Source organism: Microcaecilia unicolor, chromosome 4, assembly GCF_901765095.1.
Source record: "Microcaecilia unicolor chromosome 4, aMicUni1.1, whole genome shotgun sequence".
NCBI classification, from domain to species: domain Eukaryota; kingdom Metazoa; phylum Chordata; class Amphibia; order Gymnophiona; family Siphonopidae; genus Microcaecilia; species Microcaecilia unicolor.
The window spans coordinates 256,909,005-257,485,720 of record NC_044034.1 but is presented as its reverse complement, the minus strand read 5'-3'; positions in this window follow the sequence as shown (position 1 = coordinate 257,485,720).

Below are 576,716 nucleotides of genomic sequence, written 5' to 3'. Positions count from 1 at the left end.
TTAATGCTGTGGCAGAAAATTCAAATTTTAAAAAATATGGGGAAAAGGGTATGGAGATTAGCTATTAAAGTTTGCTTTTATAAAAAATTCTGTGTTTATCAATATCCTACAATTCCTCTTTTAAACCCAATCTTTAAGTTACCAAGCACAGAACAAAATAATGTTATTTACCAGAGAAATGTCCTCTTCTCTCAGAATTTCTCAGAAAGAAAGTCAAGTGGGACCTTTCCTCTCTATATAGTTTGGTTTCTAAGGAGACTGTTTCAAACAAACCCTTTGAAGCTAACCCAGTAATCAGATTGCCCTTAATAAATATTCTACTTCCTCACACCTTAATTAACATCTAATTGAAGTCAGTAGCAGTGCTACCTTTCCAGCAGGCAAGAACAGAAAATAACTTTCTTTTAGGACAGTTTAAGCCTGCTATTATCTTTTTTATACTCTTGGCTGTTAAGTTTATACCTCTAGAGAAAGTTTCAGGTTAGGGTTGTACACTATGGAAACTAGTTAATAATGCTTGCTTCTCTATCATTTATTTTGATTGTTTTTCTAAGGCTGAACTAGATCCTACTATGCCTTTTAGAGACTATCTGTTAATGCTGTGGCAGAAAATTCTAGTTTTAAAATTATGGGGAAAAGGTTATGAAAAAGTTTGCTTCTTTTTTTTCCTGTGTTTATCAATATCCTATAATTCCACTTTTAAACCCAGTCTTTAAGTTACACAAGCACAGAATTAAATAATGCCACTTACCAACAGAAATGTCCTCTTCTGTCAGAGCGTCTCAGAAATGTATTTATAATTGGAATACAATTGAACCATGGGGACTCAATAAAGAAGTTGAATAGGCATATGTGTGAAAATTTATTTAAATAAGTATATGACATCCGCTGTCACATCCAGTAATCTGTGGGGTTGTTTTAGAGGTTTGAACACCCTGCTAAGTGAATCTCCTTTCCATCAGTGTTCATGCAAGTATTTTGAAGAACTGTGTTTAGTATTAATTAAAGTAGAATATTTGTTGTGTTGTGGTACAGACATCTATCTTTTTGAACAAGGGTGTCCCTTCCTCTTCTGAAATCAGAGTCTGTTTTTTGGCCCCTCCTTAGTCCCACCCAAAACACACCCAAATCACTCCCACTTGCCATATAGACGTAGAGCAGTTTTAGACATTCATATTCTGGCTTTATAAAATCGGTATTTGGGCATCAATGCAATATGGGTATATAAATGCCAATTTTCAAATATCCAAAGAAAGAATAGAGCTTCTAAATTAAGCACCGTAATCTACTGGCATTTTTTCCTCCTGGCAATGTACTTACGTTTAGCTACTTTGAGGGAGAGCATTTTTCATACGATCAATTTACTATGCAAGGATAAATCAATATTTACCCATATATATATATATATATATATATATATATATATATATATATATATATATATATATATAGCATTTTAAATTGTTCTCTTCATGCATACACTGTGCATAAATATACAATTATGCATATATAAATATACAAGTGACAATTGGTCTGATTTAAAATATTTTCTACCAGTTTGTTTACAGGGAATAAAGCATAATAAATCAGAGCCTGTATTTGTTGATTTGTTTAATTTTAACCTTATTTCATCTTCTTGCAGTTTTCTTGCTTTCACAAATGCTTGACATTTTATTACATCTGCTAGCATATTTAGGATACTTTCTTTCAGTTCTGTTACATTCCCATATATGCCTCCAAGAACTCCTATCCTAAGCATGACTAAAGCTTTAAACTTTGTGGAGCAAGGCATGTACTAACATAGGCACTCCTTCTCCAGTGTCCATAGCACAGAGACAACTTCTGAGTGCCATAAACTGGCAGCAGCTTTATTGTTAATACATTTCCTGACCGCCCCTGCTTACCTTCACTCAGTCATACTCCCCTATATTCCTACACACTCTCTTCATTCTTCCACTACGAACTTGTTAGTTGTGCCTTCCCTCCCTTCCTTCTGCCTAACCATTTCTTCTTTCAGCTTTGTAGGTCACAATCTCTGGAATGTCCTCCTGCCCCTTCTCCGATTGGAAACCTCTTATGGTAAATTCAAATCACAACTAAAAAGCCACCTATTCTCTGAGATCATTGGATAACCTGCATTCCGTTGTCACCCCTCCCTCTTGTCTCCGCCCCATTTATTTTATATTAGTATTGTAATCCGTGCAGTAGCCATGCTAGACCTTGTGTGGTATATCAAGCCTCAAGCAATAAAAAAATAAATAAAATAAATAAACACCAACATTCCAACCAAATAACTCTCAAAAGCCATCTCCCAATTGGGCTTGTACAGATACCGTATCATTTCACAATAACATTTACAGCTAGTTGGTTATGACCTACATAAGTACATAAGTACATAAGTAGTGCCATACTGGGAAAGACCAAAGGTCCATCTAGCCCAGCATCCTGTCACCGACAGTGGCCAATCCAGGTCAAGGGCACCTGGCACGCTCCCCAAACGTAAAAACATTCCAGACAAGTTATACCTAAAAATGCGGAATTTTTCCAAGTCCATTTAATAGCGGTCTATGGACTTGTCCTTTAGGAATCTATCTAACCCCTTTTTAAACTCCGTCAAGCTAACCGCCCGTACCACGTTCTCCGGCAATGAATTCCAGAGTCTAATTACACGTTGGGTGAAGAAAAATTTTCTCCGATTCGTTTTAAATTTACCACACTGTAGCTTCAACTCATGCCCTCTAGTCCTAGTATTTTTGGATAGCGTGAACAGTCGCTTCACATCCACCCGATCCATTCCACTCATTATTTTATACACTTCTATCATATCTCCCCTCAGCCGTCTCTTCTCCAAGCTGAAAAGCCCTAGCCTTCTCAGCCTCTCTTCATAGGAAAGTCGTCCCATCCCCACTATCATTTTCGTCACCCTTCGCTGTACCTTTTCCAATTCTACTATATCTTTTTTGAGATACGGAGACCAGTACTGAACACAATACTCCAGGTGCGGTCGCACCATGGAGCGATACAATGGCATTATAACATCCGCACACCTGGACTCCATACCCTTCCTAATAACACCCAACATTCTATTCGCTTTCCTAGCCGCAGCAGCACACTGAGCAGAAGGTTTCAGCGTATCATCGACGACGACACCCAGATCCCTTTCTTGATCCGTAACTCCTAACGCGGAACCTTGCAAGACGTAGCTATAATTCGGGTTCCTCTTACCCACATGCATCACTTTGCACTTGTCAACATTGAACTTCATCTGCCACTTGCACGCCCATTCTCCCAGTCTCGCAAGGTCCTCCTGTAATCGTTCACATTCCTCCTGCGACTTGACGACCCTGAATAATTTTGTGTCATCGGCGAATTTAATTACCTCACTAGTTATTCCCATCTCTAGGTCATTTATAAATACATTAAAAAGCAACGGACCCAGCACAGACCCCTGTGCAACGGACCCCACTAACTACCCTCCTCCACTGAGAATACTGGCCACGCAATCCTACTCTCTGCTTCCTATCTTTCAACCAGTTCTTAATCCATAATAATACCCTACCTCCGATTCCATGACTCTGCAATTTCTTCAGGAGTCTTTCGTGCGGCACTTTGTCAAACGCCTTCTGAAAATCCAGATATACAATATCAACCGGCTCCCCATTGTCCACATGTTTGCTTACCCCCTCAAAAAAATGCATTAGATTGGTGAGGCAAGACTTCCCTTCACTAAATCCGTGCTGACTTTGTCTCATCAGTCCATGTTTTTGTATATGCTCTGCAATTTTATTCTTAATAATAGCCTCCACCATCTTGACCTAGTCAATGTAAGTGAGCCAAATGTTCCATACAGACAATAGAACTAGGATGGTTTGTGGTACACCAAAAAGCTTCAATCCAACTTATGCCCATGATGGAAGAAGCACATAAGCCTAAACTTTCTCTCAAACTGGTTGACTACTTTGTCCACTTCTCATGTTTATTAAGTGACATTATGGAGATAACTATTCCAAATGCTCTGCTGCATTAAGCCCCTCCCCATCACAATCAAACCCCAATAATATACTACTCCAAAATGCCCACCTTTCCACACCACCCCATGTGTAAGCAGGCAAGTCAACTCCATCTGACAGCCTGGGCTCTACACAAAAACTGATAGAACCCTGACTTTTCCACTCAACCCAAACCCAGCAGCACTGACCTGATTGGTGCATGAGTAGTTTATGTAGCCAATCAGCCCAAACTCACCAGCCCCTTAAGAAGGACACTGTTGCTGCACTGTCATCAAATCTCTACTTTCTTCCCCTGACGCCAAACAAAACCAGAAAGGGGAGGAAAAGAGGGTGAAGCTTGGCCATGTTTAAGCACCCTCAGTGAAGATGGGGGCATGTAGAAGGAGATAATTTTCAAACAAATTATTTCCACAAGTAACTTATTACTTAACCAGATAAAAGGTGTAGTTACCAACATGGGCTTTTGTTAAAATGTGTTGTTTACCACTTACGTGTCCATTTTAGCATATGTCCCATTTTAAGCAATGAGATCTAGTTACAAATAAGTGGAAATAACAATAAAATGATGTGTCGTAAGAGTAGCTCACATTGATAACTTCTCTCCTAAATGGCTGTGTAAATTGTCCTTATGTATTCTGATGCCTTGTTACCTAGAGGCTCATTTTTGAAGAGAAAAACATCTAAAAAGTGGCATAAAGCAGCATTTGGACGTTTTTCTCACAAAAGCGTCCAAATTGGTATTTTCAAAACCAAATTTTCAGATGTTTTTCTATGTTGTTCTTCTCAAGAGGACCTATTGGGGGTGTGTTAAGGGCATTCCTAAGACTTGAATGTTTTTCAGCCGTAACGGAACAAAACAAAACAAAACCATTCAGTACTAAAACTAAGATGTTTTGAGCTAGACCTGTTTTTATAACAAATGAAGCAAAAAAAAAAAAAAAGTTCCCTAAATAACCACTGGAGAGAAACAGATATAACAGGTATGACCTCCCCTTACTCCCCCAGTGGTCACTGACCACCTCCCTTCCCTCACCCACAAAATGTGATTAAAATCATTACTTACCAGCCTCTATGCCTTCTCAGAAGTTATACACAGGTCCATTATAACAGCATGCAAGTACTGGGAATAGTCTAGTGGTGGGTGCAGTGCACTGCAGACAGGTGGACCCAGGCCCATACCTCTTTTTACCTGTTATACTTGTGGTGTAAACTGTGAGCCCTCCAAAACTCACCAGAAACCCACTATACCCAAATATAGGTTCCCCCTTCACCCATAAGGGCTATTGTAGTGGTGTGCAGTTGGGGGTAGTTGGTTTTCGGGGGTTTGGGAGCTCAGAAGACAAGAAAAGGGAGCAACAGTGAGATGCGTACCTGGGAGCATTTATTTTAAGTCCACTGCAGTACCCCCCCTAAGGTGCCCCATTGCTCTCCTGGAATGTTTAGGGGACCAGTCTACTAAAAATGCTGGCACCTCCTACATCCTGATCGCTTGATTTTCTACGTTTTTCACTTGCACTTTTTTTTAAATGGTAGAAAAAACACGTACAAAGCACACAAACTTGTTTGAAATAGTGTTTTTGAAAGAAAAGATAGACATTTTCTGTTTTGAAAATGACCTTCTTTCCTATTTGGAGTTTGGAAATTTTGTACAAAACGTCCAAAGTCGGATTTAGACGTTAAATCGAAAATGCCCCTGCATGTGAATAAATATTCAGAATTTATGTAGTCATTGAGTAAGAACAATTAACATTAAATGTATATTTTGGTAAAAAAAATGTTGGTTACCAGACCTTGTTTACTGGACTTTTTTCTCCCTTTTTAATAGTTATCGCACACCTTTTCTTTGACAGCTCGAGGTCAGTTACATCCAGGTACAATAGAGCTCAAAATTGAACTTTTACCTGAGCTAGTGGAAAATCAAATGACTTGTTCATGGTCACAAGGATTTTCAGGAGCATTTAAATCCTGACCTTCCTGCTTCTTATCTATTGCTATAACCACAAAACTATGCCTATATTCCTTATTTTGTTTTAAATTGATGACATGATTGAACCTCACAGTGGCCTACAAAATGTATTTTACTGTCAGTCATTTTTTTGCTAAATGTCATAAAAAGCAAGAGTGTCTATTGTAGAGGGTCAACTTGTTTACCTCTGGCCATCTGGCTATATGCTTAAAAGGTAATTCTGTAACTGGACTTGAGCAAGGTGCACATAAATGCACCAATTAGCACAATCTACATATCTAGATGCTCTACATACTATTATATAAGGTAGCATGTAAGTGCGATGGCTTGAGTGTGACATGGGCATGCACGTGGGCAGACCATGGAAATAACGCCACTTTATGCATGTAACTTACATAGAGGGGCATAATTGAACGAAAACGTCTATCTCCATGGGCGTTTATCTCCAAGAACGGGTCCGTGAAGGGGCGGACCGAACCATATTTTCGAAAAAAAATAGACGTCCATGTTTTATTCGACAATTTGTGAGCTGGGCGTTTTTGTTTTTCAGCGATAATGGAAAATGAAAGCGCCCAGCTCAAAAACGAATAAATCCAAGGCATTTGTTCGTGGGAGGGGCCAGGATTCATAGTGCACTGTCCCCCCTCACATGCCAGGACATCAACCGGGCACCCTAGGGGGCACTTTTACAAAAACAAAACAAAGGTAAAAGAGCTCCCAGGTGCATAGCACCCTTCCCTTGTGTGTTGAGCCCCCCAAATCCCCCTCAAAACCCACTGCCCACAAGTCTACACCATTACTATAGCCCTAAGGGGTGAAGGGGGGCACCTACATGTGGGTACAGTGGGTTTGGGGGGTTGGACGACTAATAAGCATTAAGCAGCACAATTGTAACAGGTAGGGGAGGGATGGGCCTGAGTCCACCTGCCTGAAGTCCACTGCACCCCCTAATAACTGCTCCAGTGACCTGCATACTGCTGCCAGGGAGGTGGGTATGACATTTGAGGGTGAAAATAAACAGTTGGGAGACTGGGCGGCTAAATGGCAGATGATGTTTAATGTGAGCAAGTGCAAGGTGATGCATGTGGGAAAAAAGAACCCGAATTATAGCTACGTCATGCAAGGTTCCACGTTAGGAGTTACAGACCAAGAAAGGGATCTGGGTGTCGTCGTCGATAACACACTGAAACCTTCTGCTCAGTGTGCTGCTGCGGCTAAGAAAGCGAATAGAATGTTGGGTATTATCAGGAAAGGTATGGAAAACAGGTGTGAGGATGTTATAATGCCGTTGTATCGCTCCATGGTGCGACCGCACCTTGAGTACTGTGTTCAATTCTGGTCGCCGCATCTCAAGAAAGATATAGTAGAATTGGAAAAGGTGCTGCGAAGGGCGACTAAAATGATAGCGGGGATGGGACGACTTCCCTATGAAGAAAGACTAAGGAGGCTAGGGCTATACAGCTTGGAGAAGAGACGGCTGAGGGGAGACATGATAGAGGTATATAAAATAATGAGTGGAGTGGAACAGGTGGATGTGAAGCGTCTGTTCACGCTTTCCAAAAATACTAGGACTAGGGGGCATGCGATGAAACTACAGTATAGTAAATTTAAAACAAATCGGAGAAAATATTTCTTCACCCAACGTGTAATTAAACTCTGGAATTCGTTGCCGGAGAAAGTGGTGAAGGCGGTTAGCTTAGCAGAGTTTAAAAAGGGGTTGGACGGTTTCCTAAAGGACAAGTCCATAAACCGCTACTAAACGGACTTGGAAAACTCCAAAATTCCAGGAATAACATGTATAGAATGTTTGTACGTTTGGGAAGTTTGCCAGGTGCCCTTGGCCTGGATTGGCCGCTGTCGTGGACAGGATGCTGGGCTCGATGGACCCTTGGTCTTTTCCCAGTATGGCATTACTTATGTACTTATATGTACTTATGGCATATTTTGTGGTGGGAGGGGGTTTGTGACCACTGGGGGAGTCAGGGGAGGTCATCCCCGATTCCCTCCAGTGGTTATCTGGTCATTTAGGGCACGTTTTGGGGCCTTATTCGTGGAAAAACAGGGTCCAGGAAAAGTGCCCTAAATTCTCGCTAAAACGCATATTGTTTTCCCATTATTGGCGAAAGGCGCCCATCTCTGATCGGCCGATAACCACGCCCCAGTTCCGCCTTCACCACGCCTTTTACACGCCCCCGTCAACTTTGTACGCTTCCGCGATGGAGTGCAGTTGAAAACGTCCAAGTTCGGCTTTCGATTATACCGCGTTATTTGTTTTTGGGAGATAAACGCCTATCTCCCGATTTAGGTCACAATATAGGCGTTTTTGTCTTTCGATTATAAGCTGGATAATATTACAAGTTGCACACACTGCAAGGCATACTAAGGTGCACCAACTTAGGCATAAGTGCTCATGCCTCAAATTCGGGGTGTCATTGTTGACTTGCAATGTTATTCTATAACTGAATCTTAACACAAAGATGCCATTATAGAATTGGTATTCAGCACATAGCATTAAAATGCCTAACTTGAGGTGCCAATTTATAGAATTGTCTAGATATGTTTTACCTCCACCAGCACAAAATATGCATACTGAGATTAGAGGAGTATTGGGGAGTGGTGGGGACCCCAGACTGCCGCTCAATAACAGGAGGATCCAGCAACATGAAGTGACCTGTAGCACCACAAAATGAAGTCTGCCAGTGGAGATCTATCCTGAGCCCCAGCCCTGCAGAATAAAGTGTTGGCCTGAAACGTTCATCCCCCCAATATTCAGTGCTATTTAACTGGCCAGAATGGCTGCTGACTGGCTAAATAACACTAAACTAGCTATCCGCCGATAGTCAGCATGGCATATCCCCAGTTAGTGGCTAGCAGACAGCCAGTTGTATCACCCGATATAACCGGGTGTTGTGAGGTGCAGCACACATCAGCTCGGCTTCCCTTCCTTTCTGCTGCATTTGAGGAGGAGGAGCTGCAGAGCCATACATCAAGCTGTTTCCACCTTCTCTGATGCCTTAGTTCCCCATTGTTCCATTAAGCCGCACAGCTGTATGGAGCCCATGAGGCTCAAAAGAACAGTTGGGCCTAGGATACACCATTGGGGAAGGGGACAATGATACAAGAAATGCAGATGGGGTGCCCTATGCCATGGAGGATGAGGTGCATACCATAGGAAGCTGATGAAAGATGGATGGGGTGGGTGTACTTCTGCACCCTGGGGTGTTCCAACTGGGTGCAAAACTTTTAGTTAAATTGTGTTGTGATTTTTGTCTTCAGTTAAACATATTTTTTGGGGATTCTATGAATTTCATATATTTTTTTGGCTACTTGGGTATCTCTGGTATTGCCTCTCCCAATCGGTGCATGACATGGCATGGCATTTTGGTTGGAAAGAGTGCAAATCCTTGCTATCGTTTTCTTTTTTTTTTTTTTTTTTTGTAAAAGACATGCATGCTCTCACTTTGGCAAGTGATACAAAAACTGTGTATTTTGAAACAATAGGGCAGTTTGAAAAATGTCCCCTAACAAAACAATATTTCTGCATATAAAATGGTATCTGACCCACAGAAATGCAGTGTTTGAAAACTGTACAGCATGGATGCAAAGAGGGGTGAGGATAAGTATTGTGATAAAGTCACATCCAGGATAGTTGGGTTAAGGCAGTGTCAGTTTGAAATACAAGTCCCAGAAGGCATTGCAGGCAAGGAGCCAGGGGGTAAGATGAGGAACGCGGACTGGACTCCTAGCTGCAATAGGGGAGGACATGGGTGTAAGCTGGCAGGATGTGTAGATTGGCTGCCACTAGGGGGAAAGAGAGTTAGGAAACCCTGTGTGCAGGAGCTCATCATTAGTCTAATGCTTAACTCAGCTGGTATGGGTGTGGGGGAAGCTAATGGAAGGAGAATGATTGGTTGTGAAAACAGAAGCCAGGGATTGATTAGGCAGGTGGGAAGGAGTCCCAGAGGAGAGAAGCAGTTGCAAGCTGAAAACCCCTGGGTAAGAGAGGTCCCTAAAGTACTGAAGCAGACTGAAATCCCTTGGGTGTGAGGAAGTCCCAAAAGTATTTGCAGGCTAAAATTCCTTGGGTAAGGGAGGTCCCTAAAGTATTGCATTTACCAGTGAAGCTGATGCAGGGTGAAATCCCTTGAGTATGAGGAGTCCCTAAAGTATAGAACTCTCCTGAAGGTAAAGAGAGTAGAAGGTAGGAACTGCTGCTTTGTGATTTAACTGTGGTGATGAATTGAAAGAACTGCTTCTATTTGGAATTGAACTATTGCTTATTGTGCACTGGATAAAGAGCCCAGACTGGAGCTGATTGTGAGCCTGTATTGAATCCTGATATGTGCTGATAGCCTATTCTTAAAGGGGACTATTTGCCACACACTTTCAGGTGGCTTATATGTGCTTAAGATTGAAGGTGAATGCTACTGTGAAACTGTGTATCAGGTCTACTAGAAACCTGCATGGAATAAAGTCTTTAAGATTGAAGTTGTGGGTGGACATTTATTTCTTGACTGTAGCAGGAGCCTGTGGCTGGAGGAGATTGTTCTATCCTTGGCGCACCTAGAGGTACCTGGTTACAGTATCGAGAGAAAAAGTATGCTTGAGGAATTGCTTTCAGATCTCTACATTTTCTTTCCATGGATACATTAGCACCTCCTTTAAAGCAGGCACAAATGTATGCACTCATATAGGAGCATACATATGGTTAAATGGAAGCTCTGTGGAGATTCTCCCTTTGAAATGTTCTTGCATTCTTGCAAATACAACTGCAAGCCTGACAGGCTTTTTAATAATTGCATCCTATATGAAAGAGAAATACAACATAATTTTAATTTCTAGCTATTACTAATAGGAGTAAAATGAATTGCAGAACAGTTGTTTAGTATAATGCATCAGGAAAGCTTGTAATCACAAAAAAAACAGTACAGTGATGCTATGTCACAAAACAATTCTCATTCAAGTTGAGCCCTATTTATCCACCATGTCTCATCTTGCAACAACATCATCTGGAAGTGATTTATGCACTAATAGCATTCGTAACAGTGCAGGTAAACTTGATAAGTCTATCATTAGTGAACTCTTTTCTTAAATACTGCACTAATTTATTACCCTTATCCTTATATGCATAGGGGTAGATTCAGGAGGACTTTATAAGACTGGGAGAGTGGGCATCCAATACTCTGTTCAGTGTGCAGCGGTGGCCAAGAAAGCAAACTGAATGTTAGAAATTATTAGAAAAGGAAAGGAAAACAAAAGAAGCACAAGTGGACCTTTAGGAACAGGACAAAGGAAACTCTACATTGGATGTTCCCAACACGGTCTGTGTTTCAGCAACCAAGCATCTGCGTCAGGGGTCACAATACTGTTTGATGTCAATGTGTATGAAAACATAGTATCATCAAAGTAAAGACAGAAATACACAGCCTTGAAACACTGTCACCGCAACTCTGAAATTATCCCGCTTTGAAGTCGGGAGGAAAAAACATTTTTATCTGTAATGAGTCCTAGAATCCTGCTGTGAGGAGTCCATTTTGTTTTGGTGGTATTTTGACATAACGGACTCCTCACAGCAGGATTCTAGGACTTATTACAGATAAAAGGGGTTTTTCCTCCCGACTTCAAAACACATTGTAATCATACACCATGATCACACAATGAGATCTTCCAAGTGATTATTCTGGGTGTATTTACTAAAACACTGATATCATACAAGACAAATGGTACCACACAAAGAGGCACTGATATGTCAAAAAATATTGATTGACTTAATATCTGCAGAACGTTTTAATTATTTGGCCCTTTCATTATTTTTACATATGTGATATCATTTCTTTTGTCTTGATCTGTGTGGCATCTTGTTCATTTTTTAAATATTTACTATGATTCCCTTTTGATTCAAAGATGATCATATAAATTATTTCTTAAAAAAAAATTCTGGCCCTTTTCTAAGTCACATAGCAGAGAAACATTATGGCTAACTAAGGTCATCAATGACATTTCTATTAAACATAATGGCCTTTTCCATGCCTGGTAGATTGAATAATGAAATTTACAGCACAGTTTTGAGAATCGAAAATAATTGGAATTTGATTGCAGAGATATATTGTTATTGACCAACACTACATCTGATTATAATCTAAACTGAAGGCAGCTGTCTCCTAAAAAAGGAAACCTTGTTAGTTATACAGTACTATATGCTATGGAAGGTCACAGCCCAATAGTATTACTTTTTAATTTTGAAAAGAAATTGTAATCTCTTCAGGTATAGCAATTCTCTTCCAGAAACTGTATTTGATGACACATGACAGATGGAGTAATATCTTGTGGAGTACATTTTTTCATTTGTAAAATAAGTGCGTAATGCATCCAGTGTGTAACATTACACAGTTTATCTCACTGTATCATTTGTTCGAGCAAAAATGCCACCAACCTAACAAGGCAATAATGAGGATATAGTATCCGATAATAATGAGTAAAGCAGAGAAGTGAATAGCTTTAACTAGAAAGTAACAAATGGGCAAAGATAACGAAAGCATATAAGGCATCACTCTGTATTATTCTATAACTTCTTTTATCATTCTTTTCTCAGCATATATTATGTCAAACGCTGCTGTTAAAATGCCAGTTATTATGAATATTCCAGATGGAAGAAAGATAATGTCTGATATTCAAAGGCATTTATCTGGCTAATAGCAGCTGTTATCCTTAGTCTGTACTATCTACGGGCACTGAGAGGCACTATCCCCCATATTCTATAAATGGCAACTAAAAATCTGCGCACAAATCAGCAAATGTAGCCAATCTGTGCATGGAACTTAATTGGTAACAAGCCAATCAGTGCCAATAATTGATGTTAAGTAATTAGCGGTACTAATTGGCACTAATTAGGATTTATGCGCATAGCTCGCTAAGCATATTCTATAAAGTGATGCAATTAAATATCACCATGCCAATCTCCAAAGGGGACATGGCCATAGGAAGGGCATTGGTGTGTCATGGGCATTCCTAAAATTTATGCACAATGTTATAGAATATGCTCGTTCTGCACCTAAATTAGTTGTGTACTTTTACACCAGGTTTTAGTTGGCATAAATGACCATGACTAAATGTAGATGCAGAAATAGGCACTATGTGTATTCCATAAACCATGCCTAACTTTAGGTGAGGTTTATAGAATAGTGCTAAGTGTGTGTGTTTTTTTCAGCACTGATTTTTGGCGCAATATATATAGAGATAGTTATCCAGAAAGCAGTGATGTTCAGATCACTATGTAGATAACTACCCAGGTAATTTTAAGATCACAAAAACTACTGTTCTAGCTTTACCCAGTTAACTATCCAAATAGTGGTTTGAATATTACTGCTATTCATATAGCTGCAGCATTCTCTAACTTGCAAGAATGTTCAGCACTGCTGTCTATAGAGATGGTGGTGCTGAATATCCTTAAATATTTTAAATATTGGCCAACCACAGAGTTTAAACACTGAACTGATCGCTTCTTTATTTGTGGAGGGCAACTTTATAACCTGAAAGCTAAGCCTGAGAACCAAGCGGGTGCCTATTTTTAGATTATCGTATACAGTCATATAGGAACCTATGTATCTTTATAAAATACTTGGAGCAAAACAGCAGAAACCATGCCAAAACTGAAAGCCCTGTATATTTATAACTGTTTGGAAACAGGCATAAATGTTTACATCTAAAGTACACATAAAGTATGGCATCTTCACCAATAGCACCCCTTCCCGATAACAGACTCCTCCTTCTGGCAGCTTTCCCCAGTAGTGCACTCCCCTGATAACAGACCCTCTTCCTGGCTGCCCATCAAACTATAGACCCTCCCCAGAGCCTACTTTTAGCCATATGGTAGTTCAGTTGGATCAAGCAGGTAGGATCAAACTCCACTTGCTTCTGCCCCTAACTGCGCCTGGTAGAAAATGGCTGCCATGAATTCTAATGGAGTCCTCCAACTGCATTGCTACCAGTGGGTGGTGGTGCGTCAATATTGTGTTTTCAATCCCTAGGGCAGGCAGGTTCCTGGAGTCCTGCAGAGCTTGCCTGTCCCTCACTGTTGAAAATGTAATAGTGAATCAGCATCCCCCACTGGCAGGACTTTAGGTAGAGGACTCCCACTCAGCTTAGAGGGAACAGTGTTTATAACCTGCACTATCCACAAAAGTTCAGTATGATTTACAAACTAAAAAACCAGGCAGGGAGATGGGGGCATAGCAAGATGGCGGTGTGATCCAGGCGGTGTGTGAAACGCTGTGCTCTTGCTTGATGTTTTTCTGCTAAAATAACTTTTCTTCAAAGATGCCCCATACAAAGAGGAAATGGACTGTGAGATTTGTTGCCTCGCCTACCTCAACTTCGTCCCCAATCCAGCAGAGACTGGATTGTTTCCTCGCCGGAGCCTCCCCAAGTGAGGTGAGGGTGGTGACTCCTGCTGCAGAGGAAATCGGAGGAGCGGAACCTCTACTGGGACAAGAAACATCTTTATCTCCCCCCTCAGCTTTCAATATTCCCCCATGTCCGGCGATAGCTGCTTCGCTGGGAGACAGCCTACACGTTTCTGGAAGTGTAGCGTGTGAGCTTTCTGGCAAGGGTCCCGCGTCGCAGCAAAGGAGCCTGGAGAGTGACACCCGAGGGTTAATCGGAGTCTCAGATACATCATCAGAGGTAAATCTTGGAAAGATTTGGTTAATGCTTAATAAGATGGACTCTACTCTTCAGAAATCCTCAGGTGAGGTATCTGCTTTGCATTTTAAATTTGAGGATGTGGTTAAGACAGTTGAATCAGTGAAGAAAGATCTTTCCACCCGGGTTAAACAAATTCAAAATGAAGTGAAACAGTTTCAAGACTTTAACTTTACTACGGTTAAAGATAAATTGGCTCTCCATAAAATGATCAAGCAGATAGAGAATTTTAACAGGCGCTTGAATCTCCGCCTCTTGAACTTCCCTAAAATTCCTGGGACTTTGCCTTTGGACTTATTTAGAAGATATTTACTTGAAAACTTAAAAATTCCACAGAACGCTACTCCTCCTACTAACAAGTTTTATTATTTGCCTAAGAGTCCAGGGAAGAATGAAAGAGAAGCTAGAGGTGGGGAAGATATAAATATTGATGTGAATAATATATCTGCCATTTTGGAGCAATCTATAGAAAACACTACAAAGAGAGCCAAGCTCTTAGTGTCTTTTGTGTTTGAACAGGATCTTAATGCTATCTTTTTACTTTAAACATTCAAAGGAATTTTTTGGAGGAGGGAAAATTTTGACTTATCCGGATGTTACCAAACTGACGCAAGAACGGAGAAAAAAATTTTTGGCCATGAAACAGGAAATATTGAAACTCGGGGGAACTTTTTCCTTGCCTATCCATGTAAATGTTTGATTCAATTTGGAGAGCCGAAGTATATGTTTTATGCACCTGAGCAATTAAAAGCTATTCTTGATTTAAAAAAAGATAAAATAATGTTGGAAATTGTAATATAGGTGAGGTTTCACATGTAGCCTTTAATATATTTGAAGTTACCTAAGATAAATCTCCTATGATTTGGCCACGCTTCCCAGTTAAAGTGGTCTAAGAAAGCTGACTTTAATTTTTTGAGATGACGTTTCCTTCATTTGCATGTTTGCTTCTGCTGCGTTTCTGTTTAACAAGTGTTTGGCTTGTAAAAAGTGTTGCAAAATAATTTTAAATAAATATTTTAAAAAAACAGGCAGGCCTGGGAATTTTCAAATTCACCAAGCTAACATTTAACAGTCCATAAATTTATATTCCTTTCCTAATAATTCCTACCACCTTTCTGGTTACAATCAATGCAGTTTGCTTTTTTGGCCGCTGCCACACACTGGGCAAAACATTTCAGCATACTGTCCACTATTTATTTATTTATTTTATTTAGTACATTTGTACCCCGCTCTTTCCCACATACAGCAGGTCCAGTGTGGCTTACATAGTAAAAGAAAGCATCTTACATGGTAAAGAATACAGTAAAAACAAGGAAATGTAGGAACAGTATTATAAATTGTGATGATCATAACTAGTTACATTATGAAAGGCATTACAAAGGACGTGTGAAAAGAACATAATGAACTAGAATAGGGAAGGTAGACAAGGATACGATAGGTATATATATATATATATATATATATATATATATATATATATATATATATATATATATATATATATATATATATATATATATATACACTCTTTTCTGTGTGTAATCAGGCTTTACATGGAGAAAAACTTCATTAAAAGTACACCTCTAGTTAGTAAATAGGTTCCATTAAGAAGATGAATAGTTAGGGACATATTTATTAAATAGGCTAAGCAGTTAGCATGGGGTTTAGCGTGTGCTAGCCATTAGTGTCAACCTGTGGTAAACTGCTACTATGTTTTAAAAACAGATTCCTAAATTTTCTGGTGCTGTTTAGTGCTGGATGGAGCAGGAACTAGATGGAATTTGGATGGAGATTAGACATGTACTGCACAGTGTGGTTAATGCATGGTATTTAGCACTCAATGTTATTTGTACAGTCAGGGGGCAATTCTGTAACTGGGTGCCCTCTTTTAGGCAAACTGATGCAATGCAAGAAGCATCTGTTCTCTAACAGCATCTGGATGCCAAGATTCTGTTATAGAATATTAATAGTTGGCATCGGAGTGCTTCAATTTCGGCATGTCCACTTTATGCCAGGTCTATTGTAGGCATACATGGGTGTATCTAAATGCAGCAGTGGTGTATGCATGGTTTATGGTTTATTGTAACTTACAGTATTCTGTTAGTTGCCTGTGTAACCATTAGGCACACCTATGGCCCACCCATACTCCTTTCCTGTGAATTCTCCCTTATACACTATAGAATGGCACTGAGTGCATGGCTGCCTTTTACATGTGTACATGCACACTTAACTACATGAATGGCAATATTCTGTAAATGCATGAAAATTATTTTAGAATGTGGAAATATATAATCATTAGATAATATCAAATCAGAAAAAATTTCCACTGAATGAAAACGTTTGAAATATCCAACAATAGTACCGTTCTATATTTAAAGAAGGAAAAAAAGGCCTCACAGAGCTCCTAGATTATATTCATCTATTGGAGTTTAAACGGACCTATTACGGGTCCTCTGTTCATCACTGGCCAAAAACCTTCTGTGTTGTGCGTGTTATAATGTCTTTCATGCATTAATACATGTGCGGACTGTGGTGCTTAATTTTTAAATTTCACTGTCAGTATTGCAATGTAGCGCAACTCTTCAGTATTATAATACGGTAATATGGTGAATATAAAGAGGAACACTTCTCTTTCAAACTGCCGGCACTAGGAATTTCATCAATCCTTTGCTCCCTCGCCCCAAGCCAACGATGGCCAGCGTTTCGTCTAGCTGCTTCAGGGCTTTGGCGGCGGGACAACTTTGAAATCGGTCATTGATTCTGTCTTAACAAGCCTCTACCTAGCTTGATTTGATTTGATAATATTCTGAAAATAAATATGCAGAAGGTGCCTACATTTAAGCGACTAGTTATAGGTAAAGGTAGGTTCACTTAGGGGCCCTTTTACTAAGGTGCGTAGGCGTCTACACACATCAAATTGGCACTACCACCCAGCTACCACATGCCCTGGGAGGTAATTCCATTTTTGGTGTGCACACAAAGCACACAGTAGAAAATATTTTCTATTTTCTACTATGTGGCGCTTACCCGGCAGTAATCAGCCGTTGATGCATGTTGAATGCTTACCACATGGTTAGCACATGAGACCTTACCGCTAAGGTCTCAGGCCAAAAATAGACGCATGCTGGTTTAAAATTTTTGCGCACATCCATTTTCCAGCACAATAAAAAGTGCCTTTTTTCTAGGCGCGCCGAGGAAATGGACGAGCGCGCATCCAAAACACACGACTACACCAGCGTAGACCACTTTTAGGTGCACCTTAGTAAAAGGGCCCCCCCTAATACCTCTTCAAAAAGTGGCATTAAATGCATCTTTGGTAATTGTGAAGGAATTCAACATACAGTAAAGAACCTTTCTCTGTGGTAACTGCAGTGGACATGCTCACAACGTAATTACACAGCTTTTGCACTTGCTGTTTATTAATTTGGGCTGTTGCAGTACAGTTAAGGGAAAGGGATTTGACATATCACCTTTCTGTGGTTGCAATCAAAGCAGTTTACTTATTATATACAAGTATTTATTTTTGTATCTGGGGCAAAGGAGGGGTTAAGCAATTTGCTCAGAGTCACAAGAAGCTCCGGTGGGAATTGAACCCAGTTCCCCTGGTTATTAGACCACTGCACTCACCATTAGGCTACTCCTCCACTCTGAAGTTCAAACATGATTTAATAAATAGGCCACCTGGTTAACATGTGTTAGTATGAAGCAAACAGCTTTATTTATGCATTTATAAATTGAGGCCCTTTTACTACAGCTTAGTGTGTGCTAACAGACATTAGCATGTGCTAAGTGCCACATGGCCCATAGCTGTAAAATAGGACATGCATCATTTAGCTTGTGCTAAACTATAGTAATAGGGCCCCTAAGTCTGAAAGCATTCAACATATAATACAACACAAACAAGATATAAAAATAACAACAACCATAATGTGCTTCTTTTCTGTGAGAGCTCTGAGAGAAGAGGACATCTCTTGTGCTCTCCTCTGGTCTATCTGTAAAAGTTCTGGGTGTACTTCTTGATCAACATGAATGCTTAAATTCACATTGCATATATCCAACACTGTGCATTTCTTTTTTTTACAAACTTGAGTTATCATATTTAGACATCAGCTCACTCAAAGAGCACTCAACATTCTTGTACACTCTTTATCATTAACCAACTTGACTACTAAAATGCTCTACTAAACGGTGTTCATGCTTTGGATGAGCTGGGCACGCCATGAGACATTATCCAACATTGCCCTTGATGCTATTACACTAGATATGGACATTTGGTTAGCACTTTATGTTTTAAAGAAAGTGAGATTTATGATGTAGGTTTGAGTGAAAGCTGTTCTAAGGGCTCTGACCCCTGTTTGAGCTCGGCATACAGCTCAGCATGGTGTATGCCGAACACGTAGTGCACACTGTTGAAGAAAAACTGAATATCTCTATTCCTTACATAGGGCCCCCTTTACCTGCGCTGGTGTTGGCACGTGTCTTTGATGTGTGTTGAGGCTCCCTTTTACTGCAACTGGTAAAAAGGAAGTCTTCTCTACAGGATATGACAGTGCGATGGGGGTGAGAAGTACCACCAGGCTGCTGCGGTAGCCCAGCGGTACTTCCTATTTAGTGAGCAGTAAGCCATGCTGGGTTTACTGCCGCTTTGTAAATAGGGCCCATAGTAACATAGCAGTTGATGGCAGATAAAGACCTGTGCAGTCCCAGTCTGCCCAACAAGATAAACTCATTACATAAGGTATGATGTAATACTATACCTGATCTTGATTTGTCTGTACCTATGACAATGGTACAAAATAGTGGTGAAATAAATAGCTCAAGGTGACAGAGAGACAATGGTGGGATTTGAACTAACCACCCTTGATTAGCAAGTCTACTGTTCTAACCACAAGGCTACTGCCTCCACACCACAGCATAAGCTCCGTGCATATGTACTCATCCATCCATATGTGCAGCATATTAACTTCAGAGGGTAAGATTGTCATTGCCACTTATGTCCTGACCTGGAAATAAAATCACTGTAAATAGGGAAGGTAGCATTGTGAAACATCTGTCATGTATCTGCCACTCAACTTCCCTTTCCCTCGCCTTTAAACCCCTTGTCTACATAAAGACTGAGGATTTGAGGAAATGGGCCCGTTAACTATGGTAGCATAAGGTAAAGTATCTCCTGGGGCTGAGATGCCAGCTGCAGCCATAGGTAGCTGGATAACACTTATCTTGCTAAAGACATAAAATAGCAGATGATGTTTAATGTGAGCAAGTGCTAAGTGATGCGTATGGGAAAGAGGAACCCGAACTATAGCTATGTGATGCAAGGTTCCACGTTAGGAGTCACTGACCAGGAAAGGGATCTAGATGTCATGGTTGATGATACATTGAAATCCTCTGCTCAGTGTGCTGCGGTGGCTAAGAAAGCAAATAGAATGTTAGATATTATTAGGAAAGGAATTATTAGGTATCGGTCCATGGTGCGACCACACCTCGAATATTGTGTTCAATTCTGGTCGCCGCATCTCAAAGAAGATGTGGAATTAGAAAAGGTACAGAGAAGGGCAACAAAAATGATAAAAGGGATGAAATGACTTCCCTATGAGGAAAGGCTAAAGCAGCTAGGGCTCTTCAGGTTGGAGAAAAGACGGCTGAGGGGAGGTATGATAGAGGTCTATAAAATAATGAGTGAAGTGAAGCAGTTAGATGTAAATCACTTATTTACTCTTTCCAAAAATACTAGGATTAGGGAGCACACAATGAAGCTACAAAGTAGTAAATTTTAAACAAATTGGAGAAAATATTTCTTCACTCAACATGTAATTCAACTCTGGATTCATTGCCAGAGAATGTGGTAAAAACAGTTAACAGTGGGGTTTAAAAAAGGGTTGGATAACTTCCTAAAAGAAAAGTCCATAAGCCATTATTAAGATGGACTTGGGAAAACTCCATTGCTTATTTCTAGGATAAGCAGTATAAAGTGTTTTGGGATCTTGTCAGGTACTTGTAACCTGGATTGGCCACTGTTGGAAACAGGATGCTGGTCTTGATGGACCTTTGGTCTGTCCCAATATGGCAGCACTTACATTCTTATGTTCTTATGACTTGAAGCACTTCAGAGAAAAGTGACAAAAATGGTATGGGATTTGCACCACAAAATGTATGAGGAAAGACTTGATGACCTGAAGATGTGTACCCTGGAGGAAAGGAGAGACAGGGGTGGTATGATACAGACATTCCAGTATTTGAAAGGTATCAATATACAAACAAATATTTTCCACAGACAGGAAGGATTAGAAGACTTGAATTTAGGTTATACGGGGGCTGACTCTGGAATGTCTGGAAGTACTTTTTCATGGAGAGAATGGTAGATACCTTGAATGTCCTCCTGCTGGAGGTGATGGAGATGAAAATGGTAATGTAATTCTAAAATGCATGGGATAAATACAAATTAATCCTTTGTGGAATGCGTGGAACCAAACAAGCTTAGCGGAAATTAGATGGCAACACCAATAATTGGGAAGTGAAGCCAGTGCTAGGCAGACTTCTACAGTCTCTGCACTGATTATGGCTAGACAGATTTGGATGGGCTGGAGTGAGTCTTCGATGAGAGCTTCAGTGGGTAGACTTTTACAGTCTATGCCCTGAAAATTGCAAGGACAAATCAAGATCAATATGTAATATCGTATCATACCTTATGCTATGAATTTATCTTATTGGGCAGATTGGACTGATTGTACAGATCTTTATCTGCCGTCATCTACTGTGTTACTACATGTAACTTTGTAAGTGTAAGTTGCTTTGAAAATATGCCTCTTTATATGTTACTGCAGTATCAAATGCCTCTCTCCACTTCTTATTCATCTCTATGGCAATCATGTTGGCGTAAGTAACCATCTACAGTGCCACAAAGTATAGGTGGCAATGTATAACTAATAGGAAAAGGTTGTTCCTTAACCTCCATATACCATGGTCACTTCCCATAATAAAATGCGCAACTTAGAATAAGTAATGGTCAAATGTAGAGCTGATGGAGAGTATGAGTGTAACCAATGACTATATTTCTGACCTTTGTAGCTCATCCACCAGCTGCAGCACCCTCTGGACCTGCTGCTGCAGGGCCAGGCCCAGTTATCCCTATGGGAGAGGAGGAAGACGAGGGCAGGGATGAAGAACAACAAGAGAACGAGGAGAGTGGAGAACAGCAAGAGGAGGAGAGTGGAGATGAAGAAGGAGTATGAGAGCAGTGAGGAGGAGACTGGGAATGAAGGAAAAGGAGAGGAGGAACAGCCACAGACAGCAGTAGCACCCACCCAGCACACCATGTTCCCACCCCTCCTGGCCACCCAGGTTCCCTGTGCCACGCTAGAAGAGGGTGGACCAGCCTCAGGAAAGGAATGTGATCTCAGAAGGAGAGGACTATGGCCTCCTGCAGCTTTCCCCATCTCCCCCAACAGAGTCATGAGAATCTGGCAGTTCCAGGGGCAGGTCCAAGTGCAGGCACAGGCATCTGCACCTGCCATTGGAACTGAAGCTATGCTGAAAGAGATGGGGTTAATGTGCAAGGTCATTGACCAGCAACTAAAGGTCCTGAAAGCTGCTGTGGCCAGGATCAAGCATGCTTAGGGGTGCATATTATCTGCCCTTGAGCATGCTGGAATCCTCTTGCAGCTTTTGGGATGCCTCCCTCTGCCCACAGTGATCTTTCCTCCTTCCCTCATTCCTTTTTGTTAATTGTACATATCTTATCATGTTTTAGTTTCACATTCATTTTTTACCTCCCCCTTCCCTAACCCCTCTGTAAATATGTTGCCTTGATTTTATGTTTTCATTTTAAAGATTGCTTAAATGTATATTCAAAAAGATTTAATTTTATATAAATGTTTGATTTTGACATGGGTGTCCTGTGTTTTCATGTCAGTGCCCATGGTTGCCCTATCTGATATCAAGGTTCTAAGGCTAATACACTTGTTTACTGCTCACTGTGAAAAACAGATGGAAGGGAGGGAGGGATAAGAAATGCTGTCAGTATGTCCTGTTTGCTGCATGTGCCAAACTTTAATACAGAAGGTTAACACAGAGGCATCTCATAGAGCAGATCCCACAGAAGTACCAGCAATGGGATGGGTTTGTTGTACAAAGAAAAATATTTACTGATAGAAGTTGGTATAGCTACTGCAGTGGGACTTAAACCAAGTTCCTGTTTACTTCAAATTTGATATATGGCACAAGTAGCAGGCTAGCCAGCTTATTTTCGAAAGAGCCATCTTCCGACACAAATCGGGAGATGGCCGGCCATCTCTCAAGTCCAGCGAAATTGGCACAACTGAAAGCCGATTTTGGCCGGCCTCAACTGCAGTCCGTTGCGTAGCCGGCCAAACTTCAAGGGGGCGTGTTGGCAGGGTACAGAAGGCGGGACAGGGCGTGCTTAAGAGATGGCCAGCTTCACCTGATAATGGAAAAAAGAAAGCCGGCCCTGACGAGCATTTGGCCGACATTACTTGGTCAATTTTTTTTCAGGACCAAGCCTCGAAAAGGTGCCACAACTGACCAGATGACCACCAGAGGGATTGGGGGATGACCTCCCCATACCCCCCCAGTGGTCACCAACAACCTCCCACCCCAAAAAAAATAAAAAATATTTTTTTGCCAGCCTCTATGCCAGCCTCAAATGTCATATCCAGCTCCATGACAGCAGTATGCAGGTTCCTGGAGCAGTTTTAGTGAGTGCAGTGCACTTCAGCCAGGCGGACCCAGGTCCATCCCCCCCACCTGTTACACTTGTGGTGGTAAGTGTTGAGCCCTCCAAACCCCCCCAAAACCCACTGTAACCACATGTAGGTGCCCCCCTTCACCCCTAAGGGCTATGGTAGTGGTATACGGTTGTGGGTAGTGGGTTTTGGGGGGATTTGGGGGGCTCAGCACGCATGTTAAGGGAGGTATGCATCTGGGAGCAATTTTTGAAGTCCACTGCAGTGCCCCCTAGGGTGCCCCGCTGGTGTCCTGGCATGTGAGGGGGACTAGTGCACTACAAATGCTGGCCCCTCCCACGACCAAATGCCTTGGATTTGGCCGGGTTTGAGATGGACGGCCTCGGTTTCCGTTATTGGCGAAAACCGTGGCCGACCATCTCAAACCCGGCCATCTCTGACATTTGGCTGGCCCCAACCGTATTATCGAAATGAAAGATGGCTGGCCATCTTTTTCGATAATACGGTTCGAGACTGCTCTTTGCGGCGCCCGCCATATAGATGGCCGCCCATGTAGATGGTCTGTGCCGTTCGATTATGCCCCTCTAGGTGATTCACGACAATAAAAAAGTGCAAAAAGGAAAGGAACACCAATCATATTAGAAAGGAAAAAAAGAAAAGAAAAAAACAACAAGGAGAAGAACAAACAAAGGGGAGCGGAAGTATTTGCAGATTTCAGGGAGCATATATCATCAACCACGTGGGGCGAAGGAGAGGAAAAGTTAGGTACCAAAGGCAGAAGTAAAAAAAATATGTTTTCATTTGCTTTCTGTAAAGTGGTAAAAAGTGGCTCCAACCAAACAGTTGAAGGTAATGTATTTCACAGATTAGGGTCAGACACTGCAAACAACCTTGTTTAGAGTGGCAGAAGCGCAATCACCCGAAATGAAGGAACTACGAGCTGATTCTGCAAAATTGACCTAATAGTTTTTGAAGAGGCATAAGGGACTGAGCAGGGACCGTCCTTCCCCATGTTTAAACTTGTACAGCGCTGCGTAACCCTGGCAGCGTTATAGAAATGCTAAGTAGTAGTAGGACTAAGAGATTGGAAAGTTAGCATGGAATACCAGAATGTAATGCCTTATAAACCAAATAAAGTATCTTAAAAGGGATCCTGTATTTAACAGGAAGCCCATACGCTTCATGAAACAGTGGTGTAACATGATCAAGTCTGTTAGAATTAGTCAGCATATTTAAGTGCCAGATTTTGTACTATCTGAAGGTGTCTTATGTCAGATTTACGCAAGCCATGATAAAGGGCATTACAGAAATCACAAATGATTGTATCAGAATATGGAGAGCTGATGTAGAGAATAGGTGACATACAGAGTAGATCATCTTAAATTTATAAAATCTCTGTTGGACAACACAGAAGATCTGGTTCCTGAGTTAAATTTTGATCCAGAACAACACCCAAAATCTTTACAATAGACTTAAAAGGAATGCTACTACCTGCAAATAACAGTGGAGACTGTAAAACAGATTAGCTGGATCTGGCAAAGAGGATCCAAGAAAATTTACAAGAGTTCAATTTCAGTCTATGGAAATCAAACCATTCTGCCAGGAGGTCTAGTTTGGATGACAAACTTTAAATATCTTGAGATGATGTACAATACAGAGGATAGCATGACCAAGTATCAGGATGGCCAAAAGCTCAGTTTATTCTTCAAATTCAAACGGTATATTCATGATAAAATCTTCAGATACAATATAAAGGATGTGCTGACAAGAAATACCCAACACAGGCCAAGTTTTGGCACATATGCCTTTGTCAGGGGTCCTCGTAAGTAAGTATGAGTGAATTCCTTCAAAAATAAATCCTAATAAATAAATAATAAATCCTAATAATACATAAAAATAAACAAAATATGAATTTCACATAATGATATAAGACCATATAAATCACAAAAAATATATGTACTAGAAAAGAAAGATGTGTGGATAAATATAACAAAGGAAATGACATTACGAGTGTGTACAGAAAAGAGGAACCCACGTGATCAAAATGATCAAATTAATATGACTGCAAAAGAGACATGCAAAGGTGTACCAAAAATATACATGCAGAGAACATAAGAACATAAAAATAGCCATACTGGGTCAGACCAATGGTCCATCTAGCCCAGTATCCTGTTGTCCAAACAGTGGCCAAGCCAGGTCACAAGTACCTGGCAGAAACCCAAATCGTGGCAACATTCCATACTGCAAATCCCAGGGCAAGCAATTGTTTCACATGTCTGTCTCAATAGCAGACTATGGACTTTTCCTCCAGGAATTTGTCCAAACCTTTTTTAAACCCAGATACGCTAACTGCTGTTACCACATCCTCCGGCAAAGAGTTCCAGAGCTTAAATATTAATTGAGTGAAAAAATATTTCCTCCTATTTGTTTTAAAAGTCTCTGTATGTAACTTTATTGAGTGTCCTCTAGTCTTTGTACTTTTGGAATGAGTAAAAAATCAATTTACTTCTATTCGTTCTACACCACTCAGGGTTTTGTAGACCTCAATCACATCTCCCCTCATCTGTCTCTTTTCCAAGCTGAAGAGCCCTAACCTGTTTAGTCTTTCCTCATCCAAGAGGAGTTCCATCCCCATTTTGGTCACTCTTCTTTGAATATTTTCTAATTCTGCTATATATTTTTTTTAGATATGGCGACCTGAAGAAGTATTTAAATATCAAGAAATTGATTTGCTGCCACTACAGAGGATTTATTATATGTCTCCATTTCAAAAGTCAGAACAAAAGATGGATGGACATGAGGTGGCAGATGCTTCCATGGACAGTTTGGACATTTTGGCTCTTTTGAAGAAATCAGAGGAAGTGATAACTTCTAGAACAACATTTTGTTTGTATCTCTTCAAGACCAGGAAGCATTATTGCAATTAAAGTTTAGATTTTCTAATGTAAATTTTCTGGGTGGGAAGAAGAAAACTATTTGGACTCAGGAGAGGAGAAAAAAGTTTCTGACAATGGGACAAGTCGTTATTGCACTGTGTGCCCATTTTCAACAATGTTTTCCTTGCAAATGTGTTGTTTACTTTCAGGATAAAACATGGGTAAAGTGATGTGGTAGCCGTTTTACTCCACGGTTAAAGGTAATGAGCATATATACATATGAATCAGTTAGACCTGGAGAAAGCCACTGCTTATCCCTGAGGTTATGAAGCATGGAATCATGCTAATTTTGGGGATTCTGCCATGCACTTGTGACTAGGATTAGACACTGTTGGAAACAAGATACTGAGCTAGATGGACCCTTGGTTTCACCCAGTAGATAACTTATGTTCTTATGTCAGAAAATGATCAAACAGCTAACCAAATGTTCTGTTCTGTTTTGTTTTGTTTTCTGTGTATATTCACAGTGACCTATTGCCGGGGAACCTTTGGACTTGATAGTAAATGTCCAGAAAAAGAATTATAAATTGTTTACTTATAATGAAAAGTAAAATAATGGTTGCTTTAGAGAAAAGCAACAAAATCGATGAAAATGACAATTTTCTTAACCTTCCTCTTTATAGACAGAATGATGCACTACAGTAATAATGTAAAGTAGAAGAGAAACATGCAAATATATATTTCCATGCGCAAAATTAATAGAAGATATTTTAAGGGCTATAAAATATTTTGTTAGGACAGTTAATAAAAATAAGAGGAAAAAGAGATCACTGTAGATTTTAAAAGAAATAGCTGAAAAGATAAGGGCACAACAGTATTTGAAGAGGCTGGTAAAGCAGTCAGAAAAGCAAAAATGCAAATGGAAAACTAAAGAGCAAATGCAGTAAATTGGAAATCTTAAGCCATTCTTTATATTTGTTTCACAGGCAGGAGGAAGTTCAAAAGTGGCATTGTGAGATGCAAGGGTGAAGGAGAGGAATATATAGGAGCTGATGAAGGTAAAGTCCAGAATTGCATAGTAACTTCAATGAGTCCATGTTTACTCCTTGACCTGCATGTATTATATCTTCTAGTTGCTTGTGAGTACCTGACTCTATGATAAGGGTCCTGTAGGGTAGAATGGGTGTGTTGTAGGGGATAGGGTGGGGTGTGCATTTTGACAGTAGGATTGAGAGTGGAGTCAGGGATCAATGTGTGTGTGTCTGTCTCTGGAGAGTTGGTGTTATAGAATATTCCATACTTTTGCACCCCTTTAGCTCAGTTGTCTTTCCCTCTATGCATGCTTTCTTTTTCCAAACTCACTTTCAGATGCCTCCACAGGGGCATTCAGCTACCTCCTTTTCCCCTTACCTGCCCTCCCCCCTACATGATCTCCCTCCTCCCACTATTCCTGTCCCCTACATCTCTCACCTGGTGTCCCTTCCCTATCACTACTTCCTTATTTGCTCCCCCCCCCCCCCAAGCACTCATGCCCCATGGTCTCTCTTATCACCACTGACTCATTTCCATGCTCCTTCCCTCTCTAGTCCTTTCATTTCTTCATAGTCTCTCTTTCTCTCCAGCTCATTCACCCTACATGCTTTCTGTACCCTAGCTCACTTATTTACCCCATGCTCTCTTTTGATCCCTTCTGGTTTTTAGCTTTCTTCCCTTCTCATCCCCCTTGAATGCTCTTCACTCTCAGATACTCCTAGGACTGCTGCCAATTGTGCAGCAAACAATACAGTCAACAGCAAAGGGAAACTCAACAAAGGGCTGTGTGAAGTGGAGGTAAGTCATAGTTCTGCCAGGTCTAGACACCAAGGAAACTCCATTGGTGCTTTCACTTCTGCACCACACTTCCTATAGTGTTTCAACCCCGTAGGAAAGCAGAGGTGTTGTCATGGAAGGCTAGATAAAGGGGCGGCAAAGCATATGACTTCTTTCAAAATTCTGAGCCACAATTCGCAGAACTGGTTTGGGATGCCCTCACTGACTCTCTCCCCCTCTCCCAATAAAAAAATATTCAATCTGAGGGAGCCACCTTAACTGGCCTAATTATTAAAAAAATGAAACAAATAAACAACTGAACAATTTGTCATTAAGATTTCTCAGGAGGGCTAGCCTTTGTAATAATTAAATTTAATGAATCTCACTTTAAGCCTAGTTTACAAATGGATATTATAAAGGTTAAAAGGAGGTGTTCATTTCTTATATGCTTCTATTGCAATATACAGTGATTGTCAGGCCAATATATATCTCCCTTGCTCTGAATGTGTATTTTGAACTTTCTACAGTCACATAGCAGATGGCATTCTACCTCTGTTCTTGCTCTCCTTTTGGACTGTGTCCTGTATGATAAACAAAATAAAGTAAAATGTATTACATGTAAGCCAAATGCTTTCTTGAAACAATATGTGGAATTAAATATCTTCTTTTCTGTGCCCAGATCATCTAAAATCAAATCAGATGTGTGGGATGTACACCATTCCATAAAAGAACAACAAAAATATGCCCCTGAGAGAGACTTGGAATGACTCATTTGCTGTATGACATAATACAGAAATGAAACAGAGAGAATTAGAAAAAGTTGAGATGGCTTGATTACATACTTTGGAGCTCTATTACTAAAGTGTTTTAAGCAGTTAGCATGGGCTTCACTGTATGCTGTTAGTGCATGACCATGCTAATAGCTACTGCATACTAATATCTGCCAATTTGGTAAAAATCCTGGCTATCTTTTTAGTGTGGGATGCAGTGGAGACTGAGCAGGGAATGTCAGAGATTGGTTGTGGACTGTACACAGTAATTAATGTACACAAACTGTCAAATGTGCAGGTAGCATGGGTACACTTAATGCCATTTCAAGAGACGGCATTAGGTGGATCTATGCTAATTGCACTTGCAATACCCAAAATAGTAAAACCTTTGCAATTTCCTCATGCTAGATTTTCTATTATGGGCTAGATTCTATATATGGCACCTGAAAATTCTGTGTGAAAAAATATATACCTAGGCACATTCTATAAAGTACGCCTACGTTTTATAGAATAGGCTTAAATTGCTTCACAGTACATAGAATACGCTGAGCGCCTTTCAACAGAACCAAATTTAGTCATGGTCATTTACACCACATTTTGCGTGGGGTAAATCTCAACGCCTAAATTAGGCGCAGAGCGGGTGCATTCTACAACAGTCTGCATATATTTTAGACGCAGCCACGCCCTGCCCATGGCAATACCTCCTTTTCAACAATGCAACTTAGAATTTAAGCACACCATGTTACAGAATACGCTTAGTGAGTGGTGCATGTATATCTTAATTAATGACCATTGCTGCTCATAATTGCTTAACATCCAATTAACAGAGTTGATTGGCTAGTTTACCAATTAAGTTATGTGCATTGTTATAGAATACGCTTCAATTTTTTCATGGACATTAAGGCACCATATATAGAATCCTGAGGATATTGCCCAGTAAGTACAAATATTTGCTACACTATAGTAAAAGGGCCATGTTGATTCATTTAAGACCAGAAGGAATACTATGTAATTGATATGGCCTAATATGAAACTCCTAATTTTAGCATCATTAGCTTACAAACACGAATGTCTGATGATCTATGACTTTAGATAAATGAAGCAGTTTACAAAATTAACTATGTGAATGTCATCACACCTATGCCCATTTGAAATATGAGTCCAGTGCTTGTGCAGGCTCGTGTATTGTGATCAGAGATGAGATTAAGCCAAATAATTATTTGAGCAAGAGAGCAAATAAAATGTTGTTCCTTAAAACTGAGACACAGCCTGCATATGAGGCTTAATAGGGTAAAAACAATCACATACCCTAAACTCTATAATTGGTACTTAAATGACATGACATTGAGTTTGCAGTTATAGAATAAGGCCAGTTATGTGCATAATATAATTAACTAATGGACATTAAATTTGCCAATAATTTGTGATCAATATCAATATCTGATATTAACAAGCACTAATTGGTGCTAATTTGCAGCTGTGAGCATAATAGACTTATACCCCTATTCTTCACACAGCATGCCTAACACCTCTTACACACAAATGAAAAGAGGTTAGGCGCAGATCGGGTAAATTCCATAATAGTGCGCATAGATTTTAGAAATGTCCACCAGCTGCCCATTCCATGCCCATGGTCATACCCTCCTTTTCAACTGTGCACATTAGAATTTATGTGCTCTGCATTATAGAATACACCTAGAAAGTTGTGTACATAAATTCTAATTAAAGCTAATTAGTGCTGCTAATTGGTTAAGTACCAATTATCAGCGCTGATTGACTTGTTAATCAATTAGGTTGTGCATGCAATTTGGCTGAGCGGCCAATTAGTATGCACAACTTAAGGTGCCATTTATAGAATTTGGGGGTTAGAGTGCAGCTCTACCATTATAGAATACTAGGAGGGTCTTTTACTAAAGATTAGCTTGAGTTATCTGCAGCAGGGCCCATAGGACTAAAACGGGACCTGCTGCAGATAACTCAAGCTAACCTTTAGTAAAAGACCTCCTACCTTAGCACCCAGTTTTGAGTGCCAATAACAACCTGTATTGAACTTATACCATAATGTTTATGTTTATTCTAAAATTTGATATATCACTTTAACTAATATAAGGTCAAAATGGTGTACCATGATAGTTTCAAACAGAATAAGAAAGGAAAATAACTCCAATTAAGAAAAGAAAGACCACATACATACAAACAACATACACAACTTATAAATCAATTACAGTTAAACACTAGAAGTAGGCTGCTTCTCTAGGAGACTGCGTAGAATGCACTGCAACAGCTAGTTAACAGGTAACTTAAATGCTAACTGAAAATAATATGTTTTTTTAATAAGGACTTAAATTTTGGTAAAGAAAGTTTGACTCTGATGTTAGGGGGGAGGCCATAGTCTTGGTGACTGTGAAGAAGCAGTATGTTTTAAGCCTATAATATATATTAGATATATTCCTTTTTTAATTATGTCCTGAAGTATATTTCTCCTATTTGGCTAGCAGGTGGTGTTTCTTTGCTGTAAAGCTGTTATAGGGAACTGAATGTTCTTTTTCTTTAACACAAGCAGGAAGAAAGCAGCAGTATACTTTTAAAACTTGTTGACTGGGATATGATTGGCCTGGAGTTTGCAGTTGTTGCTGGCTGTTGCTTCAGTCTTAGCCCAGGAGAAGAGACAGATCTCTTTGTTGAGGCCTGGTGAATTATATGTCCTGATCTTCCCAGTTACTGTTTAGACAATATGCAAATGTTTATTTAGCATTATAATTGATCTGTAATTCAGTTACATGTTATTGTTTGCTGATTGCACAATTATTTTTGTTCATTCTTCCAGTGTGACAATAAACCTGTTTAGTTTGCTGACTCTGCCTGTCTGGACTGATAAAGAATCCTGGTGGTTTGTGTGTTAGGTCTGTGAGTGCTTTCTGGGAATGGTGGAACCACTGGGAGTGTGGTTCCAGTAACCTAGAAATCACTGGGGATAATTTGAGAGCGGGAGACTCGCCCAGATGTAGTTGTGACCCAGTTGGTGGGAGGAGGGTGTTAGTGTAGAGCACAAGTGGCAAGTGTAGGCGAACCTGAGCTGTGCTGGGGATAGACCCTCTAAGTGGCCAAGGAGGGTGGCTAGGCATTTCATGACAGTGACAATTTGAAAAATGCTGAAGATCTGATGATTTCATAGTGTGCAAATTTTAATGACGGCAGAACTAAATGGTGAGCATCTAAAGAGTTAAGGGAATGGGCTGGGGTATAAAGAATAATTACAAAAGACAGATAAAGTGGGGACCCTGTATGCAACACCTTCTGTGTGATAACTAATCCCACTCTTTACAAAGCTATTCTAGTGGCTGCCACAAGGCAATGCTGTAAGGCAATGCTGGCACAGCCCATTCAAAGGGTAATGTCATTAATTCAAAGTGAATCAGCTGTGTCAGAAGGACTGCACCACCAGCCGCTAGTGCAGCTTTATAAATAGAGACCTAATACTTTAAACCAAACAGAATTTTACAGGAAAATCAATGTAATTGTAGGAATAGTGGGGTAACATGATCATAGTTTTTAGCATGGAACAGTAGACAAATTGCTAAATTTTGGAGTCTGAAGTCAACTGTGATCTGTGCCAAGGAATGTATCCAGGATAATTTTATAAGAGGTTGCTTAGTTTGTAGTTTGAAAAAAAATGCTTATTTTTAGTAGGGGTGTGCGGGCAAAAATAAATAATTTCCTTTAGTTTCTTGTATCATTTGCAGCATTTTTCATTTTGTTTGGACTTTTATATTTTTAAATTTTTGTTTCAGAGCAATGCCATTAATTCTGCACTTTTTTTGAAAAGTGCACACCGTTGAAAAATAGTCTGGCTGATATTCACAACGATTTAACTGGAGAGAAATGACTGCTGACTAATTAAATCATTTGTTTGTGGTGATCCAGTCATTTTCAGTGCACTTAACCCATTATGTTCACTGAAAATGACCAGCTCCTTACAACATAAGTAAACTGTTTAAAATGGGCTATATAAATAGCAGTCCTGTCTTTAAGCAGTTTGGCTTCTGCAGGCAAGGACTGAATATTGACTTAACCAGCTCAAAGAAACCTGCATTTTCAGTGCCAAAGACCAGATAGGGTCCAGCATTAAATATCTGGGAATACCGGCGGCGGTCAACAAAATACTTACTACTACTAATCATTTCTATAGTGCTTCTAGATGTACACATAATATGCAGATACTTTTTCTGTCCATAGAGGGCTCACAATCTAAGTTTTTTTTGTACCTGGGGCAATGGAGTGTTAGTGACTTGCCCAAGGTCACAAGGAGTTACAGTGGGAATTGAACCCAATTCACCAGGATCAAAGCCCACTGCACTAACCAATAAGCTACTCCTCCACTCCACTGATGACAACTGAATATTGGGGGGGGGGGGGGGGGGGGGGGGGGGCAATGTGCACTCTATTCACACATATTTTCAATATATTCCAAACTTGTGCACTATTCATTAAGGGTGTGTACTCTCTGTGCATGACAACCCAGTCCCAAATCATGCAGATCCTTAGACACATTGGACTAAAACCTTAAACTGCACACAATATTCTATAGGCAGTGTACTACAGTAGTGCACATAACTGGTGACATGGTCCCTTCACTTGAAACTCTCAATGGCCTTGGCTGCGGTGTTCTTCATCTGTATATTTACATTGGTTGTAAAGGGGCTCCAATAATATTTCCACAACACCTCTTGCACATACCGCCATTATTTTCTATGTGAGATGCCATACTTTTCTCTTTAATACAACTGAGGCTTGAGCTTCATCAGTTAATTTGTCTCTGCGTGATTTAAGAACGGAAGACTACAGTTTCTGTGGTTATCTTTCAGTGCCAAATACTTTCAGCCAATCTTAATTTTCTTTCTATACCTTTTTTTTAGTTAAGTATCTATTTACAATAATCTTTTAGTACATTCTGTATCACTTGAAAAAAGGAAATCAGAAAAAAATAAAGGATATACATATCCCTTTTAGTCCCCAATAACCAGGTAACTTTAATTTTCCAGTACTACTACTACTACTATTTAGCATTTCTATAGCGCTACAAGGCGTACACAGCGCTGCACAAACACAGAAGAAAGACAGTCCCTGCTCAAAGAGCTTACAATCTAATAGACAAAAATGGGGACTTGGTTTTGTAATTCCCCAGCAATTTTGACAAATGTTCCTTTTTACTTATGACCCATAAATCAGGGCTAGTAATAAGGTCTACATGTTTCCATCAAACATTGCCTTTCCCCTACAGGTGTAAGCTATAATTTTCCTTACAGTTTCCCAGCAATATATAAGCCTCAAACTTATGCTTTTTTTTAATCCTGCAAAGCTTTTTCTCTGGACTACTTGTTTGCTGCATTTAGATAGAATTTGTGCACTCAGGGGCCCAGTTACAGAGTGGCAGGAAGCCCAACGCAGGCTTACTGCTCGCTCATCTGGGACTACCGCCAGCCCATCATGGCCGCCAGTGGTAGTCTCATCCAAGGCATGCGCCATTTCCGGGGAAAAAGCAAAGCCCTGGAAATGGCTTGTGTGGCAATAACCCTGCGGTAATCAGGCATCACCACGCACTGCCCAGTTACCACCAGGTTAGCGCGAGAGCCCTTATCACCACTTCAATGGGTGACAGTGAAGGATCCCTGCCACATGGCCACATGGTAATAGTTATCTCACTGCGTGGTCATTTGGGGGGGAGGGGCTTTTAACGACTGTGGGAAAAAACGGCCCAGGGCCTTTTTTCCCACAGTTTGTTAAAAGAACCCCTCAGCTCCCAACCTCCCTATGACAGTCTAAACTTTCTTGTCCTACAACCTCTGGCACAACCCATACAGGTGAGTGGGATATATTAGGACATGGGAGACTGCTTGCTTTTTGCAGTGATGCTCAATCATGCTCATGGCAGTTGTATTTTTGGGATTCAGATGCAATAATTGTTTTCCATTTTTTTAATAGTTGAAAGGAATGCACTTTAGTCTGTAGACATGCTAAGCAATAAGTAAGCCAGCTTTGCATTTCACAAATAATTTTTCACCTGTGGAAAAATGAATTTGAATATAGACTTCTAAGTGACTTTTCCATGGTGGAAAGGGTATTATCCTTGGGAATATCATTGGAACTCTGAGTTCCCTGCTACATAATCCACTACTGTAGGAAGCCACTATAGTGTTTGAGTTTCCATAGGGCCTGTTTATTATTGGCTTGTTGACTCTGTGGTACATGCAAGCAGGAGTGTAGGGTTACTGCTTGAGTTGTGGGTAAAGCAAAAAAAAGTAAAACTCTGCTGCCATTTGTCCGAAAATATTTGAGATGGTCTCTACATTGGTAGTATATGTGTACCATTGTGTATTATTGAACAACATCTATGCATATCAGTGTGTAACAGAGACCTCAATGGGGTTGTATAAGGTATTGTGTGTGTGGGGGGGGGGGGGGGGGGGGGGTGGGGGGGGGAGGGAGCAGATTTAGACTGTGCTAGGTATGGGGCTGTCTCTCAAACCACAAATTATAGTTTCACCTAATTTAGTCAAATGCTTATATGGTGTTAATGCCAATTTCTAACTTTTTCCTTTGGACTTAGTGTTCTCATAATTTCTGAAGGAATGATGAGCACTGTCATTCTCCATTTCTTCTTTCCTTCTCCTATTGAACCTGTTCCCTTTTATTCATACAACCCCAGGAATGTCTGGATGTAGGTTCTGTTGGGGGATGTTGCTCATGAATTTCTGAGATGGCCAATAGGCCATGTTGCAGTTGAACAGTTTTCAAAACAGCTTACTGGGACTGATGGGGAAGCAGGGTCCCCATTTTATAGTGCCTTACAGCTCTGAAAAGATTGGGGGTTCTGATTAGCTGCTGCAACAAATCCTGAAGCTAGTCCAGGAGAATCAGGAAGATGTAAGGTGAATGGTGTCTGATCTGTGGAGTTTGGTTTCAACTCATGAGGGTGTTTTTTCATCTTCAAATCAATAGCTTCCAACCAGGAAAGAATGATTGATGCTCTAGAGTGGATTGCAAGGGCCCTCATTCAGGCACCATAAGTTCTGTCAGGATCTAGTTGCCTAATCTCTCTTGGATTCCCCTTTTGTGTCCATAACTTTTTCCCACCTACTATATCCAGCAAACTGGGTCAAAATTCCTGGGGGGAGGGGCATTTTCCTTCTTCTATATACTTACCTGTCAAAAGCCCTGAGATTAGAAAGATTAGGCTTTAAACCATGGTATCTCTTGGGAGACCCTCTATTTCCAGGAAAGGTGCAGTGAAACGTTTTGTCACCCCTTGTCTATCCCTCAATGTTTTGCAGGAACATACAGATATAGATAGGGAAAATGGGATGTCTTATACATGTATGTGCCATTCCCTAAAGGTGTAGGTGGCTGTATTAGCAGCCTTCTCATACAGAACTTGGTGTTTTGCCCATTGTTAATGTTGTAGAAGAAGTTAAAACATCGTTTGAAAGAAATAGGGATAATTTTTAATAAAGATGGAAGAAGCTTGTAACAGGTGATGCAAACTGTAAAAGAAGAAAAGCATAATATGAATGACTATATTACAAAAAGCAAACAAACAAAAAAAAAAGAACAGCAGCATGTTAACTGCAGTAAAAATGGCCTTAGTGCACTGAAAAGACTCACACAAGGGTACACTAATGCCACATTTGTCACAGCTTAGTAAAACGACCCCTAAGGTAAAAAATAGATCTTAATTTTTTTTTCAAATTTCTATAAATGTATTCTTTTTATGCTATGGATTACAACTTGCATATGAAGGTAATAGAAAAAAAATATGCTTTAAATACTCAGTGTCACTTTCTCTCTCTTATCTATAAAGATGATTTTAATGGTGGAATAATATATGTATGGTAAATTATTCTGAGTTTGAGGGAATAATCAATAAATGCAGTTATAGCCCATGATTTCAATTGATGCATTCAATAGAAGAGCTAAAACATTATTTTATACGTGGTATAAGTCAGCATCCGTACTTTGCATCTACATATTTACTTCATATATTAAAGAGACAATAAAGCTTTTTTCTTGGTAGTTCCTTAAATCTTGTCTCCCCCTGCTGGTTGTGCAACATAAACGTTGTCTAATGACAGTGGAAAAAAAACTTATCCTATACTAATTAAGCAGGCAGCTTTGGAATCATACCTGAATGGAGACAGACTTGGAGGGAAGGACACACATCTCTGTGCAGATGTATGATTTCCTCAGTTCAGTAAACAAAATCATGTTTAAATTAGCAATAGATTTACTAGAAGAATGAACATGTTTGTAAAAGAATTAAATGGGCAGTCTAAAATAATCTGAACACCAACAGTCTTTCAATAATTAGCTTGTTTTTGTAAACTGGTTTCATAAACCCTGTGAATGATTCAATGTTCCAAGAACTATCGCAGTATAGTGAATTTCAGTAACTATCACCTTTCAAATCACATACATTGAAGCTATACAGCACTTAGCAAGCTTTACATTAAAATAAGTTGGTGGGGGAAGCTTGTGCCCTTATAAAATCTCATTTGCAGCAATCACAAAAGCAGAATCTGTTTTCTTTTCTTGTTATTGTAGCTTGTATGCGGATGTTTACAGAGCTGTTATAGCAAACCTGCTGTGTAATGCTAAAATAGTTTGTTAAGCCAAACATATATGAACCGCAGGATGCATAATTTTCAGAACTGTGTCTACATGATCTGCAATTTACATTAAATTACTATGTTTTGGTTAAATGGCACCTTAGCTTCCAAGCAACTCTTTGAGTAGTTGTTTCTTTAATTATTATTTAATTTAGTGGTTATGACTGGTTTTCAGTTAAAGAGGGTACTACTGACAAATTCAATTAAATGAAAATATAGAACTTAATGGTCCATGCTAATGATTCATTTCATACATAATATTTTATCATTTTCTGCACAATTTTGTAGTGAACACTTAGTTTGTATTAATAAATGTTTACATTGAAGCCACAGAAAGCATGGCAATTAAAATGCATTGATAATAATGTTTGTTTACAAGTTTCTTATTAAGCATTAACCCCTTCTTTCTTTTAACTGTATTGTCTTGTGTTTCCTTTAGTTTCCAGGGGCCCTGTTTACTAAGCCATGCTAGAGGTGCATTAGTGTTTTTAGCACACGCTAAACATTATCACACGCTAACCGTATAGATGCCCATAATATTCCTATGGGCATCTACACGGTTAGTGCGCGCTAATTTTTAGCATGCACTAAAAACACTAGCACACCTTAGTAAACAGAGCCCATGGTTTTGTTTAGAGGCTCAGAAAACATTTCCTTTATCTAAGAGCTTGGCTTTCTGATCATTCTGAGAAACATTTATGTCAACAAATGGCCCTCTTTGGAAAGTCTTAAGGGTCCTTTTACTAAGTTGTGGTAGGTACTAGCATGCGCTTAATGCAGCTTAAAAGGGCTTACTGCAGGATGACCTGAGGTGCCCATGGTCATTTTGTACTCTTTTTTTATTCTGCAGAGGGGGCAGGCCTGGGGGTAGAGAGTGGGCATTTCTACAGTAATGAGTTACGTGTGAACCCTTATTGCTTAAAAAATAGGTGGTGGTAAGGGCTCACACGCTAATATTTTTTAATGGACACACGCCTTATGGCAACATTAATGCCTGCAATTGGAAATTGGCCATTTTCTTGCTGCAGGAAAAAAATAGCCTTAGGGCACAAGAAAGACCCATGAGAGGGCATGTTAAGTCCACATTTTCCCACACCTTTGTAAAAGGACCACTTAATATGGTCACCAAATTAAATTAAATATTTCACAAAATACTTGCCTGTTTTGTTTTTGCCCAGGCAATTTCCCATGCTCTTTTGAGCTATTCCCCAATCTGAATTGGACTGTAGAACTATGAACCAATATTTACAATGAGCCATTCATGAAGGAATGTTAAGACTGGGTTAAGAAAACAACATGGATGCCTTCACTTTTCAAACTTGCACCTGCAGTTGTCCACCTCCAGTGTTTGCACAAATCACAGAAGCAGAGTACATTATTATTTTATGTTTTTTTTATGTGATGTTCCCTCTTTTGAAATGTAAAGACAGTACCTTAAAACAAAACAAAACATGAGAGTATTTTGCATGTGCTGGTTTGTAAAGGGAAACTGTCAATATGGTTTCCGGTTGAAAACTTTGCTGAAATGTATATGGGATAGAAAGGCCTGTGTACAGTGTAAACAATTAAATATATTCTAAATTCCTCCTTTAAAACCTCCTCTTCCATCAGTCCAGTTATTGTAGTAACAGTTTTGAACCTGGGGTTGAGACCCAGTATGCATGAACCTTGAATGTGATAACTGGGTGTTACCAATGTGCTATGGCTGGGATTTCCGCTACCTCGTGAGTTGTGTATACTGCCTTCACAGCATCCTTAGCCTGGTTAGCTATGGATGCAGGATTTCAAAATAGGTCCCTTGTATGGCGATGCAAAATACAGTGGCACATTCCTTGCTAACTAGGAATGTTCCATAACTTGGTGGAGCCGACCCCAACGCTGGGAGTTGAAGGGTTAAATGGCTAGAGAAGGTGAAGGGAAGGAGGGAGAGGTGGAAGGTATGAGGGCTTAGGAACAGGGTACAGGTAGGCTTAGATTGGTGCTAGGAAATGAAGAATGCAGAAATCAAAGATTAGCCATGGGGACCTGAAAGCCGGCTCTTGGCGGGCTTAGTGATTATTTTTGATGGGAGCCCAGGTGGGATGCCAATTTTATGCCCCACCTGCCCTCCTCCTGGGTTCTGCAGGTAGGCCTGGTGATAAAGGGTGAGGCTTGTGGGGAGGAAAGTAGCAGCAGTGGTCTGAAGGCCATGCTCCATACAATGGTCACATTGGGAGGGGGTATCTGGAACAATACCACTGAGAATAAGAGGAAGGGGTGGGCTTCATGTTTGGTACCATCATGAATCCTGGGAACCATGAGATTTGGTGTTACCATGAGCCTTGCCTTGGGAGGGGTAGGGAAGTCACTTGAAGTGTTGATTTGGAGTTGTGATTAGTTCAATACTGACAAACCAATGGTTCATGACTTTGCTATTGGCTAATAAACATACATTGGGACAACGGTGAATGGTTATGAAGTTTGGAGTTTTGTTAAGATAATTAGTAAAGCTGTGACCAGTTATTGCCACATGTGATTTATCTGATAGTCTTTTTGGTATTAATGTGAAGTGAAGAAGTGTGAATACCAAAGTTATACCATATAGTTGATGAAAGCCAGCTCGTACTGTGCCCTGCAAGAAATTTTAAAACTGCATAAACAAGCAGTAGCAACAACCTATATCAATTTTTGTATATTTTCAGCACATGATATACTGCAGGTGAACCCTGAAGTCAACCATGTGATTTACAATTTCTATTACAGGTACTTTGCACTGTCCCTAATGGAGATCTAAGTGACTTGCCCATAGTCACATGGAGCTGCAGAGGAAATTGATCCCAGTTTCCCAGGATCTGAACCCACTGCACTAACCATTAGGTCACTCCTCCACTCCGATTAAAATTAGCTATTCTGCATGCTGTTTTAGATTCATTAATTTGTAATTTTTCAATTTGCATTTTGTATTTCTTATCTTCTCATTAATTTTTTAGGATTGCATTTTTTATCAAAATTTGTAATCACAGTTAATAATGCGATTAAAAGTAAGTTATGTATTTATTTCTTCTCAGTGCAGTTCCTTGTGACTGGACAATGGAGGATAAATGATAAGATGCTCATAGGAATATAATGGGTGTCTTATCATTTAGTGCATCCTAATCATTAGCACACCTTAGTAAAAGGACCTCTTAGGGCCCTTTTTACCATGCTGTGGTAAAAGGGGGCCCACAGTGGCATCAAGTTTGCCGCACACCAAGGCCCCCTGCACCACTGTCTATATTTATATGCACTTGTACAGTGGCTGCATTTTTCAGCTCTCCAGCATAAGCACCAATGGCTGCTTTCACGGGACCCCTGACAAAGGCTTGCATGCCAAAACATGGCCCATGTTGGTATCAGCTGTTTGCTGTATTGGATATCAACTGTATGCTGTACCTGGAGAATCTGAAAATTGTAATTGTTATATTTGAAGAAGATTAAACACTTGTGGTTCATCTCCACTGGTTGCTCCTGGAACATTTTTGGTGACTTCTACCCCTGTGCTTTGGCTTTTGCTTGCTGCTATACTATAATAGGGCATGTAAGTGTGTTTCCATGCTGATCTGCCATTTTGGGGCCATTTTGCTGCCTTCCATTATAATGCTAAAGTGCATATATAAGAATAGCAGTATTGGGTCATACCAATGATGTATCTAGTCTAGTACCCTGCTTCCAACAGTGGCCAATCCAAGTTACAAGTACATGACAGAATCCCAAACAGTAGCAAGATTCATGCCTTCTACCCCTCTAGTTATAAACAGGTTCCATTAAGGACATGTTTTAGGGACATATTTATTAAATGAGTTAAGCTGTTAGAATGAGGTTTAGTCTGTGCTAACCATTAGTGTCGACCTATGGTAAACTAATACTATGTTTTAAAAACTGCCAGAGTACTAAACATTTCTAGTGCTGTTTAGTGCTGGATGGAGTTTGGATGGAGATTAGGCATGTGGTTAATGCATAGTAATTAGCACATGCTGTTATTTGTACAGTCAGGGCACAATTCTATAACTAGATACCATCTTTTAGGCATATTGATGCAATGCAGGGAGCGTCTGTACTATAACAGCATCTGGATGTCCCCAGATACTGTTATAGAATATTATTAGTTGTCAATGGAGTGCCTAAATGTAGGATTTCCCCATGTCTCTCAATAGCAGACTATGAACTTTTTTCTCTACGAACTTGTCCAGACATCTTTTAAACCCTGATACCCTAACCCAGAGATGACGAACCTATGGCACGCGTGCCAGAGAGAGCACGCAGAGCCCTCTCCCTTGGCATGTGTGCCATCGCTGGTCCGTCCGCCCACTCTCTCTCCCTCCGAGCACCAGTTCGGCCTCCCTCCCTCCAACCAAACAAGCATCAGGCCGCCCTCCCTCCAACCAAACAAGCATCAGGCCGCCCACCCGTCCTCCCTTCCTCCCTCCCAGCACCAGGAACCCCCTCCTCCTCTGAAATATAAAAAGCGTACCATCCTACTCCTCGGGGTTAAGGCGGCGTGCTTCGGCAGCAAAACCCGTGTTCTTCGTGTGGCGCGTCTTTGGCTTTCCTTTCTGTCTCTCAAGCTCTGGGTTACTGGAGCTGGAAGGGAGGGAGGGAGGACGGGCGGGCGGCCTGATGCTTGTTTGGTTGGAGGGAGGGCGGGAAGCAGGCCTGGTGCTGGGAGGGAGAGAGGGAGGGAGGCAGGCAGCCAGGCCTGGTGCTGGGTGGGTGGGAGGCTTGGTGCTGTGTGGTGCTGAGTGGGTGGGTGGGAGGGAGGCAGGCCTGATGCTGGGTGCTGCTGCTGCGTGCTGGGTGGGAGGGAGGCCTGATGCTGTGTGCTGGGAGGGAGAGAGGGAGGGAGGGAGAGAGGGAGGCCTGATGTTGGGTGCTGGGTGGGAGGGAGGGAGGCCTGATGTTGGGTGCTGGGTGGGAGGGAGGGAGGCCTGATGCTGGGTGCTGGGAGGGAGGCCTGCCTGGTGCTGGGAGGGAGGGCAGGGGGAGAAGAGGGTGGCTGGACATGGGTGGCTGGAGGGGAGGGCAGGGGGAGAGGAGGTTGGCTGGACATTTGTGGCTGGAGGGGAGCGGAGGGTTGCTGGACATGGATGGAGGGCAAGAAATGAAGAAGAAAAGAGGAATGTAAAGAAATAAATGGAAAGGAAGCCCTGGAAATGGAGTTAAGAGGACAGATAGCAGCAGAATCGGATACTGGGCCAGCATGATCAGAAAAACAAAGTCACCAGACAACAAAGTTAGAGAAAATCATTTTATTTTCATTTTAGTGTTTGGAATATGTCCAATTTGAGAATTTACATCTGCTGTCTTATTTTGCACTGGGTATACTGGAGCTGTAACAGCTTACAGAAATGATTTATAATGAAAGAAAATCATGTTATTTTTTTTCTCCTATACAAGTATAATATTTTCAATGATGTCTGTTTATATGCGCCATGGCTGGTGTAAGGGGTGTGGCTATCATAGGGGTGGAGTCATATGTGGTGACCATGCCCATAATAAGTACCGGCACTTTGCGATAAATAATTCGATTTTGGGTTGCTGTTTGGGCACTCGGTCTCTGAAAGGTTTGCCATCACTGCCCTAACCACTGATTCACATCCACTGCCAACGAGTTCCAGAGCTTAACTATTCAATGAGTGAAAGCATATTTCCTCCTATTCTTTCTAAAAGTAGTACCATGTAACTTCCTTGAGTGCCCCCTAGTTTTTGTACTTACAAAAAATCAATGTAAGTTTACCCTCTCTACACCACTTAGTATTTTGTAGACATTTATCAGCAGTCTCTTTTCCAAGATGAAGAGTTCTAACCTCTTAAAGTTTTCTTCGTATGAGAGGAGTTCTATCCCCTTAATCATTTTGGTTGCCCTTCTTTGAACCTTTTCTAATGCTGTTATATTTTTTTTAAGATACGGCAACTAGATTGCACACAATACTCAAGGTGTGATTGCACTATGGATCGATACAGAAGCATTATAATATTATAATTAGGATTATTTTCCCAACTTGCATCACATTGCACTTGTCCTCATTAAATCTCATCTGCCATTTGGATGCCCAATCTTCCAACTTCCTAAGGTTTTCTTGCAATTTTTCACAATCCGCATGTGTTTAAACTACTTTTGTGTCACCTGCAAAAGTAATCACCTCACTCTTTGTTACAATTTCCAGTTCATTAATAAATATGCAATATAGCACTGGTCCCAGTACAGATCCCTGGGGCACTCCACTATTCACCCTCCTCCACTGTGATTATTGGCCATTTATCAGTACCCTCTGTTTTCTATCCATCAACCTATTCCTTATCCACAACAGAAATTGTGTCCTATTTCATGGGTTTTTAATTTTCTCAGACGTCTCTCATGAGGGACTTTGTTAAAAACTAAAGCCTAATGAAGGTGAAACAGAGAACCCCTGTTGGGAGTTTGAAGGTTCTTTTTGAATAATATGTTGACATGAAATATCAAGCAAGGAATCTACATCCAAGTTAAGTATTTTATATTTTTCTGCAACTCATTATCCTACTATATGTTGTATCTTGCAGAGGTAACCTTGTGGCTTTGTGAAAAATGATGAATTAAGTGGAGTTTTTTTCTGACTGATGATTAAAAGAAACCCTCTTTATTTATGAATGTTTGTATTTCAAACAGAGGTGTTTCCGATATATACTGAGGTCTTTTTTCTCCACTATATTTTCATTGAAGAGCACAAGATATACCTGTGGATACGAACATTAAAATTGTAGAAGTTATTTTGTATAGGAAATTAAAATCACCCATTATTATTGTGTTGCCCATTTTGTTAGCCTTTCTAATTTCTGATAACATTTCTACATCTGTCTGTTCATCCTGGCCAGGTGAACAGTATTACACTCCTATCACTATCCTTTTCCCCTTTACACATGGGATTCCAAGATGTGTTTTGTTTCCTGCAGAATTTTCAATCTATTTGATTCAAGGCCCTCCTTAACATACAATGCTACGCCTCCACCAACGCGATCCACCCTATCAGTACGATATCATTTGTACCCTGGTATGCAAGTGTCCCACTGGTTATCCTCCTTCCGCCAGGTCTCAGAGATGCCTATTATATCTATTTTTTTTCTTTTAGTGCAATATATTCTAACTCTCCCATCTTATTTCTTAGGCTTCTGGAATTCACATATAGACATTTCAGATTATGTTTGTTCCTATTTACATCTCACTCAGCAGTTGACACTGTTAATTTGTAATCTTTTGTCTGCTTTTTATTTAATGACACTGGTCTACTATGGTCTCTTTTGCAACTTCGCTATTGGGATACCCTATCTTCCCTGTTTTGGTGATATCTTTAAAAGATACATTGTTTTGAACTATGCATTTTTTAACAACTGTTGACCTTCCCCCAGGTTCTAGTTTAAAAGCTGCTCTATCTCCTTTTTAAATGCCAATGCCAGCAGCCTGGTCCCACCCAGATTAAGGTGGAGTTCAGCATTCCAGAATAGGCTCCCCCTTCCCTAGAATGTTGCCAGTTACTTACAAATCTAAAACCCTCCTCCCTGCACCATTGCCTCATCCACACATTGAGACTCCAGAGCTCTGCCTGTCTCTTGGGCCCTGCGCATGGAACGGGGAGCACTTCGGAAAATGCTACCCTAGAGGTTCTGGATTTGTGCTTTCTACTGAAGAGCCTAAATTTGGCTTCCAGAACCTCTCTCCCACATTTTCCAATGTCATTGGTACCCACATGTACCAAGACAGCCGGCTTCACCCCAGCACTATCTAAAATCATATCTAGGTAACGTGTGAGGTCTGCTATCTTCATACCAGGCAGGCAAGTGACCAGGTGATCCTCAAGTCCACCAGCCACCCAGCTATCTACATGCCTAATAATTAAATCACCAACTATAACATCTTCCAGGTTCACCAAGATTTCTTTCAGTTCCTCTGCATTGTTATCCTTGAAAACCATCTCTGGTACAGGTAGATCTCTTACATCTTCTTCAGTAAAGATCAAGGCAAATAATTTCATTCAGCCTCTCTGCTATGGCCCTGTCCTCTTGAGTACCCCTTTTACTCATTGATCATCTAACGGTCTCATGGATTCCCTCACAGGCTTTCTACTTCTGATATACCAGAAAAATGTATTACTATTAGTTTTTGCATCTTAGGTAAACTTCTCTTTGTATTCTCTTTTGGCCTTCTTTATAAAAGCTTTACATCAAAATTGCCAATGGTATGCTGTTTCTTGTTTTCTTTATTCAGATCTTTTTTTTTTGCATATTCTGAAAGATGTTCTTTTGGCTCTAATAGCATCTTTCACTTCTCACTTTAACTATACTGGCTGTCATTTGCTCTTCTTTCCACTTTTATTAATATGAGGCCTCTTAGGCAAGAGTCTCTTCGTATTCTCTTTTGGTCTTCTTTATAAATGCTTTGCATCTAACTTGCCAGTGGTTATGCTGCTTCTTGTTTTCTTTATTCAGATCTTTTTTCCATATTCTGAAAGATGTTCTTTTGGCTCTAATAGAATCTTTCACGTCTCCCTTTAACCATACTGGCTGTCATTTGTTCTTCTTTCCACTTTTATTAATACGAGGAATACATCTGGTCTGGGCTTCCAAAATGGTATTTTTAAACAACTCCCATAATCTATTTGAAGTCCTAACTTGTAGCTGAATCTTTCAGCTTTTTTAAAACCATTTTCCTCATTTCATCATAGTTACCCTTTTGAAAATTAAATGCTGTACAGTACATTTCCTTAGTGACTGTACTCCATTTATTAAGTTAAATCTGATCACTGTTTCCCAGCAGATTCAACACAGTTACCTCTTGAACTAAATCCTGCATTGCACCAATAACTAGATCTAAAATAGCTCCTCCTCTTTTTGGTTTCTAGACCAGTTGCTCCAAGAAGAAGCCATTTTATTACATCTAGGAATTTTACCTCCCTAGCACTTCCTGATGTGGCATTTAACCAGTCAATATTGGGGAAATTAAAATCATCCATTATTATACTGTTGTCAAATTTGCTAGCTTTTCTAATTTCTCTTAACATATCATCATATGTCTGATCATTCTGGTCTAGCAGATGGTAGTATAGCCCTACGCATATATCCTTTCCCTTCTTATATGGAATTCCAAGGATTCCTTGTTGCTGCGTGTTTCATACAGAATTTTTATTTTGTTTAACTCAATTCCCTCTTTAACATACAGTACAACCCTCCTCCAATTTGATCCACCCTATCATTGCAATATAATTTGTACCCTGGTGACACGAAGGGGCATTTTTGAAAGGGACGTCCAAGTTGTGATTTGGACGTCCTTGCAAAACAGCGAAATCCTAGGGCAGGGAAACCTGTATTTTCGAAACAAGATGGATTTCCATTTTCTTTTCGAAAATACTGTCAGGGACATCCAAATCTTTAAATTTGGACATCCCTAGATTTGGTTGTCTCTAGACATGGACATTTCTGACTTTTGGCAATTTTCGAAACCAAAGACGTCCATGTCAAAAACGGCCAAATGTAAGCCATTTGGTCATGGGAGGAGCCAGCATTTCTAGTGCACTGGTCCCCTGACATGCCAGGATGACAACCGGGTACCCTAGGGGGCACTGCAGTGAACTTCATAAATTGATTCCAGGAACATAGCTCCCTTACCTTGTGTGCTGAGCCCCCCCAAAACCCACTACCCACAACTGTACACCACTACCATAGCCCTTACTGGTGAAGGGGGGCACCTATATATGGGTACAGTGGGTTTGTGGTGGGTTTTAGAGAGCTCGTTGTTTCCTCCACAAATGTAACAGGTAGGGGGGTATGGGCCTGGGTCCACCTGCCTGAAGTGCACTGCAGTACCCACTAAAACTGCTCCAGGGACCTGCATGCGCTGTCATGGACCTGAGTATGACATCTGAGGCTGGCATACAGGCACGACATATTTTGAAATATGTTTTTTGACTGTGGGAGGGGGTTAGTGACCACTGGGGGAGTAACGGGAGGTCATCCCTGATTCTCTCCGGTGGTCATCTGGTCATTTTGGGCACCTTTTGTGCCTTAGTCGTAAGATAAACAGGTCCGGGTGAAAATGTCCAAGTGTTCGTCATGGACGTCCTTGTTTTTTTTTTATTATGGGTCAAGGACATCCATGTGTTAGGCATGCCCAAGTCCCACCTTTGCTACACCTCTGACACGCCCCCTTGAACTTTGGTAGTCCTTGCAACGGAGTGCAGTTGGAGACGTCCTAAATCGGGTTTCAATTATACCAATTTGAACATCCCTGGGAGAAGGATGTCCATCTTCCGATTTATGTCGAAAGATGGATGTCCTTCTCTTTTGAAAATGAGTCCAACAGTGTCCCTTTGATTGTCCTCCTTCTACCAGGTCTCTGAGATACCTATTATATCTACTTCATCATTTACTTTTTAGGTTTCTAGCATTTGTATAGAAACACTTCAAAGTGTGCTTTTTCCTTGCATCTACAAGTTGCTTAGGAGTTGACAGAGTTAATTTGCAACCTTTGCTCTGTTCTACCCTCAAACACCCCTGGCTTCCTTTCACCTTTGCTGAAACTTCTCTATTGGGATTCACTAAACATCCTGTTATAATAGTATCCTGCAAGGATACCTTACTCTGACGAATGTGCTCCTGAGCTACTGTTGGTCCCCCCCCCCCCCCAGTTCTAATTTAAAAGCTGTTCTATCTCCTTTTTAAATGTAAGTGCCAGCAGCCTGGTACCACCCAAGTTAAGGTGGATTCCATCCTTTCAGAATAGGCTCCTCCTTCTCTAGAATGTTGCTCAGTTCCTAACAAATCTAAATCCCTCCTCTATGCATTGAGACTTTGGAGCTCTGCCTGCCTTTTGGGTCCTGCGCATTGAACACTTCTGAAAATGCTACCCTGAAGGTTCTGGATTTTAGCTTTCTACCTAACATCCTATATTTCGCTTCTAGAACCTCCTTCCCACATTTTCCTATGTTGTTGGTATCCACATGTACCAAGACAGCACTCTCTAGACTGTGTAAATTCTTATCTAAATGATGTGTGAGGTCCTACACCCTCGCCCAAGGCAGGCAAATGACCTAGTGATCCTCATAGCCACTATCCACATGTCAGTAATGATTGAATATTCATCTAGGGTGTCCTAGCCCTTCCCTCCTGGGCAGAAGCCCTTGGAGACACATCCTCAGTGTAAGAGGATATTGCATCCCTGGGGGGGGGGGGGGGGGGGGAGGTCCTGGCTCCAGGATCACTTTCTGCCTCTCCAAGGTGGTGCTTTCCCTTCAGGTGACCCTTCTCCTCCATAGTAGCACGGAGATTGTCAGACTGGAGGTGGTACTTCACTACTATGTCCCTGTAAGCCTCCTCTATATACCTCTGTCTGCCTCAGCTCCTCCAAGTCTACTACTCTAGCCTCCAGAGATTGGACCTGTTTTCTGAGTGCTAGGAGCTCTTTGCACTGAGTACACACATATGACCTCTCACTAACTGGGAAATAATCAGACATGTGACACTTAGTGCAAAAGACTGGATAGCCTCTATCTTGCTGCTAGACTGCTGTTTGCATCTTATTACTGACAATTTGTTAATTAGGTTGTTAATAGATCAGGAATTTGTACTATATATTATATTCTAGGCTATGCTAATATTTAGGGTTTTTAATTATTTGTATATTTATTTGTAGGTTCCCCTCTATAGACCAAAGTAGACTATTTCTAGGAGCTAATTACTGGTTGATAGAGATGCCATAATTAACTTTCTAGACTTCTAATTAGTTTAAGGGCCTGTAAATCAGAGATCAGGCCAGCTTGTAAACAGTGAGTGCAAGTTGATAGCCACCATTAAAAGGTCAATAAACTAAGATTAATAAAGAGATACGGCATAATTAGGGCAACACAAGCAAAAATGAATATGTTCCTTGAAGCATTTTGATTAAATATTGCCAGTTGTTTTGAGAAATGCTCTGCACATATATTAAAAATCCTAAAAGTTTCATATTAGACTAAAATACATCCCAAAACGACATATTAGAAATTTGTATACATCATGAAATAGATATAGATATTTGCCAATATATTTTAATTGGTGCACAAATTTCACTTATCAATCACAACCTTTATTTGCCGGACTGAGAATAGTTTAAACTATTTTCAACAAGTCAAGCTAGGAAAATTGTGAGCACAGTTTATATTATACAAACTTACTAATTTTTGTAGTTTCATTGAACGTCATTATTTTCTTGAAAACACAGAAAATTATAAGTAACATTCTTTAAAGTAAATCATTTTGTGGAGAATGTATTAATTTCACATTACTTAGTGGCATTCTAAGAGACGGGGATTGTTCAGCAGGTTGAATGGCATTAACAATCAGCAAAAAGCACATGGGGAATGGTTAAATTAATCTGATCTTTGCCTTTTATTCAGACTTTATACTCTACATTTCTACTCCAGCATTTCTATAGCCAGATATATAAATAATAACCCCCCAAATTCTATAAATGGTGCTAAAAATTATGTGCCAAATTTGAGTGTGTGCCCAATTTGCATGTGCAATTTAATTGCATAATGGGCCAATTAGTGCAGATAATTAGGCCCTAACAATCAATTATCAGTGCTAATTGGCATTAATTAACATTTACATACAGATCCAAAAAGGGGCGCAGCCATTGGAGAAACAAGGACGGATTGGGGGCGTTCCCACAATTTATGCACGCTGTTATAGAATAAAGGGGATCTGCACCTAATTTAGTTTTGGGGATTTACACCAGGATTTCATTGGTGTAAATGGTCATGCCTAATGCCAGTGGAGGGCAGTGACATCAACTTTCAGCTTAGATCAGACAGTGTTTTTTTATCTAAGCTGCACGTTGATGTCACTGCCCTCCGCTGGCAGCACCACTGGTATTTTGGTGAATACTAGTGCATATCATTGTATCATATATCACATATAAAACAGAGGCTTCAGAAGTGTTGTTTGTGACCCCTGAAGCAGGTGGCCAGACTGCCAAAACACAGGCCTGAGTCAGGTCTTGCTTTTGTGCATCAATAAAGTCTTTCATCTGTTACTCCCATCTTGAGAGTCATGTGTCATCCTCTACTTTGTGTTGTTCCTTGATTCTCCATAGAAGTTCTCTCCTGCATGCCTAAAAGTAGTCATGGTTACTTAAGTACATAAGTATTGCCATACTGGGACAGACCGAAGGTCCATCAAGCTCAGTATCCTGTTTCCAACAGTGGCCAATCCAGGTCACAAGTACCTGGCAAGATCCCAAAATAGTACAATACATTTTATGCTGCTTATTCTAGAAATAAGTAGTAGATTTTTCCCAAGTCCATTTTAATAATGGTCTATGGACTTTTCCTTTTGGAAACCATCCAAACCTTTTTTTTTTAACCCCACTAAGCTAACCACTTTTACTACATTCTCTGGCAACAAATTCCAGAGTTTAATTGCATGTTGAGTGAAGAAATATTTTCTCCAATTTGTTTTAAATTTACTACCATGTAGCTTCATTGCGTACCCCCTAGTCCTAGTAATTTGGAAACAGTAAACAAGTAATTCCTGGCACTAAGTGCTATTCTATAAATGGTGCCTAACTTTTAGCACCATTTATAGAATAACGCTAAACACTATTTTTTTCTGTGCCAATTTTTAGGCGCCATTTATTGAATTTAGTCTGAAATGCTTCTCAAAAACTATGCTTCAGTACTGGCCACCTGTAAAGAATTGTTCTTTCCATGAGCACTGGTTCTGCTCTCAGCCAGGCAAGTTTTTGCATAGCTAGTGCTAGACAATGTTGTACCATCCATTTCGAAATGCAGTGTCGCTCAGCGCTGCCACCATACGCAACCTCAAAGGGTGAAAGAAAATGGGACAAGGCAGAGGTCAGTGACAAGTGGCCATGCATGACTGGTGAAGAGGTGAAGTGGGGTGGAACAAGGGCAATGGAAGTGATGGCATTTTGTTTTCCCATGATCTGTAGCAGCCCATGGAAATCATTATCTCTGTCTCTCTTTCGTTCCCTCTCACACACACATTCTGCATTGTGCACGGCCTTTTAGAAAACAATACAAGACTAGTGTCATAAAAGGCTAAATGTGGATCAGTTACAGACTTGAGGCCACAGGATACAGAAAATATGGAATACTGTAGATGTGTGTATACATATATGTAATCCTGTGGGGTTATAATAACCCTATTTTTAAAAGGTTTTGTTGTTGTGGGGTAGGGATTGCAGGCTACAGAGAGCTGTTTCAGTGCAGACAGACGCAAAACATTCTAAAAGCTGCCCAGTGCAAAAACGTTAAGGACTTTGCTATGGGCCTTTTTTACTAAAGTGTGTTGAAATCTGGACTTAAGGCTAGATTCAGTAAATGGCGCTCAAAAACTGGCACCCACCAAAAAACAATGATGAGCACCCATTATAGAATAGTTTTCAGTGATGATTTCAGCACCCAAACTTGGTCGCCAGGACTTACGCCTGCTGAAAATTCCTGGCACCCAATTTGGGTGTTCATCTCCAGTATTCTATAACACTACAAGAAAGTTTAGGAATGCTTCTAATCCATCCATGCACTTCCCATGGCCATGCCACTTTTTGGTTGTGCACCATGTGATTTGGATGCACATTGTTATAGAATAGCACATAGGAAAATGTGTGCCCAGTTCCAAATTAGTGCTGATTGGTGCCAGTTAGCACCTAGTTATTGACACTAATTGGCTTCTTAGCCAATTTAATTAGGCACCCATCTTTGATAGGTGCCCAGTTTTGAACGCCATATATAGAATTTGGGGCTAGCACCTAACATCAGTGAAGTTATAATAAATGGAGGAATAACCTGATGGTGAAAGCACCATTAGGCTGACAATTAAGGAAGTGTAATTCAAATCCTACTGTGTTCCTTCAGATCTTGAGAAGTCACTTATCCCTCCATTCTCTAGTACCTAGGGCGGGGAGGTACGCCCTGGGTGCCAGCAGAGAGGGGTTGCTTGGAGCAGGCACTGGCTGTTGGCTTTCCGGGTCCCCTGCCCTGGAACACAAAGTTGACATTTGAGGGGGAAGGAGACTGGCAGAGCCAACAGTGCATACCTGCTCTGTGACCCCTTTCTTGGAGGAGGGGTGTGTGCGCTGTATTGGGGGGTACACACATGCTCCACCCCACCTTGGGTGCCATATAAGTTAGGTATGTCGCTGCTTCCATTGCTTCAGATACAAGCTTAGGAGTCAATAGTTTAGCATGCACTAACAGACGTTAGCATGCGCTAAATGCCAAGCGGCCCATAGGTATAAAATAGGTTGTAGAGCATTTACTGTGCACTAATGTTCGTTAGCACACACTAAGCTTTAGTAAAAGAGCCCCTGAGAGTGTAAGCCTTCTGTGGACAGGGAAATACCTAATGTAGCTCACCTTGGGCTAGTAATGAAAAATCTGCAAGCTGAATCTGATTACATAAATAAATTTTGCCAAGCTCTCAGGATAACTTTGTATAGGAGATCAAGTTAGGAAAATGGACACTTGGGTCTCCATATTTTATAAAATCTCTAGTATTAAAAAAAAGGTTCTTGGTAAGATCCGATTGGCCCATTGCGGTATTGGTTTAGATGCAAATGAAAATTAGGAAAATAAAATATATATATGAAGCTTATGGCTTTTCAGTTCTATAAAATGAAGAGCATTACAGAGTTGCACTAAACATGTTTAATGTGCATAGTAGACGACAGCAAATAAAGACCAAAGTACCCATTCATTCTGCTCAGTAAAGTGATTACAGTTGAAACTGCTGTTTCCATGCAGGTTATCTCCTCCTCCTGCTTCCCCCTCCTCTCAACACACACACCCATGTATCCTCATGGAAAACTAGTTTTAATGCTCTTTTGAGCTGAAACATTCAATACCAATTTCTGTTGTCCAGGTGATACTGGCCCCAACCTGGACCCACCAATCAATGTAGTCCTGCTAAAACTACTTCCAGGGGTACCAGGTCAAAATAGCCCTAACAAAAAGGCCCAAACGCAAAATAGCCCTGATTTTAAAAGTCCCCAACAAAATAGCTGCTGGCAAATCAGCCCCTGACAAAAGGGGTAGGAGAGATACCGGACCGCAGAGGGTAGCCAGGAGGAAGAGGGGGGCATGATGGACTACGTTGGGAGGTGGGTGGAAAACAAGGGTAAGAGATGCATTTCCAGACCATGGGAAGGGGAGAGCGATAGATGCCAGAATGCAGGGAAAAGGATAGTGGGACAGAGGTGACAGCACATGGGGATTGCGAGAGAAAGATGCTGCACTGGAGAGGAAGTTGAAGGAAAAGAGACCTCAGTTGAAGGAGTGGGAGATAGAGCGGGGGAAGAGATGCTGGACCCCCAGAGGAAGGGAGTCAGAATTTTTACTGTACTTCTTATTTTTATGAAGGGCTATGGGCTATTTTGTTACAAGGCTATTTTGTTGAGGTTCCTTTTCCAGGCTGGAAGGGGTTATACAGGAGTCACAGTTTATGTAAACTGCGGATCTTATACATTAGATTAAATAAGTTACTGCATATAGATTATTTCAGGGTTTGCCTTTTTCACATTTATAAAGAAAACTTTAGTAGGCCTGACTCACAATGAGTTGTGCAAACATTAGGAAGCAAGGCAGTGGTTAGATGCTCAGCACTATACATTTTTATTTGGTTATTTTTATCCACATGTTTTCAAACTGTATTAGCAGTCCAGTGTTCTAAGAGTACCTTCTATATGGCTCTCACTGTGTGATTTATATTACTATTACACAAAAGGGCTGATCAGAGTATAAGATTTTATTCAGGAAATCAACCAGTGGCAAGTACTCAAGAATCTGACTTATCACAGTTGCACTTAAAGGGCTTTGAACATTAAATAGATCTTAATGGAATAATTCTGATGATTTATATACAGTTCATACTTTATTTACAACAGGCGACTATACCACAGGAAACCTCAGCAATATAGCTGCAGTCAAAGAATAACACTAATAAAAGTTGCACGTTTTACTTAAAAAGCTCTGTTGTACCAGTCATAGTTGCTTGTGTCTTTATAAGGCTATTAATTGAAAACAAATATGTCCTTGAATATTGGCGATGTTCCAACTCATTTAAAAGAGGCCATAATCACTCCAATTTTTAAGAAATGGAAAAAAATTATGGGCCTCTTTACTAAGCCGCATAGGTGCCCATGCTTTTTTTTCAGCTTTTTCACAATTTGCCGATAACTCTTAGGAGAGGAGTATTTAGATGCTCGTTTTTAAAAAAATATATATATCTCATATATATTATTTTTGAAGAGAGGAGACCAGAGATTTGTTTCCTGTTATTTCCCTTGGAACAAACATTCTAAACTACATCATTCAAGGTTATAAAGACCCCTGAAGCAGGCCATTGTGCCGAAACACGGCCGTGTCGGGTCGCTGTTTATGCACATGTAATTTTTTAAGTGAATTTTTTAAGTGAATAAATATAAAACAGTTGGTATCCTCATCCATTCTCCTCACTTTTTTGTTTCATCTTCACGGTGTCGTGAGGATTTTTTACCTCCTTTTTTGCCTTCGCCTCTTTACTAAGCCGCATAGGTGCCCATGCGCACCCAAAGCGCGCCAAATTGGAGTTACCGCTCAGTTACCGTGTGGCACTTGCAGTAATTTCAATTTTCGCGTGCGTCCACTATGCGCATCTAAAAGATATTTTTTATTTTCTCGTGTGCGTAGCGGACGTGTGCAGGTCATTACTGCCCAAATTCTTTGCTGCTAGGTCTATGGCTGGTGGTAAGGTCTCAGACCCCAAATGGATGTGCGGCAATTTTGATTTTGCTGCATGTCCATTTTCAGCAAAAAAAAAAAGAGGCATTTTTTTGCAGGTGCGCTGAAAAATAGATTTGCATGCGCCCAAAACCCGCGGCTACACTACTGCAAGACATTTTTCAGAGCGCTTTGTAAAAGGACCCCTATATGATGGATATGTGGCCTTTAGGCCAGTTTCAAATCTGTCTTTGCTAGAGTAGGTTGTTCTTTCACAGTTAAATAATTTTTTTGGATGCCAATGATCTTACACATCATCGACAACCAGGATATCTCCATGATCACAGCACTGAATCCGTACTGTTAGAAATAGTGAATGAGATACTGGTAAAGGCTGATCAGTACTATAAAGACCTATGAGTACAGTCAGATCTTTCTGTGGCCTTTGACACAGTATCTCATTCTAAATTAATGCAACATCTTAGTGCAATTGGCATCAAATCAGTGGTCCTGCAGTGGTTTGGATCTTACTTTTCTCATTGCACACAGTCATATTGGTGGAGTTGCTTTGTTTGAATGTGTTGCGCTACTTACAAATCCTTCTTTTTCTGTGCAGCATATTCCAGGGATGCATAATGAGGTGGATGATGCTCTTTCTCGTTTCCAGTAGACCTGTTTGTTAGCATTGGTTTCCTCAGTGGAGAGCGCCCTGATGGAGATGGCACAGTTTGTGTAAGTCTTTGCAGCATTGTTGAGAGGTGCTTTGGAAAGCATATTGGGCGAGATGGAATAGATTTCTTCACTGCTTGGGATCTAGCCATCTTAGTGACACGTTACCTATTTCTGAGCATTGTGTGGTGACCTTCATTGTTTTTACAAAGTCTTTCAGATGGTCCTATGGGAAGGTGGTGTAGTCACTGGCCAGTCTGGCATTTGTTTCTAATCTAAATGATTTTGATGACCCTTCAGCTTCCTTTTTGATGTGAAAGATTGTGTGGCTATGCACATGGAACATGGGCACGTTTGGTCATGGGTGAGCTACCTGTTTGCCAATTCTGCATGACACTTTAGTTGCCCTGCTGCTGGCTTGACAGAGGGTGTGTGCTTCTCCTTTGAATTTTGGCTTATGTTTTTTGTGGCCTTTGCTGCCTTGCGGGTGGGAGAATTAGTTGTCCCTTCCAAACAGGCAACAAGCCAAGTGGGTCTTTTGTTTTCTAATGTGGTTCTGCAGTATGACCTTTTATGCTTGCGTATATAGCACTCTAAGATGAATCAAATGACCCAGGGTGTTTGGGTGCACCATCTCAGCATGGGGTGTGGTGTCCTTCCCTCTGCAATGGTCAAGGGCATATACCTGCTTACAGTCTCTAGGTGGCCTTTAATAGTTGGTGCATGAGGATGGGGTACCTTTGACTCAATTTCAATTTGCTTTGGTCCTCAAGAAGGTGCTAGTTGCTGCGGGACTGAATCCTGCTAGTTTTGACACTTATCCCTTTCAGATTTGGACCTCCTATTTTAAGGCTCATGTGGGAGGCCTCAGTTGATCTTATTTGGAAAATGTGCCATTGGCGCTCCAACGCTTATTGCTGTTTATTTATTTATTGAGATTTATTAACCGCCTGGATGTAGAGATTCACCCAAGGCAGTGTACAGCAGGTACAGTTTAACATAAAACTTACAATTTTGTTAACAACGTAACAATAGTAAAATAACCAAGAATAAAGTAAATACAATAAATAAGATAAACTTAAAAATTATATTGAAACCTAATAATAGAACTACCATGAAACAGTATCAAAAATATACACATTTAACAGAACTGGAATTCAAATACCAGAGATATAATACAATGTTAGTATAATACTAATGATACATCTAATAAGCATGCATTAGAACATTGAGCTAACACAGATAAGATGCTAAAGATTTTCTACAATATGGCTTACCATATAGCTGAGGGACCAAGATGTGTGGTACAGAGTCAGTTGGGATAATTTGATGGTTAGCTAAACTCAAGGCAAATTTGTTGTATAGTTAAGCAAGAGATAAGAAACTGATCTAAGTTACAGTGTGTAGCAAGCTAGTCCAGGTACATAATGAGTGTAGTCAATCACCCTATGTATTAAAAGCTTGGGAGAATAGCCAGGCTTTCACCTATTTCCTGAAGTAGAGGTAGTCTTGAATTATAGGTAGCCCCTCTGGGACTAAATTCCAGAGCATGGGGCTACTCCTGAGAAGGCTCACTGTCAGGTAACACTTCATATAATTTCTTTTGGCAAAGGTACAGATAGTGATGATCCTTGAGAAGATCTTAGAGGTCTTAAAGGTATGTAAAAGGCTAACTTATTCTTTAAGTACTCTAACCCATTTTGTCTGAGGACCTTGAAAATCAAACATAGAGTTTTAAATTTAACCCTGTAAGGTACTGGTAGCCAGTGTAACCTTTGCAGGAAGGGTGTGATGTGGTCACACCACTTGCAGCCTTCTATCAATTGTGCTGCAGCATTCTGAATTAGTTGGAGCTGATACAAACTCTTTTTGGTTTGGCCAGTGTACAGGGCATTACAGTAGTCTAGTCATGATGTGATCATGGTATGAACCACTGTGGTCAGACTGTTGTTCAGCAGCCCTTTAAGGAGCTGCATTTTATTTTCTTTTGGGTTGGATTACCCTGAAAACAACTCATTAACACAGTGTTCACACAATATTTATAGCACATATTTCAACAGTCACCAACATTGTTACATAAGATTCAGAACTTCATTTAAAAATGATTTTTTTTCTCATTCTGTACATATCTGTATTGAATAAGGCTCAAAGAATCAAATTGGCACCCATCCCAGATACATGGATATTGATTCATCCCTACTGCTTTTGGGCTCCAAACAACAAATAAATTGGTAAAATTGAGTTTCACAGAGTAATAACTGCTATGCAAGGATCTCTTTGGGAGATATGAAGTATATTACAAACATTGGAGTCTATCTAGTAAAATAGTGTGTTGAACAAATCGCTAACAGCTGTTACTTAATATTTTATTTATACATAACTATACAGGTATTACCTTGAGCACATAATATACTGTATATATAATCTATTTACCTATATCTATATCTTGTCACCACTAGGGGCACCCTAGTGAGTGTTCGTCCTAGTCCTAAATCTTCCAGGGGTGCTAGGGATGGCTTGAATGGAGACTACTTGCTTTAGTGGAGAAGACTGGCCCTGAGCGATGCCCATTTCTACTAGGGCTGAGCTACCCTGCTCACTTCTTTAACTCTTCAAGTATCAGTCACCCTCCCTGGCCTAGGCAACTGCCTAACCAATAACCAAGGCTTCACAACGTTTTAAAATAAAAACAAAATTTCAGCTAAACAATGCTGTTCTCTTCCCCTTTCAGAGAGTAGGAATGTAACAAAGTATCCTTTCACTTCCAAGCCCAATTATATAATAATAATTAAACCTTTATTCCTGGTAACGTATGTCTGACAAGCTTATAATGTCACACATCAATTTCCCTATAAACACATTCCCCTTTTTCCAACAAAGGGTAGTTCTCAGATTTCATTTACAACCCAAGGCGGCTGAGGGGTGATATGATAGAGGTCTACAAAATTTTGAGCGGACAGATGTGAAGCGTTTGTTTACGCTTTCTAATAATAATAGAACTAGGGGACACAAGATGAAATTAGAATGTGGTAGGTTTAAAACAAATTGGAGAAAGTTTTTCTTTACTCAGCGCATGGTTAGACTCTGGAACTCATTGCCGGAGAAGGTATTCACGGCAGCTGGCCTTGCTGAGTTTAAAGGGGTTCTGGACAGATTCCTGAAGGAAAAGTCCATTGAGCGTTATAAAATTTTGGGATTTTGCCAGGTTCTTGGGGCCTGGATTGGCCGCTGTCGGAAACGGAGTGTTGGGCTTGATGGACCTTTGGTCTTTTCCCAGCGTGAAAGTGCTTATGTACTTATGTAAACTCCTTTCTTTTACTTCAAGGCAGTTTCACAACCTCTTTATAACCCATGGTAACTCTAACCCCCTTTCACACAACCAGTGTAACTCTAATCCCCTTATACACAACCAGGGTAACTCTAACCCCCTTTCACATAACCAGGGTAACTCTAACCCCTAGCCAGACTACCCAGTACAAGCTTCCTGTGCTCTCTCTTGCAGACCATCTCTTAGTCTGCTGAGTATGGCTTTTACCTGTCTCTGGCCTTTTGTTCCTTTAGGGACCCACAGTAGCCCATGGAGCTTCAGCCTGTCCTCACTATATGGGCATATCTGTAACCCAGGGATTCTCAGGCCATTCCATCCTTCTGGGACTATTCTTAACCCAGGGATAGTAAACCTATTCTTTCCTCTTCCTGAGACTGCGAGACACTCCCTCCTTATAGTGGCTGTTAAACCTGCTAGAGTGTTTCCAGCCACACTCTTTTCCTGGGACTGGTGTGCTGATTAAGGTAGTGCTTCTCCCACCTGGGAAGCACCAGGTTTCTGTACTACAGCTTCCAGCAGATAAGATACAGCTTCCTTCTCAGGCTGCCTGCTGAATCTCTTTCTCATATCTGATTTTCAGCTACTCCCCTTTCCTAATTAGCTTAGTGCCTTTCCCTCCTGGGTATCAACAGGCTTCCACACTACAGCTCCCTGCAGACACAGCTTCCTCCTCAAAACTGCTTGCTGAACCTCTCCCTCAGGTCTGGTTTCCAACTGCCCCTTCCCCAAGGCTCCTGTGCTTGGTCAAAGGCATTTTTTCAGGAAGCAGAGGGCACATGTCTCCAGTAACATAGGAGCCAGCTCTGTGGGTGAGGTAGGTGCTTGAGCACACCCAATATTGAGCATACTCCTTGATTGTGTCCAGGGAGGGGTAATTTCCATGGGGTAAGCACCCTCTATGATTTTGAAATGTTGGCTCCTATGCTTGGTAAGGATTTATTTTAACCTTTGTTTTTGCTTTCCTTCTGTACACTTGGGTATTAACTGGGTATAGCAGCTGGCTACTTCCTAAGCTCTGTGACACCTGGAGTCCTGACACAGCTGCTGTGTCACAATCTACACTTATCTATCTATCTATCTACTGGTTCTTCTTTATTTCATTGCGCTATTTTTCACTGAGTTATATTTACATATCCTCCAGAATATTTGACCAATATAGTTTCATATTATTCTTTATTCAGGGGCCCATTTACTAAGCCTGTGTTTATTTATTTATTTGGATTTTGCTCACACCTTTTTCAGTAGTAGCTCAAGGTGAGTTACATTCAGGTACACTGGATATTTCTCTGTCCCAGAAGGGCTCACAATTTAAGTTTGTACCTGAGGCAATGGAGGGTTAAGTGGCTTGCCCAAGATCACAAGGAGCAGCAATGGGATTTGAACCTCTGGATTGCAAGACCGGTGCTCTAGGCCACTCCTCCACTCTAATGCTAATGTGCCCCTAGTGCAGCATAAATGGGCTAACACAGGATGTGCTAAAGAATCCTGCTTTATTTTTGGCATTTGCACGTGCTAAGGGCTAGATTCTATATATGGTGCCAGAAAATTCCACATAGATAAAAGTATGCCTAGGTGTATTGTGTAAAGTACACCTAAATTTTATAGATTATGCATAAATTTCCGTGAAGTATATAGAATAACGCTGAGTGCCTCTCCACGTGACCAAATCTAGTCACGGCCATTTACACCATGTTTTACTTGATGTAAATCCCGATGCCTAAATATTGGGCAGAGCAGGTGTATTCTATAGCAACGTGCATAGATTTTAGAAACACCCATGCCCTTTTTCAACTATACAACTTAGAATTTAGGCACAGCACATTACAGAATATGCATAGCACGTTGTGCGTGTAAATCTTAATGCCAATAAGTGGTGATAATTGCTTGTTAATATCCAATTAACAGTGCTAATTAAGTTACATGTATTTTTATAGAACATGCTTCCATTTCCATGCAGAAATTAAGGTGCCATATATAGAATCCCAGGGTAAGTGTGAAGTATTTATTTTTTTGTAATTTTTCAGGAGCAGAGAATGCGCAGAGAGTGTGTGTGTGTTTGTTTGTTTTTTGCAATTTTTGAGGGAACATGTCAGGGGTGGAGAATTGGCAGAGTGGGCGTGCAGATTAGGGCATGCTGTTACAAGATTAACTCAGGAGCCCTTACCACCTCCTAAATAGGAGGCGATAAGGGCCCCCTCATTACTTTTTTGTAAATGACTGTGTAATAATAATAGCATTAGCTGATGTCCATAAATGAAATAAGTACAATTTTTGTTCATGACTGGCAAGAAATGGGCTTAGTGTGCAGGAAAGGCTCACGTAAAGGCACTCTAAGCCCAATTCTTAGCACAGCTTAGTAAAAAAGCCCTCAGTTTCTCATCTTAAACAGATTCAGAGAAGTTCAATAAAGTACATGTGTTTTACAAGAATAATGGCACATATGAGTATATGTGCACATATATGTATGTATGTGCCAAAATTCTACCTAAAAACTATTAAGTAATATGCCTTGTATATTTCTTAATGCTTATTTTACAGGTGGGCATACACAAAGGCAAGGTCTGGTGTAAGTTCAGGCAGCTAACTTGTAATTTTGTATATACGGATTATGCTAGAATTCTATAGAGGAAAATGGGCACTTAAGCCCCATTACAGAATAGGCTACTACCATATTTATAGAGGCCAAGTTACTGAATTTCCCCCTTTGTCCTCATTTTTTTGTTTCTTAATTTCTTCATTTTTGTGCTGTAGCTTTGACAACTTTGAGGCTCGTTTTCAAAGCATGTAGAGTAACAAAGTTACATAGAGGGGCATAATCGAACTGGGGCACCCATCTCTAAGGACGGCCCCGTAAAGGGGCGTCCCCAACCATATTATCGAAACAAGATGGGCAGCCATCTTTTGTTTTGATAATATGGTCGGGGATGCCCAATTCTCAACATTTGGATCGACCTTAGAGATGGCCGCCCCTAGAGATGGCTGACCTTGGTTTTCGCCGATAATGGAAACTAAGGACGCCCATCTCAAAAATGGCCAAATCCAAGCCATTTGGTTGTGGGAGGAGCCAGCATTTGTAGTGCACTGGTTCCCCTGACATGCCAAGACACCAACTGGGCACCCTAGGGGGCACTGCAGTGGACTTCAGAAATTGCTTCCAGGTGCATAACTCCCTTACCTTGAGTGCTGAGCCCCCAACCCCCCCCCCCCCAGGTCCGCCTGCCTGAAGTACACTGCACCCACTACAACTGCTCCAGGGACCTGTATAGTGCTGCGATGGACCTGAGTATGGCATTTGAGGCTGGCAAAAAAGTAGTTTTAACCTGTTTTTTTATGGTGGGAGGGGGTTAGTGACCACTGGGGGAGAAAGAGGAGGTTAGTAAAACTAAGGGCCCTGTTTACAAAGGTGCGCTAGCGTTTTTAATGCACACTAATGATGTAGATATCCATAATATTCCTATTGACGTCTACACGGTTAGTGTGTGCTAATAATGCTAGCGCGCCTTTGTAAACAGGGCTATTTAATGGTGCAAACTTAGCACCACATGGGTGGAGTTTGACTGGACCATGTGTGGGGCATACATTTGGGCACGTATATTATAAAATACTATTATTTGTGCAAGTATTTTAATAATCTAGGCACTAACAGTTACACTAGCTCCATAACTGGTATAAAGTGCTTGCACCAAAATTACTCTTTATCTATTCCAGGAAATGGTTGCTTTAATATCATTTTGCAAAATACCTTGTCTATATCTGTTTGATTATTTATTTATTTATTTATTTATTTATTGGGATTTATTAACTGCCTTTATGAAGAGATTCACCCAAGGCAGTGTATAGTAGGTACAGTTTAATATAAAACTTACAATTTTGTTAACAGCATACAAATAGTAAAATAATCAAGAATAAACATAAATACAGGGGTCCTTTTACTAAGGTGGTGCACCGAAAATTGGCCTGCGATATGACTAGCAAGTGGGTTTCCATATGCTGAGGCCACTTTTAGTGTGGCAGTAATACAGCCATATTTTCTATTTCCCCCATTAATGCCACAAATGTATTTCCCATTTAGCCCATGACCATTAGTGCAGAAGCCCTTGATTGCCATCTATTTACTTAGGGGCCCTTTTACTAATGTGCTTAGGTGCCTACACGTATTCAACACATGTCAATTTGGAACTACTGCCCAGCTGCCGCAAGCCCTGGGCGGTAATTTCATCTTTTACATGTGTCCAATACACGAGGCAGAAAACATTTTTTATTATCTATCGCGTTACCGCTAACAGGGCAGTAATCGGCAGCGTGCGCACTGATGATTACCACCCGGTTAACGCATGAGAACTTACCGCTAAGTCAATGGGTGGTGGTAAGATCTCAGGTCCAAAATGGACACACTCCAATTTTATTTTGCCGTACATTGCCGCAATCCATTTTCGGCCAAAAAAAAAGGGCATTTTTTGCAGGTGCGCTGAAAAAATGGACTTGTGTGCTTCCAATACACACATCTACACCAGCGCAGGCCATTTTACCATACACCTTAGTAAAAGTACCCCTGAGTGGTAAGAGTTCATGCTCTAATTGGTTAGCACGCGGCAATGCAGCTGCACTAACCAATTAGCACTGGGCATGCCTACTCTCCACTCCCCAAATACCCCCAGTGCTAAAAAGTATTTTCTATATTTTAGTGCGTGGTGTAGCATGTGCCAAACACAAAACTATTGTGGGGCATCATTAACTGTGAAGTTTCACAGAAGTCACACCGGATTTTCAATGTGCAGTTAAGTGTCACTGATAATCCAAGTCCAGCCCATGCACCACAATTTAACCAGGCAGGAGCCTCGCCTACCTTGTCAAATAATTCTGAATATCGACCCCTGTGTATTTTATGGATCGGTTTTGAAATTGTTGTGGTGACTCAAACTAATTGATGTGTTCCAGTGACTTGGTTGTATCCCATGACTGAAAGTCCATGTAATACTCAAATATTTAGAAGAGCGTCAATTGGATGATACTAGACCTTTATAAAATAGGCACTTCTTAAAAAAAAAAAAAGAGTGGAGGAGTAGCCAAATGGTTAGTACAGTGGGTGTTGATCCTAGTGACCTGGGTTGAGTTCCCACCACAGCTCCTTGTGACCTTGAACAAGTCACCTAACCAGGGGTGTGCTGGTAAATTGTTAACAGGGGGCTCTCTCTCGCCAGCAAAGTAAAAGAGAATTCAGGAGGGGCCCAAGCCCACATTTTGGGATCCATTTGTTAAAGTAGCCATGGAGAACCGGCTCCCAAAATTCTAAAAAACTTAACAAACGGCTCTTGAGAGCCTGTGAGAGCCTGCTCCAGCACACCACTGCACCTAACCCTCCTTTGCCCCAGGTACAAAAACTTCAATTGTGAGCCCTCTAAGGACAGAGAAAACATGTAATATGTACAGCACTGCATACATCCAGAAACACTATAGATACAAGTAGTAGTAAAAAATATTTTGGCACCCTGTTTTAAAGTCACCCTCCACTGTGCCTGCTTTTATATGATATGGGTAAGCATTCCTGGAGGTAGCAAATGATTGAATGGGGACGGGATTATCATAAATGTACACAATTATATCTACTCCACAGCAAACACAAATCTGTGTGCCTCATTTCTGTAGGGTAATTTTGTAAAAGTACATAAGTACATTTGTTGCTTCTATAAAATAAAAAAATAAATAACCCCACTATACGTACAGTAGTAGTCAAATACTCCAAAATATTTTTCATGAACAGTTTTAATCCTTGGTCCTTTTCAATATTTCTTCTTTAGTCCCTTCACCAACACTTATGCTCAGTTAACAATGTCCTAAAAATTATGAAAAAAATTAACTTTTTGAATTAATTAATTCATTTACATTTAACATTTATACTTGTATTCTGTGTATGTCTTGTAAGTTCAAGGTGGTCACATAGTCAAAAGGAAAACTGGGAATAGCCCAGGGAATTACAATTCAGATAGCAAAATAACAGATCAGAAAACCTGTTATAAATTTAGAGGTCCTTTCTCTAGAGTGCGCTGAAAAATGGGCTGCGGTAGTGTAAGCGCGTGTTTTGGATGTGCGCAGATCCATTTTTCAGTGCACCTGTAAAAATGCCTTTTTAAAATTTAAGACCGAAAATGGATGTGTGTCAAAATGAAAATTGACGCGCATCCATTTCAGCTCAGAGAACCTTACCACCAGCCATGACTTAGCTGTAAGATCTCATGTGTTAACCGGGCGGTAAGGGTCAATGCACATCAAATGCCTTTTTCTGCCTGGTAGCATCACGCACCAGAAAATAAAAATTATTTTCTGGCATGCGTAAAGGCTGTGCACAGAAAATGAAATTACCATCTTATTAAATTGCACATGCAAATCGAGACCATGCCTAAATTTGCATGCATAATTTTCAGCGACTTTTACAAAATCAGGAAGATACTGTCCACATTGAACTTGATTCAAAATTTGAGAAATCACTATCAATGACTTATCTTGTGGTATCTGGGTATAAAGAGAGAGCCCATATCAAAGACAATGAACTATGTATCCAAAGTGATATCTCCAAGATTTCCCAAAATCTTTAACATATGTGCTTATTTATAAAGGTCTTAACCATGGAAGCTTGCTCTTTTGAAAAAAAAAAAAAGTATACACAAAAATTGCAAGCGAGTCCAACACTGAACCCCAGAATCCTAAGATATTAGCATAGACACATTCAGCTTTTTTTTTAAATCAATGAACTGCATGTTGTGTTTCCATACATGCCAAGTTGATGTTGTAACTCTGGCATAGGATTTTGAGGTAGAAGACTATAAAAAAGCTAATCCAATAATTCCACAATAATTCCACAATAGCATCCCCTTTATCAGCGCTTTTAAGGGTCCTTTTACCAAGCTGCTGTAAGCATTAATGCGTGCATACTGCAGCTTAAAAAGGCTTATCCCCAAATTCAGTATATGGCACCTTAATTGTGTGCACTAACTTTTTTTTTTTTATTACATTTGTACCCTGCGCTTTCCCACTCATGGCAGGCTCAATGCGGCTTACATGAGGCAATGGAGGGTTAACTTGGCATGCACAACTTAATTGATTAGCAAGCCAATCAACATTGATAATTGGTACTTAGCAACCAATTAGCAGCACTAATTGGCTTTAATTAGAATTTATGCACATAACTTTCTAGGCGTATTCTATAATGTGGTGCATGTAAATTCTAATGTACACAGTCAAAAAGGGGGCATGGTCATGGGTGTGAAATGGGCAGGTTATGGGCATTTCAAAAAACTATGCGTACTATTATAGAATGCAGCTGATATGTGCATAACTTAAGCACAGGTATTTAGGCTTATTTTTAGTTGGCCTAAATGAGTGCACATAAAGTTTAGTCACAAGAACAGTGCATGAGCATATTCTATCAACTACACCTAACTTTAGGCATAGTTTACAGAATAACGTTGTGTGGTTTAACAGTGCCTATTTTTAAGGTGCCAAATATAGAATTTTCCCCAAACCGCGGGGCGTATTGAGGCTTCTTGTGGTAAAATCCCAATGTACGTGAGCTACCCATGTGCTAAAATAATAAATTTTATTTTTTGGCTGAGGGGGTGTGTCTGGGGATGGATAGTGGGTGTATCTGCCCTAATAAGCCACATTGGTGCGCGCTAACTAATCAACACATAATTATCATATGAGCCCTTACCACCTACAAAATGGGTGTTAGTAAGGGCCCATGCGCTAAAGGCAACATGAGTGCATGACCATTAATGCTGTAAATAGAAAATCGGCCATTTTCCTGCCATGGCAAAAAGTGGTCTTAGTGTATGGGAAAGACCCATGTAGGAACACACTAAGGCCACTTTTTGCCACAGCTTTATAATGGGGTCCCATAATAACCAAGGTTTTATTGTCCTTTAATTCATTCAGTATTGTCATCTCTACCTTTGATATATTTTATGCCATTTCTGTATATTTAATCTGTCCTCAGTAGAAACCAGATCATGTAATATCAAATCTCCAAATGTTGCAATTTGCAGGTCAACAACTCCTAGAGGAATCCAGTTAGATGTTTATCAAATTGAGTAGTTTTTGCTTGAACAATGAAGGGAAATGGAAGGGAAAGGGAAACGGGACTTGATATACCACCTTTCTGAGGTTTTTGCAACTACATTCAAAGCAGTTTACATATATTCAGGTACTTATTTTTGTACCAGGGGCAATGGAGGGTTATGTGACTTGCTCAGAGTCACAAAGAGCTGCAGTGGGAATTGAACTCAGTTCCACAGGATCAAAGTCCACTGTACTAACCACTAGGCTACTATAACCCCAAATCTCTAAAACTTTGGTGATTAGCCTCCACCAGTCATCCCAGGAGGATTTCCAAATTTTCAGGCTCCCCACCTGTGGCCCTGAACAAAGCCCAATAAAAAGCAATTTTATGATAATAACAAATAAAATAGAGGTGCTGGTATTTTGGAGCTTTTATAAATAGGCACAATTTAAGCACCTATGGGTGGTCCCTTTTACTAACACTTAGTGTATGCTAACAGAATTAGAGCATGCTAAGTGCTCAGAAGCCCATAGGTACAAAATAGTTTTTTTTAGCATTTACTATCGGATTCTTTATAGCGCCTAGAGAACCGTGCTGTATCCAGGCATATTCTATAACAACGCGCATAACTTAATTGGCTTAGCAAGACAATCAGCGTATTTAACAGCACTTAACAAGCAATAATGAGCACTAAATAACAATAAGTAGAATTTATGTGTATAAATCACTAAACGGATTCTGTAGTGCGCTGCGCCTAAATTCTAAAGTGTACAGTTGAAAAGGAGTATAGCTATGGGCGGGGAAATGGGTGTTTTGTGGGAGTTCCAAAATGTATGTGTGTGTTGTTATAGATTATAGCCCAGTGTGTGTAACTCTATGCACAGGGATTTATGCCACATTTTCATTAGTGTAAATGGACACACGTGTAGTTTTAAGTGTTGGGATATCAACTAAGCATATTCTATACACCACAGCTAAATCTAGTCATCGCTTATAGAATACACTTCGGTGGAAATGTTTACTGCACTGATTTTTTAGGCACCATATATAGAATCTGGTCCTTAGCGTGTGTTAGGAACCCTTTTACTAAGCTGCGTAAGCATCTATGTGCGCCCAATGCATTCCAAAATGGAGTTACCGCTCGGCTACTACATGGCTCTTGTGGTAATTTCATTTTTGAAGTGCGGCCGATATGTGCGGCCAAAAAATATTTTCTATTTTTGGACACGCTTATCAGACGCGCGCCAAGTGGCATTTGACACTTGTAGGTCATTACCACCCAGTTACCGCGTGAGACTTTACCACTAGATCAATGGCTGGCGGTAAGGTTGCAGACCAAAAATGGATGCACAGCAATTTTGATTTTGCGGAACGTCCGTTTTCGGCAAAAATTTAAAAAAGGTCTTTTTTACAGGATCAGAGCATGCCCAAAACCCACGCTGACACTACCGCAAGACATTTTTCAACACACCTTAGTAAAAGGACCCCTTAGTACACACTCACTAAGCTTTAGTAAAAGGGCCCCTATGTGACAAGGCATCCTGTTATAAAATTATCCTTGATGTGAGTCAGTATTATAGAGTAAGCACTCTCAGAACAAAGAAATATGTTTTATATATTGTAGATTATTTTTTCCAGCCAAAACTATGTAATTGGTTTAGAATCTGAAAGTATGAACCAAAACAAAGACAAGAGTATCCTTGGTTTTGACACCGCAGTTACAACTGAAGGTTGATATATTGCTGCAGTTGATGTTATTACTATGACAACCTTGTGTAATTTAAATAACATTTTAGGTGCTCTTAGGACACCCATGCTAGATTTTTATGTACTGTCTAAAACACATGTGCTTTGTTCTTCTACAAAAAAAAAAATCCTGCATAAATAGAGAGCGTAAGTGGCTGCATGATGTGCTTCTTTCCTCAATGCATTGAATGTCAAAGTGTTCCTTAAAGAATATGAGGAAAGTGTTTCCTTAAAAGGGATTACAATAGCAAGTTTACAAAGCGCTTCTTTTTAAGGATCAATCTAAAAAAAAAAAAAACAATCCTTCCTTAAAAAAAGGCTTCGTTTTTTTTTACATCTAGCATAGGCCACCCTCATAGAGCTGTTCAAAGCAAAAATATGTCAAAATGAAATTGCATGTACTTTTCAACCACCTGCAGATGTTTAAAAATACCTTTCACATAACCACCCACCTGAAACTTCAATGAACAAAGTCTTGTATTTATTCACATCTTTCATTCTACTTTAATGCAACTCAGTTGCCAATTTCTTGCAATATTGTTGGTAGAAACTAGTAATTGTGATTTGTTATACAGGCATAGTCATTGATTTGTAAGTTGGATATTGGACAACTTCTATATATTGTGTATCACCAAATTCATTTTGCAGAAGCACATAATTCTATTAGGGATGTACATTCTTTTGAAAGCTCAAACCCACATTTCTAAACCATAGAATTTGTTTTCCAAGACTCATTGTGGATCTAGCCTAAATCGTATTCAATTAAAAATATAGGGGCCCTTTCACTAAGCTGCGTAAGCGTCTAATTGTGCCCCACGTGTGCCAATTCTGAGTTACCGCCCGGCTACCATGTATCCCTTGCAGTAATTTCATTTTTGGTGCGCATTTGCTACGTGCGTCCAAAAAATATTTTTTTTTTTCTGGCGTGTGTCCGCTATGCACGCCAAGTGGCATTTGGCACGTGTAGGTCATTACCACCTGGTTACCACGTGAGATTTTACTGCTAGGTCAATGACTGGCGATAAGGTCTTGGACCAAAAATAGACACATGGCAATTTTCATTTTGCCGCATGTCCATTTTCGGCAAAAATAAAAAAGGAATATTTTTACATGTGTGCTGAAAAATGATTCTGCGTGCACCCAAAACCCACGCCTATACTACCGCAGGCCATTTTTCAGTACACCTTAGTAAAAGGACCCCAAAGGTTTTTTTTTTTTAATGGCCATCAGAAGTGTTACATAAAGGTACTAAAAGACCATTGTACCAAAGTGTTCTAGACTGCTATATTCTTCATTGGTCATTTGAGAATATATAAGAATAAGAATAAAAGAATAACCATACTGGGTCAGACCAATGGTCCATCTAGCCCAGTATCCTGCCTCCAACAGTGGCCAATTCATGTCACAAGTACCTGGCAGAAACCCAGGGGTGCTTTTACTAAGGTGTGCTGAAAAGTGGCCTGCGCTGGTGTAGACACATGTATTGGAAGCACGCAGGTCCATTTTTTAGCACATCTAAAAAAGGCCTTTTCTCTTTAGCAAAAAATGGATATGTGGCAAAATAAAAATTGTCATGTGTCCATTTTGGGCCTGAGACCTTACCACCACCCTTTGACCTAGCGGTAAAGTATCATGCGTTAACCGGGCGGTAATTGTCAGTGCGCGTACAATGCTGATTACTGCCTGGTTAGTGCCGCATGCCAGAAATTTTCCGGGGAGTGTAGTGGGCGCACGTAGAAAATGAAATTACTGCCTGGGCCATATGGTAGCCGGGAGGTAGTTCACAACTGACATGCATAGGACGCACGTACGCGCCTATGCAGCTTAGTAAAAGGGCCCCTCAATTAGTAGCAACATTTCATGCTACTAATCCCAGGGCAAGCATGGCTTTTTTTTTTTATATTTAACTTTGTTTATTAATTTTCATTATATACAAAGATATCATCTTTGATAAGATACACCAATATTGCCACCTTTTTACAAAAAGTAATCAAATATAGTAACACTATTCCATAATTATATTAGTTTATAGTCCACTAAACAATGTGAGAATTCAAGATGGTTTGAAAACCAATGGAAGTTGGAATTTAAACACAACATAGAATTTAAAAAAGAAAATAAGCAGGAGGTTACCCTTTTAATTATACAACCTTTTCTTTATATGGACTCAACCTTTATCACCTTGTGCATTAAGGAAAGTACGTAATTGTTCTGGGTCAAAGAAAATGTATCTTTTTTCGTTTAAAGTCAATAGACACTTGCATGGAAAACGTAACTGAAAGTTTGCCTTGATAGCCAAAGATTCTTGTTTCATGTCAAGAAATTTCTTTCTTCTCTGCTGAGACCAACGAGAAATATCTGGGAATATTGAGATTTTACTACCTTTAAATTCCGGATGAGTATTTTTAAAATATAGCCTCAACAGAGCTTCTTTGTCTTGTAAAAATACAAATGAAACAATTAAAGTAGCTCTGAGCTCAATATTTTCTTTCGATTCTTCCAAAAAGTCTGTTAAATCAAGTACTTCAGGTGTTTTATCTTGATTTCCTGGAACATTCTGTTGTGATTTTGGCATAATTTTCAGATAATATATTCTTTGCAGAGGTGGAAGGGATTGATCCGAATACTTGTACACCTCCTTCAAAAATTTTACAAACATATCTCTTGGAGAAATGAGTTGATCTCTTGGAAAATTTAACACACGTAAATTTAAATTTCTTGAAGAATTTTCTAGATTTTCTATCTTTCTATGTAATATCATTCTGTCTCCAGAGATTTGTGCTTGTTGTTCTAAAATCTTAGCAGTTTCAGTCTCAAGTTTAGTCTGTTTCACCGAAATACCTTCCATCTTCTCTTTTAAATTATTTATTTGAGAGGAATTATTTAAAGATACGGAAATAAAGGCATTACAGACCTTGTGCAAGGATTCTAAGGCTGTCCATATAGACTCCAAGGACACCTCTTGGGGCTTTACCAGCGGTTGAATCGCCATAGCACAAAGATAAGATTCTTGTAATTTTATATCTCGAGTCGAGTCTTCCGTTGCCTCCCCAGTTGCCATCTCGTTGGGCTCCCGCAGCCTGCCCTGATTGTATCACGGGTGCCGCTCCTTCAGACGGAGTTCGCCACCCCTTCGAGGTTCCTGCTTCGGGCCTCGGCACATCAACGCCGTCTGTTTGCAGAGGCAGCGGGGTCAAAGGTCCCAGCGGGCTGAGCGAAAGATCGCTCTCCTGGACGGGACTCTTCCCAGTCTCGTCAACGGATACGCCCGAAGTTGGGGTCGACACCAAAAATGAGGACATTGGCAGTTGTCCCGGTAAGGAAGGGATCTGTTTCGGGAGAGGTGGTCCCTTCGTCGTACCCTTCCTTTTCAGCATTATTAAGAAGGAAAAAGGAAACTTTCTAAGAGCTTTTTAGGAACAACCGCCGTCCACATCCTGCTCGGACGCCATCTTGAATCCCGGCAAGCATGGCTTTTATGTCCATCTCAACAGCAGATCATGGACCCCTCCTTCAGGAACCTGTCCAACCCCCTTTTAAATTCAGATACACTAACCACTGACATCAATCCTCTGGCAATGAGCTCCAGAACCTAACCATTCCTCAAGTGAAATAAAAATATATATTTCTTCCTGCTCATTCTAAAAGTAGTGCTATGTAACCTCCTTGAGTGTCCCCAAGTCTTTGTACTTATTTTTAAATTGATATTCTTCAAATCTCTCATGTCTCATTTTAGACTTATCTTTTATATTAACAACAGCACTTGCTTTATCATGGTATATAGAATTTCCTATGTGCAAACTAAGCACTTATCTTTTGAAAGGACTTTTTAAATATATATTTAAAAAATGTCTACCCTGCTTACACCTAAGTGGTTTACAAAGAAAATACATACATAAAATCATAAATCCACAAAGACAATCACATATAAACATTCAAATACTGCTGAACCACCTTCTGCATCCCACCATACTGTAAACAGCCTCTGCAAAATCCCATTACAGAAAACCCATTTTAAAGATTAATATAATTAGTCTTTTAAATCACATTTTATCTGCACATAAATGCAATGAGCCTGGAAACTTATTCTATAACTGTGGACCCTCCACAGAAAATGATGTAGCCTTTGTATAGGCATAACATACTGCAGACGTCATGTCCTCAGATAGGTGCATTGCGGTCTCAGAACGTAACACTCTTCTGGGTTGATAAACAGACAAAACTCCTGAGATATATTCTGATACTTTGCCATACAGTGCCTATTGAACAACTATGAAAACATTATATTATATCCTCTGTTCCACTGGTAACCAGTGAAGTTGTTTCAAGACAGGTGCCATGTGCGCAATTCTTTTTGCTCCAGCAAACAGGCTGCAGAATTCTGAATAACTTATAATGCTTTTATCCACACTTCTGGAAACCCCCAAAACAGCTCATTGCAATAATCAATTTTTGATAACATTATACAGTGCATCACACTACAAAAATCACAGCTACCCAATACAAGCTTCAATTTGTATAATAAACGTAACTGCTGAAAAGCCAACTGAACAACTTTCACAACGTGTGCACTCATAGACAAATAAGATCTAACATAATACCTAACAGCCTCATCTCCTTCCTTACTGGCAGTTTTACTCCCTCTACACAAATATCAGTTGGCCATAAATCCTCCATGTCATTACCCACCATCATAATCTCAGTTTTATCCACATTCAACAACAATCCATTCGCGGTGATCCAATCTCTTCTTTCTCTCATATATTCCTGCACACAATTCACCAACTATGCACCCCATGATTGCACTGGAAAGAAAAATTGTACATCACCTGCATAGACCCGGTATGAAACCCCAAGAAACTCCAACACCTTTTCTAAAGGGGCCATATAGGTAGATATTAAAAAGCATCACCAACAAGGCAGAGCCCTGCGGCATATCTATCCTCACAGGCATCAATGCAGACAAAGTATCTCCACTCCTTACCTACAATATATGAATTAAACATTTAAGCACCTGGCTTCCTATACCGAAACCTTGCAATTTACCCAACAGCATGTTCATATCCATGGAATTGAATGCCAAAGATACATCAAGAGAAAAGCAAAAACACTGTTTCATATCCATTCGTCTCCGCAATACATCTACCGTTGCCAACAATAAAGTTTCCACCTCATGTGTTGGGCGTGTATGCATTTATATATTTTGAATTATTAACCACGAGGTAGATATTCAGCTGGTAGTGGTGAGCATTTTCTTAACCATCACTGGTGTTATTCCCAAGTCATGTCTGGGTACTGGCATTAAATACCGGGTTTATGTGGCAAGCTATCTCTTATATCCTATTTCTTATGTTTTTTTTTCAAAAGAGCAAGTTTCCACGGTTAAGATCTTTTTTGAGATTTAAGCAACATTCAGCACTTAAACCACCTAAGTGACACTGCATAAAGAGAGGACTGCATGGTCCATCCAGTCTGCCCAAGACAAACTCATATGTGTATACCTTACCTTGAATTGAATTTGTACCTGTCCTTTTCAGGGCACAGACCATATAAGTCTGCCCAGCAGTATTTCCCGCCTCCCAACCACCAGTCCCGCCTCCCATCACCGGCTCTGGTACAGACCGTATAAGTCTGCCCTCCCCTATCCTTGCTTCCCAACCACCACCCCCTCTTCCCCCCACCTGCTCCGCCACCCAATTTCAGCTAAGCTTCAGAAGGAATGGATCCTCAGAAGCTTAGCTGAAATTGGGTGGCGGAGCAGGTGGGGGGAAGAGGGGGTGGTGGTTGGGAAGCAAGGATAGGGGAGGGCAGACTTATATGGTCTGTACCAGAGCCGGTGATGGGAGGCGGGACTGGTGGTTGGGAGGCGGGAAATACTGCTGGGCAGACTTATATGGTCTGTGCCCTGAAAAGGACAGGTACAAATTCAATTCAAGGTAAGGTATACAAATATGAGTTTGTCTTGGGCAGACTGGATGGACCATGCAGGTCTTTTTCTGCCATCATCTACTATGTTACTATGACTGGCTTTTATACAGTGTGATATGACGGTTAAATGCTTAATATTGGTGCTTGGGGAGGGGGATACATCAAGGTGCAGTAAAAGGCAAACTTTTACTGCACTTTGATTTCCCATTGGATTCAGCAACCTGTAGGATCACGGTTCCACAGGTTGCTGAATCCTGCCTTAGAGGAATAATGCTGCTTGCAAGCCACCTTACAAGCAGCGTTAATCCAGTGGCCCAGGGGTATCAGTGGCCTGGGGGTATCGGGCTGCAAAACAGCAGCCCAATGCTCCCAGGCCACTAGCTGTGGGTCCCTCCAGACATCCACCCTCCCCACTAAGCACCCCCCAAGCCCCCTCCACCAGAATTGAAGCCCCCACTCTCAATTCCCCACCTGAAAGGTTGTTGGTCCATGGTGGGGGGTCTTCCAGGGTCTAGGAGCTCTTCAGGCAGGAGTGATGACCAGTCACTCCTGCCCAGCACCACTTTCAAAATGGCACCCCTAGCAGTTGTCTTGCATAAACCGAGTATTCAATATTGGTGCCTGGACATGGCTTGGCATTGAATATCTGGGAATAACACCAGCAACAGCTAAAACAAACGCTTATCTACCCTGTGGTTAATAACTCCCAATAAATATATACATACATGCATAAATATGACATGAAATGACATGGGAGATGTCCTTTCAAGAGAACACACATCCCTAATAAAAATATGTGCTTTTAGAAAACGAGTTTGGTGAGACAGAATATATAGTAGTTCTCCAATATCCAATTTGCAGATAAATGACCGCATGTATAACAAATCACAATTGCTAGTTTCTACCAACAATATTGCAAGAAATTGGCAATTGAGTTACATTAAAGTAGAATGAAATTTGTGAATAAATACAAGACTTTGTTTGAGGTGGATGGTTATGTGAAAAGGATTTTTAAACATCTGCAGGTGGATGAGAAGTATGTGCAATTTAATGGAATATGACCCCCTAGTGATAGTAGCACAATACTACCGCTATGGGCATCATTTTGAATGCAGCGTTGGACAGGGCAGGAATGACTGGGCATTGTTCCTGCCCAAAGAGCCCCTCTGGACTCCAGAAACCCCAGAAAACCTCTACCCTTGACCACCAACCTTTCAGATGGGGGAGAGGGAGTGGGGAGTTCAACTCTGGGGAGGGGGGTGCTTCAGTGGGGTTGTGCTTGGGTGGGGGGTGCTTAGTGGGGGTAATGAAAGTTTAGGGGGATCCTCAGCTAGTGGGACATGGGAAACTAAACAAAAGAAAAATATTAGGGTGCAGAATCCTAATTTTTACTCATATGAAAGAAGTGAGGTTATATTTAGAACCAACCTTGCTTTGCTGGCACCCTCTTTTGATGCAGAGGATGGAACCATGTGTGGGTGATCACAATTTACTGACTTGAAGGATGCATTTATTAGGATGCACATATGGTTCATTAAAGCAACTTAAAAGATGCTAAGTGTGGAGGAGTAGCCTAGTGGTTAGTGCAGCAGACTTTGATCCTGGGGAACTGGGTTTGATTCCCACTGCAACTTATGACTCTGGGCAAGTCACTTTACCCTCCATTGTCCCGGGAACAAATTAGGATTTATTTACTGCCTTTTTGAAGGAATTCACTCGACTGTGTACAGTAATAGATCAAACATGAGCAATAGGTAATTACAGCAGTAAAAATATTCAAATAACAATAAAGAGTATGGCATAGTATTCTACTTACAATGTCAACACAATACTTAATAGAACATTTTAATTGATAGTGAAGGGTAAAGCAAAGATGGAACATATAGATAGGTAAGAGAGTAAGAAGAGTTAGAAAGTAAGGTGACTAATTTAAAGAAAGTTGCACATGAGGTCAGAGATGGTTTAATATTATCTCAGCTAGGGTACGAGTAGATAAACATGTCCTGCTGCAGTATGTGCAGCCCAAGTCACTCCTTGTGTGTATGAGTGAGACAAGCAAGTTAGTTACTTCTTCCATTAAAGGCCTGGTTGAAGAGCAAGTTTCACCTGCTTCCTGAAGAAGAGATAGTCTTGTGTTAAGCGGAGCCTTTCAGGCAGTGCATTCCAGAATATGGGGGCTGCTCTGAAGGAGGCTCACTTGCGGCTATCACATCGTGAAATGTCTTTTGGAGGAAGTATGTTTAGTGATAGTCCTTGAGAAGACCTTAGTACCTGTATATAAACTGCTGTGAATGTAGTTGCAAAACTACAGAAAGGCTGTATAGCAAGTCCCATTCCCTTTCCTTAATGCATACACACAGGGGGTTATTAAAACGCCGTAGGTTTCTACACTAACAACATCAAAACATAAGGTGCAGTAAGGACAAAGCCTGTGTGGTACATGCAGGAGACTTGGCCAGCATCTGTCCTGCATGTACTGCACAGGGCAAACACCTATCACATGGGCAATGTGTTAAATGTCATGGCAAATAGCACAGTGCACAGTATAGCTGTGTTATCTTCCAAGGAATGTAACATGGGCCCCATAGCAAACTGGCACCACAGTTAACAACCTCAGGAGTGCAAACTAACCCGATCTCCTTGACCAAGCTACCTTCAAGAATAAACCCCTCCCCCAAACAGACCCCCCCATCATAATCTACCATCTGCCCCCCCCCCCCCCCCCGATAAACTCCCCAGCCCCCTCTAAGGGACAAAGAGCCAAAGAGGGGCATTTTTGATATGACGTCTAAGTCGGACTTTGGATGTTTTGGGCCAGATTCTATATATGACAACTAAAATGTAGACGTGTTCAAATAACACATCTAGCGGTATTCTATAAACCGTGTCTACATTAAGACAGGGTTTATAGAATAGCACATAGGCCAGCAGAATGCATCTACATTTAGGCCCAGCCATTTACTCCAGTAAAAATCTGGTATAAATCCCTGCACCTAAATGTAGGCACACTCCCCCGAATTCTATAACCATGCACAGAAATCTTATCAATGGCCCCGATACGCCCACACTCCTCCCGTGACCGTACCCCCTTTTCGACTGTGCATGATGGAACTTAAGCCCCCCCCCTCTTTTTAGAATACGCCTACAAAGAAGTGCAAGTAAATTCCAAATATTTCCAATTAGCGTGAACTCTAGTGTGTTCCCTTTGAAAATTATCTGAAAATGTTAGTATATTCTTTTTAAACAGAAGACTAAAATTTGAGCTACTTATCTTTTTGATTTTCTTTTCCAACAAATACTAAACATGTCTGTCTAATTCAAATCAGCAATTTGGTGAGTGGGTTGATATAGCAAGATTTATGAGATAGGGTGGGGAGGGAGGGAACTAACAGCTCAGAAGTGCTGAAACTTCCAAAGAGAATTAGTAGCCCTGCTTCCCCATTTGGACAAATGGTATAAAAGAAAGCCCTTGTACAAGTAAATAAGTACCTTTAAAAAAATGTTCCTTCTGCCAAAGTAAGAATAACACCAATGCCTATGTTTACTAAGGTGCACTATGGGCTCATTAGAGTTTTTAACGCGCATAAATGGTTTACGTTCGCTAAACGCTAATGCGCCCATAGAAAATGTACAGGTGTGTTTGCGTTTAACATGCTTTAAATTTAAGGGTGCATTAGAAATGCTAATGCACTTTAGTAAACATACCCCCAGGTAACAAACAAGCAAACAAACAAATAAACAACTCCATAACTAACCCAGCAACATAAAATCACAATTTAAATTTCCTTTTTTGAAAGTAGAGGAGTGTGGTAGCCGTGTTAGTCCACTCTTAAGGTTATCAATAGAAATCAAAATAGATTTCTATTGATAACCTTTTTTTAAAGAAATCAGGCACAGCGTTTAAAAGGGAAAAAAAAGCCCAGAAAAAAAATCCTGTTTGCAATAAATTCCTTTTAGGATAGTAGAAGTTTCTGAGTTCTGTAGACTGCTATAAAACTCTGAATGTATGACTTACAGGCAGTCCAGGTAACTGAAACTATGGGCATGCATTATCAAAATGTTTGTTTTGTATTGTTTTCCATGTTTTTTACTGGGGTTTTTTTTTGTCATTTTGGGAGCAACATTGTTAAGAATGCATGCTATTTAAGAAATAATACACAAATTGGGCAGCACAGAGTTTCATGCCAGAGTGGTGGTTGACTATTTTACTTTATCCCCAGCTTTGATCTTTTGGATAGAAATCAGTGACACCATTTTAAAGTTGTAATTTCCCTAGCGTTGGCCTAGTCCTTTTTAAAACTGCTGTATCTGCACTGATTCAGTAATGGTTTGTAGTGAAATATAAATTTTACTGTAATTGTAATTATATACACTTCTTTCTTTGTGTCTTTACTCCTGCAGTTCTGACAAACTCAGTGGCGTACCAAGGGGGGGCAGTCCACCCCAGGTGCACGCCGCTGGGGGGTGCCGCGGCGCGCGCCTGTGGGCTCTGAGTTCGCTACGCTAACTTCACTGGTTCGCTGCAGCTCCCTCCCTCTGCCCCGGAACAAGTTACTTCCTGTTCCGGGGCAGAGGGAGCTGCAGCGAACCAGCGAAGTTAGCATAGCGAACTCGGATCCCACAGGCGCGTGCTGTGGCACCCCCCCCCCAGCGGTGTGCACCCGGGGGGGGTGACATTTCGCCGGGGGGGAGGTGTCATTTCGCGGGGGGTGCGCGCTGCACCCGGGGGGGGGGGGGGCGCATCGGCGATCCACCCCGAGTGTCATCGAGGGTAGGAACGCCACTGGACAAACTAGCTTCATGAGATTGTGCTCATTCTTTGAGAGCTAGAAGCTCTTTACACAAGGTGCACACATACTGTTTCCACCATGTAAGCAATCATATACAGTATGTAGCTCATTTTGGAAAAGACTGGAGGTTCCCCCCCCCCCCCCAACACACAATTGTGCTGCTGTACTACCATAGGTATCTTTATTTTTGCATTATTTGCTATTTAACAAAGTAAGGAATGTTTATTAAAATGTTATATCCTCTACAGGTATATGTTAAAACTGTCTGGCCTTAGATTAGAAATGTATCATTAGAGATTTAATACAACTGTCTCTTAAGGGTTTGATTCTGTTTTAGGCTTACTGCCCTCTTCCTTAGTTCTGTGAATCTCCAGTTTCATTCTTTTGGAATCTCAATGATTAATAAGTCATTCAGCCAGTATTCTTCGAAGGAAAGTGAGCTCTAACAAGTCTTTATTTTGTTTTATTAGATTATTCACAATACACAACCAAGTAAATAACACTTGTACAGATAATAGGAAAGGAAAAACATAAATCTACCTTCCATACAAATCAGGAAAGGAAAGGAAACTCAGTAAGTAATATAATACCCTCTCATAGTCCTCAAAATGGAAGGATCCTACAGAAATGACAGAGAGATTAGAATAAAGAAAAATATATCTTTCATTAATAGAAATATAGCTTAGCACAATGAAGATTTGTACTATTCATTATCATTTTTTATGATCTCTTGTAATAGACTCCTGATGCAGGCCTAGTCGGCCGAAACACAGCTGTGTCGAGTCTCATTCATCCTTTAATAAACGGTTTTTATCATCTGGAGTGCCGTCCACAGATTTTTGAGTCATCTCCGCTGTTCTGCTACATTAGCACAATGACAATCATGAATACCCGAGAAAACACATCCTTTGAAACCTCTAAATGAGGGGCACACTCACCAACTGCAAGGGAAACTTACTATCCAGAAATTGTTTTAAATGTACTGGGTCATAAAATATATATCTCACATTCTGAAACTTTACCAAACATTTAACAGGAAATCACAAAAAAAATCACCACTGTCCTGTTGAACATGTGGGCAGAGATCCAGTAAAAACTTACGTCTTTGCTAGGTTTCCCTGCCTACATCAGGAAACACCCTAGTTTTTGACCCTTATACAAAATTGCTCTATTTTTGAAAAACAATCACCAAGTTAAGGCAAGTCTTTAATTCAGTGTGGTGAGGCTTAACTGCTTGATTTGAATCCTAGCTTTTAAGTTCAAACAAGAGAAGCTGGTTGTATGCATAACTATAGCAAAAGGGGAAATTTAGCAGCTTTACCTCTCCTCGCAGTATCTGAAAACTCAGCAATGCACTCTGATAGCATTTCACTTCTCTAGAAATTCTTTCTGCTTGAGTAAAGAGGAATTGCAGAGGAATTTTAATTTATGCATCAGCAAAAATGTTACATCATTCAGAAAAACAAACAAGGTATAAACACATAGGGCCTGATATTTAGACCGCGGGAGTTAGCCCAGTTAACTTCTGCGGTCAGCACTGAGTCTGGATAGTCAATGTTGGGCCATTTCCGGTGACCATCATTGAATATCTGTTTTATTTTTGGTCTGTTCAAAGATAACCATATAAGCAGATTTTCAGAGCTGACCAGTTAAGTTTGAACCGGCCAAAGATAGGCCTGGTATTCACGTGGCCAAATATGGCCACCAAACATGCACTGAAAATCAGCCGGTAGCCAGTTACATCACATGATATAACCAGCTATCGGCTAGCCACTAACCGCAAATTTTCAGCAGGTCATAGCCTGCTATGTCCCGCTGAAAATTCTCAGGTTATGGGGTATTTAACCAGCCAGGTGCCTGTTATTCATGTTACCTGAAAATTGGGAAATACATCCAAAGGAACCAAAAATGAAACATTTTGGCCTGTGCCCATCCTTTCTCTCTAGTGTTCAAAAGCAGCTCAAACTGCAAAAAAAAAAAAAAAGTTTCAGAACTTGGCACCATATTGGCTCTCTGGGCATGCAATATTGTGAAACCCATTATTTATAGATTTAAGTGCCAGCATTTAATTGTGTAGGTCTCAAATTCAGCCTCTTACCTCTGTAAGCGTGTTTTTCTCAAAGGCTGTTCCTGCTGTATGCAACACCAAATATATCTTTTTTTCCCATGTTCATCATGCCGTTTGTAAAATATACTGCAGAGTCTGAATGTTGCAACTTGGATGTTCCTTTTCTGACTTAGATGACCTACTGTATGCAAAATTGAGCATATGATTTGTTTTTGAGTGTGTGTATGTCTTTACAACTGCTACTTCTTTTAAATTATCATAGGTATCCTTTTATTAAAGTTCAGCAAGCTGACAGAAGTAGGGTGCACTAAATTCTTAGAAGCCCATAGGTATATAATAGACTTCTGAGTACTTAATGCACGCTAATGCCCATTAACACATGCTAAGCTTGCACCAAGCTTTATTAAAATGGCAACATATGGCCCCGTTTACTAAGGTGTGCTAGCATTTTTAGCACACGCTAACGATAGAGACACCCATAGGAATATATGGGTGTCTCTAGCATTGGCATGTGCTAATGTTTAGTAAACAGGGTCCTTAGTTTTAATGAGCCATTTCACTAAGCTGTACAAAAAGGTGGCCTGCGCTATGACGAGCACATGAGTTTCTCCATGCGCTGAGGCCACTTTTAGCGCAGCTGTAAAATGGCCGCTTTTTCATTTCCTCAATTTAATGGCCACATGCTAATTTCCCAATTAGCTTGTGGCCATTAATGCATGAGCCCTACCGTCACCAATTTAGTAGGTGGAAAGGGCTCACACGCTAACCATGAGCTAATCGTTAGGTGCATGGCTATCCAGCTTATTTTCGAAAGAGAAAAACGCCTATAGTGTGACCTTAATCGGGAGATAGACGTTTGTCTCGCAAAGGCGCCCAAATTGGTATAATCGAAAGCCGATTTTGGGCGTTTCCAACTGCACTCCGTCGCGGAAACGAATAAAGTTGACGGGGGCGTGTCGGAGGCGTGGTGGAGGTGGAACTGGGGCGTGGTTATCAGCCGAGGAGAGATGGGTGTCTTTAGCTGATAATCAAAAAAAGGTGTTTTTACCGCGATTTTGGGTCACTTTTTTGGACCCTTTTTTTTCACGAACAAGTCCCAAAAAGGTGCTCCAACTGCCCAGATGACCACTAGAGGGAATCGGGGATGACCTCCCCGGACTCCCCCAGTGGTCACTAACCCCCTCCCACCAAAAAAAAAACACTTTAAAAACTTTTTTTCCAGCCTGTATGCCAGCCTCAAATGCCGTACCCACCTCCATGACAGCAGAATGTGTTTGATCCTGTCACAGCCTTTCCCTGGGTCAGATGTGGCTCTCGGGTGCAATGCAGGGTCACATCAGCATTGTATTGTGGTGGGTGTAGGGTATTGGGCTCCGTGATTTCATTAGCTTGTGTTACAGTCTCACGATGTTGGTAGTTGGTAGGCTCTTCTCCCATGGTGCTTTTCCCCCTGCCTACTGGGTCAGAGTGTGCCCTGTTGTGTTTCCTGTTGTAGTCCAGGCGGTAGTGACCATTTTTGTAAGCCAGTTTTAGTTCCCTTTCCTGTGTTAGCCACGTTAGACAACTTAGTTCTTCCCTTGAATGTGGCTGAAAGAGGGCATTGTACAGCATTCTGCCAGCTCTGACCTACTGCTCATCTCAGTACCAGGAAGATTCGTTGCCAGTGGGGCACAACTTCTGATCTGCAGTTAACTGTGAGTAAACGCGGTTATTCCAATAAAGGACGTTTTTGGAGAGATTAGTCTTCAGGTGTCAACTGGTGTGCCAATGTTATATAGCAGCAACCAGTTCTAGAGGCCTGTGTGTATGCAGGTCCCTGGAGCACTTTTAGTGGGTACCGCAGTGCACTTCAGCCAGGTGAACCCAGGCCCATCCCCCCCCTACCTGTAACAATTGTGCTGGTAAATGGGAGGCCTCCAAAATCCACTGTACACACGTGTAGGTGCCCCCTTCACCCCTAAGGGCTATGGTAGTGTTGTACATTTGTGGGTAGTGGGTTTTGGGGGAGGGGGGTTGGGAGCTCAGCACCCGTGGTAAGGGAGCTATGCATGTGGGAGCTTTTTTCTGAAGTCCACTGCACTGACCTAGGGTGCCCAGTTGGTGTCCTGGCATATCAGGGTGGCGAGTGTACTACCAATCCTGATTCTCCCACGACCAAATGGCTCGGATTAGGACGTTTTTGAGCTGGGCGTTTTTAGTTTCCATTATTGCTAAAAAAAAACAAACGCCCAGCTCAAAAATGTCAATTTTTTCGAAAATACGGTTCGGCCCGCCCCTTCACGGACCCGTTCTCGGAGATAAACGCCCATGGAGATAGGCGTTTCCGTTCGATTATGCCCCTCAATGTAGCTGTGCTAACCGATTAGCATTGGGCACACCTACTACCTACCCCCTAAACACGCCCACGGCGCTAAAAATTTAAAATGTGCATGGAAAGTGTGCGTATATGCCAACACTACTGAAGGACACCTGAGCATGCCCCATGGTAGTGCACTGTCCTGCATGGTAAGCACTCACTAGTGCTTACTGCTGCTTAGTAAAAAGACCCCAAAATATTTTACCACCTCAGAAAATAAAATATTTTAAAAGAAACATTGCCTAAAAGAAAGATGATTTCTTTTTCATGCATTTACATACTCTGCCCTATGCTTTTGAATGCTAGAAACATTCTTTCCAAAAAGCAGCTTTGTGCAAGCCAAATAGAGTCAGTATAAATAAAACAAAGCTTACTAATAACATCTGGGAAAAACTCCAATTTAAAATCTCTGTAATTAGTATATTAATAATATGATAGTAAGAAATAGACTAAAAGCAGCCTTCTTTTCAGGCCAACTTCATTTAATAAAGCTCAACTGTAGTTCATTTAGCTATAGTACAACCCCCTTTTTGAACATGCTACCAACGTACAGATGGTTTTCTAAGTCCATCTCAGTCATTTTCTAAAAGGAAAAATGTTGGGGGTTTCCTGTTCAAAAATATGTGAGAGTGCCCAAAATGAACAATTATTTCCCAAATTAAACTGTCCAATTTATGAACACAAAAAAAAGTACAAAGAAACAAAACAGGGACAAGGACAAGGACATATGCCTGGCAGCATTTGTACAGAAATGGTCACACAGACGCCCCTGCAGAGCAGAAGGGCAGCCTAGTGGTCAGTACAGTAGACTTTAGTCCAGGCTATTCAGGTTCATATCCCAGTACAACTCTGATACTTTTTAATAGTGAGCCCTCCAGAGATGAGGGCTCATAATTTAACGGTTAGAAAAAAAAGAAAGTTGAAGTGGGATTTTGAACCTCACCGCTAGGCTACCTTTCAGACTTGCTTGCTGTTGTGTTCCAGAATGCCCTCATTAATTTAGCTGTAACTGAAGTGAGGCTTACTGGCCTGTAGTTTCCCACTTCTGCTCTGTCCTAACGTTTGTAAAGAGGGACCACATCCACTCTTCTCCAATCATGTGGAACCCCTTCCTTCTCCAAAGATTTATTAAGCAATTCTTTAAGAGGACCCACCAGAATCTCTCTGAGCTCCCTCAATATCCTGGGAAGGATCCCATCTGGTCCCATGGCTTTGTCCATCTTAATTTTATTCAAGTTGTTCATAAACACTTTTTTCCATGGACGGTGTGTGATATCTACTCCATTCTCATATGTACCTTTGTCAGCCAGTTGTGGTCCTTCTCTAGGATTTTATTCCATGAACACAGAACAGCACATTCGTTTTTTCTTCATCACTCTCCACATAGCAGCTCACAGCATCCTTCAGTCTTACAATTGCATTTTTTTTGCCTTACTCCTTTCACTAACATACCTGAAAAATATTCCTGTGAGAGGCAGCGGCTTAGGCAGATGACTAACGGAATTAAGCTATTGTGTTCCGTCTATTCTTTACATCGCTGTCGCTGCTCCGTTCTTTAAGCCACGTGGTGCCGTCGGTCGGGCTCACGTCGGCTCTGACTGGCTCTCAGGGGACTCACTTGTGTCTTACCAGCCTCCGCCTTGTGAAGCATCCACGTCAGATCCAGCTCCCTGGTTTCCGCTGCTCTTTCAGCATACTATATAGAATGTGCTTAGGTGAATTTCATTTTGGCGGCAAATATTTAGGCATGATATAAAGAATCTAGTTCCATATGTTCTTGGCCATAGGAATGCATGAAAACATTTTTAACAAGTGCTCTTTTTTGTGGTGGCAATTGTAGTTGTAAAGGGTTCCCATCAAACCACTGGTTCAAATCAGACACTTACCCCATCCCCTGACATACCACTAACTATTAGGCAACTAATATTTTGTAACCTGGTACTGCTGGGGCAAGAATAAGGTATATGACAATTTAAATAAACTTTAATGTATAGTGGACGACACATGAAGGTTTACTACAAAGCTAATCCCTATTACGAAACGGTTTCTTGAAAGGGCTTCACATCCTAAATACTGCAAAATGCTAACCTTTGGATTTGTGTGCTTTAGCTTGTGTTGGGTTATTTAATGTGCAAGACACATATTAGAATTTCAGTCTCTAAGCACAAGGAGGATGCTTTTATAAGTAAGCATATATATCTCTATATAGTTTCACTCTCTACCTTATTTCTAATGCATTTGTTTCTAATGCCTTCTATTTGTGTGTGCATGATTATTTTCAGAGAATAAAATCAATGGAGGGAGAAAAAATGTAAGAAAACAACATGGAGATAATTAGAGGGAAATACAAGATTGTCTCTTGGATCTTATCATAATGGAAATAAATGTGGTTGACTTCAAGATAATCTGGTATAATTTAATCAAGTCAGCAACTGGTACTGTTTTCATATCTTTAAGGTTAATTACATCTGAGTTTATGTATATATTGCTCACATTCTTTATTTTCTGGATGGAAGTCAAAAGCAAACATAGTGCCTAGACTTGCAGTATGATATTACAACTGAGTGATAAGTTCAGAAACTTAGGCCACTATTATATTGGTATTTTAGAAAATGCTCAGCTGGAGAGGTACACATCTGAAATGTGTACCTGTTGTGAAATGGATTTTTTTTCTACATTAGAAACATGGAATTAATCTGTCAAGGACAAAAGATATTAACCATGAAATCCATAGGAATGCTTTGATTTTATAATAGTGGAAGTCACACAACTCACTATATATTGTAGAAGAAAGCAATGGACTTCAAAAACCTTTATATAAAATATAACAATTTGGAAAATGTATACATAGAGTACGGTTTGATTTTATAACACGATGCCTATATTAGAAGTTCAAAAGGCTTGTGAAAACTTCAGTGAGGGTTAGGCACAAAGCTTCCACAGATACAGCCAAACAGCAGTATAAAGGTAAAATGAATCTCTTTTTTTTTAGCATGTTCAAACAATATGATGAAGCCTGTACTCATCACAGGCATGATAATTTACTGGTGGAACTAAAGCTTCTTGCAAGCTGGTTACAATTTCCACAAGGGACTGGCTTCTGCCAGGCCCCACAGTCACAGTGTGTACCTGCTTAAATTTGATAATAACCAAACCAGGACCTGGATCTGGCTTGGCCACAAAGGATTAGGACTCTCAAAGTGTTCCAAGGAAAATCTTTTCCTACCTTAGCCAGTCTTCTGATACCTTACACATGGCTTGTCTCTGCTCTGGGGTTTTATCTGCCCTCCTTGCTGAGCACTCTAGAGCTAGGTCTCAAAGTGGCCGTGTGAGGGAGTGTGATTAAAGGGGACTACCAGTTTCCTACACACTCCTATTAAAAATTTTAAAACAAAACACAGGAGTAAATATTCAGTATGGCTTGACAAGGTAGGAAAGGCACTTGCCTGATTAAAAACCATACTGACTAAGTCAAGAACAGATGTTCAGCGACACAGCCAGAGGCTGCTATTGAATATGTGTTCTGACCTCCATGGCTCTCTCTCTGGGCTGATTGTGGGACTTAGCTGGCCTGCCATCCGCAGGCTGAATTTCAGCCTCTCTGTGTCTGTGTGTGGAATATGTGGTTTTATGTGGAAGCATGAGGAAGGCTGGGTTTTCGGATAAATAGAGATTATGAGGCAGCGTATATGTAAGGGGAATATGTGGGGCTTAAAGTTTTCAATTATATGCCACTAATGATAAAGGCGGTACTTATATAACAGGTTGCCTATGTGTGAAGGCCACATAAGTAACTATTTTAGCCTATTTTATAAAGATACACAAATGACTATCCTGCTTATAATCGAACGAGAAAAATGTCCAAGTTCCGACCTAAATCGGGAGATGGACGTTTATCTCACAAAAACGAATAACGCGGTATAATCAAAAGCCGAATTTGGACGTTTTCAACTGCACTCCGTCGCGGATGCGGACAACGTTGATGGGGGCGTGTCGAAGGCGTGGTGAAGGCGGAACTGGGGCGTGGTTATCTGCCGATCAGAGATGGGCGCCTTTCGCCGATAATGGAAGAAAAATATGCGTTTTTAGCGAGAATTTAGGGCACTTTTCCTGGACCCTGTTTTTCCATGAATAAGGCCCCAAAAAGTGCCCTAAATGACCAGATGACCACTGGAGGGAATCGGGGATGACCTCCCCTGACTCCCCCAGTGGTCACGAACCCCCTCCCACCACAAAATATGCCGTTTCACAACTTTTTATTTTCACCCTCAAACGTCATACCCACCTCCCTGGCAGCAGTATGCAGGTCACTGGAGCAGTGGACTTCAGGCAGGTGGACCCAGGCTCATCCCCCCCCCCACCTGTTACACTTGTGCTGGTAAATGGGAGCCCTCCAAACCGCCCCCCAAACCCACTGTACCCACGTGTAGGTGCCCCCCTTCACCTCTTAGGGCTATAGTAATGGTGTAGACTTGTGGGCAGTGGGTTTTGAGGGGGATTTTGGGGGCTCAACACCCAAGGGAAGGGTGCTATGCACCTGGGAGCTGTTTTACCTTTTTTTTTTTTTTTTTTGTAAAAGTGCCCCCTAGGGTGCCCGGTTGGTGTCCTGGCATGTGAGGTGGACCGGTGCAGTACGAATCCTGGCCCCTCCCACGAATAAATGTCTTGGAGTTATTCGTTTTTGAGCTGGGTGTTTTCGGTTTCCATTATCGCTGAAAAATAAAAACGCCCAGCTCAAAAAAAGATAAACGTCCATGTTTTTTTCGAAAATACGATTCGGTCCGCCCTTTCACGGACCCGTTCTCGGAGATAAACGCCCATGGAGATAGGCGTTTCTGTTCGATTATGCCCCTCTATGTATCTTTATATACTAATAAGGTAAATTGGCAGAAATTGTGCTTACATTGAAGCCACAAATATTTATGCCTCTTCAGGAGCACAATATTTTTATAAATATGAGTAGATCATGACTCACTTATATTCCCCCAAAATACATCCCTGAGTACACCTATACCTAAGCTGTGTAAATGTACATATATTATTGTTATCGTGTATAGCTTTATGTGTGGGGTCATTGCCTTTAATGTGTGTAGTCTGCCATATTTATGTGAAAAAAGCTATTTTAAAATTATCCCCATAACTTGTCTAGAAATTAATTTTATAACAGGGCACTTAGGCATCAATATATCTTTCACAAATAGTCTCACAAAGCCTTCACAATCACTGATAAAATGCACCCTCATAAATGTACTCTTCTTTTAAAGCAGGAGTAAATATATGTGGATGAGGTAAACATAGGTGGTCCTTTACAAAGGCACACTAGCCATTTTAGTTTGAACTAATGATTAGCATGCGCTAAATGCTAGAGACACCCAGAGACATGTATGGGAATCTCTAACGTTTAGCGTGTGCTTATTTTTAGCATGCGCTAAAACGCTAGCAGGCTTATTTTCGAAAGAGAAGGGTGCCGATCTTTCGACACAAATCGGGAGATGGACGTCCTTCTCCCAGGGTCACCCAAATCAGCATAATCAAAAGCCGATTTGGGGCATCCCCAACTGCTTTCCGTCGCGGGGATGACCAAAGTCCCCGGGGGCATGTCGGAGACGTAATGAAGGCGGGACTTGGGCGTGCCTAACACATGGGCATCCTCGACCCATAATGGAGAAAAGAAGGGCGTCCCTGATGAACACTTGGCTGACCTTTTTTCTTATGACCAAGCCTCAAAAAGGTACCCAAACTGACCAGATGACTACTGGAGGGAATCGGGAATGACTTCCCCTTACTCCCCCAATGGTCACTAATCCCCTCCCACCCTCAAAAAAAGAACTTTAAAAATATTTTGTGCCAACCCCTATGCCAGCCTCAAGTGTCATTACTCAGGTCCCTCGCAGCAGTATGCAGGTCCCTGGAGCAGTTTTAGTGGGTGCAGTGCACTTCAGGCAGACGGACCCAGGCCCATCCCTCCCTACCTGTTACACTTGTGGTGGTAAATGTGAGCCCTTCAAAACTCACCAGAAACCCACTGTACCCACATCTAGGTGCCCCCCCTTCAACCCTAAGGGCTATGGTAGTGGTGTGCAGTTGTGGGTAGTGGGTTTTGAGGAGCTCAGCACACAAGGTAAGGGAGCTAAGCACTTGGGAACAATTTGTGAAGTCCATTGCAGTGCCACCTAGGGTGCCTGGTTGATGTCCTGACATGTCAGTGCACTACGAATGTTGGCTCCTCCCACGACCTAATGGTTTGGATTTGGTCAATTCTGAGATGGCCGCCCTCGGTTTCCATTATCGCCGAAAATCAGAAACAACCAAGTCTAAGGACGACCATCTCTAAGGTCTACCTAAATTTCAGGATTGAAGCATCCCCGACTGTATTATTGAAACGAAAGATGGACGCCCATCTTGTTTCGATAATACAGGTTTCCCCGCCCCTTCATGGAGCCATCCTGCGAGGACATCCCCAGGAATACTTTGGCGTCCCTTTCGATTATGCTCCTCTAAGTCACCTTTGTAAAAGGAACCCATAATGAAGGGAATTCAATTAGCGACACCAAAACATAAGCACCAAAACAAATTCAATACTAAGTGATGTTCTATAAAGGGTGCACACCTAATATAGAATAACATTTAGCATAGATCTTGTGTCTAACTTTTGCGCATTGGATTTACACCTGTTTAAACCTGTTGTATATGCTGGTGCCCAACAGAGGCGTGGTTAGGCAATATTCTGTAATTCCATGCGCAACATTTTGTAACACACCTGACATGTGCTATGCCTTATAGAATCAGTACCAAAGCACCCAACTCCCTACATACTATTTATTCACAAACAGTAGCAGAAGATTGTTATTGGATCAGTCAGAACCGCATGCTACCACCACATTGGCATATTCTTAAGCCAAATTATTGATCTGGGTGGGCATGTAATCGTCATTGATCCAACTTTGCAATTTTATATATTTTTTGGTATATATTTTTTAGCTCCATATAGGTTGTCTTTTTCACCCCAGTGTTCCATATGAATCAAATTAGTAAGGAGACTTTTCTTGCCGACATGAATTCATGTTTCACGGAGGGCTGTATCAAGGTTCGTTTCCACACAAGTTGTAGGGAGTTGAGTGCTTTGGTACTGATATATGCTTGCCCCCTCCTGTTTGAAGTAATGAGGGTGCTAAAAACATTGAGATGCCTTATAGAATAGCACTCATCCAGATGTGCATGCTAATTTTAATGAGTGCCAATTAACATCAATAATTGGGTGTTAGAACCCAGTTATCAATGGTTCAGAGATCCATTATCCAATTTATTTGTGTGCACATGCATCTCCAAAGCATGCCCAAAGTTGGACACACAACTTTGGACACCATATATAGAATCTGGGAGAGTAGGGACATATTTTATGGGAAGTATGTATATAATTCCTGACTCTACCCAGATGCTCAATCCCACACTGGCCCAGCACCATAACCGTGAGGAGAGGTAAGAAGAGAGATCCGGTCATCACAGAGGGGGGTGAAGAGTGGAGGAGAGCAATGCCAGTTACCGTGGGACAAATCTCTACCAAAAATCCCAAAAGAGAGAGACAAAAATATACAGACATCAAAACACAGCCAATCCCAAAATGCAAAATATAAGTTACATCAGATGCCTAGAGAATTACATAACCTTGTAAACCTAGTTTTAAAAGGGAACAAAGGATTCAGTACAGGCTGTATCCACAACCATGCTTAATTTCAGTAAATTTAGCCAAAAACAGCTCACTTAAAAAGCTCTATACATCATCAGTACTCCTGAATTTGTATCCCTTAATTTTATTTCTTTTTTGTATCAAACACATATTTTGTATTGTATATTTTTTTCTATCAAACCAAGATTAGGAAAAATTCAATAGGAATCTGTATAGTCACTTAAATCCATTGACTAAAAACAGTTGTCAAAAAGTGTAAATAATGTCCATACACTGACCAAAAAACAGCACCAGTATATTTAAGAACAGAAAGGAGGAAACGTATCTTAGCTTTGAATTCCGTCGCTATTTCACTATTTCACCAGACCTCCCTTATTCTATCAAGCTGCACGTAAATTTCAGGAATGCACCTGATCTGCTCATGCCCCTCCCATGGTTATACCCAGGGCTTTTTTGAGGGGGTACTTGGGGATACTGAGTACTGGCACCTTTTCCATTGTCTGCTAAAATTGACCCATGGGCCCCAAGTTTTAATGAAAGATCTCAGGCTCTACACAACAATTCTGATTTGTCATAGATTCTGTGACTGGTTGCAGGGGGCCTGGCTATTGTGGGGTGGGCCTATCAGTGATCACCTCATCCCTGAAGGGTGGCCTATCATTTGAGTACCGGCACCTTTTTTGCTAATAAAAACACACTGGCTATACCTCCTTTTTTGGTGCCTAAAGATGTTCATGCACATTTTAATTAATGTTTCTCTTTTGAGTTGTGCGCTATAAAATGTATTTTATAGAATAGGGCGTTAGGCAGATTCACATACAAGCCCAAACTACTGTCAATTAACACCTATAATTGATTGTTAATAGTTTTTAACTAATTTGTTTATGCACACCAAACTTTGGGCAATCTATGTAGAATCCAGGAGAAAATACTGCAGAATATGCATATAATTTGAAATGCATAAACAACAGCATTTAATGGTTTCTGCAGCACTGTAGGTTAACTATTATTGGAATTGTATGGCACAGAAGTGTTAGACTACAACTTTGCATCTAACTAGTGATGCTCTCTAGAGACCTCAAGATGTAAACTCCTGTCCTTAAGGATTGAGAACAAGTCTAATTTTTGCTAGGGTTGTAAATGGCAAAATTGTTGCTTTGCTTAGTACTAGGTGTTGTACTTCAGCTCAAAAGACAAACAAAATGCCAGCCAATTCACTCTTCTCACGACTCCCATTAGTTCAGCCTAAGTTTGCACAAGAAGTACCTTATTAATTCCTTTTCTTTGGTTCTGGGGGTAACACGCTTCTCTCACAGGTTCTGACTTTTCCCCTTGTCCTTCTGTACTTCTCTCAGGCTATGGGGCTCCTCTACCTTCACTCATCCAGTGAGTTTTATATGGTGCACTGGGGAACTAATACTTCCCACTGAGGCGCTAGTGTTTTTAGCATATGAATTAAATGTGCATGCACTAAATGCTAGAGATGCCCATATATTCCTGCAATATGATTAACTATATTTTTTATACTTTTCTCTGAAATTTATGGATTTTTTTTATTTTATAGAGAGTCTCTTCCTTGAGGAAGCTTTTGCGAAACCTGGCCGTCGGTGGAGGTTCTCCTGCGGTCAAAGGCTGCCGCTATTTAAAGATAAGTAGGTGCTACAATGCACGGTTTCTATACTGCTAAAATGCTTCTATAACATGCAGTTACAAGATGCTGAAAGATTTGAAAGAAAATTAATGTCAAAATTAATAATAAAAAAATTCTTATAGAAAAATACAAAATCAGGGGTGATCTTATGAGGATTTGCACCACAACCATTTTTTTGAAAAAGAAAGAACAAAACTGTTCGTTTGGTATGTGCTGCAGTTAGATCTGATGATCCCCATGAATTCAAAAAAAGTGTTTATTTCATTGCAGTTATAAGAAAAGTTTGCTAAAATTTTGATGTTTGGGTCACTGAGAAGAATCATTGTGCATATCTAGTATTTAGCATGTGCTAAAAACGCTAGCATGCCTTTGTGAAAGACCCCCTGAGTTCCTTATGTACACCGGGTGAGCTGTCTCTAATGTATGACACTGTTTTGCATGTGACTTTATCAGCCTCTGATAATTCTTCCCTGGTTACAGGCTTCATTGTACCTATTGCTATGGCAGAACCAAGTCCTGGAGTGTTGGAAAAGGGAAATGTAGATCATGATATTAACCAGGATATTTCTTTAATAAACATATGGAAGCCTGTCACTTGAAACAGAAAATATACTGAGTTGGTATTTCAGCTCTGTTTACTTCTCTAAACAAGTGTCAGACAAATTCAGGACATGGAATCCAGATTGTGTAATATGGATAGAAGATTTGGGAGTCTAGAAGCTACAAGGATATCAGGTGTTTAAAATTTGTTTGCTTTACACTGAAAGTGTGAAGCTTTGGAATTTTTTTTTTTTTAATAAGTTTACAATATATTACAAGACAATGTTACACACATCGAAATGTATAGATTAGAAATATAATTAGACATATTTATATAAGAGAAACAATCCTAATTATTTGTCCACAACAATGGGGCCAAGATAAGGAAATCTAATTTTTAAGACAAGAAATAATTATATATAAAAAAAAACTGAATGAACGTCAAGATTCTGCAACCTAGACAGTACACCTAAGTTGGGGAGGTCATCACAGGAGTATCACGTATACCTTCCTTAGCAATAATGAAATCTCTTAATTTCACAGGACAAAAAAAAGATAGTTAACCTCATTTAAAGATATCAAACATCTACATGGGTATCTAAGCACAAAAGTTTCATCCAGTGAAAGGACTCTTGGCTTAAGTGCCAGTATCTCCCTTCTCCTGGACTGAGTTTCTTTAGCAAAATCCGGGAAAATACGAACTTTCTCGCCCATAAAATTAATATTCATTTTTCTGAAATAAGACCTCAAGATAGAACTTCTATCAGAGTCCAAAGCAAATGTCACAAGCAATGTAGCTCGGTCTGAAATTTCAGACCGCTCTAGAAAATCAGTCAGATTATCTTGAGGAGTTTCTGGTTCAATAGTAGTAACTGGAGATTTTTTGATATACTGCGTTTTAGTCACCATAGGGTGGCTTTCAACAGGAATATCCAGAACTTCCAAAAAGTATTTTTTTCAATAGTTCAGTTGGTGTTATAAATGCAGAAGTAGGAAAATTAAGTATTCGAAGATTATTTCTTCTATTCTGGTTTTCTATATACTCCAATTTCCTAGCTTGGATTTTGTTCTCTTTTATGGTAGCCACCACTGTTGTTTGAATAGACTGTAATCTAGAATCAACATTTGAAGATTTCTCTTGATACATATCCAGTCTAGTGGTGTGCTGCTCAGATATTTCCTTCAATTGTCTTATTTCAGTCTGAGTAGCATTAAACATACGTTGAAGGGATATATTCAGCCCCTGTATGGCCTCCCATATCACATCCATAGTGATTACTGCAGGTTTCTCGACACCACCTCCTCCTAAACCAGAAAACAACGTTTCATGGGTTAAGGCTAGGGGAAAATATCCCCCTGACGCTGTATTTGTACCTGGAGTAGAGGCCTGGACCAGACCTCCTACCGCCAATGTTAGGTCGACCTCACCGGACGCCTGTTCCAACAGCGCTACCTCCCGTCCGCCTCTGCTTCCAGGTTGTGGCGGGGTCAGTCCTGCAAGAGGGCTAAGAGTAGCGCCCTCGGTACTGTGCTCCGTAGTTGCCACTTCGGAGATTCTAGAGGCAGTTTCTATCGGTCCCGGTGGACGGGTTCCAAATGCTTCCAGCGTGGGTTGCTCCAAGGCGGGACCAGAAACAGCGCTCGAGGAGGTAGGAGCCACTGTTTTGCCTTTCCTCTTCCCCATTTCTCACGGGGAGCGCTCCTTGGGGCAAACTCAGGACAGGAAATCACCAGAACTCTCGTTCAAACATCCAGTGCAGCGGCCATCTTGGTCCCCAGTGGAATTTTTTTTTTTTTTTTTACAAAGCTTGGGATCTTCACCTACTCAATTTTCATTGTATGCATGTTGTCACCAGAAATTGTGTTTAGGATATATTTGGAGGAAGTTTTATCACTACCCAGTGTTAAGCAACTCCTTATTTCTAATCTTTACTATTTGCCTTTTAAAGTTATTAAAGAGAGTGAGAAATAAGTAGCCCATGATGAGACAAATCTAGTTTAGGTTTTGATTTAACTAAATTTCTTGAAACTTCTCAAGATTAAGTCATATTCAAACTAAAATCCTTGTTACCTTTGTGTTTGAAGTAGACAAAGTAATTAAGATCTTACTTTAAGAAGAAAGATGTGCACTTCTGTGGTCAAACGAAACATACATTTCTGGATGTGGCTAGGGCCATTCAATTAAGATGGAACATGTTTTTTTGCAATTAAAATCTAGGACACTTGCATTGGCTGCTACAATTTAGTTGACGTTCACATGCACATATCTGATTCAGTTTCAAAATGATAATTAAGCTTTCACTGATACCACAGTAAGAAAAAGTTCTGACTGACAGGAAAAGTGTTTAATTGGATTCAGTGGCCTTTTCTGGGGGTTATTATAAAGCATTTTTTGAAATGTAGCTTTTTGTAGGAGTATTTCTCCTGATTTTATTTCTTTGATTGCTTAATTGATTTCTCTCTCTCTCTCTCTCTCTTTTCTTCCTTAATGTGGGCTAGACTGATCATGAAATTATATATTATTCATAGTTTGCTTTATTTTATTTTCTAAGGACCAGTGTTTGTGAGATTGTACAAGTCAGAATCTCCTATCAGATCCACCAGTCCACCATAGATAACCATTTTTCTGTGTGAGTATGACAGTCCCAGGAGATTTTTGTTGTTCATGATTTTTGTCTGCACTTCTATTCAATCATGACCAAGTATCACTTTGGCAACACATAGAATAACTGAAATTGTCAGGCCAAGGAATTTATCCAAATCTATTTAGGATCCTTTATTACCTCATTTACCTCTGTCCTGATGAAAAGTGAGAGAGAGAGAGAGAGAGAGAGAGAGAGAGAGAGAGAGAGAGAGAGAGAGAGTGTGTCTATGATGACTGTGTCTGTGTATCACTGTTTCATAATCCTTTTCAGGAACCCTCTCTGCCAGAAGGATGTTTAGGTTGATAGGGAGAGGAATAGCCAGTAGGGAAAAAAAGAGGAGATAATGCTTCTATATAAGACTCTGGTAAAGCCTCCTTTAGAGGGGTCTTTTATAAAGATGCACTAGCGTTTTTAGTGCACACTAAAAATTCACATATGCTAAATGCTAAGATGCCCATAGGAATATAATGGGCATCTTAGCATTTAGCATGTGCTAATTTTAGCTTGCACTAAAAACGCTAGAGTGCCTTTGTGAAAGGGGCCCTTAGAGTACTATGTACAGTCCTGGTGATAGCATCTTCAAAAAAATATATATAAACAGGATGGAATTGGTCCAGAGGGCGGCTACTAAAATGGTCAGTGGTCTTTGTCATAAAGCATATGGGGACACACATAGCAGTCTCAATATGTATACTTTGGAAGAACGGTGGGAGAGAGGAGATACGATAGATATGTTCAAACACCTCAGTGGCATAATTGCACAACAGCAAGTCTTGTCTTGCTAAATTCATAAATGAAAGACTACAGATACTGGAGTTTTTCAATGTTATATACATTCAAGCAGCCTTAGGGGCTCATTTTTGAAACAGAAAAACATCCAAAAATGGCACAAAGTTGCAGACGGCCTTTTTTTTCACAAAAACGTCCAAATCACTATTTTCAAAACTCATTTTTAAGACATTTTCTGTGCGGTTCATCTAAATCTTAAAGGGACGTATTGGAAGCATGTTTGAGTGGGACTAAAGCAGACTTACAATTTGGACATTTTTCTGTGATAATGAACATTGTAAAAATGCCCAGGGCCAAAAAATAGGATGCTTTTGGTTAGACCTGTTTCAATAATGACTAAGTACCAAAAAGGTGCCCAAACTGACCAGATGACCACTGGAGGGATAAAGGAATCACACCATTTTAATCCCCCAGTGGTCACTGACCCCTTCCAATCTCCCCAAAGAAGTGAAAATGGTAGTACATACCAGGCTGTATAACAGCAGCAAATATAATGGGCATTCCTCTTTCAGCAGCAAGCAAATCCCTGGAGTAGCATAGCAGTCAGGTAGTGGACTCTAGAGAAGGGGACCCAGGCCCATATCCCACTCTGTTACACTTGTGGTGGAAAGTGTGAACCCCCCCCCCCCCCCCACACACACACACACACAAAAAAAAAACCCATAAAATATCTATTGAATCCATATATAGGTGACACCTACATGCATAAGGGCTATTATAATGGTGTACAGTTGGCTAACATACATATTTTGCTATTCCTGGAGTGCTCAGCATAGAATATAAAGGGGTTATGAAGTGATGTGTAACTGGGACTTTTTATGTGACATTCACTACAGTGCCTCCTAGGCTTCCCCCTTTGGCTCTACTGTATGTCTGTGTGGCCAGTCTAGTAAGACTGCTGGCCCACAAATATCCCAATGGATTGTTTTTGTGTGCTTTTCTTTGGACATTTTTTGTTTGAAAATGGCCCTTAAAGAAAGATGCACTGAGCACAAAAATATATAAAATAGGGCTATTTTCAATCCAAAATGTTTGACGTTTTTCTGGTTCAAAAATGGCCGTGTTTGGCACTGGATTTGTGGATGTTTTTTGCAAAGCATCCCAAATTAGATTTGGATGTCATATTGAAAATGCACCTCTTAATTTCCCCCTAGATCTCGTTCCTGTTCCCAGATACGATCATGGTGTAATTCCTCAGCAATTTTAAAAATATTCTTTTTTTATCTATGACCCAAACACCAGGGTTTGTAATAATAAAAACAAAACATTTCAGGTTTAAGCTATACATTTCCTTTGCAATTTATTTGCAATATACAAACCTTATATCTGAAAGTTTCTTTTAGAATTTGTGCACGCTACTCCCTCTTCTTCGTTGTAAAAGAGAGTTCTGTCTCTCAGTGACAGTTTGGGCTTCCTGGACCTACAACCTTTGGGACAGTCAGTACTGGTGAATCTCTTAGTGGTCTTTTTACTAAGCCACAGTAAAAAAAATGGCCCATGGTAGTGCAAGCACAACTTTTGGGCATGCAATGGGCCATTTTTTACCACATCTAGGAAAAAGGGCCTTTTTTAAGGGTCCGGAAAATGGACGCACTAAAATTTAAACCAGCATGTGTCCATTTTTTCCTGAGACCTTACCGCCACCCATTGACCCAGTGGTAAGGTCTCACTCGCTACCCACACGGTAAGCATGCATCGTACGCCAACTGCTGTTTACCACTGGTTAAGTGACCCACGGTAGAACATAGAAAATTATTTTCTACTGCAGGGTTCTGCGCACACCAAATTCAGAATTACTGCCTGGCTCCTGCGCTAGCCGAGCAGTAGTGCTAATTTGGCACATGCTGTACGTACTTAGTCCCTCCCACGTCTTTGTAAAAGGGCCCATAGTGAGTTTGGTTTTTGATGTGATATCTATTCATGCTCACGGCAGAGAGTGAATATTGACCTCTAAGTGACTTTCCTATTGTGGGAAAAATGGTATCATTGATGTCATCGACCACTCCATTCTACTGTCCCGCCTGTCCAGCTTCGGACTAAATGGGACTGTTCATAAATGGTTCTCTTCCTTTATTACAGACAGGACTTTTCTGGTTTCATTTGCAGACATTCGATCATCCTCTCAACGTCTCACATGTGGTGTACCCCAGGGCTCAATCCTAGCACCTTTCCTATTCAATATTTACCTCTGTCCACTTGCTATTCTTATTCAAGAACTTGGACTGAAAGCATATTATTAGGCTGATGACATCTTGTTAATTCACTACACTGATTCTCTTTGTCCAAATATTACCTCTCTGCAATCTGTTTTAGACAAAATCTTCTCCTGGCTCTCTCAAAGCCTTTTGGATTACAGGTAGCAAAGTCACTCAATCACTTTTCCTTTCCTTGCTTTGTGACTTTGAGAAAATTTCATGCTACCCGATCAAAATTCTCAAATGATCCTCCTCTATGCTACATTATTATCTTGGCTAGATTATTGTAAACGCCATTACTTCAAACTATACAGAACACAGTTTTACACTTACTTACCCGTGATAGAAAGTTTGACCACATCACTCCTCTCTTCATTCAACACCAGCCAATCTGCTTTTCAATGTGTTGCCCCATAACTAAGGAACACCCTTCCTCCTACGCTTCGCCTTGAACTTGCCTTTCCCCAAGTTCAAGGCAGCCCTTAAAACTCATCTATTCAAGTTAGCTTTTGGAAAAAGCTTATGATGATTCTTCTTTACCATTGGGTGGCAGCAGACCAAGTGCAGTTCTGTACTGTAAGTGTAAAAGACCTAGATTTTTATATAATTCTTTCTTTTGTACGTCTTATTCAACCTGTGAATGTTTGATGCTGCTTTCTTTTTTCTCCTTTCCTTTGAAATATTGACGTTCTTTTCTGCTGCAATGATTTCATTTTTTATTGTAAACCACCATGCTGTAAATTTGTGAATATTGGTATACATTGGTATTGGTAACCATAATCAAAACCACAAGTACCAGGACTGGATTTCTGAATTCTCTGGTTCAAAATCCCTCACTGTAGCCAACCACTAGCCCAGAATTTAAGTTGTCTAAGAGTTTCTTATCAAGTCACTCTACCAGTTCCCACATGGCAATGCTGACGAAGCCCTTTCAAGGTGAATGGGCTTTGTCACCATTTCTGCACCAGGAGATGATAGCGTGGCTTAATAAAAGAGGTAATAAATTTGTCATTTATTTTATTTGTTTTAGCAGATGGAAAGTTTCTTAAGAGTCTGTTATTAGTTTGGATTTCTTAACCATGTAGTGACATGTACCTCAGTAGTTGTATAAGTGGTTAAGGGACTCTTTCACAAAGTGCCGGTAAGTCCAATGCGAGCTTACCGCACAATATCAGGCATATTTTCGAAAGAGAAGGGCGCCCATCTTCCGACACAAATTGGGAGATGGGTGTCCTTCTCTCAGGGTTGCCCAAATTGGCATAATCGAAAGCCGATTTTGGGCTTCCTCAACTGCTTCCCGTCACGGGGACAACCAAAGTTCATGGGGGCATGTCAGCACCGTAGCGAAGGTGGGACTGGGGCGTGATTAAGAGATGGGAGTCCTCGACCCATAATAGAAAAAAGAAGGGCGATCCTGACGAGCACTTGGCCGACTTTACTTGGTTCATTTTTTCTTGCAACCAAGCCATGAAAAGGTGCCCGAACTGACCAGATGACCTCCCCTTACTCCCCCAGTGGTCACCAACCCCCTCCCACCTTAAAAAAAAAAACTTAATTTTTTTTTGCCAACCTCAAATGTCATACCCAGCTCCATGACAGCAGTATGCAGGTCCTTGGAGCAGTTTTAGTGGGTGCAGTGCACTTCAGGCAGGCGGACCCAGGCCCATCCCTCCCTACCTGTTACACTTGTGGTGGTAAATTTGAGCCCTCCAAAACACACCCGAAACCCACTGTACCCACATGTAGGTGCCCCCTTCACCCCTTAGGGCTATGATAATGGTGTACAGTTGTGGGGAGTGGGTTTTGGGGGGCTCAGCACCCAAGGTAAGGGAGATATGCACCTGGAAGCAATTTGTGAAGTCCATTGCAGTGCTTCCTAGGGTGCCCGGTTGGTGTCCTGGCATGTCAGGGGGACCAGTGCACTATGAATTCTGGCTCCTCCCACAACCAAATGGCTTGGGTTTGGTCGTTTTTGAGATGGGCGTCCTCAGTTTCCATTATGGCTGAAAACCAGGGACGACCATCTCTAAGATCGACGATCTCAATATTTAGGTCGACTGGTAGACCTAAATGTTGAGATTTGGGTGTCCCCGACTGTATTATCGAAAAAAAAGATGGACGCCCCTCTTGTTTCAATAATACGGGTTTCCCCGCCCCTTCACGGGGCTGTCCTGCGAGAACGCCCTCATTAAAACTTGGGCGCCCCATTTGACTATGCCCCTCCAAGTCAGAACTACTGCTGGCTCAATGTGGCCATGGGTGGCAGTTCTAGCTCAAGTGCTCTGGGAATTGTTTTTTTTTTTTGTATTGCAGCATTAACCCAGTGGTAATTGGGCATCACCACCTCAATGGGTGGTGGTAAGCGCTCCCCAGCGCATGGCCATGTGGTAAGAGTTATTTTACATCATGGTCATTTGGTGGGGGGGACATTTTACCTGCTGTGGTAAAAAGGACTCTGGCATGCGGGAAAAATTGTCCCTGCTGTTACTGCAGGGCCCTTTTTCCTGCAGCTTAGTGAAAGGACCCCTGAGTAAGACAGGGAAGGGCAGATTTCAGACCATGTAAGGGATTGTTCTAACACAAAACAATTGTTTGTGTTTGTGAACTCGCTTATATCATCACCAGAGAATTTTAGGTCTGGGCTGGAAGAACTCCCTACTGCCAATCAACTAGCTATATATTTTCAGGAGAAAAAGTGTAATTTTTGAGCAGAATTTGCTGTTTCTCATTTTGATCCACCTTTTGACATTCCTTTTCAAGACAGCGCTCCGGTAGGCCCAATCTGGAATCAGTTCAACTCTATTTAATGGTCTGATTTCTTTAACATATTTAAGAAATATGCTTCTGCTTACTGTATATTGGATGCCTGTCTATCATAACTTATGAAATCAGCTCCCTTATTTTTCCATATTCAGTTGTTTACTTGAATTAAACTTCAACTTTCCCCAAGTAATTTTCCTGACAGTCTGGGTGAAATAATTATTACACCAATATTAAAGGATCTACTGATATTCAGACCACAGGAGGTAGCCAGGCTGTTTCCTGTGGTCAGTGCTGAACCTGGATATTCAGGGCTGAACCTGGATATTCAATGCCAAGCCATTTCCGGTGACCGGTTCCTACTTAAGCAGCCAAGCTGATTTTCAGTACTAGCCAGTCCAAGTTGGAGCCAGCCAAAGTTATTCCACCTATTGTGGTGTCCAAATATGACCAAACTTAGCCAGATCTGCAGTGAAAATTGCTGGATAGCCAGTTATATTGTGCGCTATAACCACCTATCTTTTAGCTGCTATCTGGTGATATTCAGCACCTGATAGCTGGCTATCTGACACTAAATATTGCCAGATGGCCCGTTAATTGCTGTTTCGGCAATCAAACCATTTAAAATATTGAGCAGGCAGTATCTAACTATAGGCCTGTGGTTTCTATCCCTTTTTTAACTAAATTAAAAGAAGATTTAGTGACATTGTAGCTGGTTTATTACTTAGATAGTTTTGACATCTTGTCTACCTCTAAATCAGGATTTTGTGCATTTTTTAGTACTGGAACATTTTTATGTTCTCTACTAGATCATTTCAGGGCACTTTTAAATGAAGGAAAAATGCATTATTGCTTCAATTTGACCTTTCTTCCACATTTGATTTGGTGGATAATACTTTCCTTTTACAAAATCTTGAGGAAATAAGTATCATGGGGAAAGTCCTAACTTGGTTTGAAGATTTTTTTTGTCAAATAGATCATATAAGGTTAAATTACACTCTGATTTATCTTCCCAATGGTGTAATCCATGTGGTGTCCCACAGGGTTCTCCCCTGTGCCCAATACTTTTTAATGTCTTCCTTCAATCATTTGGTTCACTGTTGGATAGAAATGGTTTTATTCGCTATATTTATGCAGATAATATCTCTGTATTAATTCCATTATCATCATTATCTAATATTGACTTCATTAGAATTCAACTTTGTATTGATCTGATAAATAAATGGATGTTTGCTCATAAATTAAAACTTAACAGCGATAAACCAAATTTTTTTTATTTTTTGATACTATATTAGAACAGAATCCTAAATCTATTATTATCAATCAAATTGTATATAAATTTTCCTCAGTCGCCAAAATCCTAGGAATTCAAGTCGATAGTTCCATATCTATGGAAACACAAGTCAGCACATTAGTTAAAAAATGTTTTTTTTTTTCAGATGAGAAATCTGCATACCATCCACAATTATTTTGAAATCAAACAATTTGAGCTCCTGGTTCACGCTTTGCTGCTATCATACCTTGACTAGTGTAACTTTGTGTACATAGATTGTACAAAGGGGCTTCTAAACAGACTCCAAACCATGCAAAATACAGCTGTAAGACCATAGGTGCCCCGTTTAAGAGGCTTGGGGAGGCTAAGCCTCCCCAGCCCAACCGTAACCTTCCTCCCCTTGCTGCAACCCTCCCCCCCCCCCTGTCTCCCAAACGCGGGGCTGCCTGGCACTGCTGCAGTCAAGCAGCTCTGATCCTTCCCGCCCTCAGCTGAGCTTCCGACGCGTCTTTACCTGTTTTAATGCCGCTGCCGCAGTGTGTGCTGGAAGCCGGCTCTCCTCCCTCCCCCTTCCCTCCGGATCCAGTCCTCACACCAACCTGACTCTTCAAATTCTTTGGGGCCTGCTGCCCGGCTGACTCTCCCCCGCTGGTGCTGCCGATTTGCACTTTAAAAATGGCCACCGAGACTTACAGAGGCGGCCTCACGAGACTTCAGCGGCCATTTTGAAGTGCGAACCGGCAGCGCAAGCGGGGGAGAGTCAGCCTGGCAGCGGGCCCCAAAGAATTTGATGAGTCAGGTTGGTGTGAGGGACCGGATTCGGAGGGAAGGGGAGGAGGGAGAATTCGTGAACAACTCGGGAGGGGGTGGCAGGAGAGAGAAGGGTGTCACTGGGCATTTGTGAATGGAGGGGAAGAGAAGGGTCGCTGGGTATGGGTGGGTGGATGGAGGGCAGGGGAAAGGAGGGTCACTAGGCATGGGTGCATGCAGGGGAGAGGAGGGTCACTGCTGGATATGGGTGGATGGAGGGCAGGGGAGAGGAGGGAGAGAAGAGAGAAGAAATGCTGGACATGGATGGAGGGGAGGGAAGAGTGAGGAAGGAGATGAGATGAGGGAAAAGGAAGAGAAGAGAAAAACTGCACATGGATGAAGAAAATACGCAGAAACTGAGGACCAGAAATGAAGAAGAAAGGAGGAAAGGAAAGAAATAAATGGAAAGGAAGCCCTGGAAACGGAGTTAAGAGGACAGATAGCAGCAGAATCAGATACTGGGCCAGCATGATCAGGAAAACAAAGTCACCAGACAACAAAGGTAGAAAAGATCATTTTATTTTCATTATAGTGTTTGGAATATGTCCACTTTGAGAATCAGGTGCTCAACATTAAATGTTTATATTTGTTTACTTATTTATGGCATTTTATCCCACATTAAACATGAATTAGGATGTTTTGTGGCTCTACATGAGAATTGTGATATTATGATCCCATGTTTCATATTGTTGACAGTCTGTGATGTCGGTTTGGGTGGTATATTGGTGTATTAGGTTCTGCCCAGTGTAATATTTATGGTTCAGTAAGGTTCTGAGTGTGTTTTTGCACAAAGTTGTGCATAGTGTTTTGCAGTTGAGCGATTGTGGTTAGCATATGCTTTGAGCAACCACTTTATTCTTTGGCATATGATACATATCTAATATATAAATTTAATAAAAGGTATTAATTGTATTTTATTTATTTTTTCTGTGTGTTATCAGACAATTATGGATTTAAGCTCCACCCCTGCCCCACCCCTAACCCCGCCCCCTTTAGCCTCCCCAAACAGTTGGGCCACCGACCGCCTATATGTAAGACTGATTTTTGGCCTCTAACTATGACAGTGTGTCTCTCCTTTCTATGCCAGATTTCATTGGTTACCTGTTGAAGCCAGAATTCTTCTTTCCTAGTAATTTTCTTTACCATTTTCATTGTGCAGCCTCTCTGAGATCTAGGTATTGCAATAGTGTCAACTTTTTTACCTTCTGTTTTGTTAAGGGGAACAAATAATGTTAATTTTTGAAAACTCCTTGGCTGTTCAGGCTGCTAAATTATATAAGGCTATTTCTCTTTAAGAAATATATTCTCTAGTTTGGGGGTTAAAAGTGGATTAACTATTGTAATTCCCAGATAATTGTTCTGGCATCCTGATGAATGTAACCCGCTTAGAACTGAAAAGTAGTAGTAAGATATAAGTCATGATGTTAATATTAGTGATAGGTGTGGGGGCTCCCTCTTGGAACCACAATTCTAGTTTCTCCTAATATAGTCAAATGCTTCAATGGTGCTAATGTCAATTGCTAACATTGTCCTCAGGACTTAATGCTCTCATCTTTTTTCTTCCAGCTGGAATGACAAGCAGCAACACCAGTAACTCCACCACGAGCATCATTTCCATTCCTCCTTTCTTTCGTCCCCCCACTTTTCTATCCTCCTTTTATCTATACAGCCCCAGGAAGATTAGGTGGCAGATCCTGCAAGGATGTCTACTAGGTACCCCTCGGACTGTCTGCAGGCCATGGTACAGTGCAATAGCCTTTGAGTGAGCTAACTGAGACTCAATAAGCAACAAGGATTCCACCTAAGTGCCCTCCAACTCTAAAAATGTTATGAGCTCTGTTCACCTGTTGCAGCAAATCATGCAACATCAGGACAATGATACCATATAGTGGTCTGTATTTGTATTTTCATTTTCATTTTTAAAGGTTTATCTTTTTGATTCTTATTGTATGAGTATTGATTTATTGCATGGTTTTATTTACATATTTAAACTCCTGATACAGGAAGTACGCCGAGACATGGGCTGTGTTGAGTCCTTCCACAAACTCTGTTTCCTTCTACTTTGGGCTCCACCTTTCAGTTCCACACATGGTCCACTGCATTTTTCTCCTGTGCCTTTCCTGCAGCCAGTGATTGGTTGGTGTACAATCTCATTGGCTTTTTTGCACCTTCAGCACTTGCTGTCATTATATATTTTATCAATTTTAGAATTATTGTGTTTGAACTGCTTGTTCATTTGCTGCCATGATAACTCATTCAGTTTATTTCTTTAGGGTTCCTTTCTTTAGGACCTACCACATTTTGGATTTATCGACTTTTCCTTTAGTGTATTTATGAAGTTGCTCATTGTACATATTTCTCTTCAAATTCTTCACTTTTTTAGACTTAAGTAAGCATTGTTAATTTAATAGTTTTCATGCTTTCTCTTCACTATTGTTAACGTAGGCATCCAGGTCTTGTGTCTCTTCTTTGTAGAACATCAAGCAGTCCTCTTCCATCTATGCTGTGTGGAAGATAAAGCTTGTCAATATTATTGAGGGCATACAGTGCATGATTGATGGTCATGATTTTTCATGTTTTTCAAAGTTTCTGCCTGAGTCCAATTTACAGTTCTCACACTGTATCTATTGACAGGTATAGCACAGATGTTAATAGTCTTGATGGTTCTTCTACCACTGAGTTTAGCCTGCAGGAATTTCCTAGCCCTTCTGATGTGTTCTTTGGTGGCTGTGTTCTTTACCATGGCACGTTTGATTTTACCCTGGCTGTAGAATGCCAGATATTTGTAGACTCGTTCACTGTCCAGTCTCCTGATGATCTTATTATTGGTCATTTCTGTGCCTTCAGTTTCAACCATTGTTTTCCCTTTTATACAGCCAGAGTGGTTCATTTGTATAATCTAAAATCCATAGCAATATCCACTGAATATTGTGACTGGGCAGGCCAGTCATGGCTCTGTGAGTGAGGTAAGATAAAGGTTAGCATATGCAGGAAACCCAGAAAACCCCAAGTTTCCCAGAAGAAGGCAGAAAGGAAAGCAGAAAGACGTTCTTACCTTATAGCTTCACAGTGTAGGTACTGGGGAAACCTGCACGGGTAATTTTGGGAGAGGGAAAAAAGGAAGCACATTCTAGAGGCTTACCTTGGTGGGAAGCCCAGGGCAGAAATCAAGTCTTCTGGGAAAGGTAGTTCCAACCCGCTTTTCTCTACAGGTGAGCTGCTAGCCTTGATAACATTCAAGGCAGCTGTCTTTCTTTGAAATACTTCAAATCCAAACTAAAGGCTATTTTGATGGGCTTTTGGGGAAACAGTTTGATCGAGACCACCAGCTAAACTAAACTAAGCTACACTGACACTCTGTATTGTTTTATTATTTTTTTCTTTTGTGTCCATTTCTTTAGTTTTACATGACTGTATATGTGACTGATGTGCTTAAATTTTTTTTTAATGGAGTTCCTTTCTTTTCTCTCATTTTAGTCTGTACACCACTCTGTTCTGCTTAGTCAGTTCGAGTAGTATAGTAAGTTTTTTTATAAACTATATTTATAATTTATATTTATTGATTTTAAATTCTTTTAACAAGAGTACACTTGTCAATTGAAATACAACAGGGTAATAATACAAGAAAACTTTTAAACCACAATTTTTCCGCTTTGTTAGACCACATTGAGTGAGGGCGTTAATGAATTAGAGAAGATTACAAGGAAAAATAGTTGTAACTTAATTAAGGCTACGTGAATCCTCCAGCTCAATTTAAACAGACGTTATTTTAGTTGTTTTAAATCTAGAAAGGATTTCAGTTGATCCGGAGAAAAGAAAACATATTTCGTCTGACCCAACCGAACAATACATTTACAAGGGTAGGTGAGAAAAAAGGATCCCCCCACTTCCACGGTCCTATGTTTCATAGCCAAAAAGGCTTTTCTCTTCTGCTGGGTCAACTTTGTTACGTCAGGGTATATCCATATTTTCCCACCTCCAAAATGAGAGTTGGTGTTCTTAAAGTCTCAAAATAGAGTTAAGATCCTGTTCAAAAACATTTTCCAAAGACTGTTCCAGTAAGGCAGATATATTGTTCACATCAAAGTTCACATTTTCTGCGCCCCCTATTTCTCCTTCTTCCCCCCTGGGGCTACTAGGTAGATAGAAAATCTTATTTATTGGAGGTATAGCTTCCAGTGGTATCTTAAACTTTTCTGTTAAGTATCTTCTGAATAGTTCCAGTGGACTAGTCCCGGGGAGTTTAGGAAAATTTAGAAGGTGCAAATTTAAACATCTGTTGAAATTTTCTATCTACTCAATTTTTCTACGAATATCCAAATTATCTTTAGCTACAGTAGCTTTAAATTCTTGAAACTGTTCAACATCTTTTTGCAGCTGTGTAACTCGCATGGCTAATTCCTCTTTAACTGAGTCCACTGTATTTTTTAAATCTTCAAATTTAGTATAAAGAACATTTACTTCACCTGAAGATTTCTGCAGGGTTGAGTCCATTTTGATTAACATCAGCCAAATCCTTTCTAGATTAACCTCCGGGATTTTCCCTGAAGCCCCAAGCAATTCCTGGGCCTCAGACCTCAGTGACCTCTGCAGCGACACCAGTCCCCTGCTGGGTTCCACCTCAGTCACACTTCCGGTGGCGTTCCAGGTTCCCTCTAACAAAACTGTTAACGCTGGGCATGGAGGAATCAGCGACGTTGAAGGAGGGGAGAGGGATGTCTCATATCCCCGTAAGGGCTCCGCTTCTCCAGATTCCCTTACTATGGGATCCTCTCCCCCAGTGGCGTTCCTAGGGGGGCTGACACCCAGGGCAGATCACCGATGCGCCCCGCCCCGGGTGCAGCGCGACACCCCCAGCAAAAGACACCCCCCGGTGCACGCCGCTGGGGGGGGGGGTGCCGCATGCGCCTGTCCTCCGTTCGTTCCATGCTTCTTCTCTGCCCCGGAACAGGAAGTAACCTGTTACGGGGCAGAGAAGAAGCATGGAACGAACGGAGGAAAGGCGCGCACGGCACCCCCCTAGCGGCGTGCACCCGGGGCGGATCGCACCCCCCCCAGGAACGCCATTGCTCTCCCCTCGATACCTGCGAGGTCCCAGCGAAGAAGCGCTCCAAACTCGGCTGGATCAGGGATGAGGTTGAGGAAGGTGGGGGTACTAATCTCACCATCCCCTTCCGTTTAGTATGAGGCATAACTTTAAGAGGTAAAAGATTATTCTTTGATTCCCGCCAAGTAGCAGTGTCTCACAAACCATCCAGTCACACCGCCATCTTGACACGCCCCAATTCAGGTTTTTTTTATAAACTATAAACCAATGGTTCCCAAACTTGATCCTGAGGCACCCCAGCCAGTCAGGTTTTCTGTATACCCACAACGAATATTCATGAGATAGATTTGCATGCAGTGGATGCACAAGCCTTCATTGAAACTTCACAAGAAAGGCCTATAGCTATCACGGCCCAACATGGATCCATAAGTAATGCCACACTGGGAAAAGACCAAGGGTCCATCGAGCCCAGCATCCTGTCCACGACAGCAGCCAATCCAGGCCAAGGGCACCTGGCAAGCTTCCCAAACGTACAAACATTCTATACATGTTATTCCTGGACTTGTGGATTTTGCCCAAGTCCTTTTAGTAGTGGTTTATGGACTTGTCCTTTAGGAAACTGTCTAACCCCTTTTTAAACTCTGTTAAGATAACCACCTTCACCATGTTCTCCGGCAACGAATTCCAGAGTGTAATTATGCGTTGGGTGAAGAAACATTTTCTACGATTTGTTTTAAATTTACTACACTGTACTTTCATTGCATGCCCCCTAGTCCTAGTATTTTTGGAAAGCGTGAACAGACGCTTCACATCCACCTGTTCCACTCCACTCATTATTTTATATATCTCTATCATGTCTCCCCTCAGCCATCTCTTCATTCTTTTCTTTAGCATTTATTGCTAAGTCTGTGAAATTTTGAAAAAAAGAGTGATAGGATATAGTTTTAAAGAATTGTAAATTCATCCTGCGGTAAAAATGAAACCAGCACGTGCCCCAAACCTGCCTGAGCCCTTAACACAATGGCAGGAGATGCCAGAACTGATGAAAACTATTTGCCATACTAATATCTTGTGCAGATGTTTGAAATAGCCTGAAATGAGTGTAAGTAAAAATACATAATAAAGAACAAGGAACTAAGAGTTGATTACCTATATCTATATATACACATACATACACACAAATACACACACACACACAGAAAGATATATGTGTATAAATAGATATAGGTATTTAAAGTGGCCTAGTGGTTAGGGTGGTGGACTTTGGTCCTGGGGAACTGAGGAACTGAGTTCGATTCCCACTTCAGGCACAGGCAGCTCCTTGTGACTCTGGGCAAGTCACTTAACCCTCCATTTCCCCATGTAAGCTGCATTGAGCCTGCCATGAGTAGGAAAGCACGGGGTACAAATGTAACAAAAAATAACTCTTATATCCTTAAAAAGCAAAAAAATGTGTGTTCCTGAAACTAGATCCAGAAGAAACCAGTCTTCCTAAAAAAACAACCAAAAAAACAAAACAGCGAAGATGACTCACAGGAACACAAATAAAAATAAAATTAAATATAAAAATAATCACAGAATATGTATTTAAAAATATAAATACATTAATTGATGTTTAGTAAGTCAAGATTTGGGTTGGTAAAGGAGTGGGGGGAACAGGGGGAGAAAAATAAAAGTTTTGCGGAAACATTGTATTTTGGTTCACTGATGGAGTTCCATGTCCTTTTTGGGGTATATGGAGGGTATGCATCTTGTAGAAATCTTTATAAAATTGTTCAGTAATAGTGGAAGATACTGGAGTTTTCAGGGGGAGTGGCAGTTATGTGTGTATTAGTAAGGACTGATAGACATTATATTAAGTGTGGGTTTTATGGATTCTGTTAGCAAAAAGATTTAAACTAAAAGGAAGGGAGGGTGGGGGGAGGGGGTGTTGTTCGGGGATAAAAGAAGAAAATGATTTGATGTATGTGGACGGATCAATAGTTGTCTGTTGTATTAGTAAGGTTATTTGTTGAACATTATGTATATATGTTTTATATAATACGTCAATAAACAGATTTAAACATAAATAGAAGACACTTTGGTTTATTAGCCAAAAGATAGCTGGGGTTTTTTTGTTCCTGAAACTAGTCCATTGTTGCTGAAAATAGCCAGATTTTTTACTAAAAATTGCTAACCAATGTTGAACCTTGCCCCGAATCCTCAGTGACCTGCTGACTTAAATAGAACATGACCTGTGATTGTCAATAGCTTGTGTCTTCTGATTTATGATGTAAAACTGTTGACCCAGTAACCTATAACTTCATGCTTTTGTGAATAGAAGGGCAAATTTGTCTGAGTGGACTGAGCCAATCTGGTGTAAATCCCACTGCAATTGTGGGACCTATGACTGTCTCCGCAGAGGCCTTTGTGATATAACAATGATATGTGTGTGTGTGTGTGTGTGTGTGTGTGTGTGTATGTGTATGTGAATTTCTTTCCTTTGACCTCTCCCAGAGGTGGGTGAGAAGTGCTGTGTAGGTTGCTTATTGTGGTAAAATCCAAAAGCAATCAGTATCACATTGACAGGACTGTCCCGAGCTGGAAACATGCCCTGTGTGACACACCCTGTAGTGCTCCTATCCTTCCCACTGCCCCATAGTCAAGCAGGGAAGGCAATGGACAGAACATAATTTTGGAGCCCTTATCTCCGTTGTACCCTTTGCAGCTGCACTGCCCGCACATAGCTCACCACATCCCTGAACACTGACAATGACTTTTTATTAATTCTCTTGAATATATTATTTGAATTGTAACTTTCTCTGTTGTTTTTTTTTCTTTTGTATCTTCTATCATAAAATTTTTGTTTTGTAAATTGCTTAGATGATGGTCCCAATATGTGGTGTATTATGAACTAAACATGAAACTTGAAATTCTCCTGATATTCAACTGATCCACTTCTTCACCACAAAATGTCAGTTCTGTTTTTCATTGACCCATTTCTCTCTGCACAACATTTCTGATATTTTTACTCATCCAGTTATTTTCTGTTGTTGAAGACATTTTTGTAATTAATCCAAGCTATGTTGAAGTTCCTTTTTTAATATTTGCAGTTTTCCAGGATTATTTTATCAATCAGAAGCTGATCTGTCATGCTTCTGGTGTTTGACACTTTACTTTTTGTTGCACAGGTAGCAAATTGTTATTTTCCAAGTGGTACAAGGCCTTGTCTGTTATTTTTCCTGTCAGCAGTATGAACATTGTTGGCAGACAGGTTATTGACCTCTAGTTGTTTGGGATCGTCCCTTTTGCTGGGTCTCTATGCAGGAGGTAGGTCTTCCTAGTTGTATTCCAATTTTCACTCTTTCCTTCTTTCAGTTGAACTGTTCAGCTATTTTTGGATGCAAACAAGTCAGATGTTTGAGCCAGAAACCATGCAGCTGAATGGCACAGTCTCAGACTGGAATCTCTGTAATATGTACATAGTTCCAAGTAGAATAAATTTTGCAAACTAAGTGGTGTCAACTCCATTTGGATTAAAATGTACAAGTATTTGGTGAATCCCTTTGGTATAGCTTCCAGAACACCGATGATATTTGATTTCACAGTCAATTTTTTCTTATATAATCTTTTGACTTCAACCTGCAAATTCCAATATTTTGTTATTTTTCCAATTAGTTTTCATCAGTTCTGGCATCTCCTGCTATTGCGTTAAGGGCTCAGGCAGGTTTGGGGCACGTGCTGGTTTCATTTTTACCGCAGGCCCTTTTCCCATCCCTTTATTAAAAAGCCATTTTTTGTAGATGCGATAGAAACTGGCCTGGCATGTGCCCAATATACGTGCCTACACTACTGCAGGTCACTTTTTACCGCAGCTTAGCAAAAGGACCCCTTAGGCACATAAGTGCCACTGTTCTGTGCACTTATGTGCATAAATGTCACTATTCTGCATACTTATGCACACAAGGCACTTGTAACTAAGTGCACCCATTTATAGAATTGCTTATCAAGTATTCAGCTGAAAATCCATCTTAATTTAGGAGTTTCAAAGGGACCATTGTTTCTGGACCTCGAGAGATACTTATTATCCCAAGAACAGGCCATCCAAAAGGCATTCCCACCTCAAAATTGACCCCCCCCCCAAACACACACACTCCCTTCACAGATCCACCTCCTGAACAGACCTTTGGATCCCCCAAACCCCCCAGACCTCACAGCCCACCTCAGGACTTACCTGGGGGTTCTATAGTAGCTCATATCTGGGGCAGGACTGGAGCAATTTCCAGCTGCTTCTGCCTGTCATACTCCAGGTTGAAAATGGCATTGCATGACCCTAGAGGTAGTCTCACAGTATCACAGCTAGGGGTCAAGCTCAGAAATAAAGGATGTACACCCTCAATTGTCAGCTTGACCCTTAGTGACAGTAGTACTAGGCTATCACTAGGGTCATCCAGTGCCACTTTGAATGTGCAACCCAATGGACAGGACTGACTGGGGATCATTCCTATCCAACTTCTATACTCCAGAGAACCCTCAGTAGGTTCTGGAGAGGTATTTTAATGTGTGTGGGCCTAGGGGTGTTTCTGTAGGGGTGGGGACTCTAAGGGGGGGCATCTGTTTTATGGGTGGATGAAATCTTCTAAGGAGGTCTGTTCTAGGGGTTGGAGGTGCCTTCAGAAGGTGGTTCAATATAGTTTAATATTGATTTAAAATTTGCTAATCCATCTTGTCTAACAATACATTTCTAAGAATCAGTACTATAAACACTGGTCCCTGTAAGGTATCCCCAAGAGTAACTTGCCATGTTTTGGTGGATAGCCAGTTATATCGTGCGCTATAACCAAATATCTTTTAACTGCTATCTGACGATATTCAGTGCCGGATAGCTGGCTATCCGACACTGAATATTGCCAGATGGCCCGTTAATTGCTGTTTGCTTATTGTGGTGAAATCCAAAAGCAATCAGCATCACATTGACAGGACCGCCCTGAGCTGGAAACGTGCCCTGTGTGACACACACTATAGAGCTCCTATCCTTCCCACTGCCTCATAGTCAAGCAGGGAAGGCAATGGACAGGACATAATTTTGGAGCCCCTATCTCCATTGTACCCTTTGCAGCTGCATTGCCCGCACACAGCTCGCCACATCCCTGAACACTGATAATGACTTTTCATTAATTCTCTTGAATATATTATTTGGAATTGTAACTTTCAGGTGAGAAGAACTCAGCTTGTGAAGTTTAATGCAAGTTGCATTACTGCAGGAGTTACTAAACTGTGATAATGAGTCACTACAGATTAGTGACTCCCGTGGAGGGGCATTTTCGATTTAATGTCTAAGTTGGACTTTTGGACATTTTGGGGGAGATTCTATATATGATGCCTGTAAAATCTGCACAGAAATCATTTTTGCCTAAGTGTAGTCTATAAGATTTAGGCGTGGTATACAGAACACGCTTAGTTGATATCCCAACGCCTAAAACGACGTGCATCCATTTACACCAATTTATGGCGTAAATATCTACATGTGGATTTATGCGAACTGAGCCATATTCTATAACAATGTGCATTAATTTGGGAATGCCCAAGAAACACCCATTTTAATGCTCAGAGCCATGCCCTTTTGAACTGTGCACTTTAGAATTTAGGCCCAGTTCATTACAGCATATGCTTAGCGAGTTATGTACATAAGTTCTAATTATTTCCAATTAGTGCTCATTATTGCTTGTTAAGTGCTGTTAGCCACACTGATTGGCTTGTTAAGCCAATTAAGTTATAGACGTTGTTGTGGAATATGCTTAGATTTAGGAGCAGAATGCTGAGTGCAATATATAGAATCCAATAGTTTGTGCTAAACATCCCAAATCTGAACAGGAAATATAGCCATCTATGTTTTCTTTTTTTTTTTTTTTCAAAAATGACCACACGCTAGATGGTTTTGTGCTCTGTGTGTTTATCTTTTTGGTCCATTAAACAAACAAACAAAAAAAAACCTAAGTGGAAAACACGCAAAAATAAGCTATTGGGATATAGGAGGAGCCAGCAATCTTAGTAGATTGGCTACACAGTCATCCGAGGAGAACAATGGAGCATCCTAGGGGGGTATTGCTGTGGACTTCATTTAAAAGCTCCTAGGTACACTTCTCACTGTTAACCCCTTATCTGGTCTGCTGAGAACTCCAAAACCCACCACCCCCAATTATACACCACTACAATAGCCCTTATGGGTGAAAGGGGGCACCTACATGTGGGTACAGTACATGTGGGTTTCTGGTCAGTTTTGGAGGGCTCACACTTTCCACAATAAGTGTAACAGGGCTCACACTTTCCACAACAAGTGTGAAAAGGGGACCCAAGCCCACAAGTGTGATATGGGCTTGGGTCCCCTTCCCCACAGTCCACCACACCGATCACCATGCCACCCTAGGGACCTGTTTGATGCTCTAATACAACTGACTATAAGATCTGAAGCTGTCATAGAGGCTGGTACTATATTTATTCACATCCTTGGGGGGTGGGAGGGAGATCAGTGACCACTAGGGGAGCAAGAAGGGGTCATTCCTGATTCTATCCAGTGGTCATAAGCTTATTTAAGGCACATTGTTGTGCCTTATTTGTTCTAAAAACAGGTCTAGATCGGAATGTTGAAATTTTAGTCCTAGACGTTTTCATTTTGTTCCATTATGGCTATAAAATGTCCAAGTGTTTGGAACACCCTAAACCTGCCCTAATCCCACCCTGAAATACCCTTGACATGTCCCCTTCTGATTTGGACACACTGCAGATGAATTGCAAAACATCTGCAAAATAGGTTTCAAAAATACTAATTTGGATGTTTTGAGAAGAAATACATCCAAATGCTGCTTTATGACTCTTTTTGGACATTTTTCTCTTTTGAAAATGAGCCCCACAGTAAACTAAATTGTGGTTAAAAAAGGTGTTTTACTGCAACTTAGTTATTGCCCCTCATAGAGAGTGAACAGTGGATATATGTGAGTAATTAACCATTTTCCTGTGGACATGGTCATTGAAAATTGCTGGCCCCAGGCACATGCAGACATTAAATTAAAAATATAATATGTAATATATTAAATGATTTCCTGTTAGTCAATCAACACATTCCAAACCAAAACCATTATGCAACTTCTATAATCAAATGAAAATATTGTACCCGATGTTGACTTAAACAAAATAGACATTAAAAATGTTCTTTATAAAAAAAAATCACCTGCTAACAGGTCATTTAACTAAGCTCAATCACTTCATTTAATTTGTATTAGAAGAACTTCTCATTTAATTTACCGGTTTATAACCAGCTACTTTTTTCAATATGGAGCTAAAGGTCACTATTACATGTAAGGAAAATTAAGCCGATGTTCTTGGTTGCCTTACAGTTCTCCTAGTTCAACTACTCCAATAAATGAGCATGTACAACAAGCCGAAGGGCTTTTTATTACAAATTTAATTCATTTCTCTAGACAACTGTGAAATTTGCCATTGACATTAGTCATTACCCCAAGGCGAACTAAAAGATGATCTCAGTTAATAAATGATCCTTAACAAGGAACGCTTCTATCCTCTGTGATATTGGCATAGGCACGTTTTATTAATGCAGGACTAGCTTCCTGCCAGAATACTAACATTCACGACTATTTGGAGTGCTTGTTTCCTCTTCCTCTTCCTGATATTAATAATTATGCAACGGGATAATTAGCAACACGAAGCGACAGTCCTGTGAGTTTGCAGCTAAATTTTCAGCACATTAACCTTCTGGGAAATATAGGACAGAAGCAAAGAGTCTAGCCAAATAACCAATGCAGGTTGATTTCACAGTATGTAAAAGGCTAATTATCTGTGAAAAGTCTGACCGCAAGTAACACAATTATAGAAATGTGCAAGCACTTTATTTTAAATAAAACTCAAGGTTTTCTGAAAGTCACTAGTTCGCAATCTGGAGAATCCTCATTAAAGTAATTTATAAAAATGTTTACGTGAACACAAGTAAAATGATCTAACACTGGAAAAAATATCCTTGGAATAAAAAGTACTGATAAGAAACACTGCAGTGTATATATAGCAAAGTACAGCTTTTTTCCTGAAAAATGACAACATAGAAAATACATTCAGCACCAAGGAAAAATATGTTAAGTGCATTTTGTTGTCTGAAGACAGGGTACAATAAAAGCAGAAATATTACAGTGTGTTTTTTTTTTTACAGACACTGAGTGGAATTCATTCAGATACAAGAATATTTATCCACTACTAGTAATAACAAACTACAACTTTTGTCCTAAAAAAAATAAATTGTATTTGCAAAAAGCAAAAGCATTATAGAGTGTGTAAAATGCAATATTCCCATTTTCTCGTCAGACTTCCAATTTATTGAAGTAACAGAGCAGAAAATACACTGACAGCTGTTACATTTTATTGCGAATTAGTATATACATTTTATATCCAGTGAGCAAATGCATGATACATTGTATTCCAGTAATTGCCAGTGGCTTTCCAAATGGAAACGGAATGATCTTAGTGCAATTACACTCTGGAGAGTAAATGTAACATGCTACATTTCTACATTATGGCATTTTAACAATATCAAGGATGTTTCACTATCTTTTTTTTCTTCTTTTTTTTTTAGCTGTTTAAAAAGGTCAAGTAGAAATATTAAAATATACAACGATTACCAGAGCCGTAAACTGGTTATTATTTTTATGTATAGGTCATATGTGTTTTAGCATGCATTATTTTAAAAATAAATGCTTATGGTCACTTTAAGTACAGTCCTTTCTCAATATCTCCAAATTTTGGCTATAGACATTTCACTGCTAGGTCACAGTAAGAATTAAAGGTTTTGCTCGATGTATGAATATTTCATTCATTTTTGAAAGACACCCTTTATAAACAATAGTGTTTAGGGTCAGTTGGATCATTCCAGTCCTAGCTTCATACCTTTGGATGCAGACTTAAGAGTAAGCAAGACCAGTAGATGAAAGGGTTCATGTTCCTTAAAATATCATTTTTCCAGTGTTTCCTACATATGTTCTTTCAGTGCTTTTATTGATCCTGGAAAATGTCATTCAGTAACTTCATTGCTGAAACATGCAATTGATATTCAAAAAGAATATAAAAAACAGATTTTCTTTTTGTGTTGTACTAGCTGTCATGATTTGTCAGATTGTTTGTTGGGCTACTACTCTAAGCATAATTCCTTTTTCTTCAGTCTTTTTATGACAACATTTAATAAGTCTGGCTTTCTCCTCCCCTCTAGTGGCTACCAACCCTCTTTGCAACACAAACAGATACAAGGCCTAGAGAGGACCGCCACAGGGACATTTGTATAATTTTTGCAAGCCTACAAGAGAAACCGATCAGTCTATCACAGCATCAAATAAAATGTATCAGTCTTTAAAAATAATTTGTGAGTGGCTACAACTCAATCAACACCAACCTGCTGACAGAGACTGACAATTTGAGCAGGTTATTAGTGATTGAATTAACAACGTGTCCCAACTTGTAGCTAATTTATTCACGGAAACAGTACTATAATAAGACCACAGACAAATAATGAAGGGGACAGTTTTCAGACCAACAGTCTGTAATCACGTATGGAAGTGAAGAATTGTGAGAAAGGGTTCTGTGGTAGCTTTTAAAGGACCTAACAGATACAGCAAACTTGAGAAACAGAAAATTTAACTGATTATAGAGCAGCTGATTAGCATGATTTGTTTTTGTCAAATCCTGTTATATCAGACAAATGGGGACAATTTTCAAAAAGATTTCCGTGGCTAAATGAATGATTATGCATGTAAAAAGCTTATTTATTACCTGGCCAAGGCCTTCTGCCCTAGGAAGAGAGGTGGTTATGGGGTGAATCCAAGGTAGGTCCAAGAAAGTAAAGATGGAGGTTCATTTCTAAATTCCTGCACCTGCTTTTCATTATTTCAACTAATAAAGTTTGTATTTGCAAAGCATTATGGATGAGAAACCAGAAAATGTTCATGTCATTTTTTTCTGGTTTTTTTATCCATTCCAGGATAAATGTCATCAACAGTGCACAGTCTTCTTAAAGAGCGAGCATATCCCCTGAATTCCATAAAAGTCACTAAAAATTGTGTGCTCGAATTTGGGTGCATGTTCAATTTGCGTATGCAATGTAATTGAAAAATGAGCTAATTAGCACTGATAATTGGCTTGTTAGCAATAATTAGCACTAATTAGATTTATTTGAAATGTACAAACATAAATTTAGGCACAGGATCCATGCCTAAATTTACAGGAGTTCAAAAACGGGGTGCAGAAATGGGAGGGTCATGGGCAGACTGGGGGCATTCCTAACGATTACGCATGTTGTTACAGAATGAGGAGGATACAAACCTAATTTAGGCATGTACATTTGTACCACATTTCAGTTGGTACAAATGGATGCGCCTAAAGTTAGACACGATTCCTGTGTGTAAGCACTATTCTAAAAATCACATCTAACAATAAGAGCAGTTTATAGAATAATGCTTTTATCAATGCTGAATTTTTTTGGTGCCATATATATAGAGTTCACCTCTATGTGCATATGCCATCAAATTCTATATAGGTCACCTAAAGTTGGTTGTGAATGCCAGATCCATGACTAAACTAATTATAGTTTATAGTTTATTAGAACTTACTAGACTGCCTGTTCTAACTTGAAGATCTAAACGAAGTACAGGCTACAGACAAATTTCAGAGAATGAAATGAACTATGATAAAAGACAGGAAAGAGCAGCACTCACATTCCAAGAAGCAACCAAACTCAAAGAAACATCTTAAGGAAAATAGGAGGGGGGGGGCTGTAGGGATGAAGGAGGGAAGGGAGGTGAGACAGGTAAGGCAGATGAGGAAAAAGTGTTGGAACAGTAGCGGTTTCGACCGTAGTAATCTGATGTGGAATTAAAAGCTTGCTGAAAAAGTCAGGTTTTGACAGCAGATTTGAAGTTTTTGAATGATATAAGCATGGATGTATAGGGGGAAGAAGTTCCAAAAAAAAATAGGGAAAGTAAAAAGTGTGATGTGTGGTAGCTTCAAGCTGAGAGGGGCCAGGAAGAACTAGACGATGATTATTTACGGAACGAAGATGACAGGTAGGTAAGTGCAGAATAATAAGAGTTGCCAGATAATGTGGGAGTAGAGTCCTATGGGTCTTGAATGTAACTGCCAATAGTTTAAAAATGATTTGCTGCTCAATAGGGAGCCAACGATGATTTTGAACTAGTTGGGAAACATGATCAAATTTCTGGCAATTGTAGCCTAATAACTGAATAGATTGGAGGTTTTTTTTTAAAATTACCTTGGGAATACCCTAAATATGCAATATTGCGGTAATCTAACCTGGTGATTAAGAAAGAGAGAATAAGTGAATGAAGTGTGTTGTGGTCTAAATATTGTCTCAGTTGCCAGAGGATAAACAAGCCAGTCTAACATATGGTAGATACCTGTGGAGTAAAAATTGTGAATCAAAAATAATTCCTAGATAACAGAAGGAATCTACAGGTGAAATGGAAGTCCTGAAAAGGTTTAATGTTTGGAGTGGGGGGACCACTAGCAAACCAGCAGGCCACTGTTTTTTACTTGTTCAGAACTAGTTAACTAATTAGTTAATGAGGCAATAGCAATCAATTATAGGTGTTCATTGACATTAATTAGAATTTATGCATGGATCTGCCCTGCACCCTATTCTATAAGATACACACCTAAATTTCATAATGTGCAGCTTCAAAGGATCAAGGGGCATTTCCAGAAGTTAAATACAATTGACTGCGCATCCAACTGCCATAAGCTGGACACCAGCATTTACACCAGATTTTGGCAGGTGTAAATGCTGGCAACCAAAGGGGTCCTTTTACAAATGTGTGGTAGGCTTTACGCGTGTGCAGTCTGTACCAAATCAAGACTACCACCAGGCTAGCACACCCTCCTGGTGGTAATTTTGGATTTTGCATGTGCCCATGCCACTGGGACAAATTATTTTTTTATTTCCTACCACGCGCAATATTTCCAGCATTAATTGGCAGTTGGCGTGTGCCGACCGGTGACCGCACATGTAGTGTGTGAGCCCTTACCACTAGATAAATGGATGGCATTAAGGGCTCAGGCCATAAATAGGTACACGCTGGTTTCAATTTTACTACTGGCCCTTTTCCCGGCCCCTTGAGAAAAGCCCTTTTCCCCAGATGCGGTAAAAACTAGCCCGGTGCACGTCAAAAACACACACCCACACTACTGCAGGCCATTTTTTGCCATGGCTTAGTAAAAGGACCCCAATGTTAGGGATGAATATTCATTGTGGATATCCCCAAATCCTGACCAGCTGGGGTGCCTCCAGGATTAGGTTTGGGAACCACTGGACTACATGCTAAAATATGTCTAATCACAAACATCATTTTTGAGTTTCTAGAAAATGCATTCTTCTATTCTGTCTGTTATGCCAGGTTAGCTAGTATTCTATAATGGAATCAAGTTGACATTACAGAATTGGCTCTCACATTGTGACATGGGGTACTTAAATGAAGTTGCCCACTTATGGTATTTTTATAAAGGTGCTTTGGGGCATATATGCCAGTATACAACATGCATAAAATGCCACTTGAAATATTACCCATGTGGGGGTAAATTCAGTAAATGGTGCCTAAAGATTGCCACTAAAAAAATAGTACTTAGCACTATTCTACAAACCATGCTAAAAGTAAAGGTGCTATTTGTAGAATAGCGCTAAGCGCCAGGAACCACAACCATTTACGCCAACGAAACCTTGTTGTAAGTCCTTGTGCCTTAATTAGGAGTGGATCCCTCTTATTCTATTACAGTCTGCGTAAATGGTGGGAATGCCTCTGATCCGTCCATGTCCCCCCCATAGCCCCTTTTTGAGTCACGTATAAACATATGTGTGTAATTTTAATTAATGCCAATTAGCACCAATAATTGATTGATAGTTTCCAATTATTGGTGCTAATTGGGCTATTATTCAATGCATGCAAATTGGGACACACCCAAATTTGCTCATACAATTTAAAACACCATTTATAGTATTAGGGTTCTTATGTGCAGCATTTTATAAAATGCATAGTTTTCCATATGGTACTCGTGTTCATTTATGCCATTTCTCAGCCTGACAAAATGTACAAAGCTTTATTATAGCCACAATATCTGAAGTTTTGATTGGGCAATTTTATATAAGACACCACGTGTATTATATAAAATAGACACCTACATGACCACCCAATCTAGGCATTAAAATTACTATCTATATATATAAACTATGCATTTAATTGCAGGTGTATAGCAGGTATAACTATCCTATATAATAAATCCTATATAATAAAAAGCACCTCCAACATTATGAAGCTGACTCTGTGGCATTGTGGCAGTGTAGGGTTTGTAAGTCTGTAGTTCAGTGTTTCATTGGCTCTCACTGTCCCCGCCCTCACGTCGAGGAAACGGAACACTGCATAGTTGCCAAGCAAACAAATGCGACGTCACAAGAACGAAGAACCAATCAGACAGAACGGAACTTGGAGGAGGGAAGTGGAGTGGATTGAATCTCTAACAAACAATCATATACAGGGAGGTATGAACATCAGTGGAGGCAAGTGCACAGAACGGAAGGGAAGACAAACATTTAATCACTTTGTACTCAAACACATACACACACACACAGACATCACACACACACACACACACACAATCACTCTGTGTATCTCTCTCTTATACTGTCTGTAAAACACACTGTCACTCTCAGTCTCCCACATGGGCAACTGTATGTTGCATTCTCACGAGTAAGGAGCTCTTCTGATGTGATTGTTAAACTGATTTAAGGGCCTGAACAAGGAAACCTTTTACCACATTGTAATACAGTTTACACAAAAATATTGTATATAAAGAAATCTTACACATGTAAACAACAATTATATTCAGAATACAACCGTGGGAACATTAATGGCAGGAACTCATTACATTGCTAGCGCCCGTTTCATTGCATTAAGAAACAGGCCTTTTTACTAGTAAACAGATAAGAAATCCGCAAATCCATCTAAGGATGAGTATTTTCATTGTCATTCTGTTTCTAACAGAGATCATGTTGGCATAGGCGCCCCGTATAAGAGGCTTGGGGAGGCTAAGCCTCCCCAGCCCAACCGTAACCTTCCTCTTGCTGCTACCTGTTCAGAAGGAATGGATCCTCAGGAGCTTAACCGAGATTGGATAGCAGAGCCGGTAGTGGGAGGCGGGGCTGGAGGTTGGGAGGCGGGGATAGTGCGGGGCAGACTTATACGGTCTGTGCCAGAGCCAGTGGTGGGAGGCGGGACTGGAGGTTGGGAGGCAGGGATAGTGCTGGGCAGACTTATACGGTCTGTGCCAGAGCCGGTGGTGGGAGACAGGGATAGTGCTGGGCAGACTTATACGGTCTGTGCCAGAGCTGGTGGTTGGGAGGCGGGGCTGGTGGTTGGGAGGCGGGGATAGTGCTGGGCAGACTTATACAGTCTGTGCCCTGAAAAGCATAAGTACAAATCAAAGTAGGGTATACACAAAAAGTAGCACACATGAGTTGTCTTGTTGGGCAGACTGGATGGACCATGCAGGTCTTTTTCTGCTGTCATCTACTATGTTACTATGTTACCCGCCCTCCAAATGCGGGGCTGCCTGGCACTCCGAGAGCTTTTCTCTGTTCTTTCCTCAGCTGAGCTTCCCGATGACAGCCCTCCTCTCTCCGTCCCCCCCCCCCCCCCCCAGCTCATGTTTAACTGTTTTACTTACTGGCAGCGAGTGGCGACTGCAGTGATGAAGAACAAAGCACTGCGGGCTCCTCCAGCTTCTCCCCTCCCTTCCCTCACATGTGTCCCGCCTTTTGCGATGACATATTTCCTGTTTCCGTGAGGGCGGGACACTGTGTGATGCAAGAGAAGGGAGAAGCTGGAGGTGCCCGCAGTGCTTTCTTCTTCATCACTGCCATCGCCACTCGCTGCCAGTAAGTAAAACAGTTAAACATGCGCCGGGGGGGGGGGGGGCGGAGAGAGGAGGGCTGTCTTCGGGAATTTTTCAAAATTGCTTTTGCTAAGTGAAAATTATGGCAGTCTTAGGTTTCTTCAAGTGATGCTGCCTGGAGTGTGCCTGGGATCCTACACTCATGCTAACACTAAACCTTTCTAACCACTTCTCCTACACAAACAGATCAATGCCTCTAAGATTTGGCCAGAGAAAGAAAAGCCTCATTGTGTTTGGGATTGGAAAGGTTAAGAAAATGAAGCCTGAAAAAGCCCAACCTTTGTTGATTCACCTTCTTCCTTAGAGGGGCAGGTTTCTGCTGTTGTTTTCTGGCGTGTGTGTCTGCTCTCTAATTCTGAATTACCAACCCTGATGCCAAAAAGATTGTGATAGGCAGGTGGTGAGAGCAGGGCCCGATTCACTGGAATGTTTTCTTTCAAACATGGTTATTAGTCAAGTTGCTGAATTTACTGTTGTCCTGACACCCTTTGCCTGAAGACTGCCTTTTCAAGCTTGACATTATTAATACAGACCCCAAAAGACTAAGAAACACTTTATTTACTAAACTTAGTAAATGAAGAATGTGTTGAACTTGGAATGCTTTGTCTTAGGTAATATAATATTACTTACCATCTCTGTATGCCAAGGCTGTATTTTGTAGATTTGTTGTTCCAACCAGCCAACAGAATATGAATAGAGATAATTCCATCACATAGAGGGTGGGCAGGATGGAATTTAAAATCCTTTCACCTGACTGTATAAAGTGTACATTGATAATACTACATTGTACAATTTCTATAGCACTACCCACAATCTTTTAAAGCCCCATTGGCAAACTGAGATGAACTAGATAGAGTTTTCAGATGCGATCTTGTGATATCAACTCAGGCAGTATACTCATGGATCTTCAGGAACAGAGCAGTTACTGAAGATTTAGAACCTCTGACTCTTAGAAAATATCCATTTGTTTTTTTCAGACAACCCCAAAATATCAGACGGTTCCCTTAGGAAGAGATTGTTCACACTTGGGTGGCTGCTGATTTGTTCTACTGCCTGAGGCAGTTGAGATTCGCCATCCTGGCCTGTTGACTGTGATTCTCAAAGTCACTCATGGTCCCAACGGTGAAGTTGTTGTGTTCAGTGCCACCTATCTGGAATGGGTTGGGGTTGGGTTGGGTGTCAGTGCCGATAAAAGGTTAGTATATGCTTTGAGCAACCACTTTATTCTTTGACATATGAATGGTATGGGATTTGCATTACAAGACGTATGAAGAGAGACTTGCTGACCTGAACATTTATACCCTGGAGGAAAGGAGAAACAGGGGTGATATGATACAGACGTTCAAATATTTGAAAGGTATTAATCCACAAACAAACCTTTCCCGGAGATGTGAAGGCGGTAGAACTAGAGGACATGAAATGAGATTGAAGGGGGTCAGACTCAAGAAAAATGTCAGGAAGTATTTTTTCACAGAGAGAGTGGTGGATACTTGGAATGCCCTTCCGCGGGAGGTGGTGGAGATGAAAACGGTAACGGAATTCAAACATGCATGCGATAAACATAAAGGAATCCTGTTCAGAAGGAATGGATCCTCAGAAGCTTAGCCAAGATTGGGTGGCAAAGCCGGTGGTGGGAGGCGGGGCTGGTGGTTGGGAGGCAGGGCTAGTGCTGGGCAAGACTTCTATGGTCTGTGCCCTGAAAATGGCAGATACAAATCAAGGGAAGGTATACACAAAATGTAGCACATATGAGTTTATCTTGTTGGGCAGACTGGATGGACCGTGCAGGTCTTTTTCTGCCGTCATCTACTATGTTACTAACCAGCTTATTTTCAAAGGAGATCGCCAGCCATCTTCCGACATAAATCAGGAGATGGCCGGCAATCTCCTAAAGCCGGCCAAATCGGTATAATCAAAAGCCAATTTTGGCTGGCGCCAACTGCTTTCCGTCGCGGAGCCGGCCAAACTTCAAGGGGGCGTGTTGGTAGGGTAGTGAAGGCGGGATGGGGGTGTGCTTTGAGATGGCTTGCTTCGCCTGATAATGGAAAAAAGAAAGCTGGCCTTGACAAGCATTTCGCCGGCTTCACTCGGTCCCTTTTTTTTCACGACCAAGCTTCAAAAAGGTGCCCCAACTGACCAAATGACCAACGGAGGGAATCGGAGATGACCTCCCCTTACTCCTCCAGTGGTCACCAACCCCCTCCCACCCCCCACCCCCCCAAAAAAAAAAATATATATATATATTGCCAGACTCTATGCCAGCCTCAAATGTCATACCCAGCTCCCTGACAGCAGTATGCAGGTCCCTGGAGCAGTATTTAGTGGGTGCAGTGCACTTCAGGCAGATGGACCCAGGCCCATCCCCCCTACCTGTTACACTTGTGGTGGTAAATGTTAAGCCCTCCAAACCCCCCCAAAACCCACTGTGCCCACATGTAGGTGCCCCCTTCACCCATAAGGGCTATGGTAATGGTGTACTATTGTGGGGAGTGGGTTTTGGGAGGGATTTGTGGGGCTCAGTACCCAAGGTAAGGGAAGTATGCAACTGGGAGCAATTTTTGAAGTCCACTGCAGTGCCCTCTAGGGTGCCCGGTGGTGTCCTGGCATGTGAGGGGGGCCAGTGCACTACAAATGCTGGCCCCTCCCATGACCAAATGCCACTCCCCACAACTGTACACCACTACCATAGCCCTTAAGGGTGAAGGGGGCACCTACATGTGGGTACAGTGGGTTTCGGGTGGGTTTTGGAGGGCTCACATTTACCACCACAAGTGTAACAGGTAGGGGGGATGGGCCTGGGTCCGCCTGCCTGAATTTCACTGCACCCACTAAAACTGATCCAGGGACCTGCATACTGCTGTCATGGAGCTGGGTATGACATTTCAGACTGGATAGAGGCTGTCAAAAAATGTTAAGTTTTTTTTTTTTAGGGTGGAAGGGGGTTGGTGACCACTGGGGGAATAAGGGGAGGTCATCATTGGTTCCCTCCGGTGGTCATCTGGTCAGTTCGGGCACCTTTTCACGGCTTGGTCGTAAGAAAAAATAGACCAAGTAAAGTTGGCCAAGTGCTTGTCAGGGACGCCCTTCTTTTTTCCATTATCGGACGAGGACGCCCATCTCCTAATCACGCCCCAGTCCTGCCTTCGCTATGGTGCCGACACGCCCCAGTGAACTTTGGTCGTCCCTGCGACGGGAAGCAGTTGAGGATGCCCAAAATCGGCTTTCAATTATGCCGATTTGGGTGACCGTGAGAGAAGGACGCCCATCTCCTGATTTGTGTTGGAAGATGGGCGTCCTTCTCTTTCGAAAATAAGCCTGCTAGCCTCCATAATTGAACACAGTACTCCAAATTGGGACTTCATCAATGACTTGTACAAAGGCATTACCACCACCTTTCTTCTGCTGGATATGTCTCTCTCTATCCTTCTGGCTACAGCCACCACCTTATCACATCATGTCCCTGTCTTAAGATTCTCCAGCATTATCAACCCAAGGTCCCTATCCTAGTCTGTGTTTATCAGCCACTCAACCCCTAGCAAATATAATTATTTGGGGTTTCTACATCCTATGTGCATCTCTCTACACTTAATTGCATTAAATTTTAATCACCAAAATAAACAGAGATTGTCATCCTGAAGCTTAGGGATTATCTGGGTATCATTGTAAGATACAGCTTGAACCCAGCAAGACTCCTACAACAATAGAGATAGCCCAACATAGCTTGAGCCAGAGTTTTGCTATTTCAATATTTTGTTTATTTTTCCAATTCTGTGTCTTCAATTCTTGTGCCTCTTAGTATCACAATGCTGATGAAAATCACAGTATTTTGTCAATCACCATGATATCAAGTGTGTTGTTCCAAATGTCAATCTGTTTGAATTTGAAAGTTCCATAAAATCATTACTAAGTGGTGGTTTTACCAGTGTTTGTTGACACTAAAGTCATACTTCTTGTACAAGCCCCACTGGATCATTGTGGCTACCCTGACATGATGTTGTTTGCAGTCAGTTTGGTCAATTTTGGCTATATCCACTAAGCAAATGGCCAGTGATTTCATCTTTTTTCATTACATGGTCTATATTTGCTATTAGTTGGAATAGGTTGAATATTCACTTTCATGCAGTTAGGGTCTCTTTTATCAAGCCACACTAAGGGGTCCTGGTATGGTACTGCTAATAAAGCCCATTCATTTTGAATGGGCTCCATCAGCATTGCCATGCAGGAACCACTAGCGCGGCTTGATAACAGAGACCTTTAGTTTGTAAAGCTTGTTCCTGAGCTGCGAAACTGCATCTTTCCATCTCTTTCTTGAAGGTACCCAGCCATAGCCGTTGCCAATTCATGTTTGTGTCTACATTATTCTGGATTTCTCAAAGTTATTCTACTGGTAAGGCCTTGTTTTTCCAGTTAGAGTAATTTTTCTTCATTTGTTTATTTATTTAGATTTTACTCACACCTTTTTCAGTACTAGCTCAAGGTCAGTTACATTCAGGTACTCTGGATATTTCTCTGTCCCAGGAGGGCTCACAATCTATGTTTGTACCTAAGGCAATGGAGGGTTAAGTGACTTGCTCAAGATCACAAGGAGCAGCAGCGGGCTTTGAACTGGCCACCTCTGGATTGCAAGACCAGTGCTCTAACCACTAGGCCACTCCTCCACTTAATGATGTTTGCCCTGCAAACTTCAATTATTTTCTCACTGCTGGTCATCCTCAACAACCTGTCTTACTTGGAGCAAACCCCAACTACTAATTTTACTTGATAAATATAGCCAGCCAATGCCACTTCCCCCTAATTCTATAAAGGACACTTTGAGATGGGGGTACAAATTTGGGCATGCACCCACACTGTGTGTGGACCTGAATTCAATAATTATCCTATTAGTGCCAATAATTGACTTTTTAACAAGCTATTATTGGTGCTAATTGGAATCAATAAAGATGTACAAGTGTAACTTTAGGTGCATGATCCGCACCTAAATTTTACACACATCCTAAAAAAGGGGTTGCAGAAATGGAATGGTCATGGACAGTTCAGGGTGGATAATTGGCGTGGTTTTTGGCTACACACACAATTATAGAATAAAGATGTAATTGGATGCGCCTAAATTTAAGTGTGCCCCCTGGGACATATGTGCTATTCTATAAACCACGTCTAACTTTAGACACAGCTTGTAGAATAGCGCTCAGCATTATTTTTTCAGCACTGATTTTTTTCTGCAGTCAGCACTGCACTTTCAGAATTGAGGCTAAGTGACCACTGTTTTGTTTATTATGCTTATGTAGTTTGTGAATGTGCTTTTCAATAAAAGTTTCTTAGAATTCTTTAATTAGAAATATTTAGGCAGGGTGGAGGTTGGAGTGACAGATGATGTGGTGATTCAAACAAGGCTAGGATTTGTGACAGCTATGCACTGTGAGAGGTCTGGTACCTTATACTTACATAACTGATGTCCTCCTACTCTGCATTATAGAATTAGTATTACAGATTTGTTAGGGAGTGCTGTTTGCCTTACCTTAATACCTATTTTCTTACTTTTGATATAGGACATTTGGCATGTTAAATCAAGTTGAAAGTGTCTGGAGAGGTCAGGGGGAGAGTTTTGTGACATCTTCATGGCCTGCTGAATGCTCCACAATGCCAAAACCCAAGGAATCTATGCAGCCCCACACGACAAAGATGTGGATGGAGAAGGTGCCCAGCCTTGGGACCCGGAACCAGCACAGGTGCACCAGTGTATATTGACAATGAGGAATGAACTCATCCAGACATTTTCTGTGAATAAGTGTACATATTTAATAATTTATTTACTTTCTTTAAAAAATTCCAAAAGCCTTCCAAGATCCAAACCCTCCCAGTGCCCTACTTGTGCCCATCACATTCTGCAGTTTCACTATTCTATCCTTTCCAAACATCATATTTTGGGAGAGATGGTATGAGGTGTTTGCTGACACTTCAAGAGAGAGGGATAAATTTGAGAGGCATCTACTTCACTACCCCCTACTGTGACCAACATGTGGCTACCACTGTGGCTCATATTCCCAGGGCCAGATATAGATGTGAGACAAGGTAGATTGAAGAGAGGTGGAGAGCATATAGGCATGGAGGTATCAAATGAGGGTGTCCCAGGTGATATTTGGCACTCCATCATCATGGAAAGCAAGAAAAACAGGGTAATTTTCAGGGTCTGCAACTCTGTAGCAATAAAGGATAGGCATTGTTATTATGTCCCTCAGACCCCAAATGTCCCTGAGCAGGTTGTTCTGCTGTGTGATGTTTTCTGCTAATCCTGCTATCATGTCCTCTCCTTGATAAAGGGTTTTGATGTCCTGCACTGTGCAGTCCTCTTTGTCTGTCTCCTCTTGATGATGCCAGATGTCAGTGGTCCTCCATATCCTCCACCTCCTCATCTGGTGATGGTGGTTCACCATGTGGCTCCTCAGACGTTTCTCCCTCTTCATCATCCTTTCCAGGCTCATTGGGTGACACTGAAGTACCGATCTCTCCAAGCCTTAATCCCCAGCTGGTAGCGGTATGGGTTGCCTTTGCACCTCTTGATGTTGTGAGTGATTGGCTTTCTTATCCCTTCTGCCAACTCCTCTGTTGTTTCCCCACACAGCCTCTGCTGGATAAAGAGCAGCTGGATATTAGTACAGAGATCACTAGGATTCCGTCAGGGTACAATGACAAAGAAATGTACAACAGGCTATGGGGCTATGTGGCTCACCCCAGCATATACTGGACATAATGGGCTCAATATTCAGTCTGTGGAGGTGGGAAACCATTAAGCCACTCACAGCCACAGGCTAAATTATCCCCAGATATTCAATGCTGGAGCATGATTGGCCTCCAGCATTGAATATATAGTGAAGCAACCCAGAAAATAACTAATCTGTGGCCGGTTAGTAGACTGGTTAAGTAGAGGCTCTGCCTAAACTCTGCCCTAGACTGCCCCTAACCTAGAGCTCATATTCAGTGGCACTACCCAGCCTCTCCTGCCTGGTTAAACCCTTTTGAATATTGATATCAATAATTGCTGATTAAAAAGAAAACATAACAGCTGCTAGAGATGTAATCTTAGGACAATAGTGAACAGATCAACTGTTAGCCATCATTGCATGTCTAAGATGACATAGAGCATAGACAAAAAGCACCTACATGAAGGAACCAGAAATTCACATCCCCTGTTTCTCTGATTAACCTACAGTTAGCCTACATGATGAACTGCACTCATACTTTTATGGATAGACATTCCAAGTGTAAGGGTGCAGAGGCATGGTTCAGCAGTATGATCGAGTAGAGGCATAATGCACATCAAATGACATAGGACAGAATGAAGGATCAAGCAAACTAGCCATTTGCAAATATGCAGTAGGGGCCATCTCTTATGTGTAAATATTATGGCCCACAAGACCGATTAGTGTCCTGCATAAACCATAAGTTGGACAAAAGGAAAGAAGAGTAGAATAACATAGGCATAATTGCCCACAGAGGTCTCTCCAGTCAACTCATCCTCTGTGCATTTTTAGCCAGTAAGCACAAACTGGAAAGTTGTATATTTCACCATCTGATTTTTTTCTCTGCCAGCTTCCCTCAGAACTCATTACAACATAGGGTCCCATTTTGGGGAAATAAAAAATGTTATTATATTATGATGGAGGGAGGGGAGTTGACCAAATGCCCTTCTTTGAGAGCACCTACTAAAAAGTGAATCCTGCCTTGCACACAGCTGAGTCCCTAGCTCACACAATGGCTAGAGACATGTGTCCCAGAAAACAGATATATGTAGAAACATGTGAAGGATGGTAGTGAGTATAGTTCAAGTCCCCTTATTGCGACTGGACCAAAACTCTCACGTGTCCACATTTCCACATAACTCTTCTTATCTGCTCTGTAGTGAGCTGTGTCACCTTGGCTGACACCTGCAATAGTATCATGGTTGCAGGTGACCAGCACCTCCCTTTAAGGGAAGTGAAAGATAGATAAGAGCAGGTCCCTTGTGATGTCAAACAGATTTTTTTTGTGGGCTCTGCATCATAGATCCCATCAGGTTTTTCTTCAAATCTCTACAATACAATTGTATAAACATAGAAACAAAGAAAAATGCAGACAGATAGACTATATGGTCTATCCAATCTGCCTATCCATGCCATCTACTCTTCCTATCACTCTCTTAGAAATCCTGTGTATTTGTCTCAAGCTCTCTTAAATTCAGATCTCCACCACTTCCAGCGGGAGGCTGTTCCACGAATTCACCACCCTTTCTGTGAAGAAATATTTCCTCAGGTTACTTCTAAGTCTATCCCCTTTCACCTTCATCCTATGCCCCCTTGTTCCAGAACTTCCTTTCAATTGAAAGAGATCCACCTCCTGTTCATTTATGCTGCATAGGTATTTAAATGCCTCTATCATATCTTCATTCTCCCTCCTTTCTTCCATAGTACATATATTGAGATCTTTAAGTCTGTCCCCATATGCTTTATGATGAAGACCGCTGACCATTTTAGTAGCCGCCCTCTGGACCAACTACATCCTGTTTATATCTTTTTTAAAGTGCGGTCTCCAGAATTATATACAATATTCTAAATGAGGTCTCACCAGAAATTTATACAGGGGCATCATCACTTCCTTTTTTCTACTGACCATTTCTCTCCCTATGCACCCAAGCTTTTCTACCTGTTTGGCCACCTTAAGATCATCACATATGATCACACCCATGTCCCGCTCCTCTTTCGTGCACAAAAGTTCTTCACCCCCTAAATTGTAGTGTTAGGTCAGTGGATCCAAAACCTGGTCCTGGAAGCACCCCAGCCAATCAGGTTTTCAGGATATTCACAATGAATATTCATGAGCGATATTTGCATGCACTGCCTCCACTGCATGCAAATCTCTCTCATGAATATTTATTGTGGATATCCCCAAAACCTGACTGGCTGGGGTGCCTCCAGGATCAGGGTTGGGAACCACTGCCTTAGGTTTTAGTAGCACAAATGCATGACCCCTGCATTTTCTTTTTAGCTTTAAATCTAAGCTGTCAAATTCCAGACCATTCCTCCAGATTTGCCAAGTCCTTTCTCATGTTGTCCACACCATCAGGGGTGTCTATCATATTGCAGATTTGGTATCATCCACAAAGAGGCAAACCTTACAAGACAGCCTTTCCAGCAATATCACTTACAAAAATGTTTAAAAGAACTGACCCAATAACTAAACCTTGCAACACATCACTAGTAACATCCTTTTCCTCAGAATGAGCTCCATTTACCACTACCCTCTGTCACTTTCTACTTAACCAGTTTCTAACCCAGTCAGCCACTTTAGGGCCCATACTGAGGGAACTCAGTTTAGTTCTAAGTTGTCTATATATTACTGGGTCAAAGGTTTTGCTAAAATCTGAGTATAGCACATCCACTGCATTTTAGAAACCTCATTATTCTGTGGTTTAGACATGTTTCCATTAATTAATTTGCCACAGAGGTCATACTAATCAGCCTCTAGTTATCAACCTCTTCTTTACTTCTGCTTTTGTGGAGAGAGACCACATCTGCACTTCTCCTGTCCTCCAAACCACTTCCAAATCTAGAGTATCTTTTGGCAAATCAATTGAATTTTTGAGAATTTGTCTGCAGACAGTAAATGTTTGGATTAAGACTAATAGATTGAATTTGAATACTTTTCTGTTCTTCATCTGTAGAATATCCTGTGAATTTTAAGATGGGAGAAGACATTATTCAAATACATTGACACTTAGGTATTTTGGTTGATTCTGCCTGGTCTTTTTAATCACGCAAAATTGCTGGTCAGGAAAATTTTCTTCAGGTTGAAAGTGCTATGTAGATTAAAGGTTTTGTTTTCTAGTTTAAATTTTAAAACTGTTTTACAATCTTTGGTATCTCCTTTGTTTGATTACTACAACTCGCTTTTTTAGGGTCTGTCCTTATATGTTTTTAAGCCTTTCAAATTGCATATAATGTGGCAGCTCATCTTGTTTCTGGAATTTCTAGGTACAAGCACATTTCTCCAGTGTTACAAGATCGTCACTGGTTACCTGTGAAATGGAGGGTTCAGTTTAAGGTTTTGACTTTGATTTATAGGGCTATGAATGGAGAAATGTTCATTCCTTTAGATATAGCCCTGTGGGTTTATTGTCCACCTTATCCTCTAAGATCAGCAGATAAAATATTGTTGAAGGTTCCTTCTTATAAAAACATTGTATTAGAATATTAGATCACAAATCTATCTGGAAGGTGCACATTTGTGTAACAGTCTTCCAGTTGAATTGTGAAAAATTAAGAGTTACCTTCAATTTAGGAAACTACTTAAAGCCTATCTTTTTTTCTTAGGCCTTTGGTTTAAGGAAGGATTGAGATGGGTTGATTTTGATTTACTGTTTTGAGTTTGTTTTAGTTTATTTTATGTTAGTGATGTTTTTATGTAATTGTGAATGTTCTTTTTTGTACATCGCTTAGAATTTTGGATAATGTGATTTATATATATTGTCCCATCTCTTCAATTTCATATTAATCTTCTTAAATAGAGGGCCATAATTCAAATCATAGAGATTAGTCCCCTGCCCCTTTACATGGATTCCTAAGTACTGAATGATTGTATTAACCCACCTAAAAGAGAAATTGGGTCTCAAAGTGTCAACTTGCTGAGATAAGAAATTAATATTAGGACCTCAGATTTGGTCATGTTCACAGGGAACCCAGAGACATGTCCATAGGCATCCAATTCCTGCACTACCCCTATCAAAGATTCCCAAGGCCTAGTCAATGTAAACAGAATATTATCAGCAAAAAGAGTGATTTTATGATCCTTTCCATGGGCTCATACCTCCGTGATCCCTGCTTGCTCTCTCACTCGCTGGACAGGGCCGCCGAGAGATAGAGACAGGCCCCGGGCAGGTCTTCCACAGCCTCTGCTGCCCCCCACTCAGGACATAGCTGCCGCTACTGCTGCCACTTGCTCACTCGCTCACTCAGGCCGCCACTGCCCCTGCTCTTACCTTCCTGCATCAGTGTGTCTGCTGCTCCCCAGCCTCCAAGGGAGGCCCGGCACTGGTCCTGTGTGCCGGGACTGGGTTATCATTTTAACATAATCACCCAGGTCCCAACAGGAGCAGGAGAGAGATAGATCCTGGCACTGGGCCCCTTTGGAGGACAGGCCTGGGGAATTTTGCCCCCCAGCCCTCTCTCTCAGCAGCCCTGTTGCTGGGCATAGGGCTCTATCCTCAATGCAAATAGAATCAGTGATAGTGGTCAACTCTGTCTAGTGCCACAATGGAGCTCAAATGTCTCCAAGTATCCCCCATTCACCTTTATACAAGATAAAGAGATGTGGTACACTGAGGGTCAGATTCTGTAAATGGCATCTAAAATCTAGATGTGTCCAAAAAAAGCATTTAGCGCTATTCTATATAACGCGCCTAAAGATAGGCTTAGTGTACAGAATAGCACATAGGGCCAGGGAACACACCTAAATTTAGGCGCAACCATTTACGCCACTGGAAACCTGGTGTAAATACCCATGCCTAAATGTAGATGCATTCTCCCAAATTGTATAACAATTTATTTTTATTTATTTTATGGCATTTGTATCCCACATTATCCCACCTCTTTGCAGGCTCAATGTGGCTTACATTTCATCATGGATACTGGAAATAGCAATGAATATACATTTGGTTTACAGAGGGTTTTGTGTTACATGGTGGTGAAATACATGAGGGCATTAGAGCAGAAAGACATTATAAAACATTGAAAGACAGTCTTGAAGTTTTAAGACTATACAGTTATACATGTTAAATTATACAGTTACACATGTTGATCTTTGTGATATATCTTGTCGAAGAGATAGGTTTTCAATAGTTTGCGGAAATTGGTCAATTCATAGACCGTTTTCAGGTTACGTGGCAGCGCGTTCCAGAGTTGCGTGCTCGTGTAGGAAAAGGTAGATGCATGCATTGATTTGTATTTCAGTCCCTTGCATTTGGGAGGATGTAGATTAAGGAATGTGCGAGAGGATCTTTTTGCGTTCCTGGGTGGTAGATCTATCAGGTCTGACATATAGGCTGGGGCGTCGCCATGGATGATTTTGTGGACCAGGTTGCAAAGTTTGAATGTGATGCGTTCCTTTAGTGGGAGCCAGTGTAGTTTTTCCCGCAGGGGTTTCGCGCTTTCGTATTTTGGTGTGCCGAATATTAGTCTGGCTGCTGTATTCTGGGCTGTCTGGAGTTTTTTAAGTATTTGCTCTTTACAGCCAGCGTAGAGTGAGTTGCAATAGTCCAGATGACTGAGTACCAATGATTGTACCAGATTGCGGAAGACAGTTCTTGGAAAAAATGGTCTGACTCTTTTTAGTTTCCACATTGCATGAAACATCTTTTTAGTTGTGTTATTTGCATGGTTTTAGTTGTGTTATACATGCCTATACTCCTCCCATAGTCATGCCCCCTTTTTAGCTACGCGAGTTAGAATTTACACTTGCATCTTTTTAGAATATTCCTAAAATGAAATGTGCATTAATTCCAATTATTGCCAATTAGTGATGGTAATTTGGTTGCTATTGGCCAATTATCATCACTGATTGGCTCGTTACTCAATAAGTAGAGCACATAAATTGGGTGCGTGCCCAATTTAACACGTGCTACTCACTGCATCTTATATAGAATCTGGAAGTGAGTGAATCCAGCTTTAAAGGTGAGGTCCCAGCCCTATTTTACCCAGTACTTTAAACATTAAGGGCCAGGACATCCTATCAAAAGGTTTCTCTGCATCCATAGGAAAAAGGAGCATAGGCTGCTTTGTCAATTGCCCTTTTCAAACACTTTCATAAAAGCAGGGCCGTGCCAAGGGTCTCTGGCGCCCCCCTGCAGACTATCATTTGGCGCCCCCCCCCCCCCCCCAGTGAAAATGATCGCTTATCACACTGACAGGAATTGTCAGCAATATTCTTAGAAACAAATTGCTATACATTGCAAAATAAGATAGCAGATGTAAATTCTCAAAGTGGACATATTCCAAACACTAAAATGAAAATAAAATGATTTTTTTTTCTACCTTTGTTGTCTGGTGACTTTCTTTTTCTGATCATGCTGGCCCAGTATCTGATTCTGCGGCTATCTGTCCTCTTAACTCCGTTTCCAGGGCTTCCTTTCCATTTATTTCTTTCCTTTCCTCCTTTCTTCTTAATTTCTGGTCCTCAGCTTCTGCCTATTTTCTTCATCCATGTGCAATTTTTCTTCTCTTTTCCTTTTCCCTCATTTCATCTCCTTCATCTCTCTTCCCTCCCCTTTATGTCCAGCAATTTCTCCTCTCTCCCTGAGCCCTGCCCTGCAATCCATATCCATCCATGCCCATCTGTCCCCTGCCCCCTCCATTCATCCCTATCCAGCAATTCCCCTCTCTCCCTGAGCCCTACCCTCCCATCAATCCATGCCCATCTGTCCCTTGCCCCCTCCGTTCATCTCTGACCCTATCCAGCAATTCCTCTCTCTCCCTGAGCCCTGCCCTCCCAATCCATGCCCATCCATGCTCCTCTGTCCCCTGCCCCCTCCATTCACCCTATCCAGCAATTCCCCTCTCTCCCTGAGCCCTGCCCTGCAATCCATATCCATCCATGCCCCCTCTGTCCCCTGCCCCCTCCATTCATCCCTATCCAACAATTCCTCTCTCTCCGTGAGCCCTACCCTCCCATCAATCCATGCCCATCTGTCCCTTGCCCCCTCCATTCATCTCTGACCCTATCCAGCAATTTCCCTCTCTCCCTGAGCCCTGTCCTCCCAATCCATGCCCATCCATGCTCCTCTGTCCCCTGCCCCCTCCATTCACCCTATCCAGCAATTCCCCTCTCTCCCTGAGCCCTGCCATGCAATCCATATCCATCCATGCCCCTCTGTCCCCTGCCCCCTCCATTCATCCCTGTCCAACAATTCCCCTCTCTCCCTGAGCCCTACCCTCCCATCAATCCATGCCCATCTGTCCCTTGCCCCCTCCATTCATCCCTGACCCTATCCAGCAATTCCTCTCTCTCCCTTCCATGAACCCTGCCCTTGCATGCTCCTCTCTCTCCCCTACTCACCGGCAACTATTCCCTTTCTTTTTTCTTTTCTTTTAATTTTACCTCCATGACCATCCGGCAGCGCAGTGTCAGTGCAGGAGGCGGCGCTCCCGAAGTGTCTAGCCTTCCCCTTCACTCATGTTCTGCCTTCTTTTGACATCAAGGAAATGACGTCAGAAGAAGGCGGAACATGAGCGAAGGGGAAGGCTAGACTGGGAGCGCCGCCTCCTGCACTGACGCTGCGCTGCCGGATGGAGGTAAAATTAAAAGTATTAAAAAAAGAAAAAGGGATCTTGCTGCAGGAGAGAAGAGAGCGCGGGCAGTTGGGCAATGGGAGTGGGAGGGCGAGGAGGTAAGCATGGTGCGGCGGCGCCCCCCCAAATGACGGCGCCCCCCTGCCATGCTTACCTCGCTTACCGTATTGGCACGGCCCTGCATAAAAGGTCCCCATAGTTCTCTGTACAGGGTCTGCATATGAAGTTATAGTCCTAGAACAAAATGAACAAGCTAGAAAACTGAAGGTTTGGGCTGTGTATTTAAATTGTCCTTGGAATCTTTGCAAACTACACTATAGAGATATCAGACACTGACTGTGAAGGCTCACAAAATGGCAATTATTTCTGTTTGCTAAAGAAAAGAGTTTAAAAACTGTTATCTGCCAAAATCTGAAACATACTATACATATTTTTTTTCTTATGCTTGCAAGTTGAAAGAGCAACTTGATAAGAACTGAACTGGACCTGTCTTAGAGATTTATAAAAGAGGGACTCATGCAATACAAGAAAAAGATGTTGTTTATTTTCTCTGTTTTTCAGAAGAGAGGAATCTTGTATTTTCAATGGACTACTACAGTAAATCTTTCAAAGTTTTAAGACTTATTGCTGCTTAGGATTTTATTTCTATGCTGCAGTAGAGGACTTGCTAACTCCCTTACAGGTAATATAGATTGGAGTCTACAGCTCCCTCCCTGTCACAGGCGTTGTTTTTACTGGAGCCTTGGATCTTCAGTAGCCAGAAAACTTTTGAGGCTTTTTCAGGAATAGGCAGTGTCTGCTCCTTGTTTCCATCTCCTCTTGGCATAATGTCTGTTCTTTCACAGACCTGGAAGTTCATTCCCCTCTGGGTGTTTCTGATTTACTCAGTCACTCTTTTATAAAGCTAACCCAGACCAGCTGTTCCTGGTACTTGTAATTAGCCCCAGCTGTAGGGAGTGAGCAAAACCAATTAACAGAAGTTCCTTGTTTCCTTGCATGTCCATCCTCATTACACTGTTTGCAGTACCAGAGTGTCTGAGGCTTTTTAACCCCTTTTTATGTACTTATGTTTTCTTCAGTCCTTCTTGTGCAGGGTATATCAACCTGTCACAAGAAGTAAGAAAACAAACAAAATAGTCATAAATAAATCCTATCTTTCTTATATAATTGTCTTGCCTTCCATCTCTTCTGGCCAGAGCTACATTATCAAAAATACACACTCTTCATGAAACAGCATTTCAGAAGTTCACACAGCTAAACAATTTCAATATCCACTCTACCTCTCTTTTAAGAAACCATGTCTGGCATGTCTTTACTGTACAATAAAGAAAGAATTGCCATTTGACCAGAATACAATAGCTACCTGACCTCAAAATCTTTTTTTAGGAAGTATGAACTCACCTTCAAATAACAAGTCAATACAGTTAGGTTCAACACTTACTCTGATTCCCCAAATCCAAGCAACCTTCAAGAGCTGCTTCTACTATTGGCAACAACAACGCTGCCTCTCTCCTTTGTGCATGTCATGATAACATCAAGACTGGATTACTGTAATGCACTCTACGCTGGTCTGATTACAAACGGTCTGCACCAGTTCTAATTAATTCAGAATGCTGCAGCAAGACTAATAGAAGGTTGCAATCGATGTGACTTCAGACAGGGTTAAATTTAAAACTCTATCGCCTGTGTTTACTAAGGTGCACTATAGGCGTGTTAGCATTTTTAATGCACGTTAAATGCTAACATGTGTCAAATGCTATTACACCTTTAGGAATATATTGGCACATTAATGTTTAATGCAGTTTAAAGGCGCAGTAAAAACGCTAACGTGCCTTAGTAAACATACCCCTATGTCTGATCTTCAAGGCCCTTAAAGGAAATGACCTGAAGTACTTGAATAATAGGATCACCCTCTACACACCTCCAAGGACACTAAGGTCCTCCAAAGGAGTATCCCTATCTACACCCTCTCCAAAAGACATAACACAATATAATATTCGCAAGCGAAACTTGTATGGAGTAGCCTCCACACTCTAGAATGCACTTCATGAAAGGCTCTGCTTAACACAATGCTGTCTCTACTTCAGGAAGCAGATGAAAGCTTGGCTCTTCAACCAAGCCTTTAATGGAAGAAGTTACTAACCTGTTAGTCTCACACACTCACACACAAGGAGTGACATGGGCTGCACAGTACTGCAGTAGGACATGTTTATCCACTTCTACCCTAGCTGAGATATTTAGAGGGGCATAATGGAACAGAAACGCCTATCTCCATGGGCGTTTATCTCCGAGAACGGGTCCGTGAAGGGGCGGGGCGGATCGTATTTTTTAAAAGAAAAAGACGCCCATGTTTTATTCGTCAAGGTGTGAGCTGGGCGTTTTTGCTTTTCAGCGATAATGGAAAATGAAATCGCCCAGCTCAAAAACGAATAAATCCAAGGCATTTGTTCGTGGGAGGGGCCAGGATTCATAGTGCACTGGTCCCCCTCACATGGCAGGACACCAACCGGGCACCCTAGGGGGCACGTTTACAAAAACCAAATAAAAGGTAAAAGAGCTCCCAGGTGCATAGCACCCTTCCCTTGGGTGTTGAGCCCCCCAAATCCCCCTCAAAACCCACTGCCCACAAGTCTACATCATTACTATAGCCCTAAGAGGTGAAGGGGGGCACCTACATGTGGGTACAGTGGGTTTGGGGGGGTTGGACGACTAGTAGCATTAAGCAGCACAATTGTAACAGGTAGGGGGGGGATGGGCCTGGGTCCACCTGCCTGACGTCCACTGCACCCCCTAACAACTGCTCCAGGGACCTGCATACTGCTGCTTGGGAGGAGGGTATGACATTTGAGGGTGAAAGTAAAAAGTTGTGAAACATCATTTGTTGTGGTGGGAGGGGGTTAGTGACCACTGGGGGAGTCAGGGGAGGTCATCCCCGACTCCCTCTGGGGGTCATCTGGTAATTTAGGGCACTTTTGGGGGCCTTATTCGTAAAAAAACAGGGTCCAGGAAAAGTGTCCTAAATTCTAGCTCAAAACTGTTCCATTATCGGCGAAGGGCGCCCATCTCTGTTCGCCCGATAACCACGCCCCAGTTCCGCCTTCGACACGCCTTCGATACGCCCCCGTCAACTTTGTCCGCATCCGCGACGGAGTGCAGTTGAAAGCGTCCAACGTTCGGCTTTCGATTATACCGCTTTATTTGTTTTTGTGAGAAGAACGCCCATCTCCCGATTTAGGTCGGAACTTGGGCGTTATTCTCGTTCGATTATAAGCAGGTTAATCACCTCTCCAACCTCAAGTGGAACTCTCTTTAAATTAGTCCCCTTATTTTCTAACTCCTTTTATTCTCTTACCTATCTTTGGGGCCCTTTTACAGAATGGTGGTAAGCCCAACGCGGGCTTACCGCTCACTCTTTTGGGACTACCGCCGGCCCAATGCAGCTGTAAGTGGTAGTCCCACCCCAAGCATGCGCTATTTGCAGGGGAAAAAGAAAATGCTCAGAAATGACTAGCATGGCGGTAACCTGGTGGTAATCGGGCATCACCGTGTGCTGCCCAGTTACTGCAGGGTTAGCGCCGGAGCCCTTATTTCCACCTCAGTGGGTAGCAGTAAGGGTTCCCCACTGCATGGCCTCATTGTGAGAGTTATCTTACCACATTGTCATTTTTTCAGGTTTTACTGGCTATGGGAAAAAGGGCCCTGGCATACGGGAAAACCAGTCCCTGCCACCAGCGCAGGGGCCTTTTTCTCACATCTTAGTAAAAGGACCCCTATATGTACCATCGTTGCTTATACCCTATGCTTCTATGAAAATGTTTTATTACATATTGTGTTGACATTGTAAGTAGTATACTACACCATACTTTGTATTGTTATTTGAATATTTTTACTGCTGTAATCATCTATTGCTTATGTTTGATTTATTCTTACTGTACACTGCCTTGACTGAATTCCTTAAAAAAGGTGGTAAATAAATCCTAATAAATAAATAAATAAATAAATATATATATCCATATTGAAGAAGTGATTTAATTCAAAGAATCCTATTAAAACTGCTTGTCACAAATTTGTAATACTTCTAAGGTAGATATATTAGGGGAATATTGGTAACGAGGCTCTCAAAGGTAAATATGAATGTATTTATTGAAACACCAATTGTAGATGACTCAATATTTATTGAAGTACCAAATGACTCGACACAGAGCTATATTTTGGTGTACACATGCCTGCATCAGGAGTCATACAATTTTACTGAATCCTTCACTATTGATGGATATTTGGAACTGCCCATAAGGGGACAGCAATTGATAAGACGTGACTGGAGCTCTTCAGGTCCCAACAAATTCTGTTTGCCACAGCATTTGCCTATATGATATTCATCCCTCCTATCAATTGCTGTCTCTCTACAGGCAGTTTCAAATATTCTTCAATAGTGAAGGATTCAATAAGATTGTATGACTCTTGAGGCAGGCACGTGTACACCGAAACATTGCTCCATGTCGAGTCCTTTAGATTTTATTGGAACACTTCTTGTCCATTTCTACTTTTGTTTTTTTCTCTTGGATTTGTGTGTAGGATTGATTATTCCCTTTTTTGGTATATCATCTTTAGGAAGTAATTAATCATTTACTAACTAAATATTTCATACCCAGATAATTTGTTTTTGGCACCATTAGTACAAGCGATCCTGAAGTATCCAGAAGCAACATGCCGATGACATTTTATTGGTGAGTTATTACTCCCCTTAAGATCCAGACCTTGTGCCATTACAGTCTTGTTTGATGACTGTAGCGGATTGGCTAGTACACCACAGGAATGATACTAAGGTGCTCATTTTAAAATGACATGGACTTACAAAGTTACAAAAGTAACCTATATACAGTGGGGGAAATAAGTATTTGATCCCTTGCTGATTTTGTAAGTTTGCCCACTGACAAAGACATGAGCAGCCCATAATTGAAGGGTAGGTTATTGGTAACAGTGAGAGATAGCACATCACAAATTAAATCCGGAAAATCACATTGTGGAAAGTATATGAATTTATTTGCATTCTGCAGAGGGAAATAAGTATTTAATCCCTCTGGCAAACAAGACCTAATACTTGGTGGCAAAACCCTTGTTGGCAAGCACAGCGGTCAGACGTCTTCTGTAGTTGATGATGAGGTTTGCACACATGTCAGGAGGAATTTTGGTCCACTCCTCTTTGCAGATCATCTCTAAATCATTAAGAGTTCTGGGCTGTAGCTTGGCAACTCGCAGCTTCAGCTCCCTCCATAAGTTTTCAATGGGATTAAGGTCTGGTGACTGGCTAGGCCACTCCATGACCCTAATGTGCTTCTTCCTGAGCCACTCCTTTGTTGCCTTGGCTGTATGTTTTGGGTCATTGTCGTGCTGGAAGACCCAGCCACAACCCATTTTTAAGGCCCTGGCGGAGGGAAGGAGGTTGTCACTCAGAATTGTACGGTACATGGCCCCATCCATTCTCCCATTGATGCGGTGAAGTAGTCCTGTGCCCTTAGCAGAGAAACACCCCCAAAACATAACATTTCCACCTCCATGCTTGACAGTGGGGACGGTGTTCTTTGGGTCATAGGCAGCATTTCTCTTCCTCCAAACACGGCGAGTTGAGTTCATGCCAAAGAGCTCAATTTTTGTCTCATCTGACCACAGCACCTTCTCCCAATCACTCTCGGCATCATCCAGGTGTTCACTGGCAAACTTCAGACGGGCCGTCACATGTGCCTTCCGGAGCAGGGGGACCTTGCGGGCACTGCAGGATTGCAATCCGTTATGTCGTAATGTGTTACCAATGGTTTTCGTGGTGACAGTGGTCCCAGCTGCCTTGAGATCATTGACAAGTTCCCCCCTAGTAGTTGTAGGCTGATTTCTAACCTTCCTCATGATCAAGGATACCCCACGAGGTGAGATTTTGCGTGGAGCCCCAGATCTTTGTCGATTGACAGTCATTTTGTACTTCTTCCATTTTCTTACTATGGCACCAACAGTTGTCTCCTTCTCGCCCAGCGTCTTACTGATGGTTTTGTAGCCCATTCCAGCCTTGTGCAGGTGTATGATCTTGTCCCTGACATCCTTAGACAGCTCCTTGCTCTTGGCCATTTTGTAGAGGTTAGAGTCTGACTGATTCACTGAGTCTGTGGACAGGTGTCTTTCATACAGGTGACCATTGCCGACAGCTGTCTGTCATGCAGGTAACGAGTTGATTTGGAGCATCTACCTGGTCTGTAGGGGCCAGATCTCTTACTGGTTGGTGGGGGATCAAATACTTATTTCCCTCTGCAGAATGCAAATAAATTCATATACTTTCCACAATGTGATTTTCCGGATTTAATTTGTGATGTGCTATCTCTCACTGTTACCAATAACCTACCCTTCAATTATGGGCTGCTCATGTCTTTGTCAGTGGGCAAACTTACAAAATCAGCAAGGGATCAAATACTTATTTCCCCCACTGTAACTTTGTATGTCTATGTGCTTTGAAAATGAGCCTCTAAATGCGGGAAATACCACAGTTTGCTGGTTGACAGGTCATCTTCCTAGTCCATCTGTGTTGCCCCAGTTTTTGGAGGGTAAGATTTTTTTTCAATATCTGGGGGTTATTATAGATTCTAAATGGCAGTTCGATCAGCAGGTGTCTCGGGTAGTTTAATCAGGTTTTTATACCCTGTGGATGTTGCGGGCAGTTCGCCCATGTTTTGATGTGGCCACTTTGCATGTTTTTCTACATTCGTTGTTGATTGCAAAGTTGGATTATGGGAATGTGGTTTATTTGGGTATTGCTCGCTATTTGTTGAAATGACTATGGACATTACAGAATGCTGGGATTAGGTTATTCAGAGGGATTGGAATGAGGGAACATGTTACACCTCTTTATAACCATTTTCACTGGCTTGAATTGAATTGTATCCAATGTTTAAGGCATTAACCTTTACCCATAGAACAGTACATTAGGGGAACCACAGTTATATGTCTGAATTGGTGAGGCTCTTTGCTCCTCTACGTGGGTTGAGTTTTATTGTTGCTGCGTTATTGGTGCTTTCTGGTGTTGCACAGGCTCGATTGACTTCATGGATGAGCGCATAGATTTTAGCAAAGCCTATTACACAGGTCCACATAGAAGACTTAAAAATAAACTGAGTGCCCTCGGTATAAGCCCTAAAGTAACAGACTGGGTTAGACACTGGATGAGTGGAAGGTTACAGAGGGTAGTAATAAATGGAGCTCACTCCGAAGAGACGGATGTTACCAGTGGTGTGCCAGAAGTTTCAGTTCCTGATTCTGGTTGTTGTTGCTTTTGTTGTTGTTGTTGTTGTTTTTGTTTTTTTGTAAGTGATATTGCTGAAGGTCTGTCAGTTAAGGTTGCCTCTGCTGATACCAACATCTGCAATAGGGTAGATACCCTTGATGATGTGTATAGCATGAAAAGGGAACTAGTGAAGCTTGAAGAATGGCCCAGAATTTGGCAGCTAAGATTTACTACAAAAAAATGCAGGGTCATTCATTTGCATTTGAGCTACAAAAAACAGAGGTAGCAGCACACATTGCATTAGGTACAGGTCTATTAGACAGCTGTGCTATCTGCAAGTCCAACCAATCCATGGCTATGATCTTTAATTACATTACAGATAGAGCACCAATGTTAATTTTTACCCCCCCCCTAAAAAAATAATAGGAAGGACATCACAACAGATAAGAGTGAGCCACATAACCATGATGCCAAATGTATTAAATATCTTTACTGTAGAGAAAAGTAAAAGTGAAATCTGTTTAACTCTAACTGGAGAAATTATATCTGGCAGTTTCCAATTACATTTGTAATTACTGTGCCAAGTCAAGATGCCTAATACAAATTATTTGAAAATGTAATGTCATTTGTAACTCTGATTATATACCTCTATTATTTTTACCCAACTTTTCCTCTTAAGAGGTTTTTTTTTTCCATAACAAGAACATGGAAAACTTCCTTCTAGTGATTTAATATACCAGGAAGTCAAAATTAAAATTGAATCTCACAAGTTTGCACCTTATCCCCCTCATTCTATAACTTGGAGCTTAATATTAGGTCTGTTACTTTAATATTATTTTAACATATAGGGCCACTCCTCCTCCCAGTGGTGTAGCCACAGGTGGGCCTAGGTGGGCCGGGGCCCACCCATTTAGAGCTCAGGCCCACCCATCAGTAGCACATGTTTAGCAGTAGCTGGTGGGGATCCCAAGCTCCGCAAGCTGAAGACTTCCCCCTGATGGTAACAAAAACGCTACTCTCCATGATACTGGCACCTGCACATGCTCAGTTTTCAGCGTAAGCCTGCTGCAGACTGCCAAGGTGGAAAGAAGTGTTTTCCCGCCAGCTGAGATATTTTTTTGTGGTGGTTGTGGTGGGGAGGCAGAACACTTGGTGCCCAGGCCCACCCAAAATCTGTTGTCTGGCTACGCCCCTGCTTCCTCCCTTACTTTTTATAGCCCTCTATAACTATATCCCAGTTACGGTTCTCTGTGATTTCATTTCTCACAGATATTTTCACCTGCTTTTTCTCTTGGTATTTTTTTATTCAACATAACATGCCCAAATTTGAAAATGTAAACTATGGGGCTGATATTCAAAGTGATTTAAGTGGGTGCGAGGCAGTTGAAATTTGTTGCTCTTTAATTTAAGAGGTATGACTTCACTTCTTCAGTTCCGTAAACGTTTGAAGGCTTTCCTTTTTCCCCAAGCTTTTACAGTGGTTTCAAGCTGGGTGTTTAAGCTCTTTATTGTTTTTTAGTGATGCATTTGTTTTAGTCAAGAATATTTTATTGCATGTGTGTGTGTGTCTTCTTTTAAAATTATATTATGTATGTTATGCTGTGATCCGCCGAGAGTTGTAGGATCATGCGGAATAGAACATTTTTAAATGCATAAATACATGGGCAGACCTAGGGCATTCTTAGAATTTATGCACACTGTTATAGAGTAAGGGGGGTTGCATCTTATTTAGGCACAAGGATTTACACTGGGTTTTACTTGTTAAAAATTCTTGTGTCTAAAGTTAGGTGCCATTCCTGGCACTAAGCATGTTCTATAAATGTGTCATTGAGCAACGCATACCTTTATGCCGGCTGCAATTTTGTAAGAGATAACTTACATGCATAATTTTTTTATTTATTTTTGCATATACATCAATTACATTCTCATTATTAAGGAACAAGTAAAGAATATATATGAAAAACATAACCAAGACGGATAAAAAACAAACAACAGAAACTTCTTTCACACTAACAATGCAATACCAAAGACAGCAAAGGTGACAAACACACACTGGTGCAAAAATTTATTAGCTGGTAAATAAGACTCAACACATGTTATGTTTCGGCCACAAAGAGTCGGGACACAACCAATTTGCTATATATAAGTAGCGCTGCAGATTATGGTTACAATGAAACCTCAAGTGCAAACAGTGCTGAAACTTCCAAGTATAACACTCACAAAACACATAGGGTCAAGCTATACTCACTCTGTGAATCTTGAAATTGCAAAACACTCTCAGAGCAACCAGATACCCAAGCAACATACGCATAGGAAATTAAAATAAGCCTGAAACTCACTTCAATGAGAGGGACTAGAGCCAAGTATAATAAAGGAAAATAAAACCAAGGAAATAATTTCCATTATAAGGGTAACCAACATTAACTGCACACCCACAATAATAACCTGCTTATAATCGAACGAGAATAACGCCCAAGTTCCGACCTAAATCGGGAGATGGGCGTTCTTCTCACAAAAACAAATAAAGCGGTATAATCGAAAGCCGAACGTTGGACGCTTTCAACTGCACTCCGTCGCGGATGCGGACAAAGTTGACGGGGGCGTATCGAAGGCGTGTCGAAGGCGGAACTGGGGCGTGGTTATCGGGCGAACAGAGATGGGCGCCCTTCGCCGATAATGGAACAGTTTTGAGCTAGAATTTAGGACACTTTTCCTGGACCCTGTTTTTTGATGAATAAGGCCCCCAAAAGTGCCCTAAATGACCAGATGACCCCCAGAGGGAGTCGGGGATGACCTCCCCTGACTCCCCCAGTGGTCACTAACCCCCTCCCACCACAACAAATGATGTTTCACAACTTTTTACTTTCACCCTCAAATGTCATACCCTCCTCCCAAGCAGCAGTATGCAGGTCCCTGGAGCAGTTGTTAGGGGGTGCAGTGGACGTCAGGCAGGTGGACCCAGGCCCATCCCCCCCCCCTACCTGTTACAATTGTGCTGCTTAATGCTACTAGTCGTCCAACCCCCCCAAACCCACTGTACCCACATGTAGGTGCCCCCCTTCACCTCTTAGGGCTATAGTAATGATGTAGACTTGTGGGCAGTGGGTTTTGAGGGGGATTTGGGGGGCTCAACACCCAAGGGAAGGGTGCTATGCACCTGGGAGCTCTTTTACCTTTTATTTGGTTTTTGTAAACGTGCCCCCTAGGGTGCCCGGTTGGTGTCCTGCCATGTGAGGGGGACCAGTGCACTATGAATCCTGGCCCCTCCCACGAACAAATGCCTTGGATTTATTCGTTTTTGAGCTGGGCGATTTCATTTTCCATTATCGCTGAAAAGCAAAAACGCCCAGCTCACACCTTGACGAATAAAACATGGGCGTCTTTTTCTTTTAAAAAATACGATCCGCCCCGCCCCTTCACGGACCCGTTCTCGGAGATAAACGCCCATGGAGATAGGCGTTTCTGTTCCATTATGCCCCTCTAAATCAACTTAAACTCATTGTTCCTTCTGAGCTAGAAACCTTTGAAGCTGAGAAGGATCCAAACAAGAAAACAACTTATCCTGATAGCGTATTAAACACTTAGGGGCCCTTTTACTAAGCTGCGTAGGCACCTACGTGTGCCCAATGCACGTGAATTTGGAATTACTGCCCAGCTACCGCATGGCCTGGGTGGTAATTTCATATTTTATGGGCATCCAATACAAATGCCAGAAATTAATTTTTAGTTTCTGGCACACGGCACTACCAGGCATAGACCATTACCGCCCGGTTAACACGTGAGACCTTACCACTAAGTCAATGGGTGGTGATAAGGTCTCAGATCCAAAATGGACGCTTGCCAATTTTCATTTTGCCACATGTTTATTTTCAGCCAAAATAAAAACAAATGCTTTTTATATAGGTGCGCTGAAAAATGGATCTGCGCTCGTCCAAAAGACGTGCTTACACTAGCGCAGGCCATTTTTCAGTGCACCTTAGTAAAAGGACCCCTTAACCACTAATTCTATAAAATTGTGCACTCAAATTGACGACATGTCAAATTTGCATGTGCAAGTTATAGAATAAGGTCAGTTGCACATAATTTAATAATATGTTGAGAGCTGGTATTAATGAGCAATACTAGGCTATAATTGTCCTTAACTGGTGCTAATTGGCACCATGCATAACTGTCCCTAACTGGTGTCTGTAAGTTATGTGTACATCTTCCAGAGTACATGGACCTTAACATGACTTAAAGGGAACTAACACACTGTTAATTTAGTCACTGCAGGGTACATAGCAATGACCTCGAAAACATGGAAATGCATTTGAAGCAGCTCATTACTATTTAAATACTGTATTGAATCTTGCAGTGAACTGAGTGCACACTGTTCCCCGGAATAAATATATTGTGCCTACTGTTCTGCGCCAACATCCTAGCATATTCTATAACAACACGTGTAACTTAATTGGCTTAGCAAGCTAATCAGCGTTGATCACAGCAATTAAAAACCAATAATGAGTGTGGATGTTCCTGGATGTGGCAAAGATTACACAACAAAGGAGAAAACAGTTTTTGCTTATGAGAGATGGGGCCAAGGGATTAGGTGCAACGTTTATGTTGGCCTACCCTTGTAAATGTTTGATTCGCTTGTCTGGGACAAAATATGTTTTTTTTTAACCATCTCAACTACAGATGTTTCTGGACTCTAAAAGATCTTCTAGTTGAATGACATTAAGAACTATCAGCAATAATAATTCGGGATAAAGATCAGGACTTACCTATACGTTATTAATATAGTTTCTTCTCAAGTTACGTTCTCCTTGAAATTGTACTTACAACCCACTACCCCCCCTTCCTAGATTGTGGTCTGAGGCAGAATATAAATAATTGTATTCTGGAAATCTTTGTTAGATTTTCGATGTTTTCTTTTTATTTTTTCGTAAATAATTTCTCTGTATTACCTTACAAATGATTATTTGTTTGTATTATTGAAATTAATAAATAAATAAATTAAAAAAAATAATAAAAACCAATAATGAGCACTAATTGGCAACAATTAGAATTTATACGCACAACTCAGTAACGGGCCCTCTTACTAAGGCGCACTGAAAAGTGTCCTGCGCTAGTGTAAGTGCGTGTTTTGAATGTGCACGGGTCCATTTTTCAGCACACCTGAAAAAAAGGCCTTTTTTGTTGCTGAAAATGGACGTACGGCAAAATTAAACCCAGCTTGTGCCCATTTTCAGCCTGAGATCTTACTGTCATCCATTAACTTAGCGGTAAGGTCCCACACGCTAACCAGGTGGTAAACATCAGCGCACGTAAACTGCCGATTACCTCTGAGTAAGCACCATGCAGTAGAAAATAGAAAATATTTTCTATCACATGTTTTGGAAATGTGTCAAAAATGGAATTACCACCCAGGTCATGCGCTGACCAGGTGGTAGTTCCAATTTGATGTGCGTTGGACGCACATAGGTGCCTACAGACCTTAATAAAAGGCCTCTAAGTGTATTCTGTAACACAGAGTATCTAAATTATAATGCATGCAGCCAAAAAGGGGCGTGGTTATGGATGGGGAAATGGAAGTTTCATGGGTATTCCAAAATTTACATGAACTATTATAGAATATGGCCCTCTGTGCCTAAATCTATGTGCTAGTATTTACGCCAAGTAAAACATGGCCTAAATGGACCTGACCAAATTTGGTCGCGTGGAGAGGCACTCAGCATATTTTATATACCGTGAGGGAATTTAAGGCCATTCTAGAAAATTTAGGCATACTTTAGAAAATTTTCCTAGACGCATTTTTTTTTCTATGTGGATTTTTCAGGTGCCATATATTGAATCTGGCCCTGTATGCTGTGGTATAGCCTGTAAAATTACCTCAACTAAAGTAATTTTATTTTACCACCAGGCCATGGCCCTTTGTTTCTGGGTTGTCTCATCAAGGAGAAAGCACCTTTAAAACTTAGTAATCTCCCACACATTCCCCTAACAGAAAGCCCCTGTTTTGACCCCTACCAATCAAGCTCCCCCAATAGTGAACCCCAACCAGGGCCCTCAAGTTGTACCTTCCTACCCAGAAGCTCTGCCCCTAGTATAAGCTGGCACCCAAGAACCCCCCCCCCCCCCTCCTGAAGGCCCACCTTGTATGGTATTTGGTTGGCAGGCAGAAGTAAACCACAGTCGCTATTGCCCTCACAAATGCAGAGATCCAGAATGGTGCCAGTGACCCCCAACTGTAGTATACACGGAAAAAACAAAATACCCAGTCTTCAAAAATTGAACAAATATGTCTGCTAGTATATATACTTAAGTCTGTATTCAGGGGAGGAAAAGACCTCCGAGACCTTACAGGAAATATGGAATCTTATATATTTGCTAAAAACAGGTCATTCTTAATCAATGGTCGATAAAAAAACTCCCTGAAGTTTTTACATAAAAGCATATCCTCTTCATTGTCTTTTACTTACTTAAGCAGTGCCAATCTTAGCCAACAATAAAGAGTGAAGCACTTATCTTAATACCTAACGGGGTCTCCATTTCACTCAATCAGACAGGTTTCCTCAGACGTTAGTGCTTGTTAAATTTGGCATACTTATCACTATATCTCAAAAACACAAAAAATCACTCCTACTATACAATCTGTAGGTGAGCGCAGGGCACTGGCACCAGTTCGCGATGGATTGAAAAGAAACAAATTTTTTGTTTTTTGATATTTCTCCTGATGAAGATTGCGAAACAGTGGGGTCCCTTGCTGTCGGGAAAGTTTGGAAGACATTGCGAGTGAGGAAGACTATTTAGTAGCACCCACTTTGTAAAAATTGGATTTGAATTAACTTCATAACCGGAGTAACATGTGACTGGAAGAAATGAATCAGCCATTGGAAAAACTCTTACTGTTGACATTTAGGAATCAGGATACTCTGACTTCAGAAGAGGCAAAAACCAGCGTTTCAAGCTAAGTGATTGATTTTTGAGTGTTGGGGCTGATTCTAGTTGAACAGTAAATATTGTAATTGTGCTTTACTTTTGAATTTTTCCAGTTCACATTATCAAGAGGTTTATGAAGGGAATCTATAAGTTCTTCATATCCATTAAATACTCTCTGTAGTGGTGTGCATTGACTGTGACAGTTTTATAATAATTAAAATACTCCGCTATCCGTTTTTTGTTCACAGTATCTTTTTCTCCCTGAGATAGGGAGTTTTTGTTGTCTGTGAGTTTTTTCGGAGGGTAGGAGGAGCCCATGATGTTGGCCAATTCAGTGGAGTCCTAATTAGAGGTTCCCTGGGCTATTGAGGCTATTTTATTTATATAAATTTTCTATCATAGTCCAGTGCCCTGCGCTCACCTACAGATTGTATAGTAGGAGTGATTTTTTTGTGTTTTTGAGATATATTACTGCACTCCAGACAATTTAAGATTTTTTTGATACTTATCACTATGCATCACATGATCCAAAATGTGCAACTTAACTGAATAGCAAGCCAATTAGTGCTAATAATTTGGTCATATCAATTATCGGTGCTAATTTACATTAATTAAAATTTACGTGCAAGTCCAAAAAGGGGGTACAGCTATGGAAGGGTTGTTATACAATAAAGAGGATCTGTGCCTACTTTAGACAATGGGATTTACACCAAGGTTTCATTGGTCACACCTAAATGTAGTTGTGATTCCTGGCACTAAGCGCTATACTATAAACAGCCGACATCTAACTTAAAGCGCCATTTATAGAATAGTACTAAGTGATAATTTTTTCAGCGCCAATTTTTTTAGGCACCATTTATAGAATTTAGTCCATAATGTATATGAATATGTGTGTGTATATATATATGTTGATTCTTGGCTGACTGTGTTTTTCTGTGTGCAGTTAATACTGCAGTAAAACCAACTTTACTTTCATGCTAGATTTAGGTAGACCTCTGTCATTCCAATTTAATCAAGCTTCAAATTTATCAAAATTTGAAGTAGACTTCACTTTCTCCAATATACTGTAATCAGTTCCCAATGCCTCAGAGCACAACAGTAATCAACTTTTAATTAAATTACTTTTAAATTGCTGTCTTAGACTCTCACACTCCACATCTCTCTACAAACTCCATAAACTAACTCTTTACTTGTTCTCCTCTACCCTTAAATGTCTGTTGCATTCAAGCCTGGACTGAGGCTTAGGCAACATTAGCAACTGCCTTTGCAGCCAACTTTTCATAAGTGACAGAGTGTTGTAGTCACTACAATGCCTCAGTGCAGGCCAGAGCTACTGTCCCCTTAAATGGCCTGAGATAAGAGCAGCAGCAGCAGCAGCAGCCTTTAATACATTGCAAAGATTCATCTTGAGGCCTGCAAGCCCTCATGCTCTTGACTTCCCCTAACGTTGCTCTGTTTCCTCCTTTGGTACATTTGGGAGGAGGGTATAGAGCAACATTTAGGGCCGTCCAGGGAGTATGGGCTTTCAGGCCCCATAATGAATCTTTGCAGTGTATTAGCGGCTGCTGCCACTGTTACAGGAAAAAAGTAAGAGGATAGGATTGGAAGAGTACTGAGTACCTTTTTCCCTCCCCCACTGACAGAAGGCAAGTAGCAGGCTCAGAGGAGAGAGAGAGTACAGGAGCAGAGTGTACTGTTTCCCACAAGGAGAGGTGAGCCCTTGTACCCGATGAGGGAACCCCTCACCGGGCTGTCGGTCAAAACCCCGAGTTCCCCCTGTGTCATCCACCGTTCCCCAGGAGTTGAGCCCCTGAGTGCGGGTAGCCAACAGCACAGAGAACAAAGTCCAGCACAAAGTCCACAGGGTTAGACCAGGCAGCATAGAACAGAAGATCCAGGGACAGGCAAAGATCAGTACCAGGTAGCGGTCAATAGCAGATCCAAAAGCACTGTAACTGAACAGCGAACTGAGTAGAAGCCGAAGCACGGAAGGCCTGAGGGCAGAGTCTTAAATAGTGTAGAAATTAGGCCCAACAAAGCACAGCTGAAAACAAGATGGCTGCCCCCATTGGTGACACCCTACACCCAAATATGGGCTTCCTTCCTGAAGCTGCCCTACTCCAAGATGGCTGCCATAACCTAAGCTAACCCCCTACTAAGATGGCCGTCCAAACCTGGAACAAGCCCAAATCCAAGATGGCCATCCCATCCTCCGGTGCCCATACTCTGCACAGACAGAGAACGTGACACAGAGCACTCTTTCCTCTCCCTCTATTGCCTATGGTTGGTTAGGGACTGAATATGAACCTGGCTGCATTAGAGAGACCTACCATTGTGCAGTCCTCAGACAAAATAGGCCAGAGTACTTAAAGAATAAGTTAGCCCTTTACTCACCTTTGAGCCCTTTAAGGTCTTCTCAAGGAGCATCACTATCTGTACCTCATCATAAGAATTGTATAATGCGATACCCACCAACGAACCTTCTCAGGAGTAGCCCCCACACTCTGTAATTTAATCCCAGAAGAGCTATGTATAACTTGAAACTACCTCTTCTCTCAACCCTTTGATACATATGGGAATAAAATTCTTTAAATAGAGCTGAAAAATCAGTGCAAAAAAACCCTCTCATGGCAGTGCCGCCTTTTTGGACTCATGTGTAAAATTTATGCTCAGCTCCCGGCGACTAACTTTGCATATAAATCCAAATTAATTCCAATTAGCACTGATAATTGATAAAGCCCAATTATCGGTGCTAACTGGCTCATTATTGAATTAAATTGCATATGCAAATTAGGTGCACATCCAAATTTGCACACACAATTCTTAGCAGTATATATAGAATTTGGGGTATAGTCCCCTTCTGAAGTGGGGTGTACATGTCTATGAACTTGCCCCTGCTATGCCCCACCCAAAACACACCCAAGACATGCCCCCTTTCCATTTGCATGCACATATCTGAAGCCTTGTAAAATGGGGACTTAGATGTTTGTGTAAGATAAACATTGAAGTGCAGGTTTATACATGCATTAAACCTGAATAGGGCATGTAAAATAAGAGCCAGTATTAAAGGTACAGAATTGCAGGACAAAGGATAAAGGTGAGCCTGTCGATATTGTGTATCTGGATTTTCAAAAGGCATTTAACAAAGTACCTAATGAAAGACTCCTGAGGAAATTAGAAAGTCATAGGATAGGAAGTAATGTCCTATTCTGGATTAAAAACTGGTTAAAAGATAGAAAACAGGGTTAATAGGTTGGTATTCTCAATGGAGAAGAGTAGACAGTGGGGTTCCCCAGGGGTCTGTGTTGAGACCACTGCTTTTTAACATATTTATAAATGATCTAAAGATGGGGATAACAAGTGAGGTAATTTAATTTGCTGATGATGCAAAGTTATTCAAAGTTTTTAAATCACAAGAAGATTGTGAAAAATTGTGAGAGGATTTATGAGACTGGGAGAGTGGAAATCCAAATGGCAGATGCCTTTTAGTGTGAGCAAGTACAAAGTGATGCACTTGGGAAAGAGGAACCCCCAACCATAGTTATGTGATGCAAGGGTCCACATTAGGAGTCACCATCCAGGAAAAGGATCTAGCTGTCATCGTTGATGATACGTTGAAACCCTCTGCTCAATGTGCAGTGGCGACTAAGAAAGCAAATAGAATGTTAGGAATTACTAGGAAAGGAATGGAAAACAAAAGTGAAAATGTTGTAATGCATTTGTATCGTTCTATGGTGCGACCGCACCTAGAATACCTTGTGCAGTTCTAGTCACCACATCTAAAAAAAGATATAGAGGGGCATTTTCAAAATCTGCACCCTGGTCCACAAAATTATCCACGGCGAGACTCCGACCTACATGGCAGACCTAGTAGATCTACCAACCAGAAACACAAAAACTTCAGCACGCACATACCTAAACCTCCACTACCCAAGCTGCAAAGGACTAAAATATAAATCAACATATGCAACCAGCGTCTCCTATATAAGCACAAAACTATGGAATGCATTACCAAACGGCCTGAAATCAATACATGACATAACAATCTTTCGGAAATCACTAAAGACCAATTTATTCAAGAAGGCATACCATAACGATCCAACCTAAACACCCGAATCATGCAACACAACGAAACTTGCTACCAAACCAGGACACTTAAATTTTCCTCTTAACCGCTTAATTCACTCTATAACTCATGTACTTTGAATCAATTACCACTCTGTATTTCTCATACCGGAAGTGACGTCCGCCACCAAGGTACTATGTAAGCCACATTGAGCCTGCAAATAGGTGGGAAAATGTGGGATACAAATGCAACAAATAAATAAAAATAAATGTTTGGATTTGGACGTGTTTACAAAATGTCCAAATCCGGGGGTGGGGAAAACCGTATTTTCAAAAAAAGATGGATGTCCATCTTTTGTTTCAAAAATACCGTCAAAGACATCCAAATCCAAGGACATCCTTAAATTTGGACGTCCCTAGATTTGGACATCTTTGACTTTCGGCGATTTTCAAAACCAAAGACGTCCAAGTCAAAAACATCCAAATGCAAGCCATTTGGAAGTAGGAGGAGCCAGCATTTCTAGTGCACTGGTCCCCCTGACATGCCAGGACACCAACTGTGCACCCTAGGGGGCAGTGCAGTGGAGTTCATAAAATGCTCCCAGGAACATAGCTCCCTTACCTTGTGTGCTGAGCCTCCCAAAACCCACTACCCACAACTGTACACCACTACCATAGTCCTTATGGGTGAAGGGGGGCACCTATATATGGGTACAATGGGTTTTGGAGAGCTCGCTTTTTCCTCCACAAATGTAACAGATAGGGGGGGTATAGGCCTGGGTCCGCCTATCTGAAGTGTACTGCAGTACCCACTAAAACTGCTGCTGGGACCTTCATGCGCTGTCATGGATCTGAGTATGACATCTGAGGCTGGCACCAAATATTTTAAAGATGTTTTTTGAAGGTGGGAGGGGGTTAGTGAACACTGGGGGAGTAACGGGAGGTCATCCCCGATTGTCTCCAGTGGTCATCTGGTCATTTTGGCCACCTTTTTGTGCCTTATTCGTAAAAAATACACATCCGGGTGAAAGTGCCCAAGTGTTCGTCATGGACGTCCTTGTTTTTTTTGATTATGGGTCAAAGACGTCCAAGTGTTAGGCACGCCCAAGTCCCACCTTCACTATGCCTCCGACATGCCCCTTTGAAATTTGGACGTCCTTGCAAAGGACTGCAGTTGGAGACGTCCAAAATCGGGTTTCGATTATATCGATTTGGAGGTCTCTGGTAGATGGACGTCTTCTGATTTATGTCGAAAGATGGACGTCCTTCTCTTTCAAAAATTATCCTGATAGTGGAGTTAGAAAAGGTACAGAGAAGGGTGATGAAAATGATAAAGGGAAAGGGACGACTTCCCTCTGAGGAAAGGCTAAAGCAGCTAGGACTCCAGCTTGGAGAAAAGACAGCTGAGGGGAGATATGATAGAGGTTTATAAAACACTGAGCAGAGTGGAACAGGTAGTTGTGAATCACTTGTTTTCTCTTTCCAAAAATGCTAGGACTAGGGGGCACACAAAGAAGCTACTAAGTAGTAGATTTAAAATGAATCAGAGAAAATATTTCTTCACTCAGTGAGTAATGAAACTCTGGAATTTATTGCCAGAGAATGTGGTAAAAAACAGTTTAGCAGGTTTTTAAAAAGGTTTGGATAATTTCATAAAAGAAAAGTTCATAAGTCATTATTAAAATGGACTTGGGAAAATCCATTGCATATTCTAGGATAAGCAATCTGTTTTGCTGTTCTGAGATCTTAACAGGTACTTGTGACCTGGATTGGCCACTTTTAGAAACAGGATACTGGGCTTGATGGACCTTCGATCTGTCCCAGTTTATGTTCTTATGAAGAGACAATGTGGGTTTATTTGGAAATAGAGAATGAAAAATTTATTTACAATGGTGTGATATTAAAGGCTTCCTTCATAGACAGAATTGGACAGAGATTTAATTGAAGACATTCAAAATATAGCTATGAAAATGGAAGTACAACTAATAAGTATCTTTTTTTTAACTGTGACACAGTTCTTTAAGGATATCTCTGAAGGAGCTGTTGGGTTAAAAACTTGAAGTTTTGATATGGATCTACAGTCTGGGTTGGGTATTTATATAATATACACCAACTGAAGTCATGTTACAGACATTTTTGAGGATATTTAGCTCAAGCACCAGATGAGTTTTGTGATTTTTAAATATTAATGGGCTATAGTTATATCCTTGGGACTTTGTAATCTTGGTGGTGGTTCATTTTCTAATGCTATGATATATGGAATATTGATAAAATGTGGAAGACTGATAAAATTTTGAGAATCTATAAATTAATAGATGAAATTATTTTGACCGATAATTGAAGTTTCTGCTGCCAGTAAGAGCATGCTCTGAAAGGGGTGAAAAGATCTAAAGAGCTCAGGTCATTTTTACCATTTTATATAATACAAGGTAGTTGACACTGCTAAATATTACTTGGCTTCAGCAGTATATATCTAGATTTTCTGAATGTTTAATCTGCTGTCTTCCGTAGTGTGTGTTGTGCTAACACAGGTAATTGAAATTACCCGTTATTATACTGTTGCCAAATTTGCTAGCTTCTCTAATTTCTATTAACTTATCTTCATCTGTTTGTTTGTTTGTTCTGGCCTAGCAGATGATACTATAGACCTACCAGTATTCTCGTTCCCTTCACACATGTAATTCCTGTCCATAAGGATTTCACATTGCTTTCTGTTTCCTGCTGTTTGTTAGACTTAGAATCTACACAGTTGTCTTTTTACTAAGTTGTACCGAAAAATGGCCTGCGCTGGTGTAGATGCAAATATTGGTAATGCGCAGGTCCATTTTTCAGTGCACATGCAAAAAAGCCTTTTTTGGGGCAGAAAATGGACCTGCGGCAAAATAAAAATTGGCGCACGTCCATTTTGGTCCTGAGACCTTATCACCACCCATTGCCCTAGTGGTTAACTGGGCAGTAGCAGTCTATCCAGCTCATTTTCAAAAGATATCGCCGGCCATTTTCCGACACAAATCGGGAGATGGCCGGCGATCTCCTCAACCCGGCAAAATCGGTATAATCGAAAACCGATTTTGGCCGGGTTCAACTGCTTTCCGTCGCAGAGCCGGCGAAACATCAAGGGGGCGTGTCAGTAGAATAGTGAAGGCAGGACGGGGGTGGGATGGGGTCGTGCTCATGATATGCCCGGCTTCGCCCGATAATGGAAAAAAAAAGCCAGGCTTGACGAGCATTTCGCCAGCTTTACTTGGTCCCTTTTTTTTCATGACCAAGTTTCAAAAAGGAGCCCCAACTGACCAAATGATCACCGGAGGGAATTGGGGATCACCTCCCCTTACTCCCCCAGTGGTCACCAACCCCCCTCCCACCCAAAAAAAAAACACTTTTTTGCCAGCCTCTATGCCAGCCTCAAATGTCATACCCAGCTCCATGACAGCAGTATGCAAGTCCCTGGAGCAGTTTTTAGTGGGTGCAGTGCACTTCAGGCAGGTGGACCCAGGCCTATCCCCCCTACCTGTTACACATGTGGTGGTAAATGGGAGCCCTCCAAAACCCACCCAAAACCCACTGTACCCACATGTAAGTGCCCCCTTCACCCCTTAGGGCTATAGTAATGGTGTAGAGTTGTGGGGAGTGGGCTTTGAGGGGGATTTGGGGGCTAAACAACCAAGGGATAAGAGCTATGCACCTGGGAGCTATTTTTATTTTATTTTTTTATTTTTAGAAGTGCCCCCTAGGGTGCCCGGTTGGTGTCCTGGCATGTGAGGGGGGCCAGTGCACTACAAATGCTGGCTCCTCCCATGACCAAATGCCTTGGATTTCGCCGGGTTTGAGATCGCCGGCATTATTTTCCATTATGGCCGAAAAACGATGCCGGCAATCTCAAACTCAGCAAACTCTGACATTTGGCTGGGCCCAACTGTATTAGCGAAGAAAAAGATGGCCGGCCATCTTTTTTGAAAATACGGTTTGCTCCGCCCACTTGCGGCGCCAGCACCAGAGATGGCTGCCCATAGAGATGGATGGTGCCTTTCGATTATGCCCCTCCACGTATGTACAATGCTGATTACTGCCCGGTTAGCGTCATGCGCCAGAAACGTTCCAGTGTGCTTAGTGGGCACGCGTAAAAAATGAAATTTCTGCCCAGGCTACGTAGTAGCAGGTGGTAGTTCAAAATTGACATGTGTAGGACACGCATACGCACCTACATGGCTTAGTAAAAGGGCCCCTTAATTCTTTCTTTAGTATTAGTGCCACTCCCCCTCCAGTTTGATCTATCCTATCATTGCAATATAATTTGTGCCCTGCTAACACAGTGTCCCATTAATTGTCCTCCTTCCACCAGGTCTCTTAGAGTCCAATATATCTACGTATACATTTAGTGCTATAAGCCCTAACTCTTCATTTGACTTTGTTACAACCTCTCTAGGTGGATACCCAAACTTCCCTGTTTTGATAAAAATATCTCACTCTGAACTAAACAATCCTGAGCAACTGTTTACTTCCCTCTCTCCACCCCATTCTAGTTTATAAGTTGAATCCATTTGACCGGCACAACTGAGGTCTTTTTACTTAATTTAATAGCTATTATAAAAGTTTGTCCATGAAGTCGAACAGTTTTTCCCAGAGTGACTGTAATACTTTTATGGGACTTGCATTAGGTATGTTTGGTAGCCTCTGCCTGCAGGGGGAAGGGGACCCTAATTTGCTAGCCCAGGAGCATTGGGCCATGTCTTTGCATCCTGATGCTCCTGGGCAGTGAAATAACCAATTTGTGGTGTATCACTGCAAGTCACGGATATTTGAATGGTTGACATCTCATTGCTGTGTGACCCGTGGCAATATTAGGGCCCTTTAAGTCATGTTAAAGGGCAAATAGCATGACTTAAAGCCCTAACACTGCTCAATAATTACCCCCTTAGGGGCCTTTTTACAAAGACGTGGTAGGCTCTATACGCATGCAGTGTGCACCAAAACGAGATTACCACCAGGCTAGTGTGCCTCATGGTGGTAATTTCAGATTTGGCATGCACCCATACCGCTGGGATAAATTTTTTTATTTCCTACAGCGCACAGCATTTCTGGCGTTAATCAGCAGTTGATGAGCACCATCCAGACACCGTGCATATAGCGGGTGAACCCTTACAGCTAGATCAATGGGTGGCATTAAGGGCTCAGTTTGTAAATAGGTGCAAGCTGGTTTCAATTTTACCACAGGCCCTTTCCTGGCCCATTGAAAAAAAGCCCCTTTTCCCAGATGCAGTAAAAACTGGCCCAGCACATGCCCAAAACATTCACCCATACTACCAAAGGCCACTTTTTGCCATGGCTTAATAAAAGGACCCCTAAGTGACTTATTATAAGATTACCCTTTTATTGTCTCCTCATGTTGGATGTAACCTGCTATAGGCTAATTTGAAATGGAAATGTGGAATATCAAATGTAATAAAGTTAAGAAATGAATAAGTCTCTGGTAATAGATGTGAGGACAAGTTTCATAGAAAGGGAGCCTTAACCATTTGTGAAGATCATGTTTACCCCTCACAATCAGAACAATTCTTCATCAGCTGCAACAACGATAGAGGTAAGGTTTTCTTACGCATTTGTTTATGAAAATTGCAACAAGAATTGCACTGTTGAAAATCACTGATGACTTTGATTGCCAAGTGTGTTTTTTCTTAATGTGTATGATAGTTCTGATGTTACTTCTCAATCTGTCATATATTTATGAGTTTGGTTTTTTTGTTACATTTGTACCCCGCACTTTCCCACTCATGGCAGGCTCAATGCGGCTTACATATTGTATATAGGTACTTATTTGTATCTGGGGAAATGGAGGGTTAAATGACTTGCCCAGAGTCACAAGGAGCTGCCTGTACCTAAAGTGGGAATTGAACTCAGTTTCTCAGGACCAAAGTCCACCACCCTAACCACTAGGCCACTCCTGCTCTCAACCCAAGTTCATAGAGGGCTTTAGAGTTGTGATGTTTACTCTTGTAAAACTGCATGTTTCAAACACTAAGAGGTCACATAAATGGTCTCTCTTATTTCCAGGGATCATTACCAAATATCTTCTGCTGAAGTATTGAAACAGGGAAAGCTGTAAACCCAACTTTTGCAACAGACGATCTCTGGTTCCAAAAATATGTTTATGTTTATACTTGTTATTAAAATTTGATATACTGTCTAACTTAGCCAGATTTCGGTGGTTAACAAATACAAAATACCATTTTCAAAATATTTAGAGAATGGCAGATCCATAAACTTTACTAAATACTCACTTTTTATGGATTTCCCCATTGTTCTAACAAACCTCCAATTGTTGTAAATGATGAAAGCACTGAGGAAACCTTAGCTAGTTTGCATTTCTTCTCCCAACAATTCTTAAAACAATTCATACTAAATAGATGGTCCTCTGGTATTATGGACTTCTTTGAAAAATCCCCCCCCCCCCCCCCCCCCAAAAAAAAAAAAAAAAAGTGAAAAAGGTACAAGTTTACAAATGTACCCTATCAGTGGGTGTAAATGACCTCATCCAAAAAATATATAGATTTTAAATAGGAGACACAATAATATTTTAAAAGATCCATAACTCCCATGCCATAGCTCCTAAATGTTTTGAGGGTTACCACTAGATTGTGTTAGAACTTTTAAAATGACATAAAACAACTGAGTTTGCATGTCAATATGAACTAAATAAATTCTGAGTACACTCATTTTTCAAGGATCACTAACAAACTAAATGAATATTAACAATTGCTCTTTCCTACTAGATTCTGTAGCACAGGGGTGACAAACGGCAATCACAGGGAGCTGACATGAATATGCATAAGGTATTATTTGGAATCATTGGCCACCCTGTGCACAAATATATCTCATGCATTCTCATTGGAGGACATGACTAACAGTCCATTTTGGAACATAAAATCCTGATTGGTAGTCAATGGTGAGGATGCTTCGCCTACATTAAAACCAGCGTAAACTTTAATGGGCTTTTGAACTTCGTCATTGTTGTGGATGAAGATTCATGTTTATAAATGCTAAGTAGTAGTAGTAGTAGTAACCTGCTCAAAGTGATTTGCAAGAGAGACTACAATATATTGAAGACATTTGAGACTGATCATCAGACTTGGGAGATTCTCCGGATGTATCAAGCAGCTCAAATTATGAAACTTTTGCAGGTACTATAATTAGAGAGTTGCAATGCCCTCGTTGCATTTGCCATCAGGTTTTTATTTTAGTTGGGGTAGGAATGTTTTTCTAATAATGATGTTAATAATACAATATACAGAAATGAATGGAGAATTGCACAATGATTGTAATATACATATATTAGTTTATCATTGTTATTAGATAGTGATTCTGAGAAGTAGTGATTGATGCATTCGCATTAGAGATGTCCTGAACACCAGACCAATTAGCAACCCTCCTAGATTGCAGTTTAACACCTTTTCTCGAGTAGAGGTTAGAAAGTTTTGCTGCACATTTCTTAAACCAATCAGAAAAGAGGGAATTGATAGCATAGCACAGTAGTAAAAAAGGAAACCAAAGCACAAGGGGTCTCAAGAATTAGTGTGAGGAACAATCTGTATTCACAGACCTGTATCAGGAGTCAGCTCTATTGTTGTTCTAGCACATATAAATCATATCAGTTTTTTAGACTGTGTCTGAACTAAGCAAACTCCAGCAGAAAGGAGCTCTAACAGTCGCTGTTCTCACAGCTGTAATTTTTTCATGCTAACACACGCTGTTCGGTGCGTTGGAGTCTAACACATGCTTTAGATCATGCCATCTGACTGAGTACCGTTGATTTATATTTGCTGAAACAACAATAGAGCTGACCCCTGATGCAGGCTCCTTGCTGAAACACAGCCTTTGTCAGCTCTGTGAATAAAGATAGTTTCTCAGAACAGTTCTTGAGTTGACTTATGCTGTACATTTCTTGTAACTTTGCTACATATGTGCATAAGTTTACATACATCCTGAATGTTTTAAAATGCAAAACTATTGTTCTTTAACAACATGAAATAGTTTTCGAGCATTTCTAATGTGAGTCTGGCTAATTTGTTTTGTCTTTTTTTTGCTTCCTGTCTCCATTTTATTATTTTTCTTCTTGTTTTTTTATTTTATTTTTTCCGTTTCCTTTCTTGTGTCTAATGATAATAACAGTGCTTAGCATTTTTAATAGTGTTACAGGATATACACAGTGCTGATAGGTATGCAGGTACAATGGGATAATTCTATAAGGAGGTTGCTAAGATTGAGGCATCAGGAATGCACATAGACTTCCGGTTTGGTGCTCAATCAAAATGGCTGCCAATGATATCAATCAAAATGGCTGCCAATGGCTTGCTGATAGTGTAATTATCCTTAATTTCTTTCATAACATTTTTTTAGGCTTTAAATAATAGCATCTTAACTAAGAAGATGTTTGATGTCAAACAGAATATAATTGAATCTGTTTTTCCCCCAGCATACAGTGGTAAATGTCCCAAACAAGACCTTCTGACACCCATAAAAATAGTGACACTGCATGAGGTAAACAAACTGTTGGAACTCACACAAATAAAAAATAGAATTTCGGATAGTACTTTAGAAATTACAGATTTATAGGGAGATGTTAATAACATTAAAGAAAAGTCAGATTCAGTGTGTGAACAACAAGTGTTTATTCATGACTGTGTAGTACAAAATGAACTTGCACTTAAAGATTTACAACATCAGCAAAAAATACTAGAGTGGATTCAATTGGAGCTTGAGGAGGCTAATAATCATAGTTGTCAAAATAATGTTCATATATTAGGATTAACTGAGAGATTGGAAGGTCAAGACCTGGTGGGTTTTATTGAAAAAGTGCTTCCTGCCCTGCTTGACCTCACTTTTCAACAGCTGTTTGAAGGGCTCATAGGGGTGCCTTCCTGATGTCCGACATCCATGCAGGGCCCGAGGTCCTTCTTGTTAAAAATACAGAGGTACCCTACAAGCCCTTAAGGCAAAGTTAACCAGGAATATTGCTTGGAAAGGAGCAAAGTTAATTATTCTACCTGATCTGGCTCCTGTGACCACAAAGAAGCGAAAGGATCTCTTAGCCCTTTGAACTCAGCTTAGAGCCCTTGGAGCTCAATTTGGGATGTTTTACCTGGCTAGATACCGGATTACCCTTGCAAATCGTACTCTCAACTTTGAACATCCTGAGGCTCTATAGAAATTTCTTCATGAACATGGACAAGTTACTCCATGAATTTGGTGGGGGGTTTTTTAATTAGTATACTATTACTGCTGTACTATGTGAGACTGTTAAACAGATGTTATGGACTCTTCAAATTTCTTTTATTATTAATTGTTAATATATTCAGCAAAGATGCTTCACTTAATTTCTTTTGATCTCATTGTTTCTTCTCCCTTCTCTTTCTTTTCTCTTAAATAGCCTTCCCTTAATTCCAAACACAGTTCTCCACTTATTTCACTTTTTCTCTCCCCAGATATTCAGATTCCCCAATCTCTTTACATTTCTTCTTTCTTCTTGTACTGCTCCAGCTGCTTATTTTGCTTCTCATTTATTCTTCTCCCAGTCTAACAGCTCTATCCCTTCTCAACCCTATTTAGTACCTATCAACCCTTCCCTGTTGCCTTCCTTTTGTCACATTCATTTCTTCTGTAAGCCAGGAGGCCTTTGGTGGAAACAGAAGCTGTTGGGCTAGGGAAGTGGAGAGTCAAGGAGTCAAGGAAGTCTTGGATCTTGATGACTGAAGAGGAGCTGATACAATGGAGGAAAGATGAAGGGTACAAGCAGGATGGAAGAGCACTTACCAGTGATTTCATGACTAGGAGCAATTACAGGAAAGGAACAGTAATGACCATAATATTTAGTGTTTTCAAACCCCTTCCCACATAACCACTCATCTTGTTTTAAGTTTATAGTAAGCATGTTCCATTTTGTACTGATACTTATGAGAAACCAATGAGCATCACATTTATGTAGCAGGGAAAAAAAAGTGAACTTAATGAAAGAGAAATTTAAATTCAAAGGATACAAACATTATATATATATATATATATATACATACATACATACATACATACACACACACACACACACACACACACAGAGTACAGACCTGTGGTGAAGAGGTGCTGAAAGGAGAGCTGCTGTACCCTGTGGCTGCTGAACAATGCAGAGGGGAGGGGGCCCCCCTGCAGGAGGGCCCCAGGCTGAAAGGCCTAGCACACTTGGAGCTGAGAAACACTATGAAGGGGAGGCTTCCTCCACCCAAGCCCCAAGCATGCAACCAGGAGAACCAGGAGAGCCCAGGCCTGTGGACGGAGGAAGGACCAGAGCCCAGCAGCGCTTGCTGAGGAGCCAGCTCACCCTGACTGTAAGTCCTGGCCATAACATTCCTAAGCTGGGTGAAGAACAGGGGGCAAGAAGGCAGGGCCCGGGTTCCAGAGCAGGGTTCTCTGCATCCAGTATCAGAGGAGAGGTGGTGGAAGAGAATAGCGGAGAGTCTGAAGAGGACGTTAGTGAGGAAGAAGAGGAGGAGAAGGAATCCAGGCCTAGGGCCTGGCAGAAGAAAGAGGCCCAGCATATGACTCCTGAAGAGGTAATTAGATCAGTGAAGAAAATGAATCGAGTAGAAGGTGAAATAGAGGTACTGAGGAAGCGGCTGAAGCTAGCAAAAACTATGTGTAACCTGGCTTCCACTGGCCCACGAGACAAGTATGTTAAGGGAGTTGAAGCACTCCAGAAGCGGCTTACAGCAAAACAAAGGCAGCTGCAAAAACTAAAGAACTGCAGAGATAATCCCCTTCGTGAGGTTTTCCTGAACAGGGAACGCATGCAGCAGACCCAGACGCAGTCCCAGATCCAGCAGGAAGCAGAACCCAGAGACACACAGGACTCCGTGGTTCCAGACACCCCAGAGGCTATGCTGGAAGGGACAGCAGGGGAAGAGAAACAGCAGCAGCCAGAAGGAGGGAAAGACAAGACTGACACAAATAATTCCCAGTTATCACCAGTATTTTATTTCCTACAGGATTCCCAAGAGCTAGGTGCTCCATCCACTTACCAGCCTTGTAGAACAGAGGCTCCTAGTCCAGTTGTGGCAGGTACTGTGGATAAGGAGGGGCTCCAGCACTGCATGCAGCAAGAGAGCCTGGCAAGTTTGGAACACAAAAGAGCTATGAAACTGAAAAAAATTCAAAAACGTCCCTTATACTTAGAGAGCTGGCAGGGCATAGCCGAACCCACAGAGAAGAGCTCAGGTTTGCTGGGAGAGACAGAGAAGAAAGACAGCCTGGAGAATCAGAACAGTTTGAATGCTGAGGAGAATCAGAACAGTTTGAATGCTGAGGTAGGAGAAGAATCACTACACACTGAGCAAGTACAGAAGTTACCAGGAACAACGGGAGGGAAAGTAGAGCAAAAACAAGGGGTTTTGCAGATGGAGACAGAGACTAAAGAGGATGGGAAAGTACAGGAATGGAGTAGTGGAGTACTACAAGAGATGGAAGAAGCTGAGAGCAAATATGGTGGACAGAGGGCGGGAACATCGTGGGAACACCACAGTCACTCATGGACAGAATTGATAGGGCAGACCTCTGAGCAGGGCTGTCCAAGAGCTGCCATCCAATCTCAATCAGAAGTGCTGATGACATCATGGGGGAAGCTCAGTGACAGGCAGGGGCTCCCAATAGATTCTGCCACTCAGAAACAAGAAGAAAGAGCAGAAGGGAGCTTCTCAGAAACTCATGCCCATCAAAGCAGGAGTCCCAGAAAGGAGAGAGAGAATTGTGGAGAGTGTCAGCTGCACCAGGAGGCGGAGCCAAGACCCAGATCGAGTGAGACAGGGCATGGAGGAGAGTGTCAGCTGCACCAGGAGGTGGAGCCAAGACCCAGACTGAGTAAGACATTGCCAGATACAGAGAGAGTACATGAAGGAGAGTGTCAGTTGCACCAGGGGGCGGAGCCAAGTCCCAGACCCAGTAAGACAGAGCATGGAGGAGAGTGTCAGCTGCACCAGGAGGCAGAGCCAAGACCCAGACTGAGTAAGACAGTGCCAGATACAGAGAGAGTACATGAAGGAGAGTGTCAGCTGCACCAGGAGGCGGAGCCAAGACTCAGACTGAGTATGACAGTGTCAGAAACAGAGAAAGTGCATGGAGGAGAGTGTCAGCTACAAGAGGAGACAGATCCCAGACCTGGTCTGAGTGGGACAGTTGCAGAGCAAGGGAACGAGTGCTGGTTGGGAACAGCAGCAACTGGCAAAGGACTGGAAGTAGAATATTGCAGAGGGGGAAGAGACAGAAACAGCACAAGTGAACTGAACATAGTGGGGTTAGTGGACATGGGAGAGGAGGGAGGGGAAGAGAGGGGGAGGGGAGGAAGGCAGGAAGGGAGTGGGGAAGGGGGGAGCATACTGGTATCAGCCCCTTTATCCTTTGCAGCAGTAGTACGGGGAGGAGGGGCAGAGACAGGGAAGGAGGAGGGGAGGCAGGAGTCAGACATGGAGACAAGGGGAAATCCATTTTCTGGTCCGTTGCGGGGTCCCGGGAGCGGTGTTACCCCAAAACGTCGAAATGTTGTCCAGCTGCGTTGGGTGGGCACAGGGGTAGCACCACCTAGAGAGGTTGTTTTAAGAATGGTATTCTCCCTTGGCTTTATCCCTGAAGATTTGTATGCATGCATACACCCTGTGGGAATCCCTGAATATGATATTAGTTTCTTAACAGGGCGAGGTTTGGACCTGTTTTGGGAAAAGTACACAGAGGTGCAGCATCAGGGTAGATGGGTGGATTTTAAGGCTGTCCCCATCAGTAGACAGGACGCAGTTCAGATTACCATTTTGGTACGTAATGAATCTCTTATGGCTGCAGACCTGTCATACTGGTTGGGACGGTATGCCGAAATTAGGACCCCATTAAGCAAAATACCAGACCAGAGTCGTGTGTGGGCGGGGGGGTGGAGTGCCCTTGTAAAATTAAAACAGGCAGGCTATGTCACCCAACATATACCTTCAGCCGCATACATTGGAAGGGATCGAATTCAATGCTTTTATGCAGGACAACCCAGACAGTGCTACAGGTGCGGATCTTTCCGTCACTTAAGCATGTCATGTACAGTGTTAAAGTGCTCGCGATGTGGTAGTACAGATCATGACACCAGCGACTGCACTACCATACGCTGTAACCTGTGTGGAGGCTTGGGGCACCCTTTTAGCAAGTGCCCACAAGCATCGCACAATCAGGTAGAGGAAGAGAGGAGGGGGGAGGAAGGGGCACAAGCAGAAACTACAAGGATACAAGGACAGAAGCGGGAAGCATTAAAGGGATTAATGGATAAATCAAATACCACTATTCATACAGAGGCAGGCACTAAGGGAAAGGGAAAGGGGGAGAAAAGGGCATCAGGTTTGGATCACATTCAAAGAAGGGGTATTTGTGAAAGGATGGAAGAAGGAGGTGGGGAGAAGGGGGGAGAAGAAGGGGAAGCATGGACCCTGGTAGGGAAACATGGAGGGAAGGGGGGTCGGAGGAAGGAGGGGAGGGGGCTAGCCCGAGCGGGGAGAACAGATATTCTGGAGAAGAGCCAGAGTAATCGATATGCAGTGTTTCAGGTTTCAGGTGAAGGAGAGGGTGATCTTGAGATGAATCCACCCCAAAGGGAGGTTTTGGAGGAGAAGAGGAGGGAGGGGAGGGGAGCAAGGAATGAATCATCTGAAAGACTTAACAGAGAGGAGCCAGCAGTGTTACCCCCCAGTCTAACATCACATCCTACTAGTTTAACGAAGGGCCTCATGCAGGAAATAGAGGAGGGTAAGGAAGGGATGAAAGGGGAAAGGGCTGGTCCAGAGGAAACCAAGAAAAAAAAGGGTAGAAAGAAAGCCGGGGAAGATGACTCAGAGTGGGAGGATTTGGAATTAGAAGAAATTATAGAGGATCCTGAAGAAATGATGGGGGCAGGAATATCTGTGAAGAGGGATTGCGGTGAAGAGATGAGGAGGGGTAAGAAATTTAAGAAATAAACCATGGCTGCCTTGTCCTTAATCTTTGCAACTCTGAATGTAGCCAGCATAAAGGCAGAGAGAACTAGATTTGTCGCCTTTAGCGATTTGACCCAGTGCAAGGTAGACTGCATCCTGTTGCAGGAGACTCATTTGGATTCTTTGCAGCTCCTGCACCGGGCCAAGAGAGATTGGAAAGGGGGGCCCTCATTCTGGTCTCTGGCCAAAGAAAGATGCGCAGGGGTGGCTATTCTTTTTGCCACCCGAGAAGTGGAGATTACGAGGGAAATAGAGGTGGAGATAGGGAGGTGTGTTGTCTTAGACGTTTTCATTAGAGGGGTAGCAGTGCGAATCATTAACTTTTATGGGCCCCAGATTAGTTGGGAACGCAAGCAGCTGTTGCTCCGGGTGAAACCGTATTTATATACAAGCAAATTGGTGGTATTTGGAGGAGACTTTAATATGGTCTTACAGCAAGCAGATAGAAAGGGGTCCAGGCGTCAGGTGGGTTATGACAGCCTCCAGCTGGCAGCAATTGTAAAACAGGCAAGACTGGAGGTGGCGGGAGGGAAGGGGTTCACTTTTAGAAGGGGAGACACGGAGAGCCGTATTGACTGGCTCTTTGTAGGCGGGTTGGCTAAGTTTCAGGGGCAGCCGAATAGATGGACGGAATATTCAGATCATGCCTTAGTTTCCACAGTCTTAACAATATGCGAAGGGGCGCAGAAAGGCCCAGGATTTTGGAAACTGAGTGCAAAGTTATTAGAAGTAGAGGAAAACAGACAAATATTTGAGGGTTTTTTAGCAGACCAAGAAACACTATGGGAGGTGATGGATGATAAGGGAGCCTGGTGGGACGTGGTAAAGGGGCGAGTCAAGGCCCTTTTCCGGTCCCTAGCCAGGAAGCAGAGTCTGGGGTTACAGGCACAGTGCTGTCGTCTTCGTAAGCAATTGGACCACGCGGTCTCCAACCATCTAGAGAAGGGAGAGATAGAAGCTTTGCAGGCCCAGTTGAGGCTGTTGCAATATGATCGATACGCTGCTTTGCTTCTGGAAAGGGAATATGGGCATCGGTATTCCCCGGATCCTTTCCAGAATTGCAAGGTAGCAGTAGGACACAAGGTCATTTATGCTATGAGAGATGAAGCAGGGCAGCGATTGACGAACCAACGTTCAATCGAGGCCAGGGTCATTCGGTTTTACACCCAATTGTGGGGGAAAGAGAGCTTGGTTTCTAACTTCATGCTATCATACGTGCAGAGTGCCCCAGGCTTGGAAAAGGTTTCGGAGGGGGAGATGGAACAACTGCTTAGGCCCATTACCACAGGAGAGGTAGATGATGCTATTGATACGCTATCAGCACGTACAACTCCGGGTCCCGATGGGCTGACCCCAGAGTTCTACAAAAAATTCCGTGTGGTCCTGATTCCAGTGTTAGCTGCAATTTTTAATAATTGTTTGCAGAACGGGCGTTTGGCCCCTTCACAGCAGTGTTCTATTTTGGTTCTCCTCGCAAAGAAGGGAAATCTGGAACTTATCGAGAACTGGAGACCCATAAGTCTTCTGAATGTAGATAGGAAAATAATGGCCAGGATTATTTACAACCGCCTGGCTGGGGCAGTGGGTGGTCTCTTGTCCTCAGCACAGTTTTGCTCGGTGAAGGGGAAAGGGGCAGTGGAAGCAGTTTGTACCATCCGTGAAATAGTGGAAAGGAGTCAAGGTGGGACAAAGGGAAAGTATTTGCTGACCCTTGATCAGTCTAAGGCTTTTGACAGGGTGTCCCAGGAGTACCTATGGCTAGTGCTTCGGTGCTATGGGATACCCGACCAGTTTATAGGGTGGATCCAGACTTTGTATCGCAATGCAAGGAGTAGCACTCTAATAAATGGTTGGGTGGGCAAGAGCTTTGCAGTAAGGTCAGGGGTACGGCAGGGGTGTCCCCTCAGCCCCTTGCTGTACGTCCTTTCCTTAGATCCTTTCCTCAGAAGGTTGAGTGGAGGGTTTAGCGGTCAACTAGAGGGCATCTCTTTGGGTTCACACACATGGCGATGTGTCGCCTACGCAGATGATGTCACAGTAGTAATCAGTAGCAAGGAGGAAGCCGAGCGAGTTCAGACCTGGATGGCAGAATACACACAGGCTGCGGGGGCCCAGATAAACCAGGATAAGAGCTCCGCAATTTGGGTAGGACAGGGCAGACCAGCTTTCAAACTTCCCAGTCAGTACCCAGTAGCAAGGGATGAAGTACGGATCCTGGGTCTCTGGGTAGGCAGACAGGACTATGATACGATCAACTGGGAGAAGGGGCTGGGGAGAGTCGAGGAAAGGGTGGCCCAGTGGAAATCATATAAGTTGCGGTTTGTGGAAAAACTGCATGTCATTAAGACCTATCTGATACCCCTTCTCCTGTTCATATCCAAGGTCTGTTTACTGCCTATATCGTTACATGCCAGAGTATACAGCTTGTTTTTCCAACAGCTATGGGGGAACAGGATGAATATTATCCGGAGGGAGGTGACCTATTTGCCCAAAAGGGAGGGGGGGTTGGGAATGGTCAACCCTGTGGTACATTTTAGTTGTTTCTTTTTTCCAACAAAATCTGGGAGGGGTCTTGCGGGAAGGGAGGCCGGCTTGGGCAGACTGCATGGCCTCCTGGCTTCAGCGGTACTTGAGGGATTGGGTGAGGGGAGGTCAGGCAATGCCCCTGCGAGGGAAGGCGGGATACTTGCCACAGTACATCTCACCTCTGTTGAGATTGGTGAAGAGATGGGGTATCACAGTACAGGAAATCCAGAAGGAGGACAGGAGGCAGCTACAACACCGCATTATTCAGACACACTTTTCAACACGTCTAGCCTTGAGGGACTGCCCAGGTCCACTACAGGAGGAAGGTCTGGCTTTCCTCAATTCATCACGCCTCCCCCGGAAGATTGCGGACATGGCCTGGCTGACTTTCCACAGCCGGCTTTATGTTCGAGCTAACATGAAAAATAGAAACAGCAATGATCGTAAGTGCCCGAGGGGGGAGTGCGTGACGGAGGATGAAACAATGGACCACTTCCTCCTCAAGTGCCCGTTCAATCAACAAGTCTGTCAGGCAGTAGCCCGCCAATTAGGGATTCCTTTCTTCCACCAGCTATCTTATGCAGAATGGGCCTATGGAGGGTTTCCAAAAGGAAAGGGGTGGTGTAGGGAGACACTGTATATCATCGCTGCAGCCCTTTGTTACTTCCTGTGGCAGGCACGCTGCCAAGCTTCATTATATCGGAAGTGGCTGTCTGTACAGGAGGTGGCAGGGGATGTGGTACATTTTGTCCAGCAGCTGGCAGTGAGGGAGAAGGAGCATTGTTCTGGACTACAGTGGGCAAGGCATTGGAGGGGTTTTTCGTTTCAGCCTCCCTGAGTGGGAGGGTTTGTTGAGGGGCGGGGGTATTGGCCAGTAAGGTTTTATTTATGTATTAGTTAGCGGGTTTTATTGCTTGTTTTATCGCTTGTTTGTATGCTTGGTTTGTCTTGTTGCAAGTTTCAATAAAGACAATATGACACACACACACACACACACACACACACATTTTATTCCAAAATAATAATAAAAAAACAGAGGGCAATATTCAGCTGGTGGCGGTCGGTGTCTTTTTTTTTTTTTTTAACATTGGCTGTTGCTGACTGAATTAGACCTGAATATTCAGTACTGGCTTCTACTAAATATCACCAAAACTCTACAATTGAACAGAAAAGTAACCACTACCTTTTCCACTTATCATATAACTGGTGGAGGAAGGTTGTTTTTTTTTAAATGCCAATGATGAATTGTTTCAACCAATAAAAGAGGCTGCAGCTTCACAAAGGTACTATCCCTAGAATCTATTTGAGGCTTTTTCCTTCCTCATCAGTGGATATTATGCATTTTTATGGTTTTGCTTCCATTATTTTTTTTGAGAACCTTATATTTTATATATCACTTAGCTTTTGTTAAGAGTTTGCACCTCAATATTGTGCATATTACAAAAAATACAGATACCTTATATCCATCTTCAGTTTTAGATATATTAATCACCTTATATCATTCTTCAGGTTTATATATATGAATATATTTAACTTAAAATGAGATCTGAAGTTTTTATCTTGTTGTTATTGAAATAATCACAGGTTGAAATCAAATCTTTGGTCAAATCACTAATTAAACAGCTGTGAGCTACTACTGTTTAATTAAATATTAAGCCAAAATGTTTTGTTTTAACCTGAGATAATTTCAGTATCCTATCATTACAAAAACAACTGTTGTTTTTATTTCAAAACTGTCAGGATGATGTTTATTATTTGAATAGATTTAGAATATATTACCTTTACAGATGCAGATACAATGAACTATTTCTTCCATGCTTCCTTTCCAGGAAGCCCTTTTTGGTTTTAGATGTGATTCTTGGTTCCAGAGAGTGCTTATCTTCACTAACTAGCTGTGATACCTTTTGTCAGAGAAATGTTCAAGATGGTGAAGTATGTGGTCTTTCAAAAACCACGTATGGGTCAATATTCAAAGTGATTTAACAGGCCAGAAATGGCTCCTGACCCATTAAATTGCCTGTTTAGGGCTACTCTGGTCATTTTCAGCGGCGCTTAACCTGTTAGTACTGCTGAAAGTGTCCGGTTAGTGCCTATCTTAAAGCTGGCTATTTTGGGGGTGTTCTGGGGGTGGAGTCAGCACTTGGCCGGTGAAGTGCCACTTTTCAGTACTTTACCAGCCCCGGTAACAGCATAAATAGAACCACATAAAAGTCAGTCATGCAGTGTCCCATATCCGGTTAAATGCTGAATATTGCACTTAACCAGCTATGTTTTAGCTGGCTCTACTAACCCATAAGTTCAATGTCAAAGCCTGGACATGGCGCAGCATTGAATTTCTGGGCATAATATTGGCAGGGATCAGCAAAGCACTGAGCACCATAGGCTGAATATCAACCCTATGGTTCCTTTCTTCAGATGTAACTGCAAGGCATTTTGTGCTGGGTCTCTCCGTAGACATCAAAATAGCACTACGCCCATCAGTTACATATTCCTTTTTGCCCTCTTAAAGTGCATGGCACTGCTTGTCCTGCAAAGTCTTGACAATTGGTTTCTGATCACTTTAATGGACTTTCTTTAGAGAACACCAACATGGCAGCCAAGAGTGTGAGAAACTTTTCTAAGGCAGAAAGCAACCTCCTAATATGCTTGGTATATTCGAATGAGAATACCCAGTGTGTTCACTCATATGCAACACCACTGATCTATACCTGCCAAGGCCCAATGTATAGTTATCAAGCTACAAGCTCTATTTCTATACCACTAAGGTGGTCTGGGATATTCCCTTTGGTAGCACAGTGTTTTGGAGTTTAGAAACCCCTGTTTAATTTGTTAATTGTCATTCAAATGCACTCTCTCTCTCTCTCTCTCTCTCTCTCTCTTTCGCTCTCTCTCTCTCTCATTACTGATATAGCATAGCTATACAGTATACCCTAAGACAATTCTTCTCAACCCAGTCCTTGAGGCACACCTACTCAGGTTTTCAAGATATCCATAATTAATATGTATTTAACACTCCATTGGCTAATCATTGGATGTCTGCACATCACCAGTTGTCTGATTTAAAGTTTGTGGTTTTGTATCAATTGCATACCCCTCGGGGAGGGAACATTTCTTAGTTACTCATTTGTAAGGAAAAGCAGTTTATTTTTCATTGGACAATTGTTGAGCCTCACGGACTCAACAAGGACGTTTATTGGTCAGCTGTTTAGGGTGGGGGTTTATCCGCTGGAGACTCAGCTACTTTCATAATCATGTGTCAGCGTTTTTGTACAGCCGACTTCATGCTGGGAGCGGTGCTGATGGCATTCTTACTGCCTGGTGTCTGATGATAAAGGGTTGTAATAAATAGGTAAGCTTGGTTTAATAGATTTTTAGATGTGGCTGTGTGTGTGGATCCCTCTTGTTTAGAGCAGTACTTGTTGTTTTCCTATGTTTTTTAGACTCAACCCTTGAGGATGCAGAAGTGCAAAAAATGGACCATGTTGGGTCTTGAGAATTTGTTGAAGAATGAGAATTCTGCAACAAATTCTCAGGACCCAACATGGTCCATTCACAGAACTGTGTTCTGTGAATGGATGAATAGTGAGAGATGCAGCATGCCAACTTTCCTATGTCTCGGTGCATTCATATTTGTATGCTTTGTTTTGGAACTGAGCAAGTTTTACAGATAAGTCATTTTTGTTTTTGTTTTTTTTTTATTCCAGTGGTTGACATTATATAGGACCGTCTTGTATGAAGCCTGTTTTTACTTGGACTGATGGAACTAACATTTTGTATTTTGGGACATATCTAAGGGAATATCTTCTATGTGGTCCTATGTCTGAGTGTTAAGGTAGGTTAATGTATGCACTGAATAAGGGATGGGCTAGTTTAGGACTGAGCTGTGTCTAATATAGGGAGATTTTATTCAGTTTGTTACAATGAGGGCCAATTTAGTGATGATTTTTTGATAATAAAGATTTTATGTTTGGTTATTATTTGCATAGTTATTTGATGTAGGTCAGTTAATATGCATAGGATAGATTTACATACCAAGGAGGCAGTGTATGCAAATCTATATACTGTATATTCATTGTGGATATCCTAAAAACCTGATGGGACTAGGTTTACCTCAAGGACTGGGTTGAGAAGCACTGCCCTAAGGTACAGAACAATCCCTCCAGAATGACTATATAAGCAACCACCAGTGGGACAGCAACAACCTGCTATACAAATAGATATGTATATATATTTTGGTATCTGAAAAAAAAAAAATCAAGAGTCCAATTCTATCATTTTGCTTTCATAGCATTACTTGGCAGTCTATGAAGGTACTGTTCATGCAAATAAATCCTCTACTCTCTCCCAAGCATCTTTTTTCTTCAATGGTTGATTGAGTCCTCAGTCAGAAGGAAGGGCCACTAAGTATATATTTTGTATCATTTCCTGATTCAAGTGGCAGGAAAGTCTTTAATCCTATAAGGAAGTCTGTATGCTATATTAACCAGTTATTCAGGCAAATAAATAAAACCTGATGGAAAGTCAATGTTAGCATAAAAAACACAATAAATTAGCAAGGCAATAAAAAGAAATCGTTCTACATGTTTGTTTCGTTATGTGACAGAGTAATTTTTGTTCTTGTTTAATTTTGAGGGGATTTTACTGGCTGCAATAAAAAGGACCCTGGTGCAAGGGAAAATGACCCCCACAACCAGTGCAAGGCCCTTTTTCCCGCAGATTAGTAAAAGGACCCTTTAATAAGGTCACAGGTATGTCCAGTAGCACTATAGAAATGATAAGTAGTAGTAGTAGGAGGAGGAGGAGTAATATTTTCCTTCTGAAGTGCACGTCATGGCAAAATAATAAGGCAAAGTCCTTGCTTTATTGGACACACTGCCTATTTGTATTCTGTAGAATAGATCTGAATTTAGTGAAGCTCTGCAATGCACCAATGATTGTGGCAGGGGCTTTTCTCCCTATATTTGGTATGTTTGGTATATATATTGGTATGGTTCCGTGGAATCTTAGCGGAGATTGGGTGGCGACACTGATAATTGGAAACAAAACGGGAGCTGGGCAGGTCTACGCCCTGATCGTGACTGAATAGATAGGGATGGGCTGGAGTGTAAATTTTAAGGGGCTTCGATGTTAGCTTCAGAACTTAGTACAAGAACAGTACTGGGCAGACTTCTACGGTCTGTGCCCTGAGAAAGGCAAGGACAAATCAAACTCGGGCATACATATAAAGTATCACATACCATGTAAAATGAGTTTATCTTGTTGGGCAGACTGGATGGACCGTACACACATTATGCATCTTAATAGACAGCACGGGATAAGCGGGACGTCATATGTATCTTTAACAAGTCCTCCTATGGTTAGTGCATCCAAGGTTAGTTCTTGTGTATGTGACTATCTAGTTAGTTGCTTCTTCCATCAAAGGCTTGGGAGAGAAGCCAGGCTTGTGAGAAGGACGCCCATCTTGTGTTTTGTGTCGAAAGATGGGCGCCTTTCTCTTTCGAAAATAAGCCTGATAGTGTGATTTTCTTTAGAGAGGGCTTGGTTAGGGATACTCTTTGGGAAGATCTTTGTCACCTTAGAGGGTGCATAGAGGATTATCCTGTTCTACAAGTACTCTGGCCCATTTCCTTTAAGCACCTTGAAGATCAGAGATAAAGTTATAAATTTAGCCCTGTATTGTATTAGTAGCCAGTACAGATTTTGCAGAAATGGTGTGATATGATCATATCATTTACATCCTTCTGGTCACTGGAAGCGGCTCAGAATTGAATATCAGAGCCTAGTGCCAACTGTAGGACTTAGCAGGTCTAACTCCTGAGGTCTGAATATCGGCCCCTATATAAATAGTGTGGTTGAAAATTCAAGGACAGGGCATTAATCCATGTTATGACACTCTCTACAGTGAGAAAAGTGCTTTTGAATACAGGCCAAATTTTTATAGGCCCAATATTCATCCCACGGTGGTTAGTGTATTTTAAGATTCTGAATTAAACCCAGGCTGAATAAAGGTCAGATATTCAGTGCTGGACCATGTCTAGGCTTCAGTATTGGATATCTGGATAACTGTGGTTGGATATCTGGATAAGTATTAAGTTAACCTGGCACCGGTCAATATTCAGACTGGTACCCAGTTAGCTTTGTGGACAAAGTTAGGACAGCCTTTTTGCTCCCCTATATTTATGTACTTAGTTAACCAGTTAGCAGATTGATGTGGGAAGTTATCATGACATGTTATTTTACTGTTAATCCCAGTTATTAGTAACTAGGTCTCATTTCATAAAATGGGATCTGTGCTAAAATAGCATGAGTTAGTGGTAAAATAACACATCTTAACAATACCCCGCATTGATAACTATGACCCTAAATATCACTGTTGACTGGTTGACTGTTGGCTCCACCCAAGCTCTACCCCCAGACCACCTCAGTAGTAAACAGACAGTGCTGCATCAGTCGGATGCAATATTCAACACTGCTGCCTGCAGTAGTGCCACCGAATATTGGCAGATAACCAGCTCAGTGACGTTAACTTTGACAAAAAGTCCCATAAAAGATATGGAAAATGACATAAAATAAACATTTTCTGGTTAACCATCCCTATTAGGTACCTAATATCTTATCCAGCAAACAAATACGTGCCCACATGATCAGATGCACCCACGGAGCTCCTACTTCTTTGTGGTTTGCTTGCAGCAGGAAGGAGTACATAAGTACATAAGTAATGCCATACTGGGAAAAGACCAAGGGTCCATCGAGCCCAGCATCCTGTCCATGACAGCGGCCAATCCAGGCCAAGGGCACCTGGCAAGCTTCCCAAACGTACAAACATTCTATACATGTTATTCCTGGAATTTTGGATTTTTCCAAGTCCGTTTAGTAGCGGTTTATGGACTTGTCCTTTAGGAAACCGTCCAACCCCTTTTTAAACTCTGCTAAGCTAACCGCCTTCACCACTTTCTCCGGCAACGAATTCCAGAGTTTAATTACACGTTGGGTGAAGAAATATTTTCTCCGATTTGTTTTAAATTTACTACACTGTAGTTTTATCGCATGCCCCCTAGTCCTAGTATTTTTGGAACGCGTGAACAGACGCTTCACATCCACCTGTTCCACTCCACTCATTATTTTATATACCTCTATCATGTCTCCCCTCAGCCGTCTCTTCTCCAAGCTGTATAGCCCTAGCCTCCTTAGTCTTTCTTCATAGGGAAGTCGTCCCATCCCCACTATCATTTTAGTCGCCCTTCGCTGCACCTTTTCCAATTCTACTATATCTTTCTTGAGATGCGGCGACCAGAGTAGTCTGGAAAGCGTCTTCATCTCCAGTATCTACTCCACTACTGAGGCAGACTACTTTGGAGCGGTTTTGTGCTCCCTTCAGTTCTGCTTCATCCCTTCCTTTGACTGCACCAGTGTTGAATTCTTCTAGCAACAGTGGTAGTACAGTATCTTTCAGACCCCCACAGGGATCTACAACAGCCTGGAGGCCTGACAAGTGAGCGTGAGTAGAGCTAGAGGAGGTTTGATTTCCTCAATGTTCTCAATGGAAGGATTACCACCTGCGGATTTCTTTCCCCACATTTCCATACAGATCATGGAATATGGACAACAAATTCAGTCAACTGTGAGTAATTCCACTGAAGTTGAGGAGCAGAGGTCCTCTGATCCTGTCTGGGCAATGGCTTCAGAAGCCTGGGATAGTTACAATGGATGCTTTGTGGGATGTTATGCAGCCCCTCAACACTACTCTAGTATCTGTGGTAAAAGTGGTGGGAGAGTTAACTAACTCTAAAGAAGTTGTTGGAATCCATTCCAAAGAGCTGGGTCAAAATGCCCCTAAAATAAGATCTTAAGAAACTAGAATTTGAGAACTTCAAGAGCTTAATAATAACTTGGTAAAGGATAAAGCATTAATGCATAGAAAAATGGAATATTTGGAAATTCAAACCCGGAAAAACACCTTGCCATTTTTAAATTTTCCCAAATCCCCTTTAATAGTTTCTATTGACATATAAGTACATGCAAGCAGTGGCGTACCAAGGGGGGTGGTGGGGGCGGTCCGCCCCAGGTGCAGAGGGAGCATGACAACAAAGAGCCGGCAGGTGCGCGGCACCCCCCCCAGTGGCGTGCACCCTGGGGGGTGTTCTTTCGCCGGGGGATCGAGGGTTCTTTCGTTGGGGGGGCGTCGCGCTGTTCTGGGGGGGGGGGGCGCTGCACCCGGGGGGGCAGGGCATATCGGCGATCCGCCCCGTGTGTCAGCCCCCCTAGGAACGCCACTGCATGCAAGAGATTCTGAAGATACCATCAGAGTCCTTTCTACCTGTAGTAAGTGCTCAATATATGAGTCTCTCACCACATTCTGATTCTATTTTTATAAGGGAGAATGCACAATCTGCATTGAATGTTAGTTAGTTTCTGGAGGGCTACCTTACTAGCAACATTTGTTTTGGAATTAGATTGAACTTTGGTTGTTAAGTCTTATTTCCGTGCAATGGATGAAAAGCTTTTTTTTCCAGATTATTCTAGGATGACCTAGATGCTATGCCAGGAATTCTTTGCCTTACAGCCCAGAGTACAAGCATTGGGTCTGAAGTTTAAATTGAGATTTCCCTGTTCTTGTGTTATTCTGTTAGAAAATAAGTCATATATGTTTTTGAACCTAAACAACTGTTTGAATTTCATGTGTCTAGAGAAGAGGTGAGGATCTAAGGATCTTTTCCACAACCCACTGAGATTGGCTAGAATGTGTTAGAAGAAAGCGCCTTGTTTAACTGAGTATATCTATATATATAAAAGGCAACCCTCCACGGAAGTTGAGGCGCCCGAGATATCTGGTGTGCCCTGGAGTGTCTGCACCGCCCTCACGTCAAAACGTCATGACGTCGAGGGCGGAGCTATTGACACTCGAGGGCCGAAACGGCCCACAGCGAACAAGGCAAGTAGCTTCGAGGGACGGAGGGAGGGGGCCCCTTGCTAGCGCCCGTTTCATTCCGCTCAGAAACGGGCATTTTTTCCTAGTATTTCCATAAAACTATTTCTGTAATCTTGGATCTTCCTTTTTACCATAGTTTTGGTGGTTTTGGAATAGATGTGATATTTATGTCACAATGGTATTATTTGTGAGTGTTAATGTGAAATAATATAATAAATATAAAGTAAAAAATCAAAAACAAACAAGTAAAGGCAGCAAAGACCATGACAATTAGCCCCCAGGGACTTATCCATTGATATAAGAGATTATCTGGGACTCAAGTGAAAGTGGTTGCAGGAAACCGGAAGTTGTTCACAGCAATCCTAAACTAAATAGTTCACTTGTTAACAAGCCTTTTGTATGCAGATCTGTGTTGCCAAGTTTATCTAGTCTAATCTGATCTGCTTCCTGCTTACTGACTCTAATCCAGCTCTGTAGATCCATTGTACTTGCAATCCTTCCTTCAGCCTTGTGTCCTTCTTCAGCACAATCCAAACAGTTTTAAGGAAAGTTCTTACATTAATAATATAATTGTACATTTAGTACAAATTTATTATTTTTCAAAAATCATCTTTATAGTAGTAAAGCACAACAATCTTATCAAAAACATATAAGACATAAACCAACACTCATTCCCCACATATATAACATCGCTAAAAACCTTTTCAATCCTAAGGAGTCAGTCCGTGGTGAAAATGCTGAAGTAAACCAACCAAAACCAAGACTGAAATATAGATAAGGCTACCAGCATTTAAATATATATGTATATATATACAGTGGTGGAAATAAGTATTTGATCCCTTGCTGATTTTGTAAGTTTGCCCACTGACAAAGACATGAGCAGCCCATAATTGAAGGGTAGGTTATTGGTAACAGTGAGAGATAGCACATCACAAATTAAATCCGGAAAATCACATTGTGGAAAGTATATGAATTTATTTGCATTCTGCAGAGGGAAATAAGTATTTAATTCCTCTGGCAAACAAGACCTAATACTTGGTGGCAAAACCCTTGTTGGCAAGCACAGTGGTCAGACGTCTTCTGTAGTTGATGATGAGGTTTGCACACATGTCAGGAGGAATTTTGGTCCACTCCTCTTTGCAGATCATCTCTAAATCATTAAGAGTTCTGGGCTGTCGCTTGGCAACTCGCAGCTTCAGCTCCTTCCATAAGTTTTCAATGGGATTAAGGTCTGGTGACTGGCTAGGCCACTCCATGACCCTAATGTGCTTCTTCCTGAGCCACTCCTTTGTTGCCTTGGCTGTATGTTTTGGGTCATTATCGTGCTGGAAGACCCAGCCACGACCCATTTTTAAGGCCCTGGCGGAGGGAAGGAGGTTGTCACTCAGAATTGTACGGTACATGGCCCCATCCATTCTCCCATTGATGCGGTGAAGTAGTCCTGTGCCCTTAGCAGAGAAACACCCCCAAAACATAACATTTCCACCTCCATGCTTGACAGTGGGGACGGTGTTCTTTGGGTCATAGGCAGCATTTCTCTTCCTCCAAACACGGCGAGTTGAGTTCATGCCAAAGAGCTCAATTTTTGTCTCATCTGACCACAGCACCTTCTCCCAATCACTCTCGGCATCATCCAGGTGTTCACTGGCAAACTTCAGACGGGCCGTCACATGTGCCTTCCGGAGCAGGGGGACCTTGCGGGCACTGCAGGATTGCAATCCGTTATGTCGTAATGTGTTACCAATGGTTTTCGTGGTGACAGTGGTCCCAGCTGCCTTGAGATCATTGACAAGTTCCCCCCTTGTAGTTGTAGGCTGATTTCTAACCTTCCTCATGATCAAGGATACCCCACGAGGTGAGATTTTGCGTGGAGCCCCAGATCTTTGTCGATTGACAGTCATTTTGTACTTCTTCCATTTTCTTACTATGGCACCAACAGTTGTCTCCTTCTCGCCCAGCGTCTTACTGATGGTTTTGTAGCCCATTCCAGCCTTGTGCAGGTGTATGATCTTGTCCCTGACATCCTTAGACAGCTCCTTGCTCTTGGCCATTTTGTAGAGGTTAGAGTCTGACTGATTCACTGAGTCTGTGGACAGGTGTCTTTCATACAGGTGACCATTGCCGACAGCTGTCTGTCATGCAGGTAACGAGTTGATTTGGAGCATCTACCTGGTCTGTAGGGGCCAGATCTCTTACTGGTTGGTGGGGGATCAAATACTTATTTCCCTCTGCAGAATGCAAATAAATTCATATACTTTCCACAATGTGATTTTCCGGATTTAATTTGTGATGTGCTATCTCTCACTGTTACCAATAACCTACCCTTCAATTATGGGCTGCTCATGTCTTTGTCAGTGGGCAAACTTACAAAATCAGCAAGGGATCAAATACTTATTTCCACCACTGTATATATATATATATATATATATCAGTTACTTCTTTTTTCTGTTTTATTTTTTCTTGCTTAGATTATAGAGTGCCCTCTGCAACCACCACTGTTTACGGCAATATATTTTTTAATGCTACGTGGACATAGCACTTCTTTCATCGGGTCACTCTACAGCACACTACAAGTTCAAAACAGTTCAGATTGGTCAGCTTCTTCCCATCAGTTGAAATAATCAATTGTCACACACAGAAATCCTTCACGACTCCTCAGTCCATTAATTTGCATAAAGTTGGGCAATTATCACATCAGGCGACCCTCAGGGGGAGGAATGCTGGCTTCGGCCTAACCCCTGGTAAGCCTTTCCTCAGCTGAGAGGTGCCCAGCTCTACCACCGGCTGCCTTTCAGGTGCTGTGGAGGACTTGCAGCTCATCTGCATATCCTTTACAGCCTTCTCTGGGGTGACTCCCAGGTCCACCCCGATCCACTCAGGGCCTCTGCTCTAGGTGCCCAGCGCTCCTACCAGGTGCGGTGGAGGACTCACAGCCCTTCTGCATTTCCTCACAGCTGTATTCAGGGTGACTCTTCCCAGGGCCCTCTCTCCAAGTGCCCAGGGTTTCCAGGTGCTTTTGGCTAGGATCAGACGACCCTCAGGGGGAGGAATGCTGGCTGCGGCCTAACCCCTGGTAAGCCTTTCCTCAGCTGAGAGGTGCCCAGATTTACCACCGGCTGCCTTTCAGGTGCTGTGGAGGACTTGCAGCTCATCTGCATATCCTTTACAGTCTTCTCCGGGGTGACTCCTAGGTCCACCCCAATCCACTCAGGGCCTCTGCTCTAGGTGATGCACGCCATCAGGCATTTTTCTCTTTACATTCATTTTTCTCCCAGTTACTACTTATAGCTCCAGTACACTTTTTCTTCTTGGTACTGTCCCTTCCTAATTTGTTTCTCCATCTTAACCCACTGTACACTGCAGGAACATATTGTCCACCCTCTGTATTCATCATCTCACCATCTCTTTTTTTTTTTATTCCTTTTTCTCAGCTCTCAACCTTCAACATTTCCTTCCTTTCATTCATCCATCTCCTTTCTATCTGAATACATCTCGCCTTCGTCGCTGTCGTCGTACCTCTCCTACTCTTCTCCGTACTCTCTTGCTCCTTCTCCTGCTCTCCGCTGGGGACATTAATCCCAATCCTGGTCCTACACATCAGCTCTCATCCTATTTGTGCAGGTCACACCGTGATATCTCCAATCTAATTTTTGTTCCTCTCCTCCCCCTCCTTCCCTACCTTTCTCTTGCACTCTGTGGAATGCCCACTCTGTAAATAACTTTCCTACATCCATGACCTCTTTATCTCTCGTACTCTCCATTTGGCTTTACCCTGAAGACTCTGCTTCAGTAGCGGCCCCATGGAGGTTATCTTTTCTCCCATACTCCTCGCCCAGTTGGCCGCGGAGGTGGTGTTGGGCTACTACTATCACCCTCTTGTAGATTTCAACCACTTCTTCCACCTCAGTCTCACTGTTTTTCTTCCTTTGAAGTCCACGCCATCCGTCTATTTGCTCCTCTGCCTCTCCGAGTAGCAGTCATTTATCAACCCCCTGATAAGTCCCTTTCTTCCTTTCTCACTGACTTTGATGCTTGACTTTCCTTCTTGCTTGAACCTTCATCTCCTTCCCTAATTCTTGGGGATTTTAACATTCATGCTAATGATCCCTCTGACTCTTATGCTTCTCAGTTTCTTGCTTTAACATCATCTTTCAATCTTCAACTGTGCTTCACTGCCCCCACTCACCAGAACAACCACTGTCTTGATCTTATCCTCTTCTCAGACTGCTCACTCTCCAGTTTCTGTGCCTCAGCACTTCCCCTCTCTGACCATCATCTGATAACTTTCACACTTAATCACCCTCCTCCTCAGTCCCGTCCAATCTTAACCAATACATTTAGGAATCTTCAAGCTATTGACCCTTCTACTCTGTCCTCCAGTGTTTCAAATCTCTTCTCTACCACTATGTTATCCAAGTCTGTCAATGAGGCTGTCTCTTCCTATAATACTATTCTCTCCTCTACTCTGGATACTCTCACTCCTCCCATTCCCCGTTCTGTAAAATGTGCCAAACCCCAGCCTTAGATGACCTCTAGAATCCACTACCTACGTTCCTGTGCCCGCTTGCAACGCCTTTGGCTGAAATCCCGTGCCCATGCTGACTTTATACATTTCAAATTCTTGCTGACCTCCTTCCAGTCTCCTCTTTTACTTGCCAAACAGGACTATTATATCCAGTTGACAAATTCTCTTGGCTCAAACCCTTGACGTCTCTTTGCCACACTGAACTCTCTCCTCAAAGTGCCTTCACCTCCAAACCCCCCTTTACTTTCCTCCCAGACTCTGGCTGAGTTCTTTCATGATAAGGTTCACAAGATTAAACTTGAATTCTCAACCAGGTCACCTCCACCTCTCCTTCCCTTAGTCCATTCTCTCAACCCTCCAACCCCTGCCTCCTTTTCTTCCTTTTCTGAAATCACTGGTGAGGAAACTACACATCTTATTTCCTCCTTGAAACTAACTACCTGTTCCTCTGATCCTATTCCCACCCATCTACTTAACACTATCTCTCCTACTGTCATCCCTTTTATCTGTCATATCCTCAATCTTTCACTGTCCACTGCGACTGTTCCTGATGCCTTCAAACATGCCGTAGTCACACCACTCCTTAAAAAACCTTCATTGGATCCTACCTGTCCTTCCAACTATTGCCCCATCTCCCTCCTCCCTTTCCTATCCAAGATACTTGAACGTGCTGTTCACCGCCTTTGCCTTCACTTTCTTTCATCTCAAGCTATTCTTGATCCACTTCAATCTGGCTTTCGCCCCCTTCATTCAACTGAAACAGCGCTTGCTAAAGTCTCCAATTATCTGTTCCTGGTCAGATCCAAAGGTCTCTATTCTATCCTTATCCTTCTCAATCTATCTGCTGCTTTTGACACTGTTGATCACAGCATACTCCTTGATACGCTGTCCTCCCTTGGATTTCAGGGCTCTGTTCTTTCCTGGTTTTCTTCTTATCTCTCCCAGTGTATCTTTAGTGTATTCTCTAGTGGATCCTCCTCTACTTCTATCTCATTGTCAGTTGGTGTACCTCAGGGATCTGTCCTGGGACCTCTTCTTTTCTCCATCTATACTTCTTCCCTTGGTACTCTGATCTCATCCCATGGTTTTCAGTATCATCTTTATGCGATGCACATATTCAGCAGACTGCTAAAACATGTCATTTCTTTCTCTATAATATCAGCAAAATCCAGCAAAATCAGCCCTTTCCTTTCTGAGCATACTACCAGAACCCTCATTCACACTCTTATCACCTCTCGCTTAGACTATTGCAACTTGCTTCTCACAGGTCTCCCACTTAGCCATCTCTCTCCTCTTCAATCTGTTCAAAATTCTGCTGCACAACTAATATTCCGCCAGTGTCGTTATGCTCATATTAGCCCTCTCCTCAAGTCACTTCACTGGCTTCCTATCCGTTTCCACATATGGTTCAAACTCCTCTTATTGACCTATACGTGCATTCACTCTGCTGCTCCTCAGTACCTCTCCACTCTCATCTCTCCCTACATTCCTCCCTGGGAACTCTGTTCACTGGGTAAATCTTTCTTATCTGCACCCTTCTCCTCCACTGCTAACTCCAGGCTCTGTTCCTTTTATCTTGCTGCACCATATGCCTGGAATAGACTTCCTGAGCCGGTATGTCAAGCTCCATCTCTGGCCATCTTCAGATCTAGGCTAAAAGCCCACCTTTTTGATGCTGCTTTTAACTCCTAACCCTTATTCACTTGTTCAGAACCCTTATTTTATCATCCTCACTTAATATTCCCTTATCTCTTGTTTGTCCTGTTTGTCTGTCCTAATTAGATTGTAAGCTCTGTCGAGCAGGGACTGTCTCTTCATGTTCAAGTGTACAGCGCTGCGTACATGTAGTAGCGCTTTAGAAATGATAAGTAGTAGTATTAGTAGTATTCTATCATTCCACTCTTATAGTGATTTTCCAGCCCAACACAAAATTTGTGTTTCGCTCCATTAGCATCATCAGGAGCTGTCAGCTTGTGCATATAAAATCATCTACATTTAGTTATACTTTTATTGATTTACAGTGACAATATATATAAATCCATACACACTCACCAGGTATCAAACAATCTGACACTTAGCACAACACAGCTGAGAAGCTCAACTTGTCTAGCATTCCATTGCTCACCAGAGCACCTTTGCATATGCGTATTCCAGAACAACCAATGTTCTTATTTTATATGTCTGAGTTACAGCATAGCCAATCGCAATACCACCAGGGCGTGTCCAAATCATCTCACCAATTCCATTTCGTGATTTAGTCCAGCAGGCTCAAGGGTATTAAAGAAAAATAAATTTCTGTTCAATATGGTGTAATTTATAAGGAGCATTTCCACCTCTAAATTTTTGTAGCTGATATAGAACCACAAATCAAAATCACAGTGTCTATTGGGTGCCCAGTTTCCATCCAATGGGAGGCCAGAGGTGCCTCCATTTTCTTTAATCGTATATTGCTTAGATGTTCTGCTATTCTAATTTTAATCCTACTAGTCATATAACCAATATACCATCTGTCACAAGGACAGCAGATTGCATACACCACTTCCAGTGAGTTGCAATTGGTTTTACTTTTCAGATAATGTATCCTGTCATATATAAATACAAATCGATCCGTGCATATACTGTATTTACAGTACACACATTACATTTTTTATGACCTTTTCCAGTTGGTTCTACAGGAAGATTATATCTAGTGGCAGATAAAAGTTCCCCCAAATTTCGAACCCTCCTATATGCTATTTTTGGGGGGATCTTTAAATATACGATGTACAGATAGCATCCTCGAGGAGTGTTACAATAGTCTTACCGGGATAAAATCAAACATTGCACTAATAAAGCAAATTAATGTTCAAAGAAGTAGTGATGAACTGCTCTTAACTGTTCCAACTTAAAACATTTTTTGTACAAATTGTTAATTTGTAGCTCAAAAGTCAAGGAGAAATCCAGATAAACACCAGTAACTTTAGCTGAGCTGTCAACTGGTAGAACATTTGCCATGATCTAAACATAGCATTCTCAGGGTGGATTTCGCAGTATTTAATTTTAGCTTATTTGTGGAGGCCAGTACCAAGTCTAAACAATGGAAGCTGCAAGTAAGAAGAAAATATTGTCCACATAAGAAAATATTTGCTCTCCTTCTCCAAAAATAAAAGAGCCTAGAGATAGCATGAAGATGTTAAACACAACTGGGGAGAAAGGAGAGCCTTGTGGAACACCACAAGATGGAATCCAAAACCTAGAAAAAGTACTACTACTACTAAACATTTCTATAGCGCTACTAGACTTATGCAGCGCTGTACAAATTAACATGAAAAGACAGTCCCTGCTCAACAGAGCTTACAATCTAAATTGGACAGACGAACAGACAGCTAGGGGTGGGGAAATTGCAGTGGTAGGGGTGATAAGTGAGGGTGTTGAGTAAGAGAGTCATGGTTAGGAGTCGAAAGCAGTAGAATCCAAAACCTAGAAAAAGTATTGTGTTTTCTTTCCACATAATATCTTTCTTTGAAAAATTATTTGAACCGATACAAAATGGTTCCTGTTAAACCCAAGTTGCGTAATTTTTCTAACATTAGGTCATAATCGATGGTATCAAAGGCAGCAGACAAATCAAACTGTAATAGAATGGTTAATGATTTTTCTGGCTGTGACGGAAGTGGAACAGAAAATTTATCTAAATAATCGGTTAATTGATGGCACACTAAAGATTCAGAAACTTTAGTAAAAACTGATATATTAGCAATTGACCTATAGCTAGCACGAACAATAAGTCCAAGTAAGAAGATGGAGATGGGAGAAAGAGCTACCTTACCCAGGCCTAAAGTCCTGCAATGTGGGACTCATTTTCAGTTACTGTTTCCTTGTAAATGTATGCTATAGTATGGTAATATGAAATATGTTTTTCCCTCTCTGTCACAATTAACTTTCTTCTTAACATCTAAAACCCCAATTACTTGCCAACCAGAAAAAAATTCACCAAGGAAAACTATTAGAGAATCCCCCATGAAGCCTTTAAAGTTTTATGCTGGTAGTTTTGGAAAGCAGTCCCTATTTCCTTTTTGAAATAGCAAAGTAATTTCATCTTTCAAATTTTTTTTTTTTGCTTTTTGTCTCCCATGTGTTAACTCTGTCACCTCAACTCCCTCTGCAGCTCCTTTTAACCCTGGGCAAGTCACGTAGCCCTCCATTGCCCCAGGTACAATATAGAACTTACATTGTGAACCCTTTAGGGAAAGGGGAAAGGGAAATGGGACTTGGCCTTTTTGAGGTTTTTGCAACTACATTCAAAGCGGTTTACATATGTTCAGGTACTTATTTTGTACCAGGGGCAATGGAGGGTTAAGTGACTTGCCCAGAGTCACTTAACCTATTAGGGAAAATAAAATAGTGTTGAAAATAAAATAAATATTATGGACTTGATTAAGGAGTTCTTTATTTGTATTTGCTTCATCACTGTTTCTTTTGGAAATTTATGGGGTTTTTTTTTTAATATGACGAGCTCTCTGTTTGTTTACAAGCTCCTCTTGGATATAAAACATTTTTGAAATTGCATAAATACATTAAAAGAAAATATCCTATGCACTTTTATTCTGGAGTTTTCTGTCAATTGAAATAGATTTGCCTCCTGTGCATTAATGCCAAGGAGATATTTAAATATCTCTATCATATCGCCTCTCTCATGCCTTTCTTCCAGAGTATACATATTGAGGTCTATAAGTCTGTCCCCATACGCTTTATGATGGAGACCACTGACTAATTTTTTAAAAACTTTTGTTTTTGATTAATGCAAACTAAGGGATCCTCTTACTAAGGCACACTAACAAATTTGGAGACCTATTTACTAAAAATTAGCATGTGCTAATACTAATGAATATCTAAATATGACTAATGAATTATTTAACAATTGTAATCTTAGATATTTTACTTAAGATAATTTATACCACAGTATCATAAATAATTCTGTTAATACATGTACAACTTATCACAACTAATCATACATACTCTCCAAAGGAAATCCCAATGAAATATGCATCTAACAGCGCTAATACTAGAGACACCTATAGGAATACAATGAGTGTCTCTATTGTTAGTGCGTGCTAATTTTTAGTGTGCACTAAAAGTGTGCATGCCTACAGCATGGCTTAGTATAGAAGAGCCCTTAGTGCGCACTAAATGATAAGATGCCCATAGGAATATGATGGGTGTCTTATTATTTAACACACATTAATCATTAGCGCATGCTAAATATGTTAACACGTCTTAGTAAAATGACCCACAAAGTAACGCATGTTTATGTTTATTATATTTGATATACAGCTTTACTCACACAGAACTAAACAGTTCACAATAATTTATACAGTAAACAAAAATAAAACAACTAAAAGAAAAATGAAGCCAAAGTAAAAGAACTCCAATATTCATAGGAAAGCTTCCCTAATTCATATAAGAAACATAAATGCTATTTATTCTTCTTATAATGCCTGTTATGTGTCCCAGACTCACATATATTTACCTCCTTCCCTTTAGATATTCTCAAACACCTGAGTGAATAAGTAAGTTTATAATAAAGTTTTACATGTTTTGGGTCCACTTCACTCCAAATAGTTTTAGGGAGATTATTCCATAAATAGGGTGCTAACAAAATATCCCAATTTTGTAATTGCTCTCTGGACCAACTCCATCCTGTTTATATCTTTTTGAAGTTGTGGTCTCCAAAATTGCATGCAATATTCTAAATGGGGCCTCACCAGAGACTTATTCAGAGGACCCGTTTAGAATACTGTTTACAATTCTAGAGATCACACCTTCTAAAAGATATTGATATGCGGCCCAGATGTAATACAACCGCCAAGGTATTTTACAATTCAGTTTATTTTCACAAACACAATTGCAACCCCTCCTCTCTTGCCCCATTACAATACATATATATGTCTATATCTATATAGATAAAGATAATAGCTATAGATATATAGATTTACATGTAGATATGGCTATATATATGTATCTTTCTGCAAATATATAATCTATCTACATTTATATAGATACATATCTAACTATATCTATACATATATAAAATAAATGAATGCATGCTGACTGCCATGGGCTGAATATCAGGGGGATAATACTAGTGTTTCTTTTGAAACCTCCTATTAAAAGCCTGCCTCTGCTCCAAGGATCTTTCCTGGTCTTGTAAACCCTCTAGTGTGATTTTTGCACAGGATCTCAAATTACTGCAAGATCCACTACCCATGTTATGATGTGCCTCCCATTCCTCCTGTCTTGGAGCTTTCCTTATGGGCAAATAATGAGAAAAAAAGGTGCTTTATTGTCAGAGTTCTTGTTATAGTAAACGTAAGAGATATATACCATATTATGAACATTACATTGGTTTCAAATGCTGAAAAGCTATGCTTTAACATGCAAAAACAATTCCCTTCTTGAGCCCTGATTTAAAACATATATTTCAGTTTTAAATTTTGTGCAAGGGAAAATTAACAGCTAAACTTCTTTAATACAACATATATTTAGTTATATTGCTGCAACACACAAAGCTAGCTTTAAACCATTCCTCCTTTAATCTTATTGCATTTCTTCAGCTATGAAAGTTCTTTCTTACATAGTATTGTCTAGGAAAATCGAAAGAATGCTTTGTATTCATTCAGGGGATCTTTTACTAAAGCTTAGCTCGAGTTATCTGCAGCAGGGCCCATAGGAATAAAATTGGCCCTGCTGCAGATAACTCGAGCTAAGCTTTAGTAAAAGACCCCTTCAAGCTTACAGGATATTTTACTATATATTGAGAGATATTATATATATATATATATATATATATATATATATATATATATATATATATATATATATATATATATAACCCGAAAGATTCTGTCTGTGCCCTACATCTTACACATATGAATAAATAATGTTAAAGATAATAAGATCTCTAAGAGAAAATGATGATTGTCTTTAATCACTAACCTTACGCAGCAGTGAACCATATTATCAAACACCTTCATTTCTTATAAGACTATCTATCACACACAATATAGACCTGATGAAAAGAAAGGTGGAAGTAATCAGGACAGAATGCCAATTACCTCATTACTTGTCATAGCACATTGTAACTGGAAATTGCTTCTTTCAGGTTCTGTTTGCTCAGGCAATTACAATAAACTCTCTGCTTGACATGTTGTTTGCACAGATGTAGTGCATTAATAAACATGAGGGCTAATCTGAATTATTGAACCAGCCACAATAATTCCAACAAAGGATTTATAATAAGACCAAGAAAGCTGAGGTATCACTGGAATTCCCTGTAAGCAATACTGACATACTTTATCACATGTAAAATCCTCAGATTTAATGTACAGTACTGGAATGTGTCCCATAGGGATTCTATTTCATCTGGTACCCCAAGCAACTTCTATTGTGAAGCAGAATAAAGACTACAGTACTTAGTGAAAATGTGACAGGCCCACAGCAGTGCTGCCCTTTTTGTTGGAAGAGTACGATGTAAAGAACAGAAAAATGCTAGTTAAACAGCTTTTTTTTTCCATTTCTTGGAAATTTACATCCTTGCTTTTAAAAATCATGGTGGCTCATACAGTCTAGAAGATGATGCCAAGCTTTTAATTGATAACTTAATCTCATAAAATAAATCTTTCACTGTATAATAAAGTATTTGTCTCTGATGGCTACCACATCACACATTTATGTGTATTTGTGCTCCCTTAAGACATTTTGAGGTCAATATTCAAAGCAATTTAAGTGAGCAGGAGAGGCCCCAGCTCACTTAGATCATGTTCTGTGAGCCATCTACCAATATTCAGCAACACTTAACCAGACATTACCACTAAATATTGGCACAAAACAGCCATGCAAAATCTGGCCATTAGACTCCAATAATGGAGTCAAGGAGGACAAAACAGCAAAGTAGGATAATACAAAATAGCCGGCCAAATAAGGTCCAAAAAAGACTCAGAGGCGGAAACAGAGGTCAATCTTTATTGAAGCATCAAACTAAATCATGACTCGACACAGAACCATGTTTTGGCATGAAATGTCTGCTTCAGGACTCTCTAAAACCTTTCACTTACTTCTAGTCCTATTATTAACCAATCATTTCTTCTCAGAGTACTGAAGAGCATCCTCATGCCCCCCTTCAAATATTGTAGTTCTTCCCTCTTTCCTCACAATGTCTGTCTTAAAGCACTTGTAATAATAATATTATTATTGAAATTGTAAGCCGCCTAGATGGAGCCTAACCACCATACCTCTATTCAGGAAATCTAGACTGCCCAAACTTGACATTTCATCCTTTAGATTGTAAGCTCCTTTGAGCAGGGACTGTCCTTCTTTGTTAAACTGTACAGTGCTGCGTAACCCTAGTAGCGCTCTAGAAATGTCAAGTAGTAGTAGTAGTAGCCTCCTATTAAAGCACTAAAGATGTCAAAGAATTACATATAACAAAACATCCAAAGGGCAAATCATCAAAATGACCTATTCTTGAAACACATGGAGCCAACAATCCCAGGAACCTGATTTCTTTACACATAACAGTTTTCTCTGACAACTTGTTCTCATCTCCAAACTCCAGCTCTGAGGTGGCTGGCTGCAATCAGCATGTTGTGAAAGGAAAACAATCCTCACCAAGCCCTCTGATTAGCCCTTTGGATGTTTTGTTCATATGCGTTCTTTGATACCTTTAGTGCTTTATTAGGAGCAATGTACAGAGGACTACATGAAAAGTTCTTGAGATTCCCAAAGCATGCATTTCATGCCAAAACACAGCTCAGTGTTAAGTTCTGATTTAGTTTGATGCTTCAATAAAGATTTACCTCTGTTTCCATCCTCGGAGTCTCTTTTGGACCTTATTTGGAAGGCTATTCATATTACCTTACTTTGCTGTTTTGTCTGTTGGACTCACATATGGGTGCATCCTTTTCTCAGAGCCAGAGAATAGCCAGTAGGTACATGGGTATGGTTGATATTCAGTGTTGGTGCCTGTATAGCTAAGTAGGATGTCCTAATTTTGTTCATTGGTTAGCAACCACATAGCTTCCAGGTCGTGGCTGGAATCTTTGCCTATGCTCACCTCCATCCCCCCTCCAGGCAAGAATTGACCCCTCTCTGCCCCCTCCCCTGAAACATGCATCCTCAAAGCCCCCTGCCCCAAGCAGAGCTACAGAAGTAATAACATCACTACCACTGTACTGACAGACTGATTCTAGAGGTCGCAGAAGCCATTTTGAGGTTAAATCCTGCTTGAGCAGGAGTGAGTGGGCATGGTTCCTCAAAGACCATCAGACCATCAGGAAATATGAAGGTAGGCCCAAGGGGGGCCTTCTAGGAATTTGGGTGCATCTAGAGGGCAAGCTCTGCTTGGGGGGGGGAGACTTGGAGGGGTGCTTTTCCTGGGTAATTATAGGAATTGGAGGGGGGGTAAGAAATTACTAATTCCCTTATGCTGGTCCTGGCTGATATCCAGCCAAGACCTGCACAAATGTATTATATAGGTCCTGAATGAATATTGGCCAGAACCCACATAACTCTTGGCGGCCAGGAGCAGTCCAGTCAGACGTAGATATTCAATACAGGTGCCCAGACTAAACCAGCATTGAATATCTATGTCTAATTTAGCTGGTGACGGTCAGCACATTAAAAAAAATGCTGACTGCTGCAAGCTGAATTTGACAGATTTAATGATAGCAGATGTGCACATGGCAAAAATATTTTGGTTTATATGGTCTTTTTTGGCTCATTTCACACTTTTTAACAAAATTAAATGCATGTTAGTACTTTTTAACATGTGCTAATCAACTTAATGTTTGTAGGTTGATCTACATTAAATCAATTTAGCACGTATGCAAATCCTTATTGTACATAGAATGTAGAGATTGGAATAGAATGGGCTACTTAAACATAAGATGGTGTGGCCTAGTGGTTAGAGCACCAGTCTGGCAATCCAGAGGTGGCTGGTTCAAATCCCACTGCTGCTTCTTGTTATCTTGAGCAAGTCACTTAACCCTCTATTGCCTCAGGTACAAATTTAGATTGTGAGCCCTCCTGGGACAGAGAAATATCCAGAGTACCTGAATGTAACTCACCTTCAGCTACAACTGAAAAAGGTGTGAGCAAAATTTATTTATTTTAGCACATTTATATCCCACTTTTTCTCTCAGTTTTGCAGGCACAAAGTGGCTTACAATGTACTGATGAGGCTAAGGCCAGATCAGTTGTTATACAAATACGATCAAATTAAATAGGATAGAAGGAGTAAATAAATACCTTTGAGACCTCTAAGGTCCTCTCAGGGATCACCACTCATCAAAAGAAATTGTACAATGTGATACCCACCAGCAAGCCTTCTCAGGAGTAGCCCCCACAATCTGGAATTTGGGCTACGTATAACTTGACACTACCTCTACTTCAGGAAGCAGGTGAAAGCCTGGCTCTTCTCACAAGTCTTTAATACAGGTGACTGACTATACACTCATTCTGCACCTGGACTAGCTTGCTACACACACACACACTGTAACTTAGATCACCCATCTATTTATTCCAACTGACTCTGTACCACCACCTATCATGTCCCACCTATATATCTGCACTTGGTCCCTCAGCTATATGGTAAGCTGCATTGTGGAAAAGCATTAGTATCATAGCAATGTTATTTGAACATTCTAATTGTATGCTTATTAGATGTTTCATTAGTATTATGCAAAAAGGTGGGAAAAGGTGGGATACAAATGCAATAAATAAATAACTAATATCTCTGTTATTTGAATTTCAGTGCTGTTTAATGTGTATATTTTTATCCAATTTCATGATAGTCCTATTATTAGGCTTCAATTTGCTGTTTTCAAGTTTTACTCTTTCATTATATTTATGTTTATACTTGTTCTATTGTTATGCTGTTAACAAAATTGTAAGTTTGATGTTAAACTGTACACTACTGCCTTGGGTGAATCTGTTCATAAAGGTGGTTAATAAATCCCAATAAATATATTTTAAAAATCCAGGTCAGGACATGCTCAATTCCAATGGTATTTTAGAAAAGGATCTGCCAATGTAGAGCATTTTCTAAAATACATGCAGGAGTGCATATGTATTTGTTGACATATGCAGTGGGAACAGCCATTTCACAAATGCATACATTGAATATCTCTGTCTAATTTACCTTATGACCAACCCAGCAACTTTCACCTGGCTTTACTAGAGGGAGCAGGAATGATTCCTACTCATTCCCACTCATATGGCCTTAGGTTAAAAATGACCACCATGACCCTTAATTGTAATCGTGTGGGATTGCCGCTAGGAGTCAGGCTCCCAAATAAGGCCAAAATACTCTTATCCCAAGCAGCCTGATCCCTAGCAGTAATACTGCAAGATTAGCACTATGGGTCACAGTGGCCATTTATGAACTCAGGATCATAACAGTAAGTCTGGGGATTGGGGGATGAAGGGTGGTGGGGTATGCTAGGGGGCCTCATAGGGCCCATTACTGCTGGATGGATCTTCTTTCTCAGGTGGTGCTTTGGGGTATGAGGAATTGGATGTGTTGGTGGGGTTCATTGTTGTTGGGGGGGGGGGGGGTCAGGGAAGGAAGCGTATGCCTTGCTGAGAAGAGAGTGGGAGCACTGGATGAGCATCAGGAGTGATGGGTTGGGGGGGGGGGGGAGGTTATTCCTTGTGGGTGCTTGAGGTTGGAACATGGAATTTACATCTTTTCTCTAATACAGATGGAAATGCCAGTGTCTAAATTTTCTATTTTCTAAATGGCTTTCTCTTTTAAGATAGGAAATCCATGTCAATATATTTGGTTCACCTTAACCACTCCCTCCTACCATACCTCCTGGTAATGTAAATGTAATGAACATTTATCATGTATAAATAGCCCCTTAAGTGATTACTTGGCAGGGTCTTTAGATACCAGTTGTGGTGGGCTTGTCAACCGGTTCAGATTTGTGCTAAAGGACATATATTTGCAAACCCTTCAGACAGAGGTATTGCAGGGGTCCATGGACAAAATGGCAAACATATTCCACATGCGTCATGATTAGCAGATAATGATGTACCACATTTTTGGTTCATTTTCAGAATCTGGGGAATTTTAACAATCTTTCCTGATATTTGATCTTTTTAAAGTTTGTTTCATACATTCAGTTTATTAATCCCCCAACTGGTATGTCAAATGTTACAAATTAAAGAAACCCAAAGATACATAATAAAACCAATAAAGGGGCACATTTTCAAAACAACAACAAAAAAAGTCCAACAAAGTCATAAGGTGGCAAAAGGATGTTTTTTCTCTATCAAAAAACATGTCAGTTGTGATTTTCAACACCCCAATTTTAGATGTTTTGCTACACAGTTCATCCAAATTTCAAGGGGCGTGATTTGGATAGGATCTGGGTAGCACCAAAAGATAGACATTTTTCTGCAATAATGGAACAAAATGTCTAAAGCCAAAATTAAGACGTTTTGGTTAGACATTTCATTCATGACTAAGTGATCACAAGGTGCCCTAAATTAAAAATGACCACCCTTCCTTCCCCAGTGGTCACTGACCCCATTCCAGCCCCCTAAGATGTGACAGTGACAGTATACACTAGGCTCTATGACAGCCTCATATATGATGGCCATTCCTATTAGAGCAGCAAGCAAGTCTCAGGAGTAACCTAGTGGTCAGTGCAGTGGATGTAGAGAAAGGGACCCAGGCCCATATCCCACTCTAACTTGTGCACTTGTGAGCCCTCCAAAAAACATATATGTACATATATATAGGTGACACCTGCAAGCTTGAGAATTATTGTAGTGGTGTACAATGAGGTACAGTAGATATTTTTCTGCTCCTGGAGGGCTCACCACACAATATAAGGGGGTTATGGTAAGATGTGTACTTTGGACCTTTTATGTGAAGTCCACTGCAGTGCCTCCTAGGCTGTCCCACTGCTCTGCTGGGATGTCTGTGTGGCCAGTCTACTAAGAATGATGGCCCCAGACATCTCGAAGGCTTGCTTTTGAGCATTTTTCTCTTGGATGTTTTATTTTCCAAAATGGTCCCAAATGAATAATGCACTGAGCCCCAAATATCTCGGCAAAAGGCTATTTTTTGAACCATAAAGATAGATATACCCGGTCTGTGCCTAATTTATGCTTTGTGATGTAACTACCCACGACTAAATTTAGTCGCACAGATGGATGCTCTGTATATTCTATATTCTGTGCAGAAATGTAGGTTTATTCTATAAAGTATGCCTAAATTTAGACACCTAGGCATACTTTTTTTTTAGTGTGGATTTTTCAGGTGCCATATATAGATTTTAACCCTAAGCGTACATTAGGGCTTAATACCCTATAGTAAAAGTGCATTACTGTGTCTAGTAACACAAAACCCTGCAGTCATTAAGAAGTTTACAGTACCATACCATTACCAAGTCAAAGAACTCAAACTACACCAACCCTACCCAGGAAAAGTTAGCACGTACATATTCTAGAAAGCCATATATTTCCAGTTGGAAAAACAAGCTTGACTGCTAGAGGATGTACACTTGGAAGAGCATGTTCAATACAATGTTTAAATCCAACTTTGGATGTTTTGTTCAAAACAACTCAAATTCAAGTAGCAAAAATAGCGATATTTGAAACAGAAAAATGTTTATCTTTTTGCTTTGAAAGTGGACATTTGTGAGATGGTTTTGTGCTCAATGCATCTATCTTTTTGGACCATTTTTGCAAAAAAAAAAAAAAAGGTTCAAGTTCAAAATGCACAAAATCAAGTCATTAGGATTTAGGAAGAGCCAGCATTTTTAGTATGTTCACACAGACATCCCAGCAGAGCAGTGGGGCACTGCAGTAAACTTCAACATAAAAGGTCCCAGGTGCACATCTCACCAAAACCCAACCCAGTGGACCTACCCGTGCACCATTACAATAACCCTTATGGCTGCAGGTGTTATCTTTATATGGGTACAGTAGGTTTTTGGTGCGTTTTGGAGGGCTCACACTTTCCACCACAAGTGTAACAGTTAGAGTGTGATATGGGTCTGGGCCCCCTTCCCTACAGTACACTGCACTGACTATTAGGCTACTCCAGTCTCCAGGGACCTGCTTGCTACGCTAAAAGGACTGGCCATAACACCTGAAGCTATCAGACAGGCTGGTATGTACTGCTTTTTTCACATTTTGAGGGGGTTGGAGGGGGTCAATGACTATTGGTGGAGTACAGGGGGTCAGGCCTTAATCCCTCTAGTGGTAAACTGGTCATTTAGGGCACTTTTTTCTGACTTAGTTGTGATAAAAACAAGTTTAGACCAAAACATTTAAATTGCTGCTCCAGACATTTTTGCTTTGTTCCAGTATGCAGAAAAACGTTCAGATCTTATCCCACCCAAATTCCATCCCAACACGCTCCCAACATGTCCCCTTGTGATTTGAACATACTGTCGATGAACTGCATAGCAAAACATTTAGAATATAGGTTTTGAAAATATTGGTTTGAATGTTTCGGCAAGCAAAATGTCCAAATACCGCTTTATAACCTAATAAAGAATAAGAGATGTGCAAGTGGTCAGCTGTTGATCCCATTATACTAAGGCTAAATGTGCCTCATATTAGTGGTCCTCCACGCCTTCAGACAGCTGATTGTGAAACTCTGGCCACAGTTGGTGTGATGGACTGACCACTTGCACATTACCTGTTCTATTTGAAAATTGAGTTAAGTTTTTGGGGATCCACTTTAAGTCAGTTCTGTGAAGTCAGCATTTTTTTACACTACATATTTTGAATTAGAAGGGGGTTTTTTGGAGCCCCTGAAGATAAAGTAGCCCGTTGACTTCTCTCCACCCACGTTGTTTCCAACGTCCTTTTTGGGTGGGTGGTTGGGCTTTTTGCTGAGGCTTTTTTTCCCCTTTTCTTCAAACAAAATTGTTGAATTTAACAGTTAAAAACTTTAAAATGCACTCCACAGAACAGTAGTCATATCAAACATAAATGGCAAGTGACCGACTCACCTGCAAATGCGCAGTAGAGACTTCACTCTGTCCCGCCCCCGCATCAAGATGTGATGATGTCAGAGGACGGAACAGAGAGGGAAAGAAACGCCGCGCTGAGGAGTGGACCTGGAACATGGAAGGGGAGGGAGGGAACCGCCGAGGTCGCTACCGCTCCCCCCCCCCCCCGAGGTCGCCAGCGGCCCCCTCCACCCAGGCCGGGCCCTCTCCTCTCCATTGAATTTACAGCACCACACCTCCGAAACCGCAGCAGGCAAATCGCCTCCCATCGGCCTTCCTTCCCTGCCTGTGTCCCGCCCTCGCCGACGTTACGTCACACAAGGGCGGGACACAAGCAGGGAAGGAAGGCCGATGGGAGACGATCTGCCTGCTGCGGTTTCGAAGTTGAGGTGCTGTAAGCTCAATGGAGAGGAGAGGAGAGGGCCTGGCCCCGGTGGAGGGGGGCCGGCGGTGACCCCGGGGGGGGGGAGTGGTAGCGGCGACCTCAGGGGGAGGGACGGCAGTGACGGTGACCTCGGGGGGGAGGGCAGGAGAAATGCTGGACATGGATGCAGGTGAGGGAAGGAGAAATGCTGGGCATGGATGGAGGTGAGAAAAGACAGGAAGATGCACATGGATGGATGGATGGAGGGGAGGGGACAGAGGAGAGGGAATGGGATAGAGAAAAATAACTGGCTGTGAATGAGAGGGGAGGACAGGGGTAAGAGTGAGAGGGGAGGACATGGGGTAAAAGAGAATCGCTGGCCATGGGTGGGGAGGGCAGGGGAGAGAGGAGAGCTACTGGACATAGATGCTTGGAGGGGAGGGCAGGAGAAATGCTGGACATGGATGGAGGTGAGGGAAGACAGGAAGGAGATGCACATGGATGGAGGGGAGGGGAGAGGGCAGGGGACAGAGGAATTTTGCCAGACAAAAATCTTGCCCGTTTTAACGGGCTTAACGGCTAGTATATATACAAATACTTTGTGCCAGTATATGAGAGACATTTTCGAGGTTATACAGTATTGATACTCTCTAAAATCCTTTTTTGTGATATACAAATACCGCTTTATGCCACTTTTTGAACGTTTTTCTTTTTTGAAAATGAGCCCCAGAACCATGTAAGCAGAAACCTCATCTCGATAATGCAGGGAAAACATAGACCATAACCTAATAAAGAATAAGAGATTGCAAATTAGAAACAAATATGCAAACAAAAAAAATGAACAGAAAAGCCAAGAAACCAGACTAGAAACAGAAATGCATTTCTTCCTGTACTGATCACAGTACAAAGACATTTCTAAAAACTGACAAAATTGTTTGCATCTTTATTGTCTAATCATATTATTTTTCCAGTTGGTTTTATCCTAGTCTCTCTTTAGCACATCTTCTTGGTGTTTTCTCCTGTCTTTTTTTTTTCCAGAATCTCTCATTTTCATTTTCTATCTCATCCTTTTTTCCATCTTTTCCTTTTCCTTCCCTGCATCTGCCTTTGATTCTTCTGTTTTATCTTTTGTTTTGTCATCTTTTAATCCACCTGTTGCTAGATGGTATTACTCATTCTTTCCCTGAAACCTTTGGCCTCTCTCTTTTCAACTTTTAGCAACTTAACAGCTTTCCATTTCCTACTCTTACCTACTTAGTCCTTATATTGCCCACTTCTGTCTCAATCCTTCCCCAGCCTTCTATTTTATTTTGGCTTTACCCACTTGCTAGTCCTCATCCCCTCCTCAGTGTCATTTACCTTCTTCTGCCTCTCATTACATCACCAGCCCCAGCCCCAGCCCCAGCCGATGACACAAAATTATTCAGGGTCGTCAAGTCGCAGGAGGAATGTGAACGATTACAGGAGGACCTTGCGAGACTGGGAGAATGGGCATGCAAGTGGCAGATGAAGTTCAATGTTGACAAGTGCAAAGTGATGCATGTGGGTAAGAGGAACCCGAATTATAGCTACGTCTTGCAAGGTTCCGCGTTAGGAGTTACGGATCAAGAAAGGGATCTGGGTGTCGTCGTCGATGATACGCTGAAACCTTCTGCTCAGTGTGCTGCTGCGGCTAGGAAAGCGAATAGAATGTTGGGTGTTATTAGGAAGGGTATGGAGTCCAGGTGTGTGGATGTTATAATGCCGTTGTATCGCTCCATGGTGTGACCGCACCTGGAGTATTGTGTTCAGTACTGGTCTCCGTATCTCAAAAAAGATATAGTAGAATTGGAAAAGGTACAGCGAAGGGCGACGAAAATGATAGTGGGGATGGGACGACTTTCCTATGAAGAGAGGCTGAGAAGGCTAGGGCTTTTCAGCTTGGAGAAGAGACGGCTGAGGGGAGATATGATAGAAGTGTATAAAATAATGAGTGGAATGGATCGGGTGGATGTGAAGCGACTGTTCACGCTATCCAAAAATACTAGGACTAGAGGGCATGAGTTGAAGCTACAGTGTGGTAAATTTAAAACGAATCGGAGAAAATTTTTCTTCACCCAACGTGTAATTAGACTCTGGAATTCGTTGCCGGAGAACGTGGTACGGGTGGTTAGCTTGACGGAGTTTAAAAAGGGGTTAGATAGATTCCTAAAGGACAAGTCCATAGACCGCTATTAAATGGACTTGGAAAAATTCCGCATTTTTAGGTATAACTTGTCTGGAATGTTTTTACGTTTGGGGAGCGTGCCAGGTGCCCTTGACCTGGATTGGCCACTGTCGGTGACAGGATGCTGGGCTAGATGGACCTTTGGTCTTTCCCAGTATGGCACTACTTATGTATTTATGTACTTATGTACTTCCTGGACACTGGTCTCTTCTCTACCTCCTGTCTCTTTCTTATGTCTTGCCCACTATCCAATTCCCCCTTTTACAACTCCATTTCACCTTCTCTCACTTCCTTCAAATATATGCCCTTTCATTTGTCTCTCACCCTCTCCATAGCCTTCTGCCTCTTTCAATTCCCTCCTAAACCATCCAGGTAATTCAAAACATCTCCCCTTCCACTATTTCTGCACTTAGTCTCACAACTCTATTCATATCCTTCACACAATCCCCTAATCCCCATTAGTCTCCTAAACCACTACTCAATTTATTAGTCCCCAGTATCCCCTCCCCCCTCCCAGCTAATCCCCAAATCAACATTCGTACACTGTCCAATTTCTGAGTTCTCACTCAAACCTTCATTCCTAATATATACTCCCAAAACCCGCTCAATCCTAGAGTATGCTCTGTCACATCCCCGTCTTTCCAGTATTTGCCTTCATCTTTTTCAAAATCTTCTCCAGTATTTAGCTCCCACCAGTCCTTCATACTGCTCCCCCCCCCCCACCTAGGATCTGTCCATCTACTTCTTTCTCTTATAAACATTTATTCTGCCTTTTCCCTCTTTATCCCAACATCCATCCCTCAGTCTTTGCTTATCCCTCTCCCCCACAGTACAGTTTTCTTCTCCTTTCTCAATTTCTGAGCAGCTTTCCCCTTCTCCCACTTAGCATCAGATTCAGCCTTTCCTCAGCATCAGTATCGGACCTTGAACCCCAGTATCAGATCTAGCCCCTCCCAACTACTGCATCACCCTCAAGCATCAGCTTTAGCCCCTTTGCAACTCCCTAGCATCAGCCTCCCTCTCAGCTTCAGTTTCAGTCTCCCCTCTTAGCATTAGACACCACCCCCCCCCCCCCCCCACCTTGGGGAGGAATTTCATGCCCTTTATAGCAACAAGTGCTTGTCTTTTTGCTTGTGCCCCTCTACATGTCTTTGTTCAGCTCCGCTGACCTGCAGGGAGATTAAAAATGTGTGGAACAGGACATCAAGGTTCTTGCATTTTAAATCCTCCTGTAGTGACAGCAGAGCTGGAAGAAGGCACACTGTGCAATGGAAGCAAAAAAGCAAAAGCTTCCACTACTAGAATGTGTGGGGACAATAAAACAGGGATTTTAGTGCCCTTAAACTCAATCCAGTGCTTGACTGCCTGGCACCTTAAACTGGCTCTGTGCTCTGCTGAGCTCCACTCTTTGGGTTCTGCTGTCTAGTCTTGCACTGGTGCCAAGATCTTAAATCTAGGCATGAGTTGATCACTTTAAAGTCAAATTCTTATCTAAATTATTAGGAAAAGAGTCAAGTAACTCTGACTTTTTTAAAGCAGGTTTTGAGAACATCTGCTAGGTTTATGATGTGTGTTACTTTTGTGAAACCTGTATAAAGAAGTAAAATTGGCATACAAAGAAAGTGTGACTATTATTATTACTTTAACTTTTATATTGTTGTGAAAGAACACCTATCTGTGACCAATTAAACTTCAAGAATTAAAAAAAAAACATTTCTTTTTCTAAAACATATCTTTCTTGTTTCAGGGTCTGAAATGCAACACGCTATTTTAAAAATTTTAATGGAAGCTATCAATTTCAAACCAACTCACTAGGGGATCCTTTTATTAAGCTGTGGTAAGCACCAAGGCCGCAAAGAGACTGAGCCGGCCTGGGGCAAGGCCGCCCCCAGGGCCACATCGCCGCCGCCACCCCTCCTCCCCACCCCCCGAGGGTGGACTGAGATGTCCAGCAGTAATTTTGGTATTGATGCGTGTTACCCAGGCGCTAAAAAATAAAATTTCTTTTTTAGCATTGAGAGCAGGCCTGGAGATGGAGAGTGGCATGTTCTGCATTAATCAGTTAGCATTGCTACTTTGCTGCACGCTAACTGATTAGTGCATGCTTAGTGCATGAGCCCTTACTGCCTACAAAAAGGTGGCAGTCGGGGCTCACACACTTATGGCCATGTTCTAATTGGAAAACTAGTGCATGGCCATTAATACAGAAATTTGAAAAATCGGCCATTTGACCCCACAGCTAAGAATGGCTTTAGCTCATGGGAATAACCCATGCTCTAAGGCCACTTTATATTGCAGTTTGGTAAAAGGGCCACTAGGTTAGTTATCGCCTTCTCTGTAATATCTGCCTCTTCTCTCTATTTTCCTATCATGACAGTAAGGAGCCTCATTCCTAAACCAGGATCTGATCTCCATCTCTCAAATACAATGCTTACACTTGCTATAATACTTGCATCTTGCCAAAGAACTACCTTCTGTAGTTCATAAGACATCATGTGGCCCATTTTAGATAAAGCACAGAAATAGGAATTTTTGACCTAGGTGTTATGATTCGTGGTCAGAACCCCTCTCAAAATTACCTTTTTCCTGGTGGTCAGCTTAGCTGGCTTCTGTTTCTTTTGTCTGTCCTTTTTGAGCTGGCTCTCTCTCTCTGTGCTGGCAGCTTCCAGCAGCATGACTCTAATTGTCTCACTTTACTGCAGCTGTGGGTGTTGCCTGAGTTGCTCTGCTCCCTTTTTGGGTGTACTGGCTTCAAGTGATTCACGGTGCTGCATTGGTGTGGCTTGGGCCTCTCTGGGTTTCAGTGTGCTGGGTTTCAGTGTGCTGTATGCCTAGGTCTAGGGAGTGTGACATCATCTGGGAGGGCCTTGATAAGGAAGTGGTGTTCTTTCCTTCAGGGCCTTTGCAACGCGTGCTTGAGGTAGGGTTAGTACAGTGGGCACTTCTTCTGATGTGTTTGGCTTCCCTGCTTGCGTTTGCTTTAGGTCCAGGTTAGTGTTGGTGCAGTGTGCACATTTGACCTGTGTTTAAGTGTTTAGCTTCCCTGCCTTTCCCTTGTAGCTCCCCTGATTTCCCTTTGGGTGTGGTTAGAAGCACTGCTAGTTTGCTGTTAGAAGTACTTCTGGTTTTGGTGCTGTTAGAGGCACTTCAGTTCGCTGTGAGAAGTACTTCTATAGCTTGGTGCTTAGTGGCACCTGGGTTAGGTTAGTGCGGTGGTGCACTGCTGTAGCGTGGGGGCTTAGGAAGCTCCTTTGCTAGCTTGTGTATTTAGCTTTCCTGCTTTTCCTTTGTGGCTTCCCTGCTTTCCCTTGTAGTGCGTGGTAGCACTTCTGCTGTGTGTTTAGTGTTTAGTAGCACTGCTGTTGGTTCACTGTTAGGAACCTCTTGTTCGTTTAGTACTTGGAGCACTGCTGTTGCAAGCTTGTTCAAGGATCCTGGTCCCTGTGTTATCCGGTATCCGGTAAGTCCTGCCGGCCACTCGAACCCAAGGGTAGTGGCCAAGCGCAGGTGAAGCTGTACGGACCAGTCTAGTGTGCTCCAGTCCAGTGTGTTCCGGTCCGGTGTGTGCTCCAGTCCAGTGTGTGCCGGTCCGGTGTGTGTTCCAGTCCTGTGTCCTCCAGTCCGGGGGATTGCAGTCCAGTGTTCCAGTCCTGTGTCCTCCAGTCCGGGGGATTCCAGTCTGTGTGTTCCAGCTCGCTGGGCGGTGCCTGCAGTCCCTGCCGGTGCCGGTGTGCTTGCCCAGCATTGGTTGGTGGGTTTTGCCTGCTGCTGTCGCTCCTCGTCAGCAGCCCAAGGGCTCACGTTTGCTCCAGAGCCCGGCCCCCCAGGCTCTGAGCCTGAGAACCTGACACGAGGTCTATTTTTAGAACTCTTCATGTCCTTCTCCCGAGGTCACCCAAATTGGCATAATCGAAAGACGATTTTTTGCGTCCTCAACTGCTTTCTGTCACGGGGACGACCAAAATTCACGGGGGCGTTGGCAGTGTACCGAAGGCGGAACGGGGGTGTGGTTAAGAGATGGGCATCCTCGGCTGATAATGGAAAAAAGAAGGGCGTCCCTCACGAGCATTTGGTCAACTTTACTTGGTCCCTTTTTTTCATGACCAAGCCTCAAAAAGGTGCCTGGACTGACCAGATGACCACCAAAGGGAATTGGGGATAACCTCCCCTGACTCCCCCAGTGGTCACCAACCCCCTCCCACTCAAAAAAAAAAACTTTACCAGCCTCTATGTCAGCCTCAAATGTCATACCCAGCTCCCTGATAGCAGTATGCAAGTCCCTGGAGCAGTTTTTAGTGGGTGCAGTGCACTTCAGACAGGTGGACCCAGGCCCATCCCCCCTTACCTGTTACACTTGTGGTGGTAAATGTGAGCCCTCCAAAATCCACCAGAAGCCCACTGTACCCACATATGGGCACCTATATGTGGGTACAGTGGGCTTCCCTAAGGGCTATGGTAGTGTTGTACAGTTGTGGGGAGTGGGTTTAGGGGGAGGTTTAGGGGGCTTAGCACCGAAGGTAAGGGAGCTATGCACCTGGGAGCAATTTGTGAAGTCCACTGCAGTGCCCCCTAGGGTGCCCAGTTGGTGTCCTGGCATGTGAGGAGGGCCAGTGCACTACGAATGCTGGCTCCTCCCACGACCAAATGGTTTGGATTTGGTCATTTCTGAGATGGGCGTCCTCGGTTTCCATTATGGCCAAAAACCGGGGACGACCATCTCTAAGGTCGACCTAAATGATAAGATTTGGGCGTCCCCGACTGTATTATCGAAACGAAAGACGGACGTCCATCTTGTTTTGATAATACGGGTTTCCCCACCCCTTCGCTGGAACGTACTTAGAGATGGATGCCCTTAGAGATGGTCGTCCCCGTTCGATTATGCCCCTCCACATGATACATACATGATAAATCTCATTAGCCCCCAAATTCTATAATTGGTGATTAAAATTGCACGAGCAAATGTAGGTGCATACCCAATTTGTGTATTCAATTGAATTGATTAACCAGCCAATTAGCAATGATAATGGGGTGGTAATAATCAATTATGAGCACTAATTTGCCTTAATGGAAATTTACACATGCATTTTTAGTCCTATAGATTGAGCCTAAGTATTACGTGCAGCTCTGAAAAGGAGGCACAGCCATGAGGGGGGTCATGAGCGGATCAGGTGCATTCCTTGGATATATGTGAACTGTTATATAATAAGGGGTATCCACACCTAATTTAGACATGAACACTTACACCAGGTTTACTTGGTGTAAATTCTCATGCTTAAAGTTTGATGCTAAGCATATTGTATTAATGGTGCCTAACTTTCAGTGCCATTTATAAAATAGTGCTTAGTGCATTATCTTTTCTTGCACCAATTGTTAGTTCTATCATATAGATTTTGGTCAATAATGTGTCTCAGTAGCCATTTTTATAATTATCTATTATATGGTAGACAAAATATAATATAGATTCACTTTTAAAGCAGTTAAATATCTTGGACCTCAATGTCCATCTTATATGGGATCTACAATATACAACCTTTTTCTTCTCTTAAGATAGTGTACTATATTGGATACATTTCTTGATTTGTAGACACATTTTTGCTGAAAGTCTATTCTTCCTGGAAAAAAAAACAACAAAAATTTAGGCAGGCTATGTTTTTAAAATGAATGGACATTTTAGCCACATTGCTGAGATGTACAGAAAAGTACAATAGCAGAAAGCTGTCACAAGGCAGAGTTCAAATTACAAATACTATAGAATCTTCTAGAATGCAAATCGTAGACAAGTGCACATTATCCAGTGATAATATAGGGAAACTGTCCCATGTGCAAGATCCCATAACCCTTACAAAAAAAAAAAAATCTAGAGAAATGCATGCTGAGAGTACCAACCTAAACCAAGCCCTCTGTGATTAACTAACTGGAAAAGTAGCTATGGTTTATAGTTTATTGCTAAAATCTAAACGTACCACATCTAGCACTCCCCGTAAATCCAACTGTTTGGAAACCCAGTCAAAGAAATTAATCAGATTTATCCAACAAGACCTACCTCTAGTGGAACCCGCTGCCTAAGGGATTGCAATTGATTTGATTCCAGAAATCTCACTATCTCTCATGTTAGAAGCATTTTCGTTAATTTACTCACCACAGAAGTCAGACTAACTGGCCTGTAGTTCCCAACCTCCTCCTTATTTCTGCTTTTGTGGAGCGGGACCTCATCTGTCCTTCTCCAGTCTTCCAGGACTAGTCCCAACTCTAAAGAATCATTGAGAAGGTCAGCAGTGGCGTACCAAGGGGGGGGGGGGGGTGGTGGGGGCGGTCCGCCCCAGGTGCACGCTGCTGGGGGGTGCCGCGGCGCGCACCTGCTCCGAGTTCGCTAAACTTCTTTGCTCGTTCGCTGCAGCTCCCTCTGCCCCGGAACAGGAATTCAGCAGCTCTACCTGGTTAAATGTAATTTAGTGTGGGGCCGGGTGCCATCCAGGCAAGGAACGCCACTGAAGGTCAGACAACAGAGCTGTCAGAACTTCCATATACTACTACTACTAAGCATTTCTATAGCGCTACAAGGCGTACGCAGCGCTGCACAAACATAGAAGAAAGACAGTCCCTGCTCAAAGAGCTTACAATCTAATAGATTCCTTTAGTACCCTTGGATGTTGTCTATCTTTACTTTAGCTAGCTTCTCACTAACACAGTCTTCTAAAAAATGGTCAAGGCCTATTCCTATTAGCATTTGCTTTCTGTAATCCTACTCCCAGCCCTTCATCTGTGAACATAAAAAAGAGATTGATGCCTAACTGTTGGCATTTATACATGTACCAGTAAGCTGGTATTTCAGAACCTAGACATGTAAATACCAACACAGACATATATACAGGACCAGATTAACACTATTTGGGTCCTGTGCAAACATACATTTGTGGGCTCTCATCTAGTCTTTTCTCATCAGCCCCCCCCCCCCCCCCCCCCCCCACCGGCTCACATTCTCTGCCTCCTTCCAATTTTCATTTATGCCCCTCCCCCAATACACACAAACGCTTTACCTCTCCAGGAAAATTGGAGATCCTAGCTGTGTGCATTGTGGCAGTAACAGTTTGTGAGTGAGCATGGAGACTAGCCAAGCACATGCTTCAAATAGAGTGGCTTGATATTTAGAGCTGGAGAGCTGCCAAGTTACCTGGTTCCAGAAGGGAGACTTTAGGCCAGTCCTAGATTCCCTAAAGTCCTTTAGTGCTGATTTTAATGGTAGAGTCATAGAATAAAAAGAACACTTTTTCTTGGGATGTAAACTCAAAAAATGGACTCACTAAAAATCTGGTCCTGAGAATATGTATGATGTTTTGGAAACCTACACATCTAAATGCTCCCAATTAAGTACAGAGGTTGCAATCATTTACCATGATCATTTTTTGAGGGGAGGAGAGAACATTGGATGGCTAAGGAGAGCCCTTTCTAATCCCACCTGTAGAGCTCTACCTAAAATGAGCAGTTTTACAAAATCTAAACATAATCAAGAGCAGTTGTAAATCCCTAAGCTTATTTCTGTGATCATAAACATGCATTCCCCAAACTATGCCTCCTTGCCAAATGTAAATCCTTAAACCCCAAAATACAGAGAAAAAAGGAGAGCAGAGCAGGGACGTTCTGGTCCAGGCAAGATAAAACTCCTGAGTGCAGCTGAGACCCAGGGAAGACAAGAGTAGCCATCAAGCATATGCTTTCACCACATATATGTAAGCAGCAGAATCTTGATTCAGGTAGGCCAAGTTTTATCTTGAAACCTTGTGGAAACTTTATTCCTGTGGGCCAGGCCGGAGACAGGCCTGATTTTGTTTTAGCTTAAAGACAAAGACTAGTCCACACTGACACTGTGGACATTATCCTTGAATCCAAAGACGTTTTTGTTCTCAGTTCATCATGCCATAGAAAGGAATGGGCTCAAATCTTCTTTTCTATATTAATAAAGTGCTTTGTTTCACCTTCAACCCTCTGTCCAACCCTTGCCAATGCTGTTATAGTGTCATAATACCATGTTGCATGTGTAAGTTGGTATGTTTCCTCTGTTGATGTTTTCAATGTTTACAATTACAAAATGGATGATCCTATCACACATGCTGCCATATACATGTGCATTCCTGCATATATTTTATGAAAGGGCTAGTTGGCAGATCCTTTTCTACAATACTACTGAAATTGTACATCTTCCGACCTGGAAGTGTCAATTCCAGTTTCTATGTTCTATCTAAAATATGATTCTTTATGTTTAACTAGATCTTGATAAATAATGCTGTACTTTAGATCTAAAATTGATTCATGGACCTCATACTTGTAACCTTTGGCACAAGATCATTGAAGAGGAAAGTTTTCTACTGGCTCTGATAATGATACTGCTGTTTTAACACAGTTTAACTTAACCCTAATGCAATATTCAATTGGACATTAGTTTTATACCAGTGAAGCACAATTTTATTCCTGGGCCCAGTGTAGACATCTGAGCAGGCTGACATTATTTTGACAAAGATACTGCTGGTATTTCAATCACTGTAGCACATTCTCCATGTGCCAGGGTGGAAAACTAATTAAAAGAAAACAGTAACATCAGCATCCAAGACAACCCTTCTGTATACTGGCAGGAGGAGAGCACCTTTCTGCCAGGCTTACACAAGGTATAATGAAATTTAATCTGCCCACAAACCAGTGTCTGCTCTAAGAGCATCTGTAGCATGATGTGCAATATTGTCAGAAACCATCTTAGGTCCCTGATATCCAAAACTGTTAACAAGACTATCTAAAAATCATTGCAATTAAATGTTTTAGGGCAATTTGGAATTGTTTGAGTTGATAAGCACACGGATTTCACTGTAAGTGTGTGTGTCTTTTTTTTTTTGGGGGGGGGGGGTGCTTCTAATAGCAACTCAGAAAGACAAAATAGTACAAATCTATGTATTTTACTATACGGCCAGCGCTTATCACAGGACTCCATAATCACCGATGAGAGAAAGAGATTAAAAACAAGGGGTCCTACCCAACCCATGATGCTCCTAGTTTATATTATTCAATGCAGATAATGTGAAGAAGGATGCTACATTGGTGAGTCACACCATATGTTAAAGATAAGCATCAACTCACATAAACATAATTATACCATAGAGCAGACCAAGGTGACACTTCTGCTGGAGAGCAATTTTCATGACCAGACAGCTGAATCAATGACTTTATGATCAGGATACTCAGAGGAAAACAATCAGGAATATAACACTTTTGAAGTTAAAATAACAGGTACTTAATAAGTGACAAGAAAGAGTACAACAAGATCTTGTTGGGTTTTTTTTTAACTCATTTTGGAGCCCTTTTACAAAGCAGCGGTAAGCCCAACGCGGGCTTACTGCTTGCTAAAAGAGAACTACCGCCAGACTACCACAGCAGCCCAGCGGTAGTTCCAATCCTTTGTGCGCACCATTTCTGGCACTGCAAGAATATTTTTATTTCTGTAGCACTGGTGTGTACCCAGTGGTAATCAGGCAGTGTCACCTGCTGCCTGATATTCACCGGGGTAGTGTGGGAGTCCTTACCGCCACCTCAATGGGTGGTGGTAAGTGCTCCTACCTAAAATGGGCGAGCAGCAAGTGCTTCACTTGACACATGTCCATTTCTGTAAAAATAAAAACCTTCCTTTTACCCACTGTGGAAAAAAGGGGGCCTATGCATGCCCCCTTTTGCTGCAGCTTTGTAAAACGACCCCTATGAGTCATAAAAGTATATTCCCTGTCACCTCTTATCATATTTCCCCTTCAGATTTTCAATGGAATTAATTTTTAATTTTTATATATATTTTGGTGATAATTTTATGACCTAGTGTTGACTTCCTAAAGTCAGTCAAGAAATGTTAATCTAATAATAAGACATCATCTCATTTTTTTTGTTTCTTAATTCTTATTTCTGAAGAATACTGAAGATTCTAGGAAATATGTAATTGTTTCTGTTGATGAAATTTTATCCACTTAGGGGTAGATGTTCAAAGTGATCTGAATGGCCAGGAGAGACTCCTGGTAATTTAAATTGCATGTGTGGGGCTACCCAGGGATATTCAGCAGCATTTAACCAGGTAGAGCTGCTGAATACCCCCTCTAATTGCACACTTCTGATCATTCTCTTCCTATTTCTGATAGCCTCAAAATTTTAGGTGTTACAATTAGAGCCAAGTTAACTCCATTATAAAGAAGATGTTTCATTCTATGTGGAAACTTCAAAGTCTAAGACCTTACTTCCCGAGGGAAACATTCCGTAACTTGGCACAATCAATGGTTCTGAGCCATGCAGATTACTGCAATGGAATATATGCGGGATGTAAAGAACAGCTCATGAAGAAACTCCAGACAGCCCAAAACACAGCTGCCAGGCTGATATTCAGCAAAACACGATTTGATAGTGCCAAACCTCTCTGAGTAAAACTGCTTTGGCTCCCAATCAAGGAACGCATTACCTTCAAAATTTGCTCTTTGGTCCACAAGATTATCTACGGTGAAACTCCAGGATACATGGTTGACTTGATAGATCTTCCGACCAGAAATAGAACTAGTACATCACGTACCTATTTGAACCTCCACTATCCGAGCTGCATAGGACTCAGATATAAATCAACCTATGCATCCAATTTCTCCTATTTAGGCACACAAATGTGGAATGCACTACCAAAGACTGTGAAAACGATTTACGGCCATCTTAACTTCAGGAGATCATTAAAGACTTACCTGTTTTGCAAGGCCTATCCCACTGACCCTACTTAAATGCTTTAACTCTGCAACACAACATAACCGTAGATCGCATTGGACATTATATATTCCTTATTATCTTTGACCCTTATTGTATCTTATACCCTAACCTTACCTGACCCCTATTTCAATCTATATTTGTTTACCCCTACCGGACTTGGCGTTCGCCTTTACGGTATTTTGTAAGACACATTGAACCTGCTAATGGATGGGAAAATGTGGGATACAAATGTTACAAATAAATAAATAAATATGCCAAGCCTGCTAGTTTATGGGCAGAGTTGAGGCATGCAAAAACTTAGAGCTTCTTTTACAAAGCCACGCTAGTGATTCCTGTGTGGAAAATGAGAGGAAGTCCATTCAATTACTGTGGGCTTCCTCTCAATTGCTGCATTGGAATCTCTAGCGCACCTTTGTAAAACAAGTCCTTCAGTCCACTAACTGGCTAAGTAATTGCATAAAGGGGACCTTTTACTAAGCTGCATGGTACATGGTGGTCATAGTGTATTTTTCCTGTGGGCTAAGGCCAATTTTTACAGCAGCCATAAAAGGTAAATTTTCTATTTCTTTGTATTAATGGCCATAGGCAGGACTATGCAGGAGAAAACTTCGGCTGATGGGGCTTAGCATCCCTGCCAGCAAAGGTAATATTTTAATGTGGTGGTAGTGGTGCTGCAGTTAGGGGGGAGAGAATACCGGGCTCCTTCAGTCCACCTTTGGGAACCTCCCCTAAAACGGACTTCTGGCTGCATCCCTGCTCCAAACGCCTGGCACTTCAGAGGTATAACATATGAACTAACCTGCAAGTGTTTAAGCAGTGTTCACTCTTCCAATTACATGTTCTCCTTATCACGTGGAGAAGGACTGAAGCCCTCCTCCATATCCATTACTTCAGCCAGTCTTTCAGGTTCTGACCTTAGAGTTTCATAAGCTATGGGACTCCACCCCTTTCAGGAAGGGCTCATGACATACTGATGTGTGAGGCAGATATTTTTGAATCCTTTCCTTTGTTGCTAGACAACCCCCTTTCTCTGTCAAACCTCTGCCTGTAGAATGGAATACTTAAGTGTTCTTTTGTCTGCCCCCCTCCCTTCTTCTGAGCCCTAGTTGGTCTGGAGAAGGTGAACAAAGGTGGTAAAAGGGAGATTCTACTTCCCGAGACTTCTGCCATTGCTTAAGAAATCTTCTGCATTTTCCTCACACAATGCATATGTACCCCGCTTGTTCTTCATCTGCGTGCCACCTAGTTCTGGCCCCTAACACAAAATGCACTGAAAATATCGATTAGCATGCTATAACTGCTAAACCACCATGTGCTTGTGCAATAACTGTTAATGTGCTAATTTATTCATTAACTAGTTAACACACTTTAGTAAAAGGGCTCATAATGCGCACTTCTTTGCGGAGCGCACACTCGATGGCATCTGTTCCAGAACAAATAAAAACAGGAAAAAAAATAACACAGACATTTTTTGGCTGGCCATTCCTAGTGCACAAGGTGGACTCTGAGTAGAGCATTGCTGGGGACAGCATGTAAATGTGTGGATTGTGAAATACTTTAGTCTATGCATGTTCACGTGTAAATTATGTATCTTCAATTACATTAGCTCCGATGCAGAAATAAGTGATGGTGCCTACATTCCAGTCACATTCCTTGCCACATACACTAGTATTTTATAAAGACAAGAAGACAGCTACTCGTCTTTATAAAATAGTGCCTAGGTAGTTGCCTCTATAGGTCCCTATCCATGGTGCTATGTTATAAAATTACCCTCATTTTGTATTTCTATGACATGGGAAGCAGAGGAGCAATTGAATTGTTTCTAACAGCAGGTCTAATGGCTGCTGAAAGATGGTGGCAATTCATGCTAATTGTTTACTTCAATGGATTTGGCATTTCCTACTATTTTCCCACTCTTGTGGATTTGAAGACCTTGATTTCAATATAATATGTGAGATATCAGCTGTGAGGATTGACAACATTATCGTTTGATTTGCTACTATGATGTCTTATTGGATAAGTGAAGTTAAATGATTGTGGGAGCTTGTGCTGCTCGTCTTCTGGTGACTTTTTCAACAGGGTGGACTTGATAAAATGTATCCATCGATCGCAAAATTCTTGGAGTTATCATTGATCGAAATCTTACACTTGAAAACCACATAAAGAATACAACCAAGAAAATGTTCCACTCCATGTGGAAACTCAAAAGAGTAAAACCTTTCTTCCCAAGGGCTATTTTTTGAAATTTGGTACAGTCAATGGTACTAAGTCACCTTGACTACTGCAATGCACTTTACGCTGGCTGTAAAGAACAGATCATCAAGAAACTCCAAACTGCCCAAAATACCGCAGCCAGACTTATATTTGGAAAAACAAAATACGAAAGTGCAAAACCCCTAAGAGAGAAAGTACACTGGCTCCCAGTTAAAGAACGTATCGCATTCAAGATATGCATGATTGTTCATAAAATTATTTACGGAGAAGCCCCGTCATACATGCTTGACCTCGTGGACCTTCCACCCAGAAATGCCAAAAGATCTTCTCACACCTTTCTTAATCTACATTTCCCCAACTGCAAAGGATTAAAATACAGACTGACACGTGTGTCCAGCTTTTCCTACATGAGCACACAGTTGTGGAATGCACTACCAACTCACTTGAAAACGATTAACGTAATAACTAACTTTCGCAAATCATTGAAAACCTATTTCTTCAACAACGTCTACCACGAGAATCCATAAATAATCCACAATACATCACTACATCCTCTCATATTCTGATTGTCTTATCTCCATAATTGCTGATTAGATCAACTTGTTAGCCTCAATACCTTTGTAACACCAAGTGTATCTGTTGTACCCTGAAATGGTGATGCCATAACAGGTCTTTGTAAGCCACATTGAGCCTGCAAATAGGTGGGAAAATGTGGGATACAAGTGCAATAAATAAATAAATTATCTAGATTCATTGTGTTATGCATTTGTATTATTATTATTATTATTATCTTCAGCAAAAATTTATACCTAGCTGTTAGTTATATGAGTGAGTGATATGAATGCGATAGGAGTGTGATTATGTGTTAATTGTGTTAATAAATATTTTTGATACTGTTACAATATTAGACTGGAGTTTTTATATATACATATTAAATTTTAACTGCCAGACCCTTGACCATTCTTCTAACGTTTAGAGATCCTTTCTCATGGTTTCTACACCATCCAGGGTATCCACTCTATTGGCTATCTTCATGTCATCCACAAAAAGGCAAACTTTTTCTTCTAACCCTTCAGCAATGTCTCACACAAATATATTAAACATAGTCAGCACCAGCACAGACCTCTGAGGCATTCCACTACTCACCTTCCTTTCCTCCAAGCAGATTCCATTTACCATCACCCTCTGCCACCAGTCGGTCAGTTTCCGATCCAGTTCACCACTTTGGGTCCTAAGTTCAGCCCTCTTAGTTTATTCACGAGTCTTCTGTGAGGGACCATATCAAAAGCTTTCTTGAAATCCAAGATTACAACTATCGCACATCCTTCTGCCTGGTCACCTAACCAAAGAAGTCAATCAGAATTGTTTAGCAGGATTTTCCTTTGGTAAAGCCATGTTGCCTTGGATCTTGTAACTCATTGGCTTCTAAAAAGTCCACTATCCTTTCCTTTAGCAGCAATTCTATTATTTTTCCTTCCACCAACGTCAGGCTTACCGACCTGTAGTTTCCCATTTCTTCCCTGTCTCTACTTTTGTGACCACATCCTCTGATCTCCAATCCCTCAGTACCTCTCCCATCTCTAAAGATGTATTAAATAGATCCTTTAGAGGTCCTTACAGGAATGCTCTAATCTCCCTCAGAATACTGAGATGTATCCCATCCGGCCCCATAGCTTTGTCCACTTTCAGATTTTCAATCCATTTACAAATGCTTTCTTCTATGAACAGTGCAATATCTACTCCATTCCCAGATATACCCTTTGCCACCATACATACCACTTATGCTTGTCATAGATGCCAACTATTGTAGTTAAGCATGAATGTACATAAGAACATAAGAATAGCCATACTGGGTCAGACCAATGGGCCATCTAGCCCAGTATCCTGCTTCCAACAGTGGCCAATCCAGGTCACAAGTACCTGGCAGAAACCCAAATAGTAGCAATATTCCATGCTACTAATCCCAGAGCAAGCAGTGGCTTCCCCATGTCAATCTCAGTAGCAGACTGTAGACGTTTCCTCCAGGAACTTGTCCAAACCTTTTTTAAACCCAGATATGCTAACTGCTGTTGCCACATCTTCCAGTAATGAGTTCCAGAGCTTAATTATTCGTTGACTGAAAAAATATTTCCTCCTGTTCCATAAAATAGTGCCTAACTGCTATAGCACATACTGCAGAGGGTGTATTTGTGGATGGAGCATGGGCAGGACATGGATGTATCTCTATAACACATATAACTTATAGAATACTATCAGTTACACATGTCACTTGGAACCAAAAATGAAGTGTCGAGAGCCCTGGATGGAACAAAAGGGAAGAGACATAGATCAAAGAAAGCAGACTTTATTCAAAGAAGCCATCAAGGACCTGAAAATGGCCCATGTTTTAACATTATGCCTGCATCAGGGGTCATATGGTGGTCTCAAAAAACAGAAGTGGCTTCCTGCATGCATAAATCACAAGCTCATCTCAAAGCCAAGCAAACATGATCAAATCTTCAAACAATGTCTTCACAATGACTAAGTATAGCCTAAAAACAACTCCATATTGAAATACAGCACAATACAAAGTATCATTTCCATTTAAATATAACGATACCGCAGATATATCAATAGTAATTTGGATTTTCTTTTTCATGGACCATTTTGGACTCTCTTACCTTTACCCTTATCCCTCTTACCCTGTTCTCTCTATCCTATCCGATTACCACAATTTTATTGTATTTGTATAACCACTGGACTGGCGATAGCCTTTTCAGTACATTGTAAGCCACTTTGAGCCTGCAAACATGTGGGGAAATGTGGGGTATAAATGTGATAAATTAATTAATTAATAGCTAACAGGATAAACCAGGAACCATTTAAACTTTATTACTTAGTTTCCATAATGAACTCAAATAAAATTATTTATCATAGAGTTGAAAGCCTGCGATCCTGCTATAGGCAGGCAGTAGCACCAGGATACTCTACTGAAATACAATACTTTTACCCAGTAATGGCACCACTGATTCACAGAGGGAAAGAGTAACAACAATGACCATTATTATGATGAGGGGAGGAGATCAGTTTTGGGGATAACTCTTCAGGGGTGTATAACTGTGCTCAGTTGAAATCCAGGTCTTTGGCTTTTTGTCTGCCTGGTTGAATGTTCCATAAGTGAGGTGAAAGCAGTCCAGCCCCTGGGGCTTAGCTGTCTAAGCCAAAGCAATTACTGGAGAGACAGAGAGAGAGAGAGACACCTGGCTACCTTAGACAGGACAGTCTGTAAGGAGAAGTTTAGGAGATAGTAGCTTCTTAAGCTCTAGCTGTGAAGGAGAATAGCAGTGAAACCTCCTAAAAGAAATCATTTTTTGGTGACACAGGAGAGGAAAAATCTCTGGCAAAGTGATTTTCATAGGCAGATTTATTCTTTTTAGCTGAAGGAATTGTCTGAGATAGAGACTGGTTTATAACTGACTTTTTTGTGTCTGCCAGCATGTCTGTGAGTGAAATGTAACCATTTGAAAACTCTTACATCACTGAACTAAGAGGGGAGGTAAACAGCACCATATGTAAATTGCTCACTGGGAGAAAAGGCAGACTAAGGGCTCCTTTTAGAGAGCAGTGCTTTTGATTAGCGTGTGCTGAATGTGGAAAAGCCCATGGGAATCAAATGGGCTTCTTCGCTTTCAGTGCACGCTAATTGGTAGTCTTTCTCTGATACAGAGATTCTGTCTAAGATCTCTGGCTCTTGGTCTTTTGGCTGGAAGGGAGGCTTCCCTCTATGGGGGAACCCTGGAATTGCTGGCCACAAGCTCTAAGAGTTAGGTGATGTGGACCTAGCAGGGAAGGGAACACCTGGATGCTCCTTCTGAAGACAGCAGCAGAGCAGCCCTTGGGAGCAGGCTCAGGCGGGGAGTTCCATTGAGGAACTCTGCCTGAGGCAGAGGAGCAGAGCAGCCCTTACAAGTAGCTCAGGATATAATGGAAGGCCTCTTGGGCCCAGTCAGGGTCCAGAGGCAAAGTGACCCTTGGGAGCAGGCTTTGGGCAGAGCAGCTCTTGGGAGCCAACCAGTGGTGTAGCCATGGGCCCGGGTGGGCCCAGGCCGACCCGCCTATGATGTGGCTGGCAAGGATCCTCAAGCCCCACCAGCCAAAAACTCCCAACAACTGTCCCTCCTGCATACCTTGTAAATAGCAGATCTTTGCCTGCAGTGAGCAGCGACTGATACAGCCCCTCAGCCTTCCCTCTGATGTATTCCTGCCTATGAGGAAACAGGAAGTTGCAGTTGCATCAGAGGGAAGGCTGTGGGGCCAACTTGAGCAGTGTGTATTAGTTGCTGCTCACTGTCAGTGTGTTATAGAGGGGGGATGTTTGAGATACCATATGGCATGTAGGCGAGAGAGGGAGAAACCACATCACTTGTGGGACAAGGCGGAGTTCTGCCCACCCATCTGGGGCCCAGGCCCACCCAAAATTGGGTGTCTGGCTTCGCCTCTGGAGCCAACTCAGGGCAAGACCTTCAGGGAAGCAGTCAAGGTCCACTGGCACAGAGGATCCTGGGAAACATCGGCACTTGAAGCCTGGGATATTCGGCGAGTTCCCATTCGGACAGTTCCCAACCACCAATTCCCCCACGGTCAGTTCTCACCTAGGGCTAGTCCCACCAGGACAATTCCCAACTAAGGGGGACAATTCCCACCCAGGACTTTTCCCACCTGGTTATTTCTCACCCACGGATATCCTGTTTTTTAAACCTTAACTTTGTTTTTTTTTTTTTCTTCATTTTTTCATTCTGCTATCAGCAACTTCTTTCCTCATGAGCCATGGCGGTGTGTCACGTCATGCTGTGTGAGTATAAGGTGCTGCTTTTTTTGAATGGTTACAGGAGGTTGAGAAAGCGGGAAGGCGCTGAGGTTGTGGCGCTGTGAGGATCGTTTGTGCAGCGCCAGCATACAGATGTACACAGAGGAAGTCACCAGCATGTGGACATACACAGAGGAAGTATTGGGAAGGTCCTGGGGTTGTGGAGCTGTGAGGGTCATTTGTGCAACACTAGTATACAGATGTACACAGAGGAAGTATAATAATGGTGTGTCATTTTCAGGGGCTGATTATTATAGGGACACCTAGCACATGTTGTGGGCAACATTCAGAGTTTCTATCTATTTATTTATTTACTTATTTAGGAGCATTTAATTTTTTTTTTTTTTAGTTTAGTTATAGGCAGGGAGTATGGGGGCATTGCCCCCCCCCCCACACACACACACACATGATCTGCATGTCTGGAAGGGGTGATGTTTGGTAGTGCTTTGCCCCCCTAAATGCCAAGAAAAGGGAAGGGGAAGGAGATTAATTGTCCTCATGTGTTTTGTATTTTTTTTAGGTTATGGGTGGGAATTGTCCTTCCTAGTGTGGTGGGAATTGACCTAGGTGAGAATTGTCCAGATTGGAATTGGTGGTTTGGAACTGTGCTCTTAGGAGTGCAATTGGCACTCAGAGCTCAGCAGCCGCAGCAGAGACTGACTAAGCCAGACTGACTCAGCCCTCATTGGATATCCAGTAGCCACTGGTCCAGAGTGCTGCAACACGAGGGTGAGACCTAGGGAACCTGGTGGGGATACACAAGGTGAAAGACTCTAAGAAGGAGGAAGGGGGGCATTGGTAATACTGCCACTCCAATAAAAATACTTAATAAAGGATCAGAGAGGGGTGTTTAAAGCTGCCACACTGGCAAGGAGATTAACTAGGTTCAAGAGCACTGTTTAAAGGTTGTTTAAATGTTGATTATCAGAAATGCTTCTCATTAGCAAATGTCTTAATGCTTTCATATAGTATAAATTGTAAATAGTTCAGTAAACTGACATTTCAGCCAACCTTGTTCATAGTGGTGTTTTTGAGTTTTCCTGATATGAAAGGAGGGAAATCCCACCCGCTAACACCTTTCTTCCCCAGGTGGAGGCATCAGGTGTCAATTATTCTGGGGCCCAATGGAACTGGTTACAGCGGGAAAAGGGAACCCTCTCCATCTACTCCTAGAGTAAGGACTAAGGGAGAATTTGGGCATAACTTTGTATTTCCAGAAGGGTTATCAGGACCACCTTCCATCTATCCAGGTGCCTGGAATATCTTCTGAAGCTGAGGAAGCAAAAACCATTAACAGCTACAAGCCTCCTGAGAACCATCACAATTCCATTAGAAATAAATTACTTAATCTCTACATTGGAGTCTCAGGACTCTCGAGTCTCTCACAGGCTCATCTAACTACAGAGAATATAAGTGACAATATACATTGTTCTGTAAGAGAGAGAGAGAGAGAGAGAGAGAGAGAGAGAGAGAGAGAGAGAAAGCGATGATAGTTGCCTATTCTCACAGAGAGAGGTAAACATTATAACAGAAATAAGGATACAAATGTGATAGTGAACTGTGTAAATACTGTTTTGATTACTGCCTTGCCATATCAGGATTGTCCCAGTTATTTTCCTTATAAAGCTTTTCAGTAAACAATTTCATTCAGAACACAAATACCTGAGTGGACTGGAACATTGCCTGAGTGGAATCCAAATAAAATGATGTTGTTTCCAAATTCCCACAGTCAAGTGCACCAAACGATGTTTGAAAACACGCCCCATGGGACTGATCCATGGTGCAAAGTTAAGTAAATCCAAGAGAGATTGAATTTGCACCAGAGTTTGCTTCTGAGCAGCACAAGCTGTCTCCAAAGCCCAGACCAATTTATCAACCTTCATCTCAGACAAACAAAAAACCATGGTCACTGAATATAACTCAATCTCCAATAACATCAAACAGGTTTGTCTGCAGATAAAGGCACTCCTAAATCCTCCACCACTCTTTGAAAGGCACCCATCAAGTACCTACAAGCAGAGGATGCCACCAGCCCCACAAACAAAAAATCATCTAAGACACTATCGCTACCAGCAACGCGGTGAGTCACCCACTCCAAAAAAAGTCAAAAAGCTTTCAAAGCATGCAGAAGCTACCGAGCAACCCATCGGTATGCACTGGTCATAAAAATATGCTCCCTCAAATTTGAAACCCAGAAGACTAAAAGAACTGCGATGAATCAGTAACAGATGGAAAGCAGCCTCAATATCCGCTTTCGCCATCAAGGCTCCAAAACCGTGAGTTCGAACCAACTGGATTGCATGATCAAAAGAGGTATACTGGACCGAACAACACTGCTCTGGAATGAAATCATTCACACTCCTGCCTCAAGAATAAGATAAATTGTGAATCAAACATTACTGTCACAGATCCTCCTTAGGCACCATTCCCAATGGTGAAATCATTAAATGTTGCCAAGGAGGAGAGTCAAATGGTCCAGCAAACTGAACCATCCATAATTCTTTTTGAATCCTTTCCCGCCCAATGGCCGAATGCCACACTACCAAGGGAGAATAAACACACTGATGAGACAAAAAGACCATGAAACAGAATGATAACAATGGTAGAAAAACCGTCCCATAAAAGGCAGCTAAATCCTGCTGAGGATAACCCTGTAGCCAATAATGCAAAGCCTCAAGTTTAATGGGAGACAGACCAGGCAAAAGGCCCTCCCCAGACTCCATTGGTGCCTCCCTGCCCAACTGCAAACCGTATGGCACCTGAGTGTCATGCTGCACACCAAAAATCTGGGTGCCCTGCTTCATAAATAGAACATTAATGATGAAAATAACAACCCACTTGATCACATTTGCCAGCATTGAAATGAAAACAAGGATTAACCAGCAGCACAGTGTGACTCAATGGTGTTGCAACTCCTGCTGGAGAGGGCCCTGGCAGAAAGAAAAACCACCCACCGATCCACCTGATCCAAACTTAGACGCACTTAAACTAGGAGCACAAACTGCCGAACTTCCAACTGGTCCCAGGTAAAGAAAGGAAGAAGAATAACCCAAACCGAACCCTCCCCCCCCTCCAGGAGAAACCAAAATGCAGTGGAGTCATTTCAGACAACCAAATGTCCACATTCCTAAAACGCCTAAAACAAATAAGACTTGTCCTTTGCCAAACTCTTCTGAAAATGCTCGTCATAGTTCAGCCAAGCCCAACCCCCAAAGGTACTATAAGCCCACAAAATCATGTCTGAGTATTTCAGCAAACCTGGATATAACACCGATTTGACTGAACCCAAAATACAAGCAAAAACATTAGAAGCCAAAAGCCAATTAAAAACAGACTTGGATATTCTGGGCTTCACATGCTTAGAATCGTCTTTCCCATCCTCCTCTTTTTTACGCTCACCACCATCACCATCATGAGCAAAAAGGGAGAATAAATCCACATACTTCCCTTGCAAGATCTTGTGATGCAATTTCTTAGAGACCTAACTATCGAGTGAGGCAATGGCTGAAAGAGTATGCACACTAGGAGACATCTGTGCTGGAACTGGCACAGGGGCTACAGAAGAAGGACCCAAGCAACCCCCATAGCACTCACAACCTCGACCAAGGATGCAGAAGAGGAAGAAGATACCAAAGAATCAGATGACTCGGAATCCCACACCTGTAGAGGACTAACTTGGAGCCTACGCAATTGCTTATCCTCATCTAAATATTTCACAATATGTTTTAAATTATGAACAAACTTCTCATCTTGCAAGTGCTTACATAAGTGAGCTGTACTAACTGCCCCCTTGCCCATACTGTGACTCAACAGCCGACTAGCAACCCCCCCCCCCCCCCCCAAATCTCCAACCACACCTTCACAATCTGACTCACCCATCACCGAACTGATGGGCTCCTCTTCGGTGTTCAACTATGCTGACTGGCCAAGATTGCTGCAATGACCACCAGCAGTGTTCTGGGAAGTTCAAGGCAGGACCCTCTCATCCCAATGCACAGAACCCCGGGACTTCCCTTTCTTGTGGGAGTTCTACCACGCATGTGTTGGCACCAGTTTCCCAGGAGGTGGCAAGGAACCCCATTTCTGCCCAAGCACTCAAGAGGCCCAAATAGGATCCTTAGCCAGAAGTGGGGTACACCCACCCTGAGATGCTGCATGGGAATGTTTCGATTGGGACTTCTTGGTAGCACTAACCTGCTTAGAAGCCATACTGTACCCCCTCCCTCAAGTCACACTACCCACTCCGATACCAGTGGGAGAACTCCCACCAGCAACCCTCTAAACTCCCTCCTACACCAAACCCAAACAGAACTCCCCAGCCACTCACAACTCCCTCAAGCATACACCACCCTACCACCCAGAAAAAAACCACACCTACCACACACCCCAAAACCAAGCCCTGTGCTCATGCACCATTGCACTGCTGTACAAGTTAAAATGGAGGGCTTTAGGACTGCAGAAACACCCGCCCGACGATGCTACAGCGTCATAAAACTCCGTGCACTCTGACATGGAAAGCAAATGGGTGATGGTGGTTATCAGCCCCAAATGAGACTGTAGTGCACAGGAAACCTCTCTGTCTCTGTCTGGTGAAGAAAATCCCCCTCCTCACACTAGGGAGCCCAGGACCAAGGGAAAACAGGAGAAACAGACACCGGAGGAAAAAAACAGAAGGCAAACCAACCGCAAACTGAGCAGGCACCATCACCCCTCACAAACACTGGTGATCCTGAGGAAAAAAAACACCAACAGAAACCAGTGAGGTAATGTTGAAAACCTGTTCCTCCCACCTATGCTCACACAACTAATGTGAACCTGCTCAAACTTGCCCTTTGCCTCTATTTATATCTCCACTCCCATTGATTCCCCGTTCTCCCGACCCAACCAATCCCAACACCTTTCCTCTTGTCTCTAACCTGCTTCAACACTAAGGGGTCCTTTTACTAAGCCGCATAAGCATCTATGTATGCCCAATGCACGACAAAATGGAGTTACCACCCGGTTACCACGTGACTCTTACGGTAATTTCATTTTTGGTACACGTCTGATATGATTTTCGGACACGCTTATTGGACACATGCCAAGTGACATTTGACGCACATAGGTCATTACCACCCGGTTACCACCTGAGACTTTACCACTAGGTCAATGGCTGGTGGTAAGGTCTCAGACACAAAATGGACGTGTGCCAATTTTGATTTTGCAACACATCCATTTTTGGCAAAAATTTTAAAACGGCCTTTTTTGCAGGTGCTCTGAAAAATGGATCTGCACGCTCCCAAAACACGAGCCAACAGTACCGCAGGCAATTTTTCAGCGCACCTTAGTAAAAGGACCACTTACTGTATCAAGACAACTCTGCCATGTTATCCCACTCCAGGGTAAAACCTGAGGTGGATCTATAGTGTGAGTGCACTTAATGCCACATAAGGAGGTGCTGTTAAGTGACAGACTCTGCCATAGTAACAATCATCACACACAAAGTTCAAAGTACAGTCTATACCCTTTTCCTATTCATTCCCCTCTCCATTCCATGCTTTGGAGTTAGTATGTGAATTTGTACACGAGTTGTCATGCTAGCATGATATCTGTTACTGCAGCCGTGCGTTAACAACACATGCTAATTCTCACTCTAACTGCTTAATGCACATTAGTCAAAGGCTAGGGGTAAAATAGGTAACCCATTTAGGTCAGCTACTACTACTACTACAAATCATTTCTATAGCGCTACCAGTCGTACGCAGCTCTTCACAATTGGAACCATGTGGATTATAGCATCTGAAAGCACGGTCATCTTCATAACATGTATACTATTGCTGAATAGAAAAGAAGCAGTGTGGGGTACTTTCAGAGGCCTGATTGAAAACTTTGTACTTACACTCAGCCTAGTGGTTGACAGCCAGTAAAATCAGATTCAAACTTCACTGCTGCTCCTCATGTTCATGGGCAAATCAAGTTTCAAATTTCAAGTGTATTTAATACTTAATATACCACTTAGGAGAAAACTCTATCAAAGTGGTTTACAATTTCATATACACAAGAAGAAAAAAGAAATGGAACTACAACAATACAGAAAAAAGGTAAAAGGAACAGTAATGAAAGCAACATTAGACCAGAAACTGACAATGCTCACATCAGACCCCCATATCTCCATGAAGCCAAACTGGGCACCTAAGACCCAAATGCTTGATGAAACAAATAGGTTTTAAATTCAACCTTGAATGCAGCCAATGAATGTATTAAAGGCAAGTCCAAAAGGAGAGAATTAAATCAAATAGGACTCTAATAATGGAAAGATGGACTGAGGTGAGGGAAGGAACCAGAAGAAAATGACCTTGCGAGGAACAGAGTATAGTTTAGGTATTGTAGGTAGCAGAAAATGCAAGAGATAAACAGGACAAAAGTGCAAAGTTTGTAAGCTCTCTGGGTACAGGGAAATATCTAGTGTACATGAAAGTAACTCATCTTGAGACACTAGTGAAAATGTGTAAATTAAATCCAAACAATAAGTAAATAAAAATATCTACATTCTGGGTGACCATTAACGGGCATAGATTATGCTACCATTATAAACCATTAGGGTAAAACTCCAATATTGAATGGGGATGCAAACTCATTAGCATTAATTTGGTTCTTTATTGTGCCCTAAAACATTAGTGCATGCATAACTGATTTAATATGCATTAACAAGGGATGGGCAGATAGAAAATTTTCCTGTGTCGTTTCTGGGAATGTTCATTTTATTCAGTTTAGGTTGGCCATTTTGTCATCACAGGAGCAATGCTCTTGAGTGCAAATTGCTTTGAAAGAATGCTATTTACCAAAGGACACACTCTTTTGGAAAGAGTGCATATTCTTTTTGCGATAGTGCATACATGCACAGTTGTTTATGCATGTGTAATGGTTTGAATAGGTTCACTATTGGCAAAACAGTGCATCCTCTTTGCATATAGAATGTACTTTTCAAAAGAGTGTGTACTGTTATTGGCAAACAAAAAGCAGACAAGATATGCTTTTAATGTTTGTTTTTGCTCATTAATGACATGCAGTAACATGGGATATGTCATTGCAAATGACAGGAACCAAGGAAGGAGTAGGGAATGACTCAATGACGTTGGGTGGGCAACTTGAGGTCAAACAAATCCTTATTAGACAAGCACCACTGCAGGACCCGACATGGGGCCGTGTTTTGGCGGACAAGACCTCTTGCTTCAGGGGTCAAGGAGATCACTGTGCTGATAGATCTGTCAGCACATTGATTTTGCCAGTTCTGTGAAGAAATTTTGGGCAAAATTCTTCTTCTATTTTTGCACATCTCAGCTTGATGTATTAATGGTCATTTCTCAGTCACCACCAGTGTATGTGACATTTAAAGTGTCCTTCACTCCTGAGGCAGGCGGTCTTGTCTGCCAAAACACTGTCCCATGTCAGGTCCTGTAGTGGTGCTTGTCTAATAAAGATTTGTTTGACCTCAAGTTGCCCATTGGAAGTCATTGTCTCATCCCCTGCTCCTTCCTTGGTTCCTTGAATACGTTGTAGGGCTTCTTCTCCTGCCTTTTTTGTGTGATAGCAAATGACTGTCTATACCTAGCATTAACCTATGAACTAACATATACATTTATGTTTACTAAGCCGCGGTAGCGGCTGTCCCATCGCTAATGCTGACAGAGTCCATTCAACGTGAATGGGATCTGCTGGCATTAGTGCCGGGACTTTCGTAAGCGGTTTAATAAACAGACTTCATAATGCTAAAAGGTGCAAGAATATAGGAGACAAACAAAACAAAAAAAAACCTGAGAAAAAAGGCCAAAAATTTGAAAAACAACCCACAATTTTTTCCTTAATATTTAGTGCTGGTTGAATGGGTTGTGGCACCCTGAGCCAACTATTGCTGTGACGCCTTCTGTTTGTATTGGTGCCACTCTGTCCCCCCACCCATTAGCATTGGCTCTACCTGCTTTTTTTACCGTGGCAGAAGCATGTCAGTTGGTTCTCATCGCTGTGCTTTCCTCCAGACTCAGCCACTGGCACTGCCACAGACTTAAATGTGAAAACAGTGCCTGTTCTCATGTTTAAACCTGCGGCACTGACAGTGGCCAATTAGAAAAGAGAGCACAGAGATGAGAGCTGTGCTCGCTGTGAAGGCTGAGATGATGAGGCAGGCTTTTGGCACCTTTTGAGCTTTGGCACACCGAGCCAGTATCTCATCTGGCTCATGACTTCAGCTGGCCCTGCTAATATTCAAATGCAATGTAGATAAGCAAGCAAGAAAATCAGTTTGGTTTTGAAGTCTTAACAGTGCAAGATGAGTTTTGCTGTTAAGGGTCCTATGGAAAATATACAAAATACTGTTCTGTTGGGCAATGTCCTATGATAATGCACACAAAATAGAACATTGTGAAGTCTGTTCTTTCAAAATATCTAGTGCAGTCATTCCCAACCTAGTTCTCGGGGCACAGCTAGTCCCACTGGATTATGAGGCAGTGCATGCAAAACTATATATCATGCATAGTCACTGTGGATATCCAGAAAACCCAATGGGATTAGGTATGCCCCAAGTACTGGGTTGGGAATGGCTGATCTAGTGGGTTCTTATCTGCCAAGAAAAAAAAATAGAGAAAGCAGAAAGAAACTTCTGTAGTAGGTAGGTAATCCACAAGTGAAACACAAAGACAGAGGTGGTCAGAGGAAATGATGGAAAAACAACCAATTGATCACCGAGAATAACTTTATTGTAAAAATGACTGAACATGGCCAGGTTTCAGCAGGAATGCTTACCTCAGGGTAGGGTCCCAACACTTCACAGTATCTGATTGAAGCAATGATGTCTCAGCATGCAGCTTGTTTTACACCTGAAAAAACTTTCATAGTATGAATATAATGTCAGCAAAGCCTGAAGTTTTGTTATCATTATGTTCATGCTATGAGTTTTGGTTTTTTTTTTCCTATCTGGCAGGCCTGGGCTACAGCATTGTGGAGAGACTATGCTCAGGGCTGGATGCAAGAGCAGGAGGTAGAGATAATTCTAGATTGGGGTTAAATAGCAAACCAACAAACAGATGGCAAGCAGATTAATCAGCAGGAACCAGGAACAGAAAGTCGATTGGACAGCAGGTTAGAAAGCAGGCATTAAATGGGTAGCAGCAGGGAGAAAGCAGAGCTGGATACAAGCCAGGCATGGGATAGTCCCATCAGAAGATTTGTTACACCACCAAGGGTGTGCTGGGCAGCTGACTTCTTGCATATGGGAGACAAACTCTTTGCTGGTCCAACAGGCTTCCTCTTGGGGCAGGGACTACCTTCCACTGCTTCCACTCAAAGGTTCTAGGGGTTGAAATAAGACTATTGCAGAGGTTGTGGCTCATCTTGGTCTCTAGGCCAGGGAATCCTGGGTCTGAACCTCAACATTCCTGACACTATCATACGGCATGGCTACATGGATTCATGTCTATGAAAGTGCAAGATATACACTTCCTTCACACCGTAGATTCTGTGCCAAGATTTAATCAATGAGAAACTTAGATCATCATTGCATAATTCTTGCCTGAAAGAAAAAAAAAAATGTTGCTGGAAAAAGTTGCTGTTTCATTTCATTGATACACGAGCAAAGTAACCAAAATCTGCATATTCCCCAATAACATTTATTAATGAAAAGATCCAAGCACAAAGATGAAAACTGGCCAAATTTTCACATTTTTACACTGGTCAAAAGAATTATAATAATCAATACAATATGCAACGAAGAGTTTTTTATGAATGCTAATGAAAGCTGCAATATGCAATATGTTCTATTTCTAATTATGATATTTTATTCAGAATTTATGTAATTGTCATTGTGAATTGACTAGCAAGTTGTCAAAAACGGTATACAATTTCTTTAAATAAATATTGTCTTTAGGTTCTCACTGCATCATATAAAATGTTTCTAAGTTTGATGGTAAAACATGATCAAAACTAAAGAATAACAATACAGTTTGCAAAAGCAGACATTTATCAAGTAGATATTAAAAGCCCCATATGCTGGGACATACTAATTTCCGGCAATAGTTTAGAATGGTTCTGCTGAACATGGAATGTTTTAGAAAATACATATAAGGATGATCAGAAATGCACAAATAGCTGCCTGCATGTGGGAACAGCTGTTTTGCAAATATACACACTGCACAAACTCAGCAGCTTCCACGTGGCAGCATTTTCCCAATTTCTTCCACTGCTTCCTCCTGTAACTGGCCCATTTTACAAACTTATGGCCCTGTTTACTAAGCCATGCTATAGGCCCGCTCTCATTTTTAGTGCATGCTAAAGCTAGAGACACCCATAAGGGTATCTCTAGTGTTAGTGAGTGCTCATTTTTAGCGCATGCTAAAAATGCTAGTGCACCTTAGTAAACAGGGCCCTTAGAGTTGCAAGTGCTGCCAATTAAGTAGTGAGATACAATTTTTGAGGTCTTTTCATTAAGGTGCGCTAATGGATTTAGCACGTGCTAATGGTTAGCGTGCACTAAATGATAACACCCATTATTCTATGGGCATCTTCTCATTTAGTGCACCCCAATTGTTAGCATGCACTAAATCTGTTAGCATACCTTAGTTAAAAGACCGCTTTATTTTCTTTAATTTTGGAGGCATTAATACACAAAGGAGGACTAAGGAGAATTGCTTTCTTAATCCCATGTATAAAACCCTGATCAAAACAAGTATTTAAAAAAAAAATCTGTGCATGTCCCTCAGCTAGTATAAACCTTGACATGGAATGTTTTTCCCATATACATGAATTCTTTTTGTAAAATGGAGAATATACATCTAGATTTTTGTTGCACCCAGAGCACACTCAAATGATACCTCCAGTCATTGAAATCTCTGCATGGTGTGGATCTACACATATAAACAGCAGCTTTCTGAAATCATCATTTACACATGCATGTAATCTACCTTTATAAATGCTGCTATTTACAAGATGCTTCAAAAATAACTCAAAAATCTGATGTTTTGTATTGTTTTGCAGAACATTTATTCCATAATATGAGCCATTGAGGGGCATTTTTGAAAGGATGTCCAAGTCAGAACATCCCAAATGGACATCTATCTCACATGTATTTTTGAACAGAACACGGCCTGTTCAAAAATACCTGAGATGGATGTCCATGCACTGGAAACATCCAGCATGAACATCCATTTTACAAACTGAAATATCCAAATTTTGAACAGGGGGAAACCAGGGATATGAATGTCTGTATAGCAGCATTCTTAGAAAATGGCCACATTCAGAGGCATCCATTCAGAGCAGAGGGTCAGCCTAGTGGTTAATGCAGTGCACTATAAGCCTAGGGACCCAGGTTCAAATCCCACTTTAAATCATATTTAGAATAGTAACATAAACGAATATATATATATATGACAGTGTGCTGACAAAACATCGCGTTTGACAACAACCACAGGAAACAACAGTATAGAAATGGTCTTTTTATTTAAGTGTTATATAGTTGGTGGATGGGAAAAAAAAACTACTTTCACAGTGAGTAGAGAGGGGCATAATGGAACAGAAACGCCTATCTCCATGGGCGTTTATCTCCGAGAACGGGTCCGTGAAGGGGCGGGGCGGATCGTATTTTTTAAAAGAAAAAGACGCCCATGTTTTATTCGTCAAGGTGTGAGCTGGGCGTTTTTGCTTTTCAGCGATAATGGAATATGAAATCGCCCAGCTCAAAAACGAATAAATCCAAGGCATTTGTTCGTGGGAGGGGCCAGGATTCATAGTGCACTGGTCCCCCTCACATGGCAGGACACCAACCGGGCACCCTAGGGGGCACTTTTACAAAAACCAAATAAAAGGTAAAAGAGCTCCCAGGTGCATAGCACCCTTCCCTTGGGTGTTGAGCCCCCCAAATCCCCCTCAAAACCCACTGCCCACAAGTCTACATCATTACTATAGCCCTAAGAGGTGAAGGGGGGCACCTACATGTGGGTACAGTGGGTTTGGGGGGGTTGGACGACTAGTAGCATTAAGCAGCACAATTGTAACAGGTAGGGGGGGGGATGGGCCTGGGTCCACCTGCCTGACGTCCACTGCACCCCCTAACAACTGCTCCAGGGACCTGCATACTGCTGCTTGGGAGGAGGGTATGACATTTGAGGGTGAAAGTAAAAAGTTGTGAAACATCATTTGTTGTGGTGGGAGGGGGTTAGTGACCACTGGGGGAGTCAGGGGAGGTCATCCCCGAGTCCCTCTGGGGGTCATCTGGTCATGTAGGGCACTTTTGGGGGCCTTATTCGTCAAAAAACAGGGTCCAGGAAAAGTGTCCTAAATTCTAGCTCAAAACTGTTCCATTATCGGCGAAGGGCGCCCATCTCTGTTCGCCCGATAACCACGCCCCAGTTCCGCCTTCGACACGCCTTCGATACGCCCCCGTCAACTTTGTCCGCATCCGCGACGGAGTGCAGTTGAAAGCGTCCAAAGTTCGGCTTTCGATTATACCGCTTTATTTGTTTTTGTGAGAAGAACGCCCATCTCCCGATTTAGGTCGGAACTTGGGCGTTATTCTCGTTCGATTATAAGCTGGAGAGTAACCTAATGGTTAGTGCAGGGGCCTGAGAATCAGGGAAAATGGGGTTAATTCCCACTGCTGCTCCTTGTGACTGTGGGAAATCACTTAACCCTCCATTGCTCCAGGTACAAAATAAGTACTTGTACATACTACTACTACTACTACTTATCATTTCTAAAGCGCTACTAGAAGTACGCAGCGCTGTACACTTGAACATGAAGAGACAGTCCCTGCTCGACAGAGCTTACAATCTAATTAGGACAGACAGACAGAACAAACAAGAGATAAGGGAATATTAAAGTGAGGATGATAAAATAAGGGTTCTGAACAAAGTGAATAAGGGTTAGGAGTTAAAAGGAGTTAAAAGTAAACTAGTAAACTGCTTTGATAGTAACCACAAAAATATGGTATATCAAATCATATCGTCTTTCCAATTAAATACAATGACCATTACCATACTGCTGTTTCTTGAGGTTGTTATGCAACTCATCATTTTGTCTGTTTGATTTTCACTGCTATGCCTGTATGCTGTCTAAACGCGATTCTGCAAGTACTTGCTTAACTTTTACTAAACTGTATTAAAATTTCCAGTAACTATGACTTAATGCTGGATTGTACTACGCAGTAGATGCAAATGTAATGTGGCATCTATTGGGGGGGGGGGGTCCCACTATATTTTATTACAGGTCTGGCATTAGCATTCGGATTAATGAACAGTACTTGCTCATGGTTCATTTGGAACCACTTAGCGCCTCCAATTTAGGAGGCAGTAAGTGGTCCCATGTTAACTCTGTGTTAGGCATTTAGCATACAGTAAGTATACATTGTTTATATTCAGCCCTGAAGCCTGTCCATCAGCAGTGCTGGATATATTTATTTTGTAGTCTTATGGATTCATAAAAAAATGCTTGCCACTACTACTAAATATTAAACCAAATGCATTTTAGGTACTGGATGAGAGTAAGAGAAAGAACAAAACATTCACACTCACGTATCAATGTTTTAAACCAATTTTGCTCCAGCTCAAAATTTGCAGCAGAATTATCAAGAAAATTAATGATGCCAAATTGGGTCAAATGTTTTAACATACGTGGCCCATTCTGTCATTTCAGTGCATTACAGACTTTTCTCATTTTTTGTGATTCTAGTCCACATTCTGTACCATCTTTCTCACAAATGCATTAATATGGTGTAATAAGAATTGGAAGCCATATACTGTCGTACGACTGCCACTCTGAACCTAAAAATCAGTCTAGAAAAGTGATACAATGTTGGTCACTAACCAGTCCCTTAAAATCAAAACCGCAGATGCAGTCTCTTTCAATATAAATGTTGTTAAGTTAAGCATATGGTATCAAATGTATTGGACACCACAAGTTGCTGAATTTAACCACAAGTTTTTGCATGGAGTTGTTCCAAGCTGCCTGCTACATTTTAGCAACTGACAATATTTGTGTATGCCTGTAGGTATAATCTACAACAAAAGTAGACCTGTGTTCAGTTGGATATATTGAAGTGAGAGGGATAGGTCTCATACATCACTGGCATATGCCACCCCGTGTGGCTTTAAATGTAAACAAATCCCTCTTGTAATTAGAATAATCATAGACCATAAACCCCCTCCTTCCTCGATCTGTGCACTTCTGTAAAAAAAAAAATTATAAAACTTTTTTTCTTCTTTTTCTATGTAAAGATACTTTATCCTGTCTTGTGCTCAAAAATAAACCAGAATGACCGGCAGTTTAGCATGAAAAGGTACAATCACACTTATCTGAAAACTCAGTTGATCCCAACTGAGCACAAGACAGGATGAAGTATCTTCACAAAGAAAACGAAGAAAAAAGTTTTATAAACATTTTTTACAGAAGTGCACAGAAGTTTATGGTCTATGATTATTCTAATCACAAGAGGGATTTGTTTACATTTAAAGCCACACAGGGTGGCATATCCCAGTGATGTATGAGACCTATCCCTCTCACTTTAATATATCCAACTGAACACTATAGTCTACTTTTGTGGTGAATTGTGAGTGTATATTGGTACAAGTTTGAGAGCCACTTCATATTATTATAAGTGTACATATAATCTATACAGAACATGTAATATTTATTCATGTGCCTTCTGAGGTCCTGTTTTTTTTTTATATAGAGAGCTGAGTACATAATTATTGTAGGTGATTGTGTAGAATTGGATGCTTTAGGTAAGCTAGAGCATTAAAGAAGAGTAGAGTACTTCTGAATGCACTGAAGGTCTTATTAAACTTTGAATTCTAAACATGCAAACCCCATTCATGAGACCTAATACTCTACTAAATACATTTTCTAATTGTATTTGATTCGCCAATCATCTAATGTTACTTTTATTTTATGAGTGGAAAGGTGGTCTGCCTCTGATTCTTTCCTCAGAGATTCAGCTGACCTAACCCGCCTCATATGAACACATTTTACTTACCTTATTTTCTGCATTTGACAGTTGCATTTCATATGAATCATTTGCTCTGCTCTTTCAAAATATCAGACTTTTGCCCTCAACACTGTCCAGCTTATGTTTTATAAATAACCTTTCTTTCTTTCTTTCTTTCTTTCTTTCTTTCTTTCTTTCTTTCTTTCTTTCTTTCTTTCTTTCTTTCTTTCTTTCTTTCTTTCTTTCTTTCTTTCTTCAAATGCACAATAACTGAGAACCACTAAATCAGCCAAAGTTGCTAAATACATGGTCTACCTTAATCTGCTCTAAAGTAGTGAATCTGTCATGGCAACCTTAAGATGCAAAAGAATAAGATATACTCATTCTTTTCAGAGGTATCTTATATAATAGATGTCATTGCAATTCTTTAGCTCTATTTTACCCAATCTGACGTGTTCTATCTACTAATAATGCATAATACCTGTGGTTTGCACTGTAACTAAATTTAAAAAAAAAACAAATTCCTATATGGAAATGTACATGCAAATTGCTTCATTTTTCAAAAACATACAGGAGAGCAAAGATGGATCAAATAAAGTTCAAAACACTAAAGCAAAAAGACAGAGTAAAGACGTTGAGAGATATGGCTACAAATTCTGCATCAAAACAACCTTTTATAGAAATTGCTGCGAATATATAATACCCCCTAAAGAGAGAACAAAATCCTTATATAAGCTATTTTACTTGACAGCTAAGAAAAGTTATCACAACTCACCGGTTAAAACCAAAACCACCTACGTAAATTAAACAGAAAAATAATTAAATAGAAAAATAAAGGGCTCTGTTTACTAAGGTGGGCTAGCATTTTTAGCATGTGCTAAAAATTAGCACACGTTAATGCTAGAGACACCCATATATTTCTATGGGTGTCTCTAGTGTTAGTGTGCGCTAATTTTTAGGATGCGCTAAAAACACTAGCGTGCCTATAGCGTGGCTTAGTAAACAGGGCCTAAAGTGTTAGACATAAAATATACTGTAGAAAAGATAACCACACTAGACTTAGGGGCTATTTTACTAAGCTATGGTAAAAAGTGGCCTACAGAAGTGCTGACGTGTGGGATTACCGCACGCCAGGTCACTTTTTACTGCGGCGGGAAAAAGGCATTTTGAAAAAATTGTTAATGGCTGTGTGCTAATACCAACATTAGTGCATGGCCATTTACTGCCTGAGCCCTCACTGCTGCCTGTTTAGTAGGTGGTAAGGGCTCGCATGCTAACCTAGTAGTAATCTGGCAGTGCACGGCAATGTGCCCATGTTGCCCGATTCCTGCTGGGAACACCTACTCCTCACTCCCTGCTAGAGAATAAAAATTATTTTCTAGTGTGGGAAAAGGCACACAGCAAACTCAGAACTACTGCCGGGCACCTGGGTGTGCTGTTTTTCCACACACTACCCACGAGCTTGAAAAATGACAATTGTTTGCTATTTAGAATAGCCAGAGAAATGTCATATAAACTTAGGAGTCCTTTTAGCATATACTAATGAATTAATGTATGTTAAGTGCCATGTAACCTCTAGCACGCTTTAGTAAAAGAACCCCTTAGTTTTAAAAGAACCAGTTTAAAGATGGTGTCCACCCAAAAACATTATTAAAAAAAAAACACTTGTTGAGACCCTTGGTGATTAAGTAGAAGAGCTGCAATGCTTCACTATTGTAACATATATGTATTCCCTCTGAAATCTCTTAATCAGCAACTTAAAAAAAAATAATACTTTTGACAAGGGCAATGCATAGAACAAGAATGGCATTATAAGGTTTTTAAAGCCTGCTTGATTGATTTCTTAAAAATCCTTGGAAATTGGGCAGAGCAGTTTGAATGCATTGACTGCTGGAGATTTAGATTAGTCTGACCATGTGTACAAATGTTTTTAAAAACTGAAAAATTTAAAATAAACAATGGAAAATATTTCAATGGATGTTTCCATTGTGCATTTTAATAAATGCAAGAATACATCAAGCAATAAATTAATCTAGAGATGTTTGACAATAAGCTATTTTATTTATTTATTGCATTTGTATCACACATTTTCCCACCGTATGGCAGGTTCAATGTGGCTTACATATTGTTAAAAAGGCGGTTACAAAATTTCAAAGTATCAGTAAGACTTATACACTGAAAAAAATGTACCTCAAATGTATTGCTATTTGAGGAAAGAAATGTACTATCCCAAATGTTTGGGGCTTCAAATACTCTATTATCTAGAAATAATATTACTGAAAATCTTATCAGAAAGTTCCCATTATCTAGAAACCTACATTGTATGAAATAAGATTTGTCTCAATAAATCTGAAGAAAAGGTTGAGTTATAGCATTTGTATGTAAGTACTTGTTGATATGGGTTATAAGTTTATGTCTACCGACAGACAGTTTAAAACTGATTTTGTTATAGTTACCCAAGATATCGCTCATGAAAAATCTTTGCATATATTGGATTCATGGTAGAACACAGAACAATAGTGGAACTGGTCCAACATTGACACTCATGATCGGTGTTTCAAATCAGGGATTCAACATGTTACTTTCTAGTCACCAGTCCTCTACTTGTTATCCAGCATATCAAAACCAACTCATAATCAGGCAATCACAATTTATTTTGTTTCATTAAAATATTGTTTATTTTTTATGGGAATTATTTGTCTTTCCATCAGGATCAGAGTCCCTTCCAATCACTGATTAACTGCTTTCAAAAAACAAAGAAAACACATATATGCAAAAATTATAAACATGATCTGAAATGTTAGTTCTTATACAATCAGTAGTTGACAAACTCTTATGCTTGATTCTCACTTAGAAGCTTTTACAAAATCATGGACTCAATCACAAAAATAATCATTTTGGTATTTGTACAGGTTTCATAATAGTCAATTAATTACACTTTGTAAAATGAGAAACTTCCTAGAAGATGCATAAAAGAGGGAGCTAGGAAGCAGATTTTACAGAATGCAAATCGCACAGAAGGGAAGTATGCTAAAGATATTCAGTCTGCAATAAATGTATATAGTAGCTAGCCTTGATCAACTTATACATGCAATACTAGCATTTCAAAACAATGTGCAGAAGTGATCAGTTGGGAGAAAGTCAATTAATGTACATTGTTGAAAATCAATCCAATATTTTACTGTTAGTCCATTAAATCTGGAGAGTTTTGGAACATTTGAAAAATAATAGTGATATATCTGGTTTAATTTTGAATTATTGTCTGTCTCCTTAGGGCGGAAGGAGCTCCAAATTTACAAACATGTTAAGTACCTTGCTGACATTTAAACTGTTCATTCTGATGCCATTCAAATATGTAAAGCTAGGAAATATTGTATAAAATTTGTGCTATAGAACATACATTTCAGTAGCATTTTCTCAGGTACAGAGGGGCTCCATACATAGAAACTTGTGTGATATGTTTATTTTATGTTCAATTTTTGGTTATGTCCACAATAAAGATTTCATGAAACATAAATGTATAAATAGAGTGAAGGAGGGGAACAAAAGCCTTTATAAAATGCTAAACCTTTTAGTTACAGCCAAATAAGTAGGAGATGGAAGGGCATATGGTCTTATGTCACTAGGCTCCCAGGCTATCTACATAAATTTGTACATTGTGTTCATGTTTTATCATTTTCATAGTACATGGATCTGCCCCCAAAATATCCTCTTCTGCTGTCATGCCCACAAACTCCTCCATACCTCCTGTTCCATTGCACTCTCTCTGTACCCCCTAAGGTCACCTTCTGCTATGATATGTAAACCCCCCTCCTCTCAACTTCCTGCATTTCTGTTTTCTTCCACCTCCTATCTCTACAGATTTCTATCTGCAATTATAGAGCAAGTTAAAGCCAACAATTATAGAGCAAGTCTCAGCCAACAATATATTAACCACAGCTATGATTAAGTTCGAAAAGACAGAGTACACAGATTCTCCTATATTTCTCAATTCTCTGTTTCTCTAACACCTAGAAAATATGCAAGAATAGGAGATGAATAAAAATATATAAAATCATGAATATCCTATCCAAACACAAACAATAGCTTAGGATGTTTACGTTTACTGGTTAAAAATAAAAATTACATAATTTGACTGGATAAAAAATAGAAAAACCCTTCGCAAATTATGACATTAGTACATAAGAAATTTTGTATATTTCATGTCATTTTACTTTACATTAAGTTTTGCCTTACTTTCTAAATGGTACAGTCTATAGAAAATATTAGGGAATAGATTATAACAGTGCACCTTTAACAGGGTCCCTATCTGGGCTATTGAATTAAATGAATTTTCATAGGGAAAATATGCATATACTTTCACAAGGAAAATTATCCCTCAGAAAGTATCCACTCATATCTACTTCTGCTATTTAGTAGGGATGTAGTCAGAGTATGTTTTTGATATTTTTTAACCTGATAGTCACACAATTTTTCAATTTGTTCTTCATATTCATTTTAGTAAAAAAAATTATAAAACACATTTCAATGTTTTAATGTATACTAATTGACTTAGGAGGGAAAGTTATCAATGTGGGCCTCAGTTAAGATGAAAGTTTAGCGTAAGTCATGATATTTTAACACAGGGCCCTGTGCTAAAATAGCATGACTTGAGGTAAAATAGCCTATCTTAAAAGTAGCCCACATTGATAATGAACACACACCCCTACTTATGAACACACACCCCTACTCTTTAGAATCTGCAACCTTTCTGACTGTATTACACAGAGACAGATGCATAATTTATAAATGATATATGAAATTATTAACCGCTCCCCAACCTAACTTTAGGAATGCTTTCATTTAATATAAGAAGAATTATGTACATAAGCTTACATACATCCCGGGAGGGCAATTTCATATAAACCTATGTTTCCATTTGTGGAAAAGTCTTTTAAAATTGCCTCCATAACCTGTTAACCAGGATTTCAGTTTAGTAAATTAAATTAGACAAAAAATCCTGATTAAACAGTGCCTCTTATCATAATGGTAATTCTGCTGCTCAGATGTGTTGTTTTCTTGTATCTTTGCTAACGTATTGTATGGTATGATTTCTGTATTAACTTGGAGGGGTACACAGTCCATGGGGAGGAGGAGCATATTAAAAAAAAAGATAAAAGGGTGTTGCAAGAAATAATCTGCAACTTAAAATGACTTCTGGAAAGTGATCAATACAATTTCAAAAGTACAATTTGTTCAGACACTGATTCTTCTCCTTGTCTAATATAGTATGTTGCAGGAAAAAAAACCCCAAATTTATGCATGATCAATGCAGCAATAAGAATATTATTGCAAGAACTGAGCCTAGAATTATTCACATCCAATGCACTTTAAATAGATGCAAGCAAACTGTTAAATTGGTTGAAGCCAAATCTAGGAAGTAATGTAAAATATCCTTCTAATATCATACTTCGGTGAAAGAACATCTGTAGAGACGGAACACTTTGCTTAAGTTACTGTAGCTGTGAATCAGCCTGTTGCTCACTGTGACTTTTATTTTTAGTGGGGTGGGCAGACGAGCTAAAATATTTTCAGTTTTCCATGTTAAAATAAAAACATGCATTTCAATTACTTCGTATGATATTGCTGTGCTTAGTATAAAGTTATTTATATGTTCATGCTAGAATTGCCATAACCTTGCCCTACTATTCAGCCTGATAAAATCTGGGAGAGGTAAAGCCTCCAGCCAAGTAGTCAAAAAATCTTTAAAAAGTCTTTAACATTCTGTGTTAATTATTGCATTTTGGGAATTAGCCAGTGAATTAGATAAACCCCGGTGTTAGATTATCTTTATTTTCGTTGAACTGTCAAAGTGCTGTTTTGGCAGCTAACACTTCCTAACAAGTGTTCAGTCTGTCAAAAATATCTTTTTATATATTCTTCTTTAGGAGCTGCAAACCAAATAGCTATGGTTAATGTGATGTATACAGTTCTGCTTTCAATGAATATAATGCAGTGCTTTCATCCCTTAGCTGCATAAAATAAGCACACTGCCTAAAAATGTTAACCTGCTAGGAAGAAGAATTAATGCAAATTCAAAGTAATCCTACCTTTGTACACTCTGCAGATCTTCAAGCACTAAAGTACTGTATCAGTGTCTTTATAAAAAGCCTTCAGAGCTAGACCCTTCTCAGCAACTGTGCAAACTGTAACAGGTGAAGGGGAAATGAACTGGGTCTTTACAAAGTGAGAAAAGTTAAGTTATAGCTCCTTTTAACTTTTTTTTACTTTTTGGAAGGTAGCCTATTTCCTGGAATATCTGATTCACTGAATATTTCTTTGCCATCACCATGTGGTTCACTTAACCATAGAAAGCTAACATGACCAAAAAAAGAAAAAAAAAGTGGAAGGGTGTGCATTGAAGCATAGATGTATTGATAATGGAGTTTCTCAGGCTTTTTTTTTCAAGTTAGGCAAATTTAACTGGTCAAAGCCTTCTCAGTTCCTTTGTTCTCATTTCTACCGTACCACAGCTCCATCTTCAAGTATTTCACAGAGCTGGTTTGTTCCTTTGCATGAAGCAATGGAAGGCAAGGGTTCCCCCCCCCCCCCCCTTTAGGTTACTCCATAAAAGTTACACTGAACAAGTATTATGCAATTCTATTACAAAAGATGCAAGGGGAAATTGTACTTCACAGGGCCATAATTAGTGCTTCTGTTTCCGCTCCCCTTGCCTTGTCAAGGCTTTGATTCAGTTTTACTCAGTTTTGTCCAAGGGTCATTACAGATGTCTACCGATTATTAGCATCTTTCCTTGTTGAACTGAGATGATTAGCAAATTAAAATCTTGGGATCCCACTTTGCATAGTGAAAAGTATTGGGAATGATTAGCAAATGCTGCTAATTGCACAGAGATTGGTAAGCACCGATTTATGCTCAGCATTTCATAGTTAGGCAACCTGTGCAGCATTGTACAGCTCTATAGTCTAAACAGAGCATTTATTGAGCTATTTCATTTAAAAACCTGGTTAAGGCAACCTTCCCATTTCCATCAGCAAAGTCTTACAGCTATTGAGGTCATCAATTAAAAAAAAATGTTTGTTAGTGACCACAAGAGATCAGCCATCCTAATAATAGAAGAATAGACCAATTGGGCACTGGGAGGGAGAGGTGAAATTAGTTTGGTATAAATGGCCAGATTTCCACAAACTGACGGATCAGTTCACGCAACTTCTTTTTGACTGGGGGGGGGGGGGGGTGAATAGTTGAAGAAATTCAAATCACACTTTTTGAAAAAGTACATATTTGTCAAAACAATCAAGAAACAAAACAAAAGATTTATCATGGATAAGAAAAGATATCTTTTGATATCTAGAAGACATAGGAACCACAGATTTCCATTACTGTTTCTTGCTTTTAACTAGTAATTCACTCAAGTATATACATACTGGTCATGCACTTCTGCCAGTTTTGAGATACACAAAAAATTATTTCTATTTGAAGATGGTACAGGTATGGATTGGAACATTGATACAACTACATAACTGCTATAACTTCTTACAGATATATATTTTTTTACTTCTAAAACTTTTACACTTGCAAGAGAAATGGAAAATTAGCTAAAGCAAATCTTTTAATTTTAATCCAGATGATACACTATGCATTTTTTAAATAAACACTCTTACTTATTTAAAAAAAAATCTTTCTCTGCAAAACCAGCTTTTAAAGGGCAAAAAGTAGGCAGTAGTCGATTGATTTCGATCATTAGGCACATTTTTTTTCATGGACAGAACCCTTAAAACAGAGCATTATGTTTAAAACATGAAATTGTGTTGGGGAAGGATCTTAAGAAGGGACATTGCTCAGAGTTCTACTTCATATAATTGTAATATTGATATATTTTAACAAGTCAGTGAGAATACTGAATCTATGGATAGATGATAGACCAACGTTAATACTCAGAGAGTGATCCCACTTTGAATTCTAGTGATGAACTTTATTCCACCTGTATGATGGTCCAATTAAGCTAAATAATGGTGAAATAATTTATATTTCTAAGCAGGTTTTGTTATATTCAGGATGACATTTTATAGAGAACATATACACTTATGTGCCTTTATAAAATAACCTAACTAAAAATTCCCATACAAATGGGAGGAGTGGAGGAGTGGCCTAGTGGCTAGGGGTTAGGGTGGTGGACTTTGGTCCTGGGGAACTGAGTTTAATTCCTACTTCAGGCACAGGCAGCTGCTTGTGACTCTGGGCAAGTCACTTAACCCTCCATTGCCCCAAGTATAAATAAGCACCTGTACACAATATGTAAGCCACATTGAGCCTGCCATGAGTGGGAAAGCACAGGGTACAAATGTAACAAAAATAAATAAATAAAATATGTTCTAAGACTAGAGTAACTTTCTGTCTGTATGTGATAATAGAATTTGGTACAGAAGTGCATTTTACAAAACATATGCATAAAGGTCAATACCACTCTACTCTACCTATTGTCCTTCCCCTGGATACATCTACTCCTTTAGAGTATTTATTTATTTATTTATTTATTTATTTATTTATTTATTGCATTTGTATTCCACATTTTCCCACCTCTTTGCGGGTTCAGTGTGGCTTATTTTTACACACGTTGATTTCTGCATGTAAAGGAGTTCTTATAAAATTAATTTATACCTCAAAGTACATGCGGTGCAAGTCAGTGTGTACTTGTATAATAGGTGTGATCAGGGGTAGAGTTTCTTTATGTATTTATTTATGAGAATTTATTTACCACTTTTTTGAAAAAAAGAATCACTCAAGGCAGTGAACAGCAAGTGTAAGTTGAACATAGGCAATAGAAAATTACAACAGTAAATTTAAATAACAGTACATAGCATGACATAAATATACTACTTACAGTGCTAGCACAATACTCAGGAACACATTTGAAATAGACAGCATAGGGTTTAAGCAAAGGTGGAACACATAGACAGGTAAGATAGAGAAACAGGAGTTCAAAAATAAAGGGACTAATTTAAATAAAGTTCCATAACAAGTCAGAAAGGTATATGAAAATGAGCTCAGCTAGGTTAGAAGTGAATAAGCAAGTCCTGTTACTGCATTTTCAGCCAGTGTTAATCCATATGGACTAGATTATATAAATAATGCCATAAAAATCTGCACAAAAAAAAACACCTAAGCGGTTTATAGGATATGCCTAGCACACATTCAAGTGACTAAGTTTAGTCACAGGTATTTACACCAAGTAAAACTTCGCTTTAATGCCAGTGACTAAGTTAGGCACTTCCCCTACTTTGGTTCTGCTTTACCCAACCAGACTCCTTACACCTTCTCAGTTACCACTTTTAGGGGCAGCAACTGTTTCTTATACCAGCCTCTGTTTATTCTGCCTTTCTAGGATCCCAATCTCCTCCAAGGGTCCAAGTGGGGGTTCAGGTAACCAAAGACCCTGAATTACCCACTGTAATCCCTTTTATCAACTCTGACTCCTCCCTATCTATCAATCGTTACACAAAGTACTATTCCTCTGCAATTCATTTCCAGAACCCACCCCCTTAGGCTGGATCCTCACACCTCCCATTCCCCCTCCCCGAAAACTCAGGAGAATTCCTATGGATTCCAACCTTAATAATACACATTTTAAATTGGATATTACACTACCAATTTCAGGAACAACAGTTGCTTTCTTTAGTTCTATCTCAGTAGCAGACTATGGGCCTTTCCTCCAGGAACGTATCCAAACCTTTTTTAAATGCAGATACGCTAACCACTGTTACCACGTTTTTTGGTAATGAGTTTCAGAGCTTAACTATTTGTTGATTGAAAACATATTTCCTCTTATTCGTTTCAAATGTATTGCCATGTAACTTCATTGAATGTTCTCTAGTCTTAGTACTTTTCACAAAAATAAACAATTGATTCATGCTTACCCATTCTACACCACTTGGGATTTTGTAGACCTCTATCCTATCCCCCCTCAACCATCTCTTTTCCATGCTGAAGAGCCTTAACCTCTTAAATCTTTTTTCTTATATGAGAGGAGTTCTATCCCCTTAACCATTTTAGTTACCCTTCTTCTAGCCTTTTCTATTTCCGCTATCTCATTTTTCAGATATGATGAGCAGAATTGCACACAATACTCAAGGTGAGGTCACACCATGGAGCAATACAGAGGCATTATAGAATTTGTTGACTTATTTTCTATCCCTTTCCTAATAGTTCCTAGTGTTCTGTTTGTTTGTTTTTTTGTTGCCACCACACACTAGAGGAAGATTTCAGCATATTGTCCACAATGACACTAAGATCTTTTTCTTGGCTGCTGATACCTAAGGTGAAACCTAACTTCAGACAACTAGGATTTAGATTATTTTTTCTAATGTGCATCACTTTACATTTGTCCATATTAAATTTAATCTGCCATTTGAATACCCGGTCTTCCAATTCCCTAAAGTCTCCCTGCAATTTTTCACAATCTGCATGAGTTTTCTTTGAATAGTTTTGTGTCATCTGCAAATTTAATCAAATCACTTGTTCCCATTTCTAGTTAATTTATAAATATATTAAATAGCACTGGTCCCAGTACAGATCCATGGGGCACTCCACTATTCACCCTCCTCTACTGAGAGAAATGGCCAACACTACCCTATGATTTCTGTCCATTTACCAGTTCCTAATCCAAAACAGAACAATGCCTCCTATCCAATGGCTTTTTAAATTTCTTCTAATGAGGGAGTTTGTTAAAATCTTTCTGAAAAGCTAGATGCACTATATCAACTGGCTCATCTTTATCCACATGTTTATTTGTGTCTACAAGGAAATGAAGCAAATTGGTGAGGCAAGACTTCCCTTGCTGAATCCATATTTACTCTGCTCCACTAAACTATGTTGGTCTATTTGTTCTGTAATTTTATTATTTATAATAGTTTCCACTATTTTGCCCAGCACTGAAGTCAGTCTTGCTAGTCTATAATTTCCTGGATCACCCCAGAATCATTTTTAAAAATCGGCATAACATTGGCCATCTTCCAATCTTCAGGCACTATGGAAAGTTTTAATGACAGATTACAGATCACTAACAGCAGATCAGCAATTTCATGTTTGAGTTTTTCAGTACTCTGGGGTGTATACCATCTGATCCAGATGACTTCCTACTCTTTAATTTGTTGATTTGGCTCAGTATGTCTTCCAGATTCCCCAAGATTTCTTTCAACTCATCTACATTATCATCCTTGAAAACAATTTCTGGTACAGGTAGATCTATACGGACGCAACCATGAAAGTGGAAAGAATGACGGTGTCCCACAAAGTCACAGGAGCAGGAGAGGAGTGGAAACAGAATCAGGCTCTTCAAAAAACAGACCCAAGGTGTCCAACATTAATGCCAATTATTAGAGGGTGACTTTTTAAATCTAGACTGAAAGCCCACCTTTTTAACATTGCTTTTGACTCGTAACCACTTGTAACCACTCGCCTCCACCTACCCTCCTCTCCTCCTTCCTGTACACATTAATTGATTTGATTTGCTTACTTTATTTTTTGTCTATTAGATTGTAAGCTCTTTGAGCAGGGACTGTCTTTCTTCTATGTTTGTGCAGAGCTGCGTACGCCTTGTAGCGCTATAGAAATGCTAAATAGTAGTAGTAATAGTAGTACTGACTCAACACAGTACCATGTTTTGGCACTGAAGTGTGCCTTCTTTAGAAGTCTTGGTAAACGTGTGTGAAGATCCTTGTAGATGATATCTTTAGAATGAGCTGTGAAAGGTTATGGTCTTTAAAAAGACCTTTGTGAAGTGTAGCAATAAAATATCGCTAAATGGTGTGGCTTCAGGTGCTGCTGGAGTGCTGAAAAAGGTAAATCTCTTACATCTTCTTCAGTAAAGACAATATCAAAGCATTATGTCTCTCTGTTATGGTCTTGTCTCCCCCGAGTGCCCCTTAAAAGCTTTGATGATCTAATGGTCCCATGGATTCCCTCACAGACTTTCTGCTTCTGAAGAAGTTATTATTATGAGTTTTCACTTCTGTGACAACTTTCTCTTCATATTCTTTTAAACATGCATGATGGCATGCTAGGTGTGGTAGCCCGGCGATACTTCCTGTTTAGTAAGCGGTAAGCCCGCGTTGGGCTTACCGCCGCTTTGTAAAAGGGGCTCTAAGATTGTGAGCTCTCTAGGGTCACAGAAAGTACTTGCATTTAGTATATGTAAACCAATTTGTTTGTACCACAGAAAGGTGATATATCAAATCCATGACACTTTACGCTTTATGTGTAGGTGATGTGCAGCATGAACATCCATTTTAGAAAAACAGATGTCATCCGAGTACCTCAATTTATATGTTCAGGCCACTGTGCTGTCCTCCCTGGACTATTGTAATCTTCTATATGTATGATGTACTGAAAGATCAAACATGTGTTTACGAGTTCTCCCAAATACAGCTGTTAAATTCATTTTTAATACTTATCATGTGTAAAGAGTGATCCCATTTAAGTTTAAAGCCAAGACTAAACAAATAGTATGCCTCCTAGAACTGGGTAACTTGGCATTTCTGCATTATAGAGCTTACTAATTTATTGTTTCCAGTACTTTCTGGTATATCTACAGGAGTTTCTTATAAAAGCAGCTCAGATGGACCTTATTGCCTCCTCTTCAAAGGGAAATCCCTTTGCTGGCTTACTCTCCTGCTGGATAAGAACATCCCACGTCTGTGTAATCTGAAAAACTTTGTAACCACAATGATTCACAAGTTTGGGATGCCCCCTCACATGCTCTAAATATTTTTGAGTTTGTGGCTGGAGGCCAAGTTTCAAAGCATCTTGCTTTCAATGCTCTAACTCCTAGTATTCCAGTCCATAGCTCAAGCTACCTTTGCTTTAGTGCAGTGGGCCTGAGAATAAAGAAGGTTTACTCCTGCCCTGGCACTATACCACCAACGATAAGACTAATAGGTGCCAGGAGGGATCAACTACCCAGTCCCATTGCAGCTCCTTGTGATTCTGAGCAAGTCATTTAACCCACCATTGCCCCAGATATAAAATAAATACCTCTATATAATATGTAAACTGCTTTATGTACTAAAATTACACCAGCTATCATCAAAATTCTAACCAGTTTACAAATAATCATAGGTAGTTTTAAAACATAGAATCAGCTATAAACGTATAAGTGCAACAATATAACATTATAAATCTAAAAAATATGTTATTAGATTATAAAAAACAAGCATTCTAAACTTCATCAAACAAGCAGGCTTCTATACTTTTTTCAAAACTCTTTAATATCATTCATAAGTCTAAAAGCCTGAGGCAGTAAATTCTATAATATGTGTCCTATAATCAAACATACAGTGTACATGTTCCAATTTGCAAGTATTTTGTACAACGTAAAGACGGGACTTCCAGTAGACCTAATTCTTGATACTGCAGAAAGTATATAGGTTGATACTCTGGTATAGGGAAAGTCAAGGACAATGGTTGCTTCAGGGTACAAAGTTGGTGCTCTGTTCAATCCTCCCAGTGGACTATATAACGCAAGGCAGAGATTAATACATGACTATATGAATGGTATTGACTAAACTGTTTGGGCTTTTTTGAATCATGGACTGATATTCCAAGGGCTGCTGAGCACAGATGGCATCCACCAGCTAAAAAAGATTAAAATATCTTCTAGAGCAGAATGGCTAACCAAAGATAACTATAAACTAGGATTCTGAAGGATCATTAAACAAAGCCCTCAGAGAAATTAAGCACTAACCCTCAGATTTTATATAAGGTGCAGTGAGTAGCATGCTTCAAATTGTGCACATGCCCAGTTTACATGTGCTACTCAATTGAGTAACAAGCCAATCAGTTCATACCTAACCCTCCATTAACCTACGTGTTCTAGGCTGAAGTATAAGACCATGTATGCTTCCACCTTTACCTACGTCAGCACTCACTTGTGGAATACCCTGCCAAAATCAGTGAGAACGGTTCCAGATTACCTGGCTTTTAGGAAATTGCTTAAGACCTGCTTATTTGAGCAAGCCTACCCCAAAGATCCTGTTCGCCCTCGTTAATCTCAGGAAGCCACCAGTATGGACTGACACTGTTATCCTGGACTGACCCATCTATTTTTCTCTAACTTACTGTCCTCCTTAACCCTTTCCGTTTATTGTACCCTGTCTGTTTGTTATTCAATTGTTGTAAGCCACATTGAGCCTGCCAGAGGTGGGAAATTGTGGGATATAAGCACAGTCAAATAAATAATAAATAAATCAGTGATGCAACACAACAAAACTAAAGTGCGTAATTGACATAACACAACTCTTCTGCTGTACGATTCCCTAATGTGGCTGTGCCACATGAACTTTATCTTACCACAATATCACTTTGTATTTGTTTACACCGGAGTCTGCAAACGCCTCTCCGGTACTATGTAAGCCACATTGAGCCTACAAATAGGTAGGAAAATGTGGGTTACAAATGTAACAAATAAACAAATAATTGGTCGATAACAACCAATTATTGGAATTTATGGGTGCCTCTATTTTAGGCATATACTAAAAAGAGATGAACCTAAATTCTAACATGAGAAGCTGAAAAGGGGGCATGGTCATGGGAGGAGTGTGGGCATGTTGGGGGCGTTACGCGAATTTAGGCACATTGTTATAGAATTTGGGAGAACACGCCTAAAGTTAGGTATGGGTATTTACATCAGGTTTTCAATGGTATAAATGGCTGCACCTAAATGTAGGTGTATTTCTCGGTCCTATGTACTATTTTATACACCGCACCTAAATTTAGGCATATTATATAGAATAGCGCTAGGTGCTTTCATTGGACATGCCATTTACTGAATCTGGCCCTAAACGCTTCAACAGAAATGTGAAAAAAGGCACTATCTGTAAAGTCATATGAACTAGTGTCCACTGTATAGGACATAAAATCCTAGATCTAGAGGTAGTCAAGGAAGAGCCTTACTTAGATTTATTGGTGGTTAAAGAGATATGGCACTTGAAGAGCCATGAACAGGATATACTGGCCTATAATCTGTTCAGGAAGGATGAGGGAGGAAGAAAGAGAAAAGAACTGTTGCTAAGCATAAAATATAATACTAAAGAAACAGAATTGTAGGGCTTAGGAGGTAAGGCAAAGACATTGTGGGTTACATTGGAAAGGACATGAAATGACTACCGTATTTATATTATTGCGTTATTCATATCTCTTTCTCAGACACAAGAAATGGAGAGATTTAATAGAAGGCATTCATAACATTGATATGAAATGGGAAGAGCTGTTGCAAAGTGAGTTCTTTCTGCTGGATGTTGATTAAAACATCCCAGCTGTGATATTATCTAGAAGTGGAGAGACCCTCAATTACCTGCCGGAAAAACTGCTCTGGCAACTGGCAATGGAACTCACATGGGAGACAGTGATACTAGATCTGATGCTTATGAATTATGGAGAATCATTCTGATGACAAAGTGGATAATCATCTGGTATCTAGTAATCATCGAATAGTGTGGTTCAGTATTAGAGCACGGGCAATGATGGACCATTCATATTCAAGGTTCCTAGATTTCAGGAAATTTAACTACATAAAGATGGGTTGGAGAGTTCTCAAGGAGTCAGCTAGACAAGAAAATGTAGGGGAAAGTGGGAAAGAGATGGGGAAAACAGAAAGGAGATATTAGAAATGTAACAATACCTTCTGTTACAAAAATAAAGGTAAAAGGAAAAACTATGGTTTTCTAAATAAATAGGTGAAATGTAAGCTTATTCTTCATACACTAAAATAGATCATAGGAAGAGGAAGACAGGCTACAAAGTAGTCAGGAGAGCAAAGATACAATGGAAGAAAAAGTAGTTAATACATGTATACCTTAGAGGAAAGGAGAAACAGGGGTGACATGATACATACGTTCAAATGTTTGAAAGGTATGAAACCGCAAATTAACCTTTTTCAGACATGGGAAGGCGGAAGAACTATAGGACATGAATTGAGGTTGAAGGGGGGCAGACTCAGGACTAATATCAGGAAGTATTTTTTCACAGAGAGGGTGGTGGATATGTGGAATGCCCTCCCATGGGAGGTGGTGGAGATGAAAATGGTAATGGAATTCAAACATGCATGGGATAAGCACAAAGGAATCCTGTTTAGAAGGAATGGTTCCGCGGAATCTTAGCAGAGATTGGGTGGCGACGCTGGTAATTGGGAAACAAAATGGAAGCTGGGAAGACTTCTACGGTCTATGCCTTGATTGTGACTGAATAGATAAGGATGGGCTGGAGTGTAAATTTTAAGGGGCTTCAACGTTAGCTCCAGAACTTAGTACAAGAACATCTATGGTCTGTGCCCTGAGAAAGGCAAGGACAAATCAAACTCGGGTATACATATTGTGATAAGTATGAGGCTGTCCTATCTGGGGTAGGCCACTAGAGGGCGCTAGTAGGAGAATAGGTGGAGGTCGCTAGGACCGGGGAGAGCCCTGGGATGTCCACAGGTGTGGGAGGTTATGGGCTGGGTCCTGTGTAGCTAATTAACCACTTTTTACCCCTCCTGAGTTGTAAAAAGAAGAGAGGTGAGCTAGCAGCAGAAGAAGAGAGAGCCCCTGGAATATACTGGCTATCCTATGGACTTGTGGTGGACTGTGTGTCCAAAGGAGATCAGCAGGCTGAAAATCCTGGGGTAAGAAGTCCCTAAAGCATTAGTGTTTGACTGTGTGTCCTCAGTACTTATAGGAACTGTGTGTTCAGTGAAAGGACTGTGTGTCCAAAGAAGAAAGGACTGTGTGTCCAGAACTGTGTGTTCAAAGAGGGGACTGTGTGTCCAAAGTACTGAGAGAAGCAGGCTGCAGAGCCTGGGGTTGAGAGTCCCCGAAGTATTGGTGTAGTACTGAGCCCATGTATATGTGTGGGGAGGCTCAGTGTGAAGATCTATGAAAGCATAAAGTATTAAGCTAGACGAAGTGTGCCCAGGGGCTGGAATAAAGAGTTGCCTGAGAAATATGCAGTTGGTGAGACCTGTTTAATTTGCTGAGTGGGAACCAGGTCACCCTGAGTGAGAAGGGGTAGCACATTAATTTGCATATGATCTGCATATTGAGAACTAGGTCACCCTGAGTGAGAAGGGGGATATCACAATATAAAGTATCACATACCATGTAAATGAGTTTATCTTGCTGGGCAGACAGAATGGACCGTACAGGTATTTATCTGCCATCATTTACTATGTTACTGTGTTACAATAAAATGGCACAATAAGGAATTTTTAAATATGCTAGTGACAGAAGGAAATGGAGTAGTGGCACTGTGAGGCTCAAAAGTGAAGGAGAGGATTATGTAGAGAATGATGAGAAAAAAAGGACCATTTAACAAATTTATATTCAATGTTCACTAAGGAAGAACAAGGAGTAGGACCCTGAAACACAAACAGAAACAAAAAGATCAGTGAGGTAAATGATCAGAGCATTATAAGTAAACTAAAATAGATATAGGAGTGGATAGGATACATCCAAGGGTAAGGAGGAACTTAAGGAAATTCTGATGATTTTGCTGCCTGACCTTTCTAATTTTCCTAGGAATGAGGAATAGTTTTGGAAGACTGTAGATAGTTTTTCATCAGAAAAATGGAAATAAGGAAGAGGCAGAGAATTACAGTCTGAACTTAGTAGTAAATAAATTGACATGCTGGTAACACAGTGGATAGCACAGTTTCTGGAATCCAGTGAATTACAGGAGCTGAGGCAATATGGTTTTACCAGAGATATAGGTCTGATCAATTTCATTGACTCGATGTCTGGAGAGTTGGATTCTATGAGAACACTACATGAAATGTACTTGGATTTCAATAAGATCTTTGACAGTTTGCACAGAAGACTAATAAACTGTGTACCTTTGGTATGTGCCATAACTTGATTGGTTTAAAAAAATGGTGGAGTAAGAAGGACAGTGCTAAATGGAACTCACCACAAGAAAAGAGGTATTAGCAGTGGTTGTGCTGCTCTCACAATGCGTATGTGTGCCTTATTTAAAAACACAGCTAAACCATGCCAACATCCAAATGAAGACTCACTTTCTTCATTTCCAACTGCTTGTTGCAAATAATTTTTTTTATTTTATTTTTTATTTGTTGCATTTGTACCCCACATTTTCCTACCTATTTGCAGGCTCAATGTGGCTTATAGTATCATCAAAGGCGCTTGCCCAATCGGTTGATAACAGATACAAGGTTGTATAGTGATCGAATGAGGTATATGTGGAGGATCGGAAGGGATAAAGATTGCATGATGTCCAGTACGATCATTAGTAATGTTATGTTCCTGGGTGAAGTGGTTTACGTTGGGTCATTGGGGTAGGCCTTTTTGAAGAGGGTTGTTTTTTTAGTGATTTCCTGAAGTTCAGGGGATCATGGATTGTTTTCACCACTTTTGGGAGGCCATTCCATAGTTGTGCCCTTATGTAGGAGAAGTCGGATGTGTGAGTTGTTTTGTATTTCAGTCCTTTGCAATTTGGGTAGTGAAGGTTTAGGTATGATCTTGACGATCCAACTCTGTTTCTTAATGGTAGATCTTTAAGGTCTATCATGTATCCTGGGACTGTGCTATATATAATTTTGTGGACTAGAAGGCAGATTTTGAAGATGATCCATTCTTTGATTTGGAGCCAATGCAGCTTTTCTCGAAGGGGTTTGTCACTTTCGAATCGTGTTTTGCTGAATATCAATCTGGCTGCTGTATTTTGGGCGGTCTGGAGTTTTTTTGTGAGTTGTTCTTTGCATCCCACGTAGATTCCGTTGCAATAGTTTGCATGACTTAGGACCATTGATTGTATTAGGTTTCAAAAGGTTTCTCTTGGGAAGAAAGGTTTTAGTCGTTTGAGTTTCCACATTAAGTAGAACATTTTCTTTATTACAGAGTTTACTTGAAACAGTTAGCTGAAAGCAAGAATTCTGCCCAGGCATGATGAGTTCTTGAAGCTGGATATTGATCAATCTGATGACAGACTGCCAAACAGAAGAGATGGAGTCTGAATTATTGCAGAGATGAAATATAAGCTTTCATGAAAATAAATTTCTAAGTGGAAAAATGCAGGGTTCAATGCAGGAAGGATATAGTTTCTTGTAAAAGGATACTGACCTCTGATGAAAAAGAAGATTGTGAGGGAGTGAGTAGTGTAGGGGCAGGAAACATTCCCTCACTGATGCATTTCAGACCCTTTTCAGCAGATGGCGCTAGTCTGTCAAGGCGGATGCTGAGGCTGAAGCCACCTGGCAGCAGGTGGCACTAGGCTACAGAGGCTGAGTCTGAGCCAGAGGGGTGGGGCTCGGGCCAGGAGGGAGTTGCAAGCCCTCAGGCAGTACAGATCAGAGTGGCCCTCATACAGAGGTCCCAAGGAGAAAGCGAGAGCAGAAGGACTCGATACAGAGGTTCAGAGAAAAGGGTAAAGAGGACGAGTCCCTCAAGAGAATTATAGCATGCCCAAGGTAGGAGGGCCACATTTTACAGTGCTTACTTAACCTGTGATGGTAGAATTTGGAGTAGAGACCACATGGAAGATATACAGAATACAAGTAGAGTACTAGCAAGTGTGAGCTAATTTAATTGGGCTTCAGGATACCTAAGACAAGGAAGTTTCTTTTTGTGTGAAATGAAGTCATACTTAAAACCTGCCTGTGTTTGCATCTGTGACAGTAACAGACTTTTGGTAGTTTGTTCACAATAAAGTACTTTCTTTTGGTTTACCTTGTCTGCTGCCTGTAACTGTGAAAGGTCCATGCCTGGCCGCTAGTCCACACTATCACAAAGATACTTTCTCAAGGGATAGAGAGGAACAGAGAGCTGCGGGCATCTCCCTTTTGAGCCCAATGGAGATTTTTGTTATGCAGTGAGGGGTGCAGAAAATATGCATAAGACTAGGGGTTAAGGAAATGACCAATAAGATCAGAGCATGGTTTTGGGAGGGATGAAGCCAGAACCTGGCAGGTTTATCAGTGATTGGAGGAAATGGATCATATACAAGAAGTGACCTATGGAAACAGAGATCATATATCCTACAAGGAAGCTGATGATAGCTTAAATCATATAACACAAAAATAATAAATGCAAACAGGCACACATAACTTTCAGGGCAGGACAATGGTATATGTCAAGGCCAACTTGTCTGGCTGCTATAGGTATTTTCCTCCAGTCTTCTAGGAAGAGCTATGTTTTTGTGCTTCCTGTTTATGTTGAATGGGTGTGTATATTTCAGTGGCTCCTGTTTTTGGGTGTGTGTTGTCCTTACTGGCCCTACTGTGGTCAACCCACAGAGCATAATGTTTATTTGCCCTGCCTCTCATCTGGTGGTGTGCTATCTAGAAGTACAAAAGAATTGTCATACTGGGAAAGACCAAAGGTCCATCAAGCCCAGTATCCTGCTTCTAACAGTAGCCAATCCAGGTCACAAGTACGTCTCAAAATCCCAAAACAGTACAATACATTTTATACTGTGTATCCTAGAAATAAGTAGATTTTCCCAAGTCCATTTTAACAATGGCTTATGAACTTTTAGGAAGATATCCAAACCTTTTTAAACACCGCTAAGCTAACTGCTTTTACCACATTCTCTGGCAAAGAATTCCAGAGTTTAATTAAACGTTGAGTGAAGAAATATTTTCTTTGATTCGTTTTAAATTTACTACTTTGTAGCTTCATTGCATGCCCCCTAGTCCCCTTTTTGGAAAGAGTAAACAAACGATTAACATCTACCCGTTCCAATCCACTCACTATTTTATATAACTCTATCACATCTATAAGTACATATTATTCTCATGTTGTCCTCTTACTTCCAGTGCAATTGCCTGTGCCATACCTTGTGTTCTTGTCCCTGAGATTCCAGCCTGTTCTTGTTTCCTAGTTTTCTTGTGTGCCATGTCTTGTAACTTATGTTCCTATTCAATGGCGCTCCTGGCCTGGATGGCACCCGGGGCGGAGCGCCGATGTGCCCCCCTGGGTGCAGCGTGCCCCCCGCTAGATGACACCTCCCCCCGTCCGGCAAAATGACACCCTCCCCCCGGGTGCACGCCACTGGGGGGGTGCCGCGGCGTGCACCTGCTCCTCCGAGTTCGCTAAACTTTGTTCGTTCACTGCAGCTCCCCCTGCCCTGGAACAGGAAGTAACCTGTTCCGGGGCAGAGGGAGCTGCAGCGAACGAACGAAGTTTAGTGAACTCAGAGGAGCAGGCGTGCGCCGCGGCACCCCCCAGCGGCGTGCATCCAGGGCGGACCGCCCCCACCGCCCCCCCTTGGTACGCCACTGTTCCTGTTACCCTTGACTTTTCTGCTTTGAGCTCTTGCTTGGACATTTGCAAGGCTGAATTCTGCTTAACTTACCTGTTATACTAAAAGCTAGTGCTGTTTGAAGCTGCTTGTTTTGTTAAGGCTAGTGGTATGAAACTTGCTTCTAAACTATTGTATACTATGGGGCCATACTCCCTTTTTGTATACCTTCAAGGAAACCCCTTCCTAGTACCTATGTCTCAGCTGAGGGTCCAGTGACAGTGTGACACAGAGATCAGTCCTTTGGACTTACACTTTCCATCATTTTTTGTATGTGATATATGGAAGAGCAATTTAAAATGTGCTTACTTTTTGTAGATGATGATAAAATTTTTAGCAGGGGAGACATTTTAGAAGGTATGAAAGACAAGAGGAGGAAAGCTTGGGAATAGTCCAGAGTTTGGCAGTTAAGATTTAATGCTGAAAAAAAAATCAAGGTCATGCATTAGGGCTGCAAAAGTCCAAGGAACTGATATAGTATAGGGATCAAATTGTGTGATCAATGCAACACCAAGATCTGGGGGTAATAATATTTGAGGAACTTAAAAGTAGCCAAGCAGGTAATTAAAACTACAACAAAAGCCAGAAAGATGATTGAATGCATAAAAAGAAAAAATAGCCAGCAGAATAAAAGAGGTAATATTACCTCTGTATAAGTCTCCGGTGAGACCTCATTGGGAATACCGTGCACAATTCTGAAGACTTCATATTAAAAAAATATATAAAAACCATGACTGTTACAGCATTCTGCCATGGGAGGGCTGTTAAAGGAGCACACAAAGGCAAAAGTACTCCAGATGAGATTTTATGGCCAGGTTGTGCAACAAGTTTCCTTCCTCACGATCTTTTGGGATTTTGTGAGGCTGTTAAAATTTATATGTTTTAATCGAGCAATTTGTTGAGTTGAATGGAAATTGTCAGGTTGGAACTGCTGTTTAATTTTATTTCAGTTTGTTATATGTTGTACTGTTAATTCTGTAACTCATTCTGGGTGCTGTCGGGAGGACAGACTAAATAATGGAATTATATCACACCAGAGATTTATACAGAAGCATTATCACCTAGGGATGCACATTAATTTGAAACAATATGGATAAGGCTGCCAACTGGATCCAGATTCGCAGAACAGGATTGATCCATTCCTGGATTTACCACAGTGCATGCTGGGACTTCTAGTCTTGCTTTTCTTAGGGAATGCAATGAGAAAATCAGAACTATAAGTCCATGCATGCAACAGGATAAACCCAGGACTGGATCAACCCTATCCTGCAAATCTGGATTTAGTTGGCAGCCTTAGACATGGGGAATGCCAATGATATTTCCCATGTCTTTTTAAAAACCAAAACAATAGGAAAAATCCTAAAATCCTCTTTCAGTAATAAGTGCACACTGTTATTCTGATAGTATGTACTATTGTTCAATACCTTGCACTATTTATCAATAGGCACATTACAGAGTAATAGGGCACACTTTTGAGCAACATTGATAGTGCCCTACTGAGCAAGTGTCTACTGCTGGAATCATCCCCCCCCCCCCCCCCCCCCATGGGGAAAAAAAAAACAGAAAATCAGTCAATGACAAAACAAAGAAAACAAAAATTGATCTGCATGCCCCCGCTATCACCTCCTCTTTTCTTCTTTCTCTTCTTCTCCCTATGAACCCAAGCCCCTGTATGGCTTTTGCTGACACCTTGTCTATCGGGTTACCTTATAATCACTAGACACAATCATCCCTTTCATGCACAGATCTTCACCCACTCTACTGTAGCACTCTCTTGGGTTTTTACAGCTCAAATGCATGTTTGTACTCTTTTTTTTTTTTTTTTTTGGATTAAAAATCTTAGCTGTCAAACTGTAAATATGAAATACAAAAAGAAAAAGTTAAAATTACAAAAAAAAAAAAAAAAACAACGGAATCTGAATGGAAAAAATCAATATTTTTTATTGTAACTTACCAGTTCTGTTATTTACATTTTACTGTTAGAGAGGCAATTGTTTTATTTTTATATTACTTTTCAACTGGGTAGCATTGTCCTATTTCTTTGTGCTTCTATCTAAATCAGAACTAGGGCTAGTATTTAGTTTAATTAGCCTTCATTCACAACTATTCAGAGATTCCTCCTCTCCCCCCCCCCCCCCCACCTCCTCACTTATCAAGTCTGGTCACTGCAGTGACACTTCTTGGCTAGAGGCCATACACTAGGGTTATTTCTGGACCTCTACAATCGTGAACCTGGCCTCTAGATATCACCCTTAAGCAAAAGCCAAGGCACCATTCTATCTACTTAGGGCTAGATTCAGCTCATGAGGTCCAAAATCAGGCATCAAAAATAATTGGTGGTCAATGCTGTCCTATAATGGGCACTCAAAGATGAGCACTCATTGCAGAATAGCACTGAGTGCCAGTTTCAATGTCCAAATTTAGGTGCCAGAGTTTACGCCTGCTGAAACCAATTGTAATTCCCAGCATCCAATTTGGGCGTATATCCCCAGTATCCTATAATATTGTGCGCAAATTGTAAGAATGCGCATGGCCCACTCATGGCCTTCCATGGCCACACCCCTTTTTGGGTTGCGTGCTATGGGATTTGAGCACACATTGTTATAGAATAGTGCATAGGATGATATGCACCCAAATTTAAATTGGTGCTGACTAGTGCCAATTAGCACCCAATTATTGGCATTATCCCCCAGATTCTATATAGCACGCCTAGAGATCTGTGCTGAAATCCAAGTGTATTCTATAATAATGTGTGCAACTTAATTGGCTTAACAAGCTAATCAGTGTTGATAACAGCACTTAACTAGCAATAATGAGCACTAATTGGCAATTATTAGAATTTATGCACACAACTCTATAAGTGTATTCTCTAATGCAGTGCACCTAACTTCTAATCCGTGCAAGCAAAAAGGGCCAACGTTATGGGCAAGGAAATGGATGTTTCATGTGTGTTCTGAAATTTACACACATTTTTATAGAATATAGCCCTCTGCACCTAAATCTACATGCTGGGATTTATGCCACGTTTTTATTGGTGTAAATGGAGGCATGTAGTTTTAGGCACTGGGATATCAACTAAGCAAATTCTATATACCACGCCTAAATCCAGGCGCCGCTTATGGAATATGCCTAGGTGGAATTGTTTTTTCCACGCAGTTTTCAGGCTTCATATATGGAATCAGGCCCTAATTGGCTTATTAGTATGTTGATTTGTACTCAGTTGTGGGCGCCTTATTTAGAATCTGGGGGAAAGGTATATAAACCATGTCTACTTAGCCATCCTCATCCAGGGAGCAGCAGATTAGGTTCAGGCATTAAAGGGATGGCCTTCCACATAGCATTTGAGCCACAGGGTCAGCTAAGCCAAGTACAATAACTTTAAAATTATCAGAGCAATTCTTTTAAGGTTCACATAAAGAATGAAATCTAACAGTCAAGATAAATGTATCAAATTGTTCAGGCTCACTGGGAAATAGCACTTGATTTATATTTGTAAGTACAGTAGCTAATATATTATTAATAAAAGAAATCAAATCAAATTTCAACTGCTCAGGGGTCTCGATAGCATTTTGCTTTCAGCATTTAGCAAGGTATAGCTGTATATATTTCAAGCTTAAATGCATAATTCCTTGGTATATCTGTATTTCATAAAAATATATTTTTGTTCCACTGCTACAATATTGTATATATATCTTTGAAGCATAAGAAAAGATTTATTCACCTCTTTACTACAGATTTCATGCAGGAAAAAAGGCATTGTTGAGCCTCTTTGCACAGGAATGTGATTTGTAATTATGGAAGTTACATTACAGGCAATTTGTAAATTTGCAGGGAGCTTGGAATTTCCTTTTAAATATTTGGGGTCTGCAACAGGCTCAGCATTGTCAATAAGAATCCACCTAGGGCAGCAGTATTTGGGGGAAGGGGAGTAGCAGCATGACAGAAGACCATCTCACTACCCTTTCTTTACCTCCATCCTATTTCCAGCATTTCCATCTCCCCTTCCACTTGCCACCACCACTGTTATCTTTTGAAGCTGAATCTGCGAGAAGACTCACAAATAAAGATTACGACTCAGTACTAATACAGGGCCCCTCAAATGAGAGGAGGGGTACAGGATGCAGCAGCAATTGAGCACAAGCCTGTGATTAAAGGTGGTGGTGGTGGTTAAGGCCCAGCGAGAAGATAAGAAGAAGGTTGAGATGCTGGATGCTGGACACAGGGGGAGGGATTGGGAAGGAGAGTTGAGATGAGATGTTAAATTGGGAGTAGATACAGAAATGGGAGATGATTGCCGCATGTAGAGTGTGGGGAGAGAAAAATGGAGATGCTCTCCACTTAGGATGACAAAGGGGGGTATGGAGGGGAAGGAGAGATGCTGGACTATAGGAGATGGAAACAGAAAGAGGAAATGCTAGTCCCGTGAGCAAGGGAGAGGGAGGGGAAGGGATGAAGCTGGATACCTGGGGGGTGGGGGGGGGGGTAGGGAAAGTTAAGGCATAATTCTTGCTACTGGGTGGGCTACAGAGGGGAAGGAGGGGTGCTGGCCACCTGGGGGTAGGGAGGGGAAGAGAAAATGATAGGTATCAGGAGAGGTATGGAGGGAAGGAAGATGCTGGATTATGGTAGGGATGCCCTTCTGAAGATTCATCTAGAACCTTGGTCTTCACTCCCAGTCCTTAAGAGCCACCAATGAGTCAGGATTTCAGGATATCCTTAAAGAGTATGCATTCAAGCAATTTGATTGGTTACCACTCCCATTATGTGGAAATATCTCACATGCACAGTCATTAGGGATATTCTAAAAACTGGTCTGTTGGCTGGCCCTGAGGACTAGGAGTAAAGATCAAGGGCGTAGAATATAAGGTGACTAACAAAACAAATAAATGACTGGGCAGCTATTGCAAATGCTCATAGCCTAAGCAATGAAGTTAAAGCTCTGCAAGCTCTAATGGAAGAAGAAGATTTACAAGAAGCAGTGATACTGTATGCTTATGTTTATACATATTCTTATGCTTATGTTTATAGCTATAATGCCCTACTTGATAAATCAAATTGGTTTATATGCACCAAAACAGTAGGTAAAGTGGCCAACAAAGAAAAGGGGGAGAAAAAAAAAGATGCTGGAATAGGAAAGAGAAAAAGAAAAAAAGAAAGTGTCCAGTAACATTCAATAAAGTTACAGCTACTGCCTGCTCAACCATAATCCCTGCATGAGCTAATCCTAAGAAAATGCTAACTTAAAAATGAGTCCAGTCGATAGTCAGCCACCGGTGCTCAGTGTTTTTATATTCCGGATATTCAGTATCGGGCCATGTCCAGACACTGTCATTGAATATCCTGTTCTAGGTTGGCCACTAAAGCTTATGCAGTTAAGTGCAATATTCAACCATTGACCGCACAAGATGAATCCTTAAATGTAGGACTGCTATTTATGTGGCCCAAATTTAAATGGTTATCTTATTCAGTCAAGGTTTGAATATCAGCACTAAACTGCATAAGTGCGAACTCCGCCCCTGGAACACCCATAAGTTAGCTGGTTTTGGTGCAGGTGCTAACTACAAATATTCAGAGGCACTAACTGGTTAAGAGCTGCTGATATCAGTGTTGAGGCGGCCCTAGATGATTGATCATTTTTTAAGCATTTCTTGAAATTATTCTCTTGTCAAAGGATGAGAAGGAGGATATTCTAAAGGGCTAGTGCAAGGATAAAGAGGGCCACTTGCCTAGTAGAGTCCAGTCTAGCAGTCATCAGTGGGGAAACCATGAGACGGTTATGCTCTTGGAAGCTTTTTGGCTGTCCTAATTTCATCTACATAGATATTGAATAGTGCTCGAATGTCACTGGCTATCCATAGAGTTAGGAGGATTGCACATGCTCCACCCATGTATTCCATGTTGTTGCATGTTGTTATCACATGGAAATGAGGAAAAAGAGAAACATGACATTTTATGTGTTTTCATTATACAATAATAGTGCACCTACTCTTTGCAACAAGTGCAAACTATTTGCAAAGAGATCACACTAATTTCCAAAAGTGTAAATAGTGCACACATGCACAAACCATTGCCAATGCATAGATTAGTGTGCACATGTGTGCTCTATCAGATACATACTTAGGTGTAAGCACTTATGCCAGCCATAGAACTGGCATAAGAGTGTGCACCTATGTTCAAGAGATAGATGTATAACTTATAGTATTCTGTAAGTTACATATGTAACACTGTGCTCCACCCAGGCTAAACCCATGTGTACAGCCACCAACAAGCTATGTGCTGTCAATTATAAGCACATGCTTAGAGCATATCTGGCATATATGCCTATATATGTGCACAAATACACATAACCTCTAGCAGTAGTCATGAAAGATTACTGCTAGTGTGCCATTTCCCGGATGGTGCCAGACTGGGCAGGAGCGAGTGGGTATCACTCCTTCTTGAAGATCACCATTGACTGATTTGGTAGGCTGTTTTAAGAGACTTGGGCCTTTTGAGGGTGGGGCAGGTGAGGCCTGTGCATTTTGGAGGAGCTTTGGCCTTTTGGGGGGTGGGTAGGAGGGGCTTGGGCCCTCTTAGGGGGAGGGATCTGGAGCCGGAAGGGGCTAGAGCCTTTGGGGGGAGTGGGCCTTAGGTTTCTGGGTGGGGGGGGGGGCTGCCCTGTTGGCTTGGGAGCATCAGGCCACGGCTTTGCACCCCAATGCTCCGAGATGATGAAATAACCTCAGAAAAGTTTATTTTATCAAGTGTTTTTGCCCAAATCCATCTTATGGTGTATCACAGCAAGTTAGGTCAGGGTATTTGCATAATAATTAGATGCAAAATATGCATATGTATGTTTTGCATCTCATTGCTAATTAACCTGCGGCAGCTTAAATATCACCGCAGGACATTAATCAAGCAGCAGTAGGACATTTAAGTCATATTAAATGGCAAATAACATGACTTAAATCCCTAGCATTGCTTGATAACTAACCCCCTTAATGAGTTACACAGCCAGATATTATCCATATAAGTTTTTAAAATAAAGATAGGCAATTTATGGGATTGTTTTCCACTGATGAATGCATAAATCACTCTGAATATTGGGCCCAAAGTGGTTAAAGCAATAGGGTATTTTTTGAATGACTCATGGTAATTTTGGAATATTTTAGTTTCTATTTAGTAAATGGAAAATCAATGCCTGTTCAATATCCATGCTTTATTTAATGTGAAAGAGGAGAAATTGATAAGTCACAGCTTTAAAACATTTTTCATATTTTAAATAGCACAAGAGATGACAAGTTCTTCATTACTCACTCAGAGGTGTTAATGAATCAGCAGAAATGTGAAAAACTGTGCTCCCATCTGTGAGAAAACTCCTGATGTCTGCCAATAAAACCACTATAGCTTAAAATAAAAATCACATGCAGTTAACCTTAATGCAATATTCTGTAAGATAGTTATTTTTACATGATATATTTTAACATCATAGGCCTGTGCTCAAGATTCTAAACAAATATTAGCTTGCACATTTTCCATCCCCTACAAACATTTTTCATACAGTATAACAGGTAATATAGCTATTGATTAAGAAGTCTGGCGTATTTTGACCTTTACCACAAAGTTAAATGAATGCCCAGCACTTAGAAAGAGTTCTAAACCTAGTAAACAATTAGTGTGTACCTGAATGGCTGTGCTGAGACGTCGGTAGTATTTAAGGAGTCTTGTTATTACAATGTGTTAAGCAGTTAGGGGGGAAATTCTATAAATAGCACTCAAAATTCATCACTGGAAAAAACTGGTGCCAAACATGATTCTATAAGGACATGCACCATTTATAGAATCACACTTAGCGCCAATTTCTGCGCCTAACTTTGGGCACCAGACTACACCTGCTGAAACCTGGTATAAATGCTAGTGCCCAAGTTAGGTGTGGTTACCCAGTATTCTATAACTTTTTGTAACTTTTAGAACGCCCCTAACATGCCTATGCCCCTCCCATGGCCCTGATAGGATTTAGGAGCCCTGCCTTATAGAATAGTGCATAACCAAATGCACATGCAAATTTAATAAATGCCAGTTAATGACAATAATTGAGTGTTGGCACCCAATTATCGATGGTTCATGTAAATGAACCAATTCATTTACATGCACATCTAGGCAGCACACCCAAATTTGGGTGACGTATATAGAAACTGTGGGTTAACATGCAAATGAATATAAGTTGACTGTTGGTGCACAAGTATGGTAGCTATTACCTCGCTGGCATGGCAGTTAGGGTGTGTTAATTCATATCTTAACTGCATGCTGTGTTAGGGGACAGGGACTGGGTAGTTTATGGGCATAGAATGGGAATGAACCACACATTGCAGTTATTGTACAGTACTTGCCATGCTGTTGCTCATAAGTGTTTTCACGCTAATTGTGAATAATCATAAAGCATTGTAAAGAGGCTTTCTATGTGGTAGCTGAAGGGGACATGCTGGACTCACCAACTGCTACTGCACAGCCTCTGCACTTATTGCACATTAATTTTCACTGCTCAAGTTCTCTGAGGAGGACACTGGAATGGGAAAAGCCAACTACAAATTTCAAGATGATCAGAGCAGTAGTTCCAAATGCTAAAAACACACAAAAGCCATTGGTAGAATCTGGAAACATTAGCGGTTGAGTACAATTGAGCTCCAATATAAGCTGAATTGTTTCATGCTTATTCTTATTCATATTTCATTGGCTTAACAGAACCCCTGACAAAAGCTTGGGTGCTGAAACGTGGCCCGTGTTGAGTTCAATTTGTCAAATTTGGATCAATAAACTACTGCTCTGATCATCTTGAAGATTGTGGTTGGCTTCTTCCAGTCCTGTGTCCACTAGTTACTGTTTGTGGAAGAATTCTTTTTCCAGTTTGCATTGGAAGTTCTCTAAGAGTCGTAATTATCAATATGATAACTATTAGGATGTTTGTTTTTTTTAATCACTAACTCATGCTATTTTGGCACAGGTTCCATTTTATGCAATGAGACCTGGTTACTAATAGAACAATACAATAGAATAGCAGAACATGATGGTAGCTCACAATGAAAACTTCCCCCTTAAGGTCACTAACTTAACATCTTAGATCCTCTAAGATTCAAATCATCAGTCAAAAGAATGAGGTTTTTTTTTTATTCATTAGTTTGATTTATTTTGTTTTTCTGCAGTAAAGGTTTGCAGTTATTGTACTTTAGTTACAAAAATGAATGCGTAGTAATTACAAAGATTGTGGGGTACCTGTTGAGTACATGCACTTCATCTTCCCATGTAAATACCAGACCAGAAAAAAATGTTTTCAGCATTGACAGATAGCATAAGCCAATTCATTTGCATGCACACATAAGCTTTAGCAGTAGTCATGCGAGCTTACTGCTAGGGTGTCATTTTCTGGATGGCACCAGACTGGGCAGGAGCGAGTGGGCATCACTCCTTCCCGAAGACCATCATTTATCGATTTGGAAGGCTGTAATTCAGTAAATTCAGTAAATAGCGCTCAAAAATTGGTACCAGGAAATCTTGGTGCCAAAGGCTTAGGCATCGGGATTTACACCAAGTAAAATGTGGTCTAAATGGACGTGACCAAATTTAGTCACGTGGTGAGCTGCTCAATGTAGTCTATATACCTTGTAGAAAGTTAATTCTATTCTTTAAATTTTACGTGTACTTTACAGAATACGCCTAGACGTAATTTTTTTCAACACAGATTCTTCAGGCTTTATATATAGAATCTAGCCCTTAGTGTGCTACCTTTACATATAACACACGCTGAATTTCACCATTAGGATATAAGTACTCAAATTTGGTTTACTTTAGTAAAAGATTTTCATAGTAACACAGGTAATGATGGCAGGTAAAGACCTGCGTAATCAATTTAGACTGCCCAACAAGGTAGCCAGAGTCTCACCTGCCACTCCGTGCAGGTTGCACTCCTTCAAGATTAAACATTGGTATTGAAAACTGGGCAGTCAGAATTTGCCACCATGCCAGCAACATATGGGCAATTATATATGGTGCAATCTTGGAACCTAATACCACAACAGCATGCCAATAACCCGAACAGTGGTTTTATCATTGTGGCTGCAGCATACGTTATTACTGTTCACAATATTCAGAGCTAAATACTGTAAACTAAAGGACTTATTAAAATTCTCACCAGAAACTATGAAAAAAGCCCTACTATTTATCTCAGAAATGTTTGACAAACCTGTTTTATAATGCAGTCATAATAACGCACAGCAGGTAGTACTTTATTCTGACTAGTGTCACTTTGTCACATCTCTTGTGATTTCTGATATGTTGTCATATAGAGGGAAGAACTATCTGTCATGCCTTATTTTCTAATTAAAGTCTCATGCAAGAATGAGTTTAGAAGTTTTCAAATTCATGTGGTATTCCAGCTAGATCTGTACAGTTTAGTCCCAGAACTACGAAGATTACATGCACAAATTCTCTCCCTTTAAAGACTGGTCATCACTACTCCAAAGAGATCATTATTTTGTAAGTTGGGATTGGTAACTGCACATAAGCAATTAAAACCTTGCAATAGCGTGACTTTGCAAGGCAGCATGGAACCCTCAGAAAACAAACCAGAAGGCAGTGTCAGGTCAAAAGACAAACTATTACTGTGTAGGGAAATAAACAAGCCTGTTTCTTCACAGATTCAATACTCTTCATGAAAGTCTCTCAAACACAGTCTCATTTTCATTAGTACCAGGGCCGCCGAGAGATTAAGCCGGGCTCAGGGCAAAGCCACCACCCCGCCCCCCCCCCCCCCCCCAATCACTACTGCTGTCGCCTCCCTCTCCTGCTCCCAGGCCGCTGGCGCTGCAGTCCCCTGTCTCCACCTGCCTACCCTCAGCTCCCTCGACAGGCCCCTTCTGTCTGCCACCAGGCCCCTTGCATTAAAAAAAAAAATCTAAATCGGCAGCCCAGCGCCAGCGAACAGCACCTTGCGTCTGTGTGAAAGCGGCAGATCACCTTGGGCTTTCCCTCATTGTATTCCGCCCTCGTCTGATGTAGCTTCCTATTTCCATGAGGGTGGAAAGCGTAAACAGACGCTTCACATCTACCCGTTCCACTGTGGTACAAGGACAAGCTGGCTCTTCGGCGCCCCCTGGGCAGCAGCTCTAATATATTAGGCACATTCTCTGAAATTGTTTTGTTTGTATCTCCTCTCTAGGAGTTGTTTCCCCTTATTGAGGTTGTTCCTTTTTCCCCTCTTCAATTGTTTGATCTCTTTTCTTCTCCTTTCAAATATTGGAGACTGGAGTAATGAGTGGCATGAAATGATTTTCTTTATTATGTATGTTCTCGATATTATTTTAACGTGACCACTTATTTTTCTTAATTTCAAGGTTTTCTTGAATGTATATTTTGAAATTCAATAAAAACATTATCAAATACAAACTATTCAAATTCAAATTATTTACAAAAGTCTACATTACTGTGACATCATTAACAGTAAGCTGCCACCCATTTTTTTGGTGCAAACATTTTTGAACACGTGAAAATCACTGGGTGGACATGCTAAAAAGTTAACTTCACATAAACGTAGATATTAACAATAAATAAGGCTGTAAAATTTTACACTGAAATTCGAAGCAATTGCTGAGAAAACAGCAAAAAACTCTAGAGGGTTTACTTTTTTTTTGCCTCACCCTGAACACTAAGGGCCCCTTTCCAAGCTGCTGCAAAAGGGGGCCTGTGCTGGCATTGGCACATGATTTTGATGCACACTGAGGCCCCCTTTTACCATAGCAGGTAAAATGTTGGTCTTTCTTTTCTTCAGGAAATGGCCATGCGGCAAGTGAAGCACTTGCCACATGGTCACTTTTTTGTGGGGAGCCCTTACTGCCACCCATTGAGGTGGTGGTAAGAGCTCCCATGCTAACCCGATGGTAACTGGGCAGTGTGTGGCACTGCCCGATTACCATCGAGTACACACTGGCACTACAAATATAAAAATATTTTTCTAGCACCAGATATGACGGTGTGCTGGGGGTGGGAACTACCGCCGGACTGCTGTGGTAGCCTGCTGGTACTTACTTTTTTGGCAAGCGGTAAGCCCACGTTGGGCTTACTGCCGCTTTGTAAAAGGGCCCCTAACTCAGGGCGTTTAACTTCATCCTAGCTTGAACCTCACCCTTCTGACTCAGATGGCCATTTAGTGTCACCTGCTGTAAGAAGGCTTAACTGCACCACCAGTGAGGGAGTGGTCTTGGGGACACCTGTCGCTATACCACTCCTTCATAAACCTTATCAAAATTAACTCTCCTGTGCCAGTAGTTTGTTGGCAGAGCAGAACAGCCATGAAGAGCATTTAGGTTCAATTCCCCGACCAAAACTTTCATTTCTCAGTCTGGCTGGGCTTAATGATGCTGTAGAAACAGTGAACCCTTGTTACTTGGAGGTGGGAAGTGAATTCTAATCATCACACAAATGTCTTACCTATAGTGGCTGGACCTAAAACCCAGATTTCTAGGGTTCTAGTGTTTCACCAAAAATTGAAGATTGTCACTACAATAACAAAACTAATTTGAGGGAGAATATAGAATATAGGATATACAAAAAGATAATTGTTAATGAAAGTTCATAGCACCATAACCAGAAACCACTTATGAAAGCTGGAAGCTCATGGGAGCAGAAGGAAACTGCTAGAAAAATAAAAGAAGAAAATACAATAAATATTATCTTTTCTCACTTCCCCTCCATTTGTGGCAATCAACAAAATACATAGACAGATGGAGCCTCACCATTTAAGTGACATGTGCATTAAAATGGGAAAGAGAGCTTGTGGTTCTCTGAATCAGAAACAATGCAACCTACAAAAATACTTACAGATATGTTACAATTATATAGAGATCTGTTAGATAAAGTTACCTAATACAGAAAAAGCGTAATAACCCATAATCCCAATGTTTTAATTCCAAGGAACAGAACCTACATCAGTATTCTAATGAAAGATCTATTACTTACTATTGAAGAGTGGGAATTATGGGTCATTTAACTGTTGTCTACCTTAATTGATTTTGTGTGGCAAATCTTTTTGTCTTCTTCTTAAACACTGATAAAACAAAAAGAATTGTTTCTATACAGAACATGATTCTGTACAGCACTTACTACTTTATGTATACCAAAAAGGCAATATAGTTCCAATTACTACTGTTCATGGGGATGGTCCCCAGCTAGGCCCACATACTTTGGCAACTAATGCCATCTCAGGTCCCTTCTGGACACACACCAAGTTCATATATTTAATGAATAATTTACAAGGCGTTCTCTTACCTTGGCAGTCTTCTTTCCACATATAATAAACTCCTGGAGACTGACTTGATCATTTGCAGTTCCTACTCTAGGGAAACTTACATTCATGTTCTTCCTGTAGGCTTCTCTCTCTCTCTCTCTCTCTCTCTTTACCATTTGGTGGGAGGTCCTCTCTCAGGGCTGCTCCCTAGAGGCTTCTTGTCTCAGGCCTCTCTGCTACTACTCCTTTGGAGACATCTTGCCTTAGGGCCTTTCTGATCTTTTCTACCACAGGGCATTTAATAACCACCCTGCCAGAAGCAACTCAGAAGGTGTAACTCTTCCTACCCTCAGGTGGCTCACTCTCAGGGACCGATGCACAGTGGCATTCAGTAAATACAGGTGGTGCTGCTGGAAAAATTACCGGGTCGCAAAGGGCAACCAATGCACAAAGTGGATCGCATGCAAATGAGAGGCATGGATCCCCATTCATGCATCGATCGCTGTTTGCAACTGGAAGGTGTCAAATGCATTTGACACTGCTGTAAAATGCATTTGACAGCTTCCACAAAATTCCTGGTGGTCCAGTGGACCACTTCCCATCCTCCCTAATTCAACCAACCCCACCCGGACTGCTTCTCAACCCCAGTGACCTGACTCCCCTTCAAGATTTTTTAAAAATTCCCTGATGGTCCAGTGGACCACCTCCCAACCCATCCTATCCTGACCCCTCCCCAAAAATTTCTTAAAAGTTCCCTGGTAGTCCAGTGGACCTTGACACCCCCCATCCTCTCTCCTCCCAGACCCCCCAAGCAAAATAACCCTGGTGGTCCAGCAGGCCACCTCCCAACCCACTCTCACTGTAGCTATCCCTCCCTTGTGGCTTAGTGACCCTTAACACCCCCACATACCATAGATCGACAGAAGGCAGGAGGGTAGGATGCACTAGAGGAGGCTAAACACCATATAAGGAAAAAAACTCCTTATATGATATTAAGCCCCTCCCAGTGCATCCCAGGATGCAACAGGCAGGGGCTGGGTGCTGCCATTTGAGAGGGCCAGGACTAGAGGCAGGTTGGAGGAGGTGTTGTTCCTGCCCTCCTGCAGATCTAAGGTACATGGGGGTGTGGGGGGTCACTAGACCACTAGGGAAGGATAGTTACTGTGAGGGGGTGTCAGGAGGCAGTCCACTGGACCACCATGTTTTGTTTTGCTTGGGGGGTTCAGGAGGGGAGGGGTGGGGGTGTTGGGATCTACTGGACCACCAGGGAATTTTAAACAGATCTTGGGGGGGGGGGAGTCAGTAGGCAGATTGTGTTGGGTTAGTCAGATGGAGGGTCAGGAGGTGGTCCACTGGAACACTAGAGAGTTTTGGTTTGACGATAACGAGGGGGCACCGGGGGTCACTGGGGCTGGTCAGGAGGGAGCACAAAAAGGCAGTCTTTACATCTGCCTGTTTCTCTCCTCTCTAACAGCTCTAGAGCAGCCATAAAATTCATTAGAATACTAATGAGCTCATTGCAATAGGGTTCTTGGTGGCTGCTAATGGCACATGTTAAATCCATGGATAAACCCTTTGTGCATTACTTGGTAGATAACGTTTGCTTTAGACTGTCTACAATCACTCTAAAGCAAACATTGACAGCATGGTAAGCTTTGTGCACTGGAGCCTCCATCTCAGTTAGGTTGTGATCCTATGGGAATCTGGTCATGTACCACATATTCCCTCATAGTAGCTACGTTCTAATACTGTGGAATCAATGTGTTTTCTGATGTCTCTCCTATTCCTCAGAGTTAAAGGAGGGTATTTCTTTGACTTTAGAAATCTGTTTATAAGTACACCAAGGAGTGTATGATTAAATGTCAATGGAAAACTTAGTATTTTTGGAACTATCATAGCTATTAGCATTTCTTCAGAGGTTAGATCATCTCATTAATTGGAATCACTTTTCTCTACCCAGCTTTGGTGGTTTTAAAGAGATTTAAGAAATAGGGCTATACAGATTTGTTGTTTGGTATTTTTTCTTTCACTTTAGGTTAATGAGGAGCGATTTCTCTTTCACTATGAGGGTAATTTTATAACAGAGCACTATACATAGGCTCTGTTTTATAAAGGTAATTAGGCAGCTATTTGTCTCTATAAAACACTAGCATATGCAACAGAGAACATGCCTTGATCACTTACACCTGCTTAAGAACTGCTATAACTGAAGGCATGTACTTTATGCAGATATGTACATGCTAACTTTGCTCAAGTTTCAACCAAACTCTGCTCCTGTGGATACCCACTGGCAGAATACATGCCATCATGTCATGGTGCTTACTTCTATGCTGGTCAGTGTTTCTTAAGAGGTCCTTTATATGTATATATGGGAATAATTATAAAAAATATCTCCTATGTGACTTATTTCGTTACATTTGATAGTTTATTTTGGACAAAATAAAACTGTCTTCATTATATACTGAAGAATCTCTTCTCCTCTGAGATGAAGATGTTCATTCCTAGAAGTACATAACTGTTTTGAAAAACTTCAGTAACTATTAGTTTAATGAAATAGAAACTTGGGACAAACTTGAGTCCTGAAGAATCCCATCCTACGTCATTCCAGGAGAGGTGAATAACCATTTCCCCAATGAACTTGTTGGAACTGGCATTTTAAAAAAAAACAGGGGACAGCAAGAACATATTGCACCTTGAACACGAAAGTTGCAAGCCTAAGGCGAAGCACAGTGAAAAATCTTGGACAGTACAGTAAAAATCTCAGGGGGAGTGAAGAATTTTGGAATAACTCAGTGGATTCTACTGACAAATATTTTAGTGGACATTCTCAAAGTAACTCATGTGTGGATAACCGAGCATGTTTTAGTTCAAATACATGTGTGCATACAGAGTAATTATAAGTATTTCTCATTGTGAAAGTGACAGAGACATTGCATTGCTTTAAAGTACTTGTGGTGTCAGTTTGAGGGGAAATCTGGACTGTTAAAGTAAAAAGCCTGATAACACTTGCTGTTGGTGAGTTATATAAAAGACAGTTTTGGTGCACTCAAGGAAACACACTCTTTGAATAAATTTATCAAAGCTAAAAATGACATGGCTTGGAATATTACTGCATGTATATAAGTGGGATTGGTGCTTGTCATCTTTACAAACAGAAGCAGACAGCCTGGAGCCATAGTTCCCTTCAGAGCTATAGTGCAAACCTGCATAATTAATTAGCTAAAGCCAGGTGCTTTGCGCAAAGCAAGAAGCTGTACCTCTTGCCCCACTGCCTGCAAGATACAAAGGAAGGAAATAATTTCCATGTAAGGGTGTCCTAGCCAAGGTACTTATGCAACAGGGGGAAGCAGAGAGCTGCATGTACCCCCCCCCCCCCCCCCAGCTGTTCCTATTAAGCGGCATTTTGGCACAAAGCCAAGGTTCACTCTGCAAAGGTTCTCTAAGGAAAAAAAAACACAGAAAAGTGTTTATTTTCCTTGTGCAAGCTATAGCATAATTTCTTGAACCAGAAAGAGCTGTACCTGATCAACTGGAACAGAACATAGCACAAGCCAGGATGGATAGTGAGAAAAGCTCTCAAACGCCCAGAAGAACATATGTTCTTACATATAAAGCTAAAGAGAATTATGAGGGAGAAGTACACAAGTACCTCCTTGTCTCAGAAAAACTGTGGCTCACAGTGGAGCAAGAGATGAGTGAAGTGTCAAAGGGGAGCAAGGCTGGAGCCCTCCATACTAAGCAGCTGCAAATAGCCTAGAGTCAATATCAATAAAAATCAGAAAAATGCCAATTTCTAAGCAGGAAAGATACATCAGACAGTCTGCCACCACAGCCTTGAATGTGAGGTCTATGGTTTCTTCTCACATGCAAGGCTGTGGTGGCAGAAGCAATGAAAGGCACAGTAAAGCATATAGCCCCTGAAGGGGAGAATGAATCTCAACACTCTGGCAACTATGAACAGAGTTCTAGAAATTCTAGAGGTTACAGATCCTTAAAATCACAAAGGACAAGCCATTCCAGCAGGTTCAATACAGGGTCATTTGCTCTGAAACTACAAATGGATTCAGTGGCTGACAATTTAAAAGTTCTTTATAGTAAGCAAGAAGCAGCTATAAAATTTGAGAAACTCAAAATAAAAGAAAAGAAGCATGAATCTGCACGCAAAGAAATTGAGTTGAGCATTGCCTTAGAGTTGCTCTAGCAAGGGAAAGAAACAGTTGTCCTTGAGGCCCAAGTAAAAGAACTTGAAGAAGCCATAATGTAGGATGGCAGGGAGAGTCAACAGCCACATCCTCACTGAAGCAGGGCCGCCAAGAGGGGGGGCAGGGGGGGACAAAATTCCCCAGGCCCGGGGCTCCCTGCAGTCCCCTCCACCTGCACTCCTCCGTCCACCACCAAGCCAGGCCCCCCTGAATTAAAATCATAGCGCCTCAACCTCGACCTCGTTCCGTGTGAAAGAAGCACAGCAGTGGCAGTCTGCAGATCACCTCCCTTTGGGCCTTCCCTCCCTGTCTCCCGCCTTGAGGAAGAAGACTTCGGCTGGCGAGGGATGGGGTCCCCGCCAGCCCAGGTAGGCGACGGCGAGCGAGTGGGCAGGTGAGCGGGTGGGGGGTGGTCGATGGTAAGGGGGTCCAGGGCCAAATCTATGGGGGCCCTGGCCCCCATGGCCCCATAGCAGCGATGCCCCTGGTCTGACTTTGGATATTAAGTGGCACTTAACTGTACAATGTTGCTGGGGCAGTCAGTGGGTGGAGCTTGGTTGTTTAGCGGTGATATCCAGACCACAATTTGGTTAAGTAGCTAAAATTAGGACAACAAAAGCTGTGTTAACTGTAGTTGCTAAGCTACCCGGGCACAGGTCTGAATTTTGGCTAGTACCCAAATTCTCCTGCCTCACACCCTTCTACCCCCCTGGTAGGTCTGGGGGTCCTATGGATAGGTAGTGATGCACACTCATTCCTGCCAGTCACAGTTCCAGTCACAAAATAGCCACCAGGACCCCTAGCCACAGTCTTTCAGTTCTCACTAGTAAAACAAGGCTATTGCTAGACATCTCAGTGGTCATTTTGTGACTAGAATCACTATGGACAGAAATGAGTAGGCATCACCCTTGCCCACAGGACCCCCTAAGCTGCCACGGACATAGAAGAGAGGTCTTAGGGAGCCCATGGGTTGGGGGAGTTAGGGGTCCTTCTAGTCATCAGAGGTGGGAGGGAGGGGGACCTTTGTTGTCTGACCATTTAATTTTTCTACTCATGCTAGTACTAATCTATGATTTCTGCTTTCCTCAATGTTATCTTAACTTCCTTATCAGAGTTTCCTGTCCATTTGTCATTTTCTCTCTTCTCCTGTCTCCTTGACTTCCTCCACTACACCAAGATTTCATCCATTCTTACCATTCACTCTGCAATTTCCTTCTTTTTACTGTGCCTACCTACAACTTTCCTTCACCCCAGCCATCTACAAACAACTGCTACAATTCTGTGAAAACACTAACAGGTTACATCCACGTCAATCTGGTTTTTGAGCTGCCCACAGTACAGAAACAATTGTGACAGCATTATTGAATGAAGTACACACTGCATTTGAAAATAACCATATAGTATTAGCTGTTTCATTAGATCTCACAGCAGCTGTTGATCTTATTGACCATTCTTGTTTTTTGAGTAGATGCTCTGACCTTGAAATAAAAGGCACTGCCTTTCACTGGTTCACCTCCTTTCATCAGGATTGAACGTTTTCTGTTGTGACACAATCTGTAGAGTCTAAGAAGCATCTTCTGCCTGTGGGTTCCTCAAGGTTCCATATTGTCATTTAATATATATCCTAGTCCATTCTGCCTTTTGATTCAGGAGTGGGGTGTCAGCACATATTATTACAGGAAAGGGGGACTTGATATACCACCTTTCTGAGGTTTTTGCAACTACATTCAAAGTGGTTTACATATATTCAGGTACTTATTTTGTACCAGGGGCAATGGAGGGTTAAGTGACTTGCCCAGAGTCACAAGGAGCTGCAGTGGGAATCAAACTCAGTTCCCCAGGATCAAAGTCCACTGCACTAACCACTAGGCTACTCCTCCACTCCATCCTGTTAGTATATTGGGTTGATTCTCTTTCACCAGATGTTTCCCAACTTAACCACTGCTTATCTATGATTTCTACATGGCTTCAGGAAAACCATTTAGATCTTAACCCTACTAAGTCAATAGCAATGTGGTTGACAAGTAAGTGCTCAACACTATCTCTATCACCTATTTTTTAGGTTGATCCATTACCTTGACACACTCTCTTAGGTACCTGGGAGCTATCCTAGATAGCTGTCTTTCCTTCAATTAGTATATCTCTTTCATAGTTAGACATTGTTTATATGTGCTTTATCAATTTAGAGCTGTACGAGATCTTCTCAATGTCTTGGGTCAAGTAGCCATCTTACATACTACTGTTACCTCACATTTGGACTATTGCAGTGTAGTCTATGTAGGTCTCCCTCAGTCATCCTTGAAACATCTTGAATCTGTCCAGAATATGGCTATTATGCTCCTGTTTATGGCCGGGAAGTACAACCATGTGTCATCTCTTCCACTGGTTTGGTATTCACAAAATTAACCCATTTGGGGTTATTACCCCTATTAGTACCTTTGGATACAGTTAAAGTATTTCCACCAGCATACTGCTCAGTTATAATTTCTACAAACAATGTATTCCATAACCCCAGTACCCTGAACAATTTCTTATGAGAAGATCACAGCCTCATGAAAGTGGCAGCCAGTAACCCAAACTTATACTTATTTATAAAGTGGATTAGAAGATTGTAATGCTTATTGTGTATCTTTTTTTACCACTTAGATCCGGACAAATTGTGCAGAATGCAACTGCAAGAAGGGTTGCTGGAATCTCTATATTTGAACATATAACACCAGTGTTGAAACAACTTCACTGGTTGCCTGTGAAATATAGAGTACAGTTTAAAATTTTGACTTATTTACCAAGTGGTTCATGATACAATGTCATGGTATTTTGGTAGGGTATTCCCTCTGTTCTGTTCTGGAAGGTCTTTAAGATCTGACTTTACTAGTTTAAATTTACATTTGGTGTCCTCAGTTCATTATGCTACTGCTCGAGCATCAGCATTCTGAAATGCAAGAACATGTATGTGTATTGCTTTGCCTGGCCAGCTGTGTATAAGCAATAGCATTCGACAATTTAAGAAAATGTTGAAAACACAGGGTTTCTTTAACAAAGCATTGGTAAGCCCAACGCAGGATTACTGAATGCTAAATTGGGAATACCGCAGGCACAATGTAGCCACAGGCGGTAGTTTAGCCCTGAGTGTGTGCCATTTCCGGGGGAAAAAGAAACCCCCTAGAAATGACTTGCATAGCGGTAACCCAGCAGTAATAGGCCGTCACCGAATGCTGCCCGGTTATCGCTGGTTGCTGCGGGAGACCTTATCGCCACCTCGATGGGTGGCGGTAAGGGCTCCCCGTCGCATGACCATGCAGTAAGAGTTCTCTTACCAAATGGCCATGTTTGTCAGGGTTTTTTTTACTTGCTGCGGTATAAAGGGCCCTGGCGCACAGGAAAAACAGCCCCGCTGCTAGCGCAGGGCCCTTTTCCTGCAGCTTGGTAAAAGGATCCCACAGCTTTTTGTGCAAGCTTTTTTCTGATGGGCAATGTAGGGTTGGAGAGTTTGTGATGGCAGCCCTGTATGTTATGCATGTCAATGGAAGATATGTTTATGGTTTGTTTTGTATTTTAATATGTATGTTTTTATGGAAACCGCTTATGGTACAAGTGGGTTAGAAGTGTTTAAAATAAATAGATAAAAATAAATAAAAGCCATACTTAAAGATTTAAATTCTATACAAGCTGCTGATAAAGGGGTAAGGGAAGGACAATAGTATTTATCCCCCCTGTTTACTAAGCCACATTAGCAGCTGCCGCGCGGCAGTGCCGACACTGCTCATTAGAACTGGATGGGCTGTGTCGGCATTAGCACACGGCAGCCGCTAGCACAGTTTATAAAAACAGGAGGGTATGTTTTCAGTTCTATACATGTTGGTTAACATAGTAGATGACGGCAGAAAAAGACCTGCATGGTCCATCCAGTCTGCCCAACAAGATAAACTCATATGTGCTACTTTTTGTGTATACCTTACCTTGATTTGTATCTGTCATTTTCAAGGCACAGACCGTATAAGTCTGCCCAGCACTATCCCTGCCTCCCAACTACATGTTGGTTAACATGAACATAAGTACTTGCAGAAAAATGTGTACTTTGAAAATTGGTTACATTTCATAGAATAAGAGCATCCTGGAGCTGACTTAGTTGCCCCCTTTTAACAGTCCTTACACCAGTGGTGTGCTGGAGCCAGTTCGCACCGGCTCGCAAGAGCCGGTTGTTAAATTTTTAAAGCTCTTGCGAGCCAGTTGTTCCAGCAGACAAGCCGGCTCCCAGAGGCGGCGCAACACGGCGGGTAATGTGTTACTCTCCCTTCCCTGCTCAAAGCTGGCACATTTTTTTTTAAATTTGCAGTTTCTTCTCTCCCTTCCCTTCCCACCTCACCATTTCACAACACGCTTCCCTCTCCAGAGTCTCCAAGCCCAACACCATTCTCAGTCGCTGCAGCCTGCAGCAGCAACAACAAACTGCTTGATTGGGCCTGGCGACGGATCCTTCTGCTTGCGTCATGAGTCCCGCCCTCGCGCAAACATGAAGTGTCTGAGCTGGAGGAGTGAGTTGAGACGCGGTAGAGGGAAGGAATCTGATGCCGGCTCTGGGAGTGCTATCTCTACAGAAGCTGTTGAACAAAGCAGGTTTGATGGTCCCGGGGGGGACGACGACGACACAGAAAGCGGCGCTGGACTCGGGGGGGGGGGAGTGGAAGGAGAGAGGGGAAACAGCGGTGCTGGACTCGGGGAGGGGGGATGGAAGGAGAGAGGGGACACAGCGGTGCTGGACTCGGGGAGGGGGAGAGAAGGGCATCCTATTATTTCATAGTTTGTTTTTTTTGCTAACTCTCCCTCCTTTTCCAGCACCTTCTCTTTCCTCCCTACTGTTCAGCACCCTCTTTCTATTTTCACTCCTCTGCCCAGTATATTCTCTCTTGTTTTCTCTCACTTCCCTCCAGTATCTCTCCCTAACACTCCATCCAGCTGGATGGAAGGGGATAGGCCTCTAAAGAGGTTGAGTGAGGGCAATTGCTGGCTTGGAAGAGGGAGGGAATATTGGATGATGCTAGACATGAGGTGAGTAGGAAGACGGGGAGATGGTGGACAAGGGGGAATGAAAAAACAGAGGGGGGTACTGGACATTGCACAGGGATGAGGACCGAGAAAAGGTATGCTGCACATGGGAGGAGCAGGGATATAGGGGAGATGCTGACATGGAAAGGAGAGAAGGACAAGGAGGAATGCTGCATATGAGGGGGGAGTAGGATGTCAGGGAGAGATGCTGGATGGAGGTGAGGGAAAGAGGACATCTGGATGGAGGGGGGGGGGTAAGAGAAAATGAAAGAGAATATACTGGTCAGAGGAGTGAAAATAGAGGGTGCTATATAGAAGGGAGGAAAGAGACGGTGATGGAAGAGAGGGGATAAGTGTAGGGTCACTTAAAGCTTGCTGCACTGGATTGCCCCTTCACAGCTGCCACCATGCCCACCCCACCCCGGCATGTAGGATACAAGCATCTAACACCCCCTCCTTCCCTCCCCCATTCCACCCTCTACCCAAACGGGATAGCGGGTGGAAGGAAACATTGGAGAAATGCTGGAGAGCAGGTGGGTAGACGTTAGAGAGAGAGGTGGATGGAAGGAGAGATTGGCAGAAGATGCTGGAGAGGAAGCCATCGGCCATGTGAAAAGAGACATCAAGAGAAGATGCTGGAGAGGAGGCCAAGTGGAAGGGGAGATCAGGGGGAGACACTGGATATTGTGGAAAAGTAGATGGAGGATATACTGGCCACAGAAAAAGGTGGAAGGGGAGATCCTGGAAAAGTAAAGTAAAGAAATAAATGGAAAGGAAGCCCTAGAAACGGAGTTAAGAGGACAGAAAGCAGCAGAGTCGGATACTGAGCCAGCATGATCAGAAAAACAAAGTCACCAGACAACAAAGGTAGAAAAAAAATCATTTTATTTTCATTTTAGTGTTTGGAATATGTTCACTTTGAGAATCATGTGCTCAACATTAAAAGTTTATATTTATTTACTTATTTATGGCATTTTATCCCACATTAAACATGAATTAGATTGGAACCTGGGATCATTTAATTTTTTTTTCCTGTAGTAATGCATTGCCTCCCCCCCCCCCAGGCTCTCTACCCGGCTATAGCCAGCTCTGCAATTTGTGTGTGTGTGGGGGGGGGGGGGCGCAGAGGTGGATGAGGGGTGCAGAGGTGGACGGGGGGAGGGGCAGAGGTGGACCGGGGAGAGAGCCTGTTGTTAAACATTTACCAGCACACCACTGCCTTACACCAAAGAAAATCTCTTCACTTCATTACACTAACAATTAATTTCCTTCTTGGTGCATTATTGGATCAGTAGCTTATACAGTGAACACAATAAATAAATACATTTTGGTATTCATGTCTCATGGATGAGTTTTAACATCTGTAAATTAGTTCCATGGTGGATGAACAGGGAACATTATCACACAGTGATTATTTGATCTTAAAGCACTGAGGGGTCCTTTTACTAAGCGGCAGAAAAGGGAGCCTGCGCTGGCATCAGCACGTGTTTTTGACGTGCTCTGAGGCCCCCTTTTACCACAGCAGGTAAAAGGCTGGTTTTGTAAAAAGAAATGGCCATGCGGCAAATGTAACACTTGCCGCGTGGCCATTTTTTTGGGGGGGAGCACGTACCACCACCCACCAAGCTGACGGTAAGAGCTCCCATGCTAACCCAGCAGTAACCAGGCAGTACGCAGAACTGTGCTGCTGTGGTAGCCCGGCGCCGCTTAGTAGAAGACTCCCTGAGTTTTTAGGTATGGTTGCCTAAAAAATCCTTTACTAGTTTGTATTATTTCAGTATTACAGTCATTAGTGGGATGTCCAGATCTTGCAGTGTATTTTATGAAACTGTTCTGCCATTTCTGGTCATAGCCCTCTTTCTTGTAGTCAATAAAAGTGGTAAATAATATCAGGACAAGATGAGTTAAGATGCTTGGGATTCACTGTAGCAAATAGAATCAGAACAACAAAAGCACTCTCACTGATGAAATTGGAAATGTTTTTTTTAATTAACACTTCTAATTAGAATTTAACATCTCACTAGCTTTGTATGGGATTTTCCGCTTCCTTAACCTCACGGAAACCTATCTATTGGCTCTAAATAGGCAGTCGCTTACCATGCACCACTTGAGGATTTCAATTAATTCCAAATCTACCAACTTTGGCAAGGAAGGAACTTATATATTTTTTTTCTCAAAGTCTTTAGTCCCTACTGTGTTGAAGTTTTCACTGAGAATGTTCTGAAGAGATTTCTCGTTAATGTCATTTCTTTTTGGATGACAGTGGTGCCCTGTTGATTTGAATGATCATGCTGCAATTTGAAGTAGCCAAAGGAGGCCTTTCAAGGTCTCTGGAAGCAACACATGACTCTTGCTGTTATCCTGCTATATACAAATTGGGGTTAATTCATGCTTAGAGGTTTGGGCCTCAGCTTGATGAACAACAGCCAAATCGTGGGTTTTCAAAAAAATATCTACTGTCTTAGTGTGCTTTCAAGCTCTTACAAGGTTTTACAAAAAGGCCTAAAAAAGATATCTGGAGCATACAGCAGGCAGAATCTATCTATCTATAGAGTCCCTACTGGATCCCACTCCTGTCTTCAATTTATTCACCTGCCTACATATGGCATTTTATTCACATACCCTCCCTCCACCTCAGTCTTAAAAAGATTTACTCTAGCTTGGAGCAGAAAAAAGTCTGGCCAGCCTCCATATTTCCAATAAACCTTCTACTGTTTTCCTATTGGAAGAAGATTTTAATTTTATCTTTCTCTCATGGAAAAATGTGGAAGTTGTCTCTTGCCATTCTGCTTCCTTCTACTGTAGCTGATAGGACTGGAAGATAAGCAGAGAAAAAAATAGTCTGTACAAAGAAATGGAAACTATTCCGATTCAGCGCTGTTTCTCCAAGTCTTTAAAAATAGAGTATCACCAGGGCATAATATCTGGGGAACACTTTTTATTCAGCTCAATAGGTGTTTCTTACCCTGCCTCTTACTTCTAGGCAGCTTGCAGTGAATGGGGGAGGGGGGAGGGAGAGACTGGAGTGGAGCAGAGAACAGTCACTCTGTTCCTTTATCTATCCTCCCTTCTCCTGCTTATCCTGCCCCTGGCTCACCCATTGCTTCCCCAAGCTCCATAGTTCTACTTCCTCTTTGTCTATAAATTAATCCCTGCAGGGCCGGTCTTAGGCAGAGGCAACCGAGGCGGCCGCATAGGGCCCCGCGCCTAAGGGGGCCCCGCGCGGCGTGCCTCGCCTCTGCCTCGCCTACCACGCTCGTCTGCCCTCCACCCACGTCACGAGTCTCCTCATTCCCCTGCTGCTCTCCCTCCCTCCAGCCACTTGAGACATCTCCCGTCTGACCCCCCCCCCGACCCGCCAAACGACCCTCTTCTTTCGCCCGCACCTCAACTGACCCGACCCAGCATTTAAAAAAACCTTCAAGCGGCGGTGCCGGTGCCTCGCGTCTGAGGGCAGAAAACTCGCTTCGTCGTTGGCCGGTCTTCCCTCAAGTCCCGCCCTCTGATGTAACTTCCGCAAGGGCGGGACTTGAGGGAAGGCCGGCCAACGACGAAGCGAGTTTTCTGCCCTCAGACGCGAGGCACCGGCACCGCCGCTTGAAGGTTTTTTTAAATGCTGGGTCGGGTCAGTTGAGGTGCGAGCGAAAGAAGAGGGTCGTTTGGCGGGTCGGGGAGGGGGGGGGTCAGACGGGAGATGTCTCAGGTGGCTGGAGGGAGGGAGAGCAGCAGGGGAACGAGGAGACTCGCGTCGCGGGACGTGAGTGGAGGGCAGGGGGGACGGGGGGGTTACTGGACATAGGTGGATGGCAGTTGGCAAGGGGGGCAGGAGGGTCGCTGGACATGAGGTGGATGTAGGGGAGGAGGGCTTCTGGACATAGGGGGAGGGCAGGGGGCACAGGAGGGTCACTGGACATGGGTGGATGGCAGGGGAGGGCATAGGGGACGGGGATTGCTGGACATGGATGGCAGGGGGGACAGGAGGGTCGCTGGACATAGGTGGATGGCAGGGGAGGGCAGGGGGCACAGGAGGGTCGCTGGACATGGGTGGATGGCAGGGGAGAGCATAGGGGACGGGGGTTGCTGGACATGGATGGCAGGAGGGACAGGAGGGTCGCTGGACATGGGTGGATGGCAGGAGAGGGGGTTTCTGGACATAGGTGGATGGCAGGGGCGGGCAGGGAGGACAGGAGGGGCGCTGGAGATGGGTGGGTGGTAGGGGAGGGGGTTTCTGGACATAGGTGGATGGCAGGGGAGGGCAGGGGGCACAGGAGGGTCGCTGGACATGGGTGGATGGCAGGGGAGAGCATAGGGGACAGGGGGTTGCTGGACATGGATGGCAGGAGGGACAGGAGGGTCGCTGGACATGGGTGGATGGCAGGGGAGGGGGTTTCTGGACATAGGTGGATGGCAGGGGCGGGCAGGGAGGACAGGAGGGGCGCTGGACATGGGTGGGTGGCAGGGGAGGGGGTTTCTGGACATAGGTGGATGGCAGGGGAGGGCAGGGGGCACAGGAGGGTCGCTGGACATGGGTGGATGGCAGGGGAGGGCATAGGGGACAGGGGGGGTTGCTGGACATGGATGGCAGGGGGGACAGGAGGGTCACTGGACATGGGTGGATGGCAGGGGAGGGGGTTTCTGGACATAGGTGGATGGTAGAGGAGGGCAGGGGGCACAGGAGGGTCGATGGACATGGGTGGATGGCAGGGGAGAGCATAGGGGACGGGGGGTTGCTGGACATGGATGGCAAGAGGGACAGGAGGGTCACTGGACATGGGTGGATGGCAGGGGAGGGGGTTTCTGGACATAGGTGGATGGCAGGGGCGGGCAGGGAGGACAGGAGGGGCGCTGGACATGGGCAGGGGAGGGGGTTTCTGGACATAGGTGGATGGCATGGGAGGGCAGGGGGCACAGGAGGGTCGCTGGACATGGGTGGATGGCAGGGGAGGGCATAGGGGACAGGGGGGGTTGCTGGACATGGATGGCAGAGGGGACAGGAGGGTCGCTGGACATGGGTGGATGGCAGGGGAGGGGGTTTCTGGACATAGGTGGATGGCAGGGGAGGACAGAGGGGGCAGGGGGGGTTGCTGGACATAGATGGATGGCAGGGGGGACAGGAGGGTCGCTGGACATGGGTGGATGGAGGAGAGAGAAGAAATGCTGGACATGGATGGAGGCGAGGGAAGAGTGAGGAAGGAGATGAGGTGAGGGAAAAGGAAGAGAGGAGAAAAAGTGCACATGGATATAGAAAATAGGCAGAAGCTGGATCCACTGGACAGTCAAGTCTGCGGAGGACCCAGCTTTTACTTACGGATGTAGGGCAAGAAATGAAGAAGAAAGGCAGAAAGTAAAGAAATAAATGGAAAGGAAGCCCTGGAAACGGAGTTAAGAGGACAGATAGCAGCACAATCGGATATTGAGCCAGCATGATCAGAAAAACAAAGTCACCAGACAACAAAGGTAGAAAAAACTATTTTATTCAGGATTTATTAATTGGAATATGTTAGTTTTTGGAAATGTGCATCTGTGATATTTTTCATGTAAGTTTTAATTTTTGTAGTATTGCTACATACTGAGTCTGATTTCTTGAGGTAACTTTCCAGTTCAGTATTTTGCATTTATGTGTTTTTCAGGTGTGATCAAGGAAGGTACAGTATTCTGCTAGCGTATAGTTTGCAGCCCTTTTTGTTTGTTTTTTTTCACTAGGTTGTGCACTGGTGTTTTAGAGCCCGGTGTAATTACAGTTGCTTTTCCACGCCACGCATAAGGTTGTAGCTCGTCCTGTCCTTGGAATTAGTGCTGTTTATGGTTTGTAAAGGTTATGAGTGTGTTTTTGCACACGTTTGTGTATAGTGTTTTGCAGTGGAGAGATTGTGTGTTGGCCTTACTAAGGTGGCACCAAACATCGGAAAGGGTGTAGAGCCTAAATCATGACACACTATCTCTAAAAGGGTGTTTTGTGGCTCTACATGAGAATTGTGATATTATGATCCCTTGCTAGCTTCATATTGTTGATAATCTGCATTTTCCGTATGGCTGGTATATTGGTGTATAAGGTATTAATTGTGACTTTTTTTTTTTTTTACTTATTTTTTTTCTGTGTGTTGTCAGACAATTATGGATGACAGAGTCGGAGTCTTCTTGAGTCAGAGAGTTGTGGTATATATTTTAAAACAATTTTAATACCTTGGTGGTCTATATGTTTTTATATTGTACATTATATTTTATGTATCACTTAATTTTATTGTATATCTTTTCATTTCATTTTTATTTTATTGCATATATGGGTTACAGAGTAATAGGGGAATTTGAAAGTACTGAATCTTTTCTTAATATTTTTCCTTTATTCTCCTTTGTTATGAGAATTGGAACTACTAATTGTAGTGGACTTGAACTGAATAATTTCTGGGGAGGGGAGGTTTCATGATAGCATTGTGCTTATTATTTCAATCAGTTTTTTGTACAAGTTTAGCTTCATTTGTCTTTGAAATTTCATAAATAAAAAAATGTTCTAAAAATGGAATAATTTTATCAATGGGGTGGAGCTAGGGTGGGGGTGGGGCTACGGTGGGGCGGGGCTATGTTGGGGTGGGGCTAGGATGGGGCCCCACCAAATTGGTCTGCATAGGGCCCTGCACTTGCTAAGACCGGCCCTGAATCCCTGAGTACCATGATGCCCCAAATTTCTTTCTCAAGTGGTACAAATGATGCTTTTAATCTTTTATGTTAATTCTGACTGAAAACACAGGAAAGAAAAGTCTTTCCAGTGTCACACATCACAGTAACACATAGAGTGTGAGGCTTATTTTCAAAACACTTAGACTTATAAAGTTCCATAAAGGGGCATAATCGAAAGGGACGCCCAAGTTTTGTTGCGGACATCCTTGCAAAATGTCCCGATGGAGGGGCGGGAAACCCGTATTATCGAAACAAGACGGACGTCCATCTTTTGTTTTGATAATACGGGCGGGGACACCCAAATGCTTTTTGAGGGTGGGAGGGAGTTAGTGACCACTGGGGGAGTAAAGGGAGGTCATCCCCGATTCTCTCCGGTGGTTATCTGGTCATTTTGGCAACCTTTTTGTGCCTTGGTCGTAAGAAAAACAGGACCAGGTAAAGTCGTCCAAGTGCTCGTCAGGGACGCCCTTTTTTTCCATTATGGGTCGAGGACGTTCATGTGTTAGGCATGCCCAAGTCCCGCCTTCGCTACGCCTCCGATATGCCCCCTTGAACTTTGGCCGTCCCTGCGACGGAAAGCAGTTGGGGACGTCCAAAATCGTTTTTCGATTATACCGATTTGGACGACCCTGTGAGAAGGACGCCCATCTTGCGATTTGTGTCGAAAGATGGGCATCCTTCTCTTTTGAAAATGAGCCTGATAGTAAACTATGGAACTTTGTAAGTCTAAGGGGTCCTTTTACTAAGCTGCAGTAAAACGGATCCTAAGCTAACGTCAGCACATGCTTTTGATGCATGCTGAGGCCCTATTTTACCGCAGCGGGTAAAAGGCTGTCTCTTTTAAAAGAAATGGCCATGCAGTAAGTGAACCAATTACCGCACGGCCATTTGGGGGGGGGGGGCACTTACTACCACCTAATGAGGTGGCGGTAAGGGCTTCTGTGCTGACCTAGCGGTTATCCAGGCAATGCGTAGTGCTGTTCAGTTACTGCCAGGTAAGCACCGACAGTACAAAAATAGTTTTGTAGCACCAGAAATTGCATGCGCTGGTAGCCTGGCGGTAGTTCTGGACTGGCTCACGGCAAGCCCATTGCACATGCACCAATCCTTTAGTAAAAGGGCCCCTAAGTGCTTTAAAAATTAGCTCCAGAGTAACACAGTAAATGTTATAATACAAACATCCTTAAGTTCGTTGATGTCTTCTGCGATATCTTTCAACCAGGACTCCAATACTCTTGGCACTTTACTTCTTCCAATGGCAACAGCACAACATAGTAACATGGGGGGTCCTTTTATTAAGCCATGTAAGGCTCTATGCATGCCCAATGTGCGCCAAAATGGAGTTGCCACACGGCTACCGCGTGGCTTTTGCTGTAATTTCATTATTGCTGCGCGTCCGATATACGCGTCCGAAAAATAATGTTTATTTTCGGCCGTGCATAATGGATGCACGCCAAGTGGCATTTGGCACGTGTAGGTCATTTCCACCCAGTTACCGAATGAGACTTTACCGCTAGGTCAATGGCTGGCAGTAAGGTTGCAGGCCCAAAATGGACGCACGGTAATTTTGATTTTGCCACATGTCCATTTTCGTCAAAAACAAAAAAAAGGCAATTTTTTACAGGTGTGCTGAAAAATGATTCTATGTGCTCCCCAAGCCCGCGCCTACACTACCGCAAGCAATTTTTCAGCGCACCTTAGTGAAAGGATCCCATAGTGATGGCAGATAAAGACTTGAATGGTCCATTCAATCTGCCCAACATTCACATTCATTCTCAATTCTAGATTAAATCAACAATGAACGTGATCATAGTCTTTCTTTGTTGTTTCTGGGACATAGACTGTAGAAGCCCCTACAAACCACCTGTAAAGCCTATATTTTGGCAGTGGCGTAGGAAGGGGGGGGCGGGGGGCGGTCCGCCCCGGGTGCACGCGGCTGGGGGGGTGTCGTCTCTGTTGGTTCCTTGCTCCCTCTGCCCCGGAACAGGTTACTTCCTGTTCCGGGGCAGAGAGAGCAAGGAACCAATGGAGCCAACGCAGCTCCCAGTGACGTGGACTCGGGGGCGGATCGGCCCTCCCGCCTGCCCCTTGCTTCTAAAGTAAGTAACAATCCACTCCGGGGGGGGGGGGGGGATGCCAGAGGGGGGGACAACTGCTGCACCCGGGGGGGGGGGTACACAGCGGCGACCCACCCCAGGTGTCAGCCGCCCTCGCTACGGCACTGTATTTTGGGGCCATTTTATAAGGACAGCTGAATCAATAGTCACAATATTCAGCCGACAACAACCAGCATAATTTTTTTAAACACTGACCACCACTATTTTTAGATCCAGGTATTTAGTGTTGGCAGCAACTGAAAGTTATGTGGCTAGGGATCAAAATTCAATGCTGTACTCACATAGCTAACTGGGCAAAGTTAGGACTTCTATTTAAGCGGTCAAACTTGCCTGGTTAGTTATGCAGGCGTGGCCTAGTGGTTAGGGTGGTGGACTTTGGGCCTGGGGAACTGAGGAACTGAATTTGATTCCCACCTCAGGCACAGGCAGCTCCTTGTGACTCTGGGCAAGTCACTTAACTCTCCATTGCCACAAGTACAAATAAGTACCTGTATACAATATGTAAGCCGCATTGAGCCTGCCATGAGTGGGAAAGTGTGGGGTACAAATGTAACAAAAATAAATAAAAAATGCAGGCAGTGGAAATTAATATTACCAGTATTCACATAACTTCTGGGTCCACCCATGGCCCACTCCAGCACTGCCCAGACTGTGCTGAAGCAGAGCCAATATTCAGCAGAACTGCTCTGTTAAGTGCTGCTGAGTATTGACAGACAGAAAGCTAACCACAATTTAACTACGTAAGACCATCTCCTGCCCAGTGATATTGTTTTCATTATTATTTAGTATTTATATACTTCTTAGACCTAAGCAATTTACAGTTTCATTTTACAGGTACTGGGTCTGTCCCTAGTGGGCTTGCACTCTAAGTAGTACATTGTACTATCATACCTGAGGCAACAGAGAGTTAAGTGATTTGCCCTGGGTCACACAGAGCTGCAGAGGGAATTGAACCTGGTTCCCTAGGATCTCAACCTGCTGGTCTAATCATTAGGCTACTCCTCCACTCATATTGGGCTCAGCATAGGTACCCATATGCCTTAAAAAACAGAATCACAGTATCTGCAACAATCACAGGTAAAAATACAAGCATAAATGTACACCTGCTTGCAATTTGGTATAAATGCATCTAAATGACAGAGCTAGGCGTGTGATTCCTGCCCAGAATCTGCCCATATGTATGCCTATCTGTAAAATATGCATTATGTGATATATGAATATTTAAAGAATAGACTTAAGCACTTTTTGTTTTGTTGCATTTACACATGTATGTTTTAGTATTCTAAGAACATAACAACATAAGTGTTGCCATACTGGGGCAGATTGAAGGTCCAACAAGCCCAGTATCGTGTTTCCAACAGTGGCCAATCCAGGTCACAAGTACCTGGCAAGATCCCAGAACAGTAAAACAGAATTTAAGCTGCTTATCCTAGAAACAGTGGATTTTTCTCAAGTCCATCTTAATAACGGCTCATGGAATTTTCATTTAGGAAATGAGCCAAACCTTTTTTAAACCCTGCTAAGCTAACTGCTTTTACAACATTCTCTGGCAACACATTACAGACTTTAATTACATGCTGAGTGAAGAAATATTTTCTCTGGTTTGTTTTAAATGTACTACTTAGTAACTTCATTGCATGCCCCCTAGTCCTACTATTTTTGGAAAGAGTAAACAAGCGATTCATGTCTACCCGTTCAACTCTACTAAGTATTTTATAGACCTCTATCATATCTCATTTACACATGCATTCAGCATGTAAATGTTAGCACCTTATTTATAGAATTGGTCCCAATTACAAACACAGAGATCTGTGAAAAGCAGAGTTTGACTGTCACATAACAAGTACCTTTTCTAGCTGCACAAGAAAAAGAGGTCTTTTTTTTTAACTTATTGCAAGCTAAGCACTGAACACCACATACCTTTTTTTATATCACACAACACAGTTTAGATAATACAACAGGACACTCAGCATAATATCGTCAACCAGTGACAATCTTGTCCTCCACAGAAGGCAGATCTTTTCATTTAAGCTGTATGGGCAACCACTTTAGCTTTCATATTGCTATGCATTGTGAATACATGTGTAGTTTCTTTTTCAGGATGCATAGGTGCTCTTAAACCATGTAAGGAGAGGACAATTTAAAGAGGTTGGGAATTTCTGAGATCTAAGGGGAGTCAAAAAGAAGGACCCAGGAAGTAAACTGCAAGGGCCATAGAGGAAAATGTTAGACTTATGGAGGATCTTGCATCTCTCTTCAAATGGATTGAGGGGTCCTTTTATTAAGGTGTGCTGAAAAATGGCCTGCAGTAGTATAGATGCGTGTTTTGGGCGCACGCAGAATCATTTTTCAGCGCACCTGCTACAAATATCTTTTTAAAAATGTTTGCGGAAAATGGACGTGCTGCAAAATGAAAATTGCTGCGTGTCCATTTTGGGTCTGAGAGCTTACCGCCAGCTGCTGAGCTAGTGGTACAGTGTCACATGGTAACCGGGCAGTAATGACCTAAGTGCGCTAAATGCCACTTGGCACACTTAGCTGATGCATGTCAGAACATAAAAAATATTTTTCGGGCACATGTAGCGGATGTGCACCAAAAATGAAATGACCTCAAGGGCCACGCGGTAGACATGTGCTAACACCATTTTGGCACAAGTTGGGCGCTCAAAGACGCTTATGCGGCTTAGTAAAAGGGCCCCTGAATGAGTTTGTGGGTTAAAGGAAGTAATATGGATATGAAATTAATCCCAACTACATTGATGTGTTCTATCGCATCCTTCAACATAGGGCCCCCAGTGTCATTCTCTTTGCCTTGGATAGTATAATCTGGAAAGAAAGGTGTATGTCTAACATCAATCCCCTAATTCTATAAAAGTTACCAAAAATTACATGTACAAATATGGGCATGCACCCAATTTATGTGTGCAATTTAACAAGAAATCATTGGCACAAATTAGATTTAATTGGAATTTACCTGTGTAAATGTAGGCATGAGATCCATAGCTAAATTTTTCACATATTAAGAAAGGGGCACAGAAATTGGAGGCTCATGGGTAGAATGGGGACGTCCCTAGCATTTACATGCATTGTTATAGAATAACAGGGGATACGTGCCCAATTTAGGTGCATACATTTGCACCAAATTTCAGTTGGTGCAAATGGCCACGCCAAGTCCCAGGCATAAGTACTATTGTATAAACCACACCTACCTTTAAGCGTGGCTTATAGAATAGCATTTTTGGGGCGATATATATAGAATTCACTGTATCAAATGTATATAATAGGAATGTGCACAGGTGAAAAACTATCAGCTCATTTTCATATGTGTTCTTTTCCCCAGTTTTGGGCTTTTCTTTTGATTCATTTCAGGTGTTTATTTTAATCATTTTTAACACGTATTAGAACATTTTAACATATGCAAATTGATTGTAGATGTGCTAATTTATAGGTTAACAAAATTGATTTAAATGCACTACAGGGCCCTTTTACAATGGCAGGTGTCAAATCGGCCTTACCGCTGGGGTAGCGCAGGAGCCCAGTAGTAGTTATAAAGTTGGCGCATTCGCAGTGGTAACCAGCAGTGTGGCCACATTGCCGCACGCTGACCGATTGCCATGGTGTTAGTACGTGAGCTCTTACTGCCTACTAAATAGATGACAGTAAGGGCTCTGGCATTAAATAGCTGTATGTTAATTTTATGTTTCAATGATTTTTATTGACAACAAATTCAAATAAACATTTCAGTAAACTTGCACAGCGTCTCCTTTGCTATCAAACATTATGTATTATTTATCCCCTTCCCCGCCCCCCATTCCCCCCTTCACAGAGTCTGAAAGGTCCGCTATTCCTCACCAGTGATACATGTTAATTTTAATATTAACGCATTGCCATTTACTGCCTCATTTTTACAAAAAGGCATTTTTCCTGCCATAGTAAAAAGTGGCCCAGCACACGCCAAAACTTCCGCAGGCCACTTTTTCCCATGGCTTAATAAAAGGGCCCCTACATTTTTAAAAGCATGCTAATTAACTAAATGCATGCTCACAAATGCATACCCCTGTGAAAGAAACAGTACATACCAGTGGCGTAGCCACAAGTGGGCCTGGGTGGGCCAGGGTCCACCCACTTAGTGCTCAGGCCCAGTGGCGTTCCTAGGGGGGCGGTGGGGGCGGTCCGCCCTGGGTGCACGCTGCTGGGGGGGAGGGGTGCCGCTCGCGCCTGTCCTCCGTTCGTTCCATGCTTCTTCTCTGCCCCGGAACAGGTTACTTCCTGTTCTGGGGCAGAGAAGAAGCAAGGAACGAACGGAGGACAGGCGCATGCGGCACCCCCCCAGCGGCGTGCAGCCAGGGAGGTTCTTTCGCGGGGGGGTGTCCTTTCGCTGGGGGAGGGTCGCGCTGCATCCGGGGGGGGCGCTGCACCCGGGGGGCGGGGCGCATCGGCGATCCGCCCCGGGTGTCAGCCCCCCTAGGAACGCCACTGCTCAGGCCCACCCAACAGTAGCACATGTTTAGCGGTAGCTGGTGGAGATCCCAAGCTCTGTCAGCTGAAAACTTTCCCCTGATAGTAACAAAATTCTACTCTCCACGATACTGGCACCTGCGCATGCTCAATTTTCAGCGCATTCCTGCTGTAGACTGGCATGGTGGAAAGAAGCATTTTCCCACCAGCTGGGATATTTTATGGTGGTGGTTTTTGGCGGGGGGGGGGGGGGGGGAGGAGAACACTTGGTGCCCACCCACTTCTTGCCTAGGCACACCCAAAATCTGTTGTCTGGCTACGCCCCTGGTACATACCAGCCTCTATTATAGCTTCAAATGGTATAGCCAGTCCTAGTAGAGCAGCAAAGAGATCCCTGGAGTAGCCTACTGGTTGGTGCAGTGCACTGTAGAGAAGGGAACCCAGACCCATATCTCATTCTAACTGGTACACTTGTGGTGAAAAGTGTGTGCCCTCCAAACCCCTTAAAAAACTGTAGAATACAATAGATCTTTTAACTGGGAAAAATAAATAAAAGAATATCTATGTATCTATCTATCTATCTATCTATCTATCTATCTATCTATCTATCTATCTATCTATCTATCTATCGATATATATATATATATATATATAGAGAGAGAGAGAGAGAGAGAGAGAGAGAGAGAGAGAGACTTCCAGGTATAAGGGCTGTCGTAGTAGTGTACAGTTGGGTACAGTATGTTTTTAGAGGCTTATAGAGGGCTCACCATACAGGATAAAGGACCAACAGTGAGATGTGTATCTGGGACCTTTTATATGAAGTCCATTGCAGTACCCCCTAGGGTGCCCCAATGCACTGTTGGGATGTCTGTGTTGCCAGTCTTCTAAGAATGTTGGCTCCTCCTACATCCCTATGATTTTGTATGCCTTTCACATGGATATTTTTTTTTTTTTTCAAAAATAGTCCAAAAAGATAGACACAACGTGTAGCAAATGACCCTTTTTCAAACAAAAAGATAAACATTTTTCTGTTTCAAAAATCGCTATGTTCACCTCTTGAATTTGAGACATTTTGAATAAAACAGCCATAGTCAGATTTAGAAGTCGTATCGAAAATGCCCCTCATCATTTTTCTGTGCATCTGCATTTGACACTCATAAAACCCACATAGTTTTATAATTGTCATTTTGTGCATTTAAACTGTGCTTTATAAACTTGCCTTGTAAATCCTTATTCCTCATGATATTTTCCCATAAACACAGAATGGATCAAAACCACCTTAATGAATCAGCCCTAAATTGAAGAAAAAAAATTAGCTGAGTAAATTCATAATGTTTCTTTACGGGTAGAGGTTTTCCTTCTGTCTTAAGTAAGGCTTGCATTATTGAATCAGAGAAAGAAACCATAAGGCCAAGAATTATGCGGCTTATCAGTTATCCGTATGCTATAAATTATCACGTGTGTAATGTAAAAATATTACAACAGCCTGGTATTAATCAAACATTGAGGCAGAAGGCTTAAGGCTGATCATGCTTTTACTAAATTACAACAGGGCACTTTTATTGATTTACAAAAGAGGAGTTATTAAGTGCGGAGCATGTAATATTGGGGTTTCGGCATGTTGATTACTTTTAGGTGCACTGATTGTATTTTAGGAAATAAACGTAATTATTTCACTGTGCTTTATTTATATACACCTTATTTGTAATGATTTCTATGTCAAATGATTCAGTATATTTTGCTAAATTCAATAAGAGTATTTGCTGAGCCTAACAGTACACATCAGTCCCAAAACAATAAGTTGTTTACATTTAAGTATGGTTGTATGAAAAGATGTAATTGTTATTGTCCTTTAAGGAAGTTTAAAATGTTTAAAACAAAATACTACAGTGCTTATTGATTTTTCACAATGAGACGCTTAGAGAATACTTCAAGCTGTTATTAAGAAACATTCTACATACCGTGGAACTACAGTAGCTGTAAAATATTATACTCTGTTGGATCTGGGTAATTAAATTTAACATATGTTATCTATTTAGGACAAAGATCTTCCAAATTTGGGGACTAGACTTTTTATTTTATTTATTTATTTATTATAGTCATTATTACTGTGCAAAGAATTGTTTGCCAACTTTGATAAATAATAGTACTCACATTTTAAGTTAAAACAAATGTAACTCTAAGATCATGTGCATCTCAGAAAAAAAAGGGAAAAAATAGGTAAATTCCATGTGCTTACTTTTATGAAACTAGACCCTGTTAAGCATAGTGTAATACAATATTTAGAAACCCAGTTTCAAGGCTTACTTAGCCAGAAAGATTTTCTGAATAGCCAAAATGAATATGCATGAGATAGATTTGCATACAGTACATTAGGTCTCCAGAGTAAGTAACAGAATTCATGCATATTCATTATGGTTTTTCTGATCATCACATTTAGCTATTCCTGCTGGTCTGGCTTTGGATCAAAGGGGTAAATACATTTTCACCCCTTTACTAATTCAGGGGTCCTTTTACTAAGGTGCACCAAAAATAAGGTGCTAGCGTAAGCGTGTGTTTTGGATGCACGCAGGTCCATTTTTCAGCATGCCTGTACAAAAGGCCTTTTTTTGGACGAAAATGGATATGTGGCAAAATAAAAATTGACGCGTGTCCATTTTGGGCTTGAGTCCTTACCACCACCCATTGACTTAGTGGTAAGGTCTTATGTGTTAACCAGGTGGTAATCATCAGCGTGCATACACTGCCGATTACTGCCCAGTTAGTGCTGTGTGCCAGTAAATAAAAAATATTTTCCAGCGCGCATCGGACAAACATAAAAAATTGAATTACCACCTGGGCCAGATGGTAGCTGGGCGGTAGTTCCAAAGTGACGTGCAACGGACGTGCGCAAGCACCTATGTGCCTTTGTAAAAGGGTGCCTCAGAAACCTCATTGTCCTTTCCTGATATATAGTCATCTCAGTAACATCATGGGAGTCTTTTTATTCAGGTAGCCACAAGGGAGAGCAGTGAGTGGGTTTTGCTCCTGCCCCCATCGCCCTCACTTGCTCACTAGGGAACTGAGGTAGGCCCAGGGTTAGGGGATGTTCTGGGGGAGAGGGGGCTTGGAGAGGGGGAATGGATGGGAGGGGGCTTGGAGGACTCCAGGAAAACTTTAAATAGTTATGCATATCCTGGCTGATCTTTAGTGCTGGGGCCTCCATAACTAATCAGCCTATCTAGGACAACTTTTGAGCTATCCTAAATTGGCCAAGTTAGAGACAGTGGCGTTCCTAGGGGGGCGGATACCCGGGGCGGCGCCCCGCCCCCCGGGTGCAGCGCCCCCCCCCCCCCCCCCCGATGCAGCGCGGACCCCCCCGGTGAAAGAGCCCCCCCGCGAAAGAGCCCCGCCCGAGTGCATGCCGCTGGGGGGGGGGTGCTGCAGCGCGCGCCTGCTGTGAGTTTACTAACTTTGCTCGTTCGCTGCAGCTCCCTCTGCCCCGGAACAGGAAGTAACCTGTTCCGGGGCAGAGGGAGCTGCAGCGAACGAGAGAAGTTAGCGAACTCTCGCAGCAGGCGCGCGCCGTGGCACCCCCCAGCGGCGTGCACCCGGGGCGGACTGCCCCCACCGCCCCCCCCCCCCTTGGTACACCACTGGTTAGATATAAGGGTCCTGGCACTGATTATTGCTGGCACTTGCACAACCACTGGCTCCTCCCCAATACCACCTCCTAACTGCCTCTGACCTGCCCATTTTTTCTAATAGCCAGTCAGAACTGAAATTCAGCAGCACTGCCTGGTTATGTGCCACTCAATATCAGTGTTTGGGTGGCCAGGAGAGAGTTAAACAGGCCAGAGCCTCTTCTGCCCTCTTAAATCACCTTGAATAGCAGGCTCTTCGTTTCTACATTCTGTTTCTATATTTTAGGCATAAAACAGTTTCATGAGTAGATCAAATATTTGATCTTTCCTTTCAAAGCTAATTTTGGTGAATTATAATTAAACTCACCTCCAAGCAAATGAAATGGCACAAGATGAGTTTAACATTTTTCACATGCATTGCATTTTATTCCTAAACTAAGGGGACTTTTACTCAGGACTAGTATTAGGGGGTGGCAAACAGGGAACAACCTCCCTCAAGCTGAAGGAGACATAGCTTGCAGGCAGGCTTTGGGGGCTCCTTTGTAGTTTCTGCCCTGGACCCACACTGGTCCTGCTTTTACTAAGCTGCTTTAAACAGCTAAGTCATGGAGAAGACACTAGCACAGGCTCATTCTAAAATCTCCTGTGTAAAAAGTAGGCATGGTAAATAGCCCACATTAGTTTCCTAATGCAGGAGTGAGTGAGAGTTGATTGTGACATGGGGGGCAGAGAAGTGGCTGGCTGTGCCGACTAGCTTGTGGCATGACTGTTAACAATGTGGTTGAACTTACGAGGAGGTGGTAAGTGCAGCTGTGCTCCCTGATCCCACCCCCAGGCCATACCAACCTCCTGATCTCCCTTAGTTCACCCATCTCCCGATTCTCTCCAGGTTGGAACCCCTCCCCACAAACACACACATCCCACCAACACAGAAACCCCAACTCACAACCAAACCTTTCTAATAAAGAAACCTACTACTACTACTACTATTTAGCATTTCTATAGCGCTACAAAGCATACGCAGCGCTGCACAAACATAGAAGAATGACAGTCCCTGCTCAAAGAGCTTACAATCTAATAGACAAAAAATAAATAAAGTAAGCAAATCAAATCAATTAATGTGAACGGGAAGGAAGAGAAGAGGGTAGGTGGAGGCGAGTGGTTACAAGTGGTTACGAGTCAAAAGCAATGTTAAAGAGGTGGGCTTTCAGTCTAGATTTAAAGGTGGCCAAGGATGGGGCAAGACGTAGGTGCTCAGGAAGTTTATTCCAGGCGTAGGGTGCAGCGAGACAAAAGGCGCGAAGTCTGGAGTTGGCAGTAGTGGAGAAGGGAACATATAAGAAGGATTTATCCATGGAGCGGAGTGCACGGGAAGGGGTGTAGGGATGGACGAGTGTGGAGAGATACTGGGGAGCAGCAGAATGAGTACATTTATAGGTTAGTAGAAGAAGTTTGAACAGGATGCAAAAACGGATAGGGAGCCAGTGAAGGGTCTTGAGGAGAGGGGTAGTATGAGTAAAGCGACCCTGGCGGAAGATGAGACGGGCAGCAGAGTTTTGAACCGACTGGAGAGGGGAGAGGTGACTAAGTGGGAGGCCAGCAAGAAGCAGATTGCAGTAGTCTAAACGAGAGGTGACAAGGGTGTGGATGAGGGATTTTGGTAGAGTGCTCGGAAAGAAAGGGGCGGATTTTACGGATGTTGTAAAGAAAGAAACGACAGGTCTTGGCAATCTGCTCGATATGAGCAGAGAAGGAGAGAGAAGAGTCAAAGATGACCCCAAGGTTTCGAGCTGAGGAGACAGGGAGAATGAGAGAGCCATCAACAGAAATAGAAAACGGGGGGAGCGGGGAGGTGGGTTTGGGGGGGAAAATGAGAAGCTCGGTTTTGGTCATATTTAATTTCAGGTGGCGTTGAGACATCCAGACAGCAATGTCAGACAAGCACGCTGAAACTTTGGTTTGGATGCAAGGTGAGATATCAGGGGTAGAAAGGTAGATTTGGGAGTCATCAGCATAGAGATGGTAGGAAAAGCCATGGGATGAGATTAATGAACCAAGGGAAGAAGTGTAGATAGAAAAGAGGAGGGGACCAAGAACAGAACCCTGAGGTACGCCGACAGGCAGAGGGATAGAAGTAGAAGAGGATCCACCAGAGTGAACACTAAAAGTGCGGAGGGAGAGGTAGGAAGAGAACCAGGAAAGGACAGAGCCCTGGAATCCAAGTGAGGACAGGGTATCGAGAAGTATGCTGTGATCGACAGTGTCAAAAGCAGCGGAAAGATCAAGAAGAATGAGGATGGAATATTGACCTCTGGATTTAGCCAGTAATAGGTCATTGGAGACTTTAGTAAGCGCAGTTTTGGTTGAGTGGAGAGGGCAAAAACCAGATTGTAGTGGGTCAAGAATAGCATGTAAGGAAAGAAAATCAAGGCAGCGGCGGTGAACAGCACGCTCAAGTAATTTGGAGAGAAAAGGAAGGAGGGAGATGGGTCGGTAATTAGAGGGACAAGTAGGGTCGAGTGAAGTCTTCTTAAGGAGAGGTGTGACCACAGCATGTTTAAAGGCAGCAGGGACAGTCGCAGTGGAAAGTGAGAGGTTGAGAATGTGACAGATAAAAGGAATAAGAGCAGGAGAGATGGCATTAAGAAGTTGGGTGGGAATGGGATCAGAGGAACTGGTGGTACATTTTGAGGAAGAAAGGAGAAGTGTAGTTTCCTCAATAGTAACTTCAGGAAAGGAGGAAAGGGAATGAGGGGAAGGAGAGAGAGGGGAACGGACTAGTGGAGGGAGAGGTGGTGACTGCCCTCCCAGGACCTACCTGGTGGTCAACATGGGTGGTCTTTTGGTCCCTGGCAGCAGTGATTCCCTTTTGCTACCACCTGGATTGGCAGCTTTATCCAAGATGGTGCCAAAGACCCTTAGCAGTAGTCCTATGTTACTAACACTAGGCAGTTGCATACCAAGGGCGGGGCATTGGGAGCGGTCTGCCCCGGGTGCAGGAAGCAAGGGGGTGCATGGAGCGGTCATACAGCTGTTGGCTCCACTGGTTCCATGCCCCCCTCTGACATTACATCCCATTCTGGGGCAAGGCAGGGAACTGGAGGAGCTAACAGCCACGTGACTGCTCCATGCACCCTCAGGTGGTGAGGATGATGCACTTTGGGGGGAAGAGGTGGGTGATGCGCTTTGGGGGGGGGGGTGATGTGTCAGGAGAGCGTAACAGCGACCTGCCCCAGGTGGTAGCTAACCTAGGTACGCCACTATCACTAGGGTGTGATCAGTGCTACTTTGGATCACGGTGCTGACCAGGGTGGCAGAAGCTGACCCTAACGACCACAAGACTACCAATGCTGATCCCCAGATAGGTCCCAGGGGGTTGGGGGTGGAAAAAAGTAGGAATCTAGGGGGTTGGATCTGATATCAGGAAGGGGATATTGGGAGGACTCAAATCAGAGGGACTGGAACCTGTTATTGAGGGGGTGGGAGATCAGGAAGGAGTGCTGATCAGGGGCTCTCGGTTGGAGGGGGTATGAGGGGGTGAGCTAGTGCCATGAGTAATTTTACTGAGTGCTAATGCACAAGCACAGCATTACATGACTGGGTTAATAGTGCAGAAGGACCACACTATTGTCTCAGGTATTTATATGTTAACTGTGGGCCTATTACCAAGCAGTGGTAAAAGGGACCCTGTGATGTGGTGGGTGCATAGGTTTGCCACGTGTTGAGGCCCACTTTTACTTGCCATCCGGTAAAAGGAAATTCTGGGCAAGGGATGGAAATGGCCAGGTGTTAAGTGAAACACTTGCCACCTGGTGGACCCCTTACCACCTCCTATTTAGAAGGTAGTAAAGGCTCCTGCGGTAGCCCAGAAGTAACCAGCCAGCGTGCATGCTAAAAAAAAGAGCTGACAGGAAATGGTGTGCGGTTGAGGCTGCTACTTCCAGGCTCCCCTGGGAGCCCAGCAGTAGAACTGGATTGCTGTACGCCATTGCCATAGTAATCCTACTACCTCTTTGTAAAAGGGTTCCTGTATGCTTTATAAATGCAGATATTGGACAGGCCTCCTGAATTTACTGCATACGCTTTGCATGTACCACATTTCAGTTTTTGCTGTTATTCAGTAAGTGCTAAACCTACTGCTTTTCAGTAAAAGGGATCCTAAGTGTGCCAGTAGGTTTATGGATATTTTCAATAAATGAACAGTCTGTTTCCTAGGGTGACTCAAGGCAGAATGCGTATTCGTATTTTCTAAGAAATAATATACTGTATGCAAAACTAGGACCATATAAATAAACCTGTTGCAAATTAATGTTTAATTGAAATGACCTGTCTTTCCTAATTTGTACTAGTGTCAACAAAACAGTGCCAACAATAGACACTAGAAATGGAGCAATAATATATTTCACAACAGAATTTATAGAGTTAAAGAAGTAATATTTTTTAAAGAGGGTTGCAGGACTCCTATTAAAAATGGCAACACCATAAATGTTCAACTTTTGTAAGGATGTTCTGTTGGATGACACTATACTGTGATTTGTACACACAGTGGACCAGAGCTGATGGGTGAATGAAATGATCCATAACCCTCACTAACACATTTAAAGCAGTTCAGATGCACATAGAGAACAGTCCATCATTTGCACCCTTCTGTGAAAGCTGGCTTTACCAAGTGTTTCAATGAAATATGTGCAACTTCTCATTTAAATTAGTACCACATGAACCATGAAGAACACCACAGGTATCTGTTGTAGTACCAGCCTAATGCAAAAGTGGCCTGTCTTGTAATGCTCTAACAGGAAAGACATACAACCATTCATCTGTAACATATTAAATCCAGAAGCAATAAATTACTCGATAGATGATGAATTATTGCTTGTAGAGAGGATGTGAAAAGGGAGTTCTAAAAAAGCAGCTTTTACTAAAAAATTATTGCAATAGGATTAGAATTCCTAATGCATATTAAACCTATTCCTAATCATAAATTCTAATTGCTTAAAAATCTTGAAAATCCAGCTGGAACTTTTTAAAAGGTTTATTTTACACACTGAAAATTCTTTCTGTCTTGGCCTTTAGAGAGACAAAGCTCTTTATTTGCTCAAAGAGCGATATAACATTTCAACTGTTTACCATAAAGCTGGGGGTTTACTATTGAGGTTTTGAGCTATGTTTACAAGTTAATTTAAATATGCCTTCAAAAACAATGAACTTGATCCAGCCAATTGCAGCTATCATTAATGTTGATATTTGGAGGTTTTATGATAAAACAAAAAAAAGATATTTTGTCAGGATCAACTAAATAATTATTCAGAAGACGCAGGTGACAGCATCACCATTGATGCTTCATTAAAAGACCTTCAGACTCTGTTTTCAAAAGAGACAGATGTCCAAAAAGTGACATAAGTCAGCATTTGGATGTTTATCTCACAGAAATGTCCAAATCAGTATTATTGAAACCTCTTTTTGGACGTCTTTCTCTGAAGTCCATCAGAAGGACGTCCAAATCTCAAGGGGGACATGCCAGGGGTGTATTCAAGGAGGAACTTGGGCGTTCCTAAGACATGGACGTCTTTCAGCAATAATGGAACAAAGCAACAAAACAAAGATGTCCAAGACTAAATCTTAGATGTTTTGAGCTAGACCTGTTTTTATAGCAAATAGCTGCAGTGGGAATTTGAACCCACTTCCCCAATATCAAAATCTGCTGCACCAACCACTAGACCACTAGGCTACTCCTCTACTCCACACAAGAGGTGCCCCAAAGGACCAGATGACCATTGGAGGGACTCGGGGATAACCTCCCCTTATTCCCCCAGTGGTCACTATCTCCCTCCCACCCCAAAAAATGTGATTAAAAATATTACTTGCCAGCCTCTATGCCAGCCTCAGATGTTATACTCAGGTCAATAGCATGCAGGTCCCTGGAGTAGTCTAGTAGTGGTGCAGTGCAAACAGGTGGAGCCAAGATTCTACCTCCCCCTACTTGTTACACCTGTGGAGGAAACTGTGAGCCCTCCAAAACTCACCAGAAACCCACTCTACCTACATATTGGTGCTCCCTTCACCTGTAAGGGCTATGGTAGTGGTATACAGTTGGAAGTAGTGGGTTTTGGCTGGGTTTGGGGGGGGGGGGCTCAACAGACAAGGTAAGGGAACAATGGTGAGATGTGTAACTGGGAGCATTTTATAAAGTCCACTGCAGTGCCCCCAAGGATGACCTATTGCTTTCCTGGGATGTCACTTTTCCACTATTCTACCTGATTCTAAGCTTTCTATTTTTTATATATAACATCTGAGCCTTGTGTCTATTGTTTATCATTAGATTTGAGCTTTGAATTCACATCTATAGATGAAAAGGAGGTCTTATTACATATATCTAAATAGCAGAGTGCTATTTTTCCATACTTCATAGCAAGAGTGTACATTCCCTAATTACCTGTCCCAATGCAACTGAAGCTTTTACCTCCTCAGTGCATGTAAATGGTTTCATCCCTGTGTGGATTCTATGATGACATGTGAGACTTTCTTTCCAACCAAAGCTTTTACCACACTCACGACATGTAAATGGTTTCACTCCTGTGTGTATTCTCTGGTGCATTATGAGGTTTACCTTCTGACCAAAGCTTTTACCAGACTCTATACATGCAAATTGTTTCTCTCCCGTTTGGACTTTTACATTACAACCAAAGCTTTTACCACACTTAGAACATGTGAATGGTTTCACTTTATTGTGGATTTTCTTGTGTATTTTGTACGTTTTGCATTTGGATGTATTTGTTTGAAAACGGATCAAAAAATAAAACATCCAAATCACTAAATATTTTTCCAAACAGCATTTTCAAAAGGAAAAGATATACTAATTTTTGCAGAAAATGACCTTTCCTGTTCTGATTTTGGACGTTTTACAAAAAACATCCAAATTGAGACTTAGATGTCATATCCAAAAATGCCCCTTGTGCATTTGACTAGCTCAAAGTCACAAGGAGCAGCAGTAGAAATTGAACCCATGTTGCCAGGATCAAAACCTGCTGCACTAACCATTAAGCCACTCCTCCTCTGTTTTGGACGTTTTGCATTTGGACGTCTTCTGTTCGAAAATGGAACAAAAATGGCGTTCAAATCACAAAACATCCATACTATTTTCAAATACAAAAGATAGATGTCAATCTTTTTTTGAAAATGACCTTCTTTCCTGTTTGGGTTTGGACATCTTTGTAAAACATCCAAATTCTGATTTAAATGTTTATTTCGAAAATGCCCCTCTATGGGGCTCATTTTCAAAAGAGAAGGACATCCATCTTTTGACATAAATCGAAAGATGACGTCCTTCTCTCAGGGACATCCAAATTGGTATAATCGAAACCCGATTTAAGACGTCTCCAATGGCGCTTCATCGCAAGGATGGCCAAAGTTCAAGGGGGCGTGTCAGAGGCGTAGCGAAGGTGGGACTTGGGCGTGCCTAACGTCCTTGACCCATAATAAAAAAAAAACAAGGATGTCCCTGACAAACATTTGGACATTGTCACCTGGACCTGTATTCCTTACGACTAAGGCACAAAAAGGTGCCCAAAATGACCACATGACCACCGGAATCGGGGATGACCTCCCGTTACTACCCCAGTGGTCACTAACCCCCTCCCACCCTCAAAAAACATCTTTCAAAATATGTTGTGCTAGCCTGACTGCTAGCCTCAGATGTTTTAGTGGGTACTGCAGTGCACTTCAGACAGGCGGACGCAGGCCCATACCCCCCCCCCCCCCACCTGTTACATTTGTAGAGGAAACAGCAAGCTCTCCAAAGCCCATCACAAACCCACTGTACCCATATATAGGAGCGCCCTTTCATCCGTAAGGGCTATGGTAGTGGTGTACAGTTGTGGGTAGTGGGGTTTTGGGGGGCTCAGCACACAAGGTAAGAGAGCTATGTTCCTGGGAGCTTTTTCTGAAGTCCACCGCAGTGCCACCTAGGGTGCCCAGTTGTTGTCCTGGATGTCAGGGGGACCAGTGCACTAGAAATGCTGGCTCATCCCACGACCAAATGGCTTGCATTTGGCCGTTTTTGAAATGGACGTCTTTGGTTTCAAAAATTGCCAAAAATCAGAAACGTCCATGTCTAGGGACAACCAAATCTAGGGACGTCCAAATTTAAGGATTTGGATGTCCCTGACGGTATTTTCAAAATGAAAGATGGACATCCATTTTGTTTCGAAAATACGGGTCCGCCCCTGGATTTCGTCATTTTGCAAGGATGTCCAAATCGCAACTTGGACGGCCCTTTCGAAAATGCCCCTCCATGTCACCCAAATACATATATTTCTTTTATTTGCCACCCAAACCTCTTACTTATGACAATGTTTGCTTCTGCTTGAGAGGCACATAAACTCAGGCCAGAATTCTGATGCACAAGTACATCCTTTTACTAAGCTGCAGTAGCATTTTCAACTCACGGTAGAAATCAGCTGGTGGTAGACACTGAGATGCCCATAGGAATATAATGGGCACCTCAGAGTTTACTGCCAGCTGATTTCTACCGCAAGCTAAAAACACTACCGCGGCTTAGTAAAAGACCCCCTTGGCTTGCAATGTTCACTGTAAGCCACGTTCAAGAATTTGCATACAAATGAGATGATTTATACTGTATGTTGCAGTACTAAAATTTGCTTTAGCTATCCTTAACACACATTAAGGTGCAAATATTGCATGTTATAACCATAACGCAGCTTGATAATTGCCTCCTTAAATCATTTTATACAGCTTTTGGGATTAAAGGGAAGTTTATATAAGAATAAATACTTATGTGGCTCATAACTTCTTATGTGACTCAAAAGTCTCCTTTTTTCCTGTGAATATAACTGGAATATAACTGATGACTGAGTCTCATTCCAATGAATCTTTCATCTCAAACTAGATCTGGAGAATACTTAGGTAAGTTTTGCTTGATCAGACCTATCATACCTCAGCTATTAGGGATATTCAGTCATTTGAAATGACACTCACATATCAAGGATGCACCTCATATATGTATTTTCATATTGTCTGTAAAATGAAATGATATGAAAATGTTCGTAATTTTATTTTTTTATGGTTTTGTTTCAATCTTGTACACGCTTCTTAGATTCATGCTCTTTTACTAAAATGCATTAGAAAATGGGCTTAGCTCATTTTAACATGTGACTTCCCTGCTAAATTCTATAAAAGGTGCCTGGTGCTGAAAAAGCATGTGCTTAGCGCGATTCTGTAAACTATGACTATAGATTGGCGCGACATAGGAGGTCGCAGGAGCAGTTAGCTCCAAGAACCCTCAGCGGACACAAGCCGAAGATCGACCCAAAACAGACCCGATACCACCGGAGCGTGGAGAGAGAGGTGCAGTGGAGCCTTGACTACCTATTGGTCAACTGGTCCGGGCTGAAACACTGCTAGGAGCATGATAAAACTGCCCTGACGCGTGCATCCAAGATCGCGTGGCAGCCCGGTCCCAGACTAGCCACTACCCGACGGCATCCACCTCCAGCGTTCTCGGCAGGCCATCCGCCCGCGACCACCTCCAGCGCTATCAACGAGCTGCCTACCCGCAGACACCCTCGGCACAACCGTCCACTAACCACTAACCACCGTAGGACACCACCAACACAAACGACTGTTCACCCAGGATCATCGAGCCCGCCTCAGATGTTGTAGGCCAAGCTACTAGCACCGATCAGGTGGGGAGTACCGGCTGACGGTGAGTGGTGCAGGATGCCGGACAGGCAAGGCAGAGGAGGGAGGCGTAGCAGAGAATCGAGCGAGATACCCAAGCACCGGTGCGACTGGAGAGATGCACCATGGACGAAACGTGGGCGCAACCCGGAACGGCTCGTGTCCAGATGGCACTGCCCCGCACAACACGTGGATGACTGAAATCGACCAGAAACAACGACGGACCGTGCATGGGCTGACGTCTACGGTGCTGACAGCCCCGCACAGTAAATGGAGCCAGCCGACAACGCTGAAAACGAGCAAAGCACAAGGAGAAAACCAACATGGCAACGTTGAGGATCCGCCATCAAGGGTAACTCGAATAGAAATCCTACCGCTTAGACGAGCCTGTACCCAATTAATTACTAACTTGTACTACTGTCTACCAACCTTTGATTGCTTCTCTGCACCATATAGCAGCTTATTGAACTACTACAGACTTTCTTGTTCTCTCTAATCCTCTAAACTGCTTTCCTGCACCTTATAGCACTATACTGAACTGTATCACTGATTCATAGTGCGGTCTACGACCTCCTGATTGCTTCATGGCATCATATAGCAGCATATTGATGACTTTAAATCTCTAAACTGCTTTCCTGTATCTTATACTGAATTGTATTAATGATTTATTCTGCAGATTCTGACCTTTTGATTGCTTCATTACATCATAGAGTAGTGTACTGATTTCTACTACTAACTTGCAGCCATCTCAAACCTATAAATTGCTTTACTGCAAAAAAAAAAAAAAAATCACTCCCACCTTAAAGAGAGTCCCAAAGAGAAACAACAAAATGATTATCACCAAACTAATTCTAATAACCAACACACTATCCCTAATTCACCAAACACTAACCACCCCCTTCACAAACACCAACAACATACCCACAATACTTAACCTCTTCAGATTACCCAGGCACACCACACCTCACCAGAACAACAACAATCAAAACAATGAAAAAACTGCCCCACGGGGACAAACATCACAACCATGAACACAAAAGACCCTTACCAAACAATTCAGGTGGGATACATAAACGCCAGATCAGTAGTAAATAAAACAACAACAATAGCTGACTGGATCACAGCAGACAATCTTGACCTAGTACTCATCAGCGAAACCTGGATCCATGATCACAAGGACCCCCATAATCCTAGATCTCTGCCCCCCCAGGCTACAAAATTACACACTGAACAAGGAAAGAAAAAAGAGGAGGCGGAATAGCACTAATCTATAGATCCCACTTCACTGTAACAACAACTGCTGAGTCTATAACACCAAAACACGAAATTGCCTCAGTTAGAATCCACAATGCTACTGTAATGATTAGATCTGCCTCGACCACCTAAACGTAGTCCTGTTTTACAAACCACCAGGAAATTGGCAAGAATGCCAGTCAAACTTTATGGATTTTATATCGAATACATGTGTATACAATTCCAATCTACTCATAATAGGAGACATAAACCTACACCTGGAAGACCCTAATACAACCTATGCACGTGATTGCAAAGACTTCCTACAACTATGGGACTTTAACTTGCCTAATATGCAAGCTACACATGTCAAAGGACACACAATTGACGTCATCACATACAACCTAGCCTTAGACTCAAATCTTATACTAACAGATACAAAATGGATGGCCATACCATGGTCAGACCACCATAAATTAAACGTAGCCCTACAATGGCAAAACAAAAACATGCACCCCAAGAAAGAATGCACAACCTACACTACTAGAGGACAGATTGACCCTGATACATTCTGGCAACAGATCTACAAAAATGAATGGCAAGCACAGACAGACTCCAAACACTATCTCTCCAAAATTGGGATGACAGATGCAGGAACATACTAGACGAAATTGTGCCACTACAAATAAGAACCACACGAAGACACAGCTCAATACCCTAGTTCAATGAAGAACTGAAAAAACTAAAAACACAAGTCAGGAGACTCGAACGTGCATGGCAAAAAATGAAAAATGAACACACACTCAAAGCCTGGAAACAAATGCAAAGAAAATACAAATATACAATAAGACAAACCAAAAGAACATACTACAAAACCAAAATAGGACCAGACTACAAAGACGCACATAAACTTTACCAACTCGTGAATAAACTAATAGACACCACACCGGTGACCACAGCCAGCACAGACACCCCATCGGCAGACCAACTTGCCAAATACTTCAATGAGAAAATTATAAAACTTCGATCCACATTACCACACAATACCACTGATCATGAAAAATTTATGGATTGCCTGGACCCTACTCCTGGTGAATACCCAGCAGATCGAACCTGGAACGACTTTGATCTGCTAACCGAAGAAAACATCACTCAAGCACTCAACAAATTCTCCCAAACCCACTCCAAACTGGATATTTGCCCCAGTAGCCTAATAAGGCTCGTCCCCAAACGCTTCATAACAGACCTTACATCACACCTGAACTACATGCTACAACACGGACTTTACCCCAAGGACAAAGGAAATATATTACTCACACCCATACCCAAAGACTTAAAGAAAAAGTTAAATGACACAACCAACTATCGACCAGTAGCATCCATCCCACTGATAGTAAAACTAATGGAAAGTATGGTAACCAAACAACTTTCCAATTACCTAAACAAATTCACAATATTACATGAATCACAGTCAGGATTTCGATCTAACCATAGCACTGAAACAGTGCTAACCACTCTCATAACCAAATTTAAACAACTAATTGCAACTGGAAATAATGTGCTACTCTTACAATTCGACATGTCCAGCGCATTCGACATGGTCAGCCACCAAATACTCTCGAACATCCTAGACTACTTTGGGATTGGAGGAAACATACTAAGATGGCTTAAAGGCTTCTTAACAGCAAGAACTTACCAAGTGATTTCTAACTCAAAAACGTCAACACCATAGAAACCTGAATGCGGAGTACCACAAGGATCACCGCTCTCACCAACCCTTTTTAACTTAATGATACTAAGTAATCTAGACTACTGCAACACCATTTATGCCGGATGCAAAGAACAAATCATTAAGAAGCTTCAAACCGCTCAAAACACAGCTGCCAGACTCATATTTGGGAAAGCGAAATAAGAAAGTGCCAAACCCCTAAGAGAAAAACTACACTGGCTCTCATTAAAAGAACGAATTGCGTTAAAAGTGTGCACCCTGGTCCACAAAATCATCTGCAGGGAAGCCCCGACCTATATGTATACTGGGAACGCAAAATGATCATCACACACATTCCTCAATCTCCACTATCCTAAATGTAAAGGGCTAAAATACAAATCCACATACGCGACCAGTTTCTCATACATCTGCACGCAGCTATGGAACGCACTACCGAAGGCCATAAAAACAACGCAAGACCTAACCATCTTCCGAAGACTACTGAAAGCAGATCTTTTCAAGAAGGCATACAATAAACATCCATCTTAAATACTAAATAATAACACTATACACGATCTACACAAAACCGAAATCTTACCACATGACTGTTTAACCTCTTTACTATTAATGATCAAGCACTACCACCTTAAACCTTATGTCGTATAGGGTTTCTCTATAGTCAATGACCTAATATATGTTAGAATCCAATTTATTACTCAGGAACCTTCATGCAATACCATAATGTATTCTGCTTTACCATGTATGTATGCATGCATAGGGTATATATATATATATATATATATATATATATATATATATATATATATATATATAGATAGATAGATAGATAGATAGATAGATAGATAGATAGATAGATAGATACCATGATCTGCTCCATATATGTTATGTTCCATGTTTGTTACCATGTATGTCTGCACCTAACGCAATACCATTTGTAATTCTGTTACCCGGAAATGGCAACCGCCATTACGGCAAATGTAAGCCACATTGAGCCTGCAAATCGGTGGGAAAATGTGGGATACAAACGCTACAAATAAATAAATAAAATAAAAATAGTCAGACGTAGTTGATAGAACATGCGCATGTGCTGTTCTTGCGACTAAAATTTAGGGACACCCATTTTTGCCACCTAAAACCAGGCCGAAATACCTGCGCTTTAAGCTCAGTTTATAGAAAAGCACCTAATGCTTTTTTTTTTTTTGCATCATTTATAGAATTCAGTCCTAAGCCCAAATTCCAGCACCTTTTAGTAGAGGTAGTATGTCATGATTTAGGATCTAAAACCCTTTCTGATGTTTTGGTGCCACCTCAGTAAGGCTAACACACAATCTCTCCACTGCAAAACACTATACACAAACTTGTGCAAAAACACACTCATAATCTTACCAAACCATAACAGCACTAATTCCAAGGTCAGGACGAGATATAACCTTATGCGTGGAAAGGCAGCACTGTAATTACACCAGGCTCTAAAACACCAATACACTACCTACTGAAAAAAAACAAACCCAAAAGGGCTGCAAATATTACACGCTAGCAGAGTACTGCACCTTGATCACACATGAAAAACACATGACACAACAGTTATGACACACGGAACTAGAAATCAGCAAATATGAAGGCAAAATACTGAACTGGAAAGTTACCTCAAGAATTCAGACTCGGCATGCAGCAATACCAGAGAAAGTGAAACTTACCTGCAAAATATCACAGATGCACATTTCCAAAAGCTGACATATTTCAATTAATAAATTCTGAATAAAATACTGTTTTTTACCTTTCTTGTCTGAGCATTTAGTTTTTCTATTCACTTTGGTGCCAGTGTCTTCTGTTTTATGCAGTCTCTTCTTTCCATTTGATATTTTTCTCTCACCATGTCCACCATCCTCCTGTGTCCTTATGTGTCCTGTCTACCATCTGTAGCCCTGTCCCTATCCTTCCTCCAATTTCAACATTTACCATCAAAGTGTTCCGATCCAGCCCTTAAATTCAGCCTCCAACATTCCCTAATCCCTTCCTTCTCAATGTCCCGCCCTTGTGGAAACAGGAAATATATCATCAGAGGAAGGCGGGACACTGAGAGGGAAAGGAACGGCTGGAGGTGAGCCTGCTGTGCTGTTTTGTTTCACTGCCACCGCTGGGACTTAAAATAAAAGGTTTAAACACAGGGCGGCAGGAACGGAGAGGAGGGCTGTCAGGGATCTGAGCGCAGGTAGGAGGGACCAAGAGCTGCCTGCAGCCGGGTTGCACCGACCCTGCGTTTGGGGGGGCACTCGCCCCTCCAAACTACGCCCATGTTGAAATATTATCCAAATTCTCTATCTTGCAGTGTAGCTGAATATTATCATTTATTAATAAATCATACCGTTTATTAATCTTAGCTTCCAAGGTCTCCACTCTTTTTTTCAACAACAATAGTTTTCTGTTCCAATGTAGAGACCCGAGTATAATCCTCTGAAAATTATTGAGAAACCATTCAAAATTTTTGAGACAAAGATTGCTCCATCCTAGCCATTGCATCCCACAAAGTATTCAGTGTAATGTCCACTGGCTTTTGTGGAAAAGAAGACTTGCTGAGTGCCGCCTGTAGATGAGAACACTCTCCCTCTGTAGTCACAGCTTCTTCCAAATCCCCTCTGGGATTATCACCTCCAGTTTCCCGGGCTGTCGCTGTTCAAAAGCCCCCCCCCCCCCCCCCCCCAATGACCTACTTGGGCCCGGCAGCCCTCGGTTACCATTTAAGATTACAGGAGCTGTGACTGCTCAAAGCCCAGAGACGCCAGCATTGGAGGTGAACTCCACTCTTCCAGGCTAAAGGTGACATTGGCCTCAAGTGCGCACGGGGGGGGGGGGGCAGTTCTCCCTTGATGCTCCCGCCGCAAGTGAGGAAAGCTCTATGGAGAACACAGATGGAACGGCAAATCAATCCATCGAGTCCAGAACAGGGGCTGTAGATGTGGCAGGAAAAACTTGCTGATTCCCTCTCCTCTTCAGCATAAAGAAAAGGTAGCACGCCAAAGATTCAGAAGAAGGAAGAAATCTGGGCAGAAGCTCACGAGACGCACTCCCTTTTAGGATGCCATCTTGTCCCTTAAGAGGTGAACTTTTCTTAAAGAGTCCATACTATGTGAAAGAAGGCACACTCTCTTCCAAGAATGTGCCATGCATGTGTATGTGTGATGGTTCACGCATGCGCGTACTATTAGGAATTCAGTGTGTGCACAAGATTGTCCCTTCTTTCACGTAGTGTGCACTCTTTAAGGAGAGTGCGCTTCTGACAACATTCATTACGGAACAAAAATAAATTCAGAAATATAAAAAACAGAAACATTTTTGCTGCCCACCCCTATATATTATTGCAAATATAACTATGTAGTGAACCTTAAAATATTTAGGGGCCTTTTTTACTCAGCTGTGTTAAACACTTAAAATGGATCCTACCACATTTAAATATTAGTGCAGGCCTGTGCTAGAGCATAACATGCATTATAACAGCCAAGGAAGTAAAAAGGCAATGCTAGCTGTTTAACACGAGAATGGGTAGTGTGGACATGACAGGGTTAGACCTGGGGGAATAGCTAATATTTTGACAGATAGTGTATGGGCTGGTACCATGCTCTATCTGTCCTAACTGCCAATAGTGTGATTATACAACACCACCGTAAGAGGTGATGTTAAGTGCAGCCACATTATTGGCATTCTGGTAGTGTGTTTTTTTAAAGGAGAACAGATGCCACAGCACACCTCCTGACTCATCCCCTGTCTTCCAATCCCCCTGAACAAATTCCCTTTCCAGTCTTCCTCTTCCGACCCCACTACAGCACAATACCCCTTTCTGATCCCCATGCTAACATATAACCTCCTTCTAATCCTGGCTTCTGATCTCTACTCCAGCACAAATCCCCCTTACAACCCCCCTTCTGATTCCTCACAACACAAAGCCCAAGCCTCCAAAAGCCAGTCCCACCCTCAGGACCATTCCCTCCCTGACTACCCAGGACATACCTGGGGTTCACATTGATAGTCCAGTGTGGCCCATGATGTCTCTCTCTGCTCTTGCCTTGGACTGTGCTGGGATCCAAAATGGTGCCTGCTAGTTGCCTTATCGTGAGCAGTCCAGGGACAGAGAGGTAGGTTATCTGAATGGTGGTGATGTTCAACACAACTACCTAAGCATATAACTACGTAACTGTCCATGTAGATTGTAGGAACATGCCTGATCTGCTCATGACCCTCCTTTGGCCTTTTTGGATGCACACATTAAATTTACGCTTGTAAATGTTAATTAATTCCAAATAGCACCAATAATTGCTTGTTAAAATCTCAATTATCAGTGCTAATTGGCTCATTATTCAATTAAATTGCATGCACAAATTGGGTGCACTCCCAAATTATCATGCACAATTTTTAGTGCTTTTTATAGACTTTGCTAATGTGTGCTAATGTGGGACTTTCCCATGCGCTAATTTCAGCTTTACCATGGGTCATTTTAGGGCATTTTCTATTTTTTTTTTAATTTTCAGGTCATGCCTAATATTCATATTAGCATGCGGTACCTGGAAAAAGTTGACCTGTGAACACTACCATCCCCTTTTTAGGAGGCACTAAGGGGGTCTTTTACTACTACTACTACTTAACATTAGGAGTTAGGAGTTACGGATCAAGAAAGGGATCTGGGTGTCGTCGTCGATGATACGCTGAAACCTTCTGCTCAGTGTGCTGCTGCGGCTAGGAAAGCAAATAGAATGTTGGGTGTTATTAGGAAGGGTATGGAGTCCAGGTGTGCGGATGTTATAATGCCGTTGTATCGCTCCATGGTGCGACCGCACCTGGAGTATTGTGTTCAGTACTGGTCTCCGTATCTCAAAAAAGATATAGTAGAATTGGAAAAGGTACAGCGAAGGGCGACGAAAATGATAATGGGGATGGGACGACTTTCCTATGAAGAGAGGCTGAGAAGGCTAGGGCTTTTCAGCTTGGAGAAGAGACGGCTGAGGGGAGATATGATAGAAGTGTATAAAATAATGAGTGGAATGGATCGGGTGGATGTGAAGCGACTGTTCACGCTATCCAAAAATAATAGGACTAGAGGGCATGAGTTGAAGCTACAGTGTGGTAAATTTAAAACGAATCGGAGAAAATTTTTCTTCACCCAACGTGTAATTAGACTCTGGAATTCGTTGCCGGAGAACGTGGTACGGGCGGTTAGCTTGACGGAGTTTAAAAAGGGGTTAGATAGATTCCTAAAGGACAAGTCCATAGACCGCTATTAAATGGACTTGGAAAAATTCCGCATTTTTAGGTATAACTTGTCTGGAATGTTTTTACGTTTGGGGAGCGTGCCAGGTGCCCTTGACCTGGATTGGCCACTGTCGGTGACAGGATGCTGGGCTAGATGGACCTTTGGTCTTTCCCAGTATGGCACTACTTATGTACTTATGTACTTATGTACTAAAGCTTAGCTCAAGTTATTGAGCTAAGCTTTAGTAAAAGATCCCCTAAGTGCTCCCTTTTAACTGTGCGTTAACCAGTTAGTTCATTGTGATCTGTAGGCGCTAGTTGGTTAATGCTTCTAAGTCCATCCTCCGGCCATTCTCTGCCCACTCCCAAAAATATTTTTTTGAATTTAATTAATGCACATTAGTACATGGAAAATGGGAAAATACCAGAAAACACTTTAATGCACTGTGTGGTAGCCCATTTTCCCACACTAAGGGTTTTTTTTACTAAAGCTTAGATCACATTATCTACAGCAGGGTCCATTTTATTCCTATAGGTCTTGCTGCAGATAACTCAAGCTAAGCTTTAGTAAAAGACCCCCTTAGTGCCCTGTTTACTAAGCAGCGCTGTGACACCCATAGGAATATCTGGGTGTCTCTAGCGTTAGAACACACTAAATTTTAGTGCATGCTAAAATCGATAGTGAGCCTTAGCAAACAGGGCTCTTAGGGGCCCTTTTACAAAGGCACCAGTATGTGCGTGCAATGAACACCAAAACAAGACTACCACCAGCTAGTGCACCCCTCCCCCGGTGGTAATTTTAGATTTGGTAGAAGCCCATACTGTTGGGACAAATTATTTATTAAATTTTGTTCTACACATTGCATTTCTGGCATTAATCAGCAGTTGGCACAAACTGACCAGTCACCGTGCATGTAGAGCTTAAGTCCTTACCACTAGGTCATATTATTTGGGAAAGCTTATGCTACAGACCCGCCTAGCATCTCTAACTTCTGAACTGCTGCAGTCGTTATGACATATTGAACTCTAATTACTCTTTCTCCTTTTCCTCTCCTTTGCTGTTACTCGCTAATCTCTTTACTTCATTGATTTTGATTGTTTGCTGAATTGATGTATGTTTTTGCAAACTGATGTAAGCCACATTGAGCCTGCCCATGGGTGGGAAAATGTGGGATATAAATGCTATAATAAATAAATAAATAAATAAATAAATAAATAAATAAATAATATGATTTAGTAGAAGGGCATCTATATTTCTTATACCTACGGATTTGATCATTTCATTGTGGAAATCCTGTATCAAAGTTGAGCCAATTAAATTTAGTAGCAGACACACACAATACCAGCTTTTGCTAGATTTTAAAATAAAACTATCCTCAACCAGTTTCAACTTACAATGCATAATTTGACCAGTAGTAGCATAAATCTGAAACAGTTCATTGCCTAAATCATTGTAGAATCCTTTGAAATTTATATAGTGTCATCATATTTTCTTTAATATTTTCAAATTAAACATTGACCATCTGGTTGTGCTGCTGCTATGTTACAGCAGGCAATAGCCCTTAGCTTCTATTTTCCACCTGCCTACCTTAGCACTTTGTATCATTACAGACAGCTTAGATTCAGCAGTAGGATTCATTAATAGAGCATTTAATAAGAGATTAGATACCTTTGAGGTAAATTGCAACCACTGGGTGAAGAAAGTCCTCAGCTCTTGATCTCTAAGATTTATAAACCACTGTCAGTCATTTTCCCCTCTTGAGAATAATAATCTCTAGATTTAATCTTTTAGTCTCTATATCTATGATGATATCAAGTTATAGGAAAAATTATATCAAACTACAGTACAGTCTCTAACTCTCTCTAAAGAAGCATGAAATTCAATTCATTCGAGTTTCAAACACAGTTACCCTGATGTGTTTTCAGTTGAATTAGAATGACAAGTCAAGTCAATAAAGCCAATCCACTTGCTTCTTAACTCAGATAAAATCTGAATTATTTTACAACTTGACTGGACTCTGCATATTCATCAAATTCAGATTTCTTTCACACAGTTACTCTCTGATCTGAATTTATATGTAATGGACTGAAAGACTGACCTCTATTCAAGCAATATGCAGGACTGGGTTTAGACACAGTCAGAATCAAGGCAGAAACAAAGAAGTAGGACCTAACCAGTACAAAGTGCTCAGAAATTCCTCCTTCTCTGCCTTACCAACAGACTCAAATACTCCATATAGAATGTCCACTGGAAAAAAAATATTTGGTTCATTTTCAGATTTTTCAAACTTTTTCTTGATTTTCAAGCATTTTTTTTTAAATTTTCATTTGACAGATTTGTCTTGCTAAAACATTTTAGTGCATGTTAGAACTTGCTTATGCATGCAAATTGATTGCATATTCTGTACTTTGTAGGTTACAATATTTTAAATCAGTTTTGCACAAATGTAAACCATGCTGCTAGCATGGCTTTGTAAATGGGGGGGGGGGGGGGGGTTACTGTGCTTTAACAGCAAAAATTCACATGTGCAAATATTTTTCTTTATCTAGGGGGTAATCACATGTTATAAGCATTCACAATTTGCGTCGATGCATGTCACACTTTCTGTAAAGAAAGTGGTAAGTACATCTACACTAATCTCTGGATTCTATAAATGGCGTACAAATTTATGAGTGTAAAATTGTGTGCTTTTCTGGGATACATGCACAAATAAATTGACTAACAAGCCAATAAGTACTAATAATCGGGTGCTAATAATCAATTATTGGCATTAATTGGCAACAGTTTAGATGTGTGCGTGCATCTTGCTAACCGCCATTCTATAAAGATCTGTATGCAAATTTTATAGCATGCAACTTAAAAGGGGACATGACCATGGGAGGGACATGGACATGTTGGGGCATTCACTAAAGATGCAAGCAGTATTACTGAATACCAGGGATCCGTGCCTAACTTAAACACCAGAATTTACACCAAATTTCAGTTGTAAATCCTCATGCCCACAGTTTGAAATGGAAATCAGCTCTAAGTGCTCTTCAATAAATGGTGCACAACTGGGATCACTGTTTGAATAGCGCTCCATGTGGATTTTTTGGCTCTATATTTTCAGCATCATTTACTGAATTTAGTCTTATCTGAGCAGGTGACAGCACATAAGAAGTTCAGTGCACTAAGGGGGTAATTCATATGCGCCTGTGTCTGTGTCGCTACGTCTAGTTAGATCATTCTTTGACTAAAAAGCCTTCTCACTACTAGTCCAAATGTTAGTCCTACCTCACTTGGATTACTGTAATATTCTATTTCTTGATATTAAGTGTCAATATCAGAAAAAAAACTGGAAATCATACAGAACACAGCTGTTAGATTGACTAGCCAGCTTATTTTCGAAAGAAGAAAAACGCCCATGTTCAGGAGATGGGTATCCGTTCCCCGTGGGCGGCCAAATCGGTATAATCGAAAGCTGTTTTGGTCGTCTTCAACTGCACTCAGTCGCGGAAATGAATAAAGTTGACGGGGGCGTGTCAGAGGCGTGGTGAAGGCGGGACTGGGGCGTAGTTATCGGCTGAGCAGAGATGGGCGCGCTCGGCCGATAATGGAAAAAAGAAAGGCGTTTTTAGCGAGAATTTAGGACACCTTTTTTGGACACTTTTTTCTCATGAAAAGGTCCCCAAAAAGTGCCCTAAATGACCAAATGACCACCGGAGGGAATCGGGAATCACCTCCCCTGACTCCCTCAGTGGCCACTAACCCCCTCCCACCAAAAAAACCCCACTTGCAAAAACCTTATTTCCCAGCCTCTATGCCACCCTCAAATTCCGTACCCACCTCCATGACAGCAGAATGTGTTTGATCCTCTCATAGCCTTTCCCTGGGTCAGATGTGGCTCTCGGGTGCACTGCAGGGTCACATCAGCATTGAATTGTGGTGGGTGTAGGGTATTGGGCTCCGTGATTTCACTAGCTTGTGTTACAGTCTCACGATGTTGGTAGTTGGTAGGCTCTACTCCCATGGTGCTTTTCCCCCTGCCTACTGGGTCAGAGTGTGCCCTGTTTTGTTTCCGGTAGTCCACGAGGTAGTAGCCATTTTTGTACATCCGTTTTAGATCCCTTTCGTGTGTTAGCCACGTTACAGAACTTAGTTCTTACTTTGAATGTTGCTGAAAGAGGGCATTGTACACCATTCTACCAGCTCTGACCTACTGCTAATCTTAGTACCAGGGAGACTCGTTGCCAGTGGGGCACAACCTCTGATCTGCAGTTAACTGTGAGTAAACGCGGATATTGAAATAAAGGACGTTTTCAGCGAGATTAGTCTTACGGTGTGAACTGCTGTGCCAAGGTTATACAGCAGCAACAAGTCCTGTCCCTGGAGCAGTTTTAGTGGGTAATGCAGTGCACTTCAGGCAGGCGGACCCAGGCCCATCCCCCCCCTACCTGTACCACTTGTGGTGGTAAATGGGAGCCCTCTAACCCCCACAAATCCACTGTACCCACATGTAGGTGCCCCCCCTTCACCATTAAGTGCTATGGTAATAGTGTTGAGTTGTGGGGAGTGGGTTTTAGGGGAGATTTGGAGGTCTCAGCACCCAAGTTAAAGGAACTATGCACCTGGGAGGTAATTTAATGTTTTTTCCTATTTTTTTAAAAGTGCCCCCTAGGGTGCCCGGTTGGTGTCCTGGCATGTGAGGGGGACCAGTGCACTACAAATCCTGGCCCCTCCCACAACCCAAAGCCTTGGATTTGGTTGTTTTTTAGCTGGGACGCTTCGGTTTCGATTATCGCTGAAAAATGAAAACGCCCAGCTCAAACAAACGTCCACCTCAAAAATGCCCACATCCCATGCATTTGCCTGGCACAAACCGTATTTTCGAAACTAAAGATAAACGTCCATCTTTTTCGAAAATACGATTCGGCCCACCCCTTCACGGACCCGTTCTCGGAGATGGACGTTCTTACACATGGGCGTTTGCGTTCGATTATGCCCCTCCACATCTGGTCCAGTCTAACAGACTAAAACAACAGCTGATGCTAGCATCACCGTTTCAAAGGACAGCCATTTCGGAAGGGAGCCTTACAGCCACCCATTAAGGTGGCAGTAAGGGCTCTCGCGTTAACCCGATGGTAACCGGGCAGCATGTGGCACTGACCGATTAACACCAGGTACACTCTGGCTCTAAAAAAATTAATACATTTTTGTAGCACCGGAAATGACGGCACACTAGAAGTGGGAAGAACCACTTTCTGTATAGGAAGTGGTAAGCCCACGTTGGGCTTACCACTGCTTAGTAAAAGGAGCCCTTAATGCACTTTTGGAAAGATCAGGATGGAAGATTAAGGCTACTACTCTCCCTATTATTCAAAAACAGGAAGAGCAACATTAAAAGCCATTTCCACATCTAAAACAACATTTTGGCAGTCATTTTAGAGGGGCTATTCACATTCAAGGTTTGTATAACCTGGCACTTAAAAGTTCATCTTCCATAAACATCTAAGTCCCCAGTTGACAAAGCCAGGATATGCGGGTCTTAAACCCAAGTGTATGCAAAATGGCAAAGAGACAAATTTTAAACTGTTTTATATCTATTTTATGGATGAGACTGACTCTTAATATTTCTTTTATTTTTTTTTTTACATTATTGAAGTATTGCCTATGGTGAAGTACAGGCAAAACTGTAGTAAGTCTTGCTTTGGTCCCCACACATATTTTAATGTTTGTTAATGTACTTTTGAGCTAATTTTCGAAAGAGAAGGGTGCCCATCTTTCGACACAAATCGGGAGATGGGCGTCCTTCTCCCATGGTCGCCCAAATCGGCATAATCGAAAGCCGATTTTGGGTGCCCTCAACTGCTTTCCATCGCGGGGATGACCAAAGTTCCCAGAGGCATGTTGGAAGCGTAGCGAAGGCGGGACTGGGACGTGCTTAACACATGGGCATCCTTGGACGATAATAGAAAAAAGAAGGCGAGAAGTGCTTCATATTTTCGGATCACACATACGTAACTCCACCATTCATTATAATTCAGATGTGCATTATTTTTCCAATATGTAACAATTAAATGCAAAGCGACAGCTAACAGAATATTAAACAGAGTGCAGTCTGTCTTGAAGACCTGGGCTCGCCTAGACTTATTTTGTCAGGCATCTCGTAGCACTACTTGATCTTGGCCTCTAGGTATTGTCCTGGAACGTATATGTATTTGCACTTGGAAGCCATGGTTTTGTTTTTGTTTTTTTTTTCATTCTTTTTGTTATGTGTTGTTTGCTTTTGTGTATACTTTTCTGTTGTATTTTGAAAACCTTTAATAAAATATGTTAAAATAAAAAAAAAGAAAAAAGAAGGCGTCCCTGACGAACACTTGGCCGACTTTACTTGGTCCTTTGTTTTTATGACCAAGCCACAAAAATGTGCCCTAAATGACCAGATGACCACCGGAGGGAATTGGGGATGACCTCTCCCTACTCCCCCAGTGGTCACTAACCCCCTCCCACCCTAAAAAAAATTAAATATTTTTCCAGCCTCTATGCCAGCCTCAACTATCATACCCAGCTCCACGACAGCAGTATGCAGGTCCCTGGAGCAGTTTTAGTGGGTACTGCAGTGCACTTCAGGCAGGCGGACCCAGGCCCATCCCCCCCTACCTGTTAAACTTGTGATGGTAAATGTGAGCCCTCCAAAACCCACCCGAAACCCACTGTAACCACATCTAGGTGCTCCCCTTCATCCCTAAGGGCTATGGTAGTGGTGTACAGTTGTGGGGAGTGGGTTTTGGGAGGGTCAGCACACAAAGTAAGGGAGCTATGCACCTGGGAGCTTTTTCTGAAGTTCATTGTAGTGCCCCCTAGGGTGCACGGTTGGGGTCCTGGCATGTGAGAGGGACCAGTGCACTATGAGTGCTGGCTACTCCCACGACCAAAGGGCTTGGATTTGGTTGTTTCTGAGATGGGCGTCCTCGGTTTCCATTATCGCCGAAAATCAGGGACAACGATCTCTAGGGACGACCATCTCTAAGTTCAACCTAAATGTGGAGATTTGGGCATCCCCGACTGTATTATCGAAATGAAAGATGGCCGCCCATCTCGTTTTGATAATACGGGTTTCCCCGACCCTTCGCGGGACGTCCTGCGAGGACGCCCTCAGGAAAACTTGGGCGCCCCATTCAATTATGCCCCTCCATGTTACTTTGAGGGGCATTTTTTATATTTATTTATTTACGGTTCATTTCTACCCTACATTTTCCCACAAATGCAGGCACAATGTGGCCACATGAATTACAAAAGTTAAAAGATACAACACATGAATTTTACAGTAGAATAAGGATAAAACGCTAGCAGCAATTAGGATGATTAAACTGCAGAATTACTGATGGAATACACTTTTTCAAAAAGGTACGTTTTCAGCAGCTTCTTGAAAAGATGGTGGTCAGCTTGCGATTTTAGGTACAAGGGAAGTGCATTCCAAGTCTTCGGGCTGGAGTAGTGGAAAGTAGAGGCAAAAAGAAGCTTGTATTTAACACCCCTGTAAGATGGGTAATGTAGTTGTAAAAAGGTGCGTGCTGTTGTGATGGCATTTCTAGGTGGGAGATCTATTAGAGGAATCATGTATTCTGGAGCTAATCCGTAGATTATTTTATGTGTCAGAGTGCAGATCTTGAATGCGATTCATTCTCTCACAAAAAAAGTCCAGAAATCCAATGTCAAACATGGTCATTTTCGAAACAGAAAAATGTCTACTTTTTGATTTGAAAACTTCCCTATTTTAGACATTTTTGTGCTCAGTGCATTTTCTTTAAGGACCATTTTCAAACAAAATATGTCCAAGGGTAAAACACACAAATGCTAGCTGTTGGGTTATCTGGGGGGCAACAGTCTTGCTAGGCTAGCCACAGACAACCCAGCAGAGCAGTGGGGCACCCTATGGTGCACTGCAGTGAACTTTATATACAAAGCCCCATGCCACATCACATCATAACCCCCTTATATTGTAAAGTGAGCCCTCTGGGACTAGCAAAAAATGTACTGTACCCAACTTCACAACACTTCAATAGCCCTTATGCCTGCAGGTGTCACCTATACATGGGCTCAGTAGGTATTTTGTGGTTTGGGGGGGGGGGGGTGTTTACACTTTCCACCACAAGTGTACCAACTAGAGTGGGATATGGGCCTGGGTTCCCTTCTCTAAAGTCCACTACCAATCACTAGTCTATCACTAGTCTACTCCAGGGACCTGCTTGCTGCTCTAAGAGGAATGGCCATTATGTCTGCAGCTGTCATAAAGCCTAGTATGTACTGTCACTTTTACCTCTTGGGGGGGGGGGAGGGTGGAAGGGGGTTAGTGACCAATCAGAGATTAAGGGGAGGGTCCTGCCTTTATCCTTCCAGTTGTCAGTTTGGGTACTTTTCAGGAACTTAGGGGCCTTTTTACTACCTGACAGTAGACTACTTGGACTGCACATAGGAAATCAGCCCTGAGTGAGCCTAGCGGTAGTTCCAGCTTTTGGCACACACTCTTTCCAGTGTTAGGACATTTTTTTTAAAATTTCCGGGATGTGCCCGGTAGTAATTGGGCACCACCGCGTGCTCACAGTTACTGCCGGGTTAACACTGGAGCCCTCACCACCTCCTAAATAGGAAGCAGTAAGGGCTCCTGCAGTAAATGGCCATGCGGCAATGTTTTACTTACCACATGGCCATTTAACAATATATTTATGGTTTATGATTTAATATACTTGCTATCCCGCTATAACTAACTGGTAGACCACAGCGGTTTACAATTTTAAAAGTAAAAACAAAAAATTAGGCAGAAAGGAACTACAGCATTTTAGGACAGAAAAGATGCACAATCATTCCAGCTGTACTCAACATATGTAATAGGCATCTGCGTGAGGGAAAGTTTCAGTTCAGCTAGTTTTCAAATCAATCATTGGTTCACTTGTTTTCAGTACTGAATGATTCATTTCATTAGTTTTCATTATTTTCCAAGTCAATAGGGCTAACAAATGTGTACTACAACGGCGGGGCTTTCCATCTGTTTTCAGTCAGACTAGAGTGGAGAAGTAATCTAGGGCCCCTTTTACAAAAGCTGCTGCAAAAGGGGGCCTGTGCTGGTGTCAGCAAGTGGTTTTGACTCGCGCCAAGGCCCCCTTTTACTGCAGGTGGAAAATGGTAGTCTTTGCTTTCTGCAGGAAATGGCCGAGCGGCAAGTAAAGCACTTGTCACATGGCCAATTCGGGGGGGGGGGGGGGGGGGGGGGAGGGGGCAGCCCTTACCGCCACCCATTGAGGTACTGGTAAGGGCTCTCGTGCTAACCCTGCGGTAACCAGGCAGCATGTGGCACTGCCTGATTACCGCTGGGTACACCCCGGCGCTACGACAATAAATATATTTTTGTAGCACCGGATTTGATGGCGTGCTGGGGGTGGGAAGTACTGCTGGGCTGCTGCGGTAGCTCGGTAGTACTTCCTGTTTAGTGAGTGGTAAGCCTGCATTGGGCCTACCGCCACTTTATAAAAGAGACACCTAGTTGTTAAAGCCATGAATTGAGAGCAAATATAGCTAGGACTCCCACCCCCAATGTTGCTCTAATGCCTCAGGTACAATTTAGAATGTATTTACAAAAATACATTTATATCTCTTTAATCACCAGTTCTAAGTGATATTACAAAAACACAAGACATGAATCCCCCTGTTTATTAGGCTGCACCCACACAGGCTATTCAAAGTGAATGGGCTGTGTCGGCATTAGGTCACAGCTACTGGTAGGGCGGCTTAGTAAAGGGCGGCAAAATAACATAAAATATGAACAGTGATAAAGAAAATAAAGCATGCAAAATAAATACACTCAGAACAATAAACCTAGACACAGACTTCTGTAAGACATAGCTAGGATATCTTTTTTACAAATAAATGAGCAAAACAATGTCTTCATGCTTTTTCTAAAATCTACTCTTACTGGAAAGGCGTGAGCTAAAACCAAATATATTTTTAAAAATCTGCTGGTAGGCATCTGTAGCAGAAGCAACAGCATTACAATAAATTAAGGTGCCTTTTTCCCAAACTGCAGTAAAAGTTGGCCTCAGTGCACCCTTATGTGGGTCTTTCCCATATGCCGAGGCTATTTTTACTGCAGTAGTAAGCTGGCCTATAATCCTATTTTCTGTATTAAAGGTCACGTGCTATAGCATGTGGCCATTAATGCATGAGCTCCTGTTTTGTAGGTGGCAAGCGCTCATGTGCTAGCCCCATGCTGATTGGTTTGCACATGTCAATGTAGCTGCACTAACTGATTAGCAGCGCAGAATATGCCTATTTTCCACCCCTGTTCCACCCCAGAACTAAAAAATAGTTAACATGTGGGAAGCGAGCACAGAGTGCAAAATTACTGCAGTACACCTAAGCGAGGTTAAATTAGAAACAACATTAGCTGTACTCTTTTCAGTTTACTTTATATCAAATCTTTCACTATGGGGTCTATTTTCTCTCAATCATAAAGCCTGATTTTTTTCTGACACACAAACTCATACATTGCCTATCCCTCTGTATCTGATCCCTACGTGTGTTCTTTGCTTTTTCTCTTTCTCCAATCCTGACAATTTTTATCCTTTTTCCCTTGAACTTACACCTTCATTGCACAAGCTTTTCTTCCCCCTGAAATCCAAGAGACAAATGACAAGGGAATGGTGCAGATCTAAGATTCATGATTATATCATCTGCCATATGATTTGGAAGTTAGGCTGGGTTAGCTTTCTTTAGCCACCTGTTAAAAGTTTCAGAGTAATAAGTACTCCTTCTTTCATCCTTGCCCTTTCCTAAGGTGGCACCATTCTGTCTGTCAGACTCATGGAGAATCGAGCCCAAGACCCTCAGAAGCAGAAAGACCTACAGCTGCACAATGTAGAAGCTAGTAAAAGGTTATTAACTGGCAGCAGAGAAACAAGACAGATCACCAGAATAGTCCAGTAGGCCCACAGGGGGTGTCTCCATGATTAAGAACCAGCACCAATGAATTCCTCCAGGGACTTGTCTGCAGCCCAGATGATAACTGTTCACTGACTTGTCTTTTGACTATGCAGTGCCCGTGGCTTCAACTGTGAGTCTCTAGTTGTCATTTCTAAGCAGTGCATTTTTTCTAGCAAAAAAGGTGCCGGTACTCAAAAGCTAGGCACTCTTTAGGGGTGGGGTGATCACTGATGGACCCACTCCACAATAGCCAGGCCCCCTGCAACCAGTCACAGAATCTATGACAAGGCCATATTGGTGTGTAGAGCCTGAGCTCTTTCATTAAAACTTGGGGAACATAGGTCAATTTTAGCAGGCAATGGAAAAGGTGCCGGTACTCAGTACCCCCCAAGTACCCCCTCAAAAAATGCCCTGTTTATAAGAGTCATGATAGTTGATCTCGCTGAGCCTCAGACTAACTACATAAAAATATGTGTTATTTTTTTGTCCGTACCGAATGCAATGGGCACCAAAACCAAAAGGATTTTCAGTTTATTTAGGACCTGTATCCATTTGGTTAATTCAGAGGTATACTAACCAAACTTGGCTTCATTTGTTGTATTTGGTCATTTGTCCAAAAAAATAATGCACATCCTCAATGTATAACTTTAGCCACATAGTTTGGAAGCATTCTTATGGGTGGTGTTTGGTCAGTGAAAGTAGTAATTAGAGAATGACACATGGACGGGGACATGCATTAATCCATGGTGAACCACAGTAAATCTGTGGTAATGGTAATAATTTTAATGGAATTTGTGGGGATGGGGTGGGGATGGAGTTTGTGTTTGTGGGGATGGGGACAAGCTTTGTCCTAATATAATGAACAGTTTCCAGCTAAGTGATATTATGTAAGTATGTACCTAGAACAGGCTTCAAATAGGGGCTTTCCTAACACCTAACTCAGTGATTCCCAAACTTGTCCTAAGGGAACCCCAGCCAGTTAAGTACAATTTCTACTAAAAAACAGTCACAGGATCTTATTCGTAAGGGCTTTTCTTTTGAATTTTGTGCCTATGGTTGTGCCGATACAGAAAGCGACTGTGGTCAGAAGCATGTGGTGTAAATGAGAGCTCAACACACATATTAGCAGTAGAAGCATGTGGTGTAAATGAGAGTTCAATACACATATTAGCAGATGAACAATGCAGAAAGGGGCTCAGTGCCTGAATTAACTCATGCAGTAGACAGCACACAGTATGGTAACAAGCCTATTAGCTATTCTGCAGCAAGGCAGAGAAGTCCACAGGACGTTCTAATGTGAGCAAAACATGAGAAATTTACCACGAGGTCTGAGGCAGCATAGAAGGGTTGGTTGCCCTGCTAGGCTAGTGCCCCCCCCCCAGGCAAAGGAATGAAAATGGATGTTAGCAGTTTTCTGAGACACTTTTATAGAGCAATGTCTCCTCTGAAAGCTGTTATTAATGAATTGGACACTTATTTGTATAAGTCTCTGGTGAGACCCCATTTAGAGAACTGCGTGAAGTTCTGGAGACCACACCTACAGAAAGTTATATACAGGATGGAGTCGGTTCAGAGGGTGGCTACAAAATTGGTATGCGGTCTTGGTCATAAAACATATAGTGATAGGCTTATGAACCTCAACATATATATGCTGGAAGAGAGGAAGGAGAGAAGAGATATGATAGAGATGTTTAAATACCTCAGTGGTGTTAATGTATAGGAGGTAAGCCTTTTTCAATGAAGGAAAATTCTGGAATGAGAGGGCATAGGAAGAAGTTAGGAAATAGGTTTAGGAAGAATCTAAGAGCATAATCTTTCATAGAAATGGTGGTGAATGTGTGGAATGGCATCCCGGTGGAGGTCATGCAGACGAGGACTGTGGCAGAATTTAAGAAAGCATGGGACAGGCACGTGGGATCCCTTAGGAAAAGGAGGAGTTAGTGGTTACTGAGGATGGTCAGACTGGATGGCCCATTTGGCCCTTATCTGCCATAATGTTTCTATTTATATTCAAATGATGCTGACAATGATGTTTTATCATTTTGGAAAAGTAAGCAAAAGTGCTGGCCAAAACTAGCAAAACTTGCAAGGGGGATCTTGTGCATTCCTGCTACCAGCATGTCTTCTGAGAGGACATTTTCTTTTACGGGAAGGATTGTGGAAGAAAGGAGAACTGGACTCAATCCTGAGATTATTGATGATTTATTATTCATTCACAGATTAAAATCATAACAGTATTTTGATAAAAATTTTAAAATATACGTTTAATATTTTTATTTGGTTATAGGCCTACAAAAGGCCCTACATCTACTATAATAAAACGCACCCTCAGCGTTCTGAAGACAATGCTCTTCACTCCGTAAAGGGTTCGTTAGTTCATGGTGGTGAAGCCATCCCACAAACCATGTCTCTCTGCCCCGCCCACGCGTCAAAACGTGATGACGTAGAGGGCGGAACAGAGAGAAACATCCCCACCCCCAAGTCGACAGACAGAGGAGGTGGACAGAATCAGCTGAACCAATGGAAAAAGTAACCTAGAGACAAGACGTCCCATTGGAACATTGAAGACGAAGTAATAAACACAAACCTGGCTTTGACAAAGCAGCCCCACCAACCACCGGGATCTATTTTCACTCCTGCTGTGACACTTGCATTTACAGGCAAGGAGGCGGATGGGTATAGAGGGGCTGTCATGGGGGTGGGGGAGAGTAGGTGGGACAATGGTGCAAGCAACAGAAGAAATAAAATACAAACGGAACAATTCGCCAGCTAAAACCGCCCAGGTTTTCATCTCTTTCTCTTCTCCTGATTACACTAACCTCCCCCCTCCCCCGAATCTGGAAGAAGAAGCCTCCTGCACAGAACATTTGTATTAGAAAAAGGGGGAGGAGGTCGTGTTCACAGCAGGGCTGACAGAGCAGTGAAAGGCTAAAAAGAGAAAATAAACACAACTCTGGCTTTGACAATCCAGCCCCACCACCACCGGGATCCCTTTTCAATCCTGCTGTGACACTTGCATTCAGAGACAAGGTGGCGGCGAGGTATACAGGGGCTGTCATGAGGGTGGGGAAGCATCCTGCAGAGAAGATTTGTATTACAAAAAGGGGGAGGGGTTGTGTTCACAGCAGCCCCAGTGTTCGGAATTTACAAAGGTATTTTTAAAAACTTTTTTTCTCAGTAATGGGGAGATCTCACCCTCACTCTCTCTCTCACCCCCCCCCCACCCTTTGCTTCTAGCCACTTTCCTCTATCTCTCTTTTTCCCGTTTTACACGCCTCAGCCTCTCCAAGCATCTCTCACCATAGAGGCAGGGACAGGGAGGGAGGGAGACCCAGAAATTGGGAGGGAGGGAGGGAGGGAGGGGCCCCTGGCACTAGGAGAGAGGGAGGGATGGAAGGGCCCCTGGCACACTCTCTCTCTCTCTCTCTCTCACACATACACTCGCACCCAAACTCACTCTATCACAGACACACACTCGCGCATTCACTCTCTCACAGAGTCACTCTCCCACACACACTCTCAAACATACACACTCCGAGGAAAACCTTGCTAGCGCCCGTTTCATTTGTTTCCGAAACAGGCCTTTTTTACTAGTAATATATAAAACTGCAAAACATGCAGGGGCGGGATCAGAGCTTTGCAAGGATGGGGTGCGGGATGGAGTTTGAGTTTGTGGGGACGAAGTCAGGATGGAGCTTGAGTTTGTGGGGATGGGGTGGGGAGAGAGTTTGGGGGGGATGAAGTGGGGATGGGGAAAAACTTTGTCCCAATGTCATTCTCTAGTAGTAATGCATGTAGCTTTGGAGTTTCAATACTATGCACGTCTGTTCAGTCTAATAAAGTACCTCCGGAGAAATAATTAAAGTGGGCTTATCTGTTGTGCATTGACTATTGGTGCAAACCCTGTTAGTAAGAAATACCCACAAAGTTTACAAAGTTATGGTCAGTTAGATTATTGCTCCTAAATATGGTATCTTATGATATTAGAGACCCAAATAATTTTAGATGCCATTTTAAATGAGAATAATTGAAAAGAACAGATGCTCTTTTACTGTACAGTTTCTGAGGTGTCACAATACCATATCAACTTGACATATTTTATGGAATGGGAGTCCAAAAATACAGAACTTGTATCTGGCTTGCATAGAAAATAAAAATGTGTATTATTTTTTATGCACGTGCTTTACTGAGAAAACGTGTATACAGAGAGATACCACCAAACCACTGGAGGGGGAGGTAGAGGCAACAACAACAAAAACAACAACAATATATATATATATATATATATATATATATATATATATATATATATATATATATATATATATATATATATATATATAATGAAATCCAGAAATGCTTGGGATAAATATAGAGGCTGTTTTAATGCAAGAGGATGGAGATGAAGCACTGAGGTAACCTGTATGGAGCAGAGGATCATCTCAAAGCAGCAGTTAAATGACTGTATTTAGAAAATAAATGGAGTGACCTGCATAGAGAGGCAGTTAAAATGCAAAACAGAGCTCATGGTGGTAACACTTGCTGCAATTACCATCATGCAATTCCTATCCTGCGTCAAGAGATTATCTACTTCTCCATTTTCTGTATTGTAACAATCTCTGTTACAAATCAATTTATGATGCCAATTTCTCATACCATACTACTAAGCAATGGAATTCCCTCCCAAAGTCAATTAGGCATGTTTATGATTACCTAAAATTTTGTAAATTGCTGAAAGCATTTTTATTTAATGAATTCCTTGCCACTGTTGACCATTGTAATTCTCTTAGCTAGTTTGTTATTTTCATATGAATAATTCTGCTGCTATGATACTATCCTGCTTATAATCGAATGAGAAAAACGCCCAAGTTACGACCTAAATCGGGAGATGGACGTTTATCTCACAAAAACAAATAAAGCGGTATAATTGAAAGCCGATTTTTGGACGTTTTCAACTGCAATCCGTCGCGGATGCGGACAAAGTTGATGGGGGTGTGTCAGAGGTGTGGCGAAGGCGGAACTGGGGCGTGGTTATCTGCCGAACAGAGATGGGCGCATTTCACCGATAATGGGAAAAAAGTATGCGTTTTTAGCTAGAATTTAGGACACTTTTCCTGGACCCTGTTTTTTCACGAATAAGGCCCCAAAAAGTGCCCTAAATGACCAGATGACCACTGGAGGGAATCGGGGATGACCTCCCCTGACTCCCCCAGTGGTCACTAACCCCCTCCCACCACAAAAAATGAAGTTTCTCACTTTTTATTTTCACCCTCAAATGTCATACCCAGCTCCCTGACAGCAGTATGCAGGTCACTGGAGGAGTTGTTAGGGGGTGCAGTGGACTTCAGGCAGGTGGACCCAGGCCCATCCCCCCTACCTGTTACAATTGTGCTGCTTAATGCTTATTAGTCGTCCAACCCCCCTCAAAACCCACTGCCCACATGTAGGTGCCCCCCTTCACCCCTTAGGGCTATAGTAATGGTGTAGACTTGTGAGCAGTGGGTTTTGAGGGGGATTTGGGGGGCTCAACACACAAGGGAAGGGTGCTATGCACCTGGGAGCTCTTTTACCTTTTTGTTTGGTTTTGTAAAAGTGCCCCCTAGGGTGCCCGGTTGATGTCCTGGCATGTGAGGGGGACCAGTGCACTACGAATCCTGGCCCCTCCCACGAACAAATGCCTTGGATTTATTCGTTTTTGAGCTGGGCGCTTTCATTTTCCATTATCGCTGAAAAACAAAAACGCCCAGCTCACACATTGTTGAATAAAACATGGGCGTCTATTTTTTCCCAAAATACGGTTCGGTCCGCCCCTTCACGGACCCGTTCTTGGAGATAAACGCCCATGGAGATAGGCGTTTTCGTTCAATTATGCCCCTCTATACCTCTTATTGCTTTTTACTTTTGTTTAATCCTTATTGTGCTTCATTTTAAAGTTTGATATAAGCCACATTGAACCCAAACTTGTTTGGGATAATGTGGGGTATAAATGTAATTACTAACTTTAGAAATGCTTATTCCCTGCCCATGGTCATGCCCCCTTTTCAAATATGCAACTTATAATTTACAAGCACCACATTACAGAATACGCTTAGTGAGTTGTGTAATTCTTAATTAATGCCAGTTAGTGCTGATAATTGCTTGTTAACATCCAATTAACAGTGCTGATTGGCTAGTTAAACAGGTTACGCATATTGCTATAGAATATGCTTTGATTTCCGCATGGAAATTAAGGCGTGATATATAGAATCCCAGGGTAAATGCATGGCAATTATTATGTTTACAGCTAACACAGAAGAGGGTGGAGAATGGGCAGAGATTGTGAAGGGGCTATGCCCTATAGTTTATGCTTGGGAAATTACTGGATATTAACTATTAACACTGCAAATAATGCAATGCAGTTAATGTCAATAGAATAGATGTAGCTAACTGTATCATATTATCTTCCATTCAGTTAAAGCATAATAAAGAACTTTTCTCTGTGTTAACTGAATTTTACAAAATATTGGTAACACCCAAGAGTTACTGTAGGGGCTTTGCAGTTAATGCACATTAGCTATCACTGTTAACCCCCCAATAGTTGTATAATCTTATCACACATTAGTAAATATTCCCTTTAATATAAATAATGAAAATGATCTGAAGCCATAAGTTCCCCAAAGTATAGGTATAGTATGTGTTATGAAACACCTAGCCACCCGCCTGGGGTTAAACTACAGCCACTTAGATGGTCTATCCCCAGCACAGCTCACATCCACCTGCACCTTCTGCTTGTGCTTTACACTAGCACCCTCCTCCCACTGACTGGGTCACAACCACTTCTGGGTGAGTCTCCCACTCTCAAATGATCCCCAGTGATTTCTAGGTTACTGGGGCACACTCCCAGTGGTTCCACAGTTCCCAGAAAGCACAGGCCCAACACACAAACCATCAGAATTCTTTATCAGTTCTCACAGGCAGAGTCAACAAACTGAAAATTGCTTATTGTCTTAAAAATATTGAACAATGTACAGAAAAAGTGCAATCAGCAAACAGGTAACTGAAATTTGGATCAATTATAACACTAACTAAACATTTGTTTACTTTCTAAAAAAAAGTACCTGGGGAGATAAGAAAATATGCTGCTCACAGATTATCAAATATAACTGATCACAGGACCTCAGTAAAAAGATCTGTCTCTCTTTTCTCCTGGGCTAAGACTGGGGAAAAATAGTAAATTCCAAATGAAAAATGAGCTCCTAGGCCAATCAGAGCCCAGAACATCAATTTTGAAAGTATACTGCAGACTGCCTTTCCAAAATGCTTAAACAAAGGGAACAGCCTCTGCCTCATGCAGTAAATGAAGGGCAGCTATTGGACACACCTTATGCATTTCTGCAGAGGCTTTGCAGTTACCGCATATTAATTTATGTGTTATATGTGTGGTAACTGCCGAATCCTACTGCACTTAGGAAAAAAGGCCCCTAAAATATAAAGGTAGGGGTTCTTTTCTACCCATGCACCTTGTGATCAGTTTTCATAGTGAAATTACCCGATTAGCTTCTTGTTCAAAACTAGCTAGAAGTCTGTGAATACAAAAGAATTCTATGCTGCACACTAGTCAAGGTAAATGAAATCTCTCCCCTGCATGCCTCCTATTTAGTATAATTAAGAAACTATAAAATCTTACCCTTAGATTCACCCCAAATCATTTTCCAGAAGATCATACCTCTCATCTTTCATTTATGTTACATATCATTTTGAGGGAAAAACAGATACATTAAATTGCATTTAACGTCCTTTTCATGACCATGTGCAGCCGACTCTCTAGGCTATGGTTGTTCTTTTTGGATGAGTACTAGATATTCTGTTTGAGAATAATCAGGTTTTGAAATGTACAAGTTATTGCATATTTATCCCTCCTATTTTGAAGGTAATGAGACATTTGAGGGCATTGACTGCTAATCTTCATGACATTTGATTCTCTCAATTACAAAACAGCAACAAATATTATCCTTCCCTTATATTCTTAATATGCCATTTCATTTCCACTTAAAGCAGGCAATACTAAGGAGTGCTAAGAGCAGTGCTAAAAAGTAGCCTTAGTGTGACCTTACGTGGGTCTTTCCTGTGTACTGACCATTTTTAGCGCCAGTAAGACAGCCGATTTTTGAATTTTTGTATTAATGGCCATGCACTAATGTTGCTATTAACGAATGTCCATTAAAAAAGATTAGTACATGAGCCCTTACTGCCACCTATTTTGTAGGTGGTAAGGACTCACATGCTAATCAGTTAGTGTGTGGGAATGTAGCTGTGCTTATTACCACAGACATACCCACTCTTTGCCCCCCAGACACCCCCCATGGTAAACAAAAGTAATTTTTTTACCACATGGTATTTGTATGCTACCCCAGAACATACCACAGGACCCCTGTGTGCATCCCACAGTAAGCCCTTTTAAGCTGCAGTGACCATGCATTAGTGCTTACCACATCTTGGTAAAAGAACCCCCTAAATATTTTACCCTGATTAGTACTATTCATAGAAGATTCAAATATGATCCACTGTCTGATCTCAGTGTGGCACAAGGTCTAGAAACCTTTTTTTTAAATATCACACTGATTTTGTGCATATTCCAGGACAGCTGTACTAGGCAAAGGCTCAAGAGAAGCAGCATTGCCAGTGTCAACAGCAGCAGATGACAAGACAAGAAGGACAACACGTACCTCACTGCCTGCAGCTTATCAGCAGAACCTTTGAGACAGTGGACGGTAGTGCTTTATTCTGAACCCTGGGGACTCAGAGCATATTCAATACTGCTGATCCATGTATCCCCTTCTCCTTTTACAGACATGAAACAGAACTAGCAGTACTAAACATTTGCTGAGTACTCACAGTCTGTGTTGCTGGATGGGAGAAAGAAGTAGATTTGGGGAAAATCCACTATTTCTGGGATAAGCAGAATAAAATGTTTTGTACATTTTTGGGATCTTGCCAGGAATTTGTGACCTGGATTGGCCACTGTTGGAAACAGGATGCTGGGCTCGATGGACCTTTGGTCTTTCCCAGTATGGCAATATTTATGCACTTATGAAAAAGTTTGATAGAAAAGCAACAACCAGTCAATGCCCTACATTCTTTCCTTTTTTTTCTCTAGTCACTGATTAATCATATTACCAGTGTTTCCCTCACCATAGCTTTCTCTCCTCTTCTCCCTCCCCTGTGGTCTCCTCTTCTTCCTTCTCCTTCTCAATAGCCATTATATCTTGGTGATGGGGGAAATGACTGCCAGGATGAATCAGTTCTGGCTCTTGTACTTTCTAGGAGGAGGAGGAGGAAGGAATAATTGTGGTAAGTGGTTTGGAGAGAAGAAGTTAGGAAGAGACCAGAGACTGAGCAACTGCCCTGAGACTTGTCCATCATTCTGCTTACAGTAAATGTGTTAAATCCTGGCACCTATGCTGATGGTCTGGGTGGGAGGAAAGTTGAGAAAAGGGGGAACAATAGATAGGAGAAGATGGAAAGGGACAAGAGAGAAGACGGAAATAGGCAAGGTAAAATGAAAGAAGAAAGAAAAAGAGGGAGGAAAGGTAGAGAAGAGAAGGAAGTAAAGAAAGAGGTTGAAGAAGGGAAAAAAAAAGAGGAGAAAAGTGAGGATATGAAGAAAAGAAGGCACGGGATGAGGGACAGAGGGAGAAAAGGGGTTAAGAGGGATATAAGGAGAAGAGACAAAGAGGGAATGAGGGTGGAATAGAAGAGAGATGAAGGAAACTGATGAGATGTATGTGGAACCAGTGGCGTACCAAGGGGGGGGGGGGCGGTGGGGGCGGTCCGCCCCGGGTGTCAGCGGGGGGGGGGTGCTCCGCGAGAGCCGACAGTTTTTTTTAAATCCATGCAGCGATCGCCGATGCAGGCAGCGCCTCGCGTCTGCCCTGCATGAACTGAAAAGAGGAAATCGCTTTGCTGACGTCGGGCCTTCCCTCGCTTGTTGTCCCGCCCTCGAGGAAATAGGAAGTTACCTCAAAAGAGGGCGGGACAACAAGCGAGGGAAGGCCCGACGTCAGCAAAGTGATTTCCTCTTTTCAGTTCATGCAGGGCAGACGCGAGGCGCTGCCTGCATCGGCGATCGCTGCATGGATTAAAAAAAAAAAAGCAGAGTGGTGGCTTTAGGGTGAGGGCTCAGGCCTCTCGACGGAGGGGGGGCTCAGAGGGGAGAAAGGGATTGGTGAGGTGCTCAGAGGGAAGAAGGGGATTGGGGAGGGTGCTCATAGGGGAGAAGGGGATTGGGGAGGGTGGGGGTGCTCATAGGGAGAAGGGGATTGGGGAGGGTGGTCATAGGGGAGAAGGGGATTGGGGAGGGTGGGGGTGCTCATAGGGGAGAAGGGGATTGGAGAGGGTGGGGGTGCTCATACAGTAGGTGAGAAGGGGATTGGGGAGGGTGGTCATAGGGGAGAAGGGGATTGGGGAGGGTGGGGGTGCTCATAGGGGAGAAGGGGATTGGGAGGGTGCTCAGAGGGGGAGAAGGGGATTGGAGAGGGTGGGGTGCTCATACCGTAGGGGAGAAGGGGATTGGGGAGGGTGCTCATATGGGAAAAGGGGATTGGAGAGGGTGGGGGTGCTCATAGGGAGAAAGGGATTGGGAGGGTGGTCATAGGGGAGAAGGGGATTGGGGAGGGTGGGGGTGCTCATAGGGGAGAAGGGGATTGGGGAGGGTGCTTAGAGGGGAGAAGGGATTGGGGAGCTCAGAGGGGAGAAGGGGATTGGGGAGGGTGAGGGTGCTCAGAGGGAGAAGGGGATTGGGGAGGGGAGTGCTCAGATGGGAGAAGGGGTCTGGGGGGTCTGACAAGGGGGGCAGGAGGGAAAATGGGTCCATGCCTGGGGCAGGTGAGAGAATGGGTCTGGGCTGAAAAGGGGGGATGCAAGGCATGTGGTGGATTGAAGGGGGCTGGAACTGGGGGCTGAAAAGGAGGGTATTGGGATAAGGGGGCTAGTACTGGAACTGGGGGCTGAAACGGGGCAGGGGGCCTGAAACTGGGGGCTTTAAAGGGGACAGGGAGAACTGGCTGGGGGCTGAAGCTCGGGACTGATGGGAGAAAAGGGCTGGGGACTGGTGGGATAGTGGGGGCTGAAAAGGAGGGCAGGTGGGAGATGTGGGCTGGGGCTGGAACTAGGGACAGGTGGAATAAGGGGGCTGAAAAGAGGGGGCAGAGAGAGAGGATGGAAGTGGGGAGCGTGAGGGAGGGCAGACCTTGGATGGATGGGAGAGGGAGGGCAGACGGAGTGAAGGGGCAGAGAGAAGGGCAGATGGTGGGTGGAAGGGGGAGAGAGAAAGAGGGCAGACTGGGGTAAATGGTGGATGGAAGGGGCAGAGATAGAGGGCAGATGTGGATGAAGGGAGAGAGAGATGGCAGACTGGGGCAGATGGTGGATGGAAGGGGCAGAGAGAGAGGGCAGACACTGGATGGAAGGGACATTAGAGAGGGCAGACACTGGATGGCAGAGAGTGAGCGAAGACATGCTGGATGGAAGGAAGACAGTGAAAAGAAGATGAGGAAAGCAGAAACCAGAGACAACAAACTGTAAATATATTTTAATTATTTTGCTTTAGGATATAGTATTGTAGCTGTGTTAATAAATGTTTATAAGTAGAACATGTAAATAAGGTCATCTTTTATTGGACTAATTTTAATACATTTTGACTTAACTTTCAGAGAACAAAACCCCTTCCTCAGGTCAGGATAGGATAATGTAACAGCACTATACTGTATTGACCTGAGGAAGGAGATTTTGGTCTCTGAAAGCTAAATGTATTAGTCCAATAAAATGATATTATTTGTTTTATTTCTATTTGTTAATTTGTAAAGTGGTGATTGGTATTTGTTAGTTTTTTCAAATTTACATCTGCTGTCTTTATATTTTGCACAGTACTAGGGGATAGTTTCTGTTTCTGTGGTGTTGCATTGTATGCAGAGTCTGGCATCTTGGGGGTTCAGTTTAATTTTTGTCTAAATAGAAAGTTTAAATATTACTACTTATTCTATAGTGGATTAGGGTGTATCTGTGTTTGTGAAAAAGACATGGCTTTCGGTTGGCATTGACTGTGCAGGATCGACGATCTGTATTATTCTGTCTGGTTTCGTTTTACAATAGGTGAATTGATGTTCTAGTGCTCACTGTAGTGTTTAAGATGCATTCCTTTTCCTTGTGTGACTCGTAGAAATTACTGCTTATGGTATGGTAGAATCGCTCTATAGGTCCTGATGTTTTGTATTCTCGGTATGCCTAGTACTGGATTTGGGGGGGGGGGGGGGGTGTTAAAAAATGACCGGCCCCGGGTGTCAACTACCCTAGGTACGCCACTGTGTGGAACACAGGACCTTGTGGAAGGAATAATAGTGGTAGGGCTCCTCAGCAATAGTGAACATTATAAAATTAAATTTACCATGATGACCGAAGAGACAATAGCTACTGCTGTATTATTTAATTTAAAAAAAAAGAGGTACTATGAGAAAATGAGGAAATTAGAACAAAAAAGTAAAAGGAACAGTTCCTTTTACAGTTGAAGAGATTAAAAGTTCATAAAAAAATAAAGATAATGTTAAGAAAAATGCTATCTTGGAAATCCAGAAAAGAAGTATTCCATGCATTAGATAGGTCAAAGAAAGACCAAATGAATGCTGGCATGATTAAAGGGAGAAATTAAAGAGGATTTTGAAGCTTAAAGGACAAAGGAGATCCAGGTGATGGAATTAGAAAATAATATAAACACTGGCAAATTAGGTGTAAAGTGTTAAAAAGGAAGGACAAAGGAGAATTTGAAATAAATCTTGTGAGAGACATAAAAACAGCAAAATCTGTCTGAAGTACACAGAAGCAAGAAGCCTCTGAGGGAGTTGATTAGACCTTTAGATGTCAAAAGGGTAAAGGGGGTGCTCAAAGAGGATGATGTCACAGTGAAAAAACAGAGGGTCCTTTTACTAAGCTGCGGTAAGCACTAAAGTTTGCTAGAATCTACTTCAATTAATGTAGAATTTCTCCATTTAAATGAGCAGTTATGGCAGATTTTACACTTGCAGCCTAAGTCTAAAATAATCCCCATAGGAAAACATGAAATGCACTTGAGGTATCTCCAAAAGGATTATTTGGAACCTTTCAGTTTTCTACCTTGTAAAGAAGCATATATGGAGGGGCATAATCGACCAGAAACGCCTATCTCCATGGGCGTTTATCTCGAGAACGGGTCCGTGAAGGGGCGGAGTGAACCGTATTTTCAAAAAAAAATAGACGCCCATGTGTTATTCGCCAAGGTGTGAGCTGGGCGTTTTTGCTTTTCAGCGATAATGGAAAATGAAATCGCCCAGCTCAAAAAACGAATAAATCCAAGGCATTTGTTCGTGGAGGGGCCAGGATTCATAGTGCACTGGTCCCCCTCACATGCCAGGACACCAACCGGGCACCCTAGGGGCACTTTTACAAAAACAAAAAAAAAGGTAAAAGAGCTCCCAGGTGCATAGCACCCTTCCCTTGGGTGTTGAGCCCCCCAAATCCCCCTCAAAACCTACTGCCCACAAGTCTACACCATTACTATAGCCCTAAGAGGTGAAGGGGGGCACCTACATGTGGGTACAGTGAGTTTGGGGGGGTTGGACGACTAAGCATTAAGCAGCACAATTGTAACAGGTAGGGGGGGATGGGCCTGGGTCCACCTGCCTGACGTCCACTGCACCCCCTAACAACTGCTCCAGGGACTGCATACTGCTGCTTGGGAGGAGGGTATGACATTTGAGGGTGAAAGTAAAAAGTGTGAAACATCATTTTTTTTGTGGTGGGAGGGGGTTAGTGACCACTGGGGGAGTCAGGGGAGGTCATCCCCGACTCCCTCTGGGGGTCATCTGGTCATTTAGGGCACTTTTTGGGGCCTTATTCGTGAAAAAACAGGGTCCAGGAAAAGTGCCCTAAATTCTAGCTACAAACGTATCCATTATCGGCGAAAGGCGCCCATCTCTGTTCGGGTGATAACCACGCCCCAGTTCCACCTTCACCACGCCTCCGACACGCCCCCGTCAACTTTGTCCGCATCCGCAACGGAGTGCAGTTGAAAGCGTCCAAGTTCGGCTTTCGATTATACCGCTTTATTGTTTTTGTGAGAAAAACGCCCATCTCCCGATTTAGGTCGGAACTTGGGCGTTTTTCTCGTTCGATTATAAGCAGGTTTGTAAGGTCATTTAGGGCACTTTTTGGGGCCTTATTCGTGAAAAAACAGGGTCCAGGAAAGTGCCCTAAATTCTAGCTACAAACGTATCCATTATCGGCGAAAGGCGCCCATCTCTGTTCGGGTGATAACCACGCCCCAGTTCCGCCTTCACCACGCCTCCGACACGCCCCCGTCAACTTTGTCCGCATCCGCAATGGAGTGCAGTTGAAAGCGTCCAAAGTTCGGCTTTCGATTATACCGCTTTATTTGTTTTTGTGAGAAAACGCCCATCTCCCGATTTAGGTCGGAACTTGGGCGTTTTTCTCGTTCGATTATAAGCAGGATGGTAACTTAAGTACAACTTCTGTGTCTTTTTTCATCTTCTAGTTAAGTAAAGAGGAACTGCAGCAATTGCGTCTCTTTAAGAGACAGCAGGTAGCTTCGGGCACGTTTATGCTGTCTCCCTTGTTCAGAAGCCCTGTTATTCTTTTGCGATTCCTGAAAAAGGAATTCCTTGTCAAAAAAAAATAAAAAGAATCTCATTACCATATGCATGAGGCCAGTTGCTGTAGGGGGGAATATGTCTTGAAATTGTGTTCTTCGATGTGAGTCTGAATTAAATCTCCAGCGTACAATTTCAGAACGTGCATAATTGTATAGTGCAATTCCCACCATGTAATTATGCATATCAGATCTTTAAACTGGCCCGTAGGAGCTCAGAAAGAGTTTAGAAGAGTTAAGAAGTGTTTAGTAGTAGTAAAGGAGAAGGCAAGTACAGATTATGCCTTGATAGGTCTTTTTCTATAAAAAAAAAAGTTAGGCACAGAATTGAAATAAAGTCCTTTTTTTTTCTTTTAGCTAAACCTTATAGCTACAGCCCCTAGGGACCAACCATGATAGGGAGGGAATAGAGTAACCAGAACAGAAGTATGTCTCCTCTTCACCAGTCCTGTTCTTTTTTCTCTTTCACTTTTTTTTTTTGTAATATTCAATCTTTATTGAAAGTTTTATTGTAGTATAGGACATGAAAATGCACATCCCTACTATTTAGCCAGGTAAATGACATATAAAGTTATTCTACACTTGTGCATGTGTTCTCCAGTTCCACCTACTGCTCACATGCTTCACCTATATAAATAAAGTAAAACAATCATGTCTCAGAGTTACACTGTTTGGTGTTTCACTTTGTAATAAATGCAAAATAAAGATCATTAGCAACAACAACCATTTTTTGACTTCTTAAATAAATTATAACCTTTTAAACAGGGCAATTTTTAAACTAATCTAACCAAATGAAAAAAAAGGACTAACTGGAAATTGCTCACCTCTGCCTGGATAAAAGTATGAAAAGATTCCTTAGAGTTGCACTTTTAGTCAGATTGGGGAGATATTAAATTGTGTGTGTGGGGGGGGGGGGGGGATACAATTTTCAAAAAGCATACACTATAGAAATGTTCTACCCTAGATTCACACATGTTCTGGATGAAAATTACTCTCAAAATATTCCATATACCATAATATCACCTCTATTTGTCCTGGAAGCCAGATAAGACTTACAATTGTGTGCAAAGGTTTAGGCAACCCTGGTTAAAATGTATGTTTTCAATGAATGTCTAGGGGGCCCTTTTACCAAAATGCGGTAAAAAGTGGCCTTAGCAAGCCCTTATGTGGGTCTTTCACACATACTAAGGCCATTTTTACTACAGCAGTAAAATGTGCCATATTTTCTAATTTTGTATTAATGGCCATGTGCTAATTTTCCCATTAGAATATGGCCATTAAAAAAAGTGGTAACTTTACTAAGCTATGGTAAAAGGGGGCCTGCACTGGTTATAGCCCATGTTTTTGGACTCGCACTGAGGCCTTCTTTTACCGCAGTGGGTAAAAGACTGTCTTTTTAAAAAATGGCCATGTGGCAAGTGAATCATTGTTGCGGGGGGGGGGGGGGGGGGGGAGCTCCAATTGCCACCCATCAAGGTGGTGGTAAGGGCTCTCGCGCAAACCCAGCAGTAACCGAGCAGTGCTACACTGGCGCTACAAAAATAAAAAAATATTTTCGTAGTAATGGAAATGGCGTGTGCTGGGGGGGGGGGGGGGGTAGACTACTGCATTGGGCTTACCGCCACTTAGTAAAAGACCTCCTTAGTGTGTGAACCCTTACCACCAGTGGCGTAGCTACGTGGGGCCAGCGGGGGCCTGGGCCACCGTAGATTTGGCCCTGCTGATGACCCTCTCGACCCCCCTCCTGCCGCCACCCCGCCGTTGCCTGCCTTTGCTGGCGGGGACCCCAACCCCCACCAGCTGAGGTCCTCTTCTTCTCGCAAAAGGCTTCCTTCTGTTTCTGACGTCCTGCACGTACACATACACGTGCAGAACATCAGAAACAGAAGGAAGCCTTTTGCGAGAAGAGGACCTCGGCTGGCAGGGTTTGGGGACCCCCGCCAGCAAACGTAGGCGACGGTAGGTTGGCGGTGGGAGGGGGGTCGAGAGAGTCATCGGCAGGAGGGGGGGCAAAGTTGGTGGTGGCGGCGGCGGGGTCGGCAATGGCGGGCAGGCAGGGGGTGTCGCGGGGCCGGGGGGGGCTAAAATGTGCCCCCTCACCTCGGGCTCTGGACCCCCCTCCCGCCGAAGTCTGGCTACGCCCCTGCTTACCACTACCTATTTTGTACGTGGTAAGGGCTCACATGCTAATCATGCGCTTATCAGTTTAGCATAGAGCAATGTAGCTGCACTAAGGGGCCCTTTTACTAAGGGCCACCGAAAAATGGCCTGCGCTGGTGTAGGTGTGTGTATTGGACGTGTGCAGGTCCATTTTTCAGTGTGCCTGCCAAAAAGGCCTTTTTATGGCCAAAAATGGATGTGGCAGCAAAATTAAAACCAGACTGCATCCATTTGGGCCTGAGACCTTATCGCCACCCCATCGGCTTAGCGGTAAGGTCACACGCATTAACCAGCAGCAGTCGTCAGTGCACATACACTGCCTATTACCGCCCGGTTAGCGCCACATGGTAGAAAATAGAAAATATTTTCCGCTGCTTGTTTTGAACGTGTGTCAAAAATAGAATTACCGTCTGGGGACGTGGTAGCTGGCGGTAGTTTTAATTCAACGTGCGTTGGACATGCGTAGGTGCCTAAGCACCTTAGTAAAAAGGCCCTTAATTAATTAGTGCAGACATGCTTACTCTGCATCCCAGACATGCCCCATTTGCGAAAATATTTTACAAATATTTTAGTGCCAGTGTGCGTACACATTCAAAAATTACCACAGGACGTCTCAGCATGCCACATGGTATGCCATTTAAAGCTGCAGTAAGCATGTGTTAGCACTTACCACAGCTTAGAAAAAGAACCCCTATGTGAATAGAAGTTTATAAGACCCCCCCCCCCCCATTAAAGGATACAAACTAAAAGATGACATCTTTCTACAATCTTAATGCAAAATTATTATTTATTTGCAGAATTTAACAGATTGAATATTGCACAAAATGGGCCTTTTACTAAGTGTGTTATTTATTTATTTAGATTTTGCTCACACCTTTGCTCAAGGTGAGTTATATTCAGCTACTCTGGATATTTCTCTGTGCCAGGAGGGCTCACAATCTAAGTTTGTACCTGAGGCAATGGAGTGTTAAGTGACTTGCCCCAGATCACAAGGAGCAGCAGTGGGATTTGAACTGGTCACCTCTGGATTGCAAGTCTGGTGCTCTAACCACTAGGCCACTCCTCCACTATTAGATGTGAACGTGTGACTAACACAGTTTAAAATGGTGTATCGCAGAATGTTTTCAGGTATCTTGCGGTAACCGCCAAATCTGCATATGCTAACTGCGTGCTAATATTTTTAATTTTTTGAGGAGGTGTGCCAGGGGGCAGAGAGGGCATTCCTATGCTAAACAGTTAGCACAGCTATATTCCTGCACGCTAACTGGTTAGTGCAGGATTATCATGTGAGTCTTTACCACCCACATAATGGGTTAATGGTAAGTGCTCATGTGGTTAATTTACTTAATGACCACAAGCTAGTAGCAACATTAACGCGTGACCATTAATAGAAAAAATAGAATATTTGCCATTTTCCAGCTGCATAAAAATGACCTTAGAATGTAGGAAAAACCCACCCAAGGGCACACTAAGGACACTTTTTATGCAGCTTAATAAAAGGATCTCAAAGTGAATACACCATGTCCAAAGACTGGAAACCATTCGATTCATTGCCACTTCTTTAAAAAAGCTAGTAGGTTCAAAAAAAATGATTTTCCTGTTGGGACTTCAGTAAGGGGGTCTTTTACAAGGCACACTATTGTTTTTCATGTGTTCTAATCATTAGCATGCGCTAAACGCTAGAAATGCCCATAGGAATATACGGGTGTCTCTAAAGTTTAGTGCAAGCTTATTTTCAGCATGTGCTACAAAAGCTTCGCGACTTTGTAAAAGGGGCTCTTAGTTAGATGAAGACAATTTCAAAGTGGAACAAATATTCTATTTGAGTTGTGATTACTGTTCCATCTACTTTCAACAAAAATGTGCTTTTCTATGCAGCTGACTGAGCCTTTGAAAACTATGACATTTCATTCCTAAAACAATGGGAGGTTATAAAAAATAGATATGTGTGTGTGTTTATCTATCTATCTATCTATCTATCTATCTATCTATCTATCTATCTATCTATCTATCGCAATCAGTCTATTTTATAAACACTAGCTGTGGCATTTAAATCTATTCTGTATATTCAGTTCTGCTATCCTGATAACAAGCTGTGCTGAATATAAATGAGAGTGATGGCCACTGCTTTAGAAATAGTGGCAATATTCAGGATGCTATACAGTTTAACCCCCCTGTTTACTAAGCCGAGCTAGCAGCTCTGCTGTGTGCTAATGCCGATACAGTCTATCCGATGCAGCAGTTGCTAGCTCGGCTTAGTAAACAGGGGAGTAAGTGAGGACAGCCTCTTTGCTGGACTAATTATCTGCATAGCTATGCAGATTGCAGCCAAATACCACCAACTTTCCATAGGATTAGAAAGAAAACCCTCGCTCTATCCAGATAGTGCCAAGATGGACTGTGAGAATATTCATCAGTGATATCTGGATAGTGCTTCTGAATATTATCAGATAAAACACATGTTCACATAGGGCCTCTTTTATCAAGCCGTACTAGAGGTCCCGGTGTGGCAAAGCTGAGTAAGCACAGATTGATTGTTAGCACAGATTGATAAAAGAGGCCCATAGGGGGCCATTCCATAAATAAGTTACCAATATTTTGCATCAAATATGCACATACTCTCCTAAATGGCAAAAATCTACTTAAGTACTATTCTGTAAATATGCCCATATCTTATATAGTGCTAGATTCTATATATGCCACCTGAAAATTCCATGCAGAAATGGGGCTAGTGACGGCGTCCGTGTTGGGCAAATGGTAGTCCTGAAAGAGAAAGCGGTAACTCCGCGTTGGGCATACCATCGCTCTGTAAAAGGGTCCTACAGAGAATTACAATAATCCACCTTCGATATAACCCTGCTTTGTACAACATTACAAAAATCAGAAAAGGCCAGCAATGGATTTTTATATTAGAATCTAGATATTTTATGTTATGACATATGCATATGATTTGGCTTTTGTATGAAGATAATAGGTCTTTCCTATTATTTTTATGGAATTCTTTTTATATTTTGATTTTTATGTACTTATATTTTGTAAACCACCTAGATTCATTTTCGGCCTGGTGGTATATAACATTTTTAGGATAAACAAAAATACAGCTTCTGAAAGAAATACCCCAAAACTATTCAGATTTGCAAAATATAGACCATATATCACTGCATAATCACCTGTTGAAAAGATAGGGAACTTGGATAGTTGTCCATAGGTCCATAATTAATGTTGTTACATAACAATGATGTGCATGTCAGAGGAAACCTTTCTAACAACATCACAAAGCCACCACAAAAAAAAAGCCCTTCATAACCATGAACATTTCTGGAATTCATTGTATTGACCTCTGAAATGAAGTTGTACTGATGACCAGAACATACATGATGCATTTGGAAAAAAAAAAATGGGTGAAACATTTGAAGAAGGAATACTTGTCAACCATGGAGCGTGAGGGTGGATCTTTAGGCTTTGGGGATGTAAGCAACCAGTGGCACAGGAAATGTGCTGATGGAAAGAAAAATAGATTCAACGAAATATCAATTATCCCAGTAACTAATATCCCACAGTAATGAAGTGTATTTATTTAGATCAGGGGTTTTCAACCCAGTCCTCGGGACTCAGCTAGCCAGTCAAATTTTCAGGTTACCCATGATGAATATGCTGAGATTAATTTGCATACAATGGATGGTAGCGCATGCCAAATCTATCTCATGCATATTCTTTGAGGGTATCCTGAAAACTTGACAGGTTGATGTGTACAGAGGACTTGGTTGGGATCTCCTGATTTAGATTTAGCTCAGATCTTTTTATAGTAATAGCTCAAGCTGAATTATGGATAAGTACACTAGCCAGCTTATTTTCAAAAGAGAAAGACGCCTATACTTCGACCCAAATCAGAAGATGGGCGTCCGTTTCGCGTGGGCGCCCAAATCGATATAATCGAAACCTGATCCGGGAAATTATAGACCGGTGAGTCTGACGTCGGTGCCGGGCAAGATGGTGGAGGCTATTATTAAGAATAAAATTGCAGAGCATATACAAAAACATGGACTGATGAGACAAAGTCAGCACGGATTTAGTGAAGGGAAGTCTGCCTCACCAATCTAATGCATTTTTTTGAGGGGGTAAGCAAACATGTGGACAATGGGAGCCGGTTGATATGTATATCGGATTTTCAGAAGGCGTTGACAAAGTGCCGCACGAAAGACTCTGAAGAAATTGCAGAGTCATGGAATCGGAGGTAGGGTATTATTATGGATTAAGAACTGGTTGAAGATAGGAAGCAGAGAGGTAGGAGTGCGTGGCCAGTATTCTCAGTGGAGGAGGGTATTAGTGGGGTCCCGCAGGGGTCTGTGGCGGGGTCCGTTGCTTTTTAATGTATTTATAAATGACTAGAGATAGGTGAATAACTAGTGAGGTAATTAATTCGCCGATGACACAAAATTATTCAGGGTCGTCAGAGTCGCAGGAGGAATGTGAACGATTACAGGAGGGACCTTGCGAGACTTGGGAGAATGGGCTGCAAGTGGCAGATGAAGTTCAATGTTGACAAGTGCAAAGTGATGCATGTGGGTAAGAGGAACCCGAATTATCGCTACGTCTTGCAAGGTTCCGCGTTAGGAGTTACGGATCAAGAAAGGATCTGGGTGTCGTCGTCGATGATACGCTGAAACCTTCTGCTCAGTGTGCTGCTCCGGCGGCTAGGGAAAGCGAACTAGAATGTTGGGTGTTATTAGAAAGGGTATGGAGTCCAGGTGTGCGGATGTTATAATGCCGTTGTATCGCTCCATGGTGCGACCGCCCTGAGTATCTGTGTTCAGTACTGGTCTCCGTATCTCAAAAACAGATATAGTAGAATTGGAAAAGGTACAGCGAAGGGCGAGCGAAAATGATAGTGGGGATGGACGACTTTCCTATGAAAGAGAGGCTGAGAAGCTACGGCTTTTCAGCTTGGAGAAGAGACGGCTGAGGGGAGATTATGATAGAAGTGTATAAAATAATGAGTGGAATGGATCGGGTGGATGTGAAGCGACTGTTCACGCTATCCAAAATACTCGGACTAGAGGGCATGAGTTGAAGCTACAGTGTGGTAAATTTAAACGAATCGGAGAAAATTTTGCTTCACCCAACGTGTAATTAGACTCTGGAATTCATTGCCGGAGAACGTGGTACGGGCGGTTAGCTTGACGGAGTTTAAAAAGGGGTTAGATAGATTCCTAAAGGACAAGTCCATTAGACCGCTATTAAATGGACTGGAAAATTCCTCATTTTTAGGTATAACTTGTCTGGAATGTTTTTACGTTTGGGGAGCGTGCCAGGTGCCCTTGACCTGGATTGGCCACTGTCGGTGACAGGATGCTGGGCTAGATGGACCTTTGGTCTTTCCCAGTATGGCAACTACTTATGTACTTATGTACTTATGATTTTTGGCATCCTCAATTGCAGTCCATCACGGAGGCGAACAAAGATCACGGGGGGTGTGTTGGAGGCGTGGTGAAGGCGGACTGGGGCGTGGTTATCGGCCGAGGAGAGATGGGCGTCTTTAGCTGATAATCAAAACAAGAAGGCATTTTTGACGAGAATTTGGTCCGTTTTATTTGGACCTTTTTTTTCAGGTCCAAGTCCCCAAAAAGTGCCCCAAACTGGACCACCGGAAGGAATTGGGGATGACCTCCCTGACTCCCCCAGTGGTCACTAACCCCCTCCCACCAAAACCCACTTTACAAACTTTTTTTCCCAGCCTGTATGACAGCCTCAAATGCCGTACCCACCTCCATGACAGCAGAATGTGTTCTATCCTCTGACAGCCTTTCCCTGGTTCTGATGTGGATCTTGGGTGAGTGTGTACACCTTTTCTGTTAAAGGCACCACAAAGTCACATCAGCAATGCATTGTGGTGGGTGTAGGGTATTGGGCTCCGTGATTCCCACTAGCTTGTGTTAAATGCTCACGATGTTGGTAGTTGGTAGGCTCTACTCCCATGGTGATTTTCCCTCTGCTTACTGGGTCAGAGTGTGCCCTGTTTTGTTTCCGGTAGTCCATGAGGTAGTGGCGAATTGTGTAAGACACTTTAGATCCCTTTCATGTGTAACCACATTACCGCAACTTAGTTCTTACCTTGAATGTTGCTGAAAGAGGGCATTGTACACCATTCTGCCAGCTCGGACCTACTGCTAAATCTCAGTACCAGCGGAGACTCGTTGCCAGTGGGGCACAACCTCTGATCTGCAGTTAACTGTGAGTAAACGTGCTTATTTCAAATAAAGGACGTTTTCAGCGAGATTAGTCTTCAGGTGTGAACGCTGTGCCAAGGTTATACAGCAAGCAACAAGTCCTGTCCCTGGAGCACTTTTAGTGGGTACTGCAGTGCACTTCAGGCAGGCAGACCCAGGCCCATCCCCCCACCCGTAACACTTGTGGGGGTAAATGGGAAGCCTCTAAACACACTGTACCCACATGTAGTTGCCCCCTTCACCCCTAAGAGCTATGGTAGTGATGTACATTTGTCCCTCCCACAACCAAATGGCTTGGATTAGGACATTTCTGAGCTGGGCGTTTTTAGTTTCCATTATCGCTAAAAAAAATCACCAATCTCAGAAAGGACCAAATCCATGGCATTTGGTCCGTCCAAACCGTATTTTCGAAATGAAAGATGGACGCCCAACTTTTCGAAAATACGGTCTGTCACGCCTCTTCACATACCCAGTTTCGGACATAGATGCCCATGGAGATGGGCGTTCGCGTCGATTATGCCCCTCTAGGTATTATCCCTGTCCTTAGTGGTCTTACAATCTAGTTTTCTACCTGAAACAATAGAAGGTAAAGGGACTTTCCCAAAGTCACAAGACGCAGCAGTGGGATGTGAAACCTATCTTTGCTGGTTGTCAGCCTGGTGCTCTAACTTGTAGGTTATTTTCTCCATTATTTATGAGCAATCATGAGTTTCTGTAGGGGCAATAGGAACATTCCAAAAGCAAGAATAGAAATAATCTTAGCTGGTTACAGGAAAGGTTTGAAAGCCATTATAGCATAGACAGGAAAAGAGAAGAGGTTTCCCTCAGCAAGGAACACAGCCAGAAAGTGATGTGGGTGATTGTCCTTTGCTGTCAAGAGGCACTGTGATGTCTAGGCCCTGACATAAAGTTGGAAAATACCAGGTACAAGGAGACAAACAGCAATCTAGCCCAGACAATGGACCCCAGGAAAAAACATATGGGTCAGAGCTGTTGGGCTGATCACTGAGACAAGGTTGCATAAAGGATCACTATTTCCAAGAAGATGCTAAGACTTTTTTTTTCTGGGAGACTATTTTATTTATTTATTTGTTTAAACAACTTATACCCCACCTGAAACCAAGTGGGTTACAATAAAGCCTTGAAAAACTGCATTCAATTCTGGCCACCATATCTCAAAAAAAAAGACAGCAGAATTAGAAAAGTTCAAAGAAGAGTGAGCAACATGTTAAGTGGGATGGAATTCCCTTCATATAAGGAAAGGCTAAATAGGTTAGGGCTCTTCAGCTTGGAAAAGAAATGGCTGAGAGGAGATGCGATTGTGATCTACAAAACCCTGAGTGATGTAGAACAAGTAGAAATGAACTGATTTTTTACTGTTTCAAAAAATACAAAGAATAGTTACATGGAAATACTTTTAAAACAAACAGGAAGAATATTTTTTTTTATATATTCAATGAATTGTTAAGCTCTGGAACTCACTGCCAGAGGATGTGGTAACAGCAGTTAGCATACCTGGGTTAAAAAAGGTTTGGACAAGTTCCTGGAGGAAAAGTCCATATTCTGGTATTGAGATAGACATGGAGAAGCCACTGTTTGCCATAGGATTGGTAGCATGGAATGTTGCTACTATTGTGTTTCTGCCAGGTACTTGTGACTTGAATTGGCCACTGTTGGAAACCAGGATACTGGGATAGATGGACCACTGGTCTGACTCAGTATAGCTGTTCTTATGTTTTTAGATGTTAATGCATGCAAACAGGCTACTGCAGAAATGCATTAAACGTTTTGTGGTATTTTGCCTGTTTCTGCATGCTAACCACCCATTATCAATTAAAAAAAAATATTTTAGGAGGGCACATGACATATTTTGTAAATATGTTCTACTGAAGGTATAATTTTCTTTGGTTTTGTTTATAATATTTAGCTCCTGAAATTTCTGTATATTCAGTTCTGTCTTTTAACTGTAATCTGTGCAGAACCTTTTATGTAGTCACAGAATATATGCTTGGTGTAATATAACATTACATAAGCAGAGAGTGGACATTCCTGGGTTATCCAGTTAGTGTGTTACAATTAGCGTACACTAAACTCTGGATTCTATATATGGCATCTAAGATCGTGCACTCAAATCAATGCGCATTGACAATTGCATGTACAACTTAATGATTAATAAACCAATCAATGCCAACAATTAGCTGCTAACAACCATTATTGACATTAATTGGCCTTAATTGGGATTTATGCATGGTCATATTCTATAACAATCTACTTATAAAGCCTAGGAGGCATGTTTGGGGGTGAATTCTGTGCATTGTTATAGAATATGCCCTGATCTACACCTAATTTTAAGTGCCGGTATTTACGCCTGCTTTCAGCAGCATAAATGCAGGTGACTTAAGTTAGGCAAGGATTAGGTGCCTAGGCACTATTCTATAAAGTGTGAATACTCTTTATAGAATACCACTCAATGCACAATTTTTTCATGCCAATATTTGGTGCAATTTACTGAACCCAGTCCTAACTGGATAATGTAGAGTTAATGCAAGAGCGCGTGGAAGGGCATTTTCGAACAGGAACACCCATCTCTAAGGGTGCCCAACTCTGAGGACGTCCCCATGAAGGGGTGGGGCATCCAGTATTATCGAAACAGATGGGCGTCCATCTTTCGTTTTGATAATACGGTCGGGGTCACCCAAATATCAACATTTAGGTAGACCTAAATGTTGAGATGGTCAACCTTAGAGATGGATGACCTCAGTTTTCGCCGATAATGGAAACCGAGGTTGCCCATCTCAGAAATGACCAAATCCAAGCCATTTGGTCGTGGGAGGAGCCAGCGTTCGTAGTGCACTGGTCCCCATCACATGCCACGACACCATAAGGGGTGAAGGGGGCACCTACATGTGGGTACAGTAGGTTTCGGGTGGGCTTTGGAGGGCTCACATTTACCACCACAAGTTTAACAGGTAGGGGGGATGGACCTGGGTCCGCCTGCCTGAAGTGCACTGCACCCACTAAAAACTGCTCCAGGAACCTGCATACTGCTGTGATGGAGCTGGGTATGAGATTTGAGACTGGCATAGAGGCTGGAAAAAAATGTTATTCAATTTTTTGGGGATGGGAGGGGGTTGGTGACCACTGGGGGAGTAAGGGGAGGTCATCCCCCATTCCCTCCAGTGGTCATCTGGTCAGTTCGGGCAACTTTTCGAGGCTTGGTCGTGAAAAAATTGGACCAAGTAAAGTCAGCCAAATGCTTGTCAGGGATGCCCTTCTTTTCTCCTTTATCGGCCCAGGACGCCCATCTCTTAACTACACCCCCATCCCGCCTTCGGTACACTGCCGACACGCCCCCATGAACTTTGGTCGTCCCCGCAATGGAAGCAGTTGAGGATGCCCAAAATCAGCTTTCAATTATGCCAATTTGGACGACACTGAGAGAAGGACGCCCATCTCCCGATGTGTGTCAGAAGATGGGCATCCTTCTCTTTCGATTATGCCGTTGATAGTGCCTCCTAAATAGGAGGCGGTAAGTGTTCCCACGTTGTTTTTGCAGGTACCTTGTGTGAATGGCAACATTAATGCACAACTTGCAAATATGTATAAAATGGTTTAAAAGAGTGTCATGTTAAAAATTCCACGTTAAAACACATTAAGCCCAGATTTTACCACACTTTAGTAAAAGAGTCCCTTAATGATTTCTCTTGTTGTTTCTTCTTTTCTATTGAAGAGGTGTTGAAGCAGTTTGATATTGACTATATATCAGATGACAGTTGAATGTGGGTGATTACTTGAAGTGTGAGAGTGTGACTGAGGGTCATATGTGGATTGAGATAAGCGCTTGATCTTTAATTGTAGTATATTAGTTTGAGCTCTGTAGGCGTTATTTTGAATGATTGATGCTTCACAGTGTGTTTATAAGAAAGAAGATAGGATCAGTATAATATACTTAATACTCTTGATAAGATATTATTATTCACTGGTTATGACACAAATGTGTATGTTACACTGTTAGTGAAGTCACAGGGGTGACTAAGGTGCAAAGGGAGATCCAGTGAATGAGAAACTTGTCCACCCTCTATAGCAATTCCAGAAGTTCTGGAATGCAGCATGGATGATTTATATTTCAGAGGTTCTCCCTATTTACCTCAACGACACACTGTGTAATATATTATGTGTTATAAGACAAAATAAAGAAAAGAGAAAAACAATTTAGAGGAAAGTTTTGACTCTTTTCTCCGGTTTTTGTTTAGTTAGCATTTGTCTTACAAGTAATTTGTGGGATTTTGAGAAACTATTCATGTTTTGGGCATCTGAAAACTGGCATTTAGATATCTATATTGCATGGCTGTCCAAATACCAATGTTGTAAAGCCAGAATATGGACGACCAACACTGCAATATATCCATTTGGCAAAGGGGAGTGATGTGGGCATATTTTGGACAGAACTAGGGAGGGGCCATAAGACGGATATATAGCTTTGATTGAAGAATAGGAAGGGATGTCAATGTTCAAAGATGGTTGTTTGCATTTGACCTGGCACTTGGCACATCCAGGTTGTAGAAATGTGCTCTACTTGAGCAGTTCTCCACTGAATGGAGATAAAGGAAGTCATGGTAGGTATTTTTCAGACTCTGGAGCGCTCACAATTAAAAAAAAAAAGAAACAAAAAATACAAAAAGCTTCAGTGGGACTTGAAGCAGCCTCTGAACAGAGCTGATGACTCCCAAATCTACCTTTCTACCCCTGATATCTCACCTTGCATCCAAACCAAAGTTTCAGCGGGCTTGTCTGACATTGCTGTCTGGATGTCTCAACGCCACCTGAATTAAATATGACCAAAACCGAGCTTCTCATTTCCCCCCCAAACCCACCTCCCCACTCCTCCCGTTTTCTATTTCTGTTGATGGCTCTCTCATTCTTTCTTTACAACATCCGTAAAATCCGGCCCTTTCTTTCCGAGCACTCTACCAAAACCCTCATCCACATCCTTGTCACCTCTCGTTTGGACTACTGCAATCTGCTTCTTGCTGGCCTCCCACTTAGTCACCTCTCCCCTCCCAGTCGGTTCAAAACTCTGCTGCCTGTCTCGTCTTCCGCCAGGGTCGCTTTACTCATACTACCCCTCTCCTCAAGTTGCTTCACTGGCTCCCTCTCCGTTTCGCATCCTGTTCAAACTTCTTCTACTACCTATAAATGTACTCACTCTGCTGCTCCCCAGTATCTCTCCACACTCGTCCTTCCCTACACCCCTTCCCGTGCACTCCGTTCCCTGGATAAATCCTTTTTATCTGTTCCCTTCTCCGCTACTGCCAACTCCAGACTTCGCTCCTTCTGTCTTGCTGCGCCCTATGCCTGGAATAGACTTCCTGAGCCCCTTCGTCTTGCCCCCATCCTTGACCATTTCGTAACCACTTGTATCCACTCGCCTCCACCTACCCTCCTCTCCTCTTTCCACTACACATTAATTGATTATTTGCTTTATTTTTATCTACTAGATTGTAATCTCTTTGAGCAGGGACCGTCTTCTTCTATGTTTGTGCAGCGCTGTGTACGCTTTGTAGCGCAATAGAAATGCTAAATAGTAGTAGTAGTAGTAGTGGCCTCTGAATTTCTGTTCTGGCTCACAGCTGGCTGCATTAATCATTAGGCTACTCCTGCACCTGGAGTTATGTGTGGCTATTTTATAATATGGGTATTCCTCTGCTACCATATAGCCATCCATGTTCCTTGTTTTGTCCCGTCCATAATTTAGATGTTTCAGTTTGTAAAATGGATGTTCATGCTGGACATTTCCAGCACATGGTCATCCATCTGACATGTATTTTAGAATAGTCTCTACAGTCTGGGATGTCCACATTCTGAGTTCAACATCCTTTCTAAAGTGCCCCTTTATGTTACTATTCACATCAGAATAAGGTAATAGTTTCAAATTAAAATTAGCAGTAACTATATAAAAGTTTTAAAAAAGTGAAAGAAATACAATTTAAACTTTAGAAAAAGAGAAAACTGAATGTCATTTGAGTAGTAGGAAAGAGAGATTAGCGAGAGGAAGAAAGAGGAAAATAATTGCATCATAATGAAGTAATAGTTACAAATAAGCATTCAAACTGAAGCATTGAATGAATATCCTTGAGGTCAGCATTGCAATCAAACTGTTTACCCAAAGCCTCAATAAACAGGTGGGTTTTTATTGAACTGATAAAGGAGGACTATTCTGTTCCCTTATAGTGATGAAGAAAGCAGACCTAACAGCCTTTTATAATGAATTTCTTTAACCTCGGGGAATCAAAGAATTAGATTATTCCTTAACTGAGATGAGTTCTTAAAGGAACAGCCAAATAATGAAAGCATATAAACAGGAGCAAGGTCTTCTACTATTTTAAAACCAAAACATAATAGTTTGAAAAGTATTCATGGTTTTATGGACAACCTGTGTCAATGGTGTAGACTGAAGTGTCATTCTATCAAATCTGTTTGCTTTAACTATGGACTTAGCTGTGGTGTTTTCTGCAATTCTGAGATAAAGCAAATTACAGTAGTCTAACTGAAAAAGCACTAGGATTTAACCAGCAGCCTAAATGCATCTTCATGAAATATGATCTTACCATTCTTAACTGTGGAAATACTTTTCTGGTTAAAGAATTAACCTGCATCTCCATCGACAGCATGGAGTCCAAGATTTATTTATTTCTATTTATTGTATTTGTATCCCACATTTTCCCACCTATTTGCAGGCTCAATGTGGCTTACAGAGTCCTGTTATGGCATTGTCATTCCAGGATATCAGATACAATTAGTGATGTACAAAGATTAAGTAAGGGGAAAAAGAAAGGAGTTAGGTGTGTAAGTATAGAAGGTAGACTTTCTTAACTGGGTTGGGATGGTGAAGTTATGTTAGATTATACCAAGGACCTTCAATGAGAAATCCTCCTAGCAACAGATCAGAGAAAGGCTGTGGCAATAATGGAGGATCGAGCCAGAGCAGTTTTGTTTTAGTCTTCTTCAAACTAAGATGTGCTCAGTTTTCTACAGTACAGAACACTCATTTAAGGCTTTCTGTTCATACTTGAAATCAGTAGATACTGGTAGCAGAAAGAGAATTTAATATATATAAGTGTAATATAAGGTCCCAAGCTGAATCAGACCTTTACCAAAGGATGACATAAAAATGTTAAACAATATTAGAGACAATGGTGCGCCTTGTGGAAGCCCATACAACAATTGACAGGGCGGATATAATATCCCCCCCCCCCCCCCCCAAAAAAAAAAAAAAATGTACTCTAAAGAGGGGGGCATGGAGGACTGTGCTCATATAGGCCTTTCTCCCTGTTAAATATGGACATGAATATTTTAGAAAGAGATGGTGGCTAGACTTAATTGAGTGATAGGAGAGCTTATAAATAGAGACCAGGTGGGATTTATTTTAAATTGTCATTCCAGTACCATCTGTTAAAAGCTCTAGAAATGATAAACTGTGGGAGAAGGTCAGATAATAAAGCAACAATTTTTTTTAATGTACAAGATTTGTAGTCTATCTATCCACTATCTTAAGTGGATTAAAATCAACATATGTTCAGTAATTAAGACAACATATAGAACCATAAACAGTTTATGATCTAAAAATCACTAGCAGACCCACTCCAAGGCTCTAGATGACTCCCCCTACCCTTTGCCACGCCTCCCCCAAAACAAGGACACTCCTCATTCTTTGTTCTAAATAAAATGTGTGGGGAGGGGGTTATGCTATGCTAGGGATCCTTTGGGTTGAAGAATATTTTTAGCCTTTGTATTGAACCCTAGAGCAGCAATGGGAACGAATGTAGTGATTTCAGATTATTTCCCCTTATATACTGTACAGGAACAAGACAGATGTGTCCCATGCCACCACTTTCATTTGTGATGGTCATCAAGCCTCTTGCTGGGTATATAAGGAATATAAAACTTATTAGAGGTATTCGGGTAAAGGGATTGTAACAGAAGATAGCATTGTACATGAACAAAGTTCTCTCTTATATGCTACAGATTCCGCATGATCTTTATTGCATGCTTTAGCTTTGTAAGAGCCATTTTGGGAGGAAGAGGTATTACCCACATGTGGGTTCTAAGTCCAGTCATAGAACACTATTTTGGTGCCCAAAGGCTGGGCACCTTAAGTTTAGGAGAATAAATTGTATATTATGGCAACATTATCTCCACCACTTTGTGTATTGATCTAATTAATGAAGGAAACATAGCCCTTGAAAGCTATTTGCAATTATTTCTGGATAGTGGAATAAAAATGCATCTGCTGCCCTTTATACTGTTTCTATGGAATCAGTGTTGGAAATAAAAGACAACCAGTGAGAAAGCACTAGAAAGGACAGATTAGTGGTAATAGTGGTCACGGTTGCTACCAAGGAAGCTGTTAGCATGATGTTTTTCCACCAGGAGCTCAACCTCACCAATTTATTTATCTATTGGGATTTATTAACAAATGCAAATACAAATCAGATTTATGTTCCACATATTACCAATGGAGCTCACTAAAGAATATAACTAGATGTTTCTAGCATATACAGAAGGGTATTTTAGAAAGGATGTTTAACTAAAAAAAATAGATGTCCAAGTCAGGACATCAGGAGTTCCAGTACTATTTAGAACAGGATCTGCTGAGGTAGTGCCTGTTCTAAAATTCAAAGTAAAGTGGTCCTCTATGCCTAGCATGATCATCTATTTGAGAAATAAAAACTTCCAAAATATGGACAACTATAACATGGAGGGGCATAATCGAACAGCGCCAGCCAGCTATATAGCCGGCCATCTTTTCATTCGATAATACGGTTGGGGCCGGCTAAATCTCAACATTTAGGTCAAATGTTGAGATTACCGGGTTTAGAGATGGCTGGCTTCAGTTTTCGGCTATAATGGAAACCGGGCCCGGTCATCTTAAACCCGGTGAAATGCAAGCCCTTTGGTTGTGGGAGGAGCCAGCATTTGTAGTGCACTGGTCCCCCTCACATGCCAGGACACCAACCGAGCACCCTGTAGCAGCTAACGAAAACGGAATGCAAATGATCTACAGGTTATTATAATGAGCTAATTAGGAGATTCACAGCTGTTTTCCGACCCCATGCACCATGGAAAAAACAGGAGATCTACACCTCTCGTTGGGGCAGCGCGGGACCAATGCAGTGGAGGATGGCCACACTGTTGGGATACGGTACTTCTGGATGTTTAGATCTTGCTGATCAGTTATGCTATGACTTACTTGTTCTGGAGTGCTGTATTTTGTGATGTTGTTTTGATAAATGTTCAACAAAGACTTCATACAACTTAAAAACGTGGAAAAAATCCAAGTGCTCATCAGGGGTGTCCTTTTTTTTTTTTTTTTTTTTGCACTGCCACCTCTGGATTGGACATGCACTTTTTTGGCTGGCCATCTCTGAATTACAAGACTGGTGCTCTAACCACTTGGTTACAGCTCCACTGACTTGGATGTCCCTCCCTTTTGATTATGCCCCTTCAGGTCTCTCTCAGTCAATCATAGACTGGGGCCTTTCTCAGCCAATCACAGCGCATTTAGCTGTCTGTGAGTGGCTGAGACAGACCCCTGTCTGTGATTGGCTGAGAGAGACCTGAAAGGGCATAATCAAAAGGGAGGGACAGCCAAGTAAGTGGAGCTGTGGCCAAGTGGTTAGAGCACCGGTCGTGGCTGGTTCAAATCCACTGGTACTACTGAAAAAGCTGAGCAAAAATAGTTTTGATTTAGGACGTGGGGTGGGAGGCGATTGGTGACCACTAGGGGAGTAAGGGGAGGTCATCCTCGATTCCCTCCGGTGGTCATTTGGTCAGTTGGGGCTCCTTTTTGAAGCTTGGTCATGAAAAAAAAGGGACCAAGTAAAACCGGCGAAATGCTCGTCAAGGCCGGCTTTCTTTTTACCATTATCGGGCGAAGCCGACCATCTGGTGAGCATGCCCCCATCCCGCCTTCACTACCCTACTGACACGTCCCCTTGAAATTTCACTGGCTCCGCGATGGAAAGCAGTTGAAGCTGGCCAAAATCAGCTTTTGATTATATCAATTTGGCAAGTTGGCCGGTGATCTCTTTCGAAAATAAGCTGGATAGTCACATTCAGAGCACATGCATGTCTATATTGTGAAATAACAACAGAGACATTCATAATGCTACAAGTTGCCACTTGACTTCCCCCCCTTGGTTCTGAACCCCCTTCTTGCCCCCCCCCAATTGAAATCCCAATCCCTAAACAGCAAACCCAGACCCTCAAAAAACTTGCCACATCAAAGTCTTACCTTCAGCCACACCCTTCCCCCACTCACCTAGGACCTCATTCTGATATGGATCACGGTCCCAGTGGTCCCAGGCCACAGCAGTGCTCCTGTGCTTCTGGGCAGGATGACACTAGGATCAAAGATGGTGCCCCTGCCTTCCAGCACTGCTAGAAAGATGGTGCCAGAGTTCACCACCTCACTGAAGATGGTAATAGGGACTTAGCATGCCCTGTACAGTACATGCAGGGCAGAGGCTGGGCACACTCCCTGCATCTACTACACAGGCTATAAACCTACTCTGTGCTCTGTTTCAGTCATCCATATCCTGGTATTCTAAAATCGGCATTTGGACATCATGCAATATGGACATCTAAATGCTGATTTTCACACATCCAAAACACAAATAGCACTTCTAAAATATGCACCGCAGTCATCTGAGTTTACAACAATAAAACAACAGCAATAAAAAATGTAAACCCTAAAAAAATTTCCCAAACGTATCTTAAATTGTTTACAAAAAGAGGGAGAGTATGTTTGCAACCTGATGCTATATGGAAGGTCTTGACAGACAAAAGTTGCTTCATAAGCAAAAGACTGTCATAATGTTTTCTTTGATTTCATTCCTCTAACCTCATGGAAATAAAGTATTAAATGGCAAATTTGTCATGTCTTCCTATAATAATTAGGAATAGTTATTAAATGAAATAAACCTGACCACGCAACTTGACCATGCAATATTTTAAATATCAGACAATAAAATCTGAATACAATCCTGCCTTCCAGTAGAAGCCAATGAAATTTTATCAACCATGGGGTGATACACTCAAATGTACATACATGGCACAGAAGCCTAGCAGATGTATTCAGTAAAGTTTGTAATTTGACAAGTAATCCAGGAGCAGAACCCGAATAAAAACAGTTACAATAATCCAATTATAAACATAGAAACCAGGTACAGTATTCAACTTTATAGCTAGTTTTAAAACAATTTTCTTAAACATTTTTGGTTTAAATATGATGTGCTCAAAAAATCATATGTGACTTTCCTAATGTGATATCCACATTTCCAGTCACTGACACCTATCATCGTACATCAGGTTCCCTATTATAAGTTCCACACAATGTCCAAGATAGTCACAATTCAAGAAGAAAACTCAGGACTTCTCTATGCTTCTCTTTACAATTTATACTTTATCCATCTGACTCAGATCCAACTTTTGCCACCATAGTGGCATTCTCAGGGGATAACTATTGATAAATAAACAAAAAATTGATAAACTACCAATCTATCTTATAATACACAAAAAAATCTTTTTATCTAACTCACAGCAAGTTCAGCTTTCTTCAATTTATTTGCCTCCTTCTCAAACATATCTTGTCTCCCCTTGTCTCTTCCTTTCTCTATATGTGCAGCCTGTCTCCCCTCTTATCTTTCCTATATGTACAGCCTGTCTCCCCTTTTCTCTTCCCTACATGTGCAGCCTGTCTCCCCCTCTTCTCTTCCTATTATGTGCAGCCTGTGTCCCCTCTTTCCTTCCTTTCCCTTTATGGACAGCCTGTCTCCCCTCTCTTGTGGGTTTAGTCTGTTTTAGAGCCTTCCTTCTCCCATAACTCGGGCCTCTATCTCCTCTCCACTCCGATTCTTCAAACTTTACATTGTTGGCAATTATTAGAATAGACCTTCCCCTGTCAGTCCCTGAGGCTTTCCCTCTGCCATATCCCTCCTGTATGGCAAAAGGAAGTCACATCAGAAGGTTTGAAAGATTGCAGCGGAGTGGAGAGAGACCCGAAGGGTGGGAGGAGGAGGAGGATTGCACAATCTCGAAGGGATTCCCAGACTCCTTGCAGCACACCTGGGGAGCAGCCATGGCATACCCATTGAAAAATGCTGTGTTAAGAAAATGTGAAACTAGTCTAAAACTTTATTTGAAATCCCTATCTCAATTAACTTGAATAACAATAAAGAGTGATCAACCAGATCGAATACAGATGTTAAATCAAACTGTAAGATAATTGCCTGATGTCCTCTGGATAAAATGGATCCCACTTCTTTCACCAGTGTTACCAAAAGAGTCTCTGCACTGAAGGTGCTATGAAAACCAGATTGATAATGATATAAATATTATGCTCTTCCAAATAATTAGCTAACTGCTTGGCCACATAACTTCCCATCAATTTGGTAAAAAGTGGAATGTTAGCTATCAGTCAATAGTTCTTAAACTTATGTTCTTAAACATAAGTGTTGCCATACTGGGACAGACCAAAGGTCAATCAAGCCCAACATCCTGTTTTCAACAGTGGCCAATCCAGGATACAAGTACCTGGCAAGATCCCAAAACAGTACAATACATTTTATGCTGCTTATCCTAGAAATAAGCAGTGGATTTCCCTCAAGTCCATCTTAATAGAACTATCTTGATTTTTCACCTTAGGTATAGGGGTCAGCAATATTTCTCCCAGGGTCCTTGGAAAAGTCCTTTAAGAGAACAAGGTAGATAATCATGTTATTAACCAAACTATTACCACTGGCGGTGAATATTTGAAAAAAATATATAGGTCAAGAATCCAACTCAGTGTGATTTAAAAACTTTTGTAGCAACATTTGCGCCTCTGAAGTCTGAACTGGAGAAGAGAAATCCCATACTCTATCCACTAGAACATAAAATTCAAAGACTACCTCCAGATCTTCAGGTGTACCCAATGAAAATTTATGGCATTAAATCTCTCCCTGAATATTATCTATTTTACCTCTAAAATAATCATCTAATACATTAATCTCCCAAAGACCAACAGAAGATGTTTAAAAACACTATTATTATATAGGGATAACCTGTTCACAATTTTATAAAGTGCCTTTTGACTAACCTGCAAAACTGAAATGAGTACTCCAGGTGGGGCTTCACCAGCGGCTTATATAGAGGATGGAAACAAAACTTGACAATTGAGGTGTTATATTGGACAAGAGTAATTGGGAACTAAGGCCAATGCTAAAGGAATGTCTACAGTCTGCGTCTCTCAAATAGCAAAGGATAGATGTAGATCTGGCAACTCCAGTAGTTGAGAACTAATGCCAATGCTGGGCTTTTATGATCTGTGTCCCACAAATGGCAAAAGACAGATGGAGATTCAGCAACTCCAGTAGTTGGAACTAAGGCTAATGTTGGATGGACTTCTACGCTCTGTGTCCTTCAAATGGCAAAAGACTGATGCAGATCAAGTTTGCATTGCTGTGCACTGCCTGGAATGGCATGTGCTCGACCCGGAACTACCGCCAGCAGTCGAGTTGAGCTGGCAGTAGTCCCGGATTAGCGAGCAGTAAGCCCGTGTTGAGCTTACCGCCGCTCTGTAAAAGGGTCCCTGAATAATTGACAATACCAAGATATTTAGATTTTTTCTAAGGAGCATCAGGGGGACATATTTCACACAAGCTATTTAGCAATTACAGCTCACGGCTCGTCAAGATTTGTCACAGGTCCATTATTATGATTTTTTTTTACAATAGAAATATTGAATTAAACTTTTTTTGCTTATTGTCCATCATTTTAAGCTACTTAACTTAAATTCTGATATTCCAGATATAAACAAATACTTCAAATACTTATCTTAGAAATTCAAGGATCAGCTATCGACATACTACTACTACTACTACTACTACTTGACATTTATAGAGCGCTACTAGTGTTACGCAGCGCTGTACATAATAACGAAGAAGGACGGTCCCTTCTCAAAGGAGCTTACAATCTAAAGAACAAATGTCAAGCTGGGGCAGTCTAGATTTCTTGGGTAGAGGTGTAGAGGTTAGGTGCCGAAGGCGACATTGAAGAGGTGGGCTTTAAGCAGAGATGTGAAGATGGGCAGGGAGGGGGCTTGGCGTATGTGCACGGGGAGTTTGTTCCACGCTGGGGTGAGGCCATGTTTCATCAAACTGCGTCAGGGAAGTTGGTCCGCGTGTTAGTGTTCATGCATGTTCTTCTTAACATGGCCAGCTCTCCCAGGTGCATGGATTCAGCACATGCCAGCTCAGTGCTGCATTCCAAAACATCTACCTATATTTTGCTAGGATCTCCTCCATGTACACCCACATGCTTCCCCTCACAATCATTTCTCTGTTTCAGCTCAGTGTGTTCAGTGCTCAAACCCCAGTACCTTGCCACCTCACCACCACACCAGACCAGTTCAATTAGTGGTTCACCATCCTATGCTATTTAGTTATGCCTAGCCACTGCATGCCATACAAGCCCAGAGCCCCTCATTCCTCTCAATTTGCTGCTCCACCTCTATGAGGCTTGTCTCCACTGTTTGCCCATTAGCTTTGCTTTGCCAGGACCCAACGTGAAAAAGAGTGCCCCCCGCACGTTCTTCTGAGCTTGCTGCATGCTGTGTATCTTGGCTTTGAACATATACCCAAACCACAGCATGGTAAAAGGGTGCCAAAGTAAAAAAGGTTAAAAATGTTTTGATTTTGAGGCTGACTTTTTTTTCTATTTGCAGTCTGTAAGTACCATAGTCAAATCAATTACATATTTCCTTTCATTGTCAAGAGCTCATTGCCACACTTGCTAGGCCTGACTAACTTCTTAAAATCAATTGCACCAAACAGCCTTCAAATCAAACAAAAACAAGATGCCTGAAGCAAGATTATATAGTAAATACTAAACAATTCTTTGGAACAAAAAAACATGAACTTTAATCAAAAATATTGCTTTGAATTGTTAGTGATGGAGTCAGTTGCTATGAGATTTGTCAAATGACTATGGTAAATTTAATGTGCTACAAACACTAGCCATTGTCAGTTTTAATACAGAATGCCCTCTTACTGATAAAAGCAAATAATGATTTCCTATTGTACTCTAGTGAACTTCTGCTATATCCCAGAGCCCCACACCATAAGTAAAGAAAGCATAGAAAAGAGACTCTCGTATAATGTAAATATATTGATTTGACCTTGATTCATGTATTGCCTGTGGCTATCTGCAATACACTGCATTTCCTAGATATACGTAGGTGATTTCTGGTACTGGGATTTATATTTAAAAATTGCAACTATTACAGACATTGAGATAGACTGTGAAATGTATTAATGGACAAATATCCTGTAGGGTTTTTTTTTTTTTTTTGGGGGGGGGGGGGTTGTAATCAGTAGATAATACAATGAAGCAAAATCAACATTTTGATTTCAAAGTACAAACAAAAGTAAGGGAAATAAAGCTTCAAAACTATACCGTATTGTACAATTAGTGCCTTGATTTAGGTGACGATTATAGAATAAGTTTAGTTCATATTTCAGTGCCTAAATCTACACGCATCCACTGACACCAACAAAAATATGGCGTAAATCTCAGCACGTAGATTTAGGCGCACTGGGCCATATTCTATAACTAGGTGTGGAAATTTCAGAACACCCAAGAAATGCCCATTTCTCTGCCCATAACCACACCCCTTTTTTGACTGCGTTAGAATTTCAGCACACATCATTACAGAATATGCTTAATGAGTTGTGCGCCTAAATTCTAATCAGTGCCAATTAGTATGCATTATTGCTTGTTAAGTGCTGTTATCAGTGCTCAATAACTTGTTAAGCTAGTGAAATTGTGCGCCTTTGTAAAAGGGCCCCTATGCAAGATATGCACATATTTATCAAATAATGTTTGGGTGGAATTCTGTGCCATTTATGCATACATGTTACTGATTTAAAAAAAATATATATTATTTTGGGAGGAGGCTTGTCATAGGTGGAGAGTGGGCTGGAAATGTTAACCAGCTAGCATGATATGCTTAATGCACATTAACTGGCTAACGCAGAGTAACCTGGGATCAGATACTACCTCCTAAATAGGAGCAGTAACTGTTCCTGCATTAACTGTAGGCAGATACCACATGCTAATTGCAACATTACCACATAACCTGCAATAAAATATATTTTAAAAATTCTCCCAAAGTGCTGCATTAAATCTGGGATTATCACGTGGTAAAACCCCACATGTTATGCCCAAATTCTAGTGCATTTTAGTAAAAAGGCCCCTAAATTTTATATATTGTAATGTAAATTCACTGTGCCCACAGAATGGAGCATTTTAAAGAACTTCAGAATTTTCTACATGCTTTCTCTCAAATTATAACAGAAACTTTTGCACATTTCTATTGGGAATCTTTTCACCTTTATTAACTACAAAACTCTATAAATTATCTAGGGGCCATTTTACTAAGGCATGTAGGTGCCTATGTGCATACAACACATGTCAAATTGGAACTACCACCCGGCTACCGCATGCCCCGGGCAGTAATTCCATTTCTGATGCGCTTCCAAAACATGTGCTAGAAATTTTCTACCACATAGCGCTTACCCGACGGTAATAGGCAGTTTATATAAGCTGATGATTACTACCCAGTTAACACGTGAGACCTTGCTGCTAAGTCAGTGGGTGGCGGTAATGTCTCATGCTGAAATGGACACACGCTAATTTTAATTTTGCCGCACGTCCATTTTGCCCCCCCCCCCCCCCAAAGGCCTTATTTGCAGGCACGCTGAAAAATGGACCTGCATGAGTCCAAAACAGTGCAGACCATTTTTTGGTGCTTCTTAGTAAAAGGCCCCCCCCTAGTTTCTAGACCATGGGGCCCTTTTGCTAAAGTGTAGTAAGTTACTTGCTTGAAGTCACAATGAACTGAGTTCTATAAATGGTGGTGATAAAATGTAGCACTCAATGCAATTCCATAAATGGTGCTTTGGGATGAGCACTCTTTATTTAATAGCACTGAGTGCTGAATTCAGCACTCAACCTTGGGTGCGAGGACTTATGCCAACTGAAACCTGGTGTATCCTGGCAGGCAAATTGGGTGCAAATCCCTGCTATTCTGTAGCACTGCATGCATCTTTAGTGAATGTCCCTGAGCCACCCATGCCCTTCCCATGGCCATGCCCCTCTGCCAATTAAGTGCTTGTAGCTCCAATAATTAAACCATTGGAGCCTATTAATAAATTATTTTGGGCACCGTTTTAGAATCCGCACCCAGTTTTGAACAACCTCTATAGAATCCGGGGGAAGGAGGTATGCACCTCGGCTTCCCTAGTTCTCAGCCCATTGCCCTAACCACTAGTCTACATTAACTTGTATTCATGATACTTAATACAAATTATAACAGAAACTTTTGCACATTTCTATTGGGAATCTTTTTACCTTTATTAACTACAAAACTCTATAAATTATCTAGGGGCCATTTTACTAAGGCACGTAGGTGCCTATGTGCATACAACACATGTCAAATTGGAACTACCACCCGGCTACCGCATGCCCCGGGCAGTAATTCCATTTCTGATGCGCTTCCAAAACATGTGCTAGAAATTTTCTACCACATAGCGCTTACCCGACGGTAATAGGCAGTTTATATAAGCTGATGATTACTACCCAGTTAACACGTGAGACCTTGCTGCTAAGTCAGTGGGTGGCGGTAATGTCTCATGCCGAAAATGGACACACGCTAATTTTAATTTTGCCGCACGTCCATTTTTGCCCCCCCCCCCCCCCAAAGGCCTTATTTTGCAGGCACGCTGAAAAATGGACCTGCATGAGTCCAAAACAGTGCAGACCATTTTTTGGTGCTCCTTAGCAAAAGGCCCCCCCTAGTTTCTAGACCATGGGGCCCTTTTGCTAAAGTGTAGTAAGTTACTTGCTTGAAGTCACAATGAACTGAGTTCTATAAATGGTGGTGATAAAATGTAGCACTCAATGCAATTCCATAAATGGTGCTTTGGGATGAGCACTCTTTATTTAATAGCACTGAGTGCTGAATTCAGCACTCAACCTTGGGTGCGAGGACTTATGCCAACTGAAACCTGGTGTATCCTGGCAGGCAAATTGGGTGCAAATCCCTGCTATTCTGTAACACTGCACGCATCTTTAGTGAATGTCCCTGAGCCACCCATGCCCTTCCCATGGCCATGCCCCTCTGCCAATTAAGTGCTTGTAGCTCCAATAATTAAACCATTGGAGCCTATTAATAAATTATTTTGGGCACAGTTTTAGAATCCGCACCCAGTTTTGAACAACCTCTATAGAATCCGGGGGAAGGAGGTATGCACCTCGGCTTCCCTAGTTCTCAGCCCATTGCCCTAACCACTAGTCTACATTAACTTGTATTCATGATACTTAATACAAAGACCCCACTTGAGAGGTATACAGTGCAGGCAGTTTATTGATACTATTTCATTTTGCTTTACAGCGTTTTACAATTTAAAGTGTTTATTTTTAGCATTTTTTAAACATTTTAATGAAAAACTCAAGTTTTGTACAACCATACTACAGCAGTACTGCAATAACTGACATTTGTTTTACTACCATAGTACAGCAGCAAATTAAAGCAACAGGGAATCCAGAGCAGCTCGAGTGGAACTGGCCAAGACATGTCAAACAGTTCTGTTTCAGAACATTTCTTGGCTGCCTGTACCACAGAAGAAAACCCATACCAGTTATGCATTAGGGATGTGCACAAGCAAAAGAAAGAAAGAAAAACTTCTAGTTGTGTTCAGGGTTTTTTAGATTTTTTCCCAAGATTTTGGTTATTTTGTTTTTTTGTGGTTCCTTTTAGACATTGATATTAATAAAACACTTTTAATGCATATTAGAACTTTTTAAAGGGTGCAAATTGATTTAACACACTAATTCATAAGTTAGTATGTGTTAAATTAAGTTTGGGGTCACAACATCCTTTATTCGGTGCTAGTGAACTAAGGGGCTCTTTTATTACTAAAGTGCAGTAGGTTTTGCACTTAGAGGCCCTTTTAAAAGGGAAATACCACCATACTACCATAGCAGCCCCACAGTAGTTCCCTCCCCCAGCACACACCATTTCTGGTGCTGTAAAAATATTGAAGGCAAAAAAGGAGGTAAAAAATCCTCACGACACCGTGAAGATGAAACAAAAAAGTGAGGCGAATGGATGAGGATACCAACTGTTTTATATTTATTCACTTAAAAAATTCACTTAAAAAATTACATGTGCATAAACAGCGACCCGACACGGCCGTGTTTCGGCACAATGGCCTGCTTCAGGGGTCTTTATAACCTTGAATGATGTAGTTTAGAATGTTTGTTCCAAGGGAAATAACAGGAAACAAATCTCTCTGGTCTCCTCTCTTCAAAAATAATATATATGAGATATATATATTTTTTTAAAAACGAGCATCTAAATACTCCTCTCCTAAGAGTTATCGGCAAATTGTGAAAAAGCTTTTTCACAATTTGCCGATAACTCTTAGGAGAGGAGTATTTAGATGCTCGTTTTTAAAAAAATATATATATCTCATATATATTATTTTTGAAGAGAGGAGACCAGAGAGATTTGTTTCCTGTTATTTCCCTTGGAACAAACATTCTAAACTACATCATTCAAGGTTATAAAGACCCCTGAAGCAGGCCATTGTGCCGAAACACGGCCGTGTCGGGTCGCTGTTTATGCACATGTAATTTTTTAAGTGAATTTTTTAAGTGAATAAATATAAAACAGTTGGTATCCTCATCCATTCTCCTCACTTTTTTGTTTCATCAGCTGTAAAAATATTGCAATTTTTGTAGCTCCGGTGTGTACCCGGTGGTAATCGGGCAGTGCCGCATGCTGCCCAGTTACCACTGGGTTAGTGCAGGAGCCCTTACTACCACCTCAATGGGTGGCGGTAAGGATCTAAAGGTGAGGAAACAATGTGACAAGGCAACGGCCGTGGTCAGAAGGATGCTAGGCTGCGTCGAGAGGGGCGTAACCAGCAGAAGAAAGGAGGTGTTGATGCCCCTCTGCAAGTCATTGGTGAGGCCTCACTTGGAGTATTGTGTTCAGTTTTGGAGCCCATATCTTGCTAAAGATGTAAAAAGACTGGAAGCTTTGCAAAGAAAAGCTACAAAAATGGTATGGGATTTGCGTTGCAAACCATACGAGGAGAGACTTGCTGACCTGAGCATGTATACCTTAGAGGAAAGGAGGAACAGGGGTGACGTGATGTAGACGTTCAAATATTTGAAAGGTATTAATCCGCAAATGAACCTTTTTCGGAGACGGGAAGGTGGTAGAACTAGAGGACATGAATTGAGGTTGAGGGGGGCAGACTCAGGAGTAATGTCAGGAAGTATTATTTCAGGAGAGTGTGGTGGATATGTGGAATGCTGTCTCGCAGGAGGTGGTGGAGATGAAAACGGTAATGGAATTCAAACATGCGTGGGATAAACACAAAGGAATCCTGTTTAGAAGGAATGGTTACTATATGTTACCTACTGTAGTTGGACATGCTCAAAGCTAAAGCACGCCTAACACAGCTAAAAGGAGTGTTGCGGGACGCTCTCAGGAGTTCTGCGGTAACTTGGAAAGCTGCATGTGCTAAATAATTTTTCTAATTTTTTTGAGGGGGCCTATCAAGGACAGAGAGTGGACATTCCTGTGCTAAGCAATTAACACATCTACATTGCCATGCACTAACTGGTTAGCACACAGGATACTGCATGAGCCCTTAACACCTACAAAATGAGTGGTGGTTTGTGCTCACAAGGTAATTAAAAAAATGGATGCAGACTAATGGCAATGTTAGCACATGGTCATTAATGCAAAAAAATACAAAAAAAAGTCATTTTTACAGCTGCAGTAAAAATGGCCTTAGTGTGCAGGAAAGACCCATATAAGGGTGTACTAAGGCTGCTTTTTACCACAGCTTAGTAAAAGGATCCTTAAATAAATAATTACAGTACCTGTATGATGCACTGCAAATCCAATACATATTGTACTCAATAAAAATACAAATTTTACTTAAGAAGTTCACTCAGCACCAGGGCTTCCCATCACTCTCCTAGAGGCACACCTAGCCAGTCAGATCTTCAGGATTACCACAATGAATATGCATGAGAAAGATTTTCATACCATGCGTCTTCAATGTGTGCAAATCCATATAATATTCATAATGTATAACCTGATAACCTGACGGACAAGATGTGTCTCCAGCAAAGGGTTCAGAAACACTGCCTTATCCATACCAGCTGTTTATGATCTCCCCATTCTATATATGGAGCCTTAAAAATCGTCACTGTAAAACCACGCGGTTGGCGTGACTCTATAAACTAGGCCTAAAGTTAGGTGTAGTTTATGAAATACGCTCTTGCGATATTCTTGCACTTAAAATTTAGGTACACCCATTTATGCCACCTGAAACCAGGCCTTAATACCTGCACCTAAGTTAGGCGCAGATCGGATATATTCTATAATAGTATGCATAGTTTTTTTAAATGCCCACAAACCGCTCATTCCACGCCCAAAGCTACGCCCCCTTTTCAACTGTGCACATTAGAACTTATGTGCACCGCATTAAAGAATACGCTTAGAAAGTTGTACATTTTAATTAAAGCCAATTAGAGCCACTAATTGGTTGTTAAGTACCAATTATTGGTGCAGATTGACTTGTTAATCAATTAAGTTGTATGCGCAATTTAGCCGTGCATCCAAATTAATGCGCACGACTTAAGGCACCATAGATATAATTTGGGGGTTACTGTATGTTCCCAGCAATAGCACCTTAAGCCCCAATTGAACAGAGTTCTCAAACAACAGTGAAAACACTTTGCAGCTTGTACTTCCTTTTGTGTGATTTTTCAAAGAACTACACTATAATTAACTTCTTAACATTATAATTATTATTATCATGCAGTGAATTTAATTTGCTGTGATATCAAATGTGAAGGATGCAATACAACTCAAAAAAGCTCCTACTAAAATGAAACAAGTCTTTTTCTTCAATACTTGTGAGCTATATATATGTATATATACATGAAATACTTTCAGTGGAGGCAATAAATTAACTGCCCCCCCTCAAAAAAAAAAAGAAAGTCACGGTATCTTTGTCTTTTCAAAATATTTAGTGTCTGCAATTCATCTGTGAACCAAGTAAATCATGCTATCTTCAAGAGCAAGGATCGAAACCAATTACCATTACTGGCCATTGGGTGCAGCCGATCCTTCCTGCCCTGTTGCCTGAATCTCAATGATCTCCCAAGTGTGCCCGTGCAATTTAGTGGAAAGATCAATACCCCACAGCAGTTAGCAGCAGCTCTCTTGAAGTGCTTCTGAAAACATGCTGCATTTCTCTTACCAAATAAATGTCAAAACATTCTTACAGCTACAATTCTTGGGAGAAATTGTTCTTGTGAAACACTATTGGCATTCTTTAACCCACATTTCCCACTGCTTTTCAGTTTCCTACAGGTCAGTCAATTCTCATTTGGCAAGAGTCACATCAACACGAGTCCCCTGCACTCTTATTCAGTAAGCTTGAAAGATACCGGCACCATCATTTGGAGAATGGGTCCTGAGAATAATCACAAAGTCAGCAGACTAATTCTAAATTGAGGCTAAGGTGATGACAGAGCGGTCCCTTGAAACTTACCTTCACTTCTGCAGCCAGTCAATATTATGACAGAACTCAGAGCTCTTTCACTGCTATACTGTGCATTCAAGCTTCCTCACAATCCAGTTGAATGTGACTGTTTTGATGGTGCAGTTGGAAAAAGTCATGCTGAAAATCAAGTGCCTAGAAAATGATTGCTTGTGTTGTAAATTCAGGGGTTCTTTTGCAATGCTATCAGGACTTCCACCGGCCCAAAGCAGCCGCTGGCAGTAGTTCTCCCCCAAGCACGTGCCATTTCCAGGGGAAAAAGAAAACTCCCAGAAATGGCTTGCGCGGTGGTAACCCGGTGGTAATCTGGCATCGCCGTGCACTGCCAGGTTACCTCAGGAACCCTTATTGCCATCTCAATGGCTGTGGTAAGGGCTCCCCGCCACATGGCCATGAGGTAAGAGTTCTTTTACCGCATGGCCATGTTTGTCTGGGGGCTTTTTACCCGCTGCAGTAAAAAGGGCCCTGATGCATGTGAAAGATGGCCCCTGTCACTAGCACATGGCCCTTTTCCCCCAGCTTGGTAAAAGGACACCCCAATGAGTTGGTTCAGCTAAGCAGGTTAGCTCATTTTTCTTTGCTTCAAGGGTCAGTGTTAGGGGATGAAAACCAGAGCAATCTGAATAATATTTTGAGACTTTATTTCAAGCATTCTAAAGATCTGTTTGGTGGTGAAAAAATTTGGATCTACCCTAATGTTACCAAAGTGACTCAAGAGAGGAGAAAAATTTTCCTGAACATGAAACAACAAGTGCTTGATTTTGGAGCCATGTTTTTTCTAGCTTATCCGTGCAAATGCATGATAAGATGTGGAGAGTTAAAATATATATTTTATGTACCAGAACAATTAAAAGTTTTTCTAGATATGAAAAGGCTTAAATAATATTAGATAAAAGAAGAAATGTGAGCCTCCATTCACTGTCTTAATTTAAGATGTACATTTCTTAATTTACTCCTTTATTTTATATCACGCCCCCTTAAAGTGGTCTAAGGAAGTTTGTGTTGTATTTCCTATTTAATTGAAATTCCCCCCAAAAATAATATTTCAACTGTGTTTCTGTAACAAGTACTTTTGACTTGTAATGATTAAATTAAAATTATAATTAAAAAAAAAAACCCAGAGCAATTCTTTGGGTCCCCATGCCACAGAGGTCCCAAAGCTTGCATTAAGTTGATAGAGGTATAGCCTGAAGGTGGGCTTTGTGGCCTCTCCCTAGTTTCTACCTAGGCTAGTGTTAACAGATGATTCCAGGTCATGGAGGAAAAACAGAGCCACTCCTGGTTTTACTCCCATTGTAAAATCCAGACTGGCTCAGTCTGTTCTTCATGGCCTGGAGCCATCTGGTAACCCTACCCTGGGCCCCTCCTACCTTACCCCAACCTTGTTTGCCTCTCCAAATTATTAGATTAAATTAAGTCTTTCTCGGAAATGGTACAGTGTCATTTGTGCTGTTTATTTTCTCTCGTCTCATTCAATAGTTTTTTATAAAATTGATCGAATACAAACACATTAAAAATATATTATAAAATGCTACTTCTTTTTATTTTATGCCTACAGAAATTCACCTTATGCCATTTTGATACTCAAAAGAAAATTTGATTTAATATTTTTGTCACATGGAGGGGCATAATGGAACAGAAACGCCTATCTCCATGGGCGTTTATCTCCGAGAACGGATCCGTGAAGGGGCGGGGCGGATCGTATTTTTTAAAAGAAAAAGACGCCCATGTTTTATTCGTCAAGGTGTGAGCTGGGCGATTTTGCTTTTCAGCGATAATGGAAAATGAAATCGCCCAGCTCAAAAACGAATAAATCCAAGGCATTTGTTCGTGGGAGGGGCCAGGATTCATAGTGCACTGGTCCCCCTCACATGGCAGGACACCAACCGGGCACCCTAGGGGGCACTTTTACAAAAACCAAATAAAAGGTAAAAGAGCTCCCAGGTGCATAGCACCCTTCCCTTGGGTGTTGAGCCCCCCAAATCCCCCTCAAAACCCACTGCCCACAAGTCTACATCATTACTATAGCCCTAAGAGGTGAAGGGGGGCACCTACATGTGGGTACAGTGGGTTTGGGGGGGTTGGACGACTAATAGCATTAAGCAGCACAATTGTAACAGGTAGGGGGGGGGATGGGCCTGGGTCCACCTGCCTGACGTCCACTGCACCCCCTAACAACTGCTCCAGGGACCTGCATACTGCTGCTTGGGAGGAGGGTATGACATTTGAGGGTGAAAGTAAAAAGTTGTGAAACATCATTTGTTGTGGTGGGAGGGGGTTAGTGACCACTGGGGGAGTCAGGGGAGGTCATCCCCGACTCCCTCTGGGGGTCATCTGGTAATTTAGGGCACTTTTGGGGGCCTTATTCGTAAAAAAACAGGGTCCAGGAAAAGTGTCCTAAATTCTAGCTCAAAACTGTTCCATTATCGGCGAAGGGCGCCCATCTCTGTTCGCCCGATAACCACGCCCCAGTTCCGCCTTCGACACGCCTTCGACACGCCCCCGTCCACTTTGTCCGCATCCGCGACGGAGTGCAGTTGAAAGCGACCCAAATTCGGCTTTTGATTATACCGCGTTATTCGTTTTTGTGAGATAAACGCCCATCTCCCGATTTAGGTCGGCTCTTGGGCGTTTTTCTCGTTCGATTATAAGCAGGACAGTATTTACTGAGGAATTTGAGCAACTCCTGCCCATATTTGCATGGCTGGCATCAATGTAATTTTTAAAGTTACATAAGATATATTAATAATAATTGTTAATGAAACTTTTACAATAGACTAGTGTTGACTAAGTACTGAGCAAAGATACCTAACCTTCATTTTGGGGGCCATAAATGGGTGAGCAGACGTATATGCATTAACCAGATTCTCAGATCATATGCAAATACGGCTGATAAATATTCTTTGTGGAAGTCCTGAAAACTAGGCCTGCTTGTAGCCCTTGAGGATTGGGATTGCACTATGAAGCAATTACACACATGAACAACCTAATAACGACACAGATATCCAGAGCTGCTCTAACCTGTTCCCAAGAACAATTGCAGATTTCAAAAGGATTGCAATGTGCTGCTTTTTAAAGGATAATTAAAACACACTCAGTACCACAAAGGCAAATTATAGTCATGGAACTAAATGCTTTACCATAAATGATTGCTTGTTTTAGGTGATCACAACTGAATAATAGTCTAGAATTTGGTCACAAAAGCAAATATACATACATACATACATACATACATACATATCTATCTAGCTAGTACGAAGTCAGACTCATAAATGTAAAGTCAGTTTGTGGCTAGCTTAAAATATATACTCAGATTTGTCGTTGTTCTTATTTAAAGCAGATCTTGCTTTGATTTGTTGATATACTTTTGATCAGGATGTCGGACAGTTTCTTCATGCTCCAAACAGGGCTAGGATTTGGCACTATCCTGCTTATAATCAAAAGAGAAAAACGCCTATATTGCGACCCAAATCGGGAGATGGGCGTCTTTTTCCCGTGGGCGCCCAAATCGGTATAATCGAAAGCCGATTTTGGGTGTTTCCAACTGCAATCCATCGCGAAGACGGGTAAAGTTGATGGGGCATGTCGGAGGCGTGGTGAAGACGGGACTGGGGTGTGGGTATCATTCGAGGAGAGATGGGCATCTTTAGCTGATAATCGGAAAAAAAAGGCATTTTTTCCGCGATTTTGGGTCACTTTTTTTTACCCTTTTTTTTCACGAACACGTCCCAAAAAAGTGCCCCAACTGCCCAGATGACCACTGGAGGGAATCGGGGATGACCTCCCCGGACTCCCAAAGTGGTCACTAACTCCCTCCCACCAAAAAAACCCCATTTTAAAAACTTTTTTTCCAGCCTTTATGCCAGCCTCAAATGCCGTACCCACCTCCATGACAGCAGAATGTGTTCTATCCTCTGATAGCCTTTCCCTGGTTCTGATGTGGCTCTCGGGTGAGTGTGACACCTTTTCTGTTATGCGCACTGCAGTCACATCAGCAATGCATTGTGGTGGGTGTAGGGTATTGGGCTCCGTAATTCCACTAGCTTGTGGCAAATGCTCACGATGTTGGTAGTTGGTAGGCTGTACTCCCATGGTGCTTTTCCTCCTGCTAACTGGGTCAGAGGGTGTCCAGTTTTGTTTCCGGTAGTCCATGAGGTAGTAGCCATTTTTGTAAGCCAGTTTTAGATCCCTTTCATGTGTTAGCCACGTTACAGAACTTAGTTCTTACCTTGAATGTGGCTGAAAGAGGGCATTATACAGCATTCTGCCAGCTCTGACCTACTGCTAATCTCAGTACCAGGGAGACTCTTTGCCAGAGGGGCACAACCTGTGATCTGCAGTTAACTGTGAGTAAGCGTGCTTATTCCAATAAAGGACGTTTTCGGAGAGATTAGTCTTCAGGTGTCAACTGGTGTGCCAATCTTATACAGCAGCAACAAGTCCTAGGGGCCTGCGTGTATGCAGGTCCCTGGAGCACTTTTAGTGGGTACCGCAGTGCACTTCAGGCAGGCGGACCCAGGCCCATCCGCCTCCCACCTGTAACACTTGTGCTGGTAAATGGGAGCCCTCCAAAACCCACTGTACCCACATGTAGGTGCCCCCTTCACCCCTAAGAGCTATGGTAGTGTTGTACATTTGTGGGTAGTAGGTTTTGGGGGAGGGAGGTTGGGGGCTCTGCACCCGTGGTAAAGGAGCTATGCATGTGGGAGCTTTTTCTGAAGTCCACCGCACTGACCTCTAGGGTGCCCAGTTGGTGTCCTGGCATCAGTGCCATAGCGAGGGCAGCTGACACCCGGGGCAGGTCGCCACTGCGCACCCCCCCCCCCCCGGGTGCAGCATGGCACCCCCTCTGGAGTGTGCACATCCTCCCCCCCGGAGCGCACATCCCCCCCCCGGAGCGCATACTTACAGCGCAGAGCGGTGGGGAGCAGCGAGGGACGGGCGGGAGGGCCGATCCGCCCCGACTGCACGTTGTTGGGAGCTGTGTCGGCTCTGCTGGTTCCCTGCTCTGGTAACCTGTTCCGGGGCAGAGAGAGCAGTAAACCAGCGGAGCCGGCACCCCCCCAGCGGCTTGCAACTATTCAGAGCTGTTCGTTAGTGAAACTGGCTCCTTTCATTTACGAAATTCCCCCCCTCTTCTTTCCATGTGACTCACAGTGCCGTCAAGCCACACTTCACTCATGGCGGTGCTGTCCATGAGATACCCCTATCCTTCAATCTTCTCTTTCCACAAAACATTATTAGCTGCCTCTGGTGTATCTTTATCCTCACACACCAGGCTGACACAAAAGCTGTGACCCCCCCCCCCCCCCCCCCATACCCAACAACAAACCAAACCAACCCTTCCCTTAAAACACAGAACAACACTATCCCACCAAAACAGCCCACAGGACAGTAAAACCGCAAACTAAAATGGGTGGGAAGGGATGAGCACAAAAGAATTCCCTAGACTACCTCAACTACCCTCACCCGTTCCTACCCTCCCACTAATGATCCCAAAGCCCACCAAAAGGACTCACCTAATTTACACAAACCCTTAACTGCACTCAACCAATCAGATCACTGCTCTTTCTTTCAATCCCTAACTCCTATGCCCTGTTACTACCCTTTCAGCTATCCACCTTTGACCCTTTCTTGAAATTACTCATCTTCTCTCTCACACATACCCTTTCCAAATCACACCACACATTCCTCTACCCCCACCATGCTCCTCTAACTTTACCTCTAAACTTTGTTCACATGTCTCAGTCAATGTTATTAACTCCCCAGTCTATCCTGGGGGGGGGGGTCTCCTAACATTGATATTCGCACATCACCAAGCAACCATCAATATACATGAACCTACAACTTCTACTAGCATAATCAGCCATAATGAGTTCATGTACTAAAATTAAACCCCCTAGATTGCTAACACATTTTGAAACTTCAGCAATCACAGGACAACCACGGTTCTTGCTGCAGGGATATCACAGTTCCTCCCCACTTAAGGACTGATTTTGTACATCCCAACTTTGCTTTCCACAACTGACATATATTTCATCTCTAAGCTTCAAATGCATTCAAGATTGAAATGGAATGCATTTCCAACTCATCTGAGGGGAAATTTAATGACTACTACTATTTGGAGCAGTATGACAGAACACACTGATAGAAAAAAAACAGCCATAAAAAATGTTGGCATGTTCCTGTTGAGTCCCTGAGGGCAGACCATGTCCCTCCTGCTCTCAGTGGGATGCACTGTAGGGGTGAGTTAGAAGGTTTAAATGAAGCCTATAGGCTTCCTGAAAGAGAACGCGAGTGAGTGAGGGAGAGAGAGGGAGAGAAAACATGGACATGGATGTGTATGAAATGAAATTGAGAAATATTAGCTACTGTGCTTCTAAGTTGATAGAGTAATAGCTGGACACTGAAAACTGCACAGCTAGGAGCTTCCAGCAAGTGTTTATAAAGCTGAGTAAGTCACTGGTGATGTACGTATGGACTGTTGAAAAAAAGGAAACCAGTGCTTGCTTAAAAACTGTGTGTAACCATACTGCAGTATGCTGGGAATGTATGCAGGCTGTTTATCTGCAGGCTTCCAGCAGACACAGTTATGTGAAAATCTTTTCATGTCCATAATGTGAATATTCTTGTAAATGAACATACATACAGCATATTTAAACTGCTAGACATTGCCCTTTTTACCATGCTCTAGGAATGTATCTTAGGTTCATTCACTAAAAGCCATTGACAGTGTGTGACATGAACGTTAAATGATGGCTAGTTCACCAGGGATTTACCAGACATGTACATGAATAATAATCAAATAAGGTGAAATGAACTCATTAGCTATTATTACCCTATTCTCTACAGTGGTGTGCAAAATCTGGAATAGGTTGTTTGAAATGTAGAATTTCAGTATCCATGACATTAATTTCATTTCCATTTTTTTAATTGTACTTTTTAGGGTTACTATTCTTTGAGGCTTCCTGCACAATGATTTTGTAATGTTGTTTGAGTCATAAATGCATGCTACATGTGTGAAATCATGTAAAACACAAGTACTGGTCTACACATTTCAATTTCAGTGTGGCTCAGCTTCTATCCAGAGGTAACATCCATGACTTTTCACAATTAAAATAAAGGTATTTAATTTTATTTTAAAATGTGACTAGAATATGGCCATTTGGATGTTTGTTAATGATGGCTATTATTTTCTAGGTAAGCTTTTACACTTGCAGATGGTCTTGCATCGTTCTGGCATTGAATGCACCAACTTTAGAAGATGGTGGCTGGTGTCTACTTGATTTCAGGCTGCTATGAGTACAACTCTCAGTTCTCTTTGATGCAGAATGCCACTTGGATATTTCCAGTGCTATTATATGCCACAAGTTCTCAATTGTATTCAAGTCTGGTGACTGGGATAGTCAATAGAGGGTAGACATAAGTACATAAGTACATAAGTAATGCCATACTGGGAAAAGACCAAGGGTCCATCGAGCCCAGCATCCTGTCCACGACAGCGGCCAATCCAGGCCACGGGCACCTGGCAAGCTTCCCAAACATACAAACATTCTATACATGCTATTCCTGGAATTGTGGATTTTTCCCAAGTCCATTTAGTAGCGGTTTATGGACTTGTCCTTTAGGAAACAGTCCAACCCCTTTTTAAACTCTGCTAAGCTAACCGCCTTCACCACTTTCTCCGGCAATGAATTCCAGACTTTAATTATACATTGGGTGAAGAAAGATTTTCTCTGTTTCGTTTTAAATTTACTACACTGTAGTTTCATTGCATGCTCCCTAGTCCTAGTATTTTTGGAAAGCGTGAACAGACGCTTCACATCCACCTGTTCCACTCCACTCATTATTTTATATACCTCTATCATGTCTCCCCTCAGCCGTCTCTTCTAAAAGCTGAATAGCCCTAGCCTCCTTAATCGTTCTTCATAGGGAAGTCGTCCCATCCCTGCTATCATTTTAGTCGCCCTTCACTGCACCTTTTCCAATTCTACTATATCTTTCTTGAGATGCGGCGACCAGAATTGAACACAATACTCAAGGTGCGGTCGCACCATGGAGCGATACAACGGTATTATAACATCCTCACACCTGTTTTCCATAACTTTCATAATAATACCCAACATTCTATTCGCTTTCCTAGCCGCAGCTGCACACTGAGCAGAAGGTTTCAGTGTATTATCAACGACACCCAGATCCCTTTCTTGGTCCGTAACTCCTAACGTGGAACCTTGCATGACGTAGCTATAATTCGGGTTCTTTTTTCCCACATGCATCACCTTGCACTTGCTCACATTAAACGTCATCTGCCATTTAGCCGCCCAGTCTCCCAGTCTCGTAAGGTCCTCTTGTAATTTTTCACAATCCTGTCACGATTTAACAACTTTGAATAACTTTGTGTCATCAGCAAATTTAATTACCTCGCTAGTTACTCCCATCTCTAAATCATTTATAAATATATTAAAAAGCAGCGGTCCTAGCACAGACCCCTGAGGAACCCCACTAACTACCCTTCTCCATTGTGAATACTGCCCATTTAACCTCACTCTCTGTTTCCTATCCTTCAACCAATTTTTAATCCACAATAGGACATTTCCTCCTATCCCATGACCCTCCAATTTCCTCTGTAGCCTTTCATGAGGTACATCTTCTGGGATTTCTTCCAGTCAACAACTGCTTTTGCTCAATGGCATGGGGCATTGTAGTTCTGGAATATGTGGTCACCTGGAAGCATACACTTCTGCAGTATCTTGATATATTCCTTGGCACTTACCATGCCATTGATGATTTGTAGACCATCCAGCTTATTTTCGAAAGAGAAAAATGCCTATAGTGCGACCTAAATTGGGAGATAGATGTTTGTCTCGCAAAGGCGCCCAAATCGGTATAATCGAAAGCCGATTTTGGGCGTTTCCAACTGCACTCCGTCGCGGAAACGAATAAAATTGACGGGGGCGTGTCGGAGGCGTGGTGGAGGCGGAACTGGGGCGTGGTTATCAGCCAAGGAGTGATGGGCGTCTTTAGCTGATAATCGAAAAAAAAGGCGTTTTTACCGCGATTTTGGGTCACTTTTTTTGGACCTTTTTTTTTCACGAACAAGTCCCAAAAAAGTGCTCCAACTGCCCAGATGACCACTGAAGGGAATCAGGGATGACCTCCCCGGACTCCCCCAGTGGTCACTAACCCCCTCCCACTAAAAAAAAACCCCAGCCTCTATGCCAGCCTCAAATGCCGTACCCACCTCCATGACAGCAGAATGTGTTCGATCCTGTCACAGCCTTTCCCTGGGTCAGATGTGGCTCTCAGGTGCAGTACAGGGTCACATCAGCATTGTATTGTGGTGGGTGTAGGGTGTTGGGCTCCGTGATTTCATTAGCTTGTGTTACAGTCTCACGATGTTGGTAGTTGGTAGGCTCTTCTCCCATGGTGCTTTTCCCCCTGCCTACTGGGTCAGAGTGTGCCCTGTTGTGTTTCCTGTTGTAGTCCATGCGGTAGTGGCCATTTTTGTAAGCCAGTTTTAGTTCCCTTTCCTGTGTTAGCCACGCTAGACAACTTAGTTCTTCCCTTGAATGTGGCTGAAAGAGGGCATTGTACAGCATTCTGCCAGCTCTGACCTACTGCTAATCTCAGTACCAGGGAGACTCGTTGCCAGTGGGGCACAACCTCTGATCTGCAGTTAACTGTGACTAAAGGCGGTTATTCCAATAAAGGACGTTTTCGGAGAAATTAGTCTTCAGGTGTCAACTGGTGTGCCAATGTTATATAACAGCAACCAGTCCTAGAGGCCTGCATGTATGCAGGTCCCTGGAGCACTTTTAGTGGGTACCGCAGTGCACTTCAGCCAGGTGGCCCCAGGCCCATCCCCCCCCCCACTTGTAACACTTGTGCTGGTAAATGGGAGGCCTCCAAAACCCACTGTACCCACATGTAGGTGCCCCCTTCACCCCTAAGAGCTATGGTAGTGTTGTACATTTGTGGGTAGTGGGTTTTGAGGGAGGGGGGTTGGGAGCTCAGCACCCGTGGTAAGGGAGCTATGCATGTGGGAGCTTTTTCTGAAGTCCACCGCACTGACCTAGGGTGCCCAGTTGGTGTCCTGGCATATCAGGGGGGGCCAGTGTACGAATCCTGGCCCCTCCCACAACCTAATGGCTCGGATTAGGACGTTTTTGAGCTGGGCGTTTTTAGTTTCCATTATCGCTAAAAAAACCAAACGCCCAGCTCAAAAACGTCCATTTTTTCGAAAATTCGGTTCGGCCCGCCCCTTCACGGACCCGTTCTTGGAGATAAACGCCCATGGAGATAGGCGTTTCCGTTCGATTATGCCCCTCCACGTAACCCATATTGGAGGTAGGATCAGTCATCCCATATTGGAGGTAGGATCAGTCATCCAGGGTAGTGCAGCCCTTCAAAGAGTATTTAACCTGTCAGACAGAGAATTGAATGTGATGGAAGTTGCTGTATTAGAGAAGGGTATGTCTTTTTTACCAACCCCAAAGTACAATGCCCTGAACACTTGAGACGATTTGTTCAAATTCACACAAAAATTGAAGATTATAGATTGCTTTTCACATCAAAATGCCCCAAGAGTTGATGTCTCAGTAGTGAAAAAGAACAGTAAATAGAACAGACCAGGCTCCAGTAACCCGATGATTCAGACCTTTGAAAATATGGTGTTAAAAGAAATTGAAAATTAGAGAGTAAGAACGAACAACCTTTTTATAATTTAACTAAACAAGAAAAAAAAGACCTTGATTCATTGAAAAAAGATAAGACCATTGTGTGTGATTGTTTTAACAAACTGCAAACCTCTTCAGATTGCTGGTCTGCATGTCTTTCTACCAAAAGGATGGACTCACCTTAACTGGGATGGAATCAGGCTGCTGCTGATAACATTTAAAAAGGAGATAGAGCAGTTTTTAAACTAAAATGGGGAGGGGGGGAGGGGAGGAAGCCGACAGTCACCCAGGAATGCAGGGTTCGGAGTGGAGTATCCTTGAAGGATACTATTGAAATAGGATCTTTAGGGATTCCCAATAGAGAAGGTTCAATAATGGTGAAAAAAAGCCAGGAATGTTTAATGGGGAACATAATAAAGGATGCAAATTATCCCCATCAATTTCAAGGCAGCTTGAAGAAGCAAGGAAAAAACACAGTTTGAAACAGGAAATTTAGTCAGAGGAAGGCAGGACTGGCAGCCGCGAGCAGGAACAGTACGGCCCCTCAATCTGTTTCTCTGTTTTTGCCACCATTGCTGAAACAGCAACAGAAGCGGTGGTGGCATGGTGGGGAGAGCCTGTTGCATGCCTCCTGCTCCCTTGGATTTTGAAAGGTGAAACAGCACCCATCGATTCCCCCGTTCTCACCCCTATGTCTAGATTTTCAGAAAGCTTTTGATAATGTTCCTCATGATAGATTTGTAAGAAAATTAAAAAGTCATGGGATATGAGGCAATGTTTTTCTGAGGATTAAGAATTGGTTATTGGACAGAAAACAGAGTAGGGTTAAATGGTCATTTTTCTCAATGAAAGAGAGTGAATAGTAGAGTACCGCAGATATGTGTAATGGGACCAGTTCTATTTAACATATTTATAAATGATCTGGAAATCAGAACGAGTGAGGTGATTAAAAATTTGCATATGACACAAAACTATTCAAAGTTGTCAAACCACTTGCGGATTGTGGAAAATTGAAAGAAGGCCTTAGGAAACTAGAAGACTGGGCATCTGAATGGCAGATGAACTTTAACGTGGTCAAAAGCAAAGTGATGCACATTGGAAAGAATAACCTGAATCATAGTTACCTGATTCTAGGTTCCACCTTAGGAGTCAGCACGCAAAGAAAAAGTTCTAGTTGTCATCGTAGAAAATAAGCTGAAATCTTCTGCCCAGTGTGACGGCAGCCAAAAAAAGCAAACAGGATGCTAAGAATTATTAGGAAAGGGATGCAAAATAAGACCAAGAATATTATAATGCCTATGTATTGCTCCATGGTGTGACCTCAACTTGAGTATTGCGTTCAATTCTGTTCATCGTATCTCAAAAAAGATATAGCGGAATTAGAAAAAGTTTAAAGCAGAACATCCAAAATGATAAAGGGGATGGAATTCCTCCCATATGAGGAAAGGTTGAAGAGGTTAGGGCTGTTCATCTTGGAAAAGATACAGCTGAGGGGGGATATGATTGAGGTCTACAAAATCTTGAGTGGTGTAGAACAGGTAAAAGTGAATCAATTTATTACTCTTTCAAAAAGTAGAAAGACCAGGGGACTCTCAATGAAATTACACAGTAATACTTTTAAAGCAAATAGGAGGAAATATTTTTCTCTCAAAGAATAGTCAAGTTTTGGAACTCGTTGCTGGAGGATGTGGTAACAGAGACTAGCTATCTGGGTTTAATAAGGCTTTGACAGTTCCTGGAGGAAAAGTCCATAATCTTTTATTGAGATGGACATGGGGGAAGCCACTACTTGTCCTGGGATTGGTAACATGGAATATTGCTACTATTTGGGTTTCTTTCAGGTACTTATGACCTGGATTGACCACTGTTGGAAACAGGATACTGGGCTAGATTGACCATTAGTCTGACTCAGTATGGGTATTCTTATGTTTATATTAACTGAGGATTCCTCGGTATATGGACAAATATTTTTAGGGATTCCACCATAGTATAAAAAGTTTGGGAATCATTGATCTAGAACTTGTGGGTCAAATTTTCAGTGGAGTTATGTGCTTATCGTTAAGCACTCAGGACCAAATTCTATATATGGTGTGAAAAAATCAGTGCTGAAAAACAATGAACACTACGTAACATTCTATAAAACAGCACTCTAAGTTGGGCATCATTTATAGAACAGCGCTTTGTGCCACGATCCGCACCTAACTTTTAGGCTTGAGGATTTACACCAACTTAAACCTGGTGTAAACCCCTCTGCTCGACCGAGGCATGGATGAGATGTATTCTGTAACAGTGCACACAAATTCTTGGAAAGCCCATGAACCACCCCCCGGTGGTGAATGTGTAACTCTGCTATATCCCCTGGATACGCGATATGGTGCACAAAATTATGTATGCAAATATGGGCCTATGCCCAATTTGCGTTCACAATTTAATTGAGTAATGAACCAATCAGTGCCGATAAATAGCTGCTAATAATCAATTATTGGTGCTAATTAGCAATAATTAGAAGTTACATGCATATCTTGCTAGGTGCTATTCTAGAAAGATGTGCACATAAATGTTTGTGCGCAGATCTGAAAAGGGGGTATGGTCATGGGAATTGCATGGTTTGGTTATGGGCATTCCAAGAATTTGCACACACTGTTACAGAATACACCAGGTCCTCACCTAACTTAGGCACGGGGATTCACACCAGGATTATATAATAGCACTTATCGCTCATTTGTTCAGTGCCATATATATAATTTGGTCCTATATGTATTTTCAATCACAATACAGATATTGATATGTTAAAGATAAATGTTTATGCTTATTATCAGATATGATATACTGACTTTCACAACAAATATAGGGGTCCTTTTATTAAGAAGCACTAACCGATTTAGGGGCCCCTGAACAGAGCAGCGGTAAGCCCAATGTGGGCTTACCACATGGTAATCTGGAAATACTGCTGGCCAAATACAGGCACCAACAGTCGTTCCAGCCCCAGTGCATGCCATTTGCTGCACTACAGGAAATAGCTAGCTATGTTCCAGTGTGACGCTAACGTGGTAATTGGGCAGCACTGTGCACTACTGGTTATTGTTGGGTTAGTGCAGGAGCCCTTAATGCCACCTCAATGGGTGGTGTTAAGTGCTCCCCCTTGGGTGGTGTTAAGTGCTCCCCCTCCCCACATGGCCACATGGTATGTGAAATCTTACCTCATGGCCATGCGATTTCTTTGGCCTTTTTACCCACTGCGGTAAAAAGGGCTGCAACGTGTGGCAAAAAGGGCCCCCGCTGATAGCGCAGGGCCCTTTTTACTGTAGCTTGGAAAAATGACCCCTTAGTGCGCACTAACAATTAGTGCACTGTAAATGATAAGACACTCATAGGAATATAATGGGCATCTTATTTTGGGCACTGAATGTATGTATTAATGTATATGTCACAGTAGCATTTCAATTAATAAGGTGACTGCTGCTAATGATGATGAAAATTGGGACCTTTAAATTTAATTCTAAAGATAACTGGCCAGCCAATAGAGATCCCTAAGAATGAGTGGCACATGATCATATCTTTTAATATATATAAGCAATCTGGCTGCTAAATTCTAGACCAGTTGAAGTCAATGTAATATTTTTATTTTTTAAGTTGAGAAATTTTCAAAATCAATAATGACTTAAACTAAGGGAAATATAAAGTAGAGGTGCAAAGAAAAACAGATATCTAAAGCATAATTAATTCAAGGTAAGTAATAACCCATCTGCATGCAGTTGACATTATACAGAGATTTGTTTTTCAATTCACAGAACAAAAGAAAATAGAATCTAAGGTATCTGAAGTTCAGCTCTGCTGTATAAGCGTAAATACCACTCTCATCCCTAGAGCAAATTAAAGAAGGGAAACATTATACATCAACATTTGTGCTTCAAAACAATTATCAAATTGAATAGGGTCAAGAAAAGTAAACCTGTTTCCCCTATAATACCAAACACATATATAGAATCCTCAAGAAAGCTCCAAGGAATAACACCTGATGCTTAAGATAGAAAAAATAACTCCCCCTAGCTTTATAACAACCTTGAGGCATCAGGAAACAGATACACTCTGACCTCATATGTTCTCCTTATGAAAACAAGAATTCAAAATAATAACCTTATTGAAGGAAAAAGACTAGAAAGGTGGCTGTAATGGCATTCTCATCTTTAGATGATTCAAGAACTTCTGAACTGGCTGGAGATGCCTCTACATTTAGACCACCCTTGGTCTGATTTTCTAACAACTTATTTGAGGAAGGATAATACAATTTAGAAATGTCAGAGCTATAAAAATGAGCACTATTCAAAATGTCCTGGAAATATTGTGTTAATAGTTCCCTTGGAGATAACAAAAAAGTTGTAGAAAAGTTTAAAAATGCAAACCATTAGCTCTAGCTCTGTTCTCTGCAGACTTGAGCTGTTGATGAATATTCAAATTGAGAATGATATTCAAACCACGGGAGATAGCTGGGCTATCTCCTGCAGTTAGCACTGAGTCCAGATATTCAGTGCCAGACCATTTCCGGTGACAGGCATTGAGTATCTGGTTTATTTTGGGCCGGTTCTGACTTAACCGGCTAAGCTGATATTCAGTGCTGGTCGGTTAAGTTGGAACAGGCCAAAGATATACCACCTATTCATGCAGCCAAATGTGGCCATCAAACTTAGCTATCGATGTGCCAAAAATCATCTGATAGCCGGTTATATTGTGTGATATAACCAGCTATTTGCTAGACGCTAACCATCAATATTCAGCGGGAGAATGACAGCTATCTTATCTCCCACTGAATATCGCTGGATAGCTGGCTATCCAGCTTATAATCGAACGAGAATAACGCCCAAGTTCCGACCTAAATCGGGAGATGGGCGTTTATCTCACAAAACCGAATAACGCGGTATAATCAAAAGCCGAATTTGGGTCGCTTTCAACTGCACTCCGTCGCGGATGCGGACAAAGTGGACGGGGGCGTGTCGAAGGCGTGTCGAAGGCGGAACTGGGGCGTGGTTATCGGGCGAACAGAGATGGGCGCCCTTCGCCGATAATGGAACAGTTTTGAGCTAGAATTTAGGACACTTTTCCTGGACCCTGTTTTTTTACGAATAAGGCCCCCAAAAGTGCCCTAAATTACCAGATGACCCCCAGAGGGAGTCGGGGATGACCTCCCCTGACTCCCCCAGTGGTCACTAACCCCCTCCCACCACAACAAATGATGTTTCACAACTTTTTACTTTCACCCTCAAATGTCATACCCTCCTCCCAAGCAGCAGTATGCAGGTCCCTGGAGCAGTTGTTAGGGGGTGCAGTGGACGTCAGGCAGGTGGACCCAGGCCCATCCCCCCCCCTACCTGTTACAATTGTGCTGCTTAATGCTATTAGTCGTCCAACCCCCCCAAACCCACTGTACCCACATGTAGGTGCCCCCCTTCACCTCTTAGGGCTATAGTAATGATGTAGACTTGTGGGCAGTGGGTTTTGAGGGGGATTTGGGGGGCTCAACACCCAAGGGAAGGGTGCTATGCACCTGGGAGCTCTTTTACCTTTTATTTGGTTTTTGTAAAAGTGCCCCCTAGGGTGCCCGGTTGGTGTCCTGGCATGTGAGGGGGACCAGTGCACTATGAATCCTGGCCCCTCCCACGAACAAATGCCTTGGATTTATTCGTTTTTGAGCTGGGCGATTTCATTTTCCATTATCGCTGAAAAGCAAATCGCCCAGCTCACACCTTGACGAATAAAACATGGGCGTCTTTTTCTTTTAAAAAATACGATCCGCCCCGCCCCTTCACGGACCCGTTCTCGGAGATAAACGCCCATGGAGATAGGCGTTTCTGTTCCATTATGCCCCTCTAAGTACCTTTTAACCAGCCAGGTGCCATTCCTGGCAAGTTAAATGATTTTGAATATCATGGGGATTGTCTTTCATATTGGCCAGACCCATATCCTGCAGGGCTGTCACTTGAAATTCAGGCCTGACCATCTTAGATTCCGCCTGGTGTACCCTCTTCTCATGAACTTCCAGACTGGTCACAGAGAAAATGGTCAACAGATACTCAAAAACATGGACTTATTCTGAGACACTATTTGCCATCTATTTATCAAAGAGGGTGGATCCATCCCAACACTTTGTGCATGACTACTATTAATACAGAGAAATCATACATTAGGGAGAAGAATCTGCCAATATGAGGCCTTTTGTAATTAAAATGTAAAACTTTTCCCAGGAAAATCAGTTTGAAGGGACTCTCTATTCTAGGAGTGGAAGAATAGCCTAATGTTTAGTGCAGTGACATGAAAACCTGTGTAATGGTTTAATTCCAACCGTGGCTCCTTGTGACCATGGGGAAGTCACTTAATCCTCTATTGACCCAGGTAAACCCACTACAGTCAAAACAAATGCCTGCATATAATACATGTAAACTGCTTTGCTTATACCATAGAAAGACATTGTATCTAATCCATACCTCTATTCTCCCACACACTTTGGACTGAAGAGAGGCCACCTAACTCTAGAGAGTCACGCGAAAAACACAACCAAGAAGATGTTCCACTCAATGTGGAAACTAAAAAGAATAAGACCTTCCCAAGGAGTGTTTTCCGCAACCTAGTACAATCAATGGTGCTCAGTCATCTAGACTACTGCAACGCACTATTTGCCGGCTGCAAAGAACAAATAATCAAGAAACTACAGACAGCCCAGAACACTGCAGCTAGACTCATATTTGGCAAACCAAAATTTGAAAGTGCCAAGCCTTTACGAGAAAAACTGCACTGGCTCCCACTTAAGGAACGCATCACGTTCAAAATATGCTCACTAGTTCACAAAATCATCCATGGAGACGCACCAGCTTATATGTCTGACCTGATAGACCTACCACCTAGGAATGCCAAAAGGTCATCCCGCACATTCCTTGATCTACACTTCCCCAGCTGCAAAGGAATGAAATACAAACTAATGCATGCGTCAAACTTTAGCTACCTGAGCACACAGTATGGAACGCACTGCCGCGCAGCTTAAAATCGATCTACGAAAGAACGAACTTCCGTATATCACTGAAGACCCATCTCTTTAATAAAGCATACCACAAAGATCAACCAATGTGAATATGCACAACTCACCTATCTATATTTAGAACTGTTTCTCAAATATCTGCTTGTATACTATAACTTTGTTTACTTATCATCATGCTGACCAATACTCTGTAATACTAAATGTTTATTTACTAACATTCCTCCACTGCTCATGATGTATTGTAAGCCACTTTGAGCCTGCAAAGAAGTGGGATAAGGTGGAATACAAATGCAATAAATAAATAAATAAATAAAATAAAATAAAATATACTCAGTGCCAGCTGTTGCATATTTGTACAGAAGATGTACTCAGTGGCAGAATTTGGGGGAAATGTGGGCAGTCATAATTTGCATGCATAGTTTATAAATTATCCCTGGGATTCCATACAGTACGACTTAAATTGCATGTGTAAATCAAGACATATTCTGGATTTGTGCATGCAACTTAATTAGTTCACAAGCCAATCAGAGCTGATAATTGCCACTTAGCAATCAATTATTGATATTAATTGGTATTAATTAGAATTTACGCACAGAACTGTCTAAGTGTATTCTTTAACGTGATGCACATAAATTCTAAGTTGCATAGTTGAAAGGGAGTGCGACCATGGACATGGAATGGGCGGGTGTTGGGTGTATCTAAAATCTATGGTTATAGAATACACTCAGTCCATGCATAACTTAGGCATTGGCATTTACACCAAGTTTTACTTGGCGTAACTGCCCACGACTAAATTTAGTCACGCGGATGGGCATGGTGTATTCTATAAACAGCATGGACATTTAGGCTTATTCTATAAAGTATACCTAAATTTAGGCATACTTTATAGAATATGCATAGGTGTATTTCATTTCAGCATTGATTATTTAGGCATTATATGTAGAATCTAGTCCTATATGCAGACACAGTAACATTTATGCCTGATCTCAAATAGGCATAATGGGCCTTATTCTATAAATGTTATGCTTTTAAATTTATACTCCTAATTGTATGTTCCTAAATTACAAGCATACTCTGTCCAAAATAGATTATGCTTGTAATTTAAGATCATAAATGTAGGAGAGTTAATATGGAGCATACATTTTAGGATCATAACCTTTATAGACTAAGGCCCAATGTCCATGTCTTAAATCTAAGTGTGATATCTGTGGAATTTGTGCTAGTATTTTATAAAGACACGTGGAGGGGCATTTTCGAAAGGGACATCCAAGTTTTGATTTGGACGTCCTTGCATAACGTCCTGATCCAGGGGTGGGGAAACCCGTATTTTCGAAACAAGATGGACGTTCATCTTTCGTTTCGAAAATACCGACAGGGAAGTCCAAATCCTTAAATTTCGACATCTGTGGATTTAGACATCCCTAGACGTGGTCGTTTCTGATTTTCGGCGATTTTTGAAACCAAAGACATCCATCTCAGAAACGACCAAATGCAAGCCATTTGGTCATAGGAGGAGCCAGCATTTGTAGTGCACTGGTCCCCCTGACATGCCAGGACACCAACCGGGCACCCTAGGGGGCACTGCAGTGGACTTCATAAAATGCTCCCAGAAACATAGCTCCCTTACCCTGTGTGACATGGTATTAAAAGCAGAGCCTTTTGAGAGCACAGCTTTTCATCCATTTGGATACAGAAAGTGAAAGTGCCTTGGTGCTTTGTAGCTTTTACTATATGAGAAGTGGGGACCCCTGACGCAGGTGCTAGTCACCGAAACACAGCCCATGTCAGGTCTTTTTGTCAAGGCTCATTCATTAAAGAACTGTGTTCCATTTTTAAAGGCCCGTGGTGCTGTTTGGACTTTAGTTTGTACTTCGTTCCCTCTCTTTTGTTATATCCAAGTCATGACTACGTTTCACACATGCTAAGGCTTTTCCTATGTAACATGGAGGGGCATAATCGAACGTCGCCGGCCAAATAGATCGCCGGCGATCTATGTTGGCGGCGGCGCTACAGCTGGCCGGAACAGTATTATCGAAAAAGATGGCCGGCCATCTTTTTTGTTGATAATATGGTTTAGCCCGGCCAAATGCCGTGGAGTTTGCCAGGTTTGAGATTGCCGTTTTTCAGCAATAATGGAAAGTTATGTCGGCCATCTCAAACCCCAGCCAAATGCAAGGCATTTGGCCGTGGGAGGAGCCAGCATTTTAGTGCACTGGCTCCCCTGACATGCCAGGACCCCAACCAGCCACCCTAGGGGTCATTCCGGTGGACTTCAGAAAAGGTCCCACGTGCATAGCTCCCTTACTTTGGGAGCTGAGACCCCCAACCCCCCCCCCCCCCAACCCACTACCCACAAATGCACTGCACTCACTAAAATTGCTCCAGGGACCTGCATACAGCCTCTAGGAATTATTGCTGCTATATAACTTTGGCACACCAGTTCACACCTGAAGACTAATCTCTCTGAAAAAGTCCTTGCTTGAAATAACCACGTTTACTCACAGTTAACTGCAGATCAGAGGTTGTGCCCCACTGGCAAAGAGTCCCCTGGTACTAAGATTAGCAGTAGGTCAGAGCTGGCACAATGGTGTACAATGCCCTCTTTCAGTACCATTCAAGGTAAGCACTACGTTCTCCAACGTGGGTAACACAGGAAAGGGAACTAAAACTGGCTTACAAAAAATGGCCACTACCGCATGGACTACAACAGGAAACAAAACAGGGCACACTCTGACCCAGTTAGCAAGGGGGAAAAGCACCATGGGAGTAGAGACTACACTGACTACATAGTTTGTAACCTTTAGATTGTAAGCTCTCTTGAGCAGGGACTGTCCTTCCCCATGCTAAACTTGTACAGCGCTGCGTAACCCTAGCAGCACTATAGAAATGCTAAGTAGTAGTAGTAGTAGAGACCAGTACCCTACACCCACCACAATGCATTGCTAATGTGACTCTGCAGGGCACCTAACAGAAAAGGTGTCACACTCACCCGAGAGCCACATCGCAACCAGGGAAAGGCTGTCGGAGGATACAACACATTCTGCTGTCATGGAGGTGGGTGCGGCATTTGTGGCTGGCATACAAGCTGGCAAAAAAGGTTTTTAGTTTTATTTTTTTAGTATGGAAGGGGGTTGGTGACCACTGGGGGAGTATGGGGAGGTCTATTAGATTGTCTATTAGATTGTAAGCTCTTTGAGCAGGGACTGTCTTTCTTCTATGTTTGTGCAGTACTGCGTATGCTTTGTAGCGCTATTGAAATGCTAAATAGTAGTAGTAGTAGGTCATCCCCCATTCCCTCCAGTGGTCATCTGGTCAGTTGGGGCACCTTTTTGAGGCTTGGTTGTGAAAATAAAAGGACCAAGTAAACCCAGTGAAATACTGCTTAACACCGCTTTTTTTTCCATTATTGACAAAAGCCAGCCATCTGGTAGCCACACCCATGCCCGTCCATGTCCCGCCTTCACTAATCTACCGACACGCCCCCATGAACTTTCGCCAGCGAAGCGACAGGAAAGCGGCGATGCTGTCAAAAATGCCGCTTTCGATTATAACGATTTTGCCGCTTTTAAGAAATCGCTGGCCATCTCCCGATTTGTGTCGGAAGATGGCTGGCGATCACTTTCGATTATAAGCTGGATAGTAACATAGTAGATGACGGCAGAAAAAGACCTGCACGGTCCATCTAGTCTGCCCAACAAGATAAACTCATATGTGCTACTTCTTGTGTATACCTTACCTTGATTTGTATCTGCCATTTTCAGGACACAGACCGTAGAAGTCTTGCCCAGAACTAGCCCCACCACCCAAACACCAGCCCTGCCTCCCAATCTTGGCTTAGCTTCTGAGGATCCATTCCTTCTGCACAGGATTCCTTTATGTTTATCCCATGCATGCTTGAATTCCACTACCGTTTTCATCTCCACCACCTCCCGCGGGAGGGCATTTCAAGTATCTACCACTCTGTCTGTGAAAAAATATTTCCTGACATTTTTCTTGAGTCTGCCCCCCTTCACTCTCATATCATGTCCTCTCGTTCTACTGCCCTCCCATCTCCAGAAAAGGTTCGTTTGCGGATTAATACCTTTCAAATATTTGAACGTCTGTATCATATCACCCCTGTTTCTCCTTTCCTTCAGGGTATACATGTTCAGGTCCGCAAGTCTCTCCTCATACGTCTTGTAACGCAAATCCCATACCATTCTCCTAGCTTTTCTTTGCACTGCTTCCATTTTTTTTACATCCTTAGCAAGGTACGACCTCCAGAACTGAACACAATACTCCAGGTGAGCCTCACCAACGACTTATACAGGGGCATCAACACCTCTTTTCTTCTGCTGGTCACACCTCTCTCTATACAGCCTAGCAACCTTCTGGCTATGGCCACCGCCTTGTCACACTGTTTTGTCGCCTTCAGATCCTCAGATACCATCACCCCAAGATCCCTCTCCCTGTCCGTAACTATCAGACTCTCCCCGCCTAACACATACTTCTCCCATGGATTTCTACTCCCTAAGTGCATCACTTTGCATTTCTTCGCATTGAATTTTAATTGCCAAACCTTAGACCATTCTTCTAGTTTCCACAGATCCTTTTTATGTTTTCCACTCCCTCCCCGGTGTCCACTCTGTTGCAAATCTTAGTATCGTCCGCAAAAAGGCAAACTTTACCTTCTAACCCTTCGGCAATGTCACTCACAAATATATTGAACAGAATCGGCCCCAGCACTGATCCCTGAGGCACTCCACTACTCACCTTCCCCTCCTCTGAGTGAATTCCATTAACCACCACCCTCTGGTTTCTGTCCCAAACCATGTCCCCTATTAATGGCTATGCCAGTAGCACTGGTACCCTTGCCAACACCTATTTTCTGGGTGGTAATCGATTAGCACTGGACATGCCTATTCTCCATGCTCCAAACACGTCCCCAGGGCTAAAAAATAAAAAAAGTATTTTTTAGTGTGTGGGAAGCATGTGTTGATCTGAAAACAACTGCAAGATGCCTGAATGCAGTAGTGGTTTTCAGCCTGTGGTACGCATTCCTTAGTGTTTCCCGCAGCTTAGTAAAAGGGCTCCTTTGGGCCTGATTCTATATATGGCATCTAAAAAGTCCACGTGGTAAACATTTTTGCCTAACTGTATTCTATAAGCAGCGCCTAGATTTAGGCGTGGTATATAGAATAGACTTAGGCAATGTCCCAGCGCCTAAAACTAAACATGTCCATTTACACCTACGAAAATGTGGTGTAAATCCCTGCATGTAGATTTATAAGCACTGGGCCATATTCTATAACTATGCACATAAATTTAGGAATGCCCATTTCTCTGCCCATATCCATGCCCCTTTTGAACTGCACACATTAAATTTTAGGCGCAGTTTATGACAGATTACACTTAGGGCTCTGTTTACTAAGCCAAGCTGTAGGCATGCAAATTTTTTAGTGCGTGCTAATGCTAGAGACACCCATAGGAATGTAATGGGTGTCTCTATTGTTAGAATGTGCTATTGTTAGAATTGTTAGAAGGCACATAAATTCTAATTATTGATAAATAGTGCTCATTATTGCTAGTTAAGTGTTGTTAAAAATGCTGTTTAGCTTGTTAAGTGAATTAAGTTATGTGCATAGTTATAGAATATACCTAGATTTTGGTGCGGATCTCTAGGCGCGCTATATAGAATCTGACAGTTTATGTTTAGCCTTTCTGGACTCACCAATTAATCCAAGAGAAATAAATCCACAGCAAATAAGTATTTCATATTTTCACCACTGTATATATCTGGTAGCATTTTGATTCATAGAAAATATTCTGACTTGCGATCCATGGAGTATAATGGTGTCATTTTATTCTAGCCTGAGCCCAGAACTCATAATGAAAAAAAAGGTTTTAAAATCAAAGAAGTTACTGGTACATTGTGTGCTTAAATGTCACATTAAAGCATTTGATCTCAGAAACCTCATTGAATAGATATTAGTTCAGCTGGAAGAATATTATTGCAACAGTAGAAGGATTGGTTCTCTTCACTTTTCTGCCTCCTGCCTCAAGCATTATATGATCCATATGAGGTTCTAGTGCATTATCAAATGAAATAGAATCACCTCTACGTATGCGTTATTATTGTAAATGTTTCTCTGCATAAAAGGGCCATAACTTATTCAATAATTTTAGCTGACTCGATAGTTCCCTTCAGTTCTACCAAAAGGTATTGTTGTCCTCATCTATTTATATGGAATGAAAGGACGATACACAGAGATTTGAAAAATGGTTTCAAGTGTTCCTGCTTGTGCTCTTCAGTTCTTTGTGCACAGAGGGAAAGGAAAAAGAAGGAAACAGTTCCTATATCTGCTTTGGTTCTTCTTTTCTGAGTTCTAGAATTCCCATCATGATTCTGTTGTATGTCATTTAGCTCCACCAGACAATATATATTGATAAACACAGATAAAATAGTAAGACAGTAATGGGCCCTTTTACTAAGATGTGATAAGCGTGTGAGCTTTGCCTTACTGCCTAGAAAGTAGGGGGCCCTTTTACTAAGACGCATAGGCGCCTATGTGCGTATAAAGAGCGTCAGAACTACCGCATGGCTACCATGTGCCGCTGGTAGTAATTCTAATTTCTACACACGTCCAATACACGCTGCGGAAAATAATTTCTATTTTCTACCACATGGCGCTAACCGGGCGGTAATTGGCAGTGTACACGTGCTGATGATTACCGCCTGAGACCTTACTGCTAAGTCAATGGGTGGCAGTAAGCTCTCAGGCCCAAAATGGACGCTCGCTGATTTTCATTTTGCCACATGTCCATTTTCGGCAAAACAGGCCTTTTTCGCAGATGCGCTGAAAAATGGACCTGTGCGCATTCAATATATGTGTCTATACCAGCGCAGGCCATTTTTCAGCACACCTTAGTAAATGGACCCCTAGGTGTAGTTAAGGGCTCACGTGCTAATGGCCACGCACTAATGGAAAAATTAGCGTGTGGCCATTATTGTCGATATGTAAAACTCAGCCATTTTATCCCTGCGTTAAAAAGTGGCCTCAGCATGCAGGAAACCCACATGCTAGTAATAGCGCAGGCCATCTTTTAGCACAGCTTAGTAAAAGAGTCCCCAAAATGATTTAGCATTCGAACACTTTGAGCTGATTGCAATCCAAATAGAAACAAAAACAGAAAAAGATTTAAGGACTTCCAGTCATCTTAGTTTTATTTATTTTATTTTGTTAATTTATATCCTGTCCATCAAATATTTCAAGGCACTGACATTAAAACATTTGACAAATCTTATCCTAGATGATCATTTCAGTTAATGCAACATATTTAGATCTGGAAATACCTATATTTCTTTTATTAAGACACAGGTGAAGATAATTTATTCAAGAGTGAGGGTCCTAGACTTCATGAAAATTAACTTTGTCAAGATGGAGGAATGATTCAAGGATTCATTAACTGGGGAACATCTGGAGGAAATAGACAAGAAGTAGGAAAAACTGAAAGGAGATATTTTAAGGGTCACCAAAGCATTTTAGTAGGAAAATATTTAATGGTAAGAGGAAAAGGAGGCCTCTACAGTTCATGAAAGAAGTAATTGAAAAGGTAAGAAAAAAGAAGTTAACCTTTATAAATTACAAAAATTTCAGGAAGAGGAAGACAAACAATATTTAGAAAAGCTAAGAAAAGTTGTTAAAATATTCTGGAATGCAAAGAAGAAAATGGAAGAAAAAACTGTCATTACATTAAAATAGGAGAAAGGGGTTCTTTCAACATTTTTCTATGCAATATTGAGGAAGGACTGTCAGGAAAGGTTTGCTTTTTTGTGGATAATATCAAAATTTGAAGCAGAGTAAATACTTGGATGAATACAGAGAGAATTGATTAGCAAGGAAAAAAGAGGTCCTTTTACTAAGGTGCACCGAAAAATGGCCTGCACTGGTATAGACACATATATTGGACATGTGCAGGTCCATTTTTCAGCGCGCCTGCAAAAAAAGGCTTTTTTTTTTTTGGGGGGGGGGGGGGAATGAATGTGCAGCAAAATTAAAATTGGCGGGCATTCATTTTGGGTCTGACACCTTACCACCACCCATTGACCTAGTGGTAAAATCTCACGCGTTAACCAGGCAGTAATGGTCTATGCACGTACAATGTCGATTATCGCCCAGTTAGTGCCACATGCCAGAACATTTCCAGCGTGCTTAGTGGACGCTCTTAAAAAAAAATGAAATTACCTCCCAGTCCACGCGGTATCTGGGCGGTAGTTCAAAATTGATGCATGTAGGATGCTCGTATGCACCTACGTGGCTTAGTAAAAGGGCCCCTTCAAGATCTAAATATGTATACTTTGGAAGAAAGGCAGGAGAGAGGAGATGTGATAGAGACATTTAAATGCCTCAATGGTATAAATGCAAAGGAGGCAGGCCTCTTTAAATTGACAGGAAGTTCTGGAATGAGGAGTCATAAAATGAGGTGAAATGGGGTATTCATAAGTAATCTAGGGAAATATTTCTTTAAAGAAAGGGTGGGGAATGCATGGCATAGCATCCCTGTAGAAGTGGGTAGAGAAGAGGATGGTATCTGAAATCAAGAATGTATGGGAAAAGTACAAAATATCATTGAGGAAGAAAGAGAGAAATTATAGGGTTTATTAGCTAGAGGGCATAGACAAGGCTAGATAGGCCATATGGTCTTTATCTTTCATCATTTATGTGTTTCTATGTACTATTGACTGTCATCATCATGTAATTATGAAAGAAGTAGTTGTTTTCTATTAAGATGTGTGACTTTAGAAACAACATGACCTTTAAAGGTGGTATGAATGCAACAATTCACCTAATATTCAAAGCTATTTGACATACATTCAGGGTGGGAGAGAAGGGAAATCAAGGTCATGGGGGAGGGAGGTGGTTTCAGAGGAGCAGAAAGCACCTTATGCAGGTCCTGGCTGAATATCTTATGTGGGTCCTGACTGAATGTAAATCAGGACACACATAAGTCCCAGATTTAGCCCCAGATATTTAATATCACTGCCCTGACATGTCTCAGCATTGAAAATCTAGGGCTAACTCTGTCCATGGCAGTCAGTATGTTAAAAAATGCTGAGCACTGTGGGCTGAATATTGGAAGGATTACATTTCTCTCTCAATTAATCTCCTGAAAATAACTACACCATCAAAAACCTGATTTTAGAAAATGGAATTCACGTGAACAAGGGAAAATTAATTGCTAAAAGTGACACTAACATTTACTATTTCTGGTATCACAAATATATGAGAAGATACAATCAGGACAATATTTTAAAAGATTTACTAGGTTGGCAGGGGGGTGAACCTCATAAGTCCTTTTCACTGGATTTTTTTCCCATTCATGGAATGCAGAAATTTTGATCATACAATAGGCACTGATTTATTAAACATCTTTTATCTGCAAAATTTTCACAGTAAGTATTAATAGTAAAAGGGAGCATTCTTTGCATGTGGGGAAAACTGGTCACATGGAGGGGCAATGTTGATATGACGTTTAAATCCAACTTCATTGCTCTAAACATCAAAAATTCAAATAGGAAATAAAGTCATTTTTGAAAAAGCAAAACGTTTATCTTTTTGTTTCATAAATGGCCATTTGCTAGATGTTTTGTGCTCAGTACATTTATCTTTTGGGTTAATTTTTGAAAAAAAAAGTCCAAGGGGCCCTTTTACTAAGCCGTGTAGGTGCCTAGGCGCGCCCAACGCATGTTAATTTGGAATTACTGCCAGGCTACCACATGGCCCAGGTAGTAATTTCATTTTTTACTCATGTCCACTACGCTTTCCGAAGGCGCATGGCACTAACCAGGAGGTAAAAGGCATTATATGTGTGTAGACCTTACCACCTGGTAAACGCGCGAGACCTTACTGCTAAGTCAATGGGTGGCAGTAATGTCTCAGATCCAAAATGGACGTGCACCAATTTTCATTTTGTCACACGTCCATTTTTGGCCAAATTTTTTAAAAAGATATTTTATACAGGTGTGCTAAAAAATGGATCTGCGCAGGTCCAAAACACGCGCCTACACCAGCGCAGGCCAGTTTTTGGCGCACCTTAGTAAAAGGACCCCCAAGTGAAAAACATACAAAATCAAGTCATTGGGATATGGGAGGAGCCAGCATTTTTAGTACAATGGCCATACAGACATCCCAGCATAGTGGGACACTGCAATAGACTTCATATAAAAGCTCCCAGGTATAAATCTCTTCATTACTCCCTTATATGGTGTACTGTACACTACTACAATAGCCCTTAAAGCTGAAGGGGTTACCTATATGTGAGTACAGGAGGTTTTTGGTGAGTGTGGGAGGGCTTACACTTTCCACCAAAAGTGTAATGGGTAGAATGGGATATGGGCCTGGATCTCCCTCTCTAAAGTGCACTGCTCCAACCACTAGACTATTCCAGGGACCTTCTTGCTGCTCTAGTAGGCCTAGCTATAACATCTGATACTGTCATAGAGCCAGGTATGTACTGCTTAATCCTTCCAGTGGTCATTTAGGGCACCTTTATATGCTTTTTTGTTCTAAAAACAGGTCTAGACAAAAAAAAAAAACATTTCAATATAGCTCCGTATATTTTTGTTTTGTTTTATTATGGTGGAAAAATGTCCAAGTGTTAGTAACGTCCAAATCCTCCCCTCAACATACCTCCAACATGCCACCTTGTGATTTGAGCTGCATACCAAAACATTTAAATAATAAGCTTTGAAAATACCAATTTGAACATTTTAGCAAGAAAAACATCCACATGCTGCTTTGTGACACTTTTAAACATTTTCTGTTTCAAAAATGAGCCAGAAAGTATATGCGTGGTAATGTAGGGAATGTTTTTCAATCAGAAAAAAAAGCATAAACAGAGAAAGCAAATTATCAATACAACACAAAAAGTAACTGTTTGTTCAAGGATTATTTTCTATAGTTCAAATATATTGAAAGCAGATATTACTTTATTGAGCTCATCTTCAAATCAGATAGGCATCTCAAAATGGCCAGTAAAACCTCCATCTGCAGAAAGTGTCTAAATCATGATTTTCAAATAGACTATCCACTTCGGATCTTGTGATAATGGGATGTCTATTGAGAGATGAAGGAAGAGCCACATTGAGCCTGCAAATAGGTGGGAAAATGTCGGATACAAATGTAACAAATAAATAAATAAATAAATTTGAAGGGAATACCATTGACCATGCTTGGACTTCTTTCAAACCAGTAGAAGAAAGTGACTTTTCAGCTTATTTTTGAAAGAAAAAGACGTCCATATTTCGACCCAAATCGGGAGATGGGCGCCTTTCTCTCATGGGCACCCAAATCGGTATAATCGAAAGCTGATTTTGGGCGCCTCCAACTGCAGTCTGTCGCGGGAACGGACAAAGTTGATGGGGGCATGTCAGAGGCGTGGTGAAGGTGGGACTGGGGCATGTTTATTGGCTGAGGAGAGATGGGCGCGCTTGGCCGATAATGGAAAAAAGAAGGGCGGCAGAAGCGAGAATTTGGGCCGCTTTTTTTGGACCCTTTTTTTCACAAACAAGTCCCCCAAAAATGCCCCAACTGCCCAGATGACCACCGGAGGGAATCGGGGATGACCTCCCCTGACTCCCCCAGTGGTCATTAACCCCCTCCCACCAATAAAAAAAACTTTAAAAACGTTTTTTCCCAGCCTGTATGCCAGCCTCAAATGTCATACCCAGCTCCATCACAGCAGTATGCAGGTCTCTGGAGCAGTTGTTAGTCGGTGCAGTGGACTTCAGGCAGGTGGAACCAGGTCCATCCCCCCCCTACCTGTTACACTTGTGGTGGTAAATGGGAGCCCTCCAAACCACCCCCAAAACCCACTGTACCCACACCTAGGTGCCCCCTTCACCCATAAGTGCAACTGTAATGGTGTAGAGTTGTGGGGAGTGGATTTTTGGGGGGGGATTTGGGGGGCTCAGCACCCAAGGTAAGGGAGCTATGGACTTGGGAGGTATTTTAATTTTTTTTGTTACTTTTTACAAGTGCCCCCTAGGGTGCCTGGTTGGTGTCCTGGCATGTGAGGGGGACCAGTGCACTACGAATTCTGGCCCCTCCCATGACCAAATGCTTGGAGTTGTTTGTTTTTGAACGGGGCGCCTTCGGTTTCCATTATCGCTGAAAAAAGATACCGCCCAGCTCAAATCCGCCCAAATCCAATGCATTTGCCCGGCACCAACCTTATTATCGAAACAAAAGATGGACGCACATCTTTTTCAAAAATACGGTCTGTCCCGCCCCTTCACGTACCCGTCCTCGGAGACAGGCGCCCATGGAGATGGGTGTTCGCGTTCGATTATGCCCCTCTATAAGAACTATTTTTGACCAAATTTTAAGGGACATTGTTTTTTGGACATGTGCCCTGATGCACCTTTTTAAATTGTTACCTCAGAATTTACTCCAGTGGCTTTCTAAATTGATTAACGTTTCTTTAATGGATGGTTGTTTTTTTTAGAGGAAATGGATGACATGATTTTGAACTCACTGCTTAAAGGAAATTACCTAGAAGTGATGCATTATAACAACTTGTGCCCAGTGGCTAATCTTCCCATATTGACAAGGACCATGGAAGTACTTGTGATAATATTTCAGAAATATTTAGATCAATATGATCATTGTATAGTACCAAAACAGTTTTGGTTCCCTTCTATTTAAGTTGTGAGGATACCTGGATAAGGGAATTGAGGTAATGCAACAATGATTTTGCTACTGAGAGAAAAACATGTGATTTATACTAAATTGAATCCGCCGATTCCAAATATGAACTCCGAATTTGCCTGACACGTCTAGATTTTAAGTTATACATGAAAGCCTGTGGTTGAATGGTAAAAGAAAAGGAATGGCTTTTGCAGTGCCGATGGTTTGGCGTGAGCAGAAAAATCACCATTCAGACTGTTATTTTTGCATGACTAAAATCGTCGGATATTCAAAGAGAAACAAGTCACAAATTGTATCCTGACGGTGAGTCTGCTCTTAAACCAGTACCACACGATGTAGAGAATCCAGTGCATGCCCCTCCCGCAGCAGGAACGGCAATTGAAACTGACGCTTCTGATCCTGATGAAGAAGATGTTGATTGGCATGATGTATTTCCTGATCCAGAACAACTGGAGGGTCAGCCGCAAGATGGCCGACGAACTGGCTGCTTTGTAATCAGCTCCGTGAGCCCGTCCGTCTGGATCCCTTCCCTGCCGGTCCCACCGCCGACTTCATCCGTCCCCGCATTGTGGGAAGCTCTGGGCATCGGATCGTTGTCGGAGCGGTGTCCGACGGCGTCCAACCGCGACCCCTCCATCGGTCTCGGCTGGGCACTGGCCTGGATCGGCGCTCCCGGCGCCTCCTACTTTGTGTCACTGGCCGGATCAGCTGGCTGAAGGCAGTGGACTCGGTCAGTTCGGTCGACGGGGGTTGTACCGGGCAGAGAGGTGAGAGGCGGGTGGTGCAGATGGGAGATCGTGAGCAGCGGTAGCGGTACGAGCAACGAGAGGCTGTGCGGCCTGGGACCGCACATCCACGTGGCAGCCACTCTCCCTTTGTTCCGCTGCCAGGAAACAGGCGCAGCGTGGGAGATTGAGGTAGGGTGGCAGGGCAGCGGGTCCATCTGCATGGAAGTCGGCGCCTGGAGTGCTGCTGGCTGTCTCCCCGATCGCAGCACCGTTCCTTCTGGCGTGGAGAGCCAGGAGACCTGGGGCAGCTGACCCCTGGCCCTGGTGTTGATCCTCTCCCCAGGCCCACTTTTCATGTCCTGTACCCTTGTGGGCTCTGCCCTTGCCTCCCTGCCGCCCTGTCCATCTGCCTTGCTCTGGTCCTGCGGCCCCAGCCTGTTCCAATCCGACTTGTATCAGTCCGTTGCTCCACTCTCTTCGGCCTCTGCTCCTGCTTCTCCCAATCCGTCTGCTCCAGCTTATTCCGGTCCTGCCGCTCCACTGTCCCCTGCACCACCTTGTTCCAGTCTGTCTGTCCCAGTGTGTTCCAGTCCTGTTGCGCCGCTGTCTTCTGCTCCAACTGGCTCCAGTCCATCTGTTCCAGCTTATTCCGGTCCTGCTGCTTCGCAGTCTTCTGCTCCGGCTTGTTCCAGTCCGTCTGTCCCAGCATTTCCAGTCCTGCTGCGCCGCTGTCTGTGCCACTGTCTGCTCCAACTTGCTCCAGTCCATCTACTTCCAGCGTGTTCCAGTCCATCTGCTCCAGCTTGTGCCTGTCCATCTGTTCCAGCCTGCTCCATTACATCTGCTCCAGCGTGCTCCAGTCTGCCTAACCCACTGCAAGCCTCTCATCCATTGACTTACCTGCCTGCCTGCTGTTACCTGTCTGCCTGCTGCTACCTTGTCAACCATTGACTTACCTGCTCGCCTGCCTACCTGCGAGCCTCTCATCCATTGACCTACCTGCCTGCCTGCTGCTAGCTTGTCAACTACTCACTTACCAGTACATCAATTCCAAACCCCCAATCCAGCTCTCCACTCTATCTATCTGCCTAACACCTTAGTCACCTGCTACACCTCAGTCACTATGTATGGCTCCTATCCACATTCTGTTCCTTGCCCTGTCCCTTCCTAATCTCTTCTCCTCCCCACCCCCTGTCCACCATTGGTACTCGTTGCCCTCCCGCCTGGCCCGCCACGGCAATACCCTTCTCACCCCCATCCCTCACCATCTCACCATCCCTCTTGTCCCCCTCCTCCATCCTAGCTCTCAACCTTCAACACTTCCTTCCTGCTATTAACCCATCCCCATTCCTCCTAAGTGCACCCCGTCTTCGTCGCCTTCGTTGCCCGTCCTCTCCCTCCCTCCTCCGCTCTCTCTTGCTCCTCCTCCTGCTATCCGCGGGAGACATTAACCCTAATCCAGGCCCCCCTCATCTGTCCCCGTCCTATCCACGCGGACGATGCCGAGACGTCTCCAATCTCGCCTCTATTCCCCTACTCCCCCCTTCTTCCCTCCCCTTCTCTTGCGCCTTGTGGAATGCCCACTCAGTTTGCAACAAACTGCCCTTCACCCACGATCTCTTCATCTCCCACTCCCTTCAACTGCTCGCCCTAACCGAAACCTGGATCTCCCTGGATGACTCTACCTCAGCCGCAGCCCTTTGCCATGGTGGTTACCTCTTCTCTCACACTCCCTGCCCAGTTGGCCGCGGTGGAGGTGTTGGGTTACTACTCTCACCCTCCTGTAGTTTTCAACCCCTCCTCCTACCGCAGTCTCACTGTTTCTCATCCTTTGAAGCCCACTCCATCCGGCTATTCTACCCGCTACCACTCAGAGTGGCAGTCATCTACCGCCCCCCCTAATAAATCCTTCTCTTCCTTCCTTACCGACTTCGATGCTTGGCTCTCTGTTTTTCTTGAACCCTCATCGCCGTCTCTCATTCTCGGAGACTTCAATATACATGCTGATGACCCATCCGACCCTCACGCTTCTAAGTTCCTCACCCTAACATCCTCCTTCAACCTCCAGCTGTGCTCTACCACCCCTACTCACCGTGACGGCCATTGTCTCGACCTATTCCTCTCCTCATCCGGCTCACTCTCCAATTTCCAAGCTTCAGCTCTTCCTCTCTCCGACCACCACCTGATCACATTCACACTTCTCCACCCCCCCTCTGCCCCGCCCAACCTTAACCACCACATCCAGGAATCTCCAGGCCATTGACCCCCTCACCTTATCCGCTAGTATCTCTAATCTCCTCCCATCCGTCATGTCCTCCGAGACTGTCGACAAAGCGTTCTCCGCTTACAATGCCGCTCTCTCCTCTGCCCTTGACACCCTCGCACCTTCCACCACCCGTCCCACAAAGCGTACTAATCCCCAGCCTTGGCTGACCCCTTGCATCTGCTACCTTCACTCCTGCGCACGATCTGCTGAACGCCTCTGGAGGAAATCTCGTACTCATCCAGACTTCCTTCACTATAAATTCATGCTATCCTCCCTCCACTCCTCCCTATTCCTTGCAAAACAGGACTATTACACCCAATTGACCAATTCCCTCAGCTCCAACCCCCATCGTCTCTTCTCCACCCTTAACTCTCTCCTCAAGGTGCCCCCCGCTCCCACTCCCCCCTCACTTTTTCCTCAATCACTGGCTGATTACTTCCACGACAAAGTGCAAAAGATCAGCCTTGAGTTCACTACCAAGCCATCACCCCCACCCCCCCTCTTCACCCATTAACCTTCTCCCTCAACCAACCAACCCAGGCCTCCCTCTCCTCCTTTCCAGAGATCACTGAGGATGAAACCTCCAGCCTTCTTTCCTCCTCGAAATGCACCACCTGCTCCTCTGATCCCATCCCCACCAACCTACTTAACACTATCGCCCATACTGTCAACCCCTCCATCTGTCACATCCTTAACCTCTCTCTCTCCACTGCAACTGTCCCTGATACCTTTCAAGCACGCCCTAGTCACACCTCTACTCAAAAACCATCACTTGACCCTACCTGCCCCTCCAACTATCGCCCCATCTCTCTCCTACCCTTCCTCTCCAAAATACTTGAACGCCGTTCATAGCCACTGTCTTGATTTTCTCTCCTCTCCTGCCATCCTCGACCCACTCCAATCCGGCTTCCACCCTCTCCACTCGACAGAAACAGCACTCTCTAAAGTCTGCAATGACCTGCTCCTGGCCAAATCTAGAGGCCACTACTCCATCCTCATCCTCATCGATCTCTCTGCCGCTTTTGACACTGTCAATCACGAACTAGTTCTCGCCACTCTGGCCTCATTTGGGTTCCAGGGCTCTGTCCTCTCCTGGTTCTCCTCCTATCTCTCCCACCACACATTCAGGGTGCACTCTCATGGATCTTCCTCCACTCCCATCCCGCTATCTGTTGGTGTTCCCCAGGGATCTGTCCTCGGACCCCTTCTCTTCTCTATCTACACCTCTTCCCTAGGCTCACTGATCTCATCTCATGGCTTCCAGTATCATCTCTACGCTGATGACACCCAGCTCTATCTCTCCACACCAGACATCACCTCAGAGACCCAGGCCAAGGTATCGGCCTGCCTGTCCGACATTGCTGCCTGGATGTCCAACCACCACCTGAAGCTGAACATGTCCAAGACCGAGCTCCTCATCTTTCCACCTAAGCCCACTTCTCCTCTTCCCCCACTCTCTGTCTCAGTTGATGGCACCCTCATCCTCCCCGTCTCATCTGCCCGCAACCTCGGGGTCATCTTCAACTCCTCCCTCTCCTTCTCTGCGCATATCCAGCAGACTGCCAAAACCTGTCGCTTCTTCCTTTTCAACATCAACAAAATTTGCCCTTTCCTCACTGAGCACACCACCCGAACTCTCGTCCATGCTCTCATTACCTCTCGCCTTGACTACTGCAACTTGCTCCTCACTGGCCTCCCACTCAGCCATCTATCCCCCCTTCAATCCATTCAGAACTCTGCCGCACGTCTTATATTCCGCCAGAACCGATGTACTCATATCACCCCTCTCCTCAAGTCACTTCACTGGCTTCCGATCAGATACCGCATCCAATTCAAGCTTCTCCTCCTTACTTACAAGTGCACCCGGTCTGCTGCTCCTCACTACCTCTCTACCCTCATTTCCCCCTACGTTCCTGCTCGTAACCTCCGCTCACACGACAAATCCCTCCTCTCAGTACCCTTCTCCACCATTGCCAACTCCAGGCTCCGCTCATTTTGCCTTGCCTCACCCTATGCTTGGAACAATCTTCCTGAATCCCTACACCAAGCCCCCTCCCTACCCATCTTCAAATCCTTGCTTAAAGCTCACCTCTTCAATGCTGCATTCGGAACCTAACCTTTCGAACATATAGGTTGCCCCAATCTGTCTGACCTTTCAGATTATCTGTACATTTGTCTTTTAGATTGTAAGCTCTTCGAGCAGGGACTGTCCTTCCATGTTAAATTGTACAGCGCTGCGTAACCCTAGTAGCGCTTTAGAAATGTTAAGTAGTAGTAGTAGTAGTTTGGCGTGAGCAGAAAAATCACCATTCAGACTGTTATTTTTGCATGACTAAAATCGTCGGATATTCAAAGAGAAACAAGTCACAAATTGTATCCTGACGGTGAGTCTGCTCTTAAACCAGTACCACACGATGTAGAGAATCCAGTGCATGCCCCTCCCGCAGCAGGAACGGCAATTGAAACTGACGCTTCTGATGCTGGTGAAGAAGATGTTGATTGTCATGATGTATTTCCTGATCCAGAACAACTGGAGGGTCAGCCGCACTTGTTGAGCCAATCAGATTCAGATGATCTGGTAAGAGATCTGTCATTATCTAAAGAAAAGTCAGAACTGCTAGCTTCTAGACTTTGTGAATGGAATTTGCTACAACGAAGCACCACAACTTCACACTTTTGTCATCGACATACCAAGTTAGCTGCATACTATGCAATGGAAAGCGATGTCTGTTTCTGTACTGATGTAAATGGTCTTATGATGGAGTTAGATGGTACACATGTTCCTGATGAATGAAGGCTACTCATAGACTCTAGCAAAACGAGGTTGAAAGCTGTCTTGTTGCACAATGGTAATGAAAAACCATCTGTTCCATTGGCTCATGGGGTTGGAATGAAAGAGACCCATGCTTCTATGGAGTTAATTTTGAAAATAATCAAATACTGTGAACATAACTGAAATATTTGTGCTGACCTGAAAGTGGTAGCACTGCTGCTGCTTGGCCTACAGTTAGGGTACACGAAGCATATGTGTTTCTTGTGCCTATGGAACAGTTATGATGACAAAAATCATTACAAAATGAGACAGTGGCCTCTCAGAGTTGAGCACACAGTTGGTCGGTACAATGTACAACACAAATCACTGGTTGATCCACTTCAAGTTTATCTTCCACCACTTCACATTAGGTTTAATAAAAAATTTTGTAATTGCACTTGACCGTGATGGAAATGGTTTCCAGTATTTGAAGGAGATGTTTAGAGCAATGAAAACTGAAGCTAAAATAAAGGCCAGAATTTTTATTGGCCCCGAAATCAACAAACTAATGCATGATGACACATTCAGAACAAACTCAACCCTCTGGAACTTGCAGCTTGGGATGCATTGTGCTAGTAGTGCAGAACTTCCTTGGGAACAGATGAGCTATACTGAACTAGTAGACAACATGCTTAAAGCATATGAACAACTTGGCTGCCAAATGTCATTGAAAATGCATTTATTTAATTCCCATCTTGACTTTTTCCCACCCAATTTGGGACACGTAAGTGACGAACATGGAAAGAGGTTCCATAAAGACATTTCTACAATGGAGAACAGATATCAAGGCCGCTGGAATCCCAACATGATGGGGGACTACTGCTGGTTTTTGCAACGGGAAAATATGACCAGTCACAAACGCAAAAGCAGATGCCTGAAGCACTTTTAACAGTACTGGGCCTTGCGGAAGTAAGACTTTTAAACTGGAATATGAGACTTTTTTGAAATTTTGTTATTCCATTACATTTTCATATACTGTTTACTACGAAAACTTTGATGTAGATCAGGTAATTGTTGGAGTAAAACTTGTTCTGTAAAAAATTATTCAATGCTTTCCAAGTGCTTAATTCATTTGGGCAAACTTATGCATAACAAAATTTCCTGACGTGTTACAACAATTCTGACTTCGGATTTGGAATACGCACACTAAATTTAGTATAGGACAAATGGTTTTTGCCCGGTAGCACACGAAAACTTTTTGTTGTTGTGCATAGGGATTTTTGTAGTTGATTAGCAGCAAGGTCTGAGAAACATTTGTGACTGAAAAAGAAGTGTCCTTATACAAACCATTAAGCCCCAAAGAAGAAACCTTTAAGAGATTTTGAATTTATTCAATAACAACAGGAAAGTCAGCAACTTCTTTCGCTACATTGCAGTAAAGCATGATTTTAATTAGTTCACACAGAGGACATATTGAGAAAAAAGTGACATTTCATCGAGGAAGATACTATTAAATGCAAGCCTCCTTGACCTGCTATTTTTCAAGGTGCTTGCTAACAAAATAAGTCATATGACCAATTTCCTGCTTACATTAACCTATGAACTGTAGAAAAGCATACTTCATTTGTTTAAATATTTAGTTATGATATATTATTCCAGTTGTATTACACACAATGCAGTTTTGTTTCCCACATCATGGTGTATTTAATAGTAAAACAAAAGATAAACATTTATGTGGTGTTATATGATAGGAGTATATAGGCAAATTAAATAATAATAATAATAATAATAATAATAATAATAATAATAATAATTTGTATGTTCCATATCATTTGCAGGATTTTCTTTTTTTTTTTTGGGGGGGGGGGGCAATTTTTTAATAGTGCACACTACTGTGCAACAGTGCTCATTATCATAAATAAATTATCCTGAAGATATATACCACAGTGGTTCCACACATATATTCCCCCATCTGAAATGCTCTGATGACCCCTCCATCCCATCTGAGATTGCCTGCTTATATGGAAGGCTGACCCTAGCAGTATTGTAAGTCTATCTCTAAGGTTCATGGCGTACATTTTGAGTACTACAGCTAGGAAGACCACTTTCATCCTGGCCCACTGTTCCACCAAAGATCATTTCCAAGTAAGGCTGAGATTAATGCTGGTATAGATTGGACTAGGGAAAGTTGGGGAGGTTTCATAGGCACATGGGGCAGGGCTTTGGGTCAGGGAAGGGCCTATAAACGTTTGCTAATGGTGGTGGGAGATTGGAAGTGGATACCATTGAGGGGGTCAAGGGATGTAAGTAGGGAGTTTGGGGGGGTCAGGGATATGATTGGGGGACCATCAGGACAGGGAGTTGGATGTTAGAGAGTATCAGATTGTGGTGGGGGGGAATTGGAAGACTTTGATGTAAAGGTATTACAAGACTAGCAGTAGTGAGGCTACGCTTACCGCTTCTTCTTTAGGTGGTAATAACTTCAGCCTCATTATCAGTAGTCATGATAGCTAGCATGCAATACCTGCTCTGTCCATGATGCCTACTTACCACATTAGGCAGCTAGTGTGGACTTTTGCTGCATGTCTACAAACACCATAGGGAAAAAAACCCTCTATGGAAATCCAAAAGAAACCAAAAGAAAGTGAAGGAAGACCAAATGATGACCCAACAGGGAGAAGTTGCTTGAAATTTCTTTAATCGTAGCACCAGACAAGGACCCGACACAGGTCATGTTTCAGTGGACACAGCCGCCCGCCTCAGGGGTCACAGAAAACACTCTGTTATTAAGAGCTGCTATGTATATTGCCTGGTGCAGAGATAGAACCAGATCAAACAAGACTGTTGGCAGGCCATACATTTTGCACTGGATACAAGCTTGAAAAGACACCACACTGAGGTGGTAGAGGGATTCCCTCTCTGGTGCTATTATTAAAGAATTAAAGAATTTTCAAGCAACATCTCCCCGTTGGGTTATCATTTGGTCATCCTCTACTCTCTTTTGGTTTCTGTTTTAATGTGAATTACAGATTAGCATCGGTGAATGCTAATGTCTAACACACAGTACAATCCAAGCTAACTGCATAACACACCTTAGTAAAAGGGTTTCTGTATTAACTAACTCCAAACCCTGAACGTGAATAATCAGAAACTTACTATACCATACCAACACCAACTCCAAGAATTGAAATTTCACCGATCCGTATTTATGAAAATCAGCACTGCAAATATTCTATAAAACCAAGATATCTGCAGTTGTGCAAAGAGAACAAGCCAGATTCCTACATAGAACTTACTGCAGCATAAGATATTACAAAGTAGAAATAAATATGCAGACAAAACGTGCAATGGAAAACCCAAGAAATCAGACTGTGAGCTGGTTTCTTGGGTTTTCCCAAGAGAAACAGAAATGCTTTTCCTCCCACACTGAACAAAATACAAAAAATATACATTTTTAAAGCCGACATATGTCATTCTCTAGAACTTGAAAATATTTTTTTATACCTTTGAAGGCTTCTCAGTAGTGATAAACATATAAGTGCTGATGATGATGATCCAGTGTAAATTTGAATGCATAAGTTCCCTTACAGGATTTCAGTGCTGAGTGGATGCCATTCTAGTCCCACTGCACCATTTTTAAAGTATAGAACTTTGGTCTTTTATCAGCTTCAATGGTCAAATCATCAGCCATACATTAGCAAACAGTTATGTAGACTGTGCTGCCATCAACCACATTAGCAATATAGACAGGAAAAAATAAATCTGTTTGCTTTTTTCTTTTTGATCCTTTTCTTTGTTCATGTTACATATTCATATTAATGATGTTTTGAAATTTTATTTTTTTAGAAAGCACATTTTAGATTACACTCATATCCCAAACAATAAGTCAATACACCAACCCAAATAACCACTATACTATCAGTACCTTGAACAATGGTGAACAAAGACAAAATTACTGAATGAGTATACAAATGAGCAAACAATATCATATAACCACTCAAGAATAATCCAATATGATTTTGCAAATTTTTACTGTAACAATGCAGTTTGTTTGTTTTGAAGGTTCACCATACAATAAAAAGGGGTAACGGTGAGACGTATACCTGAGACCTTTTATATGAAGTCCACAGCAGTGCTCCCTAGGGTGTCCCACTGCTCTGCTGAGATATCTGTGTGGCCAGTTTACTAAGAATGCTGCTCCCCCACCCCCTCCTCCCATGTCTCAGCGGCTTCTGTTTGTGCGCTTTTCCCTTGGACCTTTTTTTTTTCTGAAAATGATCACAAAAAAAATGCACTGAGCACAAAACATCTGGGAAATGGCCATTTTTGAAACATAAATGTTTTTCTGGTTCGAAAATTGCTGTGTTCACCACTTGATTTATTTTTACATTTTCAACAAAATGTCCCAAATTGGATTTAGATGTCATTTTGAAAATGCCCCTTTATATATCAAATGTGTGCAATAGTAAAGTGAGAAACTGAGGGCTCCATATTCAGCCAGCTGAGATCAGCATTTTGCTGACCGCCGCAATTACTAAAGCTGGAAATTCAGAGGGTCTTTTACTAAAGCTTAGCTTGAGTTATCTGCAGCAGGGTCCATTTTATTCCTATGGGCCCTGCTGCAGATAACGTGAGCTAAGCTTAGTAAAAGACCCCTCTCAATGCCACATGTCATGTCTGGACACTGGCATTAAATTTCTGGGTTTGCAGAGTCAGCTAATACATAGCCGGTTAAGGGGGTCTTTTACTAAGCCACAGTAGTTTTTTGCTTACAGTAGAAATCAGTTAGCAGTAAGTGCCAAGATGCCCATTATATTCTTATAGGGGTCCTGGAGTTTGCCACCAGCTGATTTCTACTGCTAGCTACAAACACTGCCAGGGTTTAGTAAAAGACGGCCTAAGTGTGATATTCAGCACTTAACTAGCTATGGATTACCACATAAAGATAAGACTCACTTTGATGTGATCCTGTATATGCAGTTGACCTGATGGTTGTGCTGAATATCAGCACTTAACAAGCCAAGTGCTGACTCCATCCCTGGAAAGCCCCCAACATAGCCGGTTTTGAGTTTGGCACTGGCTAGTTAGCACTGAACAGGCAATTTAACCAGCCAGGAGCTGCTTCCGGCTGACTAAATCACATTAAGTATTGACCCTTGAGATTTAGCTAAGGGACTGAGATTGGGAGCGGAGCTTGTGCTTCACCAGCCAAAAAAGTGTTCTACTGCCCAAGATCCAATCTATAAGCCACATAAAGACAGTTAGTGCAGTATCACACTGAGGATTATTGCTATATTCAAAAAAAGGAAACATTTTGTTTGATTACATTTAGACTTTTATAATAGGACATGAAGCCAAATATGACCTAGACACATAGATAATTATAAATAATATGTTATAACTGTAAAGACAGATTCATTTTTTAAATATGTTTCTGTGAATAGATTAAATGAGTTCTAATTGGTTAAGTACATAAGTAATGCCATACTGGGAAAAGACCAAAGGTCCATCGAGCCCAGCATCCTGTCCCCGACAGCGGCCAATCCAGGTCAAGGGCACCTGGCAAGCTACCCAAATGTACAAACATTTTATACAAGTTATTCCCGAAATTGTGGATTTTACCCAAGTCCATTTAGTAGCAGTCTATGGACTTGTCCTTTAGGAAACTGTCCAACCCATTTTTAAACTCTGCCAAGCTAACTGCCTTCACCACGTTCTCCGGCAATGAATTCCAGAGTTTAATTATGCGCTAAGTGAAGAAAAATGTTCTCCTATTTGTTTTAAATTTACTACACTGTAGTTTCATCGCATGCCCCATAGTCCTAGTATTTTTGGAAAGCGTGAACAGACGCTTCACAACCACCTGTTCCACTCCACTCATTATTTTATATACCTCTATCATGTCTCCCCTCAGCCGTCTCTTCTCCAAGATGAAAAGCCCTAGCCTCCTTAGTCTTTCCTCATAGGGAAGTCATCCCATCCCCGCTATCATTTTTGTCGCCCTTCGCTGCACCTTTTCCAGTTCTACTATATCTTTCTTGAGATGCGGCGACCAGAATTAAACACAATACTCAAGGTGCGGTCGCACCATGGAGCGATATAAAGGCATTATAACATCCTCACATCTGTTCTCCATACCTTTCCTAATAATACCCAACATTCTATTCGTTTTCCTAGCCGCAGCAGCACATTGAGCAGAAGGTTGGTCATATAACAAATGTTGGCATCACTAATACATTGGTGTTGTTTTCTGTGATAGTTTTGAGCACTCTGAATCAGCCAGACAATGAATGGGAAATATGTAAGTCAATTTCATGAAGGTTAAGGCTGGGGACTAGGTTGGGGATACAAGAAAGGGGATATATGGCCTGAAACCAATTTGGAAGGTATTGGGTACCGGGGTGGGGAGCAGGAAGGCTGCCACATGTTGAGCTTCTGTCCCCACATAGGGGCCTCCTAGAGGGGAGGGTCTTTTCTGGAGGTCAGATGATGTAGGGGAGTTATTGTACTGTCATGGAGGGTTGGGTAATATGGGATGGAGTCATTTGAGTTATTGTTTTGTTGAGGAGGCTCAGGTAATGTGGAAACATCATTGTGTTGTTGGGTGTGATTCAGGGACAGAGAAGGGCTGTGAAGTCCAGCATCACGGTGGAGATGTGTCTGTATGTGTGTGTGTGTGGGAGGGGGGGGGGGGAGGCTGGCTTCATAGGTACTTTTAACATTGTGATCTATATTTGTTCCTCCAGCAGGCTCTTAGTCTTGCCTGGTATAATTAGGTATAAATTTCAACGGACAGGTTTCCCTATGCAGACATGGATTCTGCTATTGCTATCCTACACAGACCACTCCCATCCCCACTCTTCACATGGCCCCTTGCATTTAAATGTAGTGAGCTTCTCCATGTATTAATGTTCTAAAATGGCATTTAAAATTCTGGGCCTCTCCAGGTGTTTAAATGCTACCATTTAAAGAATGGGATGCTTCTAAAATAAGGGCCATAACAGCCACACATTTATGTTTTGATATGGCTATTTCCATGTAGCTATAATTTGGTTTGTTAAAGAGACAACTATTGATTGTTTATTTATTTATTTATTTGTTTGTGACATTTATATCCTACATTATCCCAAACATGTTTGCGTTCAATGTGGCTTACAATAAACAGTATAGGATACATAACAAAGAATAATGCACAAGAAAGTAATCCAATTTTACAATACAGTATTATAAACATGCTGGGATAACTTGACTAGATAGCTATCGGGGTACCAGCACTGAGTATTGCTGGTACCCAGATAATTTCTAATTCTGTCCCTGGACAACCCCAGTGACTGAAGTTGCGCATGCAATTCGGCCATGTGACCAAATTGTGCGCACAACTTAATTGTTTAACAAGCTAATCAGTACCGATAGTTGACCACTAACAAGCAATTATCGGCACTAATTGGCAGTAATTAGAATTTGTGTGCATATATTTCTTTTTTTTTAATTGAAATTTCAAATTTATACAATCATGGTGCAATAAAAAAAAATCAAGTCCATATCACAGAGAGAGCGAAGAAGCAATAACAAGGAAAAGAACTAGGCAACCACATTAGATGGGGGCCGAATACAAACAGGCTGAAGGCCAGCAAAGGATATGAGGGGGGAAGGGCTAGGGAAGAAGAGGGTGTAATCTCTAGAAGAAAACAGATAAGAAAGCAAGAGGATCAAGGAGAGGAAAAGGTTTGGAGTAAGGCAAGGAGGAGTAGGGAAAGGAGGGGCGAAGGACAGAAGAGAACTGAACAAGCGGGGAAGCAGGAAAAGATTTGAATGAGAAGGCTAGAGGACACTGTGTGCCATAGGAGCCAACTTTTCAAAATTATTGGGGGTGCTAAGCCCAATGGAATTAACCCCTCCCTGGACACATACAGACAATTTTCTCAATATTGGGGGTGCTCAAGCACCCACAGAGTCGGCTCCTATGGTGTGTGCTACGAGGGACGGCACAAAAAAGCAGAGACAGGGTGCTTGGATGGCAACCCCTATGTGGAAGTAGGAGATTGCAGAAAAGGAAGGCTGTGTACCCGGCAAGAGTTAGATAGTAAGAATGTTACAAGTTATTCAATTGTTATATTATGTGAATCAAAGATGGTGTTTTATGTTCCTAGCTACGGCCTAAGTAAATTCCAACTTTCTCTCGAAAACTGACTCCTGTGTGATGATGTAACTACAAATACAGAACTGAGTGTGTGCCGAGAGCCCGATTTGTAGAGAACAACAGCAATTCAAGCAAGCTAATAATAATCTTGACAGTCCCTCCACCTATACAATTAGACCTTAAATCCTCAGGTAAGCTGACAAAAAAAGGGGGGGGGGGGACCTTGTTTTATTGACTCTGCTTCTTTATCTATCAGAAAATGCTCTAATTGGGATGGAACAAACAAACAGCCCCAAATAGAAATTTTTATCAAACACTTGCAGGGAAACTTTAAAAAGAAAGTTGCCCCCATGTGCACAACTTTCTAAGTGTATTCTGTAAAGTGGTGTGCAAAATTCTGATGCTTGGAAGGGGGCATGGCCAAGGGGGGTATGGGCAGGTCGTGGGCAATTCTAAAGATTATGCTCACAGTTACAGAATATGCCCAATCCATGCCTAATTTAACTGTGGGCATTTATGCCAGATTTTAGTTTGCATAAATGGTTGCACCTAAATTTAGTCATGGGAATGGGTGCTACACGTATTCTATAAACCACGCCTGGTTTATAGAATATATATATATATATATATATATATATATATATATTCTATAAACCTTGCCTAACTTTAGGCGAAGTTTATAGAACAGCACTAAGTGAGGGTGTTTTTGGCTCTAATTTTTTGGGTGCCATATATAGAATCTGGTCCCTCTTGCACAATAAGGAAATGATTATATATTGCATATCAAGCATAATTCATCAAATACTAGTTGTATATCTGTTAAATCTGTTAAGGCATATTATAAGCTAAAATCACCTATAATATTTTATAATAGATCTTCTGCAAGCTTTCGTTTTGCATATAAAGAAATAAGAATATGCAATCTACCTGTCAGACCTTCAGACAGAAATGTTACTTGAGAACACAGATATTATTATTGTGATATCAATAACCGAGTAATAATCATTTGGAAGTCTGAAACTTTCAGTGATGGATTGTATTTGTAGTAATGTGTGCACATGAAGAGTGGTGAGAAGAAAGGCATATAGGTTATAACATTTGAGAGAAAGGATTTTTTTTCTTGGAATGTGTAAATTTACTCAGAACAACTTAGAATCTAGGATTTAAATGGCTTAGTAAATGTGAGATCAATATTTCACTAATTGGAGTATTCTTTGACCCAGTGTTACACATAAAAAAGTAAAATAATAAAATGCTTTACTATACTAAAAAAGTAACAAAATCCAATAACTTCTCATAGCAAAACATTTTTTCCAGCTTTGTTGTCTATTCTCAACCTAAGCATATCATTCTTAGGGGCCTGTTTATCTGAATTCAGTAAAGTTTTGCACTTACCATGTGTTAGTTGCAAGAATGAACACTGTCACTAAATGCCTAGCACCCACCTTGGGTTACCCTTCTGCCAACTGAAGGGTCTGCCCAGCACTTCCCAGCCTCGCCTGCACTTTGGCTCGTGCTCTATACTAGCACCTTCCACCCACTGACTGGGTCCCGCTTGCCTCTGGGCTAGTCTCCCACTCTCAGGTTATTCCCCAATGATTTCTAGGACACTGGGGCCACACTCCAGAGGTTCCTCAGTTCTCAGAAAGCAGAGTCAATAAATTAAATAAGGTTTATTATCACATTGTCACATGAACTTGAACAGTGGACAGAAAAATGTGAAATTAGCAAGCAATAACAGATAACTGAATATGGATCAATTATAAAACTATCTAAACATTTGTTTGCTACCTGGGTCGTACCTAGGGAGTTCAGAAAATATAGCTGCTCACAGGGTCTCAGTAAAGAGATCTTTCTCTCTTCTCTCCCTGGTTGAAGCTATGGATTTATGCCACATTTTCATTGTTGTAAATGGAGGCGCATAGTTTTGGGTACTGGGATATGAACTAAGCATATTCTATATACTGTGCCTAAATCTAGGTGCCACTTATAGAATACACTTAGGTGGAAATGTTTACCATGCGGATTTTTTAGGTGCCATATATAGAATCTGGCCCTTAGTGCTTATGTTTACCCATTTCCTAGAATGATTATTGGTCTGGGTTTTAATGGCACTACAACCACATCTATAAGGAGATTAACATATATTAGCATATGAACTGAATGCTTTCACCAGAAGGAAGTACTTGAATCCCTGTCCTTCTTGTGATCCTCTGATGTAGCCCTTGCATAGGTGAAACATGGCCATGCCTGGCTTTTATTTCAATGGGCTATAGTAATAAAGTTTGATTTTTGGTTCCAATCTGCTCCTATTACTGGTTGGAATCATATCCAGGGTTAGAAGCATAATAATGAATATTTCTATACCTGGAAGAAGTCAGATGTCTTCTAGGTTAAGAAATCTTATTTTGATTTAAGCTCCAGTAGTTTCCTAAGGTGGCTACCATCTTGCAATGAAACAGGAAGTAAAGATCCTATGGGTTTACTTAAATTCAAAAATAATGCTGCAGAAGTATATTATTTATAGCTTGATAAAGGCTTCTTTTTAACAACTCTGATCTATCTGTAGCCTCCAACTGTTCTTGTGTAGGGGTCATTAGTTTACCTTAAAAAATATTTTCCTGATATTCAGATATTTTTGAGGTTCATTTCACACATTCATTTCAATTAAAACACTTTAATATGCTTTAATTTGATGTTTAACGAGCATTAAATCAATTTCCTGTACACTACATTTTTTAAGGCATGCTAATGAACTGAATGCATGCTAATGAATGCACATTCCTACAAATTGCATTGAGTATCCAGTTTAGTAATGGTGATTTGATTCACTACTTAGAGCATAAGTAATGTCTCCTTCCAATTATTTTTTTTCTAAGGAGAATAGTTTAACTTTGAACATGTTTTCAATATATTTCACCTCCATGTCTTCAATAAAATAGTTCATGGCTCTTTTTAGGTGATATTTCACTTCAGTCATAGTGCCTTTTGAGGCAGGTCCATCCATCTCTGTCTGTCTAACCATCTATGTATCTATGTGAATGTGCAAACAAACAAATGCCTAGGGATTCACTTCATCTTGAAGAATGGGGAAAAGGAGCAGCACGAGAAGGACAACAGGAGGAAGACCCAATGGAAGTTCCCAGGTTCCACAGGTAAAATTGGACTGCTTTCTGAGAAGGGAAGCAGTGGATGAGGATGCAGAGCATAACGAAATAAGTGGGATTAGAAAAGGAGAAAGAGGAGAAGGGCAGACCACATGGGAAGAGGCAGTATAAGAGAAGGAACTGAGAAAAGAGGGAAACAGCATAAGAAGGAGGCATAAAAGACGGGTATAAGGAAGAGAGATAGAAGGCAAGGTTGAATGACAGTAGAAGAAGGGAGGGAGAATGCATGGGTGGGTAGAGGGGAAGGAGGGAGACTATAAGAAAAAAAAAGGTGAAAAGTAGGAAGAGGGCATAGTTCCAGAGGTTGGGAGGGAAAAGCAGTGAATGAAGGAGGACAGGGGAAAGTGGAAGAAAGAGAGAGAGAGAGGCCTTAATGCCTACAGCAACACAGATAGAAACAGAGCCCCATTATGTATACCATCAAACACAGACACCCATACACTGTCCTGACACACACAGCCCATACATATACATTCTACCCCTGACACATAGAAGGACCCACACCCATGATGAACACATCTCCTAGCTTCTGATATCCTACCCTTACATCCCACAGACAAATATACCATCATACCATCATACCATTGTTTGACAGATACATACACACCTGAAATAAGCCATTAGTCACTACCTACACTTTGACCACCAACTCATTGGGGCAGTGCCACATGCTGCCCAGTTACTGCCGGATTAGCATGGGAGCCCTTACTGCCACCTCAATTGATTGGCGGTAAATGCCCCCTCAAAAAACAAAATGGCTACGTAGCAAGTGCTTCACTTGAAGCATGGCCAACTCTTGAAAAAAATAAAGGCCTGCCTTTTACCTGCTGAGGTAAAAGGGGGCCTCGACATGCATCAAAAACACACCTTTTGCCGCAGCTTTGTAAAAGGACCACTTACTAAAGCTTAGCCTATGCTAACAGAATTAGCATGATCTAAATGCTAAGATGCCTATAGGTATAAAATGGACTTCTTAGCATTTAGTGTGTACTAATTCCATTAGCGCACACTAAGCTTTAGTAAAAGGCCCCTATGTTATACTGGATATTGTTATTTGAATGTCTGTACTGCTTTAAACGCACAGGGCCAAATTCTATAAATGGCGCCTTACAAATCAGCACCAAACAAACATGCACTTAGCACAATTCTGGGGCCCTTTTACTAAGCTGCGTAGGTGCCTATGTGCATCCTACGTGCATCAATTTTGAACTATCGACCGGCTACCACGAGGCCCAGGTGGAATTTCATATTTTATGTGCATCCACTAAGCATGCTGGAAATTTTCCAGCGCGCAGCGCTAACCGGGTGGTAATCAGCATTGTACGCACGTAGAACATTACTTCCCAGTTAACGTGTGAGAACTTACCGCTAGGTCAATGGGTGGCTATAATGTTTCGGGCCCAAAATGGACACGTGCCAATTTTCATTTTGCTGCACATCCATTTTCGCCCCCCCCCCCCAAAAAAAAAAAATGCCTCTTTTTGCAGGTGCGCTGAAAAATGAACTTATACACATTCAATACACAAGTCTACACCAGCACAGGCCATTTTTCGGCGCACCTTAGTAAACGGACCCCTCTATAAACTATGCCTAAAATTAGACATCGTTTATAGAATATGCTTAGCAGCTGTTCTTGCGACTAAAATTTAGGCGCACCTATTTAGGCAACCTAAAACCAGGCCTAAATACCTAAGTGCAGCTCGACTGTGTTCTATAAGAATTCACATAGTTTTTTGAAACACCCATCTCACTCATTGCACACCCATGGAATGCCCCTTTTAGGCTGCACACAATAGAAATTACACGCTTACATTATAGAATACAGCTACGGACCTGGTTACTAAGGCGACTTTAGCATTTTTAGTGCACATTAGCATGCGCTAATGCTAGAGACACCCATATATCCCTCTGGGTGTCTCTAGTGTTGGCACATGCTAATTTTTAGTACACACTAAAAACATTAGCGCCTACAGTGCAGCTTAGTAAACAGGGTCCCTAGAAAGTTGTGCATATAAATTCTAATTAAAGACAATTAGTGCCGCTAATTGGTTGTTAAGTACCAATTATTGGTGCAAGCAAATTGGCTGTACGGTCAAATTAGCGCACACAACTTAAGGTGCCATTTATAGAATTTGAGGGGTATTGCCTTTGTCTAAGTTATTCTTGCTATATACCACCTTGGGTAACTAAATGCTATTAAATAAATAAAATGTGCATTGTGAAAGAGTCCACGTGCATTTATCCACATTTATTGTGAGTCTTTTCAAAAGTTCATTTTATGCAGCTAAACACCTTTCCCCATGTGAAATGTTAACAATTACTATCTCTACAAATAACAATGGCCCAAATTATGAAAATAAATTATAAGCAAAGTCTAATCCATTAGCAATCCAACCCGTTTTAAGAGCATTTCCACCTTTGCTTATCCAAGAGCAAATTACCTTGGATTGTACAAAGTAACATTTCACACAAAGCTGACCCCCCCCCCCCCCCCCCTCTGAAATCCTCCTTACAGTACTTTAAACTAAAAAAAGGAATAGGATATACCTTCTCAGTTGAGGAACAAAAGAACGATTATGGATCAGACACCATGAGGTTATAGAACCACACAAAACAAATCACTTGATTTATAAAGCAACACTTATGCTACTAATTTATTTTCCATTTGCTTCTTTGTTAAATCAACCATTTCCATTCAGTGTTTCTTCATATATGCCTTTTAAAATTATTATTACATATATACAATGCAATAGAAATGAATTAGTTCAAATTTTGTGAAATGCGTACTCCAGTTTCAGTCAGATGCTCCATTATATAATAGGTTGTATGAATGGATAGTAATGTATGATGAGTAACGGGGCAGAGTAGCCTTCTATGTCTTACAAATTGATTTTACTTAAGCCCTCTCATTTTGGGTTTCATTATGTTTAAGCCTGATTAATAAAAAATCGTTTTACAAATTAATTTTACCTAACACATCTCACTTTGGTTTTCCTTATGATTGTTGGTAGATCTCATAAAAATTGCTATGCAAGAGAATTTTTTTCATTTTTGAGGTGATTTGTTTTGCAGTTAAATGATGTGGGCACCAACTATTGTAAATTTATTCATGGCAGATTTTGAAGAGAAGTGGCTGAAGAGATCTGCTTTTCTGAAGTGGATCTTATTTTGGAAGAGGTTTATAGATGATGTTTTTCTGCTATGGACTGGCTCCATTGAATCTCTGGAAGAGTTTGTTCAATGGATCAATCGATGCCATTCAATTTGCTTCAGAGTATTCATTGGTAAATATACATTTTCTTGATGTTGATGTTTCTCTTCAGGATGGAAGATTCTGCACTACTGTTTATTAGAAAAAGATGGACAGTAACACCATTTTGCAGTCACCCTGGATTACTGAAAAATAGTTTGCCCTATTCTCAATTTTTGCACTTTCGGAGGATCTGTGATAATGATGTTAAGTTCAAGCAACATGTGAAAAGATTAATTGAGGTCTTTTTCCTCCATTTTATGTTGAAGGTAGTTTTCTCAGCACTACAATCTATATCTACATTTTATGTTGAAAAAGAATTCATGTTTCTGTAGAAAAGTATTTTTGAGTTTCATTATGTTTAAGCCTGATTTAAAAAAAAATGCTATAATTAATCAAGGTTGAATAGATACCCCAAACTATCAAAATAATTCCTATCAGCTGTTGCATATGTGTTTAACATTAAGTATATATTCAGGAAGAAAATCCCAATATTTAGAATCTGCATTCCTTATTTTTAGAGATGGGGTGTTTGAACATTACAGAGATGGTTCATTTTGATCAGAACTACCTTAGATGATAATTTCAATATCACAATACAGAGTCCAAATTAGAAATCTTATTTGTGATTTCCACATAGAAAATATGATATTTACACTTGTATGAATGTGGAAATCACAGTTTCAAAAAGATGCCAATTTACAAGTAGACACGGAGAGGACATTCATAATTTCACATATATAAAAGAGGTCCATTGAGGGCATGACATGGGCAGTGCTGTGCTATACACATGTTAAACATATTTCACAAGGCAAGCCAAGTGTAGGGTAGGTAATGTAAATGTGTTCATTTATAGCTGCTACAAATGACATACAAACACTAACCACACTGGTCTTCTGGGACTGATTATGGTATTGCTGACTGGAAGAGATCTGATTGTGAGTTGTCGGCCTGATTGCCATCTGCGTCAATGTTGGTCTCTCCTTGGCTACCCTTGCTTGGTGTCCTGTCCTTAGCATTATACTACTACTACTACTACTTATCATTTCTATAGTGCTGTACACTTGAACATGAAGAGACAGTCCCTGCTCAACAGAGCTTACAATCTAATTAGGACAGACAAACAGGCCAAACAAGAGATAAGGGAATATTAAAGTGAGGATGATAAAATAAGGGTTCTGAACAAGTGAACAAGGGTTAGGAGTTAAAAGCAGCATCAAAAAGGTGGACTTTTAGCTTAGATTTAAAGACGGTCAGAGATGGAGCTTGACGTAACGGCTCAGGAAGTCTATTCCAGGCATGTGGTGCAGCAAGATAAAAGGAACGGAGTCTGGAGTTAGCAGTGGAGGAGAAGGGTGCAGATAAGAGAGATTTACCCAGTGAACAGAGTTCCCGGGGAGGAATGTAGGGAGAGATGAGAGTGGAGAGGTACTGAGGAGCTGCAGAGTGAATGCACTTATAGGTCAATAAGAGGAGTTTGAACTGTATGCGGAAACGGATAGGAAGCCAGTCTTTTGTAGACTTCTCTTTCAAACCTTTTGGGTGTCACAATCCCCAACTCCTCCTCCTTCTCTTCTCAGCTGAGCCATTCTCAAACTCCCTGTGTCTACTATATATATTACCCCGAAGCAGCTACCTATTGAGAATCAGTGGTCAATATCGGTATTGTGGGGGATTGGAAGCTTGTTTGTGACAAAAAAAAAAAAGATATGAGAGAAGTACATTTTCAAAGATCAGGGTTTGTTTGTTTGTTTTTTTGCATAATTCATATAGTTTTTCACATAATTTATTTTATGATGAAAGTCTAACGAGGTTAGGACTCTTCAAGTTGGAAAACAGATAGCTGAAGAGAGATGTAATTGAGGTCTACAAAATGCTGAGTGGTGTAGAATGAGTAGAAGTGAATCGATTTTTTACTCTTTCAAAAATTACAAAGACTGGGGGACACTCGGGGGTCTTTTACAAAGCTGCACTAGCGTTTTTAGCTCAAAGTATAAATCAGCTGGCGGTAAATGCTGAGATGCCCGTTATATTTCTATGGGCATCTCTGCGTTTACTGCCAGTTGATTTTTACCGTAAGCTAAAAATGCTAGCATGGCTTTGTAATAGGCCCCCTCTATCAACTTACATGTAAATACTAAAATAAATAGGAGGAAATATTTTTTTAACTCAATGAATAATTCAGCTCTGGAACTCATTGCTGGAGGGTGTGGTAATGGCGGTTAGCATATCTGGGTTTAAAAAAGGTTTGGACAAGTTCCTGGAGGAGAAGTCTGCTATTGAGACAGACATGGGAAAGCCACTGCTTGTCCCAGGATTGGTAGCATGGAATGTTGCTAGCATTTGGGTTTCTGCCAGGTACTTGTGACCTGTATTGACCACTGTTGGAAACACGATACTATGCATGATAGACCTTTGGTCTGACCCAGTATGGCTATTCTTATGTTCTTATGTTATGTTTTTTGATTGCTGATGTTGTTTTAAATCATTTACATCAGCAAATTTATGGCTTCATATTGAGGTATTTTTCATCCTATTACACATTATAAGTAGACTTGTTTTTTGTTGGATTCCATGTGGCTTTCATTGATTTAGATGCCTGTCAAAATGTAGAATGGTTAGTTAAGTATGTCTAATTTTTTATTGCCTTGTAATAATGATTATTGGTTATATAATTGATATAATTAATGAATATTTGCCATAAAATATAGAATATAAAAAGGGACATTTTCTGTACATCAGAGGTTATTTTAAATAATTTGAAATCTAGTAACCATATAATAATAATAATAATTATTATTATTATTATTATTATTATTATTATTATTAGTGATTGTCATATACAAGTATGAGGTAGTAATGGCAGAAAATAATTACTTTCTTCATATGTGACAATTAGTAGTATTAGTAGTATGGTAAACATTTATTTGAAAATGTTTTTCTGAACTTTATATTTCTCACGGCTCTCCTATGTGAACGCACATACATGTCAAAATATTATTAGAGTTTCATAATGTATTGTTTGTATGAACTGTATAAACTTTAATAAATAGAGCAAATTAAAACAAGAAAAAAGTAATGGTAAAGTTGACTATTGGTGACTTAATTTAACTTTTTTTGTTTAATGTACTTTTTTTTCGCAATATCCTCTATACAAATAATCTAGATTGGATAGATGAAATCAAACAGAATACCAAAGAAAAGACTTAAGTAATGCTGTACAATAGAGATGATGTTCCACTCTCAATTGTCCTAGCAAGGGTAAGACTCAAGTAATTAAAGCAGCAGTAGTTTTCTAATTATGCAAATAATGAATAGTTAAACACCTATGAGCCTAAATATCTGATCAATGCCAGCTATAGAGACATTGCATTACATAATTTCAAGGATAATTGTGCACTACAAAGCAAAGACTGGAGGTTAATCACTAGAATTTAAATTCCAAGCACAGATCAGTGCAATTAATTATATAACAAGAAGACAACAACCAACAAAGTATCATCAGAAGAACTTTCTAAAGACTTATTTTCCCCAGAATCACCTCTCACTTCCCCAGCTCATTATCCACAAAAGCCATAGCATGACCATAATTATGAAGAGCAATTATGAGCTAAGTCAGAAAAAAATATGCACATAGGTATGGTGAGAAATGGCAGGTTTTAAACAACAGAAACCCACAGGCAAAGAAACTTTTCTTTTCACTAAATCAAGAGCAGTTATACATGATTATTTTATTCACTAATAACCAAATTTATAAACATCACCTTATCATCTCTAAAAGCTATATATTGCACTAGCTTAGGGTCCCTTTTACTAAACTGCGTAAGCCTCTATTTTGCCTGCTAGCAAATGGTATCCCACACATTAGCTATCTTTAAAATATATATTTTTGGAAGGGGCATGTCATGGGCAGAGAGTGGGCTTGGAAGCATTATCCATTTACTGCCAGATTCTATATAGTGCGCCTAGAGATCTGTGTCGAAATCCAGGCATATTCTATAACAACGCATGCAACCTAATTGTCTTAACAAGCTAATCATTGATAACAGCACTTAACAAGCAGTGATGAGCACTAATTGGTAATAATTAGAATTTACGTGCAGAACTCGCTAAGCGTATTCTGTAATGAACTGCACCTAAATTCTAATGTGCGCAGTTCAAATGGGGCATGGCTATAGTCAGAGAAATGGATGTTCTGTGGACGTTCCCAAAATCACACATGTTATAGAATATGGCTCAGTTGGCGTAAATCTAAATGGAGTGATGTACATCATATTTTTATTGGTATAAATGGATGTGCGTAGTTTAAGGCACTGGGATATCAACCAAGCGTATTCTATATACCATGCTGAAATCTAGGAACTGCTTATAGAATAGGCTTAAGCAGAAATGTTTACTGTGTGGATTTATTAGGTGCCTTATATAGAATCTGGTCCTTAGCACTTTAGAATTTGGGTGAATTAGCTGGATAATGCTGGGTTAACACGAGAACTTAGTGCCTCCTAAATAAGAGGCGGTAATTGCTGCCACATTTTATTTTGCAGGTTCTGCGCACTAATGCAAACATTAGGATGTCCACGTTAGAATACGCTAAGTAACATGATCAATTTGCATTGGACAGTTAGGTGGGAATTCTATAACTGGGCACAACAATTTAGCCACCCATTTTATGTGCTGTACGTGAGCTTTGGGCGCTTCCATTTTGGCACCAGCATTTCAGTGGCACTATCAGGGTGCAGATCTTTTGGCCACAATAATTTTGGCTGCCCTGGAATTTTGGCTGCTAGCTCCCCCACTCCCGCCCCCGCCCCAACACACTGACATCTGGTACTTGGAAGCAGGATGTATGACTGTTCAGTGCTGCAGCTAGGGGTCCTTGAGCAGAAGGGAAATATGGGCTGCCCCAAGTAGTACCTGTAAGAAAGAATGGTTCCTTAAGAAGCCTCTTCTGTCCTCCCTCACAGGCACTGCCTGCTGCAGCAGCGAGCAGGTGAGCAGGCATGGGCCCTGCTCCCAAGTATCAGCGGTCAGTGCATTGGGGTTGGGATGAGGGGGACTTTGGATGTCAACATCTAAAATTCCAGTATGACCAAAATTATTACGGACAAACGTGCCCTGACAGCGGTGCTGAAATACCAGCACCAAAATGGTTACAGCCTAAAGTCCTGCTTGATTTTATGCATGCTCTGAGCATATTCTATAACAACACATGCATGTGAATGCGGATTATTTGCCCCGGGAGGGTGGTGGAGTGCAGCTCAGGGATTAGGCATCAGAAGAAGGACCAAAGGTGACCACTTACTTCAGAACCATTTGGAGAGTATGGAACTTTTTCTCTGGACATTGAGTACTTGAAAATGAACTTGAGGATGATTTGCATGAACAAAGAACTAGACTTTTGGATGAGTCTTTGGCCCTGGAAGAGGGCACAGAGGCCCAAGGTAGAAGTCTGGGACTTCTTAGGCTACACAGGATCCAAGGAGGGAGATACGTGAGGACCCTTACCTCATCCTGAGGCAAGTAGGAGGGCCTGGCCAGGACATCACAGGGATGTCTGGAAGTAAGAGCCTGACTTTGCTTCCCTGGAGGAAAGAGGTTCTGGGGAAGTGACTAGACCCTTAGAGGTTTGTGGACACTTGGACTACATTATCAGTAGGCAGTAGAATCACTTGTGGATGATTGGTTTATGGTATCAGTAGGCAACAGCTTCTTCACACTGTTATAGAATACTAGCTTAAGTTTGTATCAACATGCATGTCATGGTTGCAGCTGTGCCCTGCATCTAGACTCACCTTTTCCCTACATTGATACTACTGTTGCATTTATTCTGGTGTACTTGCATCCAAGCTTCACTTCAGAAACTATCCAAGCTTCAGTCTGAGGTCCCAGTATCTTAGACTCACTCTGGTGCCCTGCTGAGTTCCTCTGTGTTTCAAGTCTTATTCCAAGTTGTGACATAATCAGTGAGGACCTTTATAAGAATCTTTGGGACTTTCATGCTTTGCCTTCACAAAAGGTCTTTTAGCCTTGTTTTCATGTTCCTTTTTTGTTCCAGTTCCTGCCTTGCCAAGTTCTTGCCTAGTTCCTTCTCCAACTTTCCCAAGTTCCTATGAGTCTTGTTTCTGAAGCCTTGTTCCTGTGAGTCTTGCTCCTGAAGCTTTTTTCATGTGTATCTTGCTCCTGAAGCTTTGTTCCTGCAAACCTTGTTCCTGAAGCCTTGCTGCTGTGCACTCTGTTTCTGGTTTCTCTTACATCCAGGCTCGGTTCCTGGTCTCTGCTATAGCCAAGCTGTGTTCCTGGTTCCTGCTACAGCCAAGCCCTGATCCTGATTTCTTCTTCAGTCAAGCCAGGTCCCTGGTGTCTGCTATAGCCAAACCCTGATCCTGATTCCTGCTTCAACCAAGCCCTGTTCCTGGTTTCTGCTACAGCCAAGCTCTGTTCCTGATTTCTGCTACTGCCAAGCTCTATTCCTGGTTCCTGCTACAGTCAAGCTCTGATCCTTATTCCTGTTACAGCCAAGCTCTGTTCCTAGTTCCTGCTACAACCAAGCCCAGCCCTGATTCTGAGTTCTGCTTCAGTCAAGCTCTGTTCCTGGTATTTGCTCCAGCCAAGCTCTGTTCCTGGTGTCTGCTCCAGCTCTGTTCCTGGTTTGTATTTCAGCCAAGTCCTGTTCCTACTTTGTCCTCAGTCTTGCCTTAGCTTGTTCCTGCTTTCTCCTCTAGCCTTGCTTCTGTTTGTTCCTGTTGCATCTAGCCTCGCCTCTGTTTGTTCCTGGAGCCTTGCCTTGTCTTGTCCAGTCCAGTCCTGTCCAGATCCAGTTCTTACCTTGTCCTTGTCTTGCCTTTCCTGGACCCAGTTTTAACTAGTTTCATGTCTTACCTTGTTCTGCCTTGCCTTGTTCTTCCTGAGTTCTGGACCCAGTTTTAATCTAGTTCCAAATCTTACCTAGTTCTGCCTGGGTTCCAGTTCTAGCCCCTTTGCCTTGTTTTCCTTGCTTGGTCTGGATATGGTCCTTGTCTTGTCTTTGGTACCTTGCTTTTTCTGCCCTTCTTTGTTTAGCCTTGCCTAGCCCAGCATTGTCTTGTCTTGCCTGATTTATTTTAACCTTGTCTTGTCTAGCTCTGCCTAGTCTTGATTTGGCTCTTGTTCTGACTCCTGCCCTCTGACAGCCCTAAGGGAGCTCCTGGTTTAATATTGGGAGCTCATAACGTTGGTCTGAGACCTACCTAGAAGCACTATTGTGGGTTGGGGGGATAGGGGTGTGTGTGTGTGTGTGTGTGTGTGTGTGATAGTGGGGGGGGGGAATTGAGTAGGGGTGGGGTGAGTTAAGGAAAGAGTGGCTGAGAGTTGGGTTTTGATGAGGGTGATGGTTGTTGGGTTTGTGGTAGCCTGTTATGTGACTTAACCACCCATTAATGGCTTAACACTCTTTAATAAAAGTTCCCCTATATGTGATATTGATTGAAAAATGAAGGACATGCTTTCTATTATATTCCTTCTTGATACAATGTGTGCCATTTTGATTCTGACTGGTTTAATACTGTATGTGTATAGAATGGCTAACATGTCCGTTACGTATTTCAGTATTCATTTGGCTATGCAAATTTTATTTTATATTTAAGTCCATAGGTCTTCTTTCACAAAGCGGCATTACTGATTAGTGGCACGCTGAATGCAAAGAAGCCTATTCAATTCCCATGGGTTTCTTTGCGTTCAGTGCATGCTAATCGGTAGCACCACTTTGTAAAAGGAGTCCATAACTTTTTTATGTGTCAGTCATTCAGGAGGAATTCATTAAAGTGCAGTAAAAGTTCACCTTTTACGACACCTTGATTCCTCACAGGATTCAGCAACTTATGGGATCCTGGTACTGCAGGTTGCTGAATGCTGGGGCAAGGGAAAAATGCTGCGCCTTGTAGCGCTATAGAAATGCTAAATAGTAGTAGTAGTACTTGTGAACCAATAACATTGGTAACAGGTAAGCCCGATAAAATTGGAGGGGTGGGGCTTGCATTTCCAAGGTGTGGGGGTAGGAGGAGGCAAGAGATCCAGAAGGGGGGCTTCTGCTGCTTCCAGGGGTAAGAGTGAGAGCAGTAATCATAAGGGGGGTCTTGAAAGGCATTTGGGGTTCAGAGGGAGGAGGTCTTGCTGTACGTCTGGGTTGAGGATGAGAGGGAGGGAGTGAGGAGGGATCACAGTGGGGATCCAGATGTTCTGGGGGGGTTGCCAGGGATTTAAATGACCAATGGTCCATTGAATTCAGCATCTTGTAACTGACAGTGGCCCATACATGCCATTTGCAAGTATCCCACAAATCTGAATATGGAGATCCCTTCCCTGTTATCCTGTTATTGATGGAGGTTAGAAAACCCATTGCAATCGTGGAATTCATTGGATTTCTGCTTGATCAGAAATTAGATATGAGGAACACAAATTTCCAAGATGAAATGGGTACACCCAGCCCTTAATACCTGAATGTCTTGATCCCATACCAAACTGACACCAAAATTTGTAAATATTGATATCCAAATTAGCAGCTCATATTAATTCACAATAAACTTATTTAATATGCAGAATCTTGGCAGAACTGGTAACAAATTTAAAACAAAACAATTTGAAGCAGTTCTATACCGTACTTAAAGTATGTATTTTTTTGGGGGTGTATTTTTTATTTACTGTCAGATGTTTTAGATTCTGCTGAGCAGACACAGATGTGTGCACCACTAAATCTGGGTTATGAACTTACCATGAACGTTTGTGTAAAGTTCACTAAATATTGGGCAAAGAACTAAACAAAAACATTTCCACTGTGTTTTCCCTGAGAAGTAGGGACTTGATTATTGCCCTCATTATATTTCCAGGGGATCAAACAACTCTGATAGTCTTGATTATTTAAAAACTACACACAAGGTTTTAGCCAAAAACCTTACCCACAGAGAAGACAATAGTCATAGAGCTTTGACATTGAGGGCTCTGTTTAATAAGGTGCGCTAGCATTTTTAGCGTGTGGAGGCACCCATAGGAATATTGTGGGCGCCTATACAGTTATCACTCACTAATGGTTAGCGCGCGCTAAAATCACTAACATGCCTCTAGCGCGGCTTAGTAAACAGGGCCCTATTTTTGTGTGTGTGATAATCAAAGTAAAACTAGAAAGATGCAAACTCCATTCCTCAAAATTAATAATGACATTTGCATCAATGTAGGTACTTTGTGTTTTGAATTAGCACACAGATAATGCTGTTGCTTTGTGACAACAGCAAAAAATATATATTTTAATTTAGTGACTGACTACATTTTTTTTTCACCTTCGCACCAAATGTGCTATAACTTATCAGTATTATGAAATGCTGTCATAGTTCCATCTTTGAATGTCTTGCCATCTGGCACAACATAATCAAAAATTGATCTTTGCCTCAGAAATGACTGCATATCTCTTTTTAAAAACTATCGTCCTGTCATTCAAATGGACATGTAAGCCATGTTGTGAAGTTTCACAGCATCCCATCTTCAGTAAGACAGAAATGTAGAGTCAAAGAATAAAAAGGAACTCACAAATTAGTTGCTAAATAAAGATAACTATATTCAAGTTATGCAATGTAAAAATATTAGCACAATCCCTTGGATTCTATAAATGAGTCCTAAGTTGCGCACACAATTTGATTAATGAGCCAATTAGTGCCAATAATTAGGGGAAAACAATCAATTATTGGCATTAATTGGCATCTTGCTAAGCACTATTCTATAAAGATGTGTGTGCAAATCATAAAATCATAAGAATAGCCATACTGGGTCAGACCAATGGTCCATCTAGCCGAGCATCCTGTTTCTCACAGTGGCCAATCCAGGTCACAAGTACTTGGCAGAAACCCAAATAGTGGCAACATTCCTTGCTACCAATCCCAGGGCAAGCAGTGGCTTCCTCCATGTCTATCTCAACAACAGACTGTGGACTTTTCCTCCAGGAACTTGTCCAAATCTTTTTTAAACCCAGATACACAAACCACTGTTGCTACATCCTCCGACAAACAGTTCCAGAGCTTAACTATTCATTGAGTTATAAGATATTTCCTCTGATTTGTTTTAGAGGTATTTCCATGTAATACCATTGAGTGTTGCCTGGTCTTTGTACTTTTTAAAAGAGTAATAAATCAATTCACTTCTACTCAGTCTACACCACTCAGGATTTTGTAGACCTCAACCATATCTCCCCTCATCTATCTCTTTTCCAAACTGAAGAGCCCTAACCTCTTTAGCCTCATATCCTTATATCAGAGGAGTTCTATCCCCTGTATCATTTTGGTTGCTCTTCTTTGAACCTTTTCTAATTCTGCTATATCTTTTTTGAGATATGGCAACACACTAAATCTTTTAGTGTGTAACTGAAAAGGAGGCATGGCCATGGAAGGGGCATGGCAATTCAGGGGCTTTCACTAAAGATTTGCGCAGTGTTATAGCATTTGGGGGATCTATTCCTAATTTATGCATGAAGATTTACACCAGGTTTCAGTTGGTGTAAAACCTTGCACCCAAAGTTGGGCAAGGATCCTTACACTATGCGCTATTCTATAAATGGCACCCACCTTGGAGCAACAAGCAGACTAACGTGTAAAGGAAAATCTTTTTATTGTCTTTGCTAGGGTTACCATATGGCTCCAGAAAAAGGAGGACAGATTGTGCCTGTCTGGGTTTTACTTCCATTGCTTTCTATGGAAGTACTAATCTGGACTGGTTCATGATAACCTTAGTCTTTGCAGGGTTTTGTATTATTGGTCTCCACATCCTGTAGAGTCACCACATAATGAAAATCCCATCTGAGTCAATCAAAGTGTCTGGCAGTGGAAGGAGCAAATGCTGCTTCTGAGGTGATAATCACAATTTGAATATTTTATGTATGTCGTGTTATAAGAGGGATAGCTCCATTGTTAGGGAATATAGAGTTTGTGATACAGAACTGAAAGTGCAGGATTTATATTGAGATTCTTTCTAATCCTGCCACATAGTAGAATTTCTTGAATGATGTTACCAATTATAATGGCAGTTATACCTGGGAGCTGAAACTAGCTGGAGGATGAGGGTTTCTTTATGCATGGAAGGCTATCATGTTGTCTTATTTTGCTAATTAAAAATGGGAGTTGTGGGAGGGTATTTATTGTTGTGGACATGATATGTAGAAATTTCACTTTGTCTTGCCCCCCCCCCCCCCCTTCATTCCTAGCTTGCCCTCCTATTTCCACACCAAATATTTCTCACTGGAAACACCACTGGGGACGATACCCAAAGGCAGTTTTCCAGTTAGCAGATGCTGCAAACTGGTAAATGCTGGTGAAAGAGATATTCAACAGCACTAACCAGAAGAGTGCAGCTGAATATGTCCTCTGACTGCCTTGGTGCTATGTGGACAGTGACAGGGTGATGTCTTAGTGGAGGTTGTGCAGAATCACAGGTTATCTGCTTGGCAGCTATATTAGGCCCTTTTATAAAGCTGCAGTAAGTACTAATGCGTGATTATTGAAGACTAAAAAGCAGTACCACAGGGAGTGCTCAGGTGTCTCATGGTAGTTTTGGGATCAGCGCCTGCTTCCCACGCGCTACAAAATTGAATTTATTTTTTATTGCTGTGGGCGTGTCTGGGGGGTGGAGAGTAGGCATGTTCTACATCGCCACTCGCTAAATGATTAGCGCAGGATTAGCACGTGAACCCTTACTGATGGGAAAATTAGTGTGGGGCCATTAATGGTAATAATGGGAAATGGGGCCATTTACAGCTGAGCTAAAAGTGGTCTTAGTGCATGGGAAACACCCATGCTGGGTAGTGCTGGCCACTTTTGATGTATCCTAACTTTTTCTGGTTTGCTATCTGGGTAACCTCCATTTTAGTGCTGCAAGGATACATGATAAGGGTCTATTCTAGAACAGGATCTAGATACCCAGTGAAACCAGGTATCCATGCTCCTTGGAGTAAACTCTATATATGGCAGCAAAAAAAGTCAGCGCTAAAAAAAGTGCTATTCTACTAAATGTGCTTAAAACCCTTTAGTGTCCAATGTTCCCGTAATAAGCCATATGGGAACAGATTGATGAGAACATTGGACACTAAAGGGTTAAAGTTAGGCATAGTTTGTAGAATAGCATATATGCCTGGGAATCATGCCTAACTTTAGGGGTGGCCATTTGCACCAACTAAAACATTGTGCAAATACCCACGCATAAATTTAATGCAGATACCCTTATTCTCTAACTACACATATAACTTAGGAATGCCCTGATCCTCCCATGCAGGGGCGTATCTGCGTGGGGCCACAGGGGCCTGGGCCCCGGCAGATTTCGCCCTGGCCCCCCTCCCCGCCGTCAACCCTCCCCCGCTGCTTACTTTTGCTGGCGGGGGGCCCCAACCCCCGCCAGCCGAGGTCCGACCCGAAGTCTTCATATTTGTCTTCCTCCATGGCCATGCTGCAAGGAAGTAATGCTGCAGTGCTAATTCATTGAATCCAGTTCGGAGTCTGACGTCGCAGCACGTTGTATGCGTGTACAACGTGCTGCAACGTCAGACTCCGAACTGGATTCAACGAATCAGCACTGCAGCGTTACTTCCTTGCAACATGGCCACGGAGGAGTTGGAGGAAGACGAAATATGAAGACTGCGGGTCAGACCTCGGCTGGCGGGGGTTGGGGCCCCCCGCCAGCAAAAGTAAGCAGCGGGGGAGGGTTGACGGCGGGGAGGGGGCTGGAAAGAGGCGGCGGCGGCGGGGGGGGGGGGAAGGGAGGCAAAAATGTGCCCCCCTCTCTGGCTCTGCCCCCCCCTACCGCCGGATTCCAGATACGCCCCTGCTCCCATGACACTCCCATTTCCACAGCCCCTTTTTTGACTAACTTGCAAAATTTACAAGTGGATCCCGTGCCTAAATTTATGCACGTACATTTCAATTATATCTAATTTTTGCCAATAATTGCTTGTTAAAAAGTCTATTTTTGATTCTAATCAGCTCATTATTCAATTAAATTGCAAGCACAATTATTATCACACTCTTTAATGACAGAACTCCTACTATTTAAAATATTCAAATAACTAATGAGAGCAAGAGTTACGTATACTGAGTTTTCTTTAAAAAGGAGGAAAAGACCTCAGAAGCTCGGCTTTTTAACAGTGTTATTATTAACTAAAATAGCAGCGAACGTCCTCATAGATCTAAAAAAAAACCTCTTCTAATTTTACCGGTTTTTTGTATAATTCATGTTTTAATTTTCAGTACATTATATTAATGGTTCCTGATTCAAGAGTAAAACCTTGAACACACTTATCTGCAGCATAGGAATCAGTGTTTTGCTTGATTGCATTGCTCAACTGTTTCACAGTACGCTTCTTCAGGAGCAAAAACCATCAATTTTGCCTTTTTTGATCCTAGTCACAGAAATGATGTATTAGGACAAGGCAGCTACATGGACTTATTACTTTAACTTTTAACTTTGTTAACATCTTTGTTTGGAATAAGCATTTAACATGGAAATTTACCTGGAAAGGTGTCTTCACATCTTTAGCCTCTATGCTGGCAAAATTGAAAATGGAGCCTGTTGTTTTTAAAAGGATGCCAATATTGTCTATCCAACCAAAGGGCTCTGTTTTCTTAAAGAGACAATGTATATTAAAGGGACCAAATGACTATTGGTGCAATTCTCTGATTACTTAAAGCACAATACGTGTATGCCTCTTGGGAAACAATTTTCCTCTTAAACGAAGATGAGGACATTTGCACGGCTATTTCAGTTACTAATAATACTGTTAAAAAGCCGGGCTTGTTAGGTTTTTTTTCCTCCTTTTTAAAGAAAACTCGGATACGTAACTCCTGCTCTCATTAGTTATATGCACAATTATTAGCAACTTTTATAGAATTAAGTGATTTATGTTTGCATGCACACAAGTGTGGGCACCTGAATGCAGCAAGAATGCATGTAACCTTCAGTATTCTGTAAGGTGCCCTTTTACGAAGCCGCGGTAGGCTGTGCATGCAGCATGTGCCCAAATGAGACTGCCGCCAGGCCAGTGAGCCACCCTGGTGGTAATTTCAGATTTGCTGTTTGCCCAGAATGCCTGGATGATTTATTTATTTCCTCCCACATGCGCTGTTTCTAGCAGTAATCGGCAGTTGGTGCTTGCTGACTGGTCACCGTGCATGCAATGCATGAGCCCTTAGTGCTAGATCAATGGGTGGTGTTAAGGGCTCAGGCCGGTTTTAGACGCACGCTGGTTTCAGTTTTACCGCATGCCCTTTTCCCGTCCCATTAAAAAAAGCCCCTTTTTTGCAGACGCGGTAAAAACTGGCCCAGTGTGTGCCCAAAACATGCGCCTACACTGCCACAGGCTACTTTTTACCATGGTTTAGTAAAAGGGCCCCTAAGTTAGATGTGCCCATAATCCAGCTATGTGGTCGACCCCTGAGATTTAAGCAATATGGCAATTATGTGCACCCTTAGGATCTCTTTTACTAAGACAGACTAGTGTTTTTAGCGCGCTAATATTTAGGGTGCTCTAAACATTAGCGACATTCATAGAAATATATGGATGTCGCTAATGTTTAGCGTGCCCTAAGTATTACAGCGCGCTAGAATTGCGCCTTAGTAAAAGACCCCCATACAGAATAGCACATAGATGCTCTGCTAGAATTTATGAACAGTTACAAGTGAAAGTGATGATATTCTGTAAATTTGCACATGCGAGGGGTGCATAAATATGGGCATCCAATTCCAGAATTAGAGATTAGAAAGAGGGAAAATATAATAGAGATATTTGATTTCCTCAAAAGGCATACCCTAAAATCCATAAATGCCGCCAAAAATTGTGCACAAAAGTGGGCACATGCACAATTTAATTGACCAATGAGCTAATTAGTGTCAATGATTGGCTTTGTAATGAGCAATAATTGGCACTAATTAGATTTAATTGGAATTTACATGCATAAATTTAGGTACGGAATCCATGTCTAAAATTTACACACAATCTGAAAAAGGGGATGCGGAAATGTGAGGGTCATGGGCGTAAGGGGGGTCATTCCTAAAATTAACGTGCATTGTTATAGAGGATATGGCCTAATGTAGGTGTGTGCATTTACACCACGTTTCACTTGGTGGAAATGGCCACACCTAAAATTAGGCAAAATTCCTGGGTGTAAGCACTATTCTATAAACTGTGCCTAACTTTAAGCATGGCTTAAAGAATAGCACTTTTTCAGCTCTGAATTTTTTTGCCGCCATATACAATCTAGCCCAGAATGTCCAATCATGCAACCTTATTTTATTGAGGAAAAAAACTGTTCTAGAACAAGAGGTTAACATATGAGGCTCCAAAACAGTAGACTCAAAGCAACCATCAGAAAGTCTTTCTTTCTGAAATGGTTAGTAGAGATATGGCATGAAATGTTTCTCATGGGATACGCTGGAGGCAAAACCAGTAATAACTTTTTAAAAATAGGATAGTCACAGAGAATGTCTAGTTTTGGAAATATGATAAGTAAGCAAGAGATCACCTAATATCTATGGTATCACACACAAAAAAAGATATTGGGCCAGCTGGATGAGCTCATGTTCCTCAGCTGCTGCTATATTCTGTTTCTGTTTCTAATAAAGCAGAAGTTCAAGCTTAGGAAAATGGAGTGCTTTTTTCTCTTGAGCTTTCATTCAGCTTCACTCATCTATATAAAAAGCTATTCACAACCTTCATTAGCTGCTAATTTAGAATACTTTCCAGAGTAATCCCTAAATCTCCATTTATATCTTTCCAACAACCTCGTAAACTGTGGGAACTGCTGGCAGGAGCTACACTGAACTAACTATCAATCCCAATTCTCATAATTTGAATTTACAAAGATGCACAGCCTACAGTCACTCAGAAGTAAGTGCACAGTGCCAAACTCAGCCATAAAGAGAGTGTAATTTTCTTCAAATAGAGACATGGGTAGAGGTGCACATGGCTTCTTGCCATAAAGACAGATTAATCCAATCTTGTGGTATTTCTAACCTCTGATTGTATTCATTAAAATCAGTGCTTCCAGTGTTTTTGATAGGATTGAGAGAGAGATCCAGAACTGGCCAAATATTCCCCTACTCAAATGAGATGAGCAATCATCTTTTGTAATTTTCCATTCCATAGGGTAAAACCAGAATTGTGATAATAACCTGTCCTCATGACATGGAACCAGGTGGCAAATTCAGATACATGTCTAACTATGGTTTTCACAAATTACAGTACCAAGATGCTTTTCTTGTCCACAGTTGATACGTTAAGATATCTCTGCTGCCTTTGATAAACTCAATCATTCCATATTCTTACAAAGATTAAAATCTTTCCATATTTCTGGCACTGCCTTTTCTTGGTTTTATTCATTCCTCACCAGCCAATCTCTGCAGGTTCATTTGAAAAATTCTTTCTCTGCTTTACACACTCAAAACACAGGAGTCCCAAATGAATCTGTTCTCTATGCACTACTTTTCAATCATTATTTGATGCCCTTGTGTCAGAGGTTTCAGGTCTTCAGTGTCCATTACCAACCTTATGCTGCTGATATTTTTCTCATACCATTTTTCATTCAATGATGCTGTTCTCAAATTGCCCAGTTGCCTATATAATGTATCCTCCTGGATATCTACCAATCAACTGTAAGTGAATTTATCCAAATCTGAAATTATTGTATTTAGTTGTCCATTTTCTTCTGATGTTCCTTCTGTCTTGTGTCACAAAGATACAGATCCTCATCTCAAAGCAGTTACGTATCATCCTTGATTCTACTTTCTCTATGGAATTCCAAATCAAGCCAATAAGGCAATCAATGTTCTTTCATCTTAGGCAGACTAAAAAGGATGCTATGTGATGATGATTTTAGAACAGTTCTCCAAAACCTGGCGCTGACAAAACTTGATTACTGCAATGCACTTTATCTAGGGCTTTCTCAAATACATTTGAAGGCCTTAAAATTGATAGAGAATGTTAAGGGATATTAACTGGTACTGCTACTGTTTAAAAAAAAAATCTAAAGGCTTATTAGAGCATTATGGTTTGAAGGGAATTTACAGTTATCTATCCTCTCCCTTGCCAAGATATACAGAGGTGAGGTCTTGTACTTTCTTTGTCACTGGCCCATATGACCAGAACAAGCTTCTTACTGACTTTCTTCTTATCCTTCGAGACAGTCATGTTTAAAAGGCTGTTGAAAAAATTGTTATTCACTTAGGCCTTTGGTAACTTGTAAGAAGGATAGGCAGTGCAGTATTACAGCAGGCTTATGACTCCTATATGGGTTGCTTCTATTGCCTTTCCATTATTCCTTAGCAATGTTTATGGCTTTGTACAGCTGATGCCACTGATACTTGTGTCTTGTCTATGTGCTATTTGAATTGTGTTAGATAGTTTTACTTGAGTAGTATACCTATATGTTTATCGTTTTTTGTTCCATTATGCATATTCTCTTGTAATCTACTTAGAGGCTTATTTTCGAAAGAGAAGGGCACCCATCTTCCGACACAAATCGGCAGATGGGCGTCCTTCTCTCAGGGGCCCCCAAATCAGCATAATTGAAAGACGATTTTGGATGCCCTCAACTGCTTTCCGTCACGGGGATGACCAAAGTTCATGGGGGCGTGTCGGCAGTGTAGCGAAGGCGGGACTGGGGCGTGCCTAACACATAGCCAATAATGGAAAAAAGAAGGGTGTCCCTGACGAGCACGTGGCCGATCTTACTTGGTCCATTTTTTCTTGCGACCAAGCCTCAAAAAGGTGCCCAAACTGACCAGATGACCACTGGAGGGAATCGGGGATGACCTCCCCTTACTCCCCCAGTGGTCACCAACCCCCTCCCACCCTGAATAGAAAACTCTACAACAATTTTTGCCAGCCTCTATGCCAGCCTCAAATGTTATACCCAGCTCCATGACAGCAGTATGCAGGTCCCTGGAGCAGGTTTAGTGGGTGCAGTGCACTTCAGGCAGGCAGACCCAAGCCCATCCCCCCCTACCTGTCACACTTGTGGTGGTAAATGTGAGCCCTTCAAAACCTACCGCAAACCCACTGTACCATATGTACTTGCCCCCTTCACCCCTTAGGGCTATGGTAGTGGTATACAATTGTGGGGAGTGTGTATTTTGGGGAGGGGGTTGGGGGGCTCAGCACCCAAGGTAAGGGAGTTATGCACCTAGGAGCAATTTGTGAAGTCCACTGCAGTGCCCGGTTGGTGTCCTGGCATGTGAGGGGGACCAGTGCACTACGAATGCTGGCTCCTCCCATGACCAAATGGCTTGGATTTGGTAGTTTCTGAGATGGGTGTCCTCGGTTTCCATTATCGCCGAAAATCGGGAATGACCATATCTAGGGATGACCATCTCTAAGGTCTACCTAAATGTGGAGATTTGGACGTCCCCAACTGTATTATCGAAGTGAAAGATGGCTGCCCATCTTGTTTCGATAATACGGGTTTCCCCACTCGTTCGCGGGGTCGTCCTGCAAGGACTGCCCCAGGAAAACTTGGGTGGCCCGTTCAATTATGCCCCTCTTAGTGCCATAGGAATAATATAAATGTTTAAATAAATAAATATTATATGACTATTGATCAATAGCCCATACTTGTATTATTAATGGGGAGTTCATCATGTTTGAGAGCAGACTGTACTCATCTAGAAATACTGGTTCCATAAAGAGAAAAATAATACTAAACAAGAAATCAGCTACCTGGGACATAGGGAAAAAGGAAATTGAGCTCAGAACAAGGAATTTTGGATGAAGAGTCAACATGGGTCCAGGAAATGGATATCTCCTTTCTAGAATACAAAAGGAAAGCAATAGTAAGTATGAGAACAAAGGATCTTCAGTTTAGGTTCTTGAAACAGCTTTTTTGTTTGTTTAATATTGGACCTTTTCAAAGTCTTTCTTTTATTTATTTTTTGTCTAAATTCTAAAAGCAAACTCACTCCATTTGTATGTAGCTGTGATAATTTATTATTTCTTGCCCTCCTTTCCTTGGGTCTGCAGTTCTTTTCATTACCCTAACAATCATGTAAGTTGCTAGACATTTCTCCTTCTCTAGTAAGTGGCAGTCCCCTCTCTCCTCCTAGGAACAATGTTGGTGGGGAAGGATTAAGTTTTGTATTTTCCATCAGTGCCCTCATGTGAATATTGGTCTAGCCATACTTTCATTATGTGATTTTGTGTTTTTTTGGGTGGGGGGAGGGGGTTCTGCCCTTTATTTTAGAGGGTGGAAGTTGGGGACGATTCTTTAGATATAATGATGGGCCATTTTCTACTTCAGATGACCACTTTAAATTATTTCGTTATTATCACTTATGCCATGTCTATAGCAGGTATAAATGCATGTGTGATTTCCTGTTTTGGGCCTATGGCATGAAATTCACTTCTATCTGTCTGTACTGAAGCCAATCATATTCTTTTTAAAGCAGTGCTAAAAATCCATTAGTTTTCCCATGCTTTTGATGATACTGGAACTATTTAAGAATGGGATATCAGTGAGCTATATTTTTTGTGCTTCTTTTTCTATCCTTTTTCTTAATGTTCTGCTAGATTACAGTATCTTTTCTTTTCTTTCCTTTCCTTTTCTTTTGTTCTGCTTTCTTACTTTAAAATGCCTTATTTTCCCTAGTTTGAGATGTAAGGCAGAATAATAAATTTTTATCAAATTGAACTAAGTTCCATACTTTGCATATGTAACTGATAGTATTCTGTAAAATGTATGCTAGAATAGTTGGAATGGCCTGTCTCTCCTACATAATCACACAAAGAATTTTGAGGACTCCAAAGCAGTCCATCACATCATTGAGGAATCTGCTGGTGAAACCATGGACACTGATAAGTGATTACTGTTGGAATTGCTTTATGATCTTCAGAGTTTAGTTTTGCCATGATTGGCCATTGATGACACTCTGCACATTCGATTTCTGCCATTGCCTCGGTTAGAAAGACACCTGGATCACCTCCTTGAGAATACTTTTTGTTTCTACAGTTTGCAGCTTGTTGTGCTATTTTTCAGTCAGCTTTGAGATAAAATGTGCTTTCTATCCACATGGATGGGAACAGTTTGAGTGCTGTAATATTGCTCTGGATTACACCCGTGGTTTTCTGCATGCATCAGTATTACCCACTGTTTGAACTGGATGCCCACATTCTGGCTCTATCCTTTACAAATACCTATATCATACCAGAAAGATTTCCCTTGTTGGGCTGCGATAACTATGGGAGCAAGAGCTTAGTTCCTCCGAAGATGGTTTTTTTTGGGGAAATTTATCTTACATAGATGCTGATCGTCTCTGAACGTCTCCCCGAGGGACTATACCGGATAGACGTAGCAATGAATTATATCCACCTCGGACCCTGAAGAAGCTATTGAAACTTGGGCCTTAGTCAGCTGTGGAGAGTTGAGAGATGTTTGGCATCTATATAAGATAAGTTTCTTTATTTAGAACATTATAAATGGTTTGAAGGAGGTTAATGGAGGTTTATTGTCAATGATGACAGCTAGTGCTCCTTGAAAGTGACAGCTGTGTGCCTTTAAAGAACGGAGTCTGTTGAGGCTTTGCCCTCCACTTTTTGATAAAGTATGAACTATGTTTTTTGATAAAGTGTGAACCACAGTATCATCAAGAAGAGGAGGAGGTGTTGTTGTTATATATGATTAGTTTTCCTCTTGAACTCTGATTAATAGTAGCGGATATTACTCATGCCATCTCTGTGCACTTATTATTACTATTGTAATAGTGTTGCCTTTAGACACGCACCACGAATGTATGCCGAAGGAGCGCATATAAGAAGCAGGTCTTGCTCCTTGGTGTGCAACTGAATGTACGATTATTGAGTTATAAATTGGTAATTGAACGTATGATAGCATTTTATTGACTATTAATGCTTTTTTTCCTGTTTTATTTATGGGTTTAGTGGGCTTAGTAGTATTACGTGTGATTCTTTTCCCATCCCAGTCTTTTGGGGGAATTAGCCCATGCAAATTGATTCTTTAACAGAGTTTGCTAACCTCGCTCTCTACTGTACTTATATAGATCAGAATAGCATCACCTTATTGATTACAATAGATTTGTCTTTAGTGTTTGATCCTGTTGATCACGCTCTACTTTTGAGGAGCCTAGCAAATATTAGGATAACAGATACCTAATGGCCCTGGTTCCAATTCTATTTACAGGATGGGGGTTTTGCTGTTCATTTGGCAATATTCTGTAACACATTGCTTTCCTTAAAGATGTAGGGTATCTCAGAAGTCTATTTGAACTCCTGTCCTATTTCATTTTTATTTTGGTATGGTTAGCTTTATTGGCTCAAACTTTAAGTCTTTCACCATTATTTTAAGCAGCTCATATCCAATTAGTGATTAATAGTGATTAAATATAAACTTCAAGATTCACAGCATATTTTGGCTATTAATCAGAAATTGAAAGAAATATCTGCCTGACTTTTCCAGCATAGACTTAAGATGAATTCTTATTTTCTAGGATGGATAGTTGTGGCTGACCTGACTCTGACCAGTATTATTGTATCAGTTGTTGATACATTTAAAACTCTGGGAGTTGTTTTAGACAGCAAATTATCTTTTCAATCACATCTTGCTGAAACAAGAGGAAAAGCTGGATGTTATGACACTTTGTTCAATTAAAACTTATTTGACAAGAAGTATCCTACCATATTGTACACACTGGAAACAATCATGGTTGTGATGCTGAAAATCATGCTTTGGGCTTGGCTGACCTTGCTAATAAGTGCTCTCTTTGTAAAAGCCAAATATATTTTTCACTTTGACTAAACGAGACTTTCCAAACTGCTGCCAAGGCATGTGTTCTTTCTCTCCCTATATAGTTTACATGTTGGGCCACTTGTTATCAGATTTACTTAAAGCAGGGAGACACAACAATGTATAGTGAGATGGGAACATATCCTGTTTCTCCCTGATGCTTGGGTACCTATGGTAAGAATGTTTCTATGCTTTTTATTGGCTACAGGAGACATCACCTCTAGGCCAGAAAATATAATATCTGGACATTCATTTGGGACAATCATCCAGGACTCTGCTGAAACATCTTGTATAGATACTAATTCCAAGACTTACTCATGGCCTTGTGACTTCTATCTATTGTCTGTAATCTGCAGATGCCCTTGCATTCCCCAGGGCAAGAGCAGATGACATTCCCCACTGTTTCTGTAACTATCTGCCTGCTATGATTAACTTCTCATTGTGGGAAATGGACCAATGACTTCAGGACGACGGGACTATGGTGGTATAAAAAGAATAAACTTTATTGTAGACTTGACACAGTACTGTGTTTCGGCCACAGGCCTGCCTCAGGAGTCTTGAGTGATGTAGATAAATTATTGAATAACTGGTTCATCTTGAGCAGTATCCAAAAAATATATCAAATACTGGATGGTCTAATCATAGACTCACACGATCATCAAAGAGACATGTAGCAGGTCGAAACTGCCTGTAACTTCAAAAGACTTCAAGACTCCTGAAGCAGGCCTGTGGCCGAAACACAGTACTGTGTCAAGTCTACAATAAAGTTTATTCTTTTTATACCACCATAGTCCCATCGTCCTGAAGTCATTGGTCCATTTCCCACTTTGTCTTTCTGTATTTGTACCCCGTGGGATTTTGTGTTCATCCACTCTGTGGAAAGTCTTCCCTGATAACTTCTCATTGTGTCAATTGTCCTCTGATGCAAAAAAGCTGTGTCTGCCTGAAATCTGACTCCTTATTTATTACCTGCGCTTATAAAACTACGCATTTGTTTATATGGGGTGTCTGAATGAGGTGCCCTTTATAGAATAGTGCTTAATGCCAGTTTCTATGCCCAACTCTGGGCACCAGATTTATGCCTGCTGAAACCTGGTGTAAATCCTGGTGCCCAAGTTATGGGTGGAGACCCATCTATATAAATAATTCTCACCTCAAACATTCTGAAGCTCACTCTGTGGCAGGGAAACACTGAATCCCTGCACTTAGGCTGTCACCACTCACCTCTCACTGTCACTCATGCACCACTCACTCTCACTGATAGACCCGCCCGCAGCCACGCCCCTTCCGCACATAATTCGCTACCTCAACGTTCTAATGAAGCTGCAACTTCCGGTTTTTGAGGTGGCAGAGATCAGAATTTTTCCTGAGGTGGCAGAGATCGGAATTCTCCCCCATGACTGTTTGCTCCGCCCTCGCGTCAAATGTCATGACATCGAGGGCGGAGAAATGACAGTCTACCAATCGCATCGCTCCGCCCTCGACATCATCACGTTTGACGCGAGGGCGCCGTTTCACCTGCAGGGCTGTCGGGCAATGGAGAGTCAGCTGTTCGCCCGAAACCACAAACATCCAACGAACGCAAGGCGTGAGGCAGGCAGCCTGAAGGTCGGAGGCAGCGAGGGAGCCAGCCAGCCAGTCTCCACGTGGCACTGCGGGGGGGTGGGGGCCACAACCGTCAAGCACAGAGGGTAAGGCCAGGAAAAAGGGGAGGGGAATGGGAAGGAAAGGGCCTTGCTAGCACCCGTTTCATTGGCCTCAGAAACGGGCCTTTCTTACTAGTTATTCCATAACACCGTCTGCAACTTTTTGGAACACCTATGAGCCACCCATGCCCCTTCTATGGCCACGCCCCTTTTGGATTGCATATTATGGAATTTAAGCAGCTTGATTTACAGAATAGTGCACAGCCAGATGAGCACTCAAATCCTAATCATTGCCAATTAGCATCAGTTATTGATAATTAATGGCTTGTTAAGCAATTAAGCAGTTGAGTTATTTCAGTGCCCAAATTTGGGCACCATATATAGAATCTGGAGGTATCTGTATAGTGTCTGGGAGGAGTGAAGGTGTGAATATAATAAAAAGCTTTCCTAAGTTAAGCTACTCAGCTGAATATCACTGCTATCCATGTAGTAGTGGAAGAGGTGCTCTCTATGTACAATACATTCAATGTAACTAGGGTTGATTTTTAGCTACTACATGGATAATTTCCACTAACATCAGCAGCATTATCCAAATAACGCCACTGAATATGGGGTCACATAAGCTTAGTACCATCTGGTAGAGTACTGGGCCAGTGTGTGACGGCAGCTAAGAAAGCAAATAGAATGTTAGGTATTATTAAGAAAGGAATGGAAAACAAAAATAAGGCCGTTATAATGCTCCATGGTGCAACCTCACCTCAAATATTGTGTTGAATTCTGGTCACTGAATCTCAAAAAAGATATAGTGGAATTAGAAAAGGTACAGAGAAGGGAGACAAAAATGATAAAGGGGATGGGATGACTTCCCTATGAGGAAAGACTAACGCGGCTAGGGCTCTTTAGCTTGGAGAAAAAATGGCTGAAGGGAGATATGATAGAGGTCTATAAAATAATGTGTGGAGTTGAATGGGTAGATGTGAATCGCTTGTTTACTCTTTCCAAAAATACTAGGACTAGGGGGCACGAAATGAAGCTACAAAATAGTAAATTTAAAACAAATTGGAGAAAACGTTTCTTCACTCAACGTGTAATTAAGCTCTGGAATTCATTACCAGAGAATGTAGTAAAAGCAGTTAGCTTAGTGGGATTTAATAAAGGGTTGGATGGCTTTCTAAAGGAAAAGTCCATAGATGATTAATAAAATGGACTTGGGAGGAAATCCACTGCTTATTTCTATAATACGCAGCATAAAATGTATTGTACTTTTTTGGAATCTTGCCAGGTACTTGTGACCTGAATTGGCCACTGTTGGAAACAGGATGTGGGCTTGATGGACCTTCGATCTGTCCCAGTATGGCAATACTTATGTACTTATGTCTTGAGTGGAGCTTGGAGTTACATAATTAGAATCAAATTCTATATATTGTAAGGAGGAGGTAGAGGGAAAGCAGAGAAGAGCTGACAGGGGCAGTCAGCCAAGAAATGAAGAGCACTCTCTGCCGGGAAAAGGGGGTAGGAGGCTTGTAAGAAAGGAAGAGAACTACAGAATCCAGCAGCACTTGCAAGGGAGGGGGGAACATGAGAAACAGCACTCCCACTCCCAGCAGGCAGAAAGTCAAGAGGTGATTGGGAGATGGAGGATAATCAAGTGGAGGAGCAGCACCTGGGAGAGAGGGTGGGGGAAGACTCCATGGAGTGGGAGGAGATTGAGCTGGAGAAAAAGAGTGAAAATGTCATGAAGGAGGCTGAGCAGGAGCAAATGGAGTTCTTCTGCTCAGGACAAAGGTTAATTACCTGAAGAAGGTCAGTCTGGACATTTTCATGGGAGGTTGTCAGAGTGTTGGTGTCTGACAAGCGAGGGTGGAGAAAATGCCTCTATCTCCTAGGCAGTAGGAGAAAGGGAGTAGAGGAATTGACTGATCCAAAGGTTTATTTCAAGTTGTTGTGAAGTTTCAAGACTGAACTGTTCTGAACTATTGGGGATTGTTGGGTGGGGGAAGAAGGGAAGCCAGGGGCACAGAGACCAGCAGCTATAGTACTGTGGACCTGCTGTTTTCTCGCTGGTTGTGCTCTGGAATAAAGTACTCTGCTGAATAAATAGTACTGTAAATTACTCTTTGCAAGTGAGCAGGAGCAGTTCTGCTTAGGAGATGGATTAGCCCCAATTGTGTGGGTGAAGAAGGACAGCACAGAGAGGTGCTAATCTGTAATCAGCCTCGCTCACGCTCAGTTAACAGTGTTTGGCTGGAAGTCTGATGGTATTAGTCGTGGCCAACTCCCAGCTTTCACACCACTGAGCGTCAGAAAGCTGCACAGGTCACTAACCCCGCCCTTTACTTCCTAGAATTAAAGGGGGAAAAAAACTAAAAATTGGATTACTCCTGATTCTGAGGAAAACCAGACTAGTTTGTAAGATGTAATAATTTGATATTTATTCAATAACATCAACAGTTTCAGTGCATGAAAATGGTAACCAGTTTTGTAATAATTGAACTATAATTTCTATTATTAGTTTCCTTAGTTGAATCAATACATTTACACAACATTAACCTTTTAACTTTTCCTTTCTTTACAGGTTTCTCAACTTTACCATTGCAGACAAGAACAAATCAGATAAGTACTATAACATTCACCCTACCCCTTTTTAGAATTTGAAAATGTATATGTTTAAGAAAAAACCCCTATAATCAGTGACCCACCCCTTTTTAGAATTTGATTCTTTGTTATTCTTTTCTTTACAGGTGTCAAGGATCTTCACTCCCGGGAGACTTAAGGTAAGTAATGATTTTTGTCTATTTCTGTTATCTGTATTCTTTACTCTCTTTGTTATTCAATTGTACTTAGCTGTCGCCAAATTTGTACACAGGATCTTTCTTGCGGTGGGGCCCAACTTCGGATATCCACTCTTTCCTCTGTGACGTCTTTGTGCTACACCTCTCTCTTAATAAATAAAATGGGAGCAAAACCCTACCTTCTTATTTAAATCTTTTAGAATATTCTATTTCTGGGAATTTATAATAGTAACCTGGGCACACTAGCTAAAATTAAACAAAAATTAACTTAAACACCCTTCTATGTCAATTCTAGGCTTTCTTTTATATATGCCCTAGGCTACACAGAGTGTCTGATCACTTGCAGCAGAGCAGTGCAGCTCAACATTCCATGCCAGCCTTACTTCCCAACATTGCGCTCCTTCATCTTCCCTGCACTCATACAGCCTTTCAAGATTCTTTCCTTTACCCTCACCTAAAACCCCAAAACCCAACCTAACAAATACTTAACTCAACCACTTAACCTCTCCCCTCACCTTATCTAACCTAAGTTTCACTCTCAATCACCTTTTATTCACCCAGAACATTCAAACTCAAAATAAACTTAATGGAACACTCTTCACTCTAAATTTTAATCACACATACATACTTCCTAATTACCCTTAATAATTCTATTACCCTAAAATTATTTACTCTCCTCTTTTCATTCAAAATCACTTTTCCACACTCCCAACACCACAGCGCTTCTTCACTCTCTGAAGGTCAAAACCACTCTGACCAACTGTCCACCAAGCCGTTTCCTAGGAAACGGACCCTTCAGCTTGGGGTTCCAAACCCTAGTAGCCAATCCTACGTCCTGCTCAACATTCCGCAGCTGCCTGCTGACAAACGGAATGCTGAGCAGCACAACTAAATCTCCATTTTAAATAAGAAATCCCCATAGAAATCTATGGGAAATTCCTAAATTATTTAAAAATGACAATAAATTTATGTTAAATCACCCCAAATTTACTATGCCCACTAAACTTCCCATTCCCTACTAAACCGTATTTTTAGAATTTAAATATACCACAATTTAACGTCCGCCCGCCATTATTCCACCTAAACCCCTTCCAAAAATCCCAAACTCAATAAAAACCATTCCAAAAATTCAATAAATACTTCCTTAACCTGCCCTATCGAATTTATCAATTTAACCCTTTCCTAACCCTGTTAAACCCACGCTCGCCCAAAACCCCTATTTAAAAATTAAAAATTGAAAAACTAAATTACCACAAAAATCATAAAAAATTCCCAGAACCCAAATCTGAAAACTAAATTTAAATAACTTGAAACCCCGAATTTTTAAAAATAAAAAACGCTATTTATGCAAATTTAAAATCAACCGATTAACATTTTTGGTCAAGTGACCCCTTACCTGATCCGGGATTTTCTCCTCACTCGATGGCTTCCCTCCGTTCCGGTCCACGACGTCCCAACACGAAAACGGAGCCAAAACAAAAAAAGCTCCGAAGCCGGCCCAAAATCTAGGCCCCGGCTTCGGCCTAATCGCTAAAACGCGCGCCGCCGATTCGTGCATGAGGCACGCTGCCTCATGCACATCAGTACAGCTCCTCCCCGACGTCCTCCTTGCCGGCAACTCGTGCCTCAGGAGCTCCGACGTCTCTTCACTCCCGGGACATGCCCCCATCCCCCGGGAGTCCGAAAATTGCCGCGCTGTTCCTCCAGCGCTCTCCTTCCTCCGGTCCACCCACTGCTTTTCACTCCCGGGGACGGGAGAAAAAAAACTTCAACACTGCCTCTGGCAGCATTCTCAGCCCCCGCACTGGCCCCGAAACGTCCCGGGAAGAAGAAAAAAAACAAAATCGCCACCTCCAGCAGCGCCCTCAGCCCGCACCGGGCCCCAGAACATCGCTGGCGAAACTCAAACCCCGCAGCACCTCCGAAGCCCCAGAACGGACCTCAAGTAAGCAGACAAATATATATATATATTTTTAAATTCCTAACCCCCGTTACATTAAGCTGTGCACAGACCACACGGAGAGGTAGTGAGTGGAGAGCGGACAGCACGGAGGGGTGCTTGCTGACATTTGGTGGCAGTGGTGGGATTTGACAGAACTTCCTGGTTCTCCAAGAGAAGGAGGAGCAAGGCGCAAAATCCTGGGCTATCCGGTGAGCATATAGCAGGGCCGGAAGGGGATTTTGCGGATGCATGTGTGGGGCTGTGGTGGCAAGCCTATAAAAGCAGCTGCACTTGGAGGTTGTTTTTCTTTGTGTTGTCTAGGAGAGAAGAAGAACGGGCGCAATGGATCCAAAGGAGATGTTTTCCTTCATGGCCCATCAATTCCAAAAACAACAGGAACTGGCGCACAAACTGATGGAGGACTCCTTGGCCGCGTCGAGGGCCCAGCAACAGCCGCTTCTGGAACTGTGTCAGGAGTTGTTGAAAGGAGGAGCACGGGTACAGCCTGGGCCGACAGTGCCAGAGGGAACTGCAACTGGAGGAGGACCGTTGCCCGGAGGCCTGATGGGGATGAACTGGTTACCCTGGGGTAAGCTGTCCGATAAGGACGACATTGAGGATTACCTGGGGGCATTTGAACGGGTAGCGGTTGCTGCAGCCTGGCCCGGGGAGCAATGGACTATGAGACTGGCCCCGGCGTTATCCGGGGAGGCGCTGGCAGCTTTTCGCAGTCTCCCTGCTGTTGAGATTGCTGACTATGCTAAGCTTAAACGGGCTATTCTGGACAGGTACGGGCTAAGTAAGCAGTCCTACCGAAGGAAATTTAGAGAGTGGAGGTGGGCAGAAGGGGAGACGCCCAGGGCTTTGGCCCAGAAGTTACTGGATTTGGCCACCAAGTGGTTAGAACCAGAAAAAAACTCAGTGACACAAGTAATGTTAGAGCTGGTGTTGGAGCAGTTTCTGGAGGCCTTACCAGAAGAATTAAAAAGGGATTTGATTAGGCGGGGATGTGGGTCCTTGGATGAAGCTGTTAAAAGTATGGAATGCTTTCTAGAGTCCCAGCATGTGGGTGGGGGAGGGGTGCGGGCGGGGAAGGAAAGATATATGACAGGGTCTAAGCCTCTGCAGGCAAGGAGTGAACCGGCTGGTAAGGGAGAAAGGGGAGTGGAGGTCTCGGGGTATGCCGGGGATCGTATTTGCTATAGGTGTGGGCATAAAGGGCACTTAAGGAAAGATTGTAGGGCCAAGGAGGGCTTTACTTCTCACTCTTATAAGCAGGTGTCCCATCCCTTTACCCAGGTCGTGGAGGTGGGGGGGGGGTGAAAGTGGAGGCCCTATTAGACTCGGGAGCTGACCAATCTATGCTTTCGAGGAGGTTATGGTCCCGTATAAGTAAGGGAAAGAATGATCAGGGAGGGTCTAGTCATGGTGAGGTAGCTATTCAATGCATTCATGGGGCTAGTACCAGATATCCTTTACATTGGGTGACTGTAAAAGGGCCTATGGGGGCACACCGGATATTAGTAGCGGTGTTGTCTCGGCTGCCTCAGGACCTGATACTGGGGAGGGACTGGGCTCCGTTTTCCCAATATGTGAAGGGGGGAAAAGCCTTTGTAACTACCCGGGCTCAGTGTCATTCACAGCAGGAGGGTGGGGAGGTTCTTCCTTTGGATCAGGTTTTCCCCTTTCATCCTGAGATTTTAGGTACTCCGGGGAAAAGTAGAAAAGGGAGCCGACAAAATAAAGGAGCTCAATGGAGAAGAAGGCAGGCCATGATAGAGGTCGAGGGGGAAGGAGATTTTCCAAGGGACCCAGGGAAGCTCCTAGAGCAGTTTCCCTCTTTCCAGAGGGAGCAGGAGTCTGATGGTACCTTGCAGTACGCCTGGAGTAGGGCCCGAGAAGGTGAGGGGGGCTCTTTCCCGCATTTTGGGGTGGAGAAGGGGCTGCTATTTAGATTTAACTCGACAACAGTGAAAGGATGTCAGAAACAGTTGGTGATACCCAAGGGGTTTCGTAGCATGATCATGAGATTAGCTCATGATCACCCGCTGGGGGGACATAAGGCGGCACAGGGTACCCTGGACCAGGTTTTGAGAAGGTTTTATTGGCCAGGGGTTTATAAAGAAGTGGAAGGGTATTGCAATTCCTGTGGCCTCTGTCAGAAGGTAACTGAGAGGGGGCCAGAGCGGGCGCCTTTATGTCCCTTGCCACGCATTGGGGTTCCGCTAGGCCGTCTGGCTATGGATATTGTAGGACCGCTTCCCAAGTCTCGGAGGGGTTTTGTCTATATTTTGGTGGTGTTAGATATGGCCACCCGTTTCCCGTGGGCGGTGCCCCTGCGTACAGTGTCAGCTAAGGCTATTGCCGCTGAGCTGATTCACATTTTCTGTACGGTGGGGTTTCCACAGGAAGTGCTTACGGATAGGGGCACTAATTTTCTCTCCCGTACATTGGCTCAAGTGTGGGAGGCGTTTGGGATTGCACACATCCGTACTGCAGCTTACCATCCTCAGACCAATGGTCTGGTAGAGAGATTTAATAAGACTCTTAAGACTCTCTTACGTAGAGGGTTGGGGAGCTGTATGGATGAGTGGGATCGCCTCCTGCCGTTTGTCCTATACACATGTAGGGAGAGTGTGCAGGCTTCATTAGGAGTGTCTCCGTTTGAGTTAATGTATGGGAGGGGCCCTCGGGGAATTTTGGATATTCTGAGAGAACAATGGGTGCCACCGGATAAAGGAGACTGTACGGTGGTCTCTTATCTTTTTGACCTGAAGGGTAGGTTGCGACGGTTGGGGGGCTATGCCCGGGATAGATTGGGTAAGAGTCAAGAATACCAGAAATCATATTATGACCGGGGGGTGAAAGAGAGAGGGTTTGCAGAAGGGGAGAAGGTCATAATAATGATAGCAGATGGCCCTCATAAATTTGAAACTAGGTGGTGATTACTAGGAAATTGGGGCCAGTTACGTATGAGGTGAGGAATAAGAGGGGGCGAAAGCAAACATATCACGTGAATGTGTTAAAGTTGTGGAGGGAAAGGAAGGTGCTGTGGGGAGGGACTAAGTCGATGGAGGAGGAGGACCTGGGGCCTCAGATCTCGGACATCTTTAAGTCTCTGAAACCCCACATTGCAGGGGAGTTGAATAAGGGTCAGCAGCAGGAACTTGGGGCACTACTAGAAGAGTTCCAGGATGTCCTTACACCCTGTCCGGGGGAGACACATTTGAGCATGCATGAGATTGTTACAGATCAGGGCCGGGTGGTTAAGTAAAGACCTTATAGGTTGTCCCCGGTTAAACAACAAGAGGTGATTAGACAGGTGAAGGAAATGCTGGAGTATGGTATTATTGAAGAATCATATAGCCCTTGGTCAAGTCCGGTGGTGCTGGTGCCAAAAAAAGATGATACCTGGCGGTTTTGTATTGATTTCCGCCAGGTTAATGCCCTCTCCTCTCCCGATGCTTATCCTATGCCTCGTATTGAGGATTTATTAGATAGGTTGGGGTCGGCCCAGTACCTTTCTACGCTGGACTTGACCAAGGGATATTGGCAGATTCCTTTATCTGCGGAGGCTCGGCCCAAGACAGCATTTTCTACTCCCTTGGGGCTCTTTCAATTTAAGAGGATGCCGTTTGGATTGAACTCGGCAGCGGCATCCTGTCAGCGCTTGCTAGATAGGGTTTTACGGCCTCATCAGAGTTATGCTGCGGCTTATCTGGATGACATCATTATCCATAGTGAGGACTGGGATACGCACATGAGGCAGGTCAGGAAGGTGTTATTAGCTTTCCGGGATGCAGGGCTCACACTTAATCCCCAGAAATGTCACTTCGCACGGCAGGAGGTTGAATATCTGGGTTATAAGGTGGGGGGTGGGCAGGTAAAACCCTTGTTGGATAAAGTGCAAAGTATTAGGGAGTTTTCTTATCCGGCAACAAAAAAAAGGCTTCGAAGTTTTCTGGGGCTGGTCGGGTACTACCGCAGGTTCATTCCCCATTTTGCCTCTCAGGCCGAGCCCTTAACAAACATGTTAAAAGGGAATCGGCCTAACCAGTTGAAATGGGGGGAGGAGGAGAAGGAAGCCTTTCAATGTTTGCGTTTAGCGCTATGTGAGGATCCGGTGCTGAAGGCAGTCGAATAGGACAAACCCTTTGTGCTGCAAACGGATGCCTCGGGGGTGGGCTTGGGGGCAGTACTTTCTCAGATTCATGATGGGGAGGAGCATCCTGTGTTATATTTGAGCCGTAAACTCCTTCCTCATGAAAAAGGCTATGCCACGATTGAGAAGGAGTGTCTGGCTATTAAGTGGGCCACCCATATGTGTCAATACTATTTAGAGGGACGGCCCTTTAGGCTCATTACAGATCATGCCCTCCTGAAATGGTTAATGCATATGAAAAGCGCTAATGCCAGACTTATGAGGTGGTATCTGTCCTTACAACCCTTTCAGTTCCGGGTGGAGCATCGGGCAGGGAAACTATTGGGGAATGTTGATATTTTGTCCCGAATGGCCGGTCAGGAGGTTGAAGGAGTTAAACCCCGGGAGGGTAAAAGGTTCTTAAGCGGGGGGGTATGTAAGGAGGAGGTAGAGGGAAAGCAGAGAAGAGCTGACAGGGGCAGTCAGCCAAGAAATGAAGAGCACTCTCTGCCAGGAAAAGGGGGTAGGAGGCTTGTAAGAAAGGAAGAGAACTACAGAATCCAGCAGCACTTGCAAGGGAGGGGGGAACATGAGAAACAGCACTCCCACTCCCAGCAGGCAGAAAAGTCAAGAGGTGATTGGGAGATGGAGGATAATCAAGTGGAGGAGCAGCACCTGGGAGAGAGGGTGGGGGAAGACTCCATGGAGTGGGAGGAGATTGAGCTGGAGAAAAAGAGTGAAAATGTCATGAAGGAGGCTGAGCAGGAGCAAATGGAGTTCTTCTGCTCAGGACAAAGGTTAATTACCTGAAGAAGGTCAGTCTGGACATTTTCATGGGAGGTTGTCAGAGTGTTGGTGTCTGACAAGCGAGGGTGGAGAAAATGCTTCTATCTCCTAGGCAGTAGGAGAAAGGGAGTAGAGGAATTGACTGATCCAAAGGTTTATTTCAAGTTGTTGTGAAGTTTCAAGACTGAACTGTTCTGAACTATTGGGGATTGTTGGGTGGGGGAAGAAGGGAAGCCAGGGGCACAGAGACCAGCAGCTATAGTACTGTGGACCTGCTGTTTTCTCGCTGGTTGTGCTCTGGAATAAAGTACTCTGCTGAATAAATAGTACTGTAAATTACTCTTTGCAAGTGAGCAGGAGCAGTTCTGCTTAGGAGATGGATTAGCCCCAATTGTGTGGGTGAAGAAGGACAGCACAGAGAGGTGCTAAGCTGCGCACAGACCACATGGAGAGGTAGTGAGTGGAGAGCGGACAGCACGGAGAGGTGGTGAATCGAGAGCGGACAGCACGGAGGGGTGCTTGCTGACAATATGATGCCTAAAAAATTGGCGCAAAAAATCCCCACTCTTAGCATTGTTCTATAAACTTCATCTAAAGTTAGGTGCAGTTTATAGAACATGTGTAGCGCCCATTCTAAATTTAGTCTCAGTCATTTACATCAAATAAAACCTGGTGTAAAAGCACACAACTAATTTAGGTGCAAATCAGGTATATCCGATAACACTGTGCGTACATATTAGGAAAGTCTAGAACCCACCCATGCCCCTCCCTTGGCCACATCCCCTTTTGAGATCTGTGTGGTCCAACTTACATACATTGCCTTATAGAATATGCTTAGTGAGCTATATACGTAAATCTCAATTAGTGCCCATTAGTACTGATAATCGCTTGCTAACATCCAATTATCAGTGCTGATTGGCTTGTTACCTAATTGAGTTCTGTGCACAAATTGGCTACGAGTGCTTATTTCATTGTGGAACTCTAGACACCTTATATAGAATTCACAAGTTAGTGGTCATATTCAGTTGACTACCAGTTAACTACCTGGATAATGTTAGGATAGAAAAAAAGGCTGTCCTAGCTTTATCTGCTTACCTATCCATATACTGGTCTGAACATCAAAGGTGCCCAGATAAGTAGTACCAGCCAACCTGGATATTCAGTCCTGACTGGTATCTAAATGCAGGCAATGAAAAATCAGGAATAAAGAGCTCACAGTGGCAATTACTTGAAACAGTCTCACGGTACTTGCTATTACTGTGATGCTGCTGTTAGACATTATAGTGGTCATTTAGAGGCCACAGCCATGGCGGGCAGGAACAAGTGGACATTGCTCCTGCTTTTAGGGCCCTCAGATTACCAGTGATATCAAAGGTAGGCTGAGGGGGCATACAGGGGTGGGGGCCTGATTGACGGCTCTTCTTGTCTTCGGGGGTAAGGGGGACTAGGATTAGGGGAGGGAGGGAGAGTTGGAGGGGGTGAGGGTACTTGCTTCCCCTTATCTGGGACACAACCAATATTCAACTTGGGCCCACTTAAATATCTTATGTGGGTTCCAGCTGAATATTGGCCAGGACCTACATAATATCTGATGTCCACCACATGCTGGCATAGCCCTGATATTCCATGCTGGTGTCCAGACATGGTCGGCATTTTTTTTCCTGCTCATTGTCATTAGTTAGCAACATGTAATGACATATATATGAAATTCCAAAGAGCACTTTGTAAACAAGGCCCAGTATTCACGACATGGTATTTGTCTATGGTGACTTCAGATTTCCAGTTCCTTATCGTATATAATGACATGTATACTTTTTGCCTTCAATCCATTAGAAATCTGAGCAGCATTTTATATTTAGCCAGGAGAAAAAAGCAGATAGGAATAAATTCACATATGAAAGGTGGTCTACTCAAGTGGACAATATCTAGAATGTAAATGACTAAACAGCTTCATACTCTGTAGGGAACAACAGAAACAACAATTTCCAATTAAAACCATTTAATATGATGTATAAAACAGTGTCTTTGTGTACATCATGTTAACTTATCAGTCTACACATGCTGTTACTGTATATAACATTTTAAAACTCATCTTATAATTTCATTGCTACTATTGTACTATAAAACTTAAAAAATGTCTGGCTGTGAAAATATAAATCAATATGGGTGAAGGTGAAATAATTACAGAGAGGAAAGTTCAAGGAAAATTAAGAAAATACTACCTCACTAAGACCTGGAATAGTCTACCTGAGGTGGTAATTCAAAACAAAACCATTACCAAATATCTATATCTATATATTTCTCGATAGATAGATAGATAGATAGATAGATAGATAGATAGATAGATAGATAGATAGATAGAAAGGACAGTGGTAGGTACAAGGTTTGAACTTTGCAGTTTACAAATAAATCATGGTAATCTTAATCTACTGGATCCACGAAAGTGGAGGAACACCAGCATCCCACGAAATGATACAAAAAGGAGGATTCAAACAAAAGCAATTTTGGTAATGGTTTAGACGGTTACAGAACTCAGTGGTAAGACATGAGGAGTGAGAGGCAGGGCTTGCTCAAGATTTTGTGGCTCCCTGAACCAATTTTTGCTTTTGTGCCCACATTCTTGAAGAAAATCTTGCAGCGTGATCTGCAAAAATAGAGTAAAAATTTTCCAGCTGGCACAGTCATTGTCTAAAGTTAAATCCTTATTTTCAGAGCCACTATCTGTATCGGCAGCAGTGCTGAAAAAACAGATTGTGCGGTGACCACGTCAGCAATATTTGTTTAATTTAGACCTGCTATTTGAAAGGCCTAAATGAAAACATTTAACTTTCCTATCCAGTGGCTGAATGTTGCCACTATGGTGATAATTTTCTGGACTTCCCTTAATCCTCTCCCTAACATGGCCCACACATATATGAATGATATCTGGCTATTTAGCAATTTAAACAGTTCAATATTAATTATATATTTTTTGAAAATAGGTTAATTATGAGTTCATCAGCTAATGCATAAGTTCCTTTGAATATCAGTCCAATACAATATAATTATTTATTTCATTCATATGGAACATATGTAATGCAGCACAGTGTGAGTCTAGAACAGTGTGTCCGGCTTTTTAAATATTTTTGCAACTGATATTGTGGAATGGATGTTAGGAAAGGTTTACCTTTATGCTAATGATATCAAAATCTGCAACATTGTATACATCTTGGAAAGTATGAGGAAGATATAGTGAAAATTAAGGAATCATTTAGTGTTTGGCAGCTATGGTATATAGGTAAAAAATTCAAGGTTGTGAATTTGGGTTGAAAAATCATATGGGAAAAGTACAATATAAGGGGTAAATTTCTTCTGTTCACAAAAAGTGACTGTGGGATCCTGTGAATTAGTGAAAGCAAGATCCAAATACAATCTCAAAAAGAAGAGGTCCCTGTAATATACCAAGCTGCAAACTGTGCCAACACATTTCACAGAATCCCACAGTCACTCATATGGGAAAAACATTCAGCATAATGGGTATACAGTGCAATCCGCTTAAGTGCAGGGGCCTGGGACCAAAGACATGCAGTTAACCGGAGCGTGCACTTAACCGTTGTGACCAAAAGAAGCTTGATATCTGATAAACATATGTATAGTACTGTTTATTATACGTACAGTATACAGTCTCTGTTAACTGACGTTAGGCTTACTTGAAGTAATCAGTCATAGTCCTCTGTACACTATTGGGTCTGTGAGTTCAATAGACTACGTCTGCCAGATGGTAAAATCTGTCATAGCACTGACATCCAGGGGCCTCCAGATAGGCCCGCATGGTGTTGAGACTCTCCAGCACTCTTGCAAAAGTGACAGCAGGTTGTTGAATTTCGTCAGCATGTGCCTCGCTGCTCATTTCACATTGCCTGCGTGTAGGCGCTTATCTCGACATCAGTGCTGTCGTCAGCTGTTTGTAGATCGTAATCAACAGCTACGTAGTGATGAAACTCCTCTTCAGTAACACCGGCTGGAATATCAATAGCCTGTTCATCTGACACGTTTGCAACAGCTGCATCTGTTTTGTCCCTCTCCACATCCTTAACAAAGCTTGCCTGCTTGTAGCAGTTCACAATGGTAATGGTTGCCTGTGTAATATGATTCCAGGCTTCTTTCTGCATATGTAGGGAATCCAACAGTGATAGCTTACGAGCCAGTTCAACAGCACGTTTATCCTTGCCAGTCTGCTCATCCATAATGCTCATCAGACGACGTAGCACAAGAGCCCGATAATGTTTTTTTGAAATTGGCTATTATACCCTGATCCATAGGTTGGATCAGAGAGGTAGTGTTTGGTGTCAGGAAGACCACCTTGATGTTAGACAGCCTGACATCATCACTGTGTGCAGCACAATTATCACAAAGCAACAAAATCTGACGCTTTTGTGCCCGCATTCTAGTGTCTAACTTCTTTAGCCACTGCTTCCAAATTTCCCCAGTCATCCATGAATTTGCGTTAGCCTCGTATGACACAGGAAGTCACTTAACATTCTTGAAACAACGGGGCTGTTTGCTCTTTCCAATTTCTCACTCCCATCCATACTGCAGCAAAGGAGAATCGTCAGTCGGTCCTTCGACGTTTTACTTCCTGTAGTTTTGGCTTGTTTGAATGCAAGTGTTTCATCAGGAATTGCTCGCCAGTAGAGACCATTTTCGTCAGCATTGAAAATGTCACGAGGTGCAAACTCGTTCAAGATGATAGGAAGAACTGAAACAACTCAATTTTCAGCACCAAAGTCATCAGCGTCTTGTTTTTCTCCATGCTGTTTCTTGAATTTTATGTTGTTCCTCTCCTTCCATTTTTCCAACCATCCAACAGTGGCTTTGAATTCAGTTAGTCCAAGACTTTCAGCTAACTGATTAGCTTTCTTCATAAGCAGTGGACCACTGACAGGAAACTATCTGCTTCTGACTTGAGAAAACCACCGAAGAAGAAGAGCATCTTCTATATCCTCAGCTTTTCCCGCCCATTTGCGTTTCCTTTGTGGATTTTTATTGTTTTGCCAGTGTTCCAGAAGCTGATCTTTCTGCTTCAAGATACGTGAAATTTGACTGGGATTGACACTATATTCTTTAGCAATAGATGCTTGACTTTGTTTCTTTTCTAATTTTTTTAAGAACTTCTATTCGTTCAGCCCGTGTTAAAGTCTTACAGTTGTGCGATGACGACAACGACGACTCCAGTGTACACTCTAACAACATTCTTTCGCTTATTCTGCCTGTAGCAGTTAACCAACGAGATTTCAAATTTACCGTCCCTTTGTCACGCGCCAATCGGCTTCCATATTCCATGCGTGCACTTATGCGGAGTCTTTCCTGCAGAGGAACAGTCTTAAACCATGCATATAAGCAAATCTTACACTTATCAGTGGTGCGCTAAACCGAAGTTTGTTCCCATAGAAATTGATGGCGCCAAAAATGGGACCGAAGTATGGCATGCAGTTAAACAGAGCATGCGCTTATCCGACGTGCACTTAAATAGAGTGCACTGTATATCATTCAATGCAAAAAGTGTGAAGAAGGGTGCTATATTGGTGAGACAGATGCTAAAGATATGAATCAATTTAAATAGATATATTAAACATCACAATGCCAACCAGGATGTCACCTATTGGCCAACCAGGATGTCACCTCTGTGGGACAGCACTTCATAAAACCACTGCATCAATGATTTTATGATGAGAATACTAAAAGGAAATTTTAAGACACTCCAGGAATGTAAGACCTTTGAAGTCAAAATATGAAATATTTTGGCACCCACCACACCAGACAGGACTTAACAAAGATCTGGGTTTTCTATCCCATTAAAAACCATAAAATTATATTGTTTTGTCACCCTCTTATCATCCATTCATCTCTTGCACACCCATCTTTCTCTGTTTCTCACCTAACCCACCCCACCTTCTTACTGTCAGACTATCATTGGAATGCTTTTGTGTTTCACTTATATTCTGATATTTGTCGACATTTGTTCATTTCTGATCTGATAAAGAAGGGTTGCTTTCAAAAGCTAATCAAAAATGGACGTCCGATGGACAACTTTCCTTTAAAATTTAGCTTACATATGTGTAATGTCCATGGCAAAATCACCCCCTTAGTAGAGAATGCAACTGTAGTTGACTTATACTGAACATATTTCCCATATTGACATATGTGATTATATGTTGGCAAGAGTTTGTACTGTAGTATCTTGTAGAGTTTAATGCTATTTTTGTCTCTTTGCTCTTCTGTCTGATGCTTGCTTCTTACTGGCTTTTGCTTCTGATTAGGTGTTTGCCAGAAGGTTAGAACTGGAAGAGCAGCAAATATTTCATTCACAGATGCATCCTCCAACAGAAGTGCCTTTTCAGAGTTTACATAAAATAGATTATCTCCTAAGCCCTTGGCCTTATCTTTGGACATTTCATTACTATTCTTCATTGCTCAGTTGAGCATGAAGGCATAGGGTTTATGGTTAAGAGAGTAAGATGTATCGGCACTTATTCCTGCCACTTTTCATTGAACCTTCTGCTCTCAACGTACTTTTCCTAGTAAGCATACTAATCACCCTTTCATTTGATCTCAGAAGAACAAAGGAGTCCTTTTACTAAGTTGTGCTAACAGGATTAGTGCGCAGCAATTGTTAGCGTGTGCTAAATGATGACATCTTATCATTTAGGGGTCCTTTTACTAAGCCATGGTAAAAAATGGCTTGTGGTAGTGTGGGTACATGCTTTGGGTGTGCACTGGGCCATTTTATAACGTGGCTGAGAAAAAGGATTTTTTAAAATGGGGGCAGTAAATGGTTCTGCGCTAAAATTAAAAGTAGCACGTGGCTATTTACTGCCTGAGCCCTTACCGCCACCCAGTGACCTAGCGGTAAGGGCTCACACACTACAAGCGTAGTACTCATGCAGCACGCACCAATGTGGCCTCACTGCTGATTACCGTCTGGAATTCCCCCCATGGTAGAAAATAAAAAAAATATTTGTTACTTCAGGAAACAGTGTGTGCCAACTTTGAAATTACTACCGGGTGGGTGCGCTAACCTGGCAGCAGTGTAGATTTGGCATACACTACACGAGTGGTAGCCTACTGCTGCTTTGTAAAAGGACCCCATAGTGCATGCTAATGATTAGTGCACTAAATCTGTTAGTGCACCTTAGTAAAAGGGCCCCTAAATTATTTAGGCTTTTATGAAAGTGCATCAGAACCTGAGTTTAGCACATACTAGGGACTTTTCCGAGCGCTAAGCCCAGATTTTACGTGGCATTGTTTTAGCACTTTTTCCTCATCTTTTTTTTTCTGTAATGCACTGATGTGCCTATATTGACTTAGTATCTCCTATTTAGGATGGTCTAAGTGCTCCTGCATTAATTCAGCATTAACTAGTTAGCGCATGCTAATTATGACACGCTAGCTGGTTAACACTTCCATGCCCATCATTTGCCCATACCACACACCCTCAGAGTAAATGTCTTAGAAAATAAATAATGCAAAACTTTAATGTGTTTATGTGGTAGCCAGTTCTCGTGTGCTAACTGTGGGTTAAGGGCTTAATGCACTTTAGTAAAGGGTCCCTTGAAAAGCAAATAATTCTACATGATAGTACAAACAGAAAATCACAAAGGTATCATTCTGTTGAAGGGTCATATTAGGGCAGTAAACAAAATATTTTTACATGCGTATATTTGTAAATCACTCAGGGGTCCTTTTACTAAGCCATGATAAAAAGTGGCCTGCGGTAGTGCGAGTGCGTCTTTTGGGCGCACACTGGGCCATTTTTTACCGTATCTAGGAAAAAAGGCCTTTTTTTAAGGGGCCAGAAAATGGACACATGCTAAAATTGAAACCAGCACATGTCCATTTTTGGTTTGAGACCTTACCACCACCAATTGACCTAGCAGTAAGGTCTCACACACTACCCGCGCAGTAAGCATGCAACGCGCACCAACTGCTGTTTACCACTGGATAAACAGCCAATGGTATAAAATAGAAAATTATTTTCTACTGTGGGATTCGGCGCATGCCAAAATTCAGAATTACCACCCAGCTCAAGCACTAGTTGGGTGGTGGTGCTGATTTGGCACACACTGTACGTGAGTAGGCCCTCTTGTGCCTTTGTTAAAGGGCCCCTCAATAATGTAGGCACTAGGAATGCACATTCATTAGCATGCATTTGGTTCATTAGTGTGTGCTGAAAACATTAGTGCATGGTAAATTGATTTAAGTGCTCCTTTTCAAAGCACTTAGGCTTACAAAGATAAATGGAGGGGCATTTTCAATATGACGTCTAAGTCCAACCTTAGACGTTTTTCGCAAAATGTTCATCTTCTTTTTTTTTTTAATGGATATTTGTGATGTTTTTGTGCTCTGTGCATTTATCTTTTTGGTCCATTTTTGGAAGGAAAAAAACATTCAATTAAAAAAACACATTAAACCAAGCCATTGGGATGTAGGAGGAGCCAGCATTCTTAGTAGACTGGCCACACAAACATTCCAGGAGAGCAATAGGGCACCCTAGGGGGGCACTGCAGTGGACTTCAAATAAATGTTCCCAGGTACACATCTCACCATTTATCCCTTATCTTGTCTGCTGAGCCCCCCCCAAAACCCACCCAAAACCTACTATTCCCAACTGCACACCACTACAATAACCTTTATGGGTGAAGGGGGCACCTATATGTGGGTACAGTAGGTTTCTGGTGAGTTTTGGAAGGCTCACTGTTTCCACCACAAGTGTAAAAGATAGAGGGATGTATGGGCCTGGGTCCACCACTCTGCAGTGCACCTCTAGACTACTCCAGGGACTTGCATGCTGCTCTAATAGACCTGAGTATAGCATCTTAGGCTGTCATAGAGGCTGGTAAGTAATGTTTTTGATCACATTTTTGGGGTGTGTGGGAAAGGGTTAGTGACCACTGCGGGAGTAAGGTGAGGTCATCCATGATTCTTTCCAGTGGTCATCTAGTCATTTAAGGCACTTTTTTGTGGTTTATTCATTAATAAAACAGGTCTAGACCAAAACTCCAACTTATAGCCCTGGATGTTTTTATTTTGTTGCATTATAGCTGAAAAATGTCCAGATCCCATCCTTAACATGCCCCCTGGCATGCCCCTTGTAAACTGAATGCACTTCTCACAGACTTCATAGAAAAATGTCTAAAAATTGGTTTTGAAAATACCAATTTGGATGATTTTTGTGAGAAAAATTTCCATATGCAGATTTATGCCACTTTTTGGACATTTTTTTCTCTTATGAGCTCCCAGTAACATATGTAACTTTATAAGTCTATGGGGATCTTTTACTAAAGATTAGAACATGTTATGTACAACTGAGCTCATAGGAAAAAAAATGGGTCCTTTAGCAGATAACATGCACCAATCTTTAATAAAATACCCCCTATGTGCTTTGAAATGAGCCTCTTACCCCCAGATTCTATATATGGTGCAGTGAGTAGTGTGCGTTAAATTGGGTGTGCCCAATTTACGTGTACTACTTAATTAACAAGCCAATCAGTGATGATAATTGGCCAATAACAACCAATTATAATTATTAATTAGCAATAGTTTGAATTTATGCACACTTCTTTTTAGGCATATTCTAAAAGTGCATGTAAATTCTAATACACGTAGCTGAAAAGGGGGTGTGGCCAGGGGAGGACAGTGGGTGTATTGGGGGTGTTACTCAAATTTATGCACGTTGTTATAGAATTCGTGGAAACGTTCCTACATTTAGGCATGAGTATTTACCTCAGATTTTCAGTAGCGTAAATGGCCGTGCCTAAATATAGGTGCATTCCCCGGCTCTAGGCGGTGTTCTATACCCCATGACTAACTTTATGTGCGTTATATAGAATAGAGCTAAGTGCTTTTCTCAGATGAGTCTAGATTTTAGATGCCATTTACAGAATCTGGTTAATTAACATAGACTAGTTTTAACATGCACCAAAAATGAGCCTGAAAATTTGTTCTGCACACCTCACGCAAGGGCATGTTTACTAAAGTGCAGTCTCTTACCGTATCTGAATCGCAAAGGTTAATGGGTGGTAAATGCAAAGGTAAATGCAGGAACTGGGCCCTGTATCTGCCCTGCATTACCCACAAAGATCAGTCGCTTACTTCAAGGGCACTTTGTTACATGCAGTTCCAGATAGTACATGAGCACATAGGGGCCCTTTTTCTAAAGGGTTGCCATGGGCAACCCGGATCTACCACTAGCCCAACGCAGCCCCCAGAAGTAGTTACACCTTGAGCTTGTGCCATTTCTTGTGCAACAAAAAAGTTTTTACCATGGTGCTAACCTAGCTCTAATCGGGCAGTGCTGCACGGTTACTGCTGGGTTACCGTGGAAGCCCTTACCACCAACTCAATAGGTGGCAGTAAGTGCTCCCCACCACACAGCCATGCAATAAGAGTAAGCCTGGCCATTGTTTTTTTAGGTGCTTTTTACCTGCTGTGGGAAAAGAGCCCTGGCTTGCAGGAAAAATGGTCCCCACTGCTACTGCAGGGTTCTTTTTCCCACAGCTTGTTAAAAGGACCCAATAATGCAGTGACATGACACTTAATGCAGTACCAGCAAGTAGAAACTCCCTGCAACAGTGGTGTAGATAATTGATCTACCCCATCTGAAAGTCATGTCCCCTTACCCAATCTCCTGCAGAACTGAAGAATACTCTTTCCAAACACCCCTAATTCAGACCTACCCTAATCCCTTACCAACCCTACCCCCCCCCCCCCCCCCCGAACATGGACCTTAGATGTTAAGGACGGCATTGAAACAAATTGACTAATAATTTTGCAGGACACAAAATACATCTTGGAATCACTCTGGATATAAATTTCATGCGTAAATAGGAAAAGGATAGTGATAGCAGTGTACTACATTTCACCTGACCGTGATGGATGTAATAATATTATCAGAAATTAGGGGGACTAACAAACTGAGTAACACAATAATAATAGTTGATTTCAATCTTCCTGATATTGCCTGGGTAAATGTAACATCAGGGCATGCTGGAGAAGTAAAATTCATTGATGAAATCAAGAACTGCTTTATGGAGCAGCTGGTTCAGGAACCAACAAGAGGGGAAACAATTCTAGACCTAGTTCTTACTGGACCACATGATCTGGTGCAGGAGGTAATGATGCTGGGGCCACTTGATAACAGTGATCATAACATGATCAGATTTGATATAAATTCTGGAGTAAGTAAACACAGGAAATCTAGTATGTTAGCATTTGACTTTCAAATGGAAATTATGATAAAATGAGGAGAGTGGTTAAAAAAAAAACTTAGAGAAGCAGCAGCAAAGATCAAAAACTTTTATCAGGCATGGATGCTATTCAAAAATATCATCCTGGAAGCCCAGACCAGATATGTTCCATATATTGAAAAGGAGGAAGAAAGACCAAATGACAGCCAGCATGGTTAAAAAGTGAGGTGAAGGAAGCTATTAGAGCTAAAAGAAAATCCTTCAGAAAATAGAAGAAGGACCCAACAGAAAATAATAGGAAACAGCATAAGGAATGGCAAGTAAAATGCAAAGTGCTGATAAAGAAGGCAAAGAGAGACTTTGAAAAAGTTTACATTAGAGGCAAAAACACATAGTAAAAACTTTTTTTTGGTATATTAGAAGGAAGAAGCTGGTAAAAGAAACAGTTGGACCACTAGATGACCAAGGGGTAAAAGAGGCACACAGGGAGGACAAGGCCATAGTGGGGAGATTAAATACATTTTATGCTTCAATCTTCACTGAGGAAGATGTGGGAGAGATACCAGTGTCAGAAATAGTATTCAATGCTGATGAATCAGAGAAACTGAAACAAATCTCTGTAAACCTGAAAGATGTAAAGGAACAATTTAACAAATTGAAGAGTAGCAAATCACCTGCACTGGATGATATACATCCCAGAGTACTTATAGAAATGAAAAATGACCTTGCAGAGCTATTGTTAGAAATACGCAATTTATCCTTAAAATCAAGCATAGTACTGGAAGATTGGAGGGTCGCCAAGGTAATTCCAATTTTTAAAAAAGGTTCCAGAGATGATCCGGGAAATTATAGACCAGTGAGCCTGACATTGGTGTCAGGCAACATGGTAGAGACTATTATAAAGAACAAAATTAAAGAGCATATACATAAGAATAGATTAATGAGACAAAGCAAACATGGATTTAGTCAAGGGAAATCTTGTCTTACCAATCTGCAACAGTTCTTTGAAGGAGTGAATAAACATGTAGGTAAAGGTGAGCCAGTGGATATTGTGTATCTAGGTTTTCAAAAGGCATTTGTCAAAGTACTACATGAAAGACTCCAGAGGAAATTAATGGTCAGTATTCTCAATGAAGAAGGATAGATAGTGGATTTCCTCAGGGGTTTGTGCTGGGACCGCTGGGAATAACTAGTGAGGTAATTAAATTTGTTGCTGACATAAAGGTATTCAAAGTTGTTAAATCATCAGAGGATTGTGAAAAATTGCAAGAGGACCTTAGGTGACTGAGCGACTGGAGGTGATGATGCCCCTGTACAAGTCATTGGTGAGGCCCTACTTGGAGTAATGTGTTCAGTTTTGGAGGCCGTATCTTGCTAAAGATGTAAAAAGACATGAACCGGTGCAAAGAAAAGCTATAATAATGGTATGGGATTTGTGTTGCAAACTGAGCAAAGAGAAACTTGCCAACCTTGGAGGAAATGAGAAACAGGGGTGACATGATACAGATGTTCAAATATTTGAAAGGTATTCATCTGTAAACAAACCTTTTCTAGAGATGGGAAGGTGGTAGAACTAGAGGACATGAATTGAGGTTGAAGTGGAGTAGACTCAGGAATATTGTCAGGAAGTATTTTTTCACAGAGAGGATGGTGGATACATGGAATGCCCTCCCACGGGAGGTGGTGGAGATGAAAATGGTAATAGCATTCAAACATGCATGGGATAAACACAAAGGAATCCTGTTTAGTTTAGAAGGAATGAATCCAATGAATCTTAACGGAGATCGGATGGCAACACCAGTAACTGGGCAGCAAACCCAGTTCTGGGCAGACTTCTATGATCTGTGCCCTGATCATGACTGAATAGATATAGATGGGCTGGAGTGTAAATTTTAAGGGGCTCGACGTTAACTTCATAAATGTTAGTACAACAACAGTACTGGGCAGACTTCTACAGTCTGTGCCCTGGAAATGGCAAGGACAAATCAAACTTGAGTATACATATAAAGTATTGCATACCATGTATAATGAGTTTATCTTGTTGGGTAGACTGGATGAACTGTAAAGGTCTTTATCTGCCGTCACTTACTATTTTACTATGTTTCTTTGTTAAATGTAGTCATGGTCAATTACACCAAGTAAAACCTAGTATGAATCCTGACACCTAAATTAGGCACAGAGCGGGTGTATTCTATAAAAATGCTTATAGATTTTAGAAACACCTATGACCCGCCCATTCCAATCACATATCCATGCCCACTTTTTAACTATGCGACTTAGAATGTATGCCACAAAAAAAGGAGGTAAAAACCCTCACGATACCGCGAGATATGAAACAAAAAAGTGAGGAGAACGGGTGAGGATACCAAGTTATAGAATACGTTTAGCAAGTAGTACGCATAAATTCTAATTCATGTGAATTAGTGCTGATAATTGCTTACTAACATCCAATTATCAGCGCTGATTAGCTTATTAACTCATTAAGTAATACACATTGTTATGGAATACGCTTCGATTTCCACATGAAAATTCAGTCACGATATATAAAAGGCCTGGGTTAGTGTGTGCTAAAGATTAGCATGTGCTAAATGACATGCAGCCCATTGTATACCTAAATCCATTAGTGCACCTTAGTAAAATGACCCCAGTGTTTGGAAAAAATTAATTCATCTTACCCCTGTTGCTGCTGACCTGTATGAACCAGGGCCACTGAAGGGGGTGGGGCAAAATTCTCCAAGGGGGGGGGGGGGGGCAGCACTGGCAAACTGCTTCCGGGTCTGTCTCTCTTCTGCTCCTGAATGCCGGCCGGGACCCGGATGATTGCATTAACGCAAACCCAGGTGACCCAGGATATGGCGTTAATGCAATCATTCAGGTCCAGAAGGTAAGAGAGCAGGTGACCAGAATGTGGGGGAAGGGTGGCACGAGTGTGTGGGGGAGCGAGTGAGGGAGCAGACTTGCCCCAGGCTCGGCTGTGTCTCTTGGCGGCCCTGATAGGAACAGGTTATATTTTGCCTTTTCTCTAAGATATTATCTCGCCATCAGCATGTGTTTTTTTTCCTGGAATTGTTTTCAGATTTGTTTCTAAGACCAGTATCAATGCTGCTTTTTGAGCAATCCAGTTGGAAGCATTGTAAAATGACATCTTGTATTTCCTTTTTTAGATCAAGCTAGAAAAAAATGTAACAGACTGTGCTTTCTAAAAGTCATATGTACTTCTGGGCTTGATTTGCTAAGGTTTTTCTACCACCCTATATCTATTGGATAAATCTTAGTTAATCAGGCCCTTCATGTGGCACTGCATGAGAATGTCACCTACAGTGTCATTTGTGGTATTTTGAAAAAAGAAAGGTTGGAAAATTGGTATCGCATTATTCACTGTAATAATAAAATCATTGGAATAACTAGTATGGATGTGCAGGCAACAACAACAAACAAACAATCATTTTGTTTTATTTCCTGTGTTGTCTACATGCTTTTTCATTTGTTTTAATACTTTTTTTTTTTAATGGCACAACTGAACGAGAACAATGCTGAATCAGAAATACAAGACACAGGTAGGAATGGGCTGGCTATAGCAGATTCAGAAGATTACTACTAGGTAGCAGCTGTCTCTTATCTCAAGGATCACAAGTTCAAGACCAGATTGTGTCAGGTAGATGTTAACCCCGGGGGGGGGGGGGGGGGGGGGGGGAAGCTGAAATTTCATGAAATTGGAAAGAAACTTGACATTTAGGGACTCTTTTACTACAGCTTAGTGTGCGCTAAATGCTATGAAGCCCATAGGGTCTAAAATGGGCTTCTTAGCATTTATGGCCAGATTCTATATATGGCGCCAAAAAAATTCAGTGCTGCAAAAAAAATGTGCTTAGCACTATTCTATAAACTGCACCTAAAGGACCCCTTTAACCAAGCTGCAGCAAAAGTGGGCCTGTGCTGGCATGAGCGCATGTTTTTGACGCGAGCCAAGGCCCCCTTTTACTGCAGTGGGTGTTTCTTTTTTTTTTTTTTCAGAAAATGGCAGTGCGATGGGTGAAGTACTTGCCATTTCAGTGTTGAGGAGGTGATAAGCCAGCTTATTTTCAAAGGAGATCACTGGCCATCTTCCGACACAAATCGGGAGATGGCCAGCCATCTCCTGAACCCGGCAAAATCGGTATAATGGAAAGCTGATTTTGGCCGGCTTCAACTGCTTTCCGTCGCAGAGCCGGCCAAAGTTAAAGGGGGCATTTCGGAAGGGTATGGGAGGCGGGACGGAGGCGCTGTTAAGACATGGCCGGCTTCAGCTGATAATGGAAAAAAGAAGGCCGGCTCTGAGGAGCATTTCGCCGGCTTCACTTGGTCCATTTTTTTAAGGACCAAGTCTCAAAAACTGCCCCAATTGACCAGATGATCACCGGAGGGAATCGGGGATCACCTCCCCTTACTTCCCCAGTGGTCACCAACCCCCTCCCACCCAAAAAAAAAACTTTTTTGCTAGCCTGAAGTGTCATACCCAGCTCCCTGACAGCAATATGCAGGTCTCTGGAGCAGTTTTTAGTGGGTGCAGTGCACTTCAGGCAGGTGGACACAGGCCCATCCCCCCCCCCCCCCTGTTACTCTTGTGGTGGTAAATGGGAGCCCTCCACCCCCCCCCCAAAACCCACTGTACCCACATGTAGGTGCCCCCCTTCATCCATAAGGGCTATGGTAATGGTGTAGAGTTGTGGGGAGTGGGTTTTGGGGGGATTTGGGGGGCTCAGCACCCAAGGTAAGGGAGCTATACACCACCTGGGAGGTTTTTTTTTTTTTAATTTTTAGAAGTGCCCCCTAGGGTGCCAGGTTGGTGTCCTGGCATGTCAGGGGACCAGTGCACTACAAATGCTGGCCCCTTCCATGACCAAATGCTTTGGATTTGGCCGGGTTTGAGATGGCCAGCCTCTGTTTCCATTATCGCCGAAAACCGATGCCGGCCATCTCAAACCCGGCCATCTCTGACATTTGGCGGCCCCAACCGTATTATCGAAATGAAAGATGGCCGGCTATCTTTTTCAATAATACGGTTTGGGACCGCCTTTTGCGGCACCGGCCATATAGATTGACACCCATATAGATGGCCAGCGCCGTTCGATTATGCCCCTCAAGGACTCCCATGTTAACCCGGCAATAACCGTGCAGTGCATGGTACACATAAATATATTTTTGTAGCGACAGATATGATGGCACACTGGAAGTGAGAACTACCACCTGGCTGCTTGGTAGCCAGGACGTACGTCCTTTTTAGCAAGCGGTAAGCCCATGTTGGGCTTGCCACCTCTTCGTAAAAGGGGCCCAAAGTTAGGTGCGGTTTATAGATATACATAGCAGCCATCCCCGTGACTAAAATTTAGGCACAGCCATTTATGCCAATGAACACCTGGTGTAAATGTGCACATTGTATTTAGCCGTGGATAGGGCATATTCTATAACAGTATGCATAAATTTTAGGAACGCCCATAACTCGCCAATGCCCCTCCTGTGGCCACAGCCCTTTTGTGATCCATGCAATAGAATTTACTTGCACCACTTTACAGAATACACAGACAATTGCACACATAAATTCTAATTAGTGCTAACTAGTGATGATAATTGCGTGTTAGTGGTCAATTATTGGCTCTGATTATCTAGTTAAACAATTAAGCTGCATGTGCAAATCAGCTATGTGTGCTGATTTGCACATTCAACTTTAGTTGCCATATACAGTGGGGGAAATAAGTATTTGATCCCTTGCTGATTTTGTAAGTGTGCCCACTGACAAAGACATGAGCAGCCCATAATTGAAGGGTAGGTTATTGGTAACAGTGAGAGATAGCACATCACAAATTAAATCCGGAAAATCACATTGTGGAAAGTATATGAATTTATTTGCATTCTGCAGAGGGAAATAAGTATTTGATCCCTCTGGCAAACAAGACCTAATACTTGGTGGCAAAACCCTTGTTGGCAAGCACAGCGGTCAGACGTCTTCTGTAGTTGATGATGAGGTTTGCACACATGTCAGGAGGAATTTTGGTCCACTCCTCTTTGCAGATCATCTCTAAATCATTAAGAGTTCTGGGCTGTCGCTTGGCAACTCGCAGCTTCAGCTCCCTCCATAAGTTTTCAATGGGATTAAGGTCTGGTGACTGGCTAGGCCACTCCATGACCCTAAAGTGCTTCTTCCTGAGCCACTCCTTTGTTGCCTTGGCTGTATGTTTTGGGTCATTGTCATGCTGGAAGACCCAGCCACGACCCATTTTTAAGGCCCTGGCGGAGGGAAGGAGGTTGTCACTCAGAATTGTACGGTACATGGCCCCATCCATTCTCCCATTGATGCGGTGAAGTAGTCCTGTGCCCTTAGCAGAGAAACACCCCCAAAACATAACATTTCCACCTCCATGCTTGACAGTGGGGACGGTGTTCTTTGGGTCATAGGCAGCATTTCTCTTCCTCCAAACACGGCGAGTTGAGTTCATGCCAAAGAGCTCAATTTTTGTCTCATCTGACCACAGCACCTTCTCCCAATCACTCTCGGCATCATCCAGGTGTTCACTGGCAAACTTCAGACGGGCCGTCACATGTGCCTTCCGGAGCAGGGGGACCTTGCGGGCACTGCAGGATTGCAATCCGTTATGTCGTAATGTGTTACCAATGGTTTTCGTGGTGACAGTGGTCCCAGCTGCCTTGAGATCATTGACAAGTTCCCCCCTTGTAGTTGTAGGCTGATTTCTAACCTTCCTCATGATCAAGGATACCCCACGAGGTGAGATTTTGCGTGGAGCCCCAGATCTTTGTCGATTGACAGTCATTTTGTACTTCTTCCATTTTCTTACTATGGCACCAACAGTTGTCTCCTTCTCGCCCAGCGTCTTACTGATGGTTTTGTAGCCCATTCCAGCCTTGTGCAGGTGTATGATCTTGTCCCTGACATCCTTAGACAGCTCCTTGCTCTTGGCCATTTTGTAGAGGTTAGAGTCTGACTGATTCACTGAGTCTGTGGACAGGTGTCTTTCATACAGGTGACCATTGCCGACAGCTGTCTGTCATGCAGGTAACGAGTTGATTTGGAGCATCTACCTGGTCTGTAGGGGCCAGATCTCTTACTGGTTGGTGGGGGATCAAATACTTATTTCCCTCTGCAGAATGCAAATAAATTCATATACTTTCCACAATGTGATTTTCCGGATTTAATTTGTGATGTGCTATCTCTCACTGTTACCAATAACCTACCCTTCAATTATGGGCTGCTCATGTCTTTGTCAGTGGGCACACTTACAAAATCAGCAAGGGATCAAATACTTATTTCCCCCACTGTATAGAATCCGGGGGGGGGTAGTGCATGCTAATTCCATTAGTGCACACTAATCTTTAGTAAAAAAAAGTCTCTTCACTTTGTTCCTGCTTATCGTGATTCAGCTCAAATTTAGCTGAGCTCTTCAATCAGCTTTTTTATTTAGGTCATTGAGGGGCCCTTTTACCAAACAATGGATTAAAGTGACCTTAGCATGCCCTTACGCAGGTCATAAGTACATAAGTACATAAGTAATGCCATACTGGGAAAAGACCAAGGGTCCATCGAGCCCAGCATCCTGTCCACGACAGCGGCCAATCCAGGCCAAGGGCACCTGGCAAGCTTCCCAAACGTACAAACATTCTATACATGTTATTCCTGGAATTGTGGATTTTTCCCAAGTCCATTTAGTAGCGGTTTATGGACTGCATGCTAAGGCTATTTTTACAGCTGGGATAAAATAGCTGATTTTTGGAATTTTTCAATAATAGCAGTGTGTTAATGTTCTTTCAGTACTTTTACTGTGGCAGGTTTATTCTATCATAGAGTCCCTAGCCAGGACTCCTTAGGCTTGCATACTAGGCTAGAACAAGACAACAACTAGGATTGCTCAAGGTAAGTTTTAATGTCACTGTACCTCCATGAAATGCATCCAGTAGAAAAGGGCACACGAGGATTACTAAAAGCAAACAACCAATCAGGAAACAGAGACTAAGACAAACAGAAATACAAGACACATCTATATAAGACATAGCAGATTTCCAGGAGGCACAATAGCTCCTTCTGGAAAGCAGTTGTTTTCCAACCTTATGATCATAGTTACAAGGCTGGGCAGAGCCTAATAGCTATTAACACTGGTAGAAAAGACTGAAATTTAACTTCGCTAGAAAGAAACCTATCATTTAAAAAAATTCAAAATGGCTCTGAAGACTTAGGGGCCCTTTTACCAAACTGTGGTAAAAGGTGGCTTCAGCGCACCTTTATATAGGTCTTTCCTGCATGCTGAGGCCATTTTTTACCACAGCAGTAAAATGGTCAAAAATCCTATTTTCTGTATTAATGGCCACACACCAATTTTCCTATTAGCCCGTGAGCCCTATTGCTACCTTTTTGTAGATGGTAAGGGCTCATGCATGAATTCCGTACTAATTTATTAGTGTGTGACAAGGTAGCTGTACTAACTGATTAGTGAAGAATACGCCTACTCTCTGCCACCCGACCCACCCCCAGTGTTAAAAAATAAAGTTTATTTTTTAGAGCATGGGAAGCATGCACCCCACGGTACACACTATTTTTTTTACTGCGATAAGCAGCTTAGCAAAAGGGCCACTGTTCCCTCTAAGCCGAGTGAGAATCCTCCACCTATAGTCTTGATAGTGAGAGGAGCTGTTTCACTATCACATTTTCAAAAGTGAGGGACAGGCAAAGCTCTGCAGGGCTTTAGGGAACCTACCTGTCTGTAGCAAGTGAAAACACAGTATTAAAGCACTACTCCCTACTGGTAGGAATGTAGTATGAAGACTCCCGCACAGCTTAGAGAAAAAAAAGTGAAAAGGCAGCCTTTGGATGCCTGCCCCCAATTCCTGAATGTTGAGTTGCTATCTGGTTGTGCAATCAATAAGCAGTCTTTTATTGGACTTACTGCCCTTTCATTCTTGTTTGAGGTGTGACTGTCTGCTGAATCTTTCCTTTACTTATATATTTTTAATTGGAATTCTTTCCTGCTCTTTATACTGAATTACTTTGTATACCACTTTGACCCACTTGCTTATTAAAGGTGATATAACAAGCCTCTAATAAACATAAACATAAATATTTGACCCATGTGTATGCTCACCTGCAAGCCCGTGTTAGGCTTACCGCCGCTCTGTAAAAGGACCCCTCGTGAGGGAGTGCTCTTAAGGGGGAACTAGGTTTTGCCTAGGCACTTCCTCACAGGATACCTTTTTTAGGCCCCAACAAGGCACCTCATCTGTAAGCTATGTGCTATTGGAGATATGAGTGTAGTTATAAGATAATGCTTAGGTGCATATCCACTCATATTTATGAAGATTTCTACAAAGGAAAATAGACATTAACTTTCCTTTATTAGCATAGGAGCATTAATAAGTGTATAATTTAAGTGTGAATACTTACACCAGTCATAAAGCTGAGTAAATGCTTATGCCTAGAATAGTAAGAAAGGTGCATAAATTATACCATTCTATAATTTACATGTGTAAGTATGTGGCCCACCCATGTGTACATCCAGAATAGTGTTTAGCCGGCATTCTAGTCATTTATCATTTATTAAGTTTGATATACTGCTTCTCATTGAACCAAGTTTACAATAAAATATAAAAACTGGAAATTAGGAAAGAACGCCAAAAAATAATAGGAAAGTAGTCAGACACTCTAGAACAGTCAGCCAATCTGATACAGAACTGACAAAATACAGCACGCATATATATAACAATGTGACTGCAACAATCTCCTTAAATAAAATCAAGGGTCTTTACCCTCATCATGGAGAGCCCAACCGGAAACAGCCATTCACTGTTCAAAAGCCAGTTGGAAAAAATAAGTTTTTAAAGATGTTCAAAAAGTTGAAAAAGATCTTTCGACTTGTAAATGTGTTGGGAACAAGTTCCAGAGGGCAGGAGCAAGGAAGAAGAAAGCAGAGGACTGTCTGGACTCCCATTGTGCTTTTGAGGGGTGGGGTTGGACAAGACAGTTGTCAGTCAAAGGGAGGGAGCGGTGATAGTGATAGTCATAGTGATTGGCATGACAAATTATATGGACAGAAGCATTTGATGTTTTAAATTGAACTGGGTGATACCTGCATAAACTGAGTTACAATAGTCATAGCTTAAGTTCATGTAAGCTTAGAAAAGGGAACAAAGTGATATTGAATTTTTTCATGACCTGAACAAATTTGAGGGCTGAAAGACAACTCTGAATCCAAAATAATTCCAAGATACTTCAATGAACTAATGGGGTAATCTGTCCATTGAAAAGGAGCAGAACTGCTATAGGAAGAAGGGAAGACCCTGTAACCCAACTGGCCATGATTTTTTCAGGGTTTAGGACAAGATGCTGTTGCATCAACCAGTTAGTGACCTCTCAGAGGCAGTCTTTTAGAGGTGATAACTAAGAGAAAATCATCAGCATATGAGTAGGCACTGATACCAAAATTCTGAATAAGCAAACAGGTTGAAAAGAGAGTGTGAGAGGACAGAACCCTGGGGAACCCCACGTGAGAAAGCACGTTGGGCAAAAGTAGATATAGACTGAACAACTGCGAAGGAGCAGTGCGTACATGGATAAATGACTGGAATACCAACATTTGCATGCATACTTTCCACTTATGTTTAGGCAGCTCCTTATAGAATTACTTCCTTTGTAAATAAGTGTTCCTAGGAGAACCTCAATGAGCTTTGGGAGTCCTGAAAAAAGATAACTACAGTTCAATAAGCTGTCATTACCATTTTTTCAAGACCATCTAAACTCTTTCATGTGGCAATTGAGGTATGCTCTTAAAAGAGTCACTGTCTCTAAATAAAATGCCCTCCCCTCCCAAATGTTTGAATTCCCTGGTAGGCTAATGACATACAGTGGGGGAAATAAGTATTTGATCCCTTGCTGATTTTGTAAGTTTGCCCACTGACAAAGACATGAGCAGCCCATAATTGAAGGGTAGGTTATTGGTAACAGTGAGAGATAGCACATCACAAATTAAATCCGGAAAATCACATTGTGGAAAGTATATGAATTTATTTGCATTCTGCAGAGGGAAATAAGTATTTGATCCCCCACCAACCAGTAAGAGATCTGGCCCCTACAGACCAGGTAGATGCTCCAAATCAACTCGTTACCTGCATGACAGACAGCTGTCGGCAATGGTCACCTGTATGAAAGACATCTGTCCACAGACTCAGTGAATCAGTCAGACTCTAACCTCTACAAAATGGCCAAGAGCAAGGAGCTGTCTAAGGATGTCAGGGACAAGATCATACACCTGCACAAGGCTGGAATGGGCTACAAAACCATCAGTAAGACGCTGGGCGAGAAGGAGACAACTGTTGGTGCCATAGTAAGAAAATGGAAGAAGTACAAAATGACTGTCAATCGACAAAGATCTGGGGCTCCACGCAAAATCTCACCTCGTGGGGTATCCTTGATCATGAGGAAGGTTAGAAATCAGCCTACAACTACAAGGGGGGAACTTGTCAATGATCTCAAGGCAGCTGGGACCACTGTCACCACGAAAACCATTGGTAACACATTACGACATAACGGATTGCAATCCTGCAGTGCCCGCAAGGTCCCCCTGCTCCGGAAGGCACATGTGACGGCCCGTCTGAAGTTTGCCAGTGAACACCTGGATGATGCCGAGAGTGATTGGGAGAAGGTGCTGTGGTCAGATGAGACAAAAATTGAGCTCTTTGGCATGAACTCAACTCGCCGTGTTTGGAGGAAGAGAAATGCTGCCTATGACCCAAAGAACACCGTCCCCACTGTCAAGCATGGAGGTGGAAATGTTATGTTTTGGGGGTGTTTCTCTGCTAAGGGCACAGGACTACTTCACCGCATCAATGGGAGAATGGATGGGGCCATGTACCGTACAATTCTGAGTGACAACCTCCTTCCCTCCGCCAGGGCCTTAAAAATGGGTCGTGGCTGGGTCTTCCAGCACGACAATGACCCAAAACATACAGCCAAGGCAACAAAGGAGTGGCTCAGGAAGAAGCACATTAGGGTCATGGAGTGGCCTAGCCAGTCACCAGACCTTAATCCCATTGAAAACTTATGGAGGGAGCTGAAGCTGCGAGTTGCCAAGCGACAGCCCAGAACTCTTAATGATTTAGAGATGATCTGCAAAGAGGAGTGGACCAAAATTCCTCCTGACATGTGTGCAAACCTCATCATCAACTACAGAAGACGTCTGACCGCTGTGCTTGCCAACAAGGGTTTTGCCACCAAGTATTAGGTCTTGTTTGCCAGAGGGATTAAATACTTATTTCCCTCTGCAGAATGCAAATAAATTCATATACTTTCCACAATGTGATTTTCCGGATTTAATTTGTGATGTGCTATCTCTCACTGTTACCAATAACCTACCCTTCAATTATGGGCTGCTCATGTCTTTGTCAGTGGGCAAACTTACAAAATCAGCAAGGGATCAAATACTTATTTCCCCCACTGTATGTAAATGCCCCACCAGCATGTTGATAAGATTTGGCCCATAAAGAAGACATTTCCCTTAAAACTCAATAGCAGAGCTCCATGATCCCCTTCTCCTCCAGGCTTACCATCAAATTCAGAATTTAGAAGAAAGCAGGGGTAACCCTTACTTGATGTTGCAATATTTGGGGGGGGGGGGGAGAGAAGAGGTCAAAAGGAGTCACAGGAAAGTCTGCTTTTTGGGGGGAAGATTCAGTGTTAGTAGCAGAGGGCAGTGGCGTAGCAAGGGCAGGGCGGTGGGGGCGGTCCGCCCTGGGTGTCATTGGGTGGGGGGGTTCTCCGCTCCTGCTGCTCCGCCTTTAAAATTTTTTTTTCCGAAGCTCCGGAGAGTGGCAGATCTCGCTGACGTAGTCGCCCTTCCCACATTGAGTCCCGCCCCTCTCTGAGGCAACTTCCTATTACCGCGAGGGCGGGCAGGACTCAGTGTGGGAAGGACGATGACTTCGATGAGATCTTCTTTACTAGCAGGGCAGACGCGAGGTGCGCTGCCTGCCACTCTCCGGCGCTTCGAAAAAAGTTTTTAAAGGCAGGACAGGGTAGGAGCAGCAGGAGAACGGATCTCAGCTGTCGGGTCGGGGGGGGGGGGACTCAGAGGGGAGAAGGGGATTGGGGAGGGGTGGGGGAGCTCAGAGGGGTGCTTAAAGGGGATTAGGGAGGGTGGCAGAGCATCAAGGAGGGGAGAAGGGGATTGGGAAGGGGTGGGGGAGCTCAGAGGGGTGCTTAAAGGGGATTAGGGAGGGTGGGGGAGCTCAGATGGGTGCTCAGAGAGGGGAGAAGGGGATTGGGGAGGGTGAGGGTTCTTAGAGGGGGGAGGGGAGTGTTCAGATGGGAGAAGGGGTCTGAAGCTGGAACTGGGTTCTGACAAGGGGGCAGGAGGGAAAATGGGTCCATGCCTAGGGCAGGTGGGAGAGTGGGTCTGGGGCTGAAAAGGGGGGATGCAAGGCATGTGGTGGATGAAGGGGGCTGAAACTGTGGGGACTAGGGGCTTTAAATGGGACAGGGAGAACTGACTGGGGCTGAAGCTCGGGACTGGTGAGAGAAAAGGGCTGGGGTTGAAACTAGGGGCTGAAAAGAGGACAGGGAGAAGTGGCTGGGGGCTGAAGCTCGGGACTGATTTATTTTTATTACATTTGTACCCCGCGCTTTCCCACTCATGGCAGGCTCAATGCGGCTTACATGGGGCTATGGAGGGTTAAGTGACTTGCCCAGAGTCACAAGGAGCTGCCTGTGCCTGAAGTGGGAATCGAACTCAGTTCCTCAGGACCAAAGTCCACCACTCTAACCACTAGGCCACTCCTCCACTGAAGCTCGGGACTGATGGGAGAAAAGGGCTGGGGACTGGTGGGATAGTGGGGCTGAAAAGGGGGGCAGGTGGGAGATGTGGGCTGGGGCTGGAACTAGGGGCAGGTGGAATAAGGGGGATGGAACTGGGGGCTAAAAGAGGGGGCAGAGAGAGAGAGGGGATAGAAGGGGGAGCATGAGGGAGGGCGGACCCTGGATGGATGGTAGAGGGAGGGCAGACGGATTGAAGGAGCAGAGAGAAAGGGCAGATGGTGGGTGGAAGGGGAGAGAGAAAGAGGGCAGACTGGGGCAAATGGTGGATGGAAGGGGCAGAGAAAGAGGGCAGATGTTGATGGAAGGGGGAGAGAGAGATGGCAGACTGGGGCAGATGGTGCATGGAAGGGGCAGAAGTGGATGGAAGGAAGAGAGGGCGGACAGTGGATGGAAGGGGCAGAGAGAGAGGGCAGACACTGGATGGAAGGGGCAGAGAGAGAGAGGGCAGACACTGGATGGCAGAGAGAGAGCGAAGACAGATGCTGGATAGAAGGAAGACAGTGAAAAGATGAGGAAAGCAGAAACCAGAGACAACGAACTGTAAATATATATTTTTATTTTTTTGCTTTAGGATAAAGTAGTATTGTAGCTGTGTTAATGTTTATAATAGAACATGTAAATAAGGTAATCTTTTATTGGACTAATTTTAATACATTTTACTTTCAGAGAACAAAACCCCCTTCCTCAGGTCAGGATAGGACACTGTAACAGTACTATACTGAATTGACCTGAGGAAGGAGGTTTTGGCCTCTGAAAGCTAAATGTATTAGTCCAATAAAATGATATTATTTGTTTTATTTCTATTTGTTAATTTGTAAAGTGGTGATTGGTATTTGTTAGTTTTTTCAAATTTACATCTGCTGTCTTTATATTTTGCACAGTACTAGAGGACATTTTCTGTTTCTGTGGTGTTGCATTGTATGCAGAGTCTGGCATCGGGGGTTCAGTTTAATTTTTGTCTAAATAGAAAGTTTATGATTACTTATTCTATAGTGGATTAGGGTGTATCTGTATTTGTGAAAAAGACATGGCTTTCGGTTGGCATTGACTGTGCAGGATCGACAATCTGTACTAATCTGTCTGTTTTCGTTTTACAATAGGTGAATTGATGTTCTAGTGCTCACTGTAGTGTTTAAGATGCTTTCCTTTTCCTTGTGTGACTCGTACAAATTACTGCTTATGGTATGGTAGAATTGCTCTATAGGTCCTGAGTGTTTTGTATTCTCGGTATGCCTAGTACTGGATTTTGGAGGGGGGGGGGTGTTAAAAAATGACTGGCCCCGGGTGTCAACTACCCTAGCTACGCCACTGGCAGAGGGGAATATTTGTAACTTTTAGCCTCAGCAAAGGGCTTGAGGGAATTTGCATGGGCCTCTGAACCTCCAGGGACTTGAGACACAGAATCAAATGCTCCTTTAACAAAATGCCTTATCATGAAAAGGGTACTTATATTTATTTCTTTAATCTTTGTAGCCATGGTGGAGAACCCATACATTTTCCAACCTTGGTAAAAAACATTAAAGTTTTTGACTATTTTGCTATGGTATACAGTTGAGTCAGGAGCTCATTTGCATTCTGTAGCTAATTATCACAGAAATGGATTGTAAGCTATGAAACATTTTGTCATTAACTTCTTACATATGTGACTAATTAATGGATTATAGGATTCAAATTCCCATTCAAGAAAATAACAAAACCCCAAAACAACAAAATCAAGCAACCATCATAAAAATATCAGAATGAGAAAGCTTTTTTTATGAAATCACAGTCCTGTAACCTTATTAACTGAATACACCAAGTTTCCTTGTATTTGTTCAGTGTTATCTCTGCTAGGAGCCTTCATCTTCAAAATATGTGTATGCTTGTTTATAATGATAATTGGTTTCTTTTTGTCTTTTATACAGTATAATTTTACTGTGTTGGCTCCTTTAAAATTAAAATGAGCCCCACTAAATTACTTTGAAAAAAAAAAAGGTTCTGAGCCTGCTGAGCAAATATAAATTTCACAGTTAAATACATAAAATAATGATTACATCCAGTGGTCATCAGGGACATGTTTTTAGGAGTATACTAATTAAGCTGCATCCTTCAGACAGCATGTCTCTATACTTACGTGCAATGAACCATATCTGATTTGTCATTAAGTAATTATGAATGCTAATGCAAACAGAACACCTTTTAGACAATGCTTCTAAATAGAGATTAATCATATATTATATTTTGTGGTCCAAACCATGGAAAGGGTCACTTAAACAATAAAAGGAGAACATACAGAATCAAATAAATGAATCAGAAAGTAACAATTAGACTGCTTAATGTCGATGTACTTAGCTTTAAGGAGTTGCAGCACTTTGTATCTGATTTGGAGATTTTCTCCTGCCTTTCTCTTTGGAAAAAAATATATTTGCTGAAATAATCTTCACATTTGATTTTTCTGAACTGTGTAAAGCTGAGAGCATGCTTTACCCAAGTTTGTGAGTTGGAAATTAAAGTATAATTTAATTATGAAAACTTGATATATTGCACTCCATAACAAATATGTCGTGGAGGGGCATAATCGAACGGGGGCACCCATCTATAAGGGCGCCCATCTCTAATGATGGCCCCGTAAAGCGGCATACCTGACCGTATTATCAAAACGAGATGAGCGGCCATCTTTCATTTCGATAATACGGTCGGGGACGGCCAAATCTCAACATTTGGCCCCTTAGAGATAGCTGCCATTGGTTTTCGCCAATAATGGAAACTAACGGCAGCCATCTCAAAACCGGCCAAATCCAAGCCATTTGGTCATGGGAGGAGCCAGCATTTGTAGTGCACTGGTCCCCCTTACATGCCAGGAAACCAACCGGGCACCCTAGGGGGCACTGCAGTGGACTTCACAAATTGAACCCAGGTGCATAGCTCCCTTACCTTGTGTGCTGAGCCCCCCAAAACCCACTACCCACAACTGTACACCACTACCATAGCCCTTACGGGTGAAGGGGGCACCTAGATGTGGGTACAGTGGGTTTGTGGTGGGTTTTGGAGGGTTCACATTTACCACCACAAGTGTAACAGGTAGGGGAGGATGGGCCTGGGTGCGCCTGCCTGAAGTGCACTGCAGTACCCACTAAAAACTGTTCCAGGGACCTGCATAGTGCTGTGATGGAGCTGGGTATGACATTTGAGGCTAGCATAGAGGCTGCCAAAAAAAAAATGTTTTTAATTTTTTTTTTTTTTTGGGTGGGAGGGGGTTGGTGACTACTGGGGGAATAAGGGGAGGTGATCCCCATTCCCTCCGGTGGTCATCTGGTCAGTTCGGGCACCTTTTCAAGGCTTGGTCACGAATAAAAAAGAACCATGCCACTACCTTCTCATACATGAGCACGCATTTATGGAATGCATTACCCACAGACTTGAAAGCAATCAAAGAAACGACTATCTTTCGAAAATCTCTGAAAACATTCTTCTTCAAAAAGGCCTACAATGAGAACCTATAACCCACTAAGTCACCTCACTAACTCACTCAACTATGAAAGCCTACCATCCTCAGCTACCCTAATCATTCTCTTCCTTCTTCCCTATTCCCTTCCTTGATCGCTACACATCACTAACTGTATCTGATATCCTGATATGACAATGTTAACAAATCTATGTAAGCCACATTGAGCCTTCAAATAGGAGGGGGAATGTGGGATACAAATTCAATAAATAATAATAATAATAATAGCCAAGTAAAGTTGGCCAAATGCTCGTCAGGGCCGGCCTTCTTTTTTCCATTATCGGCCGAGGCCGTCCAACTCTTAACCATGCCCCTATCCCACCTTCGGTACACTGCCGACATGCCCCCTTGAACTTTGGCCGGCCCTGCTACGGAAAGCAGTTGAAACTGGCCAAAATCGGCTTTCGATTATACCGATTTGGCCGGCCTTAGGAGAAGGCCGTCCATCTCCCGATTTGTGTCGGAAGATGGCCGCCTTTCTCCTTCGAAAATAAGCAGGAAATTAAAACAAAAACAAAAAATAACTGAAAGAACAAATAGATAATGAGTCCCCAGCAAACAAAGTAGAGGGTGACCAAAACCAGGGTTTTAGGTTTTGACTGAAACCAAATCTGTGGCAAAATTTCACTGCTCAGTTTCATCCAAAACCAAAGTTGAAACCAAAATGTCAGCACACCCCAGCAGACAGTGTGCCCCCTGGGCTTCCACCATAAGGTGGTCACCACCAGGCCACCCTCCTGACCACAAACGCTGCCCTCCCAACACCCGTAGGCCCTCCCTGGGCCTACCTTAGAAGACCTGATGGTCTAGTGACCTCTTCAGGGCAGGAGTCAGAGGCATACCAAGGGCGGGGCGGTGGGGGCGGTCTGCCCCAGGTGCACGCTGCTGAAGGGGTGCAGAGAGCAGCCGCGTGGCTGTCTGCTCCGCTGATTCCCTGCTCCCTCTGCCCCGGAACAGGTTGAATTTGGGAAAACACACATCTAACTCCTGTACCGCCCGACATACATATATGTGAAAGAAGTGTTTTGAAATCACTGATTCTGCTTTCCATGTGCTCTGATCCTACAGCAGCCATTTGTCCCTCCTTCCACCTTCCCCACCACAAGACATCCAATCCTCCATACTGAACTGTGTAACCCTGTCTACAACCCCCCCCCCCCCCCCCCCGCTCCAACTGATAGATCTAGTGAGAGCAGGAGATATACGAACTCATATTTCATCTTTATTTACTATACTGCAAGTAATTAAACAAATTGTGGTATACAAGTATTTCAGTATATATCAAAAGTATAAATAGGAGGACCACAAAGGGGGGGCCTAAATTACAATTAAAAAGATAAAGAGATAAGGAGTTAGGGCTAGATTAAGCCAACATTGCACAAAAGCGGGGGGGGGGGGGGGGGGGGGGGAGGTGGGTGAACAGTAAACAAGGACAAATGTGATAATGCCACCCGGGGCCAATCATAGCAGTAATCTCAATTTATGGACCAAGTTTTATTTGACTGTGGGAAAAGCTTCTTGAATTAAGTTTCTGAATAAAATAATAAAATACACCAAGTGCCTCTCCACACGACCAAATTTGGTCGCATCTATTTAGGCCATTTTTAACTTGGCGTAAATCCCAATGCCAAAGGGAACCTTTTACTAAGGCACACCAAAAAACAGCCTGCACTGGTGTAGGCGTGTGTATTGGACGTGTGCAGGTCCATTTTTCAGCGCCTACAAAAAAGGCCTCTGTTTTTTGCCGAAAATAGATGTGTAGCAAAATAAAAATCAGCACATGTCCATTTTGGGCCTCAGACCTTACCGCTACCCATTGACTAAGCAGTAAGGTCTCACGCGTTAACCGGGAGGTAATCGCCAGTCCACATACACTGCTGATTACTACTCGGTTAGCGCCATATGGTAGAAAATAGAAATTATTTTTTTGCCTCGTGTTTTGGATGCGTGTCAAAATTAGAATTACTGCCCGGGGCACATGGTAGCTGGACAGTAGTTCTAATTTGATGCAGGTTGTACGTGCATAGGTGCCTATGCATCTTAGCAAAAGGGCCCCTAAATTAGGCACAGACCGCTGGATTCTATATAGCATACTTAGAGATCCATGTCAAAATCCAAGCGCATTCTGTAACAATGCACATAGCTTAATTGGCTTAACAAGCCAATCAGCATTGTTAACAGCACTTAACAAGCAGTAACGAGCACTAATTGGCAATAATTAGAATTTACACATACAACTCACTAAGTGTATTCTGTAATGCAGTGCATCTAAGTTCTAACGCATGCAGTCAAAAAGGGGTGTGGTTATAGGCAGGAAAATGAGTATTCCATAGGCGTTCCAAAATTTACATGAGTAGTTATAGAATATGGCCCAGTGCACCTAAACCTATATGCCGGGATTTACGCCTTGTTTTCATTGGTGTAAATTAATGCGCATACTTTTAGATGCTGGGATATCAACTAAGCATATTTTATATACAGTGCTACTTATATAATACACTTAGGCAGAAATGTTTTCTGCACAGCTTAATTAGGCGCCATATATAGAATCCCCCCAGAGTGGACATATTCTATAATAATGTGCATAGATTTTTGAGCCACCCATGATCTGCCCATTCCACACCCATAACTACACCCCCTTTTCAACTATGCGACTTGGAATTTATGTGCATCATGTTACAGAATACACTAGCTAATCAGCGCTGTTAATTGGATGTTAACTTGCTTAGGGGTATGTTTACTAAGATGCGTTAGCCTTTTTAATGCACCTGTAAATTTAAGGCGTGTTAAATGCTAACACGCCTATACATTTCTATGGGCATGTTAGTGTTTTTAATGCGCATAAATAGTTTACGTGCGCTAAATGCTAACACAACAGCATACGCAAACAACAGTACACAGCAATAAAGTATCATATACCCCCACATAATATGAAATAAAACACAATACAACAACTTCTATATTTTATAATAATTTATAAAAGAAAATCCCCAAACACAAATACAGCGAAGATGAAGAAGAAAAATAAAAAAAAAAACAACCCCACCCCCACCTCCATAAAATACTGTGCTTAAAAAGAACAATGTGAAATAAAAGGTTCTCAAACCACCTCCCATTTAGATAGAGTTTATTTTAATGGCACCTAACCCTTCTCAAATGTCCTCTTAAAGCATTCTGCTTCATTGTATTCCTACTAGTGATGCTGCATTTTATACTATGGCCTAAAGTTTCAGCTGTGCACATAGCTGCTGAGTTATGAATGCGTACCATCTTAATTTTCAAATATGAAGTAAATTCCAAAGTTGATTTTAGGAATGAGAACTATGGAGGTAACTTTACAATGCTTTTTCTGTATGAACAGCCCTTTTTTTTTTTAAGTATTCAGCTATAGTCATAGGGTCAGATTCTATGTATAGCGCCTAAAAAATCCGCTCAATAAAGATTTCCACCTAAGTGTATTCTATAACTGGTGCCTATATTTAGGTGCGGTATATAGAATATGCTTAGATGGAAATCCTAGTGCCTGAAACAATGAGCGTCCATTTAGGCCAGCCAAAATGTGGCCTAAATCCCTGCACTTAGCTTTCAGTGCACTAGGCCATATTGTATAACTGCACGCATAAAGGACCCTGTTTACTAAGCCGCTTTGTAGGCACTCTCATGGCTTTAGCATGCACTAAATATTAGCACGTGCTAACCCTAGAGATACCCATAGGAATATATAGGTATCTCTAACATTAATGCATAATAATTTTTAGCACGCGCTAAAAATGCTAGCACACCTTAGTAAACAGTGCCCAAATTTTGGAACACCCACAAAACACCCATGTCCCCATCCATAGACATGACCCTTTTAAACTGCGCATATTAGAATTTAGGCGCATTTCATTACAGAATACACTTACCGAGTTGTGCGTAGACATTCTAATTATAGCCCGTTAGTGCTCATTATTGCTTGTTAAGTGCTATTATCAGCACTGATTGGCTTGTTAAGCCAATTAAGTTACACACATTGTTGTGGAATACACCTAGATTTCAAAGTGTGTCTCTAGGTGCGTTATATAGAATCCGGGGGATACAGTATATGTTCACATTTACACATTTTCAAAATAGGTACACATTGGGGAGTGGAGGGGTGGCAAAGTAGTTAGAGCACTAGTCTTTCAATCCAGAGGTGGCCAGTTCAAATCCCACCAGTGCTCCTTGTGATCTTGGGCAAGTCACCTAACCCTCCATTGCCTCAGGTACAAACTCAGATTGTGAGCACTCCTGGGACAGAGAAATATCCAATGTAACTCACCTTGAGCTACTAATGAAAAAGGTACAAGCAAAATGGAAAAAGAAAAATTCTGCATGGGCATTTGCACATTTTTGGTGCCAGAGCTGAGAGCCTACTTTATAAGTTGCATTAGTTCCTACATTGCCTTTATAAAATAAACATGATACAGCTGGGGTTTTTTTTTTTTTTTGTACTTTCACACGTAGATAACCTCTTATAAAATTACCCTCCTCCTCATGTGAATAAATTATACACTATAAAGGTGCCTATTTTGAATGTCCAGAAAGACACAATTTTATGCCTGTTTCTAAAGAATGCTAGGAATTATTAGGAAAAGGAAGGTAAATATGACTAAGAAGGGCATTTTTGATATGACGCCTAAGTCAGACTTTGGACGTTTTGTGGTAAATGTCCCAAATCCAAATAGGAAATACACAACAGCTGGCCGGAACCATATTATTGAAAAAGATGGCCAGCCATCTTTTTTTTCAATAATACAGTTTAGCCCGGCCAAATGCCAGAGTTCGCCGGGTTTGAGATGGCCGGTTTTGTTTTCCAGCGATAATGGAAAAAAATGCCAGCGATCTCAAACTCGGCAAAATCCAAGGCATTTGGTCGTGGGAGGAGCCAGCATTTGTAATGCACTGCTCCCCCTCACATGCCAGGGCACCCTAGGGGGCACTTCTAAAAATGTTTAAAAAATACAAAAAAAAGCTCCCAGGTGCATAGCTCTCTTACCTTGGGTGCTGAGCCCCCCAAATCCCCCCCGAACCCACTCCCCACACCTCTACTCCATTACCATAGTCCTTATGGGTGAAGGGGGGCACTTACATGTGGGTACAGTGGGTGTTGGGGGGATTTGGAGGGCTCAACACTTAGCAACACAAGTGTAACAGGTGGGGGGGGGGGGATGGATGTGGGTCTGCCTGCCTGAAGTGCACTGCACCCATTAAAAACTGCTCCAGGGACTTGCATACTGCTGTCAGGAACCTGGGTATGACATTTGAGGCTGGCATAGAGGCTGGCAAAAAAGTGCTTTATTTTTTTTTTCGTGTGGGAGGGGGTTGGTGACCACTGGGGGACTACGGGGAGGTCATCCCCCATTCCCTCCAGTGGTTATCTGGTCAGTTGGGGCACCTTTTTGAGGCTTGATCGTGAAAATAAAAGGACCAAGTAAACCCGGCGAAATACTGCTTAATGCCGCTTTTTTTTACATTATCTGCGAAAGCCGGCCATCTGGTAGCTACGCCCATGCCCACCCATGTCCCGCCTTTGCTTTGCCGGCAACACGCCCCTTTGAACTTTCGCCGGTGAGGCAACGGGAAAGCGGCGATGCTGTCAAAAAAGCAGCTTTTGATTATACTGATTTTGCCGCTTTTCCGAGATCGCCGGCCATCTCCCGATTTATGTCGGAAGATAGCCAGCGATCACTTTCGAAAATAAGCCTGATAGTCATTTTCGAAACAGCAGAATGTCTACCTTTTTTTTTAATGGCCACATGCTAGATGGTTTTGTGCTCTGTTGTTTATCTTTTTGGTCCAATAAAAAAAAATGTCAAGTGCAAAATGCACAAAATCAGGCCATTGGGATATAGGAGGAGCCATCAATCTTAGTAGACTGGCCACAAAGACATTCCAGAAGAACAATGGGACAGGCGGACTTCATATAAATGCTCTATCTCACCATTACTCAATTATCTTATCTGCTGTGCCCTCAAAAACCCACCTAAAACCCATTACCCCCAATTGAACACCACTACAATAGACCTTATGGGTGAAGGGGTCACCTATATGTGGGTACAGTAGGTTTTTGGTCAATTTTGGAGGCCTCACAGTTTTCACCACAAGTGTGACAGGTAGAGTGGGAATTTGCACAGAGACTTTCCTGTCCAGAGAATGTAGGAGCAACTGCTCATGCATAAATTTAATGCAGGTTTTCCAAATGTCTGTGGCAAATTTGTTAGAAGTGTGCTCTGACTCAAGGGAACCTGTCTACCTTGACCACTGTTTCTGACAGCAACATCAGCAGTCACACCAAAATAGAGCAGTGATGAGGTTGGGTTACACATGTACAAGCTATCTTAAAGATTAGTTAGAATGGTATCCCTCAAATAGGTCATTATCCCCAGGATTGTATATATCACGCCTAGATTTCTACATAGAAATTGAAAAATATTCCATAACAATGTGCTTAACTTATTTAGGGGCCCTTTTACTAAGCCGCGTAGGGGTATGCGCACGTCCTACGTGCTTGAATTTTGAACTGCTACCTGGCTACTGCGTGGCCTGGGTGATAATTTCATCTTTTATGTGCATCCACTAAGCGCACCAGAAAATTTTTGGCTTGCAGCGCTAACTGGGCGGTAATCGGCATTGTATGTGCATAGACCATTACCACACAGTTAACACGTGAGACTTTACCTCTAGGTTAATGGGTGGCGGTAAGGTCTCAGGCCCAAAATGGACGTGCGCCAATTTAAATTTTGCTGCACGTCCATTTTCAGCCAGAAAAAAAAGGCCTTTTTTGCAGGTGCACTGAAAAATGTACCTGTGCGTGTCCAATGCACAGCACAGGCCATTTTTCGGTGCACCTTAGTAAAAGAACCCCTTAGTTAACGAGCTAGTCAGCGCTGATAATTGGATGCTAACCAATTATAAGCACTAATTGGCATTAATTAGAATTTATGTTTACTATTTGCTAAGTGTATTCTGTAATATGGTGCATGTAAATATGTCACATGGTTGAAAAATAGGCATGGAATGGACAGGTCATGTGCATTTCTAAAATCTATGCACATTGTTACAGAATACACATGCTACACGCCTACATGCTACAGACGGTTACTCCAATGGGTTTAAATGCAGAAATTGAATGGGCAACTCTTATTTAAACATCTCCAACCTACCACCAGTAGCAGTGAAGGGAGAAAAGCTACCGGTGGAACGCCATGGGGGGCGGGGCTCTAATTGTGGATACGTCAGAGATCAGCTGGTATTTAATTAATTAAAAAAAAACGCTGGCACCATCTTGGCTATTGAATTACTTTTGCTGCGCTGGCGCTAGTAAGATCATGGGGTAAGTTTTGGGGTTTTGGTTTAAATAAATATGCGCTCTAGACATAGGCTAACTGCTGATGTATGGGGTGTGGATATAAATGAAATATCTTTTATATTGTAGGGGATGTCCTTGAGACAGCTCATTTCGGAGCGAAACGTGCATGTCGGGCAGCCTAACCCCCGGGTCTGATAAAATAAAAGAAGATAAGTTCAATTTAAATTATGGGCTTTAATAAATTGAAAGAAAATGGTAAAATTATAAAATCATTTTAATAAACCAATGAAGAGGTTTATGTTTGCGAGTATCGCCAGATTGAGTAATTACTGGTGATTGCACATCACTGAGGTTTATGGGAAAGATATATTGGTGTATTGAAAGTTACTGTATTGAAGATCTGAGGAATGTGGGGTATTGAATATAACATTTAAGTTAAGTTTGGACTGGTTGGGAAGAATCTTTATCTGTGTTAATGTTTATCCAGTTCCATTGAGGATTAGTTGTGCCTGGATAGTGAGTGTAACACGCCTAATTTAGGCATCAGGATTTATACCAGGTTTTACTTGGCGTAATTGACTGCAACTAAATTTAGTCATATGGCCTGGCGCTCAGCATATTCTATAAACTGTGTAAATGTAGGCTTATTCAATAAGGTACGCCTAAGTGAAATTCATTTGGGTGCCAAATTTTTAGGCATAATACAGTGGTAGAAATAAGTATTTGATCCCTTGCTGATTTTGTAAGTTTGCCCACTGACAAAGACATGAGCAGCCCATAATTGAAGGGTAGGTTATTGGTAACAGTGAGAGATAGCACATCACAAATTAAATCCGGAAAATCACATTGTGGAAAGTATATGAATTTATTTGCATTCTGCAGAGGGAAATAAGTATTTGATCCCCCACCAACCAGTAAGAGATCTGGCCCCTACAGACCAGGTAGATGCTCCAAATCAACTCGTTACCTGCATGACAGACAGCTGTCGGCAATGGTCACCTGTATGAAAGACACCTGTCCACAGACTCAGTGAATCAGTCAGACTCTAACCTCTACAAAATGGCCAAGAGCAAGGAGCTGTCTAAGGATGTCAGGGACAAGATCATACACCTGCACAAGGCTGGAATGGGCTACAAAACCATCAGTAAGACGCTGGGCGAGAAGGAGACAACTGTTGGTGCCATAGTAAGAAAATGGAAGAAGTACAAAATGACTGTCAATCGACAAAGATCTGGGGCTCCACGCAAAATCTCACCTCGTGGGGTATCCTTGATCATGAGGAAGGTTAGAAATCAGCCTAAAACTACAAGGGGGGAACTTGTCAATGATCTCAAGGCAGCTGGGACCACTGTCACCACGAAAACCATTGGTAACACATTACGACATAACGGATTGCAATCCTGCAGTGCCCGCAAGGTCCCCCTGCTCCGGAAGGCACATGTGACGGCCCGTCTGAAGTTTGCCAGTGAACACCTGGATGATGCCGAGAGTGATTGGGAGAAGGTGCTGTGGTCAGATGAGACAAAAATTGAGCTCTTTGGCATGAACTCAACTCGCCGTGTTTGGAGGAAGAGAAATGCTGCCTATGACCCAAAGAACACCGTCCCCACTGTCAAGCATGGAGGTGGAAATGTTATGTTTTGGGGGTGTTTCTCTGCTAAGGGCACAGGACTACTTCACCGCATCAATGGGAGAATGGATGGGACCATGTACCGTACAATTCTGAGTGACAACCTCCTTCCCTCCGCCAGGGCCTTAAAAATGGGTCGTGGCTGGGTCTTCCAGCACGACAATGACCCAAAACATACAGCCAAGGCAACAAAGGAGTGGCTCAGGAAGAAGCACATTAGGGTCATGGAGTGGCCTAGCCAGTCACCAGACCTTAATCCCATTGAAAACTTATGGAGGGAGCTGAAGCTGCGAGTTGCCAAGCGACAGCCCAGAACTCTTAATGATTTAGAGATGATCTGCAAAGAGGAGTGGACCAAAATTCCTCCTGACATGTGTGCAAACCTCATCATCAACTACAGAAGACGTCTGACCGCTGTGCTTGCCAACAAGGGTTTTGCCACCAAGTATTAGGTCTTGTTTGCCAGAGGGATTAAATACTTATTTCCCTCTGCAGAATGCAAATAAATTCATATACTTTCCACAATGTGATTTTCCGGATTTAATTTGTGATGTGCTATCTCTCACTGTTACCAATAACCTACCCTTCAATTATGGGCTGCTCATGTCTTTGTCAGTGGGCAAACTTACAAAATCAGCAAGGGATCAAATACTTATTTCCACCACTGTATATAGAATCTAGTACTCTATTCCTCACAGGAGCATTATTGGCTGAACCATCAGTGAAAGAATTTAAATTCTGGGCCACCAGAAAAAAGGTTGTTTCAAAGTGTAGTTCCAAAGTTGTGGAATAATCTTCTGGTAGATATGCATCTGTCTGATGATTATTTCAGTTTTAAATGTCATTTGAAAACAATTTATTTCAGGAAGATCCTCATTAATATGGGCAGTGTATTGTGTGCCTCCTGATATGAGTGACAGTTTTGGTGATATTTTGCAAAAGAGAGCAAAATGTTAATTGTGTTTTGATGTATTTTGGTATTATATTTGTGTTTATTGTTTAGGTTTTTTAAAATTATTACTGTTAGTATTTATTGAGGGGCCCTTTTACTACGCTGCACAAAATCCAGCCAGGATTTACTATAGCTGTATATTAAGGACTTTTTTTTTTTCAGGTCCCATGCTAATTTTTCATTAGCACATAGGACATGCAAAAATAATGTAGGTGCACTTACCACCTCCTATTTTAAGAGTGCATTATCTAGTTAGTACATTCTTATGTGAATGGGCTAGCTGGATAATGCTTTCACACCCATTCCCTGCCCATGCCACACCCTCTCCCAAAAATATTTTTTAAAGGCTTTATTTATAAGGTTTTAGAATAATTCAAAAGTAATATATATGTTTATAAGAAATAAACAAGCACCATATAGTATAACCAATAAATCGTCAAACATTTTCAAAAACTAAAATGAAAACAAAAAAAGCAAACCTATTTTATCAGTATTTAAAAAATAAATAGTGCATATTTAATGCACAAAAGGGTCCTTTTACTAAGGTGCGCTGAAAAACGGCCTACGGTAGTGTAGACATGTGTTTTGGGCGCGTGCAGAATCATTTTTCGGCACACCTTCAAAAAAAATGCCTTTTTAAATTTTTGCCAAAAGTGGACATGTGGGGTCCATTTTGGGTCTGAGACCTTACCGCCAGCCATTGACCTAGCGGTAAATCCTCACACGATAACCAGGCAGTAATGACCTATGCACATCAAATTCCACTTGGCACGCGCCCAATAAGCGTGTCCGAAAATTATTTTTCAGACGCGCATATCGGACGTGCTCCAAAAATGAAATTACCGCAAGAGCCACACGGTAGCCAGGCAGTAACTCCATTTTGGCGCATGTTGGGTATACATAGATGCTTATGCAGCTTAGTAAAAGGACCCCACTGAGAGGTAAACTACCTCAAAATGCTTTAACATACTTTGCAGTAATCCTTTTATCCCATGTTAAGTGCAACTTAGCACTTAACGTGGTTTAGTAAAAAGGCCACTGAATTAGGGTATTATAACACACTATTATTATTATTATACTTCTAAACTGTCTTCCCCGCTGTCCTATTACCACCTCTGCTTTTTCTCTTTCTCTTCACCTCACTTCTGTCCTTTCCCATTCTACTTCTAGAACATTAATTGTTTTGACCTTGCCTGCTGTATGTTTATGTAGATTATTGTAAGCCACATTGGGCCTACCCTTGGGTGGGAAATTGTGGGATATAAGTGCTGGAAATAAATAAATATATATATCTCCATGGATGTCTTTAAAATGGTTTTACATGAGGGCATTGTAACTAAGGCATATATTTGCTAAGTTGTAATTAATCAATAATTGAAATATTAAGAAAGTAAGCAGTCCTCATCCATAACTAGTTATTTACAAACAATATAAATCATATAACCCAAGTAAACCAAACAAAGCATATGTACACCATGCTCGTGGAGTGAAAATTGTCTTTTCCATTCACAAGCTCTCTTTGCAGCATGCACAGTGAATTTATGTGAGCTGTACACAGCTCTGTGCTTCTTTTATGTAGTTTTCCTTCCTGGCCCATAGCTAAAAGAGGTTAGACTAAATCTCAGTGGATCAATTAGCAGAGGGACCTGTCCTTCAACAGAAGAAGATCTATTTCAGCATTTGCATATCACTGAAAAAAAAATTACAAAGCCGAGATAAATACAGGCCTGATAATAACTCACTGCAGACTTGGCTTCATTCCTAGATTTCCTTGGCTGTTTGTCCTAATAAAGTGTCTCCATGGCACTTAGGGCAGGAAGGTTATTAGTAGCTGTCAATCAACAGAAGGAACATGCATTGGAGGGAGGAAGAAGTGAAGAGAGGTGACATTCATCCTCTCTTCTCGCTTATAGCAGATATAAGTCATTCAGCATAATGGATAAATCCTCTTCACCCTCTATAAGAATAGAAAATAATCTTTCTTGATTATCATTATATTTCAAAATAAAAATAGAAAGTAGTATTGCTGAGTGGCTGAATTAAAATAAAAGCATAAGATATATACAAAACTGCTTTTGGGATGTGGCATAAAATTATTTTTTTCTATTTTGCAGAAGAACTATATAAAATTAAAAGCTATCTGTTTTTTATATCAGATAATACTGAGCAGTTAGAGATATAGATGAATAAGTTTCCCCTTGCCAGTAAATCTGATGGTGTGGAAAACCTGGTTTGTTCTATCTCCTGAATCTGATTCCAACTTCAAGCAGGTACTCAAATCCTTGTCTTTATAGCTATTAATTAATACTTTAAAGGTCTTTAATTTACTGTACAGTTTCCTTAATTAAAGTATATCTACTGTAAGGGCACATTGTCTGTATATGTGCATATTTTCATAAGTAACAAAGTCCATAGCGTGCTAATTGATATCTTGGCCTCTAGACAATACTTTACTAAATGAAATGACAATTATAACCAATTAAAATTCACTTTACATACTACTTCACCTATTTTGAATGTATTATGCATGAAGACTGAGAGTGCATTGCCTCGCTGCTCAGGATTTGTATGTGTGCCTGCACAATTGATAGACAGCTGGAAGTTGTTCCTTTTAGCATGCATTTTACCAGAGGTCTGTTTAGAGCTTATGTAAAACTTTAATGAAACTTGATTTTCCACAGACAGAAAAGTGGTTAATAATACATGCTTTTGTTAATGACATTTAACGTGTGTGTGTATGTGAGTGTCTTCCAGGTATGTAATTAGTGCATTCAGGGGCCATTTTACAAAGCGTCAGTAAGCCCAACATGGGCTTACCACACGCTATCCCAGAATTACTGCTGGTCCAACATCTGCCTACCACCCCCAGTCTAATGGCTTGGTAGAAAGATTTAATAAAACCCTCAAGGCAATGTTAAGAAGGGGCTTGGTTAGAGAGTATGCCAAATGGGACCAACTATTACCATTCATCCTATATGCATGCAGGGAAAATATCCAGGCTTCCTTGGGAGTTTCACATTTTGAATTAATGTACAGGCGAGAACCTCAGGGTGTGTTGGATATTATAAAGGAACAGTGAGTAGAACCCAAAGGGGACTACCAGACAATTGCATCTTATTTAAAAGACTCCATGGGTTGTTTGGCCAGGGTATCCAAGATGGCCCAAGAAAATTTGGAAAGAAGTCATGAATGCCAGAAAGGTTATTATGACCAAAAGACCCAGGTTAGAACCTTCCAAGAGAGTGATAAGGTATTGGTGTTAATCCTCAGCTCACCTCAGAAATATACTGCTAAATGGAAAAGACCCATGATCATCAAGAGACAGGTGGGTCCCTGCACATATGAACTATTAAATAATAGGGGGGAAGCAGGCCTATCACATTAATGTCATAAAGCACTATAAGGAAAGACAGGCCCTTATGGCCTGCTTAAAAGAGGAGAAGGCTAAGGACCTGAGGCCACAGGTCTCTGATTTTTGTGAAAGAAAGGTGCCTTGAATCAATAGTGATGTTACTCCTAAGCAGAGGGCAGAGCTAATGGCAATGTTAGAGTCATTTGAGGATATGCTTACATCTAGTCCTGGGGATACTCACCTCATTACACTTCAGATACATATGGATCCAGGAAAGGTAGTGAGGCAAAGACCTTACAGGTTGCCTGAGACTAAGAAACAAGAGGTTATAAGGCAAATGAGGCAGATGAAGCATTATGGGTTTATAGAAGAGTCATGGAGTCCTGCTCCAGTCCCATTGTCCTGGTCCCTAAGCCAGATAGCATTCAAAGATTTTGTATAGTCTTCCGGCAAGTCAATGCCATCTCCACCTTTGAAGCCTACCTTATACCCAGGATTAAGGAGTTTCTGAATAGGCTAGGACAGGCTCACTATTTGACCACCCTGGATCTTAATAAAGGAAAGCCTGTGGCTAAAATAAGGCCCATTTTGGGTCATAGATGCCAGCACATCCTGTAACTGTATATTGGAGAATAAACCTGATTTTTAAGAAGATCTTGTTTGTTTGAGTTTTGTTCTACAATCGTTGGTCACTTTGGAACTCCCTTTGGAGTCTTCCACTTTTTGTTTGCCTGGTTGTTCCTTGTAGAAGTACTTTTGCCTCCTTTTATGACTTTGAAAATGAGCACCAAAGTATGTTACATTTGGTGATTCCTAAATCATAAGAGAACACTATGCTTGGGAGGGCATTTTTCTTTAGCATCTCCTATCATTAAATATGTATATTCTAAAAGAATGTCAAAATATTTTTGAGGCTACTTTAAAGTGAAACAATCTTCATATTGAAGAAGAGTAAATGTTGTTTACCTGCTTGCAATTCTGTAATAACAATTTTATTTAAAAGATTTCTTGATGTATGGTATAATAACTTGTTTTATGGGGTAGTTTATTATTGCTTTGTTTTAGCTAATTGTATGTTGCTTTACTTTTAATCATTATTCGATTTATTTGTATTACAATAGAATTTCATATCTTCACCTCATCTTTGGAAGTGATTCATCATCACTGGGAACATGACATGGGTTTGACACTTGTTACTTGGGATGTGCTGGCATTGATTAAAAGTATACCGAGACTTACAAGTAATGCAAGTTATAGAGAGTGCTACTTTCGGGTCCTGCACAGAGCCTATTTCATTCAGGTGCAGATGGCTCGAGCGGGAAAACTGCCCTCAGCGGTGTGCCCCAAATGTAAGCTATCAGATAATATATACTATCACACTTTTTGGAGGTGTGAAAAGATTCAACGGTTTTGGAAGCAAATTATCAGATATCTCTCTGGTTTAATTCAACGACTACTGGCGTGTACCCCAGACATATTGGTGTTAGATAATCCTGGCCCAGGAGTGGGACGGGCAGCAACGCATACGTTGCTGCTTTGGAAAGCTTATTTATTGGCACGGAAATGGATCCTGCAATCTTGGTTGTCAGAGGGGCCACCAGCATACTGGCACTGGCGCAACCAACTCCACCAATTAATGGTCTGGGAGGCGAGGGGCTCACATAAAAGAAAGGCGCACTTCTTGAAGCTTTGGGACCCATGCTTGTCAACCTTATCTTCTAGGGGGAGGAGCTTGGTGCTAAATGAGCTATGATTGGATGGGACTCTGTGAAATATGCTGGGATACAGGAGGTATTTAATTATCATTCTTCATGCTGGGTGGGAAATAGGAAGGGGGGGCAATAGATATCGGTGAGAGGTCTAATAGTTTAGGTCTCCTAAAGTTAAGAGAGGGTTATGACAGGCACTGGTTGAGGGTTATGGGGTGAGGACCAAGTGCTAGTCCACACACAGGTCTTACGCCATCTAATCATGGGGAGTGGTGGGTAGGGAGGTGGCTATCCGCCTCCACTGTTAGTAAAATGGGTGTGTCTCAATTTGATGCAATACCTCACTCGGACGGATGGCACACATGTAGGGGGGGCGGGGAAGGTGGGTTGGGGGGGCATGGTATATGTGGCCAAGTACTAGAAGAACTTAACAGCTGATTGACCTATTTCTTCTCATATGCTGTTCCATGAAGAGTAAAATGCGGCAGGTGTGGGAGGGTAGGTAATTTAATATAGTTGGTTAATACCTGTTGGACGTTATGAGGATTTGTTAATCACTTTAATTAACAGTGCTATGTCTAATTTGAGAGGGGGGGGGGGGGTTATTAGCGTAAGTTGGGGAGGGGAGAAAATGGGAAAACATTTATTGATGATGGAATACCATTTTGTCTCTGTTTGACATGTATTATGTAACAGTATGTTGTGGAGTTTGTTGGCATGTTCACGTGCTGTATCATCAATAAAAATTGTTGAAACTAAAAGCCTGCCAATATGTTCAGCATTACCTCACTTTCCCTCTCCGCCCACCTAGTCAGCCAATCATTTGGTCCTCTGCTCCTCCCCCAGCAACTAATAACTATTTTGTCCACACCTGAATAACTTCCCAGCAACAGCTTGCCTCTACAGTTACCTGGCCTTATTCAGCTACCATTCCCTTCTATACCTTCCCATCACCCTTTAATCTTCATAGAGCCCAGCTTCTTTTTTTTCCCTCTCCCAACCTTAAACCACCCCAACCCCAATACATAATTTTACTACTGCAGCAAGGCCAATGTTATGTGACCCATGAGCCCTCTTTAAAACTCTACCTATTTCCCAAGGTCCCCATCCATTTATCTGGATAACAATTGCTGTTGAATATTGGGCCCAATAATTTATATTTCTTGTAGAGGAAATATTCCCATCTATGATGAAAATCCCCCTAAAAAATGAAAATCAAGGCATTATTAATCAAAATTGAGCACTTACCCCTCTGTTTACTAAGCCACACTAGCGGCTGCCATGCGCTAATGCCAACACAGCCCAGATTTTGCTTTGATTATAGCATACAGGAAAATTGCACACTGTCATTGAGCCTCCTGAACCTGCACCGTCTGCTCAATTATCTTCCCCAATAGGAAAATAGGGTGATAGTTGTTATAATGAGATGTAGCCATAGAAAGATTTGTCAGCACAGGTCAGACACTGGCACATTTTATCATTATCAATACATTACTCTCAGCAAAGTACTCTAGTATAATGTCACATAAAATATTAAGGGTTTCATTAGTTATTTTGATGGAAGAAACATACTGAGTCCAGAAACCTTGTTGGGAAGAGTTCATTTTTTGAACTAGCTTAACAATCTGTGTACTTTATATATAAGTGAATTGTTCCTGTAACATAGCTTGTGAGATTAGCTCCTTGTGCTCATATTATTTTGTACTTCCACTGTAGACAGTAATGTATCAACTTTTGTACTGATATAATCAGAAAAGGTTTAAGGCTTAAGCTGAAGGTTAATTCACTTCCATGGAAGTTTGTAAAATGTGTAACAACTCCTGGATAGTTGCAAACCACCACAGGGATGAGATATATTTATGTTTATCCAAGATTTTCTATGCCGCCCTTAAAACATCTGAGTAGTTAACAATCATTACCAAAATAAAGGCAATCACAAAAAGAAGTAAGGGGGAAAAGAGGAAAAGAAGGACCGAAATGCCAACCTGCTTGTGCAGGTGCTCCAGTAGTTCAGAATGTATTGGCATAGGACCAGTTCTGACTCCTTGCCAGATATTAATGCTGGCTGGAAGAAAAAACTCTGTGTTAACTAGGGTCAGAGATATGATTCTTTTTCATATCGATACGGCTAATGCATCCCGGCCTCCAGACTTTTCTTTTAATAGTAACTCCATAGGGCCCCTTTCACTCCCTACAGTTGTGAACCAGAACCTTTATCCAGGTTCCTCTTTTCCTGTTGATCTTGTCATTGTTCACAGAGTAGGGATGTTTTACCTATTTGGTTCATTATTTTGTTTGTTTGTTTGTTTATTTATTTACAGCCTTTTTGAAGAAATTTAATCAAGGCAGTGTACAACAAGAACAATCTAGACACAAGAAATAGACAATTCAGCAGAATTTTTTTAAATAACGGGACATATGATGGCGTAATATTCAAACTTACAATACTAACACAATACATAATAAAACATCTTAATATACATCATAGAGTGCAAAGTGGATGTAGACAAAAAAGATAGAGTAACAGAGAATAAGGGAACAAAATTTAAGAAAGATGCACATGTAATCAGAAAGGTGCATGCAGGGGTGGCCCTGTAATTAGGCCAACTGAGGCGGAGGCCTCAGACGGCACTTTAGAGGGAGTGGAATCACAAAGAGCTGATGAAACTAAAATAAAATTTCCTATTTCCTGCTGCTGAGCAGTCCCCACAAATAATCGCGAAAAGAGAGCAGGAGCAAGATGCAACACATGCTGTACATGCAGTGCTGGTCCAGCTACAGTGATGATCGCTGCTGCCATGATCTGAGACCTGCTTATTGTCCTCAAGTCTGTTGCATGAATTCACATCTCCTTGGCAGCCTCAGAGTGTGTCCCTCCCCTGCAGTCCAGCATCATTCTTTCCACTCCTCCCGTTCACAGGGGGTCTGACATATTTTTCCCTCTCTCTCTCCCCAGTCTACCCGAGAGTGAGAGAGATTTTGGGGGGAGTGGGTTGGAGGGGAGAGAGGGAGAAATGTTAGACAGAAGGACATAAAAAGGGAAGCCAGAGGGAAAGATGTTTGGGGGAGGGATGTTAGAGAAGAGGGAGGGAGAGAGAATTTCTGGACAGCAGGAGGAAGCCAGAAGGATAGATATTTGGGGGTGGGAGTGGAAGACATGGGAGTGGAGGGGAGATGCTGAGCACAGGAGGCAGGAAGGGAAGGCAGAAAGAGAGATGTTTGGGGGAGGGTTGGAGGGGAGAGGAAGTGAGGATGGTGGAGATGCTACACAACAAGAGGCAGGAAGATAAGTGATAAGGAAGGATGTTTGAATGTGGGGCTGGGGAGAAGGAGAGAGAGAGAGGATGGTACTACACAACTGGATGCAGTAAGGGAAGAAAGAAGGAGGGATATTGGAAGGGTGTTGGAGGGGGGAGAGAGAGCAAGAAATTCTGGAGAGCAAGAAGCAGGGGAAAGATGTTTGGGGTGAGAGATGAGGGGGGATGCTGGACAACAGGAAGTAAGAAGGGAAGAGAGGGAAGAATGCTGGACAACTATCAGTAAGGAAATGAAGAGGGAGAGATTTTTGAATCGGGGTGAGGAGGGGAGGGAGAGAGATGCTGGATAATGGTGAGGAAAGAGAAGAGAAATATTGAAGCTGTGGCAGGGAGGAGAGATGGAAAGATACTAGACAACAGGATGAAGAAAGGGAAGAGAGAGAGACAGAGATCTTGGAATTGGGAGGGGTTGTTAAATTGTTTTTTACTTTCATATGGGCAATGGTCAGCTTTGGAGAGTTTGATTAATGAACCGTCTATTATTGTTGTAAGGGCGGATAAAGGAGGAGCAACGGTGATCTGGGATAAACAGCAGTATCAGGATGAGGCTAAGAGGCAACTGAGTGATCATATAGCCTATAGGATATTATCTGGAGACCCCATGGAAGGGTTACAAAAACGAATTAAAGAACTAGTGATGGACGCTATTAAAATTAATATGTTAACAGCAAAAGAAGGAAAATATTTAATGGAAGAAAATCCTCAGACCCCTAAAATATATTTCCTTCCAAAAATACACAAGTGAATAGATTCTCCACCTGGACGTCCGATTGTCTCCACAAAGTTATCAGGGCTTCAACCGCTATCTACATTTATTGATCTTTTTTTGAAGAAACGGGTATTAGACATGCCATCTTATATTAAAGATTCCTTGCATTTCTTAAGGGAGATGGAATTAGTTGAAAATGTGACCACCAATACTTGGTTGGTCACTCTGGATATTGTATCATTATATACAAAAATTCCACAAACAGGAGCCTTGGAGATCATTAAAGAAACAGTTGAAGCACGACCGGGGTCTCAGTGGATATCATCAGAATTTATTCTTTTACTGGTGGAATTAGTTATTTTTAATAACTAGTTTTGGTTTATAACAATTTTTACCTCCAGACACAGGGTATGGCAGTGGGGGCAACACTAGCCCCTTCAGTAGCCACTTTATATATTGTTCAAATGGAATCAAAGATGATATACCCCTCTCAACACTTCAAAGCAGTACGCATATGGAAACGTTTTCTGGATGATGTCTTCTTCCTATGGACGGAGTCTGAACAATCTCTACTGGACTTTATTGGGTGGCTCAATACATTGGATGTAAACATATCCTTTACCATGTCAGCAAATGAAACAGCCATTGAATTTCTAGATTTATGGATATGTTATTTCTGATCTGACGAAGAAGGGCAACCTTCGAAAGCTAATCAAGAAATGTATTAAGTTATGTCCAATAAAAAAGGTATCATCTTATTTTCTTTTCCATGTTTTATTTTGTTTGATTTCTATTGATAACCTTAAGAGTGGACTAACACGGCTACCACACTCCTCTACTTTAGATATACAAAGAAAGAGACAGATTATCTACATCTCTTTATCGAAAACCTGTGAGTAGAAATACTCTCTTACAATTTGGCAGTTTCCATCCTTATCATCTTAAATACAACCTTCCGGTTAGTCAATTTCTGAGGGTCAGAAGGGTCTGCTCCTCTGTATGTGAATTTAAACGACAATCAGAAGAATTAAAATCAAGATTTATAGCCCGAGGCTATCCTAGATTGGCCAGTAAGAAAGCATACACACGGGCGTGATATGCCCAGCGTCCTTAGCTGTTGAAGGAAGGTACAAGAGTAGAAACAGATTGCTTGACTTGTGTGCTTCCATTCACTGCAATACGTCAGAAAACAGTGCAGATTATAAAAAATCATTGGCATGCTAGATCATTTTCAGACTGCCCAATGAATGACATGATATGTATAACAATCATTAAGGTTTTTCTTGTTAGACTGTGACTGACATGATTCCTCACCCAAAATCCAGGTTTCAGTGTTGTATGGGGAGAGTATGGTACCTCCTTGTTGGAAGAGGAGAAAGAGTTTAGAAGGAAGGATGTGGAAGAACAGCCAGAAGGAAACAACAATGAAGATCATCAGGAAGTAAAGAACAATGCAGCATAGGCATCAGGGCCTGATGTGGAGGTGCCAGCAGATATTCTGCCAGCAAAAGTGGCAGATAACAGTGGGATAAGGAGAACAATGAGGACATGCCAGCCCTTGAGGTCTCTGATGAGGACATTAAACCTGAAGGAAGGAGACAACATCTACTTTGATGCAAAGAGCTCTGGCCAGGCTCCAAGCCAGTGACCACCACTATCAGGGGGAACCGATGCTACCCTCAGATATAGCCCCAGCAAAATATCTGGCTCCCCCAGAGGCTCTAGAGCCTGCCTCCCTACCTGAATTCCAGTAGCATTAATATGCACTTTTCATAGAAATGTAGCAGGGATTTATGGGAATAATGTATGCTGGGCCTTCTGGGAAACCATTTGCAGGCACTGTGATCAGAACTACATGCCCTTAGAGATGGCCTAAGGCACCATGGGCTTGGTTGCTGTGCCCCTTCAGATGAAATTTAGCCTAGGGGGTTGGCTATTTCATGGTGGGTGGTTGACTGGCTGTGTTGTGGAGTGGGGTTGGGTTTATGGTTCTCTGATGTTGTTGTTGGGGTGATGGGAAACAGTGCACCTTATGTAGGGGGAGCTAAATTCTTTATATTCTTACATTGTTGAAACATATATTTTTTAACAGCCAAGTTCTTTTTTTCCTCCTGTGCATGAGACTTACCAGACAGCCAACATGGCAATTATACAACTAAATTATATCAAGTCATTTGGCTACTTCACTCTTCCAGCCACACAACTTCTGAAATATTAAGGTGACAGGGGAACATTATAAACAGACAAACCTGTGTTTATTGCACATCATAGGGTATGGATACATGCTTTAATATCCTACCTAAAAACAGGAAACAGCGGAGATAAAATAACAATCTGGTACTGAAAGTTATCTCTCTACCTCTTGGGGACTTATGTTCTTATGGGCTGAACATCCTATGTTGCAGCAGAAGCTTTGCTGACCTTTTAAAGGTCACAAGGAGCCATATTACGAAGCAAACTCCATTTCTATGGTTCACAGCCCAATGCAATATCAACTGACCTGCTACTCCTATCATAACACTATATCACTTTTCTGTAGCAAGCAGAGATACACATGACTCAATTTACCACAGCAAAACTCACAAATTGCTGTCCATCCTAATACAGACTCCCATATGTTTATGATAACTGATCTATGATACAACAGACTTCACAAGGCAGTAGCCAGATATCTGACATGAGAAAGGTCATCTGTGTCTTGCAGTGGCTGTCACTGTCATTAAACAGTCCTCAACCTTTAACCCTTCAAAGCTAGCACACTCCTCTCAGAACAACTCTTGCTGTAGACATCAGCATGGTGGCCCTATACACACAGGTAGCAACAGAGGGGGGACATGTATGCCCCAATCTACATTCTCTGAGAAACATACATATGAGGCTATATAATAGTTGACTTATTAAAGGTTGAATTCATATCCACACATGTACAAATGATCATATTTCAGCAAAATGAGTCCCCATTCGATAAGTCCACACTTCATATACAGGGATACCACAGTGTTGTGCATACATGCCCTGTCCTGGTCAGAGTGTCCAGTTAGAAAGGCCATTATCTAGCTTATGTGCAATGGCAACAGATATGACAGAGAACCATGCAGCAGATAACATTGGGGGTTATGGATCTATAAAACAAAACTAGGTAGTGAATGGCTCAGGACATGAAAACACACACATTACCCCACACATAAATCACAAAGACAGACATCAATAACCAGGGTCGAACTTAGGCAGGGGCTACAGGGGCAGTTGCACAGGGCCTTACGCTCCCAGGGGCCCCATGGTGGCCTTAGCATCTCCCTCCCGCTCCCTGCTTCAGCTGTCATGCTGTCTCCTGTTTGCAATCTAACCGCCTTAGTCAACTCTCTTCTACTTCCTTTTGGCTCCCTGCAGCGCTGCCTTCTTCAATCCAGGCTGCCGGCAGCATCAGTGAGGTAAGCACACTGCCTTCAGCGGCCCAGAAGCTTTCTCTCTGATGCAATTTCCTGTCCCACATAGGTGGGACGCTGCAACAGAGGGAGAGCTTCCAGGATCACCAAAGGCAGTGTGCCTACCTCATTGACGCTGCTGGCGGCCCAGAAAATTGAAGAAAGCAGCGGTGCAGGGAGCCGAAAGGGAGCGGGTAGGAGAGAGCTGAAGGCAGTTAGATTGAGATGGCTGCTGAAGCCCATGAGGTTGGTCTCCCTTTCCCTCCTCTCCGCGTACCCCTCATCCCCTTACCCAAACAAAGCAAGCAAATATATGAGCTGCTCTATCCACTTTGTTGTTCTTTATTGTTGGTAGCATTTTTATTCAACCTCACTTATATTTTCAAAGATGCCAGCTTGTGTAGCATACGAATGTACACAGAGGAAGTATTGGTTTCATCTAATTAGTTATAAATCGTAATGATTGTGTCTTTTGGAGGGGCTAGTTATAGGGACTCACTCTATTCTGATGTTTTCACCTAGTAAAAGGCTACCAAAACAGACATTATGAGTATCAGGTGCTTAACAATCAGACTTACTATTTATAAGTACAGTTTTAAAAAATCATTAATTAGGTTGGGAGCATTTAACTTCTTTTTTTTTCCTGTGCCTACATCAAAAGAAAAAGATGACATATGGGAACTTGTTCCTTTTAATTTTTTTATGTTTCCACTATTTTGCCCAGCACTTACGTCAGGCTCACTAGTTTGTAATGGTTTGATGGGATAGATTCAGCATAGTTCCAGCCAAGAGAAGTCTTGCCTCACCAATATGATTAATTTCTTTGAAGGTGTAAATAAACATGTGGATAATGGTGAGCCGGTTGATGTAGTGTATCTAGATTTTCAGAAAGCTTTTGACAAAGTTCCTCATGAAAGACTCCCGAGACTTTAAAGAATCATGGGATAGGAAGCAATGTTCTGTTGTGGATTAGGAATTAAATATTGGACGTAAAACAGAGGGTACAATTAAATGACCATTTTTCTCAGTGGAAGAGGATGAATAGTGGAGTGCCACGGAGATCTGTATTAGGACCAGTGAAATTTAACATATTTATAAATGATCTGGAAATTGAAATGACAAGTGAGGTGATTAAAATTGGCAGATGACACAAAGCTATTCAAATTTGTTAAAACACATGCGGACTGTGAAAAATTGCAAGGAGACCTTAGGAACTTGAAACACTGGGCATCCAAATGGCAGATGAAATTTAATGTGGACAAATGCAACGTAATACACGTTGGGAAGAATAATCCAAATTATAGTTACTTCATGCTAAGGTCCACCTTAGGAGTCAGAACCCAACAAAAATATCTAGGTGTCATTGTGAACAATATGTTGAAATCTTCTGTCCAGTGTGCAAAGGCGGCCAAAAAAAGCAAACAGGATGCTAGTAATTAGGAATGTGGTGGTAAATAAGACCAAGAATGCTATGATGCCTCTGAATTGCTCCATGGTGCAACCTCACCTTGAATATTGCATTCAATTTTGGTCACCTTATCTCAAAAAACATATAGCGGAATTAGAAAAGGTTCAAAGAAGAGCAAATAATAAAGGGGATGGAACTCCTCTCATATGAGATGTCTGAGGGGAGATATGATTGAGGTCTATATAATCCTGAGTGGCGTAAAATTAGTAGAAGTGAATCAATTTTATACTCTTTCAAAAAGTACAAAGACCAGGGGGCGCTCAAGGAAGCTACATGGAAATACTTTCAAAATAAATAAGAGGAAATATTTGTTTCACTCAATGAATAGTTAAGCTATGGAACTCATTGACAGAGGATGAGGTAACAGCAGTCAGCATATCTGGGTTTGAAAAAAGTTTGGACAAGTTAATACATAAGTACATAAGTAATGCCACACTGGGAAAAGACCAAGGGTCCATCGAGCCCAGCATCCTGTCCACAACAGCGGCCAATCCAGGCCAAGGGCACCTAGCAAGCTTCCCAAACGTACAAACATTCTATACATGTTATTCCTAGAATTATGGATTTTTCCCAAGTCCATTTAGTAGCGGTTTATGGACTTGTCCTTTAGGAAACCGTCTAACCCCTTTTTAAACTCTGCCAAGCTAACCGCCTCCACCACGTTCTCCGGCAATGAATTCCAGAGTTTAATTACGCGTTGGGTGAAGAAACATTTTCTCTGATTTGTTTTAAATTTACTACACTGTAGTTTCATCGCATGCTCCCTAGTCCTAGTATTTTTGGAAAGCGTGAAGAGGAAAAGTCCATAGTCTGCTATCGAGATACACATAGGGAAGCCATTGCTTGCCCTGGGATTGGTAGTATGGAATATTACTACTATTTGGGTTTCTGCCAGGTACTTGTGATCTAGATTGGCTACTGTTAGCAGCAGCTTATTGGACTAAATGGACCATTAGAGGATTCTTGATTGTTCCTGTATCGAAGACCCATTTGTGCTTATTTTTTTGCCATGAATATATTAGACCATCTTGAGGACTCTTTACCATAAAGGACAGTACACCAATTGTTCAACAGTGGCAGTGAGTGGGATTTTTAGATGCCAGCTGTGGCATTTTAGAAAATACTCAGTGCAGCTGTATAAATATATAATGCAGTCACCGCCTCTGGATATATAGGGGGTAACTTTATGAAGACATTTAGGTGTGTATGTGACCACATACTGTATACAGATAAATTACTTCTTGTAAAATAATGACTGGTGGTAATGTATGCACCATGACATAATGGCACAGATTTTGCCAGTGAGCATGCACATGGTGGAGCACGAGCAGAGTTTGCACTTATTATGGAGTATCTTATCCTTTATAAATGCAAATGTAAAAGCTATGCCTTCATTTACACCAGCTCTCAAGCAGGTATGTGTGTCTACATTCAATGTGCATTCCATGCCACATATACAAGTAGATTATAAATTCAAATGCACTGTAGATATCTACTTGACATTATAAAATAATGCTTATGCAGATGCTTTTTTAGGCGCCTACCCGTGACACCTTGTTATAAAATAATCCTCTAGAAAGAATAATAAGGGGAATAAATTTTATTGCTCAGAATCTGCTAGTTTGACTTTTCTTCACTCCATTGTTGTTGTTTGATTTTTACATGTGGTTAGAATAACCTCTCCCACATTGCTTTAATTCTCCCGATTGTATACTGGACCATTTAATTCATGAAATGGCCAGATATTATCTATTTAATTGAGACTGGATTAGAGAATGGGAGTAGTTGGTACCAGAATGTATTTATCTAGTGGTGATATTTAGTCATTAATACCCTTCGTTCTATAACAGAGTGCTTAAATTTATAGAACATTAGCGCTTACAGGTAAGTGCTAGCAGAGAGCTCACCATTATTCTATAAAATAAGCATGCAAAGTGGGAGCGGATGCACCTGGATATAGGTGTGCTGATGCCGACTGATTTTATTAGTCTGTAATGGCAATTACATGCATAGGTGCTGTTATAGAAGAGGTTCATAGCCTTCATAAAGTTGGAGCCTACATAGTGGCAGCCAGTTATAGAATTGCTCTTAAATTGATCAGTTTATGTATTTAAACCTGCTGATTGCATGATCAGTGCTTTAATACACATATTCAGCACTGTTAGCTATAGATAGCAGTGCTGAATATACATATTAACAGAGAAACAGAGAAAATGACAGCATATAAAGGACATATGGCCAATCCAGTCTGCCCATCTATATAATCCGCTATCTTTTCCTCCTCCTAAAAGATCCCACATGCCTGTCACATGCTTTTTGAATTCAGATACAGTCCTCGTCTCTACCACCTCCACCGGGAAGTCATTCCACGCATCCACCACACTTTCCATAAAGAAGTATTTCCTAGATTACTTCTAAGTGTATCCCCTTCAACTTCATCTTATGCCCTCTCATTCCAGAGCTTCCTTTCAGTTGAAAGAGACCTGCCTCCTGTGCAGTTATGCCATGGGGATATTTAAATGCCTCAATCATATTTCCTCTGTCTCATCTTTCTTCAAAGGTATACATATTGAGGTCTATGAGTTTGTCTCTATATGCTTTATGATGAAGGCCATTGGCTATTGCATTACCCACCCTCTAGACATGTAAATGACAGGGCTGCAGCATGAACTGTAATACTATAAACAGGATGACTAGTAAAGGCACTGGTTATGGCACTTATTTCAAGCTTCTTCTGTAAAGAAAAGTAGGTGCACACTTTTCTTATAAAATACAAGTCCAAGCGGCCTTGTGGCTTTTATGATGTGAGCACCTACACCAGTTCATGTCTAGTTCTGTGTAAGTTACAGTATTTTATAATTTATGCACTTACCTGTGCATCCTGTCCACACTTCACCCAAACTCCACCCATGTGCTTACCCACCAGCAAAGTACATGCCTTAAAATCATGGCATAAGTTGTTATTCTATAAGAGGCTATTTATGCATGTATGTAGCTAGAACATAAGCTTATGGGGTTGATCCTCTTTCTAACAATGGCCAATCTTGGTCACAAGTACCTGGTAAGATCCACAAAAGAGTAAAACCGATTTTATGCTGCTTATCCTAGAAATAAGCAGTAGATTTTCCAAAGTCCATCTTAATAATGTCTTATGGACTTTTTTTTTTAAGGAACTTATCCAAACCTTTTTTAAACCCTGCTAAGCTAACTGCTTTTACCACATTCTCTGGCAACAAATTCAAGAGTTACGTATGCGCATAAATGACTATCATGCTGCCATTTATGTTCCTTCTTACTATCCACATCTTAGTGGATCCTTATAGAATTAATTCCATAATGTGGTGAATACGCCACCTAAATATCAACCTGTCTCTAACCTAGATTGCATGAATTGGTGTCGATTTTTTAATTCTTGATGTCTTCATTTGAATAAATATATTTATCAACTAATACTAAATATGTCCCTATTAATCATTTCAACTTCTTGTCTACTGCCTCTGGTATGCCAATCCATATCTACACCAGTAGGAGCCGCTGTCACTGCAAATCAAATGTCATAAAACTTTTGATTCTTTCTAACAGGTCATGGTGTCTTTTTTGGAATATATAGCCCCCAAGCTTCCCTTGTTCTGGTGTAACAAAATCAGAGCCAGTATATGAAGCCATATAGAGAACATAACAACTTTATAATGCCATATATTTCTTAACCAAAAATACAGGTGTCCTAGCTGTCAGTGATCTCATAGCATCTTTATTGCTTTTCCATGTTATATAAAAGAATAGTATTATTAGTGATCAAGAACAAAAATTTGACTGACTGATTGTCGTAGTACCCAGACGTTGCCAAATCAAGCAGCTGGTAGTAGGGAGGAGGTCAAAGAAAGAAAGAGAGGAAGATAATGTAAATAACCAGGAAAACAAGCTTTCTCTTTGATTTTGGAAAAGGAGTTTCTGTCTTAAAACATAATGCACAGTTTTATTTTTCATATTTATCTGCTCTTTCAGTACACTGAGCCATATGGGATCCTTCTGTTAAAGTTTCTCATAGCCTTTGAAATGAACAGCACATTCTAGGCTAACTGTCAATGTTATTATTAGAAAGAATTAATAATAATATATATTTTTTATTCTGTGATTTAGTTTGAGCTTTATTTTAAATGAACCAGTTTATTCTATTGTACATTGTTTTTAATTCAGCAAACTGTAGTTACCGTAAAAGTTGTATAACACATGTTTTGTAAAGATGAAAGAGTTGTCAGGGTTTTCTTATTATGAATTATAGTATTTTAAAAGATGAATTTCTAAAGGCTGTTTTTCAGCTTTCTTGCCATGCTTGCAGGCCTATGGGTACAGCAAGTTGATTTTCAAAGGGAAAAATCCTGCAGTGTTCCTTTTAAAATCTATGGCAGCAGGTGTTGACAGGGAGTCTTTAACCTGCATCCTATTGACAGCACTTATATTTTTCCCTGCAGAGGACCCAAGGTAAATTTTAAAAGGGCTTTCTTCTTGACTAAATAACGATTTAACTGTAGTAGAAAATCTTTTTAACGATCATCCTTAAGTATTATTTTCAGGATTATAAGTATGGATTTGTGGCTATTGATATGAACATTAAATTCAGTTTTAGTGATTTTTCTGAACTAGATAGCAAAATAGATAACACTTTAAAAAATCCATTATTGGAAAAAGAAAATGATTGCTTTATCACAGTTTATATTTGAAATGTAGATTCCTAAATGTGACCATCTCTGGGAAAAGGTGACTATCCACCTTATAATCGAAAGAGAAAAACGCCTAGATTTCGACCCAAATCGGGAGATAGACGTTTATCTCACAAAAACGAATAAATCGGTATAATTGAAAGCCGATTTTGGATGTTTTCAACTGCACTCCGTCGCGGATGCGGACAAAGTTGATGGGGGCGTGTCAGAGGTGTGGCGAAGATGGAACTGGGGCGTGGTTATCGGCCGAGGAGAGATGTACGCGTTAGGGCGATAATCGAAAAAATAAAGGCGTTTTTAGCGAAAATTTAGGACACTTTTGTTGGACCCTTTTTTCACACGAACAGGTCCCAAAAAAGTGCTCTAAATGACCAGATGACCATCGGAGGGAATCGGGGATGACCTCCCCTGACTCCCCCAGTGGTCACTAACCCCCTCCCACCACAAAAAAATGATGTTTCACAACTTTTTATTTTCACCATCAAATGTCATACCCACCTCCCTGGCAGCAGTATGCAGGTCCCTGGAGCAGTTGTTAGGGGGTACAGTGGACTTCAGGCAGGTGGACCCAGGCCCACCCCCCCCTACCTGTTACAATTGTGCTGCTTAATGCTTATTAGTCGTCCAACCCCCCCAAACCCACTGTACCCACATGTAGGTGCACCCCTTCACCCCTTAGGGCTATAATAATGGTGTAGACTTGTGGGCAGTGGGTTCTGAGGGGGATTTGGGGGGCTCAACACACAAGGGAAGGGTGCTATGCACCTGGGAGCTCTTTTACCTTTTTTTTTTTTTTTTGTAAAAGTGCCCCCTAGGGTGCCCGGTTGGTGTCCTGGCATGTGAGGGGGACCAGTGCACTACGAATCCTGGCCCCTCCCATGAACAAATGCCTTGGATTTATTTGTTTTTGAGCTGGGCGCTTTCATTTTCCATTATCGCTGAAAAACAAAAACGCCCAGCTCACAAATTATCGAATAAAACATGGACGTCTATTTTTTGCGAAAATACGGTTCGGTCTGCCCCTTCACGGACCCGATCTCGGAGATAAACGCCCATGGAGATAGATGTTTTCGTTCGATTATGCCCCTCCACGGGACCCTTTTAGTAAGCTGTAGTAGGGTTAATGCATGGTAGCACTCGCTAAATCATCCTGCCATTTCCCCACGGTAGAAAATGATTTTCTATTTTCTGCCATGGGGGGGCATTCCCGGCAGTAGTCGGCAGCATGGCCACATTGCCGCATGCTGCCTGATTACCGTATGAGTAGCCCATGAGCCCACCACCTATTTACTTGGCGTAAAGGCTCAGTAAATAGCCACATGCTACTTTTAAAATTAGCACATGGCCATTGACTGCCCCATCACAAAAAGACCTTTTTATCCACTATGGTAAAAAATAACCCAGCGTGTGCTAATTTCATGCGTCCAAACTAGCGCAGGCCACTTTTTACTGCAGCTTAAGAAAAGGGCCCCTTAAGTAGTGGATCCACAATGTTGAGAGTGGCAACTCACTTAACCCTCCATTGCCCCAGGTACAAATAAGTACCTGTACTGTATATGCTCAAGTAAACCACTTTGAATGTAGTTGCAAAAACCACAGAAAGGTGGTATATAAAGTCCCTTTCCCTTCCCCTTTTCTCATGTTTTTGTTGCATTTGAACTTCTGTCACTTTTTATTTTTTTATATAAAAGGATGGGATTTCGACTGTCACATTACAAATTGTTTGCTCTAGCAGAATTCATTTTTTTCTTTCCTGTTGGATTTGTAGTTCCTTTCCTTTTTTTTTCACTTTGCTTCCAAACATTTTAAACCACTGTGATTTTACTTTGAAAGGCGATATATCAAGTTTTCAATAAACAGAAATATATTAAAACCTCATTTTCTTATTTCTGGTGACTTTAGTCACCTTTTCCCAGAGTTTGTCACATATATAGTTATAAAAATATTATTTTGGTGTAATTTTATATAGCATTATCTGCATGCAAATCATGTTTTACACATGGAAAAAGGTTCTTGTAATACTGGCTTGATTTCCATGTATAAGTATATGAGCCACAGGTAAGTGTTCTGGGGCTGTAATCTGGATGGAGCAGGGGGCAGAATTTCATTATTTTGTAAGTATGAAAGAAGAAATCCACTATCTGCTATGCTTCAGTGTATCAATGTTTCTATGCTGTAGCTGCTAAAGCTTGCTTTCTCACATAAGTGCCCTGAGCCGTTTTTGATTTTGATTTTAGATTATTCACATTCTCCAAAGCCGGACTTAAATAGGCTACATTTAGGTACCTAAAATATGTACCTACCAAACTGGGCTCACAATCTAATTTATACGCGAAGTCACAGAGGGTGAAGTGACTTACCCAACATTACAATTAGTCAGGAAAGCAAGATTTGAGCTCTTGCTTCCATGGCTTCCCTGGAAGCCTGGCTACATAGCTGCCTTTCCTCCCTTGTAGGATGGTCCTCTTTCTCCTCCTTCTTGTGTTGTACATTTTGCCCTACCATTAATGCATTATCACTGTTCTCACCAAGCTCCCTAGCATCTGAAAAAACCACATGGCTGCATATGGGAATGCCATTGTCTGATGTGGCCCTTGTGTCAGCTGCAGGTAGGAAGCAAAAATAGCTAACATAGGGGTCCTTTTACTAAGGCGCTTGGTGCCTATGTGCATCCAATGTTTGCCAAATTGGAACTACCGCCTGGCTACTGCATGCCCCGGGCAGTTCTGTTGATTTCACTCTTGTTTTTCATCCAAAATCATTCTAGTCTTCTGCAGTTTGTCTTTAGTGCTTTCAGGTCTGTATTGTACCAGGGGGCTGCTTTGTGGTTTTGTCCTTTTTTAGTTTTCATAGGGGCTATATGATTGTGCTTCTTTAACTAAAGATGGAATCGGATATTAATAAAAAAAAATTTTCTTTGCCCTTTCTTATAACTCTTTTCCTTCATCTTCTCCAACTTATATATCTCCATAACCTTCTAACATGACTGAATACAGGTTGAACTTGTGGCCAGGTATTTATACTTGTCATGAAAGAGTGATACATTTTAGGTCACTGCTATGGCTTGACCATATTATGCTTCTTGACTCTTCTTCTGGCAGTATGGATTTTTCACTGTTGAAGTATTATCATGCATTAATACACTAAGGGTCTGTCGTGGAACACCTAGCACCCACCTGGGGTTAACCCCGCAGCCACCTAGAGGGTCTGTCCCCAGCACTGCTCAGGCCCACCTGCACCTGGTCTCATGCTGGGTCCCGCTTCCCTCTGGGCTAGTCTCCCACTCTCAGGTTATTCCCCAGTGATTTACAGGACACTGGGGCCACACTCCAGGGGTCCAACAGTTTCTAGAAAGCACCCACAGACCCAAAAACACAAACCAAGATTCTTAGTCAGCCCGGAACAAACAGGGCTAATAAATGAATTGATTTATTATTGTGAAAATTTTGAACAGTGAATGTTTGAAAAAAAACTGATGGAAAAATACAGCAAGCAATAGCAGATAACCCAAACAACGATCAACATTAAAACTATCTAACACTTGCTACTACCTGGGTAGCACCTGGGGAGTTCAAGAAATTATCGGATGGTACGTTCCAATTTCACTCCACAATGTACCCACAGATTTTGAATGAACTCAGACATAAACAGTGTCCCTTGGTCTGAGAGTATTTCTCGTGGATATCCTACCCGGGAAAATATTTCTAGCAGGGCAGGGCAAACTTTCTCTGCTTCTATTTCTTTGAATAGAATTGTTTGCCAGCTGAACTGAAACATGAAAAACATTTTCTGACATTTAAAAATAAGTTAAAAGTCATTTGATGTGTCTGGCTTTATTTGCTCCTGCTGTGTAAATAGCTTGCTGGTATTTTTTTACTTTTTTTTTTTAACTTGCTGACGACCGTGGATTGTTGTTGTTGTTGGAATATTGTTTTTTTCTAATGTACTTTGTTTTTTTCTTTTTATGTGGGTTTTGTGAGTGTATCTTGTACCTCACTCTGGATAACAGAGGGTTATAAATAATAAAATTTAAAATCTAAAATAAGGCTACCACTTCAGGATATCTTTTAGTAAAGTCCACCACTGTCAATCTGGCTAGGCACAGCTAGATGCCCCACTATATACACAGCTATCCTCTCAAATGCTCACTGATAATGGGTTAAGGTTTCAGGGGTGCTCAGGGGTGATCTTTGGCCTTAACCACTCTTTGGCACACATCACAGGTTCGACAATAGTGAGCCACGGCTTGAGATACTCCTGGCCAACAGACATTCTGTGTCAGTCTAGTGCATGTGTGTGTCACCCCCTGATGTCCTGCTAGTGGAATGTCATGTTCAATCTGTAGGAGATGTTCTCTGTATGTTTTGGGCACTATAAGCTGTTTGCCTGATGTCCAGGGCCTGCTAGGATCAACGGGATCAGTATCTCTGTACAGCAAGCCCCATTTCCATGGGATACAATCTTTACAAGTCTCATTGGTTGGCTGACCAGCCGTCTGCCTCAGGGCTTCCAAGTTCAGTGTCAGAGTGTTGTGTTTCCTGAAAAGCATATCTCTGTCCTATATCAGTATCCATAACTGTAAGAGTCTCTGCTGGTAACTCTGACAATTCAGGGTCAACAGTCTGATCAATAGGTGTGTCAAATAAGTCAGGCTGTGCTATACTCATGGCCTCAGTCATCTCTGGAACGCCTCCTCCTGCCACTTGGTCAGCTGGTTCCATCTGGACTGGCTCTTTTAGTGCAGTTTTGGGATTATCTGGGTAATCCGCTTTGAAATGTCCTGTACGCCCACACTGGTAACAAGGACGTTTATGCCTAAAGTATTTAGGTTGTTGGGGAACACTGGAGAGTTTGCTGACAGTCTCTAAGGTTGCAGGGATATTTGGCTTAGGGCCCTGGCTGCCATTAGATCCCAGCTGCTATGGATAAGGATGGCTTCTCTTTGCCAACCAGGGACAGTTAGCCATAAAGATGTCAGCCAACTCAGCCGCCTTCTCTGGAGTACAGGGCTGGTGATCTTGAACATGTTCCCTCACCTCTGGATGACAACACTACAGAAACTGCTCCAGGACCATCAGGATTTCACAGTCCTCCAGGATTTTAACCTCAGCTCCACTGAGCCACCGCTGATGCTGGTATCTTAGCTGAATCACAAACTTGCTGTGAGTATCATCCACCCCCTTTTGCAAAGTCCAGAACTTTTGTCTGTAGGTCTCGGCGGTAATGGCATAATGGTTCAACAAAGTTTAAGTTTCAAGTTTTATTTAGATTTACTAATTCGCTAATCAGGACTGCCATCTAGGCGGCTTACAATATAATCAATGTTAGGAGTAGAGTATAGCAAAGCGTGTGTATAGAAAGACAATTGACAGTGAGGCAAGGGGAAGGAACTTCATTTTGTTGAGAGAAAGCAAGAGGAGAAAGAAAATAGGGATGCTCTTTGTAATTCAGCCAGGCATCCTGCACTTAAAGATTTTGAAAGCATCTTGAAAAAGAAACATTTTGAGGTCTGATTTAAAAGTGGAGAGCAAGGTCTGATGTTACAGAGGTTGGCAGGAGATTCCAGAGATATAGATCTTGAACTGAGAATATTGTGATTCGAGTATTTTCTTGGCGGATTTGTTTATAAGTTGATGAACTGTAGAAACACAGTGATCAGTGATTAGGGTTTGTAAAGTGTTATAGGATGCTATGGTAGGCGGTGGTGGGTGGTAGAGAAGGAGAAAGTCTATATAAGGAGTGGTGTGGAGACAAAATGAAAGATAATCAATAGAGAGAGTTGTGTGTCCCTGTAAACAAGAAATCTGTAGTTTATTAGCATAAATCACAGCTTCACCTCCTCCTCTGTGAGAGGAACAATTCTGATAGTAATAATGATAGCCTGGAGAAGTAGATAGGTTTAGGTAGGCGGCATCTGAATCGGATAACCATGTCTCTGTGAGACAAAGAATTTCTGAATTATGAGTAGTGAATCATGAATAAGATGAGATTTCCCATGAAGGGATCTACAGTTTAGAAGTCCTATACATATTGGACTAGATTTAGAGTAAGGGATAAAGTGTGGAAGTGAGGAAACTTGTTAGTAGAATCCAAATGTAGGAGTTCAGCCAGTATGATGACAAAGGCAAAAGAAGCCATAGTCGGGTGCTACCTCAGGATGCGTACTAAGGAGCTTTGTGTATCTCCCTAAACTGGGAGCACATCTCCATGGACAGTCCTAGAAATGCCTCAAGTGCTCTACCAGTGAGCTTTCCTCCCAGATAGCACACCCAGTCTTTCTGAGGAATCTCATTGAGACGGCAAATTTTTTCAAAGGCAGCTAGATATCCATCTATGTCACCTCGGATATCATCAAACTGCGTAAACAGGTTGGGCCCAATCTGGGCTGTGGATCCTGCTTCTGACCTTGGCACAGGGGTTGGGTTGGCACTTTGGATACAAGCCATTTCCAGCTGAAATTCCTGCTCTTCACGCCACAGCTGGAATTCACACTCTTCACGCTGCAGTTGTTCTAGCCGCTGTCACTCTAGCATGTAGATCTGCCAGATATCAGCTGCTGTGGCACCCAGCCCTGCCAACTCACAGACCTCTTCTCACAAGGGGCCTGCTCTTACCCCAGGAGAACTCTGCACAGGCCGGTCCTGCAGCTCCACCTCACTGAGGTTATCCAGTTGCTCTTATGTTAGGTCAGGCAACTCCAGTGCCTGCTGGCCACTGCCAGTCACATCAACACACTGCTAATCTCCTAACACTACCAACAAAAACTGAACAGGAAAGGGACCCTGTTACTGCTGCACTTGTTCACTGTGCCTTGTGTCTGGCGGTTACAGATAAAAAAAGACTCTGAACCAATCAGTAGATGGTGACCCTCACACCATGTACTGAGCCTGACAATCCCACCACACTGCCACCAAAAAAGAAGAACTAAAGGTCTATCACAAAATGTCTAGCTACCCGCCTTCGGTTACCCTGCGGCCACTTAGAGGGTCTATCCCCAGGACTGCTCAGGTCTGCCTGCACCTGCCGCTTGTGCTCTATACTCACTCTCCTTCCACCGACTGGGACCCAACAGCCTCTGGGCGAGTCTCAAATTATTCCCACTGATTTCTAGGTTACTGGGGCCACTCTCCCAGTGATCCCACAGTTCTCAGAAAGCACTCACAGACTCAACACACAAACCACCAGGATTCTTTAGCAGTCCAGACAAGAGACAATAAACTGAAAATGGTTTATTGTCTTAAAAACTGAACAATGAACAAAAAATATGCAATCAGCAAACAATAACAGGTAACTGAAATATGCATCACTTATAACACTAACTAAACATTTGTTTACTTTCTAGGAAGTACGTGGGGAGATCAGGACATAAAGCTGCTCACCAGTTAACAAATATAACTGTTTTACAGGGCTTCAAGAAAGAGCTTTCTCTCTCTTCTCTCAGGCTGAAACTGGGGCAAAAGCCAGTACAATCCAAATGAGAAGAGCTTCTGGGCCAATCAGAGCACAGAACAACAAGTTTCATAAATAGATAGTTACATCACTATAAGCATTTCCTTTATCTGTGTGCTAACTAAAAGAAGGAATGGTCATTCCTCTGTAACAGCTTTAAACATAAACATGCACCACCTGTTGACCAAAGAGAAATACACTTCAAGAAATATTCAATACAATTTACAGGCTTAAAAACACACAGTTCTGTCACAACATTTAATTAGTTTCTGAAAAGCAAACACTAAATAAATTACATATTATGCCATATAATCTTAGGGCACTTTATATTCATCTAATATCCCTAGTACCTTAAGAAGTTTTAATTAAACAGCTTTATAATACTAAGATGCAGACAGCAGTCCAGCAGCAAGGGGAGTGCTATCCAGTCTTTCGCATTGAGTGTCACATGTATGATTATCTCCCAGTTGGTGAGAGGTTATATGTGTGTGCTTGATGCAAAGAGCTCCTAGCTCTCAGAGAACAACTCTTGAGGCTAGAGTACTAGACTTGCAGGAGCTGAGGGAGACAGAGAGGTACATAGAGGAGGCCTACAAGGACATTGTAGAGCCTATGCTGCCTTGGAGAAGGGGTGTCTTCTAAAAGGAGAACATCTCCCTGGTAAAGCTAGAAGTAATCTTGTAGCTATAACCAACCCACCAGGGGATGTAATATCCTCTTGCACAGAGGATCTGTTTCCAAGAGCTTCTGCCCAGGAGGGAAAGGTTAGGACAGTTGTTATGGTTGGTGATTCGATTATTAGGCATGTAGATGGCTGGGTGGCTGGTGGACATGAGGATCGCCTGGTCTCCTGCCTGCTTGGTGTGAAGATGGAAGACCTCAAGCATCAACTAGATAGGATTTTATATAGTGCTGGGGAGGAGCCAGCTGTCTTGGTATACGTGGGTACCAATGACATAGGAATGAGTTTCTGGAAGCCAAATTTAGATTCTTAGGTAGAAAACTCAAATTCAGAACCTCTAGGGTAGCATTTTCAGAAGAGCTCCTTGTTCTACACAGAAGGCCCAAGACCAGGCAGAGCAATGGAGTCTCAATGGTTGGATAAGGCAATGGTGCAGGGAGAAGGGTTTTAGATTTGTAAGGAACTGTGCAAAATTCTGGAGAAGGGGAAGTCTATTGCAGAATGATGGGCTCCACCATAACCAGAGTGGGACCAAGCTGAAGGCATTGGCATTTAAAAAGGAGACAGAGCAACTTTTAAACTAGAAACTAGGGGAAGGCCAACTGTCGTTCAAAAGCACATGGTTTAGAACAAGGTATCTTTCAAAGATAATATCAATAGAAATCAAACAAAATAAAACATTGAAAAGAAAATAAGATGATACCTTTTTTATTGGACATAACTTAATACATTTCTTGATTAGCTTTCGAAGGTTGCCCTTCTTCATCAGATCGGAAATAAGCAAATGTGCTAGCTGACAGTATATATAAATGAAAACATTCAAGCATTACTATGACAGTCTGACAGGGTGGGAGGATGAGGGTGGGTAGGAGGTATGCATGGGGACATCAAAGCATATAATTGATATTCTAACAGGATGGGTGTGGATAGGTGAGGGTTGGGGTGATCAACAGAGAAATACAGCTTTATGGTTTATAATGGGCTAGGAACCCCAGATCCTTGTTGTCCTTTCTGTTGGGTGTTAAAATATTCACTCATTCTGGGCGCCTTAAGAGATCCAAGATGGCTGCGCCCTGCTAGGACGCCCTAGACCTCGCTCCTACGATGCCTAAACGTCGAGGGAAAATTGCGGGCAGAGCTTCCCCGCATTTATCCCCGTTACCTGGTCCTTTGGATCGATTCATGAGGCCACGGGAACTTATACAAGAAGGCGGAACGCCTCCGATCGGGAACGCCGGCGAACGGGAGATATTGGCTTCCCCCGGACTGGAAACAACTTTAAGCCCCGCTGCACGCACTCCTCCTCCTCAACCGCTTGGCGCCAGTTCCTTCCTCTTTGACCCGACGGGGTCTCCCTCGGAAGGAGTAGGGGACCCGGAAGAACTTCGGGGAGAAGCATCTTCACCATCGGGGGAAGGAATGGAGGGACGTCTGCCCATATTATCACCACTTATTGAGGAGAGAGAAACTGAGGGTCGAAGTGCAGCAGATTTACAGTTTTCAGTAAGGTTTGAACTTCCTAAAGAGTTAGTGGCCAAGCCAAAAAATGTGACTTTAGATACTCTGTGGGATTTAATGTCCAACCTGGGACAATGTTTTCTTAAGCAAACTGAAGAGTTTTTACCAAGAGTAAAGACTATTGAAAGTGACCTGAAAAAAAAAGAGGAAGAGTTTAAAGTTTTAAATGAAAAAATTGACCAAAGGGTTATGAAGATGGAAACGTTACAAACTTTGATGGTAAAAGATGTAACTAATCTCAGATGGAAAACAGAGGTTTTTGACAATTATACTAAAAATCATAACCTGAGATTCGTTAACTTTCCTAGGATTCCAAATGTTCTCCCTCTTGATATGTTGAAACGTTATTTCCGTGAAAATTTGAATGTTCAGGAAAAGGACTTTCCACCCTTTTCCCAAGTTTATTATGTCCCAGAAAGGAACTTGAATCAAGAGACTGAAAAACCTATTGACGTTTCTCTTTTGCTTGAGACTTCTGACTCTGAATTGGTCACAGCCGCTACTTTGGTAGCGACTATCGCCCTACTACCTGATAAGAATTGGATCTTCCGCCTTTTTTTCCGTAATAAAGAGAACCCTTTTTTGGGTCTCAAAATATTGTTATTTCCTGATGTCTCCAAGGAGACACGTCGACGGAGGAAACAATTCTTACTCCTTAAGCCAGAAATTCTGCACTTGGGGGGGTGTCTTCTTTTTAATGTACCCCTGCAAGTGCATAGTAAGGCTAGGGGGGAAGAAATATGTATTTACTGAACCTGAACATCTGTCAGCATTAGTAGCCTCAGTTAAAATGGAGAAGCTTTAAAGATTAATGTATAATTTGTTAGCAGAGAAGGATTTACCCAGTAATTTTTTTTTCCCCATATTATAATTCTCCCCTTAGATTACCTGAAATCTTGGATCTCCCATTATGGACTTGAGTGTCTTATAAATTTGAAAGTGTATAGATTTATATGCTTGTTTTTGAGAGTATTTTCCTTTTATAACAGTTCCTAGTTATATGACACTTTCCTAAGCAAGATGTTTCTTGTAAATATTGTTTAAATGAATAAATAATAAATAAATAAATAAAAATATTCACTCATTCTGACTCCCACCCCTGTTGGTCAGCATTTTACAGGACCAGGACACTGTACCAGTGACTTCACAGTGAGAATCCTGAAAGGTAACTTTAAAACCATACAAGAACGTAAGACCTTTGAAGTCAGAATGATTGAATATTTTAACACCCAACAGAAAGGACTTAACAAGGATCTGGGGTTCCTAGCCCATAAAGCTGTATTTCTCTGTTGATCACCCCACACCTCACATTATCCACACCCATCCTGTTAGAATACCAATGATATGCTTTGATGTTCCCATGCATACCTCCTACCCACCCCCATCCTCCCACCCTGTCAGATTGTCATAGTAATGCTTGAATGTTTTCACTTACTGTATATACACTGTCAGCTACCACATTTGCTTATTTCCGATCTGAAGAAGAAGGGCAACCTTAGAAAGCTAATCAAGAAATGTATTAAGTTATGTCCAATAAAAAAGGTATCATCTTATTTTCTTTTCCATGTTTTATTTTGTTTGATTTCTATTGATAACCTTAAGAGTGGACTAACACGGCTACCACACTCCTCTACTTAAAGATAATACCAAAACAGGAAAGATAGTGTATTCCGATAGCAAGGTTGCAATAGAGACCAAGGTAGACCAGGAAGGGCATAATCGAAAAGGGGCGCCCAAGTTTTCCTAAGGACGTCCGATAATACAGCTGGGAAACCCGTATTATCGAAACAAGATGGGCGTCCATCTTTCGTTTCGATAATATAGTTGGGGACGCCCAACTCACAAAATTTAGGTCGACCTTAGAGATGGTCATCCCCGATTTTCGGTGATAATGGAAACCGACAACGCCCATCTCAGAAACGACCAAATCCAGTCCCGCCTTCACTACGCCTCCAATACGCCCCTGTGAACTTTGGTCGTCCCCGTGACAGAAAGCAGTTGAGGATGCCCAAAATCGGCTACCATTGCCCTTACAGTTGAAGGGGGCACCTAGATGTGGGTACAGTGGGTTTCTGGTGGGTTTTGGAGGGCTCACATTTACCACCACAAGTGTAACAGGTGGTGGGGGGGTTGGGCCTGGGTCCACCTGCCTGAAGTGCACTGCACCCACTAAAACTGCTCCAGGGACCTGCATACTGCTGTGATGAACCTGAGTATGACATTTGAGGCTGGCATGGAGGCTGGCATGCCATATTTTTAAAGATGTTTTTTGGAGGGTGGGAGGGGGTTAGTGACCACTGGGGGAGTAAGGGGAGGTCATCCTTGATTCTCTCCAGTGGTCATCTGGTCAGTTTGGGCACCTTTTTGTGCTTTGGTCATAAGAAAAACAGAACCATGTAACCTTGTCCAAGTGCTCAACAGGGACACCCTTTTTTTCCATTATGGGTCGAGGACGTCCATGTGTTAGGCACGCCCAAGTCCCACCTTCACTACACCTCTGACATGCCCCCGTGAACTTTGGTCATCCCCGCGACGGAAAGCAGTTGTGGATGCCCAAAATCGGCTTTCGATTATACCAATTTGGGCAACCCTATGAGAAGGATGCCCATCTTCAAATTTGTGTCGAAAGATGGGTGTTCTTCTCTTTCAAAAATGAGCCTGATAAACACATAGTAAAAACTTTTTTAGGTATATGAAAACCAAGAAGCCGGTAAAAGAATCGGTGGACTGCTAGATGATCAAGGGATAAAAGGGGCACTCAGCGAAGACAAAGCCATAGCCGAGAGATGAAATGAATTCTTTGCTTTGGTCTTCACTGAGGAAGATGTGGGAGGGATGCCATTGCCAGAAATGGTATTCAAATCTGACAAGTCAGAGAAACTGAATCAAATCTGTATAAACCTGGAAGATGTAATGGCGCAATTTGACAAACTGAAGAGTAGAAAATCACCTGGACTGGATGGTATTCATCCCAGAGTACTGATAGAATTGAAAAATTAACTTGCAGAATTATTGTTAGTGGAGGTGAGGAGTGGCTTGGTGTTTAAAGCACCAGTCTTGACATCCCGAGGTGACCAGTTCAAATCCCACTGCTGCACCTTGTGATCTTGGGCAACTCACTTAATCATCCATTGTTTCAGATACCAATTTAGAGTGTGAGCCCTCTAGGGATTGGGAAGTACCTGAGTGTAACTCAGCTTGAGCTACTACTGAAAAAGGCATGAGTAAAATCCAAATAAATAAATAATATGTAATTTTTCTTTACAATTACAGAGCACATCCGAGGACATGGATTACTGAGACCAAGTCAGCACGGCTTTTGGGCGGGGAAATCTTGCCTGACCAATTTACTTCAATTCTTTGAAGGAGTAAACAAACATGTGGACAAAGGGGAACCGGTTGATATTGTGTATATGGATTTTCAAAAGGCGTTTGACAAGGTACCTCATGAAAGGCTACAGAGGAAATTGGAGGGTCATGGGATAGGAGGAAATGTCCTATTGTGGATTAAAAACTGGTTGAAGGATAGGAAACAGAGAGTGGGGTTAAATGGGCAGTGTTCACAATGGAGAAGGGTAGTTAGTGGGGTTCCTCAGGGGTCTGTGCTAGGACCGCTGCTTTTTAATATATTTATAAATGATTTAGAGATGGGAGTAACTAGCGAGGTAATTAAATTTGCCGAAGACACAAAGTTATTCAAAGTTGTTAAATCACAAGAGGATTGTGAAAAGTTACAAGAGGACTTTACGAAACTGGGAGACTGGGCATCCAAATGGCAGATAGTGTTTAACTTGATCAAGTGCAAAGTGATGCATGTGGGAAAGAGGAACCTGAATTATAGGTACGTAATGCAAGGTTCCACATTAGGGGACCTGGGGAAAATCCACTGCTTATTTCTAGGAAAAGCAGAATAAAATGTATTGTACTGTTTTGGGATCTTGCCAGGTACTTGTAACCTGGATATGTCACTGTTGGAAACAGGATGCTGGGCTTGATGGACCTTCGGTCTGTCCCAGTATGGCAACACTTATGTTCTTATGTAACAGTACCACATTAAATGTTCTATTTATGCTGATGACATCCTTTTAGTCTCCTCGCAGGGCCCTTCTCATCTGGACCTTAATTCTTTGCAAAGGTGCCTTGACAAAGTTACTTCCTGGCTTTCTTCCCATTGCCTTCACTTCAACCAGCAGAAAACTTCAGCAGTCTGGATCACTGGCCATCATTCTTATCCTTCTTTCACTCCTACCATTGATGGGGTTCCCATTTAACTGGTAGACTCTTTGACATACAGTAACTTGGAGTTCACTTTAATAGTGTTTTTACTTTCTCCCCTCACATCTCTGCCACTGTTAGTAAGTGTTTCTTTTCCCTTCATCTGATACGCTTCCTTAGACCATTAGATTGTAAGCTCTGTCGAGCAGGTACTGTCTCTTCATGTTCAAGTGTACAGCGCTGCATACATCTAGTAGTGCTATAGAAATGATAAGTAGTAGTAGTTCTCACTGATGAAAGTTGCACTACATTACTTTATGCATTGGTTATTACAACATCGGATTATTGTAATGTCATTTATGCTGGGCTTCCTGATATTTCTCTTCGTAAACTTCAGACAGTACAGAATACTGCTATTCAAATCCTTTCCCATGCATGTCGCTATGACCATGTAACCCCATTTATGAAAGAACATCATTGGCTCCCCATAATGTTCCAGATCATGCATAAGATTTTGACATTACCTTCAAGGCTCTTCACTTGGGCATTCCATCTTATTTGGCAATTCTTATTACTCCTTACTGTCCTACATGTGCACTGCACTGATCTTTCAACTCCCATGTTTCTGTACCATCTGTTTACTGTGGCCGCTTTAACTCTACACATGCTTCTGCATTTTTCTGTCTGGCTCCCTTTCTCTGGAATTCTTTACCCTCTGCTTTGAAGGCTGAGATTTGTTCCCTTGCCTTTGCTGTCTCCCTAAAGCTCATTTATTTTCCTAGGTATTCCCATAAACTCCTAATCCCAGAATTGTCTGTAGGTGACAGGTGGACACGCGCGGTCAGTTGTATATTTGCCTCCTGCCTTTCTTAATGATTTCTCTTTATCTGCCCTTTTCACCACATCTTTTGTCCTGTTCTTTTTATTATGTTTTGTGCACCGCTTTGATTTGTTGTGAAAGGCGGTATATCAAGTATCCAAGTAAAAATAAACATAAACATCTGCAAATTTAATCACCTCACTTCTTGTTCCAATTTCCAGATCATTTATAAATATGTTAAATATCACTGATCCCAGTAGAGATCACTGCTGCACTCCACTATTCACCCTCCTCCTTTGAGGAAAAATGGCCATTTAAACCTACCCTGTTTTCTGTCCAATAACCAATTCATAATCCACAACAGAATATTGCCTCCTATTCCATAACTCTTTAATTTTCTAAGGAATTTTTCATGAGCAATTTTGTAAAACGCTATCTGAAAATCCAGATACACTATATCAATTGACTCACCTTTATCCACATCTTTATTCACACCTTCAAAGAAATGAAGCAAATTGGTGAGGCAAGAATTCCCTTGGCTGAATCCATGGATTGAAGGAGTAGCCTAGTGGTTATTTTAGTGAACTTTGATCCTGGTGAACTGAGTTTAATTCCCACTGCAAATCCTTGTGATTCTGGGCAAGTCACTTAACCCTCCATTGCTCCTGGTATAAAATACGTACCTGAATATATGTAAACCACTTTGAATGTAGTTGCAAAAAAACTCAGATAAAGGCAGTATATCAAGTCCCATTTCCCTTTCCCCCATACACAAAGCTTTAACAGAGAATGGGTTCCTCTGTCCCATTGAACCATGTTTATCTATGCATACCATAGTTTGATTTTGTGTAATAGTTTCCACTATTTTATTCAGGACTTAAGTCAGGCTTATCAGTCTGTAATTTCCCAGATCACCCCTGGAATTCTTTTTAAAAATCGGAGTTACATTGGTCACCATCCAATCTTCAGGTACTACAGATGATTTTAATGACAGGTTACAGTTCACTAACAGGAGATTTACTAGTCTAATTTGTCAGTTTGGCTCAGTATCGGGCTCATTTTCGAAAGAGAAGGACATCCATCTTTCCACATAAAACGGAAGATGGCTGTCCTTCTCCCAGGGATGTCCAAATTGGTATAATTGAAACCCAATTTTGGACATCTCTAGTGGAAGTCCATCGCAAGGATGTCCAAAGTTCAAGGGGGCATGTCGGAGGCGTAGCAAAGGTGGGACTTGGGCATGCCTAACACTTGGACTTCTTTGACCCATAATCGAAAAAAACAAGGACGTCCCTGACAAACACTTGGACATTTTCACCTGGACGTGTTTTTGTTACAAATAAGGCACAAAAAGGTGCCCGAAATGAACAGATGACCACCGGAGAGAATCAGGAATGACCTCCCGTTACTCCCCCAGTGGTCAATAACCCCCTCCCACCCTCAAAAATCATCTTTAAAAATTTGTCGTGTCAGTCTCTGTGCCAGCCTCAGATGTCATACTCAGGTCCATGTCAGCAGTATGGAGGTCCCTGGAGATGTTTTAGTGGGTACTGCAGTGCACTTCAGACAGGCGGACCCAGGCCCATACCTGCTACCTGTTACATTTGTGGAGGAAACAGCAAGCCCTCCAAAACCCACCACAAACCCACTGTACCCATATATAGGTGCCCAATTCACCCTTAAGGGCTATGGTACTGGTGTACAGTTATGGGCAGTGGGTTTTTTTTTTTTGGGGGGGGGGTTGGGGGGCTCAGCACACAAGGTAAGGGAGCTATGTACCTGGGAGCATTTTATGAAGTCCACTGTAGTGCCCCCCTAGGGTGCCCAGTTGGTGTCCTGGCATGTCAGGGGGACCAGGGCACTACAAATGCTGGCTCCTCCCATGCCCAAATGGCCTGCATTAGGACGTTTTTGACATGGACATCTTTGGTTTCGAAAATTGCCGAAAGTCAGAAACATCCATGTCTAAGGACGTCCAAATCTAGGGACGTCCAAATTTAAGGATTTGGATGTCCCTGACGGTATTTTTGAAACAAAAGATGGACGTCCATCTTCTTTTGAAAATACGGGTTTCCCCACCACTGGATTTCGCCGTTTTGCAAGCACGTCCAAATCGGAACTTGGACGTTCCTTTTGAAAATGCCCCTCCATGTCTTCCAGGTTCACTGATATTTCTTTCAGTTCCTCTATATCATCACCCTTGAAAACCATAAAGACAGAAGCAAAGAATGCATTTAGTCTCTCCAATATGGCCTTGCCTTTCCTAAGTGCCCCATATGCTCCTTCATGATATTACAATCCCATGGATTCCCTCACAGTCTTTCTGCTTCTGATGTACCTGAAAAAGTTGCTACTGTGAGTTTTTTTGCCTCTGCGGCTTGTTTCTCTTCATATTCTCTTTTAACCTTCTTTATCAAGGCTTTGCATCTAACTTGCCAGTGTTTATGTTGCCTCTTATTTTCTTCATTCATATCCTTTTTTCTATTCTTTGAAGGATGCTCTTTTGGCTTTAATAGCCTCTTTTACTTCCCCTTTTAACTATGGTGGCTGTCGTTTGCTCTTCTTTACACCTTTGTAAATATGTGGAATGCATCTAGTCTGGGCTTTCAAGATGGTATTTTTAAAAGAACCTTTGAGTACAAGGAACCCAATCTCTGTTAAAACTTTGTGCAAACCATTCATTGCCAAACGTAATGTCAGTGCTATTGAAAATACTTTTAAAGGCAGCATCTGGTGTTAATCTTTTACTAAGCTTCTGTAAAATGTGACCTGTGGTAGTGTGGGCACATGTTTTTGGGGCACGCTGGGCCATTTTTTTTACAAGAGACTGAGAAAAAAGGCATTTTATAATGGGGCATTAAATGGCCATATGCTAAAATAGTATGTGGCTATTTACTGTCTGAACCCTTACCATCACCCATTACTCGTGTGGTAATCAGGCAGCATGCGCCAATCTGGCTGTGCAGCCAATTACCAGCAGGAACGCCCCCCAAGGTAGAAAATAGAAAATAATTTTCTAATGCAGGAAACAGTGAGCGCCAACTTCAAAGCTACCTCAGGGCACTTGCGCTACTCCTGCGGCAGTGCTGGCTAACGGTATGTTAGCCCTATCACTGCTTAATTAAAAAGGCCCCTTAATTTTTTTTAAAGAATTTATATATATATATATATATATATATTCAATTACAGCTAATAGAACTAAATTTTGGCTACAGAACTTGATGTTTGGCAAAAATCTATTTACATTTGAAAGGTCAAGAACGTTCATGATTAGAGACAGCATTTACATAGATATCAGCGATAAGCATTATACAGATAATTTTAGCTGTTTGGGTGACCACACAAATATCAGTCATAACTGATATTTGTGTGGTCGATAGGTTATCCACTTAAGAGCCCTGTTTACTAAGCATCACTAATGGTGTGCTAGCATTTTTAGTGCACGCTAAATATGCATGCTAAACGCTAAAGTCAACTATAGGAATATATGGGTGTCTCTAGCATTTAGCTCACACTGATTTTAGGTGTACATAAGTACATAAGTAATGCCATACTGGGAAAAGACCAAGGGTCCATCGAGCCCAGCATCCTGTCCACGACAGCGGCCAATCCAGGCCAAGGGCACCTGGCGAGCTTCCCAAACGTACAAACATTCTATACATGTTATTCCTGGAATTGTGGATTTTTCCCAAGTCCATTTAGTAGTGATTTATGGACTTGTCCTTTAGGAAACCGTCTAACCCCTTTTTAAACTCTGCTAAGCTAACCGCCTTCACCACGTTCTCCGGCAACGAATTCCAGAGTTTAATTATGCGTTGGGTGAAGAAAAGGTTTCTCTGATTTGTTTTAAATTTACTACACTGCAGTTTCATCGCATGCCCCCTAGTCCTAGTATTTTTGGAAAGCGTGAACAGATGCTTCACATCCATCTGTTCCATTCCACTCAATATTTTATATACTTCTATCATGTCTCCCCTCAGCCGTCTCTTCTCCAAGCTGAAAAGCCCTAGCCTCCTTAGTCTTTCTTCATAGGGAAGTCGTCCCATCCCCACTACCATTTTAGTCGCCCTTCGCAGCACCTTTTCCAATTCTACTATATCTTTCTTGAGATGCGGCGACCAGAATCGAACACAATACTCAAGGTGCGGTTAGCACATCTTACTAAATAGGGCCCTAAGTGGCCCTTTTACTAAGGCACAGGAGGGCTAACACGCAGGTACCTCACACCAAATTGGCATTCCTGCTGGGCTAGCACGTGTGCCTGGCAGTAATTCTGAGTTTGGCATGTGCCAAATCCTATGATAGAAAATAATTTTCCAATTTCTACCACAGAGGGTGTTCCCAGTGGTAATCAGCAGTTGGAGTGCTGCATGGCTACTGTGTGGGTAGCATATGAGCCCTTACTGCTAAGACAATGGGTGGCGGTAAGGGCTCAGGTTGTAAATGGGCGCATGCTAGTTTTAATTTCAGCACATGCCCATTTCCTGGTCTATTAAAAAGAAGCCCTTTTTCCCAGCCATGGTAAAAAATGGCCCAGTGCACGCATAAAACACGTGCCCACACTACCCCAGGCCATGTTTTACAGTGGCTTAGTAAAAGGACCCCTAAGAGTAGCACTGCATATTCTGCAGTCCTACCTAAATGGATCGGGTCAATGAATATTAGGCATAAAATATAAACGTGAATAAATTATTCATTTATCTTTATGCAGCAGCCATCTTTCTGAATATTGCCCCCAACAGTTCTCCATGGAAATTAAATTGGTTCTTTAAATTTATGGTTGGATTTTTTTGACAAATGACTGCTGTGCTAACCTAAATTGAAAAATGAAAGATGAAAACAAAAATCCACTAGCACTGGTTGTTGTGTGAATGAAAACATTATTAAGAGAAAATTTAAATTTTGGTTTCCACCAGTGATTATTTCAATGACCTGTTGCTGAATTTCAAACATAACCTGAATATGAAACTTAAAATGTCTCAGTTTTTGAAGTACTGTAATTACGCAGTTTTATTTCATAATTATCATGACTGATATTTTATGAATATTTATAAAATGTATTTTGAGCAGAAAATTAATTGCCAAAGTAGGCAAATGTAAGTAACATGATACTAGCCAATAGAATCCAATGAACTGTGCTGGTCATTACTATAATTTGTTTTGGCAGTATTGCATTTCCTAGTGCTACTCTGAGTAGTTTGCTGGGCACATAAATTTGTTTTCAGCTATTGTGAAATTGGATAGCTTGGCTTCCAGCCAATGCACCCTCTCAATTTGCATATCTTTGTTATCATTTCAGGTTCTCAGAACATACTGTGGACTATCACACCATCTGCACTAAGATCCTCACATCCAAACACAAATTAAAAATGAAACTGTAAAATTTGCAAGGAAACAATACAGACCTTTTATCTCATTCTCCCTCTGTTCATTTTCTAAAGAGAAACTTGCTTGTAGCCAAGCATAGCAAAAAAGGCTTTTATTAATTGCACTGGCATCAAGCACGCATACATAAAATTGTTTATTTTTTCCCTATAAAGGGGTTGCCTGACATAAAAGGGTCTTTGAAGATGACATTCAGATTTTGACATTTGCATGATATTGTATAAATATCAGAGGCAAGAGACTTTTCTAACAAAACAGATGGGTCACAAAAAAATGTCTATAGATTGTTATCAGTCTTTTATTTAAATTATATTAACCCATCCTCAATGTCGTGCACAAATTAGACAACAAAACTAACCATACTTTCATAAATCCTACTTTATTCTTCTATATGATTGTTTTTTTTTCAGGTTTAAAGAAATAGATATTTGGGGAAAACTGCAATTCAGTTAAAACAACATTAACATTGAGACCAGGTAAAGCTAGGGCTCCTGGTCCAGAACGTAAAAACCTCTCTTCCTCCTCCCTAGTCATAAGGAACACACTACAAACTGGTTGATTAGAATAACTTCCAGCTGTGGCTTTATTTGTACAGAGCACAAAATGACACATAAAAAAAGAAAGGGGTGGTAGTATGCCTGAGCTGATTCAAACAGTGGAACAATCCATCCCATCACCCCTTCCTGCTATATTATTAGCTTGGAATTGGTTACTCCCACATCTGAAGGTCCTCCTTTGCAAATCCTAGCTTTGCCCTCACCATATTACTAGCTAAGAAGAATGCAAATGACTTGGCACCCTTCAAGTTGAACCATGACCGCGCCAACCAGGTGCTGTCTACCACTACCTGGTTGTTGACAGTGTCTCCACTGTAGGATGGCATCTTCTAGAACTTAACCCCTGGTTTGGGTACCTGCCACCCTTACCACCAGCTGCAACAAAGAACTTTGACACAAGGAGGTTGGGCGAGAATTTTGCATGAGTCAGGTAAGATTTCTGTATTTTGTTGCCTATGCCATGCTAACATCCCTCAAAACACTCACTTCTCTCTTTAACATGATTTTCTTATTACTGCAAAAGCTCTACAAATATCCCATGTATTCAAAAGAAAACCCTCTCCTACCACCACCCTGATCCCATTCCATCCTACAATTGTTCCCAGCAACCACACATCAGACCTACTTCCCAGCCCATGAAACCGCTGCCTGACCCGACCAAGGTTGCAATCATTGGGTGGGACACAGGCTGACCCAGGATCACCATTAATTAAATCTGTGATTTGGATTATAATATATGTTAAATCTTTATTACTGAATTTGCTGTTCTGAGATGGAGACTTAATGCAACATTAAATATTTTTGTAATATGGAAAAACTGAACTGTACAGGATCTACTCATGAACAGTTGCATTGATTGAAATAATGCGTTCATTTTATTTATCCCTCTTTAGAACAAAGTATGGTGTATTCCAATGGTTGCATAGCATATTTAAACAAGAATCCAAAAGCTACCATATGTATTAGTAATACCAAAGCATTTGATGAGCGTGGCTATGGAATATCTGAATGTAAATATTGCATATGGAAAGAAAAAAGTCTTTATCATATTTGGAGACCACCCAACGTCTAATACTAACTGTATGCCTAGCACCCTTTTATCAACAAAGACACACTTTCTGCCAATAAGTAGTAGGGAAAAAGGCTGCTCTCATATCATGTTATGTAAAAATGTTTTCACTGGAACAATTCCATCCAGATTTTGCCATTTTCTATTAAAAAATCTGCTACTGTTATTGACATTGACCTAATTTTAATGGAAGAAGTAGGGTTAGATAGAAATGTCAAATACCATAGACTGGTTCCAATATTGTTTCTGAATGTTACTGTCAGAAGAACTATATCCACTAGAGTTCAGTCAGAATGACTTTGAACAAGACAGCTGCCCTCATCACTTACTTGCAAAATCCTAGGGGTATTTCAGGATCCAATGGGTAAGGGGAGGGAGGCATGAAGGTGTATCAGGTTGGGCTAGTCCAGTCCAACTCTTTACTATTTAAGGGAGAGGGCATTTTAGGGAGGTCTTTTCAACACATTAGCCTAAGTTGGGGCTGTGGAGGGAAGGAACAGAAGTTTTAAAAATCATTGAGAAGCATGTAGCTGCCTAATTTATGATTCTTAACAAAACAAAAAAAAAAACCCAATGCCCTGCATCTAAAGCAAACTGTCTTTTGCTCTCAGCATTTCACTGAATGTACCCTGCTTGGCCTAGTAGAATATGGTGCTTATTTTAAAGGTGATGACAGGAACAAAGAAGAGGGACAAATCTCCACACCTCAAAGTCCTGCGAAAGAAACAGTGGGGATGACCAAAAACCAATGTGCAGCCAATGGTATCCCTTGTTGAAGATACCTTTGGATGAACACTGGTTCTTTGGTCAACTCCACTGTTTCTTATGCTTATTTTAGAGGTTCCATTCACACTTAAATGTTTATATCGCATAGATGTCTAAGTCCCAATTTAACAAAGCCAGGATATAAAGAAGAACATTCATATGCCAAGGGGATGTGGTCTAAGTGTGTTTTAGGCAGGCCTAATAGATGGACATTCATTTACCATTTCTTAAGTAAAATGAGTATGTATCTCCTAACAGATTGACATCAAGATATACACCTAATACCTAGGATGTATAGGTTACAAAAAAGTGCTGCTGTTGAGCAATTCTATCTTTGTATATAGAATCTGGGACTTTATCTTAGATTTTTTCCATTTTCTCAAAAGCACTGTGCAAAAAGATGGAAAAGAAGTATGCAAAGTAATTTTACTTGATATTTTGTTTGTGGTATTGTAAGCCATGCCTGTCATGTTATTAACTGTAAGCCGCATTGAACTTGAATATGTTCAGGATAATGTGGGGTATAAATGTCAAAATAAACAAATATATGGTGCATGGCAGGAGAGTAAGATAAGTCACACTTTTAAATCCCTAGGGGCCATTTTACTAAGCCGCGTAGGCACCTATGCACGTCCAATGCACACCAATTTGGAGTTACTGCTCAGCTACTGCCTGGCCCTAGTGGTAATTTCATTTTTGCCGCTTGTCCGCTACACGCATCTGAAAAATAATTTTTATTTTCTGGCGCTCGTCAGCTGCGTGCATTAAGTGGCATTTGACGTGCATAGGTCATTATTGCTTGGTTAACGCATGAGACCTTACCGCTAAGTCAATGGCTGGTGGTAAGGTCTCAGACCGAAAATGGACATGCACCAATTTTTATTTTACCGCAATTCCATTTTTGGTAAAAATTTTAAAAAGGCCTTTTTTACAGGTGCACTGAAAAATGGATCTGTGCGCGTCCAAAACCTGCACCTACACTACCGCAGGCCATTTTTCAGTGCACCTTAGTAAAAGGACCCCATTCGTGTCTCAAGTCTCTCCCCCCACCTGAAAAAAAGCCTAACTGGGAAGAGATACTGTGCTCTGTCACAGCTTCAGGAAATCAACATGTTTATGTTTCCTAAAATGACTCAGGCAAACGTTTATGTTCAGGTACATTGACGTTTATGTTGCTATTTCACAACATAAACATTTATATGCCAGCACATAAATGTTTATATGCCAGTTTGCACCATTGATATTTTTTATTTGTCTTACTACATAATTCGCTTTAACACAAACAAATGCAAAAAAAATTCAGACTTCGATTAACAAGCTTTATAGTCTTCAACACTTATAACCATCAACACTTATAATCATCAACACACAGGGGAATGAGGATGGACCCCAGCTGTCACGATCCAAAATCGACAAAGTCTTAGTTTTTGGGCAGATGTAACGGACACGTGTCATGTGGCATTTGGTGCACATAGGTCATTACCGCCTGGTTACTGTGTGAATCTTTACCGCTAGGTCAATGGTCAATGGTTGGCAGTAAAGTCTCAGACCCAAAATTTTCATTTTGCCGCACATCCATTTTTGGCAAAAAAAGGTCTTTTTACAGGCACGCTAAAAAATGGATTGGCATGTGTCCAAAACCCGTGCCTACACTAGTACAAGCCATTTTTCAGCACGCCTTTGTAAAAGGACCCCAAAGTTATTTTCTGTTCTTTGCCTGCTGACCTTAATTAGGTATTAATTAAGGTGTGAGGAAGTAGAGTATTTGCAAAGGTTACTAAGGGCAATCTGATTACTGGGCTAGCTTCAAAGGGTTTGTTTGAAGTAGTCTCCTTAAAATCTAAATTATATAGAGAGAAAAGGTCCCAAAGAACTTTCTTTCTGAGAGGTTCTGAGAGAAGAGGTCATTTCTCTGGGTAAATGACATTATTTTTCTATGTGCTTGGTAACTTAAAAATTGGGTTTAAAAGAGAAATTGTAGGCTATTGATAAACACAGAATAAAAAAAACGAAGCAAACTTTATTAGCTAGTCTCCATACACTTTTCCCCATAGTTTTAAAACTTCAATTTTCTGCCACAGCATTAACATATGGTCTCTATAAGGCACAATAGGGCCTAATTCTGTCCTCATTCCAACCTACCCTCCCAAACACCCACTCACCCCTAGCTCAACTCTTTCTTTACAATCAATTATTCAAATTAGGACAAGAGGAGAATTTTCATTAGCGTTTTAATTATATTTATTTATATTATCTTAAGGCACTTTATATTCATCTGATATCTCTAGTATCTTAAGAAGTTTTAATTAAACAACTCTATAATACTAAGATGCTATCTAGTCTTTTGAATTGATTGTCACATGTATGATTATCTCCCAATTGGTGAGAGGTCATATGTGTACGTCTGATGCAAAGAGCTCCTAGCTGTCAGAGAACGAGTTTGTTCTCTTGAGGCTAGACTTAGAGGAGCTGAGTGAGACAGAGAGGTACATAGTGGCAGCCTATGTCCTTGGTGCAGCTGGAAGTAAACCAGTAGCCAGGACCAGCACACCATAGGATGCAATATCCTCTTGCACCGAGGATGTGTCTCCAGGGTTAGGATGACTTGTAGTAGATGATTCGATTATTAGGCATGTAGATAGCTGGAGGATATGAGGATCGCCTGGTCACTTGCCTGCCTGGTATGAAGGTGGCTGACCTCATGTATCACCTATATAGGATTTTAGATAGTACTGGAGAGGCGCCGGTTGTCTTGGTACATGTGGGCACCAGTGACATAGGAAAATGTGGGAGAAAGGTCCTGGAAGTCAAATTTAGGTTCTTAGGCAGAAAACTGAAATCCAAAACTTCTAGGGTAGCATTTTCCAAAGTGCTCCCTGTTCCACGCTCAGGGCTGAAGAGACAGGCAAAGATCCGGTGTCTCAATGTGTGGATGAGGCAATGGTGCAGGGACGAGGGTTTCAGATTTGTAAGGAGCTGGGCAACATTCTGGGGAAGGGGAGCTTATTCTGGAATGATGGACTCTACCTTAATCAGAGTGGGACCAGGCTGCTGGCATCATTATTTAAAAAGAGATAGAGCAGCTTTTAAACTAGAACCTGGGGGAAGGCTGACAGTCATTCAAAAACACATGGTTCAGAACACGGTGTCTTTCAAAGATATCACCAAAAACAGGGAAGATAAGGAGGGGCATAATTGAACGAAAACATCTATCTCCATGGGCGTTTATCTCCGAGAATGGGTCCGTGAAGGGGCGGACCGAACCGTATTTTCGAAAAAAATAGACGTCCATGTTCTATTCGACAATTTGTGAGCTGGGCGTTTTTGTTTTTCAGTGATAATGGAAAATGAAAGCGCCCAGCTCAAAAACGAATAAATCCAAGGCATTTGTTCATGGGAGGGGCCAGGAGTCGTAGTGCACTGGTCCTCCTCACATGCCAGGACACCAACCGGGCACCCTAGGGGGCACTTTTACAAAAACAAAATAAAAAGGTAAAAGAGCTCCCAGGTGCATAGCACCCTTCCCTTGTGTGTTGAGCCCCCCAAATCCCCCTCAAAACCCACTGCTCACAAGTCTACACCATTACTATAGCCCTAAGGGGTGAAGGGGGGCACCTACATGTGGGTACAGTGGGTTTGGGGGGGTTGGACGACTAAGCATTAAGCAGCACAATTGTAACAGGTAGGGGGGGATGGGCCTGGGTCCACCTGCCTGAAGTCCACTGCACCCCCTAACAACTGCTCCAGGGACCTGCATACTGCTGCCAGGGAGCTGGGTATGACATTTGAGGGTGAAAATAAAAAGTTGTGAAACATCATTTTTTGTGGTGGGAGGGGGTTAGTGACCACTGGGGGAGTCAGGGGAGGTCATCCCCGATTCCCTCTGGGGGTAATCTGGTCATTTAGGGCACTTTTTGGGGCCTTATTTGTGAAAAAAACAGGGTCCAGGAAAAGTGCCCTAAATTCTAGCTACAAATGCATACTTTTTTTCCATTATCGGCGAAAGGCGCCCATCTCTCCTCGGCCGATAACCACGCCCCAGTTCCACCTTCGCCACGCCTCCGACACGCCCCCGTCAACTTTGTACGCTTCCGCGATGGAGTGCAGTTGAAAACGTCCAAGTTCGGCTTTCGATTATACCGCATTATTCGTTTTTGGGAGATAAACGCCTATCTCCCAATTTAGGTCGCAATATAGGCGTTTTTGTCTTTTGATTATAAGCTGGAAGGTATCCCAATAACGAGGTTACAACAGATAGCGTGGAGAGGCATAATCGAACGCAAACGCCTATCTCCATGGGCGTTTATCTCCGAGAACAGGTCCGTGAAGGGGCGGGCCGAACCGTATTTTCGAAAAAATGGACGTTTTTGAGCTGGGCGTTTGTTTTTTTTAGTGATAATGGAAACTAAAAACACCCAGCTCAAAAACATCCTAATCCAAGCCATTTGGTCGTGGGAGGGGTCAGGATTGGTAGTAAACTGGCCCCTCTGATATGCCAGGACACCAACTGGGCACCCTAGGTCAGTGCAGTGGACTTCAGAAAAAGCTCCCACATGCATAGCTCCCTTACCAAGGGTGCTGAACACCCAACCCCCCTGCCCCAAAACCCACAAATGTACAACATTACCATAGCTCTTAGGGGTGAAGGGAGCACCTACATGTGGGTACAGTGGGTTTTGGAGGCCTCCCATTTACCAGCACAAGTGTTACAGGTGGGGGGGGGGGGATGGGCCTGGGGCCACCTGGCTGAAGTGCACTGCGGTACCCACTAAAAGTGCTCCAGGGACCTGCATACACACAGGCCTCTAGGACTGGTTGCTGCTATAAAACATTGGCACACCAGTTGACACCTGAAGACTAATCTCTCTGGAAACGTCCTTTATTGGAATAACCGCCTTTACTCACAGTTAACTGCAGATCAGAGGTTGTGCCCCACTGGCAACGAGTCTCCATGGTACTGAGATGAGCAGTAGGTCAGAGCTGGCAGAATGCTATACAATACCCTCTTTCAGCCACATTCAAGGTAAGAACTAAGTTCTCTAACATGGCTAACACAGGAAAAGGAACTAAAAACTGGCTTACAAAAATGGCCACTACTGCATGGACTACAACAGGAAACACAACAGGGCACACTCTGACCCAGTAGGCAGGGGGAAAAGCACCATGGGAGAAGAGCCTACCAACTACCAACATCGTGAGACTGTAACACAAGCTAATGAAATCACGGAGCCCAATACCCTACACCCACCACAATGTAATGCTGATGTGACCCTGTACTGCACCCGAGAGCCACATCTGACCCAGGGAAAGGCTGTGACAGGATCGAACACATTCTGCTGTCATGGAGGTGGTACGGCATTTGAGGCTGGCATACAGGCTGGAAAAAAGTTTTTAAAGTGGAGTTTTTTTGGTGGGAGGGGGTTAGTGACCACTGGGGGAGTCCGGGGAGGTCATCCCCGATTCCCTCCAGTGGTCATCTGGGCAGTTGGAGCACTTTTTTGGGACTTGTTCATGAAAAAAAAGGGTCCAAAAAAAGTGACTCAAAATCGCGGTAAAAACGCCTTTTTTTTTTCGATTATCAGCTAAAGACGCCCATCTCTCCTCGGCTGATAACCACGCCCCAGTTCCGCCTCCACTACGCCTCCGACACGCCCCCATCAACTTTATTCGTTTCCGTGACGGAGTGCAGTTGGAAACGCCCAAAATCGGCTTTCGATTATACCGATTTGGGCGCCTTTGCGAGACAAACGCCCATCTCCCGATTTGGGTCGAAATATAGGCGTTTTTCTTTTTCGATTATAAGCTGGATAGTAGACCAGGAATCTTTAAATAAAAATCAGAAGAAAGATTGCAAATTAACACTGTCAACTGTTGAGCAAGATGTAAATAGGAATAACAAACATAGTTTGAAATGTCTATATGCAAATGCCACAAGCCTAAGAAATAAGATGGGAGAGTTATAATATATTGCACTAAATGAAAATATTAGATAGAATAGGCATCTCTGAAACCTGGTGGAAGGAGGATAACCAGTGTTGACAATAACATACCGGGGTACAAATTATATCGTAGTGATAGGGTGGATCGAATTGGTGGAGGGGTAGCATTGTATGTTAAGGAGGGCCTTGAATCAAATAGATTGAAAATTCTGCAGGAAAGAGTACATATCTTGGAATCCCTATGGATTGAAATTGCATGTGTTAAAGAGAAAATGGTAATAATAGGAGTGTACTACTATCCACCTGGCCAGAATGATAAGACAGATGTAGAAATGTTATCAAAAATTAGAAAGGCTAACAAACTGGACAACACAGTAATAATGAGTGATTTCAATTACCCTGATATTGACTGGGTAAAAGTAACATCAGAGCATGCAAGGGAGGTAATTCCTTGAGGAAATCAAGGACTGCTTTATGGAACAGCTGGTACAGAAGCAAACAAGAGGAGGAAAAATTCTAGATCTAGTCCTTAGTGGAGTGCATGATCTGGTGTAGGAGGTAATGGTGCTGGGGTCGCTTGATAACAGTGATCATAATATGATCAGATTTGATATTGAGTTTGGAGTAAGTACACACAGAAAATCCAATGTTAGCATGTAACTGTCAAAAAGGGGACTATGATCATATGCGAAGAACGGTGAAAAACAAATTAGAGCAGCAGATGTGAAGGTCAAAAATTTACATCAGGCAGCAAAGCTGTTCAAAAATACCATCCTGGAAGCCCAGGCCAAATATATTCGAAGAATTAAAAAAGGACGAAGGAAGACTAAACAACAGCTGGCATGGTTACAAAGTGAGGTGAAAGAAGCTATTAGAGCTAAAAGGAAATCCTTCATAAAATGGAAGAAGGACCTGACTGAAAATAATAAGAAACAACATAAGGAATGGCAAGTCAAATGCAAAGCTGCTGATAAGAAAGGCAAAGAGGACCTTTGAAAAAAAAGATTGCATTGGAGGCAAAAACACCTAGTAATTTTTTTAAAGTATATTGAAAGCAAGAAGCCTGCAAAAGTATCAGTTGGACTGCCATATGACCAAGGGGTAAAAGGGGCACTCAGTGAAGAAAAAGTCATAGTGGAGAGATTACATTAATTCTTTGCTTTGGTCTTCACCGAAGAAGATTTGGGAGAGATACCGGTGCCAGAAATGGTATTCAAAGTTGATGATTCGGAAAAACTGAATAAAATCTCTATAAACCTGGAGGATTTAATGGCACAATTTGACAAAATTGAAGAGTAGCAAATCACCTAGACAGGATGGTATTCATCCAAGTGTACTGATAGAATTGAAAAATGAACTTTCAGAACTATTGTAAGTAATATGCAGATTATCTTTAAAATCAAGCATGGTACCGGAAGATTGATTTTTAAAAAAAGGTTCCAGAGGTGTTATAGAATTATAGACCGGGAAATTATAGACTAGTGAGCCTGATTTCAGTGCCGGGAAAAAATGGCAGAGACTATTATAAAGAACACAATTACAGAACATATTGAAAAGCATGGATTAATGAGACAAAGCCATCATGGATTTAGTGAAGGGAAATCTTGCCTCACCAATCTATTACATTTTTTGAAGGGGTGAACAAACATGTGGATAAGGGTGAGCCGGTCGATATTGTGTATCTGGATTTTCAAAAGGCATTTGACAAAGTACCTCATGAAAGACTCCAGAGGAAATTAGATTGTTATGGGGTAGGAGATAGTGTTCTATTGTGGATTAAAAACTGATTAAAAGATAGAAAGAGAATAGAAGAGTAGATAGTGGTGTTCCCCAGTGATCTGTGCTGGGGCTGCTGCTCTTTAGCATATTTATAAATGATCTAGAGATGGGAGTAACTAGTGAGGTAATTAAATTTGTTAAATCGTAAGAAGATTGTGAAAAATTACAAAAGGACCTTATGAGACTGGGAGACCAAATGGCTGATGACGTTTAATGTGAGCAACTACAAAGTGATGCATGCTGGAAAGAGGAACCCGAATTATAGCTATGTAATACAAGGTTCCACATTAGGAGTCAGCAACCAGGAAAGGGATCTAGGTGTCATCGTTGATGGTACGTTGAAACCCTCTGCTCAGTGTGCAGCGGTGGCTAAGAAAGCAATGTTCAGATAGTAAAGTAAATAGCACTCATACAAGAAAGGCTAATACATATCCATATAGGGGTGGAGCAAAGAAAAGGAGGGGTAGTGGAGGGAGAAGGGTAGGAGTTGAGTTCATATACAACTTCAGACAGATGTATAATCTTGGCCGGAGAATCAGTGGTGATCAATTTATCCTCAAGGATCCTTTCAACAGCCAAGGAGAGAGTATTGGCCAAGGGTTTTTCATTTGTGCCCTCAGTGCAATTCGATGAATTTAAATTTAAAGTGGACTTGGAGAAGTTTATGAGGGTGTTACATTTGAAAACTTTTTTTGGTGAGGCACAGACACTAGATGGACGTACTGTCATCAATCCCAAATCCGCCTGGAGGCCACAAAGCCAGATGGATCCTGCACTCATTATGTTCAGACAAATGGTATTGGCTGATGTTGATAAATGGAAGGTGAAAGGAGATTTTAAATTTCCGAGGAAATATAATCACAGTAGAGAGGAACGTATTGCCATTCAGGAATTACAGAAGGATGAGTCTATAATTATTAAGAAAGCAGACAAGGGTGGAGCAATTGTAATTTTGGATAAACAACAATATATAGAGGAGGGCCTGAGGCAGTTGTCGAATGATTCCAACTATGTTAAATTGCCCCACCAAACGTTTACAATCAGTCATCAATAGAATAACGGATGATGCATTACAGCAAGGTTTTATTACACCTAAGGATAAAAGATTCCTGTGCTGTCTTCACCCAGTAACACCAGTACTGTATTTCTTACCTAAGGTGCATAAACATCTGACCAAGCCACCAGGTAGGCCCATTCTTTCTGCTCGACAATCTATGTTAGAACCTTTATCTCAATTCCTAGATGAATTTTTGAAATATGAGGTACCAAAAATTAAATCTTACATCAGAGACAGTACCCATTTCCTTCAGAAGCTTGCTTCTGTTAAAATTGAAGAGGAGTCTCCTTTCCTGATGGCTATATTAGATGTAGCATCGCTGTACACTTCCATTCCTCAGACCGAAGCGTTGGCTGTCATAAAAGGTGCTTTGGAGAGACGGATGAGACCTCATTTGATTCCAAGTGATTTCCTTATGAACTTGGCACGTATAGCATTGAGAGAAAACTACTTTCTGTTCAATGGAGTGATATACTTACAGAAGAGTGGGATAGCGATGGGGGCTACCTTTGCGCCCTCGGTCACCAATTTATTTATGGAACGCTTTGAGGAAGAATGGTTAAAATCTTCTCCTTTTCAATCTTTGATGCACTGTTGGTGGAGATACATTGATGGCATCTTTCTTTTATGTAGAGGCACATTCAAAGACTTTGTTTTGTTTATGAACTGGTTAAATAGCTGTGACAATAATATTCAATTTACTAGCAATATATCAAGTACCAGCATTAGTTTTATGGATGTGGATGTATCATTAACCTCTCTGGGTTTCTCCACCAAGGTGCATCTTAAAGTGACAGAAAGAAACACCTTTTTACATCACAGCAGCTGTCATCCTCAACACATGCGAGACAACTTACCTTTCTCTCAGTTTCTGAGGATAAAACAGATTTGCAGTGATGATGGAGTATTTACGTCACAGGCAAAATAACTCATGAACAACCTAAGGGCACGTGGATACTCTAATAAAATATTGAAAAAAAGCATATAGGAGAGCAAAATACAACAACAGAGATCTGCTGTTGTCTATGACCTCCCCTAAGGACACAGATGATGATTCCATTACCATGGTTCTCAAATATACTGAAGCTGGGAGACATATAGCTAACATCTTGAGGCAGAGATGGGACATTTTGCAGTCCTCCCCTTTTTTGATGGTAAAAGACTCAGGTTAGCCTTTTCAAGAACCAGCAATTTAAAAGAGAAATTGAGCCCTGCTGATTTTGGTAGGAAAAGATCATCTAGATCCATTACCGGCCACTTTAAATGTGGAAAATGCCAAAGCTGCAAAATTATGTTGCAAACTAAATCTTTTTTTAATGCTGCAACTAATGTTAGTGTCCCACTAAAATATTTTTCTAATTGTTCTACAGACCATGTTGTATACACCACCACATGCCCATGTGAAAAGACATATCTAGACATGACAACCAGAATGCTGAAGATTAGACTATCTGAACATAAGTCTAATCTGAATAAATCAGTTTTAAAAGAACCTTTGGTGGAGCACTGTTTGACTTTTAAACATGCATTTGAAGATCTTAGATGCTGTGTGATTGACAGAGTAGAACCATTAGCCAGGGGTGGCAACCGAAAATTATTACTCCAGAGAAAAGAGGCTAAATGGATTTTCACATTGCATGCTATCCAGCTTATAATCGAAAGAGAAAAAGTCTATATATTTTTGTTGTTGTTACATTTGTACCTCGCGCTTTCCCACTCATGGCAGGCTCAATGCGGCTTATTGCAACCCAAATCAGGAGATGGGCGTCTTTCTCCCGTGGGCGCCCAAATCGGTATAATCGAAAGCCGATTTTGGGCGTTTCCAACTGCAATCCATCGCGGAAATGGGTAAAGTTGATGGGGGCATGCTGGAGGTGTGGTGAAGGCAGAATTGGGGCATGGTTATCGGCCGAGGAGAGATGGGTGTCTTTAGCTGATAATCGAAAAAAAAGGCATTTTTACCGCGATTTTGGGTCACTTTTTTTGGACCCTTTTTTTTCACGAACAGGTCCCAAAAAGTGCCCCAACTGACCAGTTGACCACTGGAGGGAATCGGGGTTGACCTCCCTGGACTCCCCCAGATGTCACTAACCCCCTCCCACCAAAAAAAAACCACTTTACAAACTTTTTTCCAGCCTCTATGCCAGCCTCAAATGCCGTACCCACCTCTATGACAGCAGAATGTGTTCTATGCTGTGACAGCCTTTTCCTGGTTCTGATGTGGCTCTCGGGTGAGTGTGACACCTTTTCTGTTATGCGCACTGCAGAGTCACATCAGCAATGCATTGTGGTGGGTGTAGGGTATTGGGCTCAGTGATTCCAGTAGCTTGTGGCAAATGCTCACAATGTTGGTAGTTGGTAGGCTCTACTCCCATGGTGCTTTTCCCCCTGCTTACTGGGTCAGAGTGTGCCCTGTTTTGTTTCCGGTAGTCCATGAGGTAGTGGCCATTTTTGTAAGCCAGTTTTAGATCCCTTTCACGTGTTAGCCACGTTACAGAACTTAGTTCTTACCTTGAATGTGGCTGAAAGAGGGCATTGTACAGCATTCTGCCAGCTCTGACCTACTGCTCATCTCAGTACCAGGGAGACTCGTTGCCAGTGGGGCACAACCTCTGATCTGCAGTTAACTGTGAGTAAGCGTGCTTATTCCAATAAAGGATGTTTTTGGAGAGATTAGTCTTCAGGTGTCAACTGGTGTGCCAATGTTATATAGCAGCAACAAGTCCTAGAGGCCTGCGTGTATGCAGGTCCCTGGAGCACTTTTAGTGGGTACCACAGTGCACTTCAGCCAGGCAGACCCAGGCCCACCCCCCCCCCTACCTGTAACACTTGTACTGGTAAATGGGAGGCCTCCAAAACCCACTGTACCCACATGTAGGTGCTCCCTTCACCCCTAAGAGCTATGGTAGTGTTGTACATTTGTGGGTAGTGGGTTTTGGGGGAGGGGGGTTGGGGGCTCAGCACCCGTCGTAAGTGAGCTATGCATGTGGAAGCATTGTCTGAAGTCCACTGCACTGACCTCTAGGGTGCCCAGTTGGTATCCTGGCATGTCAGGGGGCGAGTTTACTACGAATCGTGGCGCCTCCCACGACCAAATGGCTTGGATTAGGAAGTTTTTGAGCTGGGCGTTTTTAGTTTCCATTATCACTAAAAAAAAAACCAAACTCCCAGCTGAAAAACGTCCATTTTTTTGAAAATATGGTCTGTCCTGCCTCTTCAGGTACCCGTTTTTGGACATAGACGCCCATGGAGATAGGCGATTATGCCCCTCCTCAGAACCCTATGGGCTTAATGCTTCCATGGAGTGGAGTGCTTTTTATTAAGTGTATTTAACATTGCCAATTATTCAATATTTAACATTCCAGCGCATGGTACTGTTATATAAGGTAGTGCTGATGATACATGACTGCATGATATATGTTAATGCAAGTTTAAATCTTATTTGTTAGCTGTGAATAACAGAGCTGCATTATTGTTACAACATATATCAAGTTTTGGCTGCAGTATTGGTAAGGATAGGCATATTTATGAGACTATTGGTGAGAGAGGATGAATAGATATATAGAACGAGTGCCTATTCAGAGCCCTTTGTGACAGTTTTGTATTGTTGGCTCTGTTTCTTTCAATTGTGGGAAGATGTCATTTGACATCAGGAGGTAAGAGCAGGGCAATTTGCTGCATGGAGCTATGGGATTGTGTTTCCTTCTTGTGTGCATTTACTTTAATGCCCTGAGGCTGATGGAAGTAGATTTTCTACCTTTTGTGCTGTGGTTAAATGTGATTATTTTCTTTGTGGAGATTTTTCTTATCTTATTTTATATGGGTAAGGAATTTATGTGTCCGTGGTTGCTGATAAGGGGGAGACGTTGTGATTCCACAAACAGTGACGTATTCATAGGGTTGATTGAGGCTGTGTTCACATTGGATGAAAGATCTTTTACATGTGATACGGGGCAGCTGTGACGCTTTGTTTTTTCTGGGCATTATCGCCCTTCAGTCCTTTTATATAACGAAGAGATAGTCTCTTGAGTAATTATTGCTGGTGGTTCCTAGTGGATTCTTGTCAGCGAGGTGAGTGCTGGGTGTTTGGGTGGGTTTTAGATGTTAGGCTCTTTACATATTTTTATATTTTTGTATCATTAGGAGTAGTTTGTCAGTGTAGTGTGTTTTTGAACAATTTGCTGAGTTTTTCTGTATATCTCCCTTTAGATGAATGCCCCTGCATAAGTTTGTTTAAACTGGGTTGTTCCTGATGAAGCCCTGAAGCGGGTGAAACGATATGGGCCCCGTTGAACACAATTAAGCAGTTGGAATGAGGGGTGATCAAGCCAGCTAAGAAAAGCTAAGTTATTTTATGCCATAGCTGTGCTTTTGGAAATATTTGATTCTCAGTGAAAATGTTTGCATTATGAGAAAACTTTGATTGTAAGCATGTGAGATTAATTTTCTTACCCAATGAAAGAGATCAGACCACGGATACCAAAATCTTATATACATAACGGGTCTTGCTGGTCAGACCTTGGTTAATACCTTGGTTTCTGAGGGTAATTTTCATGCTTTCAAGTATTGTATGCCTTTTTATGACCTTTTGGGATTGAATTTGGCTGCAGTTCAGTTTTGGTTTGTGTTAGTTTACCCTTTTACTAAAACTCATTAGGAAATGGGCTTAGTGTGTTTTAATTTGGGAGTTTTGCATGTACTAAGAGGGGAATTAAAGAGGTGGGGATAAAAGGATACAGGGCAAGTGAATAGTGGTTAGGAGTCAAAAGCAGAGTTAAAGAGGTGGGCTTTTAGCCTGGATTTGAAAACGGCCAAAGACGTACAGGCTCAGGAAGTCTATTCCAGGCATGAGGTACAGCAAGATAAAAGGAACGGAGTCTGGAATTAGCAGTAGAGGAGAAGGGGACAGACAAGAGAGATTTATCCACAGAATGGAGTACCCAAGGGGGGGGGGGGCGTAGGGAGAGACAAGAGTGGAGAGGTACTGGAAAGCGGCAGAGTGAATGTACTTATAGGTCAGTAAGTCACTAAACACATGGTTTTACAGTATCAATTTTTATGGCACCATATATAGAATTCCCTTACCTCTTAGTTGTTCTGTCTGTTTGCCTGTCCTATTTAGATTGTGAGCTCTTTGAGCAGGGACTGTCTTTTCATGTATGGTGTACAGTGCTGCATATGCCTTGTAGCGCTATAGAAGTGATAAGTAGTAGTAGTAGTAGTGTGATTCTATAAACTATACCTAAAGCTAGATATATTTTTATAGAATATGCTTATGTGCCATTCTTACAACTAAAATTTAGGCACACCCATTTAGGCCACCTAAAACCAAGCCTAAATACTTGCACCTAAGTTAGGCGCACATCGGGTGTATTCTTTAATAGTGTGCATAGTTTTTTTTAACACCCACAACCCATCCATTCCACGCCTATGGCCATTTACCCTTTTCAACTGTGCACATTAGAATTTAAGCGCACCGAGTTATAGAATATGCCTAGAAAGTTGTGTGCATGAATTCTAAGTGAAGCCAATTAGTGCTGCTACGTAATTGGTTGTTAAGTACCAAATATCAGTGCTGATTGGCTTGTTAATCAATTAAATTGTGCATGCAATTTGGCTCTGCAACAAATTAGTGCACTCAACTTAAGGTACCATATATAGAATTTGGGTTAACCCATTTCTAGCATTGAAGGTATTTTTCTATTTTTTTTCAGGCTGTGCATTAATGTTCTCAGTGCAACTTACCTGAAAAAAGTTAACATAGGAGTGAACAGGCCACCACATCTGGATGCATTATGGGAACTGTAACTGATTTCCTGCCTAGAAAAGAGGGCCAAAAATGTTCAGGAGGCAAGATCTCAGTGATCAGGAATGTTGTTCATCCCCTCCCACTTTTCTACAACAGAAGGAAGCTAAAGAAAGTGTTTTCATATAGTATTGTTTTACAAAGAACACCAGCATTTACACAACTGTGAAATGAATAACATGGCATATCATGTAGCTGATACTATTCATATATCATTTCCCATAATCAAAAGGAAGGCAGGCTGGCATATATTTTCTGTGTCTCAATCGAGCCAACTTTCATTATTTATTTATAAAATACTGTTTACTGAAAACCTGATTTATTTGGATACAGTAGGGCATATATGGGGATGGGATACACCTCAATAAGAATTTGTTTAGCAGACAAGGGAATATTGAAAGAGTAGCGGCAAGATAGCTCTTTCCATTTTAAACTCTAGTATGTAAGCATCTCCCTGCAAAATATAAACTGACAGTTGCTTTATTCAATGAATAATAATTATTATTATTATTATAAAAACTACTGTATTGTACTCCTTGTTGGTTATGGTCCTTTCTTGTTTATGAACATAACAACAGTTCAAGGTCATTTGTAATTTCATCCTCCAGGGGTTCCCTCCATTCTGCTACCTCCCAACCTTGCTCAAAATTAGGCAGACACCTTGAAAACTCTTGCCTACCCCAGTGAAAACAGGCTATTAATATATTCTACTCCACAGGAACCAGGTTTTTCAGAGAAAACTGTTATACTGCAGTCTGTGTTAGGAAAACAGGTTAACAATCTACTTGCACTGTTTCCAATTTTAACCCTTTCTAATTTAGGGATTCTATTTAAACCTCCTTCTGAATTGTCTTTTAGAAACATCAATTTCATCACCATTATTTCAACAGCATTTCAATGTTTTGTGATCTGTTTTTACTTTGTTACCTTCTGGGCCTCCATCTGTCAATATAGAAGTGTTACAATTAATACATCCCCTTAGTCAGATCTGTTAGTTTTCTCTCATGCTCAGTTGCTATAGCACTTCAGTCTTCCTTTAAAGAAAGAAAGATGCATATATGTAGGTATTGATCATTTATTCACATCCCCTTTGCATGGATTTGATGAATGCTATTGCCTTTCACAGTTGAATTTTTTTTAATTCAAGATTTTAATAAATACATTAAGGTTGTGATTATTATGTGATATAGGAATTCAGCAAGAATCTATAGAAATCAAACAAAATAAAACATGGAAAAGAAAATAAGATGATACCTTTTTTATTGGACATAACTTAATACATTTCTTGATTAGCTTTCGAAGGTTGCCCTTCTTCCTCACATCGGATTATTTCCGATCTGACGAAGAAGGGCAACCTTCGAAAGCTAATCAAGAAATGTATTAAGCTATGTCCAATAAAAAGGTATTATCTTATTTTCTTTTCCATGTTTTATTTTGTTTGATTTCTATTGATAACCTTAAGAGTGGACTAACACGGCTACCACACTCCTCTACAGCAAGAATCAAGAAATGTTCATGAAGAAAAAGAAAATTGAAAAATGCAACGTGTGGTGTCACAAAATGACGCGTTTACCTCTCCTCTATTTGCAGACTCATGCATGTCTGCTCATGGCTTTGGTGCAAAAAGACATGGTAGTGTGTCTCGTTAGGATGACAGGGGCTGTATAAGGGGTGTGTGTATGTGCACGCATGCCTTTGTGTGTCTGTCCTCTAAGTGCTATTTGGGCATTAAGTGGTTGATTCAGTAAATGGTGCTCGAGGTTAATTGCCGGGATGATGTGATCTATATGCAAAGTCTATAAAGGCAGTTCTGAGTGAAACTGTCTTAATAGAATATTAGCTTATGTCATTTTCATGCCTAACTTTAGGTGAGTGCTCACAGAATGCTCAGCTTCAGATATAACTTTTTGGAATCACATTATTAATAGTCTGGTATGATACCCTTTTTTTTTTTAGATCATCAGATCCGCGCATCTACCCTTGATCTGTGATTTTTTTCTGTCCCTGATCAGCTGTTTCAGTCCAGAAGTTGGAGTGACGTCATTGTTAAGTTTGTATAAGATCCTTCACTTTAGTGAGTGGTGGCCATCTTTGGAAAATCCGCCATAAAGATATAGATCTGGTAGTTTGTTTTATAGTTAAACCTTTTGTTTGATATGCTTTAATTTATCTGTGGATAATTTCCCTGCTCTGTTATTGGATTTTTAGGAGACTACCTTGATACAGCGTCTGTCACGAACCATGAAACCATGTCGGTTTAACCAAGTCTCCGCTGTGTGCATTGAAATGAAACGAAAGAGTAACTGAAAAAAACTAAGTAAAAGCTAAGTAATTGAATTATTGAAAGAATTTGGGAAAAAAAAGTTTTGAAAATATGGAAAAAGAGGATCGATGAGGATTATGTCGCTACCCCCGAGATATGTTTGGCTCATTCTAGCCATAACAGGGGTAGATGCGTGGATCTGATGATCTAAAAAATAGGGTATCATACCAGACTATTAATAATGTGATTCCAAAATGTTATATCTAAAAGTTATATCTGAAGCTGAGCATCTGTGAGCACTTATTCTTTGGCTCCCTTCATTTATATGAGGATTGTTGCCTAGTGAACACATTTTTGTATAACTTTAGGTGACAGCATTTATGCCTGTCAAAGCAGTGGTGTAGCCACAGGTGGGCCTGGGTAGGCTAGGGCTCAGGCCCACCCAACAGTAGCACAAGTTTAGTGGTAGCTGCTGGGAATCCCAAGCTCCACCAGCTGAAGACTTCCCCCTGATGGTAACGAAAACACTTCTCTCCATGATACCGGCATCTGCGCATGCTCAGTTTTCAGTGCAGACTGCCAAAGTGGAAAGAAGTGTTTTTCTGCCAGCTGAGATATTTTTATGGTGGAGGTGGGTGGGGGGTGGAGGAGAACACTTGGCGCCCACCCATTTCTTGCCTAGGCCCACCCAAAATCTCTTGTCTGGCTACGCCCCTGTGTCAAAGGCTGGTGCAAATGCGCTTACTAACTACAGTCAGTGGCCCTTTTACTAGTGTGTACCATTTACGGCACTACAAACATATGACCTATTTTTGTAGCACTGGAACTTAACTGGTAGTAATCAGGCGGAACCGCATGCTGCCCGGTTACCAGCAGATTAGCGTGGAAGCCCTTACCACCATCTCAATGGGTAGAGGTAAGAGCTCCCCCCCCCCCCTGAAATGGACACACAGCAAGTGTTTCATTTACCACATGGCCATTTCTTTTCTTCAGAAAAGACAGCCTTTTACACACTGCGGTGAAAGGGGGCCTCAGCGCACATCAAAAACACGCACTGATGCTAGTGCAGGCCCCTTTTTACTGCAGCTCAGTAAAAGGACCCTCAGTTAAAATATATAATTTACCGTTTATTATTTAATGTACCACTTACTTTGTGGACAAATCAAAGTAGTTTACAATAAAACAATAGTAAGATTAAAAGCAGGAAAAGAATTCCAGTTGTAGATAGGAAAGATCACACATCTAAACCTCATTCATACACAAACAAATACATGAAGAAATATAAGAGCACAACACACAGTCACTGAAGATCAGAAAAAATACAGCAATCAAGGGGCCCATAGCCTTAAGGTGGTGGGCTGATAACATTGGCTAAACAGCAGCCATTATTTATATATATATAACCTTAAATGATATATAAAGGGACGGGGAGCATGGCAGGTGAAATGGTGTGATAGGTATCAGAGGATGATAATAAGATGAAGAGGTTAAAGAGTGATTGGTGGAGGTGGGTTTAAAAGCTCCTCTATCACCTTTTTAAAAGTTAGCGCAGCAGCCTGGTTCCATCCCAGTTATGGTGGAGCCCTTCCTTTCGGAACAGTCTCCCCCTTTCCCATAATGTTGCCTAGTTCCTAACACATCAAAATCCCTTATCCCTGCACCATCATCTCAACCATGCATTGAGACTTCGGAGCTCTGCCTGCTTTGGGTCCTGTGCATGGAATGAGGAGCATCTCTAAAAATGCTACCCTGGAGGATATTGATTTCAGCTTTCTATTTAAAAGCCTAAATTTGTCTTCCAAAACCCACCTCCTACATTTTCCTATGTCATTGATACCCACATGAACCAAGACAGCCGGCTCCTATACAGCACTATCTAAGATCCTGTCTAGGTGACATGTGAGGTACACCACCTTCGCACCAGGCAGGCAAGTGACCAGGCGATCCTCATGTCCACAAGCCACCCAGCTATCTACATGCCTGATGATCGAATCACCAACTACAACAGCTGTCCTAACCCTTCCTGCCTAGCATAAGTTCTCAGAGATAAATCCTCGATGCAAGAGGATAGTGCATCCCCTGGCAGGAAGGTCATGACTACAAAAGTACTTCCTACTTCACCAGGGTTCACAGCGGTCTTTTTGGATTCTTTACTGGTGGGAGAAGAGGGTAATCCCACCCGCTAACACTTTTCTTCCTCAGGTGGAGTCACCAAGTGCCAAGTGAGTAACGGATCGATGGAGACTGCCTAAGGGGGCTCCAGCTAGGTTGGGCTACGGATCAAGGAATGCCCTAAGGAGGTGCCATGTGTGTATATTTCTGATATTGTTTCATTTTAGTCCTATTACTAGGTTTCAATTTGCTGTTTTCAAGTTTACCTCATTGATTGTATTTATGCATATATTTGGTCATTTTACTATTGTTATGATGTTAACAAATTTGTAAGTTTTATGTTAAATTATAACTGCTGTGCACAGACTTGATAAATCTCTTCATAAAGGTGGTTAATAAATTCCAATAAATGAATAAATAAGCTCCAATCCAGCTCTTCTCAAACTATGCATCCATGAATGCCTACACACAGATCACATAAAAGTAAGTGTACTCTTTTAATGCACCTACTCTGTAGGTGTGCATACCCCTAAACAATTTCATAAGAGCCCCTTCCTATATGTAAAGTATGATTCTACTTGAATATAGTTTATAAAATGACTCCTATATTGTTGTGAGTATGGTGTTGAGTGGGTTACAGAACTTGTGAATGCCACTCACTCGGTACTTTTCATCATGGCAAATAAAATATCTTTCATACTTGCATTCCCTTAAGATGTCAGATGATTTAAAACTGATAAAATTGATACATTGGAAAAAAAAAGGAGTGATGCTGTATATTGAGCTTTTAATTTTCTCTATAATAAAGGATTGGAGTACTGCATTTAATTTTGGTGCCATATTTTAACAAGAGAAACCTGGTTTCTATTGACCCAGTAGGCTCCTGTCATACCTAATTTACTGATCCTGAGTTTCGTGAAACCAAACATGTATGTTATGTTTCATCCATCATTGGGAAACATGGATAAAAATAATTTGACATTGAAATTTATACTGAAGAAAGAGTGTGCTTCATTGCAATCAATTTTTCATTATGTTGCAGAGATCAATAACAACAAATACGTTATAAAACATGTTACTATAAAATGTGCAATTTTCTATAGCATTCCAGGAGAAGAAAATTGTGTGATACAATTTTCAGCATTCTATGCATTGGTCTATGGAGAATGCTTATTAGAATCAATGTACAGTTGACCACACTTGGGAATATTTTACAAAACTAAAGGTCAAAACATTAATAAAGAAATTCAATGTGGGTGACTGTTACTTTAAATATAGCTTTGAAAAACTTAAGTTTTTATTAGGGATTCAGATACAACATTGCTTAGTATTGAATAAATGCCAAAATGCCATAATCAATTAATACTGTCAACCCTGCATTTTACATTTTATTTGTTTTTCCTCTCAAAAGATTTCATAGGGTTCAATTCACCCAAATGCATTTTGACCTCTAATAGACAAACAGTAGTAGACAACAAAATTTTATGGAATAGCAGCTGTCATAAATAGAGATATGCACAAGAGTTTCAGAACAAAAAGTAGAGGTTCTTCATAACCAGGACACAGATATTTAGAGAATACAGGAGGAGGAGAGGAGCTGCCTTAAATGCTTGATTAGCACCATCAGAGATATTTGGAGGGCATGACTGAGAGGGTTAACTGAAGTAGGAGCTATTAAGGATGTGCATTCATCAGTGCTTATTTGGTTCATTTGTGTGCCTTAAAAACATTAGGGGTTAATTCTCTAAATAGACACCTCCTTTTTGGCATCTTGATGCAGCACAAGAACCACTAATTCTATGACAACATCAGGGCACCTGATTATAGAATACAAGCACAAGCTCCCAATGACACACTAAAAAGAAGGTGCACTCACTTAAACGTGCAAGTCAATTATTTAACCACTTTTCTCACCTTTTGGTGGCCTGAGGTTTTTATGCCATAGTTTAGTGACTTTGCTTATTTTACAGTGTCTGGGGTGCACGTCATTCTGTGCTCTGCTCTATCCCATTCTGGAAGTTTTAAGAAGCTGTTGCTTCTGCTGCTAAGAACATAACAGTAGCCATACTGGGTAAGACCAATGGTCCATCTAGCCCAGTATCCTGTTTTCCAAACAGTGCCCAAGCCAGGTCACAAATACCTGGAAGAAACCCTCCCTGCAAATATCATAAACCTTGGATGGAAAATAATTGACTTTAATAGAGGTGACATAAACAACATATAGAAAATACGCAAAATAATTTGAGAAACAAACTAAATCAGTGAAATTTTATTTTCTGTGCCCATCTTTAATTGATTCCTTTGTTTTGATCACAAGAGTCTTATTCTATAAGGGCCAAATTCTATATATAGTGTCTTAAAAATTGGCACCAAAAAAACCACACAGCGTGTTTCTATAAACTACGCCTAAAGTTAAGCATAGTTTATAGAACATGCCTACATGCCATTCTTATGACTACAATTTAGGCGCACCTATTTAGGCCACCTAAATCTACGCCTAAATATCTGTGCCTACGTTAGATGCAGATTGGGTGTATTCCATAATAGTGTGCATAGTTTTCTGAAACACCCACAATCTGCCCGTTCCATGCCCGTGGCAATGACCCCTTTTCGACAGAATGCATTAAAATTTACTAACATTGCGTTGTATAATATGCCTAGAAAGTTGTGTGCGTAAATTCTAATTAAATTCAATTAGTGTCACTAATTGGTTGTTAAGTATCAATTATCAGCACTGATTGACATTAATCAATTAAGTTGTGTGCACAATTTAGCCCTGTGGCCAAATTAGCACACACAACTTAAGGCGCCATATATAGAGTTTGGGGATCAGTGTGTTAAGAAAATATAATTTCCTAGATAATTATTAATAATAATATTTATAATTTCTAAAATGTTATCAGGTATAGGAAGAACTGTACAGACACATATTAGAGAGACAATCTGTTCCACAGAGCTTAAAATCTAGTCAGGACAAATATACATGCCAAAGAAGTAAGTCTACGAGAATGTTTTAAGATATAATATCAAGTTTTAAAAGGGTTAATATTGGTTATGGATTTGAATATGGCTAGACAAGGACTATTCAACTTTTGCTTATGCAGGAGCAAACTATGAGATGCGAACCTCTTCCCTGAAGAAGGATTACGAAACCTGGCCATGTCGGCGGAGGTTTGACTCGGGTGAAAAATCGCTGCCAAAGTTACAGTGGTGGAAATAAGTATTTGATCCCTTGCTGATTTTGTAAGTTTGCCCACTGACAAAGACATGAGCAGCCCATAATTGAAGGGTAGGTTATTGGTAACAGTGAGAGATAGCACATCACAAATTAAATCCGGAAAATCACATTGTGGAAAGTATATGAATTTATTTGCATTCTGCAGAGGGAAATAAGTATTTGATCCCCCACCAACCAGTAAGAGATCTGGCCCCTACAGACCAGGTAGATGCTCCAAATCAACTCGTTACCTGCATGACAGACAGCTGTCGGCAATGGTCACCTGTATGAAAGACACCTGTCCACAGACTCAGTGAATCAGTCAGACTCTAACCTCTACAAAATGGCCAAGAGCAAGGAGCTGTCTAAGGATGTCAGGGACAAGATCATACACCTGCACAAGGCTGGAATGGGCTACAAAACCATCAGTAAGACGCTGGGCGAGAAGGAGACAACTGTTGGTGCCATAGTAAGAAAATGGAAGAAGTACAAAATGACTGTCAATCGACAAAGATCTGGGGCTCCACGCAAAATCTCACCTCGTGGGGTATCCTTGATCATGAGGAAGGTTAGAAATCAGCCTACAACTACAAGGGGGGAACTTGTCAATGATCTCAAGGCAGCTGGGACCACTGTCACCACGAAAACCATTGGTAACACATTACGACATAACGGATTGCAATCCTGCAGTGCCCGCAAGGTCCCCCTGCTCCGGAAGGCACATGTGACGGCCCGTCTGAAGTTTGCCAGTGAACACCTGGATGATGCCGAGAGTGATTGGGAGAAGGTGCTGTGGTCAGATGAGACAAAAATTGAGCTCTTTGGCATGAACTCAACTCGCCGTGTTTGGAGGAAGAGAAATGCTGCCTATGACCCAAAGAACACCGTCCCCACTGTCAAGCATGGAGGTGGAAATGTTATGTTTTGGGGGTGTTTCTCTGCTAAGGGCACAGGACTACTTCACCGCATCAATGGGAGAATGGATGGGGCCATGTACCGTACAATTCTGAGTGACAACCTCCTTCCCTCCGCCAGGGCCTTAAAAATGGGTCGTGGCTGGGTCTTCCAGCACGACAATGACCCAAAACATACAGCCAAGGCAACAAAGGAGTGGCTCAGGAAGAAGCACATTAGGGTCATGGAGTGGCCTAGCCAGTCACCAGACCTTAATCCCATTGAAAACTTATGGAGGGAGCTGAAGCTGCGAGTTGCCAAGCGACAGCCCAGAACTCTTAATGATTTAGAGATGATCTGCAAAGAGGAGTGGACCAAAATTCCTCCTGACATGTGTGCAAACCTCATCATCAACTACAGAAGACGTCTGACCGCTGTGCTTGCCAACAAGGGTTTTGCCACCAAGTATTAGGTCTTGTTTGCCAGAGGGATTAAATACTTATTTCCCTCTGCAGAATGCAAATAAATTCATATACTTTCCACAATGTGATTTTCCGGATTTAATTTGTGATGTGCTATCTCTCACTGTTACCAATAACCTACCCTTCAATTATGGGCTGCTCATGTCTTTGTCAGTGGGCAAACTTACAAAATCAGCAAGGGATCAAATACTTATTTCCACCACTGTAAGTAGTATCAATACGCATCTCAAAAGTTAAAGCTAAAAGCTTTTTAGAATATGATTGATAAGGATTGCATAAAAAAAAGTTCAAAAACAAAAAGTATTTAAGAGCTACGGGTAGATCAATGACGATATGTACAGCGCCATGAGTACATGGGACGCTGTTCCCAAATGGTATATGTTATCAGTTACTCTGATGATCCCCGTTAGTAAAGTAACAAAGCTATTTGAAGATTTATAGGTTGTGTAATTCTGGACTGTGTGAATTATAAGAGTTGGGTGTGTTTGGGACAGAATTGAGTGAATTTCAGAGTAAGTCCCCACACCAATACTGTAAGGTCCTCTTAAGTAGATAGACAAGGACTATGGCATACTGGTTCAGAAAGTCTGTTCCAGGCAAATATTACTACAAAATTGAATATGCCATGTCAGGAGTTAGCAATAGAGAAGGGTGCAGACAAAAGAGACTTGCTGGATGAATAGAGAGCACAAGGAAGTGGTAGGAAATGAGAATGAGGAGCTGCAAAGTAAATGCATTTGAGGGTGAACACTAGAAGCTTGAACTGTATTTGGAAGCCGATAGGCAATGTAATGGCCTGACAAAAGGGGTTATATGATCCTACCAATAATGAAGCAAGATAATCATGTAGCTGCATCGGAATAGTTTTCAGTGGAGAAAGTTGGTTCTGTCCGAGATCTGCAAGAAGTAGATTGTCGTAGTCTAAGTGGGATGGTGATGATAGAGTGGATGAACATTTTGGTAGCATGATCAGAAAGGAAGAAGCAGATTTATCAAAGGAAGAAATGGCACATGTTTGTTTTGAATTTGCTATAGAAAATGAGAAAGAGAGAGAGAGAGAGAGAGAGAGAGAGCCTTGAGCATATGAGAAGATGAGAATACCAACATAGAAGAGAAAAAGAAGGGTAGGGAAAGTGGGCATGGAGGGAAAGATAAGAGTTCCATCTTGGCTATGTTAAGTGTAAGGTGGTGGTGGGACATTCAGGCTGAGATACCAGATAATGGGACTGAAATTTTGGTGAAACAAACATGGTACTGAAAGCTAGTGATGGGCAGCCAGAAAATGTTTATTTTGTCTTGTTTCCTGTGTTATTTAGGGAAATATTTGTTTTGTTCAGGGTATCCCCCACCTTTTTTATCATCCCAGGAGATGATACAAAATGAAAATTCTCTGAGCCATCTTCCTGAAGCTCCCTTCCAAAAGCAGACAATCCATCCTCCCCTATGACCCCCTGCCCCGTCTCATTCCCTGTAGGTCCCCCCAGACCTACCTGAATCCATGAAGATCTAGCAGGTTTCCATTGAGGCAGTATTGATGTCTATTCACTCCTGACAATGGCTGGAGCTGCATTTAATAGACCACAATACTAGGTGAAAGACTGATACCGCCCCCATAGGCAGGAGTGAATGGGCATTAATCTTACCCCAGTGGACCCCACCAGATCATCTGGGATTCAGGTAGCCACAAGCAGCCAGAAGCAGGGCTTTGGATTACAGGAGGGGACTACAGGGAGGGCATTGAATCAAGGTGCGTGTGTGTGTGTGTGTGGGGGGGGGGGGGGGGGGGTTGAATCCCTATAGTTGCCAAACCTGTCATTGACAAGTGAAAGTATTCTGTTTTCATTTGCCTGCAACAGAAAATGATAGAAGAAATGTTATTGATATTTTCTATGTCATTGGTAATAAACTGCCCCTCCCTACTGAAAGTTGTGAGATGAGATTGGAGCACCAAGGGTGCAAGTGTAGAGAAACAAGAGAAGAGGACCTAGAAATGAGCCTTGAGGTACACCAACCAAGAGCAGAATAATGATACATTGAAAATAGAATGGGGGAGCTAGGAAGGCAATCAAGATAGAGCAGAGTTCCAAAATCCAGTATTTCAAGGGGTAGATAGTGATCAACAGTGTGAAAGCAGCAGACAGATCAAAGATGATGAAGAAATTAGGAGATCATTGCAACTTTTGGTAAGAGCGGTGTCACAAAATAACCTAACCACCCACCTGGGGTTATGCCGTGGTCACTAAGAAGGTCCCAGCACAGCTCAGGTCCACCTGCACCTGCTGCTTGTGCTCTACACTAGCACCCTTCTCCCACCAACTGGGTCACAACTGCCTCTGAGTGAGTCCTCCACTCTCAAATTATCACCAGTGATTTCTAGGTTATTGGATCCACACTCCCAGTGGTCCCACAGTTCCCATAAAGCAATCACAGATTCAACACACAAACCACCAGGATTCTTGTCCAGATAGGCAGAGGCAATAAACTAAAAGAAAATATTTATTGTCTGAAAAATTGAACAATGAACAAAAAATGTGCAATCAGCAAACAATAACAGGTGACTGAAATAGGGATCAATTATAACACTAACTAAACATTTGTTTACTTTCTAGAAAGTACCTGGAGAGATCAGGACATATAGCTGCTCACCAGTTATCAAATATAACTGTTTTACAGGGGTTCATCAAAGAGGTCTCTCTCTCTCTCTCTCTCTCTCTCTCTCTTCTCCCAGACTGAAACTGGGGGAAAAATAGTATAATCTAAATGAAAAGAGCTCCTGGGACAATCAGAGCCCAGTCAACAAGTTTGAAAAAAACTGGTTACATCACTATAGCCATTTCTTTTATCTGTGTGCTGTCTAAGGGGATCTTTTATTAAAGCTTAGCTCAAGTTATCTGCAGCAGAGCCCAGCTTTAGTAAAAGACCCCCCTAAAAGAAAGACAGGTCAGTTCTTTGTAACAGCTTAAAACATAACATGCACCATCTGCTGGCCAAACAAGAGGAATACGCTTCAAGAAATAACCAACACATTTTACAGGATTGTTTTGTCACAAGTGGTTTCTGTGGAACACATTGTAAAAGCTAAATTAGACCATTTTTCTATAGCACCTTTCTCATATCTAGATATACAACATGCAGTATGCCACCAATAACTCACATTTAAAAGAATTACAAGATTTCCTGTGAGACAGTATCAACAGGTTGACAGAAGAATATATTCTGCAGATCCCTCAACACAAGAAACTTCAAAATAACTATATCAGATGTAACATGTCCTTCAAATTTCAAAACATCTGCTATGATAGACCAAACACATGCCCATAAGGGTTTTATATTATTGCACTAAAACAAGAAGATGAGCGAGTGTTCCAATATTCAGATTATAAAACCAGAGAAATTCTAAGAGCTTAATTTAGATCTCAAGAGCTAGAATGCTGTCCAGGCAGCCCTAGGGTCACAAAATACACTAATTGTAACAAAATTGCATCTTTGATTTTCAGCCATTTTCGAAACCAAAAACATCCAAGTCTAAAAAGTCCAAATTCAAGCCATTTGGGCGTGGGAGGAGCCAGCATTTGTAGTACACTGGTCCCCCTGACATGCCAAGACAACAATTGGGCACCCTAGGGGGCACTGCAGTGGACTTCATAAAATGCTCCCAGGTACACAGCTTCCTTACCTTGTGTGTTGAGCCCCTCAACCCCCCCCCCCCCAAACCCACTACCCCCCAACTGAACACCACTACCATAGCCCTTACGAGTGAAGGGGGCACCTATATGTGGGTACAGTAGGTTTGTGGTGGGTTTTGGAGGGCTCACTGTTTTCTCCACCAATGTAACAGGTAGGAGGGTATGGGCCTTGGTCCACCTGTCTGAAATGCACTGCACCTACTACTAAACTACTCCAGGAACCTGCATGTGCTGTCAAGGACCTGAGTATGGCATCTGAGGCTGGCATAAAGGCTGGCAAGTAATATTTTTAATCTTGTTTTTTGGGGGTGGGAGGGGGTTAGTGACCACTGTGGGAGTAACGGGAGGTCGTCCCCGATTCCCTCCAGTGGTCATCTGGTCATTTTGGGCACCTTTAAATGCCTTATTCGTGATAAAAACAGGTCTGTGTGAAAACGTCAAAGTTTTAGTATTGGACAACTTTACTTTGTTCCATTATGGATCACAGCCCTTCTCTCTCCTACAGCTTCCTGCCTATGCAGGAACAGGAAGTTGAAGGAGAAAGAAAGGCTTCTGGGGGAAAGTCTAAAGCAGCGTGTGTACTGCTTTTGCGCTGAGGCTACCAGTGGCTCGGGAGATTGAAGGGTGAGGTGGCAGCTCATTTTTTTTTGGGGGGGGGGGGCACTGCCCCCCTCACCCCCCAAACTATGCCCATATATGAAAGCCCCAGGGGGTGTTAGGTTTACCAGCAAATTCTATCATAGTTTAGGTGCCTGTTGACTCCTAAACTTTTATTGTTTTATCACTCCTGACAATAAGTGTAGTGGAGACTCCTTTACAGGGGTGATCATTGTGATGTTTCCCAAACCAAGGAATTATCTCCTTCTCACTAAGAATTATCAACCAATATCTCTGTTGAAAAATAACTGCAAATTTCTGCTAAAATTCTTGCAGATAGGTTGGCCAAAATGATACCACAACTCATCCATCATTCTCAGAGTGGAACATTCACAGAGAAATAACAAGCCGGATAAACAGTGCCACTTTCAATAAGCTGGAGATAAAATCCAGTCTGAAGTGAGGTAACTACCTGACTCCTAGATTCTACGGTCTATACAAGATCCATAAACTGAGAGTTCCACTGCAACTCATTGTAAGTGCAATCAACTGTTCAATCCACCCTTTACTACACTATCTTGTCCAAAAATTAAGAACTTTAACTGATGACATAGCTTTGAACAGAGATTCTGTCCATCTCATAGAGATCATTAATGGCCTGCGACTAATCGACATAGACATTTTGGTCAGCTTTGATGTGGTTTCCCTCTTTACCAAAGTCACAGTGGATGAAGCAGTCTAGTCATAAACTATAAGCTAAAGACACATGCCAGCTTATAATCGAAAGACAAAAACGCCTATATTGCGACCTAAATCGGGAGATAGGCGTTTATCTCCCAAAAACGAATAACGCGGAATAAGCAACAGCCGAACTTGGACGTTTTCAACTGCACTCCATCGCGGAAGCGTACAAAGTTGACGGGGGCGTGTCGGAGGCGTGGTGAAGGCGGGACTGGGACATGGTTATCACCCGAACAGAGATGGGCGCTTTTCGCCGATAATGGAAAAAAAGTATGCGTTTGTAGCTAGAATTTAGGGCACTTTTCCTGGACCCTGTTTTTTCACGAATAAGGCCCCAAAAAGTGCCCTAAATGACCAGATTACCACCAGAGGGAATCAGAGATGACCTCCCCTGACTCCCCCAGTGGTCACTAACCCCCTCCCACCACAAAAAATGATGTTTCACAACTTTTTATTTTCACCCTCAAATGTCATACCCACCTCCCTGGCAGCAGTGTACAGGTCCCTGGAGCAGTTGTTAGGGGGTGCAGTGGACTTCAGGCAGGTGGACCCAGGCCCATCCCCCCCCACCTGTTAAATTGTGCTGCTTAATGATTAGTCGTCCAACCCCCCCCCAAACCCACTGTACCCACATGTAGTTGCCCCCCTTCACCCCTTAGGGCTATAGTAATGGTGTAGACTTGTGGGCAGTGGGTTTTGAGGGGGATTTGGGGGGCTCAACACACAAGGGAAGGGTGCTATGCACCTGGGAGCTCTTTTACCTTTTTTTTTGTTTTTGTAAAAGTGCCCCCTAGGGTGCCCGGTTGGTGTCCTGGCATGTGAGGGGGACCAGTGCACTATGACTCCTGGCCCCTCCCACGAACAAATGCCTTGGATTTATTCTTTTTTGAGCTGGGCGCTTTCATTTTCCATTATCACTGAAAAACAAAAATGCCCAGCTCACAAATTGTCGAATAAAACATGAATGTCTATTTTTTTCGAAAATACGGTTCGGTCCGCCCCTTCATGGACCCGTTCTCGGAGATAAACGCCCATGGTGATAGACATTTTCGTTCAATTATGCCTCTCATGGACTACCAATGAAATGGGCTAAACTAACGGCATTCTGTTTAAAGACAATATTCTTTCAGTAGTACTATGCCCAAACCGAAGGCACAACGATGAGCTCCTCCCCTTTCCCTGGTGGTAGTCATCATATTCATGGAGTCTTTTTTTTTTTTATTATAAATTTAGATTATTAATCAAGTAAACACTTGTACAGAAAGTTATCCTATTTTGAATAAATTCAAGGAAAACATAGAATTGTATAATAATACAAGAAGAAATAGGAAACAAAAATAGATACACTCAAGTCCTCACTTTGCATCAAAGATTAACACACATGGAGTAAATTCTTTAAGTAAACGGTTATAAAGTAAATAAAGAATCTGAAATTAGCAATGCCTTACTTTAAGCAGAGCTCACTGATTTTTTGGCTATAAGAAATTCTGTTAGTTGCCTAGGCTCAAAGAAAACATATTTTTCTGACTTGTATTTTATCACACATTTACATGTCTAACAAAGAAAAAAGGTTGCCCCAATCTGAAGCACTCCTAATTTTAACAATAAAAACTGTTGACACCTTTTTTGGGGTTTCTCTTGCTACATCTGGGAAAATACTTATTTTATGTCCCAAAAATTCTTTGTCCTTATTTTTAAAGAATTTTTTCATTATCCAAACTTTGTCTATAGTTAATGCCACTGTTGCTAATAATGTGGATGGAAAATTCTTTCTGTAGCCGAAGACTCCAGAATAGCTGACACATCCAAGAGTGGCTCATCTTGTTCGTTATTAATTTGATCTGATATTAGTTTACTTGGTAAGTAATACACTTGGGAGAATGGAGGTATAGTTTCATCAGGAGCTCCTAATATCTCTTTTATGTATCATCGTAGCATTTCCCTAGGAGTCACTAAAGGTGACCTTTGGAAGTTCAAAAATCTTAAGTTGTTAACTCTTAAGGAATTCTCCACGTTCTCAGTCTTCCATCTCATATTAACTGTATCTTTTATTATTGTTGTCTGAGTATTTTGGATTTGCACAATATCTCTTGTTTGAACTTCACTTTTATTAACAGTCTGTTTCAGGTCAGTTTCCACAATTTCCAATTTCTCCTCTAATTTAGTTGTTCATAAGTTCAAAAGTTGCATTTGAGGACATAAAGTCTTCCCCAGGTTTGCAATTAGAGCCCACAAATTATCAAGTGTAACTTCAGGTGGGTTATCTTCCAAAAAACTAAGAATAGGTGATATCTGTACCTCATCAGTTGAAGTAGTTTGTCCTACAGCCAAATGGTCTCTCGCAGCTTTAGTTAATACCTACGCCACATATGTGGAGCTAGAAACAGTTCCAGCTCCCTTGCTCGCCGGCGTCTGTATTAGGGGATCCAGGCATTTTTTCTCTGCTTCCATTCCCAGTCTCAGAGAAGACACCGCCCTCACCGACGAGGTTGTGGTACGGGGTGCGGGGGAGGAGCTCGCTGGTCGGGGCTTAAGGTCACATCATGCACAGATGTGGCCTCCGGGTCTCCACTCACCCCCGCCAACATCAGCGTGCCACCCTCCGACCTTTGAGACATTGTGGAGCTTCACAAAAATGGCACAATTGAGCCAGTCGCAGCAGGAGGAAGCCGACCTGGAGTCTCCGCGGCTGCCTGTTTCCCTCTGCGCTTCGGCATTACCCATGTAAAGAGAAAGGAAAAATGCTACCACTCCGATTCAGATTCAGGACGCCATCTTAGATCTTCATAGCTCATGGAGTCTTTTGAATGCATCCTACTGGAGAGTGCCAAGCTCAAACCCAAACTGTGGATCCGCTATGTAAACAACACTTTTGTCATCTGGCACCATGGATGGAAAAACCTCTGTGATTTTTCTAAACCTTCTGAATAGTGGCCACCCCAATATAAAATTCACCATGGAGACTGAGACCAATGGATTTTCTTCCCTTTCTGGACATAGTGATGAAAGAGCGGACAGATGGAAGCTCGGGCCACACAGTATACAGAAAACCTACACATACTAACTGTTATCTGCAAGCAGAGTCCCATCACCATCCAGCCACAAACAGAGGTGTCCTATGTACACTAGTGAACAGATCATTAAGAGTTTGCGAACCAGATAATCTTCAGAAAGAAATTGATACCCCCTTGGACATATTTCTAGCTAATATCTACTGCTACTTCTCAAGCCCTAAAACTTCTGAAAAACCCAACCCACAAAATCAACAAACACCAGACACCATTAGGTGACAGTGCTGTGACAGAACAAAAACTTGTAGTGCTCCACTATGTCCAAGGAGTGACAGCTTCCAAGGGAAAAGTGCTAAAGAAGAATTATATTAAAACAGTCTACAGTGCACCACAGAAGCTGGCATCTACACTCACACATATGAAAGACCAGTTACTTCTGTGGCCAATCGTGCACTGGCAAAACCAGAGACACTGTATAGGAAAGCCTGAGAGAGCACAAGAGACACCACAAACTGCAACATGGAAAAATCAGCTGTAGCCCTTCATGCTAAATCAAGTGGTCATACTTAGATTTGAGAACATAAAAATCTTGGAGAAAAAAGATTATTTGTGGCTGAGAAGCATCAAAGAGGCAATAGAGATAGCAAGACAACCTAATAACTTTGATGGAGACAAAGGGCTCATCCTAAACAAAGCATGGCAATCACTGATTCAAAAGAAATTTAGCACATAAAGGATTGGGGCTGAGGACAAATGTCTTCTTTCCCCCTCCCAAAGGTTTATTATATGACGTACAGAAATCTCCCCCCTCCAGAGTCAGACGTGTCCCAATGAATTTGCAGCCTCATACTCACCAGAATTTAAAATCATGACCAACAAACTTTCCCGCCAAAACTCAAATTTGTTTTCTTGCCAAAATTCAAACTCACGACCAATAGACTTTCCTGCCAAAACTCAAATTTGTGACCAACGGACTTTCCCGCCTCAATTTACCACTGAAATCACCTTAAAACCTAGCCAATCAGATTTGAGAACCGACTATATATAAAGACAAACTGTAGACCTCACAGCAGACACTGAAGAAAGCCACAGCATGATGGCTGAAACGTCAGTTACACTTTCTCAGATGAAACAAGATCCGGACAACTATGACAATTATTCTAATCTAATCTAATCTTGTTCTTTTATACCAACCATTGTTCTGATTGGGATTCACAGTGGTTTACAATTTAAGTCTAATCTTTCAGGAAGAGGTTACAGGGGTTCAAGAAGAAAAGGTCAATTGGTGGGGAGGGTGGTAGGTTGCAGTAAACCCAAATGTTTGTATGAGTATGGATTAGCTATCATATAAGTGGGTCTTAAGCAGTTTCTTGAAGTGTGAGTAGGAAGGTTGTGAGTTTAGGGCCATAGGGAGCGTGTTCCATTGGCTTGCTCCTTGAAAAAGGGAATGATTTTTCAATCATTGATTTTAGCTTGACTTTTTTGGTGGAAAGGAAGCCTAGTGTTAGTGTCCAGCAATAACAAAGGTTTGTCAAGGAGGAAGGGATTTCCAGCATGTCCGTCAACCCTTCTGTGTTGATTCCGAAAGTACCTTATAGATCAAACACAGCATATGGAATCTAATTTGAATCAACCCAAGCCAGAGATCAATCTGGTTGCTGTGTTCTGTAGAAGTTGAAGAGGGTTTTTCAGCATGCTCTTGATTTGGGTGTATAAAGAGTCGCAGTAAGCCAGTTGGGGTAGGAGTGTAGCCTGCGCCAAGATTCTGAAATCTTCTTGCTGAAGGGAGGGTCTGATTACCCGCAGTTGTCTGAGCTTTAAGAAGAACTTCTTACTCAGGGTCGCAATCTGTTTTTCAAATGTGAGGGCGGAGTCGAGGATGATCCCTAGAACACTAGAAGATAAATCAATTTGTAAGCTTTCGCCAGTGGCTAACTATAGGACAAATTGGTATTTTGTCTCCAAACCAGGTTATTTTCATCTTTTGTTTGTTCAAGCTCAGGGAGTGGCTGGAAGCCTAGCTGTCAATATGTGAAATATAATGCTTGATATTACTCTGGAGAGTGTCCAGGGGTCCCCTCACTGGGTAGAGCAGGAAGATGTCATTTGCATATCATTGCAGGGTGATGTCAGCATCCAGAGGAAGATTGCCCAGCATGCTGAGGTAAATATTGAATAATCGTTTATCGTTTATTCATTTTACTATAATGCTAGGGAGCGTGGGGAACCCTGTGGCACCCCGCAGCCGGGGTTCCAACTAGGTGAACTTTCCATTTGCCTCTTAACGCTGTTCATTAGAAATTCTTTAAACCATCTCAACACTATTCCTGATATTCCTATTTCTGACAGCTTGGACAATAGTGAAATGTGGTTCACATTATTGAAGGTGGCTGAAATATTGAACTGCAAAAGTATGCCGGTGTACCTTGGCTCAGCCATTGCCTAATCTTGGTTGTGAGCACCAGGAGCATTGTTTCTGTGCTTTGGTTTGGTCTGAATCCATGCTGTGTCTTGTGTAGTATATTGAAAGCTGTAAATTATTGCTGTAAATTCCAACCAAATACCAGTTTTGCCATCTAGGGCGGGATGCTTGCGATTGGACGATAGTTCTCCGCCTTTGTTAGGTCTGCATTTGTGGATTTTGGCAATGGGGTTATAGCAATTTCAGCTAAGGAGTCTGGATAGCGACCTTGTTGAAGATTGACATTAATGAATTCAGTGAGCCAGATTAATATTCCTTGTGGCATGTCAGGCAGTAGATATGAGGGACAGGTGCCCAAACTGATCGAGTGCTTTTATAAAAGATAGAATAACAGTAGACAACACCTGGGTTTTTACTCAAGTTATGCAACTCTACAAGACATTCAAGCATCTGGTGTGAACAATATCCCAAGATGCTGAAAAAACTTCTATGTCGAGACTTCTATGTTGTATTTATTTGAGACCCTATCATGGCTTAATCTGAAGAACACATATATAGGTGTTTTTTGGTCAGCAATGGCAATCTCACAAAGAACTAGACCACATGTCAGCCAAGCCAAAGGGTTGAGGTAGGGGCAAAACAAATAAAATGAAAACATAGGGCCTTATATTCAGACTGCAGGAGTTAGCCTGGCTAACTTCCATGGTTGACGCTGAGCCCGGATATTCAATGCCAAGCCATTTGGTGACTGGCATTGAATACCCGCTTTATTTTTGGCTGGTTCAAACTTAACTAGCCAAGCTGATATTCAGCACTGGCCAGTTAAGTTTGAACCGGCCAAAGATACGCCTGGTATTCACGCAGCCAAATATGACTGCCAAACTTGCCCTGAAAATCAGCAGATAGCCAGTCATATCACATGATATATCCGGCAAGCTGCTAGCCACTAAGCACAAATTTTCAATGGGTGATTGCTATTCATGCAAAAAGCCGGTTATGGTGCATTCAACCTGACAGGTGCCTATCCTGGCCAGTTAAATGCTTTTGAATATTGGGGGGATAGGGGTTTTTTTTTTGTTTTTTTTAAGGTACTCACAAGAGATCAATGATTCACATACAAATAACTATTCCAAAGGGACATACAATCATAAGCAGGATAAATCCTACAAACTAAAGAAAGAAATCATAATCAATACAATGCAAATAATATAACTTTAAAACAGACAGCCATGATAAAAATTAATTAAAAAAATCAGCATACTAGCAGTACTAGAGGATGATGTAGGGACAAGGTTTGTCCCCATCCCCACCCTGTCCCGTCCCTACCCCATCCCGTCCCTGTTGGCTCTGCTGTTATCCTTGCCCTGTCCCTGTGAACTCTGTCCCCGCCCCTGCCCCGTCCTGTGAGCTCTGTCCCCATCCCCGCAAACTCTGTCTGATACCATCCACAAAAACCTTGAACAGTTATGATTTATATTTAAATCATTTTATTAAGGTATAAAAAGAAATAATATTCTGTACAATTGTCATTTTATAAATCAGAAACAATACAGAACAAGAATCAACAAAATCCCTGTTTCTCCTCACAAATATCCTTTCTAGTATGGGGATAACTGGACAAGCCAAATTACTAAAAAATGCTACATAGAAAATTCATGCTAACAGAATACCTCCATCACACACACACAGAACATAAATGCCAAATACATAATAGCTGACCAAAAATGATAAACATATATTAACCTATAACCACAAGAAGCCACACCAAGAAATAGAAAGATATGCATTTCCTCCTATACCATGCAAAAGATAAAGATCACACATGTCAGAGATGGTGTTAGGGGAGTGCAAAAAGGACAACTGCCCCCTGGCCAGAGAGCCCTGAGCCTGATAGAAGCTGAAGAAGGCACAGCCTGGTAGTAGGCTTTGGGATCCCTTTCCAAATTTCTGTCCTGGACCCCAGTCATGTCTAACAACTGCTCTGGCAGGATACACATTTCAAATCTGACATATTCTAATCACAAAATAGAAAATAATTTTTTCTATTTTTTCTTGTCTGGTCATTTTATTTTTCAAATCATGTTGGTTGCAGGCTCTGGTTTCTGTTTCTTCTCTTTACTCACTGTCCATTTGATATTTCTTCTTTCTCCGTGCTATCTTTCCCCATGTTCAGCATCTCCCTTCTCTTTGTCCCCTACATTTCCCCATCCAGCATCTACCCTGTTTCCATCTCCCCGCATTCATCATCACCACTCTGTCTCTATCTTCAACCCTTGTGTCCAGCATCACTCCTCTGTCTCCCTATGCCCCCCAAGTCCAGCATCTCCTTTCTGTGTTCCTATTCTCCCATGTCAAGCATCTTCCCTTCTGTGTTCATATACCCCCTTCCTTGTCTGGCGTTGCCCCTCTGTGTCCAAATACCATCCTCATGGATCATCTCCCCTTTGTGTCCCTGTCTCTATGCTTCCCTCCATGCCCACTCCCCTTTGTTTCTGTATGCATCCCTGTATCCAGCATCTCCCTAATCTTTCTCCCATATAATTCTATGCCTGAGTCATGCTTTTAACTCTATAGGTCAAAGTGCAATGCTTCTATCAATGACAAGATTAAAAAAATAAATAAATAATAAAAGACAAAAAAAAATCATATATCTCATATGCAGAGCTAAAAACAGCTCAAACATTTTTTCTTAAAACTCAATTCAATTCAATTTACATAAAATACTTATTGGGTATGTGGCTATCAAGTAAAACATTATCCCTTAATTCTATATAGTACAACTTGAGTTGAGCATGCAAATCTGGTTGTATTCTGGATTTGCACACACAACTTAATTTGTGCTTAATAAACCAATCAGCGCTGATAATCGTCTCTTAACAAACAAGTATTGACACTAATTGGCTTTAGTTAGAATTTATGTGCACAGCTTCCTATGTGTATTCTATAAAGTGGTATGCATATATTCTACCACGTGGAACTCAAAAGTAGGCGAGGTCATGGGAGGAGCAGGGGAGGGTCATGGACGTTCCTAAAATTTATGTTTACTGTTATAGAATATGCCTGCGCTGTGCCTTATTTAGGTGTGGGAATTTACACCCAGTTTTACTTGGCAGAAATGGCCACACCTACATTTAATCACCGCTAGACATATGCTATAAACCGTGCAGAAAAAAAATATGACTAGGCGTATTCTATAAACTGTGCCTAAAGTTGGTGCGGTTTATAGCATATGCCTAGGTGTATTTTTTGGCACCAATTTTTTTTGGCATGATATATAGAATCTAGCCCTTTATGCCAAAACCCACTGTTTCAAAGATATGAAAACAAGTAAAAAAAAAAAAAAAGAAACTATGCATTCCAATGATGCGTGTATGCGCACCAATGATATCATGCACTTGTCAGAATGGGAAAAACTCTGAAAAGTGAAAAAAAAAAGAAAATAGTCCATTTGAAGCAGATAAGATTATTAAAAACTCTCACTAACTTTGAAAAAAACAAAAAATAAAAAATCATTCAAAGAATTGACTTAAAAACTTGAATAAAAAATATATATGAAAGCATGACCCCACATAGTAATAAATAAGTATGAATCACAAAATAAAAGCAAAAAGCACTATAACATTTAAATCCAAATTATAAAACCAAAGAACATCATAAATATCTTATAAAAGAAACAAATAATAAATAAATCAAAAAAACTCAGCAAAATATAAACAGGCAACATCTTAAACATTTTGCACGAATATATAATAGAACTGACAATTCCTCTCCTGATTCAACTCCCTTGGAGTTAAAGTATATAATTTAAAAATGAAGTGTTGTTCTACTCTTAATAAAAAAAACTATTTATATCTCCACCTCTCCAAGAGGTGGTAGGTTTTGCAATCACTAAAAATCTGTAAACATCGGATTTATTTACTGCCTTTTTGAAGAAGGTCACTCAAGACGGTGATTTGCTTCCACTGAATGCTCAATTAAAGGTTTGTCCATAACATTTCTGATTGCACTTTTGTGTTCAATTAATCTTATATTTAGTGGCATTTTGGTTTTACCAGTGTATATAACTTTACATGGACAAATTGCCAAATAAACTTTATCTATCTTACAGTTGAAGTGTTCTTTGCTGCACATTGGTGCTGCCATCTGTTTGTATATTTGAAGTACTGCTGATAAGCTGTTTTTTGAAATTAATGTTTTTATTAGGGCTGTCTGTTTTAAAATTATATTTTTTGTATTGTATTGATTATGATTTCTGTTTTTAAGGGTCCTTTTACTAAGTGATGGTAAGCACGCTAAAAGAAACTACTGTGGGACGTGATCAGATGTCCCATGGTAGTTCTGGGGTTGGCGCATGCCAATCCCATAGGAGGCGTGTTTGGGGGTGGAGAGCAGGCATGCCCTGCACTAATCTGCAAATTGCCACATGCAGTTGATTAGTGCGGTTTTAGCACTGGAACCTTTACTGTCTAGTAAATAGGTGGTAGTAAAGGCTGGCTCCTATTGGCCGTGCAGTAATTGGGAAATTAGAGCATGGTCATTAAGGGGAAAATTGAAATTGCAGTTATTTTACTGCCACACTAAAAGTGGCCTCAGTGCATGGGAAACCAATGAGCATTAGCACAGGCCACATTTTAGTGCAGTTTAGTAAGAGGGTCCAAAGTCTGTAGAATTTATCCAGCTTATGATTTTATTTCCCTTTAGAATAGTTGTTTGTATGTGAATCATTGATCCTTGTGAGTACATTTAAAAAATAAAACCTATGGGCTCAATATTCAGACCACAGTAGTTAGCCTGGCTAATTCCCGCGGTCAGTGCTGAGTTTGGATATTCCATGCTGGGCCATTTCTGGTGACTGGCATTGAATATCCGGTTTATTTTTGGCTGCTTCAAACTTAACTGGCCAAGCCGATATTCAGTGCTCAAACTTAACCAGACAAATATGGCTGCCAAATTTGCACTGAAAATTGACAGATAGCCAGTTATATCGCACAATACAGCTGACTAGCCACTAGCCACAAATTTTCAGTAGGTCATGGCTAGACATGTCCCACTGAAAATTTGCGGATAGTTGATTATGTGGCATTTAACAGCCAGGTGCCGATTCTGACTGGTCAAATGCTTTTGAATATCAGGAGGTATGTTTTATTGATTTGGTTCTTATGATCTGAAATTTTGTATATGTTATTTACTATTTATATTACAATATAATGTTTTTATCTGCCCCTGATGCAGCCCTTTAGCTAGGGTGAAATGTGGACCACGTTGGGCAATTCATTGTGAGAAAACTTTAGAACACCGATACATATATTCTGCTTTTTGACTGCTCTCTCCACCATTTGCAGACTACGGATTCCTCTCTTGTACTCCTTGCATCGTTTCATCTGGGCACTGATTTTATCAACATGGTCAGTATCTTATATTCCAACCCCACAGTTAGGTAGAAAGCTGATGGACAGCTGTCATCTGCCTTCTTCCTTGCTAAAGGAATGAGGCAAAGGTTGTCCTCTGTCCCTTCTGCTCTTCAACCTGGCTTTGGAATCGCTATTGATGAGCATATGAGCATATGAGCCAAGACTGATACAATGGGTGTCAAGATTAAGGGCCCTCTTTTACAAAGCTTGGTTAGTGGCTACTGCACAGCAATGCCGAAACAGCCCATTCAAAGAAAGAACCCAGCCACACCTCCTAAAGGGAGGCTGGGCACAACCGGGCCGATGGCCTGCGACGTGGGGGAGGGAGGGGGGAGGCGGGAGGAGGGTGCAGGGAGGATAGAAAGGTAGAGATAGGCAGGCAAAGGGTTAAAGCATGGAAGGGGAGGGGAGGGGCGGAGAGAAAAGAAAAGTTAAAGGAAAGGAAGGAAAGGGGAATTTCCTTTCCATTCGGGACAGCAAGGAGAGAGCAGCGTTCTCCCACCCACCCACCCAGTCAGAAGGCACTAATTGTCGCAGCAGGCGGTAAGAGGAGAGGTTGACGCAATGACACCAGGGGGTACACAGCAACATACCAGTAACAGTACTAACTGAGATGCTGATTACAGGGGCAGAAAGACCTCTTGCAAAGTGATAAGCGTAAGCAACAGTACGGCTGCATAGTGGCAGCAGGAAAATCTGGACAGCGTGTCTCCTGGCTTAGGCGGCCGGGGGGCCAGAACGCCGTTTTGGATATTATGGCTGGGCATCCTTAAGCGGGATGCGCCAGGAGTCTACGGGTGCTTGTAATTGGCACAGGGAACCCACAGGCTGCTTGGGCGGCAACCTGTGGGGCATACTAAGCATTTGCGAGACCCGAAGCTGTGTACCCCCAAGTTATTAATTGATGATAAATGTTAGTTATGTGGTTATGACAATAATTATGTTATAATATGTTATAATGTTGTTTTGAATTGTAATGTAAAACGTTCCTGGCTGCGGCCAAAATAAATCCAACATTCTTTAAGATGCGTTTTGGTGTGGTGTTTGCGAGTGAGGCGGAGCAAGTGCCGAGTGCACGAGTTGTGGGCTGTGTCAGCATTACCAACTGTCACT